This window comes from Nipponia nippon, unplaced genomic scaffold, assembly GCF_047370975.1.
Source record: "Nipponia nippon isolate SJK-2023a ecotype South Korea unplaced genomic scaffold, ASM4737097v1 scaffold_1, whole genome shotgun sequence".
NCBI classification, from domain to species: Eukaryota; Metazoa; Chordata; class Aves; order Pelecaniformes; family Threskiornithidae; genus Nipponia; species Nipponia nippon.
Genome location: NW_028262290.1, coordinates 117,266,793 through 117,809,858, shown reverse-complemented (window position 1 = coordinate 117,809,858; position 543,066 = coordinate 117,266,793). Strand labels below are relative to the sequence as shown.

Here is a 543,066-nt window from a genome sequence, read left to right as displayed (position 1 = left end):
CTTGGCTTGTGCAATGATTAGGCTTTTACTAGCGAGCTGTGGAAGAACCCCATTTTGTAGCAGTCAGACCTCTTTCTCCCCCCTCTTGGTGCAGATTTTTGCATGGATGCTGTGGTGCCCCGCTGCCTACTGACAACACTTCTGCAGCGAGATCTGGCTGGTGTCAGGCCTGAGGTGTCCTTAGAAGGCGGCTGGTGGGATTGGGTCCCCTTGGCAAGGTGGGGCATTGCCGTCTCCCACCCTTGACTAGTTCATAATCTTGATTTGAGGCCTCTGAAGGTTCACTTTGCCTCAGGGTTTCTGGGACTTCAGCCAGAGCTGCTGGTTTTGGAACAATTCATTAGCTATAGAGTGGCAATGTTTATTAGGCTTGTAATCTGAGTGGTGTCTGTGTTGTGAACTTGGCCGCCTACCTGTGCTTAAATCTTTTTGAAAGCTAATCTTTCACTTTTTTTTTTTTTTTTTTTAAATGGGATTGGAATTCCAACTTCATGTACTTTGTTTTGAAAAATTCAGTGATAGTTTTACAGGTGATTTCACAAAATCCATCTATCCATCTGCTAATCAGGGCCGCCCATTATACTTGTTAAAGGTAATTATCAGTTGACCTGCAAGGGAGGACTTCTGCTGCAGACAACTGTCTGCCGTGTAAAATTGCTGAGAAATTAATGATGCAGGTTCCTGTAAACAATATTAATAATAACATACATGCAAGTGATCTAAAATTTTAATAAAACCTTCAAGATTTTTCTCAGTAATTTGAGGAATGAGTGGAAGCTGGGCCTACATAAAAGGCTTGATTAGACAATGTTAGCAGCCTTCTAGAACTATCCACGTAATAAAAATAAAATAATAATGTAAATAAATAAAAATAAATATATAAGATAAATAAAACAATAACTTAAATAACTATAATGCATAAAAAGTTATAAAATATAAATATATAAATAAATAAATAGGAAGTAAGTCTTTATATTTCTACTTGTACTACTAGTGCTGCTTCTTACATGGATAAACATGAGGAAAAAAGCTGTAAATTGTTCCAAATGCAGTCCCAACTGCTTCATTAACATTTCTGGGATACATGAAAGTGCAGTGCTTCAGGAAAATGTGCTAAGAGGGAATCTAATTTTTGTAGTAGAAAATGTAAGGAGTGCATGGAAAATAAAGAACAGCCATCAATTTTCTACTTTTGGCAGGCTCCTCAGAGGAAAGTGACATGTTTACTGTGCAGGCCAAATCTTTGCTGGCTCCCAAGACAATTAAAAGAATCTTGAAGGCGAAAACATTAGCCTGCCTAATTAAGATAGCATCATTAAATCAGTGGATATATTCTGATTTGCTGTAGCTCAGAGTCTGGCCCTGCGTGTTGTCTTGCATGCTGTAACCAGGCTTTAGTTTGCTTTATGGAAGCAGAGAGATGGTGCCACAGGAGCAATGTACAGCCAAGGTGCAGCTGTGCTCTTCCTGCTGTGGCCTCAGGAAACCTTTTGGAAGAAATGACAGGCCATTTTCCCTGGGGAATTGCATTGTCTTTAATTGATTTATTACTTATACAAAAATCAGATTCCTTGATATGAATACTGCTCAATTTTAAACTGAGACATCACCTAGTATGTGTTTATTTTTAAATTATCTTTCTTTTGCACTCATTTCACAAATCTCCTATAACCTACTTGCCAGCCAAAGAATGTACATTTAATATTAAAAAAATGTTTTACAGAAAACAAATGACCATATATTGAAGCTTGACTCAAGTCTCTCTTGAGTAGTTAGTACAGAGGTAGCAGGAGGGGGCCTTCAGGACTTCTGCACTTCCTCATGCACAGTTCCAATTTCAGGATTTTCCTATATAGCAGACATAAAAAAAAAAAGGGCATGGAGGGGAGTAAGATCACCTTTTACAAAAGTATTATTAAATCAACGCAATCTGTACTCCTGTTCTCCATTTCATATTTCACGTTTTGTCATTTATGATTCACAACTACTGAAGCGGAAAAATAATTCTAGCAGCACCTTTCTCATCTGTTGCTCCTCTGTAGAGCTAAAAAATAAATAAGTGACAGTACTTTCACTTTATAATTACCCAAAAGACAGCTAAGAGGCGACATCTCCAGGCACATGGAGTGAGTCCGTGGCAGAAAAGATCCCGCAGCATCTAATTCTGAGGTTGCTCGCCTAGATTGAATCATGTCATTTCACAGCCTGGTTTGTCATGGGTATGAGGCATCATTAGCTGATTGGAGTGTAAATTACAAGGTTTCATTATTTTCATTTTTCCTTTGCCTTACTGTAGCACCTAAAACCACCATCCTGAGTGTTTTTAAACACCTATTATACTAGTGTTTTAAACACCTATTATACTAGGGACTGGATAAGTCATTAATAGAAAGGCAGTTTTTACTTAGAACTTGCAAGTCAGCAGTTTCTTACCCTGTATCAGGTGACATGCTCTTTCATAAAAAATATGGAGTAAAAAAACCTCTGTGAAATTTTTGTCTTATTTGCATATAAGGCCAAAACTCAGCTTCACAGAAGAGCTGTTCTCAAGGCTCTCTACAGCTGCAATGTACTTTATGGGGAAGCAAATTCTCGTAAAACCTACCTTAATTTTCCCTCCACAATAGACAAAAACTGGCCTCCATGACCACAGCATTTTGCAGGCAGTTCTGTCACATAATCAAAAAGCTACATAAGATTAAAAAATAAAACAAAATGCAAAACTTTATTGATTTACCATGAAATTCTGCATCATTGAAGCATATAAACACATCTTGAAAAGCCTAACACATGCATAATAGTATTTCTGTAATCCAAACTATCTGATCTAGGGTCTTATTCCTCTGGTAGTGCTGATGTATCCATCCAGTGGGTTTCTCCTAAATGTTTGCCAGTTTGATCTGTTTATTTAGGTAAAACCTTAGCCCTCTGCAATGTTATATTCTTTATTCTGTTTTTGTAAGGTAGCTTTGGATTGTTTTACCTAAGTGTAAAAAAAAAAAAATTGTCTGCTTTTAACATTCTTCAGTCTCAACTTCAGCATTTAGCAGAAAAACTGTATGAAAACATTACATTTCTCTCCTTAGTGAGCTGTTTCCTCAGAGAGCAAGACAGGTCAGTTACCCAGGGCGATGTTATGGCTGAAGCTATTGCTATAGAGCTAACTAAATTGTTGGCAGCCCTGTTGCTTTCATTCATAAGCCTTGTTTCTGTAATGTTTTTAGCTTATCTCATTTCTGTATTTAGGTGTGTTTGTGAAAATGGAGATTTAATGTGATAAACCTTAGAAACTGTACTGTCATGTGCCCAGTATAAATCAGTTGCTAGGGAGTATCAATCTGTTACTGACCTTCAGTCTAATGGCAGCTGTCAGGCTTCCGATCCATGGAAGGTACTTTGAGGAGGACTTAAACTCTGTTGTTTTTTCTTTATCTGTGCTCAGTTTTGTCTTTTCTTGGACCTCCCCAAAAATGCTATGAAAGTGGAGATGGGAACATGATGGGAATGGTTTTGGATATCATGGGAGCCAATAGTGGTGAAGAAAACCAGTATCTTTTCTCTGTGATTTCTTAAATCTGTGGTGACTAGGCTTTCTGAGCAAGCAAAAGCCTTATGTACTCTTAAAGAGGCACCAGAAGGCCAAACAACACACCTTTGGAAAGTGGGTAGAGTGTGACCTGCTGGTTAGACTGGAAAGTTTTGTTCGCCAACATCTATACATAGAGAGTGGGTGACCTCCTCTCACCCTTTCCTAGCTTTCAGGATGGCATGAAACATTAGGACTAACAACCTCCAAGTCTGAAATGTGTGCAGGGTGAAGAATGTCAGCAATACTTTCTGCACTCAGCCACCAGCTCCTGTTCAGTCTGTAGTACATCTGTTAGAAAGGCAGCTGGACATAGCTTAAGGAAATCCCTAGATCCCTAAGTAAATGAATCCAATAGATAATTACCATCACAGCTCATAATTAGTAAGTCACTTCTGCTCTGACATCAATTTGCAAACAATAGATCTTGTTATATCTTTTTTTTTTCCTGACACTGATCTACATTAAAAAAATCTCTTCTATGAGTAAGTAGCTTAGACCATGGTAGCATCATCTTTTTATGTTCCAATTGAAATTTTAAAACTTTCTGTAGTTTTCTGGACTTCTTAATTGCCAATTACTTAATTTTCTACCACCTGCATATCTACCGTTTAACTTTGAAAATATGAACACTTTTAAATTAAAGTCAAGTGCATAAAAAACACTTAGGCTATACTTCGGCTATCTGACTGCCTTTCAACTGTCTCTAAGCCAGCAACTTGCAAAAAGATTGAGAAAGAAAAATATCTGCTACATCTGCTTCTGTTCCCAGATCTTTCAAGTAAGAGTAAGGTTCCCGGGAAGGTGCTTTACTACAAATTACACAAGATATCCTTCATGCTGTGCTGACTACTTCTAATTCTGCTGCTTGCATCTTGCTTTCTCTTTGCCTGATTCCATACTTGTTTGGTGCCACTGTGAAACAGAAATTTGGTTTATTTGCCTCAGACTTTCACAGATCACGGTGAATTCTGCACGAGCTAGGGAAATGACAAGAAGGATAAATTTATCTGATTCCTCTCACTTTTTTCCCCTCTTAATTTTAGGTATGGTTCAAAGTTTCACTTTACACATGCAAAAGATCCTGCTCCTTATTGATACTGCAGTAAGAGTTAATTCAGTTAATGCACTGAGTTAGCAAACCTTTTTTTTGTTTGGTTTAAGTGTGCAGCACGCGGCACTCCTCAGAGCGGTGTGTGCATACTCTGCAGTGATCACAGAACGAGGCAGCAACGGGAGACTCGGAGATGAAGAACCTTAGGCTGTTTTCCCAAGCTGGTCACAGGCCTGTCACAGACACAGCAAGGCAGGAGGCAGTGGGGCTCGTGGGTGCAGGGAGTCGGTGGTGGCCCTGTCCCAGATGAGGGAGGTGCGGAGTGCGCTGCACGGATGGGTTGTGCAGAATACTTATGGGGACACATTAAAAAAAGCAACAGTACGGAAACAGGCAAAGATGGTGCTCTGACATGGCAGAAAATGGTGGTTGGAACAAGAACTGTGTGGCTATGATTCCCGTGACTGCTTTCACTTATCTTAGCTCTCACTGTTTTCAAGGATGAAGGATATCATTTCTCTCTTTGTGTCAGAGAGATCTCAGCTTAACAATTAAAGGCGATTGATTTTTCCATGCAGCCAGGGCTCTAATGTGTCAGATTAATAGGGAATTGATCATAACTAGAAAATATCAGTTAAAAGATTAGCATTAGCGGCTAATAGATGTAAGCAATTTAGAAATGTATTACACTGTGACAATGAGGTCAGCCAGCATAGTTTCATTCAGGAGCTGTGCTAATTTATACCACCCCAAAGATTTGGCTCAAGATACTTAACTCATTATTATTATTATTATTATTATTATTATTATTATTATTATTATTATTATTATTATGTGTAACTGCTTATACTGCACCCAGCTCTCCAGCATGTCTGATTTATCACTCTGTAAGATCTATAGAAAATTATTTTTTTAAAAATGCTTCTGGAGCTATCTGCTCATACTGAAAGGAGAAGGCTGCTTCTCTTGACCAGAACTTCACAGAAGTGTCCATCGTCTGATCTTACAAATCAAGAGGCACAGTAGCTCATATGAAAATAGTAAAAGTATATGACAATGTATATGAGGGAGAGAGGTAGAAGCCACAAGAGACTGAGTCTTGCCGATAGCCTAATATCCAGGGGGATGCACAGGTGACGTCATGCTGGATGTGGCTCACTTACCGCAAGCTTAAGACAAAATGGCTGGAGGGTCCTCTTTTATCATAGCTTATCAGAAGGCCTCTGGCTATAGCAGTGTGTCAAATATGACTTTCTGGAAAAGGCAATGTTGTATTCTTGTTGAGCGAAGACACGCTGTCTCCAATGATATGTGTTAAAGGAAAGGCAAAACTGAGTGATCCGTTCAATGCACAGCCTCTTGCATCCACGTTGTTTACAGTTCTGTTGTCTTGCAACTGACATTATTGCTGGTAGATGGTGTTAGAGATTTAAATGTCATCCTCCGGACCATGTTAAAGAGGATCCAACAGTCCTTTCTGACTACAGATCTCTATAGCTACAAAAGCATATAGTGATGGTGAATGTTTCCCAAGGCCTTAGAGGAGTCACCTGAAAGCACGCATTGGAGCTGTCTCTGCCTCTTCTCGCTTCCCCCACCCCTAAACACTTTTAGGTACCATACAACAACCAGAAGGGTAAAAAAAATGGTTAGATAATTGAGCTAAAACAGTAGTAGTTAATGGGTGATATACTACTTGATGGCTGGGAGCAAGTGAAGTACTGTACTGGGACATTTCCCCTTTAACATTGTCAACAACACAAAGAAGGCAGGTCAGGTTTGCAGATGACACTAAGGGGGACCAATCGTACTGTTGACAACAGGGCTTCCATCTAGAGGGTCCTAGACGGGCTTGGGGGTTGGGCAGACAAACTTTATGAAATTCAACAAGGAGAAACACAAAATCTGGCACCTGGGTAGGAATAATCTCTTGCAGCAACACAAGAAAGGAACTCACTGGCTGGGGAGCAGCTCTGCTGAAAAGGCCATGGGGTCTTGTTAGGCAGTGAGCTGAGCATCAGCCCACAGCGTGTCCTGGCAGTGAAGGCAGCCAACAGCATCCTGGGCTGTATGAGCAGCAGCACAGCCAGTACGTCAACAGAAGGGATTGTCCTCCGCTACACACAATTTGTAGTCTGCATCTAGAATATTGTGTCCAGTTTTGGGCCCCCCAGTACAATGATAAACTGGAGCGAGTTCAGTAAAGGGCCACCAGGATGGCTGGGGGTGAGAGCATAGGCCCTCTGAGGAGAGGCTGAGGCAACTACATTTGTTCAGCCTGGAGAAGAGATGGCTTTGGGGGAACCTGACAGCAGCTCGCCATTACTGATGAGGAGTTTATCTAGAAGATGGGAGCTAGGCCCTTCACAGTGGCTGCATGGTGGGAGACAAAGGACATAGATTGAAATGAGAGGTTAGGGCTGTATATAAGGCAAAACTTTCAGTATAAGGACAGAGGCTGTGCACTCTCCCTCTCCATCCTTGGTGATTTTCAAGACCCAGATGGATAAAGCACTAAGTAACATGGCCTAACCTCATGGCTGACCGTACTTTGTGGAGGAGGTTGGACTAGACAACCTACAGAGGTCTCTCCTTCTTGTCTCTTCAGCATCTCAAAGGACATTGGATAATCTGACAGCTAGAACATTCCTTCTACCCTTTTTTGCTCCTTTGTTATTTGACCAATGCCGTGTGGTCTACAGATAGACAAATCTACTGACCTTACAAGCTATGTACCAAAACCTTCATGAATCTCACTGCCACAGAGACTTTCCGTATGAATTGGAAAAGACAAGAAGTAGTTCACAGGTAAGGGAAGACAGTGGTCCCCAAGGATTATCCAGGAGCCTCCATGTCAACATGGAGCACAAGTCTGGTCCCAGTCCTTTGCATATGACTCAGGATGGCGGATGATGGATGAAATGACAACATATAAACTAAATAATTATTGAAACTACTGGGAGCTCCATGTGGTGTGGTCGCAGGAAGAAGCCATGTGTAAAAGAGACAAGTGGTTAAATTCCCTGAGTTGGGTACAAGCAGTGAAGAAATAGAGTGCTGGACTTTCAAAGGCTTTGGAGAGAGTAAAGAACCAGACTATGCTTACACTGCATAGTGCAGAGACATCAGAAATGCTTCTGAATGACCAAATAATTGTAACAAAAGCACTGTAGGTGTACTGATGTAGCTTTGCAATTTCCACTACCCAAAGGGTCATCTCTGCACGGCAAGGTATTGTGCAGTGTTCACATCCCAGTTTCTTTGGAGCTGGTTTAGAGGTCTCTCACGTAATGCTTTGTTGTTCTGTAAGAACACGCTCTTAGGGAAAAGACTGTGACTTTGAGAAACACATTCAAAATTTGGTGCCAACATGTCTTTTAAAATCAAGAGGCTCAAGGGGACCAGCCGCCATATAATATGTAGTAACAGGCTTTCGGACATTGTTCAGACTATTGTCAATTTATCCTTATGTTTGGTCTACTCAGACCCTATCTCAGCAGAATGCGTAGAGAATACAGTTTGTTATGTAGATGGCAGTCCTTCGGAAAAAGCGCTGTATTTTCTCTAAGTGACCAATGTAATGGGGCCTCCATCCCAGCTGGCCACAGTAAATAGTAATGGTAGTAGTAGTAATAATAATAATAATAATACCTCCTGGTGCCATTAGGGTATTCACCTTATGTAATTTCCTTCATGTATTTTGTTTTTAGCGTAACTCACTGTGATGTTTATGGATTTAAGGATTAATTGGCAAAGTTTGCAGGTTCCTGCACAACAGTTAGGTGCAGAGGTCTCACTTGAGTTCACTGGGAGCTAGGTTCCTAATTGTCTGTATGGCCTTCAAAGCCTCTGATCCTTCTTGACTGCTCTGTGCAAGTAGTGACTGTACCATGCGAACATTTATTCCAAGACGCACTTTCACGCTCTGTTTGGAACTGAAATGGAAGAAATTAAGGTGCGGGATATATACTTTGAGCAACTAGAATACTCTTAGGGGACTGCCTCCTTGTGTCACAAGGAGTGTACTCATCATGTGGCACAGTCAGCAGGGGCAAGAAAGAAGGATGAAACTCTCTGCTTCTCCCCCAGTAACAAGACAACCCATCTTTCTGTCCCTGGCATAATCGATGCTTGATTGCTCCAACATATGCACTAGTTGCCAGTGGTGCTATAAAAATCATACAGTACCTGGGGGCTGCTGAAGTAGAAATCCTGGGGTTCAGCTTATTCCTGCCAAGATTTTGCCTGCAAGTGGGTAGTGGAAGGAAGATCTTCATCCTTTTTTACTGTTGTAGTAGTTTAGAGGGAACAAAAGGCTGGCCGTTTATTCAGAATGCTGGAAAAAGAGTTATGATGGCTGTCGGGGAGGATAAGCTCTTCTCTGTCTCAATAACTTCCAAATCTAATTGGTGGGAATTTAGTAGCATGGATTATGGCACACAGGAAAAAATATAATCATAACAATTGTGATAGCAGTAAAACTGATCCTAAGATGTATACAGTGGGAGTGGAAGCAGATTTTAAACCATTTCTAAGACTGTTGATTTATATGCTGCAATGCAGTTGTATAAAGAATGCAGAGCAGATAGCCCAGTGGCCCAAAACAAGTGTACGTTTGCTCAACTGCTTCATGAAAAATTGCACTTGAACTGAACCTTCACGTAACCTGTTTGAATGCAAGTAGCAAAGGCAGGACTGTGGCATCTAGTGAACTTGCTAGAAGGAACATAGGGAACGCTGTATTTATTTTCTGCCCAGGCAGAGAATCCATGGTTTCTTTCCTCTGACTGGCTTTCTGTGCTGCCAACTGAAGCCCATTGATTTCAGGGTCTTGGGTTTGATTGATTGTTTTCTGTTGTCTATGTGATCTCATGTTAAAAGAAAGAAAGAGGCAGGGTGATTCTGAGCGTATGGGTGGTCACCACAAACACACAGGCTCAGGGTAGAAAGCTGATAAAAATGTCCTATTCAATTGCCTGGAAATCTCTGCCCTGATAATCAGGAAAAGCTACTATCTGAAAAGTCCTCCTAGTACATTCCTGCTGTTGCTACCTTCCTGGAGGCGAGAGACGGCATGTGGTATCAGCATTTTAGCCATTAAGGCAGATCTGGTGAGGATTTTTGTGATGGGAAAATCCTCCCTGACAGAAGTTCCTTTCTATGACATTTCCAACAGAAAAGGACCATCAGTCAGCCCTTAAGGCGCTTCCTGGTTGCATTACTTCGTTCTGAGGAGACCATCTGCTGGCATACCTGAACTGAATAAGTCTAAGATAGTAAAGATGAAAACCCAAAGAAGAGCAGCTCTAGAAAAGTTCTGAATAAGCCGCTGTGAAAAAAACAACAACCAACCAACGCCAAAATCCATGTACTCTCGGAGTATTTGAAGACTGCGGTGGGCTGGCCCAAGCTGGCAGCCAGACTCCCATCCAGCCGCTCACTCACTCCTCCCCACCCCCAGCAGGACAAGGGGGAGAAAATAGGAGTGAGAAAGCTTGTAGGTGAAGGTAAAGACAGGGAGATCACTTACCCATTACTGTTGTGGGTAAAACAGACTCAACTTGGGGAACTTAATTCATTGATGATTAAAATAAATATTTCATTACTGATTCGAGTAGCAGAAAACAAAAAGACAAGCATTAAAACACATAGGAAAAACGCCTTTCCTCCACCCCTTCCCAGGCTCAACTTCACTCCAGGGTGCTCTCCTTCCCCCTTGTTACCGCTGCAGATTACGCTCAGTCCTTTCAGCCAGGCCACAAGCCATGAAAGGGGGAGTGTTGGTTACAGTCAGTACACAGCAATTTCTCTCTGCTGTTTCTTCTCACACTTTTCCTCTGCTTCCAGCACGGGCTCTCCACAGGACACAGTTCCTTCAGGAATATCCATCTGTACAGGTCGTCCATGGGCTGCATGGCAACACCTGCTCCTCCATGGAGCACCTTCTCCTCCTCTGACCTTGGTGTTCCCTCTGCTGTTTCTCATTCTTTTTTCCCTCCTCCTCTGCCTGTCTGAAATTTTCTGCCCTTTCTTAAGTATGTTTTCACAGAGGTGCCACCAGCTTCACCAGCGGGCTCAGGCTGTCCATTGGGTCTGGCTAGAAATGGCTGTGCCCAGCACGGAGCACCTCCTGGTCTCTTCTCAAAGTCGTCACCCCGACAGCTACCCTGCTCCAGCACCTGGCCACCTACAACCAATACATAGGCAAAACCAAAGAAAAAATCAACAGGCCCTCAAAGTCCAGTGCCTGGATAGATACTTGTCAGGCCTCACTGTGATAGCAGGTTCGCTACTGAAAAGTCACCTTGACATCACTTGAACTTCTCACAGTAGTAAACAGCATGTAGTTCTGTTTGTAGCTTTGGGCCCTGGCTTGTTCTAATTTGTGCATCCTCTTAGCCAAGACAGCAGAATGCTAAAACCAAAAAATCTTTAATGTGGAGCATACTGTTCATCCTTGGTTTATGTTCTCCCTTTGCAGTGTAAACTTCTCATGTGCATCTGTTCCATTGCCCCAAGACAGAATTTGTTCGTGATATAAAAAAATGTACATTCAGCTATGGGTAGTGCATCCTCAAGCTGGCTGTTACCTAGAGAGGCTGCCTTTGGCCTTTCGTTCTTCAGGATTTGGTGGAAGAGTGCATGGGGAGAAGGGAAAGATCAGTTGTGATGCATCAGGCTACTTTGCCAGAGTGTTTGGCAGAATATTTAGCTAAGAAACATTCACCATCTGTTTAGCTTTGGAAGGAAGGTGGAGAAAAATAACCTCCTGAAGGTTTTGCTCTTGTAAATATTTTAAAGTGCCCTTCAAACAGTCTTCACCTAAACATATATTAAATGTCTAGCTGATACCAGCTACCCAATAGTATCAAGAACAGATGGCAAGCACTTTGTGTCTTCTCAGCTCTTGTGGCAGTTCAAATGCTCTACTATGCTTACCATATATACCCTTCTCAAGTGTCATTCTGGAATGGGGTTGATGCCTTTGTTTCGCCAATTTGAACTGCTTTGCCAAATGGTCATCTGTTGGGGCCCACTTGCCTATAAGAGGACACTGTTGCAGTTATGAACAGTCTCTTCTAAGGGATTCAGCATCTCTGAGTTTTGACTCTTGTTCTTTTTCTAAATTTTTCTCCAATTCCAGTTCTGTATGATGGGTTAAAATGCAGAACCTTTCTAATATCTTTCATAGTTATTTCTGTCTGGGTGAGTTAACTGAATATCCCAGATCTAGCTGTTGCTAAAAATATGGCTAAATTCCGATTTCCTTCCTTTTAGATGGTTTCCCCTTGATTACAGATAGAAATGAAATGCAGCTTACACCTTTTGCCGTTGGATTTAAACTGACCCATCTGTCATCTTCCATTTTATTGCTATTACTGTGTGGTGCTCAGCAATCAATCAGCTGTCAGCAAAAGAGCTGCTTCAGTTTCTCTGTTTTTTCCTTAGAGCTATGCAAAGCAACAAGAGCTTCTCAGTGTCAAACCTGGGCAGCTTGAGAATTCATCTCAGCTATATTTACCCGCAGATTAGGTAGTAGTAGTAGCATTGTGCAGAAGGCAATTCATTAGAAGTCTTTTTAATGATAGGAGAAATCACTCGTTATAGGCACTCATTTCTCTTCTATGGATGACAAATGGATTTCTGAAAGTATTATCAGCTACAGGCTCAGCTCTTCAATACCTGAAGTTGGGTGAAATGAATCCCATACTTAGGAAATTTCTCTCTTCTCACCTTTGAGAAGCTGAATCCAAAAGGGCACAAGCTACAATTGCACAGCAGTTTGGGTAACAGAATCTGAAGGGAGAAACAGTGAAAGCAGGAATGATGGAGAGGCAGAATGGGGTAAAGAAATGAAAAGCCATAATGGGAACATGTGAAGAAAGAAACAAACCAAAACTGACGGTGATCTTGTGCTATATTTAGGAAAATAGAAAAAAAGGGAAAAAATTATAAGAACAGAATTTAATAGTTCATTTGTTCTAGAAATTTTTGAGCTGCAGTAATTACTTCCAAACTACAGCACTTGGAGGAAAAAAAAGTAAAACTATAGAGCTTCAGAAACCTGGGTCTTAATTCTTAACTTGCAGAGTGGCTGCTTTACAGGAAGTTGTTCTTTAATATAATTCAACCTAATGAGACTGCACCAAGTGTAACTTGAAGTAGAATTTGGTTTATTATTTCCCTAGTTATTGGCTAAGAAAATTGAATGTGGGCAAAGAATCACATCTATCGTTCTTGTGACTTATATCGCAAATTGCCAATTAAAAGAGTGGCAGAGGACCAAAACACGTTTCCTTTCATTCCCAAACACGTCCATTCCACTTATGTTCAGAGACTCAAATTAAACAATACAAGGCAATTTCTTCTTCTTGGTGGCACTGCATAGGATGTAAATCAATATGGAATTTGGCTTTTACTAATCTTCAACTTCTGTCACAGTCTATAGCTAGTGTGCATACACCCAGCATGGCTTAAAAGTAGCTGGCTTGATACAGACAGCTGTGGAGTTGTGACAGCACGGAGTTCTGCACAGCCTAACCACATGAGTATTTACTCATCTTCTCTGACGCCTTTTGCAGTCTGTGAACTTTGTGCTGCTGCTGTTGCACTTCTAATGATACTCCAAGCGAAAACTAATTCACGTGTGAGATGAAGCCACAGAATGACAAGTCACTGCTGACATCCACTAGGGCAAGGCAGAAAAAGGATTTAAAAGAGCTGTGGAGAAACAAATGGTGTTTTCACTTCAAAGCCTCCCTGGTAAAGTTCAGTAACACTGTTGCTTCCAAGATGAAGTGTACTCTTAATCAGCTAAAATCCAGACTGATTGTGTATTTACCTCTTTAGTATAGTATCTGAGCCCTCACAGTCATGAACATTTTTTCCTCTTATCTCTCTCTGTGAGTTAGCTTAGTACTAGTATTCCTGTACTAAATATGGGAAAATGGAGCAGAAAGAGACTGTTTCCAAGGCCGCGTGAGGAAGAGGAACACATGATTTAATTCAGCTTTCCCCGGAGAGTGTCCCGGGACAGAAACCCACATTCGTGTGGGGTTTGTTAGAAATGTGAAAGGCAGCACGGGGTTTCTCAACAAGAATGTAAGTCAGAAAACATTTGCTTTTATCACCTGGACTCATGTAGAGCTAACTTGAGTATCTTCATCTTGAACAGTATAAAAATAAACCTTAGTGACTCCAATCACCAGGCAGTTTTTCCACATTACAGGAGTAGCCTGAGTTAAGAGTCCTCTCATCCGGACATCATTTCCCCGTTATAGTGAGAAGCCATTTGTCATTTCCTTTATGTGAACTGCTACTGTAGTTTAAAAGAGACAATAGCTGTTTAACAAGGATTCTCTCTCGCTTTCCAGACAGATGGTGGGGCCCAGTTCGCACAGGTCTAAGGACATCCCCTGTTCCAGGGGACCTTTTCTGTGCAATAATGGCATATCTTAGTTTACCATAGAGCTCCCCTCTTGTAAGGCCTCTTGATAAGGTGTCTTCAGCCCTACAGAGACAGGGAAAGTAGTAGATAAGGTGATTGTCATCCTTGTATTCTCTTAGGACTATCCTGTTTGCCAAGTATTCAGTTTACAGGTTGCAACATTAACACTGAAAATATGAAAGTCCATTTTTCGTACATACCAGAAGACATACGGCTTGAAGGCTATCAGGTGCAGCCTTGGTTTACACCAGAAATACTTTGTACTCTACCCCGCATCAAAAATCTTTTCTTTCTCAAATGCCTGCAGAAGATGTCAGCAAAATGGGATCTGTACCTGTCAGTTCGTTCTTTCTACCCAGACTTAAGTGACATCAAAACCTGACCGATATTTTATGTTATCATGTGTCTGCACTGCTAGTCTTTAAAAGCTGTATTTTGGATTTTGGTCCACTACCATAATCCCGTATCTGTTTCATTCACAGGTAAGAATTCATTTTCTAATTTCTAATCAAGCCTCTCCCCCACAAAAATAATATATCTGTATATATCATTATCCAGAGAGAGATGAGCCTCACAGCTGAAGAGGCACAAGAGGATTGCTTATACCCTTGATTCTGTGAAATACATTATGTTCAGTAAAATGGTTTCTCATACATCTGTTGCAGAGAGTAATACAGTGCAGCAGGAATTTGTTTAAAATTATGCTCTCGTGCTCAAACCATTCTGTTTGCTGGAGTGCTGCTGTTATCCTTGCAGAAGAGAGAGGGGCAGGATAGCCTTGCTTTTCAGAAACAGTGTGACTGTGGTAGTTAATAATCCCTTTACTGTATAGATTATTACAAGTTATTTTAGATCAGCAGCTAGGAACAAAAGTAAGGCTGACCAAGTTGAAGAGCATTCAGAGACTGTGCATGCTCTGTTCCTAATGATTCGAAATTTGCTCTGTGAAAGAACGCTCTGCTCAAGAGGTTTGTAACACAAGCTGTCAGGTGTCTTTCTCCTTGTTTTTCAGAGCCAGCCTCATAAATTTTAGACCTTGGCACTGTAAAGTTTGGTGGGGTAAATCAGCACAACATCAACAGATTTATCCTTTTTTAAGCCTGCATGCTCTGTACATTCCAGCGGGCTGCTTTTCTGAACAGATTTTACTGGTTCATGCCATGAAAACGTGAAGACTTGATTTTACATCTGTGTGGTACTGACTTCATTAGGTTTGCTGTAGATCTGTGCTGGGGCAAGGAAAATCACAACAACATCACCAAGCCTCATGAGTGGGATTGTCTGTGCACTCATCATCTTATATTTCCAAGTTCCTGTCCAGAAAACCAGATGACTTGTGAGCTGCTGGCACCTAGATTGTTTCACTCTTCAGCGCTTTGTAATACTCAGGCTCCAAGAGTAAATTAAAAGGAGGAAATTCTTTGCTGCATCCAGACTTGACTGAATGTAGCTGGCAGAGGGACTGCCTGGAAGTCAGTTACTGCTTCCTGATCCTGGCTCTCATACTGTTATTGCCTCTTCTCTTTTTCAAGCTCATGATAGACAAGGCCACATTCGTAACCTGAGTGCTGATTTCTACTTGGCAACTTTCTGAAAGCATCTCTTGATGTCTAGAACTTACTGGGGCAGGAGGCTGTTTTTTGAAAAGCCTTTTCTCAGTACTTAAAAGTCTTGCTTAGTACGTCCAAGAGAGGCAGGTTGTGAAAAGCAGACATTGAGAAAAAGGTCAAGAACAACATTATTTTGGTCTAAATATAACTGAAGTGGAAGACTTCTTGTGTTTCAAAACTAGGCAGGAGAAACCAGTCAACAACCAGCCACCACAGGATTTTCCCATTTTTGTGTTTAACCACACCGCCTCTTCGTCCGTATTACACAGCTCATCTGCTGTGTAGGTGATTTTCTAGTGCTATTAACAACTTAGTAGGAAATTGAGGAGCTCAGTGTCAGCTTAAGCCGTGAAAAAGTATCATGTCTCTTCAAAGAAGAAGCAAAGAACAGTTATGTGATTTCATCAATATTCCTAGCCACTTCAAGGATTTAGTTCTAGTGCCCTTTTTGATTAATTTACCATATAATACACACTCTCTTCCTATTTACACACAGTCATTTTTCCAGAGGATTGGCACACTGGAACCTTCATGAGGGAAGCAGCTCTTGTTTCTTGAGTTATCCTCAGGGAATTTACATGCCAGTAAAATGAGAAGGAACAGGTTGCTATTGTTCATTGACAGAGATATTTTGGGTCTTTCATGGAGAAACAGTTCTGAAAGCAGATAACCTTTTCATCTTTTGTTCCAGTTTCAATAGGTAAGCAAGGAAAAACTAGTTATGAACAGATGTAAAGCTAGAGACTGGCAGATCAAAAAGAGCCTCTAGGAGCCCAGTGGGAAGTTTGGATCATTTATAAGATTGTCAAGGCAGGTGTATGTCTCTGTGTGTGTGAGAAATTGAGTGGAAGAGTTTTGCAGAAGTTTGGCACTCGGGACTGACTTTTATATGAGGACAACAGGATTAAGAGACATTTTTGCTCAGCACTTGAGTCATGGTAGCTTCTTATGACCCTGGGGCATTGTGGAGTATGTCATAGCTCAGTATTCGTAATGGGTTAGTGCTCCAGCTGGAAACAGTTATGAATATGAGGTGTGTCATGGCATTCCTTTGAGTCCAAAGGTAGGTTAAGCTATTGAGTTAAATGCGATGGCATTAGTAGAAGGTGGTTCTGCGGAATAGCCTGCAAAAACAATCTTTAAGGCATGAGGATTGCCGTCATATCAGTTTAAGGAAATCACAACCCAGACCTTTCCACAAAAGCAGACCTAGACGTAGTAGTCTGAGAAAAAAATTCACATGCATCTGCAGACAGCTTCATAGAGACACATTCCATCTCGTGCTTCAAAGCTGTAAGTCTGAAGCAAAGCAGGACAATAACATGTGAATAGTGCTCACATTGCAACTAGCCAGTCTGTGTGTCTGTGAATGAAGGTTGTTTTTTTTCTACAACTGTCTAACTCCCTTAAAACTCTTTTTCAAATAATGAGAAAGGGAGAAACCTTTTTAAAAGCACTGGTGACTGCTTACTTTAATGTGATCCTAAAATATCTGGCTCCCTAATGTTCAGTTTATTTTTTGTGTAATTAATATTTGGCAGCACTTGTTGGGAGTGAGCATTGGAATAGCTGTGTAACATATGCAAGTTTATTTTATTTCATTTCCAATTTTTGACGTATGTGTTCGCATTTAGTTATGTTGGTTATGAGTTAGTATCTGCTTCCTCTGATAACAGGGAGTGGACTGAATCGCTTTAAATTAGCACAGCCTCTCAGAGTTCAGTGCCACTTTATTCTTGCTGAGGGTCTGCCCCTGAATTCTAGTGTTATTCTCCCTAGTGTTAATCCATGCAATCTCATCTAATCCAGATCGCTATTAGAACTCTGAACTGAAGCTGTCCTGTCATGCATGATCTTGCCATGCTGTTTGTAAAACAAGCTTTCTACAGAACTTTCCTGAGAATGAAATGGAGAAGCTCAATCCTCTGCAGGGAAGACAGAAATAAAGAAGGAAGCTGGGGCAGCAGTTTTGGAGTAGGTTTTGTTTTGTTATTTTTTTCCTCCTGAGAAGAACTTTGATTTTTTTACATTAAAAGTAAATGGAAGGATTCTGTGTGTTAATTACCTTTCTCCATTAAATATTCCTTCCAAAACAAAGTTCTTAGTTTTTAGGATGACATAGACTGAGTATCAAACATTCTGTGTAATGTCTGTCTGCTCTAGAATCAGTGCTATGTTTTCTACTATATTCAGTTAATACCTAATATTTGCTTACAAATATTGCATCGCTAGCTTTGTGAGTTGTTTAATAGTTTCTATACATAAGCATGGGCATAGTTTATTTATGGGAGGTGGCTGATTTCTAAATCCGTACATTATCAATGGTGGGGAATTTATTGTTTTCTGCAGGTGAAGCATGTTATTAATCAGGTATACAGTGTAAGGCATTTATCATCAGCTCTAAGTCTGGGGGCATACTTTGGACAGTCTGAATTCTCTCTGAACAAGCTTCACCTCTGTTGACTGCACTGAATTATTTTTCTGTAAATTGCATAATTTATGTAGGGTCATGAAATCTGCTAATGCCATTTTTCAATATATGCTGGTACAGCAATGGCTACTGTCTGTGATTTGTAGCCTCTGGAGGGTTGTGGACAACTTCTAAATTGTGACTATTATTTGTTTAAATTGTGGACTAATCCACACCAACATCAAGACCTTTTTCTGAGACCACATAGCCAATTTAGAGTCCATCATTGTCTACATATCACTGAGGTTTCTTTTTAAATTATTTTAATCTGCTGAGCGATCACCAGCCACTCAGTATCATGAGCTACTCTTCTGCAGTCAGTTTCACTATCCTGGATAATTTTGTCTCAGTACTAAACGATCTTATCTCATTATTTACTCCAGGACTGCTTAATAGTATGCTGAACATCACAGATCAAAGCATGGGTGCCATTGATGACCTCCTTAATTTTGAAAATTGATCATGTATTTTATCCTTTTTCAAAGGTTATGATGATCATTTAATAAGTTCTTAATCTAGGGAGGACTATCTTATCCCATGAAAACATAGTGTCTTTAAGAGCACTCAGCAAGGGAATTTCTCAAAGCACTATAGAAGTGCTTATAAACCGTACCAACCAAACCATCTTTATTTAGACACATGCTGACTCCTTCATAGAACTCTAGTTATTTCTGATATAAAGCTACATTCCATAAAGAATTTTGCTGTTCCCCAGTGTATCGCCCTTGTGTCTACTGAACTGATTCTTTATTAGCATTTCCATCAACTTGCCTAACGTGGAAGTCAGACTTCCTGGATGGACTGGTTTCCCAGACCACACACCAAGCTCTTTTTCAAGATGGTTGTCCATCTGTGAATGACTCCTTCCCTTTCAGTTAGTTAACCTGGTTCATGGTTAACAAAGTGTGGTTAATCTTATCCACAAATCAGTTTATCTTGTCTACTATTGAGCAGCGTACAGGGAAACAAGAGCTTGGCAGGCTGATTAGCATTAGAGGAGGAACTTAAAATTATAATATATTCTGGTTCAGTTCTATAGTCTTGTCATATTTCCCCTTGGAATAAATCAGAAGTGTATGCAGCCACTTTTGCCCAGATGCTGCCCTTTGTTATTAATTTATTTTGCAATCTGGTTTTCATTATTTTGGCAGAGATAACACACTATTCTCAGCTGCCTATTTAGGAATCCTTCATGCAAACTCTAACAAGTCTCTGGTGCGTTTTTCTTTTTCCCTGCCTCCTTATTGATCCCTCAGCTCTTCCACTGTTTCAATGGATCATCGTTTTTTGTGTCTCTATTCCCAGAGATGGAAAAATGCAGGTAATGCCTGAGACTATAAGTATCCCCTTTGCTGCCTTCTCTGCTCTTGTTTGTTTAGACCAAGGAACAGCTTGAAAATTAATACATTTGAGAGTCACTACCAGTCTCGAAGACTCAAACCTGACTACTAAAATGGGCCCAGAGCAAAAATTCAGGCTAGAACTTCAAAGCTGATTTGTCATTGGGCCAAAATACAACTGCAACCTCAACCTAACACATATATGAGGAAGTTAAGGTAGAGATTTTCATGTTTAGAGTTTATACCTGCAGGTTCAAAGAAAGGTGCAGTGTGTAACTCTGCTCTTCCAGATGGCTAGCATCTCACAGTCTTCGTTTTCCTCCCAGATTCCCTTATACCTGAGTAAGTTTAGCTGGGTTATTCTTCTCCCGTTGTGCTCATGGCAACTCTACTAGTTGTGGGTTGGAAGTATGCATCTTCTTTCCGTGATCCTGTGTGCCAGCTGGTCAGTGCAAGGAAGTCAGGGTCCTTGCTGCCTGTTTCAATGCACTACCCATTTGCCCATGGCTAAATGAGTTAGCAAATGGCTAATTAAAACATCTCTGAGCATCTGATTGAAATCATCACCCCGCAAAAAAAGAGCACATGCAAGAGACCATCTGCAATAACCCCATTCATTTCTTTGCAGAAGTTATTCGTTCCAATGAGGACTGCCAGTGCTTTCAGTGGTTTGAGCTTATCTGGTGATTTTGCGCAGAGGCAGGAAGCCGTGCATGTTCCGTCCCACCAGCTGAGCCATGGGAGTGAAAACGCTCAGCTGGGAATGCTGAGTGGGGCTGAGCACCTGCCAAAGGTACTAACGGTATCAGCTGGATCGAGGGGATGTCTAGCTCTGCCCTCAGATACACACTGTTCAAAGCTGAGAGCTTGTCTCTGCTCTCACTTGCACCCGTGTGAACTGGCAGAGCTTTCACTAAAGCCAGTACAAAACTGGGACAGCCAGATGAGAGCCAGGCCCTGACAAAGTGTGCACTGTACGCAGCTGCTGCCAAGGACAGCCAATCCTCTCTAGTCTGTTACAGTCCAACATGAGCAAACTTAATAAGCAGAAAAAATCTGTATAAAATTTTAACAAGAAAAATAACTGTTATTGTAAAGTCTAAAGTTTTTACGTTGCTTTAAAAACAGCATGCATAGGTGTAAAACCCCATTTCTCCCTATGCATTAGTGCTATTTTATGTATTTAACAATACAGCTTTCATGACAGTAGTTAATCTATTTTGTGCAATAAACTGTCCTCCTAATGTGATGCAATCAGAACTAATTACTTTTCCATGGGATACAATCAATATTTGCAAGTCAGTACTGCTAAATCATTCCTCCCACAAATGGTAATGGGGAAGCAGATCACAAAACAGAGAATCCTTCTTCAAGAGAAAATAAAGCTTTGTGAAAAACAGAACATTTTCTTCTGGTCTGTAGTGAATTATAATCTTGAGGTGAAAATAGACTGCAGGCCAGGCCACTTTAGACTTCAGATACTATATTCCTGGAGAACTGATGCATTTCAAGTAACATCCTGCTTCTGGAAGGCAAGACATGGTGAACTATTTAAAACAGGCCAGCACCTTTGAAAATCATGTATCACTTTTGAAAATATATGGCCTTGTTTTTAAACTTTGGAAAAAAACCAACAACAGAGGAATCTGCAGAGTTGTTTCCCATGAGGATTGTTCAAAGACCAAGATACACAGGACATCACTAGTCACTGGATAGCCTTTTGCCAGAAGCACCTAAAGGCTTCTAGACCTCTAAGAAGTGATGATTCTGCCTACCGTGCTCCAGTGAGCTTCCCCTCAAGCCTCTCCTGCACCCCTGCAAGTACATCCATGCGCAGAACATCGGACACAATGAAAATCTCTTTCCTGACGTTTATCTTCTCGGGAAACAACTAGAGGTGCACTGCAGAGAGGAGGCCTTAGGAGCACTGATTTTTAGTAATGATGTCTTCAAAGAAAATGGAAGTATGTAACACAGCTCATGATAGGCATAGTAGAGATATCATTGCCCATTGTTTGAGAGACTGAAACCTGCTTCAGTTTGGGCAGTCACTCTGTACCTTTGTCTCACAGAGAATGAGGCCTTATTCTGTAGCAGCTAAGAGAAACTCTCCCCTAGGTTCAGGGAACAGATGCCATAGTCACTTGACTCTAATACCCTGAGCTCTCTTACCGGTGAAAAACTAAAAGGCATCAATAAATGGTCCTTAGTTCTTTTTAATGTTATAAAGGGCTATAGGAAGATTATAAGGCATTACTACATAGAGCAGAGTATATTGTAAGATGCATCATCTCTCCATTTCCCTTTTGAAAAAGAGTTGCTTTTCTATAGCAACCTTTCAATTCAATCACTAAATTGTTTCAAATAGCATATCTTAATCCTGCAGTGGGTGTAATAAATCAGAAAGTACAGAGAAAACAAAGTCGTGCCAGCCTATTTAAAAAAATGTACCTGTGACAATATTGAAAAAAAGTATTTAATTGAATCCTGAACTTCCCGTATCAATAGGGACAGCTACAATGTAGTACCATTGATCAACCTGTGATCCAGAATGAGGAAGAAATTTACTACCATGGCCTTCTCTTCCCGGCCCATTAATTTCACAAACTGTCATCAGCTGTTTATGGCAGCCTAATGTCAACATGCATCTCGTTCAAGACAGCAAAGCAAATGGTCAAATATCAATGAAGATTAGGGTAAGGACATGCACTGCTTAGTGTTTACAAAAATCTCATCAAGACATCTTTAAAAAAAAGCCAACCCCCACATTTCCAAAGAACACACCAATATAGACGTACACGGCATCATGGCTCTTGATGTCAATGATCCCTTCACAATATAAAACCTCAACTTTAAACACCTCATTAAAAACAAACAGTCTCATTCAGGGGAGTTGAAGAGGATTGAGCCAAACTGCCCAAAGCCATTAAGCAGTAAATGCTGGCATATATTGTCTTTCCTTTTCAGATTATAAGATCTACATACTAAATCATTTTGTTTTGGCATTAGCCTTTAGCTTTCCTGTCTTCAAATCCACCTGTGTAAAAGGGGACTGGATTTTCTGTGGATTTTCTAGCCTTCTATTTGGTCCTGACTAATGGACTACCAGAAAAAAAATGGACTTCTCTGCAGAACAGATCCTTAGGTGTATTGTCATAATGACGAAGAGGCTTGCTATAAATCTAAGCACTGACCTTGCTAGAGTGTGTCTGCGTGTGTTGGTGTGCGAGTGTGCACAAGATCACATTGTTGTACAGAGCTTACTGTAAAATTGAGGCCTAAGGTCCAAGTTGTCTGATATGTCATACATTTGTACTCAATTAATGAGCACATGTAGGCATAAATAAGGATAGAAGTCAGGCTGGTATTATTATATTTTAAATTAAAAATTTTTAAAAGTGAGACAGTAGTTCTTTCAGTAGAGAAAACTGTTGGAGAAATCTAAAGCATACACAGTAGCAAGCTATCCCCAAGGAATAAAGTTTCTTAAAAAATTCTGTAGCAGTTCTTTTTAATCTTCGTAACTCGTGGTCCTCTAAACACTTTGTAGAAGTGATGCGGGTTTCTTTACATTTCCTATGTGTAACTTACTTTAGAAAACCTGGGAGTTTGCTTTTCTTTTCTCTTCATGACTTACCATTTGTCATCTCTGTCTGCTGTATCTGTAATTCTCTATTTTTCTATTGAATCTTTTTTGGAAGTGGGGTAATCAAAACTAAATATTGTATTAAAGTATGGGGAAAACCCAGATTTACACTGTGGTATGTAATGCTGTTTTCTGTTTTCTTCTTGGTTCCTTTCTAATAACTTATCATATTCTACTTGCTTTTTGAACACCAAAGAGAGTTTTAAGAAGATTAGTGTTTTTCACCATTTCTTTAAAAGAGCTAGAGCTCATCCAGTGGAATTATAAAAGCAGCAAATTTAAAACAAATCAGAGGAAGAAGTTTTTAATATATCAAGTAGTTACACTGTGTAACTCAGAGTTCCAAGATGTCAGAGAAGCTATAAATACAAATAGATTCTCATAGAGCACAAAACTATGGTGATTATTGAAGAATACAGGATGCAAATTTGTCTCAGAAAGTTCCTGAACTTCTGATTGCTGGAAACTGGGAGAGTGTTACAGATAAAAGACTTGTACTTATTCCTAACCAGCTGCTACCAGCCACGATCAGAGAAAGAATATAGAACTCACCAGGTTGTGGCCCAGTCTAGTGTACCTGTTCTTATAGACAGCACATTAGACAATTTTCAAGGGTTGGGGGTGTTCTTTGTTGTTGTTTGTCTTGTGGTTTGTTTTTTTTTTCTAATTAGGAATTTGAGATAATTAAAACAAACAGTTCAAGGCAATGGAAATGGGGAGACAATGCCCTTAACCATGCAACATGGTATAAAACTTCTAGGGGCATGTTAAACAATTTAAATAAATACAATAGTAACATGTTAAAATGTACACAGGTAATTGAAAGCCAAGACCTAAAATTTTGCTCCATTTGTTTGGATAGAGTTTGCAACAACTAGAGAATGGAACCTGCATTTGCTTTCAGGTAAAAGACTACAGGATGTTCCCAAGGGAGAAAGCACTGGCACCGTGACCATTCCTTCCGTTCATGAGGGAGGGAGAAGCTGCAGTCTCGACTGAATAATTGATGGCGTTGTCCACAATGTGCCTAAGGTAACTGAGGACAGGGTCAATACAACACTTTCTTTCAGCAGGCCCCACCACCTGTGGGCTCACCATACCTTACCTATAAGTTATAGCAGTTGTCTCTGGTGGGAATCCAAATGGAAACATTGCAGTTGTGTCATAAAATACCCTCAAGGAGAGAAGAGTTCAGACTAGGACAAACTACTTCTTTCTTCAAAGTTTAAGCTAGGATAATTTTTACCTCTTTGATTGGGTCATTATTCAAAGTGCAAAAAGAGGTAAGAAATAATTTTAATGAAGAAAAAAAAAAAAGGAATGCCAAGCATGAATTTGTACAATGAAATTTCCCCCAAAAGGGAAATTCCCCCAAAGTCACAGCACCCTATGCCTTGTTTTGTTCTGCTGAATAAGATCCCTTCTATTTCTGCCATCCAGATTTCCTGGAATTAAGGGTTATCTTTGTGTTAACAGGGGTGTCACTGGAGGTGAAGTTATGTAGAAGAGCAAAGTGTGAATGCTGATAAGCATTTTCCATTTCATTCCCTTTCAGTAGAAAAACACCTGTGAAATCTGGAGGACAAGTCAAAATAACAAGAGGTTTCTGAAAGGAGCACCAGGGGATATTTGCAGCAAACCCTGCCAGTCTGTGCTGTAATCCAATTTATCATGGGCAAGTAGCGTAGATAGTGGAGAAAGAGGTAAAAAATACTACAGACAGTACAATAAATAGAGTTTGTGTGGCAACTCCACAGCCATTATACAGCTCTTTATTTTTAAAGTCTGCATAACTTACAAAAAGATCCTTCTCAAGGCCAAGACTTTCTGTGGTCTGGAGGCTTATTTTGTGTGGAATGCATGAACTAGAACTACACCCATAAGGAAGTTGTGTTTTCTCCCACAAGAGCCCTCGTGTAGTTCTCAGTAGTCACTGAGAGCGGAATTGAGCCATAAGCCACTAAACACGCACTGGAGATTGAGTTGTGTTACGGAAAACGCATCGTCTTCCCCCAGCTGACAAAATGTCCCTGCAGCCTGGAGCAGGGAATAAGGAGAGGCTCCTGGCAGGGGATCAGCTGGGAAACTGCAAGCAGCACAGGAACATTTGATCCCTGCAGTTTTACCCGCAGTGCTGTGGTTTTGTTTGTCAACAGCATGAGCTCCTGCCTAGAAAAACCCAGGAGACTAACGCCTGCACATGGTCGTTCAGGTTTTCGGTGGGCTTGATCCCTTCCTGAGGTGCCCATCTTGCTCACTGACCATGGAGTGCCTATCAAATCACTCAGCTGTTGTCTCAGGTGCCTCAGTCACATGCTCCTCTGTAGATGAGATGAATCTAGCCAAGCTTTCAGGATGCTTACAAATCAGAATGAACAATCAAAATCAGTAGCAAAATAAATGGATTGTAGTAAAAGTACATAGGCCTTGCAGAAATCTCACTGTAGTTTGTTTGGAAATTGCTTCTGTTTCAAAGCATATTCCCAACCCATTCATTTTTATTATATGTTCCCACCTGCTTGATTTGTTCATCTTAAAATAAAATAAAAAAGCAGCAGAAAGAAATAATGTTAGCAACACTATAGATATTTCTGCTGGGTAAGTCTAATAAGAATCATGTTTGCAGTTTTCCCCAAAGCCAAAGCAATCTGTTTGACAGTGGTATTATCAGCAGTTAGGGAGAGTGATACCTCTGCCAAATGCCTATGTTTTTTTTAATATTTAAACAGACTGCGGATTCCAAAGAAATGAAATTGAACTGCATCTGCACCCAGGGTACATACACATGTACTGGGAGCAGCACTCAACCTGCGTGGAGTGTCTGCGCTTTCGTAAGGATTTGGACTTGGCCATGAGTGTTGCTTGCCAGGCACGTTGGTATAAATGAATAAGAGAGGAGTTCTTTGCTCTATTTGCAGGGCCAGCACAGGATTTGCCACCTGAAAGCACTGGGTTTTTTCCTCAAGCTGGTTCTTTTGGTGGAAGTTCGGAAACCTGCAGTGTTTCAGCAGTATCTATTTCCTGTCAAGAGGCTGCTAACAAACTACCCAAAGTAGAAATGGTTAGAATTCCTGAGGTGTTTCTGCTTTTCTGGACAGATAATGAAGCGGGCCTAATCCCACATGCATTGCTGGTGCAAGCACTCCCGTTGATGCAAACAGAGTATGTGCAAGAGCAGGGGTGAGCAGAGTTTGGAACCTGTGGTACACGTATGAGGGAGATGTCAAGTCAGAGAAAGAAGGCAGAAATTTCAGGGGTATGAGAATTTATAAAAGCATGTAGGAATGGCAAGAGCACAGTCATATGTCAAAGATTGTGGCTTAGGGTATCCTGCCTCTTCCCTGTCCCTGGACTTGGCATCATGTATTTAAGGAATTTGCTTTAGTAAAGGTTGTAACAAGGCTGTTGCATGTTTGATTATAATGCATGGAAATTACCACCTTCTTAACACCTACAGAATTTGCTGGAGTCAGACCATCTTTATAAACATTTCTATGCTTTCTTAAAGAATTCTGGAGGGGAGCTGCCACAACCCTGCTGAGTCTCAACATCACCTAAAATTCCAGAGCAAAAGTATCCTTGTATTCTAGAACTTTCCTTGATGGATTATTTTTCTCCCTTTTTCTATTCTTGCTTTTATATTTTTCCAGACTGTCAGGTTCAGATTTGAGGGACCATGTCTTTTCTGGTATCCCACTTCCCTTGAAGAGTTCCTGTTATCACAATTTATTCCAACCAGCAACAAAACCAGGCATCTGCTCCCTCCTGCATGGGTTACATCACCTGAGTGGGAACCTCTAAATCCTTCCTGTGGTATCCATTGTGTAGACCAAGCGATATTCTCTGCTAGGGCCTCTGAAATTCGCTCATGTTGATGCAGAAGCTCTGTCCTGAGAAATTCAGACTTACAGAAAAATGTTAGTGTTTACCCTGCCAGGTAACAGCCTAGTGATTGAAGCTGTAGAGTTATTGGGGTTGTATTGGTCTTTCCTTGCCAACTTTGTTTTCTTTATTCAGTTTGTTTGACAGAAGAGCAAACACACGGACTGTTTCTGGTCACAGTCCAAAAACACGAGACAAGATGCAGAGGGAGTTTTTATTCTTCCAAAATGTCTGCTGAAGGTATGGGCAATCCCTCAGCAAGATTATTTCATCACTAGTTGATTGCTGTTATTAATCTCTATTAAGGTCATTATTTCCAAAGGGATCAAGTGGTGATAAATCTCCACTGACTTCAAAAAGAGCAGAGTGCTAGTTCTCTTGAAAAGCTTGACCTAACCTAGGAGATTAAAAATGGTCAAATTAGCAATTCGATGCTGTCTTTTCTGAAAAGCTAATTTCAATAAGATTAAACTATTGCTCCAGAAGAGACCTCCATTATGACAGGATGTATGTTCACATACAGATATACATGTGTATGCTTTGCATTCCCCAGCTGCACTTGGCTACAAAACAGGAATGGCTCCAGTGAGACAGTGCAGTCCAGGCAGTAGACCTAGGGAGGAATGGGTCTGTGTCCTCATATGGAGAAGGCCACTAAAGATCTAGGATAAGAAAAGCTATGGGAGGAGAAACACAGAGAAAAGAAAACATGTGGTAGAAAGCATCTCAGAGAAACTGCAAAGACAGTGAGGAATAGCTGGTTCATATGAGGTCCCAAAGCTGGAATTCAAGGCAGAAATTGCCCTGGATTTCCCTGTGTTTGTTTTGTTTGTTTGTTTGTTTGTTTTTCCCCTGGAGAAAAAAGGGTTAAAATCTTGTAAGTTTTAGATTAAGAAAGTCCCAAGACTCAGCCTGTAGGTTCTGAGGTGTACCCTAGAAAGGGAGGTTTCCTTCAGTGTATAATCATAGCTGTTAGGTGACCTGCTGTACTATCTGGCCATGCAGGCACCACAGGCATTGGTACTGCTGAATCTTCTTATCAGGGTCTCTTGTACACTGTGTTGAATACATCTGTGGGGGCAGGGGAAAAAGGACCTTCTCTGCATCGTGCCAGACATCAGCTAGAAACTGGTCAGAGACTCACAGAATGGCTGAGGTGGACAGAGACCTCTGGAAATCATCTAGTCCAACACCTCTGCTCAAACCAGTGTCAGCTAGAGCAGGTTGCTCAGAGCCGTAGCCAGTCAGGTTTTGAATATCTCAAAGGATTAAGACTCTACAACTTCTATGGGCAACCTGTGACAGGTTTTGATGACTCTCACAGTAAAAAAGTTTTTTCTTATGTTTAAGTTGCATTTCCTGTCCATTTCAATGAGATGGGAGCCTCACTGGACTGATTTGTTGCTAAAGTTAAACAGGTTCCTGGCCATTGTAAAAGGCCAAGGTAATAATACCTGCCTATCAAGTGACAAATTCTGTCTGAGATGGTGTAGCAAAAGAAAAAGCCATTCTTCCTCAAGGGTGCATGCTCTCATGACAGGCTTGACAAATATAAGTATTTTATAATAAATGAGCTGTCCATACCCATTCAGTGGATTTGTATGTGGCACTTGTGAATTTAATCACTTTCACCTGGTATTTAATGATTTTCACCTTGTGGAAGATCTAATTTCGCTGTGCTGTTGTTGAAATCATGGTGTAAACAAAGCAAATTAGTCACTGTACAATAACTGTTCTGCTCTAAGATGGACATGGATCTCTAAATGGCATGTGAATTCAAAGATTTACAGTCAGATGAATTTTCAGTGGTTTGTAAATAACTAGGGTAGAATTAAGTCAGTTCTCTGAGACTATGGATACTATCTTTGTGAATTAATTATCTTATCCTTACTACTAATTGATCAACATTTGATTTCTCAGTGATCACTTTCACTTGACATCTTCCTAAGTAGTAGTTTTACAGAGAAGGAGGTGAAAGTCTAGCTGTCATTTCTGGTAGCAGATGTAAGGAAAGATTTAAAATAGCATTAGTAACTGACTTTTTTTTTTCCTTATTCATAATTTTTCTTCTGAGCTTCCAGCTTTATTGCTTATGATTTCGGTTTTGGGGTTTTTTTCATTTGCTTCTCTGCCTTGTTAAATCTAATTTCTTAAAATACAGTTCCGTGTTTTCTGTGGTCTGGAGCTGAGTTAATGCAATTGCAATATTTTGACATTTTCTGATTTCATTTCTTTTCAGATTGGACAGAAAAAAATCGGTAATATACTACTAGTAAACACTAGCTCAAGATGGCCCAGCTGATCAAATATGGTTGTTAAACCACTGAGACTGAATTAACTGGATCTGAGCAGCTACTTTCTCTTAACAGGTGGAAAATGTCACAGTTTCAATCAGGGAAAAGAGCATAGAATCGTAGAATCATTTAGGTTGGCAAAGACCCTCAAGATCATCGAGTCCAACTGCAAACCTAACACTGCCAAGTCCACCACTAAACCGTGTCCCTAAGCACCACATCTACACATGTTTTAAATACCTCCAGGGATGGGGACTCTACCGCATCCCTGGGCAGCCTGTTCCAATGCTTGACAACCCTTTCAGTGAAAAAATTTTTCCTAATATTCAATCTAAACCTCCCCTGGTGCGACTTGAGGCTGTTTCCTCTCATCCTCTCACTTGCTACTTGGGAGAAGAGACTGACCCCCACGTTGCTACAGCCTCCTTTCAGGTAGTTGCAGAGAGCAATAAGGTCTCCCCTGAACTTCCTTTTCTCCAGGCTAAACAAACCCAGTTCCCTCAGCCTCTCCTCATAAGACTTGTGCTCTAGACCCTTCACCAGCCTTGTTGCCCTTCTCTGGACATGCTCCAGCACCTCAATGTCTTTCTAGTAGCGAAGGGCCCAAAGCTGAACACAGTATTCGAGGTGCGGCCTCACCAGTGCCGAGTAGAGGGGGACAATCACTTCCCTAGGCCTGCTGGCCACACTGTTTCTCATACAAGCCAGGATGCTACTGGCCCTCTTGGCCACCTGGGCACACTGCTGGCTCATGTTCTGCCGGCTCTTGACCAACACCCCCAGGTCCTTTTCCCCTGGGCAGCTTTCCAGCCACTCCTCCCCAAGCCTGTAGCGTTGCATGGGATTGTTGTGACCCAAGTGCAGGACCCGGCACTGAGCCTTGTTGAACCTCACACAGTTGGCCTTGGCCCATTGATCCAGCCTGTCCAGATCCCTCTGTAGGGCCTTCCTACCCTCCAGCAGATCGACACTCCCACCCAACTTGGTGTTGTCTGCAAACTTGCTGAGGGTGCACTCGATCCCCATGTCCAGATTTAAAGATATTAAACAGAACTGGCCCCAATACTGAGCCCTGGGGAACACCACTTGTGACCGGCTGCCAGCTGGATTTAACTCCATTCACAACTCTTTGGGCCCGGCCATCCAGCCAGTTTTTTACCCAGCAAAGAGTATGCCTGTCCATGCCATGAGCAGCCAGTTTCTCCAGGAGAATGCTGTGGGAAAGGGTGTCAAAGGCTTTACTAAAGTCTAGGTAGACAACATCCATGTATTGCATTCCATGGAGTGATGAATCTGGGAATATCCAGAGTAGAGAAGTTGATATAAATCTTGTCCAGACTTCCTGTGGTCTTAGAAGTGGGACCCGAGATATGACTAGGGACCAAGTTCCAGTGCTGGCGCTTCTTGACACCTTACCAGAAACCTCACCTTTTATCTTAACTGAGAATTATTCCAGCATTCATTTAAAATACTTTAAATACCTCTAAGCTTTGAGACGGTGGAGAAGAACTAAAGAAATGTGGGTGGCATAAGGACATCCTGAAAGCCCAGAAGCACAATGCAAATAAACTTCACAACAGCATAAATAAGTATGTGCTGCTTTGGGTTTCAGTTGTGCCATTATTTTGTCTCAGGCCTGATACGCAATTCTTTTTAATGACTGCATTGTCAATAGCACTATCTCTTGCGATGTTTCTGGCATTTTTCCATACCAGAGGAGTCCAGCTTTGGGATTGCATCCTGTTCCCATTTTAGACCCTGTGGACCTCAGTGGGCATTGAATCAAACCCTTTCCTTCAAAATCCAGAAAGGGGGTGGGGGGAAGAGTCCAGGCCTCTAAGGCATGTAATAGCTAACCCCATCCCATTGATATCAATGGGAACTGAATGCAGACATATCGTGATTTGTATCAATAGACACATCATTGAAGGAAGAAGGATATTTCTGGCTCAGTTTCATTTTCTGTTGTTGAGCAATTCAGGGTGCACATGAATTTACTCAAACTATTTTTCTGGTTCTTACAGTTCAGAGTTTGGAATTGGCCTTGCCGTGAAAAATGATGGAGTTGCATCATCCCATTGAAGCAGGAGTAGCTGTGCTGCCTCTGATCTCCTGGGTACGCAGAGAAGGCAAAGAGCATTCCTTCATTGTCCTGGCCTATGGCTGCAAGGCAGCAAAGGCAGAACTCTTCTTTCTGAAGATTTTCTTAAGGTATTCTTAAGAATGCCTTTCTTAAAGTCTCACACAGAACTGACGCTTTTGCACACTGCTTAAAGGAAGAGAAGACTTCACATGCCTACTTAGTGTGTACACATAAGACCTTACTGCATTTTTTAATTCTTAATATCTTTGAACAACCCAACTGCTACAAGAAAAATCTGATAATTACATTTTACATTTCTACCTTGAGGTCTTTTGCTAGGTAATTAAGCTAAATAACTCTGAGCTAGAGTAAAATCTACTCAGTTCTGTTTGGTAGTAGTAACAAGGGATTGTGTTCAATGAAAAGATCAGCAATCCCGGCTAGAAACAGATTTTGTGAATGGTCTGGCCCTTTTCTTTACATAGCTTATGCTGCCATCCTTAAAACCATTCCAAGTCAGTTCTGGAAATGTGGTAGCTCTTAGTTTTAAATGTAATTGTTTGCTAAGACAAAGTCTATTCCCTTTCTTGTGTCTGTGGTACACCAGCTCCTCAATTCACCTGTGAATCTGAGATTGCTCACATTGCCAATCACTGTTTAAAGGTGAGCGCAGCAAACATTGGGCCTAAATGACCAGACAGGAAACCAGGACAACTCATTTGCAATCCCTGACTGCTGTCAGTCATAGTATGTGGAAAGCCACAAGACTGTGATTGCATTGGGTGAAAGCAGTGTATCCACACAGACACTTTGCTGGTGAGAATAGTGTAAGACAGAATGAAGGGAGAAGAACAACTCAAGATGTTATAAAGCTGCATCCTTTGGTCATTTAGAGAGTATTGTATGCCCTGTGTAATATCTTGCTGCACAGCATTGAGCAATCATTTGCCCCTTGAATGTATTGAGTAACTGTCTGTGCTTTGCAATGCTATTAGGGTAATTGCCTGCCTGTGCGACAGCTTATTGAACATCTACCTAGTGATATTTTATTGAATAATTGCTTGACAGATGTATTGTTTAACTCAATAGTTAGTTATTTTGCTTGATATTTTCTAGGTCTGAATGGGGCAAGCTTTCTCAGGAGTGGGCAGTCTTTTCACCCAGATTTCTTCAGATTTGCTCATTTGTTCTTCCAGGAAGTTCTTTATCCCAAAGAAAACTTCATGGCCCTGCTTCTGACACCACTGCTATGGTATTTTTCTTTGAGGTCTGAATATTTTTCATGATTCTTCCCCTGTTCGTCTAAACAGCTGGGTCTGCTTTTTCAATGAAAGTTCAGTGGTTTACAAAGAAATGGCACTCATCAGGAAGCAGTTCATTATTCTTTTTCTATACTGTGTGAGCACCTGGACTCCTGAATTTCGGTCCAGTGCTTTATGGTGTCAAGCACTGACCATATGTACAACTAATGTATTTTGTCACTGGAGCTAAGGAAAATTCAGAGCTTTTTCCATCATGCTTCAGGTGTGTGGCAGGTAGCATACCATGATGCTTAGCAATCATTGCTGTTGCTGCTGCTGGGGTACGGGCATCATTCATCACTTCCTCTTGATTTAAGGCAGGGAACATTTCAAAAGGCAAAGTGTGTTACAGAAAATACGTTTTTCAACATTACCTTTTGAAAAAGCGCAGTCTTTTCTAAAATATGCTGACTCATCACGCATGCAGCCCAGTATTGCTAATTTCTTCTTACTGTTCTTTTCTTATGCTTAGCCTATCAGACAGTGAAACTGATTCATCAGTATGTCAAGCCTTACTCTGCAAGACCAGAATGCAAAGGAACTACACAAGGCTATTACTCAGAATTGTTAAAAACAGATATGACACAAGCCAACAGTGAACTGGACTGACAATTTAGTATTTGGGATCAGCAGTTCAGATATAGGTTTTGCTTGTTCTCTGAGCACTGAACAAAAGACTTGGAGTAAAGGCAAGAGCTGGATGACTCTTAGTCATGCCGTGAAGTCATTTGTTGGGTGTTTTAAGAGGTCTATTATCCTCACTGCTCTGAGTAAAACCCAACTTGGTCTGTTCATGTGTTATTTGCCTAGACAAATGCCCTCTTCAGTTTCAGTTGTATGTATTCCTCTTTGTTGCTTCCTCTCTTTTCTGCTCCCTTTTAGTTGGTTGTGGTGATTCAGCTCTGTTCAAGTGGTGAGAAATATACAGAGATGCTTATGTATTTCTGGCAAAATAAGGGTTGTGATAAACATCACCGTGATAAAGAGAAAATGGCTAATAATGTATTATGAGTGATGATGAAGATAAGCAGGCCGTCTGCTGTCTGAAAGGTTATGTGCAGAAGTGTCCGATGTTAAACCTGTTGTAAAGTTGGAGCACATGCTGTTCCAAACCTGAATGGGTATATGGAGCAGAAAGAACAGAGTCCCTGCCTTGTTTGGGGTTGTTGGTTGTCCTCCACTCTTCAGGGCGAAGAGTGGATGCTGTCTCTCGTGCAGATGGTGTAAGCAGGGCCAATTTCACCTACATGAGTCTTGTTAAGAGCTATAGGTCCACTGTTGCTATGATAATACTGCAAATATTTTACTTGTCCCAAGGCTCGGTGGCCCTGGGGTATGATGATAAAGGAGAGCTGGGACAAGCACTCAAGGCTGGCTGTACCTCTTCCCTTGCTCATGGGCAGTCATAGGATGTACTGGTTTGTCTGTGTCCTACACTAATGAGAATGGAGGTAACCATTAAAAATAATTAAACAAGCTCCCTTTGTGGCAGAAAGCGGCCAAAATACCTGTAAAAAAAAATATAGATACATACACCTATAGCAGTCAGGTAACCTAATGGTAACTGATATGCTGTGAACCAGATACATTGAGTTATCCCAGGAATAGCATAGCTAAAGGCAGGGGTCAGTTCTTTTGTGAACTGAAATAGTTTATTTTATCTCTAGTGGAATCAAGAAAACTAGCAGGGCTGGCATGGACAGACAAGTCCAAAAGTTGCTGAAGGCCTGAAGGCAGAAAAAGGACATGAAGCACAAGTTACGTACATCTCCTGGGAGACAGTGCCAGGCAATTCTGTCTTTCTTTCTCACCTGGAAAAACCTCTCCAATTAATGTTTTAAAAGTCCCACTGAAACTCTACTGAATATTTTAGTGGATGAGGTGATTCTCTTTTATATTTTCCTGGTAAATATTTTATTTTGCTCACATGGATTCATCAAGTGAGAGAGGTTCCTGTATTTCTTGCGCTTGTCTTAGTGCTTGTATGAGCTGCCTCAGCTTTAGCTGTTTTGTCAGCAGTGTGAAGGAGTAAATTATCCAGAGCTCCTCTTCACAGCACCATTGAAACGAGAGCTGGGAAACTCCACCAGACCACTGAGTCTTGTTCCTCCAAATATCAGCTTTAAAAACATCTCTGTTCATGGGACTTCGGCCACTGCCCATGGAATATTACTGCCAACATAGCCTAGTCCTTTATCCTGACCTTGTCAGGAAGGGAAGGAATCAAGAGTACCAGAAAGTCCCTCTGACAAAATCCCATTGTGTCTTTCCAGGTGAAATCCAACTTGTTTCTCACAGAAAGTTTTAATCAACTTCTATAGATTCTATTTAATCTAAGATATTTAAACTGGATCTCCAGTGATCAGATCTAGACACAAACTGAAGAGACTAATGCTGGTGGTGTCTCCTGGTCATGTTTTCCTCTACATGCCTGCCAGTTCTCACTTTGGGAGAGCTTTGATGCAGTTACTAGTTGCCATGTGGAGGTTGCTCTAATCTTAACCATGCATGTCCATACAGTACTTTGTTTCTGCTTTGTTTTTTTGATAGATTTCCCCCAGTAACAGCTAGCCCTATGAAATCGTGGAAGTATTGCAATGCTCAATGTTTAAGTATTAGGTGGCTGCTTCCTACAGGCATCCACAGATCTGAGTCAGTGCCTTGAGTGCTTCTGTTTCATTTAGGGAAGATTAGGTACAAAAAGGGGTAGTCTGCTTGAGCTGCTAAATGTGCCATCTGACCTACCCACTGGTGAGTGGAGTAGGGCTTAAGGCTCCCCTTTTTGAGCAAAATAATCACCATTCCAGGGTCCTGGTGGAATCAGGAAACCTGAGAGAGATGCCTAAGGACTTCAGGCAGTGTCAGACTTCAGAATGGGATCCTAAACAGGCAGCTGAGGAGCAAATGAGGAGCAAAACCCAGCATAAACCAACATAAACTGTTCAGCCGCTCTGGATACCTGTCTCTGAACCCTCTGCTATAGCTGGGACCCACACTATGTACAGTACTCATGCAGGAGGGGACCCAGCTGAGTTTCTTAGGACTCAAGCCCATATTTCTCATCATCAGGGATCTGCCTTGCCCAGGTGACCCTTGACACATGTTCAGGTCTTTCAGTATAGTCTGTGCCATCCCAGCAAAAAAAACCTCAAAACCCAAGAAAACAAAAGCTAAAACCCTAAAAGATGTACTCAACCAGAAGACAAAGCAACAAGATTCTTTCGACCTAAGACTACCACCCTGTTTTACCTAGCAACTGCTTCATGTTAAAAAACTACTCTTGTTATAAAAGGAGGCAGGGACTCCTTTTACTTCATTTGAGTATAGATTGACGCTTCCTCTTGTGCTGTCTGGCCAGCTCATTATCCTGAAATGTGGGTTTGAATCTCCTCAGGCAGGAGGAAGAATTAAATCTGTCTCTCAGGCTAGGAGAGATTATAGGCTCTTCCGAAAGGGAATGCTTCTTCATGTCCTCCCCACCCCCAGTATCTTAATAGGAAGTGGTGAGGTATGTCTTGTAGGAAGGTCCTGCCTAACTGTGCGTTGGACATGCTCCAAAGCTTTCTGCCCCATCTGCCCCATCAGGGTATTTAGGCAGGGAAATATCCAGTTTCTTCCTCTGAGTGACCCAGGTATGGGAGTGTTCAGACCTGACACAACCAAGGTGTCTCCACACCTGGGCAGGAGCTGATCACGTTGCTGCCCATGATAGGAAATCCCGTTGGAGCTCATGCACTTGAGTAGCTTGACTAGCAACAAGGTGGGAGAGGGGATCTCAGCTGCGCTGTAGGAATTGAGTTAAAGCTAATGTTCAGGCAGGATTTGGGGCTGTATTTTACAAGTGACAGGACAGTAGACAGTTCAGAAGTTTTATTTACCTGTATGTTTTGTGTGTGTGTGTGTGTAAATGTTAAGCTCAAGAAAAAAAATGGAAAATGGATTAATATTTTGACACATTACTCTGCCTAGTACTCCCTCAGCATCATCAGACACAGAGTACACGTTACACAGAGCTGTTAGTGAGGCAACAGCAAAGAGGCCTGATAAATGCCATAATATATACAGTTTGCCCAAGTCTGATGCCCAGTTATCTTTTAATGACGTGAGCCAAGTTTCTCTCTCAGGCTGAGAAATCCCAAATGAAGAAAAAATTGGTTAGGAGTTTATGGATTTTTAAAATTGTTTATTTTTGAAAATATTTTTATTTTCATAACAAGTGCAATTTTGGATGATTTTTTAATACTTTTCTATTAGTCAAAAGTACAGAAAAAAATTAAACCCTGATGTTGATTTTTTTTTTCCCCAGGTCCCTGAAGGAAAATAATGTTATATCAAAAATGTCAAGTTTATTCTGTTGACTATGATATATTGTAGTGTTAAATGTCATCTAGTGGTAGGTGAAAAAACCCCTTCTGCTATTTGCTACTTATCTCTATGACAAGTTTCACTACATTAATTTATTATTTCGATTGCATTTATTCAGCAAATGCAAATATAGTTACATAAAATTTCAAAGTAGTTATGTACAGAATATATGAAAAATGAGCCCAGCTGTATTGTAAAAGAGAGACTTTTCCCCTTTTTACAGCAGGATCAATCAGTAGAAATTATCCCAATTTCTGCTTGATTGGCTGAGCTCCGCACAATGAATGCTACAGTGCAAAAAACCAGCTAATTCCGCCAAGTTCCGATAGGAATAACGCTGGCAGATTCCTTTTCTTCCTTTTGTTTCTTAAACAGGGATTAAAGCAAACAATCGGTGCATCATCTTAGACTCTGTCTTATGCATTAGTTCCTCTGCTTTCCTTAGCACATACCTTCTGATGGTCTCTGATTGATAAATGTGCAGTGTTTCAGATCTGTTTGCTCACAGCTTTCCTAGCAGCATGTTTCAAATCTTCCCTTATTTTTTAAAAACCACATGCCGTGTAATGTCATAAATGGAGTTTGTGAGAAAGAAACAATCCAATCCAACAACATATGCTTTTTATGGTGATGTTGGGTTAAGGGATCGTTTTTATGTCACTTGTAAAGGTTCCTTCCTCCAGGTTCCCACCCTCAAATATCCTGATTGTGAAAGTTATGATGCCAGTGAAGGTTTAGTGAAGGCTCAGAAGCAGAGCATGGCAAGAAATGGCTCAGCAACACATATATTCTTCGTTTAGGAAATAAAAGTATTGGAATCATTAAGTAAAAATTAAAGCTTTAGTGTCAAAAAAGTCAGAAAACACCAAAGATAAAGTCTTCTAATTAGCTTCTGAAGCTAATATAAAGTGCTGAAATATTCCATCCCCTTGACATCTCAGGTCTGTTGTACAAAACTGTACAGAAAAGAGCTGGCAGAGCCATACCGTTGTATACAGAGTTACCATTTAAAAAACTAATTTAAAAATGTGAGTGAATGCAAGTCACTTTATCTGTATGAAAATAGATGGAAATATATTCAATGCATTTATGGCATATGAAAGGTTATATTGAATGTTATATGGTCTTGACCTTTAGACTAAAATTGGCATTTGATTTTCAATGCCTCTGTGAATGTTTTACTTCCTGCTCAAAACCCTTTCTAAACTGTGAAGACTGCACACCCTATTGCAATATTGATCATTTTACACTGATGCTGGTAACTTTTCTTGGCTTTATAAAGTTAACTGTTGTTTTGAAGTGAAATTCTGAATTTTGGATCCAGTGGGATTACACTGGGAATAGACTTGTTCAAAGCTGAGACAATCCATGTGCTCTAATCTACCTGCGGAGCGTGTGACTGCTCTTTCAGAAGATTAGTCATTATGTCCTGGCTTCGCTTGAGTTCGCACCAAGACATAGCCTAAAAAATAAAGGCTGACACTAAGACATAGCCTCACACTAAGACATAGCCTTAGACTATGATAGGCGTGAAGTTTCATTTTATAATGCCTTTTATAAAGTCAGTCACTTGGACTTGGTATTGTTATTCATTTTATGTTACACTGCATTTCCCTATGCCATGAATGTCTGTGCACAATTTCATATTTCACAAGTAATCGTTCATTCATTCATTCATTCATTCTTCAATTTTTTCTTTTTTTTTTTCTGTTTCTGTCCTCTCTTTCTCTTCTGTAGAGTATAATAAACTTATTACCACCTTAATCTTAACACCACCACCTCACTCAACTGCTCTAACGTACTCAAATTCAGAACAAACATTCTCCACTCTTACTTAACATTACACCCAGCAAACTCTACTTCAGATCTGAAGAAAGGTTTGTGCTTCTTAAAGCTTACCTGCTTTTTTTCCCCGGTCATATCAGTAGCAATATCTTTTTATAAAAGATATTGTCTCTGTTATTAATTGTTGCCATTAAAAAGCGACACTTGAGGATCAGGACCTCACAATGAGACAAGGCAGTGAATTTACTCACACACAAAATTAGCATTCTGAATAACCTGATTTTCTCAGGTCTTTTACTTTTCCTGCATTTCTAGACCAACTTGTACATTTGTGTAGGATAGTCTCCTCAAGGCACCCAGACATATGCTTGGGAACACACTACACGGTAGTCCCAGCATGTCTTTCCCAGGATCGATCCCCTTCATCATCTTTATGCCATCTTTTGTGCCTTCTTCATGTTTGTGTTAGAGCAAATCAAAAGAAAGCTCCAACCCTTAAAAACCAATGGCTGAATTGTCTCCCAAGGGAAGGAGTGATGCATCATTCTGCAGCAGTGGTTTCAAGAATTATATGACACGCATTTTTTAAGGCATTTTGAAATACCTTTTTCTATTCGGCTGTGACCAAGGTACACCACTCAATTAAATAACGATCCTCTGTCCACGTTAGAATTAGCAATTTGATGACCAGCACAATGAGGTTAGCAGGCTGCTGCATTAGACAATAGACTGCATCATCTACATTACACTTAGGTTCACTTGCAGCTTGTGAATGGAAGAGGGATGTTTTCAGAGGCTTGTGTGGAGGTGTTAGTTCAGATCAGATGTCAGTCCAGAATGCATCAGAAATTAAAAAAGACAGAGTAGTGTCCAGAGAATTCCATTAATGACTAATGCAGGTCAAGCCCCAAGGGGAAATGACCTGTATTTAACAAATTTAATTTGTGATTACACAATATTGATAGACCTAATCAAATAACTTGATACATATTCTTAGTACTCATCAGATTTATTCTCTCAGGAACACTATCAGTATAGAGATTATATATTAAATCCAGAAAAGCTATTTACAATATGTATTACTTGTCGGGGCAGTCATATTTGCTGATTAATGTAACTATAATATAACATAATAATATAACTATCCCAAGCAGGAAAACGCAATCTGGTTGAAAAAATTACACTGCCTTTTTTTAGAGGCATAGTAACATGCAGACTTGTCATTGTTACCAAGAGAAACTTGGCTGAGAAGTCAGATTTAAACTGCAATGCTTAAGGCTCCCCGTTTGCCACTGTGCAGTTCCAAGACTGCCCCATGGAAGGATGACATAATGCAGTGCTAGCTACAAAACAAGACCTAGATTTTTTTCTCATTTAGGAAATTGTTTCTTACCCCGTCTTTTGCCTAGAATAACTATATGGGACCTGACCGTGAAAGATGTTACAGTAAGCAGTATTGCAGTAACCAAAAATCAGTTGTCAGTGTTAGGGGGTAGGATTTACAAAGCTGAGCTAGGTGTTGAAGTTCCTCCCGCCTCCATTGCACGGGGAAGATGCAGGTGTTAGGATGTTCTTTATAAGGCACGGTACACAAATATGCTGGGGTGGCCACACAAATTAATCAGAAAAAAACAAGGAGAAGGTGTGTCGTATGGTGGGACACCTGCTTTTTACATTACCCCCACCCTAGGTTAGAGAACTTTACCGGGAAGCAAGGAAAATGTGTTTCCATCCTGCTTTGGCCGGAGAGGTTTTGGCTGTGCAGTTTGATAGCCAAGGAAGCGCCCAACCTACCTGACTGTAGGTACTGAGCTGGAACTGGGATGACAGGGCCAAAGCTGAAGGGGTGGCAGTGTCATGGCAGTGTCCCTCAGAGGGATGGGAGGAGATCTGGGGAGTGGTGTCCTTGGGTTATTTTTGGATTGTATCCTGTGGCTGTCTCATACAGAAACAGATCAGGGAACTGGAACAGACCCCAGTGCATCTCCCTTCTGGTAGATATTTCATTGCTCTAGCCATGTTTATTGTTTTGCTCCAGTCTAACATATGAGAACCTGGCGTGGAGTGGCTCCTCACCTTGTATGTCCCATTTATGTTTTACTGTCAATTGAGCCAGCCTCCTTTTGAGACTTTTCTTTCCCCAGACAATCCCTCTTACAGTAAGTGCAGCTGTAATGAACTCCCTAAATATCTTCTGCACTGCACCAGTCTGAAAGGAACCTGTACCTTCCTCATCTCAAGTTTTTGGTTTTCTTCTGAAAAAAAAACACAACCCAACACAACCACAACTCCCTGCCAAATCCCCAGACATTGCTGCTTTTTCTCTGAACCCTTCAGCACCCCACTTCACTTTTGATTGTTCAGTGGAGCATCCTTCTGCACTCAGATGAGGGATTATCAGGCGTTATCTTCCCTCCTCCCTTGTGTTTTGCATCCCTTCTCCTGGCAGGCAGTGCTATATTCTGGACCCCACATTCTCCAGCAATTGACCTGCAAGTTCCTCCTTTTCTGGTGTGAATCTTCTCATGCCTGTTCTGCCTTCTGCTCTCTGTCAGAGTTGTTTCTATATATTTTTTTTAAATTTATCTTTGTTTCTGCTGAGCCTTCTTTCCCCTGCTATCTCTTCTTTACACTATCAAGCTACCATCAGCTGCTCCTTTGGGGTTAACAACCTTTCACATCTTCTGCACAATCTCTGTTATTACTTCTCTTCCTTGAGTCTCTGCTGCTTAGCTGCAACATCTTTTCTTTGTTGCTTTTTTGCTACACAAAACCAAAACAAACTAAAAAAAACCCAAACCAATCAAAAAACCCCAAGCAACCTCCCATGAAAATTCCTACTTGCAGCCCTCTGTTCACTGCCTTCCTTTCACTGAGCTTCAGCATACTGACACCGCTGACATGACCTTTTATTGCAACTGACTGCACACTTGCCTGACTCCCTGCATCTTGTCTCTCTGACATGCCCCTCCCTGCCCACAGATGCTACAGGGTCTGTAACATCAAACATAAATTAGCAGAGGGAAAGTGTTATTGCTTCGATATCTACTGTTCCTTTTTCTGCTTTTCAGTATATGGCAAATAACAGCTCCTGAACAATAGCGTGCTTCTGGTGTTGGTTACCAACCTGGAAAACTACTCATTTTAATTATCTATCTTCTGCTGTTTGAAAAGCAGCAGTGTTACTGTTGGGTGAGACTGCGCTGAGGTTTGGCTGGCTTAGAACCAGGCCCACCTATAGCTCTGAACTGCAGGGGAAAAATTGCTTGATATGAGTGAAAAAAACTCAATCCCTCCCCCCCAAACTAGCACATTTTTTCCTGTTAAAGCTCAGAAGAGCTCTTCTAGTCATGACACTATTTCACAAAATAAGGTGGCCTTCTTAATGAATAACGTGACTGTGTAACTGGGATAAGCAGATGATTGCAACGCAGTAGTAATGTTTAATTCCCCAGAGGGAATGGAGGCTAGTTTATAAGTACCAAGCATGTGCATCCTTCCAAAAAAATAGTGAATTGTGATACCTGTCTCTGACAATAGGAAACATTTTCACAGGCTGAAAGTTCTTAAAAGAAAAAGAGCTAAGAGACAGGATACTATTAAAGACATGTGCCTCATTCACTGCATTCAGTTGTCCTTCATTTAGAGTCACTGCAGAATAGACAACTGGCTAGTGACTCATTTGCAGGGGGAAGTGTGGTTAGTTTATCTAACATTATCTTCAGGAAAGGATGAGTGAATCAATCATATCAATTATTTTTGCTCGCTCATTTGATCTCTTCTCAACCTTCCTCTCCCTCAGGAATCTGACTGTTACAATACTTTAAAATGGTATGGATGTTTTTCTAATGCCAGCAAAGTATAGGCTTTGCCATTGCTGATCCGCGCATTGTAGCAGCGCATCACTTACAGAGAGGAAAACCACAGCACTAATAAAAGGCCAATTGTCTTCACACTTTCTCTCTATTAATTTATTTTTCTCTTCCTCTTTTTCATCCTTCCTTCTTTCTTTTTATGTTGATGTAGGATGTTTATTGATAAAGGAGTACTTCAGAGCCAAAACGAATCCAAAGATGAGTGGATCTTGGTCACCAAAGGTGGGCTTTTCTACAGCCCCTCAGTTTTTAGAGGGGTCATTGTTAGAACTGCCTGTCTGTTTTCCCCATTATATCACCAAAAGCACACAACCTCTTGAAACTGGTCATTATCTGCTACTCTGACTACTGGAGAGAAAGCAGGAAACATGTTTTCTGGATCCTGAAGCCCATTGTCTGGGACAAGAAAGAGCAGAGCCATCCAAGGTGGTATACGGAGCAGAATGGTGAACATCCTCCAGAAGACCTGGGCTTTCCATAATAATCTCATACTGTGGAGAGCGTGGGCTGTGTCTGCACTTGTTTTGCCAGTCCAGATGGCTGTTAATCAAGAAACCCATTATCCTTTTGCTGGCAATGACATTGAGGTAAATTCCTGCTTCCTCACATGCTCTCTTATTTTCACCATTTTGCAATGAATATGCAGTAAAAATATATTCACCTGTATACAGAAAAACTCACCATGAAAAAGGCATTTATGGCATTGCCTGCACAGCATGGGATACAGACGTAGTGTCAGGGATCAGTATTTCTAATTTTCATGTTCCATTGGAGTCTAAATGCTGCCATCACTCTTTCAAAAGTGTCTGCATTAGTCAGGACTATAAAGCCTAAAGAGAATCATGAGTCTTTATGACAAAGTCTGTTTCTGCTGCAACCTGTTAACATCTGCAGTACCGCAGTGTTGCTGCATTGTCAAGGGGTGGATTTATGCAGGCACTCTATTATTTAAGAATGGTGGGCTTATTTTCTAAGCTCTGAAAAGCAGAGCCAGTGTTGCTTATGAACAAATTCACCTTCCTTCACTTTGCTACCTCTCTGAATTCATATCCCTGCTTTTGGGGAAAACACTTGCTGGAGAACCTCCTCCTTTCCAACCATAGCAAAGTAGGTGGCAACATCTGGGTCTTGCTCGGAGGCAGATGGCAGCTAATGCCTGGCTGAAGGGGGCCCAGGGAGCGGAGGCTGCTGGCGACGTGACCAGAACCGTGTTTGTGCTGGCGGCAGTCATGGTGCCGTTTGCTGGTGCCTAGTGTCTCTGGCTGATTCCCAACACAAATTTGACAGCAGTTCATCATATGTGAGCCAGGCCTGTTTGAACAGGGCTTCCCTGCTCTCTCCTACCTTCACCTGCTGTAGATTTGCTTTGAAGAACCTGTGTGATTGCTGTGATTGTGGCAGTAAGTTTTGAAAGGCCTCCTTAAAAGCACGTGGCCTGTAGGACCCATAATTATTGCCCTGAAGACATATTGGAAACGGGGGTATATCAATGGGAAACAGCTCAGGTCAGTCAAAATAGGTGCAACCGTTCCCTTCTTTCTTCACCCTGCATCTGGCAGGGCTGTTTGATTCTGCCCCAAAATGTTGCTGAAGTCCCTCTGTGCTGTATATGCTTATACATTCTCCCTTCATAGCGACTTCTAAATCTACAGAAATACTGGGGAATTCTGGCTGTGTAGTTTGAATTTTTCATCTTGTAATACCGTGATTTTACCAGTTGGCTTATATAGCCGAAATGGAAAACGGCTGCACCCGAACTTTCAAATTTCCCAGTGGTGTTGCCATTGTTTGATTCTTGTTGCAGAATTTGGAAGATTTCCTTCTTTCCAGTCCTGGTGGGCACCGAGACCTACAGCATTTGGAGTATGTTGCCAAGGGTTTCCTCTTACTAAGCAAACCACAAACCATCTGTCAAGGCCTTTTCAATCGCTAATTTAGAGGACAGATGGGTCACGACTAAAATAACTCCAGCTAATTGAACTTGTCAGATAAAACTGTCCAAACCCTAGCAGGCCTTGCTTGAAAATATGCTTTAAACAATTCCTGAAAAAACAGTCTTTGAAATAGCTAGGATGTTTAAAAACAAATAAAAGCTATCCCATGTGAACTCAGAGAATGCAAGACCTCACTCCACAAATCTCAGGGAAAACTATTCTGTTGGTCTTGGACCCCTCACAAACTGTTAAGAAGGAACCCTTTTGAATCTTAATTGATGATGCCTTGCTCATACCCTGGCATCCAAGAAGGAATCGTTCTCTTATACCCAGATGAGACATTTCCTGTAGAATTAAAGCACACCGTGAAGAAAATGGCAATTAGGTACTGAAGCCCACAACAGCAATAGCTGCATGTGAAAGTTAGTCATGCAGTTGCAGTTAGAATTGCTTGCTTATTAAATTTTAAAATATGACCTTAGCATTACTGTTACCATAATCTTGTAAATATTTAACAAAACTTCATCTGCTGTAAATGGCTTAGTTCAGTTGGTTTGTGTGGAACAACAGTGATTTATACATACATAGGTGTGTGTATATCATTATCACTATCTGTGTGTCGCTTCATGGTCAGATGTATCGGCGGTTCGCCTTTGTTGGTCTGCCTGGTTTACAAATAATATAATGGTTACCAAATCAAAAGAATCATGGGAATCAATTACTCATGAGAGTATGTGTACTTCAAGTCCTGCTCTCTTGGAATAGATCGCTTCCTACTTTATCTCCTTTGACCACTAATTGCAGAGGGCAGTTCTGAGTTAAATGACCTGCAGGGCAAGAATTATTTATAAAAGACTACACACATAGGACTTTGATAATTTTTTAATGCTGTATAGACAAGAACACTAAACCCTGGAGGAGACCGTTGCATTTGTAGTCACAGCTTGAAATGCATTTACTTTAACAGGTGACACCATGTATCACAAATATCAAATGTGCAATATTCTTTTTGTACTTGGCTGAAACTAATGAAATCTTTAAAATGCTGTGAGGCATATCCATGTAGAAATATGTTTGCCCTGAAACTGCAAGTCTGTAGAGCTTTCCTACGCGTGTCTCGTGTCGAGTCCTTCTGTCACGAAAAGCGGGTACCGGTGTCTGTGCGTAAGCATAAGCGTATGTGTGTGTGCGTGCGCGCACGTATGCTGGAGGGAAACGTCAGTTCAGACTTTTTCTTCGTTTTCGTATGACTTAGGTAAACTCTCATGATCTCCTGCTGTTTCCTGTTAGTAGACTGTCAGAAGAAAGATATTTATTCAACGCCAAATATAACTTCGTTTTTATGTCTTAAGGATGTGTTTGTCGTTCAATTTAAGGAGGAGTTTTATCATCCACCGGAGTTAGAAGTTTAGCTAGTATAAATTAGCTTAGAGCTGCTGAGATCTGTGGAAATGCAGTGCAACAGATCCTTAGCTCTTTTGTGTGTGGATGCAATGTTGGAAAACTTATATTACATGGTATAAAAAGAGAAAGAGCAAGAGAGGGGGAAAGAGAAGAGTGAGAGAGAGGAGTTTTTTCCTAAGAGGCAAAAATTAGTTTCTCCAGTGTTCAAGATTTTGGGGAATAAGGAAATACTTGCATAATACTGACTACCTGATAAAAAAAAAAAATAATTGAGGGAGCCCATCCTCATTCAGTAACTGGCTGAGAAGAGCAGAGGCACAGCATCTGGAGCTGATAACTGAGAGGGCCTTTCTGGGACGCTTCCCTTCAGATTAGCCAGAGCGGAAACATAGCTCAGGCTCCAGCCGCACCATCAGCTGTGAAGCTTGTTAGGATCCCTCTCACGCTGAAAAACCTCTCACTCAGAAACCAGAGAAAGTCAAGTTTTCTTACCAGGCACAGAGGCAGGCACCATGGGTCTGCTTCACTGAAGCTGAGTATTCCCCTTTTTTCAGGTGAATCTAAACAAATTTAGATGTTTCAGAAGAGTTATACAAAACTCAGAGTTTAATGTTGCTTCCTCTTAAAACTAGGCATTTGTGATGAATCCTGTTTTGAGATTGCAGGTAGAGCTGAGAAACATTTTATGATATTCTATTTGGAAGGGCCAATCTGTAGTAACCAAAACCTACTATACGGAGGCATCAACTGAAATAAATTTCCCATTAAAGTTTCAAAAATGAATTAGATTCAATACCCTTGAATGTTTCATTGCATCATTGCTAAAATGTAAAAATTGCTAGTTTTCCAAATCAAAAAGTTTTCATCTTGAAATGTGGGGTACTTCAAAAAGTGGCTATAACTCGAAACTTGCAAAATTAATATTTTTTCAGTTGCCCTATACTGTCATTTTGTTTGAGTTTTAAGTTCATTAAAAACTTGCAAGAGTTTAAGTTTCATCTGATTTGTGTCAGGAACATTTTTGTTCACCTAGAAGCTTGTGTAGAATGGGCCTACTTCTTCCTCTATTGCTGTAATGATTAGCTCATCTGTTCAAATGAAACTCGGGGCTTGCCTCATCAACTGGAAATTTATGACTTGACAAAAATCTCCTAATACTTCTTATGCATCTATCTTCCCTTCCAGTGGATTAGAGAAAAGGGAGAAGGCTCCATTATAAATACAACCAACTTGTCTCCTAAGCATTAAAGAAAAGCAGCAAAATTCAGAGTTGTTGGGCTGGTTGCACTCCTAGCTTACTCCCTCAGCTCTGTCTATTGGCAGGTCCTCTGAGTAGCAGGTGGCACTGGTAAAATGTGCTCTCCATATGTTTTCCTGTAAACTGGACCCAGCAGAGTGACAGCTACATTTCTGAGCATTTAGGCTCGACCTGTCCCACATCCATTCCCAGTTATATAATTTCATGAGTAATTGCAAGGGGATGGTATTTAGCCTTGAGTTCATTTTAGATGGAGCAGCCTCCCCGTTCCTGTGATGATGTTTCCGTATTCATGTGGCCAGTATTCGTACCCTTGGTTTGAAGCAATTGCCTTGTTACCATGCCCTGATGAGCCTTTCCTCTGGCCATTGTAGCCTTGAAAGCTGGAAATTGCAAGTGCTGCAGGCGGTGAGCAGCAGGGTTTGATTAATCCAAATTCCATTTTCGCATTATTGAAAAAGGATGGGACAAAAGGAATGCTCTGCAGCTGAGTGTCAAATATAGTTAGAAATATTGCAGCTATGGGGATGATGATGATATGGGTCATGCAGTAATTATTTTGAGCCAGGAATATATAGTGAGACCGTATCAGAAATTTGTCAGAGAACATCATTGCTTTAACTCGTGGTTATATAAGAGTTCAGTGAGAAGGCCAGACTGCAAGACAAGTGGCTTTTTGTCCATTGTTATATTAAAAATGTGATTTTCACCAAAACTATGCTGAGCTACAGGCTGTTAACACAATACATAGGACTGACATGAATTTGACGCACAGCTCTGTATCAGAAGATCATGAAGTCTTCATGCAAACAGGAAAACACTCAGCTGCTGGCCACGAAGTACAGCCTTGGAGTGAAAATAAGAATAGTACCCAGAAATAATGATCACCTTCAGAAGTAACAATGGCAGCTTCGTCCCTTTCCTTATTCCCATTTGCTACAGATTCACTGATGTTTGGGGTTTTGGTTTGTGTTTCTTTGCTACATCACTTTAAACCTGGATTTCGTATTCTTCTAGATCCTTCTCTGTTGCCGGTGTCATAGCCTCATGCTTCCTTGCTGTGCTCATGAGAAGTGAGGAGGTTTTGTTAGCGCCATTTCGCAGGTGACTGTGAGGAGGGTGTGCTGCTATTTCAAGAGGGAGCAAGATATTAAATGCATATGTGAAATAGAGAACAAGATTTTATTTCTCTGATGTATAAATTCCATGAATTTCCTCATTTCCATGGGTAGGAAGAAAATGATAGAAATAAACTCCAAATGACAATGTTCATTTCTGTACTGTTCTGTCCAGAAATTGATGGGACTGAAGTCCTGTTACCAAAATGCTTCAGTTCAGTCTTAAAACTCACATATTTGCTATGAAAACACCTGTATATTTGGGAGCTGTAGCATTGGCCCAGAATTTTGTCTAATTGTTGGAACCTCAAAATTGTTTTAAAATATGCTCTTTCATAAAGCCTTTTCCCGTTTACCGTCTGGAGGGTAATTCGCTGAGCATAAACAGACCAAGATGTAATTCTTCTTGCAGACTCGTACCAAGGCATGCAAACAAAAGATTGCAAAGTGTCCTATGCTGGCAGAGCAGCTCTTTGAAGAGATTGCCATTTGATACAGTACTGACAAGCGCTGCTGAAGTCAAGCACAAGCCAGGTTAGTGTAACCTCAGTTGCAAAGGCTGCGTGCCCTGCGTGTGAGTTTTGGCCTGTACCAAGCAGGGACTTGCAGAAAATGGGAGTGCCAGGGGCAGGGCACGATGTGTTTGAGGGGCTGTTCCCGGGGATCTGCCTGGAACAGGTCACCCTCTTTTGGGGTGGGGATGGGGCTGGACTCATGGATCTGATCCCTGCTGTGCCTCAGGGCCATAAGACAGGCCACGTCTCGTTTTGCACGCTAGGTGAGACTCAGCTGGTGCCATCCTACCCCTCAGGGTCAGTGCTGTGATTCTTTCTGTGGTGTTTTTCTTGTGATGAACAAGTAGATTAAACAAGTAAATTGTGCAAGTAAATGCAAAGAGGCTTGGGAACGCTGGGCAGCTTTGGACTTCATCACAGCAGTGGAGAGAGTGGAAGAAGCTGTTTTTCAGGGATGTTTTCTCTGGATTGGCTTGGGTCTCCTTGTGTTTCCTGGTAGTATGCTTGGCAAAGGCACCACATGCTACTAATTGGCTCCTCTTTTCTAAGCTGCCCAGCTTCCAGTAACAGGTTCGCCTCATGCCCATGCATTACTACGCTACCGTCTGCGCTGACTGGGGCACAGAATGGCATCGGTTGACTACAGTTATTTCCAGTTGCAGCTGCCCATCAACTAAGTCAGACATCAGCTTGCGTGCTTGTGAGTAATCACTGCACAGATCAGCAGCCAGCTTGTGTCTCTTTTATGGTATGATTTTTAAGCAGCTTATTTTCATGTTGTCGGTAGCTCCTTTTACCATTAATTGGTTTTACAGGCACATACTTTGCTTACATCTATGCCACAAGAAGGAGAATGAAGAAGCTTTTAATAGGCACTCCTAAGCTTACTGTGTAGTGTATTTTATGGACTTGCAATCCCTTCCTCTTATTCTTCAGCCTGGATTCAGTATTAAAGCAGCCGCTTATGTAGGGCAGGAATCCTGCAGAGTGATCGCCAGCAATCAGAACATTCAAACTCACGTTGCTGTGCATGTGCATGGAAAGATCATGTCACACTTCTGCAGACTAACATAACGTCAGTATTTCTAGTAGTCTGCATGTATGTCTCAGCAACCTTAATGTTCCTCTAATACAGGGTTCATTTGCTGCCTTTTTTCTCCCCAACTGTGAAACTTCCTCAAGTCTTTAAAACAAAAACTAAAGCAACGTCAGCTATGTGGGGACAGCAAGCACACACCTGCATCCATGAGTGCTCAAGAGCGCTCAACCTCCCTGGGGCTGGGCCAGTAGGACATGATGCCTATCCATCCCGGCCGCTAGCTGCTCCGCATCACCATCACTGCCATGGTGCATCCCCTTCCTCGGCGATTTGCTGAGACTGAGCTGCTCCCTTTCCAGCCAAACAGCTCATTTTTATCTGTCAGTGTTTGGTGTCTTACAGCGACCTCCATGAGTCAGGGTGTGATCATATGAATTGTTACTGGCAGGGAGGATGGGATAAGCAGGCAGAGGAGGGTAGGGGGTAATCCCTTACTGGGTACAGTTGTAACTGAGAGAGGAAGTTAAATCAGACCTTGGACAGTAGGTGTCAAGGAATAAACCAGCTTTCTTAATTCATAAACATGGACATATATCAAATAGGAGTCCTGCCCGCCTTCACACGCAGCTTTCCCACAGAGTACGGAAGGAGGGAGGAGGGCAGGAATCAGTGAACAATGAATGCACTCCACAAGCTACACACCTGCTGTATTAAAAGTGAGTATCTCCACTCCCCTGTCTTGTAGAAGCTGATATAAGCCTGGAAGAGTACTGAGAGAGCTCCCATTCAGTGGAATTTTCCACTCAGTTTATATACATATGCATGCTGTGTGCTGCTGGGGTGCTGGCAGAATGGATGCAGGTATTACAGAACAAGGGGCTTCCTCGATGTTTTAAAATACAGTGAAAAAAATAAGGGGACAATGATAAGAAATGGCTTATAAAACCTGGCTACTCAAAATGCTGTAAAATAGCGTTTAGTCTGGGAGTGAATGGCAGGGTTTCACAAAAGACTACTTATCTGAGACCCCACACATCAAGTTGAAATGGTGATTTTTTTGTATTTTTATTTATTTCAAATTTTGCAGTCATTAGAATCGATATAATATTAAAAAAAAAAAACAAACCAACACTTCTGACACTGTCAGCTAAGAGTGGCACTTGAATCTTTCATTTTTCTCTGTGCCAACCATCTGCAGATCTTTAACCAAGGGCAAGAGAAGGCACCTGTAGCTATTTGAATATATTAGGGCATGATGTGCACCGTGGTGGGGACTGATCCCGGGTTCTCCACTAACTTAGCTGAACTGTCTCATTTGAATCTCAGGGCTGCTAAAGAAGAAATGGTCACTGCAGCTACTCCTTACTGTTTTGGTTGTGTTTTATGAATGAGAACTAGTTTTAGGTTCATGCCACCATGGAGGTGTTAAGAGCTGTGAAACCTCCTTGCAGATTAATGCACATGTAAAGCAGACCAGGGAAGACAGACAGTACAATCCCTGTCCTTGCTTTTTGCCTGAAACAATTGCTCCCTGATTAACATGCTGGCTCTGATAATCTCCTTTTAGTTTTTTTTCTCAGGCATTGTATGGCAAATCTGGGCCCACAACCTGGAACATAAATTTCACTGGGCAGATAGGCACATCTTGGAGTATTGCAGCAGCTATATAATTTCTCCAGTCCTAGCACTTACAGAATAAGAAAGTAAGCTCGAATGAATGAAGAAACTATTTTTATGAACTTACAGTGCGTGTACCTCTTTGCACTTCTTTCCAGGTCCACGCAAGGATACCCACACATTTGCTGTATCATTAGGGGCTCACATACAGAGCCTCACCATTCTACAGCTGGATAACTATTTAGTAGGAGCGTTCAGGCTCCTCTAGGACCCTGCTTACATTCTGCTCTGTAAGCCAGTGTCCAGCTTGACTCTGGTCATATCCTTGCTTGCTAATCCGAGAAGCAGTAATAAAAAAGTGATACTTGTGAAATGATGCATCTGCTTTCTTGTATCCAAAATTTGGCACAGGAAGGCAATTTAGAACTTGAGTTTCTTAAGAGAAGCCTCTAAAGCTACCTTGCACACAGGAAAGAAGGCTGACAGAAGGGAGCTCAACCCTCCTATCTCCTATTGATGTCAACTTCATGTCTGAAGAAAGATTTACCTTCCTTCTAAAGGTCAGATTAACTAGGAAAAGTGAAGTTTTAGTTTCTTAAATGAAGTTTCCTAGCAGGGTGCTTCAAAGAGGATATTTTTCTGTTCCAGTCTGTGACTCTGAGCCTCAGCTTCTCCTTCCACTTTGCTATAGATTAAAAAAGTATGTTACGCTTTTTCCTTACTGTTACCCTTATCAGCATTATAATGCTTATTTCGAGTTAGTTTTTTGTGGGTTCCTTGCTAAAAGCTGAAGAGACGACACACTGTAAACAACAATATCTCTGCTGCTGAGAGCCAGTTTTGCATACTGAGCTTTGTATGTGCAAAGATTTTTTAAAAATGTGAGTTTGATCTACAGATTATGAGATATGGAAAAGAAAAGAAGGAAATTTTATTATTTTATTTGTATTCTGTTTCCTCTTTTTCATTTTTTGTGGACAAAGAAAGAGGGTTTGTGTTCTTTTCCTGACCTCAGGGGCCAGAAATATTTTTAATAAGAAAAAACTGAAATGTTCATACAATTCTCAGACACCGAAGTAGGGCTTTAATTAATATCTATATCTACACATATTTTTGTGAGAATTTTAGATAATCTGTATAGCTATCTCACATGATATAGAGATACATATTTTGTTATGCAGTTATCTATCTATCTATATATGTGTATCATAAGACAGGCTGTGAAAATGTTACAAATTGGCAACGCTGTGCTTAGAAATGTTTAAAAAAAAAACCCAACCAAACGATATTGTTCTGGTCTACCAGAATCAGTCTGTTATTAATGCAGGACTCCCTACATTCAATCATTTTGAAGAGGCTCTTAAACCATTTCTTTCAGCAGTTCTTTAATTAATCCCTTTGTATAATGGATGGCAATAGAGCCTTCAGCCCCCCTACGAAGGGCTTGTAATTCTAATGCCACTTTCAAGGTCTACAGCTTGCACAGTTAATATATGTTAGAGAAGTATAATATATAATAGTACAGATATGTAAGTAATACTGCAGGTATTTTAGAAGCACGGATGAGCTGCAGGAAGATTAATGGAATTTGACAACATGACAGAAATGCTGCTGCACAAGTACATCCATCTCTAGGCTTTTTGTTATGTATTACTGTGAGGGAAACAATCAGTGGAGTAAAATACCCTTTGATAAGTGTAATTTGCTAACAATTTGCAAAACATGGTAACGCGCCTTCTTAATTTAAAGGCATTTGACAGAGATATCTTGACATTTTCATTACAGGAGCTGTCAGGAATTATCTGGAAGAGGAGAAGAGTCTTATTGAAAAGTGCCTATTTATCTTTGGTAATTTAATAATCTATAGTAGTAGGGTCAAGTAATTTTTTATGATACAGCCTTTAATCATCTATCAATTACTACTTTTAATTACAGCTGAGTTGCTAAGATGTATAGAAGTCTTCCTGAGGACAAAATGAACAGCTATAGCTCTGCTCTGAATCGCGCACTATTGCCAAAGAGACAGCAATTCCCTTTCTCCACCACCACGACATGAATGAAATGTCTGTTAAAAAAAAAAAGGTGCTGAGTCCATTACACCTAATGCTAAAGATCTGGTTATGTCATAACACATATCTATGACAAACTGAATGAAGATTACAACAGAAGTTTTTGTGGCTTTTTCTAATTTATAGCTACTTGACTTGCCCTTCAACATTTCTAACTGGCTAGCTACACTAACAGCTGTAGATATACTTTCTAGATAATTGTGAACATCTATATGGGCCAGGATTTTTTTTCATACCAATCACTCTGACACTGTTTGAGTCTCTGCCCCAGGGAGAAGGGAACACCTTGCCTGGGAGCCATGAAGGTCCGCTCAGAGCAGGGCGCTCCCCGTGCTGAGCATTACCTCTCTCAACAGCACGGTCCAGGCTGTCACACGTATATTGATCACACACACTGTTTTGGGTAGATAAAGATACACAACGTTAATACCCCCAAAGTAAAAATTTCATAGCCCACTGGCCACCCTGACAAGCTGCAGTTCTCCCTTAATTTCGTACAATAAATTTTGCTGTGTTCCCTGAAGGCCACTGTGTCTCGTTGCTCCTTGGTGGCCCTATTCATCTGTGGATGAGGTAGCTTCAGAGGGCTTGTCTGTTAATAGCACCGCGATAGCTTTACTGATTCTGCAGGCTAGTACTGCAAGAGTCCAGCTGTTCATAAAAAGCAAGTAAATCAAAAGCCAGTGTACTTCACACCAAATGAAAACTACTTTTTTTTATCCCTTTATGTGTAGGACTCTCCAGCCTAAAACAAAGATGCATACAATGACCCTGCAAATAAGATCAGTGTAATTCAGAGACGGAAATTAATCTGTCAAGCCCTGGCTTTGTTTGTCACTTACCATCACTGTAGTTTCTTTTCATCTTCAATTCTTGCGCTGCTTCATTATTTGCTATAAAGAGTTTTATTTAGAGGAAGAAATAGAAAGAGTTTATGCATCCATTATTTAATGACGGGCTTTTATCCTGGGGGGGAAATGGGCAAGAAGGAGTCTGATGGCAGAGTGAAGTGAATTACAGATCAAAAAATTTCCTAAATTTGGCTGAGAGTATATGACCTAATTTGCATAACTCTGGGATTATTATTAGTGACTTCTTTCCTGCTCCATTGTTGGGGTATTTTTGTTTTCAAATTTAATTGCTTGTGTATTAATTTTCACAATTCTGGAGCCAACATCCCTGTGAGATCTAATTTCAGGACTGTATTTCCTCTTTGGAAAATAAGAGACTATTTCACAAAGAGAAAGAAAAATCAAGAACAATGGCTTCTTTGAAATAACATACATTATTTCTTTTCAGAACAGCAGTTCTTTTCTAGGGCTTCTTAGGAGAGGGTATTGTCTTTACAGAAGATTTGCCTGAATACAATTTCAAGACTCTCACCAGGCAGCACAAAAGGCCAGAAGAGGCACCACAGCATTACTCAAACTTGCCTAAGTTGACCTGATACACAAGGGGTACCACTGCGATTAGGCTGGGCAGAGGGGAATTTTACCCTGCTCCACTGCCTCACTGGCTGATGTTTCATGGAAAGAGGGGGATAGCCTGCATGTAGCTCTAGTGTAGTAGCAACTAAATTATACCTGATCAGAGTGCCTTAGTATATTGTATGTACAATCTAATCCTCTGTAGAAGGATACAGGTTTGCCCACAGAATGTATGGATTCAGCAGAGCTTTATTTTCAAACAGAAATAATTTTAGGCGTAAGAGTCAGGTGCCAAAAGTTTTCCAACCCGCTTTCGGCAGTGTACTCCGTGTGCTCTGCATTGCTGTGCTGATGCAAAAGAGCCGTACAGCCGGCATAACGGGCCACCTGCACCAGCATGGCCCCGCAAAAGCTGCACCGCCAGCAAAGCTGCTGCGCAGCATGTGAATGTGAGCCTGGGGGACACAGGATTATTGCCATGGGAAGGATCTGCTTTAATTCTCCTCTGGAGGAACAAGTGCATCCACTGCCAGTGAACAGCAGGGCTTGGGGGAAACCGCAGGGCTGGGGCACTTGTTGCCAAGCCTTTGCCTCCCCACTGTGGGAAGGCAAGTGGGGTGAACCAGCTGGGAGGGCTCAGCTGAAGGCTAAACACCCTCTTTTCACCAGGGGCAAGACAACAGTATTTACATCAGATTTGACACCACTTCCAAGATATGTCTCAACAATGCCCTCCCTATCTTACTCCTTATTTCTCCACATTTTTAATAATAAAATTGTGCCCTCCCCCAAAAAAGTAAAAAAGACAAAAAAAGCTTCCGAAAGAGAGTATTTAAAAAAACCTTATTACTATGAAATGAAGCACAGGGTAGGACAAACAAAGAATTGTACAAAGTGCACATTGCTGCCTAAAGATGCCTTTAATGAAAAGATGGAGAAGCTTATGAATGCTGGAGCGCTGGATCCTTGTGATTGCCTAGGACATGCCAGAAAGCATACAGAGGTGCTTGAAAAGACAGCAAGGCCTTTTGTGTGATGAGGAGCCCCCAATTTGTTGCAAACATGGTAGAGCTGGTAAAACAGATTCTGGAGTCTTCTGGTTTCCAGTTAAGCTGGTAAGAGCAGGGTGCCCCCATGCAAACAAAGTGCTAAACCTGACTGTGTTATGGGCACGACAGGAGTCATTACCTCCCCGCCCCTTTTCCTAAGGCTGCTTTGTCCTTGGTTCCTAATTTCTTTACTGGTGTCAAACAGCCTGGCTCCATCACAGTTAACAAAGTGGTGCCCATTTGTACTGCAGCAGGCAATTTCCTTTAGCCTGAAACCAGTATTTTTTGTAAGGGGACACTTGCCTCCTTCCCCACCACTAATGGTAGCTGTGGAGTGCTGCACACCCTAAGCACAAAGGTGTTTGCACAGCCTGCCGCACCACAGGAAAGCCTGCAAGTACAGAAAGAGCAGAACAGGCCCCAGGACCTGAAGGTGTAAAATACGTTACACCCGAGTCAAAGGAGCAAAAAAAAAAAAATCATGATTCACGGTCCTAATCTTGACTAGTGGGGCCTCTGCGGCTCTGCTGAGAAGAAGCATCAGAGAAAGCTCTTCTCTGTACCATCTGAAATTAAATTCATGATTGAATGTATGTTTCTGATAAGTGAAAACACTACATCTCTGGAAAGAGAATGAAAGCAAATGACCTTTCAGTCATTTGGCCTCTGTGGGACTTAGAGGAGCTCCTGTTCTACCCTGTAAAAATGTCTCTGAGCAATTCTGCGTTAAGGCTACTCCTTAATCCAGATAGGAAGATATTATTTTGTCAAGACACTAGAGAAACTCCCTCCAGAGTCAGATACTTACAACAAGGGCTTTCTGGCAAGCAACAGAGCCACTAACAAAGGCTTTTCTGAGCTTCACTGACACATTAGACTTTGGATGCTGTTGCTTCCATTTCTACCTCTGTTTAGTCCTGCCGGTTGGCCTAAAAGCCCTGAGGGCCTTGGCTCTGCGATGTCGCAGCTGTCCTTGCAGTATCTTAAACCCCAGCAAGATGTAGGAGACTGCAGACCATATGTGTGCGTGGGGATAGGTTGAGAGATGACCTATTTTAAGGCCAATGCATTATTTTCTGACAGTAACTGAGAGGAGATTCACACTTAAAAGTTATTCTTGAAAGGATGATTTTTGCAGAGCTGGGAACACTGACTCACTCCTGCCATCCTCTCAGTCTCCAGTGCGTGATGCAGAGGTGAGGTAGGAGAAGGAAGCGAGTGATGTCTTGCTTTTGCTGTGATAGAAATAAGGGCTGGTTTGTAACTTGGCTCTTTTCCTGAAAATTTCCAGCATGAGATGGGAGACTGCAAATAGCAAATCACAACTAGCTGGCTTCTGGTGCATAGAACAGAAAGGCAAAGTTTTCATTCCTCTTCCAGACAATTGCCTAAAATACATCAAGACTATACAGACCCCACGGAAGAGAAAGACAAGATTAGCTGGCTCTCGCATGGTCTTCTCATACTAAATCTAGCATAGTTAGAGTTACAAACGTCACCACGAGACAAGTTTAGTCAAGACACATATACACAGATACACCTTCTCCAAAGAAGAGGGTTTTTCTCCTCCCTTTACTTTTCCTGTAAATGCCATGTCTCAGCTCTGCTGCTAAACGAGTGCATTTGCTGGTGGAAATGCTCCCAATTTTTTCTTCCTGTCTCACAGTGCAAGCGCTATCCCATCCTTGGGTTGCACCATGTCAAAGTAACGCAGCTGCAATGAATGCAGTTACATTGGGATGCAGCTGTGTTTACAGCAATGAAAATGTGAGGAACTGCATTATTCAGGCAATGGAGGAAGGAAAAGTGATTTAAAAGAGCTATTTGGAATGGTTGATGCTTTTCTCTTGCTTAGGTAAATTATTATTTTTACATCTACATGCCCAAAAGGCAATTTTAATCTGTCTGTGACTACAGGAAGACAATTTGCCGGTGATATTTGGAAATATTGTAGATAATATTGGACACAGAGAAAGAGCATTCTAGTACAAATGGAAAAGGTGTCAAACGTAATGGTAATGACTTCCTCAAAAATACCCTCACTAATGCCTTGCAAATGAAAAGTGGGTCTCTGAAAATTTTTCATCAAAACAGTTTGGTTTAAAGTACAATCCGATTAGTCACAAAGGTTATTATGCAGTGCAAAGTTTTCAAAAAGTGTATTCTGTCAAAATTTATGACCTCTCATTGAAAAACAAAATCCAGCTGGAATATACTTTTGTGTATTTTTCTGAAAACTAAGAAGTTGCATTTGGAAGCATGATCCCTGGTGGCTGTACATTTAAGGCCACAAATTCCATTTTTGTGTTCTGAGTTGGGTTACATCACCAGGCTAAATCTTAAATTTAGACTCCCACAAGAGATAAGCTGGGAATGCAGGGAAGCTTGACAAACCTACCGCAGAAAAAATCAAGCACAATGTTTCAAGGATGCCTTTCTTTTCATTAGGAAGTTAATGAGTTGGAAGCGTGTAAACCATAAGTAAATGAAGAACAGAGCAACACAAGAGATGATACACAAAGACAGATGGGTGTATCTTCCAGTACTTAACATTATAAAATCAAAAAAAAAAAAGGCCACCTCAGTCTTTGCTAGAGAGTCACTAGCCTACTTCAGCTAGACTGAGTTTCAAAAGGCAAGCTTCAAGGAAGCTTTGGGTGCATCTCCAGCTGGGAACCTCAGAGTAAACAAGCACTTCTTTCTCCGATGCTTGGAGCAAAGGCAACACAGAGGGGGGTCTGTTATAGCAATGTTACACCTAAGCACTAAAATATTGCTCAGTGTAGAAAAATACAAGCTAATACATTTCACAGGGAAAAATGCCAGCTATATTCCAATGGGAGGGAAAAGCACTAACAGCAAGTGAAATTAGAAATAAATCAGGTGTAAACTGTGTGGTTGCAGACTTCAGGAGAAGAAAATAATACATATGAGGAATTCAGTTTTTCTGCTGCTGCAAGGCTGTAGGACGACAACCCCTAGGTTTTTAGGACATTTCACTAGTTTCAGCTGTTAAACCCTAGCTTGGCGTGGCTGACAAAGATTACAAAGGACTGATGATGATGAGTAAGGAGAAGTTAGAAGAAATGAGGGCTGAACTCTTATTTGAGAAATTGTAAAAAGCTAACAACAATAACAAATCAGTGGCAGACCTGTGCAGAAAATTATATCCTCAGGATTTCCCCTTCACTAGCAAATACCTCCAAGTAGGCAAAGGTCTCCAACTTCTTTACAGTGGTAGTAAAACATCTCAGCCCTACAGCTGCAGGCGTCCTGGGCAGCTGGTGCAAGGGTTGCTCTGGCTTCAGCAGCTAGGCTGTTCACTGGGCTGTGGAACAGACCTTTGTTGCCTCCTGAAAAAATACCTTTTTTTTTTTTTTTTTTTAATGGTCATACAACACCTTTGCCTTCATATCATACATTCTTGGGCCCAGCTCAACGATGATCTGACTGTGTCTCATTTGGCCAAAGAGTATTTAAAGACAGGTTTCAAAATGCCAACAGAATTTAATAAATTCTAATAGCACAGCAGTGAAAGGATGTTTTTGAAAGGCATTTCAATGGCGTGGCCCAAAAAGAGGTTGAACGAGAGCGAGACCCCCATGGTCAGTGAGGAAATACTGGGAAAAATACGATCCGCATTATACATTTAATATCAGATGTTGATAATGTACTGTATGATACAGTCCTGGGTGGGAAAAGAAATAAGAGCCTTCACTCTCTCGCAGTGCAAAGCTGTATACTGCCACAGTAGAATAAAAGCGAGAAACAGATGCAAAAGAAGTGGAAAAAAACCATTCAGGCAGCTTTCCCGTCGACACTATACAATCTATCCAAAATGTCTGAGCAAGCAGCCTGAATGAAATTAATAATCGGTTTTGATCAGAGGACCTTGCTGTATTATCTATTTATTTATTTATGTATCATCTGTGCACACCCACAGCCAGCAATAGGGTAGTAGTCAATGTCTTTATTCCTAATGTGGCTTATTTTTTCCAGGTTATGAAATGCAGGTTAATATTTGATCTTATATCAATAAATCTCCCCCTACTAAACATATAAAGGTTATTCTGGAAAATACATCCGGGCATGGCCATGAACTTCTTGTGACAGTTTGTAGGAGGAGAAGTTCACTAGGAATCTGAAGAATTTCACTGCACTTACATGAATATGTGAATATACTGGTGCCAGTCCCCGTTACAGTTATGGTCACAGGTGATGTTACGGACCGGTATTTGAAATATGTGACCTACAAATTTAATATGAACTCTTACGGACTCTGTTTCACCATCATAGTTGCTGGATGGCATTGATTTCTTCCGTCTCCCCCTGCTTATCTCAAGCTCATTCATTTTGCTTGTCTTATTGATTTTCATGTTCATTTCATACATTATCTCACCGGAAGCTGGTAATGAATCAATGTGGCCTCCTAAATCCGTGTTCTGTTATAACCCTTTGGAAAGAGCCACTTACAGCTATCTATCTATATCAAAATGCACTGAGTACCTATTGTATACATGTAAACAAGAGAAGACATCTTTGTCTCAACCCTACTCCTGGATGAAGGCCTGTACAGTCTTTCTGTTGAGTGCATGTATTTTTAAATGCCTGCCATGATAATATGGACTTAAAAGGAAAACACTGGAGCAAGCTAGAGAGACCTCAGTGTGTCCTTCATCTTTAGTAGTTCCATTTTTAGTGGCTCACTTCCCAACCTTCTGCCTGTAAGTTGCCTGCCTTCTTCTCAACCCCTTCTTTTCCTATATCCAATAATACTGGAAGGACTTCAGAGCGGGGACTAGCTCTTATTCTCTGCTTACATTGCCCATAATGTGCAGTTGTTATCAGAAAGAGTCTCGTTAGCACAAAAGGGACACCTGAAGTATAGATAACAGCAATCCTAATTATGCAAAAGAACGCCAGGACAGCTATGATGACAAGTTGTCATTGTTTTTGCTTCCTGCTGTTCTTACATCTTTAGGTTACGTTAAAATTTAATGGTTAGTTCATTCCCATGGATGCACTCTTTATTTATCCTAGCTGGCCTGCTGCAGTATGTAAGGCTGTTGATACAGCTTTCCGCTGTACAGAGATGGGCCTAGCTGAGAAAGGAAGACTTGTACTTCAAACTGCTGCTTGAAACTAGTCAGAGTAATAACACAGGAAACTAATTTCTACTTGAAGATGTTTTCAATGGGTACTTGAGGGAAACATAACAACATCACAAACATCCTAAATTAACCAGCACCTCAGTGACAGAAAACAGTACATTAAATTCAGGGATTTCTCCTAAGAGATTTCACGTGAGTTAAAAATCTACTTGGCTGAACAAAAGTAGAAGATGCATATGTTCATTCTGGAGCTCTCCAACATGAGAGCCAACACTGAATTTTTAACATCCGTGTATACAACATACAGTGATGACTGGCAATAGTTGTGTGCCTCATTTATTTCTAGGCTCACACAGCCCTCCTCCTGTTCCACATGGGAACTGGGTTTGAGCAGAGCCTTGCCACAGAGGCCCCCAGGGCCCCGCGGCGCAGGTCAGTGGGGCCTGCAAGTCCCTGCTTTGTGCCAGCCACCTGTGTTCCCCAAGGGACAGTGTGCCAACTGCATCACGCCCGGTGGTTCTGGCTACCCGCTACAGGACTTCTTGGCAGGGATTAAAAGTAGTGGGTTTCTGTGACCGCGTTGCCTGAGCAGCCTCCTGTGACAAGCCAGGCTCAGAGTATTTGGAAAGACTTAAAGGCTTGATTTGCAAAGGTTGAAAGCTCTCTGATTCCCATCTAATTCACTGAGGGCCAGACAGCTAACGACTTTTCTCAACCCTGAACAAATCAGGAATGCATTGGTAAACAAACTTGTAGGGCTTGCTTTGCTAGAAAACATCTTAGTGTTCCACTGCCTCTTTCTGCTTGTGCTCTTTATCAGCAAATGCTGTCCTAAATGTGGACAGACAGACTAAAATTAATGCTGATGTATTGTCGTGGTTTAACCCCAGCCAGCAACTAAGCACCACACGGCCGCTCGCTCGCTCCCCCCACCCCAGTGGGATGGGGGAGAGAATGGGAAGGGTGAAAGTCAGAAAACTCGTGGGTTGAGATGAGAACAGTTTAATAATTGAAGTAAAATGAACTAGAAAGTAGTAATAGTAATAGTAATAATAATAATAATAATAATATACAAAGCAAGTGATCAAAAACGATACAATTGCTCACCACCCACCGATTGATGCCCAGCACATCCTCGAGCAGCGATCGCTGCCCCCCCCCAGCCAACTCCCCCCAGTTTATATAGTGGGCATGACGGCATACGGTTTGGCATAGCCCTTTGGCCAGTCTGGGCCAGCTGTCCTGGCTGTGCCCCCTCCCAGCTTCTTGTGCACCAGGCAGAGCATGGGAAGCTGAAAAGTCCTTGACTGGTGTCAGCACTACTTAGCAACAACTAAAACATCAGTGTGTTATCAACATTATTCTCATACTAAATCCAAAACACAGCGCTCTACCAGCTACTAGGAAGAAAAAATCAACTCTATCCCAGCCAAAACCAGGACAAGTATACAGAAAATGAACTGCCAGAGCTGAGTGAACACACGAAACCTGTATGCAAATGCTTTGGAAACAGAAAGAGCTCTGTAACCCTTCTGCCAGGGGATGTTTTTGGCAGTGAAAAGGGTTCAGGTATGTGAGGTGCCTCTAAACTTCTTAACCCCTACAACAAACCTTAAATTAGCCTGCTCCTCATCAGGCACTTGGGAGACTAGATTACATTGGGCTGAAGCAAAACCTCCCCACTCACAATCACCACCTGGAAGCCCTTGCCCAACTGGACCTCCCAAATGGGCTCTGCCAGGCTCTTGGGCAAGGAATTTAAATTAATTCAAGAATTCATTCATTCAAGCAGAAGCACTAAAACACTTCAAAGCAAAAACAGGCAAATGAATCAAAATCTCCTATACTCGTTTGCCTTTACAAGCTGTTTTGACTTTAAAAAAAAAACAAACCCGAGGCACCACAAGGCTTACCAGCATTGCAATTAAACTGTGAGTTGACAACATTTGGTTTTGTTAGCTCTCCTGTGGCTAAGTGAACAAATGGCTTATATGATATTAAAAGATTTTTTTTTTATCTGCTCAGAAGCTATTCCCCATTTACAAGGCAGAGCATGTGATGCATTTGCCCTCCTCTTGTTTGGGTGTTTCTGTTTTTCAAAGTCTCAGTAAAGGTTCAATCAGTGGGCCCTACAGTAATATCTCTGGACCAGGTATCATCAATAAGCATCTATTTTATACAGTGCTACAGGGAAATTTCAAAGCCCCTCCAGCTCCAAAGCTGCCTGCACCAGAAACCCATGTGAAGTCTGAGGACATTCATGAGCTACACCTTGCATCTGCAGCAAATTACCACCAGTAGTCAGTGACCACTTTAAAATATCCTCACAGTTCTTCCAGACAGTTTTACAAGAGGCCTAATTAAAATGGTCTTGGTTAGAGGAATTAGTCCATGAAGGTCTGTTAGGTAACTGCTGCCTGGTCCTGCCCTTGGGTCACAACAACTCCATGCAACGCTACAGGCTTGGGGAGGAGTGGCTGAAAAGCTGCCCAGAGGAAAAGGACCTGGGGGTGTTGGTCGACAGCCAGCTGAATATGAGCCAGCAGTGTGCTCAGGTGGCCAAGAGGGCCAATGGTATCCTGGCTTGTATGAGAAACAGTGTGGCCAGCAGGACCAGGGAAGTGATAGTGCCCCTGTACTCGGCACTGGTGAGGCCGCACCTCGAGTACTGTGTTCAGTTTTGGGCCCCTCACTACAAGAAGGACATGGAGGTACTAGAGCGTGTCCAGAGAAGGGCAACGAAGCTGGCGAAGGGTCTAGAGCTCAAGTCTTATGAGGGGCAGCTGAGGGAGCTGGGGTTGTTTAGTCTGGAGAAGAGGAGGCTGAAGGGAGACCTTATTGCTCTCCACAACTACCTGAAAGGAGGTTGTAGCGAGGTGGGGGGTCGGTCTCTTCTCCCTAGTAACAAGTGATAGGATGAGAGGAAACGGCCTCAAGCTGCACCAGGGGAAGTTTAGGTTGGATATTAGGAAAAACTTCTTCACCAAAAGGGTAGTCAGGCATTGGAACAGGCTGCCTAGGGAAGTGGTTGAGTCCCCATCCCTGGAGGTATTTAAAAGACGGGTAGATGTGGTGCTTAGGGACATGGTTTAGTGGTGGACTTGGCAGCGCTAGACTTGATGATCTTGAGGGTCTTTTCCAACCTAAACAATTCTATGATTCCACGCTTTGGTGTGGTTACAATTTCCAGTTGTACAAGGTGCTTCATGGTGACCTGTGAGCAGTGGCAGGTCTGTGAGATAACTCCTCCTCCCTAGACACATCGTCCCCTCCCGCCCCCGCTGTGCCCTGGCTTAACCCATTTCTACCTGAATGAGCCCCTGCAAAGCATAGTTTTTACTGCCATCTAATGTCTACCCAGACTGCATAATCTCCTGCTGGTACGGTATATTAGACTAATGCCATTAGACCATTCGATTCTCCTGAACCTACTTATCCACAGCAGGACACCTGGTTCATCACAAGTTGCCTGCCCCATTGCAGGACCTTCCCAGCTAAATCCGGCTCATCTCTTCGCAGCATCATCCTGCAGCCTGTGGGTCCCCCAAATGCCAGTGTCACGTGTGACCACCGCCTAGCACAACTGGGGCAAATGCACCAACTGCATTTGCCAAGACACTGGAGTCTGGGGTTCATTTTTGGTCCTTTCTGGATCCAGCAGCCAATGTTTCTTGCAGCACCAAGGAGCATCCAGGAGAGCTCTAGGCTAGTGCCTGGATAGCTGTTTCGGGGAGTCCAGCTGGCAGCAGCACCTGGCGCAGACCCTGATGCCCTGTCCCAGCCCCTGGGGAAGGTCTTATGCCTGAAAATCCCATGGGAGAAGGTTGGGGGATATCGCCACAGCCGTGTGGCACACACCCCTCGCTGGCCTGGGCTGTCCGGTGGGCTGCGGGTTACACAACCCATGGGGCAACACCGGGGAGAGACCCTGGCCTCCGCTCACCAGGCAGATTTGGAGGGGCAGAAGAAAATTTGATCCGATACAGCCACCAAGGACGGTGGACCACAAAACCCTCAGCTTTAGCAAAGAGGAGAAATGGGCTCAGGTACCCCACATCTTGGCAAATGGCAGGGAAGGCATATGCCTACGTCTCGCATGTGCTGAATTTAAACTGCCTGGAAGGACTGCACAGGCACAGCAGCGTCCATTAACTAGAGTCTCCAAGTGCTTATTTCAGCATTGTTTTCTACCGTAACAGATTTGCACGGCACTTAATCTCATTCTAATTGACCAGAACTGCTGATTGTGTTATAATTAAATTGCAGTCTAATTTTACTTAGCTATAACTGATAGAACACAAAGCTACAGAAATTAAACCACGACGAAAGGCAACTGCACTAACCACTGCAATGAATATTAGGCCAGAATTAGGCTGAAGAAATGTGGCAGCAGACCACCATCACGGCCACCACTATTTAGAGAAATGAATATTTAGGGACCAAGGGAACCTAAAATAGTTTTTTAACGTGTGTTTTTTTCCACATCCATCGCTCTAAAATAGAATTTGGATTTCAGTTAAATGGGCAAAACTGAGATTGTTGGATGACTGTCATTGTGGGCTCAGCTTTTCTCGACATGTTGACTGGATACTTACTGTTGGGGATGAAGCCCATGCTTCTAATGCCCATTTTTCTACTGTCATATTTCTTCCCTCTTGCCAGACCAACTATTTTATTTAGCGTGTTGTAGAAAAGTCAGCTCATCGTGCAGCTAAAAGATCAAAGATGCTCACTGTGCAAGCCCTAGAACTAGGTCATTCAGTTCCCTTTCCAGATTTAATCTTCTCTCTCTTTTGTACTAATGAACCTGCAGTGGAGGTGGCTTTTTACATTTCTTGGGCATTGAAATGAAAGCCGCCATCACTTCAGCCCATGCAAAAGTATGAGAAAAAGCTCTATGTAATGCTGGAGAGCAAATTCCTGGAGGTCCCAGTTGTCATGCCATGCTCTATAGAGCGTATGCTTTACTAAAATAATTATATATACATATTTCCAAAAGCTACTTTTCATGGGGAGCTGAAAAATTGTATCAACCCCTCCCCATACAAAACAGGGACCACAGACTGCACCAGCAGTGTTAACGCTGGGGATTACTCCCTTCATGTCCGTCATTTCTGCCTTCTCCCCCACTGGCCAGTAAATCCAAGCCTACGTGGAGATGTAAACTTTAACACACGCCAAGACCTGATATCATTCTCCTTGCGGCACTGCAGTGGTGACAAGGCACCTACAGCTTTTACCTGGAAATAACCCAATAAGGGCTACTTCATCAGCTTCAGCCATTGCCGAGTTTATCTTGTGGTGAACTGCACGCCTCTGGTCTCCTCCAGGATTTTGTTTTTAAGGGCAGGGTAGCTCACAAGCACTTGTTTTCCCTTTGATAAAGCATACCTTTTTCAACAACAAAGCTAAAATCCCAGGTATGCAGTGACTTACGTGGCTAGGCCTTCTCAGGAGGGCTAAAAAGTAGAGTGATGCTTTATTGCTCTAGAAAGAAAAAACATCGAGAAGAAACCTGGTTTGGTCATTAGCCTGCCAGACTTGGGTGATGCTCCTCTGAAAGCCAGGCTATGGCAGGAGTGACCTCAGCCCGAGAGCTGAAGACTGAAAGCCGCAGGCCCGTGCCACGTGATATTTTCTCTTTTCACTAACCAACCCACATGAGGTTAATGTGCAGAGCACATCCTACAAACAGATCATTTTTCAGTTCGTTAAACATGATTGCTAAACTACCAGTAGCTCTTCCTCAATTACCTCTGAGAAAAGTGGCTCACAACTAAGTAGGAGCAAAAATAGATATTAAACTGTTTATCCCAATGAAATCTCGTGCTGTGCAGGATAATTTCTGTTATTATTTGGTTTCTTTGGTGGGGGTGGACAGAAGAACTGGGTTTGTCTACACTGAAGTAGTTTGTTAATGCTGAAGAGACGTGTTTATTCAATGCAGCAAGCATTCATTTTATGTTTCCAGAATTTGTACGATGAGCAGAGCTGACCAACCTCTTCCCTCCAACCCCTTCCATCACCTTGCTTGACTCTCTCCCTCCAGCAATATAAAAACGCCAACCCTGCGCCTTTTCACCCGGCTCCGTGGTTCCTTAAGAGAGGTCTCTTGCAGACATGCAGGGCCATCCCTTGGCCTGAAACCTGACTTTCAGACCCTGGTACAGCACTGTGGCACCAGCAGGAGGTCACTTCTGCACTCTGCTTTTGCTGCTGGAGAGGGGCTGGAGGGACAGGATCAAGGTCTGAAGGAGGCAGCAAGGAAGAAGGCAACCAGATGAATACTGTATTTAGCACATCTTTTCCAACCCTGCCTCTAAAGGAAGGAGGGAAAATCTGCAATAAGGCTGCTGTTTCTGGTACTTGGGAACAAGCTGGGGAGGGATGGCTGGTGCTGGTTAAGAAAAGACAAATCTTAGAAATTTGATAAAATGCAAAGCTAGCTTTGAAATCATTTTAGGCCCTGCCAGTCTGGTTTATTAAATGGATCCGGTTTTACTTGTAAAAGGTATTTGCTCAAAAATCTGATCAATTTATGACTTTCAGATCTAGCCTGTGGATACAACCCCAGTAGAACTCCATTTCATGCCTCCAGAACAGCTATCAGTGTCATGAAACCTCAGTTTTTCATCCAAACCAACAACTGACAGGCCTAATTAATTACAAAAGAGCTGATGAAGGAACTAACTTCCAGCTAAGTCTCAATCATCCGTACTTATTTAAAAGCAATGCCCCAGTCTTCAGCAAAACCCTTCTATTATGCAATACAAATCAGTCCAGTTCTTCATCTGGGAGCAAAGTGCTTTAGTGCTACTTTTCCCCCAGCCGTCGAAACTGCTGTATGACTGCCATTTTGGGGAAAGGAATAAGATTTAGATTTGTGTTCCCAACTGTGGATCCAATTTTGAAACCTTTACTTTGTATTCGCATTCCAGAGGGATGACTGTACAATGACGTATAGATGGCATCTTCCTCAATTCAATGGACAGACTCCAAAAGATCAACTGATCCTGGTTTCTATGCTTTCCAGCATTATAGCTTTTCCTAAATGACAGACTCCTTTTCAGGGTACCTGTTCACCAGGTCTGTTGGTGTCATGCCACAGTAAGCTCCTGACCTCAGGAGAGCTGCAGAGCCCAAATTACAACCGGTCTCTTTGGTGGGAATCTCTGTTAACTAAGTTGAAACCAGCCAGATCTTACCCAGCTAATTAGCAGGTAAGAGATCCACGCTTCCAGGGAGTGATCAAGCTCACCTGTTTTAGGAAGCATTAAAGTACCTACCTGTCTTCAGCAATGAGAGAGGGAGCTTACACAAAATGTTTAGATTACTAAATTAGCTGAAATTGAACCCACCCAACACATAACATGGCAGTACTTCCATTAAAATGACCCAAGCTAAGCTATATAAATGTAATTCCAAATGGTGTTCTTACTGATGTCTAGGCTGATGGGCTCAGTCTCTGAGTCTTAGGAGAAGTCTTTGCTTGCAGGAGTGTGCAACGCTCGAGTTATATTTACAGCATCAATCTAGACCGGGAATGAAGTTGGTAAGAATTACACTTTAATCTACCTGACCTACCAACTATTTGGTTTGGGATTCTGTATCTTGTAATCAATAAATTCCAGAATTAAGTGGCATGTCTGCATGTCCTTGCTTGCTAGGGAACCTTTATGCCTCCCAAACAAACAAGCCAGTTCCACTCGTTTGATTTCCTGAAAGGGAAGGCAAGGAGAGGATTAGGAGAGCTTTGGGTCTAATAGAGAAATACATTTAGGCGCCTACAGTCCCACAGCAATCCATATGCACTAAGGCCCCCGAGAGACTCGCTGGAGCCTGTCCTTACGCAGTATTGGCAGTTTCCAGAAGGTGGCCTAGCAGCAGCTGGCCGGCCATTCGGGCTGCATCCCTTTCTGGGTGTGCACAGCCACCAGTGAGGGGGACGGACCGGACTCCTGAATCGGCATTTTGCCTGTGGTCACCTTGCCACCTCTTAATTCACACTTGGAGGCAGCTGGGGGCCATTTAAGGCCAATGCCATCAAACCCGGTAGTTCTGAAATTCTGTTCTTAAACCCACATCCGATGGCCAATTTCAAGCTATTTGGAGAGGATCAGGCACTGTTTTGTGATGTTGTATGGTGTCTAGTACCATGGGCTCCTGCTCTGTGGGGTGACTCCTAGTATTGTAACCAGTACGTTCATCCGCAGTAAAGGTGACTCAGTTTTATTTCAGTGGCACCGTATCATTAGATCTTTCTCTGTCACAAAATCATAGCTTTGGTTTCCTGGCTTTATCAATAGACCACCTTTTTTCTCTCTGAGGTAGCACAACCAGACTCTTCCCCACACGTACGTCGTTGTGGGGAACGGCCAAATCTAAAGCTTTTGCTTCATGTGTTTCATTACATGGAATTAGAAAACCCATCTGGGCTTCATCCGAGCTCTGCACAAACACGAGCAGCCTCAGCAGCGGATGACTTTGTAGCACTTAGATACATTTACATGCGTGAGTTAGCCTGCTGTGCCTATACGGGAAGTACGTGGACTGGACCGTCAATGATCACATAAGACCATCTGACTCTTAAATCTATTAAACATGACATACTTCAAATAACGTATATGAAGGTTAAATCCTACTATAAAGCCACTCACCTGAAATTACCACTGTTTCTCAAGACCACCCTGAATGCAGCCAGAATCAGCGTCTGAGTTACCGATGTGAGCTCAGGGCCAGTTTTCTGCTGTCGGTTCCTTTCCTCTCCTTTTTCTTTTTCTCTCTTCAAGTTACCATTTTTAGCACCTTGTGCCAGAAGAGGTCAGTGCTCCTGCCCCAGGAACAATCGTGCTGAGGCAGCCGTCGTTATTCTGCGGAACAAAATGTCCATGGCATACAGCATGCAGTAGGCTACGATTGCCACATCCGAGAGTGACGTTACCCAGAATGACCTGAACCGCTATACGAGCTCACCAGCCCCAAAAGGAAGAGGCAATAAGACATCTCAACCAGAAGAGTAAGTCCCCTTTCTTCAGAGCTAACATTTCCATCAGCACCTGAAACTTTCCACATAGTTAACCTTAATGGAATTAATATACTCACAATACCGGGGTGGGGGGGAAATCATTCAGTACCTTCTTACATTGCAGGAAATACTGTCGATTTATTTATTTGAAAGATTCCCCACAGGGTATCAGGAAATCCCTCCACGTGTGAGCTGAAGATGTTAGGCTACATTTTGGATTAGAGCTTGTTCTGCAATATGACTGTGTCGATGGCAGCAGGGAGGCCACCGGACCCAAGCTCTTTACGCCTGCTGGCTGTGGTTTGAGACCTTACCAATGGTGAGATCGGTCAGGGCCTTTGGCAGGAAGGAGCCCTTGCAGCTGTAGGGTAGGACACTATTCTCATGGAGCGTACTCTCAGGTCTGGGGGGGCTGAACCAACCAAATTTCTCTGGCAGGTGCTGGAGAAGGGCCAGTTTCTTTCCTTCCACCACGGAGCCTGGGTTACACTCCTGTATACCAGCCTCAGCAAAGAGAGGAAGCATGGCTGTGCCTCTTCAGGGTCTCGCTTGCAGTGCCTCAGCCCAAAGCAGGTGTCAAGTCAGAAAAGGTGCGTCAGAGAGAGAGGTGCAATGAACTTCACGTTGAGCTGGTACGATGGCCGGCAGCCAAAGCCGTGGCTGCTTGCCCAAGAGAGGAATAGGCAGTGAACAGCCCAGTCCCTTCCTGCATGTGATGGACCCCAAAACACAGGCAGGGTCTCTGTCAGCCCAGGGGGGCTAACCCCACGCTCCCAAACCCCATCTCCCACTGATGTCACTGCAGCTGTATCTGCTTGGTTTTGTTAAACAGTGAGGTTGGTTGAAATGAGCTACAAAATCATGGTGCATCCCACCACCGGCCCTAAGGACATCAAACACCGACACCAGCACCACCTGCTGAGAGAGTCCACAAGCATCTAAAATTCCCCAGCAGAGGGGTCAGCATCCCTGCTTTGACCAGAAAGACATTATTTTAGGAAAACAGGTTTTAAGTTACCAACACATTTCTCTGGAGCCGTATCCTGGCACATCTGTGCTACCTTCCTGCACGGCAGTGATTGCAATCAAATGCCCGGGAACTAGGCTCTCACTTGATGCAAGTCATCTACCCGTTGGGTATAACTGGCTCCAGAGTTTCAGACACTGATCTCGTGGACACAGTGTACTTTCTAATCTTGTAATCTCATAAGTCATTGTACCGTTGCTGATGCTTCACTCTTGAAAAAAAAAAAAAAAAAAAGGAAGGTTAATATATAAAAGGGAGGTTTCAGTTTTACAAAGCTCCTTTTATTCACCTGAATCCTGCTAAGGCCAAGAGAAAGACTGCTACTGACTCATAACGGCATTTGAATTGAGTGCGGAATGAGAAGTTACGCTTTGTACATTTTCAGCTCGGGAAAGAACTAGTTTCCTGAATGATCACATGGTGACAACTTTCATCCTTAGCAAAAGTCCTAGAAATACTTTCCAACACTCACTCACCAAATCAGAGCATTTTTCTGTGACAGTTTTAATACAAGCTAGTTACAGTTTTGATCCTATAGATATTAAAAATGGGTTTCAGCCTCCTTTTATGAACAAAATACCCACTGAAATCCAAAGCGTTGTCAGTGTTCAAGGAACTCATCCCTAATGGGCTGCTCCCAGCTCTTATGGTCTTGGAAGAGGAACGGGCCCCCAGGCATTACCCGTACCCAGATCTACCCAAATACCCTTTTGGGCCCAGCCAGCCTGGGGTGGCACTGGAGAGGACCATCAGCCACCCAAACTTCTGGTCCCTGAAGGGGCTCCTCTGACTTCTGCCATGGTTTTGAGCAGCTTCTTCAACACCGGTTCCCTACAACTCGTTGCTGCAGGCAACTGGGTCCAGCGTGCAGTCGCTCCCGTTGCCCCCATGCAGACGTGCACCGAGCTCCTCTCCTGCCCCTCGCTCCAGCAGACCCGACGCCAGCGCTTCTCTGAGCCTGCAAACTCAGAGAACCAAGTGGACGAGAAGCAACTCCTTAACCCCCCAAAGCAAATAATTTCCTGCGGATGCACCTCCCAGGACTGGCTCGCTGCCAGAGGAGGGGCAGCGCTAGCTGGTGGAACCTGCAGGGATGCACAGAGGCAGGTCTGCCTCTTTCCATGGCACCTTGCCGTGGGCTGACTTTTCCCTGTTACGAAGCCATCGCTGGCATCTCCTGCCTCTCCTGGCGGATTTCTTTCTCTCTGAAGCGGTGCACTGGGGCTCTCTTCCTCCACCTCTCGCACAGGGCTCTGCGGTAAGCGTGCGCTGAGCTGCGAGTCGCTGATGGCGTGCGGCCGCCGTAGGGAAGGCGTACATCTAAGGACAGATTTCAGATCCTCCCCCTCTCAGGAAGGGGAAATTTGGGGTACAGTTCCACACGGGTTATGCCTGCAACCACCTGGGAATTTTACCAAATTTCCCCCTCTGCGTTCCTCCATCTAAACTTTACAGTCATTTTTCCTGGCTTCAGTGTCACTATTTTCAGTATGTGCTGTCTTCCAGTGACATCTAGGGATAGAGACTGGAAATAGCAAGCTGGCCATTTACATAAGCATTGCTTAAAACATATTTCAATCTGATAAAATGGGGATGTTTGATACAGAACATGTAATTGCTTTTGAAAAAAAAGGCCAGGAGTCCCCTATCTCCTCCCAGAAACTTAAAAAAAAAAAAATGCTCACGGGAGAATTTGTATTTTTAAAAATCTTTTGTTGTATTCTCTTGATTGCAAAACTTTAATCACACAAGGGACATGAACCTATAGATCTTAAATAAGGCAGTGGCTGAAGGGACAGTTGCGATTAAGATCGGGAGAAGAGCACATCGCCCGTTTTGCAAGAACGATGCATCATACTCCCCAAGGCCCGTTCCTCAGCTCATGTGCATTAGCATTAATTTCAGAAAGTGATACCAGAGACAGGGCACTGACTGACGTAGCATTTCACTCCAGTACAAAGGCGGCAAGCAGGATGAAGACATTTCGATACTAAAAGCAAAGCACATGAGAAGGGATAAAGTCATCAGGAGGACAGAAACACTTGGAGGTCAAAAGAGCAAGCAAGTTGCCTCGTGTAGCTGGATCTACTATTTACTCATTGCTACTACTACTGCCAATTTACTCATGACATTTATACGTCAGTTCTCCAGTCACGAATCAGAGAGTCACCGTGCTTGGTGTTCCACCTACACAGGACAAGGCTACGGGCCCCGACGTGCAGACCTTACCAGGCTTCCTCCGGAGCACCGCCACAACACCCAAACACGATTAAGACACAAAACGCGCTATGTGCCTGGGTAATACTTCCCATCAGGGATGCAGAAACATGCAGCCTAGCTTTTTTAAACCAGTCTTTGTGTGACTGTACAATCTACATCTGCTCTGGATTTCTCCCTGTAAATTTAGACGTCCTAATTCTTCACAACCCACAAGAACAAAAGAATCCTACGGTAATTCATGCCCGGACCTTTGGAGAACCCCCAAAAATACCACATCTCTTTGATGGCAGGAGGAAACATGGAACATACTCTCAGAAGGAGAAGACATCAAGAGAAGGGCTTATACACGTACCAGGGCTTGTATGTCCAAAACAAAAGCATTTAAATCTGCTCACGTGGAAAAACACTGTGGAGGGCAGGGACAGAGGCAAGCTGGTCGGTTTTCAAGATCTTTTGGTCGGATCAGGCGGAGCTGTGCCAGCTGAAGCCCCAATTTCAGTGAACAGGAAAAACTCTGTCCAAAAATAAAGGTCAAGTAATTTGAAAAGTGTCAGTGGATGCTTCGCCAGTCTTTGCAAAACAGCCTGTAGAGCCTCAAGACAACTACCTAAGGGCTAGTACCATTTTAAGCAGGTTTCCATTGCATTCCCACTGCCTGCAGCCTCATCCAGCAATCTGCAGCTGCTAGCTACAGGCTGCTTTTGCTTTTGTGCATGTGTCCTCAGATGCTCATTTGTTGTCTTCTGAATGTTGGCCTTGATGATTCCTACAACTTTACAGGTTTGCTTGTTTCCCCCCCCCTGTAAATGTCCACAGCAAACCACCAGCAATTTTCCCTGTTCAGAGGGTACTGCCCGGAATTTGCCAGGCTACTACTTTTATCAGACAGACAAAAAGCAATTAAAGGGCTGTAGGGACAGACCCACAGCAGATGTCCATCTCTGTGTGGTCAGATCACGTCCCATGACCAGAGCGTCCCGTTACTTTGAATTTATTGTCAGAGACCCAGCTGCGTTATCAGTCTGAACTGCTACGAGAACCAGCTAAGGCCTGGAAACCACACAGCTGCTCCTGCACAGCGCAAACCACGAGGCAGCCGATGCTGCCGCGTTCAGACTGACTGCGGGTGGAGGCAACCTGAAGGGCTCTGCATTGCTCTGCTCGGAAGCGAGGTGCAGACACCTCCTTCCCTCTTGTCCTCTGCAGAAACCCTGTTTATCTTCCGTAGCGTTACTGAAGGACGACATAGTTTCAGTGTGACTTACGCCAGCACTGGAATTGCCTTCTACTACCAGGAGAAATGAAACAATCTGATGACCCCAAGGGATGTCCCTCCCCTCAGTGCCCTTTAAAAACAGCTCAGCATGCAAGGCAAGTGAGGCAGTGACAGGTGAAGGCTCCAGGCACAGCTACTTTCAAACAAAGCGCTATTCACAATGTTTTTTTAATGAAGTAAAACCACTACTGGACAATCAGGAAGTTTCTCTGCGCCACTGCAAAATCTTACCTAAAGGAAAGGTAGGTAACAAAGGAAAACACTCTTCCTTCAATATTCCCTATAAGGACCTTTTTCGTACTGAACTCTCACTAATTATCTTGAATAACACATGGATTAATTTACAGGTTACTGTTTACTAAAGGGACCTAGACAGTGGTTTTGCTCTGTATCTTCAAGTCCTAATCCAGATCTGGGCTTTGAGTTGCAGGTGTAACTGAAGATAGCGTCAGTATCAGATGCTGACCAGGATTGTACAGGCACTGCCAAGTATCAGTTCGCAGGGCCATCTTTTTCACCAGCGTTACCGAGTACATACGTGTTGATACCACCGATGTCTGTCCTGGCATTTACTGAGGTGTAGCCCATCATTCCTCAGGCGGTACCCCCATCACACCAGTATCTAACCTCTGTTGGAAAGTAGCTAAAGGCTGCTTCCTCAACAACAGAAGCTGCCCTTCAGTAGATTTTTCCAGCAGGACTCTTGGGAATAGACCATTTGCAACCTTTCCACTGCACAACTATTCTCCGATTACACATCAGCGCATTCATGTCATTTGCCAGGTCTACCTTAAAGAGCAACCTTCTAATTCACACGGGGGACAGGCTACCCAAACAACTGCAGCCCCACCTCTTCCACGGGGTTAACCGCCCCATCGTGATACCCAAGGCCTCTTCGTCTGTACTGCAGGGACAGCGCTGTTTCCCTCTCCAGTTGTGAGAGGGACCACGAACGCAGCTGACAGCTGAGTCCTGTCTTTGAGGAGCATGACCATTCTACCTGCAACCACGTCTGCAGAATTCAGCTACTCATAACTTGGAGAACTGAGCCTGGATCACGGGGTTTTTTTGCTGCATAATCATAGCAAAGATGGCTTAAAATGGAAAAAAGCATTTATTATATACACAAGTACTTTTAATGAGGCCCCAAATTAATTTCAGAAATGTGCTGTCACATTTCGCAGATGCAAGACATTCTAAAATAGCTGAGACCAAACTTGAGCACATTACTGGCTTCATCTTAAAACACTGCATTTTGCTTATTCAAGAAATTAGATGATCCTCTTCTACTCAAAATTTTAGACCTCAAGACAGTATCATCATCTTGTTTTAGAGCTATAATATCCCATTACAAGTCACAATATTTTTAAGTTGGTTAGTACAGATCATGGTAGAAATTTAAAAGAGGAAATAACATTTCTTGAAGAAATCAATGCCTATTACAAGAGGATCACGTACATCACTATTAAATTAGACTACTTCTATCTTCCACCAAAAAAAAAAATCCTCCTTAATAATAGCATAAAAGTCCATCTGTTTTAGAAAAGCATACATAAAGTAACATCAGTACATTTTATTTCAAAATACTTTGTTGTCTCAACTCTCCAACAATACTCCAATACAGGTTAAGACTTGTTCATAAAGAGATCAATCACAGGCATGTAGCAAACATTAAAAAGGCAAAAGGCATGCCAAGTACAAATCCTCTTTTGAGATTTTTTTTTTTTTTATGTAAACTGGAAACAGTAGGCATGAAGCATCTGTACAGCAAACATAAAACAACTATGTAATTTTTCCCTTATTCATCTCAGGAGCTTTTGATCTTGCAACTGGAAAGTAACCTTCATGTTGCCATGCACGGGGGACACATGTATGGAGAATCTTAGGAGGAAGGCAGATTCTTAATACTTAAATCCACATGCCCCTCTAAGATCACTTCCATTTCCCTAGTGGCAGTAGCACGCTAATTAGAGGAACACTCAGTGACACTAATCAACACTGAACACACCAAAAGTGACAGTAACCCCTACTGTGTCCCAAAGTAATTTATGAAAAGGCCTCCCACATTCTTTAACTTGCTAAATACCAATCTTGTACATACTTTCACATAGTAAGAGGCACTACCGAGCCACTTTAAACAAAGGTATAACACATGGATCCTGTACCCTAGAGCCTCCCAGAAGGATTAAGGAAAAGATAATTGCTGACTGGAACTGAAGGTACATCTGTCTGTATGCATCTTTAGGGCAACCACGTACTGACTACAAGCAGGATGGCAGAACAGGACAAAATGCAGACCATTGCTTAATTATTATTTTTTAAATATTTAAGACTTAAGCTTCAACAACTCTTCACAATTTTAAGTTTTATAATGGCTTTAGATATATTTAAAATCTTAAATGCCAAGCTCTCAAGGAAGTTTAATTAGGATTTTTAAAGATACAGGAACAGAAATACCAATAGAGGTCTTGCAGTCCAAGTGAATCTAAGTTAATGAAAACAGACTTAAGATATAAACTTGTTTCCTAAGGTGGGTTTTTTTTCGTGGGGTTCCTTCCTCCCTCTCCAAAAAAGTTCACCAGAACAAAATGCTCTTCATTTAGGCTGTGCAAGAATGCAGTGCAGGAAGGTTTAAGCAAAGCCACTGAACCAATGAACAGTATGCACACACAATCTAGGCACTGTTCTTTCCAAAGGTTCTTTCACCTGAGAAAATCATTGCTAATCTGCCCGTAGCTGCACTCTTCACACTCATCTCTCAAACACAAGGTCAGATTTAGCAGACCACAGGTGAAGGTCAAGGGTCTGACAATTCACACAAGAGGAAGCAGGCAGCTTACAGACTTAAATTACTAAATCTCATCTTCTACAAATAAGGACTGCTACGACCATTTGGGAAGTGATGGTTTCATTGTTCATAGCTGCATTAAATAGATGTAGGCTCTGAACAGACAATTCAACGAATTTATTTATGCAACACCTTACTCCAGCGTATCAGCTAAGAGAACCAGCTACAACAGCCTAATGTAACTATGCACAGTAAGGCTGTGAATTTGAAACAGCAGTTCCTACATCCAATTGCAGCTCGTGGTTAAGCCTAGATATCGCTATGCAGCAGTCTTGGTTTGGAGATCTGATGTAAACTGCACAATATTCCAAGAAAAAGAAGCCACCTCTCTTTGCAGCCTGAGCTTGCCCAGTCTCAAGTCCTACTAGTGGGTTTTAAAAGTGTTTTCTATTATTAGCTCCCTTTTACTGCCTCGACAATTATGGGTCACATCCTTCACCATTTTTTAACCTATTTTGCAATAGATGGAAAGACCGAAACCTGCCTTCACTGTGAAAACAGGTTTTCATGGCAGTAATTTAAACAGTCCTTTCCCAAGTCTTTCATGTTTTTCAGCATTCTTGAAACATGGATATAAATTCCAAATAGGCTGAGCTTTGACAAAGAAATTTCAGCGTAAGATGATAAAACATGAAATTCTTGAAGCCCTTCCTCCGGAACACGAAAAAAGCCTGGGCTTCTAACAAGGCTAGTTACAGTCTTATCGAGACACTCTTCTAGTTTAAAACACTTCAAGGACAAAAATTTCTGCTTTCCTTCTGGAAAGATTGTTGCCACAACAAATCTCATCTACTTAGAACTTCAAATGTGTTACTTCTTATTCCCTCTCCTTTTAATTTTGCCCTTCAAAGGTCAAAACACAAGCAGCTCCACTAGAGCATAAAAACCAAGGCACCCATCAACTGCAAGGTTCCTCCTATCAGAAAGGACTTTTAAATGAGGAAGAAGAAAACAAAGGGTTTTCTTATTTATTCCAAGCAGAATGACTATGGAGAAATGACTCAAGCTTAGGTAGTAAAAGTTAATGGAATGCCATCTGAAATGACGACTGACTCAACAGCACATGAGACTTGCTAATCATTTGTTAATCTCCAATTCAAAAACCCACTAGAAGTACTCATGTAATACCAGTGAAATAGGATAAGATACTGCTTGGTTTTCCTCTTGGGCAGGAGAACAAGCTTCAAATGAGAGCATCAGTTTTTCTGGCATTTGATAAAATGAAAATCACTAAGTGCTATGTACCCCCGAAGGATTAATTCTTTTAGCATCTATGAATCAGGACTAGGTAAACTTGCAGTACAATGATTTTATTCTGCTAATGTGCAACACTTGCATAAGACTTATTCTTTGGATTTTTGTTCTGCGTGCTGGTATTTCATGTTTTGCTGCAGGCTTTCCCTCCTCTTCCTCCTGAACACACTATACCTTAACAGTATACAATCTTCTGGAACATCACTTTCCTGGAACAGTTAAGATCTGTAACACCAGGCAGAATTTGTGGAGACTGAGAGACTGGACACTGGATTCTTACAGGTGGAATTGTCTAGACCAGACAGAGAAAGAAAGTGTCATATGAATGCTCTATAATGCTCCCCTAATTGTTGTTAGTGCCATAAAGGTTCATATCTTAATTCAGAAATCTTAAGGGGGGGGGGGGGCGGGGGGGGGAAGTTCAAGTGAGTTAAAATTGAGCGTTTCTGTTTAGAAAGGCATGTCTGAACAGGAAACTAAAGTATAGGCACAGGTGATACCAAGTAATATAGTTTTGCCTATTCTTGATGCTTACATAGGTAGTCATCAGTTCTTTTCCTTCTCAGTAAGTTTTATTCATAAAAGTCTTAGCAGTAAAGAAATGTCTCTTTCTTCCTTTCCAGAGAATACATGATGTTACAAGAAGTTTTTTTAATTTTTCCCACTATTCTTATGATTTCCCAGCTCAGCATGTTTTGAATTGTTTCAGAGAAAATTCCCATGTCTATCTCACAATGAAGATAAGATCTCTGTGTTTCACCAAATGAAGCCATTTCATTCTGTAAAGAGACATGTCTTAAAAGCAGAATACCAAATGCTTACAGCTAACTAAAACTAGATGCATGGCAGAACAAACCAATTATAACTTCAGATGACAGTTAATGAATTGTCTGCTAGAAAAGTAGACTAAATCAGCTTTCTGTAGTAACACCCAAACCCCATTACAAACCCCTCCATATTAACCATTAGTCACAGCAAAACTTTTCACACTGGGGGAAAAAAAAAAAAAGGTTAGTGTAGAGCGTGTTCCCTTCCTTACTTCCACAGCTAACGCTGCCAATTTAAAGCACTCTGCTTGCTGACATTAAATGCACAGTCATGGCAGAAAGCAACTCAATGTCTTTCCCCTTCACTCAGTGACAGAAGAGATACAAAATCCCATGCACTTCCTTCAAATGTTTTGGGAGTACTATGTAAGACCTGGATGTTTAGCGTGTTCTCAGTAATAGCAGCCTTAAGGAGTTCAGCTTATTTTAGTCCTACTAAACTTAACACTAATATTTCATAGTCACTGCAGTAAATTTTAGAGAAGATCCAGTTACTTACTCAGCAAACAATTTATGTCTTATCATGCTGCTACTAAGATACACTTACACAAAAGACTTTAAAGTTCTAGTCTTACAACTATAGGATAAGATCACATCAAGCTAATCTACTGATTAATTAGCTAATACTTTGTCATGTAGATTTTCCAATTTATTCAATGAGCAGTGAGCTACACCTGCCACAAAACATTTTAGCCATTCTTTAGTAAGGCTGCTGTGCTAGTTTAAAATTTAAGCTAAAGCATTTCAGATATCCCAGAAAATATATGAATAAACTTTTATTTCTAAGCAACAACACACACTATTTTAATACAACCCACACATTTAAGTCAGGTGGAGAGTAATAAACTGAACAATCACTGCTAAAACATTTCCATTGGAAATGTGTTAAAGTTCACAAGTGTCTTCATTACCACCTTACTGAAGTTTTCTTATGTGTTTCTAGTCTACACACCACATGTTTCACGCAGTCATGCAAATCTGAATCAAATTTTAAACGTTCAGGTAACAGGGAAGTCCATTCACTGCAAAGATTCATTTTTCACAGAAGAGTCAGGCTAGGTAAGACCAATACTGCAGGGTTCTTCATGGGAATACACGTATTTTAGAAACCATGAACTTTCAGTTGTTCTTCCTTGACAATGCCAATCTAAAGGAAAAAAGCAACGTATTTCAGTAAAGCTTACATGCTTAGGGTATTACAGTGATATCAAGTTACCACAATCTTATACTTTGATTAAAGAAACTGCAATACGATATATACTCAATAAAGCAGTTTTCTAGTTTCCACAATGTTTCTGGGCCAAGCAGAAGAGTTGACTATGCAAAAAAGAAAATCTTATCAGACATCTGGCTTGTTCTGTAGTCCTAGCACTTACTCTTTAACAGCATAACATCTCTACATTGTGATTTGCATCAGTAACCTAGTGGTGAAAGACTCTTTCCTCCGTAGTGTTTTCAGTCTCAAAATTATGGTTTGCATGAAACACTTGATTTTACAAATGAAGAACTCAAGCTGCACTGCCAGAGAACAAGTGGTATGTTGTAGCAGGGTAAATGCATTCCACAGGGCTTTGGTTCTTACTGGAGTTTTACTCTCATTCTGCAAGCATCATTTTACTTTTTGGCTGAAAATACAAAGGAACTATAGTGGACATCTTTAGCTGGTTAATTAACATCAGTGCCACCTGTCACTCTATTGCTTCCAGAGAGGTTTAGATATTTATCTGCAGTCTCTCACCTCCAAGAGGAATTGGCAAATGTTCTTCCTCTGGTCACCTTGAAGCTGGATAACTTCACCGTATTCAGGATGTTCAATCACAGTACCATTACAAGCAAACTTCTAGAGAGAAACATTCATATTGTAAGGCATCTGATACACATTATGATTTTGCTTAGTAAGTCTTTTCAGCAGAATTTTGTCAACAGAAGCTGCTTACTAAATTCTCATGCCAAGCAAGGTAAAGGCTAGATCTATTTTACACTGGTTTTGAGAGCAAATGGAATACATCTGCTGATGCATACAGACACAAACTAAGCTGCTGATGGTAAGTTCAGGCAAAGACAGGATTAGCTACTGTGCAGAAGGAACTGGCCAACACTCATAACAAGAATGGAAAACAAAGCCATAAGATACATCCTTTCAGCTCCACACTATTTTAAAATAAATATTTTCATCCTGGCAAAACTCAAGATCTCTATTTCAACAGCAACCCAGCTATGACAGAAGCAGGAATGCAAAAACAGTTCTACTTTAAACCGATTTTATTCTTCACATCAACAAAGCCAGGTATCTGTGAAATTTTAATGAAACGTTCAGAATATATTTTATTTGCTTCTTTATAGGAAATAAATGTTTAGCTTTATCACTAGACTCTGATAGGAGTTTTGAAAAAGACAGGGAAAGGGATCAACCTGAACATGAAAGTGATGTGCACTGGCAAGAATGAAATAAAACAAATATTATGTTACTTAGAATTAAAAGCTATCATCCTCCTTTATATAACATCTTTATTATTAAATCAAATCAGCAACTTCACCTTTTTGAAAGCTTTCACAAGTTTCTTCTTGTCATAATCATCTGCAATTCCCTGAACAGTTGTCAGTGTCTTTCTTCCGTTTCGTTGCTGGATCCTTATATGAATGTAATCCTCAGTCCCCGCCGGGAGTAAGTCGTCACCCTTTGTTGCATCAGCAAAGGGGTCTGCAGGAGGAAAAGACTCATGTAATTCCCACAAAGGAAAACACCCAAGCTCAAAAACTAACAGGTAAGTTTCTCACTTCACAAAGAGCTTTATTTAGGGGATAATCTTGCTGTTTTCTCCCTGTTTAAAAAACAGAGTACTTTTTTCTACAGCTGTATTAAATCTCACTAGCCTACTAACTCAGCACAGTGCTCTCAACTATCATGCAGTTTCTTCAATGCCTTCCCAGATATAAACAATTTTCAGCTACAGTATCAATTTACTGCACTATTTCTTGCAAACTGTAGATCTTGAAGCTCTGAACAGGGTTCTGAGAGAACATCAAGTGCACATGAGTTTTAGACAGCCACATGCATTTTAAGTGAAATACAGAAGTCATATCTTTTATCAGATCAACTGACAAGTACAGACAAATAAAAAAGCTCTTGTACACACACTCCTTTACAGGTCCAGAACAGAAGTCTTATACCATGACAACTACCACACTACCAGCATTTTAAGGCATGAATGTAATTCCTGGCTACTAATGTAAACAAAACATGGCAACAGACACTAACAGATGTCAGAGGCTGTCTGTAAAACAGCACCCCTCTGCCAGTCAGTAGTTTTAGGCAAGAATTGTAACAAAATTCATTTAGGGTTTGACTACAGAAAGGTCAGTTCTCAAATTCTTCCAAGCTTAAACTTATCTAGCACACGTGAAACAGGAAGGCGTTTAGGAAGGAGAAGGGTTTCCAGGTTATACTACTTATTCTCCCTTCTCCAGAGAAACATATTTAACACTCACTCTATCAAGAAATTTCATAGCTGTACAAGTTTCCTAATCAGTAGCTCCAAATAAATCTTGAAGCATGAAGTACTTTAAGTTTTTTTTTAAAACGAATCATGAGTAATTTTTTCATACTAATCAGAATCATACTGAAGAGTCCAATCTTCAGAAAGTGTACGTTCAACAGCCATGCATGCTACAATTTCCCAAACTTCCATCCAAAACTCAAATCTAAAAACACTGATCAAGTTTTGCCATCGACTCGAAACAAATGCCCCAAAAGAGTAAAACTTCAGCAGAAATAGGAACATAAGCAGTTCAGCTGCAGACAGACTGACCCTTGTAGAAATACAAATGACAAAAGCATTAAAGGCACTGAAAACATCATGAAGATGCAAGCACCACAAGAAAGTACAGCAGCACTGGGAAGCTGGACTGGTGTAGTTTCTACTAAGGCATTTGTTAAAACATGCTGAATTTCACTGTGCCCCACAGCTTGCGGGGCAAACAGAAAATTGCAGTCAAAGAAAGGTGAAAGAAAAAGGGGACTCGGGCATGAAGATCACTTGGCAGTTTAGGATTCCAGGCTGGAGATAAGCCAGTGCTGTAGGTGTCAACACTGGATTACTTCAAACAAATCCTCTGGGCAGCACCTTCCTAAGCACAGGACCAGCTTCCAGATGGTGACTAACATAACATTCTCATATGGCTTATACATGCGGAAGATTAGAGATAAAACTCAGCCCAAAAGCTCGACAACATTACCATATAAAGTGTTAACTTGCTCACTTCTGTTGCCTACAGATAAGGAAGGTGGAGAACCATGGCCCATCGTGGTAAACTTCCCTGCTAATACAGGAGAAATGCCCTACCGTCTGTATTGCTCAATGTATAGAAACAATACCCTTTGCAGGGCACGCATCAGGTTTTGGGACATTGGTAAGGATAAGATGAGGCAGCAAATCAACAAGCAATTGGAACTGAGAGGATGATTCCCTTCCTTAGCAGAGGATACGAGCCCGAGGCTCCCTCTGCTCACAAAACTTACAGCTTTGGGACTGGAGAGCTGACAGAAAAGCCCGGTTCGGGCTGCTGCCAGCCATTCAGGCAAACAGGGCAGCAGGGGGTGTCGGAGCCACAGTACACGGCAGCATCTCCCACGGGAGCGGAAAGGGAGCAGGGAGGGGGCAGAGCCCCCTGCCCCCGCGCACAGCGCACGCCCCGAGGCCGGCGCGGCGGGAGGGCGAGGCCGAGCGGCCAGAGCTGCCCGCGCGGAGCAACGCGGGCAGCCGCGGGGACGGCAACGCCCGCTCGGCAACGGCTTCGATGTCACGGCGGCGGGCTGGGGGCGCCGACGCACCGGCGGCCCTCGGGAAAGCGGGGGCGGGACGCCGCCGGCGGACGGGGGCGGCAGCGGGGACAGCGGGCCGAGGACGGGACAGCGGGGGCAGCCGCAGCCCCGGGGCCGGTTTCCCGATGGGGGGGGGGTGGTGACTTGCGGGGCTCCCCGCGGCACAAGGGGGTGGCGGGGTGCCGACCGGCGGCGGCTCTTACCGAAAGATTGGAGGTTCTGGATAGATGACATGCGACTCTGCGGCGAGAGGCTGGAGCAGCGGGGAAAAGGCCGCGGCTGGGTCCGCTCGGGTCGCGCCTCCGGCTCCGCAGTGCCGGCGGGGGCGGGGGCGGGGCGGGGAGGGAGCGGGGAGGGAGGGGAAGAAGCGAGGGGAGGGACAATACAGGCAGAGGGGAGGGGGCGAATCTGAGGGGGGAGGAAGGGGGGAAAGAGAGAAAGGAGTAAAAGGAGGAGAAAGCGCGAAGGGAAATAAACAGGGGTGGGACCCCCCGCACACCGCCCCACGCTACCGGTAACGGGCAGGGGCCGCCGCCGTTCCTCACAAAATGGCGGCTCGCCCGGGCCGCGCCAGGCACGTGACGGCCACGGCTGCCCCCGCGCTGCCCGACGGGAAGGAGAGTCCCGTCCCGCCCCGCGGCCGCGGCGCGTGGGGCGTGGCGCCGGCCCGAAGGACTACAGTGCCCAGGGCGCACCGCGCCGCGGCGGCCGGCGGGGCGGGGGCGGGGCGTGGGGCTGCGTGTGCCCCGCGGGGGCAACGGGCGGCTGGAAATCACCGGCTCGGGAGCCCGGTTCCCCGCAAGAGGGCCCCCAGAAGCAGGGCTGGCCGGTCGCTGCAGCCCCTTCTTCTGCAGGCCGCCCCGGGGGGGCCAGTTAGCGCCCCACAAACCGCCCGCGCCTCCCCCGTTGTGCGCAGGCTGGGGAGCTCACCCTTCCTCCCCGGTGGGCGCTGCCAGCGAGGCGCAGCTGCTGCGTCCCCCGGGCCGCGGGTACCGCCACGGCTGGGCGGCCGCCCGGCCCCACGGGGTTCCCCGTTCCACAGCTGCCCGCTGGCTGCTGCTAGCCGTCTGTGGGGGGGGACGGGGGGGGGACGTCAGTGGTGCTGGGGCTGCAGTGGTAAAGGTTTGCCTTAAAAAAGGTGCGCTTGTGTTACAAAGCTTGCCAGTCCTCGGGAGGTGATTAATGGCTTTGCAGATGTACCTAGTTGCATTGGCACAACTGCCAGAACCTCTATTTCTCCCTCCCCCCCCCCCCCCCCTTTTTTTTGGGCCTTTATGCTAAGCTTCAGTCCATTTAAATGAAAGGGATATTTCTCTTCTGCGATCCAAGGCCTGGATCAGCACTGCAGTAGTTTTATGAATGTCAACGTGCATTGGTCTGAGAAAGTTTCTGGTCCTGGCACTCTGCAAAGAAGCTTTTCTTTTTCCCTGGGGTAAAGCAGGGCCATTTGCCATGGTACAAAACCTTTGCTTACCTTTTGCTACCATCGCTGATGAAGCCTTTCACTGCAGTATAGGCTTGTCTAATTCTTTCCTAAGCAGCTGCAGAAGGCACTATTGGGACAGTAATGGGAGGATGGGGAGATGCCAAGTACAGAGCCTGAGGTGCCTGCTTCAGTCACAGAGGCATGCCAGGATTTGGACAATGTCTGTGGATTAAGGACGCAGAGCTAGACACTGGGAGACCTTCTGGGCAGGCTGAGCAAGCTCAGGACACCCATCCTCAGGGACATGTCCCTGGGATGTCCCCAGCACCTCTCTCAGAGAACTTACTTATATTACTACTAATGTGGGGAATTTTTGGCTCATGCATTCTTGCAAGCTCTACACCTCTGTACAAAATTTTGTTGTATATCTTTTGCCTCCTATCATCATCCCATGAAACTTTTTCCCAGCAGCACAGCAGGCCTGTCATCCCTTTTTTTCCCCAGGCACTGTTTTTTTTTTTACCTTGGCTGGGTCAGTAGTGTTGTCTGTGGGGCATTGTGATGAGCCAGATCAGCAAACTGATTTGAGTTAAAAAATAAACTCAAAGGTTAAAACCTTAGATCCACTCCACTTGCATAATAATCCTGCAACAGTTGTGCTGGGACAACTGAAGAGGCCAGAGGCTGGGGACAGGCCTGGCCGTGGATGAGAGGACAGTGGGTTTTCAGACACAAAACCCAAGTCTGAGTTTGCAGGTTTAGGCACGTTCTCTGCTCACTGGTGGTTCCTGTGCTTACTTTGAATCCTCATGCATTTAAAATAGCTTTGTACTTCTCACTGCAGGGCCTATGGGCTCATTGGGCATCTGTGGGATTCATTGTACAGTTTACAAACACGTGAGTTTTGGTGTCTGGGAAACAACAAAGCTCCTCTGTAAGCCAAGATGTGACTTTGTTGTCCTTAAAACGAAACCACAATGAACAGTTCTTACGTGCAAACCTTGACAACTGCAGAGGGAATGGAAACAAATCCTAATTGCACAGCTTGGCATGCGCTGGGCAGCAATTAAAACAAAGGTCGTGGCCAGCACCCTTATTGTTCCCTTGGCAGCCTGCCGCAGTGGCCACGTGTGTTGGTGTGGGGTCTTGGTGGGGCTGTGTCAACGCAAAGAGCTCTCCCTCTGCTGTCCTCCTCAGGGGGAGCTGCAGGTCTCCGTCTCATGTCCGTCACTTAGGTCTGACACAAACATAGCCTGTGCCAGCGCCTTGCACCGCACAACTTTGGTCACTGTGGGCAGAGACAGATGGCATCCTGCTGGAGGTGTGCTTCTGCTTTTGCCCCTTGACAGCTGTCCTGAGGTCCTTTGTCCTGACTGAGTCCTTCCCTTTGCTCTTGAGCAGCCACTCGTGGCAATAGACCCGTGGAAGTCCTGGTTGTCGGGGCTTCTAGCCACACCAGACTGCAGAAAGGTGAGCCAAGCAGGCATGGCACAGCAGCAAACAAAAAAGGCAGAAGCAGTTAAAATAGGTTTAAAAACCTAAGTGGAAGCAAGAGGTATTGTGGCTTAGGCTGTTAAGTTTCAGACTGCGGCTAATCATCCTAAGGCTGAGGCTGGAGTTAATCTCATTCACTAATATCTATTAGACATCAGGATTTAAGCAATGGATTGGGAATGAGACTCTTGCCTTGCCATGACTAATGTATAACCTGGCAGCTATTGTGCAGGAAAAGAACAACATCATCTCTAATTATCTTGATCATGGCTTCAGGCTATTTAAGTGTAATAGTTGCCAGACCTGGTTATGAATAGCGATTAGAGGTCCCTTTGCTTGCCTTTTACTGTGTTTCAGTTCATCTGTCAAGCTGTATGTGAATCATTAGAGGTTATTTATGACTGGATAAGCTGCAGGGAATAAAACCAGGGACTCACTGGCATGCAGATGAAAAATATGACATACTGAAGCCATAAAGTACACTTTTGTAAAAATTGTCACCCTAGTGCAGAACTGCACCTTCACTGGGTACCCTCGATAGTACTTTGGCTGCCCTTTAGGAGCAGCGAGAAACCCAGACCAGTGGGAGAAACTTTGTTCTTCCAGAGAATTATTGTGTTGGAAACATGGTCCTGGAATACCACGAGAAGGCCTTGCATCAGGAAAAAAACAAGTCACCCACATGGTAGGGGGCTAAAGCTCTGCTTTAATTTAGGACTCTGTATGACATCCGTCTTTGCATGTGTACACACACTTCAGCTGCCTTCAATCCCCTCTGTAATAACCGGAACGAACAACATCATTATTTTTCATTTCCTGTAGACATTGTTCTAATATAGAACCATAGAGTGCTTTGGGATGGAAGGGACCTTTAAAGGTCATCTGGTCCATCCCCCCTGCCATTGGCAGGGACATCTACAACTCGGTCAGGTTGCTCAGAGCCCCATCCAGCCTGGCCTTGAATGTTTCCAAGGATGGGACATCTACCACCTCTCTGGGCAACCCGTTCCAGTGTTTCACTACCCTCATTGTAAAAAATTTCTTCCTTATGTCCAGTCTGAATCTACCCTCTTTTAGTTTAAAACCATTACCTCTTGTCCTGTTGCAGCAGGCCTTGCTAAAAAGACTGTCCCCATCTTTCTTAAAAGCCCCCTTTAAGTACTGGAAGGCTGCAATAAGGTCACCCCACAGCCTTCTCTTCTCCAGGCTGAACAACCCCAGCTCTTTCAGCCTTTCCTCATAGCAGAGGTGCTCCATCCCTCTGATCATTTTTGTGGCCCTCCTCTGGACCCTCTCCAACAGGTCTATGTCCTTCACTATATATATAATATATGCTACTACTACTACTACTACTTTCATGTGCAGCACTCTAATATTGCAAGGTTTATTCCTTAGGAGCCTTTACAAAGCCAAAAGGTCTGTTAATTTAATTAAGGAATGCTTCTGTAGGCAGATCCCCCGGGCCTGGTCTTGCGGTCTGCCCTACCAGAACATGGCAGGCTCTTGTGCTGAACTGCCCTCCACAACAGCCTGGAAACCCAGACAATTATTGCTTGAAGCATGCCGTGTTCAAAGAGCAATTTAAGTTGCCTGAGAAAGTGATTGTGCATAAAATGTGCAAACGGTACGTAGCGGCACTAATTCCCATCCTGTATTCCAGCAATGCAACTACTCTTTACACAAATTCTGCCCCACTCCAGTGCCAGAGGCATACCTTTGCTGGCCTAATGTTAGCATCCTGAAAAATACATCCAAGTGCTGGATGCTTGGGAGACAGGCAGAAATATTTCCATCCTTGATTTTTTTTTTTTCTTGAACTGTAATCTTCCCTGCTTTCACTGCATGACTACCTACAATATCCATCTGCGTTTGGAAGCTGTGCATCCTGAACCACTGTGCAGAAGGCTGTCTGGTGGCTTTCTAGCAGGGAGAAAGAACAGCGAAAGTTTCAGAAGAAATCTTCCCTCTATCTGTCTGCAGTGTCAGCAGAATAGTTTCGAAGGTGGCTGTAACCATGCCAAGCCTGACTTGTATTTTTCCATTCTAGCTCTGGTGCAAAGCCTCCACAGTGTGCTGAGGAAGGGCTTGGGGAGACTGGCTGATGGCCTGAGCTGTAGCCTATGCCTGAGCTGCCCAGCTGCTAACAAGTTGTTCCAGTAAGCGTGTGCTAACTGGGAGAACTGGGCAACCCAGGAACCGTGCTGGTGGTAAACACCTGGATATCCAGCCTAACTTGTCAGAATCTGGGTTATACGCACTTTGGTTTAGCTTTACGACATGGTCAAATTTCAAGATACACATGCTTTCGTTTGAAACCTGTGGGCGTTCATTCCTTGCTCAACAATGACTGAAAGCAAGAAGATGATTTCTGTGTTAACCACTAGATGGTCCTGTTTCTCAAAGAAAAAAATAATTCTGAAATAAAGCCAGTCCTGGCTTTGCTCCGAACCCGAATGTTAGTAGAGAACGGCTTCAGTGTAAAGGTACACGTAATTAACAAACAGTCTTGTCTCGTTGCTTGAATTGACATGGTTTTCTGAATAGATTTGAATACAACTTTTCATCAGTCCTCCAAACTCAATTAGTGCAACTGAGCCTCTTATCGGTCAATGATAAAATATTTCCTAGTTAATGTCAGTTAAGAATTTCCAGCTCCAGACAGCACAAATGTCAGTGTTATCACTCCCTCTTATTCAAGGATAGGCAAAACCAGAACGCCAGTGTTTTATTTCATTTCACGCACAGAAGTCGTGCCCTACCCCAGTACAGAAGACCGGACAGATTCACAGCTCAGCATCATGGCCCTTGCAAACTGTTCACATGCTGGTATGTGAAAAAATGAGAGCAGTGGGCTGGAAAAAATATATTTATATTTCTTCATCCAGCTGCATCAAATGCCTTTGCTTTGGTGGTTTTTACCTTCTGTTTGTGGAAGGTTCCTACCAGCAAAAGAAATACAGAAAAAAAAGAAGTTTTGGATTAGTTCATTGAGCAGGCTAGGTGGTAGAATTTGGCATCAAAACTGTAGTTCAGTGTAGTTGGTGCTGTCTTCCCAAAGAATATTCCTCCATGGCAGGCTCCCTACACCTCGTCCTCTTGGGTCACTCCAACCTCCAGGAGATACCTTCCCATTGCCAACATTCATCTTCCTCACCGTTTCCTGCCCAGGATCCTGACCTCTCCTCAGCCTTGGGAATTTGCTTTCCTTCCCACAGCCCTTCACTCCTGTAGCTCTGCTGCCTTTCTAAGAACTTGCATCCTGCAGTGTCTCCCTGGTCAGCCATCCCACCGAGACACTGAGACACTCCGGCTAGCAGCCAGCTCAGCCCCGCTCCCAGTTCCCATAACCTATGCAAGAATTTTACATGCAGGAGCCCTTGGTCGTGTGATGGAGGAGTGACGGAGGCCTGAGACCTTCCCGTGGGCCATCCACGAAGAAGAGAGCATGTGCCCAGCCTCTCACTCAAACACAGAAAAAGGATGGAGGTTTTAACACACAAACCTCTGCCCCTTCACTACAGACCAAGCTGCCCTCTAGATCATCTTCCCAGTTCAGTCTTTCATGACCCCCTTTCCCCTGACAGCTCTTTCCCAGTTCCTCCCAAGTCTGAGTGGCTTTCACATTTCTGTGTTGCATGAGCTGACATTCTTTCCTCAGCCAAAGCTTAAGCCCTGCTATGAATGGGATAAGAAAATAAAATCACAACTGCCTGAAAAGACCGTGAGAAGTCAGGATGATTTCTGTGAAGCTTTTGCGTATTATACGTAGCACTCTGATAGTTCAGGTGTGGTCTGATGGAAAGAAATGGTAACTTACAGTCAATGACAATGAAGTAAAATAGTACTTCGGTAAGAGAAATGCCTGATGAGGCTCATTTAAACAGACTGACACGTAGTTTATTAGTCTTCATTGCTTAGAACATTTTATCGTAGCCTTTCATGAAGGCAGAATGACTGAAAGCAAAAATGAAAAAATAAGTACTTGAAACTGGCAAGTGGCGTGTCCAGAACAGACGCACGGCTGTGATCCTTCTTGTAGCAGGGACAGAGCTGTGAAGTCCTCGGCACATGATTTTGTGGATGCTGAGAATTTACATGGGTTCAAGAAGCCACTGTGAAAGAAAAGTAGTCCGTTAAGGGCTTCCTACCACAAAGATGCATTTGGCTTGGGAAGCCTCTGGACCACAAGTCTCAAGGGCCTGGGAGAATAGTCTAGTGGGGAATATCAAATATGCTGCCCTGGTTTTAGACTCTTCCCCAGATGTTCTCTGCTGGCCACCATCAAAACCAAGATACTGCAGTAGATGGACCTCAGGCCAGAATGGAGGCAGCTGATCATAACAGAGCATTTTAAATGCTGGCTCTCCTAATGATGATTTTTCTTTGTATGGCATATTATTTTGCAGGCATCCAGTAAGCAAACCACGTTAACATGAAGACATTGTACAGTTTTATTTTATATGCCAACTTTCATGTAGGTGTCAATTGGTGAAAATGATCTGTGCTACTGAAAGGCTCATAGTGCAGTGCCAGCAAGACTAGAAAGACTAAATGGGATGAAAATGGCTTTTACTTCTGTTTTAAGATGATAGGATCGCTTAGCAAAACAGGGTCCTACATATCCTGGAGAGAAAAAGCCCTCACTCCAGCAATTGCCCACTAGAGATCAAGAAAGGATACCCACATTTTCTGGTCAAAATCAATGTGAAGAGCAGTAAGGGATAAGATCTACAATGCAAAACCATGAAGGGTTTTACTTCCTAAGAAGATACGCTCTCCACGCATGCACACAAAATTAGCACAGCAGAAGCACGGCCACCTCCTGGGTCTTGGATGCAGATTGATTTTTAGGTAGGCAGCGTTTGCAAGGTTCAAAGGGAACACGCTAAAAGGAGGTTGCTGAAGAAAGCGTGTATATACATTATCGATTGTGTTAGCTGTAGAAAGACCTTTTGTGCTATCACGGACTTGAAGTGCTCTTCATATTTTGCTATTGTAATCCTGAGTAGTCTGAGTAAACTCTTGAAAACTTGGATGAGGAAGACACTTCTTTTACCTGTTACTAGGTGGAAATTGGAGAATGGAAGAGTATTTTTCAGGCTGCTTTACCATTTGTGTTCATACGCATGACCATAGAGCAAACTAGTACACATGAATGAGAAATTTATTTTAAACCCCACAATTAGTGACCATACCCCCACAGTGGTGGTGGTGGGGTCATCTACTCGATGCCTGGATCCTGAGTAAGGGCAGGGTCAGGCAAAATTTCAGTCATGCTTCCTTGTACAGGTACCCCACAAATTGCCCCTAGGAAAACAAAAGAAAGCCTCATTTCTTTTGGGAGGTGGCTGCAGTGAAATAGTGTCATCTGTACTTTGAGGTTTTCCCAGCTGGAAGCATCTTTATAGGAAAACTAAACAGCAGATTTGCTATTGAACTTCCACTTCATCCTAATGGGATTGCAGCATTTCCTATTCAGTCTCAGTTTCTGGACCGGGTCATGCCTCAGAGCCCCCTTTTCTATGCACGGCTTTATAAATTGTTTCTTCAGGTAGTGAGTCTCACCAGGAGCGGAGCACAACCCTGCGTCTGCACAGATCCCTGCAGGAGAGCCTGCGGTCCCCAGGCAGCCCTGTAATGCTTCATGTCTCAGCCTCTCCGCAGGATGGTGCCGAAGGAGTGAAACCCCTGCCAGTTCAGCCGCCGCTCCTCTACAAACCTTCACGGTAAACATGGTCTTAGCTATCAAAGCAGCGAGATCTGTAACAACAAGACTGTGATGACACATTAGTCAAGAGAGAGTGTTAAAAATAGCCACGCAGAAGAGATGCCTATTGTAGAAATACAATATTGCTTGAGATATTAGCCTCATGCAGATGAAATTTTCTCTGCCACAAAACCAGTAAGCACCTGCTTAAGCACTGAATCACCACTGATCTCATCAGCTACTTGGGTGCTGTGTTGCAGTATGGCCTAAAACTTACATGTGGGTGAGTTGACCCCAGCCGTGGGTTAGGGGCTTAACGGGACGGGAGCTGCAGTCAAGTCCCCAAGCAAAAAGCAGAGGCGGGACAACAGCAAGAGGAGCAAGGGCTGGGAAGGGGCACGTGTCCTGGCTGCTCCAGCTTGTTGACCCCAAGAGCTTCCCACTGTCCGTCTCTTCTTTCTCCCCACAGCTCATCCCCAGCCACGAGTGTTTTCCCCCTGCAGACAAGTGCTTCAGACAGAGCACCTCAGCTGGGCAGCACGGAGAGCCAGGCTCTCCTGCGTGGAGAGCGTGGTGGCTGGTGCTGCTCTGGCTTGCCCGTGTCCCCCCCATCCACAGGGATGTGGCAGCGGCCCCCTCCCCTCCACTCCCCTCCTGGGGGGCCGGGGCGACCTCAGCCAGGTGTCCTGCCAGGCCCCCCCGCAATCCCCTGGCGCTGCCCTCAGCTCCTGCTCCCTGCCCTGATCAATGGCTTTCTAATAGAGCCACAGTTCTCTTCCCCTCCCTTTGCAAATTTAAATTTTGCTCACTAGTATGCTGACGTCCTCCTGGCCCACCTCTTGACTCCCCCTCCCACTTCAAGCCCACTTCCCTCTGGTATAAAAGGCACAAGCCCCCAGCAGCTGCCCTGCTTCTGCTTGGAGCAGCGGCTACCTGAGGAGCAGCTTTGGTGCAAACAGGTGAGTGCCTCCCTCTAGCTGCTTCAGCACTTGTCCTGGCTCTTTCTTGCTGGATTTCCTTTTTTCTTTTTGATCTTTTCTACATTAATGCACACAGCTGTGCTCTGTGTTCCGTAACTTTTCTCCAGTTTTTGCAGCGAAGGAGACTGTGCTGAGGCAACGTGGCTGATCCTGGGGGCAGCGCCGTGCCCCTGCGGGGAGAGCACACGCAGGAGCCTGCAGCCCAGCAGTGCGCCTTTCGTGCCGCTCAGCCTTGAAATGAGCCGTGGTCCCAGGCCTGGATTCACCCAGGGTTTGATCTCTTGTGGGGATCGCCAATGCTGCTTTCGAACATGAAAGCTATTCGTGTTTGCATTGGAGGGGGTGTACGCAGCCGCTGATCTTGAGTAAGATGCTGTTTTAGGGTTTAAAGAGTTAATAGCACCTTGTCTTCTGAGGACATCCACGGTAGGTTGAGACCTGATGGATCTGCAGCAGACCTCGAGTTTGGCGTGCTGAGAGCCCCTGCGTGCCCGGAGGGAGAGCCGGGCTGGTCCCCCACTGCTTGTGTGAGGCAGACCCGCAGCAAGCTGTGATACCGCTGCTTCGCTGTAACTTCAGGAGTGGCTTTAACGTGCTGTCGTGTCGATGGAAATTGTCAGACCGCTGTCACAGATGTCGCTCAGCCAAAATTTAAAGGCTCTTTCTGCTTAGGGACCAACCAGAAGTGGCAAGTTGACCAAGTTGGCAGTGGTGTCAACCGCTTGCTGAGCTCCAGGAGAAAAATTATTCCTGAAACTTTTAATTGTGTCCTGTTTTGTTGAAACCAGTAAGGTTTTAAAATTTTTGGTGATCGATTTAATGGTTGGAAACGGAGGGCATATACAGACTGACTGTATGAGGTCTTTTTTTTTTTTTCTTTTCCCTTTGGAAGACAGCTGTAGGGCTGTGGGCTAAGGCAGGTCTGGATCCGAGGAGATCACAGAACATTTCCCAGCCCCATTACTCGTGAAAGAACTGTGAGTGGGTAACCAGGATTTTGTGCTTATCCGGGTGTTAGAAATGCTCAGCATCATGCAGGGCCAAGTTTGTGGCATTACCTGTGCCTCAGTTTCTCCCCATACAAACAGGGGTGGGACAATTAGGAGGAGGAAAAATTAGGGAGGATTAGAGGTGCTGAGCCCCCTGATTATTTAGGGGTGGCACGTTACTTACTGAGGAGCAGTGGGAGCCAGGTGCTTCACAGGAATCTTAGCCAGGTCAAGAGTATGAGCAAAGAGTTCAATAAATAACGGCACTGTGGAAGGTGGCCGGAATGGCTGATGCAGGCACAGGACCAGCTGGTGGAGACAGACACAGCACTGCTTAGGAAAAAGCTGGTGCTAAAAGCTTTTTTTGTCTTTCATCAACAATGAGCACAGGGCAAGCTCTTCCTTTCTGTCACTCAGTTCCCAGAAAAACAAGACACAAACCCAGACAGCAAGTAATCTGGAAAACCTGTCAGCAACCCTGTAAGCACACCGGAAAGATTCCTCAAAACATCTTCTTTTTGTCTAACTGAACTTAAGGCTTTGCTAAGCGTGGAGCAACCAGAGACGTACGCCAGCTGCAACTGGAGGCAGACTTCAACCCGTGTGGTTTTACGTGCTAAGATCATTTAGTCCTGATTGTTGTGAGGTGTTCAAGTTAGAAAAAGTTAATTCACAGTTCCGTTGAAATTACAAGTTAAAATCATTTTCCTCTAAGCTGTCTGCTAAGCGACTGTCAGAGTGGAGAAAAAAAAACAACAAAAAACCCTTCACTGAATGCTAGGGGTTAAGGAGCTTTTGATTTTGCATTTTAATGAAAGACACAACCAGATTCTCCATGTGCTTTCGTTGTGTTGCCTGTGCGGCGTGCTTGGGAGCATCTTGCATCAAAAGATTTTAATTCCTGCTCTGCCCCTGCTGAAGCACGGTGCTTAGGCAGCAACCGGGGGAAAAAAATCCCACCCTTACATGGGGCGAAGCCTGTGTTTAGGTGTAGCCGAGAGGATTTCCTAGAGCTCTGTAGCTGTACAGCTACTGTACGTGATGCTTAAGCAAACAGGGCTCCTGTAGGCAGAGGCTCCAGGCTGTCAAATACATAGGCAGACCTTGCACGTTAGAAGGTACCTAGCGTGACAGCTAGGAGAGCTGCTGCGAGGAAGCTTGTCCAAAATGCCAGAGGAAGGGTAACAGCAGTAACCTGAGCCTGGGATCCTTCACCCCCTGGGTGCGATTTTCCCGACTCAGCACCTGTTCTGCACAGCCCTTCCCTCGGCGGGATTTCTCATCTGCTTGCGTCTGGATGCATTTACAGGATCAGGACATCTAACAGTGGAAACCTTAACTGGAAATAGTACTTTTGCATGCTGGCTGTGAAAGGGTGAGCGGACATGGGAGGAGCGTTCCCTTTCAGTAAGCCTTTCTAATGCATTTAGTTGTAAACAGATTGTGTAAAATGCAAGTGTTAGCCATATTTTACAAGTGAGGAAAGGATGATGGAAGTAGTGACTAAAACAGACTTTGGTGGCCAATGCCCACGGCCATACAGAGGGCCACACCAGAAAGTCAGCAGCAAGCTCAGGGCCAGGACTCGCGTGTCGTGTGAAGCCGTGCCAGGGGCTTTCACTGTTGGTGAGAAAACACCCAAGCTGCAAGCCTTACCTCAGTAGACGGCTCACTGCGTAGCCTTTGCCTTCAAGCAGAAATACCCAGGACATCCCTAGCATCAGCGTTTCACAGAACTTAGTCATGAAATGGCTCTGACGGAAACACGCTGTTGACACCTTCCTTCACCTTGAGAGCTTTAACTCACATGTGTTCCCCATGTTCACTTTTCTCCTCACAGCCTTTCCACCCCTGCTCCATCATGTGGCATCCGATCTCGTGGACACCACGTGCCCAGTGGTCACCCAAGCACTTAAAGCTGGTCACTGTCTATGTGCTGGTGCTCTTGGTATCGCTCAGCTTTGCTTCAGGACAGAGCAGGCCATTTAAACATCAGATAGACAACAGAAGTAAGTATGAGCCTCACCTGATGTGATGCGGTGGACTCCCACAGGGTGACCCCGCGGTCGCTGGTGCATTGAGGGATCAGGGTCGGGCTGTCAGGCAAAGTTCAGCAGCAAATCCATGTGGGTGTTTTTATGGTAAAATGCAGGTGTGGGGCCCTGTAATTCCATTTACACTTGTAAGAGCATATACAGAACTTAATCTCCTTCTCACAGCCCTTAATTAGCCAAGGGAAATAGTGTAATTTTTGATAACTACCAGAGGAGACACTAATGGACAAAAAACTGACAAAGAAAATGTAAGGCAGTACACATTGAATATTTAAGCATCAACTTTTCAGCTGTGTTCTCTAGACCCAGGGTAGTTCAGAACAACTTCTATAGAGTAACAAGAAAGCAAGGGCCAGAAGCTTAAGTTCGCTTTACAGATGTCTTCATTTCTGTCTGGAACCATGATGTGTCTGAAAGGCAAAATACAAGTGGTCGAGGTGTCTCCATTCAGAGACGCTGTGGGCAACTGAGGCTGGCCAGGTGAGGGACAATCCCATATGTCCCAAGTAAAAGCTAACATACAGTCCAAAAGATTTTTGAGAAAATCTTTATCAGGAAATCTCATCTTCCCCCAAGGAGCAAAGGCTGATGGTGGGATGTGGCATGGGAGAGAGGTGGGTGTGGGGAGTGAGGCACCTGGGCTCTCAGTGGCACACCTTTCCCCTTTCAAAGAGAACTGGGGATGTGGGGTTTTTAGGTACCCAGGTGAAAAAAATGAAATTACTTGGGTTTTGGTGGGCAGGAGGGGTGTTAAATACTATGTGGGAAGACTTACAAGATGTATTTGTGGAGAAATTCACAGCCAAAGTAGATTTTTTATTTTCTCTGTTCCAGCATCAAAATGCACAGGGGAAAATCCTGCTGCCTTCCCCGAGAATTTCATATGACTTGGACGATATATAATGCACTTAAATTGCAATTTATTCCTGTTCCTGACATTCATCTGGCCTTGGAATGATTTGGCATTTCCTTGGGGTGGCATCATCTCCAGTGCTTTTGTAGATTTTCCCTGTTGCTATATCTTGTCTTTTAATACGACTATAGCCCTCTCCACACCTGCTCTAAAACTAGACTAGACTATAAAAATAAGTCAAGTGTACTTCAGATGCATTAAAAGAAAAAAAGTCATCCATGAAAACAACTTCCTAAGTGAACCAGAATTAGCTTTTTATGTTTACCTCTCACATAGGAACGCCCTCTGCAATCCAGTGCATTTGTTAGCCTGTAGAGATACCGTACCTGGTGGGTGCAGCAGACATGGAGGCTGGACGGTAGGACCTTCAGGACTTTAGCTAAGAGAGGACAGTTTAAAAGTGGCAGTGCAGGGAGCTACTACGGTCTTTCTGGATGCAGGCTGCATTGTAACCTCTTCCAGGATTCAGGTCAGTTTTAAAGCACGCTGTGCCCTCCTGAATTGCTGAGTACTTTGGCTTATGTTCGAATTGCAGGTTGCGGCCCAGATGGATGAAAATTTATTTTGCATCTGAACCCTCTTCCTTTGGGCTCCACATGTGGCAGGTGACCCTCAAAGGAACTAGAAAGTTGTGTGCTTGGCTGCAGCCTTTCCCCTTGTTTGTTTGTTTTTTTTCCTCGGCTACAAATGAGCCGCCTCACACCCGCGAGATGTTCAGGAAATGCTGCCTTTAAGTACAGTGGCAGATGCTTCACTGGCTGCTTTGAATTCCAGGTCCTGAGATCGATCCTTTTTGGTACGTGGGCCGTGGCGTTCGCCCCATCGGTCGGTTTGGGAAGAGGCAGCTGAGAAGCAGCCGTGGCGGCCTGAAGCCTGTGAGCAAGCGCCTGGATTTCATCTTGAACGCTTTGTGGGAGCAAAAAGTGTCGGACACAGAAGGCAGCGACTGGTGATCCCCGTTCCCCGAGGCAGTGACCCGGCCTCTGCTCTTTGAATTGCGCCCTCCCCTGCACCTCAGACCTCCAGTTCTGCTTTTGGCTAGCAATCCCACGCTGCTCTTCTTCCTGCTCCTTGTGCAAGTTCCTTCAAAAAGAAACATATTCAGGGTGCCAGTAAAAGACAACGCACGGACACTAGCACCGAGTGCAACCATAGCTTCTAAAAATGTTTCTTTGTCTTACATCCCCAGCAATCCCTTGATGCTGTTCACTGTAACATTAGGTTTATCCAAAAACCACGCAGCTTTTGTGCTGGGATTTAAACTCTGCAGTGTTAAGTGTACCATGAAGCCTTCCTGTCACATTTCAAAGTCAATGGCTGTTGAGATGTAAAAATAAAAAGCAATGGTTGGAAGAAAGAAAAAAGGCTCTCACTAATTTTTAACGTACCTGCATTAATGGCATGAAATGCTGATGCTCTGTGTGTAGTTTTTATATAGACTGTTAACATCCACTCGTAGGAACGTAGCCCTGAACTACCCACTGCCTCCTTATGATTCTTCCTGTAGTGCTGGAGAGATACATTAACGAACAAAAAGGGGTTCCTATCAAAGATAAGTATTTTCTCCCTGCTGAAGAAAAAAAAATAAAATTGGCTAATTAAATTTAATAGTGGGTGAATTAATCATTGCAGATAATTCAGCCCTTTTTTTTCTCTTTGTGAATGGTCTGTCAGCAAGGAGTGGATTTTTATTATAATAAGGTAATTACTGCTATTTATAACACAACATGTAACACCCACAGTGATACTTAAAACATGCTAGTTTAGATGAATGCCCTCATGGTGGAGAAAATATGCTGATAAAGAAATATTTTGATCAGCATTCATCGCATGTGACTTTGGAACTACTAGACCAAGATTATCAGCAGGGTTCTTGCTCAGTTTATCATTTTGTAGTGATCCCAGTGACAGTTACAGAAATTCTACCTGAGAAATTCTGTTTGAGATGGTGTTTTGCCCAACAGACTTGACAGTCTGGAGAAGACCAAGCATCCAATGTTCCTAACGGGATCCCTCCCACCCCAGCCCCAGCGGAAAAAATCCGAACCAAGTGCCTTAAGCGCATACTCCTCCCCTGGGCTAACCGCGGCCGCTCTGCGGAGCTGCCAGCCTCCCGGCTTTATCGGGGGACGGGGCATTTGGGGACCGGCAGCACCTGAGCTCTGTGCGCGGCAGCGCGTTCTGCACTCTCCCTGGCCGAAGTGCACATAAATCCAAACAACGGAGAAGAACTTTTGGTTTTTCTTTATGAATCAGGTCCTTGAAAAGGCATTCTTTTCATAAATTGCTTTTACTCTTTTATAATTTCTCTTGACAATAATTCTCGGTGAGTATGCAGATAACAACAACAAGGCAAGCTTAATATTCACTCAGACTTAATCAAATAGATCATATAGTCTTCATTTTACCCATTAAAATATTTTCATTTATAAAAATTAATCTAAATATAAATATTAACACTAAAGATTGAAATCACTTGATGGCAAAATAATTCTTTGTGTGCTATAACATATGCTTTTATGATTTTTTTAAAACAGTAAATTATATCTTTGCACGTATTTGGCACAATAAACATTTGTAAAAATTCAAATGCCTTATAGCAGGTGGGATTTTTTTTTTTTTTTTTTTTTGCAATGCCTACACAGTACACATTTTTCTGTCAAAGACGACTGAATATTGTAACATTGTAACACGATAATAGTTGCTTTTCATGCCTCTTAAGGAAAACAACCTATTCCAAACTTTGTTGGCTTATTTAAATCACACTAACAGAACAAAAGCCAAAGAGTTATTCTATTAAAATTAGTCATTTCTGTATTGATATTACATACACAATATTAGTTATTATTTATTAGACGAATATGTAGACCAACCACCGTTAATGACATTTTGTAACACGCATACCTGCATAAACCAGAACCTGGGAATGTATTGTATACATACACGAAAACAGTCAAGGAAGGGGGAGGAGACCGGATAACAAAAAAATTACTAGGCATCCTACTCTGTTTAACCTCCTTTAACGGACTGCATATATAAATAAAATCTATTTGTTTTATATATATATTTATATATTAAACAGAGTGGGCCAAATTCTGCCCTCACATCTGTGCAAACCAATTCCAGAGAACTAGTATTGTGTGAGAGTAAAAGAAGGCATAATTTCACGCAGAATAAACACATTGGGTCAGATCTCGGGCAGATGGAAATTCCTTGAAGGGATGGAGTGACGCTCATGTATTCTAGGCGGGAAGATGCTTGTATTTATTCCGAGGGTTCTTTACATGCAGCTGGACATCAGTTTACTGACAAGCTCGATGTCAAATGCGGGTGGAAGATTTGCAACTGGCGCTGTTTTTCCAACCATCCCATCCAGCCGTTCCTTACGTTCCCCACCTGCCCCCCTAAATCCAGCCCAGCCAGGAAATTTGCCCAGTTTTGCTCATATTTGCCCAACCATAGCCATTTCATGGCGCGGTGTCCCAGGGGACTGCTTTCCTGCCGCGCGGCAGGTAACACGCGGCACTCTGCTAGTGGGTGTTCGCTGGCAGCGCAGGGACCGGAGCAGCTCTGCCCCTCCCTGGTACCCCCTGGTGTCGGGAGAGCTCGCCGCTCCTTAATGCTGAGGGGGAACTTGCCAGCCCATGCCCTCCTTCATAGCACGCTTCACGTCGACCCAGTCAGCATCTGGGTACCTGCTCTGCACTTTGTGTGGAAGATAAGGGATTCACTGGCTTATCTCCTCCTCTAACTACCTCCTTCGTATTCTTCAGAGCAAAAGGTACCACAAATTGGCAAGGTCCTCCCTGAAAAGGCTGAGAGGCACACGCTGTGAGCAGCATCTTCCCTCCTGGGCATCTGCTCGAGGGCCTTCCAGTTTGGCTCACCTTTCAAAGGTCTCAAGAAACGAAAGAAGAAATCTTACTATTCACAGTCCAATTCAGAGTGGTCCAACGGTAGTGGGGTGCATGTGGCGCCAGTGACAGGCCCCAGCTACTCCACGCTGGGTACAGACTAGTAAAGGAAGAGATGTCTGGGCTATATTTTCCCCCTGCTCAGAAAACTGCAGAAGGACATCTCTTACAGGTTGCAGCCACCCTACTATCACCAGCCAGTCAGCAGAGATCTCATCCACAATGCTTTTACTTTCTTTTTCCAATCTTAAAGATTTGGTTAGAATTTATTCTGAACTACAGCATGGTTGGACACCACCAAGCAGACAATGCTACCAAGAAGAACAAGACATACAAAGGTGTGGGTTTCACAGGAGTGTTCAGATATTTCCAGACGCCAGGATTGTAATTCAACAGACATCTGGTCCACATGTGCTGCCACCAATTCACGGTTCAACATGACATCCATGTTTCCCCTGCTGCCAAGAGCAAAATACCTAGCTCTGGAGCTCGAACATTAACTCTGCCAAACGTACCCTCAGTGAACAGAGAAGTCTTTGCACATCGCATCTCCTCCTACAAACCCTGTCAAAAATTCCACTGACTCACTGGGAGCAGAGCTAGGTACGTTGATTCTCCACTCCCACCACACAGCTGAAAAGCAGCATACACTGCACAGAGTTGTTGTTATTGCTCGACAAGATGGATGCCTACGTGAATAGTAAGAGGCCAGCAAATATGGATCACGGGTCTGCTTTGTCCTTTCTTTTTGTACGAAATATTGGCCTATAATTATGATTGACTGAGTCTACAAAAACATACTGCGGTTTAAAGACGACATACTTTAGTACAATCAATGGGGAGAAAAAGTGCATCTTAAAATGTGGAGCCTTGCTTTTGAAACTCAGCATCCTTTCTAGAGTCTTGTGAGAACTTTAAGGCAGAGTTTCCTTTAGCAGACCACAATGCTGAGGACTTGGACAGCTTTCTCAGTGAGGTATCCAAACGAAGCCCTATAACTGAGGCATTGTGGGTTCTTGAGGGTCCATTTTCAGCTGGACATACACAATGGCTGTTAAGTAAAGGCACTCTAGTGTACAGCCTTAGGCAGTGTGTTATTGGCAGTAGGGAAGTGTAAGTTCAGTACATCACAGCAGATCCTACAGCAGGTTCCTAGAACAGAAAGGGACAGGAAAGAAAAAAACATGAGCAAAACACAAAACAAGCTTGCTGAAGCTTCTAGGGAGCCAGGTCCTTCCCCTTCTCACGTCCCTGCCTGTTTTCCAGATATCTAGTGGCAGACTGCTTCAGGAGAGTCAGCTTTTTTCCTTATCCTTCTACAGCTGCTCTAGAAGAGATGACTGACAGCTGTATGGTGAAGCCTATTTGCTCAAACCCTGCAGAGCCAATGCATGGCCTATCTATCCCTTAAACTCCACTTCAGTAACCTTTGAACATTTCTCAAAAATTAGGGAGATTCAAGGTGACTCTCACTGGCTGAGTTACAGTGTGCAGCTGGTTCTGTGAGGGTCTGGTTCAGATGTCTGAATTGCAGGGGACCGCTAATTTATTTTTTTTTTTTTTAAAGAAGGGTAGCACATTCCTGGAGACCTGACAGCCAGAATACATTCACACAGGCTGACATTCAGGACTGCACAGCTGCTATATTATGGCATATAGTCAGACAGCTTCCAAGGACACTGGTCATGTTTGTTCAGAGCTGCCTCAGCGGTTTCTATTCTTTTTCCTCCAACTATTAAGAAAAGGTTTGTGAAGATGCTGAAATATAGCTGCCTACACAGATATCGCTCTCTCTCTCTATTTACGGCTTTTAACAGCAGTTTTAACAACATTTGTTATGAGTTTACCATTAAGTCCTTGGCAGTGCTTTTCCTCTCTTTAGTTCTTTGTGTTAGAGATCCTTGAAGCATGAAGTTTCTGTTAAACGTTCTGACAGTGGTAACTGGAGAACCATCTATTTTTTCACCTGGGAAAAATACAGAAAGGGAGATTTTTCACATAACACATTGAAGCAGATGTAACAATACTCCTGAAGAGTCACAGCTTCCAGAGAGATAAACCTTCCCCTAAGACGTATGAGGAAAGCTGGATTTAATTTAAATGAAAAACAGCAGGCTGTGATACTCCAAATTTATTAAAGTTTGAGGCCATGTCAATCAGTGGAATTACAGGAGAGTAAACCAAGAACAATGCAAGGTGAAGCAGGCCCTAGAATTGTCAGAGATAATGAACTGCGGGGTTAAAAAAAAAAAGAGAAAACATGAAAGAAAAAAGCACTTTGTTTTATAAAGCCAATTCACAGCCACACCCTAACATACCAGGAACATCACTGAGCCACATCATACGGACTGAAATCAGCAGACATAGGCTTTAAGAAAGCAATGGTGGGTTGTGGAGGGTGGCTACTGGCTTTTCGTAATTAAACACTGCGACTGCTTGGGCCTGACAGCCTAACCCCAGGCATGCCAGAGTAGCAGCGTCCCTGCTGCAGGACAAGTATTCAGCATTTCTCATTTGCTTTTCCCAGCCTTCTGCTTCTGCTCCTATTAATTTGCCACTGTCACAACTTCCACGGAAAGAGACAGTGGTGATGCTTTTTAATGTGACAAATGGGTATTTTATGTAATGCAAGTACAATGGGAAATGAGGAGGGTGGACATATTTAGGCTTTCTCTGTTCATTTTATAACTTAATCTTTCCCCCACTTTGCTGAACTGTACATTATATTGAACCTTAGAAAGAGAGACTGTCTCTAACATATGTAACAATTTAAGTGCACCTTTTACTGGTGGAGCTGGAAGTTTTCTCCTCTGCTGTCTTGATGTGTCTATTGTATGCATCTGTAAACAACACATATGCGTTACTCAACTCCATTACAGAATAAAAGGCAAGATTTCCCCAATGTATTATTGAATACTACATAATGTTCTGGCACCTGGTTTGTTTGCTTTTGATCCCGTTTCCTTGTCAGGCGAACACATGGAGCCACGTTCAAGCCTGCAACAGTGAGAGCGGATATTCTGCTCTCGATATCTGAAATCTTCAAAGAAAATAAAAGAGAGAGACAGACAGATAGGGAGGGGGAAAAAGAAGTTTTAAAATTACTGTGGATGCCACTACTGAAATATATCCCTCCCCCAGTCAAATTCTCTTTAATAAAAAAATATAAACAGATGGCTAACTTCTTCAGCAATTCTGACACCTTCCTGTATTCTTTAGTCCTGATGTTAAAAGGGGCTTAATTTGTTAGTAAAGATGGAGTAAAGGAACAATCCAACCTACCGTGTGATTCCAAGGAAGAGGCATTTTACTCCTTTTGAGGAAAAAAAAGAGAGGAGGAGAGAAAACCCCCCTCTGCCATCTCCCAGTTACCTTTAGCTGCATAATCCCAAGTTCATTCAAGCTGTGTTTTTCAAAGGCTACGTTCAAAGAATGACTTTGTGGAACACATTTGCTAATTCAAAATTAATTTCATGCACACACAAAGTACATCCTCCGTCACAAAATCTAAACATTTGATCTTAAATATTTCTAATTTAAGTGTATATGTATGTTGAACACAAACATGCATAAATACAGGTACATGCTATATAAAAACACTCAATGGAAAACAAATTGCTTGGAAAACCAAAAGTCCGAGAACGCACATATCTGGGGGGAAAATAGGCTGATGTTGAGGCTGGCGGAAGCGAATGTTGCCAAAAGAGAAAGAAGTGTCAGAGAAGTCAGACATATAACCCGACTCCTGATTCACGATGACACCTGAAGCTGTTCACTCTGCAGAAGGCCTTCAGTTGGCCTCCTTGTCATCCTCCTTGCATAGCTTAGGCCTCTCTCCTCCTCATGTCTCACCCCCATTAACTTATTTACTGTAAAATAATGACTGAAGCCAACAAAACGTCACTGCCAGTTTGCCATCTAGTGCAGCAGTGCACTTCTGACATCAGATAGATGCCAGACTCTCAGATCTTTGCTCAGTCCTAAATTGAGCATGCTACTGCTGAGTAAAATAACCAGGTACTTCCCATTAAAGCCTGGCACAGGCAGGTCAGAGTGCCTCGCCTGGGACAGGCTGGTCAGTGAAATCATTGGCAGGGAGCTGCTAGCAGTGTTATCGCCTTGAGGTCTGGCAGCATTACCTCGTTCAGCTTTTAGCACCAGATCACGATGCTCTTCTGAGCCCCAGACTTTCTGGAGCCCACTAGGAGACACTAGGTCGCAGCCCACAAGAGCAATTGCCTTTTGGCTGGGACATGTGCGGCTAAATCCCAAGGCAGGCTAGCAAGTGCTAGGCTCTCTGCTTGGCTCAGCAGCTGGCTGCCCTTGGCCTTTTTCAGTAGAACAGTACCAACACTGGCTTCTTCTAGGCAGTGCTTTACAATCTGCTGATTAGATAAACTGCCTAAAACTGTATTTGCAGTCTGACCACAGCCACGCATGTGACACAGAGCGCACCATGTGAGCTGCCTGGCAGCCAGGAGCGGGTTCAGTATTAGTATTGCAGTAACAGGCTGTTGCACTCCCATGTCTGAAAACAAGCTGGGGGAAGAAACAAATACAGTACATCTGGCTGGGCTGAGTTACGCATCTCAGTTAAGCTTTGCTCAGCTCCTGTGATGCAGTCAGCGTCCTTGGATCATCAGTCCACTGCAGTACAAAAGAATATCAAAAGTAAGTGTGTGCGGACAAAAGGTGGGTGCTAGGCAAGGCAGTGTGAAATCTGCAGGTAGAGAGGAGCTGCTGTTCTCACCTGAAGCTCTGCGTGATGAACCTGGGCGGCTGCTGTGGCCACCTGATCCTCCAGATCGGCCAGCTCAGATTCTGCAGTAACACTGTTGATCTTGCGTGCCGCGTCCTCCAGGTTGGTCAGCTGCCCCTCCAGCCCGTACACTGTGCTGGCTGTCAAGTACACCTGCAGGGTCAAGGCAGGGAGAGGTGTCAGTGATTTCTGTTTTGTGGGCATGGAGGTTTGAGCAGACTGTATCTTCCACAACGCCTTTGAGCTTCCCTCCTTGCTAACCCACTACAGGGAGACTTACCCGGCAGAGGAAAGTCATGGGGGAATAATCTGAAAACACACATCCACAAAGAGAAGGGAGGCGTGAGGTGGCTGAACTCCAAATTTCATAGGTGCTACAATGGTATTCCAAAACAGATTTGTTCCAGATTCACCAGCAAAAAAAAAAAAAACCAACTGAAAAGTTTGCCTTTTTATTTTTGATATTCAATTGCATAACAAAAACCCTGAAGTCTACAAGGGGAAGCCAACAGATCACACCTCATATGAAACTGTGTTCACTGAAACACATCTAATGCCTTCTGGCAATCAAAACTCTGTAAGAATAACTGTTCAGCAGCATATGGTTATTAACTTCTTATAGAGTAACTGTGCTTACATGTACAACACAGTTTTCCATCCTGTTCTGCTCTCACCCAAATATACAGCAGCCAAAACCTTCCCATCTCCCGGCCCTTTGAAGTGAATCTGTGGAGGGTCGATAGACTTATCTGGGCCACATAAGAGAGAATAACAGACTTTATCATTTAGAGATCTTCCCTAAAAACAAACAACTTTTAATATTTTGACTCAGCTATGATACCTCTGATAACTGCAGGTAAAGGTTTCATTTCCCATTCAGCTCCTCGGAGCAATAATTCATGATACACCGTGTTTTATGTTTTTTCTATTTCACAAAGAAATCTAAGGTGCACGGCTGGATGGAGGTCTCTGGTTTATAGAAAAGGGTAATTTTCAAGCATTAGCTTTTGACATCTGTGCTTAAAATTGTGCAGACCCATGCAAAAATACTGCACCTTCTGCCTATTTACTAGATAGCCAAGAGACTGTTTCCATGAGGCTGGTAACAGCACCGTGGAAATGAAATATATATTCTCATTTGCCCCACTGGTAGCCTCACTCACTCTAATAACAGTAAAGACTGTGGTGCTACAAAATTAGCATGAATTAAACATATTCTGCATCTGACTTCATGGTTTGAGGGGCAAGCAAACAGGATCCAAACCAGATCCTTGAGCAAATACCTTTACTTTATACCTGTTTTCCACTCAGGTCATTATATAGCCCACAATTCCTAGATCATGCAGTCCTTTGACATAACAGGTATTCAAATAATTTCTGGCCATGCTGTGACTTTATGGATCAAAAGTGGTGGAGAATGACTAGATTAATATTTAAATAAGTGTTTACTTTTAATTATTTTTTATGTTATTATTGTTTCTTGATTGCTTGCAATAGTTTTTTTCCCTTTGTATCAATTGTTTCAAAGCATAAATGTATATACATTTTTTTTCATGTATGTGACTTTGCTAAGAAACAAATTCACTACATCTTCTATGAACTGCATCTTGTAAGACCACAGTCCAACTGCAGGCATGAAATCTTTGAAAAATGTACCTAGAACAAATATGTGATCTCATTTAACATCTTTGCTGAAGTACTTGGAGACACAGGTAGACCATAAAGTTAACATGCTGATTTAAATAGAAATGCTCCTGCTTTTGTGGGTTTTAATTATTCTTTCCGTTCATTTAAATGATACATCTTTGTGGTGCAACATACCACAGCCACTTCAGATTAAAAGGTGATTTTTTTTATTTCCCTATCATGTCTAAAAGCTCAGAGAAAGATGAAAAAGGAACATTATGAACAGAAACATCTTTAGAAACTTAAAGACGCATTTAAATGCATCTGCACAAGAAGTTGTACTTTTCAAGAGGGGAAAAAAATCTAAAGACAATAGGACTGATAGAAAAACATGGGAAGGGAAGGTCATCAATGTTTTTGTAACTCAATCAGCCCCTACCTTTTTTAAATTTTAATTTTATTGAACATTTTCCAGCTAGATCTAAATAAAAGATTTTTCTAAAGAATATTCTCTTTACCTGAACAATTGTTGTGCTTCAAAACAGCAATGGGGTACTTGCAGGTGTCCACTATATTATGCCTTTATGCATACATTGACATTCAGATTGTGGGGACTTATTTTACTACCATTTAGGTATGCACAGCTTCCACTAAAACCCACCCGACCTTGTGCTGGTGCAGGTGGCCCTACCTTCTCCCCACTGATGCACGCACTGTCCCCATAATGCTACAGAAAGCAAAATTGAACAGAGCATGTATATATACCCAGACCCTCTTCCAAGATTTCCTGCAAAGAGGATGTGCTGCATGCAGAGATGCCCCCAGCTGCACTGGGAAAGTTATGGATTCCTGGATTTCTAAAGGCTCTTTAACTCTGCTATGGAGTGTGGTGGTGAAATCCTGAAACTGTCAAGTTTTGCCATCTACTTCAAATCCTGTGTGGGGCAGGGAAAGATGTAGCGTGGGCACACAGTAAGGCTGAATAACTTCTGAATTATGCAGGGAATTGAGAGAAGCTAAACCAGGGATATGCTGCAAGGAGAGCAACACCACAGCATGAAATGCTCTGCCTCAGTGCCCAGTCTCTGCTCAGTGAGAAATGCTTGGCCCGAATGAATGACATGGGGCCACGGCACCACAGATGCCAAAGCTCCACAAGGACAGGAGAGATTGTTGGAGTGTAACTGGGGAAAAAAACACACCTCAGATAGTTTACAACACAGTTCTCCACAGAAAAAATGCGGGAGGAACTCTCCCCAAATTGCTCTCTGTCCTCCTGAGGAACTTCTTAGTTTTTCTAAAGATGTGGTCCAGCCTGGACTTGGATTTTCATTCTGTACCCACTCTCCTGACAAATGCATTCTGTGGTGTGTGGAGCTAGGATGCTTCAGTATGTCACGGGGGAGAAAATGTCCACCTACCTATTTCTATTATTCTGAAAAATATTAACCAAACTCAACTAGAAGTTGTTGTGGGGGTGCATCTGTTGTGTAAGATTGAAATGGATATCACGGTAGGTGGCATGAGGAAGGCACTTTGCTTGCCACAAGCTCAAGTTATACCCTTCTCCGGGCACTAGAGTAGCAACTGCTATGGGAAGCCTTTACCATTCTGCAGAGGGCCATATCTGAGCTGCCACAGGACCAGCATCTCCTGGACACATCCTCCTGTCCTGCACTCCCAGCTGCACTGGGGAGGACTCCCAAGGCGATTTTGCTTTGAGTTCCCCTCCCAGAGAGGAGCTGGGAGCACAGCCGCCACATGGAGAGCTCCGTAGCAGGGCAGGCTCAGGTGGCTGTGGTGCCCCATGATGGAGGGCAGGAGATACCCACAACCAGGACAGTGTGTGGGAGCGAGGAGGAGCAGGAGCACCTCAGCTGGCACAGCAGGATGCCTGGGAAGGCTGAGCAGAGATGGGAAGGAGAGGTTTGGAGGTCAGGTTATGACTGGGAGCTGGTTGGGGAGGAGCGAAGGTGCTCTGGGGTGGGTTGGAGGGCATCCTGTTGGTGTGTGCAGGGGGAAAGCTCTGAGATGGAAAAGGTTGTGGAGCAGATGATGTTAGGAGGGATAGGATCTAGCTTAGGAACCTCCGAACCAAAGCAGCGCTGGGAGATTTGAGATCAGAAAAGGTGTGGTGAGAGGGACTGTGGAGTTGTGGGACTGGTGGAAGGGCTCTGGAGCAGGACAGGCCCAGTGCCAGGACTGGCTGTTATTGCCATGGATTATCTCCCCCTCAGTCCCTGGCCTGGGGCTGTTGTGGAAGTGCGTTTCTGTGAAGAAAACTGATTTTATCCCCCAACAAGAGATTCTGTCTGAAAATTTTGCAGGGCTAAAGAAAACCAGGATCTATTTTCTTGAATTGATCAGGATGTTATAATGGGACAACCCAGATTCCTATGAGATCTTTAGAGCTGCTAATGAAGGGAAAAAATCACTGAAATGTAATCAGTTAAACGTAGGAAGAAGAGAAAATCGAAAGTTACAAGTGTACCAACTCCATTAAGTGGCTGCATAAAAAGTTCCAAAGAGTAGTGACTTCCCTTTATGATTCAACATTACACTTTTCCTTGCAGATGACAGGTACTCATGAAAAAGGATGGGTGATTCGGACATGGCCAAACAGAAATGTTTGTTTAAATCGGCTTCTCCAGCCCGCTCTTTTTAACAGTGCAGCGGGCAGCTCCGGCTCCCTGGGTGCTCAGCGCAGCGTGCTGGGCAAGTGTGGGTAGAGGAAGAGCTCCTCCACTTTTTCTCTGTGTGACTGGGAACATGCTTTCCCCTACCTGTCCTTACAATAGTGAGGCTGTGCTGGGACTTGGAGACGTGGTTTCAGCAAGGTGTGGCGCAGCCACAGAGGTTCGGAGGGCTTAAGAGTTAGCTTTTGAGGTAGGGATTCTCAAATCAGTTGTAAAACCCAACACATCCAACTCGCCCCCTCCCTCAAATATTTTAAAGCACACATTAAAAAAAACCCCAACAACACAGCTGAGTACCCCTTTGAAACAGGCTTTTTTTGTTCTGTTTGTGTATTTGTTTAATAACCCCAAATCATTTCTGAACATCCACTGATGCTGCCTACGGGCTTTCCCTTTCCAGTTGGCACACACACATACGTACACTCACTCACACACGACACTTTCACATACTGATTCATGTTCTTACATTTTCTTCCAGTGTGGTGAGCTGCTCATCGAGTCTGACAGGGTCTGTCCCCAGTGGGAATGTCCCTCTTCCTCTGTCCTGAACATCAGCTGGGAAATCGCAGGGACCAGTGGATTCTGCTATCAGTTCTTCAGTGGCATTGATGACTTTCAGGACCTCTGTAGATATGTTGCAGAGAGAGACAGCAGAGTACTTCTGTTTTGTTACAAGAGTAGACAGAGAAAACAACAGCATTAAATTAGCACAGAGAGGTAATATGTAAAATCACCTTGCTAAGAGCTGTAGCTTTAGCCATGCTAAAACAATATACCTGGCTAACCGCTGTGAACAGACACAAGAGCTGTGTGATGAAATTGGAATCTACTTCTCTTTTTCTCTGTCCCTTTTTCACATATGCACACTGATACGGCATGCAAAAGAACATACACACGCAATTCTTCCACAACACAATTTCTACTGGAGGGATGGTCCAACTCTTATCACGAAGGAGCATACAAATATCCAGCTTTAAAATCCAAGTGAGCTAGATAAGGCTATTTTTGCAATAGCGCTTTAAACAGGTTTTAAAACACAATCTTCCTCTTTGAGTACTGGCAAACAGCTGTGGAATCATCCGCCCCGATACCCACAGGAGCTATCACATTGCGGGCACAAACACGGGAGAGCAATCTTCAGCAGCCCTATCAGGAGGGCAGTTTACAAAGATGTCTGCTATGGATTCCATGATAGCCCCAAAAGACAAAGGTTGAGCTGTAAGTGTGTAAACACTTGTATCTTGATTTTTAAAAAGTTTAAATTTATCTTTTTTTTAATATTTATGAAATACATTATATCAAATACCAAGGAAAAGCATGCAGTTTTATCTGTTTTTTGGTTTTTCTTTTAAACAACTGTAAGCCTTGTTATCAGTGTTTCTGATTTGTAATTAACTATCCTGATTCTGATGATTCTCACAGAGCTTTAGGCTTCAGGACAACTCTTTCGATGGCAATAAAATTTCACCTGATGTACCTTCAAGCATCAAGCTCAACATCCAAACTATACAGCTTGGAGAATGAGCCAAAGCTTGTTGAAAGCCAATACGAATACTGTCAACTGAATTTATGTGTAATACCTTTAGTGTTGCTTTGCCTAAAAAAAAGTGTGGGAAGTTTAGACCTAAATTTAATTCATTCCTCAAACCTGCAAATACTTATGCATGTGAATTAGGGGCCCACCCATCTGTAAATTTTTCCAGAAGCAAAATATCTGAGGATCAAAACTGAGGAAACAGACAGTCTTTGGATTCTATATAGTAAATTCTATAGTACAGAAAAGTATAACTGATTAAAAATGTTTGTGTGTCATGCAAACATTGTATTAATCAATATGTCAGCTGGCCTCCTAGGCAAGACATAGGAGAAATAATGTTCCTTTGCTTCACACAAACTCTGGTGGGTTTAACTGGAAAACCTCTTTTATTATCTCTTTCCTGTAATTAGCTGTTCATTTTTATAAGACTTTTACTGAAAACCTACTTTTTTAGCAGTGTGTACTCAATTGTCGTGTATCAATACATTAAGGCATCTTTAGCACTGTTATTTCTCCGAATTACAAGAATAATTAGACACATGAGATTAAAGAGAAGGAGAACAAAGCAAATACAGTATGCTACAGCACACAGATCTTTAGCTTGTTAGGACAGCCAACACAGTCCCGAACAAGCAGGCCTAGGACTCTCTTACTGAGAACAAATACTTGAACCCCATAAATAGCCTACTCTTTTTTTCCATTTATTTTCACAAGTGCCAATTAGGTTAAAAACAGATCAATAATTTTATAGGACAGAAGAGGAAATCAATGTTATTTTGTTTTATTATTTGCTTTTACAAGTACCTAATTCTTATTCTATTCTATGAGTAGTGAACAAAAAAGGATAAAGGCCAGACACTACATTTTCTTCATCATTTTCACTGATGTATGTTCTCCATTTCAAGAACTGTAGCCTCACTTCAGTGTTCATTATTTCTTAAATTTTTTATTATCCTTTGTAGCTAATGATGGATTTCCAAAAAAGATTAAATTAGAAAAAGGTGTTCTTATACCAGAATATGAGAATCCATATTGGCATTTATTACAGATCAATTACTGCAAAACAGGGTTTTTGGTTTTTGTTCTCCTGGTAAAGTATTTTTTTGATAGGAAGCTTTAGGAAATCAAGATTTTGAGTAAAATACCCTACCTTCTCAATACATAATAGATAGGGGAAGAAAAGTTCAATGAAAAAGAAATGTGATTTTTAGCTTTTCTAGAATTTTGAGCTAAGTTCTTAGTGGCGTATGCTGTTTGACTTTTAAAACCAAAGATTTGCTTCACGTTAAACATTGCACAAGGCAGCTAGATGGATGTTCATGGAGTGTTTGCATCAATGAACATATCTTGATCCTAGCCTGCAGGTATCTAGCTAGACACCAGAATCACAATATTAAAGCTTTTCTTTAAGCTTGTGAAACATCTGCTTTTATAGAATAACAAGGATACAGCACTAGAATTTAAACACCATAAAGGAATGCATGGCAAAAGTGATTTTCCTTAGAGTATATCTGAAGAGTCGATCTCCCAAAACCTAAGAGCACACACAATATTTCAATGTATTTAAATCTAAACTTTGTAAAGGTATTCTGCTAAAGGATATTTAGAACTCAGCTTTGCCCTGGGCTGCATTTTACAGAGAAGAAGAGATTAACGTCTGCCTGAGGGAGACATAAAATCAACATGTGGGGAGTTCAGGGTTTCTCAATTAATGTTTTTGCATAAATTTCTACCTCTTTTTTGAGCAGCTGTCAAAAGTTGTTCAAACAGCTCATGTTCTAAAATGGCCAGTTTGCAAACCTGGTGGGTTATTCTAGACATAATTAAGATGTGTAAGGCAAAAAAAAAAGAAGAAAAAAAAAAAAGAAAAAGTGTCCTGGAGTTTTAGTGCTTCACAACCCTCTCCCCTCCCTGACCACCCACATCAAACTTAGGAATTATGAGGTTCTATAAAAATCACCGAAAATTCAGACACACGCACACCAAGATCATCCTGGTAGGTGGACATTTCAAATTGGTATAAAGATCTCTTGGCTGTCTAATTTATCTTGCCCTAGCAGGAAAGGTCATTGTTAACACCTATAAGTGATTCAAAGCGACAGCTATCATGCCACGATGAAGTCTCTCCCATCTGTCTTGTCCAGCAAGTCAAAGAACTAATATGGATGTGACAGATGCAGAAAGCAATCTCTGTTACAAATATCTAGAACAGAAAAGGTAAGTGCAACCATTCTTCTCAAAACACTGGGATGCATTCTGATTTTGACTGTGCTTCCCTACTTCCGGATTACCACCACCCCTCCCAAATGAAATTGATGCAGCTGACCCAAATTTGAATGTTTGTACTGGTTATGAGAATCTAATTTTTTACTGAATTTGAGATTAAGAAGTTAATGGAATGAAAAACATGCACTTACCCTTTTTATGATAATTAATGTCCACACTCACAAATACATTAAAGACACGGTCAAAAGGAGATGCTAAATTTCCTGAGTTCTTTGTGGAAGAGTTTTGAAACCAATGAAATACTAAAAAAGTGTGTGTGTGCATGTGAGCACATATACATGTACGTGTGCCTGAGTGTACTGAAAATAACAAACAGCATCTTGTAAAATTTCTTTACTGTCATTTCTCTATGTGGTTGGACAGATGGAAAGGATTCCTGGTTTGCTGGAGATAAGGTTTCAGCGGTCTAAGCTAGCTCTTGCTGGCTGTTAGCCATTTCCCTCTCTTCTGCTGTCTCTTTCCTTTCCCTGCTGATGCTGCAGATATTTCCTTTGTTTTTTTCATTTAAGGATGCTACACTGGAAGGTGCTTTATAGAACAGTATTTGCATCCTTGCACAAGGTAATGGAAGAAAAGCAGGATGATAAAACTGAAGCAACGTAAGTGTCCAAACTGCTGAGAGTAGGTGAGCATTAAGTCCTTGTATGCATCTCAGCAGCCTATGACATCTCCACATCGTCTCCTTTGCATGAACATTATTGTTTTTATTTTTAATGCTTCTAAAGTTGTGAAGTTCTCCATCACTTGAACTAATTTTTTCTCCACGACGTACTCAGCCATTAGCATTTTCTCTTTTTTGCTACTATGATGTTATGCCATCGTTAGGCTCTATTAAACTGGCATGGGAGGCAGTGACTTGCAATTCAATAGAGAGGAGTTGACATCAACAGTTAGATCAAGAAATAGAGCAAAGGAAACTTGCAGCTCTGGCAGTATTGACTGCGTCTGTGATAACTTTTAGTGCAATCATTTTTAGCTCTGGTCTCAAGCCATTCTGTCACGCTCCCAGTTGCATGCCTGTTTCTCAGTCAATATCCTCATTTTTTTGTAGGGAGTTGAGCAGGGCTGAGGCGAAGACAAGTTTTGCTTTGCCACTGGTTGATTCATCTTTTCGGAGTACCCTGACTGAATCCAAACTTGACATAAACAAAACTAAACCCCAAACCTGCCTCCTCATCTCCCTACCCCATGGGAGTGCATTGTACAGCTTTGAGAAGGCCCTGAAAAGCCCACCAAAAGTCCATCTCCTTCACAAGCAAGCAAGATCTGGGACACTGGCCAAGTCACAGTGTGGGAAGAACAGAGCCATCAACACCCAACCAACAACGGCAGTCGTCAACCCCAACCTTCTTTTGAAGGCCTAAAAGTGAGCCCTAACCACTCATTACCACAAAGACTGGGAAAGAAAGCTAAAATTTGCCTTGATATTTCATGGAAGACTAATATACTATGATAAACTATGGTATTAAGGAATTACTCTTCTGTGCAAGTTTAAGACTTCCTTCCTTGACCTTAACATCAATATCTTCATTTATGGGCACTCATTTAGAAAAAGAAAGCTAAATTATCTTACAGAGATAATGTTCTAACATTCTCCAAAGTATGACACAGAGAAATATAGTCTCTCTTTTTGATTGTGCTACGTAATTCTGAATATTAGATTTTTACTAATGAATTCAATCCACTGTCCTAATGTAGTTACAGATGTTATTCCTAGTAATTTGTAATGCCTCATTTCTAGAGACAAGTTGCCTCTAATCATGCAAAAGGAAGTTATTTTCCAAGAGGTGAAATATTATGGTCCGAGTTGGAAATGGAAATGTTTAAATCTTAAAATCTTACAGGATTCTATAAGTGTAAGTGACATTGCAGAAATGGAAAAATATTTTTCCTTTAAAATCATCCTTGACATTTTTACTAAAGAAAACCAAGATGATGAAAAGGTGATTAAAATTCACAGCACAAAATTTAACTCTGAGATTAAGGAAAAAAGAAAAAGTTGAGAGGAGGAGTGTTTTGCTGAATTAAGCAACAACTTTTGACACAAAAAAGGTGATTCTTATTTTATGACTGAGAGAATGCTACAGAATTAATTTGCTTACCACTATATACGACATACTAAAAATAGCATGTATTTTAAAATCCAAGATAAGTATATATTTGCTCAGGGAATAAAATGTAAATCTGTTTTAATATCTGATTCTCATAAGCTGAGACTCAAATAGCGCAGAATATGAAATCTCCTTCCATCTAGACAAATGATAAGCAATAGACACTAGTAGCAATGTGAGAAAGGGCCTACTCACGGTGTACAATCTCTACAATGAATTAAGGGTTTTGTTTATTTTTTAAATTGGGAGCTTAGAAAGGTTTTTGAATACCACTGTGGCCAGAAACTGCTAAAAATCTTATTGCTGAAATGAAGTTTTAAATTTATTCCTTCCAAATTTATTAATATAGGTGAGTACATGAGAATAGGAAGATCATACAACTTATCTTTGTCTTCTGTTCTTCTCCACCGATAAAACCAATTTCTCATCACAAAGCCAAATACGAGAGCCATTCTGCTCCACATGTCTGCTTCATGCTTATCACTCCCATCATAACACATGACTAGCTGTGATTATAAAATAATTTTCTGCAATAATTATTGATTTTGGCCAAGAAGTATGATTTTTCAGGCCTGATATTTCCAGGAAAACATTTTGAGAATTTTGCTTGGGAAACGTGGAAACCCTCAATATCACTTTATAGCATCTCTTACTATGTAAGAGATGTAAGAAGACACAGATAAAACAAAGCATTCTCACCTGCTGCAATACAGTGGATAAAAACTGCAACTTTAAATGAAGATCAAAAGCCTTTTGTTTTTCCTAGATAGTGGGAAAGCAGTTAAATAAAAAGGCAGAAAAGTTATGTTAACAGCTACAGAGGTTAACATTTATATAGGTTCAGACTTACAGAGATCTTTAGGATGAACAGCAAGGATAAAGAAACTAGCAAATATAAAATACCATAAAATGTAGATTTTACTTTTATTGCCAAAATACTTAAAATAAAGCAACGCCTAATTTATTTTTGTTTGTGGAATTGAGAATAAGAGATCTCATTAAGACAGATATTGCAAATGACACATCATTTTTTATAAAATGAAACAGATGGGAAATAGTGATTTCCACCATCACAAAACAAAGTGGCACTAGCAAGAGAATAAGACTTTTGCAGCAGTGTTAAGAAAAGGAAAAGCCAGCTATCTTCAATTTTTGGGTCTACATGATTGCAATTTCGACACTGTGTGTGTTTCTAGTACAAAAGGGTCCATACCTCACTTAGGCTACAGACGCTCACGTCAGAAACACCTGAGCTGAGTTAAGACATCTTCTGCCAAATCACTTCCTACTGTTCACTGCTGTCCCTCTCCTGTACTTCCCTGTCCCAAAATGAACAAGTGAAATCCTTCATACTACCACTCTCCAGTGTCAAGTCAGTAGGCTTACCTTAATCCCCCTAATTTACTTAGGTCTATTTAAACTAAACTGACTGCTTTTGCCTTGAAATAATGACACAACCACAGTTACCCTGTTGGCTATGCTGTCACAGAAGCATCATCCAGCTGAGGAGCAGCGTTTGCTTGAAACTCTTCCAGCTACATCTGGAAGAGCTCATCTGTCACTGCCAAGTCTCTGGGCTGCTTACAAAAGAAGACAAGAAAATAGTAACTTTTTTGTTACAGTCTGTTTTCCCCCTGTTTTGTTCCAATAGCTTACACTAATCTTCCCTGGTTTTTCTATAACTATAACATTTTCTTCCTAAGTAAATAAATCTTTGGTGATCAGACAGCTGAATGGGATTCACATTGCACGCACGCTGGACAGAGCTGGCTTGGGCATGCATGCACATAAGTATCAAATCTGAGACTTTGAGAACCTTATTTACAAAGGTGCCGCATGCCCCATGTGAAGCCAGCTGAAATCTCACCTATTCTGCACTTCTCCATGTAGACTCAACAGGGCTTTGACTCAGTTGCTTTAACACAGGCAGACAAGGCGCTATTTGAAACAGCTTGAAGTATCTGAGGATTTTCAAACAACGCTGTCAGATATGACACAGACCTGGGAGATGTGTGTTTCCTCTGGACTAGCAGCTAAGGCCCTGTGGGATACTCTAGGGCATCTTAGATGGATGATCTATATCCATACTTATGTAACTGTATTGAGTCCAGAAAAGGTCAGAATTGGAGGAACACAAACATCACTGCCCACTTTTGAAAACTTTTTAAAAATAAATGTTTATGGTCTCGAAGCAACTATTTTGCTTGAAACTGAAGACAGATTTTGACAAAATAAACTTAGGATCAACTTCATTTTCTGTACTAAAGACCAATAAATAATAGTAAATACATGGGAGAAATCTCTTGAATGGGATTTTTGTCCAGCAAACTACTTAATCCTCAGTTTAAAACTGAACATATACTTGACTGCTTTGTTGAATCAAGAACTTGAAACTTTGGATCCATTAGCCCCATGTGAAGATTAAAGTCTCATACCTCTTTTAGAAGAAAAAGCCACTGTTTCACTTTCCTTAGCCAAAATCTTTTTTCTCTGCTGTCATTCAAAATCCTGTGCATAGATTTTCTGCAGTTCATAAACCTTAAAGATCACTTTTTACAATGCTGCCCACATTCAGTTTTCAATCCTGAACTTTGGAAGATGGCACAGATAATTACATCATAATAAAAGCCATGATCCACCAAAACACAACAGTTATTCCAAGCACCTTGCATACAAAAATATGAAACAACAGACACACAAATATCTTCTGAGTTGATAACCCAGGAAGATGTCATTGTATTACACTGTTCAGTTTTATTAGCATAGTAGTAGCAATGTAGTAAAGCTACTATATTTACTTTATTACATTTTCTTGATTAAGTGAGCCATGGGGTTCTGGCTCCTTTAGAAACGTTCACTCAGTCATTTCTAAAGTCTTCAGGCATATGAAGCTGGATGGCAGTTTCCTATTAACCCCTGCCTGGACCAACACACCAACCAAAATACCCGTGACTTCCTCAGCAACGTTTTTGGTTCAGGAAGTTGCAAGATAACGATCACAAAAACTACTATATCGTCTTCTGTGAGGATGGTGCATGCAGCAGCACAAATGATTAACAGAAGCCCAGCCAACCAGGAGACACAGGCTCTCTCTCGTTATTATGGCATTGCTGTTATAACATCGCAGCCATCCCTACCATGATGCTTTAACAGGTCTGTGATACACAGGAGGGATTCACTCTCATGTGCACATCCGACACCATTCTCCAGCTCCATCAAGGCCGTGAGCATATTTATCTCTAGCGACCAAGTCCCACGAGACCCCCCTCGCCTGACCTCCCTCACTGAGCCCTGGCCACCCTCTCCATGGCCAGCCCCAGGCATAGCCACCAGCATACACCACACCAGGGAGCTGGCTGTCTCTTCTGCTGCAGTAACATGCACCCACATCCACAGCTACTGGCTATTCCTCTCGCTAAAGAGAGGTGCCAGGCAGATTTTCTAACAAGTGTCAATCCCGTTATACCAGTAGACAAAAAGTGCTAATTTACCTGGTGAAAAATGTAAGATGCATGCTCTTGAAACAAAGAATATAGGCCTCTGGCACAAATACACATGAAGATGATGCTTGTAGTACATGCTTTGCCCAAAATAAAGCTTTATAAAACCTAAGATGAATAAAATGTTTCCAGAGAATGAAGGCATAAATATTTTTTGGAAAGAATATTTATGCTGTTACTCATACTGCCAAGGAACTTGGGAGCTTTCACTTTGGGAACAGGATCCTACTGTGCTACTTAAACTTACTTACGGGTTGTCATTCAGAAAAGAGCTATTGTGTGCCTAGTCACGTAATAATGTCAAGAGAAAACAGCAGGATTTAAACAAAGTTACTAAGCCTTGGTTGTAAGATTCTCTGAGCAGAAGTAAACGCATAAAGGGATTAAAAGAAATTCCTCGAACACACAGCATGTTGCACCAAGCTAATGAAAAGAGGAGAGAAACTCAACGCTACTACTGAAGTCTAACTCACTTGCTCATTTGCATATCTTAAGCAAGGAGGAGTACAAAGTAGAAGGAGACAAAAAAGAAAAACATAAGTAAGGTTTGAACAACTATTTCCGTTTTTATGCTATGTGGGGCAATTTGCAAAAATGGCAAGGACTATTCTGTTTTTTAAACAGTATCTCTGTAGTTTCTGATAAAGTGGTCACAGTGACAGACTGCATTCAAAACGCAGTCTCATTAGGCACTGCTGAAATTGCCTTCTAGAATGTAATTCTGGGGTATACCACGAAATATAGACCTGGCCTATTCATTTTCAAGAAAGCATTAAAAGAGAAGGAAAGAGGATTGAGGAAAGCAAGAGTTAAATACAACCCATTTATCATGCTTGCTACTCTCAGGATCGATATCATTAAGATACTCCCAAGGGGATTTACATTTTGCTTTTTTCTTTAGGCATTTGGTTAGGGTTTGGGGGGGGTGAAGCAAAAAAAAAAAAAAAGAAAGCAAGCAGCAAGGCAGAAAGAACTAAAGAACTGTTCAAATCACTGTGCTAGTACAAGATGCTTCACTAACAACACAGTTGCACAATGTGATTTTTGGTTTGTTCACACCTGAAGTCTAGAGGGGCTGAAGGCTAACTCTAGCCTGAGCATCAAGGACTCCATGGCCTGTCATTGCACTACTGAGATAAGCAGGCTTTTCAGGGGTCTGCATATCCCAGAAAAACCATGAACTACTTCTGTAGCTTAATAAGCACAAAATGTTGTCTATAAAAACAAGCCTGCTGTAGGAGTATGTTTGTTTTAGAGAGCTATGAATCTCCACAAGACCATTTTAGGCAATCACAAACTCAGAAATGTTGAATATGATTGTGCTGAAGGTGTAAGAGGATTTAAGTCTAAGGCATAAAATTAACTTGCCTTAATTAATACCCACCTAAATCCTCAAGTATCCCACATGAACTGAATAATTCACTCAAAGGTCAGCATTTTCAAACTTGTATGTTAAAGGCAGTCATACAACTCAAGAGCTTAGCTTGAGGTGAGAACTGAGAACATGTAAATGCCCAACTTCAGCTAACTCCCCACTCAAGACATGCCAATTCTTGCCATTGCTATAGATCTGAATATACTAAATACCCTTTTTAAAGCATCAGCTCAACATGGGATTATATGAGATTCCCAGCTTCCATTAAAAACAGAAGTCCAGATTTTGAAAGGTGCAGACAATTTCCAGTGATTCAATAAACAATACAAGTTTTTTGAAATCTTATTCTACAGTCAGGTGTACTGTAACTAGAAATTCCCTGTGATTTAAGGTTGCTAATGTGTTCCAGAATAAGTTTGAGAATAGAAGACTAAAGGCTAAAAAAGACAAGCAACATGGCTAAAATATAAGCAAGATGGCCAAAATACAGTACTTAATTTGTGTTCAGGAGCTCAAAGCAGATTGTAGGCACTCAAGCTCTCATTTCAATGGCCCAGGATTAGTGCTTCTGTATATGTAATTTGAAACGTGATGCCCAGGTCAGAAGTGTGGGTCTCTGGCCGAGAATGTTAAGTGCCAGTCTGAAAGATCTGCAATTCCCTACATATGCATTCGCCAAAAATAGGCTTCTCAGAGACAGCATATTGGGACATCTGGCTTTTAAGGCATCTAAAATTACTGGTTCCCTGAAAATACGTTTTCTATGCTTGTCTCCATTGAGACATGCCATCTACTCATCTTAAAGTTATTGCATGCTTTATGAGTTTAGTTAGGTCTTCGTATTTTAGGTTACCATAGCCACAACTGGTATTATACACTGTCATCTTCAGTATTTCATTGTAAGATGTTGGTCAGCCACCTTTCCAAAGGGGAGGCATGCGTCAGAAGATTTTAAATCACCTTTAAGGACAACTGTCAAGAATAAGAATGAAAGCAGCCTGCTTGTTTCTCTACAGCTCGAGCAAGTTCTGCTATCAATTCCACTGAAGTCATGACCATGAATAGTACTGGGATATTTTGGTTTCTTTATTATAGACAGAAAGAATATATACTGCGACCATGAATGACTAAGACTTTTTTTCATCCAAAACCAATAAAGCATTAGGAACTCCAAGCATTCCCTTTTTGCTAAACATGGTATGTCTCCTACTTTTTTAAACTTAAGGAAATTTTATTGAGGAAAAAAATATTAATCTTTGCATTATTTTAAATAACTGACATACAAATGTTAAAGAAATAATAAAATTAGAGGAGGAAAAAACAACTAATATTACTTTGTAGATGTATGCAGATGAATAAGTACACCACAAAACATACATCTGCCATTTTCTGTGCTCAGTTTACCATATAGGAGCATTTCAGAAAGTCCTATTAACAGCCTTTAATTCTGGACTTCAACTGCATCATGTTATACCCTAGGCAGCCTATATATCCTGCTGAATAATTTGATATTGCTGGTTTGTCTTTGTAAACCAAAGACAAGCTAAACTGGATGCTGCTAACAAGCACTGGCAATAAGCCTTTTATTTGATTTCCTTAGGAAGGTTGTGTGTACATCGTGAAGGTATTTGTATACATAATGACAAAGGTACTTACACTGCTGTGTAGTCCATGGCTAAATAACTCAGAATCAGAGAGTCACAGAATAGTTAAATTTAGAAAGGACCTCTGGAGATTGCCTATCAAACCCTTCGGCTCAAAGCAGGGTCAACTAGATCAGGTTGCCCAGGGCTGTGTCCAGTCAAATTTTGATTACCTCCAAGGACACAGACTCTACTATCTCTGGGAAACCTATTCCAGCATTTGACCACCCTCACAGTGAAAAAGCTTTTTATGTTTAGATGGAATTTCTTGCATTCTAGTTTGTGCTCACTGCTTCTTGTCCCATCACTGGGCACGGGTGAAGAGAGTCTCATTCCCACTTCTTTATTTCCCACCCCACACCCCCCCAGCATCAGGTATTTATACACACTGAAGAGATCCTCCCTCTGAGCCTTCTCTTCTGTAGGCTAGATAATTCTAGCTCTCTCAGCCTCTCCTCATATAACAGATGTCCCAGTCTTTTAATCATCTCTGTGGCCCTTCACTGGACGCATGTCAGTATGTCCATGTGTCCGTTGTACTGGGGAGCCCAGAACAGGACACAACACTCCAGAATTGGCCTCACCAGTATTGAATAGAGGGGAATAATCACCTCCCTTGGTCTGTTGGATGCTGGTAGCCTTCTTTTCTGCAAGTGCACACTGCTGGCTTATGTTCAACTTGGTGTCCACCGGGACCCCTATGTCCTTTTCTGCCAAGCTGTTTCCCATCCAGATAGCCTCCAGCCATGGGTGCATGGGATAATTGCTTCCCAGGTGCAGGACTTTGCATTTCCCTTTGTTGAACCTCATGAGGTTCTGTTGGCCCATTTCTCCAGCCTGTCAAGATCCTCTGAATGACCACAGAACCATCTCAAGTATCAACTGCTCCTCCAAATTTAGGGTACGCCCTGTCTCATTGTCTCTATCAACAGTGAAGATGTTAAACAGTACCGGTCCCAGTATCGACCACTGGGGTACATTGCTAGTGACTGGCCTACAGCTAGATTTCATGCCTCTGATCGCAACCCTTTTGGCCCAGCAATTCAGGCAATTTTCAATCCACCTCACTGTCTACTTATCCAGTCCTTACTTGCTCCATTTGTCTGTTAGGATGTTATGTGAGACAGTGTTGAAAGCCTTGTTAAAGTCAAAATAAACAATATTCAGTGTTCTGAACGCCTCAGATTACCATGATCTTTCAAAGATGAACAAGAGTGGCCTCACAATGACATGGGCCAGCTCCCTCAGCTCTTGTGAGTACATCCCCATTGGGTGCCATGCACGTGTGTATGTCCCGTTTGTTGAAATATTTGCTAACCTGATCCTCCTCTACCAAGGGTAAGTCTTCACTGCTCCAGATTTTCCCATAGGTCTCAGGGGCCTGGGATTCTTGAGGGCAAATCTTACCTGTAAACTGAGGTGAAAACAATGCTGTGTAACTTAACCTTTTCCATGTCCTGTATCACCAGGTCGTTGCAGTAGTGAGCCCCGCTTTCCCTCATCTGCCTTTTGCTGCTGATATACCTGTAGAAGCCTTTCTTATTTCCCTTCGTGTCCCTCACCAGATTCAACTCCAGGTGGGCATTGGCTTTCCTGACACCATTCCTGCACACTTAGACAGCGTCCTATTGTCCACCTGTGGCACTCGATCCTGCTTCCACTTCCCGGTGTATTAGTTCTTTATAGCATTTGAACAAAACACCTTCCAAACGATGAAGAACAGATTTCCTTTAGAGAGCTGTCCACACCCCCTGTCAAAGCTGAGCTGCTGTGCAGACAAGGCCCCAAGGGGTGAGTCAAGACACACAGCAAACAAGAATGAGCCTAAGTGGATCTAAGGGATAAGAGTGCTTGACTGGCAAGGGGCAGTGCTGGGCTTCTACAGCACCAAAATTCAAGCACACAACATGATCTGAAAAGAAATTCAGAGGCAGAAAGGGAAGAGGGCAGGTGGAAAGTCCTGTGGAGTGACACTGAAATCAGACATCTCCTTGTAAGGGTGAAATGGCACAAACGGAACATCTCATAATCAGAACTGACGCTGGATTTCAGTTTCACTAGAATATGTTACTATTCACAGAGGCCTATTAGCTGACAGAGTAACAGGGTTGGAAAGCCTTAAAGCAGCACAAAATATTCCAATAGAGAGGCAAAAGAAGAATCTATGACATCAGAATGAACTAGAGGATATTAAAAACAGGGGAGCAAATAAAAGGACTGAAAAAACCCACTTAAACCAGCTGGTTAGCAAGGAGGAAAAAAGGAGAACTGGATATGTTTTTAAATAAAAGCATACAACCCAATTCTGTCAGTATAAACTGACATAATTCCATTAATATTAGTCACAGGTTTATTACACAAGCTAAGTTCACTGCTTTGAATTGATGCTGTAGGCTCACAGGAAGGAACACGCACCTTAACTGAAGTTTTACCTGCACAAGGGTTGCAGGTTCAGACCCAGTGTGCAGGACCTGGGATTTTTTTAAGCAACTATGTTTAATTTTCTAACCAAACAGTTTCTCTTTCTGGATTCTCACTTTTACAATATTAGCCCCAATGCTCCACAATGACCGCTTACCTTCTTTAACTCTTCGTGAATAGTTCTGCCATTTTCCTCTGAGGACAAACTCTCCTTTTGGTTTTCAGGGTCTGTTCTAGGTTCTGACTCTTGTTCTTCACCAGAAGATGTTTCCTTGTCGCTCATTTTGGCAGCGAGCTGAAATAACCTGGATTTAAGCTCCTCTTCCATAAGGTCAGGCTTGATGTTATGATACTGATCCTCACTGCTTATATCCGTTTCTGATAAATCATCGAAATCCTACAAAGAAATTAGAACAGTATAATTACTGCATAGGTATGGAAAGGAAAAGAAACAGCTTCCTAGAAAAGTATAGGTATGATCACTCTGCAGGGAAGCTAGAAAGAAAGCACACTAAGTGTGCTGATAAAAAAAATACCCTGTCTTTACAGAGGAATGCCAGTAAACCCACAACTGTTGGATTATATTTATCATTCCTGCTTACTTTTTTATTATGTAAAAAGGAACTATCAAAATCATTTTGTATCTGTGTGCAACTAATGAAATAAAAGCCTAAATGGCACTTCCCATTCCCAGCACTGAACTGCCATCACTCTCAGGCATGGTACAGATAAAGAAATTGAAGTGTGGGAATGAAATAACTTGTGACCTGGCAGTTGTGTCCAGCTTTCAGTTGAAAGCTGCGCTCGAGTTCCCTCACTGCTGGTCTTGAGCATTATCTGTGTTTTTCTTAAAGACTATTGGAAACGAGTTTTGAAAAATTTCTGTTTTATTACATGATGGTGATTAAGATTTTCAGCTTTCCCCGTGATTATTTACATAGGTGGATCCTCAACAGCGATGATTATTTTCCAAACGCCAACCTCCTTGGAAAAAGTTCCATCTTTAGGAGCACCTTCTTTTCTTACTCTTGGATCCTTAAAGGTGTGAAGTAATCAAAGGCTCAGTTAAGTACAGTGGGTGTTACAGACTCGACCACGACAAGTTCCTTACTTTGCAGGCTGAACAGAAAAAAAGCAAAATCCTTTTCCAAGTCTGTTTAGCAGGGTGCCTGCCCAACATTCAATAATGTAGAAAGGGGGCTTTTTGGTTTTTTTTTTTTTTTGTCAGCCGCTGCAGGAAATCTGAAAATATCTGATGGTTGTGCCAAAAACTAATGTCCGGATACATACCAACTTATTTTCTGGATCTGTGCTGTCTGATTAGGACCCAATTTCCCCTGATTTCCACTGCAGTCCATCGCCCAGAGCAACCCGCTCCACCTATAGCGTTACCTTCCTTCTGCAAATGTTCTTCTCTCCCTGCTGACTGCTAGAAAAGAGCTTAGAATAATTAGACACTTTGTTTAGTGTCTTTTTGCTTTAGTCGAGTGCCTAAAGTAAGATGGAATTAGGTGGTTTTAAAAGTGATGAATTCCTTGAAATGGAGCATAATCATGACAAAACCACCTGGAAGGAAGCTATAAAGAATGCAGCCTGGGACCCAGAAGCAGTAGGCACATTGCAGCGGGGTCTAAGAGGATGATTTGGAGCAATTCTCAGATAGGAAATTATTCCTATTTGCCTTATGCTCTCCTACTGCGACAGACCAGACACTGCTGGAGAGACTAAACGCCGTGTTCTCTCTACCATTCATTTGGAAATACATAAACAGGAGATTGGCTTTGCGCAGCTACGCTCTCTGCAGCCGCAGAAGCAGTATTTATGGACGGATCAATTACCTCCAGTTCTCACGGGAAACCTTAACTCCCTCACAAACCCTACCCGCCAAACTGCTCTTAATGGATTGACACATCATATTTGTAATGTCAGTCCTCATCTCTCCTACAGTAAACGGTACTGTAGAGTCTAGCACTTTTACAGCTTTCTGGACAATTTTTGTCTGCAGTTACCTGTGAATCAATTACACAACTAAACTATTGCTTTCCAGCTCACCTTCAGCATGCAGAAGGCCCTTTTAGAAAATCAGGATTTGAAAGTACGTGACTAGCTACAATAGAAGTGGAACCACGGGCTTATGCTGAAATTTATTCTTTGCCTGAACAATCAGCTTTTTCAGAATAAAAAGCCTTTTCTGCCAAATGAACTTCCAAGCTGTTCTGAATAAGATTGAGAACAAGATTTCTAATCAGTGTGTTTCCCCTTTAGTTTTATAACATGTTATGATATGCTTTTATATACATTTAGATGGCTGTCATTTCACCTTTTTAATTAAAAATCTGTATTTATGCTAGTGGTGCTTCCTCAAATTGTAACAAGAGATTTTTTTTCAGACATATCCTGCATGTCATTCAACAACTCATTACAACCCCAACAATCTGTTAATAAAAAATACTCACATATCGCTAAACTACTATAAAAAAATCTGAAAGTTCTTGCTGAATCAATCAGTTTATCAATTTGTACCCAGGAAAGAAACAATCATAATTTACGGGATTTACAGGATAGAAAGCACAGCTAAACTTGCACTTGTATTAAGGAGAATGCAGTTTAGTGGAGAAACGTCTCATTAAACTTGAGCTATTTACAGTCAGGTATCTAGTCTAAGCTAATTACTACAATCTGTTTTTACTTGAGTTACCTCAATTTATTTAATAGATCCTTCCAAAAACCTACTCTCATCTAGCAAAACTTGTGGTTTAGGATTACAAGACTTGCTAGTGAGCTCTGACAGCTCTGCACTAGGGGCGTGGGCTTCCTCTAGCAGTGCCTGGGCAGGGAGAGTACAGTTTATCTTGGGGTCGAGTCTGCAAGGAAGAGAAGAAAATCCCATTCAAGGCACACATTTGAGCACGTCAAGCTTGTAAACACAAAAGTGTGCTATTCTTGTTTAAATAAGCTGACAAATATGTGTATAAAATCCAGTGGAACAGTGAGGGAGGCTGGCAGTCCAGTGGGGCAGGTTTTCCCATGTTTCCACCTCATTGCTGTACCATGGAGTACTGACAGACTTCATCGTGCAGCAAGACGTGCATGAATCCTCTGGGTGCTTCTTACATAGAACTGCTTAGCTCTAACTGCTTAGCAGCTATATTGGAGTAGCAATACACACATACCCTTCTGGAAAGCACCAGCAGTTAATTTAAAGAATCCATAGTGACAACAGCAGAATCACAATTCCTCTTGATCCTGAAAAAATACCAGTCTTCCTAGGATCACACATGGCAGCACCTTTTAGGTTGATCTCTACTGCCTCTAGCCAAAGCTCAGTGAAATCCTGTAGAGCCCTCCAGCTGACTTCCCGTGTATTTTGGTGAAGGCCTGGCAGGACAATATTGCTAAGTTGCCCAGCTTCAGCAGGATAAAAAATTGAGGATGTAGCTTTATGAAACAAGGTGAGTTAATGTAACACCCTAGTGCTGCTGAAAGAGAGTCATCCTGCACCTTCATGTCCTTTATTCGGTTGTCCTGAGTTGTGTAGGCTTGGCAAAGGGGTCCCAATATGTGCCAGAGCTGACAAGGGAGAGAGATTGGACCATGCTGGAGGAAGGTGGAGGGAAGGCAGGAAGGCAGACAGGAAGGAGGTATTCCTCTTCTGGCAGCAGCAAGCTGCTATGTTACCTTAGCCACACATCACACTGTTACTGAAACGTTCCCAATTCTAGCTTATGCTTCAACACACATAAAATAATTTTCCTAACTCATTAACTGGGAAACTTAAAGAGCTTTTTGCTACATTTGCCAGCACAGGTGAAAGCCATGAGCTGCCTTGGCATCCCTAGGGTTTTATTCCACATTAGCTAAATTTGTGTTATGAATACACATCCTTTCTTGGGGGAGGACTCACCTTGAGGGTACTGATTTTATTACAGCTGGATTCAGGTATGTCTATTATCCGCCTTTGTGCTTTCCAACTTCCTGACAATGAGCAGGTGGAGTATTTACATTTGCAAGAGTTGTTAGTTCCTGCTTACACGCAGAGATAATGATATCCTATAACGCTACACTTTGTGGTGTTTGTTGTTGGCAGGTTGCTTGGCTTGTGTGTTGAGCTTTTCAGATGGTGGCAGTGAACTATTTGCAAGGAGATAATACCTCTTTCATGGATTAACAGATTAAAAAATGCATTAGAAGCCATGACAACAATAAAAAAATAATAAATACAGTGAAAGGTACTATTATTATTATTTAATAGATGCTATCTTAAACTTCATTATTCTTTACTGTTCACACTTTGGCTCTATCTGGTAAGTTTAATGATATATTTGTGTTCATATAAATCATTGTGTAAATTCCCATTTGCATCTATCAGCAGCATATAATACTAACATCTGCAAACAAGAATAAAGGGCCAGCACTTTACTGAAAACGGAGCTTCAGTGATGGCCTGACAGACTAACACAGCCACAAACCCAGTCTCACTAAAAGAAAATCAAGTTTCTAATGCAAGCGTAAGTCCTTTAGCAGACAATGAACTAGGAAATACACCTTTGCCCATACACACTGTCCAAATCCTTGCATGCAAATGGCTGATAACTGAATGTAATCCTAGCAAACAAAAAAAAGCCCCAAAATAAAGCAAGCAAGCAAAGTACTGGCTTGGAAGCTCCAGAACCAAATCCATGTTTACTATAAACTCTTGAGAGAAAGCTCCATTCATACAGGAAACCAAAAATCAGAAACTACAGTTTTTAGAAGACACAAATTGTGAGGTTTGCAGGCAGTTTCTCAGCAAGAGCCTGTGTAATTTCAGGGCAGCTATTTTCAATAAATACATCCCAAGCGCCATGCTGTGGGGACCGGCAGTCCAACAGTGCTCACCTCGTACCTGGCTGCAGGGCAGGAGGGCTGTAATTAGCAGGTGGGGTCTCCTGATCAAAGAAGCAAACTCATAATGAGGGCACTTTCTTCACTTGATGCAATTAAGCCACTCCACTTTCCATCAGAAATATAGGAATTCCAGCTACACTAAGCAACATCTCCTCCTCTCAAAAAGATAATGAAAGCCAATATATCAATATTATTATTAACAATATCAATTATTAGTATTATTAATAATAATGAAAACAGACAGAGATTGGTAGTTCGAGTGGCAATTTCTTGTAAAAAATTATAATTTGAAAAATAAGTATCATTAAAAGCAAGGTTGCACTTCCCAATTCAGGTTCGCCAGGAATATAACTCATCTGTGTTACATAAGCAATTGGGTTATCAGAAATTTATTACAGTAGGACACCAGTTTTATCAAGACAGTTTTTATGTCCCTCTGTTCTTGCTTCATGACTGTGTTTACAGCAGTCCTACAGGTTGTTGTTTTACCTATCATAAAGTGGCAAAAATTCTCCCCAAATACCGTACATCTTGATACCTGTTTTCAGGTTTCCCTTTTTAAGTCACTCCAGACTTCATACAATGAATTCCCTCTCAATCACAAAGTCAGCATTCCAGTGTTGAGTGTAAAATCAGTTTTAGAAAACTGCCACAGCATTATCATAATCTAGGTACTGGATCTTGATTAAAAAATACCTACTTTTTAATAGAAATTCAGTTGTGAGTTATGAAATGACTGCAATTGTTCCAGAATGCTACTGCTTACAATTCTCTAGACTTGGAGCAGGGAGAGAGGAAAGGGCCTGTTTTCATTTCACTGTGAGTCTCTGAAAGCAGCAAACAAGAAAACGACCCGCAGTATTTGAAAATTAAAAAAGAAAACCCAACTTTTAGACTGCTAAACTGAAATCCTGTTCCACAATGCTGATGAAAACATAATGGTTAACAAATTATCATGTTGTTATTACAATGCAGTAAAATAAGGTTATCATTACAATGCAATAAAATCAGGAAAAAGTGTGTTTCTTCAATGCAATTTACATATGGTCAGTTGTTCGGTGTCTAATTTTTAGATGCAACATGGCTTAGAAGAGCAATTTGTATGGTTTCTGTAAATTCTGTATAACCTCAGCATGTGAAAATCTATGACTGATTTAAGAGCCCACGATGAAGCCTCCTTAAGTTTATGCTGTCCGCAGTTCTCCATGCAACTACACTATCATTTTGGACAAACTACACGTAGGGCGCTCTCTGCCTCAGCCGTTTTACCAAGATCAATACATTACTTTGGGGATTATATGAAACCCTGACATCCCAGTTTTCTAAGCAATATAAATGATGTCTGGCTAATTTATTTTCATACCTCAAATCATATTCCTTATGCTCATGATAATTTTAATTGCTTCCTAGAATTGTTCAACCGTGCAACATTCTTGCTATAAATTGCAGTAGCCAGTCCATTCGGGCTCCCAGCAGTGCTTGTGTACCAGAGCTGAAGTAACTGTTCTCCAAATGCGGGCACCAGCTGTCACATCAGCCACCAGGGGGTGTGTGTGTATCCAAACACAAACTAAGTGTATGCAAACCCACCAATACATAAACCTCCTAGGGAGAATTTCATTGCTTTGAAAACAGTAGCGTGATCTGGAGGCAGCGTGCCTCTGCCTGCCCCACTGTGGCTGAGGAAGCAGGAGAGCAGGAACAGTCTCTTTTAGCCTAAAGGGTAAAATGAAGGGGAGAGTGGGTCAGAATCCCAAACCTTGCATTTTGAGCACAACAGAGGGGTATAAGCAGCACTTAAGAGACAGGGCAACTCACAAGAGAGTTGGAAAGAACAATCATCTTCCGCACCAGCTTGCACTTTGAAGCACACACTAAGCTGCTGAAGGATGCCGTCACGTATCTCTGGAAGCACTCTGCCTTTCTGACCTCCACTGGGAGAGCGTGGGGGAGGTTTAGGTTGGATATTAGGAAAAATGTCTTCACTGAAAGGGTAGTCAGGCACTGGAACAGGCTGCCCAGGGAAAGTGGTTGAGTCCCCATCCCTGGAGGTATTTAAAAGACGTGCAGACGTGGCACTTACGGACATGGTTTACTGGTGGACTTGGCAGTGTTAGGTTTGTGGTTGGACTTGATGATCTTAAAGGTCTTTTACAACCTAAACGATTCTATGATTCTAGAACGTCTCCAGCACCTTTGCTGTGAGCTCCGATCTTCTATACTCTGCACAGCAGTCCTAACTAGAAAGCCACCATATGAATACAGACACACATACAATGTGCACAAATACGCAAAGCCAGAAGGGGAAATGCAGAAGTCTGTGTACAAAATATGGTCTTTGTGCAGTCTCTGTAAAGTCCTGTAATTCTGCCTTATCATCTAGGAAGTCATTAATGGCCACTGATGTGTTGTTAGAGCACATTACCATACATAACTCCCCTTCAACAACTGTAGATTATAAATGTGTGAGGACATAAGTATAAATTAATCAGTACAAAACACCCACACCTGTCTCCTAAAAGCAGATGGAATAAGTACAGAATTAACAATAGTTTACCCAGCATTAAAAACCTGCTGAAATCCTAGAATCCTAATCTTGATTTATGATCAGCTGTACTGATGTCTCTCTATGGGAAATATAGGCTAGTAGCATAAGTAAAGAAAAACAATTCCAGGCATCCTAAAATTGCTCAGATGGCTTTAAAGACTGGTCAAGTTGTTTGTAGTCAGAGGCATAAGACAGCACTTAGCTCCTTGCTTCAGGCTTACCATTACTCTACTGCAGCACTGATGCAGCTACCGGATTTGAGAGGGGTAGGACATGGGCAATGGAACTGGGCAAGGGGTCAGTATTCTCCTCATCTAGCTGGGTAACTAGTTAGAAGTGTGCTTGTACTGCTAAAACAGCTCTGGGGGACAATTGGATTCCTTACATAATACCAGTCCCAGGCCTCGACAAACTCCAAACAGACTTCTTTGCTTTCTGGTTATCCCACACTTGTTGTTTAAAAGAAATGTTTGTGGAGTGCTTTGCTGTCTTCAAGTTGTATGATCAGTTATTCCAAGTGTGAGCTGTTACGTTCTGTTTGTTTTGGTTTTCTTTTTTTTTAATCAAATGACAAATTATTTAAATGGAAGTAGTTTGTAAACACGCTAACACACCAAAACTCATAATCAAGTGACCAATTAAAAGCAGACATGACTTGGACCATATTTCAAAAACAGCCCTTTCTGAATTTCTGCTGCTCATTAGCTTTATCCCTTATGAGGACATTTGCAAACAGCACACAGAAGATTCCCAGGCATATGAGTTATTTCTTATTCCAAGAACAAAGGAGTTTAAAAACAAAACAAAACAAAACAAACAACCAACGCAACAGAACAGGTGATTAGTCAACATTTGTTAGCTGTTGGCAAATCCTGACTTTTTTTTTTAAGAGCACTGTATCTTACAGCATTAACAATGTCATTGATCAGATGGAAGTGGCATATTTGAGAAAGAGGCAAAGCCTGCTCATGGTATATATAACACTTTACCTTTGCTTCTTCTCATTATGAGGCATGAGGAGGATAAAGTCCACCTCCCACTCACGATTCATATGTTATTGCCAGTATAGCTTAATTAGCTTTGCCCAGCTCTTTTTGAGATTGCATTCGGTAAGTTTAAACACAATTACCTGACTTAAATTAATCCTGTTGGTTTTTGTGTGATTATTTCCTTCACATAATTCTTCAGTAATCATTTTGTTCTTCCTCCACCTTCTTGATCTCTTTTCTAAATCATAATGGACTTCTTCAGTCTCACTGCTGTCTGAATACTCCAAGCTGGTTGCCTGTGGATTGAAATTTACATCCAGTTCTCCATGGAAATGTTTTTTTTCCATTCTGGGCATATCACTTTGAGTTCTGCTTTGTAACCAGAGAAGTTTGCTAGGTCCTTTAGCTTCCTGGGAAGAGTTTACCGAAGATGTTTCAGAATCAGAGAAGAGTGTCTCAGTATTGGTGTACAACCCAGAGGAAGGGGAGGTCACTGCCTGGTACTGATCACTGCCATAAACCCATTCAGTACCATACTGGGAATTAGTATAATAGAAATCGTCTGGTAATTGCTGAGGTCTCCGACGCAGCTTGTTCAAGGCCACATTCCAGTCGTAGTCATCCTCACTGTCTGAGCCCATCTCGTCATAGGCAGACACAATGCTGGATTCATTCTCCAAAGCTTCAAATACTTGACTTTTTGGTTTGGCGAGCATTCGAGGACGAGGCAAAGTGACATTCTGCAAAGCCACCCAGTTTCCATCAGTGCTTTCAAAAACAGAAGGCGGATCTATAAAAATAAACAAGAACAATTATCACTACATGATCACAGTGTGAAAGGCTCATTTTACTTGCCAGTTTGCAATCAACTGGCCACAAATTGGAGGGCTCAACAAAACTAATGAACAAATGCAAGTGTTGCTGCTACACGAATCCTCTCATGTTGTGAGCCATGCTGCTGTACTTTTAATCAGAAACCATCACTGAAAGTCATGATGATGACTACTTAAAATGTGAGAGTACTTGGACCAAAGTTTTTTTCTAAAAGAATTATTAGGAAAGGCTGAGGGAACATCAGTACACAGACATGTATAAATCCTGTGTTTTGCAAATGTCTTCAAGACTGTGTGCAGTTCTGGTCCCCCATCTTGAAAAGGAAAGATGGAAAAAGGATCAGAGAAGAGCAACAAAGGTTGCACCAGGTTCCGAAATGGCTTCCTTTCAAGGCATGATTAAGTAAGCCAGAGCTCTGCCGTCTGGAAGAGAGAAAACTGAGAGGATACATGCTAAAAGAGATGGGGGAATCCTTCCAACCCAACTACTAGAGGACATCGAGTGAAACTAGTGAAATCAAGGTTCAAAACAAACAAAAGAAAGTGAGACGCAATGGGTACCAGACCTGTGGAGCTTCTTGCCTAAGGGTGTCAGGGATGCTAAAAATTAATCTGGGATAAAACAGAGGTGGCTATGGACATGGAAGAGAAATCCAGAGGTTTAACTAAATACAGAAAAACACTTCTAGCTGAGGTAGTCATTAAGCTGAAAGTTCTGGAGGTTCAGAGCCTACTCAGAGGCAGCATGAAAAATACTTGCTTTCTCCTAATCTTTCCTAGGCTCTTGCTTATGGTTACTATTGCTGCTGTTGTTGTATCCTAGACTAAATGAGCTTTTTGTCTGACCCAAGCACTGCTGCTCTTGTATTCTTACTCTTTTTCAGAGTATGTTTTACAACTCCAACAGAAAAAAAAAATGCCACAAATACGGTCAAGAAGTGCTGTATAACTCACAGAATTGCATTTCTTCTAAATTTAGATTCCATTTCCAATCAAACTTGAAAAGTCCCTTCATGGGAAATGTGAATGTGTGATGACTCTACCTCCCACAGCAGCTGAAAAATATATAACGACATGGATTTACGCAGTAATTTCAGCCTACTGAATGAACTTTTCAGCCTTACAGATTCCTTCCATGGGTTCAAATTTGCCATTTCCAGAAAACTGTAGAAATACTTATTATAAACTATTAGTTTTTGAAAACTGTAAACAGAACATCAACTATTTAAAAATGGAAGAAGTAAAATCTGGATAGTGTTGTAGATGATACTCAAGCATCTTGCGTTATGTGATTACAAATATTTGGAGCTCAAGCAGATGATTTTTTCCCTGGAATTGTTCATAAACAATGTAAGTATGCAGTAAGAAGGTGTGCTCAGTTTAAAAAAAAAAAAAAAAAAAAAAGTCTGTGGTGCGCTACCACCAACAAAACACAAAAAAGAAACAATAATTAAATGGTAATTAAACTTAGGAGCTATGCAAGATTTTGAACAGTTTTCATATTTTTTACTCATTTGAGTCCTTTTGGCTTGTTTTCACTTCCTAAATTTCATGCCAATTCAGAGAACTTGAGAAAATACATTACTGAAGTCATTCTTAGTCCTGCTTAAAAAGAAATCAAAATAGTAATAGTTTTCTTGTAGCAGTGACCAGCTGAGGATATAACTGAAGTCAGGTTTATAGGGAGAACTAATAACTCGATTGCAACAGCTGATTTTTGGAGAAAAAAGAATACAAGCTATCAAGCATAAGGAACTTCTGCTTGTTCACTCTTCCCAACTATGTTCACTAATCTAAGGATAAGATACTCTTGAGAGAAAGAGGACCTTTCCTTAAAAACATTGTTCCTTCAAACAAAGCAAACAGCTCTGCAAGATAGAAATCTCCAACAGGAATTGAATTCAGCTGCCTGCGCCACATTACACAAATGTAATGCAGTGGAGTGTCCCATCATTACACTTTTTTCTCTCCCAAACCATATCCCTTATTTTGTTTGGCAACAACACATAAGAATCTGTCAAACATTGTCAGTTAACTGAAGTAAAGGACAGGATAGTAGCTGATTACATTTTAGAGGGTAAGCAGGGTGGAAAGGAAACCCACTGAGAACTTTATATTCAGAAAGCTGACTCGGTTTTATCCCAGCTTCAAGTAATATCAAATGTTCCCTTCCTCATTTTCCAGACCAATGTCACTTACTTGAAAAGAATGGATTTTGCATGCAATTCTGTGGGTATACACTATAATTTATCCATGTGAAAATGAAAATAGATTTAAGAAGTCTCATTGTGAAACTATTGGTAAAGGTGGAAAAAAGCACTAATTCATGATTTGGGTCTTGAGTCATCATTTAAACCAGTGTAAACTGTAATCAAAATGAATTGTGAACTGCTTTTTGGCTATATGACTAAAAAGCCCACTGATTTTACCACTTCAAATTCTTGGTTGATATTTCTTTTTTTTTCTGTATCCTAATACAGAGCTGTTTACTACTGCATATGTGAGATCATATTTACACATATTAGCACAATCAGGTGTGTACTATAAGCTCAACAGGCACCCCAGTTTAATCACAAATGTGGTCCTTAGATGAAAGAAGCAGAACAAATCCTCTGAGTGCCTGAAAGGAAACTGAGTCAATTTGTCATTCTGCTATGGTTAAGCAATTGTTAAGTACTAAATTGCTCAACAGTTGAATTCAATGGGATTGAAGTGGGTTCTTAAATTTAAGCACCCAATTAACTGCTTTACTGAAAATAGGCCTTTCACTAAAATGCCCAGGAGAACAACGCTTCTGATAGGGGGCTGAAGGAGCAGTTCACAAAGTAATGCATACTTAAGTAAGATTTTAGTACTACTTTACTATCACTTTCTTCTAGGGGGGAGGAGGGGTATTGACACTGCCTGATTTTCAGCCTCCCAGGTTATCAACTGGTATTACAGATAAATGAATTGATGGGCAGCCCCCATTCCTGGTCCCCACTACACCCAAACACATATTTTGGCTGCTTCTGCTTGCCAGCGCCTAGTGAGCCAGCTGTGGGAGTTACAGCACCAGTAAACTCACCCTACAAAAGAGAAGTTTTCTGCTTGTTTAGCTTCATGAACCAATTTGCTCCAGGGGTTAGATGGGCTCTACAGCTGTTACAAGAGAAGCAGCAAGAACAAGCAGGCTCTGTCCTGGGAGGACAACAGCAGCAGATACGCTAGCTTTGCTGTTCCCCATCACCTAGAGCCAGGGGCTGCTGCTGCAGTGAGCAGTTCAGCCCTTCCCCCTGTGCAGCTGTGGGGATGAAAACCAGCTCTTCTGTGCAGCAGTTGCCTGGTGCTATGCTCTTGTAGCCTCATGAACACTACAGCCAGAACAAGAGAGGCAGTGGAAATGGGACCCCCCCACCCCCCAAGAGCAGGAACCATCTTCTTCAATGACAGCCTGTACTTATGTCATCTTGAAGTAAGCAGGGAATTGCATTCTGTCCCAGGGTGCTGATTCAGGAATGGGGCCAACTTAGGAAGCTACTCACCAACCATATTCACATGCATACCTAATGCATAGAAAGATGCAGGACATAGATCTAGGGAAACTGCTGGTCTGTGAAGTTCCTACTCATACAGCTTCCTCAGACTTGTGTGGAAGCAGCAGTTAGTAGGGCTGCACAGAACACTGCATTGGTGAATTCATCAGAGTTGAAAATAAAGGTGCAAGGGGGAATGCTAAATGTGAATTATTTCACTGTTTGGTTCACCATGTAACCTCATGAACAGTTAACTTGTGCAACAGAAGGGAGACTACGGGCAGCTGCAAATTCCTTTAACTGGAGGACAGATAACGAGGTGACAAAGCAGGGCCCTTGGGTTCTTATGTCTTAGAAGCTCTGAAATGCATCCAAATTAGATGCCTAATGTCTCCCAACAGTCCAAAATCAACTCTGCAAAGGCCCAAATTTTAAATCTTTTCTTGGGGGGGGGGGGGGGGGGGGGAGGGGGAAGGTAAGAAAAGCAATGACACAGACCAATGAAATCATGACACTTAGGATCACCAACCAGACATTTTTACATGTGACTCCTGCAAGCACAGAGGTCAGCAGAAATTTCCTGGGGAAGGTCCTTGCTTTAAGTCGTATTTATTCCACATGTGAGTGAGAACTAAAAAAAGAATCATATTCGTACTAGAAATATTTACTTGTTTCATTTAGCCTGTCCACACTTTTCCAGCTGGGTAATGCAGAGAGCTTGCGTTCCTTCTGTTTCCTGAATTGTCCTTTTTGCTGCCTCCAAAGAGCCTCAGTCACAGATGATGCAGGGTCTAGTCCTTTACTGGGCATATCTTCACTAGCCAGGGAGAATGCAGACTGAGATCTCTGTGGGAATAAAAATCAAAGAGCATAATTTAAAAATAGAAATACTTAATTATCAAACCCTTTACCATAATTAGTATGATTATTCAGTTACCCATGGAAGTGTGGAATCTGCTAGCATCCAGAAATGGAATTTGATGTGTTCAAAAGAATTGTTTCACCACTAGACTGCTTATTTATGTGCATTTCTGATGCTATGCAAGGAGACAGGAAATTGTTTATACTACCACGGACCAGATGGAAAGAAATAATTACAGTGAAGTTGTTAAGAATGTGCTTGGTGAGGACTGATATCTTAACTGCTTTGACTCAAGCTAGCCAGAAAGAGATCCCATTGTGGTGCGACATGATGATCTATTGTTGGCTCAACAGGCCATCTGGTGTAACAATTTGCAGAAGTTAAAAATTAAAAAAAAGCAAACAAACAGCCTGTTCCCCAGAAATAGATGTGCAACTCAACCGATTTTAATGCAGAATTCTTTTGTTTGCTAGGACATACATATCACACAATATGCTGGGCAGTTTTATGAGGTCTTGCTAATGAAGTCAATGTAGTCTGCAACTGCACATCTATTTGTTTCCAGGAGGGTCACATTTCAAGTCAAAATGAGGTAAAATACTGTTGTGATTGTTAATAAGCCCTGAGACTGCTACTGAGGGGAAGGCACTTTCCTTTGGATGTACACGAAGAGATCACACATTTTAGTTTTGACTTAGGCACCAGCATCAGTTACAGAAGTCACATTTAAATTTGGCCAGATTTTTAAAAACTGTGAAAGCTGGTAGTGTCCTGCTGATTTCAGGAGAACTCACATTTCAAATCACGTATGTAATTTTAGAAACAAGGTGTCCTGGTTTCAGCTGGGATAGAGTTAGTTTTCTTCTTAGTAGCTGGTAGAGCGCTGTGTTTTGGATTTAGGATGAGAATAATGTTGATAACGCACTGATGTTTTGGTTCTTGCTGAGCAGAGTTTACACTAGTCAAGGACTTTTCAGCTTCTTGTGCTCTGCCAGGTGCACAAGAAGCTGGGAGGGAGCATAGCTAGGACAGCTGACCCAGACCAGCCAAAGGGCTATTCCATACCATATGACGTCATGCTCAGTATATAAGCTGGGGGAAGAAGAAGGAAGGGGGGGACATTGGGCGTGATGGCGTTTGTCTTCCCAAGTAACCGTTACGCGTGATGGAGCCCTGCTTTCCTGAGGATGGCTGAACACCTGCCTGCCGACGGGAAGTAGTGAATGAATTCCTTGCTTTGCTTTGCTTGTGCGCGCGGCTTTTGCTTTACCCATTAAACTGTCTTTATCTCAACCCATGAGTTTTCTCACTTTTACTCTTCTGATTCTCTCCCCATCCCACCGGGGGGGAGTGAGTGAGCGGCTGTGTGGTGCCTAGTTGCTGGCTGGGGTTAAACCACGACACAAGGCTACAGCAGCTTGAGTCAAGTTTTAACATCTGGCCGACACTATTTTGCTGCAACACAATTTTTTTTTTTTAATTAATAACTTTGCTTTTGATGACAGTATGTGCTTAGGCAGCTTGAATGGCAAAAAAGATCACTTTTTCAAAGGACAATCAGCTTTTTTCCCCATAACTTTTTACCACTCAAAACCTCTGTCTTGGCCTTCATAACAGAGTTGGTAAAAGACTACCTGTTTACGCCAGGGTTTCATTAAGAAGTATGATTACAAGTGGCTCAGCTTCTTTACGCAGGCCAAGCTGGCACTCTCAAATCTTTGTACATTTTAACTGATGTTCAAATTACAAATAATTAACTAAAACTGTTAATCTCAAAAGGGCCAGTCTTTGCCTGCATGAGAGCTCTGCTTTGCACTGGTGCTGATGAGGAAAATTATAACTTGATTTTAAGCTATTTTCAAGTCCCTTCAATTCCCAGGACAGCGTAAGTATTGCTGGGAGTCCTGCTGCTTGAAAGCAACGCTTACACGACTTTTCTGACTGCACCTCCTCCCATCTGAAATGCTCCTGTGTGGGACCCGTGCACCATGCCAGAAGATTTAATTAACTGCAAATCTTCCTGTATCCTTGGCTTAGCAGTGTGATTTCATAACAGGTTCAGTAAAAAGAAACACAACCAAACACCAGGGTTTAGCTTGGTTTCTGAACTCTAGTGGAAAAGCCAGAATTATTGCCCTAGAATAAAATATTTTCTGTAACCGCAATGACTGCATAACTTGCTTAGTCCTGTCCATTCAGAGACACAGGTCCTAACGTGATGCACTGGAGTGTTTCCTTTCAAATCCAGTGACATGAACTACTAAAAATAATCTCATAGTACTGTATAATTTTATTATAGGGCATCTTTCAGATGAGTCACTTTCACAAATGAACTATATTCAAGTGTATATTTAGGCTATTTCAAACCTCAGACTAGATCTTCGATTGATCAAGATCATCTCAATCCCCCTTAACCCTGTAAAAGGGTTAATAATTTAACACAATACAGACAGGTACATAAATTGTTTTGCTATAGGAATTTGCTCATTAACTTTGATTTCATCCTGCCAGGATATATGGACAATATAAACAATTCTGCCACAAATTTGCAGCCTGAACTATGACAAGTTTTAACTGTGCTGTGGCTCACTTCACTTTGTTGTTAAAGCAAGAACTACCGAACTTCCCATTCTTACAATAAATTAGGTCCAGTTCATGTCTCCCATATCCTCTGATATCTTTGTGTTAAAGTTGTTACATACTGAAAGCAGCAAGTTGTGGCTGTCACTATTTTCACAGTACCAAGAAAATTCCCTCAGGGCACATTCTTTCTCCATGTATATGGCAAACACAGAGAGATAAGAGATGCTGAGGAACCCAGAAGAAGGAATATCCTACAGTTTAATCACTACTATCTATTTTCCCTTATTACTTAAAGAACTGAATCGTAAGAAGGAGAAGAAAAAAATCAGGAAAAACTTAAGTAGTTTGTTAAATGATAACCTGGGCTCAGATAACGAAAGTAACATGTTTTTTCTTATTATGTAAAATCTGTAGGTTTGACAACTTTTCTGGTGTTTTGTTTAAATGGCAGCTTCTCGCCTGCCTACTCACTGTTTCATAAACATCACAGTAAGGGCTGCATCGCAGTGATGGCAGTGTCTGCACTTAGCTCTCAACTAACCTGAGACTCACCAGCAGCTTAGCCCTGGCAACGCTGAACTTGGCACAGGCTGTGAAACCCGCTGAAGGAGCTCAGCAAATCCTACCCATGCTTCTGCAGCAATGCTGCTACCAGCACTGCCCAAGCAACTTAAAGCTAGCTCAGGTGCATCTACACTGTAGGGCAGATATATCTTTCAGAAGGACTAGAAGATACACAACAGCTTGAAGGATTTAAAAAGGAGACGAGCATGAAGGGCCTGATGGACAAAAAGGAAAAAAAAAAAAAAAGACAGAAAGACTGAAAAACAAGGAAGCACAGAAAAGAAAGTAGACACAGTCCCCTGTGTTATAGCAGCCTAGGATCTCAAATAAGCTTATTCAAACCAAGCTGATTCTTTTAAATTGTGTGCCGAAACTTTTGGGTCAGGTCAGAGGGAAACCGCCCTCCACAGTTTCTGCCAACTCTCTGTGGAGAGCAGGAAATTAGTATTATGCAGGAACTGCTGCTAATTCCCAGGAAAATCCCTCCAAATGCAGCAAGGGAAAAAGCTTTTGGTGCCTCCAAAGCTTGGCTTGAGGCCATCTGCATCCTTTTTCTGCACTTTATGTCAATTTTTGATAAAATCTGTCTTGGACTGCTCTACTAGAAGTACCGCCTCTTCTCACTGAAGATGGTTCAATGTCACAGAAGGCTCAAGGAGAGAAAAGTAATGCCAAGCTAAGATAGCTTGACTGCACCCTTGCATTCAGATCCTGAAAAAGGATGAAATGATGCTACTGGAAGAGGCTGTTGAACTAGCACTCTTCACTACTACTTTTGTAGTCCTCTGTAGTTCTTGTATCTGGAGAGATTTAAATGATCAAGAAATGACAGCATTCGAATAAGCTCCAATTAAGAAGAATAAATAAAAGTAGAAGATTAGGTTTTTTCTTGTTCTGAAAGTTAAGTTTTAGATAGGGATGGAAGGACAGACAGTAGAATTGTGTTTTACTCAGACAAGTATGGGTGGAAAGAAAGTGTAAATATTCATCCCTGATAGCAGTTCAAATCACTGGTAACACTGATAATGATACAAAAAAGGAGTGTCAATAGCCAAGCCTTGTGTCGGAGTAGAACAGGAGCACATCCTGGCATGAGAACAGATCAGTCTACATTGGCATAAATATGGCCATTTTTTTCAGAGCACAAAAGGAAATGTTTGTCCACAAGTTTATCTCCAATCAATTACCGGCCTGACTGATGACTCTATCTGAAAAGGAAATGACTCAAGACCTGCTTTTGTCACTTTTGCAATTAAGAGCAAACTAGAAAGTTAGTTATTTGGTGTGAGGTTACACAGCAGAAGTTCTAATCTTGGTTGGCACATTTGCATCAACTTCAACTCAGCTGGCACCACTAACTCAACAGCCCTACAGCTATAGCATGGGCTTCAGCATGGGCTACAAACCTATGCACGTCTGCCCACGCTGCTGACTTCACTGCCACACTTACCTGTGGCAGGCAGCAGAAGTACACACTACTGTGCTACATTTGTGCCTCCCTTCGTCACAGAGGTAACGGCCCGTCTGTAGATCCGCAGGGGACATTTTTCCCTTGTGGATGTTTGCATAGGAAGCAAAACACTGAACCTAAGGGGACAGGATTGAGAAGCCTACTTGGGGGCTGGTGCTCCATGTAGTTTCCCCGTGCATGGATGCTGGCAAGTCCTGGAGGTAAGGCCAGCTACCCTGATAGGCTCTTGGATCAGTTTGCATTGGAACAAGGTATATTTACCAACCAAATGGAGGAGTCATGGCCCTGAATCTTTACCAATTGCCTACAAACTTGGACAGCAACAAGATCTCAGGGCAGAAGAATGAATCCAGTCTATTTTCCAAAAATATCCAAATAATACACAGCAGCCTAAATATGATTTTCAAGAGGAGGCAGGAATATAGGAGCTCTGGTCCTGATTTATAAAGACATGAGAGGTCAAGAAGATCCTTCAATCCCAGCTAAAGCTACCAGCACTTTTTCTAACCAGAAGGTCTGGTTCCTCAGCAAAAAAACCCTGTCAGCCAGGTGCTATTTTGGGTGTATTTATTTGTGATTAATTACAAGGCTGCCCTGTATGTTTGCAGTCAGACACTAAAGTACTGCAACTGTTAGTTTCTGCAATAAATTAGTACATCAGCAGATGGCATTGCAACCCAACAGGTCATTTGCTATGTTCACTGCACACACTCCTCGGAGGCATGTGCTGCATACTGGATTGCTGTGCAGTACAGCACAGCTTGCAAAATATAGTTACAGTATTGACAGGCATTTCCAAACACTTTAGTTAGATGAGTTCCTCACCAAATCCTGCCTACTGGCATCTGCTGTGAGATGTTTGTTTCAAAAAGAAAACCCAGATACATTATTATTCTCATTTTATTTTTTTTTACCCCTCTTCAGGGGATTTCTGCTGCATAGTTATCATGTCTGGATGGAGAGAACTCAGCCTTCATCTTGTACTGGGTTAGCACTAAAAGGAATAATTTTTTTATGTACATTCCTCTTTCATTGCTGGCCTTCAAAAAAAAAAAAAAGACAATGTGGTTTCTGAAGATTAAAGAAGGAAGGAGTGAATAAAAAGTAATCACATACAATGCCTCCTATTACTTAATAAATATAAATATTCCATCTTCTGTCTATAACAATTTACAAGTTCATGCTTCTGAACACTGAATAAATAAAAACAAGTAACCAAAAACAAGAACAACTTTTTGTAAAACACGCTTGTGAATATTGAGTCTAATGTTGATAATCTATGGATTCTTTACCTTGAATAACTCTCTTAAAAGTATGCATATTGTTTAGAGAGACAATATAAATATTTTGCTCCGCATTCTTCCTCAAAATATGAAAGAGTATGGGTAATTTCTCTTTCTTCTAAAGAGAAGCCAAAGTGGTAATTCAAAATAGATCCCAAAAGCAACTGACTGAACTCTACAAAGGATATTCTGGATCACGCATGTTTTTCTCCACACTTCCCTCCTATTTCACCCTATTTCTTTGGTCTGATTTAACTAGTAATACTGTAATTTATTCTGCACTTATTTAGAGTACATCAAGGACTCTCCCAGCTTCAGGAGGGACTGAGAACCCCGGGTGCCACAAGGATAAGGCAGCTGCAGGGTCACCAGGGCAGGAGCCCTTGCAGGCACTGGGACCTCAACAGTGGGGCTGAGGGCAGGGAGGGCACCTCTGGATCTGGGCAGCAGAGTCCTGTGCTGTGCAAGCTCTGACCTGTGGGGCAGCTGTTAGTTTGGGCTTTGAAGATTACCTTGTTTATTCAGGGAAGCAGCCTAAAATTGACAGCACAAACACAGATGACTTAGATACAACCTTAACCGTCCCCTCTCCTCGCTTGCAAATCCTATGCCTGCTAGTGGTGCAGCAAAAACCCTTGCCTGCTTCTCATCTGTGCTCTATGAATACAATCAACGCACAGACAGCACCAGCAGGTCCCACCCACCTGAGCAAGTACAGCAGCAAACCCTAAGGACCAACAGCTAATGCATCCTTTGGTAAGTGAACTCCCACACCAGGAAGGAGACAGTGTAAGCCTGAGAACAGTGCCACTCTGCCACAGCCTATTTATCCCTGGAAGTGATTTGCACTCTGCTCACATGTATGCAGTCCAGACATTTAGCAGTGGGAGTGAAATACCAAGGGTTTCAAGCATCTGTTCCTTAGTTAATCTTGTATGTGGCAAAGTATCTGTTAACAACCCTATGGATTCTGAAAAAGGGCAAGAACAGCAGATGAATGGGAGATTTTCAAGCTCAATTGAAAGAAAAGTCCCTTCTTCATGCCCTGACTTATACCCTGGTTGGGATATCCCAGCCATCAGGGCAAATCCTTGAATAACAGACTGGGAGAAAGCAAAGATGACTGTTCCCTCTCCTGCAAAAGCCTTAGAGCTTCCAGGGTCTGCCCAAGCTGGCTTGTTGTTCACTAGTGACACAGACAGCTGCATGTTAGGTGGGTTTGCCATCCTTCTACTGACCTCTCAGGCAGCTGATCTCCTTAAAAGCATTGTTCCTTTAAAAGTAGTACAAAGATAACTCTCAGTTAATCAGGAATGGGTTCGTCAGCAGTACGAATTGCACAGCTGTGTAATACTATGTAGAGCCACATTTGGGCGTGCATTTATTTTGGTTCAGTTTGGATTAGCTGACCTTGAGGATCCGGAGACGGGCTGCAAGGGAGAGAGGCAGGAGGTTATTCCCCAACAAACCCACTGCTGCTGAGCATGCAAGTAGCTCTACATATCACCACACAGAAGTATAATCCATAGTGTTTGAGGGACATTCCCCACTGCCCCCCAAATAATAAGCAGGCCTTACAGTGAAAATGCTATTGCTTTGGATGCAAGGGATTTGCAAGAAATTTGTAAGCTAGTAATAAGTGATATTTAAATATTGGTTCCAGGAGATTAGTATAAACATCCTTTTATTGTACTTATGGGGCTAACAATTTAGGAAAGTGCTAGAAGCGTAAGATAGTACAGTTCAATCAATGTAATGAATTTATGTGAACAAGTCTATAGCCATTTGTGGTAAATCAATTATTATGTGCTTTGACAGGAACAGAGGGCAGACGTACCAATGCAACTGTAACCTAAGCAGTGCCTTTACAAGTACCCTTGTTCGTTTAGCTGTTACTATTTCTCACGTGTTACCCCATGGCCCATTCTTCTTCCCTCCTCCTGAACTTGAAATATTCTATTACATCTCTTTAAAAAAACAAACAAACAAAAAAAACAACAAAAAGGGGAGACGCTTCCCAGTTGTGTAACACCTTGCATTTGAAGATACTGAGAGCTCAGTGAGTATCCTGCGATGACAGTATTACTATATTATTTACAGATGGGAAAGCTGAGCAACTGCAAAGGCCAGATCCCTGTTCTGATGTTGGGCAATACGATTCTAAGTTGCTACTAATGTACTCCACTGGGAGAGTGCATGTGTGTAAAGGGGTAGGGGAAGGAGGTGAACTGGCATTTTCATCTCAAGTCTAACTGCAGCCTCACACATAAACTCACTTTTTTCCCAAGACAATACTCTTTACGGAACACGATTACTCTGTTTTCATTAATTTCTAGGTTGCTCAGTGCCCCATGCAATCTTTCATGTCCCATTCTGACCCTCGTCTACAAAGCTGTGCTCAGCAGTGCGCTCGCCCATCAGAGCAAATCACTGCATCTCCTACTCAAACACCCACTTGACAGAGAAGCCTTAAGTGTTCTCTGTTTATTTGCTTCTCGCTGTGACAATATACGCCCTGATTTCATCTAAAAATAAAGATTTGTCAGGCAGCCTATCTCTGAGCATCACAGGTTCTAAGTTAGACCTTAAAGCTTTGTGATACCCAGCAGTGTATTAGGATAGCATCTTTAAAACAAACTAAAGCTGAAAGAGTAACATATGATCTACATTCTTTGGAAAACAACATTATAGAATGGCCATCCTTCTCTGTCCTCTCCCCTGCTCCCTTTTGTGCCTTAAAACCTATCCTGGCTTGCTGGCAGTAAGTGTAACTCAGCTGAATTTAGCTCTGCATAGGCTTAATCATATATCTAGCATCCAAAACTGTCTTCTTGGATGTTTGTCAAGTGCATGAATAGTACTATGAAACCAAGAATCAGTAATCTTCTGCTAGAGATACATCTCAAATAAATTCAAACTATACAAACAACTTTAAAAGGACAATGCTGTCATGTTTAGCCTTGTGCTGATTATTTAGCCACCTGAAACCTTAAAAAGGTGGTACTAATTGCTGAGTCAGAATTGCAAAACCAGCTGTATCCTATCCTTCTGCTGCAGTGGAAGGAAGGAGATCAATCACATTATTATGGACAGGGCCACCTTGACCTGAAATGCGTGAAGTGTCATATGGCCAGGTAACTCCAGATCACTTTTGCAGTGAGACTACAATGTTACACCTGCAAACTTGGCAAACGACAGCAAGATTTGTAATCTGCAAAGTACTCGGAGAAAGTTGGAATTTCTCATAATAAATATGAATTTTAAAAGATCCATTGTTTTCTAAAGCACCATGTGCTATTCCATCTTAAAGTGTACTGTTCTTTCCCAGTCTGTGCAGGGAAGATGGTGCTGCAGTTGGCTGCTTCTGGAAGGAAACAAGGCAGTAAATAACCCATCAGGATCCAACTGATGGGCTTCTGGATCAAAGCAAGCTTGCCTCATTGGAAGTAGGTCCCAGCAACACACTCTGTGCAACCTTCTGATTCCAGCTCACGTATAAAAGCTAAAAGCTCCATCTTCCCTATGACATGACATATTTATTTATTAGATATAAATATGCTTCTGATACAGTCTCGTTGACAGGTAAGAACTGATATCAGCTGGCTTCAACTTCCTACAGTGTTATGCCTCCCTCATCTGAAGAAACTCTCCCACTGGCTTGTGTGACTGCTCAACAGGATTGCTCCTCAAAAAGGTGTTCTTCAAATATTTGTTTGGCACAAACCTACAAAGGTATAGAGCACCTGCAAAACCTCAAAACCTCCAGGGATTTCCAAAGCGGTGTTAGATCTCAGGCTTGTGGAACCTTCTCTTTAAAATAAATTGGGGGGGGGGGAGAAAAAAAATAAACAACTGTCAGTATGCTGTGGACCTTATAATTAGCTTAACCCGTAAATTTCTACTTCCTTGGAGGTGCATCATAATGTGCATTTAATGATACCCTCCTTTTCGCTATATCCCTAGCTGTTTTATATACTATAAATTATGGATGAGCTTCTGTTTGTATATGCAATCTTTTAGCTGTAAAATAAAGACCACTAATACAGCGCTTAGAACACACCGGGATGCCTGCACTCCATCAATGTTTAAATAGGTATAACATGCCAACTGGTCGTTTGCTCTCACTGGCAGTGATGTATGGGAGGGAAATGGACTGAGAGCGCAGAGAAGCATCCGCCCATTGCTCTAAGCTCCTCCTATCCCAACATTGTACAGCCTTTGCTTATTGGTAATGAGAAACAGATGGTGCCATCCATCTCTTTTTCTAAGATGGGGAAGTAAAATATTCAGCCTTTTATCACTATTTTTAGCATGGGCAAAGGATGTCAAAGAAATCTAAAAGGACGAAAAGGAAAAGACAATATCTATAGCTACTACCACACCATAGTACTGCAGTTAAACAATCAATAATATATTTCAGGGAGATACCGTGTGTGTGTGTGTGTTCCTTAATAAGAAGATCAATAGATTTTGCTCCAATCAAGCAGGTCTCATGCAGTTGGTCTCTTGGCACTGTGCTGTCCCCAGCTTACACAGCTCAAGTTCTCTGCATACAGCTTTTATTTCATACTACAGGGGCACGAGCAGGGAGGTAATGCAGGGCTTCCAGAGCCCACTGGAAGTTTCTGGCTGATATGGATGAGCTACACACAAATTACTGCGATTAAAAGAAAAATTGCTTGGCAGGTATAACCACACAGTTATATCTGGGATTATTACAGCTCCCTCCCCACACTGTAAGCAAGTGACTTTGGTAATAAAATGCAATGCAATAATAAACATGGGTTTCTAAAGGCCAGTGTTATAGCATGCAACTGCCCTAAGTAACTAAATGTTACTAGCTTTATCGTGCTAGCGAAACTGCATATATTACCTTCTCCACAGAAGAAAAATAAAAATATTTGCTCTAAGATAAATTTCCAGTTTTAAATTATGAAATTCTAACTGCCTTAAGATTTGTTATCCTTACCTCCCCTTCCTCTGCATGTCTGCCTTTCTGTTAATCATGTTTCTTCTTCCCTTTTATTTAACCTATTCTGCTTCTGCTTGCTTCAAGTACTAATTTGTTTGCCAGGTAACAAAGTCTTAAACAGAGGAAGCTCTACTTAAATAAACCTTATTGGGAAACAGGTTCACTCTAACCCAGTAAGAGTCAACTTGGGTAGCTTTGATAGAAAAAAATGCAAACTTTTTTTTTTTTCTTTCCCTTGGGGTTGTTGTGGCCACATAGTCTGTCTACAAAAATCTTCGTTACACTAGGAACATCTGCCTTAATAAATCTATTGCAAGAGCCCCCTTGTTAGCTGTGGCATGTACTAGTAAGAAAGGGTTTTTATCATTACAGGCAGATCTCTGCTCAAACTGACAGCTCAATGGTAGGATGTGTACACAAATGAAGAGTTTGGGTCTTTTTGGTCATCATAATGTCATCAGTTAGGAAATATGAAAGCTTCACTTACTGCAGTGGAGCCCATGAAGATTTGCTGTTAAAAGCTCGGACACAGGAGTTCCAAAATCCACCTGGGAGGGAGTAAGGAGCTTTGCCTGGAAAGGGCATATGACTATAGGGCCTCTCTGACAGCTTCCATAGAAGCTAGGTTTTGTTTTGGAAAGAAAAAAATATTGTAATTCTTTTGGCAGTAAAGGTAACTTTCTCAAATGACACACAGAGGAAAAACTGATGCAGTTTAGTCCTCCAAATCTGCTGACAGATGCATGCTTACCATTTGCAGCTGAATGAAAGCAAAGTTGAATGGAAAGCAAGCTCAGGAAAAGGAATTTGGGTTGTTCCACTGCTCTTGATGAGAATCAAGCAGGCTGTAACTGCTCTTCATTTGCTCTACACAAATTGGCTTTCAGTATGCTTTCCAGTAGACCCTTTGTTAGAGCTTCTATGACTTTATATGTTAGCCTAGTAGGCTAACAGAACTGCAACTACATTCACTATGGGAACAACTGGAGCTATGCTACCTTTCCAAGGGTGTCTGGTTTTACTAAGAAAATTCTCCTCTATCCAAAACAAAGCAAAAATAGACATGTGCACTTCAAAGGACAAAAGAAAACAATAAAACAACCTTAGCAAAGCAAAAGGCAGACACTGAATTTATGGGAGGGGTGAGAGAATTCAGAACAGATGGCCAAATTCACTCGTGTTCCTTAACGCACTGTGGGAAAAGAATTGGACCAAATGGTGACAAATGTGGTGTAGGACCCTGTGAAGAGGTAGAAAGTCCTTATAAAGCACTGCACACATCTGGATCTCTAGCACTGACTGACGGCTGCAGAAGTTTTGAAGCTTTTCACTGCAGCTTTTCTCACCTTAGCGTAACATTTCTGCTACTCCAGTATTTTCCACAAAGTCTACTATTTCTCAAACCAATGAGCCTCCCTCTGGTGAAAATTTGGGACTCAAACTTGTTATTTCAGAACAGAATTTCAAAATGTGTTGAGTTCAAGCTTTACTCTCCAAATGAAGAACAATGACAGGCTTCTGGTGTAATACCTGAGGATTTGAACAGTGTGTTCCCCTAGGTCCTGTCCTTAAACTCCAGAAAGAAAACTCAGTTGAGCCAGACACAAAATTAACTCTTCCTCTCCTGGCTCTTATGTTCCACAAGCAAGTTGCCTAGGAGCTACAGAGCAAAGCGCTTAAACACGCTCACCATGACTTGTGATCACTTGGTTAACAGCAGCAGCTTAAAGGCATTACTCCTTCAATTTGGAAATAGGTGGGGGACAAGAATGTGAGTCTGTATCTCAGCAGTTCTGGCCCACAGCCTTATATTCTGGAATAAATCTATTTTCACTGGCAGTGTAAGCTAGCAAACTTAGCTGGGAACTAAGGCACAGCACATGTTCAATTCTGGTGGCTCTGCCCAGTGGGGGAGAGGTGGTTCCTGGTGCAGTAGCAGGACACTTGCGAGCAGCAGCTTAAACCACTGTATCAAAATGCACTGGAACTCATCTGTCACTGCCCTCACTCTCCAATTGTGAAACAGCCTATCCGAGCCTATAGCTTATTTTCACTTCTCTTCCCTTGCTGCTCTTCTTAAAATGTTACTAATGCAGCTTGTCAGATTTTCTTCGACTTTATAGCAGGAGCTAAAGGCATCGTGCTGAGAAACAAGTGAAAGGAGAAGGAAATACTCTTAAGTGTAAGACATAAATGGTGCTCTACAGTTGGGTTTGCTTTTTTGATGTTGGTGGTGGCTGTTTTCTTTAAGATGGCTAAGGATAAAAAAAAAATTACAGAAATCTAACATTGTGCAAAAGAAAATATAACTTTCAGCAAAAATCCAAATAAAAGCTAAGTGAGCATAAAAACTGTTTTAAGGAATAAACACTCAGGCATTGAGTCCTGTTAGCATTCAAATCAAGCAGCAAGGCTGCTCATATCACAAACTCAGTCCTTCCCAACACACTCACCAATGTAACACAAGGTCTGTGATGTACTTCCGTGGCCCATGATGTGCTAGGAAAGCATGCAACTAAGGGACAGTTTGTCCAGACACAGGTTTAATGCTTGTTCTCTGCAAGTCTCTACATACCATTCCAGGCAGTAAGTATACTTATCTATGATTTCGATCCTGCAGTTTTGTGCAGCAGAAAACATCAATAGTTGTGCTACGTCACTCACCCATAACGTGTAGGACCCCCTGCGGCTCCCTGGAAAAGTCAGCATACTCTGATCTGAGACAGCGACAGATGCCAGGCCACTGCTCCTGGATGGTGGCCATTCAAAGTCAGCCTCGGCCTGCTCAGTTTTGCTTTTCTGCTTCTTTATAATCTGTAAGGTAGCGGGACAGGGGGTGGGAGGGGAGAAAAAAAGGTGCTTGGAAAATACTGTCTGAGCCGTATGGAGAAAAACTACACGAACCCTGTCTCAAGGCAAACTGCCTAGGAAGAACATTTGAGTTTCCCTTTGCTTTTGCTCCAGTTCGTGCAAGGATGATTCTGACCACTTGCATGCATGTCTTCTCATCTGATGTCATGCTGCTTGCAAGCACATAAGCATTGATACAATAAATCATAATCAATGCCTGTAGAAACATCAGAGGTGAATTAAATAAACATGGAAACCTGTTCCTACAGTAACACTTTAAACATTAGAAGCATCTAAGTGTCAAGTATTTTCTCAGACAAGAATTTTTGCAAAGAAACATAAAATACTAGGTATGAGGGGAATTTCAAAGGTTCCTATGACATCTAGACACATTTCTACTGAAAACGAAGAGGTCTTAGGTGTCTAGGCACTATTTTTGTTTTTGAAAATCTACACTGTCTTAAGAGAGAGAGATCATCCAGACTACCTGTCTCCCTACACTGACAGATTATATCCTGCTATACTTCATTTCCACAACTTTTCTGACTCCAATTTAAAATATCTACAGAATATTATTACATGGCATAAAAGATCTTGTTAGGCAGCTTTTGACGAAAGTGGTAGCAATTCAAGCTTGGCTGAGATAGGCTCTGGACTATCAAAGATCTGATAAGCATAATTAATCTTCTAACATCCCTATTAAAAAAGAAGGCAGATTATTTTCCATTGAGCTGCTGCTCTTCTGGCTTTTTGTGATAGCCTTATAAAAACGTGTTCCTCTTCTGGTGTGTGATCTATACATTGTTAAATGACACATCCCATACACAGATGTGGCAATTAGCTTAGTTGACATGGAGGGACACTAACTTAGCAGAGTGGTTACTTTACTGAACACGGGAGCTCAGCAGCACTCTGTTCATGCTCGTCTTGCCTTGCTCCAGACTGTCTAGACAAACTCAAGCGGTATTTGCTCCCACTAGCCCTCCATTTTTTACTGGAACAGACCACCCAGGGAAGTGGTACAATCACAGTCCCTGGAAGTATTCAAAAAACATGTGGATGTGGTGCTTAGGGACACGGTTCAGAGGTGGACCAGGCAGTTAGGTTAACACGTTGGACTCGATGATCTCAGAGGTCCTGTCCGACCTTAACAATTCTATGATTCTATGATTTCTGTGCTGCATCAGTACCAACTGCGAGCTTTGCAAGGAGAAGAACGAGCTTTCCAGAAAAAGCCACGTAAATCAGATACACAGAGGGTTCTGTGATTTTTTGGATGTCTCTCTCACAGCATCATTAACAGAATTCTATTTTAATGATCAATGTTTTCTTTGTATGTGTTGCAGATGCAGGGTTCAGCAGAGTTGGTATGGTGAAGAGCCACACTTCTTTACGTTGGAAAACTTTTTGCCTTTTGGGAAGTGAAGTACAGATGTAAAATTCCATCAAACAGGGGCCTCCTCTTCCAAGCAAGGATATCACAGACCTGAGGGAGTGGTACCTCTCAGCTCTGAGGGAGTAGGCCATCAGCTTAGGCACTGGATTAAGCTTATTTATAAATCAGTCTCTCTGTCAGATGTAGCTGATTAAGCCTATACTGCGATAGTTGAAATTGCAAGTTGTCATTTACTCTACTTTCTACATTGCTGTCATCCTTTTTGCTGTTGGCAGAGTCAAAGCTCACCAGACTAAAGGATTGTGTTTTGGCTATTAAACAAGCTAGGGAAAAAATGCATGCCATACCTTCTGCACGATAGTTGTGGCCAGCTCTTCTATGAGGTCCTCCTTGTGTTCCTGCAAGTAGCAAGCCTCGTTCTGCTTGTCCTGCATGAAAATGGGTATCTGTAGTTGCTAAAATCACACAAAAACAGCCTTTCCACAGAAATGGTATATATCAGGAAATGGATAATATGCCCTGTTGGCACTGTGGGAAGAAATTACAGGTACTTACATTGCATGTCACCTTCTGAAATGCAACATGCATCTTGGATACAAGTTCATAAAACCCACACCCAGCTTTTTAGGTATGGCATGAGATAGTCACTACTTCTTTATGTTTTCTTTTGTATTTACTTGGTTTTGTACCACTACCCAAATTAAAAGAAAGATAATTGTTCTATTTAAATTAATACTTTTTTTTTTTTTTAAATGTTACCAGGCTGTCACTGTAGGTCTCTGCCTTAGAAATAGCTTCTTCCACTGCTTCCTCTGCAACACGTAATGCCACAGCAAGGGTATCCATCATGCTGTGTCCTAGGTGAAGAATAAGAAACACCACCATGCTCTTTATACATGTATATTTTGCATAATGAGCTCCAAAATTCAGACTCATATTCTGGACATATATTCAAATCTTAGGCTGTTCATGACAAAGTTCATTTCCTCAATCCATAATTATGCACAGTAAAATAAACACCTTAAGACAGAGAAATTTGTCTCAATCTCTATGTTATTTCTTAAACGTAAATATTAAATACAATAAAACACGGTATTTTCATGTCGCTTATTTTAGAATCCAGCAAAATAGTTAGGAGGAAATCCTAGAAGAAAATTTGTAAACTTCCTATAAACACCAACAGAATATAAGAAAGAGAATGAAAAAAATATAAGAGCATAGGAAAGGAAATGGGAGAGAAGTAACAAAAACCGAACATTAAGAAAATCATGCTAGAATAAGCATGTATTAGCTGTGATACTGAAGCAAGATATCCCAGCATGGTACAGAAAGGATTTTTAGCATCTTGCTAAATGTTTCAGCTAAAAGATTGTTGGATCTGTGAACAAGACTTACCAGCACTCTAGGCTATTTGTCCACTAATTTAAAGTGTAAGGACTGTATTTTAATCAAATGAGTTTTTAGCTGCATACCTTCTGTCTGACGGTAGAATGTAGAGTCACTGCCACAAATGCTTCCTTCATTCTCAAAGCTTCCTTCAAAAAAACCTCCTTCTGCTCAAAAAAGACAGTACTGTGCATTAGTATAAGTACCCATTAACAGCAGAGGCATTATTAGATTAGAATATTCACTCAAGATATGGTGGCACCGCACACAAAGAGGGATAACCGGAAAATTCCTCCTACCTTTTGTATAAACCGTGACTACAGCAGCTTTTGTACAAAACATGACTGCTTTTATATGAAAGACCTCTCATTCATTTTGGATGGAGAAAACTATTCATACAGTAAAAGAGAGAGAGAGGAAGAAGCTACTAGGTATAAAACTTACACGGTAGAAGTTAAGTACAGGGAATTTGCCTTTAATATGACATTTGAGGTTGAAATAGATTCTACGTTTTAAAGGGCAATGCTGTATAAATAAGCCAAAACCCAGACACGTATACTAGCATTTATCTTCAAAGGGAACAAAAGGTTTACCTAACAATCACACGGAGAGCAGAAGAAAGTTAGCAATGACATTTGGACTCAAAGGCCTTCCTCAGAAAGGTCTCACAGAGAGTGCATATACCACTGCAACTCGTCACTGCATTGTTCGCACTTCCATTCAAGGACAAATTCAGTGAAACTACGGCTTAAGTAAAGGCAACACATCATAGTAAAGTTCTGAAGGATCCACCCCCAGTTTTTAATTCCATTGTCCCACTTCTGCCCTCACTGACAGATTTTCTTGTCTTCATACATATTTGTTCTCAACTGCTAAGGAATCTTCTCTCGAAAAATGAATGTGATACAGAGAAAGCAAAAAGAATAATAAATCAGAATTTAATGCATAGGTTGCTCCTCCCTAGAAGTTTTTATACCAATATGCATAAGAAACACCTAAAATTTTCACTCGGGACTAGAGAGTCCACTTACCATCCTATATCATTTCAGAAAAAGACAAAGTAAAGACTACAGAAAAATTACACTCTCTGTACAAATTTCAAAAGAATTACCTTAGGTAAGTATCTGGTCCAGTAAATCCAGTGAAATTTCAAACATTCAGCTAGCTGTGTAATTTGTTAAAGTTACCAGTATGACACCAAATGCCACCTCTTCTAACCTGTTTTATATCTCCAATTACTCTCTTATGTGGTGATGAATTGTAACATCATAGTTAAAGGAGAATTGTGTCTTTTCATGTAAGAGGGTGACACCAATACTTAATTGGCATCTTTTAACCATTTACGAACATCAATACAAAAATAAGATGTGGCCATTTTCAGATCCAAATGCAAAACTCTAAGCGAAGACAATCTAAGTTTTGGTCAACTTGGGCACTGAATGTATCCCATGTTAACCAAATTTAGCTTCAAACACCATGGAAATGCGCTCCAAGGCCAAATGTTGAATGCAAAATTATTTTCTCATTCATTGTATGCTCAGAACTGTGATAAATTTTGGAACACAGGCTAGAATACAAACTGCAATTTACAGACTGAAGATAACAGTTCTTCTGTATCACTGGCATAATAAAGATTAAACATTCTTTGAATTCTTAAATAGCTCTCTAGACACTTTACCTCTTTTTCCTCTCCGCTATTTCTTTTAAAAAAAGATAGCCTTAAAAAAATCTTTTTTGAAATAATCCCAGAATTTCCATTGTCTCAGCTTGTGTGTTAAAATAGATAAGCTAATAAGAAATCAACACAGCTTTCCTTACCTGTTACGTCAGGACAAACTCCGCTCTCCAGTCTATGTTTCTTGTATAAGTTCTTCAGGACTTTGGCACTTCCAAAACACTTAAAGCGGCTTTTGACATTATTATAGTACCAGTCCAGAGATTGGGTCCTTAGGAGCCTAAAACAGAAAAATACATATTTGGAATGGTTCTACAACAGATAATGTAAACAGTTTACCATCCTTTTATGTAAAAAAGGATCTTTTAGGCCTCAGAGCATAAACATACTAATTTCTGAATACTTCTTTACTGTTTGTACTTTGCAAGTGCCCGGTATACTGAGGGGAAAAAAAAAAAAAAGGTAACTCATGAGCAAATATCTGCTTCACATTACTCAAGGTTTTATTTGGTTTTGCTACTATCAGAAGAGGTGCTTTCCGCTTTTACGTTATAATGCCAACACAACAGCCTTTTGAAAAATATAAACAAGCCTTGGAGCAGCACAGGAAGGTTTTAAAAACAGCCTTTATTTACACAGATTTACAGATAACGTAAGAACATTAGCCCATGAATGCACCACAAAAAATAACGTTTTCATAAAAATAGATCACCGCTTTTATTTGGGGAAACCAATAGCGTAGACAAAGCCTAATCAGAGGACCTCAAAGCAGAATGAGCAAAGAACGGTAGGCAGCCAATGTTTTCTGGGGGGGAAGGACTCACAACTGCAGTTTGGTTTCTTAGTTTCAAGAGTAAGCATCACTGACGTCAGTAATTCATCCTAACGGATTTGTCCCCAGAGCTCATACACTTTTATAAAGCCATGAGATACTATCAAGCTCTGTATTCTTTTCCACATAGCGGAGGGCTCTTGCTCCACCTGTTACTTCAGTAGCGGGTGGTAGACAACCTGCACCATATTCCAGGCAACACAACTACAGGTTACTGCAGGGTAACCCACAGTGGACCTGTATGTTTCCTACTGAAGGTGTCACTGGAGAGGGGGATCCTAGGGGCCCACCTATAAATTAAAGCTGACTTACCCAAAAGCCTCCAGGAAGGAGAAATAAGTCTGAGCCAGTGAACATGAACTAATTCTGAGCGTTTGCTTCCTCGTTTGAGCTCATTTGTTCCTTTGCACGTTGCCACAGTAGTTTACTCTTAATTAATTTACTGCACTTACATTGCAGGAACCAAGATATTTTCATAGGACATGAAAACATTTCTTATAAAACAGTCTTTAGTATAGGCTGTAAAGGTAATGTCCCCTCTGTAATAATTATAAAAAGTGGGGTCTTGGAACTAGAAGCCCTATGGAGCTTGGTACATAATTAAGCAAAGAGATGATTCTTAACACCAAGATTTTAGAAAACAAAAGGCTAAGGTTAGTGTCTGGTGTCAATATATGACCCCCTAAAGAAATAATATTACTATCAGGAGCGCTGGACTCTCAGCATTTCCAGATTTGAAGACATTCAGATGATTTAATTCCGTTTTTTAAACCTGGGGTCGTGGGTGAAAAAACAAAATAAAATGAAAGCCCCACTGTAATCTTTAGATTTTCCTTCATGGACTCTAGACTTTTCTTTATATAAAGTGCAAAGCAAGTGACAATCCACAATTTTTGTTTGACACACACCATTTCATAAGCAAATAAAATCACACCTATTGAGAGACTAGCAATGTAGTTCTTCCTCAGCACTGAACCTCGGGAGACACTTGATAACAAACAAATACACTGAGCCTGGGGTTTCAACTAAATAGTTGTAGTCTGGCTCTGGATTTTTTGAGTTTCAATGTATTGCTAAAAGGGAATATCCACTTCACATAAAAGCAGAACATCATGATATAGTCCACTTCTCTGTTACCACTGGAAAGTGTTTAGTAGCAAACACCAGCAGTGGGAAATTAAAAATAAAAATCAATGAAGCCTATCTTATTCAAACTGTGAACTCTTAAAGTTGTGTTAGTTGCTCTACTGAAGACAAAAACCAAAGAAAAAGCACATAATGGAATAGAAGCATATTTTTTTCTGTATGCTGTGTCAGCAATTAGATGTAGGAGAGATGTTTACAGATAATGTAAGAGTGTTAGCCCTTTACTATCTGTTTGCAGAGTAGTATCCCAAGCCTAACTATGGTTCCCAAAAGGCTCATTAGTTCCAATATTCACCATTCTACAAATATCACTAACACATGTGACAAGGGCAAAAATCCTTTTTTTCTGGAAAATGTCCTTATGGTGCACAGATGACTGACATCTGATGAAGCACAAGTGGCTGGTGACAGAGCACGAGCAATGGGAAGCATGCCTCGGTCTGTCTGTGAAGTACAGGATTTCTGAATTTCTACAATGCTGCCACCAAGAAATTTGTTATGATGCCTGTCAAAGTCTTGATCCACTGGCCAGGGCCTGACTTCTGGCACAGTGATGAATCTGTGAATGGAAGCAAATTTCTCTCCCAAACCTGCAATTCTTTGGCGTTTTGAGAACCTGCCTTCTTTGTGGGCAGGAACCATTTGGTCTCATGGAAACTGCATGTCCTGGTTTCAGCTGGGATAGAGTTGATTTTTTTCTTCCTAGTAGCTGGCAGAGCGCTGTGTTTTGGATTTAGTATGAGAATAATGTTGATAACACACTGATGTTTTAGTTGTTGCTAAGTAGTGCTTACACCAGTCAAGGACTTTTCACCTTCCCATGCTCTGTCTGGTGCACAAGAAGCTGGGAGGGGGCACAGCCAGGACAGCTGGCCCAGACTGGCCAGAGGGCTATGCCATACCATATGACATCATGCCCAGTATATAAACTGGGGGGAGTTGGCCGGGGGGCAGCGATCAGTGCTCGGGAACAGGCTGGGCATCAGTTGGCGGGTGGTGAGCAATTGTATCGCTTTTGATCACTTGCTTTGTATATTATTATTATTATTATTATTATTATTATTATTATTATTATTATTACTACTACTACTACTACTACTACTACTACTATTCTATTTCATTTTACTTCAATTATTAAACTGTTCTTATCTCAACCCATGAGTTTTCTGACTTTCTCCCTTCCAATTCTCTCCCCCACCCCACTGGGGCGGGGGGAGTGAGTGAGCAGCTGTGTGGTGCTTACTTGCCAGCTGGGGTTAAACCACGACACTGCATCAGAAAGGAACAAACACTATGTCTTCTGCTTGCTGAATTTGATTCACTTTTGTCCACGGAGGTTCTACAGGTGCTGGGAGTTTAAGATTTCAGTCAATAGTACAGAGTAACACTCATTATGATGGATAAAACTAAATCTGCACAACTGGGTTGGAAGCAGCTTAGCCGAAGGTATTGGCCAGGAAGGATGCTCTTCTTGCCACTGTCCACAAAATAGCAGTATCATCGCTTTAGGGCTTTCAAGATCCCTACCAACTACCTTAGCACATTTACCAAGCAACCTCAGCTCCGCTAGCTCAAAATGCTAAACTTGTCATCTTCTTGGAAGCCAAGTAGACCCAGTTCTTAATATTCAGACTGAGTGACAAGGTACCAAAAGCAGAAAGTCACCTATCTCATTATACAAACTGTATGAGTTGAGATAGTCAGTTATGAATGCTGACCCTGCACCTTGGGAAAAACGAGAGATGGGATCCACTGCAAGCCTGCTTCCCCATCTCTTTCCTCATGTTACCATGTTTTTCTGGGTCTGATCAATAAATACTGTTTCTGGACAAACAGAAGCTAACAACACTGATTTTTTTAATGAGCTGAGACATTGCTTTGCAACTAACACAATTTTAGAGACAGGCTTTGTATTTGTAATGATAACATTTTCCATATGTGAACTTTGGAAGAGTCCAAAGGATAGGTTATACATCTCACAGCAACAATGAAAGAAATGCTTGCCTCTTTGTACTAGCTAATCTGGTGTAAACACAAGGATTGGGATTTTTTTTTTTAATTTCCTCATTGCTGCAGGATTAACACTTTGTGAGTAATCTAATCATCTCATGCTTCTCTCCTGTGTTGGAGAGCTACCAACAACTCCAAATCTATGCCTCTGTCCTGCACACATTTTACAGCAGATTACCATGCCTCCTCTAAAGCTTTTCAGCCTCTTAACTTTCAAATAAGTCACAATGTCCCTGCTGATTCCTCCTGAGGAGAAAGGATTTGGAGAAGAGAGTAGTTTTCTCATAGATACTAAAATAAAGGACCCACTCAAAAGAGAAATAAGAACATTTTTGCCTTATTGCAAAATCCTTTAAAGTTGACCCGTATTTTAAAGCTGTATTCTGCAAAAGCAGTCCATAAATCCAGAATAATGAAAGACTATGACAGCGCTAGCATTAAATTGTTGCAATGAAACACTTCCCTTATTACCTCTATGTGGTGGTGCATCCCCCCGTCCCTTCCTGGATTGCTTTACAGCCTCCGTTAACTCCCATCAAAACTTGGCCTTTGTGTAACGAGTTTGGCGGTTAAGCGTCCCTTGACTGTACCAAAACTCTTACATGGCTGAGGTGGGAGCAGCACTGTCTGTGCTAGGGAGGCAGCCCTGACAACCTTGGAACATATTTTTCGCCTGTACCAGTCGCCTCCTGACAGCCTCGGGGCCTATCTTATCTGGGTTGTAACTCAGGAGGATCTGTACCAGCACCACTGGAATTTTTGAAAACTTTAGTAATTTCCAACACGGGCTGTGAAAGTGGGATGAAAATTTACTGATGCCTAAAGTCAATCATCTTGCGACCCTATAAACCAGTGGTACCAAGTGAGACCCTTTGAGCTCTCCTGGACCGCAGCGGGCTGCGCCAGCATCTCCCTCTGAGTGCGACGCCCCTCAGAGCTGCGAACTCTTAAGTTTGCATACGGAGGCCTGGCAAGAGGACCTGAGCTGATCTCCGGCTCCCTTTGCTCCTTGACGCTCGACTTTCACCCATTGAGACAATCATTTAAAGTGAGTATTTCACTGAACTCAAGGGGAATTTTTATAGGTGCCTTTATTTGCGCATATTGCATTTTCACTAAACCCGAGGGAATTTCAAAAGGTACCTTCATCTGCACATATAGTGAGTATTTCACTAAAGTCATGACAAATTACTAGCTACCTTTATTAGACCTATTGCATGAGCGTGTGTGTGAAGCGATTCAAATATTGTAGTAAACCTCATTTAATCGCTTCGTAGATGCTAGATTAATCAATGATTAGTTACTGCTAAATTCTTGCGATTCTCTCTTAACTGTGAACAAACCTTAAACTGCTGTTAGAGATATAGAATCCTTCGACATAAACCACTGACCAAGTCTGAGACTGGGATTGGATCCAGCCGCACCTAGGCTCTTCTCTGAGAAGGAGTTTAGAAAGCAAGGGGGTCCTTTCTGAATCTTGTGACTCGACACGAGGGACCCCTTTACCCCGCTTTTTGTATTTTCTTCTATCTCAGTTTTCCCTTCTCTCTGTCTGTGTATATATTCCATTCATTTAATTAATAGAGTGAACCTTGCCATCGAACTTTGTTTAATCACCCTTTTTATACATTTCTGTTAAAATCACCTTTTACAAATCTTTTTGGTGGTGATTATTTAAGCAACCTAACCACTTATCCGTGACACTTGAATAGAAAGTGTGCAAGTTCTTTCCGTGAAATGAAAGTTCACACTTAAAGGATATTAGTTGCATGCATTTTAAAGAAGCAGGAATGGTTGAAGCCATTTCTCTCTCTTTCTGTGCCATAAAGACTGCTGTATCTTTATTGCTAAATAGCCTTAAACGCTAAGGACATTATTTATGTTATATAATACTGCCATGGAGTTGAGCTGCATTTTGAAGTGCTTTTGGCAGAGGGGAAAAATGTGATTTTAAAATTCTGCCATACTAGAAAGTGTGAAAGCTAGGCAGACAGTTTTGGTTTAATAACGTTAAAACTTGAATAAGTATTATAAAGCCCCAGTCTTTTTTTCGTGCAGCAATGTGTTTGCCTTAATCAAGTAGCATGGTAAGAGTAGAATGGATAAGCCCATTAAAAACCTTACAAGTAGTTTTCAGTACACTTCTCATCTGCAGCACCCAACTACTCAATTTTTAGCCTTCTCCTGAGAAAAAAAAGTACAGCAGCTGTGCTGGGGAGTGGGGACATGAACCATCTCTCTCATTATTAGTGATGATCACAAGAAGATCACGTGAAAGATGCCACCCACGCACAATGACAAGTATTCGCTACTCAATACAGAGGAGGTTGTTTAGTGACTAATTTACCACTTTAATTTTTTTTTCTTCTAAAAAGTTGTGAGCTTTTACTTGGTCTAAAGGCAATATGAATCTTCTGCAATAAATTTTCTCTAAAAGGTAGTGCCAACTTAATGTTTGTGACCTTAATCTCTACTTATAACGCAAGTTGAACTACAAGGAAGCATTTTATAACAACAACATTTTTCTGTGAACTTTGTGAGAAGTTTTCTCCCACAAGAAGAACTTGTCACTTAGAGAAACTAGACTGCAGCTCAGTAAGTCAGGAGGTGCTTCTGGAAATCTGAACTTACATTATTCAGAGTGAATACATAATCACTTGGAGTTTCCTTGCTGTTGACTTGCACTAGAAACTGAAGACTCCTTTTCATCTTTGTACTCCTATCTTACTGCATCTTCCATAGCTTTGTGCCAAGGACCAGGCTAGTAAACTCGTCTAGCCCCTCAGTCTGACTCCAAAATCAGAGCCACAAACTTCACCTTCACATCACCAACTGTTTGTACAAATGATTATGCCAAACAATTCCTATTTCTGAGCTCACCTCCATATTACGTATTGTGAAATCTTAGACATGAGTTTCATGCCACCCTGCTAGAGCCTCTTATGTGCACTCGAGGTGGAGGCGTCCCCTGGAGCCCCAGCTGCCAGCTAAGCCCCTTCAGGCTGATTCCTCTCCCCTCATTCATAACCGTTGCCATCTTTCTACTGGAATGAGTAAGGCTGTAGGCTAAATGACACTACCTATTGCCTCCCTGCAGCCCCACCGATTCCGTCGATGGTCCACAATGTGTTAAGATATTGAAAATCTGACTTTGTGACCCTTAGGTAAATAATGACAGTGTAATAATCACAGAGTAATATCTTTAAATATAATTTTTATACTTCCTTTTAACAGGAAATGGTGCTTCTTTAAATACTCGTTTATTCTTTTTAAATGTCTTAAATTCATTCCCACCCCCCCCCAATTAGTCCAGCATTACCATTGCATTTACTAGTAGCAGACTTATAGGTTGGTTGCAACTTTCATTATAAACTCAATTTTCCAGGGTTTTATAACTTAGTTGTAAGATGTTCCCCATGGTTCTTACTTTGTTAAACAGGAAATAATAAAAAGGACCCAGTAGCAGACCCACTAAACTAAAACTAATGTCCATCATAAAAAAGGTCTTCATTAAACAGCTGCTTAATATTCTTGAATGGGCACCAGCACTACTCAGCCCTGAAACACAGACATTCAGCAGCAATTTCTCAGACAACTGATGATCAGCTAACAACCAATCAAGCTCAGTAGAAACCAAATAAAACAGTTGCTGAAAATAACTTTTTATCTGCGGAAAAAAAGAAGAAAAAAAAAAGGCTTTAAAAATTGTTACCCCGTGCTTTTCGTGCCCTAGTGTAACATCCAACCTCAGGTCACTCGAGATCTGCATTTGGCAATTGGCTAGATTAACTCAGGAAGGGAGCCGCTTTACAATTCTTGGACCTTTTTACTTTCGTGGATGTGACAATTTTTTTAAATTAAGTAATGGAAATTAAAAAAGCCAAACCTACCTCTGAAATACAGGACTATCCACAGATCAGAACTGCTGCTCTGTGGGAGACTCCAAAACTCCACGCAACCACATCAAACTGAAGAAATATTAGAAGCTTAAATTTTCAGTGGAAAAGCAACATCAGGTTTAGTTTTCACTGTTTCAAAGCACTCCCAAGGCTCCTTGAACTGCCCGGAGGCTCAGCCAAGAGTGAAGAGATGTAGGGATTGGGAGCCAGGGGAAGACTGCCTGCTGAGCTATGCCAGATCTGGGACACCGGTGGACAGGACCCCTCCAAAGACAACCTCCTTAGCCACACTGCTGGGCACGAGGCAGGGGCACGCTGCAGTTAAATATTCTTGTCTTTAACCATGAAGTTCCCCCACAGGCAGGTGACCGGTGCTGTAGGACCAACATCCTTGAAGCCCTGCCTCTCCTGGGGAGATGCACGTCCATCACCCTCCGGCTGCATTGGCACCATGTTATGCATCAGTTCTCTGGGAAACTCCAGCTAATCCAGATTATGCCGTCTCAGGCACACCGTCTGTCACAGGCCCCCTGACACGGGCTCTCTCCCCGTACTGGCCTCACACAGAATACGAAGCAATAGGCCCTTGTTTCTATTTCCCAGGCACTGAGTGGCCTCAGCCTGGTGCTCAGATAAACAATTAAGATTTAGCCTGTCACTTCTTATTTACGCAGTTTTAGAGTAAAATTGCTTCAAACTCAGCATCCTGAAATATTCTTTCTCTGCCAATAGCAATATTTGCTTTTTTTCCCTTGGGCCGTTGTTTTAGAGGCTTGTAATGTACTGTTCTTTATAAACTGTTGAATTTCAGTTCCTTTCAGTTGCAGTGAAATCAAACATACTTCCAGGTTCAAGATGCAACTTCACCTTCATTCCCTTCAGGATGAATCATTACTATAGCACACAAACACCATACACATGAATATCCTGCCAACACTCAGTTTGCTAAAAATCAGACTTAAAATAAAATAAATTGAGAAAGTCCAGCCCCCTGAAGCCCTGAACAGGAACTTCTGTACGTCAGCCTTTGGCCAAGCTCATTTCATTCCAAGACAGGACTTAAATTTCCCTGATTTTTTGCATATATCCCCTGCCTGTGAAAGGCAGCTGTTCAGGCCTCAAGAACAACAGCTCGTAAACATTTAGCCCAAAAGGCAACTGTTAACTGTTCGTGACACTTCCTTCCCAAGCTTTCAGTTGAAATCCTATTTATTTTCCTCTAATGGCATTCTGCAGATCACCCATCACTTAAGAAGCGCTGCTCAGAAAATTTCTTCTTCCAGTTATCCACAGCAGAGGGCTGCACCCGGATTACACTGCGACACGTGAAAGCACGGCACGCTGACCCGTGGAGGTGCCTCACAGGAAAGGCTACAGCAATGCATGATGAACGCTACGCTCAGCGGTCAGCAAAATCCAAGTAATAAATAGCAGAGAAGAGACCATCTCAAGTCCAAGCATTTACCCCAAAATGAAGGCTGTCTAACCCAGTGAAAACATCATCTGTCTTTCCCACAAGTGGAACAAAACAACTTTCCGTGTCCCTCCCCGTGAAATCATGACTTCCCTGTGCTAGCAGAAACGAACCTGGCCCAGCAATCACACTGCAGTCTACAGTATGTTAATTATTCAGGGAGCTCAACCTACACTATTGTACTATATAAGCCATTTCCTAAAAATATGCATCCTCCCAACCATTCACTGAGAAATTCACTGCCCCAGTTTTGGCCTTTAAATTCCAACATGGAGCAACATACAAGAAATAATAAACTAAGGTTAGCACAGAGGAAAAAAAGTAATTTTTTTTCCCCCCAAAAGACAGCTGTATGTGCAACCCTCAAATTTGCTTACTCTGTCTCCTTTACGTTTGAAATTAGAAGTCAAGAAGTTAGATGTGGAGGAAGACAGAGTAGTTTTATACAGAAAACCTAGATATACTTTCTGAAAGGAAGAAAGATCAAAACTTGTAACAAGTTCACCTGATCCTGATTATTGAGGGAAGTACTAAAGCATATACTACCCAGGCCCTTTAAACCAAGCCTCAGTGACTTTCCAAAGGGAGACACCAAGGATTGCTCAGTGCAGCATGTGCCAAAGTGCAGGAATCGCTTGCTGCATTTTGCAGCAGGCAACAGTAAGTGATCGGAACCTTCCCTTAAAATATTTTACTGGCTCATAAAAATAAGATCATGAGCCATACTAGTTCAGATAGAAGGTTCACCTAGCCTCTTACTCTGTCTCTGGCCATCAGCAGATGCCAGGGAAGAGATGACAGGAAAGGTGCAAGTGCGGAGTGACCCTGGCTTCGACACACTCTGCACTTGTCAGCTCAGGACTCCGGGTGTGACATTTACAACAGCCCATCCTCAAAGGACACTCTTTGACGGACTCATCTTCCATAAATTTGGCTATACTTAACCTAAATCTAGACATACTTTTGGCCTCCTCAAAGCTCTCTGACAATAGAGTCCACAGCTACATGGCACACAGATGCATTTGTGACCTATGCTCCCAGTGGTAGCTTGATCATCTAATCCACATTAAAATAAACCATGAAATTGCTGATCTTTAAACATATAATTTAATTATTGGAAAGTAATCAGTATGCAAGAAATCAGGAGTAAAACATTTGCCTCTAACAGCCTTTTTGAAAAGAAGAATGGAGAAGGTACAGGTGTCCCTCTCTTAGGAAAATAACAGACTTAACTGATGCTTTATTAAAAAAAAGAAAAAAAAAAAAAGGAAAGATTAGGTGCAATTTGTAACCCCTATACTAGCAAAACAACATTCCTTGGAGATCACATCTAGACTACAGATAAATGTTTGCATACATTTGCTGACACACATTACATGGAATGATTAAACACTGGCCATATGCAGTGACAAATAACTTGGTGGGTATGGATAGAGTTTGCTCAGTGGTAGATTGTGATCTTCCAGAACTCACAAGTTCAGGCAAAGTCAAGCCCATGAAACACAAGAGGTCTAGACCTGAGGTGAACACACCTGTAAACTCGGCTGATGTACCCCTGATGATTCCTGTAAGCCAGTCAGAGCATTTACACCCTCAAACTCTCCCTGAGAAATGCCAGACCTGACATACCACCTTCGGTTCAGATTTGCACCCTTTTGTTATTTATCCCCGCCCATGCTGCCATCTAACGATAGATTTTCACTTCCCCAGCACTATGTGTACACCCCTCCATCACCACATTCTCCTTCCTTTTTGGCAGTCGTCTGCATACTGAACTTACTTTTCCTATGAAGCTATTTGGGTCTTCTCTTCCAATTACATTTCCCCAGAATTAAAGAGGTTCCTTTGACAGAGGCTTACTGCAACAAGACACCTCCCTTTTAAGGTTTCGGCAAAGGATAAGATTGGAACAAGTGGTGGCTGGACATAGGTCAGGTTCAGTGGTTTTTGCACATCATCCCAAGTTAATCTTCTCATGTGAAAATGGTCAGGCTAAAAAAGTCTTCCAGCTTAACTTGGGCACAAAGCCATCATTCTGGTTTGTGAATGAAGGCTGTGACTGTGAGTTTGGCAAGGACCATTTTCAAGTCTGTTCCCCAGAGAGGATAAGCGTCCTGCAGCAGGTGAGGAAAACACTGAGACAATACCGGGTATAACTGGAGTTACGGTTTGATCCTCCAGTAGGAAAACATGCATAGAGTAGAACATGTCAGCATTTAACCGAGCTATTTTGCCCTGTATTTTCCCTGTGAGGCTGTATGGCAGGAACCCCTCGCTCACGAATTAATGCCTATTTAGCATATTAACCCGACACGCTGCCCCCAGGAAGCATGTTGTGGTTTAGGGTAACTCAAGTAAATATATGGATTTTGCAGCAGTTATAAAAGTCAATTTTTAAAAAAGAAGAGGGTTTTCAAACCCAGTGCTCCACTGTAATTTAGCTGACTATGAACACTGGGGTGAAATCACGACCACGGAGAGTTAACGGCAGTTAAAGCAATGACCTAAGAAGGGGCAGGACCTCTCTTCAGGCATCTACCAGCAGTAAAGATGTAAGAGGCCATATCCAATACAGCTCCTGACAGCATCTCAGCAAGAGCTAATAAGCTTTTGCCATAACAACATGTTTACAAGGATGTTTGCCACATCTTACAGCCATTAGTGAATATTTTTTTCTCCATTTTTGCTCTGTAAAGTGAGCATCAGTTGACTGATGCTTATTTATTCAGAGCTGACTTCTGAACCTAAAAGTTCAAAAGGCTGCATTGCAGGGGAGCTTGCAGGGAGCTTGCAGTGCAAATTACTGCTGCTTTCAAGCCACTTTGGCAGATCCTTAGGCCATGACAGAAATGGCATCACATAGGTGTTCCCCTTGCCCCCACACATGATGAGCAATACCTAGATCACTCCCAGCAGATATACAGCTAGCCTGTTCTTAATGACTGCCAATGCTGCAGAGCTCCCCCAGCCATCCACTCTGATGTTTTCCTATCCTAATGTTCAAGGGTTTTCTTAACGTTTAAGCTGAATCTTCCCTGTTTCTATTTAAACAAGACAGTTTAAGATGTTTGCTCTTTTCTTTTTTCTTTAAAGGCTAAAGAATCCTGTTTCATCCCAGATCATGTTTTCTAGCCACCTGATCATTCCCACTGTTTTTTTCCTGGGACAAGGGAAAAAAAGACCCAAGTGGTCTACATCTTTGTTTAAACACAGATCCCAGAACTGGTAATTTGAGGCCTTACCAGTACTCTTTCAAGAAAGCCAAATGTAACTGTCGGGACACGACTCAGCACAGCGCAGACCCTGTGGATGAGATCCCACTGAGAGCACCAGATATGCCATGGTGATATTGAATCTGAGCTACACAATGCCATGAGTCACACATCTGTCAAAGCCTTGATGAGACTCGCAGCATAGAAACTGCCAACTCTTCAAAAAGAAAGATCCTGTCAAACTAAGTCAAGGGTATTTTCACTTCACCTTTTCTTTAGATTACATGGATGCCACTTTCAGAAATGAGACTTAAAGTGTATCTTCTCACTAGCTGGCAGATAGACCAATGGGCTAAAACGTCACTTTTGTGGGAGAAATCCAGGCACTCAGCTGTTATACCTTCTTATCAACCAGCGAATAACTCTCCCAGATAACAAAACCATGAAGCCTGTCATTCGCAAGAAGCCTTATGGTCATATCTATACCAGTTCTACCCCACCTGCACAAATCTGTCTTCATTTTACTCCCACTTTCATTTCTAGGTTGGTGTGTAACTAGCCCCAGATGTTACTGCAGCCACTGTGGATCATTCAGTGGCCAAAAATGGTCTGTAGTCCTCAACTCAGTGGTGTAAATGGAGCCCAAGAACTTGTCACCCTCTTTTCTCAGCCCTCCTAGGTGCTTCATTTAATGCCTGGAAATCACTTCCCCACCACATTGGCAAGTATTTTCCTCTTAAGCCTTTCATTAAAATACTTATCTTTACACAGCTGATTAATACTACCTGTCAACCTAGGTGAAAATTAAATAAGCAGCCATTGGATATTTGAAAGCAAATCAAACCAAGTCCAAATCCAAATGCCTGTGTAAAAGCTGGAACACTCAGATATTACTGAACTGGAAACATTCCACATGTTCATTTCAAAGTGCTTTTTATGAGCACTTTTTTAGGAGCACAATTTTAAATTACAGGATACATTTATGACATTTGTATATGATCTATAGGATTTATTTTATGACATAAAAATCACGACTATACAAATAAAAGTACCACCACTGAAACAAATCTTTCCCCCTCAACCAAAAGTAAATAATTCATTTTATCTGAGTACCTTTCCCCCCAGAAATTTAATTTAATGTAAAATCTTTGGGTTTTTTTCCTATCTTAATTTGCAGTAAAATACATTTTCAGTATCTCGATATTTTTCAAAGGAAAGAAATTCCAAATCCTGGTCCTCTGGTACTAGATAGTTTTTCAAACAAATCATAAGAATTAATCAATATTGCATCATTAGTAAATTTATGACACTTACATGCACACAACATGCTGAAGCAAAATACAAATAAACATGCATCAAAGCAAGTTGTTATAGCTACACTGAACACAGATATACTGTCTTTTACTGTCATATTGGTTTCTACTTGCTACAACACATCAATATAATTTTTATTTCAGATTTCTGAAAGAAGACAGGCAAAAAGAACAAAAATCCACGCTGACAGTACCTCAAAATGAATACATCCCGCTGTTTTTCTGAAGAAACAACAACAGCAAGAGATATTCATAAATTTCAATTGGAGAGGCATTCATTTCCTGCTGTGCTATTACTACGAATTTATCCTTTGCGCCTACCCACTGAAGTGAAGGAAAATTCATACAGAAACCTCATGTAAATAAACTTCAGAATGCAGAGAGCAACATCAAAACACTCTCAGGAACATTTGGCCATTAAACTTTGCGTTCATGTTAATGAAACAAAAGTATTTGCAGTCAAAATACAACTGAACATAAATGGCTATGAATAAATGCACCGTTCACCCACACGAGAAATGCTTTCCATTACCAGAGCAGATACCAAATGAAACAACAGAACATAAAGCCACTTTAATTAGTTATTCAAATTACCTAAGTGAAGGCTTTTCTTTCTGGAAACTTCATTTTTAATCCACAGATTCTTGAAAAACCGCTGAACAACAAAAAAATGTGAGGTCGATGAAGCATAAAAATTTTCACAAAAGAGATACAAACTCCGCTCCATCAGAAAAAAATACCAGAGGATAAACCATGCAAATTAATTCTGTAATCCTGATTAGAAAAATACGCAGGGCTTTTAATATAGAGCTCAAGAACGCCAAAAAGACAACAATCCTCCGCTTTAAGGTCTGTTTCTGTTCTTGTAGCGGGAGAAAGCTGTGAACAAACAGCTGCGAAATGCCAGTAAAGATGAGAAGAATCATCACCACGTACAATCAAAGAGAAAGTTGGGCTCATTTAAAGATTATTTAAACAAACAAAGGGGAAAAAAAAAAAGAAAAAAGAATTCAAAGAAGCCAAACCCCTTAAAACTTTGCTGGAGAGCGAAGAGATGCAGTTTCAGTTCCCATCTTTCATACTGGTTATCTCACTCTGTAAGCCCAACTTCTGCTCAACTAGGCTGCACTGTTTTCTTCTGCCAGCTGTGCACACAGTGACTCCACCACCCCCTTTCTGAGATGACACGTATTTGTAGCTTTGCGACTCCACAAGCCACAGAACAGCTTAAGAAACACGTCGTTCAGCTGGAGGCACTGAAGTGTTATCTAGCAGGAGGATGACGCTTCCAAATCCAAGTCCCATGCAGGTCCCTAGCTGGGAGGTGTCAGGAAAGTATTTCCTTGCCACCCACCCACCTGTTGTGGTAGGAGGAGGAGTGAGACGGAGTGATGCTGCACTCCCCAGACAGCAAACTACCTGGATGCGGTTTGGACATTTATCCAGCAGTTAAAGCAAGGTTTCTTTGAATTACAGTGGAAAATGGGCTAGATGGGGAATAGCTGGCCAGCCCCAGAAGGCTGGCTCAGTCAACCACTGCACCTCAGCAGCTCTTCCCAGCATGGACCAAGGGCAAATAAGGACTGGGCGAGGGTATCTGATGCTGTGCAACGTTACTCTCTACTGCCGTGTGCAAGTGAGCGTGCCGAGCACACAGTGTGTGCCTCCTAATTTCCTTACCATTCTGTTGCTGCTTTTGCAGAAAATGAGCCTTCTGTATGTTGTGCTACTTGTGAGTGGAGCTCTCTTTGATTAAGCCTTTAAAACACACAGGGCATGCTTTTTGTTTCATTCCTTTTTTAATAATTTGTTTTTTCAAACCAACTTTATAGTCACTGCATTTAAAATGCACATTTTTCCCTGGTGGGGTTTTCCCTGTTGCACAAGAAATATTTCTAGTTGAAAGGTTTATTGTACAAGCTGTCCAGCAGTCTGACAAAAGCTAAATTCCAGCTTATGGCTGAAAACCGTAGGAAAAATTCCAAAGCCTTTACAAATTATACAAATGAGACTTTAATCCCAGCTGGCCTCACTAACAGGGGCTCTACATCTGGGCACACATACAAATGTACTTTTCATATGGATTTTCAGCTATTTGAATAATGAAAAATAAAAAAAAACACCCTATTTTTGTAAATACTTGTATCACAATAGTAAAAACCAAACAGTCCTGCAAGCACAGATTAGCCAGACTGTCAGAGAAATACAGCTGTTTCTCAAAACCGGTCCTGTGCAGAGCTCTTGGGTAAAATTGATCTGCTGTCTAGAGGAGGATTCACTTCTCTAACAAACAGAAAGCTTCAAAGCCACTCAATCCTCCTGTCTTCTCCAGAGCAAGCTTATTCTCATCTGCATAAGGGAGTGGGTGTCCTCATAAGGCCACCCAGTTATGATGAGTGCATGATATCAGCAAGTTTGACCAGGAGCAATCAAGAAAGATGGAAGGAACTAGAAGAAACAGTGTATGAACAGGAGGGGTGAAAACAGGGAGAGCTGCAAAGCTACCTGGTCATGCACACAGAGATGATAGTGTGCAACGGGTCTTTGAGTCCCTCAGTGCCGGCTTTTAACTGCTGGCAGTAAGCGGAGTGCAAATATCACAGCCCTTCTCAGCTACATCCACAACGCTCATTCGAGAAGATCCCCTACTTCAGTCACAGAAGGAATGCATGCCGAGGATTTTTGAGTTCCCGTTCAACTGGGATGAAAATATGGTAGCCAAAGGATGGATATTACTTGACTGAGATGTCTTTTCCTGCTTTAATTGCATGAGGCATTACTACCACACCTTTTCATGTTTGGTTAAGGCAAACCCACAGAATAAATTTTTTAAGAATAAGGAAATCAAGTTCTATCTAACATTTCTCTAACCGAGCTGCTTAGGACCTAAGGGAATAAAGGGATTTAATGCAGACCCACTGCATGCGCTCTTGCAGTTTCACCTGACAGTGGCAGAGAAAGTCCCACTGCAATAACAGGAGGCATCTGTACTCAGGCATCCCTCCTCTGTGTGGTGACCACAGGGAGAGACTGGGCCAACAGAAGCTATTTGTCATTTCTGAGACACCGCTTACTCCTACCTCTCACCAAAGGGGAGGGAATGTAGGCGTCTTCTCAAGCAGAACTCCTCCCATAAAGAAGAGAAACCTGACGGCATTTTGGGGAAGCAATCCCAGCTACTAGGATTTCCAGTTGCTGACTGCAAATATGACTCGTGGTGCAGGCTGCCAAACGGCTACTGAGCCTGAGTGGATCGGAGACGGGGTGGGGTGTGTGTCTGCCTATCCTGTGCATCTAAGGTGGAGGCCTTAAAGAACAAATTAAAATGTTCTTTCTCTCTGCACATCCACAGTACTTTTGTCAGAGGGCTGTAGGTAACTCTCATGCTGCCCCTGCCCCTTTTTCTTGCCATTCTTTTTTCTCCATCCTTCGTTTTTCTTAGGAAAGCATGAAGGTGGGATAAATGATTCGCTTGCACTGCTGAAGACAAATTTGGAGAGTACTGGGGCGGCAAGCAGTAGAAGGCAGTGCATTAAGAATGTCCTCAGTGTATGTGCTGCTCCATTAATGTACTGACCTTCTTCTAGGAGGTCAGACTACAAGAAATCACCAGTCCTTGTCCACCAGATCCAGTGATATGAGAAAGCCTATTACATATAATGCTAAAATATTATCACATAGCCCGTGCAATTCTGTATTTGCCCTGTTACAAAGATAGTGCAGGTGCTGAAGTCATTTCCATTACATACATAACCATGGGAAAATAGTTTAATGACCATTTTTTAAAGATGGTGTTATGGATAGTGCAAACATATTTTCAACCAAAGTAAGTTAAAAATTATTTTGGACCCAGAAAAACATTGAAAGAATCATATAATTGAGACACAGAACAGATTAATGTCTCCAAGAAGACAGATTAGTCTATATGGAGTCAGACGGATACATTAAATCTGGTAATTGTGTAATAGAAAGTGGAATGATAAAAACAATTATCTCTTCTTGACATGAAACAAAAAAAATGTATACTGACTACTCAAGGGTGTTTACCCTCAACTTTTATTTTGGTTACGATGAACTTTTATTAAAAAACTACTCTTTCTCATAGTCTTCAGAAGTTCATTTTTGAAAAGGAATAGAGACCCCAGGGGCAGAAACACCAGGGAAGGAGGGAAACGAAACAAAAATCAGAGGAAAAAAAGATCTGACTTGAGTTTCAAGATGGAAAAAAAAACCCAAAACGTTCTTCTTTCCCAGCCCCCAAAAGTAAGAGGTTGTACCAATATAAAGCATTAAGAGTATCTACTTACTTTCAGCATATTAAGGAAAATAATAAAAGGATCTACATTCGTGGACACTTCACTCCTAAGATGAATCATACCCTGAATAATGACAGGTTAGTACTGCTGCTTTAAAATATTTGGGTTTTATACATCTAATCCATCTAGAATATTAGTTAAATAAGACAACCTGAGATGACAATATTAAATACTGTGCAAGCTGCAACAATAGGATTATTTACTGAATATACCTAAAATAAAATCACAGGTAATGAAGAGAAAAGATTTTCTAGAAAAGGGCTAGAAACAGAGTTAAAAACAAGAACTTCTTTAATAAATAGTAACAGAAGTATTTGTCAGATCAGAGCCAACTACCAAAACCTGTGATACAATCTATGATCCAACTCCTCATTTTTTGACAGATTAACTTTTTAAGGGACAAAGTACCATAATTCTACAGTAGATGAAGAAGCTAATAAAACTATTTTACACATATCCTATTTCATGCTTCATTTTTATATGAATTTCTACTATTCTTTACAATTGGTAACTATATACCATATATCACAGTTATTTAAAACTTATTAGCTTATTGGCAATAATGCCATTATCCTAAAGCAATTCACAGAATCATAGAATGGTTTGGGTTGGAAGGGACCTTGAAGATCATCCGGTTCCAACCCCCCTGCCATGGGCAGAGACATCTTCCACTAGACCAGGTTGCTCAAAGCCCTGTCCAACCTGGCCTTGAATTAAGACCTTTGAAAGGAAGCTGACTAAAATCTCAGCAAGTAAATAAAAGAAATGGCCAAATATCCTTTAAATCCATTTTACAGGTGAAAAACTGAGGCACCAAAAGACTTGCTTCCAGTTACTTTGGAAATCTGGCATGTTGAAAAAGGAATTCAGATATCTTGACTCTAAAGCCTGTGTTTTCAACTCAAGCTGACCTCTCTCCCCTCTGAGGCATTAAACATTTGTCTTAAAGCTCTGTTTTCACATCTGCAATTTGTTCAAATTAAATATTTTAGATTAAATACTTGTGTCAAAGAGAAAAGGAAACCAGCACTCTCAAAATCTTTACGCATGAAGAACTGTGAGCGAGATCAAAGGGTTGAATAAGGCACTGTGACGATGCATGCAATCCTCTTCGAAATGCACTAGACAAGCAGCATATCTGAACTTGGAAACAGCCTGTAGCCAAGGATTTTGCAGATTGTTATGTTAAGATATATGGCAAGAATTATAAATGGTTGAATACGTGACAACAGATGCAAATCTTGAAAAGTGATCATCTGCATTAAGTCTATTTAGCACTGCTTCTACTACACCAGCTACACTGCTTTGCTCAGAAATGTATCAGAAAAATAAGACATTCTCATTTTACAGCCCACGAGCCACAAACACATATCACGTATCTCAGCCAACTCCTATTGTACAAATCCCTTTGCGCAAGCCTGCACGCCCCGTGGCCCAAACACTGGCTTTATTCTCAGAGGATTTGGGATGACACAGAAACCTACATGCCCACACCTACGGGCCTCTTCACAGTTTCTCAGGCTGCCTCATTCAGAGAAGACCATAATTGCTCAAGAGCGTGATTATCAACAGGGCAACATCTTTTAGAAATATTTTTGGCCAGTATGTTCAAAAATGCTCTACATTTACAGAGACATCACAGCAGCAGGAGTCAGGTCAGCCTAGCTAAATGCTTTTAGTTATATTCCCTGTGTTTTATAAACAAGACCATCACTCCAAGTTTGGGCTTATTGAAAGCTATTGAAACCTAGGCTAACGGGGAAAGCTCCACAAAGTAGGAGATTGCAGAAGAAAAGGGAATTGCTTCCTATCCTTATATCACTCTCGGATCCAATGTCACCTCTGAATCCACCTGTAGCATGTTATTTTGGGTAAAAGCTTTCATAACAGTCTTTGAACCTATTAGAAAATAATACATGCCCGAACTGCTGCATATCCTTGACAGCCAAATGCATCCTCCACTATAGCAGTAAAAACATACTCAGAAAATTAACATCAGGGCTCCGATCTAACCTTCATATTAACATGCAAATTCAGAACAAATCAGCCACTGTAAGCCATTGGTCAATACATAGGGATATCAGGATAGCAAGGCCACTAAGAAAGAGCAAAAGATGGTACAGACACTGTCATATTGGGCCGTACAGTACAGATAGGGATTGGAATGTCCACCTCCACTCTAAACAGTCTAACTTTTTCAGACACCCATATCTATGCTGCAAGGCACAGGGAGGGAGGATACAGCCACACAGCACGAAGCACGAGCATTTGTTGTACAGAGCCACAGGATTGTAGTAGGTCTGTGTACGCTGCTTCGGAGCTACAGAAGTCTTGCGTTCAAGACTCCTCTGCTTGCCAAGCCAAACTACTGCAGCTATTATTACAACACTTAGCTGGGCTATGTTCAAATTACCCATCACTTGGGGTCCATGCTTACTGGTTACTTAGCACAATGATGAAACTTAATTGGTAGAGAACCGTGTTTTTTCATGGGGAAGCTCATTTCTGTTAACCCAACCTCTGATAGCAAGAGAGCAATATGTTGCTGCCTTTGGAATTGAGTCACGTCAGTAGGAGGACAGGGAGGATGAAGAGACTATTGAAAGCTTTTTTCAACATTAGGTCTTCAAACACATCATAACCCAATTTGTACGGATGCCAGCCACTTCTTTTGGCAGACTACATGATGTCTTGTTGCATCCTACAGCCAATTTGTTGACTCTAATTAGCAATTTGGGAATAGAGTAAAAAGAAAAGAGAAGTAAAAAATTGAGTGTACAGTGCCAGTTACTATAGCGGGACACACACTCTTTCATTATTTTTTTTTTTAATGTAGCTGAACATAGGCTGCATCCAGCTGTTTCTTCAAAATCAGCCACGGGTGTGAGTAGCTCCACGTTATATTTGACTCTGGTTGGGTAAATACTTCGTCTCCTTTCTGTGTAAATATCACTTGTGATTTCCCAGGTGGACTCCGATGTGCAGCCTAGCAGGTGAAACCAGGCGTCAAGGAACACCTGGGTTTTGAACTTTTCTTACTCCTTCTTATACTTTATGTTTCAAATTAATAGCAACAAGCTGGGTGTCTCCAAATTATTTAGTCCCCAAAAGCACTGGGAAAACACTACCATGCATAAGCCAGCTATACAATGTGGCTTAAAACACAGATCAAATCCAAGCTCACCACGTTTCAGGATATTCAGTTTGCTCCTCTGAAAAACTCTCATATTCTAGGATTTTCACCTTTTTTTCTAGTAAAAAATGAAACAAACTGGTGGTGTCAACACACTAAATAAACATAAAAGACACTTGCACAGCCACTATATTCTCTCATGTGAGCCACCACATTTATGTTACTACGGTCTCTGACATGAACCACCAAAGCATTTACACCAAATATCCCTAGGATCTCACAGATTTTGATAGATTAATTTTTTAAGGTAAGCAAATAAATGGCAAAAGAGAAAAGACTGTGATGATTAAGCAAAGAAAAGACAAGAAGCGCGACTGTCTATTTTTTTCCCCTCATACTCAGTCCTCTTTCAGGGATCCTTAGACACAAAGTCACAGCAGAAGATACAATCTTTTCTAGGGTTTGCTATATACTATCCATAAGCCTTTCCTTCACAAACAGATCTTTTGAGCCCTTATGCCCAATTTCTCCTAGTTGGAGAAATTATTTTTTCTCACGGCCAGAAAACTGATCGTTCATCACCTCTCTTCAGCCATACAGCTGGATGCAGGGACTCGCACTGCTTGCAAACGGCCAGTTTTGGCTGAAAGGGAAGAAACAGCCAAAGTCATGTAAGATCCTCAGCTGGCCTTTACTTCAATGAAATGAACTTTCAGCTTGCAGCCTGAGGCTTTCCCCAAGCCCTGCCTGCCTGGGCTCAGGCAGCATTTCACTGCAGGAGTAGCAGCTGGCTCCATGTCTTCTCATAGCTCCATGGATGCTCCTGCCTCTCCTTGAGTCTTCAGGTGCAGGATCTGGGTACCACTTCCCTTTGTGAGCTATGACTATAGAGCCATGGTATTAAGGAAAAGCAGCCTCCCCTCTCCTGTATGCATCACAGGTAGCATGTGCCTTATACGAGATAACACAAAAGGAAGACTTCTTCCAGATGTTTTTGAAGTGCATTTTCCAACCTCTGTCCCCTTTACAGATGATGGGGGGTGCAGTGGCAGTCCCAGAAGTATGAATCAATGCACCTGAGAGAGATGGATAAAGCACTTTGGTATGAACATCCATCCCGAAAAGAGTTTCTGATCGTCTTCACCATGGTCAATACTGACATCTACACCTTCCCCAATGTCCTTCAACCCTTCCTCCTTGCTGTCTTCCCTGTCTAATGCCACACTACTGTCACACACAAAAATATGACTAGAACAACTCTCCCTGCTTCCACGACTGCATTTCCTCTTTTCTCAACTCATGGGTTTTGTTTTTTGTAAAGACAGCTGCCATCACAGCTGTTGTTGCTGGCTGAGTACAGAGCACTTCAGTGGCACAGGTGGCTACAAGACACCCATCCCTGCTGGAGCGATTTTTCATCATTTCTTTCTCAACAAAAGCAGGTATATCTTAAACAGCTGCCTTTAAAAGAAAAGTAGGGTGAGCCAAAAACTTGCAATGGTTTTGGTGAGAATTGCCATTAAAATGTCACAAACAGCCGTGAGAGTGCTCACATGGTACTGATGAGCACATTAAAAACCACAGAGAATGCACAAGTAATAAGTTTAATTATGCTCTATAAAGTAACCATTCAAGTTTGTAGTTTGAAAATATTGTCAATTCCTAGTAAGAGGTGACATTTGATTTTGAAACACTAACTCAGGACAGTTAGGCGTGAATATTTGGCTGCCAAGTCATTTGTATCTCTTTCAGGAAGAAAGACCTCCCAATGGGCATGATATTTATACTGAAACATTCACATTTACATGATCACAATAGGATTAGATACAGAACGCTCACAAATCTTGAGCAATTAAAGAGACCATACAATTACCAAGTGCAGAGTTTCTCTCTTTCCTCATAATTTTTCCCTTTGCCCTCTCCTAATATTCCTGTTAGGGCAATAGCCCGAGCAGCACATAGTAGCACTTTGGCCAGGCACAGGCTAGTGCATCTGCTGGCCACTGCAGCTGCACCTCTTGGGCTAGCTCACAGATTGTTGGCATGCCCAGCACGTGATAGGCAGTGGCTGGCCAGCATACAGCAACTAGGCAGTGATCAGATGGTCTGTCTAAACAGGCAGGCTGCCCATTTTGGCTATCAAGTCTAGACTTGAATCCAATATGCTCAAGAGCTCTTGCTGAACCTGCCAGCCAAACAAGTTACAAACACAGCAAGAGCTGTGGTCTTGTGGTGGGTAGAAGATAGGGTGCACGAGGCACTATTGGAAGTATAAACATAGGGAAGAGTGATAGATGCAACCCAAACTGGCTTGCTTTTGCTTGTTGTGCATCCCTGCTCTAAAAGATGTACTTTTTTACTATTTGTCAGTGTCGCCACAAGCTACTGCGATGTATTAGAGCTATTGCAAAAGATGGGAATATAATAAACATGCCTTCCCCTAGGGAGAGAACACAGCGAGTGTCACTAACAATCACCTAAGTCGGGGGAAATTTTGCATGCCTCCATGTGCCCGTTCTAAAAGCTCTGGTACTACGTGAAAACCTGAGCTTTGTTTGGGAGATAACAAAGAAAATGGGTTCACGATACAAATGAGAAACAAGATCTAAAAGTCTGACTCAAGGGGCGAAAAAACTCACTCTGAAAGACCTGGCAGTGAGAATAACATGCTCTTATTGATGGGCAGGTATTGTAAAAGTGTAATACAGCTTCTGGAGACAAAGTGTCAGAGGGGTTAGATAAGAGGTTTGGTTTCAGCTGTGCTCCACTTCTGCCTCCATCCCCTCACCATCCTTCATTTAATTCTATTGCAGCTCAGCTCAGAAAGGGGTGCCCAAAAATCCCAAATCCTCCCTCATAGCAAAATCCCCTTTTGAAGTCCTATTTCTGTGCATTACACCCACTATGACAAATTCACATCAACACTTCAGCCCACCAACACCCAAGCCTAGCAAACCCTAGTATAATTAAATGCCGCCTCCCACCTTGGCTTCAACAGCTGATTCTTCTGTGTCTGCCTGGCTCTCACTTTGCATTTACTAATACTCTCCTTACCTATCAAATTTCAAAGCAAATTTAAAAATGCAAAGATTACCTGATTCCAAAAAGTTTCCTCCACTTAAGGACCCACTTCAATTTTTCCACTTAAGACTTAAGGTCTTGGACAACAATCAGCAGCTTGCTGTTGACATTTGGTATACTGGCGTGAGAGTTAACCGAGGGTGGTGGCCAAGGAAACCATCCGCTCACGGCCCACATCAGACTGCCTAACACGCCTGCTGGAACAGAATGCCCCCCACTGTCAGCATGTTGGGAGTGATCTTGAGAAATGCAAGGGAAAAAAAAAAAAATCTAGTGCAGGTAGCAGAGAGTAAAATAGATTTTATGTAAGTGTAGTCCAACAGTGTGCCAAATTAAAATGGTTAGGAAAGCTGCAAGGGTAAAAAGCCACCAAAAACTCCTTCCTCATTCTTTTGAGAGAAAGGTGGATGGACTTGACTTGGTACAGCACTGAATCTGCCAACTATAACATGTTTGAAACATTATACCACCTGCAGATTTATGTGGATTAAGGTATTTCAGAAGGTTACGTAGAATTGGCATCTTTGAGAAGCTCCTTACATACACATACCCTATGACTACTTACAGGAAGAGAACTATCGTGGGAAACAATGTGCACATCTATTTAGTTAAATGAGAAGTCAGAGGGGAGCATCACAGAGACAGATAGGTTAATGATTGCCTCAGTTTGTTAAATGTCATTTCCATGCTTTATGTCAAAGTTCAGCCAGAGAGTTCAGAATAGCATTAGGACCATTATTATTTCATGATACTTGACAGGAAGCGGTTTGTGGCAGCAGCTCCTGAAATTAATTTCTAAATTCTCAGCTGACTCATTTGTATAATTTGTCAGGCACTTGTGGTTTCAATAATCATTAATAGATAAACCAAAGGTACAGTGGCTGGACCTGAAGATACAAACTGGGATTCTTGTTTGTATGCAGGCCCAAGGAAGGTTAATGAGGCATAAATATACAGTACGTAAAACTAGAAATGTTCTCTGTTACAGACAGCCCTCTACCTCAGACACCAAAAGACTGCAAATACATGTAATAGATAATATTAAAGGCGTTTATGCTTAACATGTACCTTAGGATTAAAAAACATGACCACAAGATTGCACACACCTACATCTCGCATATTTGAGATAGTCCTAGAATGCTTTTTCAGACCAATTCAGGGTGAGATAGAGGGAAAAATGAAGGATTAACCAAAATTTTGTGAGGAGCGTAATAGACAACTTAATGTTACATAGTCTTGCTCTACTCCACTTACTACATTACCATTCCTACCAGAATTTAAGAGTTTGCTATTTTACAGAAGTTATATATAGGCAAAAATGAAATACTGAATTTGAAGTAGGATGACCCCACTACTGAAGAAAGTTTTCAAAGTATTTGTTCTGAAGATGCTTCTTACAACAGGTATAAATCTCTGCCATGTAAGAGACAAGAGGCATTCGGAAACAGACCTACAAGATTTCTATAGAAAAAAAAAACATGTCTTTAAAGTCTTTTGATTAAAAGGTATTTCGAGTATCAAATTTGTTCATGTCTTGCTATTCACAAAGCTTGGCTAGTTGAAGTAGATGGGTCAGTTTTATTTTTGGATATAGCTGGTTTCTAGAATCCTTGGATTTATATCCAAACTGAGCAGGTACTTTTCTTCATTAGAAAGTACCATAGAATGTCAGGATGAAGAAATGCTCCAATAAAAAAAAGTTACATATAGGTTTATCCTCTTTATTCTACATTAGCATCTTAGCACTTGCACTATTTCAAATTTATCTTGGTGTTATTATGATCAGAACTGGATTCCTGGAACTGCATGATATTCCCCTGCCTCAGTAGCTGTGAGAAGATGCTGCTGTAGGTGTAAAATTCACTTAGACTTCTATTGGAGTCTTTGATGAGTAATAATGCACAAAAAGCTTTTACATAGGAAGGGAAAAGTGACCGCCAAAGCACAAATTCCAAAGGCTGCCAGTAATGCAAGTCCCAGAGAGGGACTTTCTCCAGAAAACATGTTGAAATCTATGTTGGGTGGCAACAACTACTCAGAAAGGCACTTAGACCAGCAATGGAGGTACAGGACTATTATTACTCTTTATAGTAGTATCAGTAACCCAGAAATAAGGGTGATGGCTATCCTTAGCTTTCAGTACAAGATCTAATGAATTCTTTATCATTTAGCACAGCACCTTCTTTTTACTATGAGAAACATCCATTTACAAAGTCTTCACTAACAGTAACACTAATTTTCAACTTAGGAACAAGATAGGCAACATGAACATTGGAGCATTTTAAGATGACTTTTCTGTTTCAAATGAAGGTGCCTTTGTACCAAAGTGATGATGCTTGTTCTCCCTTGGTCTCAGGGGCACCGCTTCTCCTCCCTTTTAGCCTCAGGCTTGCCTATTCTTCTCTTTTGCTCCCTTTTTCTTTTACAACCACTAGACCTGAGTTCCCCTGAGGATCCTGTCCACTGCGGTTACCAGCCAGCCCAATACAGAAAGGGCCACTGTCTGTGTACCTGGGCACCTCAGTGCTAGAAGCAAACTTGCCCAAGGTCTGCAGAAGCAGTGGCATCTCTGACTTCAGGAAAACTCACCCACTAGACACAGCTGATGCACGGCCCCTGGAAGCCTGGGATCACTGACAACCAGGCACCCTCAGTGCTGCCGATGGACCAGCTGGCCCAAAGCAGGGCAAGATGCCAGCAGGTCTGCAAATTCCATGAGGAACTACCAGAAGTGCTCCAGCAGACATTTTCTTTCCCTTAGCAAATACTGTCCAGACCTAGAGTAGTACAGGGAGACAACACAAACCACAGGTACTTCTTTTTAACTTTGCTCATGCTGTCCTTCAAGATGGCATAACTTAACCGTGACTGTGTTTTTTCAGACGTAAAAGCTGGTGGCTCAGCTTGTCCAGGAAGCTTTCAGCTGTAGTACTTAAACATCGGTATTGTTGTTTGTGGAGGATGGTTGCTACAAAACCAAAAAATATGAATACATTCACACACAGAACACAGAGGTATATTTTGCACTACAGGACATCAGGCAGAAGCTGAATCCTTCAGGAGCCAGAGTTCCCATAAAGTGATGAGAGAGGAGAGATTCTGGGTTGCAAATGCTGCGATACTGAGCACTGTGGAGTACAGCACAGGTAAACTCACTGTCTAATTTCTAGGTAAAGTAGCAGATAAATCAATTGCATGCTTTTTTTAGCCTCCAAGACATACATAGTGCTTCAGCGGCATCAACACGACCAGTCCCAAATGGCCAGTGTCATCCAGGACTCACACTGAAATCCTACAGAAATATTTAAAAGACAGAGATGTTGAAAGGTAATAAATATTTGGGTTTATATTCACCAGTGTCCTCAAAAAACGACGCACAAAAAGGTCCAAATTCCGGGGAACTGGACCCCAACTCTTCCGTAACTCTACTGACCAATACTCAGAGTGGAAAAGGGTTTTCTAGGAGATTAGCAACATCACAGGTGCGAAATCTGCCCTGGCAGGGCTAATCTCATCTCAGTTTCTTGACTTGCGCATTGACATGCGCAAGTACATATGTTGTAATGCTGCTGATGCAATAGATTTATAAGTGTATAGTCATGAAACTGAAAGGGGTACGGAGACATCACTCACATCCACACATCTGTGTCAAACAGAACAACACATCGCCAACTGCAGCAGCACCACAGGTCACTATTACACAGGCAGAAGGAAACCCATGTTCCTTCCATCTATTACCCCTTCCTCCATCTCTTACCCAGTCATCTGGCATTTGCCAGAAAAAGTGTCCCAGCAGGTGCTAACAGAGGGAAGAAGCAGAGAAGCTTGTACCCGCCTGTGACCCTCTGTCTCACAAACATCGTGTCGCCTCTGTGGGAGCCCAGCCAAGTCATTCACCGGCTCCGTATTACTGCTGGCGTAACAGGGGAAGGAGGGGGCAGACAAGCAAATCCACTAAAAATGAGTCAGAGTCTTTATCAAATGGCTCAAAATAACAAGTGAATAACAGGGATTATGAAAGTACAGACACTGCTGTGTGAGGCCATTCATATGACTCGTGTTCCCCAGTGACGCAAGAAGCAAATGAACTGAGGACTATTGACAATGTACAATTCCTATCTCGCTGCCTGCAATACAATTTAGAGGATGCTTCCAGAGATAGGCTGAGCCAGAGATAAAAAGTGACATGAGACAGCTGGGAAAGAAAGAGAAACAGACTAAGTTGATTCCCCCCCCGAGAAATGGAAACTAACTGATTGCTAAAGGCTTATCAAATGGGGCTCATTCTTCTAGTGGTACTGCCTATTCCCCTGGAGAAACGGAGAAGTTTTCTGCATGACTAAGGCTGTCTGGAAGCATAGCTCCTCAAAGCCACACATGCATCACCTGACGCTATGGAGCATCTTTCTTCACCAGCCAGCCAGAGGCTGGCATGAATATCAACTGAAACCCAGACCATTACTCTGCACAGACGCTGAGGTAACTACACAAACCTAAATCACTATTATTCCACCCAATAGTGCAGCAGCTAAATTGGATGAAGTCCTGGGGTCTGGCACCAGGATTTAGGGGCTGTTTGACACCCCAGAACATCACCCAGCCTCTATGCCAGGAGAACACTGACAGTGCCCAAGGCTTTTTCAGCACTTTTTGATCTATCTGCAGATCCGGAAGCTTTCTGTGCAAGTGTCCAAAATCTTACCTCCATTTTACAGATGGGATAAAAGATTGTTAAGCACAGAAAGCAGAGTTTCAGTGGTAGTTAAAATCTCTTACACGTGGCACGCACAAATTAAATGGTCACTCACCGGTCACATCAAAGGAATAAAGTCACCACAAACCCTCAGGATTTCAATACATATCAGCTGTCAGTCCACTTGCCTTGCACTTCTCATGTCTGACAAAGCCAAGTTAGTTCAAATTCAAAACCATTTAGAGTCAAGTGATAAACACATTGAGTAAGCAGAGATAGGGAACAAATGATAAATAGTTCAGATTAAAAGATGACCCAGGTGAGCAGAGGGGCAATGTCACCATCTTCCAACATGGAGCAGAACAAGCCCTATGAAGCAGCAGCATCGTGCATCACTGACATACATAAAACCTGTGGCGCCTACTTTGCCTCTGAATGGAAACCTCTTCAGGAATGGATGGTGTTACTTTCACTGACCTTGATTCTCCATCAGAAGTCAGGAAGGAATCATAGAACCATAGAGTGCTTTGGGATGGAAGGGACCTTTAAAGGTCATCTGGTCCATCCCCCCTGCCATTGGCAGGGACATTTACAACTCGGTCAGGTTGCTCAGAGCCCCATCCAGCCTGGCCTTGAATGTTTCCAAGGATGGGACATCTACCACCTCTCTGGGCAACCCGTTCCAGTGTTTCACTACCCTCATTGTAAAAAATTTCTTCCTTATATCCAGTCTGAATCTACCCTCTTTTAGTTTAAAACCATTACCCCTTGTCCTATCGCTATTGGCCCTGCTAAAAAGTCCGTCCCCATCTTTCTTGTAGGCCCCCTTTAAGTACTGAAAGGCCGCAATAAGGTCACCCCGCAGCCTTCTCTTCTCCAGTTTTAAGTGCACACATACTCCTAGCTTACTTTGCACGAACTCCCCCGTGGGACAACCCCAGGAAGAACCATGAATACAAGAATTCCAATGAGCTATATGTTACGCTGTTAAAATACCGGAAAATACTGGTAGATTTAGTATTTTCCAGTATGAGATGGTACTAAATGAATGCCTTAACCTTTCCCCAAAAAGGTAACTTTTTGATAAAGTTCATGAGCACTTTTAGCAATTAGGGATCTCTTGGTCGTTGCTAAAAGCCTATTTAACTAACTCCATTTTGTGTAGCTAAACACCTCCTGTAACTTAGGCATTCTTAATCTCTTCATTGTACTCCAGATAACAGAAAGGAAACCTAAGATTCGATAGACTATTTACCAAAATGTTCTTCTCATCTGGCTTCACACATTTTGATAGAGGGTTTTTTTCATAAAATGTGTGTGATTAATCTGTTATTTCATGAGTCTAAACAGAGGACATACCAGTTTTCTAAGCCACTCTTCCCCAAAAGAGATGCTTCTTTTCCTTACGAAATGATAAAGGCAAAAGCTATAGCAGCAGCTTGAATGATACTGAAAAGGCAACAAGTATGCCAAGCTCATTAGAAACATTATCCTAAGAAAATAAAAAATAACTCTTTCTCTGGCTAATGACAGAACCGCATTTACTTATAAACTGCAAACCTTAGTGTCCATCCCGGATGTGATATTAAAAACAGCAACACTCCTCCCTCCCAAAAAACACCCACAGGCTTACAGACTGATGCAGCAGATGGAGTTTCTAGACCCTGCCCTCTCTTTTAACTAGAGCTAATTAAAACAACACTGCTTCTTTATTCTTACCTTAATTACATAAAAGGTTATGAAACACTGCGATACAGAAGCCATACAAATATCTGAAACAGAATCTGTATTCATTCCCACTTCTCTTCAAATCTTCTTGTGATTTGGTTTTGTAGCCAACGTTACTAGTAGCACAAAAATCTCAGCGTCACCTTTCTCCCCAAAACCACTTGTTTGCTACAGAATTTGGCTGAGCTGTCTTACTGCTCCCGTAACACTTCCAGTCTGGTTGAGTTACCATAATTCTGTGGATTGAGTAAGATCATTAGCTCTGCAATATCTGAAGAATGCTAAATCTTGAAAACTGGGCAGGAAAACAGACAAATACCTCACCAGTTCCCATGCATGTCAATCAACATGTTACAGGTTTGCCATACTGGATCCGTTCAGGTGTTACAAATGGGTCTCCTGAACTCACAAGCGCTACATAGCAGGTCAGGATTTCTTCCGAATTACCTGAACATCTCATAACAGCACTGTGAAACACCACAAGGATCTGTTCAAGCACACTTCAAAACTTCATGCAACTTGAGTGCATTTGAAGCAGCGTTGCTGATACAAAAGCACAGGACAAGCTTTAAGCTCCATTTGCTTCACTTCACACTTCCTTCATTCCTCATGTTTAGTCGCTTCTGTCTCTCTTTAGAAAGATTTATTCTCAGGCATGTTTTAAGGGTGTTAACCTATGCTTCTAGAAGCCAAATGTGCTCGTAAGTTGTTTCCCAGAACAAAAATTGCTTCTGTCAGTTACCAACTCTTCCTTCTCTGAATTACGCTGTGGAGTTCACTGGCCTCTGCACCCAGCAAAATTGAACGCTGTTGCTAAAGCAATTTTTGAAATCACTTGCTCTAGGAAAGTGTTACCAAAAAAAACCCCAACCCACCAAAATACCTAAGCCCCAAGTTTCTCTCTCCTGAGCTATCACCAAGGAAAAGCACTAAAATCACACCACACTGACATAATACCAGAGAAAATCACAGAAAAATACCAACACATGTAATAGACTATTTCCCTTATCAACACTAGGATACTGGTTCTTCTCAACCTCAAGAAAAAAGATTGTAAATTCACAAACCACATCCCAGAGACTTTCAGTGTAATGCATCAGATCATACTCGCTCCTCTTTGTCAGTATCATGAGCTCATACTCTGAGTTGAAATGCCTATAGGCATTAATAATGCAAAAATCTACAGAAAAGTATATACTGACATAGGAAATTTAGAAACAACCTTTAAATAAGCTTGCTTTGGACAAAGTCTACTTTTTATTTTAAATTATTAAGTTTTCTTCATTCCCAGGGTTCCAAAATGGTCACCTTATATTTCAATTCAAACTAGGACAGATTTTTTAGATGATACTTTTTAAAATGTAGAAAATATTTTTCAGGTATTGAAAAAGAATAATTTGTTATTACTGTCAAGTGCTTTGGGGTTTTGCTGTTTGTTCCGTTTTTTCTTACTGAACCTTTCCTCTTCTACTGCCCTATTTTTACCATGTTACTCCTATGCTATCAGAAAAAGTGAGGAAATGAAGATTTAAAATAAAAATCTTCATGAAGAGCAAATGCCTTTCCAAATCTCCTTGCGTTCTGAAGGTTCTCTTTGTCGTCCAATTTTCTGCAGTTAGGTTTTCACTTTAAAAGCGCAACTGTGATTTCTTCTTCAGAAAAAGTATATACTGTTCAGTTGTTTTCACAAATGTGTTTTGGAGGTAGGTGAAGTAACAACATAATTTCCTACTATAGCCTCTCAGGTTTCTTTTAACTTTGCAATTGAAGATCTGCATTTAACCTTTCCAAACTTTTTTCTCTTTTTTTTTTTTTTTTAAACCTTTGAGCAGAAAGTAAGTAAACTATAAGCCATGATCAAATAGTGTCACAACAAATTCTTTGTGTTTTTTCAGGGAAACAAAGGCCCTTCCAGTAGTCACTGACTCTTCCGAGACTTGTAGCATTTGGCTGCCAGACACACTTCCCATTATTTGCTCCAGGCAGGCTTCCTAGGCGACTAATGGACATAAGTTGCTGTAGCCTTCCCTTTGAAATTCAAACCCTACTTGTAAGCCCTGACTATTTCAGACTTATTATTTTTAATCTCTTTTCAGGACCCAGCAGAATCACACACCTTTTTCTAGTCTCTGGATGAAGAGTTTGGTGAGTTTGCATTACCCTGTACAGAAGCTAAAAATACAACTTTAGGAGGACTCGAAGTCAACTGTTTCACACGGTCAATTGTCATTCTAGTGCATTTTGCTTCTATTAAGAGATCAGACCATTTTTCAAATACCCCAATAGCCTGCATGAACACCATTAGGATCACTTTGACTAAGTGACCTTAGTAGGAACTAGATGGGACCCTAAACTAATGATGGACAGCAGCAGCAACTCGTGGATTAACTGTTCAGGAGGCAACTGGAGACTTTCTGTCATCTGCGGGATAACTCAGCGACAGCCAGCACTGAGAAACACAAGTCTCTTGTCTTATTGCACAGTCATAGAATCATAGAATTGTTAAGGTTGGAAAAGACCCTTAAGATCGAGTCCAGCCATTAACCTATCACTGCCAAGTCCACCACTAAACCCTGTCCTCGAGCACCACGTCTACCCATCTTTTAAATACCTCCTGGGATGGAGACTCAACCACTTCCCTGGGCAGCCTGTGCCAGTGCCTGACTAACCTTTCAGCGAAGAAGTTTTCCTAATACCCAACCTAAACTTCCCCTGGCGCAGCTTGAGGCCGTTTCCTCTCGTCCTGTTGCTTGTTACTAGGGAGAAGAGACCGACCCCCACCTCACCTCCTTTCAATGTCACATCTGAGCAGCTCCACTCAAGTTTTGGCCAGAGCAGACCATATTCTTCAGAGTGACTGATCAGAAATTAAATGGGGCAGTGTGATGGGAGCTGAACTTTATGGCTGCAAAGGGAAAGATGGCACACTGAAAGCAGTAATTGTGAATCGCGCATACAGATCACCAAGCTCCAAATTAAATGTGTCCAAATTACAAAAAAAACAAACCAAACCAAAACGCAAACAAAAACAGCTCCCCAAAAAACCATCATATTCAATACTCCATGGAAAAACTCTGGTCAATGGGTAACAGAGTTACAAAAAAGTTAAAGAGAACAAATGGTAACATAAAAGTAGTCCTGCGATATAGCTGGTATGCCTTCATTTAAAACGCATTGTTCTGTTTTCATAGTTCTGGAGAAAGGAATCAGAATAGATAAAGATGCAATGCCAATGTTATGAAAAGATCTAGGTATGTTTATGTGAATGTAAATAAGTTAATAAAATGTGGATATACACATGCACAAATAATACCTTCATACATACAGATGATATAGATCAGAAACATATTTAGAAACTGAAGAGATCTTATCCAGGTGTCTAAAGTAATCCAAGTTGCAACAGGCCTATAGAAAGAGACAGTGAGGAGTGGACCTTGCATGAGGGATAACGAGAATTACTAAAAAGGAGAGTTATATATGGTACAGAGACAGTAGAATAGGGCAAACTTTATCCACTGAAAAAGCTAGAGATAAATCCACTGAGATTATCTGTGAAACAGAACAGTAAAGAAAAGGTGTCAGACTGAAGTTTTTTGATGAAAACCACAATTAGCATGTTGAAGGATTTTTTTGCCACAAAGCATGATTTGCAGCCAGAAGTTCATAAAAAGAGCTGCACAGGTAATCAGAAGAACCACGCTTGCATGAGATACTTGGACTTCAACAAGCCCATAGTCTAGAAACTGTAGTGTTTCACAACCTGAAGACCATTAACTGGCAACAGTGCTGTAGGCTGAGTTTGTTGATGTGGTGGTGCTTGGTCCTTATCTCCTGAAGAGAAGAGGAACCCAGGAAGCCTGGATGGGCCGGGGGCAGCCCCGTGGAGGGGCACAGCCAGGGCTGCGGCAGCGAGCTCCCCAGGGCAGTGCTGAACGCCGGTGCGGAAGGAGCGAGATGCCAAGACGTGGCCTGCTGCCTTCCACACCTCAAGCATAGCAAGGGAATGGGAGATTTTTAGATTAGGCTAAAAAGCACAAAAAAGCTGATGCACTGCAGAGGTTAGTTTGCTCCCAACCGTGTGCACCAGAGCAAGGGCAGGGTAGGATCTGAGCACCTCCAGCTGCAGGATCTAGTCTCCTTTGGGGTGGGGTGGGGAGGAGGTATTTTTAATTTTTTTTTTGTAGTTTTCTGCAGAGTTGGCACATTGACCAAATCCGAGGACTGTAATAATTTCAGCTATCCATGTCCCAAGGGGAAAATTTTAGTTTCGTTAAGTTGTAGACAATTAACAAATGACAGACTTCAAGGTGGTTTGTTCTTTTCTGAGATAATAACAATTTATCGTTAGAGTATTTAATATTTTGTAGGCCAAAGTGGAGGCTGGAGAATTCAATAACTAGACATATGTAGCTGCTTTCATTAAAAGGATAAATCTAACAAAACACAGTTAACATTTTTTTTGTTCTCATTAAAACAATTCATACAAATTTAAAGGCAAAATTTCTGTGTTGATAAACTGGGGGTTGGGGGAAGGGGCAGGAAAACACAGGCTGCATTTAAAGTAGGATGAAGCAGTAATATATAACACTGGATATTATCAACCAGAACCTAGCAGGAATAAGCTAGGGTCAATTCAATGAGCTTGTGTCTGAATTACACGCAGGCAGCATCAGGCATGAAGAGGCAGCATTATCTCTAATTCTGAACAATGATTTCTTCCAGAGAAGCCCAACTTACATTGCAATGGTGGGGAATACTATTACCCACTTTTGTAAAAGGGAAAAACAGGACACGGGGGGCTAAAGTGGATGCAAGCAAGATTTTACAGTCGCAAAATTAACAGACCCTGTTTAGCAGCCTGTTATCAGCTCAATCAAGTTGCCTCCTAATACTTTTCATGTTTTATTTTAACTGTGATTTTAATGGGGCTGGGTTCTTAAATTAAAAAACTAAAACTGAATATCCGTAAATCTTTATAATTAGAAAGAGAGAAAATTTTTCCTTGAACAGAACTGCTACTGCTTCACACACGTTTCATGGTCAGAGGATATTGGAAAAATTCAAGACTGATGATTAGTGCCATATTTTGCCCAGATTTTTTTACTCTGCCTTGGTGATTGAAAGAATTTTACATTTTTGTTCTAAGGCATCCTTGTTTTTTCTTAATACTTGGACACTGAGGACATGCAATTATATGGTACTTGTTTCCTGCTCAGGAGCCTTGTATAGCAACAAAGACTTCTGAGCTATGCTTGTGATAAAAATCATTAATTCTTACAGAGTTCCTTTTTTCAGTGTCCAAAGGAAATTAGCAGCTCATTGTTATTTCCTGCTCACCCCAAAACTGCCTGGAAAAAATGAACAAACAAAATCAAAATCCCTCCCTTTACCAACGGAAAGCTCTTTAGAGGGGTCGGAGTGACTAGAAACATAGTGCCTAAAAATATTCAGCCTAGTTATTCTGCCAAAGGGAAGGAAATGTCAGCAGGGTCATTGAGACTGCAAAATGAAAATCCATTTTCATGTCATTCTATTATGAATTTCTACCTTTTCATCTACCTAGCCACATGTTGCAGCTGGAATACAGCCCTCAACAGGCACTTTATGGTGCAAATGGTAAACACTTGCACTTTTGAACACAGTGGAGTTTTGCCATGGACTGTAACAGTGTAAAATGAAGCCATTAATAGGAATGTCGGATACAATGGCACATTTCTGGCTGTCATCAACCTCATTTTAACAGTATCTAGTAAAAGGACAGAAATATTTTTGACTGTTTACAATTAACCCTTCTTACATTGTGAAACAGTCTACTGCACTACATCAAGGCACTATCAAAATGGGTTTGTGACTAATCAGTAAGTTATATCGCACCTAAGCTCTGTGCAGGAGGGACCTTCGTGTTCTGTATCATTCGTAAACTTAACTGGAACAATGCAACAAAGCTAATTATATTCTTGGCATCGTTCTTCAGTAAGTGCTGGGAAAGTGCTTATTCTCCAGTTCTTCAAGTTTATTATCCAGCTCTTATAAATGAAATTAATTAACAGGTTTTCATCTTGTCGACTATTGGGAAATAGCTATAATGCATGAAACAAAGATTTCCTATCTAGTCAGTTGGATGGGTTGTTCTCCCACATTTTGCACCATCAGAATGACCGCTATTCTGTGTCTTTTCCTCATTCATATATACATACACACGTGTGTTTGTGTGTGTATATAAAAAGAGGTAAAAGTAGGCATGAATTGTATTTCGCTATATGAACACATACAAAATAGTCTGCTCTTTGTACGAATGGACAATGAGCATCTTCTAATATATATAAAAAAATTGTTCTTGTATTTTTTAACTTGTTTGTATATAGTGAAAAGACTGTTTTATCAGTTGGAGATATACGGGAGAACCCCACTGAAAGTAGAATAGAAAATGCAGTTTAAAGTTTACCATTGTATAAACATTTTGTCCTTGACAAGAATCCACCAGTTTACAAAGGCATACACTGGGATATGGCCTTCTACAATTCTACCTATCGAGGCTTTTGGTTGTTCAGTGCTTTCCTGAATGGGAGAGCACAAGAAACCCCCAAAATATTTCTGATATTTCTTTCCAGATAACAGCATTGTGTTCAAACATCACTTTCAATTCATTATCTTTTAAAAAGCACCTCTGTCATTTGCTGTTTTACCAGTATTCAAGATTATTTATATCAGTAACTGTCTTTGACATATAATTCTAGGATGGGGTAACTTTGTGTCAATTTTAAGATTTGCAAGCAGGTATTCTTTCTTTAGATTCAAATGAATTTTTCCTAAATTAATGCCTAAGCCGCAAACTCGCCTTTAGTTTTTTCCCTGACAATGTTATGATGATCACTGGATAACAGAGATTGTTACTGGGAGACTAATCATAATGAGTAACTTTTGAGAGTTTGTAATTGAGTTTGAGAGTTTGTAATTACAGATCTCACCTTGCTCCTATTGAAGGCAGGGCCAGAGCAGGGCCAGAAGTTCAGATTCCCCTCTGCAGGGAAATGTCAGCACTTGGAACTGAAGACCTTGTAGTCTTTCCCTATCCTTACTGGGCTTCTTCAGAAATTATACCCAGAAGCCTGCCAAGATCTTTAACACTCCCCATGAGTGAAGGCTCAGCAAGGAAAGCTGTATATGGGAAACAGAGGCCAGGTTCAACCACCCTTCAGAAGATGATGGGGAACAGCATGGCAATAGAGACCTGACCGACCTGGCTACTGACCACAGGGCCGTTATGCTTTGCATGCAACCGAATGCGAAGGACAGGCTCCTGGAAGTCACTGAATGGCCACACAGACACTGAGAGGGGAAGAAAGGAGTGTGCGGAAAGGAGCGCTCAGCACACAGCAGAGCTGAGCCCCAAAGACACCTGCCCACACCCTGCACCACAGGGAACTTCCAAGGCATTTCCAGGGTAAATCCGTGCTCACGACTTACCAGCAACTGAATCTGGCCCCTTCGTTTTCCATATTACACTGCTTTATCTTTGCCTCCTCCCCGTAGCACTGCGCATCCCCTTTTATTCTCTGTGGCATCTAACGTTCCCCTGACAACTCAGACATTCAGAAGGCATGTCAATGCATGCAATTAAGACATCTGAAATCTGGTGCACATGTTGCCCTGCACCTGCTGCTACATCCTTGTATTTAGTTTCTTGTTTGAGAGAGAGATTTTTCCATGCCCAACCACATATTGTGTGAGCCACGAAAGTCAGAGCAATGCTCTGGTGCGTGTGCCAAGTGTTATTTTACTAAAAAATTGGGGAAGAGGGTGAGGAAGGAGTCCCTGGCTGGGCAGATTGTTCCAAATTCCCATACCTTGCCTGTGGCTCCCACCCAGCTGCCGAAAATTCATATGGACAAACAAGCAGGCCTCACGTCCCTTCGAGCAGCCCTTCCGCTGCTAACCTGGGCATACAAAGATACGGCTGGTTTCTTGATCTCTCCCTCAGCTTTCCTCTCTTGCTGCGCACTCCCTAGCAGCTCGTGCATGTTTTTCCATTACAAGGGCCTTCCCTTCTAATTGCAGAAGCGTTAGCAGGGATGGGAGAAATTTCTCATGAGCCTCCTGGGAAAGGAGGGAGTCAGGTCAGAATTGTTTTCCCAAACTAGGTATCAAGGGAGGAAACTCCACAGATTTTTTTTTTTTTTTTTTTAATTATAAAAAGTGGGATCCCAGGATAGGGTCTCTTTAATACCAAGAGATCTTTGCAGCTACTTTTTCTATCGACAGCCAAAGCCACGCTGTCCGTTACCCCCAGAATTAGAAATAACTACCAGTTATTCAGAGAGACTTATTTCCTATGAACAGTACAGAGAGAGACTGATGGGCACAGACAGTAGATCATGTCCACAGCATAGACAGCAGAGATGGGAACAACTCAACAACAAGCTCAAGGTACAGTCTCTAATGGCATGCTCTGTATCAGTTTTAACTGATTATACTTGTGAGAGAGACATTACATCCTTTAAAGCTGTATTTATAGAGTACCAGGAATATGTTTCACAGTGCCCCAAAACAGTCAGTTACTTGAGTACACCTAACTTCTTTTTTTGCTGTCCATCCTACAACAAAAATAAATATCCAAGATTTTGAAGCTGCTGCAGCTGGCAAGACAGAACACAGAAGAGAGAATTATCCTCCCATTACCTATGCTTAAGTATATGCAGTGTAATAATGTTTCAGCTTCTGCTCACTTCAGAAGTTGTGATTCCCCCTACATTAGTGGGATAACATATCACTGCTCCATCGTCACAATACAGATGCTGTGATGCATCTGGTAAGACTTCACATTGATGCTTGTAAACTCCGTGTTATGACTGCAGCAGTAGAAAACAGTGTTTAATGTTAATGCTGCTTTCCTGGAATACAGTTAAAAGGCTTTAAGAGAGAACATCTCTAGGAGCACTACAGAATCTTTGTCAAAACACTGTCAAGACAAAAAAATATATGCAATGCTGAAGGAAATGTGTCCTATCTCTGTTACAAAGAACACTGTGGATCATCAAAGCAGATTGTTAAATCAATCAGTAGTTTACTTTGCATCAGTGAGCTCTCAGCATATCTATCTGTCCAAGGAAACTACTGCTATGGTTGTGTCCACTTCTTTATGCAGCCACACAGCACTGCATTGCTTGGGATTTCAGCAGTGCCAGTAAACACTGAATAACCATTTGTATTTACTCACAAATTTAAGAAGTAAAACTATTTTATTCATGTAAGCCTCTCCATTGCCCAATTTCTTTTTTTAAGTCTGCATTTTGGGACTAAGCTATTTCAAAACATCTCTTAAAGTCATTAAAAATGTAAGTATAAATCAAAACATCTTTAGGAAAAACAAAGCTCCCCCTAGCTAATCCAGATAAATCCTGTGCAGAGATACATTTGTCACAAGTTCAAAAAACTGAAACTTGAAATTTTTTGTCATGTTTGCTGCATCTCAGCATCCAATATTGAAAGGTACTCCCAATACTATGATTAAATCACACACTAATGTTATGAACTGAAAGAACTGCATTGCAAGGACAGTGATGCATAACATAAGGAATGAAGTCATCTCATTGTAATATCATGCACGACAAAGATATGGGTACCATCATTACAAATGATAAGAAATAAAGCAATAAGCAGATTTACCTGGAGTAGTTACTGTGTTCTATTCCTGATCTGTTTCATACTCCTCTCAGGATAAACACCCCTAAAGTATATTTCCCGCTTTGTACTAATATTTTATTCATGACATGTGTGTTCTTCATTATTAAGTGAAGAACTGTAAGGTTTTCAGATGGAAGGCAGAGGGCGGGGGGAACAGAAATCCCCCCATTCCCAGCTCTCGCAACTGAACTCTTACGATGCAGGTGGACAGAAGGATTCTGCTGAAGGGAAGGCGCAGTGTATGCAGCTCCTCTCAGCAGCACTTCTCTCCCCAGCAAATGCAGCTCGCTCGTGGTGGAACAGCCTGCAGTAGAATAACAAGAGAATTTCTCAAGTGCTAGTGTAAGCGAAGGAGGGGGTGTGAGGGAAAGCAAGGAAAAAAAATGCTCAGGAAGCTGGTTTTCTCTTCAGCTAAGGCGTGCTGTATGTCCCTCTTTCACTGGGGTCTTGTGAGGATAGGCACACCAAAGATTTTAAGGCTCTGACATACTACGTGAGCTCTAACACAGACAGTTGGCTAAAATAACCAAGGTTAGGGAATGCAAAATATTAAGTTTCCAATAGCAACATCAACACCTCCCTGTTGTAGCTCCTGTAACGTGATGTACATTTTGAGACAAACAGCAATATTGTGTGAGAGAACATCTTTGACCTGAAATGTTGCAAAACTACAAAATCAGTCATGCTCTTACTACCCCTCCTCAAAACTCATTACCCACTTTTTAAATTTTGTTTGATTTTGCAGATACCATTTTCCCCTACTGTATTCTTTAATATTTTCTTTCCTCTGATGGTGAACAAACAACTAAGACATTAACCCTTGCACGTGCTTAGACAGCTCTGTTTACAGCCCATTGCTGGACGGTTACTTGAGTGACCATACAGATGAAAAACTATTTTGCGTGTACAAACCACCAGCAAATCTACAGAGCACACGTGCTACAAATAAACAGAAAATCCGTTTTTTTTCAGATCTATGTAAGGCTCATCCAGCCATCATGCAACCGGAGTGTAAAAGGCCTGCTGAGCCTCACGCTTTGGGCACGAGGGCTATTCATCTGGCATCCCCTCCTGCAGCTCCCTGGCAGCTCCGGCGGCTGAGCTGCCGTTCAGCGTGCAGCGCTGGCACTTCCCTCTCGGCCCGCGCGCCACTTCCCTGGGGCTGGATCCCAGGCCTCCTCCGCATGCAATCTCACAGTTAGCCCCAGCACGTGACTGCGAACGGCACCTTTTGCATTGAACAACAGGAGTTGAAATGTTTGCTCTCATACATACACTACTAACAGACGGCAGATTTTTTTTAAAGAATTCTAACTCTTAAATTACTAAAGCCTCTTGTCCTTGCTGACTTTAATTAATCAGCTCTAAGTGATATGAACCCAGTTCTCCCTCACCCATTTTAAAACAATGTTATTTACAATTAGTTTTTTTAAAAAAAGCATTGTTCTGTTAATAGTATTCACAACGATATAGTAATGACTACACTTTGTAATCTAGTAATAAGAGCTCACAGAAGTTTGTCTTGGGGAGAATGTTCATCCCCATGTGGTTTATATATGCTAATTCCTATGCAAATTAAGAACCCACTGACACATCCTATTATAATACTTGCCCATTTTGTACGTGTATTTGGTGAAATCATCACTCTCGTATTATGCTTTGGAAGAAGAACACGCCCCAGCCCGTATTGTTGCTACGACAAGAGATGAGATACGGATCCATCATGGGAGTGTAGCCTCCACTCTGGGTGGTGGGTGTTCACCATCACTAAAATGGCACGGACAGTGGGTGGCAGCAGGTTATCATTTCTTTCCAACGTTATGTAATTAGTACTGCCAATCCCGGCCTTTTAAAAACTCAGAGTTTAAGAAACAGAACAAACTGATTTATTTTTATTTATTGCTTCAATATTCTAGCCTTTCAGATCCATATTTTCTGTTCTAAAGAGCCAAGCATCATGACTATTTTTAAAAGGGAAGCCTGAGCTTTCCATCACTGTGGAAACTGAAGCTTTAAGGGAAATCACGACAAGATCCACAATAAAATCATGACTGCCAGCAATCTCACATAGCATGGGAAGAAGAAACCCCTTAACAACATCACGTTGTCACTGAACGCAAACTGCTGACAACTTGCCAGGAGTGAATGGCAAGTAATGCAAGCTAGACCGCGAGTCCCACATTAGTGTACGACAGAGCCCGGCTGGGACACTTCTGGATGGGAAAGGGGAAGGGGCTCGCACTCGGGAGGGGAGGGAGACACAAATGTCAGCCCAACAGGCACTGTCGTATGTATGGCACTGACAGAGCCTGTTCTGGTAAGAGCTGTGTCAAAAAGGCAAACGCAATTGCTGAAAAACTTTCAGAAGAGCAGCACTCCCTCAAGGCTGAATGCAGAGACCTCTAACAAGTCAGGATTGGGAAAATCAACACTGAACAACACTCATATGAGTCCTGATCTAAGCCCTGCAGATGTGATGGGTCTGACACATCAAAACAAGAAGCGCCTTGTCATTATAGCTCCCTGTGGTACATTATTAACACATGGTCCAGGAACGTCCATCCTTTTGTGAAGCTTAGGCTCCTCAGATCTGTATATCGGAGATAAGTGGTAAAACTGATGTGAATCACTATTGTTACAGGGCTGGAGACCCCAAGGCCTCCAAGCAAACCTAGGGAACTGTACAAACAAGAGGCATTCCTTGCCTAGGGGAGCTAATCATCTAAATGAAAAAGACAGGCAGGGAGTTGGAGGGGAAGCAGAAGCACAGCGAGGTGAAAGCGATTTGCCCAAGGCCACACAGCCAGTCGGCGAGCAAACCAAAAATAGAGGCTGACCCCCTTGATTGTCAGCCCATTGTTCTCTCCACTAGACTGAATCTCCCATGGTGGATGTGACTTTAAATTGGTATATCTGTTTTGCGGCTGTCATTTTTAAAAATAAAGCATGACAGCAATGTCTCTGTACTGAGCTGCTGTAATTGAGGCCACACAAGCACTTTTAGAAACAATACTGTGGAGAACTTTTGCTAAGAGAAGAAAGCAAGGTCCTCGGACACAGGGTCTGGAGGGCACATCTTGATTACCAGCTACTCTTCTGCTATTAAGGACAAGGGTTCCTGCAGCTTTAAGGGCTCTCAGCATCAACACCTTTACCGGAGCAAACCCTGGACAAGAAGTGCAGCTGAAGAATGCAGCTAAGGGCAGATGCCATTAGGAATCGAGAAAGGATGTGGCCCTGCAGAAGGGTTAATAGCACAAGAAGATTTAGGATTGTAAGGGTGTCTGCAGTAGCTCTCAACCTGGCAGGGTAAATTCTCCTGTGCAGAACTTGGCACTGCCAAACATGGACTATTGCTGATGACTGATCAAGATCCTGGCTCCTCTGTACACCACTTCGAGCTGCAGGGCACTTGTCCTTTTAAAGCACAGGTTTTCATACCCCTTAAATGTCACTTTAAAAATGTGGTGAAGTTTTCCAAAAGACCTAGATCTATGTCTATAAAGGCTGCACCAGCATTACTTCAGGCATCACAAATGCAAAACAAGACTTCCACCAGTGTGTACCTGAAGCAGTTTTTCAGAAAACCCTAATGAGCATATGACATAGTGCTTGGAGGCCTCTGCAGGAGGAACAGCCACACATGCTGTCCTCACGGAACAGGAGGAGGAATTCAATTACCTGCGTTCCGACACAAGGACAACTTACTTCGAGTGCATAGATATTTTCTGCCATTCATTTCAGAACAAACCCACACAGAATTCTTTCAGTTATGTTTTTAAACACAGCTCCTTGGTATTATATACATAGCCTTGGTCCCCTGAACTGGAAGAGAGCAAATGTCACTCTGATCTTCAAGAAGGGCAAGAAGGCAGATTCAGGAACTACAGGCTGGTCAGCCTCACCTCAATCCTTGGGAAGCTGATGGAGAAAATCCTTCTGGAAAGCATTTCCAAACACATGAAAGACAAAAAGGTTATTGGGAGTAGTCAGCATGGAGCTATGAAGGGGAAATCATGCTTGACCAACCTCATTGCCTTCTCCAATGAGATGACTGGCTTGGTGGACAAGCAGAGACCATTAGATGTTGTTTACCTTAACTTCAGTAAAGTTTTGATGCTGTCTCCCATAAGACCATCATAGTCAAGCTGACAAAGCATGGGTTAGTCAAGTGGACAGTTATTTAGATTAAAAACTGGCTGAATGGCTGGGTCCAAAGGGATGCGATCAGCGGCACAAAGTCCAGTTGGAGGCAAGGCACTAGTGGTGTACTCCAGGGGTCAATACTGGGGCCATTACTGTTCAACACCTCATTGATGACCTGAACAATGGGATGGAGTGCATCCTCAGTAAATCTGCAGATATACCAGACTGATGTGCTGCCATTCAGAGGGTCTTCAACAGGCTGGAGAACTGTGCAGAGAGGAACCTCATGAAGTTCAACAAGGTGAAATGCAAAGTCACGCACCTGGGGAGAAATAACCCCAATCACCAGTATAATCTGACAGTTGACTGGCTGGAAAGCAACTTTGCCAAGAAGGACCTTGGGGATCCTGGTGGAAAAGAAGCTGACCTGCAACACACTCTTGCAGCAAAAAAAAGGCCAAACAGCATCCTGGGCTGCATTAGGAAGAGCATCACCAGCAGGTTGAGAAAGGTGATCCTTCCTCTCTACTCAGCACTGATGCAGATGCATCTGGACTGTTGTGTCCAGTTCTGGGCTCCCCAGTACAAGAAAGATATGGACTTATTGGAGCAAGTCCAGGACAAGGCCACAAAGATGATTAAGGGACTGGAGCATCTATGGAAGATGAGGAGATGAGGATAGGCTAGGAGAGCTGGGATACTTTGTACTAGACAAAAGAAAACTTGGGGGGTTCTTATCAACATGTATAAACATTTGATGGGAGGGAATGAAAAAGAGGGAACCAGACTCCTCCTAGTAACGCCCAGTGACAGGACAAGACACAATGGACACAAATGAAAACACACAAAATTCTATCTAGTCCCAGGAAAACACTTTTTTTTTCACTTTGAGGGTGGTGAAACAATAGACCAGGTTGCCCAGAGAGATTATGGAGTCTCCATCCTTGGAGATATTAAAAACTTGACTGGATATGTTCCTGGAAAACCTGCTCTAGCTGACTATGCTTGAGCAATGGGGCTGGACAAGATGACCCAACAGGTTGCTTCCAATCTCCATGATTCTGTGATTTGCCATTGCTTCAATACACAAACAGCACAGTTTGCTTGCAACGACCAAACTAAAATCAGTGCAGGTGTATAGAAATATCTCACCATGGTTTCCTGGTGTGCTTTCTTTCCTTCTGCCACCAGCAGACCACATCAAATTAAAGAATTTAATGCTAGTCTTAAGACTTAAGTCTGACAAGTAATGAATTCCTTAATAAGCAGTGCTAATTCACCTTTATATCTCGTGTCCTTTTGACAGCTGCTGTGCATATTCCACCACTTCTTTTTGGCATGTGAGCTACACTCATTCATCTCATTCCCACTAAGTCAAAATGCAGAAATTAACTCAAATTGAAGGCAAGCATGTAACTGTGACTTCATTACAGAAAGCAGAGGATACTACTTTAACAGATGCAATCTTGTCTGGCACAAAAGCCAGTGAAATTTGTGAAACAAGAGTGAAACAATGCAATTTATAAAGATATTGCAATCTACTATTAATACAGGAAAGATACAGACTCACATTCAGAAACTGAAATGCAGAATACCATACTTGAAGTAAAGGAAGGAAAATATCTTAAATACTTCGTTTACCAATGTTAAAAGCATTGTAACTTTCTTAAGCAATAAGCTGACAGATTTCAACACATTATTAAATATATTTAGTATGTGCTCCTCTCGGGAAAAAAAGGGTAAGAAAACTATTTTTCTGAAGTAGTAAAAATTTCACTATTCCTAGACTGGCTTGATCAAGAACTAGTAATTCTAGATGTCTGTAATATGGATTTCTCTCTATCTACTTCTAGGATATCCAAATACAAAACATATTTGAAGGTAGATGGCAGAAGCAGTTTCATAATTCCACATATCCACATTTCCAATACTATCTGGGAATGGAGTCCTTTTCAGTAATACAGGCAGACACAGAATAATGTCAGAAGTCCAACTTACAAAACTATTATGCACACAATTGACTATAATTTCTTAAATGAAAGGAATGCACAGAATTGTATGCATAAGCTGCTCTTTATTTCGAGGAAGACGTGCATCTTTCCATATATTTGGGTAATACCTATTAGTTCATGGGTGCTATTAGAAAATAATAATAGAATAAGTATCACCAGTTGCAACTTCTTTCATGAGAATTGTCTTCTCATTTAAATCAGCAAGAGGACTAAAAAGATTACCTTTATTGGAAAAAATAAATTTCCCGTGTGTGTAGCTACCCGCTCCATACTCAATATTTTTGAATACAAGTTCTGCTGCTATGCTTGACTGTACGTTTTAAAATTAAAGACATTATAAAATTCCTAAACATATACAAAGGACTTGATAAGGTTTTAGAGAAATTAGTTCTACCAACTTAAAAGCAGTACTTATAAAATTACTTAGAAACCCTGTACTTCTGAAATATAGTTCTGAAAGAGCAGTTTCTGGGGTTTGAGAATTAGGATGGGGAGACTGAAGAACGGATGTGGGACTTCCTATTACTGCAGCAACCCAAATAGTTATGAGTTCTTATTTCCTGTTTGGACATTATCTATTTAAGACCAACATCTACAAGCAAATCCCCAAGATTCATACCTGAACTTTGTTTGACATCAGCAGAAAGGAGATTTCCCCCCACCAGAAGGGGTTGGCTGTTTTCTGCCTTCCCCTCCCCCCCCCCCCCCCCCCCAAGAATCTGACTATATTTAAAAATGAAGCATCTGACAAGCTAAAATATTGACTTCTTTATTATGATGACAGTGTTGGTATAGGAACTGGTCTTAAGATTCAACAGTCAGACACTAAAACCTGTGGCTATGGCAACCCCGGCTTCCTGTTGTATTCCTTACAGCACAGCGATATTTCAGAACACACCATTCTCGAACTAGAGTTAAAAAAAGCAAACTCGGGAAATTTATGCAGTGTAATTCCCTGGAGCAAAAAATTAAAAAACCCTAGTAAGGTGGTAAAGTTTAAAAAAATTAGAATTTCAAGAACAGCTTAAGTTCATACCACAGATCAGTAGTAAAGTAAGAAAACTGAAGTTGTGGTTTCCCTTCTGTATGCTCTAAAGTCCACCACATACTTAAGTTGAACATGGATTTTAGTTCAGTATAGTTCAAATCCTGAAAATTTGCCACTTTCAGGTCAATACTGCTGTGTGACCAAAGAAAGCAAGTAAGAGATTTACCACAAAAAAAAAACCCAACTAAATTTTGGTTCTCTTACACTACAAAGCAGACTACTGTGGCTAGTTTATTAGAAGAGTTAGCACAGGAATGGCCATACTTGCTTACATGAAAATATACTTCTTCAGGATCTCCAGATATGCAGCACAGTGTTGGCATAGTAGTTTCCAGTAGAACAAAAACGCAGTTACTCTAGGCACAAACCCAGTCTGACAGCAAGATAGGAGAAATTTGGATTAAGATTTCACAGTACTAATTCCCAAATACCTCAGTATACTCTGTTCTACCTGTAGATGAACTGTTTTGCCCAGTATCATAGAAAATTATTAAAAAGGTGATCACAAATGTATATTCTTCTACTAGAATAAGAGAACATATGCAACAAGCCGTAAATTTTCATGCTTTCCTCTACACAAAGTCCTGTGTAATAACTACCCATAGCCATTCTGTTATATGCTTCCAATAAAATTAAGTGCAACACCCTTGAGGACAGCAGACTGTAAAACCTCTCATAGGAAATAAGAACCACAGATAGGAAACTTGCTCATGCAAACAAAAGGCTCTTAGGTAAGATAACTTGTCCTAAGTAAGATAAAGAACCATCTCACTTGTAAACTTGACACAGAAAGGCAACTTTCTAACTTGCCATTAGAATCAGAGCAACTAAAGGGAAACAGAAATATGGTGGGTAAATGTCCATGGTTTACAGAACATTCAAATGAAGGTTTTCTTTCCCCCAATAATCTGGTCTTTAAAAAAAAAAAAAAAAAAAAAAAAGGTTAATGTAACTGAGGTTTCTTCTCCCAAGAGAAGTATCAGATATAAAGGAATGGTGCAACAACTTAAAATAGATTTTAACAATGTTGTGGTTCCCATCTGTGTTTGTTCTGGTACAATAATGCAAGGTGCTTAAGAAAATCACTTGTTCTTCTAGGTGCAATATTTAAAGAGGCCTTTGAGAAACTGAATTAAAGGTTTTTCTTTATACAACTCTAAAACTGCAGGCCTCCTTTGCAATTAAATTATTAAACCCAGTGGCTCCAAAATAATCAACAAACATGCCTGCAAGTTGAAGTAGTACAGCTCAGACATCATGCCTGATCATTATTTAAAATGCTTATATGTTGTACATATATTGCATCAAAATCACTCCCTCGAGCCTGGAAATAGTATAAATATGCATTAATGCAGGACATGTTTCATTAAGTAATGCTGACATGAAGCTTGCATGTTAGCTCCCGTAATTTATGAAAAGGGTTTTGGAATGTGCACGCAACCATTGTTTTTAAAACTACATTTCACCTATATATATATATAAACTACATATACACACACACGAATAATTATTATTTTAAATTATTACATAATGGTACTATAAACCTGAAAAAAAAAATCCTGTTAATATATTTTCACGTTAGGGTAATATCAATCTTGTGCTCTTTGATTAAACTTCCTTAGAAAAAGACGATTACAACTGATAATCTAGACAGTAAATTTTAAAGAGAAGTTGGCAATACTTTTAATTAAAACTTCAATATAGTCCACTGTTTGCAATGTCACCTTTAAAAACAGAAAAAGCAATCTCTCCCACTACCAAATTTTCCCTTTCACAGTTAACACTTAATTGACCATCAGGAGCAGTAAAAGGATCCTGAGTTCACTGGCTTGCAACGACAAGAGAAGCCACGCTCACATTGCCAAATAATCCATGCTGGAACAACCCCCAGCTCTGTGTTAATTAAAGTTATAACTTGATTTTCAGGCTCTAAAGGAAACTTCCACGGGGGAAGCGGGACACCCTCCAGACCTGAAGGAAACCAGCACTACAATTTGCTATTGCGTATCACACAGTTTTTCTGCAGCAATTCTGTCAGTATTAAGGCCCTACCATGCCTGACAACAAAAAACAAAGTATGAGGAGATACCCCCTGTGCAGAAAAGCCTGCAGTCTGGCAACATGGGCAAAAATCTGAGAGACAAAAATTAAATTTGCTGATCTACCAAAGCCTTGATGGATGTTCCTAACCAGAGCATGTGGATGGCTCCATTGCAGCACTCCAAGCTTTCAAGTAGGCTGCGGCCAAGCGAGCAGTGCCAGGTCTTCGTGCCTCACAGATCAGTGTTGTAGATAGGAGGTTATATTTTATACCTGTATATAAACTCACCTTCAACGGGAAAGAAAAACTTCACACCAGCATTAAAAAAAGTATTTTGACCCATTCCTTTACAGATGAGAAACATGGATGTTTTCATAGAGTGCATCTTGCAACCCTGAATAAATCTCTGATCCCCACCACGTGAGTGGAAATGAGGGGAAAAAGTGCTCATAACTGAAACAATGCTCTTGCCTCCTGCTGTTTCCCAGCACCTGCTGGCGTCTTAATGCTTTTTCAGCAAATGAAACTGCATTGCAAAAACTGTCACAATTACAATAGAAGGTAATATGGCTGCAAGGCAGTATAACACCCGTATATGGGGGCTCCCTTGCTGAAACCAGCTACTTAAGTGTAGGGAAAGATAAACATACCCTGTAATGCAATTAGCTTCTAGGCACAAAAGGGGTACAATGATCAGAATAAGATTTATTAGCATCACCTATGAAAATACACAGTAAGAAATGAAAATACTAATCAGTGGTAGGAAGTGTGTTCCTATTAAAGTAGCTAATTACATGGTTGTCAGGAGGTGGGCAGGTAAGGTCTGAAGTATACTGTAAACTGGCTTATAATTTACTGTTAAGATTACCTGACATCTCCATCTGTTCTTCATCACTTTCAAAGGAGTTCAAGTTTATCAATTGTGTTGCACTGGGGATTTGCCTTATATTAAATATTTTGAAAAAAATGTCAAAATTGTTCCGCAGTTTCTAAGGATGAGGCTAAAGAACAACACACTTTTCACATATTTGAAAACACTTATCTTGTGATCTTTTCTTTGAGATGCTTCACACTTGAATGCAGTGGAGGACAACTTCTGAAACAGACGTGGGAAAGCTTGTGCATCTTTTGTGCAAAAAACACAAAATTTGGCAAAAGGATGTGATTTTGAGAAACCACAGTGAAGTTTAGACGCTTAGCAGAGCAGTGTGACTTTGCTAATGACACACTGTATCAAAAAAATCCTCTCACTATATGCTCACTAAAGCACACACTTTTGCAAAGGCAGGAGCGGAGCCCAAGTCATCTGCTGTTGACAGATCTCTAAGAAACAAACTGACAAAGCATCTCGTTTTCCTCTCACACTGCCTCCCAAAGGGTAACCACCTGCCACTCCTCTTGCCTCAAGTACCAAAGACCTGCAAGGTTTGCTGAAACATGCTGACCTTGCTAAAGATACATGTAGGTCTCAGTCTAGTAGCACATGGGGTAGACTGGTTTTGGTTTGTTTTTTTCTGTGCAGAAGGAATGCAGAAGCCGTGACTCCTGTGCAGGAATGTAAGCTGTGTCTCCAGGGCAATTTTTGGCTTATTGACCACATCACTCACAGCTTCTGAAACAAATGAAGCAAGTGCTTCAGCCTCTACATAGTCCTTTTTTCACTCCTGCGGTGGGACCACAATAAGGCAGATGTGCTGTGGACAACCAAGTAAGAAATCACAGATTGAAAGAAATTTATTATGCACACGTCTGAGTTATCCCTTCACAGTCTTTTGCGATACATACATTTCATGCAGCTTAAATGTGCTTTAAATATGTGTGCAATTGAGATACTTAGAGCATTAGATCGTCTTTAACCGATCCCAGTGATTTTCTTTTGTAGCCCTCAAGTTGCTACAGAATGTCAAAAATATTTTTAAGAAATTGAAAAGCAAAAAAGACAACTAGATCACTACTGATGCAAAGAATAAATCTACTGTATTAGCTGATAAAACATAATGTCGGTAAAAATATCCAAGACCACTACAATTGACCTGAACTGTATGTTTCCTCAATAATAGCCAATGCTTCTATTTCAAGGTAAAGCTAGCGAAAGGGAAAACAGAAAAGTGAAATGTTGCCACGGAAATGTTTGACACCAAAGACAAATGGAAGGTCTCTAGGAAAATGGCTCAAATTTTAAATAGCAGGTATCCAGTGTAAGCACAAAAGCATAAAGCAAACAATCACTCTAGAGAGTACATGTTACATTTTTCTTTGCATACAGTTACTTGCCTGTTCATTTGCTTTTGGTTTTCTCAGTACCTGGACTACTGTTTGCAAGCTGGAATTCCTAGTATTTTTACTGGAAAATGAACTGCTGAAATTGTCTCCAAAAACGTAGGATTTTTTTCCCCTGCTATAATTTCAACACTTGGTTTTAATTTTTAAGCCTTTTTCAATCCAGCATTGCAGTCGAGAGTCTGCAGTAGTAAACTTATGTATAAAAAAAACTTGTAAATTTGTGCCAGCTATCACAAACCCAGTGAACTAAAAGCTCAACTTACATCTCAAACAGATGCAGCTACATTAAGGTACGTAACTGCAAAGCAGAGTTACTCAAACAACTAAAAGCAGTAACAATCATAGCCTGTAATTCTACAAGGTTCACAGTCCCACGTTAGAAGATTTTTTTTTAAAGAACATTTTGCATTCCCACTCATACTATACTGTGACACAGCAAAAGTTGTGGTTCATTTGGGAATGCAACATGAATACACTGATACTGAACACATCAGGGATAGTTTAAAATCACTGTCTTCTCCAGAAAGGGCTTAGCTTTAGCCCCTTTAAGAGATCAGTGAGTAATGCATATTTTAAAAGAAGACCATCCTGCTGAACGTAAGAACACGTGGAAGTCATTTTGAGACAGCAAAGGGATTTTAAGAGTTTGTGACAGTGAAACATTATGTTTTAATTCCCTGCTGAGAAAGAAACTTTCAATTATAGAGAACGGCAGAAAAATCATGACCTAAGAGTAAATTCTCCAAATATACCAAAAGGTTTCAGTGATTTAGTGAAATGGAAAGTCTGAACAGCCTGCCCTGTACTATCATTATGCTGTATTATGGGCAGAAATTATTTTGAAATTAGATTAAATTCAAATTAATCAAGATACTTAGAGAATTTTCAGAATATTTACTTTAACCCCCTAAATATATTTTTTAATCCTAGGAGTAATATGAAGTATCCCTCTTGTGAAGTATCCCTCTTGCGAAGCTCTGCTTCAAATATTAAATTCATTTTAACTTCAATTATGGAAGCACAAACAGCACTGGCATAATAACATCCAGTAACATTTCACAGATGATGTTAGTGAATATTTATTTACATAAACTAAACCAGGACCACATGATCCCATTAGACATACGCATGCTGCCTCTGAAAGGCAGATTTGGTTTCAGGGTGGTTTTTCCTACCTCTACCACCACCACTATGGATTTTTAAATATCCCAAATTAGCGTTTCTTGTGTCCTTCTTGTAATGAGGCCAAACAGGTTGTAAATACACAGAAAAGCCATTTAGACACGGTGCTTTTACACACAACTGAATTCTTGGTATCAAATGAAACACAGAACCTGAAAGGACTTCTTGGAGAGGCTTTGTCTAAACCAGTTAAAAGGCCATAAGTATTTTGTAATCTTTCAATGTAAACTTAAGAGAACAGGAGTAACTGGAGGAAAATAACCAAAAATTGTGATAATATTGTAATAGTAGAAAGCTAGGCAACTCAGCCTCATGAGAGGAGCTGCTTATCTCTTGGAAAAAAATATTTTTCTATTGCAAACCCACACAGACTAACTTAGCAATTTGGTTTTTGTTTGTTTGTTTGCTTTAAAAAAAAAAAAAAAAAGAAAAGAAAAAACCAGCAGGATGGTACAGCTCCCAATCATAGGAAAAAACAAAACTCATTTAAATCTTGATGTCAGTTTTAATTAATTTATTTTAGACCCATGGCAATATCCCATGACACTGCAGGTTTTTTAATTATTAGGCATAAAAGCAGCAGTCTTAATAAATCCCAACAGTAAGGATAACGGCGGAATCATTTTACTTTCTGCAGATTCTCAGAGGCAGTAACTGCTACGTTTATTCTGAGGGCAATGTTCAGATCGAAGATGAATCTGTAGAAGCATCTGGAGACAATTATTCAGCAAGAATTAAAGCAAACAGACCTGTGAGATCTGTGTCTGAAAGGAGGAAGCCTTTCTGCACTGGAAATGGCACTCTGCCAGTGCAGAGGCTCTGAATATTTGCTACGTAGGTTTTGGTACCACAGAACATTTTACTCCATCTAGGAAGACGGTGCAGTAGCAAAAGCTAGTCATTTTAAATGAGGAAAGGAGAGGATTTTCTGCTCGTCTTAGATATATGTCAAATAGGGAAAAAAGCCAAGCAACCAATATGTTGCCGTTCCGATGGGATCAGGAAAAGTCACATCACAGAGAAGCAATAAAGCTATTTAGCACCTGGTTCCCCACCCCAGCTCTCTTTAGATTTGCCAGAATCTTTGCTACCACAGGGAAAAGACATTTTTAGCTAGAGGAAACCTTCACAAAAGCATGGTAGGGCAGTTATGCTTTCCAGCTTGGCTTAACAGAAACTTACCATTGCTGAGGAAATTCTAATGAATACAGAGTCCCAGTTAAGAGCGTTCTCTTAAGAAGCTAATTCTTTCCCACCAGATATTTTTTTTCCCTTCCAAAACATAAATAACGGAATTTGAGAGGTTCCATCTATGCTGCTTAAACAACAATTTCCTCAGCACACAGAGCACACATTCTGCAGAATGATCCAGATCTTACAAATGAAAGCCATCATTCAGTTTGCTACATGCTGATTTTATCTTCCATAGATTACAACGATGGAAGTTGTAACATGCAGGATATATGTTAGCTCACTATATTCCTACAAACCCTGCTAAAAGGAAATTACTTACAGAATCTCAATTCTGATGTATATTAAGCTCTTATTCCTGCCCCTGGTCCCCCAGATGCATCTTCTTTGTAAACTTCATCTGCTGGTCCCCAGAGAAAGGACAGGAGGTGGTGCTGTTTGTATTAGTAGACCCATAGCTGATTCCATGAACAGGATTTGCTATGATTTAAGAAATTCCATCACAATGGACCAGGTTACTTGTGAAAAATCTCATTAGAAGAGAACTTTTAGAGTTTATTATCTCAGCTGTCCAATTTCAACCAAATCAGCTAGCCTCAGACACAAATCTGTTAATTAGGATGTATGATAATCCCAATCTATGTGATAACTAGGAGAAGCAACATTTTTAGATTTTTTTCTCACTATTAAAAAAAAACTATTAAAACCATGAAATCTAGTATCTCAAATCAGCTACTATGGAGGAGGTGTTTCCCTTCACTAAATGCAAAGCTTTATTTTTGGTTTTGTTTTGTTTTTTTCTGATCAAGATTTCCCATCTGCTATGTTATCGACTAAGAGAATTTGCCAGAGAGCTCTCCTCAGATTTCACTTGACAATCATTTGGACACGAAAGGCCGCTTTTCCAACAGGTATCTCTCAGGTTCAATTGCACTGCCTTGACTAGAAAAAACACACCACTGCAGTAACAGCAGTAATTATCAACTTCTAAAAGTCTATGGTTTTTTTTGGATCTGATGGCAGAAACCCCAGATCTGTGTCCCCAGAACCACCCCACTATTCCCCTGTGTTATAGTGCACAGGGAAGCAAATTCTGAGTCATCTTGATGCCTTTCTGACTGTGGACCTACCTGTGGGGTCACCCTATCCTCCAGCAAAACAGAGTAACTTATGCTCTTCTGCCTTGGAAAGCCCTTCTTCAAACTCATATTCAGGCCAAGAACAGGCAGGCTGCAGAGCACACATGGACACACAGTAAGGCTAACAGAGAAGAGCAGACTGGTGATACCCTACTTCTGATAGATGAGATGAGATGAGATTCTGGACTAACCCTTACAGAGGATTCAGAAGGAGAAAAGCTTTAAAATGTCTCAACTAGATAACTGGATGGCATATCTGTGGTTCCTTATTAAGATTATCAGAGCCTGGAGCCTTCCAAAACCCTGATTTCCCATATGGAGCCTGTCACATCCATGTTTTTTATTCAGACACTCCAGGTCTGTACGATCTCAAGTAAAAAAAATAATTACACAAAGCCCACATGAACACACTTTATTGGGATTATGTCTCTCTCATAATGGAGCAAAAAAAGGGAAAGGCAGGGTGACCTTCTCAACACCAGATGGTGAGCAAGTTATGAGTAGGAAGCAGAATCCAGGTCCGCCTCCTACTTCCTCACCTGATGAATTGTGTCACCTACAGAGTAATAAAAAAATTTACTCCCTCCATGTACTACAAAAACCGTAACTATCTACAAGCCCTTACATATATCTGTTATATAAGGCATGGAGAGTCATGAAGGAAACACTCTTTTCCTCTGTAGCAGGATTCGTGTATTAATTTTCTACCTTTAAATATACACTAAAGCTATATTTTGATTTGAAGTTCTTCTCCCCTTCATAAACCATCCAAAGATATTTGAAATGCACAGAATCAGCATCAGCAATCATCCAGGAAAATGGAAGTGTCCAAATAATTTTGGAAGCCATGATGATGCCTTTATAACCTAAATGAAAAGCGTGCAAATATCAGACAGCTCACGAGATTCAGCACAATTCAGAAGCCATTGCCTGGCTTTGTCAATCAGATTGCATACATTCACTTTCTATTTTAAAAAGTAGTTCTGACAACTAACACTTTTCAGCTTAAGTAATGCTGGAACAGCAACTTTCATTGTGGTACAGAAAGGGTTTAAAGATGTACAGTGTATTTATGTGCCTTTTAAAAAACAGAGCAGTATATTTGAACTGAGAGAAGCAGAATCTTTGTGTGACAAGAATTAACAAAGCCCACGTAAAGGCCAAACCGCATACTGGAAGGCACCCAGTTATAAGCAGCGAGAGAGTTTAGAAGTGGTGCTGATCTCTATTTGCCTTCTGGCAGCACGCCTCAGCTGCACCCGAGATTCGGGCAGAATTTACAGGCGGTCCTTCCCTTAGAACCTCTATACTGAAACATAAAGGAATTGCCATCATTGTCTACTATATTTCACCAAAAAGGAACTGGGGCATGCAAAGTTTAACACAGCTGCCCTTAGATGGAGAAGATCTGAAGGAAAGCTGGAAGCTAAGTCCTGACTTTCGGAATTTTGAGGCAGCAATTTCCTCACGTGACTCTAATATCAGTAACTGGTGCATCTGAGCAATTGCAGCTGTGGGACGGACACTGCCAAACTTGGCGCAAGCCTTCAAGAACTGACATATATGCTCATTTAACACAATGCTCAGTGTCCCTTTGAAAGTCAGCAGATTTAAATAAAGCACTCAAAAGAGCCTGCAGGGCTGGAGCCCTGGCTATCTCAGATCAAAGAGGATTTCTGTTCTGAAATCCTTCCTTAAGTTTTTTCACATCCAGATTACTCTAGATGCTATTACTGTAGCTAATCCATGCTGATCACCTGAGAAGTTTATTTGGCATCCATTAATCCTACTATCAAAAAAGTGAGATGTGACTAAAAACAAGTATCACAAAAGTGACACCACTACAGTGAGCTCACTAAAGTGAACGGTTTTGCATTTACCTCTGCATTTTTCTCAGGCTCTTATTTGCAAAGAAAAACCATGGAAAAAATTTGAGTATTCAACTTTTAGGTATCTACAGTCACAGGGGTAATGGCCAGGGGAAGGCTCTGGGGGTCAAACCAGTGCCCACCACCACCTCGTGGGAGGAAGCACCAGACTCTCCTCAGAGGTGCCCAGGGAGTGACCAGAGGCTGTGGATACAAGCTAGGACGTGGGAAATCCTGATTAGATACATGGAAACACATTTTCACCATGAAGGTGGCCAAACACTGGGACAGGGGCCCTGAAAGGATGCAGGATTTGCATCCTTGAAGGCCTTAAAAACGGAACTGGAAAAGCCCCGAGTAACCCGCTCCTCCTAGTCCTGCTTGGAGAAGGGGACCAGGCTGGAGACCTCCAGGGGTCCCTTCCAGCCTGAATTATCCTGTGACCTCGCTGCTGGAGATCATCCCAAGGAGCAGGCATACACGCAAGCTGTATGTCCCATACCTGCTAACAGCTTTGAGGCTGGCTCAGCTTCCAGCAGCGCTGCCTTTGCCAGCCCTGCACAACCTGCTGTGCATCACTGGCTCTCTTCCACCTCGGACCTCCCTCATCACCAGGGAGGTGCCCGCTGCCCTGGGGGAGCCCCAGCTGCTACAGCCCCCGGGAGCAGGTGGCTGGCACAGCACCCTGACATGTGAAGAGGAATAAATCATGTAATTTTTCTGGCTAACTGTCCTATTGTTTTTGTTTTGTTTTGTTTTGTTTTTAAATCTATTCATGCAACAGGCATATTGTAAAGTCATAACCAGCCAGCTATGGAGCTGGAGGTCTGGTTTTGCTAGGATTAATTATATTAAGCACTAGAATATGGTAGTGTATGGCATGTGTGAGGCAGGTATCTATCAATCAATTTGCAAATTACATACTGGAAGTGTTGTTCAAGGTCCTGAATGTTACCCTCCAGTGTTACTAATCCGTTATGCAGATATGTGCTGTTTAATTGCCAGTTGGGAATTACGATGACACGTTACATGACTAATTTTTCAAACTATAATCGTGCTATTCCCCCCACCCTCCTCCTTCTACTTTTCCTGTCAATCTCCTTTCACTCTATTTTGTTGCTGTTTCTCTTGCCAGAACCACCTTCTTTGGTAGCAAATGGAAAACTTTGAAAGTGGATAATATGGTATCTAAATGTACTGCACAGAACGGCCTCGGAGAACTACACTTCGCAGGTCTCAAAACCAACCCTCGCTACCCAAACTCTATGTAATACTGCTTCAAAAGCTGGTGTTTCCCAAGAATATTCAATCTCTAATTATAATTTCCCTGATGAGAAAAATAACCGCTATTGCCACACTATGTTTAGGAGTACCAGACACACTTGTTAAGTATGTTTTCTGTGTGAGTGGTCTAGTTTCTATAGTCGGAGAAACAGTTTCAGGGAGCAAGTCATACAGACACATTCTAAAATATTAACCTCAAATTCCCTTACATCCAATAGCCCTTTGATCCTAGAAGCAAAACACAAGAAGGCATTTTGATACAGGTCACAGAGTCTAAGGCTCAAAGGCACCAGATGCAATGTTTGTTTTTTTAAACATGTAACAGAATTACTTTCCCCCAAAAATGAATGGCTTGGGATTTCCAAAGCATAGGAGATGCAGTTCGCAGTGGGCACTTCTTCGCAGTATAGCACTCTACAGTTGTTTTTCCCCCCAGGAGAATTTCCAAAAGTGTTTTTGATCAGAAATATGCGCTGCCATCACAGCCAGAGGTCTGGCTACTGGTGAGTTTGCAGGATTGGGGAAACAAGTCATAAATTTCTTCCTTGCCTCTAACAGCTATTAATTCACTGATCATCTCACCAGAGACTGAACGTGCTCGTGACAATTGCAACTACCTGAGATGTGGGGAACCTAAGAAGCCTCCTAGGTTATGAAGCCCTGCAAACACATCAGTGAGAGAAAATTTCAACTGTGACGACTGATGCAATTTCTACCATCCTTTACACTGACGTCCTCTATCGCACAAGCATTCATTCAAGTTTCCATACTCCAGGCACTATTCCACGAGCCACTATGTTGACCAGCCAGGAAACAACATGCACACAAAGCAAATCTGTCATCAGCAAATTGAAGACAATGTGAACCATGATGTGTTCATTACCCTATTAACCTCACATACAACCCCAGAGTATGACAGATGATGGAAAATAATATTTCTTAATTAAATGAACAAACTCTTTCATTCACCACTAATTATCTCTTGGGAGCCTCATGAAGGCTCTCTCAAGGTGGGGCCCGGAGGAGTACCCCTCAGTCTTCACACCAACGGACAGAAACAGAGATGAAACCTTGGAGAACCAGTACCGTCATCTGACTCCCATATATTGCCAAGAGACATCACTTGCTGAATTACAACAGCAAGCTTTACAGCATATTAAATTTCAAATCAAAACGATCAGGGCAGGCAGTATTACAGATCCAGCAGCAAAGGCCATTATCTTACAAAGATTGCTTCCCCAGAGTGGAAGTGTTCAGCCAAGGAAGCAAGACCACTTGGTCACAGAACAGCCCCTGAACACCGAGACTAACAAAATCACTTCAGAGGAGCGTTAGCAACTGCCTGTTGGCATCCAACAATCGCGAGACAAAAGTCAAACCATAAAACCATATCATGGTCATTCCTGGAAACATATAGGAGTTTTAAATATTTTGGGGGCCTATGGGAAGAACAAAAGACATATTTAGTATGATTCTGAGGAAAGGTTTCAACTTCAGCTTCCATGTTTCAGGCAACTGAATTGTGATCTCTTACAGGCTCCTTTTCAGAATTTCCATGTTGGACCTCATCATTTTCCAGTCAAAGCAAGTATGTGCTTGTAAAGAATTTCCATTTTTACTACAGCAGCTTTCTGATGAAAACATTTTATCAAAGTAATTCCCAAGCACACCATAAATCCAATACTAATCTCAAAATGAACAGGAAGCTTTCTTTTGCTATGATCAAACAGCACTTTTAAATAGTTCACAACTTCTGCAATCAAGTGTGTTTTGTTTTTAGGCAGCTTTTGTTTAGGCACTATGTCAAAAGTCGATCTTCATTTCTGAAGCCGTTTCTGCAAAAAACCATACAACAACCTGAAATGAATGAAGATGCAAACTCGAAGACAGCTTTAGGTCACAGATGGTTTTCCCCCTACGTTAACATGATTTTATTTGTGAATACAAAATAAATATAAGAGTTGTCTATTAGCTCCCGAGATAAAATGAACAAGATGCTTGCCTGGACAGCTATAGCAAAAGATGCAGGTGTGATGTAGGATAGGAAAGCACATGAAACATACTTCCAGTACAGGTAACTCTGGCAGGCATTACCACTTATATCATGATCTACAAGTGTAGTGTCATATCTTGAAAGCTGAGGGGGTGGAAGATGCAAAAAGTGTGATTAACTCTCTAGCCAGACTCTAGCAGTGCTTATCTGGAGCAAGACTTCACAAAAACCTAGGTGCAGAAAAGATGCGCCACTGCAAAGACGTACAAGAAAGCAATATACTTAATTCAGCACACAAATTTAGAAAACCTTGTCTTTGGCAGAAAGACAGGGCAATTGCTTTTTCCACCTTCCTTTTCCCCCAAGTCACAGAAGCAGGATGAGTTACTGCCTGATGAAATATGTAAATGTATGATCTCATAGATTCTTATTGAAGATACTAAGCAGTAAGTGCTTCACTATCAATTTCATGTGAGAGGTGGGTCTGAAGAACAAGAGCATAGAGGAATGTATTTATTGATGTGGTTAAGCTTTTTAAAAATGACAAATTAAATTCTCACTTTAACTTCTTTGGCAACACAAGAACCTTTTAAGAGGGTACTATTCCTGATTGCAAAGTGCATTACCTAGAGGAAAGACACATTTGTTATTGCCATTCACAGTTAGTGGCTACAAGTCTGGAGGATTTCCAATTTTATCACCAAGAAAAAAACCCCTGTGATAACCACAGCATTTATAATGCTTCTAAGGGTACGCACACATAATTGGGCAGCTGTTCACAGGATAAATCTTTTGGAGGAAAAAAGCACTGAGGAGGACAGAGGGTCTTTGATCCATAGGTATTGGGATAAAAATAATACAATTTGGCAAAAAAAAAAAATCTGAATTACTTGTGGACTGTAGAAATAGTCTTTATATACAGCTTATAATGACAGAGACAGAGGGGCATAAAATACAGGTACAAATAGTCTTCTCGCCTTGTGAGGAGTGGATGGGAGCTAAACCTATGTGGCAATTAGCAGTTACGCTGCACTCCCAAGGTGGGAGAAGACTCTTCCTTTGCCACACAGACCTCCTCTCTTGATGCATGGTTCCTCAAATTCACAATGGACCCCACCAAACATTATGAACCCCACACCTTCAAGGTCAGACTTCCCAAGTGGAAAAAGCAAAGAGCATGCACATGGCATGTTCCTTCGGGACTGGCAGAGTACAGGCCAGAAGCTGACTTTACTCTTGGAGGTGGCAATGTCAGCGTCAGCTGGAGCAAGTGACTGATTTCTGTACTTCATCAAAGCTGGACAGTTGCACAAATACAGCAGGAGAAAACCTAAGACTCAGCAAATGCTGAAACAAACATATATCAAGCCAATTAGCAATCTTTCATTATTGATAATTAACAAATATTCAATGGTATGTCTATGTGAAAGTGCACTCTGCTCTGTTTAAAGGCTACCTTAAGAGTGTTAACCACAGCATGACTTTTTGCTTTATTACATGCATTTTATGATGGAAAAAAGCAATAGGGCACAATAAGACTTAACAAGTGAAATGTGATTTTTCCCTCTTAAAAAAATAATTCACCATAGTTGCCATTTAATAGAGACCAGAAAAAGAAATGCTTATACAATGATACACAAAGATATTCTGACTTGACCCAAAAATTGAACATCTGATCTAGATGAGAAGTTGTGAAAAACTCTGCTCACACAAGTTTTTTCTATTCGAAATAAAAATCTGTAGATTTAGTTTTGAAATGTTACTTTTTTCCAAGGGGGCTTTCATGGGTACTAAATCAATGTTGTTTAAAATAAAAAAAGTTTAACAGCTTTTTCAGATTAACATGTTTTGAAAAGCATTTTCCAAACAACATGCTGCTAAGAGGATTTTAGAAATCCAACCCAGAGGGGAAAAACATGCATCAGAAATCAGCCTCCGTCAGGCAAGTAAACATATAGCGGTCCTGAAGAGGACGAGGCAAGGGTGATGGTCGCTGGAGCTGAGGGATGTCCCAGCACGTTCCAAGGCCAGCAGATCGTCCAATGCTGCCACATGAGCTCGGGAAGGAGACAGCGGGGGCTGAAATGCCTGGGCAGCGAACATCTTCTCCCGAATGTTTCAGTTCAGCCTGATTGAAAAGCTCCTGCTCTGAAGCACAGTGTCTTGCATTTCAGCTAATGTTAACACAGAACAGAGCCGAAATGCAATTCCTGCTCAGAAAACCAAAAGGAGCTAGCTTGTGACCTTCTGCAGGGGATCAGAGAAATACCCTAAGGGTCACCCAAAAGCAGGCAGCAGCACCAGCTGGGGAGAAAAAGAGGACCAAACATGGGATAATCAGAGGGGTTTACTAGATTCCAGAACTGCCTGGACATGTTGAGTTTATTATAATCATCAGTCCTAACAGTTGCCTCAGTTTACTCGTAAGTCTCCTGTAGGAGAGGCGTTGTCAGACAGGCAAACCTCATCCTCTCTGTCAACCAAGAAAACTCCATCACAACACACAGGAACGATCACCCTACTTAAGACTGTATAGGTCCAGGAACAACTTTCTCAACTTGCAAGCATATGAAAATGTCAAATCATTGGCAAAGCAGTATGAAAGGAAAGAATCGCTTTCTTCTCCAGGAAAAAAGACAGCAGATTAAACATCTGATACATTTTAAAAATACAAATAGTAACACTACTGATACCAAGAATCAGTTGGAGTGGACTTGCTTTAGGCAGAATCGCTGTATTAATAAGGGATGCATAAATTTGACATTATACTGAAAAATGAAGCAAAGTACAAGCATTATTGAGTCAACCACTCAGGAGTCAGAACAACAGGCTGGTTTTTCACATGACGTAACTTTTTTCTTCCTCATTCTTGGAGGAAAATCTTGCCTTACAACCCTTTACTACTTCACATATTTGTAAATTTGAGACCTCTAATTAGATATTGCCATCTCCTTTTCTCCCTTGTTTGACTACCATGAACTCTACATCTTCCCTGACTGCCACCAACCCAACGTAGGGGTTGGCATGGCCCACAGTCCTCCAAGTCTGCTCCTGCAAAAGTAGTCAGTGACAGGATGCAGAGCACATGAAGTCTCAGTTACAGAATTGACGAAAGGGAAATTTTTCCTTAAACTTTGCTTGATACTTAAGATTTTGTATTTCAGCGACTGTAAGAGGTGATGTTCTCACTTGCCACTTAAGTGCCCACACTTGAAGACTCCTGTATATTTTTTATTAGCTTTCAATTTGACACCTTCACTGAAAGTCCCTCAGCTTTTGCAAAACTGGAAGACTAAATAAGTGTGATCTATAATTTGTATGCTGCTTATTATGTGGGAAAAACTGTGTTACATCCTTTCATATTCCTCTCCTCCCAGTTCAGCAGTCCCAATATTTTTGCACACTATTTACATAATATTTATTCCTACTAGGGAAAATGTTTGGTAACTTCACTATGACTTGCGAAGGTAGGTGGGGCCACACACAGGCAAACATTTCTTTATTAACACTGAAAATAAAGCTGTGATATTCTGTCCTCATTCATTCCCTGCAAGAATCCAAGCACTTTTCTGTGCTACTGCAACACACGAAGCAAAGGCTTTAACCATGCTGACTGCAGCAAAACTTCTATAATAACAGTACATTAATAATACTTAGCACTTTACAGCCATAGCATTTAACTTTTCAACCACTGACCTCCAAGAGCTCAGCATCATTAAATCCATTCTGCACATGGGGAAACCTGAGACATGGAAACTTCCTCAAGGTCACTTGACAATCAGATGAACAGCTAAAACGAGGATCCAGAGCTCCTAAAACACAGATAGGTCCTCCAGGCACTCAGCCACACGCTCACTTCCAAGGCTACTCAAAGCTAGAAAAGATTGCCTAATTAGCACTTGTATTTAACCATTTTAATAGACCTCTCTTTCCTACTCTCCTCTTCAATTCCATTTTTAGACACTTTTTTTAAAGCTGAGTGCAGCATTGCAGTCTGCTGTGCGTTACGCAAGTACAGCTTTATTCTGTCTAGCAGAATCAAAATTCTTCACAGTGCATACTTCAGAAATAATTAAGACAGATCAGGATAGCAAAAAATCCAGCAGAGATCAACCTTCCAATGCAACCAGTTTGCACATTTCTCTCTGTCTCCTCCTCCAGCTAGGGAACGACTGAATAAACCAAAGACTGTTCCTGGCTCTTGTGCAAAATCCAAGCTATTGCCCTTGCTCTTCATGGGTACTGTAAGCAAAAGGATATGGTGTCTGTGATCCACTGTGATGCTTAAGCATGGTAAGGAGATGGAGATCAAAAGACAGGATACAGAACAGAGAGATAATGGTGGGAGAAGGAGGAGGAAGATAATTGGAATAGAGCAGCGGGCATTTTTGGAAGGAATTGCATCAATTTCTACAAGTACATACAGCTGAGGAAAATAATTTTCACTGCTATTTACTTGAAATTAGCAAATCTCTTAAGTACAATATGAATGGGATCATTCAGAGAACTTCCAAAAAAGCAGAACAAGACCCACATGGGTCCAGTGAAAATGACATGCACATGGCAGAGCTAAAACTTTATCTTTTCTGCTATGCCACACAGCAAGTGAATGTTCCTATCCAATTCTATCTCAGAAGGAAAAACACATTTCCTGGCATTTACGTGACAAAGTCACAGTTTCCAAGTTCTGTAGAAGTTCTCTCTGATGGCAGGTGAGGACCTCAGACAGCAGAAATACACAACTCTGACAAAGGTATACACAAAGCTCCAAGCTGCAGTTGAGGCAGACTATCTGAACGATATTTCAGCTTCCTTTTACCAGATGGTTTAGCCTGCTTGAAAGCAAAACAAGATTGCTAAGCAGCATTATACCTTCATTAGCTTTCCACAACTAAGTCCTGAAACCAACTGTTTTGTTACAGCCAAATGCACCAACAAACAAATACAAGGTTCAGTTATTTGCTAGGAGTACTTCATTTTCTCAAGTACCATCCCAAGGTCTTGCCAACTTTTGGTGTTCCCCCCGTAGAGACTGGAAGGAGTTTTACATTAAAACTTACATCAGCTAAGCAGAAGGGACGTATCCTTTTGCAGGCTAAAATCACATCTACCATCAACTTCACCACGTTTCCACAAAAATACGCTCCGCTCTGCTGACATTAAAGCACATTACAGTGAATGGACCCTCCAAATAAAACCATCTGAAATATAAAGATTTTATTTAGGACTGTTTCTGGAGCTGGCAAAGCTCCAGTCTATTTGAAGGGTGTTCTGTCTGGTCACTGAGCCTAGATTTTTATTTTCTGTTGCAATTTTCATGTTATCACAAGTATTGCTCCATTTTTACATTAGCATTAATCCCAATACATGCTAGTCAGAGACAAATGTAGTGGGCACTGCAGGTACACTAGACCTTAATAAATTTTCCTCAAGTCTCACTGTAATGTACATTTAAAAAAATCTAATGCATATCTAATTAATCTAATTCTAATTAATTTTCAAGTTCCAGTATGACAATTACATTTGCTACTGATGCAATATGTTAGCGCTTAGTTAGAAACCCTACCTTTCAACTGGGCACCACAATAAACTCAAAAGAAAATGTAAAGAACATTCAAAAATAACTCTGGATTGAGATAGTCTATGAAGATAAATGGTATTCTCTTGCTTTCTATTTTTTAAAGCAGCAGTCAAACTGGGAGTATGAAAACCAAAAAAAAAGAGCACCTCACTTAAACATTCAAATAAATCTGTGCTGCAAACAACCAGTGTGACAACCTTTGGGACCCATTTTGAGCTGCTCACAACACTACTTTGACTGCACTAAGTCTGAGTGTATGCAGCATGCTTTAAAGGAGTTCAAACACCAACATTTTCATTGGCTTATTGATGAGTTTACTGCTTTTGGAAGAAGCAGAGACTAACTTTTTGGCCCAATTTTCTACAAATGTTCTATGTTTCAAATGCTGACCTGCGTATTTGCTCTCTGCTAAATGTTAATGTAGATCTCTGCCCTGGAAGAAAACCAACTTCCACAGAACAGGTATCTCCACTAGGGTCATTCCTTGAGAGACTAACTCAACACGACAGATTTTCTTCAGTGTCAAGATCACCTCGGTGCAGGAATCTACCAGGAGACTATTTACAACCTGCAAAAGTTGATGCCACTCTTTTGGAGGAAGATAATGGGAAATAAGATAGTCTAAAGAAAAAGGTACAGCTCCCAGAAGAGTTTTAAATCCTCCATCGAACCCAGGTGATGTTTATGGAAGGCATTGCTTTCCAAAAAATTTTAACCATCCTCAAGTCATTGGTTCTGATTCCCACATCATACAGGAACTTTTCAGAGTTTTCACATGTGCATATAAACAAAATGTATCTTTCTAATTCACCTAATTAGAGTCTCAAGCTCTAATGTATAAGGTGAACCATCTTTACAAAAATTCATGCTGAGAATGCTTTATAGCCTTTTGTACAGCAAGAAACTGCTTCTGACATCAGAGAACTGGTTGACATATTCTAAATACATACTAGAAATAAAACCTAGGATTATTCAAGCACTGCTGTAGAGCAGAGCTGAAGAGCACAAACATCATTACATGAAGTCTGAACTGTGTATGTTTGTACTTTTCCAGTTCGACCAAACTGTTTCTGCACAGCAGAGAATTACAACATTAACTCTTGTAGAATTAAGCGAAGACATATAGGGAGGGGGAGAAAAAAAGGAGAACAACCTGAAAATGCAGTCCTCTCCGAGATATTTCTAGCTCACTATCTATTGTGCAGTAAGATGTGCAGACGAGCAGCGGCTAAACAGAGAACCACCTCCACTACTTGTGCTATCTTATTAAAGGAAAAAATAAAAGACGTAAGAAGAGCAGCTGGGGAGGGGCAGGAGAGAACAGTTCATGCTCCATCTGAGGGATAAGTCACTGAAAAAGCAAGAGGAACGCACGACAGACTGTGGTGTTTCTCCCTGTGTTTTTCCCTGGAAGAAATATTGCCTGATAGTTAAAAACAAAAAAACACACCACCCCACACCACCCCCCAAACCAAAACACCTCAGCAGCCCTGCTTCCCCTACAGGGATTTGTAAGTCACACAGTCCAATCAATAAACCAGATCATAAAATTATTAGCAGCTTTGTTAGTTAATTTATTCACTGAAAAATAACTCAAGCTGTGTCTCGGGTCTCATAAATAAAGAAAATATTTATAACCAAGTTACAGGTGGGTGACTGAGGGCTGCACAGGGTTGTGGGGAAAAGCACTGACTTCAAGGGTCAGAAATAGCATTTTTATAATTCAGCTACAGATTTTTCTTCTGAAATTAAATTCTTCCAAGAGTTTTTTCGTGGAGTCAGCAAAAACTATTTTAAGTGCAGTTCATCAGCATCCACAAACCTGGCTGCCTGTTCTGCTGCCCGTATGGGTGAACTCAGAAGTGGAAGAAAGAGGTATAATATGACACGGTCGAATGACTGAAGTAGAAACAAGCACTGACTCCACAGCGCTCTGTACTGCTGGAAAAGATACTCCTGTCCTTCTTTTGCCTCCTCACTGGGGAAAAGGGTGCGCGTGTAGGTTTTCCAGGGTAAAAGGTAGAGAAGGAGTAGGTGAGAGAATAAGACAATTGAGAATACAGTCTCCTTCAGGTTCAAAGGCTGGCATTTGGAAACATGGCATCATCTACCTGGGACCCCTATGATTTTAAGGCCCCATGTCAAAGGGCACGCACTTCATTCACAGATACTATGTGAAAGCTTAAATTTCAAGTGGGTGTTGATGGGAAACAACTGGGAGCAATGAGCCTTTGGTGAGCACAGGAATATCATACAGCATTGGGAAAGGGACTCAGCTTCTGTCTTCATCCTGTGTTCTCCACTAAAGGGAAAGATGAAGAATAAACATCCATCTTTGTCACATTTGCCCAGCTACTTTAGTCACCAATGGTACAAAATTAAACTGTGAGGAATCAAGTTATTTCATTCACCCTTCTTGTCTGAGTAAAAAGGCCTTGGTCAGTGCTATATCGCCACAGCTAAGGCTGCTTTTGGAACCTGGCCTGTAATGCAGACAAGAAGGACTATCACAGTATCCAAGGAATATCCTTTGCTGCTGTTATGTGTTTGCTTGAATTTGCTTTGTTTTTCTGGTGCTATCTTTAAACGTTGTGGCTCTGTTAGCCTCAAAAGGGTGAGACAGTAAATCCCTGACACCCTCTGCAAATAGAAGCCCAGCAGCATTTTCTTAACAGATGTTAAGAATTATAACAGGTTGCACTGCCATTTTGTCTGGTTATTTGCCAAGTAAGCCCAAGGCACCCACACCAATAAGCTGGCATTTAGAAAAGCACTCCAAAACACAGTCACAGCTGGATGATCTATTCGCCGATATTCTTCCTTCCGCTCCCCACCCGTCAGTGGGATTTGCTGCAAAATGATTAACTGCATTACCACCATCTGCGCTCAGGTTCTATTAGTAATCCAGGCATTTCAGGAGATCCCAGCCCTGCTCAAGCTGAGTCCCATTACTGCTTACTGATTCATCAGTCCAGCTAAGCAAGTCTGGAAAATGCAACAGGTAAGCAAACGCTCTCGGAACAAATTAACCTCTACAAAAAACAGCCATGTCACACCTCAGGAACAAATCAATCCCTACATAAACAGGTACTTCATGTCCTATCCTGCCAGTGTTAACTACTGACAAATACAGGAAAAAGCTCAGGTCAGACCACAACTGCTTTACACAGGTTGCTGAACAATAGGCCCTTACCTTGCTTGCTGGCAGACACTGCAGATCCAAGCCTTCTCCTTCTTCTGGTAAGAACTGCAGCTCTTGCAGATGTTGTACTTGCAGTCTTGGCACTGTCGCTTGCTGTTGATAAGAAACGTGAAAGGGGAACAGCAGCGAATACAGCAGTGCTCATTGAACTTCTGCTGCTTGGAAAGGATGCTGCACTTGTTACCCTCTTCATCCAATTTCTGCTTCATTTCACTGGAACAAAAAGCAAAACAACAAAAATATAAACACAATTTCAATGGGAAATCTCCCTTTGCCTTTCTCTTCTTTCCATATCTTCATGTTATACTCTTCAAATAACTTTTGCAGGTGTGAAATAAATGTCAGAAATGGATATTCTAAATCCAGAATTGGGAAGCAAAAGGTCCTGTATTCCCTGCAGTCACCCATAGCCGATCTGTTAAAACTCTGAGTCATGAGCCAGGGCAAAACTCAGCTCCAGCAAGACAATCCTCAGGAGAGCCAGGCTACTGCTCCAGGTACTCCAGCCATGCAAAGCCATAGTGTCATTTGAGAATTCAGGGCTGTTTTCAGAACACTTTACAAATCAAAAATCAGTCTATGAAAGTCAAAAGGTTTGGTGCACAGTAATAAAAAGTCCTACTGATCAACAGTTTTGTAAACAAAAGTGCTAAGTTTGCTTTGTTCTGACCCATGGGGTCGTATTATTCATAATAGCTCCAATTTGTCAAGGAAGGTTAATGACATACTTCATTTCAGAAAGAATTGGGTGTTTTACTAGTTAGGACCAATACTGAGCCAACTGTTTGTTAAAGTGTTTGCAGACCCCCTAAAGGTTTCTGTATTCCAGCAGAAGAGCTCATTTATTAAAAAAATAAAATAAAATAAAATAAAATAAAATAAAATAAAATAAATTGTGTGTGTGGTACTCACTAATTTGCTATCTCCCATTTTACAGTGCTTTTGATATTTTACAAATTAGGCAATATATTCCAAGATATGAGTAATAAAAAACATCCAGAAGGAACAGTTGTGTAAGTAGACAAGTCTGCAAACTCATCACACAGTTTCTGGCATGTACAACTAGGATATACATTGAGAGGAAAAAAAATTAGGATTCATGAAAAACATGTTAAATAAAAGCTTACAGAACAGTGTGCATGTACATATATTCATTCTTTCCATTTCTCAGAATTAGTGGTGGCTACCTTACTATTTCCAATTGCTGGTAAGAACCACTTTTAAGACTAGAGTAACACAAGAGCCTAAACAAAATTTAAAGGTATCACAGCAGATAGACTAAATTGCAGGAAGTCATGACATACTGACTTACACTTACATTAATGCTTAAATATCCTGCTACAGGAAAAAAGAATACACTTATTGCATGCTTATTCAGGAACTCGACCAAGATCATCTATAAGCATCTTTATGAGCCAAGCCTGGAATGTTAAAAAGACTCACATTACTGGGCTATACATCATCTTATTTGCCATTTCTGCCTCAGATTCATAACTCAAAATAAAAACAGCCTATTTTATGAAAGTCTGACAGGTCAATTCTAAACCTCAAGTCTAAAAGGCAATTAAGGCAGTGATCTACAGCATATAATTTTTGAACTTGCACATACATCATATTTAACCATATTCCAGATACACACCTTTTATAAATTTAAAACTTCAAAACAATGTATGTTTCTGCTGTTTGTCCCCTGTATAAAGATTTAGCTATCTTAGACCAGCTGCTCAAACCCAAGTAAATACTCTTTGGAGTTTCAAGTAAATAATCTTTCTTTATGATTTTTGTCCAGATGGCAAAACTTAATTGTTTTTCCATATTTTTAGAGAATGTTAAAGGTGAAAAAGGTAAGAGATTATCATGCAAAAGAGGAAATGTCTGAATTATGCAAGTCAAACTGTCTGCCTCATGTAAACTGACAGAACTAACCCACAGATTAAATGGGATGGTTAGACTAGTTTGTCTTATCCCCATTCCTCCCTCCTACCATGGTGCCACATGGACAATCTTTCTAGGGGAACAGGAGAAGTGAGCTGTTCCCCACATTGCTCTTCCATCCACAGCACGTATCCTGCTCCGCAGCAATGGAGTGAGACAGAGCTATGCTTCTGCACAGAAGGTCAGGCAGGAACCCCGGGTGCCAGGAGAGAAGCTGGTGAAGGTGAGGGTTACACGATACAAGGAAGATTTCTGGCATGGAGAAGAAGTGTCAGCAGCCCAGATACGATCTTTACAGCAGATGCTGCAATCTTTGTTTCAGGCTGGAGGCCCCAGGCAGCAGACACTGGCCTCCCCGTAAGATGAGAACAGCGAAGGTGTCGAGGTCAGGAGGAGCAGTGAAAGAAAAGATTTTTGTCCTCACACAGCTCTATTATCTCCCAGAATTAGTAACATATTGGTATTTGGTAGTATCAGCCTGCACACTCAACACTGGCATGCTCAATGGCATTTTGAACCCTCATTAGGGCTCTTATCCATGATAGCAAGATAAACCACAGAAGCAAAGCCACCTATTTAAAGCACTACAATAATGCTCACACAATATAAAAATAGGCAGCTTCGTTCACAACAGAGCTAATAAAGCCTGATACCTAGAAAAAGCTGAGCACACACTGAAGCCTTTTCATCAGTACAGGCATTAATTACATCTCTCTCCTCTATCTGGCTGCCAACATTCATTAGAGTGGTAGAACTTTAATATCATTAAGGCATCTGCCTCACTGTTAAATAGGACTAAAATTGGCCAATGGATTCAAAAAGTCAATAGGATAGGGTTGGACAGGCTGGCAGAGAGAGAGCATGACAGAAAAAGCCTCATTTCCACAGGAAACCAGGCAGAACAGAAAAGAAAGCAATGCACATCCCTCAACGGCTGTAACAAATTAAGGCGCTCACACACTACCTGCCAAAGGCTATTCTAGTTTTTATCAGGAGTCAAATGGCAAAAGGGACTGTCAACAGGACTTGTCAACTGAAGCCAAAAGGCTACTCTCCATGCTCTTTCCTTGGAAGTAAAACATGGGTTTCCTATGAAAGTGAAGTGCTGCACAACACCAGTAGGCAACTGAATCTGCCTGGTTTGAGGAAAATGACATAGTCAAAGGGAAAAGTAGGCTCTGGTTTACTCCCATCAATACTGGGAAAACCTCACTTGCACATGACTTCAGCTGGATGATTGCTGTGAGCAGGATCATTAATGTGAACTCCAAACTCAATACAACGAGAAAGTTTGTAGCACTGGAATTCAGGAGGTACAAGTTGAAGTTCGAGGCATCCCGAGTTTGAAAGTCTCAGACTTTACCTTTAGGGTGTTCAAATGGCTTGGTGAAAGACGATTGTAAGAATGGTCTGAGGAAAGGAGCAGAGTCAACAACGCTGATCCTCTCATGCAGTGCAACTTGCTTCCAAAAGGATGACAGTCACCTATGCAGGTGCTGACTTTTTCTAAGGGGCAGGTCGAACCACACAGCCATCGCAAACATTCCCCCTTCCTCCCTGTGCAACACCGTTTCCCTCAACAACACACAGATGAGGGGGATGGGACAGAGAAAAGAGGGAGGACGTGTGTGCACTCGTGCACTTACTTCCCCCAGCATTACATTACGTCCTTCCCTGGGGAAGTATTTATAGGTATACATATAATATGTGCACAAATAAAACAGGCAACAAAAAAAGACTGCACAAAAAATTTCCTTTCTGGGGAAAGGACGGAGGAGTGGGAACCACAAATGACAGCATTTATCCACATCACTTAAGTCACAACTGACGGTGCTCAGCTATTACAGTTATGCGTAACGTAGTAATAAGGATCTGCGGAGAAGAGAACTCCTGCTGTTTGAATGAATCTAAGATTGGATTTCATTTTCTTTTTCGAGTGGTTGCATTTCACTGATTGCCTATAAATACAAAAGAAGCAAAGAATACTCAATAGATACCCGACATGTCTGTCACCAAGACTAATTCTGTCAAAGAACATTTTATTGAAGTATACGTTCTAAAATATACAGATGCATATTTAGATTTTTCCAGAGGCTTGTATTAATTAATCTGCAACAGTTTGCATAATAAATACGTAATTAATTCCAGTCAACATTTCGGGTGATAGACTCCTGGCATGTAATCCCATACAAAGATTACCTTTGTTATTTAAAAATATTCACCAGAGCACAGAGCAAGACAGAAGCACAACCAAGCAGCCACGGCACTCACGAGGCCAGGACACCTTTCTTTAGTCTTGCCTTAGGAAACATTTAGGTACTCCACAAACAGCAGTACATCACTGATGGTTAGTACGCTCTTCTGGGAGGAGGTGGGAGATGAGGTGAGGGTGTGCCCAATAGGTTTTGTTCAAGAGTCCAGTTTTGGGAATACTCTACAATTACCCTACCTGTAAAAGTAGCCTCACACAGAGGCATTTATGGGAAAGCAATGAGACCACTACCACTGGCAACAGCAGAGACGGTCCTTTGGAAAGGATGCAACAGGTATTAGCTACAACGCAGCACGCCAAGCTTCAAGACAGCATCCGTGTAAGCAAGTCTTTCTGCCAGGCTCCCCCAAACCCGTCTCTCTGCTCTTCTCTGAGGGAACATCAACTATTGTGCTGTAGCCAGCTGACGCTTACCTCACACCAGTCTCAATTTCAGACAGGCACCTGCCAGTTTAAAGGCAAAGTCCAGCTGGTGAGGTTCCCATTTGCTCTGTTGCTTTCTTGGGTGATGGACAAATACAATTTTTCCTACTGTTTAACCACCTTTTATCTTCCCCAATAAAGAGTAACAGCTAACTATATTCTAGTTGCCTGCACAGGAAAAGAGGAAAATGGAGGCACAATGTTCCTAGGAGTTACAAAACAAAACATAAAAACCCTATTTCCTTCAAATCACTCCCTCCTGCTGAACAGAGGAGCGGGGCTTTGACCACAAGTTATCAAAGACAGGTAGAAACTTTCTCCTTCAGTACTACAGATGAGGGCTTCTGTTTCCAGTCCTCTGAATTCAAATTACATCTATTTCATAACATAAGCTACCTTTTATCCACCTGGCATTGGAGCCTTTTGTTCTTCAAAGACTAGTGAGCAGGTAGCACATGCTGCAAAGTGCTTTTCCTAGGGGAGCAGGGTTCTGCTCAGCTTTACAACTGGTTGTCTCTCTTCTCTGCATTTGTTTGCATATCTCACCTCTCAGACTGGATTTGGAGTGGTCCATGAAGACCACCAATTTGTCTTAAAACTGGTTTTAATCTTAGTTTGACCACTGTTAAGAGCCTTAAGACACTTAATGCCTTCAGACACTCTTCTGGCCAGGCACCCTCCATACTCACCTGCCCGTACAAGCTACTGTGACATTTCGCTTAGCACGAGATCTGGATTTCTACGTAGTCTGGGGAGCAGGTGAACAAGTTCAGATGTGCCTGTTCCCAGCCTTTCAGAGAAGCCATTTTCACCACCTGCACCTCGTGTTTTTCCACTCTCACAGTCACTCCAAGCCTGGTCTGTTGGGATGGGAGTTTCCTTGGGATACAGAGATCAGCTGAAGAATACAAGTTCCACCAATGCCCTCCAAGCTACAATGTTGGAGGAAAAAGGGCTTTTCCTATTCAGAGGCCAAAGTGTACACAGTATTCCCATCTCTGCTCTCCTTAGACCTGCCAGATGTGCACCAGACCCTGGGGTGGGGATAAAGTTCCTTTAATCTGTGCAGAACCTGACAGTCCAATCAGGTTAGTGCAATGCTGCTAAATTTAGGGAAAACACTCACTGGAAGGTTTACAGCCCCTCTCTGATCCCTGCCCAGGGGTTAACTAGCCAGAGCTGCCAAGGAGAGCTGCTCACCATTTCAACCCTTTCATAATCTATGCCACAAAGTGTGGCACAGTGCAAATAGCGATGAAGCTATACACTGACAGGGTCATATATCTTTTCCCTCTGCTACATACAGTAAGAACCAAATTCTCCCAACAAGCATAGGCCTTCATCATCATTTAGTCTCTAAAGGTTCAGTGCTCATTTCTTTTAACTGCCTCTTCTTTTCAGGCAGTTTATTTTTCGCCATCAGGATAGGCATCTAACACAACTCTCTAGTGCCAGGCAGTGCTATACCATCACCGCACACACCTTTTGCTTCTCTTATGTCTTTGCTAAATTGTCCCTGGTGAAAATCTGCTTGCCTCTCTTTAAAAAAACTAAAGTACAGGATAGTCCTTTGTCCCTTTACAGCAAATGCCAAGTTAATTAATTATCTTTAAATGATGGCTTTTTTCCAAGGCTCCTATCAACACAGTCACAACTGTGCCTTGTGCTATATTTAATACTTAGTACGTCTATTAGTATTCTACACATTGCTGATGCTGTCAAAAAGCCATGCTAGTACACACATAAACACACTGCTTGCAGTTGGGGACCCTTCGAGGAACACGCATCGCTTTAATCTGTGCGGAGAGATATCGATCCAACAGCAGTAGCTGACTTTCAGGGAGGATTAGACAGCAGGGAGTACACCATAAATGGTAAAAAAGAAAAAAAAAAGTAACATCAAAAAACACCCAAAGCAAAACACGAAGTCTTTGAGGGGAGACAGAGGGATGGGACACCTCAGCATTCAAGCACTAAGAGAGGCTCATAAATAGTTATGAGTAAGTCACTTGTATCAAAAATCAGGAAGATAAATATTTCACAGTCCAAGTACTCCAACTGCTGTTGCATTCTTTTATCTAAGATCTTACTAGCATCTCTTAAAGATTTTTTCTCTCCAGCTTTTCATTTCTATAAAATTAAATTTCTTTAAAATTAGTGGGTATTCCTATCAAATCTCACTTTTTAATTTTTCTTTCCATCTCTTTTCAAAAGTAGGAGCACACACTGATGGTGCTGCATATATGCTAACTGATGATCTTGTCCCGTTAAATTCTTTACAATTGTTGTCAAAGTCTTGCCCTTTTGTCGCTTAACTCAAAAGGCCTATGATGACATCCAAATGCGACTACTGTGCATTCAGACTGAACACTATGTCCACAGCACGCACCACGTAGCTACCAACGGTGTGAACCCTGTCAAGGAAACAGTAACAGAAGCGGACATGTGAAAGGCGAGCTGACTGGCGTGCAACTTCAGTGCCATCAGAGGTCTCATAGGATAGCAAAGTATTTAGGAGCTTAGGATAACTTACTTTTATGTTTAGTTAAGGTTAAGTGAGGTACAAAAATAAAAACCTATTTCAGTATTTTTTTAAATAAGCCTTTGCAACAACAATGTGGAGACTAAATGGACTCCATATTGCCCTATTGACATAACCCATCTGCTTCGACTGATGTTGCTTGAAGCGGAATAAATTAACACTAAAAGACAGATGTATACCCTACCTTTAAAAAAATACAGTTATCATTCTACAACCCGTGACAGCACTGTAAAAAATAATCAGTTACCTGCATAAAAAAGTATCATGGATTCTGGGGACAATCTCTTTCTAAAAACAAAGAAACCCAGCACAGTGGAAACACTGCTGTTGGTTTGGTTTTTTTGTTTTTACATGTGCAAACATTTCTGATAATGGGAAAAGAATTGCACTGACATCTTCATATTGCTTATTCAATACCATAAAATAAATGTTGTGAAGACTGACAGGTGGAAGCTTTGTCCTAATCACAGTTGAACCAGTTAAACTGCTGACAGAACCAGAAAAATGACAGCATTCTCAACACTTACCTTTGTCTAAAAAACACATATCAGGCACTGCATTTGCTGCAGAGAGAACAGATTCAGTCGGCACGAAGTTGTGGTTCACTTGCCCCAGACCAGTACCTTGCTTGTCGTACCAGGCTCTATCCTAATCTGGTAACAATTTCATGCTCAGGTGAAACCGTTTCACAAAATGAATGATTTGTGCTGTGTTACTCTATAGACACTGTGCTAGTGGCTCTTAAGGGAAGTTTCCTTTCCTGTTGCTGGCACAAGCACTGTCAATCAGTGTCAATCATCAGTTGGAAATGACTGACACATCAGAGCGTAGATAAATGAAATAAATAATATACTGGTATTATTTTAAATTCCTTCTTCTCACTTTGTAAACATGTAAATTGTCAAGAGACATTGTATTTCACCCCATTTTGTCATATTGGATATCACAGAAGCACAGACTGTGCACCACATTTAACTGATAGGCTCTGAAATCTTCTGCAGGCAAGTACAGCAGCGAGGGAGAAGCAGGTCTTGAATTACAGAGCAGATATTTTGGGGAGCCCTGAGGACATTGGAAATCTCCACATGAAAGCTGAAATGATCTTTTCCAAGAAGCAGCGCTGCAAGTACGGACTCCTTTGTCCCCCCGTCCTAATACTGCCACGTGGAACACGTGAAAATAAATCTGGGGTTTAACATACTTTTTTCCTCTCTCTTCTTTCTTATCTGCCCTCCTATCTCAGTTAGAGACCGCTCTGCAGCCAGGTAGGGTGTTCTGAGGTAAAATACTTCACCATTATTGGGGACAAGCATTTTTGCTGGAGGTGCAAGACCTGCTGGTTAAATCCTGGGTTTAACTGGTCCATTGAGAAGGGCCAAAAGGTGCGCGTCCATGTTGGACATCAATCGCAAGTGATGATAAGCTAAAAAGTTTTCTCCCTTTCTCACCATTACATCCATACTGAACCACTGACCATTACTATCTGAGCCTATGTGTCCAGCCAGTTTTCATCCACTATGAAATATTTCACCTGTGTATGCCATAGCCCCACAATGTGACTACAAAATGGTAAGCTTTGATTAATATTTACATTAGCATTTTGTGACACCTTCCTTTTAATCACAAACATGTAATACTTTATGCTGTACTACCCTATCAAACATGCTAACAACCTAGCAAAACATCATTAGAGTTTTACAGGTTTTCTTATATGCTTTCTCTGATTTTTTTTTCCTTCCCACATGTGATAGTGATTTATAGTTATATAAACATTTGCCACATTCCCTTCTGTCTCATTTCCTCTCAATAAAAATCATTTTGCTCTCCCTGAAGCATATTTCTCACTACCTGTCTGGTATCTTTCTAGAACTAATATGTCAATGTTTCTTGCCTTTTTTTTAGCTAATTATAGTAGAATTTTATTTTGTCTTTCAATGTCCTTTCCAAATAACTTCCAGAAATATCAAGAAGTCTATAGAATTGCACTGAATCAGCAGCATTGATAATTACTTACCACAAGTAGCTTATTTGACCTGATAAACTCCACAGCCTAACAGCTTTCTATTCCTTACCATCTTCTAAGGGTTATCCTACATATTAAGCAGTCAAAGTGTAGTTCTAAAAGTCTAACGCGTTATTTCCATATTAGCCAGTCTCTGTTTACCACTCTGCAGCTCAGAATAGTGCATTTTGTCACATATCTAATCCTGTCTTTTTTTTCCTTGTACCAAGTGAAAAAATGAATAGTTTAACAGAATTAATTTTCAGGTGCATCTAATTTTAAAGGAATGAAAACTGAATTCCTGGCCATATTGACCAACTTCCTCTGAGTATTTCATTGTGTATTCATGATCAGTAGAGGAAAGCAAAGTATTCATCAAATGCTGGTCCACATGTAGCATTTATCTGCACTCCCTCCTCCCATTTGTCACACTCTGTGCCTCTCCCCATGCCTCTCTCATTGGAGAATTTCACGTTTCTCCTATCAGGTCCTGACTTTCAGTACTAGGTCATCTGAAGTTAATGATGTTTTTTATCCCTTTTGGTCATACCTGAAGAATGATAAATACAGACAAGGATTCTTAAGAATAAAGTATTGTTCAATTCAAACAGCCCAAAAAATATTTAGTGAAAATATTTTTTAAACGTACATACTCTTCCATCATACTTATGTGTAATACATTCTTTGTGAGTCTACCTTTCTTAGGAACCCAATTTTATGCCCCTATCAACTTGAAAAAGTTTCCTTTAAGAATAGAAACACTCCTACTACATTAAACAGTTCTCCCAGTGCTCCTTTCACAGTGCCATCTGGCTTGACCTTATAAAACACAATTCATCGCCCAGCTAGTGTACAGCAGGAGAGTAACTCAGACATTGGCTCTGAAAATCTCTGAAGTATTCACTATGAGTCATCCTTCCCTCTTCCTGGCTGGACTTCCAGCAACTCAGACCTACAAAGATTTGCACTAGAATCAGTGTTGTTAATGATTTACTATTATTTATTTCCCTTATCATGAGAAAACTAGGGGAGTCTTCCTTGACCCTTACCACAGAACACGCAGCAGAATAAACAAAAGCGGGCAGCAGAATAAACAGCAGAGCTTGCTAAGGAAGCAGGTTTCACAGTCATAGCATCCGAGGATTGCGTGTCCGCTCTTAGAAAAAACAGCACAAAGACGTTCATGCCACTTTGCATACAGACGCGATGAGTAATGCTTCATAGACGAGGGCCTTCCACCTCATGAGGGTGGCTTTCAAAATCTGCCTGTCCTGATCATTGCCTTCCCAGGAAAGTAGCTGCCACTTCAGAACCTGGGCAGGACGGGAATGCTGGGAGAGTCACGTCCTCCACAAGCACAAGGAACGCAACACAGACAAATCTGCGGTGTGTCCTCCACACCATCGCCCGCCGAGTATTTCCCCACTTCCTGCAGCAACCACAGGAGCCCTAATGCACCACGCAAAGGGGCTTGTTTCAGGTGAGACTCCTATACAGTCCTAGGAAGCACACCAGGCTTATACTGCCTAAGGTGACCAAAAAAAAAAACCCCAAAATACAAAGAAAAGCCTCAAAGCAAGAGGTTCCCACTAATTTGGTTTCAGAGTGAATTCCTCACCAATTTTATCACTTAACTCTGTATTTTCAACAGGTCTGCATGTACATAGCTCCTAAAGTCCACTTCCCTAGTCCCGCTCCTCTTCATGCCGCCTATGCTCCTAACACAGTAAATACTGTTCTTAGTTATTCCACATAGACTCTGCAATTCAAGTAGCTTAAAAATTGCAAGCACTGCAATTCCAAACAATCAACATAATATAGGCCAATAGCAGCTTAATATTTTTAGTAAATTTAAGCCTATAAACAGTGATTTTCTTAAGTCTAGAAATTGTTTGCAATATCCATGTAGGTTTTGTGTGTTTGTTTTAAAGACAAAGACTTATAAGCTTAAAATTACCATATACCTCTGTTGTACACAAGACAGTATTTTGGCAGACACAAGAATCTGTTTTCACAGAATGCTTTTTATAGTTAATACGATATGTTACCCCGGTGTGTTTCATATCAACAATATTAACACCTTCTGGAAGCAGCATCATGTCCCTTATTACAAACCAGACAAATCTCTGCAAAAGGGCAAGAAAATAATCGACAGCACCTCCACCTCCCTGTTCAAACAGACATGCTTAAGGTAGTCCTTTAAAAGGTATTGGCATATGCTATTGCTATAGTAACACCAGTATTTAACAGACACAATCGCCATTTAACACTTTTACAATACTTCCAATATTTCACAGTAATGTTCTTAACTTAATCTAGAAGCTTTTTTATTATAGGAATGTTTCTGCAAATTTAATAACATACTGGTATTTTAACATATAAAGGACTATACAGTAATGGAATGAAAGGAAATCAGAAAGCAACCACAAAAAATATAAAAAGCTAATAATTTGAAATTTATGTAGAAAATAATGGTCTTTATTTTGTAGCTGTGACTATATGTGCAGCTATTTAGCTTTACTCTGCATATGTGTGTGAGCATGCACGCGTACACATATAGATAAACCGCGTTATTCAATATCCCTTGCAAGTGAAGGCTGGGAATCTCACCCACCTAGTACTCTCCATACCCCATCCCCATGGAAACGTAGTACTAAGCACTGTCCTTGAAAAGGCAATTCAGCTACAGAAGAGGCAACACAGCCAGGTTACCAGACTAGTGGGATATTAAGGAACTAGTGATAAATTGAAGTCCTCTTGGGCAGATGCTCCCACAGCTCTATGCATCCCAGTAATTCTTCCTCAGTCCTTGGCAGCGTGCCTCACCCAGGACACAGAAGGCTATGCAGAGTGAACTTTCCCAGAGAGGAGAGAGCACGCAGGGGAACATCAGAAACCTGCATTTTTCATTCCTCTTCTCAGTCCATGTGTGCTCTCTGCTTCTTCCCAATTAGGTATCTATCAATCTGAAGTACAACAAATGTACATCAGTAGGATGTTTTTGATGAACGGTAAAACAACTGAAATATCCCAGAAGCCTTTGAAAAATGGAAATTAATCTAATCCAACAACTAGAGTTCACAAATATTTTCAGAGAGATGATTAGGTGGTAAATATTTGGAAAAGACAGAACATTTCTTCAACATTCTTCACCATTTTTAAATTATGTGGTTTGAATTTTTAAAATGTCAAGTTGTGTTCTGACTTTTTCCTAATAAGAGAGTTGCAAATACTGTTTTTCCGTTCTTCTGTGGATACTGCCATTCAGGTATCTGATGCCTTTCTTCTCTCCCTCGTGCATTTTCTCTCTCCAAAAGCAGCAGATGGAAGATATCTCCCTTGTATGGAGCTTATGGCACAGTCGGACCCCAGACTTGGTTCATGTACTTTGTGCAGACCCTCTGGCTATGTCTGAATGTGCAGATAATTCAGCACAACAAGAGCAGATCAGGATACTGAACTAGACAGTGCTGAAGGCCTACGCCTACTCAGTACGTGGTTCAGCAGGTTTGCTTCAGGGAAGTCAATCCGATTCCCCGGACCAACTGTTACCACCTTGCACACAGTTCGAACCTGTCTCAAGGCGTGATACACTGGTTCAGAGACGTATCTGCTCAGTGGAGGGAGTTTATAACCAAACAGGGCACATTTGGTAAGCACCTGGAGATAACCTTTGGCTTAGTTTCTTCCAGAAGGAATCTAGCTTGTGCACACCAAAACCAACCTGTGATGTAAACCATGGTGTGATAAACGAGGATGTGTAGGTTTGCTCCGGAACTGTACTACTGCTCTGAACTGAAATGCTAACATAAATGCAGTCATAGACAACTAGAGGAGTCTCTCTCAACATGGGTAACTGGAGTAGGTTATTTTTCGTTAACAGGTCTATAACAGCACTGTCTGAGTTTGGAAAACCAGTCTGATACCTGCAACATGCATAGCCATGGCTCACATGCAGCTAAGTTTTATACGTTTCTACATCTACCTAGCTCACAGTTAACAGAGATGCAAGATGCTGATTTATAAAGATATATGGAAAGCAAGAAGTAGTTTCTGATTAGGAATTCTTTCTCTTAAATAAATAAAAAAAAATCAGTTGTGCACAAGACCTGTGCATGGGCTTTTGGCAATTATTCTTTGAAACAGCATTAGAGTATCATACACCTGCTTGCTATGTTTCAAGACGTATCCTGCAGTGCTATATGTAAAATTTGCCTTTATAAAGCACTACCAATAGGATCCTAATTTGCACCCGTTAGATTAGTTATGTTCAAAGGTATTTCAAACTAATTCTCCACAGCATTGCATCAGTTCATGCCAGTGTCACTCCACAAATCCCATCGCCACTGTGGTACAGTAAGACGGATGGGGTAATGGAACAAGGGGCCAAAAGCTACACCTTTTGTAGCTACAGCCTGAAATGCTACCAGAAGATGGTCAGACTGTCAGCTTTTATTCAGTAGTAGAAAATGGGTGCAGAGTAACCTAGGGATTCTCTTGGGAAAAAACACAGTCATTTTGTCAGACTTTTCTCTGCCTTGCAGATTCTGTGCCTCAGTCAAATCCTGCTTCCCTCAGCATGCTTCCAAATAAAAACAAAGTTCTACCAAGCCACTTACCTCTTTGGCGAACGTAGCTTAGATTTACCTTCCGGGCTCAGCTGCTGGACTGACAGTCTGCAGGCAGAGGACTGCCAGCAGATAGTCCTCTCCTAAACCCCTCGCTGTAGAGTTGCACTGATGTACCATCACCTGAATTACAGATCAAATCTGCTTCTGATGTGTGACTGTCAGTGATTTAAAGTTAAATATATTTAAAGGAGAATTGTTGGTTTAAAAGCAACAATTTATTCTCAAAACCAAACATTTATTCTGGGGGCGGGGGGCGGGAAGGGGAATATGAAACACTAACCTTTCAATATAACCAGAATACGAAAGCATTTGCATCTCCATAAATGCCGGACGACAAAACTAATGTAATTAAGTGGTCACAAGGGAATATCTCCATAACTACCTGTTGATTTGTAACAAATAATGAAACGTATTTAATTAAACTTCAAGTGGAAGAAGCTCCTCCAACGGGAACCGTAACAATATAATTCGTATTAATTCAATGACTAAAAAAAAAAATCTAGTGCTGACAAAATAAATATTTCTTTTTAATAAATTAATTGCTTATTTTAGTTTTATACATTTAGTTGCAAGTATGTGAAAAGACTAAAGAGTGACCAACTTGATGCTCAGAGGGTAAGAGAAATTCAAGTGGAGATCTCCTTCAAAACAGTCCTAAAAAAGCGTTTTTATTCTAGGCCGAGGGTGCAAATTTCAGTTACTACAGCAGTATGTGTAAGTCAGACATAAAAAGGAAGTATTTTAGCACTTACAGCAAAACTCAAAAATCCCCTAAAAATCTAGATTGACAGCCCATTATTTTTACTGAGACAAACAACTGCATGAATTCTCGCCTAAAGCAAAAGGCTAATTATATATAATATTTTTGAGAGCTCTAAAACGCAAACTGGCATGCACCAATACTTATAATCAAGGACTCTCTCCTTGAGCAAAAAAAACCCGAAAAGCTTTAGAGGAATTCAGTACACTGGTTATATCTATGTAACTACAAAAGCAGAGAAAACAAAAGCACAGGGTACAATCAATAGTTTATAAATCAAAGCAAAGCTTTACTTCAAAAAACAGAGGCAGGCTTGAGAAGAGCTGTTGATTTATAAAAAGCATTATTTGAAATCAGCAAACAATTAAAGCAAAGCATTTCTCTTTCTGCTATATACAGGGCAAAGCACACACAGGCTGTAAAACACACAGTCAATGATGGAGAAGGCTGTTTCATCTGAAATATTCCCCCCTTGTAGGACATACTGAAGTTACAGAGATCTTGATCGCAGTTCAGTTCATTTTCTGAACAGTGCCACCACAGAGTCTGTGTCCAAGTACTTACACCACTCTACAACACACAGTGAAGCTTCCCAGCTCACTTAAAAAAGCTGAATCTGTCTCTAACTTTGCAGAAATACCAGCTCAGACCTCAAGGCTTGTGTCCTAGCATAGGAAGTTACAAAGACCAGCCATCGTGTTTATCATGTCATCAACTCCAGCACCTAAACTTATGTGAAGAAGTTACACCACCAAAGAAGTTACTCTATCAAGCTCTCTCACCCTTCTGCAGATTTTTTTCAGAGCTCTTCTAATTTCTTTTTGTCTTCCATTTCATCGATGATGGAGAAGGTATCTTCTGCCAACTGAAAATCACCATGAGGGCCATAGAAGGCCTTCAAAAATAAACAGAGATCATTATTCATGTTCCTTGGTGTTATTTGTCTGCTAAGAGGGATCAAGGAAGCCAGATATCTGCTAAAAAAGGCTTTATAGAAAATCATAGGCTATGTGGATTGGTCTCTCAAGATTCAACATCACTAAATGCAGAGAGGCAATGCAATAACTTTATGGCATGTTCATACACATGTATGTATAGCCATTAAAAAAAAAAAAAAGTAGCTCAGGAATAACATACTGGCTTGCCTAACAACAAGACAAGGACAGAAGTCTCAAAATACAACGTATAATGATGCCCAAGAGAGAGGAACATGTATTTGATGCCTAGTCTTCATCAGTAAATCCTGATCCTACTAGTTCTGGAGTAGCATTTGGATGGCAAACTCAGAGATACCCTGCTGAGCTTACTGGAGTTAAAATGAGGGACCAATGCTAGATTTGTAATGAAGGTATGAAGTCAAGAGACAATAAGGAATAAAGAAAGGGTTAACTACGGGCATATTCAGAGCTCTTCTTCCTCTAATACCAGTAAAATCTTCTCTCCAGAAGTTTTCACACCCAGAATCACCAGAAATTCTGACCCTAATCCGTAAGTTGCTGAAAATGAGAAATAAGCCTAACTTGCCCTCGAAACATGAATTTAAGTCTAAACAGCCTGGTACTTCTACTACAATTACACAAACTAAAGGCCAGAGAGACCAAAAGATCTGAGGCTGCAGGGAGCTCTATTTTACATGATGTTGTGTAACAGGGAAGCAGCTGAATGAAGCACACTTTTGTCAAGCCCTTAGTTAGGATACAATTAGATTACAGCCACTACAGCATGCCTTGCATGTAGACATAAACCACAGTGACGTGGGGCAATGTGACCAGACACACAGGAAATTAGGCACTGCCTGTGAAACTAGCCCTGAGAACCCAGGAAAAACAGTCGGCTGACTTGTTCGTGTTAAGCACTGTGATGCTGCACCCCCTTATGATCAGCATCCAAGTCAGACAGGTGAAAAGTAAGCCTGATCCCTGAGTTAGAGAAGATTCTTGAACAGTGCCAACAGTGAGATATTATGCAGAAAAAAAAGGATGCATGGGTGGAGGGAAGTTTTTAAGCTTATAAGAGATGTCATGGAAATAATTACACAGGCCCAAGCTGTGAGTTAAACCACAGTCCTTCACCTAGAGTAGCTTGGCTGAAAAATACAACAAACAGATCAGCAATCTGCATCATGCGTGTGCCACGGATGCTAAGAAAAGGCAACTCTCCAATGTCAGTGGGCTTATGTACCCACTTTGGCTTTGCCTCTGCAGCACGTCACCAGGTTATTGCTATTGTCAAAAGGTACTTTCCAGGCCCTGTCCTGAGAAAACCAGTGTTCTTGGTGACAAACAAATACTCTGCAAGCTGAATACAACTCCAGGAAGGATGCAGTAGATGCAGATGTAGGGTAGCCGAGTGCCTTGGAACAGCCTTGTAAACAAACAGCACGCAAACTCTGCTCTCTCAGATTAAGCAGGGACACTCCAGAAGAAAAGAAAGGGATGACTCATTGATCTCACCATTACCATTCCTGCATGAATCTGAAGGCTCACATGGAACAGATTGCCATCAGTTACACCCAGTAGCTAGAAAATAAATAGACTAAGCTCAAATAACACTCAATAAATAAATAATTATAGTGATACTCTAAAAGCAAGCAGCAGTTTCAGAGATCTGTTGGTTGTACAGTGTCCAGCTAAACCCCAGAACACAAGCAAGCAAATCAACATAAAACCCAGTATCATCATTAAGTTTGGTCATCTGCACTCTCTGTTCAGTGAGGTTTTTCAAAATTACATTCTGAATGTTTTCAATCTAGGTAGGAATAAAAGAAGAAACTCACCAAATAAAATACAAATGCTCAACTCTGATTGGAGTGTTATTTTCTTCATTAATATTAAAATAAGCAATTCTTATTCAAATCTTTGTTATTTACTCCTTACCATATCTACGTATCAAGATGAATACTTACAGGTATACAGATACATGTGAATATCAAATCATACCTTTATGTGCACTGCACTTGAGCTGGATAATTAAGATCAGATTTTTGTCTCCTTAGTTATGGTATATAGAATGACAGGTGCTTTAAAAGGAGCTTGGTTTTTAGTGATGGCTTAGCCCTTCTTGAAAACTTGAAAATCAGGTCCCTTAAATTTCTTTCTCTGTTTCCTCTCTCTTTGCATGCCTCTGTGGTGGGTTTGACCCTGGCTGGACGCCAGGTGCCCACCAAAGCTGCTATATCACTCCCCTCCTCAGCTGAGAGAGGGGAGAGAAAATACAATGACAGGCTCATGGGTTGAGATAAGGACAGGGAGAGATCACTCACCAGTTACCACCACGGGCAAAACAGACTGGACTTGGGGAAATTAGTTTAATTTATTACCAATCAAATCAGAGTAGGATGATGAGAAATAAAAACAATTCTTAAAAACACCTTCTCCCCACCCCTCCCTTCTTCCCAGGCTCAACCTCCTCTCCTCCAGTGGCGCAGGGGGACAGGGAATGGGGGTTGCGGTCAGTTGATCACACGTTGCCACTGCCACTCCTTCCTCCTCAAGGGGAGGACTCCTCACACTCTTCCCCTACTCCAGTGTGGGGTCCCTCCCATAGGAGACAGTCCTCCATGAACTTCTCCAATGTGAGTCCTTCCCACGGGCAGCAGTTCTTCACAGACTGCTCCAGCGTGGGTCCCTTCCACAGGGTGCAGTCCTTCAGGAACAGACTGCTCCAGCATGGGTCCCCCGCGGGGTCAAAAGCCCTGCCAGCAAACCTGCTCCAGCGTGGGCTCCTCTTTCCACGGGGCCACAGGTCCTGCCAGGAGCCTGCTCCAGCATGGGCTTCCCACGGGGTCACAGCCTCCTTCAGGCACATCCACCTGCTCCAGCGTGGGGTCCTCCACAGGCTGCAGGTGGATATCTGCTCCTCCGTTAACCTCCATGGGCTGCAGGGGGACAGCCCGCCTCACCATGGTCTTCACCAGGGGCTGCAGGGGAATCTCTGCTCCAGCACCTGGAGCACCTCCTCCCCTTCCTCCTTGACTGACCTTGGTGTCTGCAGAGTTGTTCCTCTGACATACTCTCACTCCTCCCCTCCAGCTGCAATTGCTGTTGCGCAAAAACCTTTTCCCCTTCTTAAAGGGTTACCACCATCGCTGCTTGGCTCGGCCTTGGCCAGCGGCAGGTCCGTCTTGGAGCCAGCTGGCATTGGCTCTATGGGACATGAGGGAAGCTTCTAGCAGCTTCTCACAGAAGCCACCCCTATAGCCCCCCTGCTACCAAAACTATGCAAACCCAATACAACCTCAAATTTGAAAGATCCAAAAGCATAGATCAAATAGAACTTTTTACCCTATATTGTTAATTGGTAAAGTATCAGCTTTTGTCACACCCCATTAAAATGGGTTATGTTCAACACACCATATTTTACCCAGAATATTTGCACTTTTTTCTGTCTTAAAAGTATACTACAAATATCCAAGTAATAGAAAATGCTGCGCTGAAGTAAACAATTTTCTTTAAACTGCCTCTACTGTGCGTAGCTGAGAAGTTTCTTCAGAATCTTTGCAAAAGTCCTCAATGACTTCAACTTCTTCAAAATCCGTAACAATAAAATATTTATTTACAACAGGGTAGAAATCCCCAGACTTAATATTTAATCAGAAGAATATAAAGGGAAGTTTGTAGAAGATCAAAGAAATATAGATACAGTTAGAAACGCAGTAAGCTACATAAATTGGATAAACATTTTAAAATATGCATTATATGCCTGTTACATTCGTGTGCGTCCAATTATAGTAGCCAAAATCCCAACCAAACCCCTAAGACCATACAATTGTTTTATCTAAGGAATTCTTATGATTTGTTCAGTGAAGGAAAAGTGACTCAGATTTTGACTTCCTGGTTTACCCTACTAAAAAAAAAATTCAATAAAAACAAAACCATGTCATCTAAATTTAATTAGGGCCCCAATCCTCACATCTGAGATTGATGGGGACTTCGTCCTTCACTGAAATAAGAGCATAATTCAAGCCACTTAGCATAACCCAAAATACTTCAGTCTGAAAGCAGGTGACCTATCACGAGTGGTGTCAGCACCTGCTCCAGTACCCATCCTGGTTTAACTCCAGTTGGCAACTAAGCACCATGCAGCCGCTTGCTCGCCACCCCCCCCCCCCGCCCCCGGGTGGGATGGGGGAGAGAATCGGGGGGAAAAAAAAAAAAAAGGTAAAACACATGGTTTGAGACAAAGACACTTTAATAGGGCAGCAGAGGAAGAAGGAAAAAAAAATAAATATTGCAGCTGGCAGAGCATGGGAAGCTGAAAAGTCCTTGACTGGTGTAAGCACTACTTAGCAACAACTAAAACATCAGTGTGTTCTCAACATTATTCTCATACTAAATCCAAAACACAGAGCTATACCAGCTAGCAGGAAGAAAATTAACTCTATCCCAGCTGAAACCAGGACAGTACATTAATATTACACAGTACATTAGATATGGCAAGCACAACAGAATTTGCCACTTGGAAAAAAATGACAGAAGGTAAGAGTAATGGCATTTATTTTAATTAGCTGGTTGTGTATTTCTAAGATGTCTCTGGCATCTCAGTGCCAATTATCCTGGTGTGTACTATTCTATCAAGCCATTGAAAGTGTATCTTTCAGGGTAATTATATAATTCAGAAGCTAAAGCTATGTAAGTTCCCTTCAAGTCAGTGAAAATATTACCCTCCAGCACAGGGGCCTATCTTTCTCCTGCTTGGACATGTGTCCATATTAAAACACACTAATTAAGGTTCAACATTTTACTCAGGATACTCTTCTCAGAGCACCAATATTTTACTTGATTAACTGCTTTGCAGTGTCTTTTACTTTCCTTCATTATGCTGCATGTTTGTGGGTCATCAGCTAACAATATATATGCCATAACACTGCTAAAAGAAAAAACTTCCCACCCCAAAACATCCCTACCATTAATTATAACGGTACAAAAGCAAGTGTCCAAACCAGGTTACATTCTTTGTTTCAGCAACAGGACCAAATCACAGCAAAGCATCGAATCTGCCTTTAGAACAAGATATTTGGCTAAATAACCTTTTACTCCCCTATTACTTCGCGTTACAAATCCTCGTGACAGCATACAGCCTTCGCGAGGAGGGGCAGGTGCAGCGTGTTGAGTTGTCACTCAGAAGAAAGGTCCTTCCACTAGATCTGATGTGAAGAAAATTTCACAGCGATACATTACTGGTCTCAAAAATATTCTTCTGAAAGATCAAGGGGATGCTGTGCTTTCCCAAAGGCCAAGGCATGCAGCCTCCTGCTGTCTCTCCACTCACAAGAGCAAGTGCAACTCGAAGGGAGAAGCTGCTTTAACTGTTATTTCTGATATTTCTCCATATTACGGCTACCTGCTACTATGCCTCTTCCCTCTGTTTCCCCTTCCTGTTTTTCTACCTTCTGCTAATGCAGCAATCCATCCCACGGTGGATGCAAGCGCTGACTACACACACAACTGTTCTCGTGTGGGGCTTCGTGCTGGCGCATCCAGAAAGGAAGTCACGGCAACTGATGCATTTCTGAGAGCATCAATATCGCTTTGGAGACGCATGCCCAGTAACGTTTACTTCATCTTACATTAGGCCAAACTATGCAGCAATGACTCCCGTTTCATTTCACATTTCCAGTTGTTGCTAAGAGAAAAGGAACCATGAAGGTATCATTACCGTATTGCCCTCTGGAAATAAATTTCACCATGGCAAAATGCTCATTCACTCAAATATTGCTCAACACATACCGCCTCTGTTACATTTTTCACCCATATGAATTTCAAACCTGATTTTAATAATTATCCCACATTTCACATCATTAAGAAGTGGCAAAACTCTGGCTTGCCTCTTTTTTTCTTTAGAACAGAAATTAATTTTGGACTCCCCCAAATTGTTAATTTAATTTGTTTTTAGATTTCCAATTATCTTTTCCAGCAAAATTCTTAACCTGAGTTAATTAAAAAACATCTGCCTCCCTTAAGGCTTTCCATCAGTCTTGGGAGTATCAGTGCATTGCTTTTTATTGACTCTAGAGCACTTGGTATTGTTAATTGTCTGCCAGAGACCAAGGAATTCATCATCATATTGCAAAGGTGTCAGATCCCCTAGCATAGCAATTTATTGTATATATAAAAAAAAAATCAATATGCTTCTGTGATAAACTGTACATTTTCCATGCCAGCCCAAACCCATTCTTCTAAAGCAGATGACGCATAGACTACTTACTGTACATTGTGCTCTTGCTGCTGTTATTCAGGTTTTTTTTTTTCTTTTTTTTTTTAATTAACCATTTTCTCCCTTCCTCTGGTTGTCCAAATGGCTCTCAGAATTAGGATTTTCACACGTATTGAGCTTGAGAGACTTTTAAACTTCTTAAAACTGAATTTTTCTATTTTATTTTTAGTGAACTGTTTAAACAACAGCTAACAATTTATCTCAACAGCTTCTTCATTCAGCCTTCACTTAAAAACCCAATCTCAGAATTAAATTTCACCCACCTTATTCTTTTGAAATGCACATAATCAAAACCTGCTATCAGCATTACAATAGTTTGTCAAGGCTGCATCCTGGGCTGTCTGTAACAGACTTTGAAGCTTACACATACCTTCATTCTCCCTCACTCTAATCAGGATACCTGCCCTGCCTATTCTTTGTATTGCTTCCTTTTTTTTTTTTCTTTTTTCTTTTTTTCTTCCATATTTCAGCTGAGTGACTAACGGTTGTGAAGTGATGGAGTTCAGCCTTGGAAAGTAAACTCCAGGATGGACTATGGTCCATGTAACGCTTGGGTTATATGTCTGACCAGATGGGCAGGAGTTATTGGCACAAAGAAGGTTTACTTAACGACTTCCCTTCCTGCTCATGCCTGTAGAAATAGTCTTATTCTTCAAAGAGTGAAAGTCGCTATTGTATTGAGGAGTTGTAATGTGGAATTTTGTTGCTTGTCCATTTGTTCAAAAAACCTGTTAAATCTGAACCTCGGTATTATTTGGACAATGAATTCCCTAGCCTAACCATGCAAAAATAATTGGATTTATTTAGTGTAAATTTGATGATGATACATTTGGTATCAAAAGGAACTGCAAGAGCACTTAATTCTATACCACATGATATCATCTGTACTTTCATTGTGTCCTCTCTTGTCTCTTCCGTAAGGCAAGCTCGTTCATTCTCACGTTTCTCTTAACAAGAAAGCTGCTAATGAAAGCTCTTATAGTTCTATTAGCTCCTTTTCTGATCAGAAACAATGACTATTTTAGGCAAGAAGGCACCTTCAATTTGCACAGAGGAATTACAAGACCATCAGTATTATCTTCCGTCATAATTCTTGCATCCTCCAGTACTAACTTTGCACGGGTACAGTTTTTGCTGAGGCATCTTCCTACCTGACTATTTGCCATGAGTTTTCAAACTCAGTGCAGCACACCTGGCTAGGTTCCTCTATCCAGGTGGCATTGCCCAGCATTTGTCAAAGGGGCAAAAAAAGAAAAAAGAAAAAGAAAAAAAAAGAAAAAAAGATAAAAAAAAGAAAAAAAAAGAGAAAAAAGGAAAAAAAAGAAAAAATGAAAAAAGAAAAAAGGAAAAAAAAGAAAAAAAGGAAAAAAATCCCAATCCAGTCATGGCTTGAAATAAAACCTTTACCTATATCCTTGCAGACACCTTTGACTTCACCTAATCTAAATCCTTCTGTTGCTTCTGAACATCTTGCCATTCATTTCAAAATCATCGTTTAATAAGCTAAAGAAGTCCTTTAATATGAAGCCCCACATGCCTATAGCCAAAGCTGAAAATTCACTGTTTGTTCCTACTCCTTAATTTCAGCTGCAGTTTCTAATCTATAACAATGCTTTATTTCTAACCTCCTGATAACATTATGACATTTTCTTCATTTTTTTTTTAATGGGATTTCTTTCAGAAGCTTTTAGAAATCAAAAGAAATTAATCCTATGGAGTTAAGCAGAGCAAACAGCAAAATGAGTCAAGACTAGAAATTCACTCTGGCACCTGGAGTTTGATATAAACTATAAATGTTATGCCTACTGTTTTTTAAATATTTTAACAAACACTAATGGATTTATTGAAATTGGAACACAATTCTGCATTTCATTAATCATACGATCCTCCAGAGCACTAGTTTTGTTCTTTCTTCATTTGCTAAATGGAGATGACAACATTTACTCAACTCCTTTGTAAGACACCATCACACCTACAAGTGAAAAGTGCTATGAGATATACCTAATGGATGCCTTTTAATTTTTTCTTTGTTACTAGAGATAATGTCATATCAAATTTGAAAACATACTTTAAATGTAAGGTGATTCCAAATCTATTATCATTTCTCGTTTTATTAATTAATGGCTAACATAACAAATAGCTAAAAATATCTTTTTATTACATTACGAAAGCAACAGCATTCAAATACACTTCAAAACAACAAAAATGTACATGAAACACTGCAGCTTGTAGAAAATCAGCTGAATTCCATAACACATCAAAATGTTTTGCTGGAAATGACGGCAAGATTATCTTCTGAACCATGAACAACCTCATCACATGTTCTTTTGTTCAAATTATTCCGACATGTCTAAGAAAATTTTATCTTCCTCAAAAATCAGAGACAAACTTTTCTCATGCACATTTAGGCTTCTATAGGAGAAAATGTTGCCATTGAAATTATTTTTAATGCTTAAACTACTGAAGCTTCGTTTTGTGGCTCTGTGTAGCCCCAAATAAATAGTTTTCTACCTATATAAACTCTTATTTGTGATCCAGTCATGAACCCTTTCAACCTTTAGTAATCAAAAATAGCTATCAACATTTGAATAAAGAAGCAGGATAAAAATGCTTTAATAGTCTTCAGGAATGGCTGAAATTATGTTCCCAAATGTAACACCACCATGAATCACATAAACCAGGCCCCAATTTTTCAGGCACGCACACAGTAAGAAGAATTTTCCATCTTTGCAAAACCTTGCTGAAGTCAGTGAAAGGCTCCAGCTGGATCCAAAAGTCTTTCAGGTGAGGCTGAGCCTGAGACACAAAGGCTCATACTAAAACGCAACACTGCTTCATGTACGCTGATTTCATTAACACATTTTCTATGAGGGATAGCATTCTGCCTACCAAAACATTTACAAGCACCTTAAGGCTGGCAGGTATGTTTGTTGTTTTTCTTAAAATTAAGAAAACAAAACATGATGTCTTCTTAGAATAAAAGGTCTCAGATTATTGGACCAAAATGTGATTTTAATACTCAGTGGAACAAGCTCCCTCTAAAAGTTACTGAGAAGAAAGAGAGGACAATCATCTCAAACTATAGCAATACACACATTAGGCACATAACTTTAGAAGCAGAATGGTTCAAGCATAACTTAGCTTTTCTACTAGTAGTGAAGACCATTCAAAAAAAAAAAATCAGAACTTTAGGTAACACATAAATTTGAATCATCTCAGCCTCAGTCTTGAGGAAAAAAATCAGTAATAGCCTTGCTGGAAACATTACTTCCCAACATTAAGGGACAGAAAAAGCATTTCCAAATGGCCATCAGGCTGCAGTGTATACTACTGGGATTACAACTGAAAAAAAAAAAAAAGCAAAAAAAAAGCACAAGCAAAGCTCTCACTGCTGTGCCAAAGAAAACAAATATCTCACATTTGTATAGCACTTACAACAGATGCTTCTCATGCTATTTCACCAATATTGATTAAACCACTTATCACATAGATACATGGTTTTGGTTGTGTTTTGGTTTGGGTTTTTTGTTTGTTTGTTTTTTTAAGTACAACATAAGGCACAAAAGTTGGACACAACTTCAGACAACTTATAAGCAGTCTGGCAAAGACATGTGGAATAAAATTCTTGACTCAAGCAACAAGGTAAATGCACCTGTGCATGTGGCAGATCATTTCAGACTACACTTCAAAACTACTACACTGTTATTTTTATTAGTACAGCAAAGCAGGTTCACCTCGCAGGTGTTTAGCGCCCATGCTTGCCACAGCTCAAAGCTGCTTAGCAGTGTCAGCAAAGCTGAATTACATCCCAGCAGCAGCAAGCACAGACCCAAGAGGATGTTCTGGAGCACTGAAGGCAGTCAGAGGGGCCTTGGTGGTGTCAGCAAGACAGTGCTGCTCCAGCCTGCATTGAAATACATGTAGGCTATGAAACAAATTAATTTAATAAAACCACTCTAATGTTGTGTGCAATGAGAAAAATCTTGCTAACAGCATAGTAAAAGGGCAAGCTGGAATCCACAGAGCCCAGCTCAGTGGTTAGAAGCAACAGGAAAGCTTGACAGTAGTACGTGACCCTTGCTTTATTGGTAGAAGGGGCAAAAGATTAAGCAGTAAGAGACACCAGTTCTTTTCCAAGTTGCAATTGAGTGGGGTTACTGTTTATCCTGGAGCTAAAGCATAGAGAGGGGAGCAGCAAGAGGGATGAAGGAAAGAGGTATTTCATGAGAGCAGGAGTTTGGAAAGTTAGTTGCTTTGGTAACACAGACTGCGTGCTCTAAAAGCCTTGGTGCAACAGCCAAGTCTGTTTAGCACTGGTAAAGAGGTGTAGTAAAGGTGTAGCAACTGAATTGTATTAATTATCAAGGTAAGACAGGATGGGAAGAGCTTTTCCAAGCAGCAGAAACCAGAACAGGTTCATTAAGTTGATGTTTAATTAGGTGTCAAAATGATGGAGAGTGAGAAAAATCTTTTTCATTGTTAAATGGAGGTTAAAATAATCAACCAGCCCTTGCCTAACCATGAACTGATTCATTAGACATTAGCACCATTAGGCGTGAGTTAGCAGTTACGAATTCAGCACAGAAACAACAGAGTAATACAAAGGCAGGGCTTTTTGGTGCAATTGCTTACTGCACTGTGTTTGCCAAATTGCAATGTAAAAGCCTGAAATTCCTCTATGTGGCAGGATTCACATGACTACACCAAACAGGTCAAATGACTGACAGGTATTTCTGAAAAAGACAGTTCAAACCAAACACAAGGATCAGGACACTTGTAGCTCAGCTAGCTTAATTCACACTGGTGAACGAGTACTCTCGATACAGTGTTTGGAAAATTTCTGACTGATGTCACAGATCCACCTCTTCTTCAGCTCAGGGCATTTCCAAACATTTGATACAAACAGGTGTGACTGTTCTCTTTCCCTGCTGGACAGTTTTCAGGCACTGGAAAAAGAGGGTAGCATCTTCACTCCCAGCCACGCAGAACCCTCTTTACTGCTGGCAGCGGGAAGGCTGCTTGCTGTTCCAAGGCCAGCCTGAAACACTGCAACTCCTTCACACTGTCCCACTACTCCTTTTCAGGTTGCCACCAACAGTTCGAGAAGCGCTGCTCCAAATCTCCCTGTCAAAACCCATTCTGCATCTCTGATCACACTTGTTACGCTTCTGTGTGTCTTTTTAGTTCTATCAGTCTTCTAGGTAAAGACCAGAACTGCCCATGCCATCAAAGATGCTGGCATACTCTAAACTTACTATTTCTTATTCCTTTCACACTAATTCTTAAATGTTCTAGTTGTATTTTGATCATCACCAACTACTGAGTTTGTGTTTGCAAAATGAAGTTATCACTAGTGATGTCAAGATCTCTTCTCAACAGACCCCACTGCTGCCTATGCATATTTTAGGGTATATATTACATTTGGTAGCATTGGTGTGTTTGTATAGATGCATACACACGTGTGTATAAAAAAACCTGAATTTATCAATATTTAATCTCACATGCTGCTTTGCCGCCTTGTCACTAAGGATCCAGAAGTCTCTGTGCAACTTTTCTCAGCAAGCTTGATCATTTCATTATTTATTCTTTTTCCAGAATAGCAAAACCACTGTTTTTAAAGGAAATCCACTAATAACCTCACACTAAGGAAAGTGATCATTTAGTCCTATTTTTCTCCCTGCCCCATATTTTAAAAATCAGTCATTAATCCATGAAATACTTTCCCTCTTATTGCTCAACAGCTTCATTTCCTCAAGAGCCTCCACTGAGTAAACTCACTGAAAACCTTTTAAATCCAAGTGTATTACAGCAACTTGATTGCCTTAATTCACTTGCTTCTTGGCTCCTTCAAGGTCCTCTGCTTGATTTGAAAGGACTGACTTTGCTCTCAAAAATCATGTTGATTCCCCCCCGGTATGCCTGGTATGACTATTTTCTTTATCAGCTTTGTCATTCATTCAGTATAGAAGTCCGGTTTCCTGGTGTGCAGTTTCCCCGTTCCTGCATCCCCTTTTAGAAATCAGCATCGCATATCAAATCTGTCCATTCTCCTGGTACCAAGAACAATTTAGGAGACAGTTTTCATATCATAGTTGAACAATTTCATTTTTGAGTTCCTGTGGAACCTGTGAGTAATTGCCATCTGGTCCTGGAGACTAATTTATCTTCTTTTTACTAATTTTGTCTAAAACTTACTCTTGACACTTCCAATTAAGGCAGGCCCTCACACAGTGAGAGACTGATGTGAAAACTCCCCTAAACTGTTCCCCAAAAAAGCCAATGCAAAACATTTATTTTGCAGTCATTAACTGACTTTATCTTTCCTGGAGTGCTTCTTTTCCATCCTCCTCTTTAGAGAGCACATTCAGTCAAAGACTCTCTGGAAAGCTTCCTCCTTCTGATATCTCTGCACATTTTTTGCTTTTAATTACCCTTCCTCCATCTTTAAGGAGTGCTTCAGGTGTCCTAATTCACTGCCAAGTTCTGTCACCCATGTTATAGAAGACCAAAGTGATAAAAATGGAACTGCTAGGCATTCCACAAGGAAACTTCACTTTCATTTCAAATCCTAGTAATAGGCTACTTCCTCTCATACCCTACACATTTTGTTGACCCAAAAACCAGTTAACACTAACAGCATCCTTACTGCCATCTGGATTGATACAAATGGGATAATTTACACCTCCAAAGCATCATTTCAGCTTTTCTGCAAATTCAGCAAACATGACTGAATTGGTTTGGTTCTATCCGTGTTTTCCAAAGCTTTCTCCATAAAGCAGCTCCATTTGTTTTCCTCATAAAAGTATAAACTACTGAAGCTGTGGCCACATGTTCTGCTCAGATTTTCAAAATCAAAGGGGATATGCCTGCTGGAAATTCTTCATATATGAAAATAATCACATTTCAATAAAATGCCAAAAGCATTTCAGAAATCAGTAATCTACTATCACTGACTTAAAGAAGGGCACCATCACCTACACAGGAGCTTTCGAATGACTGGAATAAAATATGACCCTGTATTCATGGAACATCCTGAAGTCTTCCAGAACTGATGATAAGATGAATAATAGCAATAATGAACAATGCACTGCTATTTTTTCATTACTGAGTAATTCACTTTAGAAGTCATTAGGCAATTTCAGATTGTTTAAAATGAGATGTTGAGCTCCTGCTGCTATTTTTTTTAAGCTTCAGGTTCCTGACTTCAGCCTGTAGTTATGCAATATTGTAAAAGCAGATCCCTCTGGTTTCCAAGAATAGTTTTGCCCGAGTATACAATTAACTAAGCAAGAACCCAGGGGTTCTGCAAATGATGTACTACTGTTTATTGGTTATTATTTCTCCTGTAAACCTGATTATTTCACCAATAAACCTTATTAACTGAGGTCCTGTACAACACCAAGAAAATAAAGACTGCAAGTAATACTTCGCTTGTGCTCTTGATTGTGTACTGTAATGTTCTGCTACATTACCTGCTGCAGAAAATTAAATTATATGCTTACTTTATGAATTTTCTCACCTGCCAACACTGGCAAGAAGGCTGTTATATGAAAGAAGTTCATTTATATCAAAGGTTATCATTAAGCACAGATTGGCAAAAGATACTGCAATTACCATTTTATTGGCTTTCATTAGCAAACGAAAACAGCAAGAATATATATTACTACTAAGTATTCTATGACTTAATTCAGTAATGTTTACTCTGCTTTTTGAGCTTGCAAGCAGGCAACATACATGTTTAATTTAATTGTCAAAGTATTCAATGTAAATTCAGTTACAATATCAGTTTCCATCAAACCAATCCGTTACATTTTGGACAGATTTACTGTAACGCTATAGGAGATTTCACCACCAGAAGGGATTGAGAAAGCTCTCCTAGCAAACCTCCAATGGGCCTACAGTACACACAGCAGCTCAATCAGGGAAGGAGCCAGGGCCTTTTCAAGTGACTGGAGTTCTCAGAGAAAACTCTCAGACCACCCTCCGTAACAGGATTATCTCCTTGGATCTACCTGATGTTCATTCAGACAAAGAACTGAAAAGCAAGGTTAAAATACAAATAGGTCTATCCTTCCTGAGCCTAAGCTCCTCCATCTCATGTCAATCAATCTGAGCCCCTCTATGCCAAGGAACACTTGGCATGCCAGCCTAAAGGTAGTTCCGTTGTTACTTGGATCTCTGTTTGTTCTGTGCAGGAAATACCAACTTCCATTGCTTTTGCAAAATGGTGGTACTGAGAAGAATGTTGGTTTCCGTATCTTCCTCAAAAGGAGTCTGTTTAAAAAATCATTTATAATGGTAGAGCAAACAAAAAAGGTAAATTAACAACCCTACCACTGTGACAAAATCAATATAAATTTCTTCTATGATAACAAAATGAATCATATTAGAAATATAGATGTTTTAATTGCAAATGTTTGTGTAATCTTACAAAAAGAAGGCAGAAAACCAGAAGAGTCACATGCAGCACAGCAGGACAGAACTGCTCCATTTGATTACTATGGAAAATTACATGAATGCCAGAATAAAGACTGGCGAAATAAAGCAGCACCCAAGAAGCTGCAGTATGTTTACAAAGCCAGTTTACTCACATCTTCTTTCTAAACTGATAGATCTTGAAGGAATTAGCATCTTAGGGATGCTAGGACATGCCACTCCATCAGGGCAAACGAAAACTGTTACTCAACCACATTTTTGAATTTTTCATTTTTAAAGGAGCAGGTTTCAAGTGTGTAACCAACAGCTCCACCTACTGTCCCAGAAGCAAGGAAAGCATTTCCCAGATCTTCATTTCCAAGCTGCAGCAAGTACAACATATCTCTTACAACCCCCTTCCATCCTGCCCCTTTGTAATCAAGAGCTATGTCTGAAAAACCTTAATATCAAAGCAAAAAGAAAAGAACCAGTCATGTAATAGCCCACTCTGAAGTTCTTCAGATCTCCTTCAGGCAGCTGAAGGTCCATCCCAGCCTCAAAAAGCACAAGAAACACACTGAGACGCAGACCCTCCCACTCAGCTCCAGACACAGAGCCCTAGAAAGGAAGGAAAAGATGCCTCCCAGCAGGTTCTGATTTCTTGATGTCTTGCAAGAATAGCTGCCTCTCATCGCCAGTGTCTGTCTCCGAGTGAAAAAAAACCCACATCCGACTGAAAAACACTAAAGTACTACATAGGCCAAATCAAAGCTTGACACAATCTGTTGTGGATTTTTTCTGAAGTTTGAACATGCAAGCGTCTTGAGTGCAAGAGGAAGTGTATCCAGAAACAGGAAAGACAGCCAGCTTGAGCTCGGATCTTCTGCATGACACGAGGAGCAACACTGTACCAACCTCTCCCAAATCAAGGGCCAAAATTCGCTTGATCAGTTCCTGCGCTCTCACAGGGGCTCAGCTGTTTTGATGCACTGGTCGGACTTTTACTCACACCAGCTTTTCTGAGCAAAACTCTCCTTATAAATAAATCAATTATAAATGGAGAAGAAGGGAAGACTGTACTCCCTTTCCTTTCAAATATCAGAAGAATATTCAAATACTACAGTGACGTGGTACTTGGGAAAAACACAACTTGCGATCTTTGAGACTGTGCCCCAAACTATGGTTTGTAACTCACAAGATTCTTCAAAGGATGCCCAAGTAGGGAAAAATAAGTTTATCTAACTCAATGTTTTAAAAACAGAAAGTTTCCTATTTTAAGTAACCAGTAACTTAATATATACAAAATTAACCCAGATACTACTTACATGCTCTATAGGACAGACAGATTTCTTATGGTCCAGATTAAACAAGTATAGGCCACCCATAACTCCTACTCTAATCAGCAGGCTGTAAGCACCTTTGAAAAAACAGAGCTACTAACAGGCTCGTGAAAAAAGCAGAGCAAAACTTGTCTGGCTGGCTATTTGGGAAACATCACGAGACTGCTCTGTTGCAGCGTCCTGGCTACATTCGTCACCAGCTATCACCCAAGGGTGGGATGATGCCACTGGATTTGTAAATACTACCAACTGTTCAAAATTAACGTGGCTTAAGATGGCAAAAATATCCTTCATGCAGAAAAAAAAAAAATTCATTTTTGTGGGTTTTTTTTGTTTGTTTCGTTGGTTGGGGTGTTTTAGTTGTTTGGTTTTTTTTAAAATCCCATAAGACTAGGATGATTCAAATAAATTACACTGAAGTTAATTTTGCCGAGAGTAACTTTTGCTCACATGACAGCCAACTGGCATGAAGAGTCATATCAACTGATCATAATACACCTACGAAAGGGAAGAGTTGTGCTGGGAATTTGAGAATAAACCAGCTTAATTTGCTTTCACCAGGTGACACTGAAGTAATGACGTTACAGGAGAGAGGCATGCAGAGTGGAAGTCACAGTAGCAGCATACAGCTTGCTTTCAAACGGTCCTGCTGTCTTCCCCCACAGCCTCAGGTTGGATCATCAGTCACACTACTTTACTCTGATTTTCAGTGCTTCTGTAAATGTCATCTGCCAAATTTGAAGCCATGAAATGCAAGGCTTACAGCCCAGAACGCAAACGTGCAATGAATCTGCCAAGATCCTTATCCTAGCAATCTTTCTCTGTGTCACTCTGACTAGAGTGTGCTTTAGCTCCTAAATTTAGGATCTGTCACTGTATCAAGTAGATGGCACTACAAGCTTTGGCTGAGTAACAGTGGGGTGCACACTCAATAAGAGTATATTCCAACAGAAGCACAGGTCAGAAGGATGCATAAACTAATACAACACAATCTAATTCTTCTAGGAAGAAGCAGCGACACCTTCTTACCCTTTGCAAGGGAAGCTAGCCAGATGGGTAAGTGCAATTACTGGCAGCACACTGCTGCCAAAACTTTCGAAAACAGAAGCTGCAAGTTTAAGACTGTCATTTCATAAATACAGACCTATTAAATAAATAAGAAAACTTTTTCTATGAGAATGCATTTATATTAAATACCTGGTATAACATCTTTGTCCTTAATTATTAGGCTATCATGTGGGAATGTGTCCCTTCCAAGGAAGCTATGACTTTTCCCCTTTCCCAGCAGTGAAATCATGGCTGGCTGAAGCCTGGCTTCACCTCAGGCGTCCACAAAGACTGTCCTACCTTAAGTCATGCCTTGCCAGGACAGCACTCCCCTTGCCTGCTATTATCATAGAATCATTTAGGTTGGAAAAGACCTTTAAGATCATTGAGTCCAATCGTTAACCTAGCACTGCCAAGTCCACCACTAAGCCATGTCCCTAAGCACCACATCTACCCGTCTTTTAAATACTTCCAGGGATGGGGACTCAACCACTTCCCTGGGCAGCCTGTTCCAATGCTTGACAACCCTTTTAGTGAAGAAATTTGTCCTAATATCCAGCAAATTCAGCAATGAAAAACAATTAATTTAACAGCTCAGCTCTAAGGAAGCAGAACAGGATTCAGACATTTTCTATTTGGACTGAGACTTTTACAGAGATCTCCAAGTCATTGCACGTGTGATGAAGTTTCCCTAATGTGTGCCATGAATCTATAAACTATCGCCTCTGCTGCAGCAGAGTAAGCAATCAGACTGTCCTCCTTTAGAAAAGTATGGTCAGAAAACACTCAAGACCCATGAGCACACTGTATCAGCGTCCAGCAAGAAAGTTCACACCATCTGTATGTTACAGCCCTTTGAACCCTGTGATAAATGCAATCCCAGGCAAAGCTTTAGCGTCACTGTAATGAAAGTATCCATTGCAATTAGAACTAGTGTTAGTAATCTTATGCTTTGCATGTCTCTCAGTTTGAATACGTTGAGCCAATCCTCACTTTGTTCTTTCTTATGGATAAACTAGGTAAATCCTGTATTTCTTTAGATGGATAAAATGTGAAATATTATAAAACCCTGACAAACACTAAGTGTTTAAAAGTCAGTGAAACATACAGCCTGACTCACACAACATTCTAAAAAAAAAACCAAATTAACATATTATTTCCTCTATTTTCTGTAATGTCTTCTTCTGCTCAGTACAATAAAGCAACTCAGTAAAGGTACCTTAACACTGAGTCCAGGTTGGTGTTCTATGAGAGATTTTAATATAATTTTATCAGAAAGAACAAACTATCATATTCTGAAATTGATTTAGTGTGTACATCTATTATAGACTTATTCTCATATATTGTAACATGATTAATTGCATAATTCTAACATTCTCAAAAATGTAAAAATATAAGACAAAAAATGTGGGGGAAGAAAGAATACATACACAGCACCAAGAACAACGTGCATAAAATAACTTGGTTTGTTATTGGCATCTTAATTGTGAAAAGAAACAATGAAAGCTCTGTTGTACTGAAAAAAGCAGCAGTTGCTGTTCAGGTGCCAAGCCTTAAGGGCTCCATATGTCTTATCACCTAAAAATCCTGAGTTTATTAAATTCCAGAGGGGAAAAAAAAAGTTCATAGCAGAAATCAAAGTCATGCCTTTGTCTTCTTTTTTTTTTAAATAAAAAAAAAAAAACAAAACAACAAACAAACAAAAACCCCAAGAACAAAAGAAAGCACCCACACATGGGAAGACCACTGTGGCTGCATCTAGACATGCATCCCAAGAAGGGTCAGGGTACAGGCTAACCAAATGTTCAGATTAGGTCCTGACAAGGGTGTTTCTCTAGGTTTCCTCAATACAAGAATCACTCCTGATTCAGAAAAAGCACAACTCCTCTCTCCCCCAATTCCTTACATAGGCAATAGTGATACTTTAGAACGTGTTAAGGAAACTAAATTCACTTAGATGAATACACAGGCACAATGGGGATTTGGGGCATTAGAGAGTATTTTTCTATTTTTTATATAAAATAGCAGATACTTTAAATACCAGAACAATTCTGAACTTTCAGAAAATTCTGTATTGTCATACAGTGGAGATATTCAGCAGGTATGCACTGCTGAAAGCTTGTATGAACAGCCAGTTGACAACAACCATCATTAGTTCATGGCCTGGACTAGATGGACTAACTGCCTGGGAAAGGCCAGTCCGCAGATTACTAACAGTCTCCGTGCCTAATGGTCACTGATATTACAAAGTTATAACACATCATGATACAAACATGATTTACATCTTATCACTGTATTTCAGAATACAGTAAAATACTGCTTGTACTTCACAGGTTAAAGAAAATATCAGGGCATGGTTCAGTTTCTCACAGATGTTCGATGACAAAACATTGCTGTTCATTTGGTACTGGATACCTTAAAACATCATCTGGCTTATTTTCAGTATCAAGACATTTTACTACCTGGAGCCTTGGCTGCAATTACCTGCAACCTTGGTTGCTGCAGACGCATTAAGAATGAAAAGATAATGCAAAACAAAAGAGACTAAATTAAATGTTTCCTTAAGCGTTCCTAGATCTTTGTATTTCATTAAACTAAACTCTAAGCTTTTGTGGCTGACAGACAAAAGGATATTAATGATAAGTATGTAGTTACAGTTAAAATCAGGTACTGGCTTTTCCCAAGTAATATGGCCATACAGTATCTGGGCACCTTGTATTCACCCATATTTTTCTTTTTTTCTTGTTAATTAAAAGATTGATTTTACTCAAAATTCAAAACATGGAATTTCAAACAACTTGTTAATACTAATGCTCTCAGTTATCTTCAGTGTCCTACCTCCTGTCTTTTGTCCTACTAAAGAACAGGTGACTAAAAAGTGCTTTGAGCAACAGAAGCAAAGATCGAGGCAGCTGAGATGTCTGTCTTGGTGCTTCACATGACACACTGGGACAGAGAAATTTCTACTTTTTGAGGACATCCGTGTCAGGTGGCCAGTCACCCTAGGTTATGTATGAAAAGCTATGGTAAATTGGGCAAGGAAGGGTCTACATAAAATCATTTAGTTCATACGTCCCCCCAAGGCAGAATCACTTAAATCTATATAGCTCGTAATGAACTTCCTTGTTCTTAAACACTTTTAGAAACGAAGATCCTGCGGTCTTTGTGGGTAACCATCCTCAGTGTTTAAGGGTGCTTCACAATGTGTATCCTCGCTTCAATTTAAAGCCATTCATTCATATCCTATCACCAGCCGTTTAGCCCCTCTCTTATTCCGTGAATCTTTTTACTTATTCAGTCTATGCAAGTACATGTCAGCTTGAATATGTTAGCCTGCAGGACCTTTGAAGTATACTACCTATAAAGCATTTCAGACTCATTCTTGGGTGCATACTATATTTATTTCATCTAAGTGAGGTTTCTCCGTGTCACAGAGCTGCTGTTCAATAAGCATTCAGGCTAACAGCTATAGGAGCTGTACACCTACTGAAGGACAGCACCCACATCTTTCACAGGACATGGGAAGACCAACACAGGCTCATGTTTTCTAATTCAATACACTTTGACCTTCCTTCTTTTCATGTGATGGTTAGGGATCATTCATCCTTTTCTGAGGAGTTCATGCAACTGCCTTTCACACCTTATTGTCAGCCAAAACAAGCTTTATATTTAAGAAACTGTGTGAAGTAGCGGCTTGTATGATATATCTTATGAGATTTAGTGAATTAAGTCTGATTGGGGAACTGTCTGCTTTCTGTAAGTGTCACAATCAGGTCCATAACACCCAAACCTTAGCACATGCTACCCTCTCTTTCTCCCCCACCCCACCTGAAGTCCACAATGGAAAGGGAAATGCACAATAGTTTGAGTCCACTTGTTGTCCATCCAAAGGCTAGTAGTACATGATAAACATTTTAATGAGATTGGAATTAGCACAGTTTAACCTCTTTGACTCAAGCATACATTATACACACATCCACCAGATTAACAACAAGGCTAATCTTTACAAAGGAAGACAGGCAGGGACACGAGATGGTCTACTAAAAATTAATGTGATACTTTTTACAAAATGAAGAACTACATACAGAGTATTGTGAAATCCAACAGCTCTTTCTGTAACTAGACTTCATTACTTCTGCTATTCTACTACACCAACCATGAAATTAGCCTTTTTCCTGTTTTTATGTACTCTAAGGATATTGCTTTGTACTATGCACCCCACTGACTCACTCATTTGATCATCTTTTGAGCACAGAATGAAAACATTCCCTGAGTAGATGACACAAATAGGATTATTCTGAAGCAATTTCATCCAAGCTGAAACCACAAGACACAGATGTGTAAGAGAAGAGGGCACAGAATGCTCTACTTAAAAGAGAAGGTACATGCGAAAGCTCTCCTCTAAATAGAAAGCAGTTCAGGGTTAACAAAACGGCTAAGACCACCCACAAGGCATTGAAATCTGCTGCAGAAATGAATGCCAGGTGAAAATAGGTAACACTGGAACACTACAATTTAAGTTAGTGATGTGGTATCCATCTTACAGTGATGGAGTCCTCACAGCTACCTTCCCTCTTAAATAGTCACAAATAATAGCTCAAGATATCTCTAAAGCCTTGAGTTCCTACTCATTCAAATTGATCAGATTTTCAGGAAAGACTGTAGTATCTCAAATAATTAAAACCAGCAATGAAGATGCATCCGCGTTATGTTACTACATTCATCCAGCATCTCAAAATATCTTTAGGGGAGGGATCATCTTTTGCTCTGTCCTGACCAGGGATTTATGAGTAAATGAATAAACAAAGGCCTAATTTGCATGTGAGGTGTTTAAAACATAGACAAATCTGAAAGTAGCACAGTTACAGTACCCCCAAAATTGTAATTCAGTATAAAAATAAAGAGCCTTGCAATAAGTTAGGATGTGCATGGCCTGAAGCGACATCTTTCCACTCACACAGTTCTGGCAAAAAATGAATTGAAAATTCCTATTAAAAATAATTAAAATGCAGAATAGCATAGCATCAGAAATAGAGGAGATCTACAACAGCGAGTTGCAATCTATTTACACTTTATTTTAGAAGACATTTCCTCAGCTAGCTGACTGAGTTCAGGTTACTCTTACTTTGCATTGAAATTTTCCAAGAAGGATTCTTATTTTCGTCATGGTCTGACATTGCAACAAAGAGCACAACTTTGGCAGGATTTTTTGTATCACACCAACATGGAATTAGGCTTTAACATTTGGGTGGATGAAGAAAGCCTGACTTTGATTGTTTGAAATTCATGCTTCCCTGTATTCTCTCGTCTCCAGAGCTTGAATAAAACTTGCTTTAATAGTCTTAATGCTGCCTGAATTTTTATCATACAGCAAATTACACAACATAAATCAAAACCAAGTATCTTTTGCTTTTGATAGAGGTAAAACATCCAACAATAAAGTGGCAAAGATGAAATGCTGTTCCTTTGCTTCTTACGTATCTACATCTATAATTACTCATGACAGCTTCAGTTAACTGAATTTCAACAAAGAAGGTCAAATCATAAAGGCCTAATTAATTTTACAAATACTCAGCAGGATAAACTAAGATTTCCCTGGGGAGGTAGAAAACCTGAAAGAACTAATTAAGAACAAGAATAAGACGTGGTAGCTTAAATTTACGAAATTTTTGCATGCATTTTCATTCTGATCCAAACTGGCTAGAACCTACTTCAAATATTTCATTGAGTTCTAGTTACAAAGTAAACCAAGAGTGTTGAAAGACTACAGAGAAATTATTCTTTTCCCCATTTCATTTATCTTCACTTCCGAATCAAGGGAAACTCAATATTTCATCTGTGCTGATATACAGGACAGACTAGGACAGCTAGTGGGTTTTACCAACGTTCAGTTTTCTAGTTTTACGATACAGGGGAGTTTACTTCTGTTACAGCTTCGAGAAACAAATGCTTATATGAAATTTTAAGTGACAAACAGGAAAGGCATATACTAGAAAGCCACACATTCATTTAAATTTTATTCTGAAAAACAATCTGACTGATTTCAAGATACTCTCTTTCTGCTTTCATCCAAAACTGATGAATGAAACAAAGTGGATCTGTAGCACGCATTGGCATGGTATATTCAAAGCACATACCAGTACATATAAAATTCTAGCCACCCTGAACAGAGAGAAAAGCTTGGGGGAAAAACAAATCTTATCAGAAACCTAAAGCAATAAAAAACCTCAATGCAAGTTTCAAAAATATCAAAATTTCTATTTTAGTTCAGAATTGCATGGTTCATGATGTTCAACATTTCAGGCCAGCTACATCTTTTGTTATTGTCTGCCAGTGAATAAAGTGAGATAAAAAACACAAGATCCAGTCAGCAGTCACCTGTTTCACAGTGAGAGTGAATAGGATTACACAATATATATATAGTTCTACTCTGTATGTAAAGGACACGTGATACCCTGTGGACACTAACTGTTCTGCCAACAGAAGCAGACAGAACAGTAATTACAATTAACTGCATTTTTTTCCACTGGATGGATTCCTACACACATCACCCCCCAACAAAAGGAAAATTGATTTTAATACACAGAATAAATACTATGTCTTAGAAGCAGGGTAAAATATTACTACTTAAATAACAGCAGAGATTGGAACTTATTGTGGGGATTTTTGTTGGGTTTTTTTGCATTAGAACAAGCCTATATTATTTTTCATGTCCCAGAAATATATATCTCAGCTCAGGATATATATGTCTAGGCTCCACACCACCATTGAAAATACAGTATATATTAAATAATCACAGTAAGAGTGTCAGTGGAAAAAAAAATCAGCATGCCTCCATTTGATAAGCATGCAGACATTTTTCATCACCTTTAAAACAGTGTAAGCTGTAGCAAATCACTCACAAGTGCACAGATTACTCATAATATCCAGATATACCAGTATACAAAATTACTTTTGAAATTACACGTTGCTTTTGCAACTCTTAAACTTGCAGTCATTTGCTGAATGACCTCACAGCACAATGTGACAAATCTGGTCATGCCATTATGCGACAAACACACAGTTCCATGAACTCTGAATACATGGATGTTGTTGCCATACAGGAATAAACAGAATTTCTCAAATTTGATTACATCAAGCACTTCTGGTGAGCTTCAAACTTCTTTCATTTCAAATTGCTTTGACAAAAAAATGAAGTCTCATTTTATTAACAACTACTTTGTGGATAGTCTCCCCACCACCACCAAGACAAAATAATGCATTTTCAAGCAATGATGTTTTAACATATAAAAATAAGCCTTAGGGATTGCATTAATCTCCCAGACATAGTTTCACAGTGTTCTTTTTATTAAATATCTCACAAGCATCATTTTTTTCTGAAAAAATGTACTTTTATTAAAGGTATCTCCTTTTAATAAAAATATGCTCTCACCCTTGTTCTCTGGCTATTTGGGGCTGACAAACACAAACAGCACTTGTCACTTCCATGCAAAGTAGTAAAGAATCAACAGCATCTGTGCAAGGAATGTAAATCTCTTCTAGAAATAAGCCCTTAGCTATTGCTTATTTGAAGGACCATTAAAATGATTCTATTTATATAATCAAACAGTCAGTGAGTCCAAAAAATATCTTAGGCTATGTTTATGAAGACATAGACATGTGGAAATTTACCTGACTTGATAACAAAACGTAAGGCTGTCCTGACAGTCCCCTTAAATTCATATACTACAATGCTGCTTAGAGAGGTAGAAGTGCATTTAATCATCTCTGATGATGGCGTGCATTTCTCTCCAGTATCAAGTAGGACAGCAATGAGTTTAGAGACACAGAAAGGACAAAAAATTAGAAAAGGGGCCTAACTGGGGCAGTGTTCAAGGCGATACCTACAACAGTGTCAAGCCTGAGATGCCTCAGTGCAAGATATTTAGCCCTGCTCCTGCAGGGTGTCTAGGCTAGCTTTTCTAATGCCTGTTCCTTCCAGATGTGCACAAGAGACCCTCTCTTGCACAGCAGCTATATCATTTTTCAGTGTTGAAGAGGTGACCCAGTCATCTTCAGAAAGTCCTTCCTGAATACATTTGGGCTTCAATCACATCACCTTTCTTAACCTTAGTCTCCATCTATGAAATGGGGACAGGAGCACTTTCCTTCCTCACCTTGCCCATTAAAAGAATAAACAGTAAAGGTTGCTCAGGTTCTCCAATGCTACAGTGACATAGATTGTTTTTCTTGACTAAGGCAGGAGATGCCCCACTCAGCCACATCTCACTGAGATTAAAAACTACATCAGAGGCAAGACAGAACCTAAAATGACTTTAAAAGCAAACACAGACACTGACAGCATCAACCATAAAATAAAACACCTAATTAAACTATTCTGGATCAAATGCAATGTGGCAAAATTCCCTAATATACAAATAGTAAAGACAGTAACATTTTAATGTTCCTGATCTTTTGTTGTGTTTAGTGGTAGTTTATATGCTTTTTGCTCCACGACATTCTAGTAATATGGAAAGGCTGATTCTGCATTGACTTGTTTAGTAACAGAGCTTTGTGCAATCAAAATAAAGTACTGTTGCTGTGTTTTGCTTTATCACTGAACACTTCAGGGTCTTTATCCTTTTGAATGCATTATGTACATGCACATAAGCTGGGAGGAATGCTCAACAGTTCAACATGGAATACCAGTCACTGGTACCTACGTATCACGCAGCTTTGATTTTTCATGGAAATCTTCCATCCCCTGCATCATGAATCACTGAACTTTTCAGCATGCATTATTAACCTGCTTACCTTTGCTAACAAACGTAGCAGAAAAAAGACCACAGAGTTAGCATACTGATTACTACATTAGATACTCAGTACCCTTATACTCCACAAAAACTATGAAGCATTAGCATTGTCATTAGTCCATATAAGTTCTACTGGAAGTGTGTTGAACTTCATGCAAATGTTATCTTAATAAGGCCAATATGATAATTTGAATTTGGGATGTTGCATGTTTTAAAAGTTTTACATTGCGGGGGGGGGGGGGGGGGGCAGTTTCCATTATGTTCAATAATATGTTCTCATATAGTTTAGATTATGATTAGACTTCAGCTTTTTTGTTGTGTTCAGACAACATAGTCTGAAATGAAAACTTAGCTCTATGTTACCATTCTTTTAATGGCTGTGGAAAGAGAGCTGGCTTGGAGGATGTAACACTTGCATACAGTCAACGTAAGCATCAAAGAAGATATGGACTTTTCCATATGACTAGGTCCAAAGTTCTGTGTGTGATTAATCTTAAATTGTTTTCCTAAATTAATGTAACATCTGCTCAGCTTGGGAGATCTCCCTTTGAATATTCCCAAAATATCTACCAACAGTGCTGACTGCCCCAAAAAGGGGAAAACGGAGACAAGGTAATGTACAGGCCCTAGATAATACAAGAATGAATTCAATTGTAAAAAAGGAAGCCAAAAACTCTTCTAGGACTGCAGTTTGATTTCTCCATTTGCCATTAACAAATCTTTTGCTTCCTTCAACAGAAAATATCCAAAATACTTAATTATTCAGAAGTTATTAACACCCTGAACTCAGGAAAAAAAGCTATGGAAATGTAATATTCAACAGAGCTGGCCTATTAGGTACATAATATGCATTTTTTAATGTTGCTTAACTACAATTCCATTCTCTTGGGCAATCAAAAAACCCATGAAAAACACACATCTGAAATATTTACCTGAGAGAACAGAATTAGAATCTTTAATCACAGAAAATGTTGCACATTCTTTACAGCATTTGTTTAGTTATCCCATTGCCCCTCTCCACTACAGTTAACCACCGTAAACCTTTGCCATTTAGGGAGCAACAGTCAAAAGATAAAGTTTTGAAATTGAAGTTTAATAATTTTTTTTACACTTTAATTGTTAATTTTCTGATTGACAAAGCTGTGTCACACTCCACTCAGTCCAGAAAGGCCTGCTCGAAACTCCCTACTATCCCATACAATATTCATACCTGTTATTAAATAATGCACATTCTGTTGGCTTTAAAAACTTGTTCAATATGGGGAGTCTAGTATATAAATTTTTTTTTATTAGACTGCGATGCACCCTCAACTACTGTTTCTGCCTTGTTTTCTCTGCCCTAGGCATACAAGTGCAGGCTGTAGCTCAACCATCAAACCAAAGTTAAACTCCATTCTTTCCTTCAAGTACTTATAAGGAATACTCAGAAGAAAAGAAAAAGGAGAGCAATTATCATAGAGAGAGATGAAAACTCCCCAAACTGGTCCCAGGCAGGGGAGGCAAGGAAGCAGGCACAGACTGCTCCCGACTCTTCCAATCCCCCAAGGCCAAGCAGGTTCTGGGGCAGGTAGAAGAAGAAGAAGAAAACACTGAGACTACTGGCCAAGAGCTTCTACTTATGGCATGCGGAGACACTCTGTGCTCCCCAACAGATCAGCCATTGTTCAGCAACTGTCCTGCAGCCTTGGCCTACTCAAGTGATGGATCACAAGGTTGTAAAAGCAGCTTAAGTAGCCTTTGTGTTTTGGCTGTTTCAGCTGACTAGATCTAAGGAGTGTGTGTGGGGGGGTTGTTAGACATCAGCTGGCTTTCCTCAGCAAGAGCCACGCGCACAGTAACAGTCTCTCCCCTACAAAAAGGGGAGCCTGCAACCTGGATTGGGGGCTAACAGCTTAAATTCTGCCTAAATCCCAATCAAGCGGCTCAGTGAGCAATGAGGCAGCCTAAGCAGGTGGCCCCGCCGGAGTTACTGCTGCAGTGGCCCAAGCAAAAGGCCTGTGCTCGTGGCCATGCGCCTTGGCCAATGCTGCTATGGCTGCCAGGCTTGGCCCCCTTTCTCACGTCGGGGGTGACATCCTGCGGGACTCTGGACCAAGCAGACAGTGCTGGGTTCCCTCCCAAGGTCTGCCAGCAGACTTCTTCACCAAGGCACGTTGGGCATTACTGCTACTCAGATATTCGAGACAGTAACGAGAAGCAGAACCAAATCTGACCAAGAATCCATAACACACTGCCTCCTACTCAGAAAAACAGAAGAGACAGAGTAAACCCTCATTCCCATCTGGACACAAACTTATTAATGCAGTATAGCAAGTGCTACCTACTGGCTAGCCAACAGCAATGAGGTATCTCACCAAATAAGACACTGCATTAAAATTCCGACCACCCAATTCTGTTGCTTGATGAAGAAATCTGGTGGGCTAACATAGTTTGATTCTGCTTTTCCCAAGGATTTTCATTATCTAGCGTGTTTTGCGCAGCTTACAACATGTGTTATCTCTGGCACTGAGGCCTTTTACAACTAGGGATACGCTGTACTAGGCACTATACAAATGTACAGTAAGAAACACTAACTGTGCCAGTAACTGGTCCTGCCTGCTCTGCCTGGTTAGGCAAAGCACTGAGAGACAAAGAGGAGAATTAACTTGCCAATACTCACACAACCACTTGGTCACAGAGCTCACAATGTTCTCCCAGCTCTCCCAAGACGAGAGCTGCCTTGTTTCTGGGTCACACTGTCCCCCTCTCACAGAGATTATCTTCCCCAAGGAAGGCACATTATGAATGAAATACATGCGCAGAACACAAGCCCTGCGAGCACGTTAAAGCCTAGCAGTATTTGGCAAGCAGTCGTGATCCTGTGGCCCCAATAATTTTTTTCCCCTAATGAAAAAAGTTTATTTCAACTTCTGTGTGTGTCGTTATCTCTAAATTTAATGAGGAAGCAGATCCTTTTCTGCTGTTTTCCAAGTCTCTTTGATCTTATGATTATGTATGTGCTGGTTGCTTGCCATTATAAAGAGTCTGAATAACGTATATTGATGCTAGATAGCTTCAGGTACACTATGTACCCAGGAATAAAGAGCATCTACTCCTTCTGTAACAGGAATCTTAGAAGTGGTTCAAAAATCTTGGGAAGGAGGGACACACACAAAGCTGTCTTGTGGTGATTCCATGCTTGCTCCATGTCTGCCCAACCCTGAATCCCATGGGGATGCACAGGGAAGAAACAAGCAAACAAGAATTAAGACAAAAAAGTGAACATTCCTGCCCTGGAGCCCATCTCCTTTTGCATCATTTACAGTTTGGAGGTACTGCCCAAATGTGAGATGTACTCTTCTAATTTTGATATCTCCCCCTATATTATGACAGCTGAAAAATAAGCCAGAAAAGTAGAAAGGATGATGGGTTTGGGGTAGGGTTTTTTTTTTGGTTGTTTTTGTTTGGTTGTTTGGGGTTTTTTTGTTGTTTGTTTTTTTGGTTTTTTTGTGTGTGTTTTTTTTGTGTGGTTTTTGTTTTTGTTTTTTTTTTTTTTTTTTTAAACTTTCCCCATTATTTAATTTGGACTCCATTCCACAAACAGTCCAGGACCCAGCCTAAGTACTTGCTGTAACTGTAGGAAAAGGCAGGAAGCCGCAAGAAATCAGTAAGGTCATGTCATTCTCACAGCGGTCTACAGTTTTCTAAGCCTAAGAGTGAAATACCCCCAGCTTCACAAGGTAGACACACAACATTCAGGATACACTGAAAATTAATCACATTTGTATTTAAAATACTTGGGTGGCTGTGTATCAGCTCTGTCTTGACAAGTCATGGTGCTTAAATCCTCAATACCAGTGACCACAGGCACTTTGTAGATGTCTGCACTTGGGCTGCCACGTTGCCACTGCGACTGGAAAACAAGCCTTATTCGGCTACCCGCTGCAGCGTCCTAATTAGCACAATGTATGCAACAACTCCAATATGGAATAATTCTTTACATAATACATGTACATATGTCTATACATACAAATCCATGCACACAAGCGACACAAAGGCCATCGAATTAGAAGTATGCTGCTTTCAATTTTAAGCAGCTGCTGTGGACTGTGCAGACGGACCAACGGACCTTACCAAACACATACCTCATTCACTTGCTCATCTCCTCCATAGCTCACAGAGAAGGATGCTGAGGAGGGATGGAGGGCCTTGCCATTCGCAGGCCTGAACTACCCTCCCAGCCGTGCAGCTTACCACTGCACTTGAGTGGAAGACATTTTCAACCTTAACGAACGAAACCAGCTCCTGTCTTTACCTCTGCACCCATACCAAAAGTGAAATTTCCCAAGGCCTTTCTCACTTAGGGAATTCTGCCCCTTTTGGCTTTGCCATATTCATTTGCTAGCTCACCTTTTCCCTTGTACCACACACTTCTGAAGAGATGTGGTACAAATGCTCTCTCACTGAATATATCTATGTACCAGGACATATTGCAAAGTAATAAGAAATATTCACTACCTTTTACTCAGTGTACCCACCCTACATTCACTTCAGACTTGCATTTCATTTTTTCTTTTTTTCTCTCTAAATTGAGCTGATGGCACCCCCACCCTCGCTGATGTGGTCCTATGGTCTTTAAGCGAAAGCTACTATAAAACAGAGTGATAAATTCCCCTTTATTAGCACTGCAACTATTGATCTCAGAATTAAGTTAAATCCCTGATAATACTTAACTTCCTAGTAACATCAAAATTAGATTCTTCTCCTCCCTATCCACATTAATATGAATAATTCATACAGCTCAAGTGCTGCTCCATTTACAACAAAACCTGACAGACACCATAATAGCGTTAAACAGTTTTGGGGAAAGATTTTAAACAAACCATGTTGCTACAGTTAGAAAGCATTAAAATAATACTGTTTTCTAAATTATTAATGTAAATGTTGGACATAACTTGGGTCTTTGCCCGTTGTAATTCTATATTACAAAGCAAGGACACAAAAATGCTTAAGGGCACTGTTGGACCTATTTTGGCACAAAAATTTGCAAAAATAATCAAAGGGGTTTTTTTTATTATTACTTAAAGGTTGACAAAATGTTTTCTGATTTTTCTTTTTCTAAATGTCAATAAGATGGGGGGGGGGGGGCACGTGTACAACACATTTCCATGCGGCTTGACCCAGACAATGCTCTATTACCCAGACTTATAAAAATGACTACTCAACTTACAGAAAAAAAAAATTAAAAAGAAGCGAGATCTGCAGCTAAAACAGGCACAAGCTCTAAAAGGAAGCAATTTTGGAATTCTTTCAGCTTTAATAATCTTTACACCAGTATGTTCCTATTTATATTTCATAGCTCAAAAATAAATTCAGAACACAGAACAAATTGAAATATTAAACATTAATTTTCAAAATACCAATTATCCCACTATCATGGGAGTTAGATTAAAATATTTTATGTGATAATATAAAGGGAAGAATGCTACGGGCCAAAAATCCAAAAGAAATTCTACCACTAATTTTTACACTCTAAGCTTGGCTGTGTCTCATTTGCTTTTACATCCATAATGTGCCAGGTCTCTAAAGGATGCTTATTTGTGATGCTTTCATTAGGAAGGGTACAAATTTAGATACACTAGAAATCTAAGATTCAGGATAGGCACAATTCCACAAGTAAGTGGTGCTATTCAGGACCTTGAAAAGAAAGTGGTACGTAAAAATAGATCTGAAACACAGACAGGAAAAACAGGCTACTTCTGTGAGCGATCTGTGCTGTAACTTCTCTGAACACATATACACGTGTTTAAAGTGGTAGAAAAAATACTTATTGGCCTCCTTACTGAAAGGATGTATTATTAATACTTCTGAAGACTAAAGAACAGCATCATTATTGTAGTAACACATCTCAGCTGCGTATTTTGCACTCTGTTCCACACTGCAGAGAACACAATACTTTGTAAACAGATGTCTCAGAATGATTATGCAGAGAAAGGACAACCCACCGGCTTGGGCTACGACTCAGACACCAGAGGTAGTGGCCTGCACTATAGAAACCTCCTGTGTGACATCCGACAAGTCACTTCTTGTCTTCTGGCCTCTGGACCCGACTTGTACCCCTAAGTTTACCTGGCTATCATATAGTCTCAGAGATGCATAAAAGGTTACAGACTGAAGATTCAAGGACCCAGATGCTACTGTAATTAAAGATTAAGTAAATGCTAAAGTGATACATAGAAAGTCTTGCTATTTATCAAAGACTATAAAGCCTTAACAGAAAACAAGAAAAAGTAATGCAGTTACAGGCACAGGTGCTAGAACAGAGAGGAGCTAAGTCCCCGCACAAACAACATGCAGCCAGCTCTTGACACTCAAAAAAAAGCATCCTCGCATTTCCAGACCTGGGTTATATACATTGATTCAAACTGTTTTCCTTAAACCCACAGCAGTCTCCGGCAAAACACCTACCATCTTCAGCAAGAAAACAAAATAGGCTTCTGAGCTTAGCAAAAAGCAAGGCTGCTGAAAATATAAAAAACCCACTCTTATTTCCTGAGGCTATCAGTGTTAAAGTGTCAGTTGTAAGGAGTCATTTACACACAAATGGGGTTGCATGTGTAGGGATCCTGACATAATTAACTATTAATTAAATCATACAGATGAGAAGAATTGTGCTTGCAGGCAAGCTAGCTTTTCCTGAATTATAATTAACTAAAATATTATTCAATAAACACTGCAGAAACAAAATGATCCATGTTTGCTGCTGCTGTGTCATCTTAGTCATGAAGGTGGTACTTCAAAATTACATCACATTAATTAGGAGTACGGTGATATAGGAAGAAATCACCTGTTGCAAAGGTAAGTTTATTGGCTTGCAGTAAAAGTTACAAACTATACTGGATGCATTCAAGACAAAAATCTGAAAAATCAGTAGACAGAACTTTATTTTCTAAATCTGAGTTAAAGGGATTACAAAGAAATCATTCAGGTCTTCAACCTTTTTCATAGTGGAATACATAAAGCTCTCTAATTCACAGCAGGAGACAAATGCAGCTTCAGAAGAAAGCTGCCTCTGTAGGACCTCTCAAGGGATTTGAAATAGTTTGTATCAAATGCAAATTTCATAAATGATGCAAGGATGCACCCCAAGCACACTCATTCTTTAACCTACATAATGAAGGTAGCTGTCAACACAACTCAGTGGCAAAAGGATGGAAGGATTTTGTGCTTTTTGGCTACCAACATCGTGAAGGAAGGCAAAGTGGATGAAGGCTGTCCAGGCTGGTATTACAAGTGATCTACTATTACACAAACTTGACTATCACCCTCAGAAAAAGCATTTTGAAGCCTAGTTGTAGATTGAGGCAAGGTAACTCCTCCTCTATCCAAAAATCCCTAAAGGGTTTTTGAAAGAAAAAAGAAGCACAAATAACCCTGTGGGAAGGATGGACTTCACCCTTTGTGAGCAAATCCGATCTTTAATAACATAAAGAGAATATACGGATATATTGGCTATCGCTTGGGAGGTATTAGAAACAAGTACAAGTTAAAAAAAAAAAGTGGCTAAAATTTGATGAAACAATTTAAGAAACGAAGGCTATAGTACATTTAGGAACAGCATGTTGTTTAAATACCCATAACACAAGAGACCTTGGCACCTGCCTGTTTAGTATCATTGTTCTTACTAATTTTGGTGTTACAGAACTACATAGCCCATATGATCTAGGGTCCCATCTTCTTTAATGTATTCAGAGGTGCTTTGAAGATGAGGAGACACTGAATGCTAACTCTGCTTTGGAGGGTCAGATTTTAGTTAGGTAAACATGGTGATGTGATCGCCAATAAGCGCTGCCTGCAATGGCAGGGACCCCCCATGTCAGTGGAGCACTGCCTTACTTCAGCTAGCCAAACTGCTGTCAGGCTTGGCCCTTCAAAGGCATTTAGGCATTTAACTCAAGGAAATCAATGGAAGTAAGGAATTCAAATACCTCCAAAGGTTTGGGACCAACTGATTTCTCCAAGCTCACTCTGTGAAGCCTATACGGAAAACTCCAATTCAACTCCAGTCACAGGATTTTACATCTTTTCTGTGAGAACATTGGTGCAAACCAGGCTGCATAAAGCCGACATAGGGACTGAGGAGTTTTTGTCAGTGAGGAAGATGGGGGTGGAAATTACTTCAGTTCATAGGGCCTCTCATACTACCTCGCTAAATAACTCAGCATCTCACTCATTTAAGTGAATGGGGTGATGTAGATTAGTCAGTTTTATAAAGAACACACTTTAATAGCAGGCAACTTTGCTTCTAAGAGAAAAAAGAAATTGTGGCAACACTTTCATTATTTTACTACATTCTGTTTAAGTTCAATCAACATACTGTAAAATCCAACCTAATCAGGTACCTTCATGTAACTTACATTAACTGCATCTGCCAGACAAAGCAGTTCTTACAAGATTTTATTACAGCAAGAACAAACTCTGAGCTTTTCAGTGATCTTCAAAAAAGCTTCTTCAAAAAAGGCTCTTAATGAAAATCTTTCAAGCTAGGTATTTAGATGCCCTTTATAAAAACATTAAAAATAAAACCAAGTTAATCTGTGCTGCATAGTCTTGACATAAAGGTAGGTGCAAAACTGACTAACTACAGACAAGACTTGAGACAAAATGGACCACTCAAAATGGAAAGATGTATCAAGTGGCACGGCAAGCTGTTCCAGTCAGTCTTAATTAATGAAGCCAAAGAAAGAATATGCTTATTTGCAGATGACAAAGGCAACCAGAAGAAACTCGAAATGATAGAGAGTATTGGTAAACTGCCTGAAGAGAAACCTCTGTGAAATTCAGTAAGGGACAAATCCAAGGTTGAAGACTTAGAGAGAATCAACTGTACAAACAGGATGGAGACAGTGGTGGAGCAGTAGTGCTTTAAGGATGAATTTGCCCAGGAAAGTATCAAAATCTCAGTATAAGGCAACAGTGCTTTCAATACTGTTGCAAAAACATAAAGCAGTGACAGCATAAGAGCCTGAAAAACACCTGAAATCATCCCTCCAACCTGCTTTACACGGATAAGGTCTTAGCTGGGTTCGTTAGAGCAGAGTTAGGTACTGTTTTTCAGTAATACAGGCACCAACTGAATAGAATCAGCAGCAGCAACCAGAATGATCTGAGATCTAGAAAAAAAGACTATAAGAAAGAAAATCTACTGAATAAAAATTATTAAGCCTAGGGAAAAAAGGCTGATTTCCTAACGTCCCTTCTGTGTCCCTTCATCTTTTTGCAAAATGAAAGGCTCACAGTATGTATGGGATGGTTTCAAAAGGCTAGAAGTGATAGGCAGAGGAGGGAATAAAGAAGAAATAAAGAGACTGGGGGAGAGAGGGAGGAACACAACAAACAAACCAGATCAGGGAAATTAAGGAGGATCCTGACTCAAGGAGAGTGTCACCTGTCAATAACATTTTCCTATTTAAAAACAGGAATGCTTTTGCATGAACTCCTTCCGTAACAGCTGTGGAAGCTGCAGCATAGACACAGATGAGGTCTTCTATCCCCCTACTTTCAAAATGTATAGTGAAATAAGCATAGTTATTCCTTAATAACAGGTCCATTGTTTTAGAATGCATCACACTTCAGAATTAGAACTGCACATCTAAACACATCTCATCACAATTTCTTTTTTCTCAGGTACATCCTGAAAGTTTATCATTTTTCAAGGTTAAGAAAATGGAATTGTGGAATAAACGTAGCTGCTCCCTGTCCCGTCTTTTCATAGGCAAGGAAGGAATCAAGCAGCACTCTCAGATTTAAGGTATCCGAAGGACTTTTTCCCTAACAGCACAGCCATATGCTGACATCTACACCTGGGTAGTTTCCTTTTCTGTCTTTCAAACTTAGCCACTGAAGTAAAGCCTTCATCTCACTTCAAAAATTAGCAGTTGCGCGACCAAGCATTAGGACTGTGCGTAGTGAGGAAAAAGATTGAGCAGATGTGAAAAATAAATTGTCTTACTACTCCAGGCAACATTTCACACTGAGGTAAACTGAGAAATGATTGGTAAATTTTGTCCAATTTGTTGTCTCTGTGAATAGCAATGCCAACCCTTGGGAGCCTTTCACAGAACATGAATACAGTAAAAATGAAATCTGTATTTACCTTTGAAAAGTAACCACTATTTTGAAATGGCAACATAAAAAGTTTATTACTGACATTTCACAATACTTTAAATGCAGAGACATTGCAAACTAATAGGAGCACAGTCTTTCTTACACTGGCCACAAGATTCTTCCCTGTTTTTCCAAATGTCACGCTGTATAACTTCAATGCATTTTTCTTTCATTTCAGAGATTTTGCATTCAATGTTCTGAAGTGATACAAGGTGCAGTTGACCAACTTCAATTTGTATTCTGAACCCTTTAGAATATGTCCAGATTCCAAAATACACGACTTCTAGGATGACTGGACTCATCACAGAAGATTCTTTCACAGTAGTTTGTGAATGGTTATAATAATATTTCCTTCAGTTAACTTGATAATCATGTGTTTGCAGATGGATGAAGAATGAAATTCGTTCAGATGTACTTTTCCCAACTTGTTCACTGTTCTCTTTGTAGTAATAAAAGCTACCCCTACTTTAATCCAGACAAATGAAGCATAATTTACTACTAGAGGATGTTACAGGTGTGAGAAAACAAATAGAAAACATTTCATTACATACTGAAAAGCCAAATAAAAGGTGAATTCAAATTGTCAGACTAGTCTTTAATTTTCATTGGAATAGCTGTATTTGGAAATTTGTATTTTGGTGCATTTTGTCTTTGTAGTCTGCAAAGATCAAATACCCTCACATAAATAACCTAGTTAATGTAATGAAACAATCATATTTAATTAGAAGGATTCAACTGAGACACAGCAGCAGACTTACCTTGGAAGAGGCACATTTTGGAAACTGTCTAGGCTCAGCTCTGATGAATCAAATAATAAAAATACAGCACACTGCAATAATAAGTCTCTGCTATTTAATCTTTCTCTCTTGCACTGTTCTCTAATGAGCAATGCTGAAAGTCTCCCTTGAAAATATCAGAGACTAAAGCATATCCATTTGGAAGCTATTGCTTTTGTGCACAATAAGGAGTTTCTTTGTAGAATAAACTATTTCACTTGAACTTCTTTATTCCAACATGCCTTTTCCTTAATAAATTAACGCCCTACACACATATAATTTCCAGTCGTTGCTTTCAGTGCTTTGGAAGCCTGATGGCACAAGCAAAAGCAACCTCCATGCTCTTCATTTCTGCCTCATTGTGCCCTTAACTCTTTTCTCCAGTTCCAACACAACTGCCAAGCATTTAATCAGCAAAAAAGCATGTACATACCTGCATTCAGTGCCTTCTATATTACAAATTTGTCCCTAGTGCTTTATTTTTTTCATGCTGGAATAGTCAAAATGTTGGATGAGAATCTTTTCTATCTCTCTGCATGGATAAAGCCCAAAGCAAATGAGGACTGCAATCTGCTGGAGCCTCTGGAATCAGCATAATAAAAATACTGATATCTATATTAATTTCAGAGAGTTAGAAAGACACTATTCTTCTCTTTAGGATCTGTGCATTCACATTTGCAATACAACAGTATACTGGCAACTGCTGCTTAAAGAAGAAAAAAAAAAAGAAAAAAAGGAAGAAATGGGGCAGGGCGATTGTCCTCAAAAGCAGCACTTTTACATTTGCTTCTGTGAAAGGAACATCAATTTTACAGTTTATATGAATAATCTAATCACTGAAAAAATTATTCTTTTTTTTAAATAAACTGATATTAAGATTTTAAAGGAGTATAAATAATATTGTGTTGACAGTTATTGTAAGGGGATAATAGTGTTATATAGGCACATAAGTGCCATAATCACCGAATTATAAGCAGCCATGAAACAGACATTTAGCTCAAGTCAAAAATATACCCACAGCATGGATGACAAGGTACATGTAACAGAAGCACCAACCCTCTAGACTTGTATCAGAAAGCACAGAATACAGAACAGGTAGGCCACACAAAAAAATACAGAAGTATTTTGGACCCATGCTTGTCACAGGAAACTTGTCATAGAAAATTCCTATCCAATACTGGGAGTCAGATTACTGGTGGGCAGAGAGCAAAGTGATAAATTCATAATAGTTCAGTGAAGCCAAAGGAAACCATTCACTCCTGACAAGTCTGGCTATCAGCACAATCCTGAACTGGACAAATCATAGCTGTGCCTGTCAGCCCTGAGAGGAAGGGTGATCCTCCAGCTGCTTCCCACGCATTCCGCCAGACATCTAACCAGACATTGGAAGGAAAAAACAAATAAAACAAGGCAAGGCAAACAAGACTTGATCTGGAGGTGACCAGAATAAGGGGATTAATACAATAGACATGAAATGCAGTAAACAAAAATTTTGCAAATTTCAAGCCCTTTTAGGAATACGAGCAAATCAGAACACCCAGCACCTCTGATTCAGCACAGTAGGCCAGGCTGCACTGGAAGGAAAGGAGAAGTACATTTGCTACAAGATAATGAAGGTTTAAGAAATGAAGCCTGGCATAAGTGGCAGTTACAACAGGAATCAATCTTAGTTAATCATATGGAGCACTACTGCTGGAGACTTTGGAAATGAAGGACAAGGAATCTGACTTGGGCAACTCTGAAAAAAGCAAGCTGATGAAGGAAGTGACAAGCCAAGTGAGCAGCTGAAAGCTTGAAGCATGTGAGGCAACAGGCGTAGAGACTGGACAGATAAAATTATAATATACGCTATCATCATGGCATGGCCTACAGTTCTGAAGGCAGACAGAAAAGAAAGATGAGGTGTGGCAATTCAAACAGCTGATATCACATGCCTCTATCTTTTGATACAGCCCAGAGACCAGGACCTACAAGTACCAGTCAAGAATGACACTCAGGTTACAGGTTTAAAAGTGATGGGCTGTATGATGAGTTAATCCTCTGCAATGAAGAAGGTAGCAGAAGAGGCAGGGCAAGCAAAGTTTAAGAGCACTATTCTAGCTACAAATAGGTAGTTAGAGTCCCACAAGGTTTTTGGTTGGCTTTTAGAGAGATGGGCTGGAGGTTGTGCTTGATCCAAAAAGGAGAGAGGTCCAGGGTACAGATGGATCAACTCATTACCAGTAAAAAGACAGCAGTCCTACAGCAAGACATATAGTATCAAAGGTCAAGAAACAGATCTTGTAGGATTTGCAAGAAAAGATGGAACGAGCCCTGGAAAAAGAGAAATCCTCCAAAGCAAGTGCTAAAAGAGCCACTAGGAAAAGAAAATGAAAGCAGTTGCTCTCAACTTTGCGAAGATTTCAACAAGCAATTTCTCTCGTTCTGAAGGCTACTGTGATGGTAAAGAGGTAGTTTAATTAGTCCGGGGGGGGGATATCAGAACGGTAGCCCTGTAGTTCTGCTATTTAAATTCTCTTTTCCACATTTTACTGCATTCTTAATATATAGTAGACTTTTAGAATCAACATATTCACCACTATAACTGAAAGCTATTGGGGCAGGAGAACAGGATAAAAGGACACTTTTTTTGGTAACTAGACAGAGCTGAGGGATAGCTGGAGCTTTTTGCAGTAGTGAGATGTAGGAAGTATTATGAAGCCAAAAAATGAACACAATCAATAGCCCCAAATCTATCAAATGATGAAACACCTAAAAGGTTCCATGATAATTCATTGACTTCTCAACTGAAGACTTGAGAACCCTTGTATAGGTAATGACCATATGACAACAGTGTTACCCTATAATAATACAAAGAAGAAAAGCACATAACCCTAAATGTACTAGAAGCTCCGCAGTTTAACCTTTCTACTTGCTTTTTAAAGAAACAAAACCATCAACCAAACAAAATAAAACCCAAAAAAGTTTGAAATACAAGCAAGAGGCACAAAAAGTGTAACATTAAAAAGCTTTATCTCTTTTTTTTTTTTTTTTTTTTTTTTTTTTTTTTTTTTTTAAGATTTTAGTCATAGCACTAAAAGCCAATTTTAACCCTGAATTTTTCCTGTGGTTCTTAATTGTGCCGATTAATATTTTTATCAGATTAAAAGGTGTGTAAGAGGCATTTGCAAGAATACATTCCGCTCACAAAGTAATAGCTATACAAAAGGGTTGGCAAAAGCAAAAAACTCTTCATTAATACTTAAAAGAAAAAAGCTCATCTCCCATCCAAACAACTGGTCTTTTTTAAGTTATGAATAATAATGAACAGGACATTTTATTTATGAATACTAAGAGGCAGGACAACTTTACAGTTGACATTACTGGAGAAGCTCTGTTCAAGTAAACCACATGAAAAATTAATCCTCCCTAAACATATCTCATTTAATACATCCATTTATACATTTCAGTAAACAAGCATGCACACATCTCTGAGCTTGTGCTCATATCATATCTCAGCTTCAGAAAGACTCAGGGCAAAGAAAATGCTCAGAGGCAATCCGATTGGGTTTGACTGCTGTCTGACCACATATTTGCAAAAATAAACACACTTTGTAGGAGTCACAGAACAATTAAGTGTCCAGATGCTCATTCAATTCTTACCCTCTGGCAAGCCTGATCACTCCCACGCCATGTGCTACACGGGCACATTTCCACAGAGCTCAAGGCTAGGACCAACAACTCACTGCAAGACAGGCCACCGAGCAGAGGGCAACTACTTTGTCATTGCCAATCATATTTGAATTTAAACTTGTGATCTCAAGGTGAAAAGCTTCACATCTTGTCATCAGTGTATTAAAATAATTTAGTTCTTTAAACATAAGTATGGTAATGTAAATGGCAAAGGTCGGTGAAAAAAAATTGTGGAGGAAGGGGTCTGTAAAGTCATTGCCATGAAATTTGATGCACTGTAATGTACCTTTCAGTTATTCTGTTCCTCTGCTGCTGACATTCTTGTGATATCTGCTGCTCTCACCGTAGGGTAATACAGATGATGTATGCATCCTGTCTTTTTCAGCTCAAAAGATTAAAGAGCAAATATGCCTCATTTTACTAATTATCACAAAGTACAATCCTGCCCAATTAAAGTGAGATTTTTATTTTTTTTTAACCACTGTATGGCTTTATTACTGGTAATTTAATTATTTGTCACTAGTTTCAATCTTAGACAAATCTATGTGTTATTCTAAACTTCTATATTTTGCAATTAATTTTAATGAGACAGTGTTCCCAATTATAAAATGTTTTATGTAATTAAATCCCCAGAATAAGCAAACATGACATACGTACACACACATCTGTATGTTACTGTCCTTTATATTACCACAGTACATGCAACAGTATTACAATAGGATGTTACCTTTTAATTTTGTGCTTTTCCATTATACTCATCTACAGTATAACACCATGTAGCTACTTAGCACTGCCGCTTGGCTTCTTCTACTACAGTGGCTCTCAAATTTAAAACACAGCATTTTTCAGATTGGGTTGCAAACTCCTCTTATGCTCTATTATTACTTACTTACCACTCTCTCAGTACTGTGCAATAAACACTATTGCCTTTAGACACTACCACAAGCACAGCTATTACAGAAACATTTATATATCACAGAATCACGGCATAGTTGAAGTTCAAAAGGACCTCTGGAAGTCATCTGGTTGAACCCCCATGCTCAAGCAGGGCCACCTAGAGCCAGTTGCCAAGGACCATGTCCAGATGGCTTTTGATTACCTCCACAGATGAAGACTCCACAACCTCTCTGGGCAACCTGTGCCAGTGCTCAGTCACCCCAGCATTAAAAAAAGTGTTTCCTGATGTTCAGGGGAAACCTCCTGTGTTTCAGTTTGTGCCCATCGCCTCTGGCCCTGTCACTGGGCACCACTGAAAAGAGCCTGGCTCTACCTTCTCTGTGCCCTCCTTTGAGGTGTTTATGTACATCAGTAAGATCCCCTTGAGCCTTCTCTTCTCCAGGATGAACCAACCCAGCTCTCTTACCATTTCCTCATAGGAGAGATGCTCTGGTCCCTTAATCATCTTAGCGGCCCTTTGCTGGACCCCCTCCAGTACGTCCATGTCTCTCTCGTCCTGGGGAGCCTGTAACTGGACCCAGCACTCCAGGTGTGGCCTCACCAGTGCTGTGTAGAGGGGAAGGATCACCTCCCTTGACCTGCTGGCAATGCTTTGCCTAATGCAGCCCAGGATACCGTTAGTTTTCTTTGCAGCAAGGGCACCTTGCTGGCTTGTGTTCAACCTGGTGTCCCTCAGGTTCTTTGCTGCCAAACTGCTTTCCAGCTGGGCAGCCCCCAACATATATTGGTGCTTGGGGTTGCTCCTCCCCAGGTGCAGGACTTTGCACATCCCCTTGGTGAACTATATGCCTACTACAAGAAAGTTTGAATGAATAACATGGAGCCTATTATTTTGGTTTGAAGTCCTACATAGCCATCTTGACCATGCACAGAAATTTTAATACAAGTTACTTCCAACATGAAAATTTAACAGTAGCCTTTCAGCTAAGTAGAACTGAAGAATAAACAGCATGATTTAATACCATGCTTAATTAACTTTCTTTTTTCTCATTAGAACCTCAGAATGCTTTATGGAACAGTCATACGTGATCTATTACTTTGTAATGTAAGATCATACACGTCTCTAGATAGATAAACAGAAAAATGACATTGTTTGTCTGGTGTGTCTAAGGAGTAACTAAGAAAACAATGTCACTGCTTCCAGTTCAAAAACCAACATGATATAGTATAACTATAAATTATGCCTATACATATCAAATTTGTTCTGTATGCAGGAAATACTGAAATTAGCCTCTTTGTTCCTAATTAATTTTAGAATTTAGAAAGTGTCTTTATCTTAGCAAAATCAGGAGAAGACTCAGAGACCAGCAAATTTCTGCCAACAGAAATCAATGGTGAGCCACAGGATATAAAGGATAAATGCGTGCAAATACAAAGAAACTTAACAGCATCGCTGTGTGCTGAAGAGGCACTTCTTAACAGAGGCAGTGTAAACCCAAGACTGGCTGTGTCAAAGAGCATCTGAATTCTCTTATCTATGAGAAACAAGCTGGATCTGCCTGCATTTACTAGGTTATTACAAGATGGTTTTCTCAGACTGCAGTATTTTTAATGTGGCTTGAGCCTGTTAGCGAGTTTCAAGCAAATGTAAGAAAGAGGTAAAGTCTCAAGATTGCATCAAGTCCTGTAATTAGGTGACTAGAACCATTAGACTCCAACTGAGAGGGCATTAGTTCTGTTCAGCCAAAAGGGAAAGCTCAGCTATTTTGCAGCTGGTTTGGTAATGGCTGGCAGGCCCATCAGCAGGAACACCCCAGCACCCAAACAACCCCAGGCCAGCTGCCCTGGCACTGCTCCTTGCCCAGGAGCCACAGGAAGATAGGTGGGGACCTAGAGTTGCTGGGGTGAAGAGGACACAAAGCAGGCTGTCACTGTTGACAGAGCAGTTTCCACACACTCTGGTGTGATTTTAGGGCAGATTGTTTCGATGCTATTTTTAACTGCATATCCAAAATAGTACTGAATGAACTGGAGTAACGGAAGCACAAATCAGGGCAGTCAGCCTCAGAAGACATTCACCTTGGCCTTCCATTACAGTAGGCAGTACAGTGCTTCTGCTCTTCCAGCCACATGTTGGTCCCAGCCACAAAGCACAGAGGGGTTATTGCTGCTCAAGGCAGCATAAAAATTCATTGCATTATAAATCACACTCCCTGTATATGCCCACACTCCCTTTCCTAGCACAACAGTCATAAAGACTTGAGTAACCAGCCAGGCACCGAACAGCTCAGATGAGCTCGTTTTCCCCATGCATGTGTCCACATGCAGAAAAATGCATGTTCCCTTTGAAGAAGTATTCATCCCAAGGAAAAAAGCAAGCTTGCAAATCTCCAAAAAGGACTAGTAAAAGACTAGTTACTGTAGTTACTGTTAGCAACCTTCCACAAACTTTGTAGATTGCAAAGTCACATCTCTCACACACACACACACAGAGGGAGCCCTGGCTCCTGCATAGGAAGTACCATGGTGTTTTTTTGGTTTTGTTTTTAAAGACATTGTCAAATGAACATTGCCTCCCTGCTTAGCCTCATTTGACCCTAAATGCAGTAAAAACTGCAGCCGGGGCAGGGCCGGGGGGGGGAGGGGGGGGGGGTGGGAGTGTTCATTACAGTACACACTGCATAGAAAAAAAAAAATCCAAACCAAATATTTTGAGTCACAAGCAGTCCAAATGCACCGACTCAACTAAGGAAGTAATAAGAAACAAACCAGAAGTTTTGATTTTCATAAGGACCATGGAAAATATCAGCACATTGCAGAAAACAAGTAATTTACATTCATTAAATAGCAAAAATATTAATAAATAAGCTTCTCTAAACCTGGGAGAACTGTTTCCTGTTAACTTTTAAAACAAATGGAACCCGGTCAGAATTTTTCAAGCAAATTCTAATATCCACTCTTCAAAATTGACACTAATGAACTTCCGCAATTACTGTGGAAACAGCTTCCTTTTTTCTTTTTTTGTAAACGACATTTTGCATGCTGCAGTACTAAATCAATTTACAAGAAAATACTCTTATCTAAAAGGGCTTTTCATTTTATGTTCTACTATTCACATCTGTATTTTGTCATCAAAATACTCCTAGATATTTCACAACCTGCAGGACACATGCTTAAAACACATTCCAAGTATACATCCCTCTTTGTGCTGATCCCCTCTTTGTGCTGATCCCCTCTTGCAATTTTCTTTCATTCCCATAATTTAGGCTGCTCTAATTTATGCCATTTGCTAAGAGCCAAAGATCATTTGCTATCCCAGCTATGAGAGCACCACCTAATTCTCCGAATACTGTCACCGTAGGAAGATCGTGCATTAATTGCTGGGCCAACTAAACTGGGCCAGCATGGTAATGGCAGGCCCATTTAGCACAGGCAGCTACATAATGCAACACATTAGAGCTAAACCAGGTGACTCACATGAGTTGTTTTACTGGAAATCTGCATAAATATGTGAGAGTTTCAACAGAAGCCATGATATTTCCTTGGAGAATGCTGCTTACCAGAGGTAAATTCATTACCTACACTTCAGTGATCTTAGGGGAAAATCGCAACCTTATGAAAGAACATCTGTTGGTGACACCTCAAAGGAAAGTCAGAGGATTTTTTTTTTTTTCCTCTCGTTGAATGGTAAGGGAGGGGGCTCATAGCTCAATCCTGAAAGAGGAGATTTCTCATTCCCCACTCAACCCTACCCTCTTTACAGCTTCTGTTTAAAGAAGCATAAGCTAGCTAACCAAGACGGTTTCCTCTGCACAACACTACTGCACATCAGCAACTCAAGGCACTACTGAAATCAGTGTCCTAAGCAGCCTACTGGTGACACAAACTCGACAAGTCTTGGCAAGCAGAGGTTAAGGAGGGAACATGCTGCCCACTTGCCTTTAGCACTGAGCATCAGCTGCAGAAATGGATGCTGTTTCTCATCTTTGTCCTTCCTTTCCATGTGCTCCTCTTTGTGGGGTGCCTAAGAGCTGGACTGTGCTCCAACAGCAGCGGCAGCCACTCCACCCCCTGACCACTAATTTCTCCTCCTTTCCTCTAAAAGCATTAGTTAGTGTGCCTGTAATATTTCAACCAAAAAATTTTAATTATATGATACAGAAATAACTGGATGTCATTATCACAACAAAAAATTAGTTCTGTGATCAACTATATTATTTTGTTGGGTTTCTTCTTTAAAAAAAGTTACATAGATTTCTTTTTTCCCCAACCAGTGACTGGTTACTTTGTGATCAAGTAGACCAAGGCCTCAGTAGTAATACACTTATTTAACAACCAAATCTTGCAGCACTATAAAATAGCGTTAAACACCTTTCCTTTTTGCACCTCATTCATTCTATTTAAATTCAGCACAACATAATACCACCTAATCCCAAAGGTGAAGTCTTTGAAGTCTTGAAGAATGGGCATTGAATGAACTTAAGGGAAAATCATTACAATTCTTGGCCTTGCAGTGCACAAAAACAATGCCTTCTAATATCCAAAACTAGATCACTACAACCAGTACAATAGTAAACCCAACTCAGGAGAATCTAAAATTCATATTCCAGCTCAGGCAAGCAAACACTTGAATACAATTACTTTACTCATATGCAAACATGTTGTAGAGCTGGGCAAGGAAAGGCACTTCCACATTGGAGAAAATTCCCAAATCTGTTCTGGCCCCCATGTGAAATGAAAATCAGAAATTTCAACTTATCCACTGAAGGGGGGAAAGCATACATCTGGAGGACAGGTCTACCATTGCTGGCCCTGAAAAATCCCACTTGACAGTACCCTGATGGTTAGGTTGCTGAGAAGAGACAGAAACATATGCCAGAAAGGTTCTTATCTCTTGAGACAGAGAGAGGAGAGAATGCTGCCCCATACTGTCAGACCTGTACCAACACCCAATGTTCCCTAAGCTACCCAACAATTTTGAAGCTTTATAGAATTCCAGCTAAAGACCATCAGAATTCACCAGCCAGGTCTAGCCAAATTATTTTGATTCTGAAATAAAGTCAAAGGATGATAAAAAGTAAAATATCTTGTCCTAGAACTGACAGTGTCTTTTCAAACTAAAATTTGAGTCAAGCATTAGTGCACTTTGTTTCTTCTTTAGAAAAACGAGACAAAGTTGCTCCATTATTTATATTTAATCATTTAAAGACACCCGTTGTATCTATTTATAATTCCAATGTTTAAAACTAAATATAGCGCACTGATTGCTTCTTGTCTTTTTCAAGTACCACACAGCAACATCTGGGAGTTTATTTGTCAAAAAAAAAAAAATCAATAGAATCTATAAACTGAGAACCCAAGTGGCTCTTAATTGAGGATGGTGATGCTGACTAGTAGTTAACAGGACTGCCAGCCTCAGTTTGTGTCCAGTGGGGTCTGACCCCTCCAGTGGTCTACAAGTACAGTACAGTGCAGGAGAGCAACGGGGAAGCCCCCAGTGAGCACACAAAGATGGGGAGAAAAAGAAAGGATAACCAGGGAGAGCCTGTAATATTGTGTTTGTAGCCAGCTGATGCCAGCTGCTTCTTTCTCCTCTTACTCCCTCAGTTTTAACAATATTTCTACCTCCAGCCTTTTTGGGGAGGGGTATTTCCTCGCAGCTATACTATCAGAAAAGGGATGCCTGTCATCCCACCTTTGTGAGAACAGCAGCAAGTTCCCTATTTCCAGGAAGATTTTTGAAGAAAATGCTGCCTCTGGAGCTCATACTTATATTTGGGATACTACTGCCACAAAAGGGAACAGCTAATGACAAACAACGCAGAAGCACATTTTCTGCTGGACAAGGCTGTCTCTAGCTGCCAATGGGGACAGCATGCCTCTGCTCAGCCCACCAGACCTTTCTCTTCGTGGTCTCTTCCCCAGAGCCCTCCATACAGGTCTAGAGATAGGTCTGTGAAGGTAGGTACTGGGAACTCGCTTCTCTTGGGGCAGGAGAAAGCACACACACCTTTCCAAGGATGCTGCACACAGTTCCGACATGGCTGCCATGCCCTCTCCAAACACACACGCATCCAGTTTCTCCATCAGTACCATTCTCCATCAGTACTAGCTGCTACCTGTTCCTTTCCGTGCCTTTGTAAGAACAACTCCTGCACTCATTAAAAAGCACAGAGCAATTTCTTATTCTCACACTTCACACACTACAAACTCACTGACTTCCCCATGGGTTCATCGCAGCAAAAAGTGAATATAATCCAGTCCATGCTGCTTGACACCTAACACGTACACACACATAACCCTGACATCCTGAATACACTAACTACTGAAAGAAATAAGCATACCAATGGTGGGGGCAGGGGGAGAAAGCCCCTGTTAAAGTTTCACTTTTGCAAACAACTCAAATCCTGGCCCCACTCTAAAAATTTACTGAAAGCCGTAGCAATCACGGAGAACTTAAACAGCCTCACTGTTCACTCAGCCTGCCCTCCAAATAAGAACCAGATACAGTGAAAGGAAAGCAAACAACAAATAAAACGAAACAAGACACTAAAAGTTCCATGTCTCAATTGAAAGTACCAGATGAAATAAGCCCGCCTTTTCTAATTGAGTCATTACTTTAATGGGACTGCTAGAATCCATTTTGGCCTTAGTCAAAGCATCCTTCTATCCAGATGATCATCTCCACAGAGCATCTCAGGCCATCTGCACCCTGAGATCATGAAACAGGAGCTCAGCTGGATGTTGGGCATGTAAAAGCATAACTGATCTCCTGATACCTTAATAGGATATAAGGCTTCTATTGGATTAAAGCAGGTTTGTAACTAAATACTGAGGTGAGGTTGTACATGGTGCATTAGGAAAATGAGGATGCTGGGTACACTGCTTGGCTGTTCTGCACATCCAGCATGACAGTGTCCATCCCACAGAGGCGTTCACCCTTCTTCCTGAGAGGTGATGAAAGACACTACATTCCCTTTAAGGGGTTATGCCCATCCAATTTAATTGGAAAGATGTATTTCAAACCACAGCGTCACCAACCACTTGCTCTTAACACAGTGGCTGTGTACTGCTTCAACACCCCCTGTTCTGGTCCTTTGTTTTTGGCCCTCCTGAAGCAGTGCATGTTATTTGTTATATCCTCCCGAGTCGCATTCCTGAACAACGAGATCCCCATCACTGCCTGCAGCAATAACTGTCACTCAAGCAGCCCCTACCTCCAAGGCACAGCCCATGCAGTGTTCAAGGTGTGAGCAGACCAGCATAGAGAAAGCCAATGCTACAAGAAATGAAGTTACACTAAAATGATGGGTCACGCTTGAGGAAGGACAGGAGGGCAAGGAGAGAATGAGTTAAATCCATAAATTTCTTCTCTCAAACTGTAAGACTGCTTATTTGAGTTACTATTCTATGTATTTTACCAAATAGAACAATACTGTTGTCAACTGCTTATAACTTCATAAGAATTTTGTAAACTAAGAATTACCGCTGGTGTAATTTTCCAACCTGAGAAATATGGATAACTGATGATCTGCGACAGAGTGAAAAGGTCAAGTAATTTCCTAGTTGAGATTTTCTTTATTTCTCAGTGAGGTAAGCAACAATTGGAGGAAGGAAATGCTTAGGCATGACATTTCAGAAGTCAGAAGCTGTTCTTGTAAGGCAGAAGAACAGTACAATTCAAATCAAGGAAAACCACATATAATTGCAGGTCAAAAAGCTGAAAACATTCAGTGGGGGAAGGAACCAAAACATTCACAGTCTAAAAGACCAACAAAATACCAGAAACAACTAGAACAAACCGACGTATGTAAGCAGAAAAAGCAGAAAGATTAACTTAATTGAAATCTGACAGGGCATCAAAACACTAGGATAAAGGGACATCTTCGGTATTGAAATGGTCTGTTTTTTTCTTTTAGGAAGTAAGTATGTCAGATTTTAACTTTAAAAAGGAGAAACAAAAGAAGTTTGAAGTCCTTGTTTTGAACAGCATTCATGTTTAATGAATATACTTTGGCCAGCCAGTGGGCTATCTGTTCAAATTAGCAGTTCATAAGACTACTTTAATTGTTCTTAAAATAACACTGCTGCATTTCTATATTAAAAAGATTTATCAGTGGAGAGTCTTATTATTTCCAGACTATTTGAAAGATTACAGGGCATACATTGAAGCTTTCAGGAACAGCAGAATGAAAATAAACATGAACTAGTTCAGTCTTAGAAGAAAAAAGGTTGAACTGCAAGATGTTCACATCTGTTAAGGAGAATGCAGATCCTCCTGCTGTTTGAAACAGTAACAGTTTTTATGTCTGGTATAAAGGCTAGATGATTCACACCCCCCTTCCCCCCCACTTACTAGTAGGTCTCCTTTAATTCTCTTTCAAAATAGACTCTTCATATTCTTTAACAGGCATGTCAACTAGGCTGTCTTTCAGTTTCCTTCTCTTTAGCTCCCCAGCAACTAATTGCTAACTTCTTTCGTAACTATCAACCAGGATACATAAAACTGAAATGACCACTTAGAAATATACTGAAGTCGTGCTATGCAAAAAGCAAAACAAAATCAAATTGAGACAGTCTAGACTTCAGACTGGAAAAGATGCAAACAAAGCAAAAAGCATCTGAGCTCCTACCAGACTATAGCTAGCCATAAACATGGATCTGATCATTTGGTACACACTGTACAAAGCTGTACAACATTTTACAATTACGCACATTAAGAACATGCAGACTTTACCAATAACTAGGCCACATATTTGGAAATAAGACTAATCAGTTTAAATCTTTGTAAAACTTAAAAGGTAAAATCTACAAAAAATAAGATTATGGTAAAATACATTACTGGCAAAACGGCTGCTGCAAAGATTAAAAAGCAGTGAAACAATTGGGCCTTTGACACAAACACATCAATCTGTAATGCCTACGCTATCATGGAGAGTGAGGAGTCACTATAAGAACCAGGTACAGACGCAAGAAAATCTGCATTCAAAAGATATGCTTTTCCTTTGTTTAAACTACACAGCTAAACACAATTTATATGATTATTTAATCCATGGTAATTTCCACAACTTGGTTACTTGGGCAGCCAATGCAGCAGGGGAGGTGAAGAGGGAAGACATGGTTTTTGGACACACAGGGCTTTCTTCAGACTACTCTGCCTTTAATAACTGTGTCTCTTGGTGTAGTAAAGAATATTCCCTCTCACTACAAACCTTATCTTTTTTTTTTTTTTTTCTGTAGACAACCTCGACTACACTGCCAGTACAATCAGGTTAAGGACTTTGAAGGAAGAGAGTCTTTGGCTTGTTCATTCATTTGCTCCTTTTAAACAACCTGTTCGCTCCCTATTCAACCATGTATTCTAACTCGCATCATTAATGTGAAACGGTGAAAACAAAAGTCTGTAGTCACATTCTTTACTCCACTCAGGATTTTAAAAACCTATTTGATCTACCCCCATGCAGCTGTTTTGGTTTTTTTTTCCTAAGCTGAAAAGTTTTAGTCCTCAGACAGAAAATATTCTATACCTTTGATCAGACATGACAACCTTTGCTGTACATTTACTACTGCTGTAATATATTAAGATAACTATAATGTTAGGGAATTACATGTAGTATTGAGAAGTAGATGTGGTACGGATTTACACATTCAGATGAGTCACGTTTTCTGATTTGTTCTCTATTCCTTTACTAGTATATTGTCAACACCCTTTTAGATTCAGTAGTTCAGTACCACTGAGTACTGAACCAATTCTTAAGACATTATCCATAACTCCTCCTTTAATGGCAACAGCTAATTGACTAATTTAAAGGTTAAGGGTTTTTCCTCTTCACTATGTACATCGCTTGGTACTTACCAAAGTTTAATCTCATCTGCATTTAATTACTGAAACCACAAGGTCCCTCAGAAGTCTTCACAGTTGCTTTTGATTCACAGAAATCTTCTTCCATAATGAAAAAGGGGCAATATATTGCAACCTTCTGTCTAATATTTCAATGGGGGAAAACACTCTTGATTTCTTCAGACGTGAACTCAAATGAAAAAATATTTAACTTAGCTGTACTGCAATCACATTATCCACCAGTAATGTCTCCTTTTCATCCTAATAATTATCAGCTTTGCTAACTCCCTAGCAAACTTGTTTCTTGTTTATTATGTATTTATTATTATTATTACTACCTGCTATGCACTTACAAATTTGGCTTTGAAATTTTTTTGTGTGGTGTTACCTTTAAAATGTAAGAGTTTACGTTCTTTTGTGTTTTCTTCAGTGGATACTTCTTTCAATTTTTGAAGGATGTCTTTTTATTTCTAACAGATCTTTCATTCTGCTTTTTGATGCCTTTTATTGTTTTTCCTTTAACTGGTGGGACACATTTACTTGAGCCTCTGCCTTTCAACATTATTCACCCTGACTCCAAGCACCCTCCCTTTTAGCTGCTCCTTTTTGGTTTTTTTTGTTAAATTAAAATCCTTTTTGCAACTCAAAACACTAGACAAGACAAAAGTAAATCAAGGGAGGTACAGCAATGTGCCACCACCTCATTGCTCTGCAAACACAAAAAGGTCTTCCTATTCAGCAGCCATTGTTACTCAGTCTCAGACAAGAGATGCATAAGATCTAGCCCAAAAAATAAGAAATTTTAAAAGCTCAGGGACACTCAGTTCAGTTAGTGACATAACTATGAAGACCAAACTTGCTTAGTCTAACCACTGAGTGCAAGTTAAACATAATAGTGTGCTTGTGACACAACAATTCCAGGATTACATATGGACTTGTCTTCACAATGCAAAGCATCTCTATGCTTTATTAAGAAAGATTACTGGAAATTTCAAGCACTTTCTTCTTCTCTCCCCTCACCCCCAAAGAATTTTATGTTTTGTTCCTCTACAGTTAAGTTTGCTAAGTCATTCCCTCTGAAGACCAGAATAAACTTCTTAAATTATTACAAAATAGGAGTCATTGAGTGGAAAAACCAAACAAACGAGGAAGCCAAACATCTGTAGGCTTAGTATTGTTTTGCTAAATTAGGTAAAACATATAAGACCATTTTCTACACCCTAATAGTTCACTTATTTATTAAGGTTTGTAACCATATACATATTGCTATTACTTAATTCTCCATTTTGGTGCAAATACCAAAGTTGAAAGCTTCTAGTTTATTCACCTTTATTACTGCTACTTCTTCAGTGATCTCTAGGGCTCAGCCTTGCCACATAAACTCTATCCCGATACTTGTCTGGCATAAATAGTTCTGTTAAATCATAAAAGACTGAGCTCCCAAAAGACAGTTCCTCTGACACTCCGTGGAACACAACTGCTTTTCTGCCAAGAAAAGACAGATGATATAAGTTAAAAAAACAAAAACAAAACAAAAAAAAAAAACAAACAAAAAAACTCAAACCAGTAGCTTCTTGCTAACCAGTGTTTCTATATTGAAATAACCAAATGCTGCAACGAACTCCTCCCCTTGCCCCTGCTCCGGCTTGGACTTATGCACAGACTACAGTCCCTTAGGGGTGTACCTGCTCCAAGTGGAGCCTTATCTATGAGCCACAGTTTCTCCAGGGCTGTACCTGCTGTCGCATAGACTTATCCACAACCACAGTCACTTTGAGGTGCACCTGTTCCAGCATGGCCTTATCCATGGGCCACAATGCCTTCAGAGATATGCCTGCTCCACTGTGGCCTTATCCACAGCCACAGTCCCTTCAGAAGTAAGCCTGCTCCAACATGGCCTTACCCATGGCTGCAGTCTCTCCAGGGGTGTACCTGCTCTGTCATGGGCTTATCCATGGCCACATGCTTTGAGGTGCTCCAGCACGACCTCGTGCACAGCCACTGATGGTTCGAGGTGTACGTGCTGCAGCATAGACTTATCCTTGGGCCACAATCCCTTCAGAGGTATACCTGCTGTGGCACAGATATAACCATGGCCACAGACGCTTTGAGATGTACCTGCTCTGGCACAGGCTTATCCATGTCCACAGACGCTTCGGGGTGTCCTGCTCCCGTGTGGACTCATCCACAGGTCACAGTCCCTTTGACTCGAGTTCACACTGGAGTTCCAGCCTGTCCAGGACAGCAGCACAGAAACAGCAGTGATGCCCTGGCCATCTGCCAGCCCAGGCGCATGGCCATTGCTGTTATCAAAATGTTCCAGGCACAGCAGAGTAAGATAAGCAGTACAGCAAGCAGCAAAAGCAAAAAGCAGCCACTGACAAGCACTAGACTCTAATACACAGTAAGGCAAGCAAGCCCCATGGCAAGCACAGGAGCCTGCCGATTAAGAGCTAAACAACAACAACTATAAATTTGATCTAGCACATTCCAATCAAATCTGTCATTATCCCAAACCCTTCGAGGCCCACGTCAGGCACCAAAAAGGACTGTCATAGTTTAACCCCAGCCAGCAACTAAGCACCACACAGCTGCTCGCTCACTCCCCCCCAGTGGGAAGGGTGAGAGAATCAGAAGGGTAGAAGTGAGAAAACTCTTGGGTTGAGATAAAAACAGTTTCATAGGTAAAGCAAAAGCCACGCGCACAAGCAAAGCAAAACAAGGAATTAATTCCCTACTTCCCATTGGCAGGCAGGTGTTCAGCCATCTCCACGAAAGCAGGGCTCCATCACACTTAATGGTTACTCGGGAAGACAAACGCCATCACTCCGAATGTGCCCCCCCCCCCCCCCCCTTCCTTCTTCTTCCCCCAGCTTTATATGCTAAGCATGACAGCATATGGTGTGGAATATCCCTTTGGGGATATGACAGCTGAGGTCAGCTGTCCCACCTGTGTCCCCTCCCAACTTCTTGTGCACCCCCAGCCTACCTGCTGGTGGGGTGGAGTGAGAAGCAGAAAAGGCCTTGACTCTGTGTGTAAGCACTTCTCAGCAATAACTAAAACATCCCTGTATTACCAACATTGTTTTCGGCACAAATCCAAAACATAGCCCCATACTAGCTACTATGAAGAAAATTAACTCTACCCCAGCCAAAACCAGCACATCAAACCAACAATAAACAACTCTACCCAATCCAAACTAGAGGAATACATTTTCATTTTCTTTCAATAATAGCTTTTGCAGCAGGTCTTTCAGACACTATGCATTAGTATTTCAGGATGACTTGCTGGAAGTCAGCCTTGTGTAAGTGATCATTTACATTTTGAGAAAATTGATCATATGCAGTTGAAGTTCGCTGCTTGAGCTAAAAAGCTGGGCTTCAATAAATGGAAAAAAAAAGCCAGTATAGACTGACTTGCCAATGTTACAGTAATGTATGTCTAAGGTACCTTTACAATATCTTTTAAAATTCTGTTCCCTATAAATAAAAATGTCATAACTAACAACAATTAATTAGGCCTAAACACAACTTATATTAATGTTCTGAATCATGTGAATATTCTTCACAACTGGTTGCTGTGAAGAAGATTGTGCTGTCATATGCAGAGGATTAGGATGTCACGTTGGAAGTGATCAGGAGCAGACGGATTTATAAGAATCACTGATCCTGCTTTTCTGGGAAAGACATGAGCATATTTTTTCATACACATTCCAGAATGCAGTAGCAGGAATCTTTTATAGTAAATATTTTATTATTGATTCTTTTTTAAGAAAAATTGCAAAAAGTACAGAACAAAACACAAATAGAGGGTAACAAGGATATACTACTACTGAAAACCTCAGAAAGCCAAACTTACTGAATCCTACTTCTGCAGTCAGCTCACTGCAAGTTCATATGAGGCTGCTGTGCTGTACCAACAAAGATGTGCCTTGATTTAATCCTCATGTAACAGTACACATTATACCAGAGCAAACCGAACCAGTGCAAGATCTCTTCCACACCTATCCTCAGATGTGCAATTCAAAAGAAACAAGCATTCACCTGAATCAAAAGCACACTCGTACGTCTCTGCCTACAACAGAGCTAGTCCCCAAGAAACTGCACAAACATGAAGGGTTTAGTTTAAAAGGGCCAAGTAGTTTAGGTTGATGACAGTATTGCTTCGTCTTGTCTTCTCAAAGCTATTAGCAAGTTTGTTACTAGAGGCACTTTCAGAAATGGACTGATATTACCTTCTTCTGAAGGGAAGAAAACAAAGCCCTACAGAAGACTGAGACATTGCTATAAGTAAATTATATCATCCATTAGCTATCATGTACAAAAAGTGGACATTAGACCTTGAAACAAATGGGGCGTTCACAATATCTATAAGAAACTGTCCAGTTCTGGGCTCCCAGTACAAGAAAGAGATGGACATAGCGAAGAGAGTCCAGCAAAGGGCCACTAAGACTATCACAAGACTAGAGCATCTCTCCTATGAGGAAAGGCTGAGAGAGCTGGGACTGTTCAGCCTGCAGAAGAGAAGGCTCAAGGAGGATCTTATCAATTTTATATAAATACCTGAAGGGAGAGCACAAAGACGACAGAGCCAGGCTCTTTCCAGTGGTTCCCAGTGACAGGACCAGAGACAATGGGCACAAACTGATACACAGGAGATTCCCTCTGAACATCAGGAAACATCTCTTTACCATGGGAGTGACTAAGCACTGGCACAGGTTGCTGAGGGAGGTTGCAGAGTTTCCCTCCTTGAAGATATTCAAAAGACGTCTGGACATGGTCCTCGGCAGCTGGCTCTAGGTGGCCCTAGTTGAGCAGGAGGATTGGACAAGATGACCTCCAGAGGTCCCTTCCAACCTTTCAACCATGCTATGATTCTGTGAACATCAACTAAGAAAGTGCCATTGAAATGTATCTTTTTCAGAATAAACTGCACTCTAAATTGCACATGCTGTTCAAATTTCAGCAATCTTAAATGCTGAGCTGTAGTTCTCATCAACACAGCACTCTTTAGAACCTAGCTCAATAAGTACAGATTAGGAAAATTCTGAAGAAGTATCGTTATTGAATCAATACTTTAATTAAAATGGATGAACTTATGTTTCAGAATTACTTTTACCAGTAATATGGTAACAAATCTCCACTTTCTTACTATGATTTGATATTAAATATAAATCACAGGTTAATAAGCCTCTAGCAAGGTTAATTAATAAGGTAATATCAATGGAATATGAAATTCTCATGGGACAATTGTTACCCATGGCAAAAATAGAGGAGAACAAGAGACATCCATCAAAAACTAAAGGGCAGGCAAAGACCTCAAAATGAGGTCTCTCAAAATGAGACCCTGAACTGGACAAGCATAGTGCAAAGACAAAGCTTTAATACAGACCTCTAATGCATCAATTTTCATTTTAAACTGTATCTGAATGGAACTATCCATCTAAAGTGTGCAGTTTTTAAATTTACAATGGGGAAAACCCAATGATATTTAAGTCATCAATTATTAACCTTTTATGGAATAAAAATCTGGAAACAAATATATGAAAGCATATTCCCTGATGTCCCTAGGTATTCAACCAAAACTTTTGGAACAGCCCCACAACAGTCCTATTGGATGGCTTCATGTGAAATGAATCACTAATTTGGCTTGACTACCCAAAACATGTTGCTTAGTCTCAAACCCACTAGCTCTATTATCCGTCTCAATTTGTACCGGATACACTGTTCCACGAGTGCTCTCTGATTATATTGCCCAAGGTTTTTGGAAAAAAAACACATTTCTGAAACCACAGATTATATGCAACTCTTACAGTTTTACACCCCTCCTGAACAAGACAGCATTACAGGATGCATCTCTTCACTGAGTTGGTGTCATACACCTAATTTGCTGTACAGGTACTGTGTGCTTTCAACCCTCGGCAAGAGAATTATAGCTAGGGACACTTAGTACTTCTCTGAATCAGTCTCTTAATGAGACAGGACTAGGTAGCATCCCTGGCTTCATTTACTGAGCATAACGCATAGAAAAGATGATGAGAAAATTCTTCCTGACAGTGACATTTATTTTTACTTCCAATTAAAAACAAATGAGAACTTCACTGAAAAAAAGTAGCATCACAGGATGTCATGCTTGCACAGTTAAACAAGTGTCAGGAAATACATGAATTCATGCAGAATGCGTCATAAATTAATTGTACATTAGGAGTTAGCTTTTAATTACATTATCTCATGCTACAGCTTCAAGATGCTCTTGAGATCTCCCACAGATATACAGTCTTGATGACGTTCAGGGTATTTTTGACTCCTGAATCAGATACTTCTAGGATGAAGCTTCCCTTATATTCCATGCTGTTGTCAGAAGCCATTGCTATCAGAAGCCTGATGGAATTCTACTATAGGACAGACCACTATATGTATATAACCACCAAGATACCAGCTTTGCTTACAAGAGAAGTGTTCCCAACACTCTTTAGTTTAAAAAGATAGGTTGAAGCTGAACTAAAGGTACCCAAAAGGACCTGAGAAAGAAGCTTGGACCTCTCAAGCTGGCTAGCCACCTCATGCTGCCTTCATTTAACTTTCTGGATGTTTGCCAACATACAGAAGGACAAAGGACAAAAGCCATTTTTTATTATGGAAGGGCTCTAGTTAAAAAATTAAATAAAAAAACCCAAACCATTTAACCTAACACAAAGAGAAAACCTACAATATCAGAGTTATTGTTCATGACCAGTGCCCCAGGAACATGAAGAACCTGAACCTAATAAATGAGATGTTTTTCCTATGTTATCTGAAGAGAATTATCTTTATTAAAACCAATCTAGCCTTTATGAATAATACATGCCAGCTTCAGACAGACCAAAAGAACAGTTACTCACTGCAAAATTACTTCTAGGAGGGGGAAAAAAAAGGCACATTCTTACTCAACAGATCTGCTTCCTGCTACTTTCAGTCAGAAAGATATCCATTCACTCTCATATATTAAAAAAAGGCCAAAAAAGATAACTTACTCTTGTCTAGCCAGCCTTGCTAAGAAGGAGCAGAAGCCACCACGATGTGCTTCTGCTGCCAGAGCTACTCTTCATACACTGGGAGTGGTGTGGCCATTACTGCCCCAACTAGTCCAACGCACAAGGGAAGAGAGTTTCTGCAAGATACTGTACTCAAAAGGACCTTCACCTGGGTATCCTTACCACATAAGCAAGTGGTAAAGGATGTTGTGAAACGAGACAGAGGTAAGAGGGAACACACAATTAGGCTTGACTTGAGATTAGAAACAGATTTTTCCACAACCAAGAAGGTAAGAGGTTCAATACTGGAAAACAATGGGAAATGAAACCCACTCAGTGCACAGGTGGCTGGCAGCTACACCCAAAGCCTCGGGAACTATATCACAAACTGGGCTTTGTTGCATCTTCACAGGGGGCTTCACAACCTGACAAAAAAAAAAGGTTAGCAATAACCAATAAGCAAAACATTCACTATTCCTGTGGCCTTCAAGTAATGAGGCTGAAGTTTTAAAAAAGGTCAGATAATAGTGCTACTGGATGTGTATGAAGGTTAAATGCCCATCAAATAAATTGCTGCACCTCTGCCTGCTGTGAATTACTGCAGCACTCACTTCAGTTTACTAGAAAGATTACAAATTATTTTGACAGTCTTCGCTATGCTTTAAAGTGTTTCCCAAACATTAAAAATAAAGGTTCAAAATTTAGTGAAAGACTATGAAGGAAACCCAAAACTCATGTCCTCCATCTATTGCTCAGCAACAGCTGCTATTCCAGCTCCAGATTCTAATTATGTTTTATAGCAGTACTCATACCAACGCCAGCAGCTTTGCAGAGGACCTGTCCCAAGCAGATTTTAAAGAAACAACATATATACTTATGGACAACCTGTCACTTGTAATACATCTGTTGTGAAAGCAGGATCTGGATACTTCAGGTTCACAGGCATCAGTTAAGTGCTACATGTCAAGCCCAGAGAACATTGTACTTGAAAGCTGTTAGCTGAGGGTGGAGGCTGTCAAACATAGAAGATAAGGCACCCCGGTAGTGTTAAGATTTTATCAATATTTTGGAGCAAACAATGCTGGAAACCAGTTGGGAGTGAACCTGTGGGTATGTGCCAGCAACTAACTTCAGTTCTTAGTAACAAGATGAAAAACATAATAAACAACAACATCCTAAAGAGAAGCTTGAATATTTTTTTTTTACATGCACATACCACTTCCCCTTTGAAATGAACACCACAATTAATAGATGGTTAAGGACAAGTTCAATGCAATGATTAACTCCAGCTGTGAAAAGCCTGATAAAAATCACATTGAGATCAAAAATATCCATGCGTAAAAATGCTCCCCAAAAGATAGGGTCTTAGAATTTCAGAATTCTTTATAACACATCATAGAGGATATGATTCTAAGACTGGCTTCTTTTAGCATTTTCATCATTTAGAAAACAAGACAGCATGTTGATGAAGGAAAGGTTAAAAGTGAAAAAACCTTATTCAATACACAAATTCTTGGATGAGATGATGTAAGAAGTCATCATGATAGCAAAATAGAATGGAACTAAAGAGAGTAGCGAAATGGACATTATAAACTGAAACAAAGTTGGTCTTACCAGCCCCCACACCCCTTACCAAAACCACACAAAAAAAAACTTCACACCTTTGTATGATTATTACCCTGACTATTTTGTCCCAACTCTTCTAACTGTTAGCACCAATATGAAGTGTGTCAAAGTTAAGACACACAGGATGCTCCAGAGGGATAAATCTGTCTGCAATACTAATCTGACTTGCCTTGTTTTCTCTAGCGCAGCCCAACACAGGAACACTTATTTGTCCTTCTTTTCCCATTATCTGAAAGAAACTGTTCTGGCTTGACAAGTTCTCTCTTTCTGCCAGGAGCCTCCATTCCAACATTTATTTATTTTCTTAACTGAATACCCTTAATTTGGAGGGTGGCAATGCAAACAGAAGATACTTGTTTATATATTATTTCATTAAAATAAAAATAGAGCTGATAGAATTATGTCAATAAGCTTTAATACATAAAAAAAGAAAAACCTCAAGTTTAAATCACTAGACCCATTGTTATAATGTGTAAACAGCACCAGCCAAGGCAGCAACAATAGTCCTCTTATGCTCTGCTGAGAAGGTCGCATACAGGATTAAAGCTGACAAATCTCCATGGGTGCATGGTTCCAGAGAGCTTGTGTCTTCAAGATTAAACCTTTGGCTTTTATTAATACTGCAAAGAGCAAGAACAATCCCCTGTTAAACCAGATATACAAGCTTATTTCAAAAAATGCCAAAGTTCTAACTCAAATTCGTGAAGCTAAAACAAAACCCCAACACACTCTCAGGAAGGCTGAGGCTGGAGCCCAGGTCACCGTACCCAGCTAATCCCTTGCTAAGTAAAGGTCTCTCCCCAGCTACAGTCTTTGTACCCATAGAACCATGTTGGTTTCCTCAGGTCGAGTATGTGCTCAGCTAAGCTTGCAAGTCTATTAGAAAAGGATCAGCTTTATTTCCCAGGGTGCTTAAACTGACTCCCAGCTTCTCCTCTATCTACAGCAATCCTGTCCAGTTTCAAATTCCTGTATGAAGGGTCAGTAACCAGATGGGAGATCTCCAAGCAGCAGCACAGTTCAGAACTAGATAGGGCTGCCAGTTTCAGAGCAGGATCAAAGACCCACAAAAGCAGACTAGTTCCTCTGCCCCACACTCCCCCGAGGCAGAGCAAAGCTAAAACCAGTTCTGGATTGGTGCAAGAAACATGGAAGCTAATAGCACAGCCAACTTCAAAAGAAACGCAACACTATTTACACTGTACTAGAGCTGCCCTTTGGCTATAGTGAGAAAAGTACACCTAGCTCCTGGACAGTTTCAGCCCTCTTCTGCTTCTTGACTCATGCCAAAAGGCCTAGGAAAGAAAAGCTGCAAGCCTACAAGTAAGTGGTGGGGAGACAGACTGACAGTACACACAGATTAATCAGGAACAGGTAAGGATTGGACATACAGCGCAAGCATGACTTTTCAGACGAGCTTTGCAGTGAGATCAGCTGAGAGAGATGAGGACAAAGCAGCACTGCTGCAGTAGCAATCAGAAACATTACATGGAAATAAGAGCATTTACATTAACATTTCAGAAGTGTGAAGGCTGCATTTGTCCTGTGAAATATTGTATTCCAGTAACTACAAAACTCTCCCAGAGTGCCTTTTTTTTAAAAAAAAAAACAGGAAAAGGCACTATCAGAAATCTGGCTTAAAAATCACTTGTGGGGGAAGTGGAAAACAAATGGCACACTCAACTCAGATTAAGCTTATTTTCCCAAAACAAAGCAACCTTTCTGAACTCCCTCTGACCAATGCCTCTGTCACCTATGGTCCCTCGAGTACTATTAAATCCATAACAGGGGATTTTATAGAACTTAAATAACCCTGAAAGATCCTGCATTTATCCCTGCCAGGTATGTGTGACTCATGTTTCAAAAAAAGGCCGCTGTACCATACTTGGCAGCTTAATATATTGGAACAGATTTATCACTGCACTACTTCAGTTGTGATAAACTCACCAAATCAGAAGACTTTCCTGATACTTTCCTGACACACTGTAAAGGTCTGTCCTTCCGGCTGAATGAGTAGCTTATAGCTGTCCTAAAGTTAATTACATAAAAGCAATCAACATAAGTCTGCATATACTGCTTACAATAATAAACATTTTTAAAAACTATCAGCTATGATTTAGTGTTTACATTCAGAAGAGCCAAATTCACTTTTATTAGATCAGAAATAGATTATTTAAAACTGTGACATATTTCAAGTTCTACAAGAACAAGATGAGAAATACAAAATGGTAAACCTACACTGTATTTTTTATTATATTTTTTATTTTCTCCAAGTGTTTCTGAAAGACTCCTAGAAAGCAAAGTCCTACTTGCCTAAAGACAAGTCCAATAATGTATGGCTCCAAATACTCCAAGGGACAGATAAAAGGTTTTTTGGTTGGTTGGGGGTTTGGGGGGTTTTTTGTTTGGTTGGTTGGGTTTTTGGGGTTTTTTTTGGTTGGTTGGTTGGGGGTTTTTTGTTGTTTTTTGTGTTTTGTTTTTTTTTTCTTCAGTTCACAGTTAATGAAACAATATCAGACCAGCTGGCAAGAAGCACAGGAAGATGCAATTGAGTGAATGGAGCTTTCATTTGTCCCTGGAACAGTGTCTTGGCCCAGGAGGTTGGCCCCTCTCTGTCCCTTTTTGTCAAACTGGAAAACTGGCCATGGCAACACTTCAAGCGCATTCAAGCAGATGCCTAACCCCTGCCAGAACAGCGAGGGCATTTTAGCTACTGAGTTTTAAACCATTTCTTTTATATAAGCAGATAAACTTATTCAGACATTAATTTGCTGGTGAGGATAGAGACTTCAGCGATGTAAAGTTCCCTTCAAATGAGCAATAAAGCTTTTACAGTATTATCCCCTAGATAGGCAAGTACCCTAAGTTACCTAAGTTAGGTATAGTGGACTGGAGACAATAAACATTACATTTGCCCAAAGCATGAAACAGAGGAGAATGCAGTAGTATCATCCTTACATACCAGGGAAAGAGAGGGGAGAAAAAGGAAGGAGGAGCATTCTCCTTTGGTCTAAAAAACAGGAAAAAAGGGAGAAAAATTGCATTTTCTCCTCCTCTTACTACTTCACAAACACAAACATAGGATAATTAATTTTTATAGCTTAAATTTAATCAAATACTAAAAATGTATTATATGATCAAATGAGAAATTCCTACAGAATATAAATTCTGAGACACTTTCAACTAAGTCACAACTTGCGACTTTCCCTATAGCAATTTACTGCACGGTATATGGACAAATATTTTATTATGGATTGCAAGTAATAGTAATCACAGTATAAATCAGTGTTCACAACAAAACATGAAAAACAAAAGCTAAATTTTACATATTTGCTTGTGATGAGTCCAGAAATAAAAAAAAACACAAACAAACTTCATCCAAAGTATTTACAGTACAATCTGCAATGTCAGATGGGTCTTGGCTTTTTTGTTTGTTTCTTGTACAAGACAAACATTAGACGGCAAAGTCCTTCAAAGCCTACTTCGCCGTTACCATTTTAATAACAAATTCACCTTTTGCAACAAAAGCTAATGACAGATTATCTATCAATGCCAGTGGAAATCAGATAAAGTAGGGGAAATCTAGGTATTGTCCACTATATGCATGTTTGCAATCAACTAAAATCTTCCTTTCAAGGGACAATTTCATTCTTTAACATTCAAGTGACAATTGTAAATGGATGGGCAAAAGAAAAATAGCCATAATTCCAATTCTCTAACTATTAAAGATCTAGGTCTGTAATGAAAGCTAAAGCCTTTCGTATGAAAGGTTCATTTTAGCTAACAGACATGGAAACGGTATTTGATTTGCATCTAATCCATGGAAACTAAAAACATTAAGACAATTGTAAGTAACAGGGCTTAAATAAAAGGCTCAGTATGCCTAAAATTTTAACTTTTGAAGTGTTAGTACCTGAGCAGTGGGTTTGTGGGATGATGGTTCCAGAAATATTAACTTGAACTGAAACACAACTATCTCTACTTTTTTAAGTTGCAGACTCTCTCCCAGCGAGTAGAGTCATACTGGTTTGATGAAAATCAGTATATAACTTCTTGCTCCTCAGAAGCCCTGAAGACACAACACTGCTAAATTGAAACACAGAGGGTTTTATTACTTCTTGTGCAATATTTTACAAAAAAATCTAATTACTCACAATCATGCAACCCTACTAGTGATGAAAAGGCTGCACAAGCAATACTTCCCATCTCACCAATGCTGCTGGGACTTTAATAGGGCAGTAAGGCATGAAATTGAAAGAACTCAGCTCAACTTTTGCAGCAGCAGTCAAGTTTGCAGAGATAGTATTAAAGCGGTTAGAGAAAATATTTGATAAGAGAACACCAAGAAACAGTAAATATGGGACTTCAAATAAGCATTTTTACATTTAAGCTTTTTGAACTAGGTGTACATTTAAAGGGTCTCTTTCAGCCAAATATGATCATACCTGCTGCACCTTGCTAAATCGCAGTCGGTCAAAGGCCACGAAGCTACTTCCCTCTCTTCCCCAAGTAGAGCAGACAGAGATTTGGGAGTCTATTCTGGCATCACACAGAAGAGCTTCAAGACCCTGTCTCATATCATCTGAGCAGACACACAGACACTCATTTCAGCAAGATAAACGCAGTTTTTCTCCCCCTACCACACGCTTCACAAGCCAAGGAAGAGGCAGGATACTAAGAGTACCACAACACAAGCCTAGTGCCAGCTGAGACCTTCCCAGCGCAAGGAGAAAGTTCCGACAGCCACGGTGCTCTACACCAACAGCCAGGATCACTGCAATGACAATGGCAGCTGGGTTCTGGTCCTCAGGAAACATCAGGCTTTTTGGCTTTTAACGGCGGCTGCGCATCATACAAATTCCCCCTCAGAGGGCCACTGTGCTAGGCTCCCCTTCCAGTCAGTTTTTGGGGTAATTCCACCAGATTTCGCAAAACATCGAGGGCAAATGGACACCCTGCCAAATGATTCCTGCCAGGAAACAACATCAGCTTTTTAACAATCTATCATCAGGGCTAAGTGTGAGCTTTGTTTAAAAAAATAATCTTTTCATTGCCTTTTCTGACATCAATAACAGAGAGAGTAATTATATAACCCAAAGGTTCTATAATAAACACCACTGTGTTGTTTATTATGGCCATAGAAATAGATTTACTGTCTCAAACTCCAAAACTGTGACAAAATGTGCAATCTTCTAAACATTTGCTTATCCATTAAAGCAAACCTTAAATATTTTTCTAGAAAGCACATCACATGTGATCAAACTAAATGAGTCAGTAAATTATCACTGGCAAGCCAGGTAGGAAAATGAACACTTAGCATAACTTAAAGCTTTGCAAACCAGTGAAATACTTGGAAACAAACAAGGAGTTCAGAAAGAGAGAAGACCCTTACAACACGTATTGTATGTATCTGTGGATAGAGCTATTCAGTACTCACACAAACAGCTTCCTCTGAAATTTTCTCAAGACACAAAAGTTCCCTAAAAAATCAAAACCTTCTAAAACATTTATGAAATGTACCACAACATCTTGATTTTGAGAAGAATCTACATGACTCTACATGATGAAAGACGATTGGCAAATCATCACAGTATGATCCTGTGTTTCAGGCTTGTTTGTTTTTAACCCAGCTTTCCAATTTATATTTTTCTCTCTGCTACAGAGAATATTTTAAATGAAAGTAGTGGTGGAAATAAATCTGTAATGTCTATTACACAGCCAAAGTTTTACTGTCAACAGAAAAAGGCTGTGCTCCATTGCTATTGGACAGTCACCTCAGATAAGTCAGTACAACTCATTAGAAACACAGTGTAAATAACATGGACCCTTCATAAATAGCTTTCCAGATGTTATATAGCTTTTGATCTATGCCTAAGGAGCTCTACTGGCCAACCATTAAGACATGTAAAGAAACAAAAGGTATTATTTATTCAGCCCCTTCATCAAATTCCATGTGTTTTTGAGGAAGACCAGACTCTTCACCAGCAATAAAGGACCTGAATTTGTCTGTCCCCTAAGTAAACCACTCAAATTGAAAGAGAGCGGTCTGGGAAGCTCTTTATATCCTCAAACTTTTCTTCTGCATTCTCAAATACAAAAGTCATAATTATAAGTTGGTCTAACATATTCAAACATAAGGTATCTGGTGATGTTTTACTCAGAACATGGCAACATTCAAATATAGCTGCTCCTAACCCATGACATATTTTCTAATCACAAATATCTGTAGAGGATGTTTGTTTTTCCAAGACTGACAGCATATAAAAAGATACAGTGTTTGTGATTTCTGTCACCCAATTTCTGACTGCTTCATGAAAGCTAATATCCATTAGCATCTCTATGGCAAGCTGTTTCGGTCTCAAGTTTTGCTACATTAGGCACCTACAATGTTAGGTGTGAGATAGGGCCAGATTCCCAAAATGCAGACTTAAATACATATGTATCTTGGAGCTGTAGAGCCTCACTGTTTGGTTTTTACTATTCAGAAAGACAGAGACTAAGTCTTGACTTTAAATCCTCCGTGCTAACTGCTGTTACCTAAAATGAAAGCATTTGTTTGTGAGTGAAAAAAAGAAATCCATAATACTGAAGAGGAGTTTTATCCATGCAAAGCCAACTGAGCTAGATTCATAAACCATACTAGAGGCGGCCAAATCATGAGAACATAAGCAGGATAAAGGGAACATCAGCCTTTGATGTCACCGGATAACAGTGACTTCTGCAATATTCTTTCTTCTTCCCCCTCTTTTCCCCATCTCCCTTGTCTCAGATAACCCCAATCACCATTACAAAGTGTTGTAAAATGCTGAAGCAAACTAATCAAAGGAAAATAGCACCACAGTAAGCAAGTTAAATGTGGAGACATCAAAGATATGCCTGAAATGCTCTGCCAAATTTCTGAGATTACTCTTCTGCAGCAAACATCAGTATTAGAAGATTTTTTCACTGAATGAAAAAAGCATCATAGCTGTTTCCAAAACGCCTGCCTGTTCACATACACTACAATTATGTACTGCTGATTTACACATCACTTTAATGGTAATTAATGCTGATGTTAATAATTGATGCTAAAGCAGCAATGCCTGCAATACCAAGATAACATATATATTTACCATTTCTGCTCAAAGTGATGACATCAGACAGTCACATTCTCCTTTCGCAACATTATCCTCTTTCCTAATTTATTCAAAGTAGGTGTTGTTTGGCCAGGACTGTTTGCATAGAAAAATATTTTAATGTAGAGACCTGTTGTTGGGCATTCCCTGCTCAGTAGCCTGCAAGACTGCTTAACTGCTGAATTTCAACAGTTCCAGTTGCCATTCCTAGCAGGATTCACTACTGCATCGGAGGTGCACCTTACTTAACACAGCTATTGTAAGCATGGGACTGGGGGGAATTTTAAAAACAACCTACGTTATCATAAAAAGTGCCAATGCTATCAACTTAACCAGGGAAATGTAGGTCAAAACAGAGTACTCCTGAAAAGTGCACAAAGTGAATTTCTGTTTTCAGGTGATGATGGAATTGCTGTCCTTTCTTTTACGAAACTGTGTCCTAAGTTGATTAAATGGGATGCCGCATCTTTTTACATTACCCAAGGGCAGAAAGGCTTTCCTCTAGAGTGCCTGGAACTGCTTCCTCAATTGATTAAAGACAAATGAAATTTGAGAACTGCTGGCCAGGAGAACACTTTTTGGTCATCATAGACTGTGCTAAGGACTAGAATAGTATTTTGTTGGATTAGAAAGAAAACATTATTCCCCCTTGTGCTACTAATACTTATTTTCTGTCCTCATTTTTACTCAGAATGCAACTAGATAAAAATACTAGCCTGTTACTAAATTAAAAGCTTGGCAAGCATAGAGAATTCAAAGGCTATTCCTCCTTAGAACCACTACGAAACATTAAAAACACCTTCCAGCAGTTACTTACAGACAACTGATGTAATTAAGCCAGGAAAACCTCTGTTACAGGTCACTGACAGAACTGCCATACAAAAGACTCCATGTTTTACACTATTCCAAACACATGAATGTTAATTTAATCTAAGTGTCCAGCCTCTCTGAAACTGGGCCACTTAGAGGTTCTAAGCTAGGTTTTCACATCTCAGGTTTGCATCTTTGGAGAGCTACAAGTCTAGCCTGTACTAACAGCAAACACGAAGGTACATGTTTGACTTTCTATAAACCTCCTATTCCCTAGGCTGTCTTCCTCTAATTTCTCACCTGCTCTGACACTCTGAAAGCACACTTTGCCACTGTGGTTATGCTCATTAGTATTCTATTATCTAATATACTATTATACTAGTATATTATTAGTATACTAATATACTATTGGTATATTATAATATACTAGTATACTATTTTATATATATTAGTATATTATGTAATATACTATTAGCATATTATAATATACTAATATACTATTAGTATTATCTATAACTTCATCTAATAATAATAATAAATCAAAGTTTACAGAGAAAAATAAATGGAAGTCCAGATGGCGGAAGGAAAAAACAATGATCAGGCTACTGTACTTTGCTTGCTGAGACACAGACAATTCACCAGTCCTGGACTGATAGACAAACTGCTTAAGAGCTCCTTTTTGAATTTAAAGCCACTCAGTTTTAAACAGATTCACCACCTATCGTAGAACAAAACTGTCAGTTCACAGATCATACCAGCTAACTAGGTTGTATGTCAGCATTAAAAAAAAACAAAAACTGTTCTCAAGAACCAAAATATGTAAAATACAAAAGGGAAAAATTACAAATTCACAGTAATTTTAATTTACAGTGAAATTAAATTTTTCTTTATCTAGATGACCAATTAGCTATACGTGAAACACAAATTCACATTCCACTCCTACATTAAATGAGGCTACCTGTAATAATATAACAGTGATAAATCGACAGGCAATATTTATGAGGCATATAGAAACTTCACATGGTATCTTATGGCATGGAACAGATTTCTTTACTAGTGACAACATTATTTGGATTACAGTCTCCTATCTAACAAGAGATACTCCATACCTGTCATACAAGTATTTGACTATTTTCGTATTAGTCCACAATCCATTAAAATAAAGTTTTCAAAAGACAGAATCACAGGTGACATCTTGCCATCAACTGAAGCGACATCAATTGAAAAGACAGGTTCATTCTTTTGTGTGACCAAGGTAATGGAAGATGGCCACAGGATTACTTCCAGGATGACTGACAGCCTAGATGCAGTTACAACAAATCCTTTAAAATTAGTCATATTTTCAACATTCCTACTAGAAGCAGACAAGTTTATTTTATTTTCTTAAACAGGAAAATAAAGAAGAAAAAAAAAAAAAAAAAGGCAAAACAGAAGCAAGAAACTCATCACCTCCAGCAGGTTCAAGAACTACATAAAAGCCACAGGACCACAGTGGCAATACTAACAAACGCCCTCCTGTTAATGACAGGTCTTCTATCACAATACAGTGGTCCCCTCCCTCCTAGTGTTATGCTCAGTGCAAAACTGGAAAGACCATCATGCACTGATGACAACTGAGTGGGAGATGCCACCCTCAGACAAATGCTATAGTAGCCAAGAGAAATATTAGACACACTTTTGTTAAGTCTCACCCAAAGTGTTTCCGAACAGCAGAAAAATTTTATTAAATTCCTGCCACCTCCAACAGGCTTCTCGCTTAATTGCTTCTTGATTTAAAGTTCTTTTGATTGAAATGCAAACATTGAGTTCTGTGCTGTTTCCAAACTATTTCATTTCCAATGTGCTTGACAAAAACTAGATAATTTCAGAATATCCTTTCAAGCTGGAAGTGCTACAGAAACAATACACCATTTGCAGACTACATCCTCCAATATTTACTAGCCAAATTATAATCCAAACTGTATCAAGAACCACACCTAATTTGCCATAAAACTGTAATAGGTTTGCAAATTTGTAATATACTGAACTATACTAATGAAGACTTACTATGATTCTTTAAGATAATAATCCTGTTGCAAACCAGCTTTATAGAGAGATTTACGTATTTTCCTTCATGGAGTTTGGATAGCAGTCAACAGTAATAGTAAAATTATTTTACCCATTCTGAATTTTAGTAAGTACCATAGAGCAAAAAGAAAACAAGAAAGTATGTTTGAGTTCAGCTGCTTTCAGGAGAACTTCAAGTCATAACTAGAAGGAGTATCAAAGGATTAAAGCAATAAAGGAAGAGAGGCATAAGCAAATATAAAAAATAAAGGAACAGGCTGTTGCACAGTCTTCTCTGGTGTGCAGTTCAAAGACTTGCTCCAACCTCGGGCACAGAGCCAAATACACACCAACTGCAAATAAAGGCAACAGTAGATTAACAACTTACCCCAAGTTCAATTACAGTGAAAAGTATGACTCCGTAGTAACTGCCTATATGTTAGTTTGTTTCCCTAAGCAAACACAAAGCTTCTTACCATACCCCTCAAGGGTAAATTATAATTAGGTAACATTTATCGTAGGGTAGGATCATATACTTGGGTAGCACCCATTACAGCAATACTTTGTGGTATATTAACTTGCATACCACCTTCAGCTGAGATACAGCTGATAATTTTTGCATGCCTAAAATATTACAAATGCAAAACTTAACATGTTAATTTATACTACTACTCTTTTTTATTATTATTTTCACAAAGGTAACAAAAGCAAATGCATTTTATTTCACATATGCAACCAACAAGTGTTAGAAAGTATCTCCAAAGACATTTCTGAAACACCACTTTGGAAGTGCTGACAAAGCATTTTGACATCTTTGGAATTCTCCCACATATGCATAGCCCTTTTTCCTTTAGCTGAAAATGTTCACTAATTTCATTTAGAAAGAAAAACGCTGAGAATTTTGCCATTTGTGAAACACAGATCAGCTATCTCTAACATACACCTTTTAACTCAGTCAGCTCCCTTCCCTTCTGAAAGTTGTCTGGCAGCCCTTTGAACTCACCATAAACACAGAACATGCTTACAAACACAAAAAATTGAGCTCCCCTCTAGCTACACATTGTGACATTTCTGGAAAGCAAGCAGATCATAGTTTGCAATGGTTCATTTTGGAATGAGGTAGGACGGTGAAGAATTCTGTGCAAGTTTTATTAAACCTTAACTTACAAAGTAGCTACCTTTCCATGAACTTCTCATGACACAAGTTCCTAGACTCAGGACAGACTTCTAAGAACTAGTATCCCAATTAGCACAGCTCATTCTTCTGGCACAGCTTTAAGTAGGAAGCTACACATAACAATTAAGAGTTCTAGAGAACCTGAAGGATGAGGTGTTAGGTGACTACAAACTCACCACAGCAATTTGTTAAGATTCACTTTCACCTCTGCTGATTCAATAGTTTGAGGCAGATCCTACGACACACTCCCTAAGCTTCAGCATAGCGAACAAAATGCTCATTTTGCTCCTTCTAATACAGTGGCCTTACCTTCTCTAAGTCCTCCTTCCACACACTGAACATTTGTCATGTGGATTCTGACACACTTTCAGTTTTTCATACGCTTCAGAAAGGAAATATTAGCAAGTATTCAAAATGCACCTTTTTATAATCAAAAGCACGGACAGTAGGAGACAGCTCCACATTCATTTCAGCGCACAAAGGCAACTCAACTTCACAGCAGCCCTCTTGTACTCTGTCACCCTCCTGTACCACTACTTACAGCTGTTCTTGGTTCTACTCTCAACTGAGGGCACAGGATCTGGCCACAAGAAAGACCAGAGAGACTTCATTGTCCAAGAAGAACACAGAGAATGGAAATTCTTTAAGTAGGCAAAGACTATCCCTTGATTCACCAACAATAATTCCTCTTGAAATAAAAACATCAGCAAATCCGATTTCCAGCCATTATAATTTTCCTTAAATCTTGTATCTCTGAAATATTGTAATACTTTTTAAGAATGGTTACTGCTTTGCAGGTAGAAGCAAAAGTCTTTTTTTCTTTCACAGACATTAGTGTTTCTTAAATGTGTACTTTTAAACTTCCATAATGCATACGTTTCCAAAAAAAAAAAGTATTAATAAGTCAAATTTCAAATCTAAATGACAAGTCATATTTCAGATTGACAAACTTCATAATGATGAGCAGTATCTCTTATTTTCTTGAAAACCAAAAGGTGAATATATTTAAGATAGGAAGCCACATAGCTTCAGACAGATCCATCCAGATTGATGCAGCCAAGGACAGGTCTACAGCATGTTGCTATAGAAACTCACAGTAAAACCATTTCCTTCTGGCACAAAAAAAAACCCCACATTTTAAATACAACACTTCTTCCAAAATGATAAGACTTGGCACATATTGTTTACAACTTAGTGAACATTGTATGGAAATGCATTTGGAACATCCCTATACTGTAAACTCTAACGTGAAGAATAAACCCTGAATACGTTACATTATGCAGCTGTTCATGTTTATTGACATGTTTTACCGTAACTTGGGAAAGTACTACTAATTGTACTACTATAGCAACACCTGAATAGAGAAACCAAAACTTAAGGTAGATTTAGGCTTGCATAGATAACAACTATAAGTTTGTACAAGACCTTGAGCTGTAAAATTACCTAAGCTGAATAAAAACACACTCCTCCAATAAAGCCATAGGTTTCATCCAGCATACCCACAGATCTTTTAATCACTTCTTTAATTGCAGCAATCCCTAACTTACTTCAAGCACTACAGTAACAGCTGATAAACGTCATAAAAACAAGCCCATGAATTTAAGAGTATCCAGGAGGTGGGTGCCCCAGTGCACAGTATCCATTTGGCTCTTCCAGCTTTGGATTTAAACCATACTTCCAAGGTGCAGATAACTTGTCCAGACCTTTCTCCTCTGGAGCAAGACCCTGAAATTCAACTGTCCAGGACCTGACACTTGTGCTCTTTCACAGTCTTCCCAGCAACTTAAGCTAGTTCCTGGAAAGTCACGTCTGCAGGCAGTATTGCTTTCAGTTTTCATCTTCATAAGCATCAGATTCTGAATCACATTTATCATTCCCCTTTCAAAAAACCTTAATCTTTAGTTTAGATAGTGCAATATATACACTGACGCATCCATTTCATGCATCTCTCTCAAACTCCCTGGTTGCTCAAAAAAAAGGCTAAGCACCTCATAAGAAAATTTCTTCTCCTGCTCTCCAGCACCCCGTTTCATTTAATGTCCATGAGGGTGTCCAAACTCTCCATCTTCCTACTAACAAAACAAGTTTTCTTTACAAAAAGGCTGAATGTTTCAGTGATTACCCGCTAGATGATGGGTTCTTCTCTCTTAGGCCAATTATTAACCCAGCAGTGCTTACATGAGACTAGAAAATGATCATTTTTTGTTCATATTTGCATTTTAGTCCAGTACAGAGGTAAAAAGATGTTAGACGTACAGTAGATGAGCCCACCTTTCAATGTGATGTTTGCCCAGATCTAGCTAACCTCTACAGGATCAAAAACTCTGAATTCACAGGCCAATGGGGGACAGAATTCAAGAGGTCCATGTGGTTCATCCTCATGCCCAAGGCAAGATCCAGAAATTGATGGCATTCAGATATAGCCTCGAATACCCTGTCCTTTAAAACCCGTAACACAATTTCCCCAGTAACCTCTTCCCGCAGCAGATTACCTCTATCAACCCATGAACATCTGTACGTTTTTCCCATGAACTAACATGGAGCTTTAATAAAGAGGTTTCTGATAAATTAATAGAGTAATATATTTAACAAGATTAGCATCTTGTTTCTTCAGAAAAAAAGCTGAAGCACTTCCTCTGCAAAAGGCACTTAAGATTTAACATTTTCAGCAACTATTTTCCCTGTGACTAAATTGTACAGACAGGAGTCCATGCTCAAGAGAACATCTCTTCCCCGTACTGCAGGGCTAGTCAGGTGAGAGATTACTCCTACAGGTCACGTGTAACAGCTTAGACTCTTCATACAGAAGATATCAGAGATTAAATATTGATTTTACATTATAGCAATTCATTATCACTAGGCACACTCACTCCTTTTAGTTAAACTACGGCCGTTAATTTGACTGGTCATAACTCACAACGAAGACCAGATTACCACAAAAAAGCCTGCAATAAGTTTTATAACGTCTCTGCAACATCATACTGCTTCCTTTAAATACTTACTGACAGGTCATGCAAGTTTGGCACAGTGTGTGTGGGCTGTACTTCAGCTACATCTCCCACAGCCTGTCCAATATTGAAAATGTTAACTGGAGACATTTCTTTCTACAGAAATTTCTCCAATATTCCCTAAAATGAGGCTTTTTCTTTTTGCACCTCTTCATAAGCGTCATCTCTCATGTTTCTTCATGCTTGGTTCACCAGCATTTCCTCTCAGTTGAAACTGCATTTGTAAATACATTTTAAAAGCGCCAAAACTCACATCTGGAATTGCCTGTATTAAAACACTTGACGCAAAATCCAAGAATGACAGTTTTGCGAATGAGGTCCTGCATTTGCCAAATAACTTGTTGAGAAGTTCCATCCATGTTTTCCCTATAGCATCTATATGGCATTCAAATAACAAGGACAGTCATAGTGGGTTCCCATTAAAGTCACAAGCATGCACAAGCAAGATGCACAGAACTGGTTTTAGAGGCACCTAAGCATAAGCTGCTCTTTGGAAGTACCCTGGCATGTTTTCCTCAATTAGGCAGAAAAAATTTGGACCCAACCCTATAACTTAAACAGCTGAAAGTTCTTTGCATCTAATGCCAGGTTCTTTCCAGTGCCCCGATTTCTCTCTTGTAAAGCCTAAACTAGATCGACCCTCTTGTCAACTGCAATAACTTTCTCTGCCTATAGGTGGAGCAGGGACCAATGCTGAGTCAGCAGAACCTATGCACTAACTTTGCACCAGGACCCGGTGCTGTTAGAGCAGGGAGTTTGGGGCAAATCACAGACAGAAGGCCTCTAAACTAAACATTGCTGCACTGCACATGAAGCGGGATGTTACATCATTGCTGAGATACTTACTTCCTTGTCCAACCCCAAACAGCATTATTTGACAGCAAGCAGCACGCTTGGATCAATGTTTCTTGAAATTAGTGACAAGTAACAGTTTCTAAATGCGTTTTAAAGTGCATCCTTAGTGATTCTGCAGCAAAAACAACCATTAGCTGTCTGGCTTCCACGCAGAACTCATCCAGGTCACTAACTTTTTTTTTGATAAGCAATTTATCCTGACCTGAGAATACAGCTAAGGGATATCCGTTAAAACATTAAACACTGCTGTTGAGAAAGGGCTACACAGTAACACTGTAAAGCATCTGGTACCCAGCTGAAGTTACTGACAACTCTTAATCCTGACAGCCTACATGAGCTAGGAAACAGGTTTCTTTGCATCTTGGAACATTATGTAACAAAATTGGTGATAATCTATAAATAAAGATGTCTTGCTCTTAGTCTTGTTAATGAACACTTGCTTCCATGAAACAGCTGTACTGTGCTGGATATATTTTAATCCTTTTTTATAAGCAAAAGCAGTAGCAAAATAGAATATTAAGTTGCAGCTATGATTCTGATTAATCATTCATTGCACTCAAAAATAAGTTTAGAAAGATGAGTGCTAAACTTGCAACAGCTCAGCAGAGCCTTGCACTGGAGAAGAGTGCAGCTGTGTTAATGTGGGAATCACAAAGAGCACCTTTCTCAGAGAAGGAGTAAACCGCTCTAAGACCTTTTATCACAGGGAGAGAATACGTGTGTCAGGACAGCCCATAAAAAAGTACAAGCCATTCTGCTTAGCACAGTGTAGCCTTACTCTCAAGCCTCATAGGCAGAAGCAGGGATATGAAGTGGTATCTTACAGCCTCATTCTCTGGATCCCTTGAGGAGTTAATGAGCACGCACAGGAACCAGAACAGTGCCTACCTGCTACCAAAAAAAAAAAAAAAAAAAAAAAAAGAGTAATGGACAGGAATGCTCCTTGTGCTCTCCCCACACTGTTCATCAGCGTGAAGGGTAGGCAGGCTGACCTTATGAAATCACTTTGAGCAACAAGGTATTGATCAGAAGTTCATCTACTGGAACTCTGAAGGTTGTGGAAATGAGACCAATCTCCCATTCCTTTCTCACTAGGAAAACGGCTTTAAAATTGCTTTGTTTGGAGGCGAGGAAGGAGGGAAGACAGACAGGTGGTTTTGGTTGGGTTTTATTTGTTTTAAAGTATTTCATACAAGCATGCCAGAGGAAGGAAGAACAAGAACTGATATGCAGAATCAACAGATAGCTACCCAAATGTCAAAGCTGGCATTTTGCCAGTCTGATATGACTCACAGACAATATTTCAATTAACAGAGGTTGGAAGGAGTTTAATATTTTACCCACTACAAGACCCACAACACATACTGTAAATACACTGAAGTCTACTGTAGTCTGACAAGAAAAAGCATCAAACTGGCTTCTGGGTTTTGTCAGGTATGAGAATTTGTTGCTTAAGAAGCCTATTCACGAGTCTACTCCTGCTGCAATGGGCTACAATGCAAAAGGAGCAGAAAGAAGAAAGCAGACAAAAACAACTCTCAATTTAAAACATTTCATCGTCTTCTACACAAGGCTCCATTCTAATTCCTTACCAATTCTTTGGCTAAAAGAAAATTAGAACGAACAGTGGAGAGGGCTTTCCAGTGAGCACACACATCTCATTTTTTCTGCAAATAAAGCACTGCTGGAGATTTGATCATGAATCACTGCAGTTTGTCTTGACCACAACTGAAAATGCAACTGCATAAATAAAGACAGCAAAGCTGCTATTCACTAACCCAGCTATGAAAGACAAAACGTCAGGCAAGACATGGTGATGTTTCTGCCTGTGGGTGACAGTCAACTCGCAACTTGTGCTGCTCCAGTGACCCCACATAACTATATTAAGTGATTAACGTGTTATGATCACATGTCTACGTGGTACCAGAATGTCAGTAATTTTTCCTTGTAAATACATTTTCCCGGGTGACTAAGAGCAGTGATTTAAACAAGAGAACCATGTCCCCTGCAAAAGGAGGAAAAATTTTTCATCCCTGCCCAATGCAAGTTTCTAAGGTTTATCACTAGAATACCACCACACAAATGGCTGATTCAGCATTCGCTATGGTGATGGAAACTTCTGTTAGCCAATGGTTATAGGAAGATGGCTTACGTCTCTTAGGCCATGGCCTGCTAAAGTGAAGTAGCTGCTGACAGGTAAAGCATCTGCTCTGTTGGCAGCTGATCAGCACTGAGCCCTTTCTATGCCTGCCCTCTTTCCTATCCTTCCAACTTTTCTCCCTTTGCAGTCACTCCTAATGTTAAATTCAGTAACAGAACAGTCATCTTTCAACCTGTCCACATGGCTAAAACACAACAGGTTGAGAACATCTACCACAATAAGATGATCCATCAATATTTTTTTTTTTTCTGTAAAATGATAATTTCACTTATTTAAAACACCATGACTTCTCAGCATTCCTGACCTGGAACAAATGGACAAGCATGTTTATAAATGCAGTGGTAACTAAAACCAAAACCAAAGTGGGAACTGATTTTTCCCACGGCACAGGAGAATAAACAGTGGCACATTTAGACAGTCTGGAAAACTGAATACATGGGCAGTAAATGGAAACAAATAGAAGGCAGCAATCTCTTTTACACATCTGTTTATGTGAAGAGGCCTATCTCACAAACACACATTTGGCTTTGTAAGCTCTTGTAAGGTCCCCTCTGCCATTTCTTTTAAAAAATATTTAAAAAAAACCCCAAAAACACGAATTGCAGATATGACAAAGACGTTATACACAGCAAAACATTAAAAGTTTAACCCTCAAAATAGTCCAATCTTCACCATTGCTGACATTCTGTAGATGCATGAAGTCTGAAATTCAAGATTAAGAAAATAAATTTGTCCACAAGAAAACAAAACATTAGTGTGTCCAGTCAACTTGCTCTAAAAGCCAGCTATGATTACGAGTGTCCCACTATTCCAAAGACAGCCTGCCGAGCTTCTGTGGCAGAGGTGACGTACACAAGGCTGTACTACCACAGCCTAGTCCTGAGCACACATGCCAAGCAACTCAAACCGATCACCTTCCAAATTATGCCAGATCTGCCTGGTTTGCCTACTTCAACTGATTCACAGGAAATCAAGCCCATCTATTTACAAGTCTGTGTTATAATTTCAGCCTCAATGACTCTGGATGATTACACTAACACTGGAGTAAATAAAAACATAACACTACTGCCAAAGAACAGCACCAACACATAATCAAAACAGAAAGATTATGGGTGAACAAGCAACAAAGAGCAGTAAATATTATTAATCTGATATCAAGCTGAGACCCATAACAAAAAGAGAAACTGAACCGATATGAAGCAGTAAGGCATAATAAATCAACCACACTAATCACTAACTATTTACATATGGTTATATTATTGTTATCTTACTATTTTTAGCCAACTAATTCTTTCACAAAGTGTACAAGAGCAGCCTGTCTAATAACACTAGCATAAAGTTGGGAGAAAGATATAAATTAGAGAAACACTGCGAAAAATTCTCACTGCAGAGAGATTCAAAACAGCTTTGCAGCAGAAAATGCAGATGATCAGTATGGCTTTTCTCCACACGTTCATTATGTCATTTTGTTTACAGAATATGGAAAAATAAATTAACATATAACAACTGCAATATTGTAAAAGACATTGGTATGTTTGCTCTAAAACATGTGCCATTTTACTTTATTACCTTAAAAACATTTATTAGGAGTGAAGATAAACTTCATTTCTTGTAATGTTACTTAACTCTTCAGCTTCCACTAGCAAAGCAAAATTGAAGCCATCAACCACTTACAGTTTTCTTAGCTTTTATTGTTCTCCTGATATAGTGGAAGTCTGTCATATATTCCATTAAGTAGTTCTTGATCTTTAGAAATAATTGCTGCCAATGGGAATAATCCCAGAGACAGATCTGTGAAACAGCTACTTAAATCTTTATGGGGAAAAACACCCCAAAATAAAACTGTCTATGGTATGAAGAATTATACAGAAACCCTATTTTAAGAAACTATCACATGCAAAAGCTTCAACAGTTCCATCCAAAGGCTAATGTTGCTACCTGGAATTAATTACAGGAAGAAAAAATACCCCTACCTTCAGATATAACTTGGGTTTGAATTTATTAACAGCAGTCTAATATATAAAATATATATGCCATTTTTTTCTCAAAAAAAATTACAAAGCTTGACAATACTTCTAAAGTCAAACAATACTGTAGACTTTGCCAGTTGCTAACTTTATAAAAACAAATGCAATAGAGCCAAGAAAATGCAATAGAGCCAAGAACATCAAAGCAGACCCAAGAACTAACCTGCTTTCTTACAGGCTGAAAAACCTAATCTATAGCAAAGTATAAGTTTCTTATATGATTACATTTTCTATTACATAGTAAGACAAAAAGATGTGTTGCTACATCCTTCCTTTTAACTCTGCATTTTGTAAAAAAAGGAAAAAAAAAAAAAGGAGTAGCCTAATGAAAAGAAAAGTCATAGCTTTTAAGTCAGAAGTAAGCTTTGAACACTGGCAATCTTTAAGATCATTAAAATTACTTAAATTCATATCTTAAATATCTGCCTACATTTCAGAACTTTGTCAGTACGGCTCATTATTTGCAGCACTGTAACATACTTTAATACTTGCAAAAGGCATGAAATACAGTCAAGAGAAAAAAATTAACATACTCATATATAAGCTGAGTTGACTGTGTGTTTCTCCTACCTTTCCAGTGTTTTACCTCCCTTCTCACACCAGTTTTCTACTTGTGATCATTCAATTATCAAGTCTCATGGACAACTTCAGCAGCAAAATAGTAAAGCAAACACCAGCAAAAAGTTTATCTATCCAGGCTTTATCATCAATTTTCTGTGGGCATGCCTTACATCCTTCCCGCTTCTCCTCTCACTAAGATCTAGTTGTATAGAAAAGGTAAAATGCCCCAGCACTTGCTAACTCTGGTATGCTTGCTCCAATACGATACAACAAGTCACATAAAAAGAGCCAGAGAAAGCCCCTGCACTCACCCTCCTTAAACTGCTTCTAGAATCTCTTGGCTTTGTTGTGAAAGACTACTAAAAATAATCAGTACAACCCATGGCAAAACAAACAGAAGAAGAAGAAAAAAAAAAAAACCACAAAATGTGTGCCATCCTCATCCAGTCTTTCCTCCCTGCGGCAACCGTGCGCTACCAACCCAAGCAAGAATTTGCACAGCATGCCACAATTGAATTAAGCCCATGCCGCAAGCCTTCTTTCTTATTCCTAATGTTCCAAGTAATTTCAGAAAATAGTAACAGAAAAATGACAGAGACAGGATTCCTCACAGTTCCAATTGCACATAATATACATGCCTAGTTTTGTGTTTACTTCAGTCATCTTCCTGCTCTGTTGACTTCAGCTTGATGCTAAATGATAAAGAAACAGATGATATCTGTGATACCAGTAGTATGGTAGGAGCACGTGCATTTGCCAACTATAGATAGAGATTTCAGACTATGCTAGAGAATAAATAATGATGCGTTCAAAGAAGGTAATAAAAAAATCAGACATAATAATTCAAGGAAATACTGTTGAAACTACAAGAAAAATATTGCATCTACCAATTCAGCTCTCCATTAGTAGTCCCCTTGTCACATACTGAAGTTCCTGCACTGAGAAAGTTACCCTGCAACAAGTTCCATTTGTTTTCTTCTAGGTTGTTTCTGCTTGCAATCATTTTGTGCACAGACTACTAAAAGCAAAGTTAATTTCTCAATACAATGGATAACATGTCCCATTGATTATTTTGGGAGAAAGAGATGGGTTGAACTTCTTCACCTTCAGATGTTTGCATATAGACAAAGTTTCCAAATAAAAGAAAAGGAACTGACTACAGCAAGCAAAAAATTTTCTTAACATAAACTTCTGTTTATGTTAAAGTCAACCAGTACTTAGTCTCTACCCAGGCACGTACACAGATGATTTAGAGACCATTGTTGTGGTTTAGGCCAGGATAGACTAAACATAAAAATGAATTACTACTCAATAACTGAATTCATGTTGGATATATATTGCCTCTGTGATAGGAATGATTATTAATGCATAGAACACCATAAAAAAAGCTGTGTTCTCTGGTTTCCCCCAAAACCAATTTGTAATAATCAAAAGAGACCAATATTTTTAATCATGTTTTTATTCTTACCTCAGCCTTTCTTCTTCTTTCTTACGAAGGCTGAAATCTCGCTGAACCACCTGGAGCACATGCTCTGCTTCTTCATCAGTCAAGCCAGAAAGATCCAGTTTTCTCCCCATTATGTACTCTCTCCTGAATATGAATAACTATGAGGAATATCTGAAATCAGAAACAGAAAAAAAAACGCAAAATAAATTGAAAGCACTTATATTTTTCCCACGTGTTGAAGTCACAGGCACATCTGCCCAATAAAAAGAAAGTTGCTGCCACCATCATCAGAGAAGAAAATCATAGAATCATTTAGGTTGGAAGAGACCCTCAAGACCATCAAGTCCAATGGTAAACCTAACACTGCCAAGTCCACCACTAAACCATGTCGCTAAGTGCCATGTCTACACATCTTTTAAATACCTCCAGAGGTGGTGACTCAATCACTTCCCTGGGCAGCCTGTTCCAGTGCTTGATAACCCTTTTGGTGAAGAAATTTTTCCTAATATCCAATCTAAACCTTCCCTGGCACAACTTGAATGGTTCATTTCAGAATTATTTTTCAAGTTCCATGCATCAAAAGCAATCACCCCCAATTTAAAAAGAAATGCAAAAAAAAAAAAAAACCAGATAATTTATTTGGCATATTAAATAACATTGAGGGAAGACCTGTGTTGCCTTCAACAAGAAACACACTAAGGTGAAATCAGGTTTAGAGATTTCCTAAGATTTAATGCCATGAGTTTGCAAAACTTTGCAAAACGCAATCCCTGTGACCACGAACAGAGAACATACTCTCCCGTAACACTCAAAATTATTTTGTACTACCAACTAAGAAACCAGGAATTATTTGAAAACACTATAAAAAGAGTAAACATATACATTTCAAATGCATTTCCCAGAGTGACTGGAAAGACTTAGATGTCACTACCACCACAATATCATTATTTTCCCTTTCTGTGAATGACAGTGTAGTAAAAAGTAGTAGTCAATGTCATGTGTGAATCGAAGGTACTATAAGGTATGAACTAGAGCTTGGTCCATTTGTTTAATGAATTATTATCAATTTGTTCTAATTTATTTTCTCATTACTTTTACTAATTTTGTTGAATTCTAGTAAATTCCGATCTCTAATATTAATTTCTGTAACCTGATTTATGTAATTATTTGGGCAATCATAAAGGTGTCCATCTCCACATTAAGTTATGGTTTCAGAAACATCACACAGTTTTTGCAGCTCTGTTATGAGCTCTTAGCAATGTATATAATAATTACGAACACACAAAAGTTCTTACACTATACTGAAGAGGCAACTATTACTGCCTCTTTATCCACAATAAGTGTCAAGTGAATGAGGCTATATAAAACACATAAGCTGGTTCTGTCTCAAAAAAACACCTCTGAGCAACACTGCTATGGCATACAATTAAGTCCTCCAAATAGTACAGAATATGGAAGCATGGGGGAAAGCGGGGGGGGGGGGGGGCAGGGAATAGAATACAGAAGCGGGGGGGGAATCACCTTTATTTTCTAAATATAACAATTCATTTGTTACTTAAATGATGATGGGGGATGTGGTTGGTTGTTTTTTGTTTGGATTTTGTTGCCTTTTTTTTTAGTTCTTCAAAAAAAAAAAAAAACACCCCACTTAGAAGGAGGGTATTGCTTATTTTTTTTGTTTTGGTTACGCTATCAATGAAGTTTAGAATACACTCTTCATTCAAGGAAACAACACTTCAACAAAAACAAGCAGATGGGATAGAAGCTTAGGTGAAATCAGGATGACAAGATCTCTCCAGTGAGACACATGCTTACCATACAGCTAACAAAGGTCGCAATGGAGCAGTATGTTCTGGCTTGACTCTTTGGGTCTACTAAGGAAGCTGAACATGAATATCAACAATGAGTTAATAAAGACTATAAAAATGTACTTCTAAATAAAATTACCCTGATTTTTGTAGAAAAAAGTGCCACAGAAACAAAGGACTATATGTAGTCTTCACTAACTCCACTTACAAGGCCAAGAATGTATGTTAAAATTAAAGGTTGGCTAAAATATAGTGAGGAACAACTGGCAAGATTTTCTTCCATCCCATGCACATGCATAAATCTTCCTGAAACTTTCACCAGAATGTTAAGATTTGCCCCTGTCCCTTCATCCGCAGTTCTTGTACCAAAGCCTCAGTGGGCACTGGCAAGCATAAGAAATGGTGAGGTAGGGCTTCCTGAGGTTCTGCTTACGCACTGCAGCTCAAAGACAGAACAAGCAGTACCCTGGGATATGTTCTTCCCTTCATGCTTTGGGATACCTGTTCAGCTCTTCCCATGCAAAGCACTTCAGTGTAGGGAAGGGCTTCACTACAGGAAAGCCACATCCGCAGGGAAGTAAGCAGGACTTTTCCCATTAACTTTTTTCACACCCATACACTTTATGGGAGAAACACAGGATATAAACTAAAAGGAAATAAAACTATTTTAAGCAATTGCTGGAACCAGTAGAGACACTTCCATGGTAGGTCTATAGTTGTCTGAGACACAAGACGACGAAGGTCAAAGATGCCATTCCTGATGTTCTTGAGCATCAAGTTAATAACTGTAATTAACACTGGCATAATAAGTTCTCCCTTCAGGTCTTCATCAAAATGTTTTTGGAAACTTTCTCAAAATTAATACTGGTTTTTTCACATGTACAAACTGTGGCCCATCAGTAAAGAAAATTATCCCTTTGATTCAGCCACCACTGCTGATTGTGAGCATATATTAGAAGGGGGAAATTTACCCCTAAATCTGGGGGTAAGTAGGCAGCCCCACTACCTCTGATTTTTTGGGGTCAGCGTACTTAAATTCAAGTATACACATACTTTAGAATCACTAGAGACTTTAACTTTTCATGTGGTTTATTTACCTATAAGACTCTCAGTCTGCATTCCAATATTACATTAACCTCCAAGGAACTCGTGTGTTTTTCCCAGGAAATAATTTTTCATCACATTACTAAATCACCTCTGATCTGGGAGTATCACAGCAGTTTATAAATATTTATAAACAATGCTCAAATGTCTTTTTTTCCACTAGATCCCAATTATGCATTTTGGAAATACACAATGGCAAATCCTCTAGAGGAAGCGTAAAGAGTTGTATCTTAAAAAAAAACCCACACAAAAAAGACAACAAAATAGTTTCTCATCCTAAAATAATTTCTGGCCTCAAGTGAAATAACTTACATGAGGCTGTTCAGATGTTTGCCTTCATGAGTAATACTTCTTTGCTAAATTTCAAACTGAATACAAAATTTAAGCTTTCAGAGACATTACAAGGAATAATATCATTCCCTAGAAAACTTTTGCTCAACAAATTAACACACTGTAACACGAAAGCCTAGGCTTACAATACATGATTGGGTATTGTTTGAGGAATACTGATCTTAATACTTCTTACAGTCTGTTTTAAAATCTAATTAAAACTTCCATATTGAAAACATTTCTTGAATTTAACCTTTAAAAAAAACAAACAAAAAAAAAACACCAAAGCAACCACAAAACCCCCACAGAACAACAAGCAAATGAAATGTTTTTCAAGAACTGCAAGCAATGCTTCTGAATCTTAAAACAGACAAGAGCATCAACACTAGAAATGAGGGCAAGTAGTATATTTCCTAGTCACTGACATGATAGATAAGCAGTTTGGACATGCAGCCTCAGCAGAAGATTAGCATTACAGAAGGGTGTGGATAAAGCCCACAAAGTTTTTTTTCTTTTAAAGTACCAACTAACATTTAAAACAGATTCTCTGCTTGACAAAGAGCCACATTATAAAGTTAATTATTCAAATGGTCACACTGAGTATTGTACAACATAAACATCTTAGTTTAATACTGTAGCAAAGAAATCAGCACTAGCGAGGCTGCATCTGGAGTGCCGCGTCCAGTTTGGGCTCCTCAGTACAAGAAAGATATGGACTTACTGGAGCAAGTCCAGCTCAAGGCCACAAAGATGATTAAGGGACTGGAGCATCTTTCACAAGAGGAGATGCTGGGAGCACTAGGACTGCTCAGCCTGGAGAAAAGAAGGCTTAGGGAGGGCTATACAGTGTGTATCTGGAAGGGAGCCCTCCAATACCCTGGCACTGCAAACAAGAATATCCTACAATTCTTTCCATTTCTGAGGAAATTTTTAATCGAGATTTCACCTCTTTGCACAACACAGTATCATTTTTGCTTTAAAATGCTGCTCCTGTGCATTAACGAAATGCGACACTTGAGGAGCCAATATCAGAAACTCCTTCAACCCAGCTATTTGCAATTGAAATATTTCATATAGAATACCTTTCCCTCACATGCTCTCAGCTTTAGAGTCACCAAACTAAACATCAGAGCTTTTCTACTCTGTTCTGCTACTCTACCAATTCTAGTATTTTCCAGGTAGAAAATGAAGAAGGAAAAACCTGCTAGTAATTATATCTTTGATTCTGTTGCCAACTAACTCATCTTTACTTCCTTCAGCAGACTGTCAGGATCTAAATAATACTGCTCAATCTGTCTTGTCATTATAGCTTGGCATTTTACCAACTTTTGCAAAAGTCTTTTAGTACCTTAAGAAATTCTTTGTATAATCTTATGGGCGAACATTTTGCCCTTTTAAATCATACAAGACAGTCATCTTTCTAAGCCAAAAAGGAAGATAAGTGTTTTGTCCACAACACAGCTCCTTCACCACACCTCTTATTTTAAAAAAGAAGTTTTGTTTATTGAACATCCAAAAGAAGCGATCACATTGCCACCACAAGGTCATTACGCTAATTTTTTAAATGCAAATGTCACAATATATATCATATATAAATTATATAACGTCACACACTTTATTTGGTGATAAAAATAAGGTCTGAGTGTTGAAAGTGTAACGGGAATTCCTGTGTTTTGAATTATGTCACACTTGGACAAAACAGACTTCAGCCAAAAGAGAACATTTACAGAACATTACTGTCCAAAGTAATTTCTACTACAGCTAGCACATCATTAAGTGTAAAACAAGGAATAATTAACATTGGACACAAATTTCTTAATCTTTTTTAAACTCCAAGAAAGTCTAGAAACTGCAGTAAACAACACTGTGGATATTCTTCCCTTTTCACTGGAAATAAACTAATGTCCCAAAGTAACAAGAGGGAAAATATACTCACCAGAAATACAAAGCCACCTCTTCAAATGAAAAATTAAGCACAGCCCCACTGGCTTCAACATGAGGACTTGTACCTGGTGTACCACATTTTAAATGAGATGCAAGACAAAGATCTCAAAGAGGATGTTATTCTTTGTACCCACACCGATTTTAACTGAGATTTACTGCACATATTTCCTGATCTATAACCAAAGCAGAAAATGATCTTCCTTTCAGCCTTGTACTGATTTTATGTGAGATTTGTTTAGAAAACTGAACAGCTTGCAAGTTCCTGAGCGAAGTTAGGTTTGTTTCACTGGGGGGTGTGAGGGGTGAAGCAGCAGGTTTTTAAAAGAACCATGAAGTTCATTTGGTTCCTTCTGGGAGAAGTGTTCCTTATTAATGCAAGTTAACAAACATATCAGGCCTACAACTGATACACAAGTATAAATCCCAGTGGGAATTTAAAATGTGGTATAAAACCAAATTCACTGACCAGAATAATCATCTCGCTTGTAAGAGTGAACTCCTAGCAGAAAGGCTTATCCAGAATTTGGCCCTACAGCTGCTAAAGATCATAGGTCATCTGGCATATACTGTTAGCATGTATTTCACTGCCATTAGCTTTCTAGTTACTGTAAACTCTCATTTTACTTCAGTCTCATCTTCCATTGTTTATGCTGAATTTAGGCAAATCATGCTCAGCTCTATTTTCTCTATTTAGTAGCAACTGTCTTCTGGAAGAATGCGTAGTCGAGATGATGGGTCTGACAGTATTCTGACTGTGTGAGACTGACTGTTACTCTTCCCGAAATGAGGAAGACAGCTTGGAGAGAAAGACAAAATTGAAGTGGTAATGCGCTGACACGCAATTGTATCTTAGATGATTGGCCTCTTTTCCATGTGCCTTCAATCTAAAGCATGAAATGCAGCTCATTACTGTAACAGACTGTAAACAACCAATTCTCCCAATGTGAATCATCACAGGGCAGGAAGAAAGCCAGCATGCGCGCTTAGAGTGTGCAACTGGTCCCGAAGATTCAGGATCAACACAATCAGAAATTTGCATGTCTGTAAGCATGAGGCTGCAAGGGCTTCCCTTTGGATGCTCCGCTTGCAAAGTGTGGCTCAGAGCTTACTGCGACGTACCCAGGCTCCCTGCACAGAGAGGACAGCAGCTGCTGAACAGAGTTGTGTCCCTTCTTCCACCCTCCCATCAAAACCCAAACCAGAACACACCTGGCAAATCAGTCTTCACACTGTAAGCTTGAGCCAGCATGAAGAAAATACTAAACAAAAAGCTCATTTGTATTCCTGCCTCTCTCCTCAGCCTTAGCTTGAGAGTGAGGACTGCAAAAATACATTCACCCACCTGTGTTGCACTACACATGCCACATCCTTCTCCCGAGACATCTGTCAGTCTCAGCATTTCACAATCAATGGCCCTGAAATGAGCTACACAGATTGAGGACAGATGAAAGAAACAGCAAATCCTTCTCTGGTCCTTCAAAGAAGCAACAGCAGTTTCTACCTCATTTTAAGAGGCAGACAGAGAAGGGAGCACTCACTTTATCTGTGTAATAGTCCAACACATGCACCCAGAAAAAGGCTCAGGTTCAATGCCATGTTAAGCCTGGGAAGGCGCAAATATTTATCTCCCTCCTTGTGCAAGAGGGTATAAAAGAACACAACTCGGGATATTCCTGTGCGACCCCTATTTTGGATGCCAACATCCTGTTTTCTTGTATGGCCTGAAGAAACTGAATAATACAGAAGGTCCACTACCATATGAGCTATGGAGCAGCATGTGAGAAGTATGTGTTTTAAAGTGCCTTCCCCAGTGCCACAGCAGTCGCTATTTCTAAGAAGAACAGCTATAGAGGAACATCCTGCAGATAAAATTCAAAAAACTAAGCAAGAAAATATAGGTCCACCAAGATAACTCTTGCAAGTTCAAGATGCCAAAGCATCGCTACTGTGTAAAGTGGTGGTAAGGCTCCTCATCTGAGTTATTCATACCTTTAATCTGGGGAAGAAAACACTGAGAGAAAAGGTGAAGCTTTTGTAAAACCTCAAACAGCTCTGGAAGCACTACCCATTTTACATCTGCATATAAATTTAATTTTGCACTTTAATAATACAGGCAAAAGGGTTATGATAAATTAAGAATCTCATCATAACTTGAAAGCTGTATTGTGATCAACCCAGGCAAACTACAAAAGTAAACAGTTAAGTGGATGGCTTGACTGCTACCAAAACATCTGTAATATAAAATCCAACCAATATGCAAACACACCAGAGGCATATTTAAAAATCCTACACAATAAAATGGATTTTTTTTCCCCCACAACATATGTTGCACTAATGGATATCCTGCATCCCTCTTACTAAATATCCCTAATCAGCATATCCTTAAGTTTGATCCAAGAACTAACCTTTGACGGAATCTTTCTGCAGGACTAGGACAGAGACAGAAATTCTATTTTTAGAAGTAAGAAACCGCTTCCAACAGCAGTTGCCACAACGAGGCAGTATTCTCTAGTGCTGCCAGATGTGAAAACAAATTTAATATGGTAAATCACTGCTAATTCAAACCACTGACAGGAAACCCCACTGCAAATTACTGAATTTTACAGATTAGCAAGTAAATGAACAAAATAAAAAACAAAAATAATTTCATAAGACTGTGCCTTCCGCATTCACTCTGACACCTGCAAAGTGCTTCTAACCCTGATTTATGCTAGAACAAGCAAGAATCATAAGACATACAATAGTAAAGAGTGACATCTGTAAAGCCACATGTCCCATTTCACTGAGACTTAGAGATCAGCTGTAGTTGGTTGACACACAACTTACGCCCCATGCATGGAAAAAAAGGGTTTCAGAAGCAGGTTTTCTTTGAATTGTTTAGATAAGCATTTGTTAAGTGACATAAAACAAGAGTAAAACAGAGCCAGAGCTACAGAAATCAAGCCAGAGCTGTAGAAAGCCTCTGAAAACCAAACTAGGAGCTGGGTTAATCTGTCAGGTGGGGGAGTTAATGGATTAGTTTGTTGACACTGGGACCTACACTGTGTTTAGAAGAGGCTCTGCTTTGGACATGAGCTTGGCTACTTTTTTTTTTTTTTTTTTATATTGACACTGCACAACATGGAGATAATCTGAGCCCTGGTCAACAAACAGAAACCTGAAGTTCTGGATCCCAAGTTTATATAAACAAGGAACATTCACATTCAAGCACAAGACATGGGCACTTTCTAGAGTTCAAAGGCCAGCTTCACTGTCAGGTTTTGACTGCTGGTTCACTCATTTGGATCCAAACTGGAGCAGCCTCACAGCTCCTTTCATTTAAACTGCGGAACCAGTTCATCTTCTTACAGGTTTAGAGAATCATCCAGCCAGTACAGACACCTTTTTGAGTCCCACAGAAACTATTATTTGATCAACTTAATCAAGTTAAGCCACCATCTTTTGGAACTAACTAGGACTCCTCTGTACCTTATTAACTTTTTTTTTAAAGCAGTTCCCTTTATCAGGGCTCACTCTTGAAGATTGAAGTAGCATTACCAGTACACTGAAACAGCATGCTCCTTTGATAAGCCTACATGAAGAACCAAGAAAATTCCCATTTCTAATCCTCTACATTAGCTTCTCCCTATTTATAGATTTCTAGTATCCATTATAATAGGCCTCTGGACCTTGATACAACATTGACACCAACTCCCCCCCCCCCCCAGCCGAAAGCACAATCTTAAGTATTCTTCACCTACCACAACTACATAGATGACATATTTCCATGGAGGAGGTGCAGTTCACTTAATCATGTGTGGAAACACAGTCTACAGTATTTCATCCATTGATTCCCCTCTTTTTTGACCTGTGATACTACCTTGGAGCAGGAATCTGAAGCCTCGTCATTAAACAGTAGAAGAGAAGTGGGGGTGGGGTGGGGTGGAATAATCAGGCTGATCTTCCTCTAGAGGTGAACTGTTTTCTTCTCATTTAGGACTCAACCCATGACTTTTGTGCTTGCGGTGATAAACGTATGGACAATTTTTGGCACTGCAATTTAGATCAAGCCCAACTGAGACTGTAAAAACAAACATCACCAGATTATACCTTTTAGAATCCTCCCCAAAGCGCTTTCAATTGTTTTTAAAACCTGGTGTTGCTCCAATTCACACACTATAGTTTAACTTAAATCCAACTCATGGTCTGTGAAACAAATGTCAAAGCACTTACGACAGCTAGATGCAAGTGTTGAGGTAACTTCCAGAAAGGTACACCAAGCACTCCCGGGGATGACCACTGAGAGGCAGAGGGATCAGTTCTCGTAAGGGGGAAAAAAGGAATCAACCTCTTGCAAGATTAACAATAGTTAGAAAAACAGGTACACTCTGCAACTCGAGGTATGTCAGGACAGTGTTAGCTTCATCTCTGTCAAGAGCACTTAAATCATAGGCTGAACATCCACGCCATAGCAATTAATGATAATGGCACAAACCAGCACTTTTCTATTTGGATTGCCCTGTATCACAACATCCTGTTCATACAGCCCAAAAGGGACAGAAGAGAACCACATTAAAATGACCTTCTGTATCAGAAGTAATGCCTAATAAAGCAAAGAAGCTCTTGTATTAGTTTCAGAAGAGATAAAACTCCTCATCACAAAAGCAGAACAGAAAATTTACTCCTTGAGTTGTAAACATGTTTTGCTTTCTTTCCAGAAGGAAAACAACAGATTACGTACTGTCTTCTTCCAAGAACAGAAAGTTGGTTTACAACAGCAGTCACATATTATTCTGCATGGAGGTGAGTGGAGGGTGTTGGGGAAGGGATTGTTTTGTCATTAAAAAACCCTGAAGATTTCAGGCTGTTGCCAGCTTCAAGACTCATTAAAGCCAGGGTGAATACCATGGACTTTAACAGCCTTTGAATGAAGCTGTACACTTCAGATTGCTATCACAAGAAGAGACTGCATCTCATTTTCAACAATAAATTACCTTTAGACAGACTTGATCCAGAAACTATGGCTGCATTAACTCACTTATCCATTTATTCTTCTCCATCAATAAGCAGCATATGTTGCAAGGAAGAGTCCAGGAAGAGAGGATTTTTGGAACTGCTGCACAGCAGAACCTGAGCTTGGGTCTTCAGCAGTAGGACAGGCTAGAGTTCCCTTCCCGCCTGCCAGCCAGCGCCAGCAAAACTCAGGAAGACTACTTAATTGATTACCATGAGTCAACTTGAGACAATGCCATCAAAAGTGTCTCATCTTCAAGATTAATCTCCGCAGTAGTTACCTCCTCCACTTCAATAGGTGATATTTTATTTGGAAGTGTACTTTGCCTTGAAGAATGCAAAATTAATTTCCTATGGTAATGCTTTATATCTTAAAACAACCAGTAGATAGTAATAACTGCAATAATCAGAATACCAAACACCAGTATTAGTTTTTCTTTTATGATCATCAGTCGATCAATAGGTAAATGAAGCATATAGGTAATAGGAAGTAACAAGAGGTCTTCTTTCCTTTACCCAGCTCAGGGACTAATGGGTCAGTAAAAATTTGCAGGATAAAGGTTTTTGTGAGGATAACATTCTTTAAGAAAAAAAAAAAAAGGCTATTCTGTTAAAATTTAATGCATATTGGCCTGGAAATTTAATGTGTTCCCAGAATAGTATCCATAAGATCTAAAAATTAGTCAGTATTGCAATAATGCTGATATTAGCTTTTGACCAGTCAAGCCACTGTGGTCCTTATACTCTGTTCATCTACACTATAGCTGCTAGGTGATTCACTAAACTGCTTTCCACTGTAGTGTGCTTTATTTATTTTTCTTTTCAGGACACAGAATGTTGAACATGATGGTTATTTTCTGAAAAATGCAGTTTTAAAAAATGCAGCATGGCATTTTTCTATAGGATTGTTAAAAAAAAAAAAAAAAGGATAACACATTTCAACTGAAAGTTGAATAGCAAGCAGGTCATGATCACTAGTCTTTAGCATACACACGACAGATCTTACTAGTGTGCCAGCCACATATAAGGGGTCTTCCTCTTTGGTTTCTGTAAATTCACATAAAGTTTGGAGATAGGCATCTTTGCCTAAGCTCACAAATAAGAGATACACAACACAGCTTGAAATCTTATCAAATTACCTGTATTTAGCCCTTCTACAAAATTCCCTGATTATGCTGAAGATAAAGGCCAAATTTCTTTGGTAATTTGAGCAACAGTATGGCGCGCTTCGCTCCACACTGAAATATAGCAGTTTTCTTCTTCTTCTTCCCTTAAGTACAATAAGCTTCTTTTGAAAGTAAGCTCTTATAAATCTCTGAATATAAGAAACTTGGGGATGTGGGTTTTTTTTCTGGCTGTCAGTGGTTCACAGGTAAACCAGAAGCCTTTATTATTTCTAAGAATCTATCTAGTAAATAACCTACCTGGATCTAAAAGCAAGGTGAATAAAGCATTCCACAGGAAGGCTGAATTAGTCCACTCAAATGAATTGGTTTTCTCAAAGAGAAAAATTGTCCCTATGGTTTTCATGGACCTATATTCAACTAGTTCCTTTCAACTTGTCCAACCTTCCAAGGGCAAGTTAAGGTGGTTTACACTGTCAAACAGCAGTCTCCAGTCTGATAACAATAGGGCATATTGGCAGCAATACAAAGGAGTCACATTTTCATACAGATGTACTGTTTATGAACAATAGTGCATTTAGTATATACAGCTTTTCTTCAGCATCACCCATGCATAGTTTAGGGATTTTTTTTTTCTTTGTTTAAGTACAAGTTCTTCAAGTGTTCTGTTTACTGCAACTATTAAAAGAGAAAGGTGAATTCCTACCATGTTCATACACTTGCGTACATCCTATATAATCCAAAAGCCTGGTTTAGCAATCAATTGTAGCGCCCTCAGCTGTATTCATCAGGTTAGGGTGGAAGCAGGAAACCAACTCAGGAAAATAAACAAAAGTTTTAGCTTAGCTTTCTTGATCTTGTATCATTCCTAGACAGCACTGGTTCAGATGAAGACAGTCTGTTAAAAAGCATTAACCCATCTGAAAGGACAATCATGTGTCACTTGAATCAGCAGCAGGTTCAAGATGCAAGTCCTGTCACAGGGGGCAGTGCTCTTTAAGTATCTCTCATCCCCGTGGGGGCTACTGGGGTAGAATTGACTTCTGGGAGTTCTCACTAGCAATTAATGTATCACAGCTGCTGAAAATGATACTCTCCTGTTTGTAATTGCTATATGCATTGTACTAAGTTATCTGACAAGTTCCACAGGAAGGCTACAGAATCACCAAGCACATTTTTAGATCCTTGGGCATAATGTAAATATGCTCTGATACAATCCAGTACCTGAGTAACAATGGGTAAGGCAGCAGCCTGAGCAATTACGTACAAGATACAGCACCTTCTGCTTTTTACACAGCTCTGTTCGCTGTCTCAAGCTGGAAATAAGCAGCAAACATTAGTTTGACACTTAAATGCCCGTCAGTGGTTTCAACGCAGTTCACAGGGAACCGCTATCACCATTAATAAGCAACTATAAAAATCTGTCCAGCTTGATGATAGGTCCCTCAAAGTCAGAAAAATGTCTGGTAACGTGAGAACTAAACTAACTTTCCCTCCTTTCTCTCTCTAGCCTTCCAGAAAATGGTTATCAGAGGAACTAATAAAAACCTTTATTGCCAAAATCCTTGCTGTGCCTATTCTAACAAACTCCAGGCTCCATACCAAGACAGTTACCCACATTTTCAGAAATGCAGGAACTAGTAAAATGGTAGGTATAACGCAAAACCCACCATTTGTCAAAATAGATTGCTAGATGCAGTTAACATCCCTGCAAACACGCCTGAGGAGGGACACACACACACACTCTAAGGCATTTTGCGATCTAATTTGGTTACGTTCGCCTAAAACATAGCACAAACCCCAGCACAACACACGCTCCTACTTAATTAGGTTCCCCAAGAAAAGTCAGCCCGAGCCATATGGTATTTTCCTCAGCAGTTACGATAAACTGACCTTGATACTAGGAAAACGCACGCTGCTTCTGTCTGAAGCATAAATTACAAGTGCAGAGTGGCGGGATGCTCCCGTGGAAAGGGGGCAGAGGCAGCGCCATGCAGAAACACACCCCCCTCCCCGTGTTCGCGGTGAAGTTGATCAAGAGTTAAACACTTCAATAATAATAATAATTAATAATAATAATAATAATAGCACTGCAGTGACGGCGCTTGAATAACCACGCTGTCAGCAGAACGCCACAAAGGTACTCAGACACCTGGCCGGTAATTAAAAGAAGCCTAATATTGTCTCGTCGTGTCTGTCGTCCCCCCCCCGCCCCAAGCACAGGGAACGGCCGCGGAGGAGCGGCCCGCCCGCCCGCCTCGCCCCTCACCGCCGCGCAGGGCGACGGCCCCTCAGCCCCCAACGGCCGCGGCACCCGCTCGCCGCGCGCGCCCCCTCAGCAGCCAGGCGCGCGGGGGACCCGCCGCGGGCAGAGCCCCCCGACGGGGCGCTGCGGCGGGAGGCCCCGCAGCCGCGGCCCTGCCGCAGCCCCCCCCCCCCCCTCACGTCGCCGGTCGGCCCCGCCGCGACGCTGCGGGTGACCCCCCGCCCCGGACCCTGCCCCTGCCCCAGCCCGCGGGGAGCGGCGGCCGCGCCCCCGGCCGTACTCACCCTCGGCCGAAGGCGAGGGCTACACCAAAATGGCAGGCGGGCAGCAACTTCCCCGCGCTCGGGGTACTGGCAGAGCCACCGGCGGCGGCTGCGCCCCGTCGCTCATGCAGGGAGGGGGCTGCGGCCGCCCCCCGGCCGGACCCCTGCGCGGAGCCGCCGGGCACAGGTGCCCTGCCCCGCTCCGCACCGGCCGGCGCACGCCGAGAGCCCGCCGTCGCAGTCGCTGCCTCCTGCCGCCGCCTCCCCTCCCCGCCGGACGCACCACTGGGTGCTGCTGCGGTGCCGGCGGCGGCAGCAGCTCCCGCCGCGCCCCCGCCGCGCACCGGCACCTGCCCGGGCGCCGCCGGCCAATCAGCGAGGAGGGGCCGGGCGAAGGCGGCACGCGGGCTGGCGCCGGGAAGGAGGCGGGGGCGCGCGCTCCCTCGTCCCCCCCCCCCAACCCCGCGCAGCCGGTGCTCGCCCCCACAACGGCGCCTGGTGCTGCGGGCCGGGCCGGGCCGGGCCGGGCCCGGGCAGCCACAACCGGGCTCCCTCGGCGCCGGCCTGGGCCTCGGGGCTGCCCGCTGCTCCCACACGGCCGCCGCGGGGCAATACCGGCGGCCCGTCCGCCAGCAAAGCGCCCGCTGGCCAAGTAAAGCGGAGAAACGAATAGGCGACGCTTGTCTGTGCCTGGCTGGGGGTGCCGGCCGGGGTGGGGGGGGTCTTCCGAAGGGGAAAAAAACAAAACAAAACAAGAGGCCGGTTGGTGCCAACAGACGAGAATGACACCCATATGGATGCAGCACACCGGGGAGGCGTAACGAAGGTGTGGCCTGGTCAGTCACTCAAATCATCCGTGAGTCACCGCTGTAGTTTGACCGTGCTTTTTATATGTCCTGTATCGCTGCAGATTGTACTGTGTCAGGCTAATTACTTTCCCCGTGGTGTTATTTTTTATCCCTGTTTTTTCATGCTTGTTTAACTTGGTTTTAAAATAGCTGCAGCTGTTCACTGCAAGGTACGGTTTTATTTGATCTCAGTTGAAGTGCTCTGTCAAGACAGATGTATTCAATAAATGTTGGCAGGTTTTCACGGAAAGTGTTTTCTAGGAGAATATTTTTGTTTACATTAATTTCATGGCATTACAAATACACTGGTTTATCAAACGTTTACTTCTATGCTAACCTACGCTTGTCTATGTTAGTAAAATGGGTGCCACTCTGTGAGGCAGACACCACATTCATTTCAAAAGTGTACATAAAAACGCAAAACTTCAGGAAGTATGCTGCATCAAATATTATTTTGTATTTCCCAAAACACACCTATAGGTAAATACATGTCTGGGTATTTCCCAAACAGAAGAAACTTGTTACTTCTTTAAATAAAAACAAGAAAAAGAACCAATCATTTTCAACAGCAACATTTTTCAAGAGCAACATGACATGGCAACAAATCTGGAACTGACTAAAAGGAAAGGTCACTCATCACTTGTATTCGAAGAGTAATCAATAACACGCACCAAGCATTTTTAATAACTGAAAAAATATCTGGGTAGAAATCCCTCCCCAGTCTTATACTGCAAGTTGAATCCCTGACAGAAGAACGTGTTTTAAGATCAGTCATCAATATCAATTAGCTATAATGCTTATGATTACACAACCATGAGATCAAACAGGTAAAACTGTGCCCCCGCTCCTCACGCTCAGGCTAATATTGAGTTCAAGAGTGCCCCTGCCTCAACATTGCACAATTAGGTACACGGAGAGTTTATACCTTTCTCTGTAATATTTCATATTCTTCTCCACTGGAGACAAAGCGCTGGACTAGAGGCTCTTTTGTTCCACACCAGTACAGTAATCAGTATGTTTTTACTCTGCAACACTACTCCACGGGGAAGGTATTAACTTATGGCACACTTAAACCAGCCATTAACAACTGAAAGAGTGCGACTAAGAGAGGGGAAAGGGAAGAACAATGCACCTGTGAAGAAATACTGTAATGGCCTTATGGATAGTATGTTGGACTTCTCCATTTGTCTGCATCCCCTCTCTACCTGTTGGATGTTCTGTTTGTCTTCATCAACTAGTTCTGGTGTCTCACTTCAAAAGAAATCAACTTCTCTTTGCATCCATAGCAAGTATTTTCTGATCAATGCCATTCACAGTAAAAAAAAAAAACAAAAAATCCTGACTAAAATCTTTTTTTCACCCCATAGGCAAAATCATAAGGCACAGACGGGAGAAACTAAGATATGCCAGGCTTTCCCTGGAATCGCATATGACACAGCCATTGAATAATTAAAATGAGTATCTAAATAAGGACGAGAATAAAAAGAAGTCTCAGGGAGAGAAACTCTGCAGCCAAAGATGAGACTCAAGTAAACAAAACATGTCCGACCCCCTTCCCACCCAGCACCTGGCAATTGCAGAGGGGAGCAGGGCACCAAGGGGTGCAAGGGATACTGGCAACAGTGGCAGGGTCATCAGGGAAAGGGGAATGCCCTGTATATTTATCTCACTTGCTATAGCTCTGACATTCCCAGGCCTCCTTATGTTCACAAGAGAGTTAGGTTAAACTGCAGGCCATGCAATCTTTCAGTGACAATGACCTCAGTATTGGGAGAACCAAAAAAGAAGTCAGACCCCTGGTAGGCATCTGTAGTAGAGCAACCATTCTGCCACATGGTGCTAAATAAGCTGTAGCATGGAAAAAATCTTGTAAAAAATAGATAGTGGATCTAGTAATAACGAGGTGCAGGACAAGAAAATAGGTATTTTATTGGTGGTGAGTTTCTCTTGTCACAACACAGCCTTTTTCATAGAAAAAGAAAAAAGTCATCCGAATGTAGACTGAAATAAGCAGGCGTGTTTTGCTTGGAAAGCTCAGCACTAAATCCAGTGGTGGCATAAGCTACATGTGGCTACAGGGCTGTGGTGGCTAATAGGTGACTCTTGAGCCTGTCCCCAAGCTGCGCTGGGTGACCAACAGGCCACGCTTGTGCAAGGAGGGCAGGGCAAGCTGAGTGCCAGGACTCGTGGGAGCCTGCCTTAATCCAGCAGTGGGCAACCCAGGTAGGGTGTCCCACCCTGCAGTGAACTTCCCTCTGGCCTCAGCATCCATGGAATGGGGCTTGTGGCCATAAGGAACATTTTTGGAGCACAGTTCCTATGGTCAGGAGTTTTGGCCATCTTTTGTACAGCATACAATTGTTGCAAAATCTGCAAATAAATTAGTTTCGGGGGAAATAAAATTTGCCCTGGTTTGGTGTCCCTCAGAGGATATACAGTGGGTTGCAGAGAGAGGGTGTTAGCCAATGCACGCAGTCACGCTGGATTATATAAAGGGCTTTGTTGACAATCCCAGACCATTCCAGGAGGACTTTGTGAAGTTTGCTTTCTGAGCGTCCCAACCTTCTCGACCAAGGTGGGGTTTTTTAGTAAGAAAATTGGATATGCAAATGTGGACAGTACCTGCTGGAAAGACACAAGTCACTCTGTTAGCCACAGGGACCAGTTAGGAATTTATTCCAGCCTATTGCTATCTCAGGGCAGAAAATAAAGACAGTAATAAGTAATTAAGTCTCTCTTGCTTTCAACAGATCTGTTAAGACCTCAGAGTATTTCCACAAAATGGAGCGAACAATAATTTGATGGTGATAACTTGGAAGTCATTGTAACCTTTTACCTTAGGGTCTCAAAGAACTTCATAAATACGAATTATTTTATAAAGTGTGTATGCCAAACATGGAGTATTATGATAATTCAGTTAAACCAGTTAAGTAATTCATAGCCCATAAGCAAATAGGAAAAAAGTGAAAGAGCTGAGAAGAATGGACAAATTTTTAATAGTATTTAATATGTGCAGCACACAATGTGATATAGCGTTTTGCCATGACTTTTCTTTAGAGATTTCAACAGTCAGGTTCCCTGCCCTGCAAGCCTCACAGTGTAAGGAGGAGCTCTGACAGACGTTAAGTGTGAAAAGAGAAAAAGGAAAGCCGAGAGAAGACAGAATTAGGATTACATACAGATGTTAGTAAAGGAGACAGCTTGAAGTTTTGCTATTTAACTAGCAGCAGAACTTAAGCGAGCTAACACTTCGAAAAGAAACAAACATACTAAAGTCTCACAGCTGGGACAGAAACACCAGCAGACAAACTGTAACTGATGCAGTAAAAGTGATTTGTTGCGACCAGTGGTGGGATGGTGGGAGAGGATGTGTGTCTTTGTGTGTGTGTGTTTTTGGTTGGTTTTTTTTTTTGTGGTCTGTTAAAAGGTAACAACAGGAGTAAGAGCTAGTAAAAGAGATGGCAGAGAAAAAAAAAATGGTGGCAGGAACTACCCATGATTACTGGGAAGAATAATCAGAATGGGAATAAAAGTTTCAGAAGCGAATGTGATGCTGACCGTACCGCTGTTACTGCAGATTTCCTCATTCATACAGGGTGCACAAATGCAAGCTTGAAGATGCTGCATGCAGAGAAATAAAGGCTCTTTTACTGCTCTTCCCTTATGCCTGCCACCGAATGCATATGGGTGAAGACAAGATTCAGTTCCTGCATTTCTGCAAGTAAAAAGAAAAATCTTAAAAAGGTGTGGTGAGTTCTTCAATTTCCCTGAAGAATGAACTCCATTTTGTGACAGTGCCTGAAACACACAAGGCAAGTGTCATTCATCCCCAGGGTTTATTTTTATATCAATCTTTTTCTCCGCTTAGCCCCACCTTTCATGCAATAACTTCCTCTTGCTCATGAATCCAAGGACAAGCAGCCGCAGGGACGATGTGGTCCACTGAAGTTTTTCTTTAGAGCTTCATTTACGTCCTGTGCAAAGTGGCACTGAGGCTGTGGTAGCGTCTTTTATATGCTTCAGCACTGCTCTGTTCTTTACAAATTAAAAAAATGAGAAGAAGCTGCATGGTGCCCAGGGGAGGTATAACAAAAACCATGCAAGGCTCCAGCTGAACAGGAAAATGCTCATGTTAAGTCAGCTTCAACTTCACAGATTCAAGCGCTGAAAAAACAGGAGTGAGTGTTGGTTTAGCTCTTGTTCTCTTGTGCTTAGTGGTATTTTCTTTCGGCCTCATTTGGTTTCTTTGTATTAGAGTCAACAGGTGGCTGTGAAATTTTGGGCTTAAAACAAACCCATCTAAGCCCACTTCGCCTGCGGTTGTTTCTGGAGTTACTCTCTTTTGGCTTTACTGGTTCAATTCTTTAGCACTGTCAGAAATTGTTCATTTGCTTCTAAACATAACTTTTACTTAACGCCTCTGATGCCTAGAGCCAGGCTACCGTCAAGTCGGTTGTTTTTCATAGAGAGACCTATTAAATGCTTTTCTTATTCAAATAAATTGAGCTTTTTCATTATTTGAAATTATTAAAAATTAAATTTTAGAAGCTGTCATCAACCCAACTGCCTTGGGCTAAAGCTGATAACTGAAGGTGATGGTCTTAAAGAGCTTTCCCCCCCTTATTATAACTCTATACAGACAAACTATCCTCAGATACAAAGAGTATATATTATGTAATTCTCTGCTTATATTTTACAAGCAAAATGACAGCCATAACATAACAAATCCTCATGAACAGTCTTAAAAATCCGAGGCAGTACAAAACCAATGAATTCCTTTAAGAAAGATTAGTCAAAATTAAAATACTTTATGTTAACTTCCTATATTTTAGTATACCCTGAATAAAGTAGTTTTCAGATTTTATTTTTTTTTAAAGAAACCCTAATCCTGATAGTAATCTCTGCATGGAAATGGGGTCAACTAAACCAGCTGAGCAGAGTTTTCCAACCCTTTATTTGGGGGATATAGGATTTAACCACTTTTGAGATGCAGAGAAAGGGTGAGCTTGCTCACTTTTTTCCCTTCCCATTAGACCATTGCATGGAAAAAGGTACATTTTCATCCACACAAGTGTTTACATGTTTACGAAATTTTTATGCAGCCGTCTTATGTCTAAGTCCCTATTTCTGTGTTATTCATCTGCTCAGAATCAGTACCACATGGTTGAGGAAAAAATGGATGTTGTGAACAGCAAAAATGCCCCGTGATGGTGGGGCGAGCTCTTTGCAAATGACAGTCTAGTTCGTGAGCATGTCTGAGCCAGGGAAGCAGACCATATTCATTAGATGCATTGACTGGTAAGATTTACCCAGGCATAGCAGTAACAGATATTCTGAGAAACTTATCTCCACAACACATCTAGCAGAGATGGACATTAAAATAAAAATTATCGAGCAAAAATTATTTCCGTGATGACTCTTTCATCAAGTTTTTCATCAAGTAGTTTCTCTGTTCCCAAACACAAAGCTTAGAGACAAATGCATAGCAGCAACTGTTACGGCAATTAAAAGAAGGTTGCCTGCCAGCACCCCTTCCCAGAAAACTGAGTGAAAGTATTATGAAAGTAGATGTGTCAGATGCTGGCACATCTAATCACATTATTGTTTGACATGTTCTTGCACAACCTCTCACATGCCTTGATTATGCTCAGTACCCCTTGTGCTGTGCTCTGTACAAGCCCATAGAAAATACATTGTGCTTGTTTCAAAGAGCTTACCCCATGAATGCTCTAATTCCCCTCCCTGGATTTTCTATAATCAGTTTATTCCTTGGTGTTTTCTCACGCACAAAGTAAAATTCTTCTTATTTAACTTACCCCCAAAAGAGCATGGGATGTACTGGAGCAAGATTATATCTGTCACAAGCTGCCGAAATGACTGCATGGTTTTATGCAAATCAAATTCTCCAGGGACTGTCCCAAATCCACATAAGTTTCTTTTTTGTATATCTGCCTTGGGACCTCTCATCAGCTGCTTTACTTTCCCATCTTGTCTTAAAGGTCTTGTGTCTGACAGGGCCATCACTTATTTCACCTTGGCTCGTCCTCGCTGAGGGCTGCAGGCACTGCACAGATGCGCTCTTCCGCAAGACCAGCATCAGCCCTGCAAGGCCTATTCCTCACCTCCCTCTCCTCTGCCCAAATTAACAATATCTTATTGAAAACTAGATTTCAGGAGTTTCTCATTTTTATAATTCTTATGAGAACTACCTTTCCAGTTTGGAAACTGGAGTATATCAGCCCTCCAGTAGACCCAGGACCGGATGATATATGCCCTCTTTCTCTGCTCAGCTCTGAAACTCTCAGCTCTCAGACTAACAGGGTGTGTCACCCCAGATAAATATTTATATACTGAACTTCATTTCCTTATGCAAGTTCCTGGTGAATGTATAAAAATACAGTAACCACAATGTTAAAACCTAAAATACCCACATCTATTAATTAAGAATTTAAGGGCAGAGACTGGTCTCTAATTACACAGCTCAAACTGTTCATTTTCCTATGGGTGCCAATTATTATTGTTCTCCTCAGTGGCATCTCCGCTGTAGGCCGTGGGGTAATGAAGAAAGCTGAGTAAATAGTGCATATAAGATATCTGTGAATCATTAACAAAGTCATTAAAACAATTATGCATGATTTGTACTGAAATAGGGTCTAGCACAGAGAATGTCAGTCATCTTGTGCACAGGCAGTCTGTGGTACCAGGAACAGAAAGCTCTGCAGCCAAGTCTTAATCCAACGGTGTTTCTGATAAAATGGCCCTTTCTTTCCTGACGTCCACTTTGGAGGCCCTCAGTTGTTTTCTTGTGGCCATTCTTATGAGCGATTATTCTGATGCCTTGGCTCAACAAGACAGCTTCATGACAGGAAAGATGCCCGTGATCCCCGCAGCGGGGCTGAGCAGGGCTGACAGGCTGGTTGCCCTCCAGGGCAGGCATTGGACCCTAACTGTAAAACAAATACAAAGTTGCAGACCGTCATTTATTTACTTTAAATACACTTAGGCAGGAGCATGACCATCAATGGCCTTCCTGAGCGGGTGAGTTTTCCATGTGTCGGTACCAGCGTGCTGCACACGTGCTATCACGTTCCCTGTAACACGTTGCCGTTGTCTGGATCCTCCCTGTATTCAAACTCACTTAGATCGGGCCTCCATCGACATGTGCAGTTGAGCTGTTACAGCTATCACTGCTCAATGGCTTGATTTTTGGAATGGCAGATGGCCCACACTCTTACTGGATACTTCAGCCCTTTTTGTTTCAGTGCTCCTGGTTCTGTAACTTCATGTCCTCATGCCTGAACAGTGAAGCTGGAGTGGCCCTGCGGTGGCATCTGAAATACAGCCCCACTCCTATTCCCATGCCTGGTGCAGAAAAGTGAGGAATCCTCTCTCCCTTAATTAAACTTAGGTGAAGGTCATTAATTTTTCTTTTTCTTTGAAAGCGCTATGGAATGCAATCCTTGAAAAAACAAACTCACTATGATTATGTACTGCTGTGGTAGAAGAAAAGAGACAATAAGGTTTCCACAGCAACTATTAGTGGTGACCCAGTGTACATCATAAGTATTATGTGACTTCATTACTTCTAAACCATTCGATGGTCTATATTAAACAACATTAACGGGAACAGATTCAGTTACAGTTTTAATACCAAATCCCAGTTGATGTACTTGATGTAAATAGCTTTACTGCAAGCTATAATTCTTTCCAAAAAAACCCCAAACAGAACAGCAAATAAATTGTCAGGCCAATGTTGCTGTAAGACTTTAGCTTTTATAGCTGAGGTTCATTCGTTTCACTTGCAGCTCTATTGCCCTTTCTTGCAATTTAATGTTACCTCTACTCGATGCATAAATATATTAAAAAAGATCTCCATATAAAGCACCAAACAATTGGAAAGTGCTCTATCCTTGAAGGCATTATCAAGGCTCTTGACTTAGTGGAAGGAGGTATTTTGCCAATGGAGAAGTGAAAAGGGAATACAACAGGATAAGCTGAGAAGATCCAGGATCCCTGTAGCCCCCAGACACAGCTTTATCTGTGAAATGAGGTTCTCTGAATGCAAGATGGTAAGGATAAGGATGAATTCTTGATAAGGTGAAAGACAGAAATACATAGGATCTTACCAGCTGCATGAATAATAAAAGTGAAATTCCTTCAGCCTGCTGAGAAAGTCTAGTTCAGGAGCAGGACATTTGCGCCAGCTTCTGTGGTCAGTTCTAGTACCCGAACATCCTTTCCTACTTATAGAGAAAATTATAAAGGACCAGGTACACACAATCGTGGAAGCTGGTATCTCAAATCTAGGACAAATCTGGGGCTCAGGGAAGGGCAAAAGAGAAATGACATATTAAATATATTGGTGGGCTGCGTTTGTTAATGGAGGGATCCATTCTCCTAATCCTCCCCAGAGCATTCAGTACTCTAGACCATAAAAAAATATAAAAGCATGCTACTCTCTTAAACTTTTTCTTAATGTTTGGTATGATTTGCATTTTAAAATAAATGCAATCAGACCCAGACACTTTGCAGTGCATTCCACAGACACCACGGGGAGAAAGAGCTCCACATTGGAGATGTCAGTCACATCCTTTTCTGCAAGAAAATGAGAAGAGACTGTGCAAGGCGAACGATATCTGAATCTGTATCAGGGAGACTACATTTGAAACAGTGGCACCAACAAGGTGAGCTCAGACAATCTCATTACTCTCTGGGTGTGATTACTTTGGTAGTTCTCCTAACTGCCCATTCCTTGTCTTGCAGGGTCTGAATGTGCAAATTATTCTACTTCTCCCTGCCTGTACTGTACCAAATGTCTTACAGATGAAACCGATAATTTCAAGGCAGAAAGAATTTCTTCAGGAAATATGGGCCAATCGCTTTCCAAAATTTTTGTGTGACTGTTTATTATTTTGCTTATTATTATGTTTTATTATTTGGAAGATTTTTGAATGGTGTCCTGTGACATTACACCTTACACACTCATCCAGAAGATTAACTTGCTTGAGTTGCATCAAGTGTTTCATATGTGCAAATAGTTTCTTTCTACCTAGCCGAATATTCAAGTGTGGTTTTCAGCTACTGACTACTAAAACTCTGCTTCTCAAATTAAATTGTCCTTTTTTCCCTGTCAGGATAGGAAAATATAACATATACCTACTATTCATTAGCTTGTTAATAAATAGAATAATAAAGGGCATCAGCAAAGAACCCAGCAGCAAATGGAACAATTGTTCTTGCACTCCAACTATGGAGATAAATTTGAATTTTTTCCACAATAAATCTTCATGAAAACCACTCATTTATGTCTTTGGCCTGCTTTCTCCCTCTACTGGTCTAAAATAGAAACTTCCCTACAGGAAATGTCAAGACCTTCCATATTAAAATCTGACCTTTGTGTTCGTAATGCAGCAAAGAAAACACGATTCCCCTGGTGCTCATTCTCTGCAGTACTAATGAACCATGTGCCACTGTAGTTCATGAACAAGGGGACAATAGACATCTTCAATGATCTAGCCATATTTAAGCTATTATTTGTTCTTAAAATCTGAGCTTGAATAGTCATGCGAAAGCATGAGAGTTAATCACAAATCCATGATGAATTCATCATCCTGAACCTCATTCAAGTGATGAGCATGAGTTACTCTTTGAAGTTTGCTCTCTGCTAAGCAAAATGGCACACATGAATGGAAAAAGGTGGGGGGACAATTGCCATTTTAAACACATCGTGATGGCAAGAACATCGCAAAGTCTCTGAGGTTGGGAGTTTCTCACTCATGAGAAGCCAGCCTGGATGAAGGCTGCATTCAAATGATGTTGCTACTGTGTTCCTCCTCAGCCATGTTTCTCTCTCCTTGGGCAGCCACATAGTGAGTTACCTCAAGGAACTGGTCTGGCCAAAATCTGCCTTCCTGTACACCTCTCAAAAAGTTATTTTTTAGCCAGCAGATTGCACTTCAGTCAGCTTAACGTGAGAGTGAATCACAGCCTGATCACAGTTCTGACATCTCCAGGTTCTCCATTTTTCCTTAATATAGCCTTAATTTGACTTACCACATTTACTGTGGTCTCCTTCCAGAAGGAGCTGAATCACTTTGTCCCTGGTTTATCTTTACTTTGTGCCTAAAAGGTGTCCTTTAAGCTACAGTGCCAACACACGAGTGACCGTGCCAACGCTGAAGCCCACCTGTGTGCTCTGCTGGATCAGGCAAATGTGTATTCCCATGGGACGCAGGAGAACGGGCTGGTACGGATCATGCTCAGATCAACATAGCCTGGACATCCATCTTCCTTGTGATCCTTTGATCTAACCTGCAGAGGAAATAGTGATTTTTAGCATGACTCAAGTTTTTACATCACTGCCACTGGCGAAGGTCTGAGTTACTGTCTTCCTCCATCCACAGCAAGAAAACCAGATGATCTCCTTCAGAGCTGAGATCTCCAGAGGCTGGCATAGGTGGCTGCTGCACCCCATCGAGTAGCCACTCCATGGCACTGGGATGCTGAGGTTTGTATTCCTAGAGCAGGAATCCACTGCATTTGCACAAGCAGAGGATCAGGGAGAGCAGAGCCACAGGGGAAGTTTCCAAAGTTTGGGCACATCATAGAGCTGTTTGCACGGAGAGCCCAGATTCTTTTCTGCACTGCAGGTTACTTTGCTTTTACTGGTGCAACCTCAGCAAACTCAGTTATTCAGGGCCTATAAAATTAACGGCTTTTTTTTCCCTTACTATAGCCTCGCAGCCTGCAGCTTTGAGTGTAGAAGAGAAAAAGAAAAAAAAAAAAAAGAGATTACTGAAAGTAAGTGTAAAAAACCCCAGCTTGTAAGCACCATTAGGCTTGATGGCAATGTGAAATGTTTACTGAGGAGCTCAGAGGAAAGGAAGAGAAGAGGAGCAGATACTTGACAGTGTGTGAAAGTATATAACCTTGTTGTCAAAGGAGAAAAGACTGTTAAGATAGAAGAAAGAAGCCAAGCTCAGCGTCAAGGATGGCTGAGCAAGTGTTTAAAGCTAATCGCTATTTGGAAAGGTAGCCAGGAGTTGTGAGGCAGGGAAAAAACAGAGGCGGCCAAACCCATGTGGCCAAGAAAAGGAGAGAAATACTCTGGAAGGAACCCACGAGCAGCAGAATTAGGTAGTCGGAGAGCACGTCTTAATGACAATATTTCATGCACTCTCATTTGTGGGGCTTTCCGGCCTCTAAACAGACACAAATGAGCGAAGGTATGAAGGGTGCCTGTCTCCACGTTACACTCTTGTCATATGCCGTTGATGCTGAGGCACACATGAGGGGGTCAGCCTATGCCACCACATCGGGGTACACGTGCCTGCACACCCTAGAGCACTGCAGCCACCCAGCCTCATCTCCCCTCCCCAACCAGCTCAGGCTGCTCCCACCTCAGGGGCCGGGGGAAGCTGCGCAGGACCATCACAACCTGCAAACCCTGGTATTTCTCTCTTTAGCTGTGGTACTTGATGCATAGCCCCTATGCAGCAGGGTTGGGGTGTGCAGCCTTCCTCCAGGAGTGCAGGAGAGGCAGGCATGGGCTGGGGCTGAACTGAGGAGCAAGGGGATTTGAACGCCCCAGGTCTTGCACTCCTAAACGTAAGTTTCTGTTGCTGCGTTGAAGACAATTAATTGATCTTGAAGGGCAGACACCACACCCTCCTGGCCTCAGCTGCGCCAGAATCTCACCTCCCAGCTATAGGGTGAAATGTACCCAGGCTGTCTGCATTGAGTTAAAAATCAGTATATGCGAGTTTCTTTGAAAAGCATTACAAACCCCTCAGTTCTTTCTCACTGCTTAGTTTGATGAAGGTGGTGACATGTCCTAACAAAGTGCCCACGCTGTACACAGACATTTAGCTTCCTGGTCTCTCTAACGCATTTGATCTCACGTTGTCCATCTCTGCAACCTAGGATGAAATGAGTGGGCAAGAAAGCAAGAGGAGCAGGCTCTGCTTCCTCCCAAATCCCCCCAAATGGAGCAGTTTCTCAGGAGGGGAAATAGTCTCCTGCAAGGAACGGATGTGGCTTTGCCATGAGACAGGGTAAGAGAGACAAGGATTGCAGTGGGTGCCAAATCCTTCTTTATCCATCCAGACAGCCAGGACAAGGCTTTGATTTCTCAGCAAGCGCCTGCTGGGCTAAAGCTGCCGGTTGTGCTCGTGTACTCCCCGCGGTGCTTATTTGTGGGCACTATCTGCACAGAGATTATGAACAAAACCCACCCCCTGCCCCGGGTGCAGGTGCGCACAGCAGGTCTGATCAGGAGCCAGCTGGGAGAGGAGAAGGGAAATGCCACCGGAGCTGGCTGTGCCTGGGGAAGGGACACGCTGTGACCAGGGAGGGACATGCTCAGGGTGTCTGTGGGAGTGAGGAGCCATGAGCTGCCAAGGCGGGGAGCAGGAATTGTGAGCACGGCTCAGACGGGTCCTGAAAAAGAGCTCTGGCACACAATAAAAATGTACCCAGATCTTCCTGCTTGGCTGCCATTTGCTCATTTCTCTTCATCCGATTAGAGATGTTTAATCCTGCCAGTTTAATACCCTCTTTGATTTCCGATGGCTGGAAGGACCTATGTCCTGTCACCAACTTAACTTGTGATCATTGTTTGGTAGCTCGCCCTTGATAAACTCCTGTTTGCACTGCATGCCTCAGCCCTGGACCACCAGCGGCTCTCTCAGTTGTTATTCCCGTTCAGCCGTGGGTTTCAATGGCATCTGCACTGGCATCGAACAGGCATAACAAAGTGGTGGGTCAACTTTGTTATTTCTCACCGTGTGCTCGGGCTGCGGAGCGGGTGCTGGCCCAAAGCCGCTCTCTGCGGGCCAGACCCTCAGCACTTCACAGAGCCAGACTCGACCTCATCTTCTCAGAAGCTTCAGTGTGCTTCTGCCTCTCCTCTCTCAGCTTTCTCTAGCCCATCTTGCCTTTGGAAATTTCCCTAATGCAATGCTGAGCAGAATTGCAAAGTCTTAAAAAAAAAAAAAAAAAAAAAAAAAAAAAGGCAAGCCAGGGGAGGAGGAAATAAAACCGATCCTGTTTCTGAGCATGGCTTAACGCTGCTTGCCATCGGACCCTGACAGTGCTCATGTCGTGTCTGCTGTCTGCTTACTTCTTGAATTCCCTCTGCAAGTTACTCTAGTCAGAGGAAAATAAAAGTGACGAGCAGCGCTGACGTGTACGTGCTTTGAAGAGGGCAGGGGCAAAGTCCTCTCTGAGGTTTTAAAAATAGATGTGCTGCAAAGGGTACAGAAAGGTAGACAAAGAGTTTCCTTCCCCCACATGCAGCTTCTGTAGGCACCTTGAATGCTGGTAGTGTCACCACACAATTTACTGTATGTATTTAACTAGGAGAGCAAGGCGCACTGCTAGGCGACTGTCAAAATGCAGGGATTTCATGGTTTGGGATCATTACCTAATCCCCTCCTCCAACACAGCAAAAACCATTATACAGCTTTTGCCTTAATCATTTACACAGTCTCTTAACAAATTTGTGGTAGAAAAATTAACACATCTTCCGTTACTGCAGATCAATTTGATGTATGACAGATTAAGAACTGGAAACACAGTGGGGGTGTGTTAATGTTTGGCTGGGCATTTTCCCCTTTCAAATCGTCCTTCTAAGCTTCCTGGAAACTACTATAATATACACAAGTGTCTTTTTTTTCGTCTCCCTCCTTAAAATAATAGGAATGGTGCACAATATTGCAAACTCTTTAACCAATCAAGCACACAATTAACAACCAATTTATGTGTTTTGCCTGCAATTTTTCTCAGCAGCTGCTTTAGTGGAGACTATTGCAGTCTTGGCTTGGTGAGAAAGATCAGATTTGCCAAGGCAGTTGCAATTAATTGAAAGTTGTTCCTATTACCTCTAAAGGTTGCTGAAAAGAAATTATGTACTCAGCTCTGCCTACCAAGAAAAAGGCATTCACAATTATAAGGAGATGATATCCAATTCATTTAAATAAGTTTTTTATCACGGGTTAGTAGAAGGCTGTACAAGGCCAATTAAATTTCTTATTGGCATTAAGACAGAGACAACTGTTGTGAAAGGAATTCAATAGCATTATATTTAGATACTTATTTTGCAGTGAAAATACATCAGTGGAAAATGGAAAATACTCCAGTTACCAAGTACTCAACTAATGCATACTAAAAATGAGAAATACACCCAGGAAATTTACTTTAAAAATACACACTAGACTCAGTAATTCTTCACAGTCACCAGTGGACTATCCTGAAAGGGAATTTTTATTTCAGTGCCTTAATCCTAGGCTACAAAATACGAGCTCGTTTACTGAGAAGTTCCAAACAGTGCGTGCATGGTGGAGATCAACAGCAATATTCCTCCTGGGACTTTGGTAGTCCTGCAGCAATTTACCCAGCACTGATGTTGGGTTACCTGCACACCACAGCCAGCCCCAGATCTGGGTTTGTTTTAACGCATCCCTGATGTTTATATGACTTCTGTAAAGTAGCAGACATAAGAGGCCTGATTCCTACCCATGGTTAAGTCCAGGGTATCAGAGGAGTTGACCTGGCTTAAGTAGGAAGAGATGTCTTCTACTTTGGTGCACCACACAGTCCCAGAAGAAACAAAGGAAGTTCTCTCACCTGCCTCATGTTAAAAAGGAATCACATCTTGGGCTGGTGGAGAACAGCAGATGACATCTAGAAGAAGAAATTAATTATTCCTATTATTAGTGTGCAGAAAAATTAATATTTCTGTAGATCTTTGCAGGACATGTACAAAGACACTCAAGATGTGTTTGCACTAGCTGTAATAGAAAGCCTCCCCCCACCCCAAACTACCAAAAATGAAATGACAATTCCAACAAAACATTCAGAGGAATGCAATTATCACCAGGAAAAAAAAAAAAAGAAAATTATTAGTCTCCAAATTCTGTTGGGGGATTCCTTTCAACTCTGGAAACTTCAAGCATCATCTGGGAACAAAGCAAATGAATGTAGTGACCCCAACCCAGTTATCTTCTATTTACAGGACAAAACACTTGACATTATTTTTGCTCAGAGCCATTTACTATCCAGAAGAAATAGCAGCATTGCATACCACAAGCCATACCATAATGAATCTGGAAAAGGAAATAAAAATACTTAATGTCTGGCTGAAGCCAGTGCTATTTATCCATTTTATATAAGCACTAAGAACAGAAACCTTTTCTAGCAACAATTCCTAGCTGAAATGCCTTCAGCATCATGTTTTTTCCTAGCTACATCTGACTCTTGCTTTGCACTATTCCTTAAAAAACTTCTTGTTACTCACAGACATTTTAATAACCAAATATTACTGAACATACTTGCCCTAAAATTGTGGCAATAAATTCACACTTTAATCTATTATGCAGTTTATTTCTGCCGCAGGAACATACGTTCCTTTTATCTCTCTCCCAAGTCACACCTTTATAAACTTCCCTTTCTCTCCTTCACTCCTTTGGAGGAGCTTAACCACCCACGGGTTATATTTTTCCTGCAGAAGCACCAGTCTGCTGCTTGTTCAGTAGTGATTGATTCAATCTAAGCAGAGACCTTTTTCTTATAAGGAGATTTTCAGTCCCTCCAAAACTAAGCCCGCAGCATGGGGTACAGTATTTCTCTTTCACCACACTGCCACCTGCACTGTTCCCCTCCTTTCCTCTTAAGAGAGGATGCCCTTTGTATGGAGGCATCAAGTGAGTGGGTTTGCATGGGTTTTTTCCCCACTAAAGTCACTTTCTAGCCCCTCCATCAGAGAGCCCTCTAGTCCCAAAACAGGACCAGCTTCTCACCTACTCTTTCTGTCCCTGTAGAGCAGCCAGGCATTTTCCAGCACTTAAATTTTTCATCTAAAAGGTCCCGAGGAGTGATCACTGCACAGTCAGGCAAACAGCCTCTCCTCTGGGACCTCCACCTCTGCATTTCTCCTGGAGCAACGTTTGTAATGATGCACTGGCAAAGTTCCTCATACAGTTGTTACTTTGCTGCTAGGGTACATGAGACTAAGCATGTTCTTGGTAATGTGACCTGTCAGTCTTAAATCATCTAGATTAAATGGATGTGTTTGCCCCCTCTGAAACACACCTGCAAATAAAGCTCCAGGAAAAAAAAAAAAAAGAACAAAAAAACCAAACCAAAACCCAACAACAACAACAAAAAAACCCACCAAAAAACCAGCCTTGTGCCAATAGTCGAGGGGGCAAGGAGCATCTTTATCGCCTGGGCTTGCTCCAGGCACACAGAAGCCCAAAGGAAGCCCCTTTCAAAACCACCGTGTTGCTGCTGCCCTGAGCAACTAGCAAGTCAGAGTGAGAATGGAGGAGGATGTTTCATCCGGGCGATCAGGAGGCATTTTCTCAACCTCTTGCTCTCTGCTTTCCATTTTCCTCCAGAAGTGATGAATGGGGAGAGCAGAGGCCCAGGGCTCTGAAGGTGCTCCCTGCTCAGGTGATGTTCCTAAATCCATGCATATTCTCCCTGGCATTGGGAAAACTACTACTACTGCTAAATGGGTCAATGAGTTAAGTTTTACTCTGGTTATCAATGGCCATTTAACTTTGCGTACCCCAAAATTATAGGTTCTTCTATTAGAAGGATGCTGTAATCCAGTAAACCTTTTTCTATGTTTTTAGTGGTCATAAAAAGTGCTTTGCTACCAATCCTGCCTGCCTTATGTGGAACAGAGACACGGCACAGGCAGTGGCAGTGAGAGCTTGCTCATCCTGCCTGGCCACCTGCCCACCTCCATGGGGACACCTCTGGCTTCAACAGGGGTATTTCAGCTCCAGTGTCCATTTAACAGTGGCAGACACCGAACTGAAAGGTGAAGCTGAGGGTTTGCTCTTACCTGTAAAATCTCTCCTGTGTATGTGAGAGACAGATTTCTAGTTTGCGTGATACGAGGTCATTCTTTAGAGCTCCCAGGGGCTTGTGGGCTCTGCAGGACCTGCAGACCTCTGGCTTTGTTTACACCTGCCTTTTGTGGAGATGATGTGCTTGCTGACCATGCAGGGTACCTACAGATGCCTGTGTTAAAAGCTCCTTTATGCCATATCGTTGTAGACAGAGGAAACGTCACAGGAAAAAGCTAGGGGTGGAAGAAAGCAAGGTTGTATTATTTCTGCCTTGAAGCAGACCTCAGAAACCCATCAGACCCTGTCTGGCCCATGTGCAGATGTGGTTTTCCTTGTAATGGCAGTTATCTAACAACCAGATAGGTAACTATTACCTACCTACTTACCATTGTAAGACTGCTTGATCTAACACCTATTATATTGATTTTGTAACTGATAACGATAATTTGTAGTTGTTGTTTATATAATGAACAGTCTATGACTATAGAATAAAATGCAATATTGAGAAGTACAGGCATAGGATGATATCAGAGGTCCCAGGGCTATAAACAGCTCATTAATGGTCCATTACTGGACATCAGAGAAATGCAACCTTGGGAGTTGGGTATAACCAGCTCAGGGGATAACAAAGAGAGCAAAGACCATGTATCCAACATACATGAAAAACACCACAGAAGTAAGGATGTAATGTAGATATGCAGACCAATGAAGAAAGGGAAAGGTGGAGAGTGCATTAGGGAACATATAAAATCACCCCAATACAACGAGCCTAAAGTAAGAAGGAAGAAACCATCATCAAGAACATATTTCTCCAGATGAAGGACCTGGCATGCTGAAATCTCGCCATACATCTCCTCTCTAGATTGAAACTGTCAATGCTGACATCCAGACGGGCAGTGGGAAGATGCACATAACACCAGAGGGAAGAGCAGAAAGCTGGTGTGTATATAATTTTGACAAATCTTTCCGTAACTGGGTGCAGCAAATTGGGAACAATTACCTGATTTTATGGATGGGGAAAACAGATGCATGAAACATTTTAAAATACTTGCTTGAAGTCGCAGGGGAAAGCCAGCTGTATTAGAGTCAGGAAACATTTCTTTTTCTTCTGAATGTCAGTCTGGTTCTTTACGCGCATCTGTTTCCACCCCAGTCAGCCAAAGTTTTGAATTCCCTCTGTTCCTAATAGCTTAAATTTTTCAACCTTTCTTCCTCCAGACTTCTCCCGTCAACCTGAATTCCATGGGAGACCAGCTATAAACTGAGATTTCGATGTGAGATGCTCCTTCTGCACTGGCTTATGTGGAAACCCCAAATACAAAAAGCCCATCTGGAAGTGAATTCAGATTTAGGTCAGACAACTGAAACAAGTATCCCATTATAGTGTGCTCAAGAATGTTTCCATCACCTTGTTTCAAGGGCAACCAGTGTGCAAAGCAATGCCTAGGAGTGAAGTAAATGAACTATGAAGAAGCAGGGACAGCAAACGATGTTCAGTAAAAAAGCCCTCCAACATGAAGTTAGTGCTCCATATTCAAATGATACAGCAGATGCAGATGGCCCTCTACATTTTTAACTGATGTTTACCTGTGATTGCTCTAACCACAGCTTCAGTCTTGGAGGACTTGCAGTTCCTGGCATCCTCTGAACTGTCAGGTGCCCACGTAAGCCACTACGTTGAAGTCGTTAGAAGTAATGGCAGGTGCTTCTGCCAACATGGTCCAAACCAGCATCCACACTTCGGGGTGATCGAACAGCACAGCTGTGCACGGTTGGGTGGGGGGTGTTGGGGGAAGCCTTCCTGTGTACCTTCTCAAGGACTGCACACAGTAACCATTGGGGGCACAAGCTATTTGCTCTTCTTCCCCCGACAGAAAATGGTGGCTCTGAAAGGTCAGAGAAAATCCCAAACCATGTCCTAGTTTACCCATGCAGCAATCTCACGGCTGGAGGAGATGCGGGCAGTGCTCGTCACCTGCCCGGTGGGAGATGCTGCACCCAACAGAGCACCTTCCTTTGGCCCTCTCTGCCCCAGGCTGTTTAGGGACCAGGGGTGTCTGGAGATGGGAAGACATTTGGCCCCATATCTGAAGGTTTTGACTTAGGTTGAGATTTGCTGGATCACAGAGCATCCTCAAGTGCACCACACGTGTGCACGTGAAACACGTCATTGTCCTTGTCTCAGCTCTTGCACGGGGTCTACCCGGAACGGCCACCCTGTTCCTTCTGGAGGAGAAAGTTAGTGACCATGGTCAGAACTGGCCTTTTGCGGATCAAGGCTTATTCTCATTTGCTTTCTGTTGCACCAGCATGGATTTTTTTGCAAGAGAGAGTGTGCCTAACAGCTCTGTTGCACTGGGAATGGAGGGTCACTACAAGTCTTGCAACGCAAAGGCAGCCTGATGTAATAATTTGCCTCTCATGCTCAAAATTCACTGTTCAGTGTGGCCATTCATGTCCTTACTTAATGGGGAACTAGGAAGAAGAGCTCAATGTATGGTTTCTATGGAAACAAATTGTTTATATAGACCCAGTGGACCCAGGTCTGTTCTAAACCCTAGAACCTAGAAGTTTGGCTGTATCAGGGCAGCCACCATGTTTTCTTTGACTTGAGTGGACACAACATCCTCCATCTGTGCCAGAGCCTTAAATCTTAGCCTTAGCAGCATAATTTCTCGTACTTTTTTTCCTAAATGAAAGACATGATTTGTGCTCTCCTGTGCAAAGGAGAAAGAGGAGCTGATCTGGCCTAAAGAAGTCTGTATACTTCTGTAAAGTCACCCTCCATCATCATGTAAAGGGATTTATTTAGATGTTGTGCAACTGCAAACACAGAATACAGTGGAGGTGACTGGTGTCTCTCCCCAGACTGTGCAGATTTACTCTTACTCGTCCATCCTTCCTCTTACCTCCTCTTCAAAGCATTCCCCATTTCTGCAGATGGATCTGTCCATGGAAAACATACCCCCCGCCCCCTTTTTTTCCTTAATTCACATTCACAGCAGTATAGAGAGCTCAATTAAAAATGTCACCCTGCTCTGCCCACCCTGGCTTCTCACACCAGCAAGGTGATTTGAGACACCCTTGGTGAAAGCTAAAAGCTTGTCACGGACAAACTTCTACCCAAGTCTGGCAGTCTCAGTGTGGCTAAACATCCAGTGCTAATCCAGGCCCTGGCAGTCAACAAAGTTATACCACAGATGGATCATAGCGCACGTGCAACATTTCTCATACAATGCCTTCTTCCAGTACATGCTTCTTATAATACCTGGATGTTGTGCTGCCTGTTCTGCTTGGAAGAAAAGTGACTGCATATCAAAATTAAATAGCAGACTAAGTTTAAGAAAGCTAACCAAAGGGCTTGGGTAGAAAATGGGTTGTTTTGCAGTAGCTTTTTCCTAGGTTGTATTTCAAATCGGTTTTTACTTTAAGATAAATAGAAGACATAATTTCCTATTTTGCCAGTATAGGTTTTCAAGAATGACAGATTCACTATTTTAAGTGCCGAGAAATGAAGCTGTTTCACTTAAACCTTGTGATTTTTAGCAAAACTTGTACAACCTAAATATCCATGCTGCTTTGAACTTCAAATGTAATATTTACTTAATAAGAAAGCAGAAGAACCAGTGGCCCTGGCCTGGCCAGAGCTCTGACAAGCCCAGGGTCCTGTCTGACAGTGGCTGCTAGCGGATGCCTGAGAAAGGCTACAAGAAGAGAGCAAACATCTGGTGAGCCAAAAGAGCTCAAGTTTGCTGTTTAAAAGGACCAATAATTAGTTTTAAATATATGTTTTTCTAAAGGGTAATAAAGAAGGGGGACATACAAACATGCTATTGTAACACAACAGAGGGTGCAGATTAATCATCCTGGGAGAACTAATAATGTTACTTGGAAAAATAGCATATCTGCACCTGGTAGAACTAGGAGATGCTTTAAAATTAAGCCTAGACTTAGGTTCAGCTAGAGTTATGACATCTTTATAGATTGCTAGCCAAATAAATATAAGGTTACATATATGTTTCAAGCCAATCTTATCTTAAGTGCCCTTCTTTACCAGGATCATTTTAGGACTAAAGAAAGCACCCCTCTGTTCCTCTAAACAGGTATCCCCCTGTCATGCTACAGAGTCTGATTCAATGGGACCGCTCACAGGCTTGAAATGACAGGTGTCGCAAAGTGACAGAGATGCTCAGCATGGGTTGACTTGGATTTCATGTAATTTTTTCCCTCCTGCTGTCTCTCAGGTCCATAACGCTCTTGTGTTCAATGGCTATGGATGTGCAGCATGTTACAGTTGGTTAGAGAAACTAGTCCCATCTATAGAAAGCTTTCTTTCCATAGCAAAGCTTTCTTTCCAAAAGCACCAGATGGTACCAGCAGTACAAGGCTCCAGTACTTCAGGCTGGTCCTCGTGAGGAGATCACGGTGTCCAAACCTCCCTTCCATCTCCCACAAGTTGTTTCAGTGGGAGTAACAGGAAAGCAGAAGAGAGCCCTCTTTGGTCAGTACAAATATCCCCTATTCCTCATAATGTCCATCTCTACACATTCAGGGTCTCCTGGCATTTAGAATCATAGAATCATTCAGGTTGGAAAAGACCTTTAAGACCATCAAGTCCAACCGTTAACCTAACACTGCCAAGCCCACCACTAAACCATGTCCCTAAGCACCACACCTACCCGTCTTTTAAATACCTCCAGGGATGGGGACTCAACCACTCCCCTGGGCAGCCTGTTCCAGTGCCTGACTACCCTTTCGGTGAAGAAATTTTTCCTAATATCCAATCTAAACCTTCCCTGGTGCAAATTTGTACAGGAGGAACGTATTTTGGTCACTTAACAACATTTGCTGCAGAAAGTTGCACTTTCAGTTTGCAACGGCAGAAAAAAGAATGAAACGCTGCTTTGCTTTTCTAGTTTCTGCAACTTAATGGAAATGTTGTATAACTTCAAATTCTAAAGCTAGCTGTGGAAAACCTGAAATTATATTCCTGTTGAACAAAATGCTCCAAATTACATTTTCTACCTGGAAGCTTTAATGAAGGAATAATGAAATCACTGTTCACAGACAACCACCTTGAAATCTCACATTAATATAAACTTACACATAGTGGCTGAGGATATTAAAACACTCACTAGGAGACAGAAAAAGGAAAGCCTTACAGTTTGGGAAAGAGCAGCACAGTAAAGACTGACCCACTGATGTCATTCCTCTTTTCTAGTTTATTCTAACAATTCCTAGAATTTAAAAAGATGTGAAAAGTCTTTATTCAAAGGTGGGATAAAAAGGCAAAACCTTTTCTGAAGCTGACTTTCCTCAGATTGGTGAATTAGAAGTTTTGAAATGTTCAGTCTTTAAAGATGGATGTTTCCACTTTTTTTTGTATCATGGACTTAACTTATACCTCCCCACAGATTTGGTACAGTTCTTCAGTAATGTCTGCTTATAAAATTCTGAAAAAATCCTTGGACAAAGTCTTTAAAGTAAAAACTGTCCTCAGATAATTGCTATAATACCCTTCAGAAACAGGCAATTATTTTTTAGAGAACTGAATTTCAACCCATAGATTTATATAAAGTATCACCATTTGTTCCAACCCGAATTTCCACACTGCATAACAAACTGTGTTCCCGGGATAGGCTGATAAATATATGTCAGCTTAGACAAAATTTTAATGTGGCAAAAAATAAACACTAGAAATATTCTTAATTTGCTTAATTATCTGTATTGTATTTAGAATGTGTATTTTACCTATGTAAGGACTTTTTAGATTTTTCTGCCCACCTTTAACAAAATAGTACTTTAAGAAAATAATATTCTCGGTTCCTTTTAGGTAGCAGTGAAGTCAGAGTGGATGGCTGACCCTGTAAACTTTGGATTGCTTTTCACAGCATAAGAAGTGGAAAGTTGTGAGGCTTTTCCTGGTCCCAAAAGGGCTGTTTCCTCACCAGATACTTCCCTAATGATCCATGAACATAAATCAACTGGGACTCACAGCAATACTGCTGAAGAGATGACCTTTTTCTTATGACTTGGCAAGGCTGGTTTAAACACCAGATGGATCAAAAATAATAATAATTGGGAAAAAAAGCAGTATCTTCTTCCACTGGTCCCCCACAATCTTTTTTCTGTCTCACACACACCTACGCTTTTCCAGTCACACGCTGAATGCTGCTCTCCGCAGGGCTCTGGAGCACCAAGTGCTTCCCGTGAAACGTACCCAGTAATTTGCTCTGTTGTGTTCCTTCCCTCACTGGCTGTAGTTAAGAGAAGGCGGTTTTATTTAGCTAGGTTACACAGAGCCTCTAACCTCTCCAGTGAGTCTCTAAGTGTTACTCGTACAACACATGGGATGGGCTGCAAACCAATGGTGGAAACCCTTATGATACTGGGAATGCGGACTGGCTCTGCCATGCCCAGGCTCGCTGTCCCTACATCCACTTTCTAGCTCCTCCAGCAAAGTCACGCTCACTTGAGCCTGGAGGGGCAAAGCTACTCTAATTGTGTCTGTCTTAAATAGCAAATCCTCTTCCAATCTGTCTATTTTTATAAATGTCACATTTTCTGTATGGCTGACCTTTTCCTTTCCCGAGTTTTCTGTCTGACTTGGCATGGGGAGAAATCAAGTCCAGGATCTGGAGGACGGCGATGCAGTAGCTCTGGGATGACATATGCTGTGGAAATGCAGCACAGCCACTCTTTTCAGGCTCCTGATTATAGGCCTGTATCGCGAGTACGGCTGGCAGAACAATACAAGCGGATGGCACAATCAAAGGCTGAGAGAAACTTGTGCAAACTGGCATATTAGATTGCTAAGTATCCTTTACAAAAGCTCACAGATGAGCTTATTGCAGGACCAGCCTGCTGACTAACAGAAATTTATCAAAACAGCGATTAAACACTCACAAACAAAACAAGCCACATGAATTTTTTTTCCTTAACGGAAAATGTCTCCAAGCACCTACAGGCTCAAGTGTCACTTGAATATTTCCCACACGGATTTAAACTGATGGAGCTGCTCGAAGCCTGTGGGTCACTGTATAGAGAGCTCATTGCAGCTACATCTCCTGAGAGTCCTCCAGCGTGCCCATGACCAAAAGAGAGCATCCTTGCACAGCACTAGTGTAATGAGAGCACATCCAGTTTCAGAAAGCATCTGCAGTGAACAGAGCGAGACTGCAGACACCCAAAAGTCCCAACCAGACGCAGGCTTTATGGGGCAGTAGATCAGCATGTGGGTACATGGCTGGTGTTCATTTCGAGGACTAACCACGTTGCTACCTGGCTGGCCTGCGTGCTGGCTGCCCCTCCGAGGCTATAAAGGAGGTGTTTTCAGGAAAACAGCAACGTTACTGCCCTTTTGGTCCACTGAAGGCCATTTCCCCTGCAGTTGGAGAGCAGAAGTAGAGCAGACTTTTTTTATTGCTTGAGCCCAGAGATAATAAACATACAGGCTAGCCAATTCAATACTTTTAAGTGCTTTGTGTTTTTTTAATTTAATGCAAATGACTCTTAAGTTCCTCTTCGCCCCCACTACAGCAACAATCAGCTCCCAGCATTGCATGAAATATGCCGTTTCTCAAGCTGTGCTAAAACAGTTAAAAAATCATCACTGCTTAGGTAGTGATTTTGGACAATACCATTCTGCTATTTCCCTTGAGGATCAAGATAAACACATTTTCTAATGATTCCACTAAGAAACTTCAAGTAGTGAAGCTATTCCTTAGCAAGCATGTCTGCTTAGCAAGTACTCCTGTGGCTTTTGTGTAGGAAATTAAGACACAGAGAAACTCCATTTTTAATTGGGTCTGTGCAATAAAATTTGCGATGCTGGGATCTCAGACCATTCTTTCTATGCTTTCAGGCTCCACCACCACGCACTGAAATGTGATCCCTGTTTCCACCTTCCTGTTGTCATTTTCAAAGTTGTCATCTTAATTTTGTTTTCCAAACCAGAGGGTACCAGGAGAATAACAGCTTGTTTAACTTTCATAGTGGCCTACAACATAAGTGACAGATTAGAGAGGAACAAATATATCCAAAGGCATTTTTTCTGAAAAGTCGATCTTGTAAGTTTACCAAATTCTGAGGTCTTTTTTCCGTAAGGTGCTGACGGGAGTTAAATGTTGATTTCCAACGCCCCTGGATGCACGCCCAAAGCCCTGGGCTGTTCGTACACCAGCAGTTCTGCAAATCAAGTATTTTACTTCCTTCGCCTTGATGTCAAGTGCCTGAAAACAAATAGCTTCTTTCTGGGAAGAACAGCGTGTTTTACTGGACACAGAGCCACACATTTCTTTCCGTTTCCATTTCAGTGAAACCCTCTTGCTTGCATCCAAGTTTCAGAGTTGGGTTTGATCCAGGTGGAATTTCCTACTGGTTTTGTTTCGTCTTTTGACAAGGTAACCCCCCACATAGCCACCCCCTCCCTTGCTATTTGGGTACCTTGTCTCTTCTCTCTCTTTTCCTTTCCTTGGAGCTGCTCAGCACTGCAACCAGCCAGAAAAAGGCTGCTCTTAGAGGCTAAAGGAGAGACAAATGCCTTTTTCTTATATTAAAGGGCTGTCCTGTCAAAAAAGGGCTTTTCTAAAATACCCACTTTTCTAAACAGTCACTCCAAACTAAAGGGAGAACCCCTGTGTCCAAGTTTTCTTTGCTTGCGCTGCAGCTAAGAAAGGCGAGGGCAGCCCCTGGCAGCCTTCATAGCCAGAGCAGCCGGCTCCGAGCCAGCACGGCGCAGCCGGGACAGCCCGGATGCCCCAGCAGTCCCGGGGCTCCTGCCCAGCGGGTTGCTGGGGCTGCCCCCACTGCGGGAACGCAGGAGGCTCAGCTCTCCCACAGCCTGCAAAAAAACAGAGGGGTATGTGAGAGACCTCCGAGACCAGCCCTCTTACCCATGACATTATGGGAGTGACAAATCCTTCTTGCTGGAATATTTGCAAACGCTCTCCTTTAGGCTACACTGGACATAAACGCGCACGGGAATAACCTCTTGGTTTTGCATAAGGCTGAAACCAGGCAGACATCAAAATGGCAACAGACGTTTCTATAAAGAGGTTTAAGATCAACCCGTATTTATGTTTTCGAAATCCAAATTACATTTTTCTTGTTTGAAAATAGCCACACACAAATAATTCATAACTTTTCAAAAGAAGACGTGAAAGCTAAAACATAATTACCATTAGGAAGCTGCTATCGGTATGCTGCCATTCCCGTTACACCCCAACCACCAATCTGTCAGTCATCTGAACTCAGCCTGCATCAACCAGCCCTGAAGTGTGGCAGACAGAGATTGAGCCTAATGTTTAGCACAGGCAAGTACGGCATTCAGGCTGTAATGCCTGTTGCTCAAATGTCTCGACAATTTCCTTTCAAATATGTTTTTTTAAAAAACTTTTAAATGTGGTAAATTTCAACCATTCTGGCTGAAATTTTGAAGACAGCCCACTGCAGGGAAGTGGGGAAGGTTTCATCTGAAATTTATCATCCGTTCCCCTGAGTGATGCTAGGGGGAAATATTTTGGTTTGTCTATTACTCTAAAAGTTTTAGTATTTCTTGCTTTAGAATAATGAAATGGTGAGAGAGGAGGTGCTCTCCTCTGTAAATGGTTTGTGCTGTCATTTTCCAATCAAAATGGATAGATAATTGATTTTGCCATGATAAGTATTTTTGGTTGCTTACTCTTTCTGGGTGTCATAACTTATACACATTTATATTAAAAAGGGGCATATCAGAGGAAACAAGGACCTCGCAGAGGCACTCAGAGGTAAGGCAGTAAAAACATGTCCTTGCACATGGTGCATTAGCAGGCCTGATGGGTGTCTTTTGTGATGCTCCCCGATTGTGCAATCACATTTTATAATAAAATACAATGTCATGCAGTTTATTAACAAATCCGAGCAGAAGAGTATATCCTGTAATTACATTTCAGACTCTGTGCATACATCACTTTCCTTTCCTGACAGCCTAGAGCTGTTCTCATTTTTTAATGCAAATGCTTTATGCTGCTGGCCAGTGACACATTCTCTCGTCCTGTTTTTCTAAGAAAAGGAGGTATGAAATGGTCTTATCTGTCTGTAAGTGCCCACATAATTACTTTTAATCCAAAGGACAATTTCAGCTACATCTCAGGGAGGAGGAGATGCCTCAAAGCCTGTGAAACTGTGTGGATGGGTGGAGGGGAGAAGGGCAATGGAGTGCATCCAGCGAAGGATGGAGGGGATTCGTCCTACACAGGGCCAGCACAGCCCACTGCCCCAGCGACACTTGCACAACCCTGCTGAGACACGCAGGGGAAAACACAGGAGTCAAAAGATCCAAATCTGTAGGAAAGCAGACTTGCTTGGATCTGTTACCAACAGAACAGCTTAAATTGCTGTGAGGTGATCATCATGCTGCTGTAAAAGAAATGAATCAAAAGAGCATGCAAAGCTTTCTGAAGCCTTTGATTCTTACAGCTGTTTAAATCTAAGTGAATCACTCCCATTTTCCGTAAGTTATATATTTTGATATGTATGGTCTCATCCCTGGGCTTCAGTGAGAGCTTGCTACTCTTTAGCTAGCAGCCACAGGCTATTTATTTCTTTTTAACTTTCTCTCTGGAGGTAGATGTCATCTCAGGAAAAACATACATGGACCTTAGAGGATTGAAAACTGTCCAGCAGAAATACAGCGTTTGCAAAACTTGCTAGTTGAAGGAGGAAAAAAAACCCCTTAATAAGCTGATTTCCAAGTCCTTGCTTTCTTTCCCCCCCCAGATGCTGGTGAAAAAATCCTTTCTAGGAGAGGTAAGAGCTTAAGAAAATTAAGAAGTGAGAGGCAGCATAAGAGGTAATGAAAATATTTTTCATTTTCTCAAGAACGAATAAAAAGCAAGGCAGAAAGGATGAAGTTAAGAGATCTAGAATGAAAAACCCTGCTTACAGCCACCCACCAAAAACGGGACTTCTCGGTGTTATCCCAGCGTGCACCCTCCTGCCCCTGCTCCAACCCCATTTGGCGGCAGGGCTGGATGCGTACAGAAAAATGTTAAGTCAGGACCCACATTACGCCTGCTGGTAGGAGCCAGGGGGCCACAAGACTGGAGGGTCACTGGCTTGGAGCTGCAAGGATGATGTAGCATAACAAAAATGGAAATGCATTTGCATTTTATCTACTCCGGGATGTTGATTTGCACCTTATCCAGACCTGTGGTATGAATTGCCCATGCTGAGCAAGCGGGAAACATCCTTTGTCACCAGTCTTACAGGGAAAGGTGAGTTACAGGACACAGTGCAACGGGATTTCGGAGGTGCCAGTTAGCTGGTCCCTCCATGCTTTGACACAGCCAACTGATAGATGAAGCTGAGAAAAAAAAAAATCCCTCCCCCCATCATTGTGCCTTTTTAAGCTGTTTTTTCTACTTAAATTAGTTACCAGGCTGTGAGGTTGTGCTTCAGAGATGTGCAGGAGGGGATGGTGGTGCCTGGGAGTGCTGTGGGACTGGCTGCGCCAAACACCCCGTGTGGGGTTGTCGATATTTGCAGAGGGCAAAACAAAAAAATCATAATAAAATTAACTTCTGGCAGTGTGCTCAAGATGTCCTCTCCCTCGCTGTACTGGTATTTTACTGTCACAAAACTTTCCTAAGCAAGAGAAACATTCAAATGATTGAAGAAATAACTCAGAAGTTTGTTTCAGGGTCGGGATATGGGCTATGTTGCAGATTATTCCATATCAGGTGCAGATTCTTAATCTTTGCCATCCCAAATTGCAGCATTACTTTTGAGAGAGGTGATTAGTTTTTAAATTCTTATTTGGATTAAATCGATACAAGGAACTTGCTCAAGCACTGGAATATTATTTTTTAGTATTTCTGGAGAGTACCAAGTGAATTTTCTTTTGCTAGACGTTGACAACAATAAAAAAGTTGAAACTATTGAATTGATAAAATCTTTCTCTGTTTTGTTTTGTTGTTTTGTGTTTTTTTTTTTTTTAATATTGCCCCTTCTGTTTCTACTGTGAATCTGAATCTACTGTGAATCTTTGAAAAGTTAAGATACCGCATCTGCATCTCTTTTGAAAATACGTATTCTTTTTTTTTTTTTTTTTCTCCACACCTGAAGTGGAAATAGCTTTAGGAAAATGTGAAGAAAAGTCAGGAGCAATCACAGAAAATTGGCATGTACTTCATCCCATATATGTAAGAAGATTGGCAAAGTAAATGAGATGCAGTTACACTGCAACTTTGCTAGCTGAGCTGGTGAAGGAACTGTTGTCAGTACAGCTCAGGCAGTACAGCAAGCATTGCCTGCTCAGGTCACAGCATCGTGGGGTCCTGGGAGGTAGGAAGGGACCACCAGAGGTCATCCCGTCCAACCTCCTGCCCAAAGCAGGGTCAATCATGGGATCACACCAGGTGGCTCAGGGCTTTAGCTGGTCAAGTCCTAAAAGCCTCCAAGCATGGAGATGGCATGGCCTCTCTGGATAACCTACTCCAACGTTGGGGTGGCAATTTCTGTTACTGCAGGACTTGTGTCAGTCACCTGCAACTCCTCCTCAGCTGTTCCCCACCTCATCACCCGTGAAGCAGGGAGGGGTCCTGCTTCTGACCCACAATTTCTTCACAGCCCACCTTCAGTCTAGCAGCCAACAACTTCTGGGGCCTGCCCTGGGTATCTGCTAACAGGAGACAGAAGCCAGTAACGTGATCAGCTCCCTACCACTCTCAGCCACTCTTTCCTAGTGAGGGCCAAAAATAGGTCTGCCATCACAGAGAGAGGTGTACCCTGTCCCCCCCAGATAACTCAAATTCCTGGTCTGATGGTACGATGGGTGTTTTCTGTTCTTCCTCATCTGTGTCTCACACACTTTGAGGTGCTTCTCCTAATTTCTCAGTTCATATTTAACAGAGTTGCCAGGCTAGAGTTCATAGTTAAATCCATCCTTCCTACAAATAAAAGTGCACTCCGGCAATCTGATGGCTGGGAAGGTGGGTCTTAACTACATAAAATCTTCTCTGCCCTTATGGTGCCAGGTGAGCTGGAGAAGAGCTGGGGTCTGTCTCCTCTCTTCTCCTCAAGCTGAGCCGTAGTCTTTCCCGTGATACCAATGGAGTAGCAGACCTCCTTCCCTGTAATGACAAGTTCACCGCTATGACATGGCCATACCCTGAAATCCTTGCCTACCAGCAAAGCCTTATGGGCTGATGAGAGGTTTTGATGGCTTTCCCCACCGCTGGTCCGTTGGGTCTTGCATGCTGAGCACAAGATCCAGGATTTCTCCCAGGCCCTACTATGACTCAGTTAACAACATGGATTTATGCCATGCCATGAGGCAAGAGCTCTGCTGCCCTGAAGCCCAGCAGGATGGCAGCTGCCAGTCATCTTGACAGAAGAAGAGCCCTCCCACATGGCCACTTCCCAGACATGTTATCAAAGCCTTCCCATGCGCTTAACTAGTGAGCCAATTTTCACCTCTGCACCCATTATCTCAGAGCGTAAAAGTGACGTCACCCTGTGACACGACATGAAATACTCAGCTGAAGCAGAGCCTCTGTCTCAATTGCCTACATCTACTGAGGTGGTAGCCTAAATTAGAGAAGCTGCAAAATGCTTTTTCAGTATTAAACCACCATGCTGAATCAGAGTGGGAAAGTCAGCCTCTCACAGCTCGGAAGTGGATATGCTTACCTCCCTACATTCCCCTCTGGGGCCAAAACAGGTGTTTCTTGCTAAAGAAATTGCTGGGATTTAACATAATGTAATATATACACACACACATAGAACTGAACAGGGCAAAAAAGCAGTAAAAAAAAAGTGTGATGACTCAAGAAAGAATTGTGATTTTTGAGACAAGTATTTCTAGGGCCCCTGTTCTGATTTGGCTTTTCTCTTCTGCCTCCCTAAAAAGATTTGACCTCCTTCATTAAATCACTTCAGATACCTTGAATTAGATAATCAAAATCTTAAACACCTCCAATCTCTTGTGCACTTTGAAATTCTTGGTCTTCATATAAAGAGCATTTGTTGGGTGATGTTGTTTGGTCCCATTCAGATTTCAGCACCCTCCGGCCAGTTCGTATTGTCTCGGGAGGCACATGCCAAGACGGCACAGCTAGCACAAACCTTCCTATTCTCCCTGCAGGGAAATTTCCTCATTAGGAGAACACGAAGGCATGAGAAACAGGCCAGCCACCCCTGCTGGCTTTCCTTCCCATGAAACACGGGATGTTTCTATCAACAGAGCTCTGGAGGAACTCTTTGAGACACGAGGTTTTACTGCCACCTTCTACAGCCCAGAAGAACACCAGGATATTCCTGACTGGTCCATGAAGGTACACGAGCATGACATCAACACGCACGGAAAAAATGACATGTTTAACTGCCAGTCCCAACTCTTCATAATTCCAGAGCTGATTTAATCATCTGAGCCAATGGTTTCAGGGCCAAATTAAATGACAAAGGTGACAGAAGGACCCATTGCTGCTTCCCTAAATAGCACAAATTGTTCTGACCTGTCACAGCAGATCAGGATGAAGGCTTTAGGCTAGCAAGATAGCCATAAAGATCAAATGGGGATGAGGGCAGGGGAGAACTAATGTGTATTTAATCCCAGACACACTACTGTGACAAGACCTTTAAAATTTGATTCTTAAAGTTACTTGAGGTGGTTTTAGGGATGAAATGAGGGAGTAGCCATCAGACTCACATGGCTGCGTCACCTTGCTGAGGGTCCTACACCAGCCCCCCCGTGCCCAGAGCAGGGGCCAGGCAATGACCACAAGACTGTCAGCTGTCCCCTCTCCGCCCCGTCTTGGCTGGCAGGAGGGTCCCTGGAGGGGGAGGATGGTCCCAGGGCACTGCTGACACAGGAGGGGACAGAAGGATACCATCACGGCAGGCCCACAGTCAATGTATGTTGCTCCTTCCACTTGCAGCCTCACCAGATGCCATCTCAGCAGTGATGGTGAGGAAATGTGGAAACTGAAAGGGAATGTGCAAGCTAAAAAAAATCAAGAAGAAAATGGTGCAGGAAATGCTGTTTCCTTTATTGGTGTAATATTCAGGACACTGATTTAGGCTGTGTGTGTGCTAAGCTCAGGGTTAGGGCTGTTTTCTCTTGCCTCTGTAAGGCTGCCTTGCCCAGGGGACACATGGGCTGGACATCTCAGATCTTCCTGTGCTGCTTGATTGTCCTTTTACAAACCACTTTTCTTCTCTAACTCCAGCCAGTACATCTTAATGTTTGGAGGAGGTTAACAAATAACAATAAAAAGACTAACGTCAGTGTTTGGAAAACTGCTTCTGCTCCCACAAACAGTAACCTCAGCAGATCACTGAACAGGAGCTTTGCAATTATCCTTCAAACAAGACAAATTGAAATAGAAGGCACCAAGCTCAAATCCTCAGTGTGTCATATTTATGTAAATACCCAAATAAAATAATCATCAGCACTGTTCTGAGAGGCAAGGAGGACTGGGATAGCTGGGGGCAGAGTACTGGCAAGACATCTAGAAACCTCACAACCAGAAGCAGCAAACATCGCAGTGCCATGAGGAGGATGGATTTGGGTTCTCCAATTGCTTCATGTTTCATTGAACATAACATTTGTGCTTTAATGTTTTTAAGTAGTGGAGGCAAAGTTCCCCCTGGGCTAAAGGTTAAAGGAACCAACGGCTGGAAAACTCTGTTGCTGAGAGACAGAGCTTCTGAGATGGGTGCTGGGACTGTCCAGTGGGCTGGACAAGGGGCAGGACACAAAATTAAGGCCTTTTGGAGCACTGTCTACTCAGATATGTAACCAAGCAAGCTTCTGGAGCTCTCTTTTGTTCATTTATCCCCACTCTTCTTGCATGCAGCTTCTGAGATGTCATCTTTTCGTTTTTTTTTTTTTTCTTTCCCCACTTCTATGCAGTTTTCTTACTGGGACCCCAACATGTAGCAAACATAGAGGGGAACTGAATGGCCACAATTCAAATGCTTCGGGGCCATCTTTAGCCAGGGAGGGTTATCACAGCCTCCTTTCCACCTTAGCAAAAAATTTGAGGAGAAACTCACCCTTGGTTTTGGTCATTAAAGAAAAGAAACAGGACGCTTTTTCCTGTGCAAGCAAAGTTAATCAATACCAGTTTTCTGGAGTTATGGTTATGTGAGCAGAATATAGCTCTGGAAGTCAGACGTGCTGACCTTGCCCCACGGAGGTCGCCTAAGAAGTCAGTTTAGCCACATCTTGCTGTGCGGGTGTGCTGCTAATCCTGCCGTTTCTGAGCCTTGCTACAGAACTAACTACACTGACCTGTGTGAAAACATGCGGCAATGCAATTCAGTTCTGGAAACTCTGTGGCCAATTTACACATTTTCAAAATTAAGTTACCATCATTTAGCATCTAGTTATTTATGTCCCTGAGGGAAAGTTTTTATTAGTATAGGGTGAAGGTATTCATATTTTAAAGGCAAATGAATAAATGACCCAACTAATAGTTCATAAAATGATCTTCCCAGCTTGCCTTGAATAATACTGCAAAAATAATATAATGAAAAAAGCATTACAGGACCTTGATCAAACATGATCCTTCAGGGCTAAGAAACCTCATTTTCCTGCATACAGATACGGTTCACTCAGTCCCGCAGGATTTCATACCACATGAAGACATCAATATTTTCTGCAGAATTAAGCAGAGCAATTAAATAGCTACTCTGCTGCTGCACTGTGGAAAAATAGAGTCGGAAAGGATCATTTCATAGGGATATCTAGTCCATCCCTAATCAAGGATCAGCTAGACTTACAGTACACCTGCTATGAATGAATGCTTCCCTCTGCAACAGCCCAGGTTGCTGCAGGGGCACTGCCACACCTAAATCAGGGTTAAAATTCCTTTACAAGTGGTTTCTCTCTTTGCAGGAATGTGAAGTGAATTAATGAAGACCAAACCACTTCCCTTGTCAACCATTTGTTAGGGAACGGCAACAACAAAGTGGTTTAGCAAAACAAGAGCAATGAAATTCACTCACAGGAAGCCTGAAGAAGCAGGTTTGCTTATTTTTGAGGTCCTGATATTACGCGAATTGCTTTCCAGCCACAGTCAACTGATGTACCCACAGACTTCAGAGGAATGACAGTGCAGTCTCTTCGAAAGCTTCGAGCTGAGACATACGGTGCCATGGGGAAGACGTAATAAAGCAGAGAAAGAAAATAAGCAGATCCTCCAGAAGACTCCTTACCTGCTGTGACTAATATTGGACTTTCAAAGCACACACATGCGGTATGCAAAAGAGGCAGCGACAGACACGCATAGATGTGTCACTGTACAGATGTGGTACAGAGCAGGTCAACTCTAACAACTTGCTAGTGGTTCTTGACCAGGCCCAGGGAAGAGACCCTTGTGCAGCAGTTTGTCGGTGGTGGGATGCCCTGTGGACAGAGGCAGCAGAAGCAGACTGGGTCTGCTGCGTGTGGTGCAGGTTGAATGCAGATAACCTAAATGTGTGTGAGGCTCAGAGACAGAAATTTGCTATTTATGAGTAGTGACCCTCTCTACAGCATAAAGCCTGGATGGACAGTTTTATAAAGTCTGATCAGTAAGTGACTTTATATTTATATAGACTGAGCTGCTCAAAAATTGAAAAAATTATGATGCTGCAAAGCCAATGCCCGGTACCTCTAAAGACTTTATCTGGTGCTTCTACCACTGCTAGGTGCTGACACGATGAGACTTTTACCCACTTGTGTCTTATGTGCTGAGGTTATTATATCTTCACAGTTCATGGAGTAGTTAAATTACTTTCCCAGGGTCACATAACTCATCTTTGTCAGAACTGAGACGAGAAGCCAGGTGCTCTCATTGCCACCCCAGACTCCAGGCTCTAAGAGCTAGATTTTGTGTTTCCCTCTATTTCACTAGCTTGTGTTAGGAGAAATGTAAGAGCACTTCATCCTGCATTATATGCCGGAAAGGAAGCAGAAATTTGAATAGTTGCCATCTGCTGGAGTTGCTTTGATTTATTGCTTTCCAGCCTGAGCTGAAGATCAAACATGCTCTAGAGAGAAACATTTCCTTAGGTTGTTGCACTGTGTGTATCTCTGCTCAATGCTAAACTAAGTCACAAGGACATGAGCAGAGAACATTCCCTTTCTTCACCAGAATAATTTATACCGTTAATTCAGTAGTTATAACCAACCACCCAAAAGGTATTGTTGCCTCCATCCACTGGCAGCAATGTTTCATTCAACTAGCATCAAATTCAAAATTTAATAAAACAGTTATGCTTTGTAGTTCCCTATCTGGCTTATTGTATTTTCTCAGAAAGGAACTCTCTATCCATTAGAAGCATACCCCTATCTTTCTTCAAAATGTCACACAGACAACAGTAATTTTATGGCATTTCACCCCATCTGTCTACATTTTTAGAAATAAGTTTTACACTTCATTTATTTTCATTTCCTATCCAAGTCCAAAGCCATATAATTCTTCAGATAATTACTGCTACTGTTTCCTTCAGATTATATAATTATTTTCCATGTCTATCTAGCTGTCTCTTCATTTGTAGGTTTAGTGTTGATTAAACACAAAGTACTATGCCACTGCTAATTTTATTTCAAAGAGGGATTTTCACACTAGGGCAAATAAAAAAACCACCATCAATATCTATGCATAATTTACTTTTCCATTAATTTTCTGTACTCCCTCAGCCCCTTTGGTATTACCGGAGATCTTTGGTGTTTGAATTAACTCTGTTCCTTTGCACCCAGATTCGTCTTTGGCTCAGGTCCCATGTACTGGTAATAGCTGAGAGAGGTAACTCATGGACCTAAAGGACCGTTTCTGGCAGAGTCCTACCCAGAAGGGTAGCGTGTGTCCTACAGGGAAAACAATGCCAGTAGTTGGATCAGGAAATAAAAAATTATGCAGTTTATGTGTGTTCTCTGTCAATCTAGCAGGAAAAGAAAAAATCATTATTTCCAAAACAAATAATAAGAGGTAGCAATAACAATAAAACTTACAAGAAGAATCTGTAAAAAGCCCTAAAAAAATCAGGTTAATGCTTTGCCAGCTACTGTCCACAGCCCCACTTTTTTTTTTTTTTTTTTTTAATCGTGTGAGAAAAACAACATGTGGCTGTGTATCACTTGTGTGAGTGGTCAGTGTTTTCACCAGCATGAAACAGAGCTCCCAGCCTAACAGCCTCAAGTTGCATCTGTCAGCTCTCAGGCTTTGGGAGAGAATATCACTACCCTGCCTCTCTCAGCCTGGGTCATTGCCTAAGACCGAGGCAACCCAAAAAAAACATCCTAAATGAAAGTGCCACGTAATCCTAGTACTGCAGATGGGTATAACAGAGAGAGAGAAGAGACTTAACCTCCACCCAGAAGTTCCCTACATGCTTATCTGGCAGCTTTCCATCCTTTAGAAGAAACTTTGGGTGAGTCGGGGCCCCCAGGCACCCCAGCGCTGCCCTCCCTGCATGCAAGCCTGGCTGCCAGTCTCACTGCCTCCTTGGCTGGGTCCCTCCATGCTCTTGCAAGCTGTGACTCCCCTGCCTTCAGAAACAGGGTGAGTAACCCAGCCAGCCCTTGTGTTAGCCTCCAAGATACCAAAGAGGAGCGTGCAGGGGAAGGGCTGGCTTTTCTTGCCTCTGTGCAGCCAGCCAGCCGTGCCTTGAAGGGGAACCCATTTTTCCCTACATTAAACATCTTTACAGCAATGAGACAAACATGCAGAGCATTGATCCAACGTTACTTCCCATCAGCACCACTGACACGCTGAGGAGCGCCATGCCAGATGGCCGTTTCACCAGGAACCGTGCCAATGCAGAGCGCAAAGAGAGTTCCTGTCCTAAAATATGTCAAGAAATAGCACTGAGATGAAAGGATGTCAGTCCAGACAATAACGAATAATCTTGGCACCCCAGCAGATTAACTGTTGGCAGTTTCAGATATGTTAGGCATTTGTAGGCAGGACAGAAGGGAGATCTGCCTGCATAGGGATTTGAAAGATGATGCCATTCATAACTTTTAGGTGGCGCGAAGGCAAAGCAGTGCAGGCAACACCAAAAATGCTTTATGCTTGTCATCCTTTAGTCAGGACAGCTAGGAAAACTCAGGTCTTGGTGCTCAAGACATGGAGCTAATGGAGACCTTTAAAATCAACAGCGAGTTTCCAACTGAAACTCAGCAGACCCGAAGTAAGGACTCTAACAGCACACCATCCAACCCAGAATCTGAAGCCATGTATCTTTGGGTCCAACCAGAGCTTCTGTCTTTTTCTGTTGGCTCCAGTATCTCACTGCATTTCATTGTCTTTGGGACAAAAATTACCACATCATTTATGATAATTCTTACATCTCCTGTACTCTTAGGAGAGCTGATTTATTGCATTAAAAGCATTAGTGAAATTTGAAACATGGTGCTTCTCACCACCAAAGTCATGCCCTACAACAAGAATGAAACAACTCCAGAGGGACCCTCAGGACAAAAACATTCAACCCAATCTTTTAGTAAATACCCTACATGTTCCGTTCTTTCCTCCAAAATAATTTCAAGGCAGCAATGACATTGTACTGCGTTCAATCAAACACAGCAGTGACAAACCTATCTGGGGTAGGAAATAAACTTAAGAATCCAAGGCAAACTCTAGAAGATGTTCTTAGTCCTTTCCTTAAATTTCCATTTTCTCTGGCAGATTTAAACTTACTGTGAATGATTACAACAACTTGGAGGCATTCAGTTGCTTCATCAGCGTTAAACCCCCAGGGAGAAATATGGCAGAACTACAGCAAGGATGAGGTATCGTGTGGGTGACCAGCAGTGAGCTGTCCACGTCCCATGTGTACACGTTAATTTGAAATTCTGAAAGAAATTCTGATCAAAGCATTAATTGTTGGTGTTTTAAACATCATAATTAAGTCATTGCTTTTCATCTTCTATGAAGTGGGAAAGTGTTGTCACTTCAAATCTCTCTTGTTTTGTGCCAGAGATTTCTAGTAGATATTGATCTGGGATGCTAATGTTTGCATTTGTATTCACTCTGCAAACAGCTAAAATGTTCACCTCCTATGAATATTCAGTCTATAAAAATTCAGACAACGTTTTTCACTTGCAGGCCAATAATTTCAATAATTTATTCACCAGAAGACCTGAAATATACATAGTTGAGCAAATATCTATCTATCCATCTAGCTACTTGGACAACTTCTTCAACTGCAAATAAAAGCTGTGAAAAACATCTCTGAGCATCTAATCTAGTGTGAACTTTTATCGGGACTGGTAAAAGTGAAATACAGCAGAAGACAGCAGATAGGAGATACACAAGCTATTAGAGATACCACTTTCCACTGGAAAGGAACCCAGAAATGCTGTGTTTGTGCTTTAAATCTTACAAAAGCATGGAAATTTGTAGCTAGAGATTAAAACAATGGCAAAGTGATGGGAAACCACAGGGGAGAGCTGGGTAACCTTGCAGTGGTACACAACAGGGAACAGCAAGTGCCTCTAGCATGGGGTTCTGGCAAGCTGATGGTACCATACAGGGCTTTGCTTCCAAGGAAGGACCAGCTGTGTTACCAAAACCTCTGTGGGCACTAAAGCAGAGTACCTTTCATTGCAGGAGGGAGCTTCATGCTAGCTTTGCTAATATTGCTGCTACAAGCATATAATCATCAGCTTAACCTTTCCCCAAGTACCACTGTCTATGCTATAAGATTTTGGGGTCAGCCCTAATGCTGCCTGCAGTTAGGAAGTCCTAACCTGCTCCCACGGCTCAACTCTACAGCTGAACTCTCAGTATAACTTTAGTTCATGTTAGCAACCTATGACTATTGGCAAAATGCGTGAATTACACATCCTAAGATATCATCATTCACTCTAATATGACAAGGTGGATTTTTCCCCAGTGTAGCAGGCTGTCCAAAGCTTTCTGGAGGTCACCTGGAGCACTGGGAGCCGGTGTCCCCTGGGTGGATTAAAAGGCAGAAGTACATGCTGGTAAAGGAGCTGACAAAGCAGAAGCCACATGCAATTAATATGCATCAGAAAAGGCATTTCTAGGAGAGATAGGAAACTATTAATGCTACTGCACAAGCAATTGCTGCTGCTGTACAGTCCACATCCGTGGGCACTTTGAAATGTCTAAGAGAATTCAAACGAAGTTGGAATAAAACCTATGAGGATAACAAGTGGAGACATTTTTATTGGGGATCTGAAAGATCTGAGCTAAACTGGCCTAGAAAAATGAAAGCTGGGGAAAAACATCCTAGCTGCTTTTCATATAGAGTTTGCCCAGCAAGAACAATCTGGCACAGTTGCCTGCCATACCAGGGGGCACGATGCTGTGGTCCCAGGGAGTCCCTTCCAGCCCTGCGTTCAAAGCATTGTGGTTCTGAAGTGTCCATCTGAGGCAGTAACTCAGTGACAGAAATAATTAACTCTTAAGAATAAAAAGATGCATGCCAATACTGAACCGTGTTGCAAACAACGCTTTCTTCTCAGAAGCTCCATCTTCTGCATGCAAAAGTCAGAGATTTCAAGGGTAATACAAAAGGTGCTGGGGGGAAAGGACTCCCCCGTTCCCCTCTGACTGCCTGCGTAGAGAGAAGCCCTAAGTACAAAATCACAGAATAATGCATTATTCAGATACCAAATGCAGCTCCGCTAATAAACTTTATAACATCAAAAGGCAATGTTACCAGTAGACTGCAAGCAAGTTGCTGTGATTACAGAGCAATTTTTTTGTTAGGCAACTGACTTAAAAATAAATAAATAAATGCAAAACTGTTTTCTAGGGTGGATGAGTTTGTTCCCTTTTTGCAAACACTGTGGTGAATTCTAGCAGGACAGATGAAGACCAGACCAAACAACAAGAAAAGGCATGCTTCTTAATTACCAGCTACAACATGATCCCTCCATCTCCAAAGTGGCTGTAGCGGAGCGTTAGGACATGTTCCTTGGTTAGCAGAGGCATCCAGAGATACTGACTATTTGGTCCTGATTCTGCCATGTGTGAGTGCAATCTGGCAACGTGCTGGTGGGATGGACCTACTCTGATCACATGCACAAGGCTCTTCATGAGCAGACGATTGGGAAGTGCTACCTGAAGCAGCTGGAACAGAAGACATAACTGGCATACCCCTCTAGATAAGATTTTTAGGGCCAGTGCAGCTGGGATGAATTCATGTTTGCTATTTCTGTGAGGGACTGCAATGACCTGGGGGGACTGGCCCTCCTGAGCTAAACCAAGTGCTCTCTTCCCACGGCTCAGGATCTGCACTCTGATTTATGGGAGTACTCCCATGGGTTAAGTCTTTTTATATGAAGATGCAAAGGAGGTGACAAGAGAAAGAAATCTGTCACAGCTACTGATGAGTACAAGAGAAAAAAAGCGTCCTTGGGGAACTAGGGACAGAGCAACTATTTAGGTTTCCTTCCAATGACTAACTCGTCTTCACAACTCTCAGCTCTGACTTTATAAGATGTCAGTCATAATAACTGCAGTTAGTTCTTCAGCTGCTCTTGGATCCAGTCTTTGAACATCTCCATGCTTATTTGGATTCTGCTATGTTCAACCTGTATAGCATCATATACTGTGTGTAATCACATTTATTAATTTATCTGGAAAAAGATGTCTTCAAAATCAGCAGTAAGTGTCAGATTATTTCCCAATGGACCAGCAGTGACATTGTTCCACGATATTGCAAGTGTCTTTCCCTGTTAGCTAGATCCCCACAATTCACGATGAATAGATTTCTTCAAGACAGGTGAATGTGCCACTGTAGGCCAATTTTATGAATATTTCTAGAACCAAAGTAAACAAATGAATATTTAAAGAGGGGCTTTGATGTATTGCTATTTCCCTAATGCTATTGTAAGCAGAAATGTCTGTATTTCTTATTGTCAATACACTACCCTCTTGGATCCAGCATGGAGAGCAGATACCACAGCTAGACCTGGGATACACTTTGTTAAGTACTTTACATGTAAAATGACGTATTATTTGAAATATCGGATGAGACAGTAGCTGCTCAAAAGAGCTTCCCACATGAATCGGGAAGAGTAAACAGATGGGACCCAGAGAACCTGACATATGTGTAGCCCATTTATTGCCTTAAGATTGTTTTCTGCTGCAGTACTTTGCTTTTGCTGAAAGACCATGATCTTCAGAGTCTGCTGCAATAGCTCCACAAGGAGCAGAATGGCAGGTACCTCCCCAAACCTCTCAAGGGAAACATGGCAAGTACTTGGCAACTGTGAATCAAAGTCTGAGAACAGCATGGAATCCTGAGAAGAGCAGAAGTTTCAGATTCGAGAGGGGAAGCATTTGACCGGTCTGAAAGGGCCAGAGGTGCGCAGTAAATGAGATATCTGTTCACCATGAGATATTGCTCTACTGGCTTTCCAGATTGCTTTAAACATCAGTTGCTTCATCTGTGCCTTTCTGTATTATCATACTATCATAATGGGCACTCTCGTTAGAGAGAGCTTTTTCTGTCTTTTTGTTCAAGGATGAAAATATTTATTCTGCAAGCCTTGTTGCTGGTGCTCTTTCCTTATCCTTTCTATCTTCTGTTATATCCAGGTTAAGAGACTGATGGGATAAGATGGTGGAGTTCCTTGCAGAGTTTGTAATATTTAAACATCAAAGGTTTCAACAACTAAGCTTGAAGAGTAAGATGTTCTTGCTACTTGTTAGGCAAGTGTAGGTGAGTGCTTATCTATCTAGCCTGTTGCAGCCATTTAAGACCATGGGAAATAACTTTTATTTTGCTTTTGGCTGTTTATATCACTGCATCCATGAGATTCTTGCATGTGGTTTTGTCCCTTATTAGTATGGAATTAAAATCAGTCTGTTCAATGCTCACAAAAGTTTCTCTACTGATGACAAGGGAAAATGATGCAGTAGACTCTTCTGTAAGTTGGGCTTGCTAATGTGTTTCAGCTCTTCTCTATGAGGATGCTCTTCATGGTGGGAGGAAAGGGAGAGCAGGTATTCCAAACCTTGGCCTGTCTGCTTAATCTGCCAACAAATCAAGATTTATTGCTGACCTGGTTCAGTAGGGCAGACCAATGGAGTTGCCAGTGACGAGCACGGGCATGAAGGAGCTCTCATCACAAAAGGCAGAAAGCTTTTGTGTGAATCTAGTTCTCCCACTAAACCAGCTCACATGCCAACACCACATCAGGGATGCAAATCCAAAGAGAGCCCTGAAGACATCCCAGCACAGTTCTGCTAACACCACTGACACATTGCTAGTTACAAAAAACAGGCCCAGCTGGAAACTCATCAAGATGCTGGTTCCAACTCCTCAGCCCAACCTAGTGAGGTGAATTCCCATTTTAATATTCATTTTTAATGTTTGACAGACAAGTCAGCAGTAGCCGTTCATCAGAAAATCCAGTGGTTTCCTTCTTGTCTTCTTAAGAGACTTTCCACCCTGCCTTGACCACTGAGAAGTTGTCAACAGGATGTTGTCATTCTTCCAAGTCACCTCACTGAAACACCAGATGAGGAACTTGGGGAACTTTCAAACAGGTTTTCTGTCTGGTCAGTTCAGTTTCACTTAATGACTTCGAACAAGTGAAAATAATAATAATAAAAAAAATCCATCCCATTTAAATATAATTGTCTCCTTCAATTCTAACTGCATTGCTCAGTAAAGGACACAGGGTGCTGAGGGAGGCTGCGTAGCCTCAGTTTTGCTCTCTGGGTGAACGGAGGGAAACACAGGCACTGCTCAATTTGTTTTAAGAACAGTTTTCCCCAAAGTGCAATAGTTTAAAATATACAACTCCTGGCTTTAGGAAGGCTGCACAGTGACTGGTTATTACAGCTTCTGTAGGAAAACCCAGCTGCTAGTTTTCCAGGTCCCCCAAAGTGCATTTGGGTCAGATGGAGGGCACCAGTGTAAGAAACAACCCACATAACAGAACAGAAAGTGGTAGTTTTTCTGTATGCTTCCTCTTTTATATACTTTTATCCTATACATCAGCAGGTCATGGGTTGAATCTTTAGTATGGACTTGTTATGGACATGCCTAGGTCCTGGGGTTTGGCAATCACCAGAGATGCAAACCTCTTGACTAAACATGATGTTTCCAAAAAGCCTTTTCTAGAATATTTTGCTCTGCAGAGAATCTAGTGCCTCCTTGCACCTCTACTCACATTTATTACTTTTAGATACTCCTTGAACAAAGAACAAGCTGAAACCACACATTCAATAATAAGATGCCCAGTTTCAGGACATGGATAAGTCATTAATGGGACAGGGAATAAAGAAAGTTACAGCAGCGATAGTACAACCAAAATGGAAGTGTTTCAACGACTGATTCATCTAGCATAGCAGAGTTTTAAGACACCCGGTTCCTTCTTTTAAGGAACTCATTTGTAAAGAATTAAGCAATGTGAAAGCATTCACTTATGCAGCCTGTCCTATGAAAATACTGCTGGATTGCAGAATTCAGGGAAATACTTCTAATGCAATCAGGAGCTGATGAGTTAGGATTTCATTTGAGCCAAAAAAAAGCTGCCATGATGAAGTTTATGACTCAGGCCAAAACGAAGTTAATCTCTATTTTTAGATCTAGCGCTGGTATGCATTTCTGGATTTAGAGCAAAATTCCAGTTGGAGTTGGGAGTTCAAGATGAGTTGATGAAATCTAACATTAGCTCTGTCCCTTTGGACCCCTGTTGTCTCCCTCCTGCGAACTCGTAGGTGCTTATTGGAGTGAGCTCTAAACCCAGTCAGCACTGTACCATGTACATCTGCCCCTTAGTCAGAGCCCCACACTTAACTCTTCTTTTAATGTGCCATTCCCACGTTAAAACTAGAAAGACAACCACTAATGTACCGAGTCCAATTATACACCACTCTTCTCCCATCCTCCTGATGTGGATTCCAGCCTGAACCCCAACATTATTTTTGGACATGGCCAAAGCAAACTTTAGGGAGAAAGTCTTTACAGGCACCAGCACCAAATCTAGTTCCCCTTTGCCCCTGGTCCACGCCTAATCTCAAATGCTTCTGTTATTAGAACTTAAAACCAGTTTACAAACCTAGATTTAATGGTAACACTGGTTTTAAAGATCCTGTCTTCACTGGAGCTAGGGATTAATGTGGGATCAGGAGGTGTTCCTGGGCTAAACCTCAGGTTGGGAATCAGCAAAGACTATGCCAAAGGTGAGCTGGGTCTGAAGGAAGGCGAGGATTACACCTGTGGCCAGGTAAAGGCTTGGGCTGCGAGCTTCAAGGGTTTTCATGCAGTGCTGCTGGCAGGCGCTTTGGGAGGCAGCAGTATCGGCATTTTCCTGCATCACCTTGGCATGCTGCCCCTGCTATACTCAGTATGATCTGACCAGTGTTTGCTCTGTACATGCTTCACCTGCCCTCCGCCTTTCACTAATGCCCACATTTCTGAACTACAGTAAGCGCACAGGCATGCTTTCCCCTTCATGAGTCTCTAAGCGGGTTAAAAAGGACATCAGCTAAAAATTCATTTAAGGGAACAATAAGAAAGTGTCTGACTCACGGGTAGGCTGACAAACCTTGGGAAGTTTTTCTCTCAAGAACTGAAATTCCTGGTTTAGTTTCTTGTCAACTGAAATTAATGCCAGTTATAATTGCCCCTGAGTCATTGATCCAGCTCTGTGTTGTGGCCACTTGGGTGTATTTGGCCTGTTTGAGCCATTGCGGTTTTCTTTTGTTAAGTATCAAATGGCTTTTATATCGTCTAACAATGCACTGCATATCACTGAAAAAGGCTCTGGAACCCAGCGTCAGTAAGTGCCTGCAATTATGTCTTTTGTTTTTTTTTTTTTAACATCTGAGCTATTTTTGAGCTGAACAGAGGGCTGAATGCTATAATGTCTTCCTTCCTGTGAATACACCACTTATCTGATTACTGAATATTGCAATAAATTATGCCCCTTACATTAATTTTACATAACCTGCTGGAGATGCAGCATAGAAAAATGACTGTGATTACAACAGAAAGATTACAACCAAAATAGTTTACTTACAAGATATTTTCAAGTCTTTTTGCACAAGTTTTTATATAGGAGTGGAACATTTTTATCCTTACCTTAGTTTCATTATTCACTTCTCAGAGATGAAATACACATATATACATACTAGGCACGAGCCTCTGCAGATGGCTGTATCTTGTACCTCATGCTATGTGAGGAATTAAGCAGGGCAGAAAGTGAAATCAACTCAATCTAATCAGGTCTCAGCTAAGATTTAGTCTCAGGTTGGGCAGAACTTGGGGTAGTTCATCTGAACCCCTCTTGCACTTCCCTGCTTTGATCTCAGAGGATACTGAAATACTTTTCCCTCTTGCTGCCTCCTAAGGGTGGGATTAAGATTATATATGTTGGGATCAGCCAATATGCTTTGTTCACATGCATTGCAATCCAAAATCTTTGATGCAACAATGCCTCTAGTACCTGCGTCAACCACTTACCCTTTCCTTGAGGAAATCCATCTAGTAAGATGGCAAGCAGTTCTCTCCCCTGTTCTCTGCTCCTCCTACAGTCTTGCAACCCTCGTCAGGGCTGCTTTGATTTAGAGCAGCATATTTTTAGTCGTACTGTGGTTTTGGAGTTGTGATGAAAAGGAATTACAGACAGACTGTGGGGTCCCTGGTAATTCAGGGAGACAAAGCTGGAAATCCAACTGTTTTGTCTCTGCTGGCTTGTAGTTGTATCTGCTTTCTTTAACATAGAATTCCTGTATACGAGAGACTGCAAATACATACAATATGGAATTTATATGGTAGGTGCAAGCTCCTGAAGATATTGCTGTAATTTTCCATTGAAAATAGCATTTAAAACAGAAAACAAGCTTTCAGAAGTGGATTAAATCCAGATGGTACCAGAAACTTGATCCAGTCTTGATTTTAAGTTTCCACAGTTGAGTGTGCCTGGTTTGCCAAAGTTAGAAAGGACCAGCATTCATCTTAGGCCTGCATGTGAAATAATCCGCCTTTTGGTCCCTAAAAGCCATACGTCCAGATGCATGGGGTGCACCGCTCACAACTGCAGAGCTGTTCCATCCATAAGGGCACACCAGCCTCAGGGGTGGGATGACAGCAAAGAGGCCCTGGGGGACCCTCAGGTCAAAAGCACACCACTGTACAAGGTGGGACCATGTGGGCTTTGCACAAACCAAGTCTGAAAGCAATTCAGCTATGCTTCTGCAACGTTGCACAGACCTACTATGGAGTTAATGTGTCCCATGAGTATGGCTACATGGCTTCTGTGCCAGAGCTGGTACCTCTGCATGGTTTGGTGTTGCACTGTGTGACATGACCATGGAGGGATGAAGCAGCCTGAAGGATCTCTACCCAAGAGCAGATAACTCCAAAGACCCTGCACATGGCAGTCACCCTCCTTACCAGGGACCGACAGTACTATTGCAGGAGAGGCAGAAGAGAGCTGTGAGTTCAAATCTGTTCACTTTAAACATGATTCAGAAGTCATGATTAAAGAAAAATAATCACTTAAATACTTCAAACAGAGAAAAGGTCAACTTCAGTGGATAAATGGCTCCTACAAACATTTAATCCATTATCACTGTGGGAATCCTTTCTTAGACGTTTAGTGGTACTTGTAAACTTGGCCTTGTTCTGTGCTGTGAAAATGCTTTATGTGTCTCTCTTACTAATTACTGAATATCTGAGAGAGCAGAAAAGACCAGCCAAAAAACCCCAGGTGCTTGGAAAGTCAAACACTGAAAAACAATAAAGAAATTAAATGAGTGCTGCCATTTATTATTTTAATTATTATGACCCAATTCAGCTACATCCCAATAAATGGGAATTGCCTTGCCTTATTCTAGCAAGACATAAGCTCACCCATCCCCTGCGAGGACTTACGCCAGACTATGGAGAACAGATAGAGTGCAGGAGTGTGAATTCAATACTTGGTTTAAGGCAACTGGAGAAAAATCATCATAAACCCAATTCTCACAACTGTGTATTTCAGGGGGACTCTGGGCATTTCCTCCCCTTCCATGAAGTCATGGGCCTATAGCAAGATTTCAGAGCTTCAGGGCCATGTTATAGGTTGAGAAGCAGCCAAGAGAACTATGTCAAACAAATTAATGTCCATATAAATTACAAAGTAAAGCCCACAGCGGTATCTTTTTCATAATAGTGTGATGGTCCTGTCTGCCAGAAACCAACGTCATTGGTAATGCTTATCTCTCAGAGCAGTTCTATGTATCAATTTATATTTCAGGCACTATCTTGCAATTAAATTTCTAGGCTTAAAATGCCTGTTTTCCACTCCCTCCCCCCTTCCAATTCTATGTCCTCCAAGATTAACAAAACCTCCTCTGAGCCAGCAAATTAATCACACTACAAAACTAAACCATTCATTAGAGCTGCAGCACACCACAACTACCATTAAAAACTCAATATTGCTATTTTCTGTCTTTAATTTTATGGTGCTGTTTGCAGCAGCCTCTCCTCTAAGTATATGCAACACCACAATAAATATAATGATAAGGCCCAAACCACAGTGGATATTGACGTGCCACAAGCTTGCAGTGTGTTACAACACCAGAGTCCTTTTCTAGGGGCTTTTTGATGTCTACAGTGTGCAAATTCTCACACGCATCGGCTCATGCAGAATTTGCCAACACCCCCCCAAAGCGTCCCGTTAGCCTGTGTTCACTGATGCTTTGCCGCAGAGGATGAGCAGAGATGCAGCTGCACTGTTGGCTTTAGCAGCGACCTTGCCAGTGCCCTCTCTTGCTGTCCAACAGCTCTTTTCTGGCCTTTCCTTCCCCACCCCTTCCCCCCCCCCCCTCCCCCCAAATCATTAGTCTTCTTCCTTCCTGGTCCTTCAACTCTTTGGAGAGAACTGGCTGATCTAGCAAACAGTGAGGAGTTACACAGGATCTCTGTCCTCTACTCCGGGGTTTTGTAAGCCGGCTGGTGGCAGGCTCGGGAGTGGGTGGGCTGCCCTTCCTACCCTCATAGCCTGGGGGAAAGTCCTCTGGACGTTCATAACCTCAGCTCCTCAGGAGATTTCATTTTTTAATTTAAAATATCTACTTTTTTATTTTGTTATTAGGAATACGTGGAATTTTAAACTTGTTCTGCAAAGGTAATGCTGTAGAGCAAGATACAACCTTGCATTCTGTATAGAAGCAAGATGGTGTCCTGTGCTTATATAGAAAATAATGAAAATGTTTCATAATTTTGGACAATCGGGATAAAAATATGGACTGTGTCTTATCTGCCTGCCTCTGTTCAATCAAAAACTGTGCTCCTTCACCCTAGTATGGAAGCTGAAGTACATACCATGGTACCCTGCTCCTAGACATCTTGTTTCATATTTGGCAAAGAAACAAAACAAGAAAGCAAAACTGCAGCCCTTAAACAAATCATGGACATTGGCCTTCTCAAGGACTGGCTAGATCCCTGGGCAGTCTACAGGAAAATGCAGCAACCCTGTCAACAAATCTCCTCAAACCCTGCAGTTTGCCTGAGTCAGCTATTGCATTAAGTGCTGGAAGGAGCCCTCAGGCTTATGCACCACTGACTTGCAACTGAATTATGCATGATTTTAAACATGGAAAATGAACCCTGGCTTCCACGCCTTGCTGCATTAAGAACCCCTTTATATTGCTTAAGCTTAAGCAATAAGGTCTTAACTTGAGGGCAGCAGAGCTTTGAACTTAGCCTGGGCTGGTGTAGGCTGCAGTCCTGCCTTGATGAAGACAATGAAGCCAGAGCTTTGCTGCAGGACTCTCCACCACGTCCTGCTCTCACCCCAAGGTGCAGAAGGCAGATCAAAGGCACAGCAGGAGGCACAGCCCTGGAGAGTCATCTCTGCCCTTAGAAGCTGTGGGAAATCACCAGGACTCAGGCAAACTCACCTGTCCTCCAGGCAAAGCATCAGCCATGTCATTTAAAACACCTTCCTGCCTTCCACCACTCCTTACCTAAATGTGCAAAGGCGTAGACAATGAAACTGCCCATGAAACTTGCTTTTCTATAGCACACAGATCCCCAACTCTTGCTTACAAAATAATTGTGTTAATCTTGTAGCTTTCTTGCTCAAATAGTACAGAATAGGAAATCAGCTCAAGCTTTCAGATCTGAAATACGGTCTCCAGCACTCAACTGCTCTGATTAAATATACATCAACAGTACTCATGCATTACTAGCAACCTCAACTGCTAAACAAAACACTTCCTTACACAGTCTTGGTGTGTATTTTGCATGTTGTCACTGTATGTGACATATTAAGTTGTGTAATGTTATAGCTCTGTCTATGAACCATAGTCATCCACTTGGCTTGCTCATAATACTCCATATTAAAATCTACCCCGAACAACAGGGGCATTTCTTGTTATGTCCTTAGGAATAGCAGCATATCTGATGCGTTTTGCTCTCATGTACACAGCATCCTTTTCAGCTTTACCAAACACTTCAGGTCCTGAACAAGGATTCCAGGACTCATCAGAGAGTTTTTCCTGCACTTACCAGCAAGACTTCCAGGCTTCCTCTGAAAACCAGACGCACTGGCACTCAGCAGCAGCATGCTATGGTAGCTGTTAGCTGCAACCCTGCTCTCCTCCAGATTGCGTCTCTGCCTCCCGCTGCCCACCCACACGCTCATAGCTTGCTGGGGACCCAGCACTGAGGCCGTGCCAAGCAAACTGCTTCTCCCCAGGCACACTGCAGGATCTGCTGGGAAGCTGGAGCAGTGTTTAGCTCCCCACGTGCTGTTGGGCACCAGGACCTCCAGGGTCCTGCTCTGCAGCCTGCGTGAGCGCCTGGAGCTGGAAACCAGAGCAGAGCAGGGAGGATGCCGGGAGGGGAGAAGGGACACAAGCAGGGGACAAAAAGCTAAAATTAAAGCTAAACTGATTCTGCATGAGAGCTTGCAAATGTAAATCAGTCCTCTCTGATGGGAGAAACGTTACAAAGGGAAAACAGTGATCCTTATGCCAGTGCTGGTGTGCGAGGAGATGCCAAGGCGCTCGCTTCAATCCTGTGGCTCTGTCCTGGGATTGAGAACCCAAACAGTGCATTGAGGGTATGGCAGTGGGATGGCTGAAGGCATCTCTACCTGCCCATCCAGCTGCAGCCTTCCCATCCTCTGTATTTCATTCTTTTCTCAGGGAACAGCTCTGTTTCCTTTGGTGATACTCGTGATACTGTGATTATTTTTTTTTTAAGTGTCTATCAAAAAGATCATCAAAGCAACACAGTTTTGTCTTAGACTTTTCCTACTCATTTCTGTGTGTGTTTGTATACTTGTGTGTATCTGCAGTAAAGAAAACAAAAGCAAATTAGTTGACTGTTGCCTTCATTCCCGGTGCACATGCATGTATTTTACATTTTTATGTAATGACCTTCTTCAGATACCGGTACCACACAGAAACAAGATCTGGAGCCAAAATACCCTTCTGTTAGCACTGGCAGACTAGCTATACAAAGGAGCTAACAGCTGCATACTACATTTCTTCAAAATTTATAGGTTGCTATTAAACCAGCCCTGTCATGGTGTGGGTGGCTAAAAGTTTAGGGCTTTCCTTATTTATTTTCATTGCTTCAAACTTTGCAGATTCATTTTCATTCTTCCTTGGGGAGCCACATTTAAACCTCTCTCAAGTTGTGACGCAGCACTGGAATCATTCTTCTTTAGCAAGGCAATAACTTCTTTTCTGACTGTGCTCTTCCTTCCTTCTCCCCAGCACATGCCCCTGCCTCCACAAGGAACTTCAGGGTTGCTTTGATGGTCTTGCTCTAGACATGGGGAAACAAAGGCTCGGGCACCACAGCTTGAAATCTGAAGCTATTTGGTGGCCATGGCACGGATAGCAAACGTTTTGGCTTCTCTAGAGCTCAGCTCCTCACCCCTTGCTCCCTGCTCCCCTCCCACCCCTTGCAGGGCAGAAGAGGGCATGCTAGTCGTACCATGCCTACTGTCCTCTTAGACGCCCAACACCCCCTCTTCCCCTGGGATTTTGAGAAGCCAAGTTACATTGGTGAAACAAGGAGCACATCTCTCCCTCTCCTCCATGTCCCTGACAAGGTGGCATAGGGTCAAGTCATAACCTCATCTCTAAATCTTCTCTAAATGACATTCAGTTCAGATTCTTTTAAAAACCAAATGTGGCCAAGGGGAAATCTCTCTTTTTTGCTCTTAAATAACTGAAGGAGGATCCCAGAAAAATTTTGCTGGTCAAGCATTTTCCAGGCTGGCTTATGGCTTTGGGCACCCAACTCAGAGCAGTGTTAAAGGGGCTGATTTTCAGAATGGGCTTAGTATGCACTTTCTTCTGAAAATCCTACTCTTACAAGTGCCTCTCAAGAGGGAAGGTATAAAAACACCCAACCTGACCAGTGTACTAAGAATCCCAGTCTCAATGCCTATTCTGTCTCCAACCAAGATGCTCAGAGACACAAAAAATTTTTATGAGCCAACAAAAGCCCCCATGACAGAATGTGCTACTGCAGAAAATACTGGGTTCAGAGCCCTGGAGATTAGAAACCATTACTTAGTGACAGCTCAGTTTTCACAGTGGAAGCAGTAAAAAGCTGTTTAACAAAATAGGTATATCATAAATACATTTCCTTCCCATCACCATGAAATCAGTCCATAACTGGATGAGATCTTCAGACACAGCTCCACTGATCAGCTGCAGTCCAGTGCTTTGCTCCTGATCTCCTAGCAGGCATGTAGCTTTCGAACATGAAATATTCCCGATCAGTATGTCTTTCTCCATGAGCAGGATGATTTATTTCTTAGTAGGATCATATGTTTGCTTGCTTGGGCACTGTCTTCCATGCACGTCCCAGTCAGAGGACCAATCAAGTGGAAATTGCTTGAGACAAAATCTTGAACATGAAAGCAGCAACCTATTTCCACCTGATCAGCAACTTCTCGTTTATGGTTGTATACTCTTTGGTGACTTCTGGTCTGTATTTGAACCAACTCATTGACTATGGTGAACAGAACATTTTATCATTGTTATCTGGCATTTGTTCTTTCTGCACCTCAAAGGAACTGCACCTGAGCTTTCAATATGTTTTAAAGTTCAGCTGAGCTAAAAATGGTCAAGATCAACACTGAAACTTTAGAGAAATCACTGAAAGCCTTCCTGGGGATGCAAGTAATACTAAAATCTGTTATCCTTGTTTAAACTCTCTTGATGAACATGACTCAGCCCTTTCCCCGAGGCCAGTTCAGAGTTTTGCATATTGTCAGTGTTGAATGACATACTGCCTATCTGGTCTGCTTTGTTTATGGACGGGCTGTTTGGGTTGAGATTGGAAAGAAGAGATCTGCATGAATAACTGTGCAGAAAAAACATGAGCCTGTGCTCTCTCCAAGCTCTGTGCCAGCCAGAAATACCAGCCAAACCAGTGCCAAACTAGAGACTGTGTGGCTGTATCAGCATGGCACTGAGCTCAAATGCTCTTTTCATGAGGGTTTGACTTCCATAGCCTGTGATTAGGTAACTGGATATTGCGTATTTTGAACTTAGCAAGGTCTTTGGCATTGTCTCTTATAGTCTACTTATAACCAAACTGGTGTGGTATCAACTGGATAACTGGAATTTAAGGTGGGTGGAAATCTGGCTGCTCAAAGCGTTGTGACCAGCACAATAAAATCTAGCTGGCAGCCCACTGATACTTGGGCCAATATTGTTTAGCACCTTTGTTAATACCAGAACAGGGGAATGATGTGAGATGTCAGCAAGTTCACAAAACAACACCAACCTGGGGGAGCAACTGGCACGCTGGTAGGTCAGAGAGCTGGACAGGCAGGAGAGAGGGTGGATGGGGACATCGTGAAGTTCAGCAAAGGCAAATGCAAAGTCCTGTGGCTGGAATGTGATAGCCCTGTGCAGCACCACAGGCTAGGGCTGGCTAGCAAGGAGGGATCAGTCTGAATGTGGCCTCCCAGCCCACGTGGTTCGAATGCCAGAGCTGGAGGTGAGGCCAGGTCCCAGAGCAGCCATCTCAGGGCACTGGCCCTGCAAGCTGCCATCTGTGGCAGAGCTCATGAAGAGGTGAAACTCCATGCAAGAAGCTGGGCTTCTGCCATGCAGGCAAAGCTGATGTAGCAAGGGTTGTTCCATATAAGCCAAGTGGAGTAAATACAGACCTGGCTTCCTGCACTCCCTTGTAAGAAGGACAGAGATATATGGGAGAAGAGGAGTGGAGGTGCTATGGCACTGCTGTCCATGTCCCTTGCACAGCCCTTGGCAGCAGCTTCTCTGGATCAAGAGACAGTTCCCTTCCTTGTCTGGGGCAAGTCCACTGCCACTTGACTCAGCCGAGGAGACCCCCCTGGAGGATTAGTCTCTTCCAGCAGCAGAAAGAGATGCCTGTGCCTGTGATTTCTGTCAAGGCTCAAGTCTTCCACTATTTGTTACCCAACCTGACAGCTCTGTGTTCTGCACCCTTTCACTTCACAAGGAAAGGCACAAGGCTTCTGCCGAAATTTTGAGATGACCAATGCTTGGTGTAGAGCCTCACAGGGTGTGAGCTCAACAGGTAACCTGCTAGCAAAGACTTTTATCTGGGGATGTGCAAGTGGACTAATAAACATATATGTGCTAGCTCATGGCACATCCAGTTATCTCAGGCCAAAAATAGTCTCAGCACTGACAGCACCCTCAAGTCCGCAACTCAACTAATATCTCATTTCTCATCCAAAAGATTTTGAGGTCACTGAAAACGTCCAGTCTTTAGATTTCATGACTACATGATTTGCTTTCCTCTCCTCTTTCAACCTCCGGATAAAACACTTACTGATAGCTTCAGTATGGCTCTTGCTTTGTGACTCCTCTCCAAATGCAGCAAGTTGAGCAGTGGTATATCCCTCTGTTATTTACTGCTATCAATTTAAAACGCTTTTGTGATATTTCAGAAAACTCATCTTTTACAACCTCTTCCTTTCTCTGAATAGCAATTTGTTTGGCTCATTACTTAGGAAAACACTTGCCATGCCAAATACACTACTTCAAAGCAGGGTTAAAATGTAATCAAAATTTCGTTGCCCTGTTATTACTAACACTAACATATATTGAGAGAAAATTACTTTACTCTGTTATTACTAACACTAACATATATTGAGAGCTATACTTGCATAAGCAGTTGGATAAGGCTTAACCACACATGGTTTTGTGCAGAAATCAGATTCTGGTATGGAAAAATACTCTATTTTGCATTCAGAAGAATTGAGTATTTGGCTGTAGATGAAATGCAATTTTGTTTTGTAAGCAGAGGTTAGTAATTATCAGACCTGCCCGTGGCTGTTTCACTGGAGGTAGGAATATTAATATATTCGTATTTACTGGTGCTTTAAGGGAATTACAGGTCATGCTAACATTTAAACGGTTGGGCTTGATGATCTTAAAGGTCTTTTCTGAATGATTCTATTCTATATAAATTAAGTTTCTTTTTGAATTATTTGCTATAAACACAGACAACCTTATACAAAATGCTTAGTTAAATTGCCCAACACCAAAATATAAGGAAACCTCGTCCCTTAAAAAAAAAAAAATTAATTTACAACAGACCTATTTTCATTTTCTGTCATCACGTATCTGCTTTGCCTTCCATCCGCCTCCTCCACTTGTGCCTTCCCTCTCTCTGCCCCCCGTTACCTTTCAGAGCTGCAGCATCTGCAGCACTACCCACAGCTGAGCTTCCCCATAACTGGCTCTAGGGGAGCCAAAAGCAGCTCACCCTTAAATCTCAAGCGTGCGGCAACTGCGTTTGTGCTGGCGTTTCAAAGCAGAAAGCTCACAGAAAGGTTCAGAAGAGATAGAAAGCTAATGAAATGCCATGGTAGGAGGAATAAAAATAACTCCTGAAGGCGCATATGATCCTTGGCACACCAGGCATGCGGAGAAACCCGGTGCCGAGCAATCTTTACCTTGCCACGTCCAGCGCTGCTAAACCGCCCCACGGAGGCGAAGGTCACTGCCTGTTATTTATAATTAACGCCTATGCTGCTGCAAAACCTACAGGCTCTCGTGATGAGCAACAGCCTCCCTGCACTGAGCAGAAAGCCTGTCCCTGCCCCAAGGAGCTCGTTATAGCGTATGTTTAAGACAGGAGATGTCCACAGGGCAGCCTGGGGGACGAGCACAGGGAAGGAGAGGCAGTGCCGCTCCGTGTGGCATATGCCAGCCCCCTCCCCAGACAGCTCAGGCTTATCCAGATTTGTGCAAAGGGCAGAGGGAGATCTGCTGAAAAACTTTTTGAAAATCTGGCTTTACTGTCATTATCAGGGTTTTTCTTTTTTCTTCTCCCCTCTCTTCTCCACTACAAAGAGCAGCATAGGAGAAAGCAGGAAAGAATTTGTTTGAAAATGTGGCAAACAAGCAATAGCGGATGGTGCTCTCGGACGAGAAGAAGCAGGGGGATACAGCTTCCAAGTGTTGAGGGATGGGGAGGGAAATAGGATATAAAAGGTCCTTGGGTCATAGAGACCCCAAATCTGTCCCCACTGGGAGAGCCCCCCCACCCGCAGCCAGCACTTTGCGGACAAAGGAGAGGTCCCTGCTTTGGGAGGAGAGATTTCTTTCTGTGCAGGCGGGGGGGATCCTTTCCCATCTTGGATAGAAAGTGGGAGGCTGCCTGCCTGTTCCTGGGAGCCTGGGCTGCATTTTTTTTTCCTCTGGCCAAGTAAATAAGGAAAATAAGATTCACACATAATCAGTGCAGTTCTTGATGCCCAGTGAAGGCTTTAGGGACTTCACTTGGGCATTATCACGCAGCCTGTTATCACACTAAATCTCAACAACTCCAAAGAAGTCAATATTCAGTTAACATTTATTACATCTGCATCTTTGCTGAGGAAATGCAGATGACGTTTTCTCTGCAGATCTAGCTACCAGAGAAAGATTTCCATGTTCTCTACATGAGAAAATACAGCAATGATATCCAGAGAGGTTTTTATTTTAATAATACTTTTTTTTCTCCCTGTCTTTCATTCTTTCAGCTGATTTTAAACTCTTCCTGTCATGTCAGGACCTCAGTCAAAGCACAGAGCTAGACTGTCCTATAATTCCTTTTGCCAGCTCCAAAGTTAAGAAAGCTTCAGAAGGTCAAAGAGAAAAACATGAAAGAGAAAAGTGAAGGGAAAAAATCCCCCAAACCTACTCGTATTCATTTTATTTCACATTTAATGACAGAAAGGGAAAGAAGGGGGCACACGGGAGCTCCTGTTTCGATGAAAAATCTACAGGTAAAGAAAAGTTGCTCATTTTGAAATACTTCTGAAGGGAAATTGTTGACTGCTGCTACAAAAACATGCCTGTACTTCTTGTGCCTCAGTGGCACTGCATGGCATCGGTGTGACTGGAGCTGCCAGGGACTGCGAGAGTCCTCTGCTCTGTGAAGTGGCAGTGCCACAAAACCGTATATGTGCTTCCAAAGAATAAAGAAAAAAACCCTGAAAGAAGCAGCATATGGGACATATGCCGGGTGTTTGGCACTTTCACAGCCAGAGAAAAAGCAATTTTTGCTTGGGCATTAAATCGGCAGTCTTTTACTGGCAGTGGGGAAGGGATCAGGGTGAGGAGCTGGTGAAATACAAGCTGTTTGGTGTATTTACGCTGACAGTGCCACCCAGGCTCTTCATTCTCCCGTTCCTCTCACTCCTGAGACCTCCATGCTCCCTTTACTCAGCTCCTCTCACCGGCAGATGGTTTGAGGTCTGGGAGCCTCTGCAGCATCGCATTCCCAGTGCTGCAGCCCTTGGGAGGAAACATAGGTGGGGAATAAACGGGGACCTTGCTAAAAAAGAACAACCTGACACCAAAATAGCTGCACCTGATGTAAGGAAACCCCAAATGACGATCATCTCCCAGCTACTGTGAGCTCGAGTGTGAGGGGAAGGTGTCTGGCTGTAAGCGTGTTGTCTTTGCAAAGCTGTGCTAATGTTCACATTCAGAAAGAGGTTCCTGAGGGTAAAGGCAAGGAAACCACATCTTGTCTTCCAGCAGGGAAGGGCTGGAAAATATCTTTAAAACCAGAAGGAAACATGCAGTAGAGAACTGCTGCTGCAGATGAGAACAATTTTAGGTGTCTGCAGATGATCAACAAATCCCCTGTTTTTAAGTAGAGGAGAAAAAAGAAAGGAGGGAGGAAGTCACTCTAGGCGGATCCAATACAGGGAAAATTGGGTCTTTCTCACTGCAGAGCAGACCACAGCTGGCTAAACAAGCACACATGACCCTGGTTGGAGAGCTGGCAGCAGCCCTGAAGATATGGCTTTTGTCATTGGCCAGGAAATTGCCTTTCCGAACATGAATCTGTCTTGGCCGAGAGGATTACTTTTGGCAATCAAAAGACATAACAAATAGACTCAAAACCAAAGAAAAAGCAGTAAATGGAACATAGTGGCGTGGTAAAAGGGTTTTTGCAAAAATGCGGGAGGCTGTATCACTCACAAGCAGCAAAGCCACCACCGAGCTATGCAATATAACTGCAATATTAATAAATTGCACATGCTGTACCAGCATGCAGACCATCCACCTCCTACCTTAGACACGGTATCACTGACTCTCCAGGGCATGCGTTGCTGTGGCTGGTTTCCTTTGCAGCTTAGCTCAGGATGAATTTTTTCCCCCCTGAGAGTCACAGATGGAGCATAAGCAGGAAGGGGCCCCCATGGGTCTCCAGCCCAACCCTGTTCCAGTGTGTGACCACCCTGGGTTAAAAGATTTTTACCCTAGGGAAAAGGTTGTTCCTTACAGCTAATCAAAGTCCCCCGCTTTCCAGCCTGTGTATGCTGAAGAATATTAGGTCAAAATGTCCAAATTCTCTAAAATGCCAGGAGTTCACTCTTTGAGTAGGCTGTACCACATCCATTTTTAATTTTGATTTCTAGTGTGATCACTTGAGAGGACAGAATGGGAATTATAATTTAGATATGCAGAGTAGGAAGGAGTAGAAGAAAAAAAAAAGAAAATACAGGCTACCTAACAACAGAAGATTAAATCGATCTCCAGAGGACAACTGGTTCTCTTGGGAACCCCAATAACAAAATCCACAAATGTAGGACAGGCTAAGAAAGACTGGACGTGGGACCTGAGACAAAGGTCTGGAGGTTGCAACAGAAGCGAAATTAAGAAAATGGTAAGCTCTGATTCAAAGCATATGATCCATGAACATCCTAAGGAACCTGTAAGAATGACACTGAGGAAAGTTATTCAGAAACACTAACTAGCCTGAAGAGTCTGGTCTTCCCCACAGCCCCCTAAAGCCAGACAATAAGCCACTCAGAGGTGTTTAATACATATAAATAAATCACCTCTCTGTATTATTCCATAACTATCTTCACATCACTGGGAAATCATAATGTGTTAGAGAAAAACAAGCTTAAAACTTCTAAAGATATCAGCTCAAAAAATGGACTTTTACCAGAAATATTAAATGAAAACCTGCAATTGAGTGAACGTCCTTTGCCATTTCTCATAATGATCACTTTTCCATAACTGGAGTAAATATTTCATAGTAATAAAACTAAATTTTGTTCTTAAAAATTGGCTTTGCTCAGATTTAGAGAGGAAAATCTATTTCCAAAGTCATAACAAGCATGCTGCTCTTCAATCCACGAGTTCAACTGTGGAATAAAAAAAAAATTTAGAGAAGTGTTTTCACAGTGAGCCCTTGCAGAGTCCCAGCTGCTGCAGTCGCCCTGCCTCTGTTGCAGGAACCTCACCCAAATCTTTTCTCCAGACTCTATAACCCAACAACTACAGCTTGTTTATCAACATGCACAATAGTACAGCAGCTCTCAACTGCTTCAGATCAGGGTAGGGTGAAAAAAAGGCAGTTAAGTGAGAACCAAAGACTTCCAGACGAAATCTTTACCTTTACCAGACTTTGACAAGAGTGCTGTAACTACCGTCTGGGCTTTTTGTTAAAAGATAGAGATTTACTAACTACAGACAGAAGAAGGTCCTCAGATTTTTTTTTTTTTTTCCAGAAGAACATGCTGATACACATTGCTAGAGAGAAAAGGGTGTCACCAACTGGTGATCAACAGCCCTCTGACATGGTCCTCTGGGTTTCCATTCTAACTGGTCACTGAAAGAGCCCAGACTTCAACTTGTGACTGCCAAGGTAGGGATCATCCCCATTTGTGTACCAACATTGCTTTCTTCAGTTGCTCATCCCTAAAATCAGCTCTGAATACTAAACAGGTCTGTCTCATTGGGTATGAACGAGGCCAGAGCCCAAGCTCTGATATTAACTCCCCCATATGAGTTAATAGCATAATCTGCAGCCAGCTTCCCACTCGCGCGCAGTAGTTTGTTACCTGCAAACAAGTAACAAAAGATCAGAAGCAAAATCAGAAGCAGAAGCCTGAGAAAAGACCCAGCCATTCATGCTTGTAGGAAAACTTCTGAAAAATGGCAGCCTTTACCCTAGAAAAAGAGCATCTGACAAATGATACAGGATAACTACTATAAATATGTAATGAGATGTCAGGAAGAAGCTGGGAATCAATGACATCAAATATTCAAAGAGGAAAGAAGATAATAATGGGCTTACGAGAAGAAAATGGGGGGAAAAGGAGGCACTGAGTGCAAATCGCCAACAGGAGATGGTTCAGAAATCGGCCAATCAACAGTGAACCAACACAAAGAGCATAAAAAACCTGTTTGGGATCCCATGCACCCCTCATCCCAAATGTTTCTTTCCAGGCTGACCCTCAATAAAGTTATTTATATATAGGCAAGAAACTCTGAAAGGTGGAATATGGTGGTTGTCCTGTAAAAAGGCAATGCTCCCAATCTCGTTTCTTAGCTAGCTGGGCACATTCAGACATAACTGGTTCACTTATAATAATGCTGTCCTAAAGGTTTTAATTCAGCTTCAGTCAAAGTCCCTGTAAATTGGAATCTGGCTGCAAGTAATTCTTAGAAATTCAGGGGTGCCTGCAGGTAATTATTTCTGTTTCTGATTAAAGGATGGTTTCCACACACATTTTCGTACAGTTTGGGGCTACTTGGTTAAAGTCCACACCAAAAATAGAATTCTGCCATTTCTGCAATCTCTCTGTGTGTAAAAAACAATTTAGCCTTCTGCAGCACCCGAAGGGGCTGAATCCATTGCTGTACAGTCTGTGCATGCAGGGGATCTGCAGTGCTGGAAATGTTTTGCCATTGCTTAGGGACTCTCTCTGTAGGTAGCTCCAACTCTGCAGGTGTGTGATTGGAAAAGCCAGCCTACAGATATTACCACGCTTGCGCTGTATCTACAGTTGTTCATGTTCTTCCAGGCATATTAAACTAGCAGTAAGCTGGCTACCCAAATCCACTTTCTATTTTCTTAATATGAGCACCCATGGGAAGACTGAGATTAGATTACTCACGGCAGCATCACTTGACAATGTTAATAAAGGCAGTCAGTTCTCTATGGGCACCATTCTTTTTATCCTTACAACGTAATATTCAATGTATCTCCACTGCGGGAATGATTTATATAAGGAAACTGGTAAGAAGCAGATACTGTTCTTAAAATCTAATGACATAACCATTGCATTTAGCAGCAGTTCACAATAAAGCTGCAGCTATCAGGGTATTATTCCCTGTTCAAGGACCATGTCAGCCACTTCTCAAAAACATGTATGAGTAAGGAAAGCCAGAATTATGGATGATGCAAGAAAACTACTAGGCAGAGCCTTCCCCGATCTGGAAAGATCTGAGTCTCCCAGAGCCCACTGAAATGGGAGTGTTTGAAACCTCACAGCTACCAAATGACGCAGTTTCAAATCACCCATACCCTCATGCCACCCCTAATTTTTAATTTTTTTCCCTTTAAGCTGTATGTCCCTATACATGTTGTGCTACCACAGCCATTTCAGATCAAGCTGTAATTAGGTATGCTACCCATAAGCCTTTCAGTATGTCACCTTTGGCATAGGCAGATGATGAATGTTGATGAATTTTACCGTAGCCCTACTCATTATTCAGCCAAGGCTGTCTGTACCTCCCAAAAATAAAACGAATAACAGCCGCTTGTCATCTGCTGCAGCACAAACTACTTTTAAGAGACGACAATCCCGTTTTACTAGGAAGAAAATGCAACTTTTCATTTATCATCAGCAAGGGAAATAATAACAACTACTGGCCTGTGACCACAAATGCGTCATTTCACAAACTCAGAGAAAGGCATTTAAATCCGAGGTGGCCAAATACCACAGGCAAGCTAGAAAGACGTGTAAATTGAGGTAAGTAAGAGAGTCTTTTGAAAGAGCACCAGTTTAGCACCAAGGAAAGAGATGAGTAAATACACAATTTTGTACATTACGCTGAATTATGTGAACAGGTTTCATAGCCTCACTGTGTCACACTAATTCCATTTAAAATATTGTCCTATCCTTCCCAATGCTACAAACCCACAGGTTTTAAAAAGCAGGCCTTGAAATACCAGTAAAAATATATCCGAGGAGGAGAAATTACACATAAAACCAAGACTGCCGTGCTTTTTAAGAGGTTTTGATGACAGCGCATGGCACTGTACAAGTCTCTGCTCTGGTGTGCATCTCTGGACCACTACTGACTCTGCTTGTGGGTTTTGATGTCCCCTCCTTTCAAGAGCAGAGCAATCTCAAGGCAGGTGTCCAAGCAGCATTCAATACAACATTTGAGCACAATATTGTGTTTTTTCACAGAGAAAATGTCTCATCTTTGCTCCTTCTTAATTTCAGTCTCTTGAAGTCGATTTTCCCAGCCAGTAGCACAACCTGAATCCAAACACCTGCAGGTGAGGCTCCTGGCCCCTGAAACCAGGCACCTGGTCTCTCTCCTCCAAAAACCCACCTTCCTCCCCAGTTCGATCAGCCAAAACCTAACAGAAAGAGGAGACAGCTATGTTGCCAGACTCTATAAATGACCCAGTATCCTGTGCTGGCACAGCCGATGGTGCTCTCGGCCACAGCCATTCCTTTGATTACCATCAGCTACCATTGCTTAAAACCATTACTCTTGGTCTTTCTACTATGCCGTGTAGCACTGTGTAACCATCCAACAGGGCCAAACAGAAATGTAAAAAAAAAATAATCCTGCTGAACAACAGAAGAGCCCCACACCAGCCTCTCCCAGTAAAAGTGTTTTTTGGCCAAGTAACTTGTTGCCACAATACCAGGTGCTGCAGAACCCCAGCAGATTTTGCACTGCGAACACCGAGCTTGTAGCCCCCATACAAAGCCTTGCACAGCCTCCTCCAGCTCCCCTACCGATACAGAGGGTCCGAGAGGTGTTCAGGCAGGCAGGGACACCTTACATGGCAAGAGGGGGCATGGGGTCCCGTGGGCTGCTCCCCTGGGTTGCAGGTCCCATAGCAGCTCTCCTCCTGGCAGATATAAAAGCAGCAGCCGAATACCTGCTATGGGCTACTCCCCTCTCAGGGTCTGCCCCATGCCCTCAGCTTCAGCTCAGATGGGGTCAACATCCAAATCTGAGAGCCAGAAGCTCCGCAGCTGTACGGCAGCCCCATCCTCTCCAACGTCCCCCACTCATTGCTTTTTCCTCTTAGCATCTTGGCAGGCCTCCTGCATGCTAATAAGACAGCACGGGGCACTTGCCCAGCCGGTCCCTGTCTCGGTATTAATTCAGATTATAGGTACCCCATGCAGCGTCTCTGGCTGTTTGCTGGATGGCCAGCTTGCCAGACACAGGAAATCTGGGGGTTGGGTTAAAAAAGCAGACAACACAGCCCTGGTGTAAGAAAGCACTGCCTCTGAAAGGCAGTCCTGCTTGATTTCATCCCTTCATTACCTCTAGCTCTAAAGAGGAAGCAGGCAGACATTTTAGATTCTAATCTCTGCCATAAAAAAGGAATAATAATAATAATAATAATAATAATAATAATAATAATAATAATAATAGCAAAATAAGTGTTTTCAGGCAGAAGAAAGTGAATAGCAACATTTCTTAAACTGTGTTAGATAAGTGAAACAAGTGGATTTTATGATCTTCAAATGTCACTGTAGTGGACTGAATAGAAGTGATAAAATGGTTTCATGCCTCTTATAGCAAAATTGAAGCTAGAAACATGTATAAATAAAATTATTCCCAGTTTCCTAATAACAGGCAAACGTATTTTATATAAGTAAGTTAAAGAGTGACCATCTAAGTGGATTTCAGAAAGTTCCCTGTCTTCCTTTGAACTATTATCAAATAAATGCAACTTCATCCCTTTGGAGCTCTAATAAAAATCCCATCAAAACTCAATTTACAGAATGCTGAGACATAGTGCAAGCTAGGAGTGTTAAATTAATTTATTTGCCTTAAACAATTACTGAGACTCGATTTGTCAGTCACATTTGCACGTGAAAGTCTGCCATGTTTCAGTAGTAAGATGCTCCTGCTCTCACAGCACTTCAGGCTAACAGTAGTGTTTTCTTTGGCAATCCCCCCACGTGCCCCTGGGTGAGCTGAAGACACCATCACGCATCTCTGCAGCCTGGCTGTGGGGTGCTTACCCTGCAGCGAACCTCCCATGGCTTGCCCACCAGCTTTGGCACTTGCTGCTGGGACAGCTGGGGAGGACATTTCTCCCAGCTCTCCCCAGCTCCCATCCTGGAGAAGGCAGCTCCAGAGCAGGATTGACAGCATGTGTAAAACCAGCTACGGTATGTGGGGTCCCAAGCCAGGGGACAGGCAGGGTCAAGTCTACAACGTGCATTTGACTCCCCTCCCCTCCTCAGCTAACACAATTTTGGGATTTGGAACTTCTCCCCTCTCCTGCTTTCCACCTGGGATGTGAGATACCTGTTTCTCTAGTTACAGCTCTACTGACTAAATAAAAAATGAGATTTGGCCAAAAAAGTGCAATAAAATTCTGCAAATAATGTATTTGCCTCAAAAAAAAAAAAAAAAAAAAGATGACTGAAGAATTAGAAACTATCCACTTGTTTCTGTCAAATTCAGCAACGGATTTTAAATAAGAATTTAGTAGCTAGGGAAACTACAGCCAAAAAAATGGAGGAGAAGGAGTCACCATGAATTTGCTGTGTATCTCTAAGACTAAAGGGGTAAAGCAGATGAGAAGAGCAGGCTCGGTTCCCTGTCACCCATGAAGGAGCAGGACAGAGCAGACCTCCCTGCCTACCAGGGATGTGCCCTAAACACCGTGCTGTACCACGTCCCCAGGTGAGCTGGTCTTTCCTGCTGACTCCGTTTGAAATCGTATACAAGAGGAACAGGGCAAGAGAGGCTGACTATCAATGAAGGACACCCAAGATTCTGTGCTTGAATTTGGTCTCTATTTCCACAGTCCTGCTTTGCCTGATGATGCCAAACTGGAATTGAAAAATGTTGTTTCACCATCAAAGTGATTCATTCAACTTGAAGTGAAAAAAATGTTACTAATATTATTACTTATTTAGTTCTAATAAAGCTGGAGTGAAGACAGACCAACTTAAAACAGATTTGAGCTGAAAGCAAGAGGGCGCATTCAGTGCAAGGAGCACACCTGAAGATGGACACAGTTTTGTAGTCACCACCCTTCTCTGGATCTGAGTTCAACCCTTTGCTGCTTCCTCTGCTTTCTCTGAGATTTTGCACAGTTCACTTATGCTCTGCACAGACTCTCCTGTAGATGGGAACCCTGCTTCTCCCACACCTCTGCCACTCTCATCTCTCTAGATCACAACTTGTGTTTTTAAAGGTGAAAAGACTTCTTGTGGCATCACAAGGATGTTTTTAAGATACACAGCACCAAACATGACCAAACTCTTTGGGTTTATATGGAGGCTTGGAGAAGAAAAAAAGATGTTTTAAATGCGTCTTTTAAAAACAGAAGCCCTTGTCCCCCAGGAACTGGATCAGGTTTGCCAGAGATGCCAGAGGATGCTGCCCGGCGTGCTGTGAGCGCAGCAGCAAGCACCAGCTCACTGGGAGATGCAGTGCCTGTTTCTGGGCTTCCCGCAGTGTTCCTCCAACACTTGCATTTCACCTTTACACACGTCTTTGGGCTACATGATGGGAGCTGCAGGGAAGCTCCTTTCCCTCTGCCACTGGTTCCATCACGTTTTAATACTGGTTGTATGGTTCTTCCTCAGCCAATAACATTCTTTCTTTTTTTTGTAACAAGGTTAAAACAGAAATTAATAGGACTTTGACAAGGTGCAGAAACACTTAGACGATAATATGATTTAACTGGCACTGAATACAAACACCAAAATATGTACATACACGTGCCGAGAAACTGGCATCTCCAAACATGAATGCTGAAGTGACCATGTGTTTCTGATATGACAGCTTTTTGTCTGCCAAGGAAGGCTAGCAGTGAGCTGACGCTTCGCGTGGGAAGTACATCAATAGTAAGCGTATCGCGATACTCCTTGGACATCCTATTTTTGGCAACTTGTTTTTTTAAATACCACTCTTCAGATAACTTCTGGATGAGAATCTAATTATCTTTCTCAATCCATTGGGAGGAAAAAAGGGGGTAATTATTTTTCAGTTTTATTTACAAATAGAATTACAATAAGCAGCATAAAACCAAAATATATTAGCCATGTTAGGAAATGGGATTTAACATAGAATTTAAAAAAATAATCTACCTACCTTAATGCAAAAAACATTAAGTGATTCGAACTCTTAAAACAGGCAGACTTCTTTTTAATTTTGTTTTATTTAAGCCTGTCTTCTAAACATCTGTGCGCTGATGTGAGATGAATATCTGAAGCAGTAATAACTGCAGCTAGATATTACACAAAAATATTCATACCTATCATTACCTAGTGCTTTTCGCTCCAAAAGGATTGCGCAGAATTTACAGTCTGTGGCTGAGATACAGTACATAAAAATGCAATACTCCATCCATCACTGGTGCAGACCTGGTTCAGGTATGAAACATGATAGTAGTTTAACTGCAACAATGCACCAGAGTTAAAGACAAGAAGCTATTAAATCTTATTATTGATATTTGGGTAGGCAGAATGTCATTGAAGGGAAACTTTGCTATTTTCTCCTGTTCTCAAAAGGCAAATAAACTACTGAGAGAAAGTGGCACAAGCGGTCAAGAGCTCAATTAAAATTTTAACCTGAGAATTTAAACTTCTAAAAATCAAGTTGAATCACGTTGAAAGCTGTAACCCATAATAGCTGTGATGCTTAACAGGCCTGCATTGAGCTTGTTTCTCAGCACTTCTGACCATTTCCCATTCCCCTTACAGAGGGTGCTACCTGAGCCTGGGACATGGGGAGGAGGTCAGGGTTGGTCCCAAAATGCTTAGGAAGGCAACAATTTTTTCCCAAGCCAGAAGCATTTGGAAATTGGGGTTGGGAGGCTATCATATAGTACACCTATGTCCTATGAGCTGAAGACACACTCTTCAGCAAAAGTGGGGACAAGGATCCACTAAAGAGAAATAAAAACTAAGCAGCTTTAAATTTATTTTCTGGACACGAAAGCATCCTTCTTCTGTATTTCTCGTTACCTGCATTACACTGCTTTTTATATTGCAATCTTGGAGACCACCAACAACGTACATGTGGCAGAACGCACACTGAGCCTTCAACAAGTAGTAGGAGCCAAAAGCACCTGGTTTCTATCCACTCTAACTTATTTACATGAACTTGCTTCTAAATCAACTTTCATATGACTTAAGCTTGATTAGGAGATGCTGCGGCTGAAGAGCTGAGTTTTGCTGCTCTTTTCAGCCTAGGCGGGATTGTACAGAGTGTCAAGGCCGTGGGTTTGGCTAATCTCAACCTCAGCCCCCCCAACTCAAGTTTGAAATATTTTTCAAATAATATAACATAAAGGTATTTTAAGGCATCTTGGGGATTTTGAGCACAGGTTAAGCTATCTGAACCTACACAGCTTGAATGCACACAGTAACAATTGCAAACACACATGTGGACCAGTACCAGTCCCATACTGGAATCATGTAACGTTTGACCTTCAGGAAACACTTGTTACCTGAATGCTGACCAGAGCCAGCCCTGGTCTTAACTCCAGCACGCTTTTAATTGAAGAAGAGATGTTTGAAGGACACCACCTAAAAATGTAATCTCAGACTGCTTTCACTGTGCGTTAGGCATAGTCCATTTTTCTTTTCTCCCAGGGTGTCTCTTGGGTATAATCTCACAGATGTTCCTGCATCTAGTTTGAGCTGAGCCATAGTAAGTGACAGCATGATCATGGATAATCTGTTAAAGCAAGGCTGTGGCCATGTACCCTGCGCTGGCTGAAGCTGATGTGAGAGAAGAGGATACTAGCTACATCCCAATTTCTTCTGTCTTCCCTTCTCCTTCACTAGCATAAGTACTGGCATAATTACTACCTTTAACTCTTCTGCCAAGCTCATCCACATTAGCCCATTCTATAAAATCACTGTTTGTCACCTGAGCTGCCATAACCCACCTCTGAATGTTTCCAGCCTTTGCCAGGATTGTAGTTCATGGTGATACATGGGCTTCCACTTTCCTGTGAGGGTAAGAGAGCCCATGAGGTTGGTTCCTGCAGCACAGCTGTAACTCCTCAGGTAAGGCCATCTGGTCACTTGGGTGCTTCTGGACGTGTCTGTGAGCTGAGTGCGAACAGACCAGTTGAATCAAAACTCATACTGGTTTAGTTCAGCCAACAACATGTGGCAAGCAGCAGGTCTGGTGTCTGAGGCTTGGTCTATATGGAACACAACTGGTTTAATTCAAGCGCCAATTGATGTGATTTTCAATTGACAAGCTGCCCCTGTGTGTACATATACCTTCTTAAATCTATTTGAATCTAGAGTGTGATTTTAACTGGCAGTTTAGCACTGTCTGTTTTGAGGAGATGTGGAAGCAATTGCAGATTTTAAACTAACTGCAGAGATAGCAGCCATAGATACCCCAAATCTCTCCAAGGGTTGGGGACAGATTCCTAAGAGGTAGAGGTTGCAGGCATGATTGATGTGCCAGTCAATTGCCTTCGTGACAAAAAGAGGAAAAATATCAGTTCTCATTGAAGTTGGCTTCCTTTATCATGACAGGCACTTGCAGATTTAGGATCATGAATGTATCTACAATACAGAAGATCTGCCTCTAGCAATTATCTTCCACTGTGCTGCAGTGCCACACGCAATTAGGACTGCTCCTTCAACACATCAGACAGCTGTACTTCTTGCCCAGAATTATTTTTCATTGGACAGCACTGGGAAGGAAATTGGAAAAGACAAATGGAGAAAGCAGCTAAAGCAAACAGGGGCATTCACAGTGTCTGAGAAAGTGGAGAACCTGAAGAAAAAGTGTATAACGTGAAGGAGGAGAAAGATCCCTAATCCAGACCTTGGAAAACTCAGACTGGCTTTTCCCAAATGCCATTGAAAGCAGGTGTGGGACACATAACTGCACCATAGGCAGGCGTTCAGAGATGCTCCCATGGGACGCCCAGCATCTCCCCCACTGGGAGAGGGAGACAGGGATGGAGAGGGGCAGAGGCAGCCAGTTGTGGTGGGGATAACCCCCTGCACGCAGCCGTGGGCTTACATTCAGCCTGATGTACAACATCAAGCTCCCTGGGTTTCTGCTACCTCTGCATTCCTCTTCAGACAAACCACTTCCCTGCTCTCCTTGCTGGGCTGTTTGTGCTTTCGTGAATCCACATCAGCAATATTTGGTGCTTGTGTGGTGTTTTTCAGAGGCAGAGCTAGGAAAATAATCCGGTGCCCTGCCTGTCTCAGCTGTGTCCCTGCAGGAGCTACAAAGCCAAATGGGGGCTGTGGGAAGGAAAGTTCCTGGAGATCAGAGAAATGGGATTGAATATGCTAACGTGGAAAAACTGGTGTCACAACTGCACGTACACTGGACAGCTGTCAGTATTTCACAGGCTTCTGTTAGTATCAACAAACTTTTGATCAGGTTTATAAACCTGCTTTTTCCAAATGAAAGAATACAGATTAAAAGCAAAACCTCTCTGAATCTGGATTGCATGGGCTATTTTGCAGCCAGATCCTGTGGCTGCTCTAGCCGCTGTTCCCCTTCTCCACTTTGATACAGCCAGAGGGTCGTGAATCTTTCCCATCTCCCTCACATAACTGGGAATAGGATCCTGACTGTGTGTGTGAAGATCTTTGATTTAAAAGACCAATTCAAATGATCTTTGACCTGGCCAGGGTTTGTCATTTTCAGATAAGAAGTAAGAGAAACGTTCAGCTGCCTAGGAGATGCCTCTCTTCCTCCCTTCAAACATTTTAAATACCATCAGTGCAATGCAAGACGTGTGCAAAGTAAAAATAAAGACCTCGTCTGTGATTTTAACTGTTAAATAACCATCTCTTTCCTTTGCATGAAGAAGATGTGTGAATTTACACATTAAAATACCATGTATTTGAGAAATAGGCCAAGAGAGCAAGCCATCAGGCATCTAAAAAATATTGTGACACATCTGACACTCTTTCCAGATTTTTATGAATTTCTTCCCACAACTCAAACAAACAGATTAAAGGTCACCGAAAAGGGAAAATGTGTATTTGTGCCTGGTTTGCTTCCTTATGCTTTACATTGGCCTGAGAATGTGAGATATTTTACTTTTGCATTTTGGGGAGGAGGACAAAAAGGACGCTGCGGGGGGGGGGGGGAGCCTTTGCCTTAGAAACTGAAGGCAAATCATTCAGTCTTCCCTGGAGACCTTGACTAATCAGGGAACCAGCAGAAGCCATGAGTATGAAACCTGGCTCACTGAGAGAAGACCTGATTTTTATTCAGACTATTATTTATTTTTGTTAGTATCTATTTAACTTCAGCACTTTTTTTTTTTTTAAGAGTCAGCAGCCTCCCTTCCCCATGGAGACCTCAGTGCCATCCCCAGAAGAATCAATAGTGCTGCCAGCATAAAGGACTTTTTTTTAAAGTGAGAGGCTGGACTTTGTGTAACTACAGCAGAAAAGACCTTTCCTCCTTATTTCAAGGAGATAAAAGTAAAGGCACAAACATTTTTAGGCACCTTAAGGACCTTTTCCTGAGGAAGCCACCTTCTTCACAGAGGAGCTGTTGGTGATCATTCGTGTTGGTGATCACTGTCAGCTGGACATCAAGTCTGGCAACGAGGGTGCATCCTTGATGAAGCCTACAACTCCCAAAGTTTTCTCTAGAAACTCCTAGCCACAACAGTATTTGTCAAAGAGATAATCGAAAAATCTTTCATATACCATTGTATCTTTCCATAGGTTTAATAACTACATTGACACAGACTTCAATGATTGAACTCAGGCCCTGACATCAAGCACCACCAAGCTGGATTTCGAGCCCTATCTTGTGTTAAGCCAGCCTGTACAACAGGATCGTATTATGAACCACTTTCTCCACACCCTTCCACCGCCGCAGAAACTTTCTTACCAGTTTAGCTTCCAGTTTAGGGTTTTCACATACATTTTCACCAGCTGCATGCTGTAAAAGGGATTTCCAGATCCAAGACTCTTAAGGAGTAAACCCCATAAACTCCAGGCTTAAGTCCTGGCCCTGTAAAGGTTTTGGCTGAGTTCTCATGGATGACGATAGAAGCAAGGTTTCATGCATGGTCAGTACACCCAATTATTTATATTAGCGTAGGTTACATCATCATCTTTGTGAACTTACCTATTTTTACTCAAAACACAGACGCTGAAATGCTCTTTCAATTACTTGCTCAAAAATATCAGCTGCCAGTTTACAAACTTCTCTTGTAAAATATAACTATTTTAAAATGCACTTTACTGTAGCAGAATAAAAAAATGGCCCTTGCAAATGGCTAAATTAACTAGTATATCATTGCTTGAGGCATTTCCTATCTTTGCTTGAGGCATTTCCTATCTTTACTTGTCAGAGGGCAGCTAAGGATGTGGGAACCAGTATATTTTTAATTAATGTTTCCTGGGTTCCACATACAAGTTTGTTGATCTGTTTAGGCTTTTAAAATCTATCAGCAAGGATACAGAGCTCCTGGTGACAAAGTCATTCAGGAAAACAAATAGCTGCACTCTCTCCTGAATTTAAGAAAAAACTAGATTTCCATGATCTGCTACATGCTGCCTTCTATAAGAAAAAATAAAACAAACCAAAACAAAACTATATTCTTTCAATCTTGTAGCCTCTCTCCCATCCAAATGTAAGTGAATTGGTTATCTGGACCAAGAGGTTTGGGAAAAGGATGCTTACTTCAGGCCAAAGGAAAGCCTTTAAGTTAATGCTATGTTAAAATTCCTTAAATGTAAAAAACAAAGGCATCTTTAGAAGCTACCGACCACATTGGGGGCAAAACAATCTCACAGGACTGAACCTGATCTACATCCTATCCAACTCACGTTTTTGTTGTGCTCTGCCTCCCTCTGATGCTTCAGGATTCTGTCATTTTTATACTCTGGGTATGTTTTATAGTATATTATGCCAATGAGACATTTTAAACACGAGCGTGACTTTGAGAAGTGGCGCCTTGGGCTAATCATTCCTCCGTTTAAACCAGCAAAATAGAGGAGACTAGCACAGTGATGGGTTACTGTCAAAACATGAAAAGAGCGACATGGTTAGATGTAATGACAGGGCCCAAATCCTTGTCCCTTACAGACAGATTTTAAGCATGACCAAAGCACAGACAATTTAAACACTTGTATTTGAGCATGGTTCCGGGCAGCCTGCCCATTACCAGAGGAAACAAAAGGGATAAAGAGCAAGTGTAAGCTCCCAAACTGGGGCGGGCAGCCTCCAGAAACCCTGGTAAGAGCTCCTCACCCCAGACCCTCACTTGAACGTGTGGGTGAGCAGGAAAGGTTGGGTTTCCCTCCCTGTACGTTATGGAGGCAGGGCAACTTTTAGCACCATGACAAAAGTGGTGTTGTCCACCATTTGAGATATTGCGTGAAGCCCTGATGCTAACCCCAGCTCTGTTACTAACTAACCCCCTCAGTGCTCTTTGGGAAGGCAGTGTTTCTCCACTTACACCCTTGTCCACTCGGGCTGCAGACTTGTTGGGGAAAGGGCTGTCTTCTCCTCTGCGATGAGTGCTGTCTGACCTTAGCGCGCCCCAGGCTTATGCTGACCTTGGCCTCCTTGCCGTAATGGCATCTAAGAAACCCTCCTCCAGGCTGACTTTCTGAATGCAGATCTTGGTTAAGCACACTGCAACACAGTGTTTACAGTGAAGGGGGCTTTGATACACCATGACATGTTTATTCTTAGATTTATTATTTTTATGCTGGTATCATCTACTGAGTGCTAAAGATGGCCCATGCAGAAGAGTGGACTGGTCTACATGAGACCTCCATGAGCATCTTTCTTGGACACAGCCACTGTTCCTGCTGCAGCTCCAGGTACTTATTTTTCTGGTTTTGGGAAGCCTTCGCTAACATCTCATTTCTTTGGCAAGACCAAGAACACAGACATGCCTCAAAAAATGGTGATTATCTCAGGAATTTCTCTGCTGAGCAAATGAGTCACTGAGTTTTTAGCCCTCGATGCTGAACTAAAATCTAATAAGAAAAGCTTAGAGGCGGAAAAAGTTCATTTCACTGCAGAGAAGGACTTCTGGTTGCAAAGAAAATGAATGAAATAGTCTGTTTAGCTTGAACTATCTGTAGAGATGTCATTCATCAATAGATAATGCAATTTATTCCTCTGACATTTGCCAGTGACTCTCAAGAGCTTTGATAACAAGATCTGTACTGCCAGGCTCTAATTTTGTTCAAAGTTTGCCTGCATAGTAGAAGTGTTTAGAACAAGAAGAGTTTGGCTCATATTTCTTATTTGAGAAACCTTTGTTAAATATTACCAGTAAAATGGTGAAGTCAGTGATGTTGGATCTAGAAGGGCGGAATGGTCACTAAAAGAATTTGCTTCTCATTTCTTTCATTTTTCTCCTCCCAAAGAGTTGTATCAATACATTTCTATGAGGATTTTATCTTCCGTATGTACCCTGAAAAAAACTTTCTTACCACCATATATACTCCGTTGATGATGAGCTTATATCTGTGAACAATAGAAAACATAGCTTACTAACATGCATATACAGAGTATGAGGGACAGAGCTGACAAGTTTGCTTGTGTACATGCCCTCTTTAGAGCAACCAACAAAAGTGACCGTGTGGGAGCCAGCCTGACCTCCCATCCATGGTAGGGACAGCAAAGAGAAATATAAAGGAGAAAATGAAATGAGAGCTCTCATTTTGGAGAGAAATATAATTTCCTGTGCAATAAAGGAGTGAAGAAAAAGAAGGTTTTGGTATTGCTTGCTAGATTTCATCAAATCTACAAGAAAGTCAAGCTGTCAACCAATCAATCCACATTTACGTCTCAGCTTCAACATCGAAGATCTAAACAGCACAACTGAATTTTACTAAGAGTCAATCCAAAGTACCACAAATCACAGATTTTTCAGACTGAGCACAGCCTTTATTTGTTTGACTCAGACAGAAATTAGGATAGGGATGCAGAGCTGGTGAAGCCACACAGTAAGCTGAGAAGTAAAAATCCCAAAGTGCTTGCCAATGTTATATCCCCTTGGATGTATACTTGGATCTGGCATGGCATGCCAAGATCTACTCTGTTACCCAAGTCCACGGTTGGAGGTTGATCTGGTCCCTTTGATGTGTGAATTACTAGGGCAATTAAAATAACGAGTAGAGGAAAAGCACATACGACTATGATACCTGTGTAATCTACCTAGTGCCGCTTTCTTTTCTATGAATTATAAATGTCTATAAAACACACACACACTTGATTTGTAAGGCTGGGCCTTAAGAGCTTTTTCATTCCCTTTCCATTGTTATACGAGAGCATGCCATTGTCTAGCAGATGAAAAGCATGGCTAACAGAAGTGTTTGATGGGACCAGCGGAGGATTGCTTTGGGAGACAGCCAAGTCAGTGACCTGATAAAATGTCATTTCATTTGTTGTGGCTACGAAACATGCAGCGTTGGCCCAGCATAAAGATTTTCGAACTCACTCTGAAAGATTCAGCAAAGCCTGCAAAAAGCAGTTGCTGAAAAATGGTCAGCAGTGGAGGGAAGGAAGAGGGAACAGTCACAGCCTCCATTCTGCTGGTGAGCTGCTGAAACAGCCATGCAGCAAAATACTTCTGCTTCAGGCCAAATAGAAATGTTTCCAAGCTGCCACAGGGCCTATAGCACAGCTTGGCTGATGGTTCAGCAGAGATAATCACAAGAGTAAGAGAATGGAAATGAGCCCTCAGTGAAGTCCGTGTTTAAAGAAATATTTTGGAGCTATTTGAATTGGAAGGTGCTGGATTGCGATACAAGAAAAGCCCTTGTCTGACATCTCATCTCATCCCCATCAGAGAGTGAAACTCCAGAAAAACATGTTTCCACACAGTGTGTCATCAACATGAAGCTCTCCAGCTGTATTCATTGCACTGTATGGTGTCACTTGATAAGCACGGAAAGGACATTTTAAATATCTCGAGAGCAAACTGGATTTTATTGAGGAAAGAAAAGGAATAGAGGATTTGGAATCTTGCTGTTTAAAGGAGATTCCTTCTGGCAACATTTGTTAGATAAAAGTACAATCCTGTACTTTGGAAATGTCTTCATTTTACATTAAAGAACATTTTGATCCATTGCATCAGAGACGGTGGATGGCGAGACTATTATACTTCAGGGAGTCAAACCCAGGCCCATTGAATCCTGTTTTATAATGTATCACTCAGAGGGCTGCAGTTCCTGTGGCTTTTTACAACCAGTACTTTTATTAATTATTTGCATTGCAGTGATGAGACACCAAGAGAAGAAACTGGGGCACACTGACCAAGCCACTGTATATTCTAAATTTAAAAGAGGAAATAAATCCTGCCCCAAAGACCTTGAGCTCTTCAAACCTATGCAGAGGGACTGATGGAAAATTGTGTTAAATAGAAGAAAATATGGTTCCTTCAGCAGTATTGTCATGCAACTCAAATCAATTGGTCCATGCAAAACCAGCAAGGAAGCAGCTCAGTAGCTGGCAGGGCTTTTACCCCATGCCCCAGGGCCAGTGCTCCAGCATGGAGCCCTGCTCAGCTCCCCTCTCTCTGTGCTGCAACTTTGCATTGCCTCAGAGGATACAGAAACCTGTGGTAAATCTGCTCCTGTAGGAAAGGATGCTAGTTGTGCCCCCACACTGTATTTTTGGCCAAGAGTGGAGTGTCATCCATTCAGCCCATCACAGGCATCCAGCAGTGCAGTGAATTTCTTCCGAGTCCTTTAATCTATTTCAAAGGATAAAACCACTCTTACAAGGAGCCAGTTCAGCTGTGATAATGATTCCTGCATGGCACAGTTTAGTATTTAATAGACATATCACCATCTGTTCTAGCTTTAAACAATAAAATCAGAGACAACAGAACCAGCAGCTGCAATCATTTAAAAAAAAAAAAAACAGAGATAGAGGAAGGAGGCGAGTGAATACATGCAGTACATGCATAGAAAATGATTGCAGGGGAAACTTTATTGAGGTACTCTGGAAGAGAGAGCTTATTGCTATGTTCTGTATTCTGCACAGCATGTATCCATCATATTTTTTCTTATGTTTTAGGTGTAAACCAGTGTGGGAGAGGAGGGAATAGAGCTCTGCACTGAAACAGTGAATCCCCATCGATGCCGATTTCCTCACAGCACACAGGGATTCACAGCAATACCTTTTTCTGGTACTGGAGAGGTGATACGGTTAAATGCAGTGGGGAAGACAACACTTTTCTCTATAGGCTGCAAACGGGTCTGAGTTGGAGCTGGGGTTTATTTCCTGGTAAATCAAAGGCCTGCATTTTCCACAAGGCATGCCTTTGCCAGCAATGCAGCACCGAGGGGCAGTGATGTTTCTGGAATCAAGAGTAATACATTGAACAGGCGTGAGTGACGGTCACAGTACAGTCGTAGGCAGACTATGTTCCTTCTCTGCATCTTTTTCTAGACAGCTTCTCTGCCAGTGAGCTAAAGCAATAATTTGACTGTTTTCACCAACCCTCATGCAGAGTGTCTCTAGTCAAACAGTTATAGCGTGGACTAGAAATTTAGTTGTGTTTGAAAAGGTAAAATTATGTTTCACAATATTTTTCTAAGGAAAATTTTGAAGCTGAATAAAAATCAACCAAATAGATGATAAATCTTTTTGAGTGTGTATAAGAATATGACTGTAAAAAAGTCTGTAAGGATATGCAACAGAAGAACTAAGATTTTGGATCTGATTTTAAGCTTATGTCATCTTTATACCTTACTCCAATGACATCTGTCAAAATCAAGAATAACATAGCTACTGTCAGGAGACTTAAACCGATGTTAAAAAACACAGCTGGAATCAGGCTCTGTGTCTTAATGTCTCACACATTCAGTACTCCTATTTAAAAACCAAAAAATCCCTCTGTGAACTGAAAGCTTCGGAGAAATACCATGAGGGTAATACTAGCAGAAGGGATATCAAGACCCACTCATGTCTTTAAGAGCAGCTGTGAACAGATTTTGGTGAAATAGCTGGTAAACAAAAATAATCAGCCATCTGAACTAAAAGCCAAAACAACTCCCCCTTGTACTTACTGCACCAAGAAATACACTGCAAATAAATAGTTACTATGCAGCCCTCAATACAGTACAGAGTCCTTGAAATAAAGTCTTATTCTTCATACAAATCAGTGTAACAATACCGAAGGCCCTGCAGCCAAGCCTATTTGTGCTACTTTAAGAACAGCTGAGTGTCAACCTTGATTTTATTAATAACTCAACCTACAACACTAGTGAAATTTCAGTTGAAGTTTCTCTCGACTTGGCTCTCGCAAACATTTGCCTTTAGGATTTTCTCTTTCCTAAGTCCTTCTGTACTTTCTCCTGGCAGTCTTCCCTGTCTCCTTGCTTGTAACCAGGTTTAGTGAAGAGTGGTTTGGGTCACCCCTACAAGAGATGATCATAAATCATATCCCACGACCACATCACATATAGATTTGAAGATCAGAAAAGCTGCGTGACTATTTGCCTTGTGCTGTCACTCAAATCAATCTAGTGCAAAGACAGATGCCCAAATCGGATTCTGACATGACAGTCCAGGCATGTATTTTACTTGCATGTTAAACACCTTCTCAGAATAGGTTGCATTTTTTTCACTATGTCTCTTATCTTGAAGCTTTTTCAAAACTCTCTGTTCACTGTACTTTGGAAACCTGGAAGGGAAGCCTCCAGCTGGAGTCAGCTTCAATAAGACATACTGGGAGACTCTGTAACTAATAGGGTCATAGGGAAAGAGCTGAGCAACAAAATGAATTAGAAGATGAGAAAGTTCATGTTAAAAATCATGCAAGTTGACCTAATGTACTGGAAAGCTACTTTTAAGGATGATAGACTTCGGAAGAATTAGTACAAAGTTAGAGCAGCAGCATCCAAGGTGACAAAATCTGTGCTGGACAGATGTATTTCACTGTTTTAACATAGCTTTTGTAGATGCAACAACCTTTCCGTGTGAATAGCTTGTCTAAAATGGGCGCCAAGTTGAAACTTGGATAGCACAGTACTGGTTTTGTTTGGACATCTGCTGCTACTGCTCTTATTTACATGTTGCTGGTGAACGTTTGACTTGTTTGCAGTAAACACGATTGTTATTGAAGGTTTGCAGCATATGTGTCATGTCTATGGAACTAAGCGGTGAAGAACATGGAGCTTGGTGCATGTACTTTGAAGCAAGCAATGAAATCAGCTATTTCAATTCTGGATATTGCCAGAAACTTTGGTCTTAGTGAAATAAGATGTAGCCTTTTCAGGCCTGAGGCATGAAAGAAGAATCAGTATATATAAACCAGTTTCATTTGTTTGCTTCCTTTATGCAGTGTTAACAGGACAGACGGAAGGCTTACACTGATTAGCCGAGATAAAGCAATTGGTATGCTACTGAAGGGACTTGTTATGCTGTCATATGGAAAAGAAAATATGCTGCTGAAGCACGTTTTCTTGCCACGTGTTGTGAAAACATTAATAAAGTCTAGTCATTAATACTGACTAGATTGAGACAGTGTGTATCTTAGTGTGGTATTTAAATAATAAAATAAAATTTTAAAATCTCTCCTTTGAGCTGCGCCCTGGCTTGGGACAGCGCTGACAGATGCGTGAGGACCATGAGCGGTAGAGGTGAGATGTCCCACCATGTGAATGGGAATGCCTGCGGAGCCCCAGCCACTGAAGAGCTACCATCCCATGCCACGGAGAACTAGCAGACTACAACCAGCATCCCAGTTCAACAATGGGTACCAGCAGGTACCAGTATCAGCTCTTCTGTACCACAGCTGACTCCTGCCAACCTGCCACGCACAGAGGCCACATACCAGGGCACAGGGAAGTGGTGGGGAAGCATTGCTGCTGCTGGGAAGGAGTGGTGCCTCCCTCGGGGCTGTCCCCCCTCACCCAGGCTCCCGTGCCCCTCACGCACAACCAGCAGACAACCTGCTGCCTAGCTACGCTTGTCTTAGCTAAACCGTGAGTAAACAAATTAAGAGTTATTCCATTAACCTGAGGATATTCACGAAGATTAGCAAGGCTAATAACCCTGGGTTCCCTCCCTGCCACAGTCAGTGAAGGAAGAGGAGCTTCTTTCTGGACCATGTCACGTCAAAATGGCATCAGTTCTTCTGCTAACCTTCATACACAATTTCAAGAGATTTTCAAGGAACACCCCTCCCAGCAGGAGAAAAACATCTTTTCACAACCTTAAAAAGAAAAAAGGCAAACAACTAGTACACTTGGTTCAAAATCTTAACTACACTTTGTAATGTGTCAATAAACAATAAATGCAATATATGTAATGCACAATGAGTGGACACAAGTTATATCAATACTGAAAGGGAAATTAAATGCAATGACCTCAGAAGTCCCACTAAACTCTCTGTGGAGACCTGGGGTTGCCTACAGAAGAGAGCCTGCGCATGCACCAATGCAGAAATATGAAAGTTTCATGCAGGAGTGGGGCTGTTCTTTTATTATCTGTGCTACTAAAATAAAGCTATCCTACCGCATATAAAGCAAAGATATCTGTTTGGGCATTTGCGATCAGTCTCATTCAGTTGTCCATGCTTCTGGGATATCTCTGGCTCAATCTGTTGCTTCTGTGTTGTTCTTATTGTATTTTCCTATGACCTTAGTTTGGCTTTCTAATGTCAAGGTAAGGCCACTGTGGTCTGTAGGTCCATCGCTAAGACTCTGATAAATACTTCTCTCGAAAAAGTGTAACTGCATTTGAACTCTGCTGCTGCATAAAAGGGCTAGAGGCTGGTCTGCAATACATTGACTTGCCCTGTGAAGAATCCTCCTTTACTATCATGACTCTGTCAAAGCCCAGAGAGGCTGAGTTAATCTTTTGTAAATAATCCCACATTACCTAAGTGTGTGAGGAGCACCTGAAGTCATCCTGTGCCTGAAGAGATGCTGCCAAGTCAATAAGCATCTAACAGGAGACTGTGTGAGGAACAGCCCTGCATTAACCTACCGACCAGTGGAGACCATGATGCTGTTCATGAAAATTTAGAGGAGACTTACAATGTTGTTTGAAAGATACATTGAGGGCAGGATTTGTCTCGGTTATTTACACTTTCATTCGATGGATGTCTACATCTATGCAAGAATCTGAGGGTGCACCTTACAGTCAGCAGAGAAAGCAAGAGACTTCAGTGCCCCAACCCCTGGCACGTCAGATGTCTGCATGTTGGAGAGCTTGAATCCTCTGAAGTACCTATCTCTCTCCATTGACTAGAAATGGAGACAAAGATGACTAGTTCAGACATAAACGTCAACACTGTAGGTAGCTAAATTCAGAGGAGACACTCTATCCATAATGTCTACAATTGCCCTACAATACCTGTCACATGCTGAATTGTGTCACCTGCTTATGATTCATTTAGTCATTGGAAGGGTGGGTTAACTATTCCTAGTACATAGAGATTCTTTTTGACCAGTAAATATGCAAAACTTCAGTGTCATATCAAAAACGTATGCATCATCAACCAGAAAGATTTGTCATTAAGAATGTAGTTACTTTTTCTAAGCTATTTCTCAGTAAAGGTTACATAGCTAAACAAAATCCACAGATACAGAAGCCTTCAAGAAGCATCATTAGATTCTGCCAAGTAAAGTGGTGTCAGTAGCTGAAATTTCAGAGCATAAATTTGACAAGTGGGAGAAAAACTGAGAAGCCAGAGCTCACAGATTCAATAAAGCATTGTGTCTGTGGGCAACAACAAGAAGTGGAGAACTCTGTACTGAAAAGTAAGAGGACCTGGAAAGCAGGGAGGAAGGTAATTTGAAACTAATGACTTCATGATGAATAGCCTGATCAAAAACTGCAAAGCGGATAAAGACTGACTCTCTGAGACTAGCTTGGAGATATGTCAAGGAGTGATGCTGAATAACCTCCAGAAAGCTTGGTTGCTCTCATAAGGCATGATATCAGGAGAAAAAAAACCAAACCAAAATTAAATCTGTAAACATGGAAGAAATCTTCAGGAACCTGGGAAAAAAAAGTCGGCAATCTGTGAGGAGAAGCAAGAAGTGCAAAGTAAGGGTGACAGGACTTTACAGCTAAGCACAACCAAGAGCTGGTAACAGGTTTCCTTGATGGTTAATGTATGTCTGCATATGTATTAAGGTGAGACTGAAATGCTTCCTCTCTTGGTAAGTGACTTTACAAGACAGACAATGCAAACACCCAACATCTTAAGAGAATAAGCAGCTGACTCTTAGTGACTCCTTCTGGAAGGAGAAAAAAAAGTAATAAAATGCAATACCAGAGAAGAGCTCGCCATATGCCTTTCAGAGGACAGAAAAGCCTGGGGAAGACATGGGAAAGCATCTCTTTGCATGAGCAATGCCTGCCGAGGGAGTGTGGTCAGGGGAATGTTGCCCAGGGGCACAGCCATAGGAGGGGAGCTACTGGGGAATGGTGCACTTCAAAACAGTTTTTACTTCTTTAATAGTCAATTAAATGCAGCCATATAAAATGTAGGTGCTGCAGCAAGTCAAGGGCAAATACTTCTGGCAACAGCTCTGCCAGAAAAGAGGAGTGCATGGTCTCAAGTCAAATATGCCCAGGTACTTCTCCCATTCCTGGGGAAGGGGACGGGGGACACACCGAAGAGATGGAGGAGCTGAAGCCACCTGCTGCAACCCTACGCAAGCATTCGCAGTGATTTCACAGCAGAGGGGCCCGTGTCCGCTCGACCATGGTGCTGGATCCCTATCACCACTGCCTCACAGCACTCCAGACAAGATCTGCTTTCCAGGAGGCAGAATAACATCCACTTAAATTGTCAGTGTTTTACTGAACTTGTAACACACCAGGTAGGAGCGCAAGAGGAGATGACATTTTAATCAAGAGATTTGCCCGTTGCTGGGACATGGCCAAGCAGGGAGCACACGCACCTTCCTGGGGAAGCAGCAGGGGCAGGAAGGACACATGTGCAGGCAACACGCTCTCCTTTTCCAGAGCAAGGCAGCAAAATCATCGTGGATGCTACAGAGAGGCACATCTGGCAAATATCAGATGCAGACTTGAAATACTCTGAAACTAGGATTTAGGGTTATTTGATCTTCCTTTCCAGCAGAAACATTTTTTGTATGAGTATAAAAATACTCCTAAGAGAAATTGCAACCCAGAGGCATCAATTTAGATCTGAATCGTTCAGTCCAATTTTCACATCAGGTTGAAACAAGCCATGATTGTAAGCGTCCATTGTAAAATTCTCATCTTTCCTTTTTTTCCTAAACAAGTTCTGTGCAGCAAATCTCATCCTATGAAGAAAGGCAAAGGGAACTCAGAACAGAAGTAATTAATGATTTTGCATGCCTCCAGTTTTCAGATACCAAAGTCTGAAATACCTTGAAAGGTAACTGAATGATTTTGAAAAACAGTTTTTACTACATCCTTTCTAGGAATCAGATTTCTTCGCACATTTTGAAATTAAGAATTGAAAAATCATTCAAAGTTCTTTAAAGTAAAACTCCTATTTTAATGCCATCTCTACGAAGAATGGTCAAAAGATCTCAATTAGCAGCTCTCTGAAACTGCAGCTTCAGTCAAAGCAAACCCCGGAGCAAAAGTAAATTTTTGGTTCACGCTCCTGAATATTCAGTTACGTTAATGGCAGAAAAACTCTGTTTTGTGGACAAATGGACTAGATTTAGAGCTGTGACCCTGGTTACATGCAGGCTCCAGCAGATACGTGGATGAATTTTCCATGACTGAACTGATGACAAATTCTACCCACATAGGCAGAAGTGAGGGTTCCCTGAGCCAAACCCACAGATTTTAGGGACCAACAGGTGCCAAAATAATGGAGTTTCTGGCTGAAGACTGCATGCAGCTTTGAGCAACCGCTGTCACTACACTGAAAACAAAGATTAGACCTGGAGTGGTGGAAAAGCAGACTGAAAGCAATTACAAGAGTTTTCCGAATGGAGTTCCAAAAAGCATCCAGGCAGGGATGTAATGCAAGCTGCCTCTGTGCAAAATTTTATTCCAAGGGAACACGATGCTTTAGCTTTATAGCACCCTGCAGTCATACACGCTTTCAAGCTAAGGGGCATTGGCTTTTATTTCAGGAGGCCCCGGGGGACGTGGGGGGATGTGTGGAAAAAAGCTTTTAAGCCTTGCATTTCACATTATCCACTCTCCTTTATGCATTGCATTTCCCCTTGACACAGCCTCTCTGATGGTGAGGAACCAGCTCTCACTCTTGCTGCTAACTGCATGCCCATTCCTCTGCCCAGCACCGTGACTCCGCCATCCAGGAGGGGCCAGTGAAGTCTCTGGGCTATCCATCCCTCCCTCCTGACGGCCCACAGTTCTGAAATCAAGAGGTGCCTGTTTCCTGAAAGGCAGCTAGAGCTGGTCTGAGATAAGGGCACTTTCCTTGGACTGAAGCGGATCCATCTCTGTGTGCGTCATAAGGTACTTCGAATGCAAATAGCACCAAAGTTGCTGATTGTCAACAGTAACCCAAAAATGGTGCCACCCGAACTGAAGTGAGGAGAAATGGGGCAGGAACCAGTCTCTAGACATGGCCAACATGCTCCATCCAAATCCCAAGTGATCCGGGCTCCATAGCCCCCGAGGACCAGCATCACACTGGTGGTTTACCCGCAGGTTTAGGATGTTAGGGTTAGTATAATTTGACTTCTAGCAGTACACACACGGGCATGCCCCCACACACAGGACGCCAAAGAGTGGTGTTTCTGGAGCTGAACACAGGGCCAGGCATTTGATGGGTATTAATGTCACTGAAAGCAGCACAGAGGATTTTTTGGGAGTTCTTAGCAATCACCCGCCCCAATAAAAATCCTGCGAGTAAGACTTTTTGTCCTTCATCATGGCAGCACTTTGGAAAATGCAGCCAGCATATCTAAATTTCCAAGTCAGGTGTGAAAATCACAGCCTCTTTCTTCCAAAGGCCTCCAAATCTACTCTAGGTATATGCAAGATAAGAGATTCAGTTGCAGTACAGAATTAAATAAATACATGAAATTAAATGTTCCAAGCCAAAATTATAATGAATCAAAATATAATCACATCAGCAAATTGCCCTAATCTCACAAATTCAACAAGTCATGCTAGACTTCAGTTAATGTTATTGCCTCTCCAAAATTAGCATAATGATATTTCACAACTCCAGCAGCCTCAAGTTAGTTTAACTACTAGTGTTACTTAGCTCCAGGAGCCTTGCCAAGAAGCCGTGACATTTTGTTTGCTCATCACTATTGACATGATTGATGTCATCACTGAATTGGCCTTATTTTCTGTCCTCAACGTGAGATGCTTGGCTCTGGACTATACCCTCTGAAAAGGAAAACAATCAGCTACATGCAGTGCTTTACGATAATTTCAGCTGACATAATTGCCAGGTCATTATAGTGACCTCCTCCTGCTGAGGAACTAGAGTGCCTGCAAAGATCCAGCCTAGCTGTTGTGCTGGCCATAATGGTGAAGACTGTTCTGAGCACGCTTCATCTCAGAGTTGGGTGTCTGGATGCGAGAGCTGACAGACAGCAGAAGACATACTTGCTGAGCCAACAAGAGTTGACACGATTTTAAAGTTGGTTTTGGCACATCATGAAGGGACCATAAAAGAGCTGCTTGTAGAAAATAGTCTGGGATGGAGCAATCCTGAGTTGATTCTCTTTTAAGAATCAAAGAGACAAATGGGAGTCTCTTACAAAGGCATAGATGGAGCAATAAGAACAACTTCTGGAAACACCAGACTGCTGGACTGAAAAGCTCAAAGTCTTTGAAATGCAAAAGACTTGATATTTCCATACGTCCAAGGGAAAAAGAAGTCCTCTTTGGGGTTTCCACCTAAAGCCAGGGAAAAAGCTTGTGGGAAAGGCTTCCCAGAGGGAAGGAGGACTGGGCAGCTGGCCAGCTAAAAGCAAGGATACAGTTTAGAGGCTGAAAAGATTAAGGAAAATCTAGATGCCAGCTAAAATCTAAGTTGAGATGCTTTTACTTGTTTCCATCCAGAACAATCGTGTTACAGAGGCAAAGGCAGCACAGCTGACCCCCATCGTAGGGGGTTGTGCAGCACTAAATGGAAGAAGAGCAAATACAGTTACTTATTTAAGAAAGGGAGGAAAAGAGCTTTGAGGACAACCTTGAGACCGTTAAGTCTGGCCTCACCACTATGCAAGTGTTCAGAACAAAGCTGGGAAGAAAATAGTCATTAAAGACATAAAAGTAAAAGTAATACATTTAGCATATATTAAGCCAATGCCAGTTATGTCAGACTGGACTTTTGTCTTTCTTTGATGAAAAACTTAGTTTTTAGACAAAGGAAAATGTAGTAAATTGCATCTATTGGAACTTTGTTAAACCACTACGGAGGATTATTACATAAACTGAGAATTAATACAAGAAATTCCAAGTGCTTAAAGTGACTGCAACCAGCTGGGCTGAAGAAAGGTTTCATCAGGCCAGAGGAAGATTATAAGCAGAATTCATTACAGATCAATCTTTTAATTCTTTCTATTAATATTCATTAGTGTTTTCATTAATTACATTGTGTCATCAGCACATTTCCTACCAAGATTTTAAAGTGGGAACTCACTGTTATCAAAGATGACAATAAGAAAATTGTCTAAGAAAAACTAGGCAACCTCGAAGACAAAAACAATGGAAATTTAATTAGAAGTAGTGCCAGATTGTGCACTTAAATGCTATAGTGAATCAGATACTGGATCCTAGGAAGAGTGGGGAAGAGGGAGCTGTTTTACAACTGCCAGCTAGGAGCTTAGCTTGTTCTAGCTGTGAGACAGGACTGAGTGGACAGACTGCTGCCCTCTGAAAAGAGAGGAGCAACAAACAATGGGTCAGAAGCACAGAGCTGCCCTTAGTAGAGGAACACAGGAGTATAAACCAGCCAGGAATAAATCTAGCTTGGGAACTAGAGCACTCAGGTTTTGAGGCAGCATCCAAAATAAATGAGAGGCCCAATAATTTGAACTATCACATTTTCAAATTTACAGCCTTCATATGATCTATAACTGTTCTATAAATCAGCAACAGGGAGGGCTGCAACCATGCACAGCTCACTGGAGATGAAGTGTACTGCAGACATCTCCAGCCTCTGATTTCCCCTTTGCCTCTGAGTTCTTGAACTTTTCCTCTAGAATTACTGTATCTTTGCACATATAATCCAAACTGCCTGAAAAATACTAACACTCTGAAGCGGATCTGGATTCATTGATGGTGGAAATTATTCAATGTGGTGGCTCGCAACAGTAGAGGCTCAGACCTGTGGCTGTAGATAGTCCTGTTTTACATGCTAACTCAGACTGTAAGCAGTTGTCCCCACATCTCTAGGTCAGGAGATGAAAGGGAAGACATAGGAATGGCTGTACTGTGTGGGCCCAAAAGATGACTCAGCTCCAAAGGGTATTTTCTCCAACTAGTACCCAAGGCAGAGTGTGAGAACAGGGCAAGTCCATAGAAATGCTTCACTGCATGCTCTCCTGGGGAGCAGGGGCTGAGGCATTCTATAAAGGCGATAAGAGATGAAAGATTATCACTTTATAGAAGGTGATAATATCCTGCCCTCACTGGAGTCACTGTCTCATCTATCAAGTAAGCTGAAAAATGCCATTAAGCACAGTCTATGCGTTAGAGATGAGCAAATATATTTTGGACTCAAGAGTCACAGGACACTACACTGTGACTTCCCACATAATTTATTTCTCCTGTCCCCAAAGCTTTTTCTCACAGGTGTTGTTAGTAGAAATTACTGAAACTCCTACCCTTAAACTGTGCTACTGCATGGTATATAGTCACTAGACTTCTTCTATATTATTTCTGTAAGCAAAAATATGAATAAATGAAAACAACTTGTCCTTCTTGATAGGATACTATCAGCTTTGCCTGAACCCTGGTTTTGCTATATATATGCAAAGGCATGTCAGGATTCAGACAGTCCTAAATATACGGCCAATTCATGTAGTCATGCATTAAGATCCCATGCAGGTGTGAAGTAAGCCCTCAGTAGCACTGAGCTCTTCTGTTTCCCACTGTAAGACTGCAGTGGAACAAACTACTGCAGGCTATTCTGCAAGCACATAATTATGTTTCTATGCTGATAAATGCTGCAATATGCAAATCTGAAGCATATATCCAAGAAAAATGCTATTATTCTACCAGGTATTGATATCGTATGTCGGTGCTATTCTATAATAAAGGGAATTATTTGAACTGCTGACTTCCCAGGCCAACACACCTCCAATTTCCCTGACTGTCCTGCCCAGTTCTCTCGTTATCTTGTCTCCGTTCCCTGCAGAAATTTAGATGGGAATTTCTGTAATGTACAGCAATGTACTGGCAAGCTTGCTAGCAACTCCTCTCAGTAGCAGGGACAGTAATCATCTTGATTTAGAGGCTGTAACAGAGCTTTCCAGTGTGCAGACACTGGGAATGCAGCGCATAAGAGGAAAATCAAAGCTGATGGCCCCCAGAAACGAAGCCTGCTCCAGCAACTGGCCCTTTGCCAACCATCAAGACAAAGGAGAGGGAAGATCTTTAGTAAAATAAAGTATAAGGGAAACTGCAAAAGTGTTTTAGAGCAAGCCAGGCCCATATTCGTCATCTACACAGTAAAAAGGCTCAATAACAGGAATTTCTATGAATTTCAAGTAAGTGCAAAGGTTCAGCAGCGAATGACTGGAGTAACAGAGTTCATCCATCAAAGCCTCAATTACTTCCAGTTATCAGGGAGAGGGTGTGGTTTAAGTACAGACCATTGCTTTCTTCATGTCAGCTTTACGCCTTTTGTGTCAGAGGGTTTGTTTTTCTGGCAAACTTGACAGCTTCTGTAATGGCAAAAAAGATGCTCTCCAAAGAGCGTGGATGGGGGCACAGGTCAGTGAGGCTCCGCTATGGCCTGGGCTGAGGTCAGCACATCAGAAATCCCCTGGGGCTCCCAGGAAGCTGGAAACCAGCGTGTGTCCGTAAATAACTGAAAAAGGAAAGCTATTCTTGCTGGAAAAGTAGAGAGACAAATCAGAAAAGGAATATTCCTCACTCTCTCTTTCAAAATGGGAGGAGGGAGGAATTTTTAAACCTCTCCATCCTGCCTCTTCTCCCTTCAGCACACAGGGAGACATCTCTGCCCGTGGTGCCAAGGGACCCCCATAACCTGGAGGGGTTTCCCTGTGCAAGGATACAGCTTGGTACACAGAGATTCCGGTCAGCTGTGAGAAGGATCTGACAAAGTCTCGGGTTCTGCTATAATCTGTTCAATGTGGTTTTTGGCCTTGTCCTTTCTCCCAGAAAGAGAGAGCCAAGATCTCCTGGCTCCAGGAGGTCCGGGGTCCAGGTAGGTGTGGGGAACTGGAGGAAGGTGAAGATCTGCACTTAAAGAGCTCCAGCTTCTTCCAGACCAGTGGTGTTGTCTTTTTTAAAATAACAACAATTATCATGACTCACGATTTTTATGGCTGATGCATCCTAATTACAAATGCCTGTTTATTTTGTGTGTGCATTACACTGAATTACATCTTACATAGAGTGATAGCATTTTATCCTCCTAAAAAAAAAAAAAAAAAAAGAAAAACAAAGGAATCAATTAGGCTCCCACACATTTGAGACTCCTCAACAAACACTTTCTGGAAACTTAAGTAGTCTTTGAAAAACAGCCTGAATCACTAAGAGCAACAGGAGATGTTTCAGCTGGCAGCACTGTTAAACAAAGGGAAATAATGAATGTGGACTCCTGAACATGAAGCCAGACATTGGAGGGGGCACCAGGGGACCCCTGCTGCTACCAGAAAGAAACTGGGGACAGAATATAACATTTTCATTGAGTGGGATTGGAAGGACAAAACAATGGAAATACTCAAATTCTTTCTGAAATAATCCTATGAATACACCCAGTAAGCTAAAAAAACCAAAACACCAACCCCTCAGAAAATGGCTTCTGCTTCTATTCACTCATCTGGAAAAAGCAGATTCCTGGACTAGTTTTGCCAACCCAGAATAAGAGAGATCATTTAAAGTCATTGCTGACTTTATAAGGCTTTTAAAGATTCTCCTGACACAGATTTATGCCAGCTTAGGTCTTTGCTGGCTCATGCCACGTAGAGGCTTGTCTCACACAGAGTTCGACCAGGCTTCAACAGGTTGTGCAACAGATCGGGACCCAACTTTCTCTGAGTCACGAGTGCATCAACCCCCTAAATTACTTAAAACTCCAACTGATTAGCCTGCTTGAAGTTAAACTTCAATTTACAAGCTTTTTCAGTTCATGAACCTAATGAATTCCCCCCAACATTGTAAAATAAATGGAGAGCAGCATATTTTGATGCTATACTCAATACCACTATTACATGCTCAGTCCAAGGCCATTTTTCTGGCCTTAACACTTTGAAGATAACAAACCTCAAACACACAAAACTGGCTGAGCTTAACAAATTTAAGTTGGAAACAAGCTCCTGATAGATTCACTAGCAGCATCCTACAATTGTAGATGCAAAATAATTGGTCAGACCAAACTGTACTAAATTTGTAGGGTAAAAACTGGGACCAGTATGCACTAAGACACTAAATGATGGCTCATATCAGGTGTTTGCGTGTCTGGGCCATGCCTTGGGAAAAAAAAAAACGATTGGAAAACGTGTGATGATCCTATTTGCTGCCAGTTTTAGTGATCATATCTTAATGCCTATGTCTCCACTGGTGCAATGATCAAATTGTGTCTACTGGCTCTAATGGGACTCCAGGCCTTAACATCTGCCTTCCTCAAACTCCCTGTGGATAAAATAGTATATAAACAAGAAAATCTGCTCTCCCTTGGGGGAAAAAAAAAATGATTTTGACAATGTAGATGGCCTTGTATGAGATTTTGCAATCCAGCAAAACCCAAAAACAACAGTATAAACAAGTTGGCAACAATGGGAAGGGAAAGAAAGCAAGTTCTCTTCCAAGTTTTTTTGTTGTTTACTCTCAGGTTGTTGATATATTTTGTAAACTGCAGAGATTAAAAAGATCCCTGGGGCTCCCAAGTGTGAAAGATCAGCACTACTGAAAGCAGCTGAGGGAGGGAATGTTCACGAAATATATCCTGTCATCATTAAATGATTTTGCTGAATACATAAAATTACTAAACATAAATATTTATATATATATTAATGCAGCTATCTATTAATGTTGCTAACACAAATATACAAAACATATGCAGAAGTTAAATGGATCCCTTTCAGGCTTCCACCCAAAAAATAATCAGAAAGGAAATTAATGATGAGAAAAAGCTAACTCATAACCTGGGATGTAACTGAGCAGTCACATCAGCAGCTTGAGTTTGTAAACAAGCGAACCCAACAGTTCAGACCAGCATGAATCACCTCTGTTCATCTTGGTGGGGCATTAGCTTCATTCCCAGTAATGAGCCTCTAATGTGATAACACTGTGAATTATTTCGCCGCTGACCAAAGTGTGTAACAGGTGGAAGAAAAAAAGAAAAATGTGTGATGTATTTGGAGCAACACCTTATTTTGGCACCACGGTGACTGAGCAATGCCAGCTCCCAGGTGGTCCCCAGGACACGAGGGAGCCGTGCTAGGGAAGAGCTTGGCTCACCAGTTCCCAAAGACATTCCTCCACAAGGAAGGGTTCAAAATTATAGGCAGTTACTGTGAGCACCTGGGTCAAACATTTCGTAACTCAGCAGCCCCTACCGTCCTCACATCGTGGTCAGACAACAGTCTTTACCGATGCCAGCAATCTTGACTGGTGCTGGTAACCCTACTGGTATTTTGGCTGCTGTTCCTAGGAGCACAGGATTTGTTCCCCTAAAATAAAGGTATGGGTTACAGGATTAGGCCTTCAGCATGGCAGGATAAAGTCTCCATCTATTTAAATTAAGCTATGGCATTAATATATCACTTCGCAGTGTGAGATGGGCAGGGAACAGCGCAGAGCATCCACAGGTTTTCTTGCAGAATCCATCATTTCCCCTCTCACAAAACCTACATGATGAAAAGGGACCAAATTCCAAACACATCATGGAGGTTTTCGGCAATTGTTGATTTTGCTATTCAAGTAGAAAGAGTAGTTCCCGTGGCAACCAGCCCATCACTCCCTACTTATGGCATTGCTTCTTCTCATAACACAAACTCTTTATTTAAATATATGTATGTTCACATGGCTGCCCCTCAGAGACCAATTTCCTTTCATTTCACCCTGACATAACCAATAACCCGCCTTGCGCCTGATTGCTTAAAAATACACCGAAGGCTTTCCCCACCTTCCGCGGTGTCTATGGGGAGAGCAATGGTAGCAGTGCAGGGGACGCCTGCCTGCCTGCCCCAAGGGGTGGCCATCGCAGCAGTGCTGGGGCTGATGCTGCCCCGAAGCACTTCCAGATGAACCGTGCAAGGGAGCACCCCGTTGTGCTGCTGGCCGAGTCCCCAGTGGAACCCCACTCCTTTTGCATCAATGCTACGCGAGGGCAAAAGTGCCCCCCAATTTTTATTAATTGTGTCACATTAAACCTGGCATTGGTGGAAAACAAATTAATCTTCAGCATTCACAGTATTTCTTCCTCAATCTGTCTAACATTAATTAGGGCAAATAACCCTCAAACACAACAAAATAAAATAAAATAATTAAATTAAAAGGGATGTCACATCACTACAGAAAATTATGGCAGCTCTGAGTAGAAAAAGTCAACCACTTTTGATATTTTCATCATTTAAATAATATGCCAGCAGGACAGGCTAGCTCCTTAGGAGGTGTAAATCAGCACAGCTCCCTGTTATTTTAATAGCAGTCAAGTTGCACGGGCTGATGAGCAGGCTCCGCATCTCAGGAAGAGAAACAGGGCTCAGAAGAAGGGGAGACAGAGGGTTGTCCTGGGTGGCTGGCAGGGCAGTGCTCAGGGAAACCAGGGGCATGCCACAACCCCTGTCACAGGCTAGCCCCTGGCTACAACAGCAGCTCACTTTGCTTCTGGCTACACACAGGAGGAAAATGCATGTACAGACACACTCATGCTCGCAAGCAGGATCTTTCAGATGAATTTTGGTTTCCTGGTAAAATTTTATAGGATGTAAGCTATTGCCAAGCCCTTTTCTCACATGACTCCAGACCCCTTAACCGCAGCCTCGTGCTGCCTGGCTGGGGCTGCCTGTGCCCATGTAAGCAGGAGACAGGATCCGGATGTATTTCCAGGTTGTGGCACCCAAGGGATTTGCCAGCCAGACGCCTTGGTGGGTTTGGAGATAGGAGAGGAGTGTCATCTGCACAAGCCCGGCCATCCATCCGTGCTACAGGCAGCAGGGTGGCACTGCAAGGGGTGCTGGGAGCCTGGGCGGGGAGACCTCAAACCAGGCACGGAGGAAGGAGGTGAAGATACATTTTGGGAGATGACAGAGGAAATCACGGAGAGAATTGCAGCAAGAGAGATAAGACAAGCCTTGGTTTGGAAGCAGTAAAGGTATTAAAACTGAAAAAGCAGTGGCTAGGCTGAGGGGAAGAATAAATATTAAAAGCAAGAGCAGGAGGAAACAGATCAATTGGAATAGCTGGAAATGAAAAGACATGAGGACATCAGAGACATTACAGCGCGGAGCCTGGAGAGATGCAACAAAGGCTGAGGAGACATTAATGGATTTTAAAAAATAAAAAAACAGAAGTCTCTGAGAGATGCCAGATATGGGAGAGGAAGATGTGAGGAGTCAAATCTGGTTACAGGGCTGGGAGGCAAGGCAGGGACAGCCAGGCATGGGACCAGGGAGTAAGGAGATATAAGGTAAAGCTTGCAGGCACGCAGAGGTAGGGAGCTATGGCAGCAGCAGACCACTTCGCTGGGTCCGAAAGGGTGGCAGTGCACGCAGTAAGGGCTCTCTGTCAGCCTGAGCTCGTGCGGTCCCACACTGCAGGGAGAGGAGGGGTCGGTGCTGGGGAGCCGGCAAAGCTTGGCCTGGAGCTGGGCGGATGGCAAGCCTGTTTGTACATACAGAGAGGTGAGGCAGAAAACAAAATATACAGAAAAATGGGAAGAGAAGCAAATTAAATCTTCACCTTACTTGCTTGACACTCATCTGCCAAGACATCACGGATTAGATGAAAGCTGGGGAGGCTAGTTTTTAACAGTTATCATGTTTTCTGAGTACATTCAAAATTGAACCTAGATGCTGTCAAGTGAGACTTTTCTTCCGCTCATATATTTTTGCTCATTCTTAGCTTTCAGGCTGGAAAACCAATATTTGGGTATGTCTTCCTGCCTCTAGGATTTGCTTGGGTGAATCTGGTTTCTGAAAAATCCTTTCTTTGGTTTATGTTTCTTCTTGTATGGGGTTGTTGTTGACTGCTTTTAAAAACAAGAAAGAAAGAAAAAGAAAAAAAAGAAAGCTTGAGTTGCAAAAAGCCTTAACCTACAGGAGTTTTCCAGCTTTTTTGCTTTCCCATGCTGGTGCCCAGGTCTGTAAATTCCCACTCAATACAAGGGAACATCTATTTCACAGATACAACTGGTACAAGAACATTAGCAAGTATGAAGCAAACCAAAGGGTGACAGAAGGTAGGACTTGTATCAGTCAGCCCACTAATTCAGCAAAGGAAGACAAAACTGGTTTGCCACTGTCAACTTGCATTTCAGTCAGCTCATATAGCTGAACACAGTCCTTCTAGGACATGATAGAATGATTAAAAATAAGACAGGAAAGAAAGTCACTGATGTCTTATATCATGCTCTGCTAATCTAATACTGATGATTACTAGCTGCTTATTTGCCCCCAAGGTATAGGAACTTCAGGTTCTTGCTATTTTGCTTCCTTTCATCTTGCCAATTTTCCACTGATTTTCATGGTATTGAAGGCTCTGTATCACATTTGAGGATCAGCCTATAGGGTGGCATTAAAGAGGGAAGAGAAAATTATTTTCTAGCTCTTTCTTATAGCAGGATGCTTTGATAGGAATAATCTAATTTTTTCAGTATTCATTTCTGGATCTGCACGGAACGGCTAATAATTAGGAATCTGAAAGAAATTCTCTAGGAACTGCTGTGGGCATTGAGGTGCTCCATCGGGAAGGCCACCTTATTATCCCCATCGCAGCACAGTCATCTGTTGGCTACTGTCATGGAAACAGAGTTGCGCAAGATAGATATCCACTTACAAGAGTGTTGTCATCAATTTGATGCAGTCAATGTATGAATAACAGAAACCTTCTCCCTGCAAATATGATTGCTGCACTGTTCACAGCAGAAGAAGCTGTGGCATTAAATTTTTTTTACTTCATTGCTGAAGAAGGCTGGGATGCAATAGAAACGATGCCCTTGGCATCTCGTACAAGGCTACATAAACAATAGTAAGCCTCTTCTTGATGTCCATTGCCTTATTCATGCCTTTATAGTGCAGAATTGAGAAAGACACTTGCCACTGGTGAGGCCGCACCTTGAGTACTGTGTTCAGTTTTGGGCCCCTCACTACAAGAAGGACATCGAGGGGCTGGAGCATGTCCAGAGAAGGGCAACGAGGCTGGTGAAGGGTCTAGAGAACAAGTCTTATGAGGGGCAGCTGAGGGAGCTGGGGTGGTTTAGTTTGGAGAAGAGGAGGCTGAGGGGAGACCTTATTGCTCTCTACAACTACCTGAAAGGAGGTTGTAGCAAGGTGGGGGTTGGTCTCTTCTCCCTAATAACAAGCGATAGGACGAGAGGAAATGGCCTCAAGTTGCGCGAGGGCAGGTTTAGGTTGGATATTAGGAAAAATTTCTTCACCAAAAGGGTAATCAGGCACTGGAACAGGCTGCCCAGGGGAGTGGTTGAGTCCCCATCCCTGAAGGTACTTAAAAGACCTGTAGATGTGGTGCTTGAGGACATGGTTTAGTGGTGGACTTGGCAGTGCTAGGTTAACAGTTGGACTCAATGATCGTAAGGGTCTTTTCCAACCTTAATGATTTTATGATTCTACAACCCTTTTATGTAAAAAATCCATGTTCTGTGATCACATCCATTAGGATAGAAAGGAGAGGGGAAAAAAGTTGACTTTCCTACTATTTAATCTAAGAATAGAAGGTGGGGATGGATGGCTCTTCTCCTGTCGACATTTTATCATTCTATGAATTAGTCTTGATGGTCCAATTATCTTCAAATATGTAAAGCGCAGCCTTTTAAGCAGACTAATTTACAAGCTTGCTTCATGGCCCCCCGCATCAATTTACCACTTAGTCCTAGATTAAAGGGCTGAGTTTGCCTTGCTGAAGTGGCACCAAGGACATGGCAGCAGGGGTGTGTGAAAGCAGCATTTGTCTCTTTCCTATAGTGAGAGCAGGATGCTTCTTCCACATGTTGCAGGGAGAGAAAACTTGACCACCTTTTCCATAGCACAGGCTCAAAAAGAACATTATCTCCCATATAAACTCAGAGAATAAGAAACAGGGACAAGAGAAGATGTGAGGATGGCAGGGGGTTAAAACGTTACAGTTTTGATCTCCTCCAGAGCTGATCTGGGTTTAATCCACTGTTTAACAGCAGAGTTTGGCCCAAAGCATCACTGTCATTTGGGGATGTTACACGATTCATATAGTGGGTAGTTCGGTCACTTAGCGGTACCCACTTAAACCAGGTCATCATTAGCAAAACCACAGTGATTTTGTTAAAAAGCAATGCCAGGGCTACATGTGTAGGTGCCTGCAAGGACCAGGGAGCCACGCAGCTGCACAGTGTGCTCATGCTGTACTTTCCCCAGGCTGTTTCACTGTCTCACAGCTACCCAGCTTGGGCCGCCAACGCCATGGGTAACCCTCCTGTTCCCCCACACTGCGCTTTGTATGGGGGAAGAGACTCACACTCTTTGTCATCACGGAGCACCCGACTCGGAGGGGCCAGCAAAGCTGCAAAGAAGGTGGGAAATAATGCACTAATAAAGAGAGCAAGGGCAGGTCTGGGACAGGTGAGAAACAACACTCCAAGTAGAAATAAGCTGCAAACATTTCTATTACACATCAGTGAAGGAGACTGTGAAACAGGATGTTTACCTCTTCCACCCACATTTCTAAGAATTTTTATTAATTGGCAAAAGTTCAGAAAATAATAATTTGTGATACAGAATATGTACTTTATAGCTTTGGACTGAGGCAGTCCAATCTACAAAGCGTATTCAGAACTTTATCTAGACCTGATTAGTTAAGATTCTCTCTATGGTTACAAAGAGAAACACCCATATATTTACAGGTGAACCCAATCTATCAGATAAAGGTTTTAAAAAAATATTCAGTGACAGCAAGATTAATCTAGCCAAATTCAGGCTAAAAGGAAGGAAAACATTTCTTTCAACATTGATCATTGGAACAAGGCAGCTTGCAATGCGCTGAATTTTAACTCTGCAAAGTCCTTAGCTTTTCAGAAGAGAGATACTTGAGTTCAGTCAAAAAATTAATGCATTAATTAATAATTAGAGAAAAAAACATCTTCTGATGCTTTATCTGGAAGCAGACGTCAGACTACAAGAAGCAACACTCAAAATCCGAGACTGAAGAGTGGTTTCTGACACAAACCACAAATGGAAGAAGGCGAGGGGCATGGACTCACCTCTCTGGGCTCCATGGTCCCTACACTGTGTGCGGGGATATTTGATATTGCATTTCGTACTTAAGAAACAGATTGCCATAAAGGTGCAGCAATATGGCCCAAGACAAATTTACAGATGCTCTCTCTGCTTTTTCCGAGTCTCCCGGGGCAGGCAACTTTGGGTTTAACTGCTGAAAAAGCAGTTAACCGTAATCTGATGCCAGATGTTTAAGAATTGAGTGGGATTCTCAGGAAAGGGTTCCCATGGAGGAGAATCGGCACGCAGCTTCGGGGGTGATGTGCCAGAGTCAGCAGAGTAGCAGCCTCCTCCCGGGACACAGACATTGAAAGCGGTGGGGCAGAAAGGTGGAGGCTTCTGCTAACTGCAGTCAAGAATGCTGATTAAAAAAGAAAAAAACCCACAAACAACAACCCCCCCAAACCCTTTCATAGGTAAAACTATTGTTTCCTTCACACTATAAAACACAGGGAGGCAGCACAAAGTGCTGGTAAGAGGGACAAAAACAATCCTGTGTAACTGGAAGTCGGGAGACCAGCCAAAACCGTGCTTTGTGTTTGCAGAATTTGTTTAAATCCATGAGTCTTCTCGTAATTTAAATCCATGGAGATTTTCCCTCCCCAGGAAGCTAATTAAACTACACAGCATGTTTTGTTAGCTAACAAGAAGCCTATATCCTTTATGGGCCTATGAAAAACCCCATCACAAGCAAGCACTGTACACACAGTGATGATGTGGCCACTACATACTGCGGTGTAACATCAAACACACTGATGCTTCTCAAATGTGTTTCTAGGCTTTCATAGCTTTTTTTTTTTTTTTTAAATTTTCAGTTTCCATCCACTTCCACCTGATGCAGATGTTGTTTATTTCCCACTCAGCTGGCCGGTTGCAGGCATAGCTGATATCACGCCATACACGGGGACATTGCCACTCCGTGAGTATTTATGCAACAACCAAGAGAATAATTCTGGACCTCATCTGCTGGAATACAGGCAGAACCAGTGGAGGTGGGTCCATAGCCACCTGAGTCAGGAAGGAAAAAAAATGCAGAGGGAGCCACTTTCGTGCTGCCCCCTTCCCTCTGGGAAGAGCCCCCAGTCCCGTGCTGGCAGCATCACGCGCGCAGCCCCTTGAGCTGGGCGAGCTCTCCACAGGCCATCACCCTCCGACATCAGGAGCAAACAATTCACTCTATTGTTTTCTTCAATGATCAACACATGATCAATGTTGTGTTTCAAAATCTGCATCACTTGCTTTTGCTGTGCATGACCTTGGACTTTTAATCACAAGCAGTCTGGAGCTTATCCCTGAGCTCAGCATCCAGACAAAGGCCAGGATACAGTTAGTGCTCGGGGGAAATCTGCGTATTGCAGAAGAGCAGCCTGCAATCTTCCTCCTACGCCCCTGCAGATACGGGGCACATCCTGCCTTAGTGCAACTCCATCTCAGCTGCTGGTGGTGATGGCCATACACCTCTTTGTCCAGGCTTCACAGACCAGTTTAGATCAGACTATACCATCTATATGGCTGGGATAAGAAGGATGAGGTGGGATTTTAAGGAAATCTAGTCTTTCCAAGGTGTAGCAATGGTCTAATATGCATGGTACAGGAAAACAGCTGGTGGCTGAAAGAAGTCTTGACGTCGGTTAGTTTTGTTTTTCAGGAAATCTTGCCTCTCATTTTGACCAGTTTCTCTAGCTTAGATCAGCGGGCCTGACCATTAACCACGGTGCTGATTTTCACATACCTTGGCTACTCTAAGTTTATTGTCACTTTCCCTGCAGGTCCCAAACCATCTCCTCCTCTCCCAGCGCATCAAGTATAACCCCATCCTGCTTTTTGTGTCAAAAGCAGCCACCCAGGCTGACCCCATCCTCCTCTCCACCAGCAGCCCTCCCCCTCCTGCGAGCGGGAATGGCTCCCAGGCAAAATCCAGCCGGGTTTTTCAAGCAAGCAGGACACACTAGAAGACGACCTGAATCTCTTTGGGCGAGCACCTTTTTGTTCTGCACCTGGCACAGCACATTTCCAACTGGCTTGGTTTCTCGGTACTATAACCATAGAAAAGTATTGATGATACTAGTACTATTACAAAGTGTAAAAAGTCTGTGCATTAAGGTCCATACCTCACCATGCCATTTTTGCCTTTCTTTTTTTAAAGCACCATGCACAGATATGAACACGGGTACATATAGGTAATATGTTACCTTTCTGTGGCCTAATACAGAAGAACCTACAGACAATAGAAAATAAATTGTGCATCTTTTCATCCTGTAAATTGTTTTCAAGCATTTGAGGAGGGAAAGAAAGAAGCCCAGGATGCAGCAGGAGCCTTTCAATAATTTCCTCTTTTCTCTCTCTAACCTGCAAGTGCCACATGGAAACTTCTCCTGAGAAAGAGACACGCCTGCATTACATGCACTCAACTACCATCAGAGGTTCAGTTTTTCCTCCACTGAGAATAAGAAAGCTCCTCACAGGGCATGCTAGACAGCATGTATTTTGAAATATGGGATACTGTAATTATTCTATTCCATTTTAAGAATACAACATCAGTAGTCAAGCAGCAAATACTCCCTCCACGGTAAACTGGAGGAAGAGCCAGATAGCTTGTTTAAAATTCAACACATCAGCCAGAAAAAATGCAGCTAGAGAGAAAAGGCTGTGCATTCCTGCTAACTGTCTCGAAAGAAGACAGAAGTTAGATGCAGGCCACATTGGAGGTGACAGCGATGACCCGAGTGAATCCTGCCCAGCCAGCTCGCAGAAACCCACATCCTCACTGCTGGGGCCAAGACCCTGCAGCCAGCAGCCTGCACCTCACCCTATTCCCAAGACAGCAAACCCATCTTCAGCTTCCCTTCCTTCTGCGGAACAAAGCGACTTCTCTTCTTCGCATGGTGCTGGGAAGTGAATTTATTGATACTTGTAAGTGTGCAAGTATTGCAGTGGTATTACAGTGCCTAGAGAGAGAACTAATACCCTCAGCTTTCCAGACTATATACAAAACTGATCCTTTTTTGTGTTACCCCCCTATTTAAATTTAGGATGGGAAGCTTGACCATAGTTTTCCCTAATATTAATGAAAGGGCCCAGCTGAACTATGGACTTGAATATATTAGAGTGATTTATTAATGACATCTCTTAAAAACACTGATGTTACTCTGCACTCAAACCAGCATTAACTCCAGTCCAGCTCTGGCCAGCATTTCTAAAGTACAGTTGTCTGGGGAAACACACAACTAACAAAGCGAGGCAGCACGGATATCTGTGGATACGGTTACGACCAGGTTTCCAGCACTGAACAGGAATGATAATGGTCTTCTGCTGTTCAGTCCAGCAAGCTCTTTGAACCTTTAGGCATCATTTAGGTCCTCATACTTACATACAAACCACAACATTATTTTCGCATGCATGAGATAGAGGTATACACACACATATACATATACATATACATAAAGCAAGGAATTTTCAAGAAGTCAGAAGAATAACTTTTCTGTTATGCATTTCTGCGAGTCTTGAGAAGAATTTCCAAAGCATTTCACATCACAGGAAGTTGGTTGTACACGTACCAGAACTCGTGATAAGCAGCTTAGGAAGAAATAGATGCAGATAAAAGGACAATATGTCCCACCACTATGAAAATCAAAATTAAAACCGCCAAGATCTTTCTAGCCAGCTCACAAGATATCCTTACCTCTGCTCTATTGTACATGTTCCTGTTAACATTCACACTTTACACTCTGAATTACCAAGTGCTTCATGCTGACTGTGAAGACAACTGCAGCGCTCCTGGTGATGGTGTAATTTCCCATGGCTGCTTTGTACTGACTGCTTTCACTCTAGCGTAATACTTTTTTTGAGAGCAAACTAACAAAACACAGTACTTCATAATACGCTTATTTCCTCCAAATGATATTGAAAAGCCCATAGGTGCCCCAGTGTACTCTTGCTTGCACTCCAGTACAATGATATGATCCATGGGCTTTTGTGGCACGCATTTCTTTTTGGCGTGGGGACTGACAACTTTTAATTTTTTATCAGCGGATTTGCTTGTGATGCAAAAATGACATTGACTGCCAGGGGGTGGTTTCTTCTACTCATTTTTTCTCATGACAGGATATAATGGCCTTTTTTTACTTCAGTCTTACATACATTAAAACTTTGTCTTCTGTTACTTGATACAAAAAAATACACGCATACCAGTTACCTTTTTATTAAATGTGACTGATTACATGATTTGAAAGTCAGGTGCCCAATCTCCTCAATCTCCTTTTCATCCTGCCCTGTATCTTTCACAAAGCTGACATTTAGAAATAGACTCTTTTCAAAATATCCTTTTACAGATCATCCAGGAGAGTTTTCTGATTTCACACAGGATCTCCGTTGTGCTTTCAACTTCTGCTACTGGTTTTTACTCTTGCAAATTTTGTTCACAAAATCATTCTGCTAAATTCTGCTCATCATTCTGCTAAAGCCATGCATGAATAAAAATACCAAAAATAAGGATTTTTTTAACACTGTTTGAAAGAGATGTCTTTACTTGCGTTCCTCAAAATTGCAAGAAGTAGTAATAAAAATGGATCCAGCTGAGTCAGGCTAGTAAGAAATTCAAGGGAGTGAAGAAGAGCAGCCTGAACTCCATCCTGGCAGCTGCTGCTGGTGATAAAGCCAGTGATGAAGTTTGCTATGTAAAGAAGAGGATGGACTTTACCTGTAGGGACCTGGGAGGGCCCCTCTGACAGACAGACAGAGATGCTTTTAAAAGGTGTAAATCTGTCCAAGCAACTTTGGAGGGGCCTGAAGTTTTGGACGTAAGCATCCTCCTTTTAGCTGGTAAATATCACAGTTTATCTTCCATTTATCTTGTGTGAAATCTTACTCTCCTGTTAATGATATCCTGATTTTCCTTTAGAAATGTCTTGGCTGTTTGATTTTTATAGATTGATAACTACATAAATCTACTGCTGTCATCATTCCCTCTCCTCTGCATTTATAGCCTTGCATCCATTAGGTCTGCATATATATATTCAAATGGGCACTTCAGTCTCTGAATTTCTTGACAGAGCAATCTAATTTATATAATTTATATTTTTTTTATAGCAGCGACATTTCATTCCCAGTAAATTACCAATTTGTTGTTATCAGTGAGTGCAGTAATACAGCTCAACACTGTTCACTGAGAAGCAGCAAGAATCTTCCTTTTACTTGACAGTGTAATAAAACCCATGTGATGTCAAGAAGTCATAAAAATTCTTGAGACAGCACCGATTTGCAGCATCTGGGGGAGGCAGGGGTCAAAAGTGGAAGCCCACTGGAACGGTGCAATGCCATCAGTGTCGAATATTAAAGGCTTTGTGGTAAATATTTCTCAAATCCATACATCATAGTCTATATCATGTTAATTATAACAGAATAATTTGGCTCAAATAAGCATACAGAATTAGTTTTTGTTGTGTGATAAGTGGATATCTTTGTGTAATGTTTATTACATTCCTTACAACTGTAAGGAGATTTAATACTAAAACCCAGCAGCATGTTTCCCTTCAGTACTGCCTAAAATTGTAGAGGGGTGAAAGACTTAACACTGAACTGAAAATTATTTAAGGTGAACATAACCAGTTTGAATTGAACTGAAACAGAAATTTTTGGTTTTATTTTGTCCAAAGAAAAAAAGAGGCAGAAATTTCTCATGGAAAATTTTGTGTTAAAAAATTGAATGAAATGCCTGTGGTTTTGGGGTTTCTTTGTGGGTGCTTTTTTTTTTTTTTTTTTTTAACTATACCCTTCTCCCTGCATGTTTTCTTTCTATCTAAAGCTATTTGCCAAATTCAACATGTTGATAAATAATTTCACGCTCACTGCAAATTCAGAAGTGGCTTTTAGCAAAGCCGCTTTCCCCTCAGGTAAATGCCACTCTTCTGTCATCTGTGAACAAGCAGAGAGGTGCTGCTGAATGGGGCTGGAGGGACCCAGCTTCAGGTGCGTCCTGTTCCTGGTGGACCACCAAGATCTCTGGGTTTGTGTGGATGGTTTTGCAGTTGAACACCCAACCATGCCCAAAGATGTGCAAATCTTGCACACAAACATAGGCAGTGCACACGAGCCTCTAGCCACGTCCTTAGGGATGGGTGCCTCACAGCTGAGAAGTGAAGGATTTCTGCATCCCACTGAGCCCCAAGAGATGATGCACACACATACGTGGTGAGCAGTGAGCTCAGGTAAAGTTAACCTGGCTGACTCTATTCTTAAGAGCATTCAAAACATTCACAAAATCCACTGCCATGAAGCGGTGGCCAAGAAAGATACCACCTCTTGGGTGCTTGCTATGGTATCCAAGAGGGGGAACGGGCAATGAAAGCAACAGTTTTGGACTCTCCTCAGGCAGTTTACAGACATCGCATGGTAACAGCTTTCAGAAAGGCAGCAATGGCTTCTTGCTGAAAGTAAGCAAGGAGCAGCTTTCTGAGCCATCTCTCAGCCATACTTTCTGAACAACAGCCTGGTCCACTCCGTTTGTATCATGAGCCATTCCCTTCTCAAGGGCTCTTTCCATACATCAAGAGCCCATGCCCTTCTCAAATGCTGAGACTGCCAGCAGATGCCAATCAATACAGTCCAGTCAGCCCTAGAATTATATTTGATATTATATTTGATAAAGGTTTTGCTATACCTTTTTAGAAGAAGGTGTCACATGGAAAAGACGAGGGGTAATGGGTAGAAGTTACTCCTGGGGAGATTCTGATTAGGCACAAGATGAAAATTTTTCACAATGAGATCAGTCATTGGAATAATCTCCCCAGGGAAGTGGTGGATTCCCCAACATTGGACACTTTTAAGATTTGGCTGGACAGGGTGCTGGGCCATCTTTTCTAGACCATGCTTTTGCCAAGAAAGGTTGGATCAGGTGATTCTTGAGGTCCCTTCCAACCTGGTATTCTATAATTCTAAGCATGAGCACAAAGCAGCATTTTGCACAGGCTTGACGAAATGGCAGACCAAATCTATAGGCAGCATAGATCAGCATGGCTCCATTGATTTCAGAGGTGCTTTCCTGAGACTAACTACTAGTATACAAGTAAGCATGTATTTATAAAAAAGAACAAAATAAAAACAACACACATCACTTTTCTGTCTGCTGAAACATTAGGTGTAGATATTCTTTAAGCAAATCCACTTAAAGGACACTTAGAATTCAATGTAGAAATGAAGGCAACAGAGGAATAAGTGATTAATACAACATAGCTAAGCCATTATTCTCTATGCTCAAATCACAGCAGGTTCTTGATTTTGCCAGCATGCAGGTCCCCTCCTCATCCCCAAGCCCAGCCTTTGAGACACAGACTTTAAGAACAGATAGGAAATTCTTCCAACAACAACAAAAAAATCTCATCTCCTTACAGAGGCACTAGAAATTGCAATAAAACTGATGCTATACATGTTTCTTAGCTCTCGCTGACTGCAGAAGTGGGTGAAGCACCCCAGGCACCTGGGATCATGTCAGTCTGCATTGGACAACTTCCCCTATCCTGGGCATGCGGGTCTGTGTCTAATTCAATTCACATTCACCTAGCAGAAGCAGAGCAGCCACAATACAAGACTGAGGGACCACAACTCTCAGACAAGGGATTTTAGGTCATTTGCCTTGGATAGAAGTAGCAGAAGTGTCTATAAGCTCCAGATCTACGTGATTTGGAGCAGGTCCCTCAGCCTGGATTTCCCAAACCCCAGACAAGTGTCCCAGACACTAAAATAGTGACTTCCTTAGAGAAAAATCTTCAGAACAAAAATTCCAAAAGTGCTTGTTTACATTGCAATGCATTTAAAAACAAGTTCACAATGTCAACTTTTTTAAAAAAAGAGGAGGATTCTCCTTTACCCGCCCTCCATGCTCTGGTGGTATCAGGACTGCAAGCACAGGCTTTACATCAGTGAGCCCACTGCCTGCTGCCTCCTCATCCGTGCCCCTGCCTACCTCCACAGCTGCTCATGGAGGAGCTTTGGACCCTCTCTGTGGTTTTGGCTGCTGGCTGGGGCTGGAAGGTGCACACTCAGACTGCAGGGGCACAAGGGCTTGCAAATTCCCTGGGCAGGCCCCATGCCAGGGACAGGCACAGGTCTATGCTTAAACTGCCAGGCACATCCTCAGGGATCCCCTTTCAAGACTTGGTCAAGAAGGCAGCAGCTTGCCCTCCTAGAGCACCATTTGAGCTGCAGCAATCTTCAGATACCTCATCTGCCCAAAGACAATGAGGGATCCATCAGCTGTTACTTGCCTCCCCCTACACTCGATCCACCCAGGATACAGCCAAGAACTACAGCATGCCTGAGGCACTTGCATTTTTACCTGACTCTACCAAAATATCTGCTTTAGGTCAGCATTGTTGTCACTGAAGATGCTGGACCCCAAAAAGGCACTGGGAGCAGAGGTAGGAACAGACAGTGCCACTCCTGGACCTGGTATGAGACAATGTCTCCATTTGATTCTCCAGATTCCTCTCTGGCCACGGTCAGAGACTTCTAACATTGCTGTTTCCAAAAGAAGTTTTTACTCTACCCCAATTTTCATTCTCACCCTGGCCTATTCAGCAGGGAAATATCTTAATAACGGTATTATGAATTTCTGGGTTAAGAGATTGCAATTTAATAAAACCAGGAATTTGGACCTGCTTATAAATCTCTAGCATGAGGAACAAGTTCTCATCCAAGCCATGGCATCAAAAGGAATAGATAATATAACTGGTGAAATGCTGTGTAAAGGCAATGCGTTGCTGATAGTCTCAAGCATGCCACGGTGTGCAAATCTTTACAGAAAGACAGGCTCATGAAACCAAAGGTGAGAGGTAAAAACTGAAAATAAACATGGGTAAAGCACAAATCTGGGAATGAGAAGACCAAAGTTGAAGACCTTCATTGAGCTCATGGTTTAACACCCTTCAGACTCAGTTTCCCTGTAGCAAAACAAGAATAAAGCCAGATTTCTCCCGGGGCACAATTTGCTTATATTTCCCTATAGAAATACAAAACAGATGACGAGCAGTATGCTGGCAACTTAAAATACCACACACTGGAAACTATTTTAGCATAACTTAACAAGATAAAAGCTTGAGTCTTAGGCGAACCCCAGAGGGACATTGAGTTTAGCAGGTCAAAAAGAAGGCTTTTCAAATCCCTTTCGTATGCATAAAGGCATGAGGTTCAGAGAAAGCTCTTTAAAATTCCATAAAGCCAAAGAAAACAGTCTAGTCCTCAGGGGAGACAGGGATAGGGTTCAGGTTGGAAACAGCAGGTGCAATCAGCATTTCTGTCTGTCACATAGAGAGAACATCAACATCCTTTTTGCAAAGAAAAGGAGGGATTCAGAACTCCAGCCAAAACTATAGCCTTAGACTATATAGTCTAGATTAAATAGTCTAAACAGTCCCTCCTTCATGCCCTACAGAACAGTTCCCATTAGCTCACAAGAGCTTGGTATTTTTCAGTAATCATAAGACTGTTCAGGCTGAAGGGACACCTCAGGATGTGCCTAGTCCAATCCCCTGCTCAAAATGGGGTCCGAGCCAAGTTCAGACTAGGTTGCTTAGGACTTTGTCCATTTCGTCTTAATAAATATAAACAAATTGCTCTTTCTCTCTCTTCAATGGATAAAGCAAGTTAATATTGGTTTTGACGAGAGTCCTGCAGTCACAGCAAGCAACTACAAACCAGAAGGCACCTTATTAAGCCAAAAGTGTGACTGTGTAGCGATACTGTAAATGAGCACTTGCTAACAGATTGCCCCAGGAACAGGCCAATGCAGTTAGAGGAAAAAGCAACAACAGAAACCAAAATCCATTCTGCATTCCACACAGAAGGTTAATATTTTAATCAAGAGTATTTTGTCTTCCTTAAATAACCTATCTTTCTATTTTCTGGATTTGGATCTTTGTGGCGATGTACTTCACCTGATCTCAAACTCACTCAACAGTGATTTAATAAATAAAGTTCCTGTAATAAAAGTCTCCAATCAAAGAAGCAGCCAAAGAACTGGGCCAGTGCCTATGTACTTGAAAAATTTAAAACATCAGGCTAAATTTCACTCTTGTTACACTATCACATGAGTCAAGTTTAACAGCGGGGGCTCAGCAATAACATTAAGACTAATCTGCCCAGTGAACATTACAAAGTTTCTTAGGTATTTGCCAGAAACAGAAGCTTTGCCAGCCTAACCCCAGCCTGCTTCAGCTGCTGGAAGATCATGACTTGTCCCAGGTGGTTACTCAGTCCAAGATGATAGAAAAGGTTGCTTGGCTACACCTGCATTCAATTTTTGTTTCAAAGTTTCACAAAAAATCCAGTTTCATTGCAATACTGAAAACCTCATCCATACCAGCTCAGTTATAGTTTTAACACTGGATTTACCCAACTCAAAAACTGAATCTTCCAGAAGATGAAGTCAACATAAATATTTGTAAGCGTGAGAGAACATGAACGTCCTACTGTCCTGGTCATACAGTAGAAGAGACATGCAGATATGTTTCACATTATACACTTAATGCTGGACATGAAGTTTCAGAGCACCCAACCCTACCAGAACTTACTGAATTTGTGATACTTTGAACAAAAGAAGATATATATACATATATGTATACACACGCATATATGGTCACATATATATAGGTGTATATAGGTACACACACAAATTAATAACAGTAAGAAATCGCCCTCTTCCTACATCTGTAAACAAAGGCAGCTTTCTCACAAATCATCTAAAGGGAAAAGCACCAGAAGATACTCAGTGACTTTAAATAAAGCCCCCATAAAAGCAATAACTTTTCATAAGCCAGTTATATCAGCAACACACCCTGGGCTGATAAAGGATAGGCCTTTATCTATCACTACATTTTTCTCCATCAGTATTTAATAATACACAGTCATTTTTAATAATAAGCATGGAAATAACTAACACTTCAAAAGCACATAACTAAAAGGATTTTCTTCCTTTGCCACTTATTAGGTATTTAATTTGTTCATGAGACAAAAAAGACAAAAGTTTCCACTGAACTTGGGAAATATTTTGCTATGAATGACAATCTAACAAGATTTTCTCAAGACATGCTGGCCTGTTGCCTTAAGATTTGATAATAAAATGCATTGGTAGTACATTTAAGGAAAGAAACATCATGAAAACAAATTAAAACAATTTAGAAAGGTGACCCGGAAGTTTTTCCTCAGACCAAGGACTCTAGGTACCTCTAAAACAAATCTTTCCAGCATCAGTAGAATTAAACCAGAAACCAACAGGGTATCATTTCATGCCTTGGGTGCCATAAGAGACCCAGACTCACCAAGTTTCTAAAACTATGCCTAACATAAAGCATTTACATGGCATGGCTGGAGTCAGTTGGATTACATAGCTGCTTGAAAATAAATCCCTACACACTTGCATAACTTTAACTCCATATCTAAATACTTTTCTATTATTATGTTGAATTACTGACCTCAGATTGCAGTCTCAGTCCTTCTGTGCAGACGGCCTGACTTGCAGAGCTCAGCTGTGATGAATACCTCATCATCTCACCCTGTTAGGAAATAACAAGTTTATTTCCTTCCAGCCCCTCTCCCAGTAGTCCGGGGCTTTTCCTAAAGATATTTGTGATAAGTGATCGTAAAATTCCTCAGGCTAATAGTCCTAAGAGATTTTTCCAGTCTATTTTTGTTACCAAGCAGGAGTCCCAACCCCACCTCTATTCTGTTAAACACAGGGGACACAAATGAAAAAAAGAAAAAAGGAAGAAAACATACCCTTCAATAGCAAGATGTTTAGTAATAGTCCTTAAAAAAAAGAGACAGAATATAGAACGTTTTCTATTAAGGACTTAGACAATATAAAACTAATATTACAAAAGGCCTGGCATATCAGTATGCATGTAATTTAGGATATGATGAATGTTTAAGCCCATAAAACCCTCTCTTCTTCTGTTCTGCTTTTTGAGTCTGTAGCTCCAATTCTGCCTAAGAGAGCAGAAGATAAAGATTTCAGGTTTTAATGCACACCATATTTTCTCTTGATTTAACACAACAGAAGGGGGAGAGCCAGACTCCACCACAGCCACCGTGGGGCATGTCACTGGCTTGCTGGACCCCATCTGGGGAGGTGGAAAAGAAAAAATGGGAAAGGCAGCAGCAACCAGAGAGGAGACAAAACAAGAGGCAAAAATTCCTCATGGACTCTCTTCGCTGTGCACCCTAAGGAAATTATCCCCGAGTACTGCGCCTGTCCCATCACTGGTTATTTCTGCTGTTGCCAGCCCCAGGGGCACCCTAGTGAAGCTGGAGTACTGGCTACAGCCAGAGCTGGCACTCTGCCTTTCATTGCCATTCAGATGAGGCTGAAGTGTGAAATCCTTTGGGCGTTGGCTGATTAGCATGCTAGGAAATGTTTAGCATCCATCTCCCCTGGGCATCTATCTCCCATCCAGCAACCACCATCTTAGCACCCAGAGGGGCAGAGGAGGGTTTTAGGGCAGAGGAGCTGCACCGTGACATTTTCTAGAGGCTGAAAACCTGAAAAGTTTGAATCCAGAGGCAACCACAGAAACCATAAATCTGCTCTGATTAGTCCTCTCCCATGACACTTTTGGAAAACATTTCCATTGCCATCCTCAACCAGAATTTTACCCAGTTTTCCCAAAAGCACTCCCACCTCCTATGGAAAGTCACCTGGCTTGAAGAGAAGCTACTGACACAGGTGTCCCCCTGCAGAGTGCCGTATGGTGGTGCATCTGAGAATGAGAGCCTTGAAAAGATTCAGGCAGAAGGCAAAATCGTACTTGGCTCTTATAAAAGAAACTAGTGTCTGACTCAGGCAGCTGTGTGGAGAGGAGAGCATCACCAGATGGAAGGGATGCACCTCCCCTTCATTCTCGCTTCTGCTGGTTTGGCCCTTTGCTTCCCAACAGGACATCATTTTAATTGAATGATATTTCATATAAGAAAAAAAAAAACAACAAACAAAAAAACCCACCTTGGTTTGGCGTTTTGATGTTCTGTTTTTTTTTTTTTTTTTAATGTTTCAATAGGAAAATCTTTGGGTTTAAAAGGCAGATTGTGTTTAACCTATGTGTCCTTTTTTCCATTCAGTTTTTCAGTTTGGCAGCCACCTTAAAGAGCCCGTTATCACTCAGCCCTGCTTATAGCTTCAGCCCCACAAGACCCGTGAAGCCCAGAGGTGAGCATGGTGAGCATCTTCTCTTAATAAAACAGGTGTGGCACCACCGGAGTCACCAAGGTGTGAAATGCAGTGGTGCTTTACAAACACAGAGACTGCCCTCTAGAAACACCCATGGGGGTTATGGCAAGCATAAAAAGGACTTTTGTTAAATGTAGTATTTTAATTCAGTACCACATCTGGTCTGCCACACTGAATTTCTTTCTGAATCAGATGCTAATGAAACCTCTGCTGACTCAGTAATGAGAGATAAGGCAGACACAGTGTGAAGGAAAAAAAAATAAATACCAGTTTCACCCAGTGCAAGCCCCCATTCCTTTATCAAGTCTGCCGCCTCTGCCAGAAGAGATGGGAAACCTGCTGAAATGGAGCAATTTGCTGTGCAAAGTGGCTGCCACAAGAGGGAGGTGCCACTGCACCGCAGCCAGGCTCGCTCACCTCAGCTGCATGGAACATCACCGACCCCTTCCATCCCCCTGCACGAAAGCCTGGTAGCCATCCACTATTCCCCTCCTGTTTCTCGAGCCCGTCTTGCACATGAGGGATGCCACCCCCCTGAAACACTCCCCCTTCCTCTACCACCTCACCGCATCTTTTCCTTGCCTGGGGGGAAGCTGTCTGGGGCCAAGGGGTAAAAGACATATTCTTTTTAAAAGCTGACCCAGGAAGCCTAAGAAAAAAATAATGCAAAGCATTTCGTTAATATGGCTTTACATTTCTAACCATGGCACAGGAGCACGTTTTGTTTTTTCCCAATGTAAATCAACTGTGTATAGGGCCTTGAGATAATTTTAAAGAGAGATCCTAGTTCTGACTTCCAGTCACCCTCTCGCCTCTTGTCTACTGACACAGACAGGGACCTTCACAGGGACCTTCTGACTCTGCAAGTGCTTTATGGGGAGATCCCTCGAAGTCCTGTGCATCACTAATCTAGTGGAAGCTTTAGAGTTATTTGGCACAAACCCACAGCAAGTGTAACTTGTCAGAGCCTTCTGGAAGTCACTAAAGTTTCAAGAGCTTGCAGCAGTGGAGGGTATGGCTCATGCAGATGCAGGCAGAGCTCCTCTAGGAGCTTTGCGCATTTTAGGAAGAGGTTAAAAGCATGCAAGATCCTTCTGCCATGATTGGACTGTCCGGCAGCTTTCCCTCTGTCTTTCTATATTTAAGAAAAATCTTGTTTTTCAGGCAGAGATTCTAGACAAAAGTGAAAGCAATGTTTCCCGCAGAAATCCTCTCAGAACAAAAGAGGGGGAAATCCAGCAGCAGCATCCCCTCTGTGTCTGGAGGGGCTGGACATGAGGCAGCAAAAAAGGTTCAACTCCAGTGAAGGACGTTCTTCTCCTGATCTTCTCATACTGTGCCCTTCATTGATGGCCTTTCGGGCACCTCCTACAAAGCTGAGGGGACCATGCTGGAATTTCTCCTCCAGACCAGGGCCAAGCAGGTATGTAAGGTAGGAATGGAGCCCACCAAAAATGTTCCTCCCCAAGAAAATGTTCCTCTCCTACTCCAGAATTTGTGCAAAAAAACTTCCTTCCTCTTGGTTTTCCACGTACATTCTCCCCTATTTTCTCTTCTTGTCCTTGGAAAGTTCACAACCTTCATTTTTGGACTTCATTAACTCTTCAGACAGGGAGTGATGGGTTGAAAAAAACGTTGTGCAGTGTCTGTTTCCTCCAAAGAGTGTGGGAGATGGGTGCAGGTTTCTGTCTCTGGTTAGAAATCAAAATAGTTTTCCCAACAGCACTTGGTTACTCACGCAGTGCCAGGACCACAGGGCCATGGTGCACACCACTTTTCAGATGAGTAAGAGCCTCCTGCCCTCAAAGCCTGCCAAGGCCAGCGATGGGGAGGGATGATACAGGAGCAACTACACCATCTGACCAGCACCACTGCCAAACACTTACATGCCATGTTTGGAGAGCACTGAGAGGCTCGCGTGGATCCAGGACAGCTCTAAGCATGCACTTAGCCTGAGATGTGGAGTCAGTGAAGACGGCAGTGAGCTGGCAGACACGGGCTTGTGTTTTTCCCTAGGCTGGGGCCTTAATAACGGCAGTGTTTCCCATAAGGCTGCTGCTAAAGGAGTGCTCTATTCTCACACAGCTGGGCAATATAAGCATCATTTAAAAAAAACAATTAAAAATAATAATTTATTACCAGCTTCTACATGATAAGAAGTAATGGAAGACTGAGGGGCTGTATCCCATGATTGATCTGACATTCAAAGATATCTCTCCAAGCTGGCACAGCTCCAGGACCTGCTAGTGCACATCCTCCCCTTTTTTAGGTTTAATTCTTCCTGACAGGCCACCTGATTTAGCAGCCCTCTGGCATTAATTGTTCTTCAGCAAAAACACAGGCTTAACAGCATGTACAGAGCTTGTTGCACTCCTTCCCGGGAAACTCCCAGCTGTGCCTTGAGGCATGAGGTGAGGGAAAGCCAAAGAGAGAACACTATGAAATAACAACAAGAAATAAATTTAAAAAGTAGTGGCTCTGCCTCCAAGGACCTCGTGCTCCCCACCATGGGTTGGGATTATTCAGATAAAGGTTATTTCTATGGGCAAAGCACGAGCTGGCAAGGGACTGAGTTGAACATCCCAAACATGAGATTAGTCTCGCACAATTTCTTCCAGTGGGACTTCATCGTCCTTACAAGTAATTAATGCCCATACTGCACAAACAGCATAGGACATGTATTTGGCACCATTTTGCTGCCTCCAGCCATAGTCCAGACCCACTGTTCTGTATGGAAGCCAGAGGATTATTTTCAGAGACTGCAAAAAGCCGAGAAATTTCTTTGCCAGATTATGTTAAATTAATGAGACTGTCTACCCACGTGTTTGCAGTGAACACTGCTGACGAGTCCTTACTTTCTGAGTGTTTCCATGCTGCTCTGTCAGAGGTCTCTCCAGACCCTTGTACCAAAGTACAGAGAAACACTACAGCATTGCAGAAATTATATGAGGGCAAGGATGACCTCTGCATACATATATGCTCAGGTTAACATGTAGCCCATGCTGGACTGCCATGGCTTAGTCAGAAAGTTTTTTTGCAAAGTAAACCCCAGATTTTGGTCAAAAGCCAGACTGGATCACAGCTGAGCTGAATCCAGTTTTATGAAGCATGCCTGAGAGACCATGGAAAACATGATTATGTCCTTTGTTTAAAAAATGTAGTTTTCTAACAGTCAGACAGAACCGAGTCAGTGTTGGGAAGTGTTCTCTAACTTTTAAATATCTGTCTCAGATATATCACTAGAGTTGGCTCCGGCAAATTGGAAGTTTTAGGCCCTCATCAATATATCCACACACAGACCAGATATTATTCTCGTTATTGAAAAACCTTCTCAAGTAAAGATTACTTATAGATGAGATGAATATTGAATAAATGTAATCTGTGGATTAATTAGCTAAAGACCTATGTTAATCAGAAAGCAAGAAAGGGAGAAACATTAGCTCATTAAGCATTTAGCAGCATGTTGTGTGTGCTTCCAGGATTCAGTTACCCTCTCTCCATAACACAACTACTTTTTATTTAACACTTGGAGGTGCACGAGAAGTCCAATGTCCTCATATGTTAAAACTCAAAACTGCCAAATTATATAGCGTTAGTCACCAACGTGAGGAGAAACAAGCTAAATAGTATACGACAAAAAATTAGTGCTACAACTCCACAAATTGCTTGCACTTTGCATACGAAGTCTGACATTTACATAAGTAATAGCTGGGTTCGTGGTCGTGCATTACTTATTCATACCTTGTGTGGAATAGCTCAAAGGTAAACGACTAATCCATTAATTCCCCTCAATCCATAATCCTAAGAAATCATAAACCCTGCAAGACACTTTATCCTCTTAGGAATATCAAGCTCATAAGCTGAGGACGACAGCATGGTCGGTGCTGAAGAATGGCAGCATTTCCCCATTGTATGGCTGTGCAAGCTCAGGTCAGCCCTACACAGAGCTATTTTGGGATCTGTCATCTGTTTGATGCACACGCGCAGACACGGGAAGTCCTCGTGTGCGACCTCTCTCACAGCACACGAGATGTCGCATTGCTCTCCCAGGCCTGCCATCCTTGGAGGCTGTTGCAAAGTTTTTGTATATGTTTCTTTTAACTAAGTACCTTCTATCTTCAAAGACAGACAGGTGTCAAAAGGACATGAAATGGAGTATATTTTTCTTATTTCAAATATAGCATTTTATAGAATATCCCACCTTAAGTTTTTTCCAGGAATATTTCAATGTTGCATATAAACAGCTATACATTTTTTTCTTTAAACTTTCTCTTTTTGACCAACAGTTTTCTGTGTCCAGCCCACCTGAAGTGCACTACAAATGCAGTATCACACAGGCAAAAACAGCCCAGAGGTACAGCGAGATCTTCACCAGCCTGATTCTGGGGAGGAACTACAGATCTCTAAGCACTTACCAAAAATCACAATAGGCAAACAAGGCTGGCCAGTCTGTCGTTTGGCCTAACCATGCTGCACTTTGTCTTGGTCTCAACTTGCATGACACCACTTTGTTGCACTGAACCCTGCTCCTGGAGGCTCCCCAGGCTCAGGGGAGCCTGTCTTCAGCATTTCACTCTCTGGTGCTGCCTGGCCCACCTCAAAAGTGACAAGTGACGGTGTCTCTGCCTGTCCCCCCAAGGATATGTGACGCAAAGGACAAAGACCCCGAGGCTTCTCATCATCCTTGTGTGGCTGCACATCAGCCGCAGGTCAGCCCTTGCTTCTGGAAGAGGAAGACCACATCAGCTGGGGTGGGTTAATTTGTTTATACTGATCTTCAGGCTCTAAGGCAAAGGGAGCAGCAGATCATACACAAAGCAGTTTGTTGTACCATAGGCCAAGTCTGAAAGGTAATGTTGGGGTTTGTCCTTAAGGGTAAATGCTTGGGCAGCCACTTTAATAACCCTCTTCATTAGGAAATAATTGCCAGCCATTATGGACCTCCCTCCTCTCTGTGTGATGGAGTCCAATGAAGCTGGCAGTGTGAAAGATAACGATCCCCACCCATGCAATGGTAAAATGCTGCCATCCACCCTGTAAGAGTGCAGTTTTGCCAGGGTCAATCCTACTACGTTTGACAGTGTAGGTACGGGGGGGAAGCAACATCCAAACAGAGCTTACTGCAAATATCTTCAGCCACTAAACAGCCATACCGATGCGTTGCCTTACGAGCACTGTACAGTACAGCCGCTGTTCCTGCTCTGTCCCATACACTGCGACCACTCAGCTATCACCCCCTCCTATGGTGCGGGGTGATCTCCACCCCATGTGGCAAGGGATGCCACGTGGGGGCTACGGATTTCCTCCGAGTTTGTTGTGCCCTGGGCCGCTGTGACTGCATGAACAACCATCACAACCTTGCCACCACCTCCGTGAACTGGAGTGAAGGTTATAAAATCAACAGATGGGAGTTTTGGCTCAGAGCAGGAGGCAGAGATATTACCTGGCCGCACATTTTGGTACATTGGCATCCCATGAGCTGCCATTCTGGGAGGCAGAGTATTTCTCAGGAAGGAGGTACACAGGTCTCAAAGACGCAGCAAACTGCAGCAAAATGAATCTACAGTCCCTATCATTTTTCAAAATCACGTACTGAGTACCTGTGGGTATGCCAAGTGGCACAAGCAGGTCTGGAGCCTGTGGCTGCCCCAGCTGCAGTGCAGGTGATGGGTGAATTACTGACCATGTGGCGGGGTAGAAACCAGGACGTTCAACTTGCTCCTTCCTGAAGCATTTTGCATACCTCTGGCAATGAGATGCTCACATGAGCATACCCTGAGCGTGCAAACAGCATCTGAGAATGCCTTGGTGGAGAAGAAGGGTGTCCTGAGGCAGAAGCAGTGCCAGCACCGAGCACAGTATCGTGGGGGTGTGATGGGCATCCACACCTCTTTTGCCTCTTACCACCTGATTATCCAGAAACCTGGCTTTCATTTAACAAGGAAAATCCCTAGATCCTCTGTTTGGGAAAGAGGTACTTAGGGCTGAGGCTTGAGGCAACCAAAGTAGCCTGCAGAAAATCCATTTCAGTAGCCCCCAGCAACTGCGAATTTCTCCGTTTTGCCTGGAGCAGTAGTAATGCAATGACCTAGTGATCACATTTGGAACAACTTTTCAACCCACCACAGCAACACATAGGCTTATAGGTGAAACTTCTTCACTGGGAAAACCTTCAAAGACCACTACTGCTGTCTTCAGACCCACCGGTGTGGGGAACACACAGTGGAAATGCCCTGTGTAATGAACTTGTAGGGTTAGAGTTGTTAGTAATGTATGGGCATATACCATACATTAAGTATTTAGCTCAGGCAAGCTGAGCTAAAGTCAAAGGCAGATCAAACAGTCCATGGGATTGGACTTAAAATACTTGAAAGGTGCTTTGGACCAAAATTCAGCGATCAAAAAGAAAGAGACTCTCCTGTTCAGGCTGGCACCTCCCCAGGTGCTGCACTCCACCCAGAGCAGGAGCTGCTGGTGGCAGCAGCCTCAAGCTGATCTCCACAACATTCCTCTCTTTTAAGAGGGCAGAGGGAAATTAATCCTCTCCCTGCCAACACTTGGAAAAAAGTCTTTGTGTACTGTCACCATGCCAGGTCCCCCAAGAGACACCCACGTGAGCCAGGGGTCTACAGCAGACTTCATGGATGGCGCAAGGGTAAGCTTTCCTCTTCGAAAGTCATTCCTGCACAATCTGCATGCCTGCAGGAGAAACCCTGCGCTAGGGGTGCACCGGCTCTCCAGGAAAGCTACAGCTGGGGCAGGTGCTGCAGGTTTTACACCAGAGATTGCTCAGACAAACCTGTCCTTGGCCCATCGAAAGACTGCAAGCTGCAGTGTGTAATACAATACTTTGCAGTACTAAAGGACCTTCTGAATGAGGGTCTCGCATTAATTAATTAAGCCTCAGAGCACCTAGAAGGAAAATCTATCCTATTTTACCAGCAAGTGCAATGAGTATGCAAAGGTCACACAGAATAGAGGAGCAAAGGAAAGAGAGATCCTGGTGTCCTGACTCCTGACTCCTTGCTGCATCTATTAGTTCACGAGTCCCCTACAAAGGACACACATGGAGGACAAAAGGTGACCCACAGCCATGTCCCAAGGGGCACCACACTGAGAAGTTTAATAAGGTGCAGGAGAACGACTAACAGGGTTACACAGATTGAGGCAGGTCAGTAAAGAATATGGCATTAAGAAAATTGATCCTTTCAAAGCCTCCAGCCACATCTTATGTCAGAACCAGACGTGACTTCTGTCTGTGTTTCATACGATACCACCAAGTATCCACCGAAGGGCTTTCCTTCATGTTTAAATAATGAAATGCAATGTAATGCCGACAGGTGCTTTTTCACAGGAGGAAGGGAGACGAAGGGAAAGTGTTTGGGTGGGCTGAGGCAGAGTCCAGGTTTTCCCTGCCTCTCCCACCCGTCCCTGCCCTCCCCTGCCCACATGGCTCGCACGCAGGAGCTCACCAGCGGCTGGATGTGCCCGTCTGTCTGCAGTGCCAAGGAGACAAGCACATGGGCACTGGAAGAGAGAGCAACCCGTATATGATTGGGGTGCGCGTGTGCAGCATAACAGCTACGGTGTCTGTGCAAAAGACGGGAGGCTGTCATGGGGAAGAAAAAGAAATGTGCTTTACAGGTCATCATGGAAGATGGTTGGTATTGCTACGAGATCACTTCAGTTTGGATGCTGCCAAATACTTGAGAAAATGTCTCACGATTTTCCAAGCACATCATTTTCCATCTCTCAAAGATCATGCAATTTCAGTTTGCTCATGCAGGGAACTTTTGTCAATTTGCCAAACTAAAGTAAATATTAAGAGCGTCACTGTAGGAAAAGAATATAATGTATAATCAATAAGGGACGTTCTGCCAAGCTCAGCTGGCGCTTAAGGACTAGCTGTGTAAAGCATCGCGTGTGTAAATCCCAGCAACAAACGCAATTACTCTTTGTTCTTTGTCTTGCAGCTGGAATAGAGATTGATGGACAAGTCGAAAGTGACACAGAGAGCGAAGGTAACGTAGAGATTAAAAAATGCAGTCTTGTGTGAAATACAGCAGGTGATACCTTTTCTTTTTCTCTCTGGCTTGTGACTTGCTCTACAACAGGAACCATTTCATGAGCTACTTGTAAGCAACCAGATTTTTCCCTTGAGGTTTGACTTATAATAGTTATAAGTAAACCACCATTCTTAAGCAGTCTGTCCCCTTTCATCCACGCTCCTGGAGTAGGAGGCTGTCGGAGCCCACATCCCTTGGCAGTCATCCCTAGTAAACCAGGCATCACAGTAAAGCACCACCCTATGCAAGTCTGGGACTGCTTTGCACCACACCAAGATCCTGCTTGCCCCCCCTGTAATGCTTGCTTAGACTGTAACACACTGGTATCTTGATTAATCACGACCACGAGAAGATAAAAATGAAAATGAATTGGAGGCAGGCTGATGGCTGTTAGGAAAATCGGGAAGAGCCAGTGACAGGATTAAAAACAGCTTTAACCCTGTCTGTATAGTAAATAAAGAGAAATAGCTAAGGGGTAGGATTATAACACTAAATAAAGAGAGATAGCTAAGAGGTAAGATCATAACAGCATTGGATAGGTGATAAGAATGTAGATGCTACTGCAAAAATGGTTTACAAATGTGTCTGTATGATCTATAAAATATGAGACAGTAATTAGCAAATGACTGGGATTTACTTTTTTAATCATATCCATCTTTGCCACACAGGCAAACAAGGTAATAAGATAAAAGTAACAGATGAATGCTCCACATTTAACCTAATATTTGATAGGTTGCAAATGAAAACTATCATAGTTGTCTACCCAAAATGAACATTGTCCCAAAGAGGATGGGTGGTCCTTTGACCTAAATCACTAACTGAAATTCAGCTGAGATGCACCATTACATTGTAACTGAAACCTGCGTAATGGCTCTTGAGAAATAAGTTGGAAGCTCCTTCTCATTCTCGGTGACAAGTGTGACACCACCACCTACTAATTTTTTACCACTAGCAAGGAAAAACTATTTGCTTGTTATTAATTTCTAACTTTTCACCAAAACAAAAAAGCAGATACTCAAATTCTTTTTGCTTCTATTTTCTTCGCCTTTTAGGCTGCTCATTTTTCACTCTGGATCCCACTCCAGCACAACTTCCTTCTTCCACTACAACTTTTCCAACCCTGAGGAAAATGCCAAAATTACAAATTTCTTTTTTTTTTTTTGTTTGAAAACTCTGTTTTCACCAGTAAGAAATTTTGGAAAATTAGAAGCCAAAAGAATCTGGAAAACTTACTATTGATTTTAATGTACTTAGTGGCAAAAGGGATGGAGGGGCTTGAGGTTTTTTGAATTATTTTTTCCCCTTTCCATAATACTCTGCAGTTAAATCATGCTCCATTTCAGTCCTTCAAACTGGAAGCACTTCTGACTTCTGGACAAATTAGTTTCTTAGCTTGCAATGCCAATAAGAATGAAAAGTGCATCAGGGACTATCTATTTTTTTTTCTTCTCTGGATATAGACCTTACTATAGAAAAGAAAACTCAGAGAAACAAGACCTGGTGCTGCCTAAGCTGTACCTTTTCTTTATATAAATAGAAGACCTCCATCCTCCGCCTTGAAAAGTAAACAGCTTTCAAGGACATTGCACCAACAAGCACACTACATACTGTTTAACTGGCTGCAATTTCTGTTTCTGTTGCTCTGGTGTGTTTACAGGGCAGAAAGATATCTGTCTGTGCTCTCTGATGGATGGGCTTTTGCATTTGTAACTAACTTCCAATTTTCTTATGGTCACATATCTGTCACTGACGTGCTAAAATGAGTCGTACTGTCTTAAAGGAGAGTTGCATAACCAAAGAGTTGGACGTGGCTCTTGGATGGGGCGTAACGCAAAGTCCATCGAGGTCAATGGGTATCTGCTCATTGACTTTGCTAGGGTTTGCATCAGGCATCCTGGCTGCCTGTGCTTTTCTGATGAATCCTTATTTTGCCAGCACGGAAAGCTAAGTGTTTCCCAAAGCACTTGTTTTTTATCCCTTGCAGAAGATGAAGTAAAGGACAAGAAACCTAAGAAACAGCCCCTCAGGGAAACCAGCAGAGCAAGCAGACTTGAAAGGAAAAAGCGTGAGAAAGACAAAGAAGATGAAAGCAAAGAGGAAGACAGTTGTAGCCAACAAAACAGAGATTCTAGGAGAAACAACTACCAAAGAAAAAACAATGATGGAAAAAAGGCAGGAGAGGAAGGAAGCTGGCAGAGAGAGAGAGGCAAAAAGGCTCCTACCAAAGATCAAAAGGAGTCAGAAAACAAGGGAAGGAAAACAAACAAGAAAGGAAAGGAAGGGGAGAACAAACAGAAGACAGACAGGAAAAACAGGTAATTAAACAATCCCTGAGTACAGTGCCTTGTGTCAGGCTGGCATCAGTATCACCGTGCCAGTGGCATATGGGTCAGAACTGCAAAACCAATAGACTACGAATAAGTTACTGCTCTCCCAAAAAAGATACAACAGTGGAAAACTACTGTGAAATGCCACACAACCAAACTGTTCCCAAGGTCTTCTGTCATTATCATTTCTCAGACGGGATCAGATCCACACATGTAGTGGAGTCCTAGTGCCTACTGCTGGGGGTAGAAAAGCACTTCTAAACAAGACAGCTTCACCGACACAGACCTGGCCACATTTTTTTGGTTGGTCTATGGAAACATTCAGGTTAAAATGGATCTTTCATGTTTTCAAGTTTCCTTCTCTTCCAAATCTTGCTTGTCCCAACCCTCTGCTTCTCCCCATATCTTCCATTTTGTTCTGAAGGTGTGAAAAACATTTCCCCAGAGCCAGCTGAAGCCCTAGACAATGCTTCTGTAGAGGAAGCATGGTCCAAAGCACAATGTCAGGCGAGTTATGGTGGGGTGCAATCACCTCTTCATTATCCTGGCAGGAAGCAGCCTTGCCCTGAGCGCAAAAGGGCCGCGCTGGCATTGCACCGAGCCGGGGGACAGTGAGGCACTGTGCCCACATCAAAGTGGGATGCCCGGGGGCCAGCAGCACTGTGCCCACCCCAAGCAAGACCTCCCCTCTAACTCCTGCGAGTTTTTCTATTTTGTGCCCTTTATTTTGTGTCTCTCCCAGTACTACTTCTGCTTCTTCCAACTCATCCGACGAGGAGTCGCTGTCAGAGGAAGAGCTCGCAATGCTGATGGAGCAGGTGGAGCAAAAGAAAAAACTGATTTCCACCATGAGGAACAAGCCCTGGAGGATGGTGGAGAAGCTCTCGGTGCTCAGGTACCCGTCACACCGGGAACCCACACCGCTGGGGTCTTTGCTGACTGTCAGATGAACTTTGCCTTTCCTAGAAATTGCATGTTTGCTGGTTCTGCTGTAACACACCAGTCTCAGAAAAAGCAACTGGCAGAGCCTGGCCAGCCTGTCTGGGTTTAAATGATCAGAGTTAAAATGTGGAATTTGATTTTCAGCCTCTGTAACCAAAGAACAGACAAGGTGCAAATCTGTTCAACTGATACCCATGGCCAGGTCATTCTACCCTTGTATTTAAAACCAAATGACTCACTACCGTCAGGCTACTTGTTAAAGCAAGCTGTGTGCCTTGGTTTGCTTATTCATGCCCATTGTCAGACAGAAATCAGAGCAGCAAAGTGCCATGTTACTTCACGCTCCTGAGACAGGGCTGCATGGAAAAAACACTGTATTATTTGCAGGTGGTTATGGAGCAAAGATAATATTGCCACCCAGCCCACGCTGAATGTGGGAACAACTCAGGCAGCTGCAGAGACCCCTTAGTGCAGGGCAATGGGGATAGTGGGGCAGGGCAGACCAGGAAAATCAAAACCCACAGGTCAACAGGGAACATCTCATAAAAAACATTCCCACGTCGAGGCAATGATTCAAATCCCAACTCTATTGGTTAAAAATCCTCTGAAACCCCTTTCTATCTATCAGGAGACCTTTCGAAATAGCATTGCAAGGCATGCACAGCCCCATGGGGAGTGGTGATGCCCCCGTTCCATGTTTGCCAAGAGGCTGCTCAAAGCTGCAGTGACCAGGCTGTGAAGGCTGGCAGTCACTGTGTGTCTCTGCTTCTTTCTTTCACACCCTGAAGGCCAAGACCTGCTCTATCTTCCATTAAAATCAGGAGCCTTGAACACTGCCAATTATTTCTAAAAATCTGGGTAAAGATCTATACAGGGAAACTGTATTAAAGCAGCTTTTCTATCTCACAGGCATGCTACAAGCCTGAGCTCATTACAAATAAAATCTTATGACCTTAAAAGTCCAAAGTTCTGCAAGAAAAGAAAAAAAAGAAAAGCAGTATTATTTCTGACACATTTTTGCTTTGGTGTGGCATCCTGGCTAAAATTCTGCCTCGGATCATTTTGATAATGTACCTCCATCCTTTCATCTTATCCTTGAACCATGGCAATCATTACTACCCGCTAATGCACCTAAACAAAATTGTTGCATTACTTGTGCGGGGGTCTCCAGAAAGGCTCTCAAAGTGCTGTACATTCATTAGTTATTTTGGCTGCACAAACTCAACCCTGAGACAAGAAAGGATTAGCCCCATTGCACAGATGAGGAATGTGAAACACAGAGCATGGAACAGTACGTTCAAGACTTAGAAATCTCACTTTAGGTTTGCAAATAAAGTTGCAGGTGATTTTCCCAAGGTTACAGGCTGAACTAGCCAACTATTTCTATCAAGTAGAAGTCCATCTTTCCCACAGACTTAGAATTGCAAAGGACCTCCCAGCTCCGGAAATTTAATCTCTTCTCATGATGTATTAGCAACACCAATATACGATATAATTTTATTCACCAACTAAGCATACTCTAACAGCATCTACCTAAGTTCTTTTCTCTGTATTTCCCTTTAGAAACCCTATTCTAAAACTAAATTCAATTTGCAGCTTGATTTTACTCCTGACTAGCATACGCTCATTTCTCTGGTGCTGAGATTATGCTGTCAGGTCAATTGCACATCTGATATTTATGCAGGGAGGTGTTCGTGGAGGGAAATTCTGCATCCTCTTGGAGTTTGTTTCACTAGAAAATGTTATTTTCTTCCCGACTGAAGCACCAGGAGAGAGAAGTTATAGCAGGCATGCCGGGGTGGGAGAGCTCTGGAGTGAGAGGAACAGGCAGGCTTTTGGTCTACACTTAGGGAGAAGTGTGGAACAAGATTTGGGACACACCTCTGCACGAACCCGAGTGCTTTGGGGACCTGTTAGCCAGCCCTAGGTGGGCGTGCGAGCTTTACATGGCACAGCAACACCACCAGCAGATAGCAGCCAGGACCCAGACCAAACCCCCACCTTCGCACGAGCACGGCTGCTTTCCCACCAGTGCAGGCAGAGGTGAAAAGCTAAAGACCCCTTTGCTGTTTCAATAACCTGCTTGTTTATTCTCCAATTAGGGAGGCACAAGCTTTTGTAGAGAAGTTTGAAGGAGCTCTGGGAAAAGGGAAAGGCAAAAAGTTGTACGCATATAAGATGATGATGGCAAAGGTAAGTGCTGCAATGATGTCAGGGAAAAGCTTGGATACCTTGTTATGTATTCAGCACATTTCTGGTAGAGTTTATTAACCTGTATTTGGCAAAAGGACACCAGGAAATCACAATAAAACTTCCTGCCTGCATTCAAAAAAATACTAGCCAGCTTCTAAATCTATGACTATTACAGAAAGAATAGGGAGAAATTTCCCTCCACCTGAATCTCATTGTGATCTTCCCTGAAGCAAGGGAGGGTTTGCAGGAGCAGGGAAAACCACAGCTTGCTGGTTGCAATCTCCAAAACCTGGATCTGTGAGACAAGGCACCCCTAAAGGGGAGAGAGGCCGTGCCAAAGTCTTGCACTGCCCCATGGACTCCTGTAAAACTTCATCTTTCCCAGTAATGAGAACAGGGAGAATTATGACTGTGTTTTAAGATTGAAATTGGTAGCCAAGTTGCATGTTGTCATGGAGATTATATTGAGAAGTGGAAAAACGGAGCCAGGCCTGAGACGATGAAATCAATGGGAGTTTAGCCACTGGTCTGATGAGGAAGGATTCATGCTCAGAGTTTTATCAAATTAAATTTTGTTTTAAATAGAGTTGGTTCTGCATCAAGTCTTTCAATCCAGAGCGAGGTCTGAATTTTCTACCCCTATATAATATGGTAATCTCATAGCACAACTGCAGCTTTCCAAAAGCCTGGGAAGGTTAAAACTCAGATAATGAATGTGAACACTTGGGGGCGGGGGGCTTTTGGTTTGAAGGTAGCTTCTGAAACAGTCCAGAAGATCAGACCCAGACCAGAGTTTTTACTTTGGACTTTACACCCACTCCTAGCAATACTACCAAACCCTGACATTAGAAAACCCTGCAGATGAAGCAGCCTCCCTCTTTGCATCTCTCTGCTCACTGCGGTGTTGTCTTGTTTCAGAAATGGGTGAAATTTAAGAGAGACTTTGACAATTTTAAAACCCAGTGCATACCCTGGGAGATGAAGATAAAAGAAGTGGAGAGTAAGTGGAAGTTGCTGTGCGGTGGCAGCGAGACATTTTGTAAGACAGCTTTGCCTTCATCCAAACAATGCTCCAGCTCGCTGGTCCCCAGTCTCTGCTCACTCTGGGCACCAGTGCCAAACAAGGAGCACGCACCCTGGGCAGCTCCGGGCTTTGCTGTCTCTATCAGCAGTGGGGACTGTCGGGAGGGTCTTGGGCAACATGCTGGGGAGACCTGAGGATAAAGGAGTCCGGGTCTTGCTGAGGACAGTTTAACCCTCCTAAACTGCTAACCATGAAGTGTCTTCTGGTTTAAGGTCACTTTGGCTCCTCAGTCGCCTCCTACTTCATATTTCTGCGGTGGATGTACGGAGTAAATCTTGTTCTTTTTGGATTAATATTTGGACTGGTTATAATTCCAGAGGTAAGTGCTTAATTCTCCTTTCAGTAATATCATGCCCATTGCTTAACATGAACATGAGATTGATAGCACAAGCAAGTGTCTTACAACAGGCAGCGGTTTAGAAAAATGAAATGTATAAGGATGATTATTTACAAAGAACAACTTACAAGGCTGTTAATGACACAGGAGCAAAAGTTAGACTGAAATCAGGAGACCTAAATGCTATCAAAAATCCTGCCCATCCAACAGCTAAAACAGGAGCTCAAAAACCTAATTTAAGGCTAGTTTTACATTTTGACTAAAGTGAAAAACATGACCTATGAATCCTAGGTACAACTCAGGTCCATAAGAGCCATAAGAAATGGACTGTGCTCTGAAAGTGATTAAGAAACCCCTCCTTTTGGGCCCTCCGAGGGGCACGGCCCCGAGGCAGCAGCCATGACACAGCCCTGCAGGAAAAGCCGTGGAGGGAAGGAAAAAACAATTTCCCAGCACTTTGCCAACTAACATTTGTTTGGGAAATATCCGTTTTCTGTAATTCTAATTCAGATGATTCACAAGGAAGAGTTTTATTTTTAGTTTTTCTATTTCTCGCTGTTCTTGGAGAAGGAAAAGGATCTCATAGCCAACATTATATGATCATTTATCAAAGAATTTTTTAATGTCGCTATTACAGCTCTGGCTAAATTACTTCGTGCAGTCTTTAAAGGCTGTGCAATCCACAGACAGTGGCATCTGTTCTGTTCAATGCAGATCTTTATGGAGCAAAAATGCAGCACAGAGTGTCTCTCCTGAGGACTGTGCTTTTGTTCTTCTCAATGCGGTCGCTCACACTATCGGAAGTAAAAGCTCTGTTTCCTCCCAGGATGAAGAGACATAACCATTAGCACTGAACAACACAAATGAATTTTGTCAGGAACTATGCATATGGTAGAAGACTAAACAGCTTCTGTCTTTAAAGTATGCATACTGTTACTCATTGCCTACTGAGCTGTTACGAATGGAGAGTAGCTGGGCAATAAACATTTAATCATAAATGATTTTAAAATTAATTAGCTCTAAAAAATAAGTGATAGATTATATGCTAGGACCTTTCTAGGCTATGAATGCTAATGAGATATTTTGGTATAGGCACCAGTCAGAGTCTGCTTGTAAATATATTATTAACTGCCCATAGCCCTTGACGTTCTTTGTCTGGACTTCAATAGCTGCTGGACTTGCTGCAAGACCTGCTTTGCTGGTGCCATCAGGAGAAGCTGTGCCATGAAAACTGTTCTTTGCATCATTTTATCATATGCTTTTTGCCCAAACCTAACTGCCCTTCATTTCACCTTGAGATAATTTTTCAATTCAAGACTATATAATACAAAATATACTGCAAGCTCGACCCAGTCCTCTTGACTTCTCTCAGAGGAGGAGTCCTGCATAAATAGGTAAAGCTAATCCCTTTACTGCATTAGACCCGTGAAGTTCAAGCAAAGAACTTCTTGCTAAACTAAGGGCATTTAAACCGCAGCTGTTCATTGAGTTCCTTGGCAAAATACTTCCTGTGCAATGGATGTTATCAGGGAAAGGCCAGTCCTCTGGTTATTTGGGTGAAATTAATTCTAAATACTTTAAACTGCTGCTCCGGTATTAAGAAATAAAATATATATTAAAATCAACAAAAAGGAAAACCAACCAAAAGCAAACCAATAGGGACGCGTTAAGAAAAAAACTGCAAAAAACTGTACAGCGTGTTATACTATACATGCATCACTGCTACTGATGTTCACCAGGTCCTGATGGGAATGCCATACGGGAGCATGCCAAGGAAAACCGTACCCCGGGCTGAACAAGCAACAGCTATGGATTTTTCAGTTCTTTGGGATTTTGAGGTAAGCACAGGAGCGTTAATCATAAGAGATCAGTTGAATACCTCCTAAAACCCTTCAGAAGTTAGTGGCGCTACAGGGATGAATTTGTTCCAAGATAAACCAGCAATGCACCTATTTCTTCCAGAAGACACCTGCTGCCACAAAATCTTTGTGGATCTCCAGAGATTTCTGGCCAAAACAGCATGTGCACATGCAGGCACCTGCATATGGATTTGAACTACTTCCATATGCATATGTGCTGGCTGGCATATGTCACACACGTGTATGTGCGTATACACACAAACACACACAGACGTATATTCCTTGGGTTTGCAGGAATAAAGCAGATGCACTTTTATTCCAAAAGGGACATATCACATCCCAACACGGCTGACTAACACCACCCAAAATATGTCTGTCTGAGGTCAATGAGGTGCAACGGGACGAAGTAAAATCTACTAAGGCCAGTAGAATTATACAGTTCCACACTGAAGGAAGCTAAAGCAGATTTAGGAACCATGTGTCCTTTTACGTACACAGTATTTTTATTCATGAAGCACAAGAAGCCAAAGTTAGGTTTTTCTATGAGCATTAGTAGAAGCAGGTGACTATGTAAACTGCTCAGTGATGAGCTTCGTGCAACTCACTTAAACCATGTTCACAGAGTTGCCTCGTGGACTCAGGCAAAAAAAAAAGATCCTTTTTCAGAGGAAAAAACACCCAATAAATATATTTCTGCTCTATTTTAAATCTACACAGAACATCTATAGAAATCTATGTCATCTCAAATTCATAATGTAGAATTTTATTCTGAAAAAAACCAAAAAAAATTATATGCAGAAGAGCCATTTTACTTCCAACTAGAAAGGCAGCCAGCATGCAGGTGAAATGCAAGAGCTGCTCCAAACCAGGCAGCCAGAAGGTGAGTTCAAGCTGCAGACCCCCTTCGCAGGCAAGGAGCACCTTGCCATAGCACTGAACTTGCTCATAGCCTTGGGAAGGGGATCGCTCCCCACGTCCCTGCCATCCCTGTTCCCCTGAAATATTTAGATGAGCCTGAAGCTGGAACCAAAGTTTAGGACTTGACCCAAAGGGAAAGCCAGAGTTTCCAGACACCTGCAAGTGCTTGGCTGCAACCCTGACTCACAACCTCCCCCCCCCAGTTACTCTTTGCCTTTGAAGATTTAGGCCAAAGGGATTAAGTGTTTTTAGAGGACAGCCCAAAAAAGAAAAAGATGTGTGCAAGGGGTGAAGAGATTCTGCTGTGGCCGATACCTTGGGATCTGACTTTCAAAGCTGCTACTTCTGGAAATATTTTTTAAATGCTTGTTGGTGCTGGCCTACACATTACAGGCATGGGACCCAGTCCTTCTGTAATAAGCCCCATCACTATTTCCTTAGCTAAAAAAAACCCCAACAACTACTTTAATGTAAGCCAGGTTATTTAAATGAATTTATTAATAAGGCTTCAAATATTGGTGTGTCTAGGAACCTGACAGGGCCAGACCTCCATTCAACACCCATTTTCTGCTGAGGATCCTTTTAGCTCTTGCTCTCCCCCAGCACTTTCATCCACTTGCCAGAATCCAAAATTCAAAGGTGAATTAGCAACATTTTGAATAACATTACACTAAATGAAAAGCTCATTTGAGCAGACCACTAAAAAGACAAGAAGCAGCATTTAAACTCATTCATCTAGGGAAAAAAAAACAAAAACAAAAACAAAAAAAACAACAAAAATAAAACTCCAAAACAAACAAAAAAAACGCCTGCAGGAGTGTTGCCGTACTGCAGCTGCTGCTTTTATCTGGGAGACCATAAACCGTACACATATCTGTAAGGAAATTTACTCTTGGATGATGCTGTACCATTGCATGAAAGGCTGGCTACCATGACCTGCCAGTCTCCTGGCTGTGGCTTAGCGCATACGTCTATATTCCCCTGCTGTCACCGAGGGCTTGATCCTCTGAACCCCTCTGCCGTACACATCCCCATCCCGTACCCACTCCCTTGCTGCTTGACACCAGGGAGCGATCACGCAAGCTTGAGAAGCAATCTCCAGCTATGGGGCACCGATGTACACCTATACCCTCTGCAGCCAGAAGATGTCAAATGAAACCCTTCACAGAGGCTTGCCCTTTGAAAATGAACAGATACTTATTTCAGCATGCTCCACAGGAGAGGTGCAACAGGGAAATGTATTTCAGAGCAGGCATAAAATGAAGAGTCAATACTGTGATCCTGAAAAATGCATTTCAGGAGAGAGGAGCCAGGGAAATGGATGCTTTGGCAGCAAGGAGGTCACATCATGGATTTCTAGAGAAGCAGAAAGGAATAAATCTCACTTGGACACCAGACACCATGTCTCACAAATGGAGTTTAAAGAACATGCTGGATGATGTGAGCAGAGAAACTAATTTTTCAGTCTCCCCCATTTGATGAATCAAAAAGACAAAGGTTTGGGATTACAATCTGAGAAAAAACCTTCACTAGCGCGTTCCAGGAACATTATATTTTATGAGGCTTTCCTCATTACACCTCTCCAGCACATGTTATACGTAACATGCCAGGAGCCCCAAGCAGCCATGGTGTGGTGTGCCAGCCACAGGCTTGCTGCATTTCCCGAGTGGCTCAGCAGCGCTGGCAGAAACACGTGCAGAGTTGTCCTGTACCTGTGGCACTGCGCTTTGTGCAGGGCAAACACGCAGTTAATGTGGCACCCAGCGATACCAAAGCTTTGTATTAGGTTAGGAATGAAAAAACCTAGCGCTTTGGGGGAGCTTAGTCTAATTGATTAAATGAAGGTGGTCAAAGACTGGAAGAGAGGCCCAGAAAGGTTGTGGGATCTCCACCCTTAGAGATTTTCAAAACTCAGCTGGACGTGGCCCCGAGCCAGAGCACTTAATTTTGAAATTGGCTCTGCTTTGAGCAGGGGGCTTGACTAGATGACCCCCAGAGGTCCCTTCCCATGTAAATTATTCAATGTCTCTAAACAAGATCCATTACAGAGCCTCTGATAGGAGCTTCAAGTTATGTCTCAATTTTGGTCTTTCCAAAGGCTTGATCAGAGGGGAGCTTACTCAAATATCATGGCCAGACTGATTAACTACACTTAACTTATGAGCTGAAAGACAACAGGCAAAAAAAAGAGAAGTACAATATGCAACGATACACATCAACTTGGACGAGATATGACAGAAAAATAGGGAGAGATTGCTAATGCAGATTAGGAGATCTGCACCCTCCTTGAATGCCCAACAGCTTGTACAACAAAAAATAGATCTACTTGAGACAACATGGTTGATATTGTGTCTGAGCTCTGCTTTCCACAGGAAAGTAATGCTTTGATTTTAGTCTTTAGTTATATTTGCTCTGCAGGTGGTAGCTAGTAAAAGGAACTAAGTCTGCAGGGTACCAAGCATCAGCTGCCTCCTGGCTGAAAGGAAAAGTTTCATATCGTGGTGGCAAACCCCTTTGCTACAGCATTTCTACAAGATCTGAGTGTTTGATACTGGCTTAGAGAAGCAGGTGGGCTACAGCCACAAAGAGCAATAAGGAGGTTTTTCTGGAAGGGATGAAACAGTGATGGATAAAAACTACAGTTTAGTTTTGAGCCAGTATCCTCTGACGTGCTCTCCCTCTTCTCCCCTCTCTTAGGAGGATAAGCTCTTAGGAGGATGGTTTTCAAAGGTGACAGGGCAGCAAACAGCCTAGAATGAGACACTAAAAATTCTTCCAAGTTCGTTTGCTTTGTTTTAAATCTTCAGTTTTCACCAGAAACCTCTTTCCTGCAGAAGAAAAGCTGCACAGCTTACACAAAGGTTTGCTTTTGCTTTTTCTCCAGGGCTACATCAAATACTCGGCGCTCTTTTACGGCTACTACAACAACCAGCGGACAATTGGCTGGTTAAAATACAGGCTACCAATGGCATATTTCATGGTGGGGATCAGCATATTCGGCTACAGCCTGATGGTTGTTATAAGATCGTAAGTATGGCTGGCATTGCCTTCTCTGCAAGATCCACCCAGATGTGTATCGCAGCTGGGTTGCCCTCCATGGGCATAGCTCGTGGCTCAGTCCAGCCTTGGCCAGATGGCTGGGGGAACGTGGGGCAAAGGGGTTTGCGTGCCTGTTGTGTTCATGCACTCGGCCTCAGCATCCACCCCTGGCTCTGGCAGGCTGGGTGGACCTGGGCAGTCCCCTGCCTCAGCCATGTGCTCACACGCATTATTTTGAACCCTCCCACCTCCTCCTCCAGCCATTTTCCACCTCCTCCTCTCTGGATCACTTTAACCCTTCCTCCAACATTACTACAGGGCCATCAAACAGGTGGATTTTGTACATGAAGAAGGATTTTACATACAGTGAATTTCAAAGCCTCCTTTTCCTATCCTTTCATTGCAAAAAAAAAAACATTCCTGAAAGCCCATGTGAGTCACACAGATGGTGCGAGGGGTACAGAAAAGAGGCAAATGCTACCAGACTGCTTTTGATGCATCCCCAAAATGATCAGTGGAGTTTTAAAGCGTGGCCCCGATGTCTGTGCCCCTGGTGCACTGTCCCCGAGTACCCAGGGCACCGAGGATGCAGCTGAGGCACGTCTTGCTGCTGAGATGATCTCTGCAAAGCCAAAAATAAAAAAAAAAAACCCTGTCTCTGCCTGGAGGGCACACCATGCAAAGGTTTTCCTTTCTTTGCAAGAAAGAATAAGCCCATGGATTTGTATTGCTGCTGAAACAGGCCCTATTGCTGTGCAGTAGAAAGGGCCTCTTGAGCCTTTGGCTGGAGTGGGACATGGAGATTTGCTGTACATTTGCCATGAAATTGCAGCATCTATTGTCTCGCCTTCCTTGAGGGACCGGTGCTAGGAACTCTAGTGGGAGTTACAGAAGGATTTCAGGGATCAAATAATAGAGAGGAAACAGCAGAATCCATATCTGCTCCTATGCTGATTAACAAGAATAATCCTTTTTCTCTCCCTGCACGATTTGCTGCAAGCTCTTTGGTTCCAGCATTGTGCAACTACTGAAGTCTCACCAAAACTTTGTGTTGCAGCAGGTGTATTGGACAGCACCAGTTGTTTTTGACTAAATTTAACTAACAAAAGGTAACCATAATCATATACTGTACCCTAGGACCCATAAGCACTTAAATAGACTTTCTTCAGGCCCTAGCTAGTGAAAGTAATCCTTAACCTGCTTTAATCACCTACGCTAGGTTTTTTTCTACATTACTGTTTTTAATACAAGACCTGCATAGCCCTGAAGACCCCGTTTGACAGTTCAGTCCTCCTTAAACCTAAAGGCCAACGGCATGTGTTAGACAGTTGCACCCAAACCTCAAGAACAGTCACCCCGCTCCTTCCTGACCCAGCAGCAATCCCAAGCCACCGGCGCTGCTTTGCAAAGCTGAAGGACACCTGGTGGCTCTGTGAAACACTGACTTTGTCACTGCACGTGTCCTTACACAGGATGGCACGCAATGCCAATGAAAGTACAGCAGACGGGGACGATGACAACTTCATTTTCAGCTGGAAAATGTTCACCAGCTGGGACTACCTCATTGGCAACCCAGAGACAGCGGACAACAAGTTTGCATCCATCACCACCAGCTTCAAGGTAACCCTAATCAGCATTTCTATGTCTGCTTCTGGGGATGCTTCCAGCACCTACCATGGCAGAGGTTTAAGGGGAAATCTGGGTACCTGTGCAGCATTTCTCTGTACAAACAGGGTATGGTGCTGAACCATGGCAGCTCCAGCTCCCATGCTCTGGGTCACCCCAACCCCCTTTTCAGGATTTGAAAAAATTTTGTTTTACTTCAGAGCGCAATTCCCCCACCTCATTTCCCTGGGACACGGCAGGCTGTTTGCCACTTGATGTCTTTCAGTCAAACCAGGATGCCTGTATGAAGCTTAGTTTGAACTTATCACAAACTACCAAGTTCAATATAGCCAGAAGAGCATGGGATTGCATTGCACAGGGTGGAAAACCATCTGATGTTCCCTCAGGCTCGGTGCTGCGAGATACTCGCTCCAATTCTGTGAGCACCCCTGCTTTTTCAGGAGTCTATTGTGGACGAGCAAGAAAGCAACAAGGATGAGAACATCCACCTGAGGAGGTTCCTGCGGGTTTTGGCCAACGTCCTCATCATATGCTGCTTGTGTGGGAGTGGCTACCTCATTTATTTCGTGGTGAAACGCTCCCAGACGTTTTCCAAAATGCAAAACGTTGGGTGGTATGAAAGAAATGAGGTAAGGGAACTTTGCTTCCAGCTTTCTGCTGTGATAATTTGCCTTAGACATCAGCATAATCGTTGCCACAGCTTGAGGACAGCATCCAAGGCAGAGGGATTCTCTACCAGGGCCCAGAAGTCCCCTTCGGGACCTTTGTACTTGTTTTAGCTGGGAAGAACATTGATCTCACTGAGAGTTTCCAGGGCAAAAAGAGGATAATCCTCTTACAATAAATCACAATAAAAGTCAAAGGGTCTTCAGCACTTACAACACTGACCATTTTCTAAAGAATCTACCTCAAGTTGCATATTAATGCTTACAAACTCTGTTGTATTATAAAGCTCTCTGGGTGTTAGAAACGTCCATGATCAGACATAAAGCTGGACTCAGATCTTTATCATCCATCTTGAATTATGGGAATAAGATTTTAGAACCTGAACTTTATTTGTAAAAATTTTTCTGTCTGATTTTGGAATGAGAATTGCAAATCTTGAAGCTCTTCACAAAAAAAAAAAGTTTCAACCTATGGAAAGGTTTAATTTCAATGTACACTGCATTATCATGTATTTATATATCAAAGCCAAATTAAATTCAAAGCCATGCATTTTCATAATTCCCTCCAAAAACATTAGCAAGGCAGCACTTTCTCACAAAATGCTTTGATTTATTTCAGTGAACTTTTCCCAAAGAAAAAAAATCCTATTAAAAAAAAAAGAGTTTAATGCCTGAGACTTTCCTGGTGATAACTTGAGATCTGAATATATGCAGTTCTCAGTACTGTTCCCTCTCCTGGAAAGAAAAGCACAAAAAAAGAGACCTGTGAGTCAGAGCCTTCCAGCAGCTGTACAAACACAGTCCGCTGCAGGCCAACGGGCACAGTACAGCTGTAAAAAAAGACAGAGCCTGCAAGTCATGCCTGAGCTAACGCTGACTTGCCAATGACCTCATTGACCACAGTACAACTTAGCATCTCGCACCATACAGAGGAACAAAAATACCACTAGAACATATTTTCTTGAGCTGCAAAACTGAGTCCTTGATGTACTTCCATTCAAATCCATAATTGCCTATTGCAAAAGCAAAGGTGCTGAACCTGGAAAATAAACATTAGCATCGACTAATTATCTTTATGCACACAAGCCAAGTCTTGCGCTTCCTCCAAAACTAAAATAAGAACCTCGGAGCTGATGCAAGCAGTACTACGAGGGAGTTGAGGAACCTAAATATTCATGAGTCTGGACTGATAGGGAACAAATTCTTCAGAGCCCATCCCTTTGAGACAACAGCAAAAGTGCTCCTGCAAGAGCAAGCCGTGCAACCCAGCCCTGAAGTTTGACACTGTGCTGCCTGCACACTAAGCAAAGCCAGAAGCTGAGCTCGCTTTGGCTCCCTCCCCTTTATAAATCCTTCAGAAATCTCCAACCAGTTGCTGACAGCCCTCGCTCTGCTCAAAGATAGTTGCTCTTGTTACTGTCAGTGGTAATCTCTTTTTCCTCACGTGGCAGGTTGAAATTGTGATGTCCTTGCTGGGCATGTTTTGCCCTCCGCTGTTTGAAACCATTGCTGCACTAGAAAATTACCATCCCCGCATTGGGCTGAAGTGGCAGCTAGGGCGGATCTTCGCGCTCTTCCTTGGGAACCTCTACACGTTTTTGTTGGCCTTGATGGATGATGTCAATGAAAAAGTAAGACCTGAGCCAAAAAGCCACATTCACTAGCATTTTCCAGAGCTGCGGGTGAGCACAGCCTGTCCCTGCAGCCAACAGGGATGATCACCCCCTTTGCACCAGGCGCTTCCACTGTCCCCAGTCCTCTGGAGCATCGGCTGCAGCACCTCAGGGAGACTCACTGACCAGAGGGGTTTCCAGAGAGGCTTCTCTTTACAGCCCTGAAAAGAGAGTGGTTATTGTCTCCTATAATCATGGCATGTTAGAGTGATTTTTTTCTCATCTGACACCGTTTGCAATTTCTATTAACACAGACCTCGAGGATATAGTTTATAATCCTCTTCCCCTACCCTCCCCTCTTTAACGTTATCCTGGTAGCGTGTTGCAGGCAGATAACTGCAGGAAAGGATAAATGTCTAACTGATCCGCAGAAAAAAATGACTCTGTTTTAAGCTGAGAAGAATTGGAGGAATTGCAGTGGTTTGCTCTGCCCTGAAAAATTACGAAGCAAGTGAGGAAGGAGGACTGGGTGGAGGCTCCCTCTGCACACTGTAGTCTTGAAAGAGGTCTGGCTCCTCCACGTGCAGGGAGCAGGCTGCTAGCTCCCCAAAACTCACGGTGCTCCAATCTGCTTTTGGTCTCGAAGGGCTGCTGCTCCCCTGCTCCCAGCAAAAGGGAGGGAGTTTCTGTGCTATTGCCAGCACTGCAACTTTGTTGTAAGCAGGTGATTATATGACAGGTAGTAACAGGCAGGGATGACGGGAGGAACCCAACACCTTGAGTTTCTCCAAACACGTCTTCTGGGACTCCTATTTCCTGACATTTTTGGCTGAGGGGGCTCTCTTTATTGCAGCTGGCTGAAGAAGATGTGGTGAAGAACATCACGCACTGGACGCTGCTTGGCCACCACAACTCGTCCGTGGGGAATGGCAGCACTGCCACGCCACCTCCCCTTGATCCTGCAGATGTGCCCAGGGGGCCCTGCTGGGAGACAACCGTCGGCATTGTAAGAAATTAGTTACGTAGTAAGTCCCGAGGGTGGTTTGGGGTGGGTTTTTTTTTGTTGTTCATGCTTTTAGCATTTCCAAGCTTGAAGTTTTCCTCTCAAATGACGTCTCCTTTCCCGATTCTCACATAGCAGCACCAAGGCAGTGTAAGTCCTTGGCCACAGTTCTCAAGCCATGGTGGTGAAATCCCCAGCTGGAAGCGCCCAGGGCACATGCAGCTCTGCGGCACTTGCCGCGAAGAGCACAGAAGGCTGGGTAGTCTGCAGCCATGCCTGCATCGTGGTTTTGTTCAGATCATGACTGCATCTTTGAAGCAAACCTGTGTTCTCCCTTATTGCTGCACTTCAGTTCACGTTGCAGAGTGGCTTTGGAGCGCAAGTAAAACCCAACCAGAGGACATGCCTTAAGGGAACTCCTGACATGTCCCAACATCTAACGCATCGTGAGGCCATGGGATGAGAGCAGAATTAGGCAAAAATAACCTCCCTGGAATGCATCCTGGGTGGCCTTCAACTCCTCAGAGTTTCACCCCACAAACCCACCCTACAACCTTCACCTTGCACCAAAAAGTTCTGCAGCCAGACTATGCACAACTTAAGTAATTGCTTTTACTTTTTATTGGCTGATATAGATACCTAGGTCTTACCAAGCTACAAGGCTATGAATTACTATGTACACCCAATGGGTCTTCACTAGCCAGTCATTGTCAGTCAAGTGGAGAAAGACCAGCCACCATCACTCCTCAGAAGGGGCTGATCCCCAGTGCAGCTGAGCTGTCATCCTCCACATCTTTGGTTTTTCCCCTCAGACTTGTAAACCTTTTCTTGTAAGTGTTTTTCCTTTTGAATCCTTGGGACATCAGCTATCTCCATCCTACAAGTCTTCTGCCTGCAATCTTACCCTTCTTTTCTTGCACATCTCCCCTCTCCACACTTCCTTGCAGCTCTTCTTTACAACTGAGCAATTTCCTCAGGATTCCACATAAAGGTTGTGGAGCTGAGCCATAGCAGAGCTATGCACAGTTAAAATTACCCTCAGTGCAAGTATGTTTTACACCAGCGTTATTGCAGCATTAGCATTCTGCTTCCGTTTTACGTGCTGCCACAACATATATTGTAGTCAATAATGCTAGCAGCAACTATCAGGGCTACTGGCTGTAACAGAGCTTGTGGTTCCCAAGCACAGAGGTAAAGCCTAGGCACTGCCAAGTGCCATGCCAATGCTCATGGCATGCTTTTCTGAAGGTTACTGTCATATAAAGACAAATGGCTTAATTAAAAAATACAGTAATGAATGCGCTACTGAAATTACAGGAGCTAAATGTTTTTTCCTTGTTTTAAATTGCAGGAGTTCGTAAGGCTCACCGTGTCTGATATCCTGGTGACCTACATAACCATCCTGGTGGGAGATTTCATCCGAGCTTGCTTCGTCAGATTTGTGAATTACTGTTGGTGCTGGGACCTAGAGGCTGGATTTGTAAGTCAGTGTCTTATAGCTGAGAAGATAGAAGTAATTTAGGGCCATTTGGTCAAATGCTACAAACAGATTGGTTTTGAATGCTTCCAGTGGTCCTCCAGTCTTGTCTGATAATTTAATTGATGTAGGTGGTCTCTGCATCACTCCTCTGGATCAATCAGTTCCATCCCAGAAAGAACCCTACAAAAATGCAGTTCTCTCCTCAACCTCAGGACTTTAAAACGTGAAGTTGAGTTAAAAAAAAATTAATCTGATGTTCATTCAGTTGCTATAACCCCAAACCTTTGGGCCCTTCTATACCTCTTCCTAAAGCCCCAGACCTTCCTGTTCATTGCCCACACCACAGGCAGCAGCATGCTTTACTCGCAGCACCATCTCCTGATCGATGCTAGAAGCTGGTGTTAATTCTGCTGTAGCTGAGCAAGGAGCGTTTCCTTCCCCTCTCATGTATGCATAACACAACAGCACTGGACTCTTTGGTATTCATAAAGGCTACATTACCAAAGCAGCCAGTACTGGAGCTGCACAAATACAGAAAAAACTAACGAAAGAAAAAAGTCCATTTTTTCACATAAGAAGTGACAAAACCAGATGGATTCAGATAGAGATGGAAAAACCTTGTAAGATTACAATTATAGCAGTGCACCAGCTGCCTAGCTGTCATCCTGGGAGGGTTTCCAGGAGGAGTCTGGAGAGGAGCAAAGAGGAGGACTTTGCTGTTGTCTACAGGGGCCTGGTCAAGCAAGGGCAATTGGGGTACAAGAGGCATTTTTCTGCCTGTGGAGCTCTTTGTATTTCTTCTAGGGGAGGCAGAGGACATTCCCCAGGGTGGCTGAGGGACTTCAGAGCTCGGAGGACCCCCCTGGCAGCCAAGCAGCATGAAATTGCTCCCATTGCACATGCTCACAGATCACGGTCTTGTTGAAGGTTCTGGTTTCTGCCTTCTGGCCGTGTCCGCCTCTCACTTTGTTAGCTGCCTTTGATTTTTTTTTTTTTAGATGCTTTCCTCAAAACAACCTTTAGAAATACCACACGGGGTTTTCTTCATTCTTAAGATCTCAATTGTACAAATAGCTGGAAGTCTCTTCTGTCCTGCAAGCACTCCTTGATGTATTAAAAAAAACAAAACAAACCACCAAAACATTTCCTGGACATCCATCCTCCACCTCTCAGTGAAATTTAAGAGCTGCTTTAGGACTCATTCTGCACTTCCCTCTCTCCTTTCCCCTGGTATTCAGCATCAGCTCAGGCAGGCTGCGAGGCGATTTTGCACTGAGAAACAAACCCCATTCAGCATCTGTCAGGGGATGACCAGACTAACATGCTCCAGCAGGTCAGCTTTTGCAAACTAGCAGTCCAACCCAGGGAGCTCAAAAGGAATAAAGTGAGGCCCTTATTTATTAGGACTAAGTAGTAGCATTAATTTGCAGTCCATAACATGAGCAACACTAGAGGACTGGCATTCTGTGATCTGGCAAAGGCAAAACCCTCCTTTCATTCCAAGTGGCTCCCATGGTAGTTACAGAAAGAAGAAAGCACCGTGGGCTTCCCTCCTCTTTTTCTCCTACATCTTTGGGAGATTCGTGTATTCTTCCTGGTGCTATATGTTTTACTCCACTGATGCTCAAGTAGGGGCTGGTTTGTTTTTGTTTTTTTTCCCCGGCCCAGGAATGAAAAAGCAGTGAAACATGGTTTGGTACCAACCATCTAACCCAACCTAGCCATGGGCACCAGCACAATTGTATATGTGTTTTTCTATTGTATGTAGTCAATAAGTCTCTTGTTTATCCCAGTCCTCTCACACAGAAGTACTCAAGGCAGAGGGCAGCAGGCGCTGAAAGTTGTCTTTTTTTTCATGGGAAAAAGAAGCCAATATTAACTTCTAGCTAAAGATTTGAAGTAGAAATAGACTGGAATCAAAAGAACAAAGAAAACAATGTTTGCACCCATCCCTTCCCAAAGCTGTGACCAGTCAGCTAAGCAATACTCTGACTAGGCTCCTTTTGAATTTTCATCATAAAAGACAAACATCTTAAGCCTTAACTTTATGAACTGCTGACAGTATTAAGTACATGCAAATTGTGCAAAAAACAGACATACTGCACAGGACATTTCAAACATATAAGGGCATCACCCGTTATTTCTTAGAACTGTATTTTCTGCATTTCAGTGAAAAGAAATATTTTTTTTTAAGAAAATGTAAAAGAAAAACTTTACTCAGTTTAATCTGCCAAAAGTCATTGAGTTTTGTGTGCCCAAAACCAGATATATGTAGAAGAAACAGTAGCTTCATCATATACAAATCTAAAACAACAAATACTGTCAATAAATTAGACTACCCTGTTCTGGACTTACCACCATTAGCACCCACATCAGACACGTTGCTCTGTGTAAAGCAGTATTTTAACTACTGCCTAACACAGAGCAAAATGCCACCAGATACCCATCAGGTCCTATATTCCCTCATATTTCTCTCCCTTTGCCCTCTGTTTCTGGTCTTCAGCAGCCCACTGCTGCAAGACCTGGGGACATGGATACATCTGGCATAGCATTTGCCCTCCAGCTCATCATTATCACCATTTAAACATTCACTATTTTACCAGGGTGGAACTGTAAGTCCGTAGCCAGATACACCAGCTGGGGTGTAAAACCTAGTCCCACGCCATGGCTCCTTTGCCCACAGCTGGCTTTATATTAGCAGGGAGAAACAAACACAGGGCAACTCTAAGGACCTCCATATATCTTTCCAATTTTCAGCAAGCCAGGAGAGAAGAAGCAGCAGCCCACAGCGTGGTAGCTCCAATTTTGCTTTCTCTGCACTACTGCTGGTCATTCAAGCAGTACACATGCAGCAGGAGCCCTCCCAGAAATCCCTTTATGCCAGCGTTAAATAAACATCCTTATAGCCAGCAGCAAACAATAGCAGGAACCTCTAGCAACAACACACTCTCCTTTCTTTCCCCATGCAGCCATCCTATGCCGAGTTTGACATTAGCGGCAATGTTTTGGGTTTGATCTTCAACCAGGGAATGATTTGGTAAGATATATCCTTTTTTTGTTTGGTGCTTTTTGTTTGGTTTTTGTTTTGTTTTTCATTATTTACAAAACCTGCCAGTGGAGTTAGAAATCTTCCAGTCCAGCTAGAATAATCTTTGGGTTTTGGTTTCTCTGATTGTTTGTCTTTCTATGCTTGACTATAAAAGTGGAAATTTAAAAATGCTGGCTTACTCATCCAAGAGTAACAGTGGCATAACTGCAGCAGAGAACAGTCTTGCAAACCCTGCCCCACTCTCACTTTAATAAGGTAATTTTTTTTCCAGTGGTAAAAATGTATTAAGATGGTCCACGCGCTGGGGGAGATCAGGAAGGGTTTTGGGGGCACCACGAGCTTACATGTCAATGCAAGGGTGGGCATGGAGCTAGCTGAGCAGGTCGGGCAGGAGAGGCATGTCCCAAAACTGCCCCAAAGGAGAGCAACCAGGAGCTGTTCTGCCCTGCTGTGATGGCACAAGAAGCAATAGGCAACAGCACAAAGCATCCTCACCTCCTCTGGAAGCAAGGTGTCTTTTGCCATGGACTGATGATTTCTGCCTGTTCCCCTACTACAACATCTCTGCAGACTCAGGGAGGTCTCTCCCTGCTGGTTACACTCGCCTGATATTTTCCAAGCTATCCCCAAGTGATTTTTATCACAAACTGAAAATCTTTCTTTACAAGTACTGAGGGGTCTGAGATCTCGCTGGTCCTCAATGCATGGTTACTGTACCCTAACGTGGATGCAGGCAGCTTCTCCTCTGGAAGCACAGGGGTAGCACAAACCAGCCTGCTCGGACTTTATTTGTGGGTAAGCTTGCCACCACATGAATACTTTTTTTCCTTCTTCTGAAAAGAAAAAACCTCCCAGTCTGACCAGAAAATAGCACCTGTCCTTCTCCTTTTCTTTTCAGGATGGGATCCTTTTACGCACCAGGGCTCGTGGGTATAAACGTGCTGCGCTTATTAACCTCCATGTATTTTCAGTGCTGGGCTGTCATGAGTAGCAATGTCCCTCATGAACGAGTCTTCAAAGCATCCAAGTCTAATAATTTTTACATGGGACTTTTGCTGTTGATCCTGTTCCTCAGCCTCCTGCCTGTGGCTTACACCATCATGTCCCTGCCTCCCTCCTTTGACTGTGGACCGTTCAGGTACTAGCGAAACACCCAAAATGCCAGTTTTCTGCTCTGATACATGGGATTATTTTCATGAAGTTAGAAGGCCTGGACTCCAGCAGAGATGGTGAAATGCCTCGATTCTCTGTCTGGTTAAATCCTTAGCAATGTGAGGCAACGGGCCGTGCCCAGCTGTGAGCAACACACGCCAATGAAAGCACCAGAGGACAGCAGGGGTGGGACAGCAGGGTGTAGCACCCAGCAAATAAGCAATGGGAGCACCCCTAAGGCTCTCAGGAACATTGTGGGAGCAAAACAGGGGTCCAAAGCCTCCTTCTAAGACCTTCCATAGAGCCAAGAATTCCCACAGCACGAGATGTATTTTACATGTTGAATTTTGTTGGAAAATAGCAGGAAATGGATAGGTCTGAGCCTGAAGAGTTGCAGCTTCTTTTAATGCCTTTTTTTTTTATTAGGACAGAATCAGCACTGCACAGAGCATTCAGTGGACCAGATTAACATGTCAATAAAGTCTAATTTGATTGAGTAACGCTATTTCCTGGGCCCGCTGAGTCTGACTCAGCAAGGAGCCAGCTTGGAACAAATTGTTCCTGTAGATGCACTGTTGTAGGTTATCCACTTGCTAATGGAGAATGACAATAGAAAGCTAAGAGACTCGGGGGAGAAGGCAAGAGACCAAATTTCCCTCAGTTCTATAACAAGGACAGGTGTCAATGAGCAATGTCAGAAGATCTGACAAGAAGCTTGTTGCACACATGCTACCATTTAGAGATGACTAATCTGCAATGTGAAAGAGCTATTTCAATTCCCAATCAGCCCTTCAAAAGCCACTCAGCCTGATTCAGACCCTTGGCACTCCCTCTCAACTCGACTGAAAGCTCGGCTCTCCTGGGCTTAAGGCAGTTGGTGAAGTTGGGATACCATTTAGCCAAGTTTGTCTTTATTGACTCTCATCATCAGGACAGAGTCCAACACCTTCCTGAGCAGAATCCTGCAAGGTCCCAGGAGGCAACAAGCCTAAAGACGTGGAATAGCACTCGTTGGGTTGAATTCACAGACCCAGAGATGCTGGGGAGAGAAGAAGGTCAATTACGTAATCCAGCCTTTTACAGATTTGTTCTCCTTTCGTACAGAATACTCTCATCTACTTTATCAATCCTGTTTGAAATTACTCTTTCACTGAGTTTCCTATTAAGCAATAATCACAGCTTGCTATTTTTGTCATTACTTAGCAGCTCTTCAAGTTGGCTCATTATTTCAGAAAGCTGGAATTTGCATATGGAAAGTCATCTCTACCATGAAAAGGTCATATTTAACAAGATATGTATGGTTACTGCAGTCTGTAGGTTTTTATACATTTCACAGGGGTAAATAGTCAGAACTCATAAAGGAGCCGCATGTGGAAATAAACGTATTAACTCCAGAAGCAAGCTGGCCTAGCAAAGACTATTCTTATAATCAATGGGGGTGGGGGAGAATGGATGGACCAATAGGTAATTTAAAATGGAGTCATCTCCAAATCCTTGGTGGCCGACAGCAAGCTCACTGAAAGACAGAGGAAACATGCTACTTAGCATCATTAGATTAGAAGTTATTTTGTCCCTCCAGAAAATACCGACACTCCTTAACTGGCTGTTTGTCTTTCCAGTGGAAAGAAAAGGATGTATGAAGTCATTCAAGAGACGATCGAGCTCGATTTCCCACTTTTTGTTGCCAAGACCTTCAGCTATGTGGCAAATCCAGGACTGATCATACCTGCAATTCTGCTCATGGTGTAAGTTTTCTTTGCAATATTACATGCCTGGCTGGGGGGGAGGAGGTTGGAAAAAAAAAAATGCTGGGATGTTAGTGAGGTCTAAATTCAGCTTCTGCTGAGACAACAGCCTGGATTAGGGCAGACACATGCTCCCTACTCCCCTCACCTTCACCCAACACAATTTCCCAAAATTTAATTTCCTGACCCAATTAAACACAACTTTGTAGATGAAACACATTGCTGACAGAGGCCTCGTGGATATCAAAGCTGTCACAGCTTCCAAACAAAAAATTTTCAGTAGCCAGCAGGAAATAAATGGACAGTCTGAGCCTGGTGCCTTTTGGAGAAGCAATTTCTGTCACAGCTGGTGGTATTTACAGAACTGCCAAGCCAGGGCATTCAAAAATTACACATTCCAAAAAAAATGAGGTGGTGTGTTGTGGTTTTTCGGATTTTTTGTTTGGTTTTTTTTTTTTTTTTTTTTTTCTCTCCTTTTTCCAAGTAATATATCTGGAATTTGTTACAGTGCTGTCTGATCATTTCAGCTTTGAAACCACACTTAATCCCTAGCACCTTTAGCAGCACTAGGACCAGGGCAGTTCTCTTTTTTTTTTTTAAAAAAAAAAAAAAAAGATATTTTTGGCATTGTTCTCAAGGTTTCCATAGCTGTCAAAATGAGCGAGAGCACCATGGCCAGATTTTATAGGCAGCTCTAAACACTCCAGACTAAACAGCGGGAGACAGGGAGAGGGCTGGGGAGTATATTACATATGCTTGCCTGCTCAGACTCTTCCTTGGGCATCCACACACATCGAAGATGAGCCTCTGGGCTGATCCAGTACAGCCACTCTTGGGCACTGTGATCCTTCATTCTGAACAGGTTACACTGCAGGTAATGCCATTAAACTTAATCAAATACAAGTTCCCATGTTAGGAAGTTTCTTATAGAAACAGCCTGAGAAAAATCCCAATTAAACTGAAGATGACCTGTCATCCCCTCCACCTGCCTCAAACTACTTACTCATTTTAACCTAAATAAAGATGATCAGATACTGTAACTCATGCAGACAGATCCTACACTTAGAAGAATCAGATCAGATACACACAGGAGACAAGAAGTCTCATGCTACATCCCTAGTACAGCTAAGCATATTATTATTAGCTCTATTCCTGTGGGCTTCACAGTGGCACTAGCAGACACTACCACAAACACAAGATGAAGATCGCAGAACTAATCCACCCCAAATGGATGACCTTTACAGAAGGGCTGCAGGTCAGGTTTCTGAGGCTTTGATGTAACCCCAAAGAAAAGGTGGTGGGAGAGTGGTAGACCTTTGAAAATAATGTTTTGTTCAGTGACAGTCTCCTGCCCTTTCCTCCACTGACAGCAGGGACAGGGAACAGCACAAATTGAGTTTATCTGCTGAAGAGGCACCTTTTATCACCCCTTCCCAGTTTGGGCTATTCCCACACCACAGCCTTCCCATCGGTCTGTCTCTCCTCGAGGCACCATTTTGTCTCTGCCCCGATCCCCTCTGCAAACTGAGAGATACCCTATGTCCACATTACCTAAAACTTCCTCGTTTCCCACCCAGATACACTGCCTGTGTGCCCTTTGAGGATATTAGATATTTTTGATTTCCATTTGTTTAGCTACCAAGGGAGTCACAACCCTAAAAAAGTGGGTGCCCCCATGATGCCTGGACAAGTCAGACCTATAGCCCCTTGGCAGTAGCTCTTGCATGCCCCGAGAGCGTCAGGCGTCTTGCTGAAGCACTGCTCGCTATGTGCGCGCAAACTTTTCCTGGGATAGTCCCAGGCAAAATTATAGCTACCCCACAAGGACGTTTCCTAAGGCTTGGGTCCTTTTCTCATCTCAGAAACTTTACAATTATGGGACTTAAACTTAGCACACCATCTTTGTACACCTACAAAAATGACCTAAATATACAGGGAGACAGAATCTAATTAGCCCAATTAAAATTTTGCCAGAAGAGCAAGATAACACTCCTTTTGCTTACAGTCCTGTAACCAATGGCTACCAGTGGCCAGAAACTTAGGTTTATGTCTCTCACCATTTTCTCCAGAAAAGATAACTATAAATCATACACAAGTCTCCAGTTTCCTGCCTTCTCCCTGGAAGTCTTCAGCTTCTGCTGCTACTTCTGCCGTGGTGCAGACAGGTAGACAGGGTCAAGCTGGAGCTAGTCCTTACGCTGATTCCCATCCAGCTTGCCAAGAGATTAAAACCAGGGAAATGCAACTGCTGGAGCTTCATTTGGTCCTGATGAGCAGAGAGCCAGCAGCTCTCAAAGTAGCATGCAAGGCAACCTACAACACAGCCTAAATAACAAATAACCTCTACAAAGAGCCACAGGTGGATCGTAAATGGACAGTCTGTTGATTTTGATGGCAGACACTCAAAAAGTGTGTTTTCCATTTCAGTGGACTGCATTAAGTAATTTTCTCAAGTCATGATAATCCCCTCTCTTTTTCCAGGTGCAATCCAAAATGCATCTTCTATTTATTTCTGTTTGTGGCTTTTAGTCCCAGACAACAATGGGGTCCAGCAGGTGACATGGGTGCCAAACTTACTGTCATGTTTCTAGCTGCCTGAGGACAAGCGAAAAAGGAAACAGAGCAAGAAGCAGAGATAGTTTGCATGTAGGCATATAACCTAATCCTGTTTGTGTCAGGAGCAGGATTTCAAGCCATGGCTTGCAGAGCTTCCTGGCAGAAGCTAGAAGCACCTTACTGCATCAAGGGGAAGGAAAAAAAGATTCAAAATTACTGTGCAGTCTAGAGGAGGACAGTGACCCACATTGTCTGCCTGTCAGGGAGCAGTAAATCAGAGAGGAGGGGTGCCAGGGCCATGCAGAATCCATGTTAAGCAACTCAAGCATGAGGGTGCATCCCCAGGCTCATTTTAGAGGCAGGTAGATAAACCACCCCATTAAAAGTGGATAAGTGCCATTTACTTGAGTTCCTAGCAAAGTTTACAGCTCTTCATGCTGCTGCTCACAGTCAGACCAGGACATGGCTTTGCTCTGCCTTTTCTGGGAACTGGCACTAGCAGTGTGAATCAGGAATTCAACAGCAAATCCAGCACACCTTTAGGACCTGCCCAGGACACTGGCATGCACCTTGGAGGATCACCCAGGCTGCTTCAGCACTGCTGCATCTTGGCCCAAACAAGCCAGTCCAAATCTGCCTGACTACCTGCGGGTTTGGACTGCAGCAAATGCATCACCCCAAATCCCCTTTCTGTGGCACTGTCCCTTTCCCCTCTCAATCCCAAGACCCCTTAAGGACAGCTTAATCTTGGACAAACCCAACCTCCCTTGAACAATAAACCTGCAATAAACCAAGGACAGAGAAAACAGGCTTAGCCTGCAGAGAGCAGACTCATATCTCACAGAGTTTGGGAGAGGGACCCAGTGAGTTCACTCCCTTCCCATCAATGCCCCGTTAAACACAGGAGTCAGCAGGGGAGGAAGCTGTGGTGGTTGGAGATGATGCTGGCTGCTAATGCAGGGGGTGAGAAAGGACTGAAAAAGGAATGGGAATAGATTTGCTCAGTTACTCAATGAACTCGAGAAGGCAGCTCAGAAACGGAGCGCGTGGCATCCCAGATGGCTTTGAATAGGCAGATCCAGTTATCTTTATGAGGCAGGGGTACCCCAGGCACTTACATCCTGGCTGGTTACAACAAAAATGGCAGAGCAGCACCAAAGCCCTGGATTACAAAGAAATGTATTTCCTAGGCAATGAGTTTGACAACGTAGAAGAAATAAAACTATTGCATCCTTCGAGAAGACCAAAAATAACAATTTTCAAACTCACCAAGTCTGAATTTTGGGTTAATACCAGGCAAAAGGAAGCAAATGTGTTTCCTCCAGACAGACCCCTGCAAAAAGCCTCAAGAAAGGCCATCCAAAGTACCCCCTCCTGATCTCCCACCTGGAAACCAATATGCTGGTACATGGCGCCTTGCTGGGCTTAGAGTTAGGCACTCTGCTGGCACAGTCCTCAAGCCTGGTTTCAGGATGCTGAACCTGGGCTGGAGCCACACAAGCAACTGTCAGGACTCCTGGTTTGGTGGGGTTTTTTTTACAGTCTCTTTTTTTTCTTTTACAAGAGAATTTTCTACTTTATTTAAAAAAAAAAAAAAAATCTATAGTGATGAACTGAATGGTTGGTGCCTTCCCTGGGTATGGCTCGGAGTTACCGAGCAGATGATGTTTATAATTTAGAAGAATAAAAGCACTCTACAAAAGCAGGAGGAGACATTTTTGACAATCAAAATATTACTGGCTGGCAAGTGGCAGCAGTAGCGAGACAGCCCCAGACACTTGGGCATGTTTTAAAACACGCGCGTCGCCGTGAGCCAAAGGCTGGCTGCCAGCACACCCTCTCCCATCCCGCTCGCCTTTCAGTTCCCTCCAGCTTGGCTTGTTTTTCCCCTGGCTTTGGCATGTCCTTTTTGCAGAAAAAGGGATCAAAACAAAAACCAGTGGCTGTGCTTCAACCTGGCTCCTGCTCGCCCTTGGTTCCCATCTCTGCTCGCTCCCAACAGCCCCTTGTCAGGCTGCAGGAGGCAGCCAGTCTTAGTCGAGGGGGGAAGGCAGACTGTGCCTTGAAGACTGTTGCCTGCCACTATTTTCCTTGGTTCCTCATTTTTTTTTCTTAGTTCTCTGTGCGACATAGTGTCTGTTTTGATTTTCCTTTGAGCCATGGCAGAAAGCCATGTGTTTTACCAGTTGAGTTGGCTTTCACCCAGGTAATGAGTTGAAGGGACTCACCACCAAGGAAAGACCCAAGGGCCAAGGCTAGCACAAAGGAAGCAGAGGGGGCCCGTGGCCAGCCAAGGCAGAGGCAGGAGGGCAGGATGGTCATTTTTTCTTCTATTTGAGCAGAAGTGAGCTACTGGACTGGCTCAGCCCATCTTACCTGACCATGCCACGAGGCAGCCTGAATTTTTCCTAAGCCTTGAGCCTCTAAAGGCAGTTTGGAGACAGCTAGTGGGAAAACTAGGTGTTAGAAGGTAGGCAAAAATTAAATGCTTCCTCCCTGTGAAACTTTCTCTTTCTGCTGATCCTATCACTACAGCAACACATTTGTTTTTGTAGCCTCGCCATCTATTACCTGAATGCTGTGGCTGAAGCATATCAGCGCGCCAATGCAGAGCTGAAGAAGAAAATGCAAATGGTAAGTATTGATCTGGCAAAACCATCTTTGAAATACCATGCACTTCAAGTTTGATGTGCAACATATGCTTTTAAATTGCTCTTCACTTCTGAACATATTAGTGATACAAGGGGAAGACGCATTTTATGCTTGTTCAGTCCCCTCTGATGGCATTTAATGGCTGACTACAAAGAGTGGTCACATCCCATAATAGGCTGCTATTTCATACAGCAAAACTACAGTGAGTTTTCCCATAAATTGTGCTTTCCACCTACAAAAATAAGTTACCTCAAAGTTCAAGTAATGTTTTGGAGCCTGAGATTTCCCAGGGACAGTGATAAGGCTATCAAAACCACAGCCAGGTTTTGTACAAGCTGAAGAGCAAAGAGCCATAAATAACAACATGGCAATCACATTTTTTTACCAGTAATTTTCAAAGCACTTTACAAAGGAGGTTGGTGTCTGTCTCTGCCATGCAGATGGGAAAAGCAAGATACAGACAGATGCAATGACTCAAATTAGCCGGGTAGGATTTGGACCTTATGGTGTCCAGAACTGGGAGAGGTTGCAACACGCAGAGGACCATTACTCAGGGACCCCTAAATTAATATTAATTAGGTCTGGCAGCAGAATACCTGCAAAAGCGCAGCTCTGCTGAGATAACGAGTCTCAATGAGAAACAGCAAAGGTGTCCTGATACCAGGGCCTGTGCTGGTCTGGCAGCACCAGTTTCCCCCCGAGCTTTCCTGGTGAGTCTCTAACCCTGTGCTGTTTTGTATTACATAGATGTGTCCAAAGTATCAATCCTTGCATCAGGAGTGGATACGATGCCATCAAAGGGCTGGTATCGGCCATTTTACTGGTACAGGGCAGGATCCAAGCCAAGGAAGCAACGCCACATCAAGCAGCCATTGCATAAAGCAGGGATCAGTGCAACATTAAAAGTGGGCATGCGAGCACTGAGAAATGAGACTCCATAAATGACATCCGAATGCTCAGATTCAGAACTGATCACTCATGTACGTGGCTTAAAATAAGGGTCTTGGTGCGTAGGGCATCCTCAAGTATTGCAAGAATTGAACATATGCTACAGCACACTGGGACTTAGAGGCACATAGTCTATTTCATGCTGCACGAACTGGTTGTGATCAGGGTTTAAGGGAGCACAAACCCCCTTGGAGGGGTCACAAAGCAGGGCCCAGTGCTACCCAAAGGAACAGAAATATCTCCAGACAAGCACCTGTCTTTGCACAGACTTTACGTATCTTTGTCCCACAGGCACCTGTAGGTTTTTTGAGGCACTGAAGCCTGGCAAAAGGAGGGGCAGAGGAAAGGGAGGGCATCAGCACAGCCCCACTGCTTAGAGAGCGACGGATGGGAGCTGCCTAGTCATGGTAGGGCTGTGGTCAGCAGCTGAAACCCACCAGAGATTCCTGCATGATGACCTGCTGACCTCAGAGAGATCTGCCATGGCTGCCCCCAAAGTCTGCCAGGTTTGCTGAATGGATGGAGGCTGCTCTGTGGGTTGGGACCTCTCAGCTGTAGCAAGGCCACAAGCCGCCTTGCATTCTGTGGCTCCAGCACACAACTCCCTCCATTAGCAGATCACCCTTTTGGGAGGAGGGATGGAGCTGGAGTGGAGTCCATCCAAGCTTTCTCACTACGTAAGAGAGGACAGCCTCTCCCTTCCCTGTCCAGCATGCTTGCGCTGAGCAGAAACAGCCCCCAGGTACTTTCCTCCCTCTGCCGCCCAGAAGGAAATCTTTCGAAGACCTAAACTTACGCAAGTAAATCAAAGACAGCCCTATAGCCCATCCCCATTCTGCTATGCCATCCTCCTCTTCCTCTGGCATCTGTCACTGACACCCTCCCTCCCAAGAGGTCCACATTTAAAACAAACCAAACCCCAGGGAGGGCAGATTGGCAGTTGCAGAAACACACAGACAGCCTAGTATACCTAAACCACATTATCAGCAAGTGCTTTGCCCTAACAAGAGCAGAGCCATCACTTCCCAGGCTTTTGGCCCTGCCTGGGATGTACTTTCTTTCCCTAAAACCCTTAATCACCAGACCAAGATTCAGCACCTTGAACTTGGCAAAGAGATTACATTCATACCAACAAACGCTCAGCCAGGCCAACCATGACACCAGGCCACCATTTCACAGATTACATCTGCAGTTTCAAACTAAATCCGATGTTTTTTGTTGATGCAGCAACGCGAAGAGGAAAAAAACAAGAGAAACAACAAAGCCAGCACTAACCCCATGCTGCAAGATCTGGAGGATTTATTCACACCAAGTACGAGGAGTGAAAGTCACCCCAAACAAGCAGAAGGTAAAAACTAAACAACCTCCCCTCAACCCTCGTGAAAAGGCTCCTTTTGCCACCAAATGATGACTAGGAAAGATTGAGAAACTGGAGCGATACAGATTTGCAAGGGATTGGATGAGTATAACTAGCACAGATTTTGTCCACATGCCAATGGACACCCAAGAAGGGCAAGTTTTTAGACTGGATTATGTCTCGCACAGGCTTATCACAGTGTGGGAATTGTAATCCAAAGTTATGATTCATATCCCAGCTATTCACCATGCCAGTCATGAAACCAGCAATTTATTCTGGGAACAATGCTGAAACTCCAGTGTTGTTTCTGGGCTGATGAGTTGAGCCAGGCACAGACTTCTCCGAATTGAGGTTTTCATTGGAAAATCCATTATGAATGAGACAGAAGCTTTTTACAGGACTGCATTGGTCTTAGGGCAAATAAACGCATGCTGTGACCTCTGCTGAGGGGGGTTCGTGGCTGGGCAGAAAGATGCAGGAGGAGGCATTGGCACCAGGGTCCCGGCACTCTCAAGGAAGACAGATCCTCCAGGCTCAGTCCGAACCAGCCATTTCCTGACCACCAGAGTCTCCTGCTCTCATTTGTGAGCAACAGTGCAACACATCTGAAAGATTTTGATTTTTGTCTTGATACAGATGAGAAAAGCAGACTAGTGCCACCATAACCCTCTCCCAATTAGATGGGCTGTTTCTTGGACAGGCCAAGATAAGCTGCAAAGTTCAGACCGACCCGATACAGATTCCCCCCAGAGCAGACCCAGGGTGGTCATTTAAATGGAAATAGTGCTGGCAGCATTGGGGGTGTATTGAAAATAAAGACTAAAATCAGCAATTACCCAGGACCACCACATGGCTAGAGGTGTACCAGCATGGCTGGTAGGACTATCATGTCTTATAAACACATCACTAAGAATCTGCAAAGAGGGCTCGGGCAGCAGACACACATACTGGCTGTTGGCCAGGGGCTAACAGTCTTATTCATGGTTTCTTCACTCAGATGCTCAAACACAAATCCCCAGACACTTGGGTTATTGCACGCAGAAGAAACAGCAGCCACTGGGGAGAGGAAGAAAGGCAGTGTTTGCTCTCAAGAAAATAACATTCATAATCTTTGCTCTAGACAAGAAAACAGAGCCTAATAGAACCAGCCCTGTCAGGAAACAGAGAAAAGCAGCAGCCCCAGATGGCAGCCCCATGACTGGTGGGAGAAGAGCAGCATTCACCCCGCCGCCGCATGCGTTCGTGACACAGCCACCGACACTGGGAGTCTGGGCACCTTACCCTGGCCAGCCCAGACCAAGGGGGCTCCCACCAGCACCAATCGCTGGAAGGGGGAGAGGGCAGCCACGCTACTTGCATGCTGCTCAATAAGCTCAGCAACTTTTCTCCTGTTTGACATTAAAATAGAGGTGCTGCATGAACTATCGTAGTTTTAGTAGGAAATTATTACTGTATGTTGGTCATCCACTCATGATGATCTGTATCTGTCCAACACTATCTAAAACAGCTTTGTTTAGAAGCTTAGTGGTACTTTGGAGTTGTAACCTGCAATGGCTGCACTGGTTTTGATCATGAAGGTAACAGGAGGCGGTCATGATGAAAATCAGCCATGGCATTGCTAAACTACTACATAGAAGACACAGCCCTGAGGCCACTAACAGCAGCATGGTGAGCTCGCTGTGGTGTGAGTGCTTGTCAGTCCCTCCAAAGGCTTCTTCGGTTAATAAAAGTAGCATGAGTTTACCTGTCATTTCAACAAAGGGTTTTTGGTGGTTTTTTTTTTTGCTGTCCCTCTACCTGAGGAATGAAGTATTCTTTTAAAAAAGTGAGTGTCCCTGTCCAGCTGCATGGCAGCCACTGCTAGGAGTGGAGAACTCCTACTAGACCAGTGCAGGAGGCGGTTTTGTCAGCTGCATTTCATCCTTCATGATAGCTTTCCTCCAGTCTTACCTCCTCCAAACTCTCATCATCTTGTTTCAACCCCACTGTGTATCTCACCACTGCTTTCTCTGGGTTCCCACTCTGCTCCTCTTTTCACAGTCTGTTGACAGTAGCTTGCACCATTATTTCAATCCCTAGATACGACTCCTAACGTAATGACACCAGCCAGCACAACTGAGAGACTAAAAGTGCTTTGGCCTACTTTCAGATTATAACCAGTTAGAAATTTCTGGTGCAATTTAAGGATCATATCTTCCAGATCTACAGGACTTCCCAGGACTCCGTGGCAGGACTTCTCCGGGCTGACCTGCTCTTTTACACCTAGTTTCTTCCTGTTGTTGACACAAACACATCCCAGCCAGCTTAGATCTGGCGTTCACATATGTGTTGTTCTTCATAGAAACATTTGTTAAAAATAAACTCATGTTCTTCAGTAAAAACAAATCCATAAATATAGCTAGTAACAATTCCACTACAGCTGGGATATTTGAGATTAAAGGTTCTCACCTTGAATTTTTCCACTAAATGCCACAAATCTTGTCATACAGTATGTTCAGGACAGGAAACTCGGTAACTTTTTTCTCCTCTGTGGCTTGACAGGGCACAGAGCGTTTGACCTTCAGTCTGGGAATGTCCACCTTTGAGGAGCTGGGCAAAGGGGTCCACTTAAGTCAGTTGTGAGGCAGATTGGGAAAAGGATTCCATTTTTCAGGTCCAAACCAACAAAAGTATTTAGGCATCCGATTCCTCATAGGAATTAAGAGCTTAAACACTGTGCTGTGCTTATTTGTAGATAGAGACCTAGCTCATTTTTTGATGTCTGTGCTTTATAAAAGAGACCAGAGCCCTAGAGAAGTATTTCCAGGAGATACAAGCGAGAGTCAAGTAAAAGGAGAATTCGTAATTTCTTCAAAAATTAAATAATTGCATTTTGCTTTCAAATACAGAAAAGTCAATGGGTTATTTGTAAAAATAGGTGTCCCCAGTGTGCGGCTCAAAGTCAGTTTGGCTGTTCCCAGGCACGCTGTGATGGTCAGAGACGCTCATTCTCCTGGGGAGCTTCCACATGGGAAGCTGCTCATCAGATTTATTTCCTGGTCTTGGAAGGAGAGACCCAGCTCACAGATAAGGTCTTGTCTTGCCTCTTGGCTGCAAGAGTTGCTGGTGCAACACAGCTGCGGTTGCCTCTCCTGCCACCTCTGTCCGCAGAGATACCCAGTTATTCAAATGGAGAAAAGTCAGCCAAAAGGTGGCTTTATTCAGGAGACAGAAGTTGTTGCCCCCCATCCTTCTTCACAGGCGTCCATAGAAAATATTGGTCAGAAAGTACTGCAGGAAGGTGCTGCCAGCCTGCTAATCCAGAAGGACGTTGCAGAAATGACACGGTGCACTGATTTCAGCCCAACCAGTCTGCCCCGCAGACTCTGGTATCTTAGGGAATGGTTGCATAATGAGGAATAGGATTTCCCTCCTCTTAGCTCCTCATCTCACATTAAAACACGATTTGGAAAGGGGAGACGTGGCTTCAGATCTCACTCACCTCTGCTAGAAAACAGAAAGGGTCTGGAAATGTGTGCATGCATACACATTATGGAAGAAAATTAGAGAATATTTATTTGCACAAGGAATATAAGGGCAATAAGAAACAACATGAAGAAGCCATAGAGAACTCCAGACAGGTTTTGAAAACCTGAGAGGCAGAGGCAGACTTAGATTCAGATTCTGGGATTTGAATGCTCTCTGAATGAGGCCCCCAAGACCTGCAATAATACTAAGCATTACAAACCACTTTGTCATCTCTGGAGCACACAACTGCCCATTAGCTAATTAATCTTTCAAGGTTTGCTCATCTCTAATTATAATACATTAGGTTCACCCATTGATCAATGTCTTTTGCAAGCTCAGGGGCTTCAGGATATGAGGGCAACGGTATCAGCTAGACAACAATTTCTGCAGACCAGTGGCATCTCTCTTCCCTGACTCCAATTCACAGTGGAGTCCTCTGTTAGAGCACAACAGTTGTGAAGGGTGTAAAAATACCAGCCTTCGGTCCTCGTGGTGACCTTATATTGAAATGATTATTTGGCTCTCTGAGTGCTGAGCCTATTTACCAGTTACTCACATGCAACTGGAGGTTAAACTCCACAAACTCATTGGAGTATTCAGTAGTGTTTGGTTTCATCCCTATTTTTCTATTGTTAGGAACAGCAATAAGTATTTGTCTGAGAATTCAGCATTGATTGCCCCCTCCCCCCCCACCTCCCCTGACATTTGTTGAAAGACTATATCCATCCCAAGCTTCCTCTGGGGCTTAGGCTAACTTCAAGAGGAAAGGAAAAAAGCTCAGTGGTGCATAGTGGGAGCCTCCTAGTGACATCTCACACAGCACACAGTTTGCATTTATACATGACTAGAAAAGCCCTCTGCATTGCAAATTTTTCCACATCTTCTATTGCCACTAGCTCGAACGCTGCATCCAAAAGGTTTTGGTAAAAACCAAGGAAATAGCTAAGCTTAAATCTCTTCTTATTCTTCTCACTGAAGGCTTGTTTTTAAACAGGTAACTCTCATGGGCATCAGTTTTTAGTTTGTGTGGCCAGACAGAGCATGGAAAGACTGAGCACCTGCTCAGCGTTACTGATGAACAGGAATCTCAACAAAACAGAAAATAAAATTCAAAAGGGCAATTTTGCAAAACACATGTGGCTAAACACGAGCTGTGAAAGGGATGCCAACGTGCACATTTCTCTTAGGGTCAAAAATGCCATTCAGCCATTTCTTTCATACTGTGCTTGGCCGTGGTATGAGACAAACTGCTTTCTGTACTCACAATGAACAGAAAATAGTGGACTCCACTAAACAGGTTTGCTCATAAAGCCAGAAAAGTGGTCCAAATCTCTCATACACACGCAAAGAATACACTGATTTTGCATTCAGTACCATAATATTAGGGCCCTGGCTTCTCCAAAGCAGAAAAATCAGCTTTTCACTCCAGAAGGAGAATAAGTTCCGTCCAAAAGAGAACTTTGAAACATCTGAGCTTGCATTTGCAGGTAGCTTATATGAAGCTTTCCAAGGAGAGAAAGGGGAAACAAGCATTGTATGCCACCACCATCGACAGCATTTTTTTCTGATGGCCTCACTAACTCCAAAATCATCTTGTTGAGTCCTCTTTCATCCTCTGCTCCTACAGCTGACCCTGCACTAAGATAAAGCCATCTATCACACTTCTTGAACCTTCACAGGCATAGGATTGTCACCTTGCCTGAAACTCTGAGCGACAGAGGTCTCGTGTGTAATCCACCTCCTTTCTTCTTTGGGATCTTCACTGTCTTTCATTGCACAGCACTGCTCATGGCAGGGGGGGAAGGGTTTCTTCATACCAGCTAACAAAACAGAGTTTCAGGGAGGGATTTTTAGTTTCTTTCAAGGTGCTGAGGAGGGGTGTCATCTGCACATCTAAGCTAAAGAAACCTCTCAACTACAAAGAGGCTCCACACACCACAAGAGCCATCATAGGGGACAGGGTCCACAAGCTGCACTGGCTCCAGCACCTGCTGAAACCTACCCTGAGAAACCTCCACCAATGAATCCAGGCGAGGAAGACAACCAATGGCCATTTCCCCATGTCCAGAGAAAATGCCTGGTGATGAAGACCAGTATTTTTTGCAGCTTATCCCACCCGACGAGGCACGCTGCTCAGCATGCCTATCCAGGCAGGGGCTCTGCCAGTACCAGGAGCACCACAGGGGCTTCCACACTGGTGAAGATGCACTAAGACTCGATCTAATGTCCTGCAGGCCCCTGACTTGACCCCAGCAGGCCATGGATGCAGCAGGTCGCCCACCTCTGCACCCCAGCATGCTCGGACCCCTCTCTGTGATTGTATATCAGGTGCTTTTGCTGCCACCGAAACAGGTCAGACGGGGACCTTTGAAGCCTGACCCCACTGCATCTCTAAACCACGTCTGTTCAAAGCAGCGGTGTCCTGACAAAAAAAATTAAGTGCTCACCGAAAGGCTTTAAAGACTGATCCCCCCATTTTGATTCATGCTGCATGCAATGTTATCAGCTCTCCAGCCTGACAGCCGTGGGGATTTTTTTCTCTCCATCATGCTTTTCTTGCTGCTTGCCTAAGCCCTGAGGCAGCAGCTTGTCCTTTGGCAGGTGGCAGCCCGGTTTCATCTGCAGCCAAGGCTTTATCACTCACAAATGCTCAGACACAGTTTTTCCCTTGGGAAAAAGGCAACTCTGGAAACTGAAGATTTCTAGGTCCCGGCCCATTTCTCACACAACATAGTCATTATTGCTGAATCAGAATTCAGCATCGTGTTTTAAATGGACTATACCAACGCAACGCTATGCTGCAGCAAGCTAAGGCAGGGAGGCTTGGCTTTGCTGCAATCATTCATTTCCAATTACAGGACCCAACTCCCTGGGTCCCCTTCAATTCAGCCATCTCTAGACAAGCAAAACCAGTAATGAAAATTGTCTCAAAAATCTCAAATTGGTACCATGTAGTGCTACCCAGGAATACCCACCTCCTCCATGCACTCAGCAAACGGAGGCCACTAAGCTCCCACATGTTGGGAGACAGTCCGCGTACGCGCGTATCCACAGAGGCACTGAGAAAAAGACAAGAGGATTTTAAAATGTTTCAGGATTGATATTATATTCTGCACCACTCCTTCACAATTCATGGCAAAACCGGAAAGCATTGAGGCAAGAGGATGCATTTGCAGCTGGTGCAACAAGCATCCTCCCATGGCAGCACGCAGGTGGAGGGAGGAGAGCCCACAGCCACCCAGGGATGGACAGATGCCAGTGGGCAAAAGCTTTGTGCGTATCAGCATCAAACCCCCGTACAAAGGCCAGATGGGCAAAAGCCACCCAAAAGTGGCAGAGCAGCCAAGAGGAGGAGAGGGGCAACCACAGAGGGTCTCCCCCACCTCTGGCAACCAGACCCGGGCAGGAGAGCGCCAGCTGGACACGAGAGCCCCCAGGGCTGAGCCCAGCTGGGCTCCCCATAGGCTCATGCCCAAGGGAACCAGAGGGGGATTTAGCATCATTTAAGCCAGCTCACAGAGCTGGGAAATCAGGAGGGTTTGGCCCCAAGCGTAGCAAGCGGACAAGTTAGAAATTCAGCAGCCCTGCACCCCTCCTGGGGCCAGCACAGGGGTAAGGACACACTGCACCCACTGCTGCTGCATACAGGCAACGAAAAAGTTTTGCAAGGAGACAGCTGCAAGGTATTAAAGCAGGAACAGAGGCGAGGAGAGCTTCTCTGGTGTGAACCGAGCAAAGCTGCCAATGCCATCTCTCTCCAGGCAATGTAGGAGGGAGAAAAAAATAACTTCAGCTCAGTTGAAGATAAAATAAAAACAACCATAGCGGCATAGCACTGTTACCTGGACTGCTCAAGGGTGGGCAAACCATTACAGTGATCAAGAGTGCAGATCAGGTTAGTAGTAGGTGGAACATTATTAAAAATGAGTTAGTAACCCCATTTTACTGGGGAACAGCAGCTGCAGAAACATCCCAAACAGCTGCGTTCTCCCCCTTTCTCCCTTCGCCCTCCCTCAAAGCAAAGCTGTTTAGGGGAACCAAGGCTGCTTCTGCAAAAGGCTGCAGATCCCAACCTTCCTCTAATTAAGAAAGATTTCACACGTATGGGACTTATTTTTTTTGCATAGCAGCAGCAGTAAGTAATTCAGTGCCTAAGTAGACGTTTAAGATCTTCAAAATACAAAGGTTATTACCAGATTTATTTAAATCAGGCACAGGGAGGGCTCAGGGCCAGGTAGAGAGGAAAAAAAACCACCCACCATAATAAAAACATGCCTTCTTCACTAGCCGGAACACTTTGTTGCGGTAGCTTGGGCACAGCAGTACAAACACCGCCTGAACACAAAGCTGAGCTTCACTGCCATCACAGCAGCACCACTGAAGCTTGCAGGTCCCCCAGCTCCATCCACAGCTACTGCTGCGGCAGGGAAACAGCCCCAAGGCCAGGGCTGCAGGGGTTTTGCACAGGGCCCCAGCAAACTGAGCTTCTGCTCCCCAGGAAGCCCAGCACTTTTTGGAGCAGAAGGCTGCAGAAGCATTTTGACACTGCATACGCAATATAACTAATGAGCCACCAGCAAGCTTTCCCTTACAAGTGGCTGCAGCTCAGCCTGGTAAAGTCTCCACAGCTCTTGCTCAACTTTCCACACGTCTGCCATCATCCCTGCGTGGGACAGGGTTGTGCCACAGCAGCAGAGAAACCTCCACCTTTGCACTGCCCTGAGCATTGACCCACGGACAGAGTCAGTCCCCTCATACAGAAGCAGTGGAAATCTGCTGTAGCCCATCTCCAGGGAAAGCCCAACGTCAAGGCACATGCCTTCTCAGCCACTTACGTGTGTGTCCCCCTGCCCAGTGCCAGTAACATGGAGGGTAAGTAGCTTTAAAGACCTTTTGCTGGCTCTGGAGAGCTACTATAGTTGTTCTGGAACAGGACAAGACACCACCTGGGTACTACCACTACCACAGTGCCACCAAGGCCAAAGATAAGTAGCGGATTTGAACTGGTTATCCACCAAACAGCCAAAACCATCGTTTCATCTGGGATGAACCAGACACACGTTACTCACAGCAACCCTCCAACCCAAAGTCCAGGAGAAAAAAAATGAGCATCCATCTAAAAATACAGGTGGTTTGCAAACAGCTGGAATTGGGTTTTTTTGAGTTTGACTTTGCCCCAGAGGGCACACAAAGCTTGCATCTCTTCGTTGCCATTCCAATAAGAAACACAGCAAGACCTCATAGGCACAACCTGATCCTCCTCCTTCCAACCTACCCCACAGCTACCATCCCCTCCAGCGCACCCGGCCCAGGGATGGGCAGCCCCAGCTCCCTCCCACCCACCGCCAAGTCACATACCTCCCAGCCAAGAGTGCACCCCAACCCGGTGCTGCTTCAACCCCTCTTAGTCACGGTTTGTTTACTAATTGCATTTGAGATTGTTATCCTCTGTAGGTGAAGGGAAGCCGGTGCCAATGCATTCCCGGCACGTCCCAGCCTTGTGTTCAGAGGGAAGAATAAGGGACGCAAGGCAGAGCCTCTGAAAGAAACATCTGTTCAAAACTATTTGCAAGGCTATTGCTCCACCTGGCCACGGGTGAGAAGGGAGCCTCAGGGTGGTTTTGGGGACAGTGCTGGTCCTTGGTCAGTCAAGGCACAGGCCTGAAGCTCAGAGCCCCTATTGCCAGGGAGCCCCTAAACAGGTCCACGACACCAACACGGTGGGACAGCTCGCCTCACACCACAGCAACCACTTATCCCAAACTTACCCTGTGAGAAACGCACCATGCCAGAGAGATGGGACGCAGGGGCTCCACAGCACCAAGACGCATCCTAGGCGGCCTCCGTTAAACCTCACCTAACCCAGGAAGATGTACCAAGTGCACACTTGCCGCAGGGGTCCCTACGGTACTGGCAACACATTGCCTGAGCAGCTACCATGACTGCTAAGCTCACCCCAGCCTCGGCACGGAAAGAGATAGCAGCTCTGTGCCTGGTCCCTACACTATTCGCCTCTGTCTTACATTGCCCCAGAGGAGGCACTCGTTGTCCTCCATATTTTGTGTTGCAACTATCTTATTAGCAGAAAAGCCCCAGGAGTCGCTAATCACAAAGCCACAGTCCCAGAAGACAGCAGAGTTTTACAGCAGCCCTCAAGTCCCAAGACACACACGGGGTCACACGTGCACACCAAGCCTTTCCCAGGCTGCAGCCGGCTGAGAGATGCTCTGCTCCAACACAGGTGCCTACCAAACAGATGCTAGAAGGGAAGGTCAATCCACTATTCTTGTAATGGTAGAACAGACTCCCAAGATTTAAAATAAAAATTAAATAAGTGCAAAGGCTCGACACTTACCTGAACAGAGCAACCTCCATCTCCCGGATCATGGGGCAGCAAAACCAGCACAGACCAACGTGCCACTGCAAAAGGATGGCTCCACAGAGCGCTCGTCCCACCTGGGCACCACGCAGCGCTGATAACTTGCAGCATTTTATATCTCAAATCTCAGATTTGACATTTTAATGAAGTTCCTGCTTCTATATTCAAGGTATGGTTTGAGAAATCCCAGTTCCCATTTTGAAACAAAACCACAAACACGTAGCTTTCACAAAAGGAAAATAAAATTTAAAACAAGGTGCAGGAGCAGCCAAGAAGTCAAGGAGCAATCCAAGCCATGCTTAGGCAAAGAAAATTAAGACTTAAAATTAATCTCCAAACTTTTCAAAGGGTTGAACCCTTGAAATCAGAAAAACTAGTTGCTGGGCTTCCCAGTCCTCCTGAAGGTGCTGATGGAGAAATGCTGGCTGCTTGCAGCATTCAGACAAAATGGGCTTGCCTCACAAAGCCAGGAAGAAAAGCCAACAGCATGCTTGCTCCTACCCCACACCAGCCCTTATGAGCAAAGGGGAGGAGATGCTCCAGTCACTGGCACCTGGGACTCGTAAAACCTTACCCAGCTGGGAGCAGGTATGTGGCTTAAAGAAGCCTCCAGAAAAGATGCTGTGGAGTTTTGGTTTTTTTTTTAATCTTGCCTCTCAAATTAGAGCCTCTAACAGCAAACTAACAAGTGAAGGAAAATGGTACACACCCTAATTCCCTCTCTACATGTGCTGCTTAATTTCTCCCTATTTAAGCAAAGCCAACAGGTGCAGTGAATTGTATACCTGTGAGCTTTGGGAGTACTAGGGAGAAGACAAGTCACTCTAGAAATGCTGGAAGCAATAAGCCAAGCAGGATGGATGAGCTAGAAAGTTTCCAAGGCGTCTTCAACTAGGAGCACTGTATTTCTCTGCACTGGAAGCCAGAAGCATCCCACACTTGCTCCCTTAGAGAAATTTAAAAGCAAGATCAAGGTTTGCAGCTAAGCACGGAGACAAGTTTAACACTCAGACATGTATAGAAAAAACAGTAGGTTTTGGGTTTTTTTTTTTTTACAAAAAGTGTATTATGAGCCCTGTGAGAGGGCACCATCCTGCTACAGGGAAGGCAAAAAGTGAGAGGCAGGGCAAGCGCCAGCTGGACCAGCTCTGCTCCGACTGCAAGAGACGGAGGCTGGCGCTGAAGACACTTCTCCACTAGTCCCCATAGCCAGGGCATTTGCAATGGTATTGAGTCTCTCCTACAGCACTGAATAGCAGCTGGGATATTTAGGAGGGGCAGGCGATCCCTTTCACCGCAGGGAGTCACCCCGAAAGGCCCAGGTGTGCTTACAAAGCAGCTTTTGGCCATCCTTCCTTCGCCTGCTGCCCGCCATGCCCAGCTCGCCAGCAGCAGCCGAAAGGCGGACAAACCAGGAGTAACAGCCCCATCTACCGGGGTCTTGGAAATGATCCGCACCCTCGCATTTTGCAACTGTGCAGCCCACCACCATCACCCACCTGAAACCTGCCAGGTGGGAGGGATGCTCGGGCGTTTGCCTGCCCCCAGAAAGCCACTTTTGTTAACATACCTGCATCTGAGAGTGGCTAAACGCTGGTACAGTCATCACCTTGCCTGCATTGGTCCTGAGCTAGTTCAGACCCAAAAGGCAAATGCTCAGTCTCCTTCACTCTCAGCATCCCCTCGGCTCTCCAGAGGCGATGTGGCAAACAGCCTCTGGGACCAGAACTAGCTGCTTGGGCAAGGCTAACGAGTTCAGCATTACAGGTGATAATTACAGGTGCAAGCTTCACAGAAACTTTCTAGGTTTTATGGCAGCACCACAGGGTTTCCAACCGTGGCACAGGAATGAGCAGTGCCTGTGCGTACGGTTGCGGCAAAAGCTTGCCCCAGTCTTGGACGCGACTGTCCTCGTGGCAGACCAGCTCCGAGCTGTGCAACATGCCACGCTTCTTCCTATACTGAGCTCCCTGCTTTGCACAGCCCTAACCCTAACCCACACGCATGGGCGTATAGTCCCTTCGAACACCTGAAGGGGTAGTTGTTTCAGTCCTCAGCATCCCGCTCTGGCTCGTACAACGCACCTCATTCCCTCCTCTTCCGAGCTGCCTGCTGTTAAAACCCAAGCCCCCACGCTAAGGGTGGCGGGCACACGGTGCCGCTGAAAGGTGGTCCGTGCCGCGGTACCCCTCATTCTGCCCAGGAGCCACTGGCAAGACTCCGCACCGAAATGAAGAGAGAAATTACTCAACCCAAGGAACCCTCTTGGGTGCGGTGCAATAGCATTTAAAATGAACACAGCGATTTTGTACGAAAGCAGCTTTCCCTGGCCTTGAAAGCAAGGTTAGGGAGCCACCATTTCAGAGGATGCATCCAATGTCCTTTAGAGGATTTATTTTATTCATGCTTGAACAGTACTAGTAAAAACAGTAATCCTGTAGCCAGTGAAACAAATGCTGACAGAAATATTGAGGACTCTCTCACATGAGAAGAGACACGCTACTTAAATGCAGGCTTTATGAATGCTTTACAAACTGAGGTTTTAAGTAGCAGCCCAGAAAATATATGTTCTTTCAACTACAGAGATAACTAAAACAAAAAAAATACCTTCATTATGCACTTTTATTCATCAGTGACTGCTGCATATATACAGGAATAGGTATAAATAAAAATGACACACTTTCAAATTTGGACAGTAGAAAAATGGCAGTGAGTATTCTTAAAAATACAAGTATTAAAAAGAGCAGGTAAAACCAGCTTCAGAAATCAGCATCACAGGAAGCAAGAAATTCAGAACATCAGTGTTGTGGTTGAGACTTTACATAGCAAGACCATGCCCAAGGTGTTTATCACAGCCTGCCTCTTTGCAGGGCTGATAATCAAGGATGTTCTTCATTCCCACTCCTACATACAGCTGTAACGCACTGTTCTACCTTTACCTGTCATGCAGACTCGCTGCAGATGAGGTTTTCACAAACTCGGAGGCTTTGTGGTTTCACAAACTCTAGGCTGCAAGGGCTGGGAGCTGGTAGTGCCAAGCATTGGCTAGCAGAAAGAAATTCTGCTTAAAATGTTGGCCAATGTCTCTTTGGAAGCTGCGGGGCAGTGGGGAGATGCCCCAGCAACTCCTTGGTACTACAGCGAAAATGAGGCAAATCCAAAATGTTTTTCTTCCTCTGCTAGGACGCACGTATTCAAGACGACAGGGTTCATCTGTCCTGAGAAGGTCCAATACGCACAGCTTTGGAGAGTGCTGAGTTCGTGACAATTGTGGATTTACCATGTGCTTTACTCCGTGTAAAGTCTATCTGCACCAGGATGCTATTAACCCAATAAAGAAAAAAGAAAATTTAAAATTACAAGATCCAAACCAACTGCATGCTGGCTCTCCTGGGTGGGGAGGAAGCCTCCTAAGAGGAGCAGTCAGGTGAATTCAGCTGCCACACATGCTGCTCACTTTCCTTTGCATACTTACTTATATGCTGCACACTGATTTTATTAAACAGGCTTCTAATATGAGTATACCATACTCCTAAAAGACAGCATCGACCATCCTACAGCCATTTGCACTGCTTCACTTCAAAGCAAAACAGCCTACAGATGGAAAGAGTGGAACACACTTGCAGCCTGGATTTAAGTAAACGGAGCTGAGTCTCTTCAACTGTGCATAAAGCCCTTTGCTTCCTGTAAAAGAAAAGCCTTGATGTCATCCTACAACAATACTTAGACACTAAAAATACCATGTGATTATTTGGGCAAAGAAACTACTGGAGAGGAAAAGGAACATCTGTGAATGGGGGCACATAAATTAGGGAGGGAATTAGAAAGCACATGTGTGTATGAGATTCATGGATCAGATAGTAGCATATTGGCAAGGAGTCTTCAACAGCTCATTTCTCCAGGGGGGTTCTGTGATGCTCAGCAATGTCAGCTAGCTCCTGTTGAGACCAAATGGGGAAGGGAAAGGCTATCCTATCCTAAGAAGCACATCTAGCCCAGTGCAACCAACCCAAACCAACTACAAAGAGAAGGTCGTGGAGAAAGGGAACACCGCCAGACCCTCAAGGGAAAGAAATTGTTTTCACTACGTGGAGACCTCGGCCTCAGCCATCTTGGGTCAAATCAGATCAATCCAGAAGGAACATGGTTACAAGTTCTCTGCTGTCCTTTTTCAACATCAACACTGCATTTGCCAGACAAAATTGCAATAATAAACAAGCCATTGTCTCTAGGATTTGCTCCTAGCTCCTCTTCCTATCCCTCTGCGCTGCCTCAATAGATCATATCCACCAGGTATTTGCCACAGGGGAAGCGCTGGCAGATGTAAGATCTCCTGCCACTTCTCTGCTGCTGCCTCCTTGGTCGTAAAAAAACCACTTATCATAAAAGTCAAAGTGATACTTTAGGAAATCCTTAGATGAAAACAATCACATTCCAGTAACATGCCAGAAATATTTCAGTAACAGGTACTCAGATGCAGCTATCACTGATGTAAAACAGCCCCATCACCTACACAGGAGCTGTCTGATGACTGCCACGTTCTCAGTATCTGGAACACATTCACATGAAGGTTACAAAACAGGTAAAGAAAAGGGACCATGGTGAAACAGCAATAGCAGTGATTCAAAATACAGAGGGGTAAGCCCGTGCTCTTGAGTTTGGAAACTTTTAACGTGGAAGGGTAAAAAGAACGGCAAAAAGAATGGCCAGGGCATTATTTCAGGCAATCTCAGAGCTGGGAAGCGAATCAGCAGCTGCTGTACAGGCTGTCCTCGGTCCAGCTACGGCACCCACCCGGAGTCCCAACAGGCTGTCACCCCGCCCCGAGAGGCGGTGACAGACCCCAGGCAGCAGGAAGGAGCCTCCCGCTGCTGGAGAGGACTCGAGGATGTGCCAGAAACGCACATCCGAAAAACATAGCGCACGCACAGAATGGGAAGGGCCCTTTCAGGGCCAAATAGTAAAGTGCTCACATGTCTCCGCTAAAAGCAGTTAATTATTAACAACATCTGTAGTTGCTTTGCATCTAATAGGCAAAGACAGCAAGAAAAAAGACGGGCTTCCTTTGGACAGATCTTGTGCAATAATACACATAGCTCACTTCAGGTGTTTTACTGCTAATATGCATCTTGCAGTAAAAGCAAATGAGTGCATGTGCTAAGGGAAAACATTATTTACAGGTTGATTGGCATGGCTGAAGCTAGAAAAAGGGGAATATTGAGACCACAGCAATACGGGAAAAGGGATCCCCTTGGAACACATCTCCACCCCCAAGGAACAAAACCCCCGTTACTCTCGGTGAAGGATCTGCCTCCCATTATTGCTACTAATCACAGGAATACAATCCTCAAAATAGTTAATGCAGGTGAATTCATGTGTTTTGTTTTCCTGAGGATTACCTAATTATTTTTGAGGAAGGAATCAGTAACACGGACGCTAGAACCCGTGTTTCACCACTGGTGTTTCTCCCACTCCAGTGGTCCTGGCCACAGGACCCTGCCTACCGGTGACGCCCCGGGCGGGGGCGATGAAGCGCCCCGTTTGGGCCAGCCCAGCTTCACCCCTCCCCAGTGCACGGGGAGTGGCAGGAAAACCAGCCCTGGCCCGCACATCACCCGCTGACACCTTCCCTCCCCTCCGGACAGCTGGCCCCCCGCTGGCCAACAGGGAGCCCGGGAAGGCAGGAAAACTGCCGCGGGCAGGGCCGGAGCCCAGCACCCCCAGCTCCAGGGAAGCGGGCGAAGCAGCAGCTCACAGACCCTCCCACCCCGGGCCAAGGACGGTGCCCCATCCCACCCGCGTACTTCACCTGCCAACAAGTCTAAGAAAGCAGCACCAAGCGTGGCGTGTACTAAACCCGTCTTTATTTCTCTCACAGTATAGCGGGACTGAAGTTAAGACCACTCCGTGGCAGTGCCAACCCACTCGGTAGCCTGGGCTGTGGGAGCTGCCGACCAGTCCTCGGTGGCAGGCTGGGCGCTCCAGTCCTCTGCAATTACAAAGACAACAACGCTTAGCGCGCCCCGGCTCTTCCCACCCGCTGCAACACGTACCCTGCTTCCCACAGGCACCCCCCAAACCGACCTGTGGGGAACTGCTGGATGGGCACGGACGGGACCTGCACTCCCTCAGACCAATCTGTGACCTCGGGCTGAGGAGGAGCGGTGAATTCAGGAGCTGGGGCCGTCCATTCTGTCTGGAACTCCTCCTTCGTTACGGCCTTCTCAGCAGCAGCCTGCTCCTCCTTTTCGATCTGCAATGGAAGAGAGTAGCCTAAGCCTCCCAGAAACACCTTACCACCCTCGCCATCGCATACCGGACAACGTGCGCCAACCAACAACAGACAAGACTAATTAACCACTGCCTTAAGCGTGAAGTGCAATTATTCTATTGGCAAAACCAGTCCTCAACAGCAGGCACACAGGAGCACAGGGCAGAAGCACAGGCAGGACGCCTCACGCAGCCACGCTTCCTTCCGCAGGTCCCCTACCTCCTCGGGATCCCTGTAGAAGTACAAGTCAGGCATGACTTCCCACGGGTGCTCACGGGAGATGGTGCCACGCATCCGCAGGACCTCCCGAGCCAGCATCCACCACATCAGACCCACTGAATGGGCTCCCTGCAACAGAAGTACGTACGTTAAGATGTCCTGTAAAGCTAAACCTTGGAAAACACCTTTTTTCTTTAAAATACTTATTTGCACTCAATCCAAGGTTCTCTCTTGGCAAGGGAAAGGCACCACTTGCTAACACCCAGACTTATGCACTTGGACTCAGGAAAGGGCAACTTTTCAAGTTCCCAGTGACATATTCAGGTCTCTACAGAAATTGCAGCACACTTCAATCGCCAGCATCTGAATTTGCTGTATACAGCATAGCCTGAAGCAATTCTCCTGCTACGGAGTTCCATACTGCTCACCACCCCACGTGAATCTTGGCCAAAAGACAGGGATTATGCTCATCACAGATGCTAGAATGAAGACGGAGAAGACTTGACCAAATAAGCAGCTCTTAACACACGTGCTCAGATGTGGCTTACGTTAGTTTTGGTGAATGACAACATCTAAATAGAGATCAAAGATAGCTTCCCATCTCCCTAGAAACCTTTCAAGTGGTTTCTGGCAAGGTAACATTGGAGAGCCATTTCTTCATCAGTTCACTTTCATTCGTATGTTATATATGAATTTTGTTATATAATATATATATATATATTATGAATATGTAAGATATTATCTTTCATTCATATTCATAAAATGTGGCAAGAATGACTACCAAACTCCACTCCTTGGGCCACGAAGACCCTCATGGTGTCAGCGAAAAGTCCTGCCAGGTTACTGTAGCACACGTCCTACACTTGAGAGTTCCTTGGCCAGAAACTGGCCTCAGCTCCAAGCTCCAACTGTGTGCAGCTCACCTCCTCCTGCCCACCCGCCCGCTGGCTTGCGAAAGGCCTTAATTAGCTCGTCACCCCGGGAGACGTGAGCCACAAGCCGACCCTCCCCTGCAGAAAGCATCCATCTTGGAACCTAGGGCACACTCTGGAGGAAGCAGCTTTGATTGCCGCAACAAAGCCGTTACCTTATTGTTGCAGGGAATAGCAATATCCACATAGCGCAGTGGGGAGTCGGTGTTGCACAGCGCAATGGTGGGGATGTTGACGTAAGACGCCTCTGTCAGCGGCTGATGATCAGCCCGGGGGTCCGTAACAACCAGGAGCCGTGGCTCACGGAAAGCTGCTTGGATCTGATTTGTGAAGGTACCGGGGGTGAAACGTCCAGCAATAGGAGTAGCCCCAGTAGCAGCAGCAAACTTCAGAACGGCACGCTGCAAAATGGACCGCAGCAAAGGTGAAGCAGGAAAACTGCATTTCAACCGAGTCACCCAGGTATGCTGTCAGTGAACACGCACGAAATTTAACTGAACTATTTGTTTCAACTCCTGTGCAATCAGGGCTCACCAACAGCTCTGCATTCAATGAGACAAAATAAAAATGCTTTTAAAAATAGCGACACCAACACCAGGAGTTAAAAAGATCATATCCACCAGCAAAGCAAGAAGTCAGGATACAGGAAGAAACCTTTTTATTCCTGAACTTTGTTGCAAGCTCTACTCCAAAGTCTCAGAGTCCAATCACGAAAGGGGAGACAAAACAAACAACTTATAAAAAAAGCAAAGCCAATTTTCTTCCATTATTTCTACATCCTTTCATTATCCAGAAGCATAACTTGAGGAACTACAGGAAAAGCTCAGTAGTAAATATACACAACCCATAGCTGCATCCATTATGACTGAAGTTGGCAGCTCTTACTCACCTGCAACAGCTTTCAACTTCTCAGGCATGTGGCAGGGCCTACTATCAAACTCCATTCACAGAGGGAGCTCCTCTCCTGGCGTTAGCGAAAACCCTGCTGTCCGGTTTGCTGTAGCACACCTCCGACACTTGAGAGCTCATCGGCCAGAAACTGACCTCAGCATCAAGCTTTAACAGTGTGCAGGGCAACTCCACAGGAACCCAAGCTTTTCCTTTGTAAATCCACCCCACGTCATTCAAAATCTTCCCGTATGTTTGCGGCACCACCTGCATTACTCCAAAGAAACTAAGCTCACAGACGAACTTCAGTGGCTAACTAGATTTAATTTAAAGGTTGTGTCCCCTTCTATGACATACTTTTTTTGCCAAAAATATAGAGATGAAATTAAAAATATACTAGTTACTATACCTTGCTCAATAACTGAGCAAATGATTTCTTTGAAAACTTTTCTATCAGGCACTTATTGTCCCCAAAAAGCAGTGCCAATGACTCACAGAATTATTGGGGAGGCAGGGGCCACAGGGGACAGGCCACTAATATGCCAGAAATCCAACAGGAAGTACCCAAAGCAGGATGTGAAAAAAAAAACCAAGTTATCAAACATCCTGAAATGAAATGGGGGTGGGTTTCAACTCATCTCTTCTAAGCTGCAAGTGCAACACAAGAAACATGCTTCCAAAAGTGTTCTTAGAGCCCAAATTTGTGTTACTCCCTTTTATCATTAAGCTGCCACTGGCAGGCAACAATGCATGGCAAGACAGTCCTGCTCCCAAGACTGCAGGCCTCATGACCAACAGATGTCCATACCTGTCCAGTATTTCTAGAAGAAATGACGCTCACATCAGCTGGGTTCTCAATGGCAACAATGGCACGGGCTGCCAGGAGGAGTTTTTCCCAGGTCCTCTTCAGATTGATGATGTAAATACCTATTGGTGACAAAAGGCTTTAGAGCAACCAGCAAATGCAAGATCCTAAAGCAGAATAGCACTCTTCTGCCATTAAACTTGTCACATGGCCGTAGTTACTCCAGAATTCTAGTTAGTGGAAAGCTATTCCAAGGAAAATCCTCCCATATGGTTTTCACGTAGCACACTTCCAGCACCTATCAACATGAACCAGGGCCTGGTAGAGCTTCAATCTTTTAATAGGGTGCAGATCAGATTGAAGAACAATGCAAACGAACAGCAGCAATCACTATTGAGACACTAAAACCATTTTGTTACTATAGTCAAGAACTAGCAGAAGTGCCCAGAACCAGCTGCGATTGATTTACCAAGTTCTCAAATCCACATTTTGTCCTACTTCTCTGAGTCTAGAGAACAAGTCTTATGAGGAGCGGCTGAGGGAACTGGGGTTGTTTAAGTCTGGAGACAAGGAGGCTGAGGGGATACCTTACCGCTCTCTACAATTACCCGAAAGCAGGCTGTAGCGAGGTGGGGGTGAGTCTCTTCTCCCTAGTAACAAGCAGCAGGACTAGAGGAAACGGCCTCAAGTTGCGCCAGGGCAGGTTTAGCTTGGATATAAGGAAAAATTTCTTCACCGAAAGGGTAGTCAGGCAGTAAACAGGCTGCCCAGGGAAGTGGTTGAGGTCCCCATCCCTGGAGGTATTTAAAGGAGGTGTAGATGTGGGGCTTAGGGACATGATTTAGTGGTGGACTTCGCAGTCCTAGGTTAACGGCTGGACTTGATCGTCTTAAAGGTCTTTTCTAACCTAAACGATTTTATGATTCTATTCTATGAGTAACATGATTCAATCACTAGAGATGTCTGCACCTTTCAGGCCATGGAGAAACTGCCAGAGAGCTCCAGCATTAAGACTTTCTTGCTTTCCTCAGCTGTGCCCGCAAAATCCCTGCTGCCCACCCAGGGCTGCCCATCCTACGTGTTTACCATCGCTTTTCCTTTTGTAGATATACTGCTCCATCTGGAAGTCAAGGTTGGTGCCTCCCAGGTGGGTCCCGGCAGCGAGGAATTTGAGGACATCCTCCTCCTTCATCTGCAGGACATCGAGACCTCCGGACATTGTGGGGTTTCCCTTTGGAAGCGACGACAGGGAACCTACGGGCACAAGCACCCGGCTCAGCCATGCGGAGACTCCCACCCCCCGCCGCCCCACGAGGGCCCGGGCCAAGGCGCCCGCCAGCAGCCCCGGCCGCCATCTTGGCCGCGCCGGCCGCCTCCTCCCCGCCGCCGCATCCGGCAGGCCTCGGCCTTCCCCGCGGCTCGGCCAGGTCCGGCCGCCGGCACGGCGCAGGGGCACGCAGAGGCCCGCCGCCAGCGCCGCGGGGCGGGCGGACGCCCCACCGCTGCCCCCGAGCCCCCCCCCGAGCCGGCGGCCCGGACTCACGCTGACAACGCCGTGTGGAGGCCTGGGCGGGCGCGGAACGGAAAGGGAAGCCGCCTCCGCCTGACGTCTATATATAGCCTCCCCGGCCAATGGGGAGCCGCGGGGAGGGCGGGGCTCCGCCGGATTGTGAGGTGGGCGGAGCCTAGCGACTGGGGGCGGGGCCGGCCGCCGGGGGGCGTGGTCTCGGCAGCACCGCCCGCCCTGGGCCGGGCCAGGGCCGCCTTCGGGCGGGATCCGCTCGGGTCCCACGCGGGATTTGAACCCGGGCGTTCCCGCTCCGCCCGAGGCTTTTCCCGCCGTCCCTGCTCTGGGAGCGGTTCTGAAAGACATTTGTAAGACGGGAGCGTCCTCTTCGGTGGCCTGAGCAACCTTCGGGCTTCTTTGGAGCCCTTGAAGTGCAAGCAAAGATGTATCGTAACGCTTTAGAGTTCTGTTTTCCTGTCGAAAGTGAAACACGCGCTCTCGTTTTCAGGGGTCGATGGTTGTTTGATGAAGTATGTGCGTAGCTTCTCGCTCGCTGAACAGCGGGAGGAGGCCTCTGAGAGGCCGTAGCATCCCTTCTGCTTTCCTGCTCCTCCTCGGCTCGCCGGCCGTGCCCGGCACGGTGCCGCCCTGCCTCGGAGAGCTTGCGCAGCCAAGGCTGTCCCTGGCTTCCAGGGAAATTACCAATTACAGTAGAAGTAGGTTAAATGGGCGCTGAACTTACACGTTTTGTCTTGCAGGGGACATTAATGTGATAATTTCCCCTTTGGGGGATTTTTTTGGTTGTTTGCTTGCTTTTAAGAAGCAGCAGAAAGCGATCAGACTTCACGCGCTCCATCGTCTTTCTCCTCTTCTCCGTCGTGTTCAGAGAGCAGACACGGGCCTGAGAGCAGAGTTTCTTAGAAAAAAGTAGTGATATTTACTATGTTATGCTTGCTATCATCCAGATCTGGATACATTTCTGGACGGTGCAGACATGAGTGCCAGTGCCTTCTGCAAGTAATAATTCACATTCACGTCTTTCTAATAACAGCGCTCCTTCAGTTCTCTCTCATCTGTTTTAACCTAATATAACCATAGCGGTGTGGCTGGGCATTGAACCTCCTGGTAGCCCCTTTTGCACACTGAGTTGCTCTGGAGACTATTTAAGTAGCAGGTTACAACATCATCTCACCTATGTTCTTTGCTCCCTGTAAGACGCGACCTTGTCCTGTGGTGGTGAGCAGCAGTTTGTGTATTTACGCTCAGCCACTTTCCGTCGTTCCCACAAAACTTCAACCTGCAAGTCAGGAGCTGGCTCCCACACTGTTCTTTTCTGTATGCTTGTTAGATGATCTTAATTAGCGAGATTACCGGATCAGTTTTTGAATATTCTTTAAGAGAATAATTCACGCATTTGCCACATGGTGGTGACAAAAGCAGGTAAAATGAAACTCGGCAAATGGTTAAGCGAGCTCTCAGCAAGAACATGAACGATTACCCGGGTACCTGCCCGATTACCGGCTTTTGTTGCACTTCGATAAGCGCGCTGTGGCCAGTGAGAGCTGGCCCGTTGGGGCTACGTACGACACGCGTCTCCGAACGGCAGCACGATGTGAATATCGGCTTGGGGGGGGACGAGGGGAGGTCATGGTGCTACTGTACCGCGTGCAATGGATTTAGTCTGGAGAGCTCTTCTGCATAATCAAAACCCAACTGTATTAAAAGTGTATTTGAACATAACGATTGGAAGTTCAGTCACGAATATTGCAGTAAATATGATGTTATCAAAAGAGTGCCACTGGTAAGCATTCCAGACTCCTCTGGAATCTCTAATACTTATTTCTTGTTGTTACACTTTGGGCCCTTTCTGGTGGACCATGAGCTCCACAGCCTCCATGAGAGGGCTTGGAAGAGTCATGCTGAAGCTTGACAGTAAAATATTTCTAATTATTTCTTAAGCAACCCGTAAGTTTGTTTTATTTTTTAACTGTGTGCTGAGACACTTTAAAACAAATCTCTGCCACTAATGAACATGTCCCTCAGGTAGAAGTGTATCTGTCTCATCGTGTATTTTAGACCATGTCTCTCCTGTCACTATTCACGCTGAACTTGGTTACAAAATTATATGCAGAGTGTGGCAGACATTGTTTTTTAAAAGTTGAGTTAGCTTCAAAATACTCCTTAACTGAGAGAAACTTCTTACAGCTTAGATACCACATCTGATTACAAAGATATTGAAGCTGACATTAAATGTAATGAGCTTGAATGTGAAGGATAGAGATGTTCCTACTTCTGCTGCGCAAACTATTGTCAGTCACTGCCAGCAATCAGTGAAATGCTTGGAAGAGGCCCTGGAGTGATGCACCCTGCCATTCTCATCACAGGCTACCCTACAGTTGTGGGGAACAGCGCACATGGTGGGCAACGTTATTGAGTAACTCAGGTGGAAGAGGCCATAGCCAGGGCTGTTCCTGTTTGAGCTGCTCTGGTTTGGTGTGCCGACAGGTTTGGGAGGGCGTGGAGAGGGGGTCGCATGGCGCTTGCCCCATCCCTTCCCACACAGACAGCTGGGACAGCATACCTGGGCATGGCTTCTGCAGCATGCCTGCTCTATGGGCTGGACTGTGCTTGCAGAAGCCAGCTCAGCCAGGCTCAGGTCCTAGAAAACAAAAGCAAGGCATTTGGTGGCTACATCCCTATGCAAATCTGGCATTTCTGCTACCTTTACCTGGTGGGCATGCGTGATTTCATTGACATGATTCCTCAGTGTGAGTGGCTGTGCACCCCAGAAGGCCCCTATTATTATCCAGATTTATCTGATTGGATCTTCCTCGCCTTATTCAATTGCTAGGGAATTGTTTTGCTTGAGCCTTGATTCCTCTACCCATTCCCAGTGAAGCACGAGCAGGTTCATACCGTATGTGCCAATGCCTGACCTGCCAGAGCAGCAGAGCTCCCCACACTCCCGCCGAGCTCCGGTGGCTCACCGTTAGGACCTCGGCTCCTGCCAGGCCCCCTGTGTCAGCGGGGTCTCTGGTGCACAGCCTGGCGCATAACAAAACCTCTCCCTGCCTCACCGGAGAGCTGCTCCCAAAGCCTTGGGCAACCCCGCAACGGAGTGGCGAGGGTCAGCACTTGGGCGCAGATGTTTTCAGATCACACGCTATTCAGTGTCACAAGAGAAAAGCTGCATTTGGCAGACGATCATCTGCAGTCCTGGAGGGAACGTGGAAATTTCTGATGCTTTAATTTAAAAATTAAATAAAAAAAAAAAAAAAGGCGCGGGGAGGGCAGTGAAGGGAGCAGACAAATCACATCAAGTATGAAACCTGCGGGCAGAAAACAACTCTGTGAAAGGCAGATACAAAAGCATTTCCCAAATCTATGGGCCTGACACACATGCAATTAAGCCACATATTTATTGATAACACACGGAAACACCAAATAACAATTCTAACATCAGAGTGCTTACCGGTAGCTTTCTCCTTGAATTTAGTCCCCCCCACAAACTGGAGTAGGGGGCTGTAACAGAACGCCCCCGTGGTGGGGGACAGAGGTTGTCTGCTGCCAGAAGCGGTCCTGTGAGGAACAGATCGAACGGTGCCTTGGGAAGAGGCTGAGGAAGAAAGATGTTGGGGCTGTATCTATCCCGCCAAAAGTGTCAGTGGGTGTCGTCCAAGAGACGGTGTGCAACCGCTGGAGCTGGACCCTCCAGAAGATAAAGAGGAACCCATGGAGATCGACCCACCTCCAGTGAAGCTGCACAATACCATGCTGCTTTGTAAATACCTTCTTGGCTTGTGTTTGAAACATTTGTTATTTTTCCTTTCATGTTTTGGGGAAACATACTGCTGCAAATCTATTCCCTTCTTATTTCTAGTTCTACAAAGCTAGAATTGCCTAATATCTGTCACAAAAGTTGTGGAGGTCTCATTTTAACCTTTCATTGTTTTTTTGTCATTTTTACTAAAATTCCTTGATGCATTATGATAAAATCTCCCAAAGCATTTTATAGTGGTAAAATTGGAAATTAAGAAACAGTGCAATGTGGAAAATCAGCTTGATACTTTGAAACCAGAAGCAATACTAGAAGGGATAAGCATATTCAAGAGCTCCACATTGGTTTTGTAAAAGTACACATATCTATGTGTGTGCGTGAGATAAGGAATATCTTCTGCTTCGTACTGGTGTCAGCGATCATGCATGGCACATAATACACTAAAAATAAAAAAGCAAGCCAAGCATTTGCCTGGTTTTTAGGTGAAAGGGAGATTCATAGGTCAATGTTTTATTGCGACGACAGTGCCTTTAAACTGTTCCTTATCTATCTTTCCCACCTTCCACCACCCAAGAAGGTTGGGGAGCCCGTCTGCTATCTCTTCTCACAGCTGGGGCAGCTGTCAGCGGCGTGAGCAGAAACACCCTCTGTACCGGAGGTGGTGCTCCGAGGCAACAGAAGAGCTCTGGGGGGCCCTGCGTTTCAGAGCAGGCACTATCGCCCCCCTGATTTGGGTATCAGGTACCTGCACAAGCAGTTCGGGTCCAGCCAGCACAAAGCTGCACACCAGGGCTGTCTGGGAAGTCTGTTACGCACAGGTAATTCTTTGTGAAAATTGCTCCATATAAGAACGCATCATCTAGGCAACATCTAAAAAGAGAAGAGGTTTGGGATATTCACACCAGGAAGAGGTACATCTCAGTATCAACAATATTGATGTTTTGCTTAGCACAACCTGCCTCCTACTGAATCCCAGGGCCGTGCTGTGACAGCGAGAGGAGATCCCAGCAACCCAGCATCGCCTTGCACTACGCCTCGCAGTGGAGAATTATGCCCCAGGTGCAATCCCCGGTCCCGTACCGAGATCAGACTGCCCGAGTAGCACAGACCTGGCTGGCAGGAGATTAAAAAGCCCCTCCCCAGCGTGCTCAAAACCCCACAGTCCTAAAGGCAGGTATTTCACCAGCAGGTAGGGAGATTCCATTTCCATCAGTCTTTACACACAGCAGGTGGGCAGAGGAAGCTGTGAAAAAGACAAAGATTCCCCATTGCTATGTGTTTTTTCCATTTAAGTAAAGCTGATTTAGGTGGTACTAGCACAGCCTGTGTATATTATACCCCATAGAAAAAGAGCATATGCATTGCCTTGCATGGGCTCTGAACTCATCCAGCAGTCCTGTCGTCTTGGGAAACTCCTTTTGCTTTCTTGAGCCTCTATTCCATCCCATCCCTTGTGGGTTAGATTGGTTTGGGGGTTGTTTTTTTTAAAGAAACACTGAAGAGATGACATGGTTCATTTTGGCAAACAGTTTTTAATAGAAACATATAATACACCTTCTTACATAAATATTTTATATAGACATATAAACACAATACTCAAACCCATGCAATGTTCCAAAGCTCCAGTTCTGTTTAAACAGTGCAAGAAAAAAAAAAATCATCAGCACAGGAAGAATGGAAATGTGAAGTTTCTAAAACATAAACAATCAGACTATTTCTCTTGTGTCCTTACAATTCACTTCAATACTGGCTGCCTCAACATGTTAACCCATTGTGTTCTTACACCACAGCTGCAGGAGCAAGCAGAGCCAATGCACGTTCACTAATAGTGTATTGCCAGCAAGGTAGGTCATTCCAAGAGGGATCCGACTGACATCCTGCCATATAGAGAAGGGATCACATCACCTTCTCTGGAATCCCAGCTAAGATGGCGTTGGAAATGATTATCTGATAGGACTGTTAGTGTTGAATTGCCAGCATGATGCAGGTAGGTGATAAAGCACCTGTGTCCGGATCTTTTATTTAATTTACTTTGCATTTAGGTTGTACAATGACCATTTGTTGTTAATTAGAAGCATACAACCTCAAGGGCAATATATCTGAACTTCAACTCTGCACACTTACTTTTCTTGACTTGCTATAGCTATCAAGAAGTAACTTCAATCTATCAGTTTAGAAACAATGTTTTTGAAGAGAGGAAAAGGGTGAAGGATGGTAAGGATCAGAGCTGAGAAATAGTCTTGCGCCTGCCTGTGTGACACAGCTTTCAGAAGACAGTGAAACAGAACTTTGGGCTTTCCCTTCCCCCACATATGAGAGACCTGACAAAAGAAATAATAAAGAAAAACAAACAACAAACTTGCACCACAAAACTCACACCACAAAACTCACTCTCCCCAGCTCACACTTAGAGATGTTTTTGGATTTGCAGCACCGAGGGCTGATGAAACACAGTGCAGTTTAGATTCTCCATTTCTTAAAGTCAAAGGAGCCCAGGCTAATTCAAAAGTCAAAAGCGTATACTTTTTCACTGTACTGCAACAACAAAAACCCTCCTCATTCTCCACAAAGTGAGGGGAACGGAAGAACTTTCCCAAAGGAAAAGCTAACACTGCTTTAGGCCTGAATCCAGACTTAAAAAAAAAAAAAAAAAAAAATTGGTAGACTTTAAGACACCGGCACATCAGAATAAATTCTCTAGTTCTTCCTTTGTTATGTGACCAGGCAGGAGTATAGGGCATAAAAGCCACTGAAGCGTTCCTGCATTTCAAGTTTCTGATAAGGACATTAATTCAAGATTTATCACCTAGCAGTCTTTGCTTGCTTGCCCCATTTTTAAGAGCCTAAGTATTTTCTGTCTGCACAAGTTGCACACTACTTTGCCATTGCTAAATCAGGAACTAAAGTATTCGTGAAGCACCTTGCAGGCGACACCATGTACAGCCCTTGACTGACACAGCCCAGGATGAACAACAGATCCACCTTACACACCGGATTAAGAAAGCCCCAAATAAATTCAGGCTTCCAGTATAATATGTTGCTTTGATCCCACACATAGGGAAGTAAAAGACATAGGAGGTAACTCAGGTAATTGCCACCTTACTCCACTCGGTCAGCAATCCTAGACTTGGTTCTCCAGCTCTCCGTGCCAGTAGTGCTCAGGATAGCAAACAGCAGGATGTGCGGTTACCACTGTTTCATGCACCCTTACAACCTCACAGCAAAAGAAAGGAACAGTTCTTCATATTTAGGATTTGGCAAATGACGTGCCTACGCGCCTGACAGTGAGAAGCAGCAGAGGGAATCTGACAGCTTGTCAGTCACGTGGAATGATTTGATGCAGTGCTCTATTATTAATATATAGACATGTGCACATGGGACCCTCCACCACCATTCTTGGAGACTCCTGCACTGCGTAGCGCCAGTCTCCCCTCGCAGATGGGCTGAGGCTAAAAGCAGGCAGCGCCTTCCAAGCCTCCAACCTGTCCCCTTACACTTTACTCAGACTTAACTTTCGTGTCAGTCGTCCAACCTTCTTGGAGTTGGAATCTGGTAAAGACCACCTTTTACACCCCACGTCCCCTCTACTCTTGTGCTCAGGAGGTTGCCAGGGCAGGCAGTGATTGTGCAAATTACACTCTAAATTTTACGAACAACAGGTAGGTAGTACCAGTTTTTCGTACAGCTACAGTGTCATGTCTTCATATTTAGAGACATCTGCTCTGTTTCTAAAATGAATTGTAATATCCCTAGATATTTAAGAAAATAAAAGCCAAAGCTATGTTTCCTGCAAGGCACGCTACAGAACAGGATGCACACTTCTACGCCCAGCTTTGTGGCAATGCTGACGGAGCTGCAAGAGTCCCAACCCAGCCAGCCAGCATAGAGGCACAAGTGAAGAGGGGAGATGGCTGTACCCAAGTTTGGACAGCACACACTATGAGGTCTTTGTAACAAAGTAGGAATGAGGAAGAAGGCACAGTGAATGAAAAAAGTGTATTTATCTCTAAGTCTAAACTCAGGAATACTGAAATATGGACTACCTGCTAAGAGAAAACGATCGGCTGGGAAACTGCGAAGGGTCTGTGTGGAGCCAGAGAATTAAAGTTCCCTACCAAACACTCACAGGTCTCAAACTTTGGAGAAAGTTTACAGAAAAGAGCAAACCCAAAGCTACTCCACATGCAATCAGCAGCAGCTTTTAAGGGACATCTGAAGTGTCAGTATCTATATCTGCTTCCATTATACATTTATGCATTATGAGCTATAACCCTAAAAGCTACATCTAAGGACAAGCTTGCGCTGAGGGTGTTGATCTAGGATTAACAAATGAATAATAGGAAGCAAATAAATCTCTAGTACAACTGGATTAAAAAAATACTTGAATGTTCCTGATATAGTCAGACCAGCAGGAAAAATGCTTTTCAGAGAACAAGTAGAACTTTGGTAGCAATAACTCTAAAGTGCCTTAGGCTTCTTAATTCCTGTGCAAACACTGCTGTAGAGTCAGAAGCACATTTCAAGAGTGTTAAGATGCTCATTTACTTAATAACACATGACACAGCAAGGAGGTTCCAGTTACCTTCTCTGCTATCATCACTTTTGTACTGTGCATGACAGAGACCGTGTTCCTAGCTTTCCTTCAGCACTTCATTTTTCTTCTACCCACTCCTGCGATATAAACATTGAGACACATCCAGTCTCCCACTGTGGTCTGCAACGCTCCCCTGTGAGAACAAAGCCCACGTGGAATGAGGATCTACATCAAGACAGTGGGTCATTGTAGCCTTACGGGCCAGACCAGCAAGGAACAGGCTGGCAGGTTCTGCAGTCAGTTTTCTCCTTAAACACTTTTGCTCAGCGATGTCTCATTGCATAAAGGTGGTGAGCACAGAGCTATTTTTAAAAGGAGCTTTTCTCTCAGCATAGTTACCAGGTTGTGGAAACCTTGCCATTTCCCGTGGCAGTCTGCAAGTGCTGTCCTTCTGGAATGCACTGATCAAATGACACAAAGCTCCGATCCTTCTTTCCTCTACTTGCCCAAAGGGCTAATCCGCTGTCTCAGAAGGGCTTTCTTCCTCCTGGCTGAGCAAGGCTTATTCCTCTGTGGAACTGGGAACTTCTAGTGCCAGTTGATCACAGCAAGCAGGAGAAGGAGTGAAGCTGGTCATTTCTTGTGCAAGTCAGTCAAGATTTCAAGCCCATTTTTTCCATCATCTGTTCATACACCGTCCATGCCATTGCTGCCATCAGAGTCCGCCTGAGGGCACGGGGCACACCACCTCGGAAAAAGCCGACCAACCCGAAGTCCTGCAACAGGAGATAAACAAACAGCAATCCATCATAATCTGCCTCTAGTGTTTTAATGTCTCATCATTTCTTACAGGGAACAGCACAGGATATATTTCAGCCCAGACCCAAATCAGTTTCTGAAAGACCCAGGCTTAAATAGCATTTAACGTTTAGGAAGAACCTGTAGCACTGTGCAATTGCAGGGCTACCCAAGAAAGCAAGAAGAGCAGTGAGTGGAGAAGGGAATGCCAGGATGGGGACAATGGATGGAGAAAACCACACTCAAGCCCAACAAAGAGAAGGTGAGAGTGTAGCAGTTTCAAGACACTTGAAGAAAATGACTTGTCCTTGTTTTAGAGCTTCATATTTACAAAGGTCACTTAGCTATTCTGTAAAAACTGAGACTGGTAAGTACTGAAGTAGAAAAACATCCTGATATGACAAAAATGTACCATGCACAAAAAAAATCCATGCACAAATAAATAGGAATTTATTTAGGAATAAATTCTGTTTAGGAATAGAGTTCAATATGGAAACAAAGCAAACCTGCCAAGATCTGCCCTTCTGAGGGCAGGAAGGGAAAGGTGGGCTTTGAGTGCATCTCCATCCCATTCCTGGGATACAGATCTGGGCATTTATTTCTCTTTTAGTGTCCAAAGGGCAAGGAATTGTTTTGTAGCTGGCTTATATCCGAAACTGGCATTTCACACTACATACTAAAGAAACCCTTTGCCCCAGTGTGGTAACCACAGATGTGCCTACACAGATAAACCACAGGTGGCAGCAGCTGTAAGTACAGCTCCTCCAAGCCGACATACTAAGCTAAGCTGAAATGAAGTTAAGATGAAATAAGCTAAGCGCTTTCCATCACTACCAGCGTAAGAATCAATACGTAACAGACAGAACTGAAGTGAAATCATTCAGCAGCCTGAAACATGAAACAGGCCTGTGTTGGGAGACGCTTGCTGGAATATGCCCAGCTTTGTGCTCCAGTACTCTGAGCTTGCTCTCCAATTCCCCATCATCTGTAATTTTGTGAAAACAGATGCAGGACTGAGGAATGGCAAGAATAATCATGGAGCAAGTTCACTGCCTTGCAATCCATTCAAGAGGAGCAAGAAACACCTGAGTAGAGAAAATAGCCTAATTACAAGGAAAAACAAGGAACGGACTGAAGCCTCTGACTGCTTTTGGACCATCAACCAGAGTACTTTCCAGTTATTACTGAACAAGTCCGCACATAAACCAGTGAAAAGAGATTCAGCCTCAGTGTCCCACAGCATGACCCACCTCAGCTTCTGAGAATGCTGACACTGATTGGGCTGACTGCAAGAGCACATCAAGCAGTCACATTTGTTCACCTCCTTTGAAAGACAACAACTTTCTTATCATACCTATGCTTCAGGCAAGGAGATCAGAAGTGAGGCTGTGATGGCACATATTAGAAGGGATTCACCTCACCTTGTAGATGAAGGCAATGGCCTGGCTTGTCCTGTGGTACTTTTGGGGGGACAGCTGCATGTGTGTTTTGATGACATCAGCAGGCTGTGTTGCCAGTGAGGCCAAGATTCCTGCAAAGATCCCACAGCCAAAATTGATCAAGGGCATGAGCACTGGATCCAGCCGGTCTGCAACAGAGCAAAGGGAGTGTACTCAGACACAAACAGGCCAGGAATACCCATGCTGCGCGACAAAGTGCAAAGCTACTGAATGAATCAACATCAGGGTCTAAGAGAAGTTAAAATCCATGCAGGCTAGAGAAACCTTTCAAGGGGAAAAGAGGCTACAAGTCAAAAGTCACCACTATTATAAAGCCTCACTTGCTGGGGAACTGAATTTGACAGGAACCCAAAGAAGGAAACCCCGGGTTAGTGGAAACTAATCAGTATGCAAGACAACCATCAGCAGAAAGGACAGCTGAACACATCCTCTCTTTCAACTGTTCACTAACCTACCTTATGCATCAGTCTTCATAAAGACAATCAATCAATTTAGGCCCAATTTCCATTTCTACACTGACCTGACCTATAGGTCTACAGTTCTCCACGGGAAAATGTGAACGTCCCACCTAAAACCCAACAAGAGACTAATTTAGCTACTGAGGAAGAGGGCAATAAGCAGAACATGCAGGCAGTCAACTCCAGGGCAAGACAAGAGAAAAGAAACATCTCCCATTACAGCCTCCAATGTTCAGCCTTACCCTGAGGTGTGAAGTTTTTGGTCTGCGTGTAGAACATCAGGTAGATCCCAGAGAAGGGCGCATCCCGCAGCAGCGTTGCGGTGAGCCCACTGAACATGCCACGAGCCCCTTCCGTCTGATAGATATTCTTCAGAGCTCCATATACGCTCCCATAGCCAAATCTTCCACTCTGCAAGGGTAGACAACGGTCAGTCATCCATGTGCCAGGCACAGGCCAAGGAGCCCTACACACACCCCCAAGGCACCCTGCCCAAACAAGTGTTAGTATGCGCTCCATGTGATGCCTGAGACAGCAACACAGAGGACAGCCCAAGGCAAAAACTGGGTTCCACTTACCTCAGCCTTTAAAACAATCCTTCAAGAACGTACAATAAGAAAGAACCTAAATTACACATTGTATACAACTGAGACTTAAAAAATCACAGGGTGAATTCTGTTTCATCTTACACTTCTTGCCTAAAGATCAGTGCATGGCTTTTCCTGAACAATGCGTGAACTTGGATGAAGTCAGGACTACATCCCTACCAGTACTCAAGTGGCAGCAACCTTCTCCAGACAGAAGAACTTCTTTTTTATCATGAGGAAGGGGTGCGACATCATTAACAGGGAACTAATTAGAAAGTCACACTCACCTCATATCGGGTCTTCACTACAGTCACTGGCAACATGCAAATCCCAGATACTGCACGTGCGGTGGCACCCAGAAAGACAGACTCCAGGGCTGTGGGTGAACGGTCTACTAGAAACTTTTGCTTCATCATGTACAAAGTGCTGAAGTAAATCCCAACCCCAGGAATACATCTTGCAAAGGACTTCAGAAGAAACAGAAGCAGATGAAGAAAGAAAAGGCACACATAAGACAAAATGTACTACAGAACATTTCAGAGACTGTTAAACTTGACAGGAAGCTTTGCACCAAAACAAAACAAAAAAACGAAGAAAACCACACTTCAGTGACTTTTCCTCAGCTAACATGCTGAGGAAAGAAGACAAGGTAAAAATAATTTACAGCATTGAGAGCAAATTGATTCAAATTACGCCAGGATTTAATGCCCTCCTCAACTGTGATTTTCTAGGAACAAGATATTCCAAAACAAAATGAGGTTGGTGCAGTTGCCACCCCACACTTGCAATGGTATTCAAGTATTCAGCTACTCAGGACTGCAAATCCACAGTGACTGCTATGACCTAATCTGTGGAATTCACAACATTAACTCCTTAAAATAGGATTTAACCATCTAAATCACATGGTTTTGTTCAGAATTGTACAAGAGCTGGCTATTTAAATCCAGCCCACAGTTAGTAATAAATGGTAGGGTTATTTATGTATTTATTTTTAGAAGTCAGGGTTAAAACAGCCACTTACTGGAGAGACACCTTTCCAGAGCCCCAGAAGACTCTCAGTACGAACAACCCTAAAGAGCAGTGTTACCATCCCAGCACGACCGGACCTGAAAGGAAGACAAGACAGGAACTGCAGAGACGACCTGCTTATGCTCTTTGTCAGATGTACTCTGCAGCCACCCCCTTTCACTCATATCTCTGTGCATTACCCCAGCACCTTGGAGGTGCTCCTTCTAGATTCAGCCTGCTTTCCTTGGTCACTCGTTCCAGGGCTTCTCTGTCACCTTCTGCTTTCCCACCACTTGTAACACACATTAGAGGCCTCTCTCATCGGCGTCTTTAGTTGCTCACTCCCTTTGTTAGCAGCAGATGTAGTCATAATTGACTACACCAGGCAAATGGGAGCAGCTGCACACATGGACAGGTTATGTGGCAACAACACATGATTTTTCTGACAGAGGACACCCTGTGAAACTGCACGGTGGCCACTCCAGCAAACAAGCCAGTCTCTCAGATGTGTACAGGCAAATGCTCTGGTTACATGCTATTAAAGTAGTGTTCACAAGAGCAGCCATTTTCTCTCTTCTACAGCAAAATATCAATCCTTCTCCATGCTATAAAAACATACGCCCTATTTCAGAAAGACTCTCAGTATCTGAATTACAACGCTGAACTCCAAGCCCCAGCCAGCCACCCAGGCAGAAGCCTAGGTGGAGCACCCCCGCATCCCCGATGCATACACATCTCCGCTCTCTCACCCATTCACAGCAGGCTGCAGAGTCTGCAGGCGGGTTTTCAGCAGATCAAGGGGTTGGAAGAGGAGTGTGGAGCAAGTCCCACTGATGGAGCCACACACAAAGGCCTTTAGGACTGGATGCATCTGAAAGAGAAGAGGAGGACTTTAAACTGCCATTTAATGAAGAATGGCACAAGAGAAAATACAGCAGCTGATATGTCGCTCGTTATAGGAAAGGCAGACTAGCTAAGGACTGCTGCTCAGGGCACAGAAAACTTTTTCAGACCTTTTCAAAGCCTGATGAAGTTTTATTTGTGGGTTTTGGTCCCTCTGCCTTTCCTGGGAGACTGTTCCAGAATTTCCTTGCAATTCAATGGTTGGAAAGAGTTTTCTGAACATCAAATGTATTAGCAACCATTTGCCATGTTAAAGGAAATGGTTGCCCCGTTCGCACTACCCCACCAACTACCTGTGCCTTAGCCCCAATCTCACCCACCTCTGCTCCGCACCCTGCTGGCAGCGCCTCTAACCCTGCCTCCCAATTGCACACCAAGGTCCCCCACTGCCATGGGCACTAGCGGAGCTCTCCCTTAAAACTGCCCGCCACTCAAACCTGGCTCGCACGCACCCAAGGCGCAGCCCAGCCTGCTCAGCTAAGGCCTGGTTTGCCTATCCACACCGGCTGCCACCTCTCAGCACTTCTTGGATGATAAGGCAGGAGGCACAAACCACATAGCGAGGTGGAAATTTTATTAAAATTCACAGTGGCATTTTGTTAATGAAGAACGAGTTTCTACACCCCCTGGAGCAGAATCACGTCAGAGAAGATATTTTGCAGCACGGCGGTTTCTGGGGGGCACACTCAGAAGCCAATAATGTGTCTTTCGCAATAAAGCTGCACGTGGCTGCCCTCCACCTCCGACTTTTTCCCTCTGAAAACCCGCTACGACCCTCCGGCCGCTCTGCACGGCCGGGGCAGCGGCCGCCCCCACTCCCCCCCCCGACCCGGGCCCGCCGGCGGGGCAGCCCCGCAGTTTGCTGCCGCCTTACGGGGCAGGGCCCGCGCGTCCCGCCCGTCCCTCAGGCTACCCCGGGGCCCGACTCCCAAGAGCCGGGCGGCCGCGGGACACGATTGAGGCGGGGAAGGGGCGCAGCGAGCCCTCCGCCGCCTCCCACCCGGGCGCTGCCGCCGGGCTCTCCTCAGCAGAGCGAGCGAGGAGGGCCCGGGGACAACGGTCAGTTACCGTCATCCCAACGGACGATAACCGGTCAGGCCGGACGCGCGTCACTACCTCGGCCTCTCGCCCCGGCATCCCCGCGCCGCTCCGCAGCCAGTGAGCGCGGCGGGCAAGAGTGACGCGTGCGGCGCTCCGCCCCCGCTGGCCAATCCGAGCAGCCAACCCGGGGAGGGGGCGGGGCGAGCGCGGCCCTGCCGGGAGCGTGCACCTCCCCTTAACCCTTGCGCCGCCGGGCCGCGGCCTGGCCAGCGCCGGCCCCGGGCCTGGGAGCGAGCAGCAGCCGGCCGCAGCCAGCCGCAGCCAGCCGCAGCCAGCCGCCTCGGCCCCGGGGTCGCACTGTTGTCACATCTCGTGGCTGTTCGATAGCCGGCAACTGAGTCCCAGTGGGCTCTGTCAGACACGGGCGGCGGGAAGGGGGCGGTTGATAACGGGTGGTTTTCGTGCCTTCCCTCAGCCGCCCCGCAGCCACCCCCCAGCCGCCTTGTTGTGGAGACTGTGGCGGTCAAAACCCCGAGCTTCTCCCTGGCGCTTTCTTACCACGAGTGTTTCCACTTGGTCTTCCACATCCTGGGCCCGGAGCAGAGGAGGGCTGGGTTTCCAGAGCATTGAAGGAGCGAGGCGCCGAAACGAGGCGCTTCTATTTCAGACCCGCGTCAGCCCTCGGGCCGCGCGTCTTCGCTGCGCCCGCAGAGCCAGCCATTTCTTATCAGCGAAGCAGGAGGAGGCTGGGAGGAGTGCGCGGCGGCTTCGACGAGCTGCTTTTCTGAGAATCCTGCCTGCCAGCTTGCCGTGCCCCGGCCAAGTCGGGGCCGGCACGTACAGGCACGTCACGCTCCAGCTAAGCTGGGCTGTTCCTAGAAAGAAAATCCTGGGTGCAGTGAGAGCTACGTGCACAAACTACTTACTCGTGTTTGCTCGCTTTGCCACATGGCAGCCCCTTAAGAAAGAGGGAATATACTTCTCTGAGAAAATGTAACACACAGGCTAGCAAAAGCTCTTCTTTAGGGACTCCCTCCTCCCTTTTGCGAGCTCCTGTCTCGTTATGCAGCTCCCTCCTCTGGGGAGCGGCCGCGTCTTACATTTCATTAACTGACTCTGCCTGCTAACTCATGGAAAACACGATCCGCTCACCTCCATCCCTCCTGGTGCTTCTTTCCCTAGCTCAGATCTTGCTCCACCATGGACCTCCATGGGGGACAGCCTGCCCCACCACAGTCTTTGCCAGGGGCTGCAAGGGAGTCTCTGCTCTGGCACCTGGAGCACCTCCTCCCCCTCCTTCTGCACTGACATTGGTGTCTGCGGAGTTGTTCCTCTCATGTATTCTCACTCCTCTCTCACAGCTGCTACACAGTGTTTTGTACCCTTTCTTAAATATGTTATCACAGAGGCGCTACCAACCTTGCTGATGGGCTCAGCTTTGGCCAGCGGCGGGTCCATCTTGGAGTCAGCTGGAACTGGTTACTTCCAACATGGGGGCAGCTTCTGGCATCTCTTCACAGAAGCCAACCCTGCAGCCCCCCTGCTACCAAAACCTTGCCATGTAAACCAAATGCATCATCACCGATTATAGAAGGAAGCTGGCTTGGAGATCTATGTCATTTTGAAAAAGCTCCTTTGGCTGGTTTCCTGTGGCGTGTTTCTGCTGTGCTGGGTGGGACTGTGTAGGTACCCGAGCATGTGTGGGGATGTTTTGCGCTCGGAACTAATTCTGACTTTAGCCGTGGCAGGTTGCGTCTTGTTTGACTTTTGCTTTGAAGACACGGTAAAAACACATTTAAATGATTGTTTGGAGGAGTGAGCTTAACGACTCTAATAAGGCTGACAAACCTAAAAGTGATGCATTTGCAATGTTTCTGTATGGAGCTGAGCTTTTGTATGGAGCTGAGGGTGGTGCGGCTGGAGCCTCTCCCTCCATGTCTTTGGGTCGAGCTACAATGGACACTTGTGTTGCTTCCTGAAGCAAAGCAGGGACTGCAGCAATAGTGGCCAAACAGTGCACATCCCAAGAAAGAGCTCTTCCAGCCTGAAACCCTGGCAGCAACAGCAGTCTCCAGGTTCGTGGCTTGCTGTGGACCTGGAAGAGTTTTGCTCCATTAAGATAAGACTCAGGATGCTTCACCTCATCAGGAGGTGAAGCAGCACGGCTGATCACACACGTCTCTGCAGGGATGATTTCCGTGCTGGGAAAACCCAGCAGAGGGAGCCTCATCCCTTCGTGTCACTGTCCTGGAGAGATGCAAGGAGACAACTCAGCTCTGGCCTTTCCAGCCACCAGAGGGAGACACATTTATTCTTCATTAAAAAGGAGGGGAGTCAAAAATTACCTGCTGATCTGGGTCGGGACTGGTCCCTGCTCAGGGGTGGCTGCAGCAGGGGTGCCCAGACACTATTGGCTTTAGGTGTAGGACAGCTCCGTCTGAACCCATGGTCCCTTCTGCCCCTGTGCCTCACACTACAGTCTCACCGTGGTCGCAAATTTCCCCAGTTGCCGGGAGACAGGAGCCGAAAGGTGAAGTGTCGCTGACTCTGCTGAGGGACGTAAGCCTCCCTGCAGAGCCAAACACTGCTTTGAGGCACTGCCAGTGCAGGAGAGACCTGCCTCCCCAAGATCATTTTCAGTGACAGCACTGGTCAACAAACCCACCTCCATGTCAGAGCCAATGGGTCTGGGGCCATGGAGCGGACACCTCTCCACAGTGGGTCCTTCTGGCGGTCTGACAGTCATTATGCAGGGCTGACACCGATGCTGTCGATGTGGCCGTGAGCAGGGAGGCGGACCACATGCCCTGCATGCGTTGTGCCGTGAGGACATCTTCCAGAGGAGTATCCCACAGGGCTTTACCGGGATCCACAGGTCACTATGGCCACCCGGCACCAAGGATCAGCCTCACCCCAGATACAAACAGGGAGACCCTGGCACACTGCACACACGCACTCGCACGTGACAAAGGCATGGATGCGGCTCATGGTGCAGAGTGGTATGGGCACACCAGGGCGCATGAGCAAGGCAATGTCCTGACATGTGTCAGGCAGATTAGCAAGTGACATTGACATCACTGCAGGAAAGGGGCTGCTGGTGAGCCCTGAGAGGCAGAGCTGAAGCTGGCGAGTGTGTTCGCACCTAGCACCACCCCTCTCTTTGCATCGCTGCAGCCAAGCACCCCTTGGGTGCTGAAGATGCCAAATTTGTGGTTATGAGTTAAGAAAGGCAATTTTCAGCTCTTGACCCAAGCCAGAAGGATCCCCAGGGGGATGTGTGCTGCCATGCTGCAGACCAGGACCCTGCTGTAACTGGGAGGGTTTGGCTCTGCAGTGCATGTAAGAAGTTTTCTGCAGAGGCTCTGTCCAGAAGAAACAGGTTATGTTTATCTCATGCCGCTACTCACATTTTCCCTCTACCGTAACACCGTAAGTGCGCCTGCGAGGCTGAGGAGCGGGCAGGCGAGAGCGGGGCATCCTGTCCAGGGCCAGGGCAGCTGCCAGCGGGAATGGCACCAGCGCCCGGGCACTGTCCTGCCCGCAGGGTGCCTACCCAGGGACAGCTGCAGCCCTCTCTGCTCCTCCTGGACACCTGCCTCCTCCTCCTCCTGTTCCTCCACCTTCTTCTCTCCCACTGACGCTGCTCTTTGAAAGGGGAGGGACACTGGCCACCTTCCTGCCAGGGCTGGTGGCAAATTTGTCTTGCTCTTGGGCTCCCCTCAGACAGGGCTTCCCGCTGCCATGCAGGGCACAGCCAGTGTCTCCTGACAGGGGTGTTTGGCCTTGTCTCTCCCCTGCGCATGAGGTGCCAGTGGCCTGTGCCAATGCTGTGCAGTTGCCTATTGACATCTCGTCTCCTCTGGCCAGTGCTTCCCCCATAGGAAAAGCCTGGGGTGGAGCCTGGTGAGCTGCAAGCAGAGGCGCCCTTTGGTGTCTCCGGCTGGGGACAAAGCCTGACCCCAGGAAGGTTTGTGAAGCCACCCGTGCCACAGGTCCAGGGAGCAGGGGCGGCTCCGAGGGCGCTTTGTGCTGCTGTGTCTGCGCCAGCCAGCGCGGGCACCAGAGGATGTGCTGCCACAAGCTCTGCGCAAATGCTGCAGGCAGCCTGCTCCTCTCTCGCTCAGGCTTGCTGAAACACCTCCCCTGAGCACGATGTCTGTGGTGTCCCAGGTGTCAGCCTCAGTCCCAGCTACCGCACGGGGTGGCTTGTGAGCCTCTCTCCTGGCTGCGTTGGGTGATGCCTGGGCATTTCGCAGCTCCCCAGCACTTTCAGTGCTGCTGGGGCTGCTTGTTCCTTGTGTTCGGGCCGGCTGTCATCTCTATTTAGGAGATGAGCGGTACAGAGCTGCCTAAGGGGCCAAATTCCTGTTTGGTTGCCACCTCTTTTTCCACATTGCGTAATTTCTGGGTATCATCTCTGCCACCAACACTAACAGAGATGTGAGTGCTATTTTAAACCTGCAAATGGATAATGGAGATCCCACTGCAACACTGCCAGTAACTCCTATGACAAAGGAGTTTTTTTTCTGGTTTCAGTTTCTGGTTTCAGCTATTGCCAGAGTTAATACTCAGCAGAGCTTGGCTGTCAATCAGACTATCATATGCATATGGATTGACTCACATGTAAAACTTTGACCCAGTATCACACTGCCCACCACAGCCAAAGAACGCTGGCCACTGCCATATGTGTGTTGCAGGTTTTCTGGGTTTACGGAGATTTATCCCTCTGCCTTTGCAGTGATGATGGTGAATGAAGTTGGGCGTTCAGAGGGTTTGAGAGAGATGATAGACCATCCCACATGGGGATCTCCAGCAGCACATCTATGGACTGACACCCAGTGACATACTGTTTGTTTGCTCAAAAACAAAAAAAAGGTGTTGTGACTTGCCTGAATTACAGTAAAGCACCAGGCTATAGTGAAGAGTAGCAGTATTTAAGGAGATAACACGCACTTCAAATGCTGCCCATTGCTCAGTAGCGCTGCTCTTTCCCATATATCTCATCTTGTGGGGAGATCAGAGACAGCTGTGGGATGAAAGCCGTGTTGGGTCAGAACGAGGCCTCAGCAAGTACTTGGCAGAGGCAGCAGAAATCCAGTGCTGTTCAGGGCTTTACTTCAGTGATAGCCTGCAAGAGTGTCCTGCAGGGCGCATGTTTTGGGAAGGAAGGTTGATATGGACTTGGCAGTGTTGGGTTTACGGTTGGACTCGATGACCTTAAAGGTCTTTTCCAACCTAAATGATTCTATTGACCTTAAAGGTCTTTTCCAACCTAAATGATTCTATAAGTGCCCTTAGGTATTTCTGTCTGCGTGTGCGTGGGTGCAGGGGGAAGGTGCCTTCCAAGGAAAAATGTCAAAGCAAACATGGTGCCCTTTGCCATCTCTGGCTATTGGCAGCATTTGGCCATCCCCCACAAACATCTTCACAGAAAATCCTTGGAGCAGAGGAGAGGCAGCACTGCTTCCTCTCTCCCAGCTACAGGCTGCAGAGCAGCGGCTGCAGGTGAGGGATGGGGGAACTTTGCAGACACATGGGGCAAATTGCACATCTCTTCCACTGACGTTCATATCAATGCTCCAAGTCAAAAGACAGAGATCATTTAGAAGATAAACCTGACACATTTCCGTTTCTCTAAGTGTCAACTACAGAGGTGAACTCATTGGTTTGGGGTTTCATACATCTTTAATGTAACGTGTCACACAGAGGAAAAGGTACTTTATGACTACTGCTACAGTGAGGACTTTGTCTGAGACTTGTCATTGCAACATAAGCTAAGGTAAATACTGCCAGCATATATCTGTGAAGGTATGCCTGCCTCTTAAAAACCTGTGATATAAAGGGATTTTTTTTGCACTCTTTCAGACACAGTGTTGGATTATGGAGGGGAACTTGACGGACCTGCTGGGCAGCGAGGGCTCTGAGGACGTGTTGGTGAGTCGTTCCCTGCTGGGCTACTGCCCTGCAAGCCGAGGCCAGTAGGACATCTGAGGGGTCCAGTTTTGCTTAAGGGGACACATAGTACTGGTAGGGACAGCAAGGGTTTGGAAGAAATCAGTGTGATTTTTATTGTCTGAAAAAAACAGTAAGTGAAAATATCTTTGGCTGATGAGACCGGGGGATGTGCTGCCACTCAACTTCTTTAGCTGTTTGCTGTCACAGGTGCTGCCCAGGGATGCAGTGGTTGCTGCTGGGGGGCTGCAAGGGGCTGGGGAGCAGGGAGGGGGAACGTCGCTGCCACTGGTGCATCCTGCCTGGTGCAGGAGAGCAGAGCTGCTGGTGTTGAAAGGAAATCCAGACATCCCCGTTAGCAGAGTAAAGTCTTGGTGGGCATGAGCTGCTACCAGCACTGGTTTGTGCTGGCACAGACCAAGAGGGCAAAGTTCCTGCTGGGGAGGGGGGAAGAAGGGGCAGAAATCCCCATCTGCTCTTTGGGAAGTTGCCCCTCGGGCCAGAGCTGCCAGCACTGATCTCACGCAGGGTGAAGAGAGCATGCAATGTGCAGCACTCACCAGTGACCTGTACATGCTGGTGCCTTTACAGCTGAAAACCTGCTTGAATCGTGCGGGAATCCTCTGCAAAAGTAACTTGTCCCCCAAAGGGATATTTCTGGCACTCAGCTAACTGGAAATGCAGCTTTTCAGAGATGAGGGTTTACATGTTAGTTCCTCCCTGAGCACTACTCCCTTTCCTCTTTCTGAAGGAAACAAGGAATAGGACCCCGAAACCTTTGTCAGGGACTCTCAATCCCATAGCCATGCCCATTTGGTTGCTGGTTTAGGAATGCTCCCTGGCTCTCGCCCCAGTGCCTCACCACATCCACCTGGGCTGCAGGCATGGGGTTGGGCACCCCACATGGAGCCGGTGGGGGGATACTGGTAAACTGGTTTACCACCACAGCTGCATTTTCCTTGATCTCCTCTTCCCCTCTGGTGCAAGAACCTCATCCCGGATCTTGTAGGGGAGGACTGATCACTCATGTTCATTCCTCATTTGCATCCTCCAACACAGCTGAGGCACAGCTGTTTTGTCCTCATGCGGCTCGGTGTGAGCTGACTTGTGCCTAGTGTTTTACTAAGTGGGTAATTTGGGATTTAGGCCTCATGAACTTCATTGTCCTTGAACAGGTGGATTACATGTCGCCAACACCTAACTCCTCTGCAGCCTATGAATATGCCTTCTTCTACCCAGAACTGGACATCAGCTGTGATTTTGAAAATATTCCAGCATTTGCATCTACCTTTTTACCCGTGCTGTACTCCCTACTGTTTGTGACTGGCCTTGTGGGAAATGCTTTGGTCGTTTGTGTCCTAACAGTCTTCAAGAAAGTCAGGGCCATGACTGACGTGTATCTGCTGAACCTCGCCATCTCTGACCTCCTCTTTGTTTTCTCCCTCCCCTTCTTGGTTCAGTACTCCATTGTGAGCCAGTGGACTTTTGGAAATGCGATGTGTAAAATCATCAGCTCAGCTTACTTCATTGGTTTCTACAGCAGCATCTTCTTCATAACCATCATGAGCGTCGACAGGTACTTGGCCATTGTCCGGTCTGTCTACGCTCTGCAGGTTCGGACAACTGCCCATGGGGTTATCACCAGCCTGGTCCTTTGGGCAGTTGCCATTTTAGCTTCAGCGCCAGACTTAATTTTCTTCCAGGAAACAAATGACAATAACCAGACTAAGTGCACCCCTCACTATCCTAACAGCAGCAATGGCTGGAAGACTTTCAGTAATTTTGAAGTCAATGTCCTGGGGTGGCTGATCCCTGTTGGTGTCCTCATTTTCTGCTACCATGGTGTCCTGAAAAACCTGCAGAAGTGCCATACTCAGAACAAGTACAAAGCAATGAAGCTGGTTTTTATTGTCGTCATTGTGTTCTTCCTCTTCTGGACCCCTGTCAACATTGTGCTTTTTCTGGACTCTCTGAGGAACATGCACATCATCGATGACTGCCAGACAAGCCGAAGGCTAGACCTAGCCATGGAGCTGGCTGAAGTGCTCTCCTTCGTCCACTGCTGCCTCAACCCGGTCATCTACGCCTTCGTGGGTGAGAAGTTCAAGAAGCATCTTCATGAAGCTTTCAGGAAATATGCACGTTTTCTGTTGATCTGCAAAGACTACAGTGCTTTCAATGGGCGCAGCCTGGACAAGCACTTCTCCCTGCACGGATCGGCCTCACAGTCATCTTTTGTTGGCACTGTCTTGTAGAGTTACAAGCCAAAAACTTTCATCCTCCACAGGTGACCTGAAGTTGAGAAATCCTCCCAGCAGGGCATCCACAGGGATGCACTCTTTGGGCAACCTTTTAGGACAGGAAAAGTAGAAGCAGCTGCTTGAGCTTGCTTTTATCGTGGTTGCCTTTGGGGTTCTTACTTTTTAGTGACTTTTTTAGCATCTTCCTCCCTTTCCCTTGGCACGTCCTACCCTGCCTGCTTTGTGAAAAGGAGGCCGAAATGACCAGCAGACTCCCGCACTGCCCGAGCAGCATGGCGAGGTGCCTTAGAAACCTTTCTTCCCCCACCTCAGATTCAGTACTGAAAGGAACTGTTTATGTTTCTGAACTCAGGACACTTGGCCGCTCCTTCCCTTATCTCAGCAGAGTGGATTGGCTTCATGGGCAGGGACGGGGCTCACAGCAGGAGTGGAAACGCACTCTTTAGAGGGAAATGATGCCCAAGTTTAAGGCATCATGCCAGGGCCTGGCTCCCAGTTGACAGATCTGAATGAGGCTTCCAGCCCAGAAAGAGCTGGAGTGAATAATTAGATAAGCAGCAAATAAATAAATAAATGCTATGCTTGTGTTTTGTTGAAATCAACATGGAGGAATATCTAGGTATGATCCTGACTCCCCATCTGCTACCAGGACCTGCAGCTGCTGGGCTGGAAGGGTCTGGAAGTTGTAGCCTAGAAGTGACACTGTGGGTGTCAAGAAAAAACCCTTATGGGAATGAACAAGTGTCCTAGGGACGAGTGGAGAAATAGTTACCAGGATAAAAAAGCTGAAGATGATTGGAAAAAATACTGAGTGTGAGCTGACGGAGCAGTAAGAATCATATGTCAAAGCTTCCTGTGGACCTGCCGGCTGGTAAGCCATGGGCCAGGGCAGTGGCTGCTCTCGGCAGAGCCCTGACTGCTGGCAAGGGGCTGGTTGTTCTGCAGATGCCCAAAACAGGATGGAGAGAAACACAAACAGGGGTAATACACCAAGCATCCTGGAACGCAGGTGGTATCTAAAGCAGACGGCACTGGCTGGTTTGAGTGTCCAGAGGCTCCAGAGGGGCCTAAAACCCAGACAACACTCACACTTTCCCCTGAGGGAACTTTTTGAACACTTTAAGCAACTGATGTGCCAGTATGGTCACCGCTCTTGAGCATACGACTGGGGTTGACCTCCCAGTTACTGTTCCAGCTTGGTAACCATGAATGACTGATTTATACGTTAATGGTTACCCATGCATATAGATATAGATGTACATACATATATGTACCTATATATACATAAATATACATACACATGTGTATATACACACAGAAATATATACACATACATATACGTGCATATATATATATGCATCTTTTTAAAGTATACAAATATTGATAGATAGATTCAATGGTGTTCTGAAGCTTTTCATTCCGATCTATTTCTCCCTACAAGATATCACCATATTTGAAGTTCTGAAGTTTCATACAGTTTCATACAGTTTAAAGATACTGTATGCAGTGTAATTGCACGACCGTAGGAACCTATTGCATCATTAATTCTTTCAGCTTGTGCATTTTCTTCTGTCCTGGGCAGTTCTACAAAACTGACAATCCTTCTGGCTGACTCTCCTCTCCCTCCTCTCTCACCCTCCCTCTTCCTCCTCCCCTGGAAAAAAAGAAAAAGCAGAGAGTAGATTATCTTTTATTCTAGAAATTTAATTTCCTGTTAGAGTCTGCCCTTGTAGTGTTTCCACACATAATGAATACCCTTGGGCTGACTTCCTAGAGCAGAGCAGAACAAAACACAAAATACAATTCTTTTAAACGACCTCTCTTTGGATAGGATTTACTATTTTAATGTGTACTCATATTTTCAATCTGCAAGGTACAATCTTTTGCAAGAACCGGCCGGTAACAGAAGGTGTGCAAGAAATACATGCTGCCTCACGTGGGCCATGACACACATTCTCCAAATTGTAAAGCAAAGACTGTGACCAGAGGAAAAGGTTCAGCTACTGCCTAGGTCCCAGCAGCAGGATCGCAGCCCACCGCAGCAGTACAGCTCCTGCCTTTCGGGGGCCTTACCACCCTCGGGCCACCAGGCTTTTTTTGTATATGCAAACACTCAGCTGCTCTAGGAGGGGATGCACAAAAATTCAGGAAAAAGCCAAAGGGTGGTGGGCAGAGGACAGCACCAGTTATCTCCCTTGCAGATTCACAGCATGAGCCCCCTAGATGAGACCTCGCTCAGCTGAAGCACAAGAGATGGGAATGATCTCCGCAGCCCTGCAGCCGCAGCGCTGCAGCCCCATCCTGCAGCCCTTGTGTGAGTGCTTTGGGACAGGTGCTGGAGCCCATTTGCCCAAGCTGGCAAGAGGATGGCCTTTCCCTGGTGCTGCTGAGCATCTCTGCTAGGGGATATCTACCTCTTTTCCAAGGTTTCATTGATTGCTATTGTGTAGCTGTTGGAGTGAGGCTGTGACCCAGGGCTTCCCTGCAAGGGCTGTAACTGGTGGTATGAGGGTAGCATAAACATGCAGAGCCCTCTTTGCAAGGTATTTCATTTCCCTAGTTCTCACTAGAGTCTAAAGGGCATCTTCCCCCTGCTGCTGCCTCAGCACCGCTTGCAAACCCTTCCAGCGGGGAGGCGGGAGGTGCTTTCTGCGGCTCAAAGGATTTCCTGCCAGAGGCAGGAGCCTTCCTCCATCGCAGCAGCAACGCTAGAAGCCCTGAGCTGGACCTGACCTCAACTTCTCCTCACAGCCCAACTGCTTTGAGCTGCTACTGCTGCCTTCCTGTACAAAGGGAGAAGGTGAGACCCACATCCGGAGGCTGGTTGCACTGCTGGCAGGATCTGCCCCACGTCGCTGCGGGTGGCCAGGAGTGTCCCTGCAGGTCTCAGAGCTCCTCTCCTTTCTGAAAGGACAAGCCTGGGAGCAGTCTGCTGCCCTGCCAGTGTCTGTGAAGGCATTGAGAGCACCGGAGAACAGGAAGCATCTTCCTGTGTCTGTGTTAGCTGCTGGCCAGCTCGAGGGTAACGCCAAATTTTAGGGTCATCCCAAGAGCTGGGAGCACAGGAAGCACCCAGCTGCCGAGGCTAGACCATGCTGCACAGACCCCGTGCCAGTTCACCTGCTTGCATAAAAAGTACCCACCACAGTTGTTATATTGGTCCTGCTCATATCTGCTACTTAGCTTTATATCCTCAGCTTGCTTTTTCTTTTTGCTGAGATGATGCAGGTTAAAGAGGATTCAGGATGATGTTGGCACATTAAATAGTCAGATATTCTCTTGTTCTAGCTTCAGTGTGTTATCTTAAAACAGAGACCAGAGTAATTGTTACCTACATTCAAGCTTAAACTTAAAATACGTACTAGTTTTCTTTTGATTTATTGGTGTTATTTGCACCAGAGGGTCCCTTCTACAGAAGGTCTCTGTTAGAAAGATGGAGTCTTTGTCTGATGCCACCCATGATGCTCTGCATGTTTGGATGGAAAAGCCTTGTTGTGGAAGGAGTGAGAGTGCACTTCACTCACAAGAGAGAAGCAAAAAAAAAAAAAAGTTTATTGCTATAAACCAGCGAGTTAACAAAGTTCAATTGTAAATGTGAGAGTGGGTTCACAAGATTCGATGGCAAGGTGCGCTTGATTATTTACTGCATAGAAGAAAGGGTCAGACAAAAACTGTCAGGGAGACCTCCCGTTGATTCATGAGGTGCAGAAAGGACCCCCTTGCTTTCTAAACTCCTTCTCAGAGAGGAGTCTAGGTGCAGCTGGATCCAGTCCTAATCCCAGACTTAGTCACCCGTTTATGTCTAAAAGATTATATATGCACAATCAATCCTTTATATCACTTAGCTAAGTTTTCAAAGTTTAGCATGCTATTAGTCACTTACCAAGGATCTGTTGTGGCAAGGAATCTCTCAACCTGGAGGAGTAACCTTGAGAGGTGTCCCTGCTCAAAGGGAGATCCTCAAAGGGCTCTTGGGCTGCTCACTATTTATGGGGGTAAGGTGATTGACTCATAGTCGTATTCACATACCGACTGCATATGTTAGTTTCTCCAAATTTGGCTTGAGTTGGACATTGACCAGCACTGTGGTTAGGTGGACGCATTGCCATAAATTAGCCCTTGGCTATTGTGTTGTTATCTGTCTCCCCCGAATCCACTTTGAGCTGGATGCATCCATCACGACTGCCACTGGTGGTTATCGCTTGGGCAGGGTTACAGAAAAAGGTCAAGTGCGAGTGTGGGTGTGTGTGGGGAGCGCACCACCACACTCCACCCTGTGGCTATAGTCAACTCATCTTCACAGAGTGGTAGTACGATCACCTCTTGCCTCTGTGCCATACATAGTATGTTGATATTTGTGCGCTTACAGATCCATGGTAAGTAGAGGGTGAAGCACTGCTAATTGTTATGTGTTAATTTGTATGTTTTGGGTGGTTGAAGTTGGGTTATTTGTTTTACCATGTACCAAACCTTTATATACAATATAATTATAAGCAATAGACATATTAGAGTTAGCAAAATCAGAACTGGGTGAAGCATAAGATTAAACACTCCTGTTGCTGTTGGTGACCATCCAAGAAGAGTTTCCCACCAATGGTGTTCGGCATCTGTCTTTACTCTTTCCAAGACATGGTGTAGCTCTTCTGTATCACGATGAACAGTGATTAGAGTTTTGCATCCATTGTTTCAGATGCGTTCTAGCAGTTGACACAGATCATCGTGTTGTAGTAGATTCTTCACCAAGGTAAGATTCATTCCAATGGGGGCAGGCAATAAATTTTGACTCAATGTATAATTAGATTGTAACAGTTGATAAGATGTAACAAGAGCTGAATAATTAAAGTTGCATCCCACAACTTTACTAAAGTTATAAACACAAATATTTGAGTGATTGCTTGTATCTACAGTAATGTTATCTACGAATATAAAATCACAAAGGGTTCTCATACAAACACATCCTTTCCCAATATATACAAGTACAGTTTCAGGGGTTTCATTGTGATATATTTCAAAATGACAAACATTTTGTTCAGCGTCAAGACAAATGTCTTGGGCTTTGATGGTGTTATTTCCACAAATAAATCCTTGTTGTTCCCATACAACACACGCATTAACATCAACAGTTTGCCGTTTGTTTCTGTTTTGTTGGGCCCACACTCTGTGTTCCAATGGATGGAGTATAGTTCCATTGTGATTTAATCCCAACGCAATGATTGGGTATATGGTATATACCGAAGCATTGTGTATGGTTAAGACAAAAGCTGTGGCCTTATTGTTGATGGGGCCATAAGTGAAATTGACTAAATACAACCAGGACTGGAATTCTTTCTCAAATTTATTTGCATTATCCCAAATTACCTTTTGAATTTCAGTGGGTAAGGTGCCCTCTTCACCTTCTCTTATAATTGCTGCTACCATAGATTGCATCCACAGTTGAGCTTGGATACAACTAAGAGCTAGAGAAACATTCTTTTGAGCTGTACCAAGTGCATCCACAATCAATTGGTGGTCCCTTTTATTATTATTTTCCCACTGGGGTAATATAACAGATAAGAGCCGTTGGTTAGTTCCCAATGCTAATAGAGAAGACCGCAATGGGTGTTCTAATTTGTTTAAATCACTTGTTGTCATGCTCAGTTTATTTACGAGTACTTCAGCATCTATACTATTTAAGACTCCCAATCCTGTCCCTGTGATACCAGTCACATCTCTCCTTGCTCATCTTGGAGAGGTGAGGGTTCGCCCATGTAACCATGCTAAGCATCCTGTATAGGACGTACCTAGGAATAGTGAACAGGCTGGTTTGATTGTAGAGATATTAATTTGCATCAATAGTTCTACTCATTTAAGAGACCACGATGGATTAAATAACACTCGTTGTTGGCCTGTATTTTTGATCACATATGGTCCAATTTCAGAAATTTGTGGGGATAGGGTTTTCTTATCCTTTACAATCCTTTATATTGCCATTTACCGTTTACCCTTTTTGCTGAAGCATCCGTAAACCAAATGCTTTCTGTTGGTGTACCCTCAGTGAGGGGCAGTGCATCCAGAATGGGTGAAGGTTTAAAAGGTTGTTGTAACGCTAAAGGGTCTGTGTTTATGGGCATCAGCAGTTTGGAAACCTTAGTGTGTCCTTCAGTTAATTGCATATTTTCTGCAACTCCTGTTAGGTAAGCATACCATTTTTTGATAGCGGGTTTTTGTGCAACTCCTTCTGGGGAAGCAGTCCCTTTTAGGATTGCTTCTAGTAAATTAAATGGTCCTCTGGTTTGCACAGGCTGTCCCTGATGGATTTTCTCAACTTGTTTAACTGCTCAGACTAAAGAAGAAAGTCCCTTTTCCAGTTCAGTGTATCGTTGTTCTGTTCCTTTAAATGCGGTTGAGCTAAACAATAAAGGTCTTTTTGGCCCATTAGGGCCAGTTTGGAACAGGTTACAGTAAGTAGCTTGTTTGGAGAAACCCCATTCAGCTATAATAGGGTGGCAGGGGTATAGTGGTCCCAGTGACTGATATGTTTTGAATTCATCAGTTAGATTTTTAACTGCCCCTTTATGTTCTAACTTCCACTCCCAGGGTTTGCCTTTCCATAAGAGTGAGTATAATGAGTGGGAAATTATAGAAAATCCAGGTACATGCTTCCTCCAATATTCTAAAGTTCCCATTAGTTGTTTTAATTCCTTCCTTGATTGGGGTATTTGCAGCCCGTCGCTTTTTCTCCAGGTATCTGAAGGAATCACTGCACTGCCTGCTATCCACCAAGTGCCTAAAAATTTTACTTCTTTACTTGGTCCCCAACATTTTCTGGGTGGAATCTCAATTTCTGCTTTCTTTAGTGCTTGCCATACTGCTGCTGCCGCTTCTCCCACCTTCTCAGGGGAAATTCCTCCAGTCAGTTGGTATTGGTACAGTTTCACTTCTCGGGGGAGTGAGACCGCCTGTACAAGTTCAGCAAGTGCAGCATGAACAGTTGTGGGTGAATGTTTATACCCCTGTGGGAGTCTGTTAAAGGTGTATTGTATTCCCTCTCAAGTGAAAGCAAACTTCTCTTTATCCTCCTCCTTTAAGGGAACCATAAAGAACACATCTTTTACATCTAGTGCTGCCATCCATGGGTGTGCAGCTGCTTGCAAAGTAGCTGTTCAGCTTGCAATGTTTGGTACAGCAGCGGGTTAGCGGGGCTCTGTCAGCATTCAGGCGCCGACAACCGACTGTTAAACGCCGCCCCCTCATCTGGTTTCCGAACTGGCCAGACAAGTGATTTATGTGGGGAGCGGGTTCTGGAGGTAGCTTGTCATTTTTCCAAATCAGCTATGACTTCAGAAATTCCATTTCGTGCAGCAGCAGAAATCAGATATTGCGGCACGTTAGGGATTTTTGACTCAGGGAGGGCAGGGGCTGCGCGAAGTGCCCGTACTGGAGCCTCCCAGTTTCCGTGGGGTCGGGATCGATGTTGGAGCCAAAGGACCACATGCTGCCATTTGGCAGTCGCCAGGCTCGTCCGTTTAAAACATCAAAACCTAAAATATTTTCATTATGATCTTTAACTGCAAAGCGAGTAGTCGACATGCGCTTCTCACCAGGGAGCCATAAATTGACCTTTGTGGTTTGGCACTCAACACTCCTCGGTTCACACCCATAATCTTAACTCTTTGCCATCCGGATTGTATGCCCAGCTTCTTGGCATCATATTGTGTTAATAGTGAAATTTGTGCTCCCGTATCTATTAAAAACCTTTACCAATTGCCCTTGAGGACCAACTGGAATTAAAATGTATGGGCCATCATCACTTACCCACTGACAAGCCTCCACTTTCCGGACAGGCAGGTGCAATTGCCCTCCGGACATTACTCATTTTTTGACTTCATGCCCTGCAATTTCTCCCTAAAGGAAAGGAAGAGTTTGTTTCCCTTTCTGAGGACTGGCACCGGAGGAGGAGTTGAAATACGCTCCTTCCTTTCACCGTTATCCCGTTCCTGGAGTGCTTCGATCAGTAGGCTGACAATCACGGCTCTGGGAATGCCTAGGGCTACCGCATTCCTCCAGAATTCATTCCTCCATTCTCGAGATTCTGTTTGCAGGTTTTTAAATTTGTTTCCCTTCGATCTAGTTTCTTGTTTCACGGGTCTGTCTTTGTGATCTCCTCCCCCCGGGCTTCAGGTTTGGTTTTCAGCTGGTGCATGGTCCCAGCCCATCTCACAGCTGTACATTGTTAACATTAACTACAATGTTAACTGATGCTGTGCATTAATTCTGCCCATGTAGGGAGTTGCTTACGGGCATTTTGATCGTAATCACCTCGGCCCTCATTGTGTTCTGTGTCTTTCTTGATCTCATCTCCCTTTATAACTAAATGGGGTTCAAGAATTGCGAGGCCTCCTCTAATCAGTGGTTTTAACATTGTGAAATCTACTGTAGCAGATAGCGGGACATCCTGGGGCCCTCCTTTGTGCATGGCGTGTATGCAAGCGGCTTTTGTGACCGCTGTAGAGAGCTCACTTAGAGATGTAATGGGGATTATGGAGGGTTCACCTCCCTCCGTGGTGTCTATTTCTCCAGCCCAATAAGCTACTCGGCTGGTGATAGAACGGAGTGTATTTGTCGGGTCAGGTCCTAAATTGAAGAAAACTCACAGACCCCAGTAGCCGCTTGCCTCATCCTCACTCAACATTAGTTGCTTGCCTCCACTTAGGCATACTCGCCACAAGTATTCCGTTTCAGCTGGTTTCCTGCTATATCTCTCTTGCAAAATTGTCAATTGCAATAGCTCCCAGGGGATGGTTCGCATAGTATGTCGCAGATGACCAGCCCGAGGTCCCACAGTTCTTTCTGTTTTAACAACGGGTCTGGCTTCACATTCAGGAGGATTTGTGGGGATCAAAGGATTGTCTTCTGGCTCGCTATCATTGGGATCACCCCAGATGTCCCCATCCCAGTCGTCAGGGGATACTATTAGTTCCCTGATCTGTGTGATGCCACAGGGGCGGGGAGCCTGCATAAGCATTGTCTTGACCTTTTCTCCCAACTTTTGTCTTTTTTCCTTTTCCCCCTGTAACTGCTTCTGCAGCTGTTCAATTTTTAAAGACAGTGACAATTCAGTTGTCTTTTTACCTTCTATTTCTTTTTCTAGGTCCTGTACCTTTCTATTTCTCTTCTCTCTTTCTTGATATGCAGCTTCTAAACAGGCATCTAGCATCTTACAGATAACTCCTTTCCCTTTTCCATCCTTTGTGTGGCCCCTAGTTACTTTTAGGTGCGCTTCAACAGCTTCCCAATTCTGCCAATTGTCACGAGCCCATTCTTCTGAGAATTTGGGACTCAGATTCACTTCATGCCTCCAGAAATAATCAGTGATACTACTTGCCGTCCTGCCGACTATGCCAATTTGTTGTGGAAGGAGTGAGAGTGCACTTCACTCACAAGAGAGAAGCAAAAAAAAAAAAAAGTTTATTGCTATAAACCAGCAAGTTAACAAAGTTCAATTGTAAATGTGAGAGTGGGTTCACAAGATTCGATGGCAAGGTGCGCTTGATTATTTACTGCATAGAGGACAGGGTCAGACAAAAACTGTCAGGGAGACCTCCCGTTGATTCATGAGGTGCAGAAAGGACCCCCTTGCTTTCTAAACTCCTTCTCAGAGAGGAGTCTAGGTGCAGCTGGATCCAGTCCTAATCCCAGACTTGGTCACCCGTTTATGTCTAAGGATTATATATGCACAATCAATCCTTTGTATCACTTAGCTAAGTTTTCAAAGTTTAGCATGCTATTAGTCACTTACCAAGGATCTGTTGCGGCAAGGAATCTCTCAACCTGGAGGAGTAACCTTGAGAGGTGTCCCTGCTCAAGGGAGATCCTGGTGTGCAGCCCGCTGCCATGCAGGAGAGCTCAACGGGCTCTGGGCTGCTCACTATTTATGGGGGTAAGGTGATTGACTCATAGTCGTATTCACATACCGACTGCATATGTTAGTTTCTCCAAATTTGGCTTGAGTTGGACATTGACCAGCACTGTGGTTAGGTGGACGCATTGCCATAAATTAGCCCTTGGCTATTGTGTTGTTATCTGTCTCCCCCGAATCCACTTTGAGCTGGATGCATCCATCACGACTGCCACTGGTGGTTATCGCTTGGGCAGGGTTACGGGAAAAGGTCAAGTGCGAGTGTGGGCAGGGGGCAGCACACCGCCACAGGCCTTGACAGGCTGGAGTGTTGCAGTGGCATCCGTGGGGCTTGTCACTTGCTGCACGGTGCAAACCTGTGCAGCACTTGTAGAGAGCACAAGGGTGTGTTTAAGGACCCACGCTGTGGAACTACACCAGTAAAAAGTGGGATATGTGAGGACGTGCTAGCTTACAGTGTTGCTAGATCCCTTGGGAAACAGTGTGAAGTGGGACCTGGTGGATTCTTCCACACCTCTCAGCTCTGAGCTGCAGGACTGCCACTTTAGCACAGGGAATGACAGTCTCAGCATCTTGTTCCAAAACGGCAGCCCGGCGTATGAAACTAGTCCATAGCTGGCTTTTCTGGCATTATGCTGAAGCCGAGGCAACATGCAGACAACACTAATTATATCCTTGGCAGAATCTCTGGCCTTCAAGTCACTCGTTCAGGCCACTGCATGCAGTCTGGGGACGAGGATGGGAGCTTCTGACTTGATCCTTTCTGGAGGAGTCCTCCCAGCCAGCAGCACTACTCTGCCTCTTTCTGCTGTGGTAGCACGCAGCTACACTCGAAGGTCAGAGCCAGTCAAAAGTTTTATGGGGGAAAAAAAGAAAGGTTAATGAAGGGTATTCGTGTCTCGCACCTCTCTTGGCTGAAAGATGCTCCTGTGCAGGGATGGGCCTGCATTAGCATGCACAAAACTCCCCAAAACCCTGGTAATTGTATCTTGTCCAGAATAATCCTGTTTGTTTTATTTTCAGCCTCTTGAAAACACTGATTTAGTGTACCACTTATGAAGCACCATGGAAATTACTAACTGTGACAGAAGAGGATCCAGAAAGGATCACGACAGAAAAAAAATAAACATGACTTTAGGTATTCTGTACAGATGTAAAAAAAGTTTGGGAAATTGAAAGAGAATTATAGTCAGTTAGTCAATTTTAATTGTAACGTGCGGGCTGGCATGCATTTTTCGTTAATATTTGTACCTCAAAAGCAGCAAGTAATTCTGGGCAAAGCAAAGCTGCTGCTGTGCTATGCCAGTTTTGACGCACGGCTTCTGAGCAGTGAGCTTCTGCGTGTCTGTGCACTTCTGCATAAATCTGTATTTCTGCTGGCTCAGCTGAAATGCCAAAATGTAGACAGCCAGGTCACAGAAATCCCCGCCTCAGAATAGCAGTATGATGACTTGGGTTCCCACAGCCTCTGCTGATGAGTGCGTCCACTGGGGCCTCGTGCCAACCCAATGACGCTCTCATCTCGCAGCTGGCCGGGACTATCCGTGCGGGTCCGGTGTGCTTTCCAGCAGCCAGTACAGCCAGTGGCGTCAGCAGCTGGGTCAGACTTACCATATAGGATGAGATATATGCAAGAGAAGAGTACTACCAAGCAAACAGCAATACCTGCTGTGTTACCCCAGTAAAT

The 543,066-nt window shown here is 42.4% G+C and overlaps 7 protein-coding genes, 2 non-coding genes and 1 pseudogene across 21 annotated transcripts; 3 read left to right on the top strand and 7 right to left on the bottom strand.

Moving 5' to 3' along the window:
- Nucleotides 1–75,923: 75,923 nt before the first annotated feature.
- Nucleotides 75,924–85,158, bottom strand: EIF1B (eukaryotic translation initiation factor 1B). 3 transcript variants are annotated; one of them, XR_015707270.1, is made up of 5 exons: nucleotides 84,783–85,148; nucleotides 82,295–82,458; nucleotides 81,496–81,597; nucleotides 80,710–80,904; nucleotides 75,924–79,222 (listed from the first exon to the last, which is right to left on the bottom strand). XR_015707270.1 is itself a non-coding variant. In XM_087768943.1 (4 exons), the coding sequence occupies exons 1-4, from the start codon at nucleotides 84,811–84,813 to the stop codon at nucleotides 80,860–80,862; spliced, it is 339 nt and encodes a 112-aa protein (XP_087625069.1). In that variant the 5' UTR covers nucleotides 84,814–85,158; the 3' UTR covers nucleotides 75,924–80,859. The 3 variants fall into 3 exon arrangements, 2 of the variants coding, with proteins under 2 accessions (XP_087625069.1, XP_087625055.1); XM_087768943.1 differs by having other exon boundaries at nucleotides 75,924–80,904; nucleotides 81,496–81,594; nucleotides 84,783–85,158; XM_087768929.1 differs by having other exon boundaries at nucleotides 75,924–80,904.
- An 8,028-nt stretch (nucleotides 85,159–93,186) lies between these two features.
- Nucleotides 93,187–99,411, top strand: LOC104012109 (prolactin-releasing peptide). Its single transcript, XM_009464459.2, has 3 exons — nucleotides 93,187–93,225; nucleotides 97,016–97,184; nucleotides 98,917–99,411. The coding sequence occupies exons 2-3, from the start codon at nucleotides 97,037–97,039 to the stop codon at nucleotides 99,093–99,095; spliced, it is 327 nt and encodes a 108-aa protein (XP_009462734.2). The 5' UTR covers nucleotides 93,187–93,225; nucleotides 97,016–97,036; the 3' UTR covers nucleotides 99,096–99,411.
- Nucleotides 99,412–100,457: 1,046 nt separating this feature from the next.
- Nucleotides 100,458–338,018, bottom strand: MYRIP (myosin VIIA and Rab interacting protein). Of its 5 annotated transcripts, none has more exons than XM_087768883.1 (18): nucleotides 337,720–338,018; nucleotides 323,889–324,038; nucleotides 227,307–227,528; nucleotides 157,968–158,104; nucleotides 156,236–156,316; nucleotides 155,523–155,620; nucleotides 155,111–155,191; nucleotides 153,182–153,331; nucleotides 139,451–139,628; nucleotides 134,575–135,224; nucleotides 126,168–126,407; nucleotides 124,908–125,003; nucleotides 111,604–111,798; nucleotides 106,807–106,968; nucleotides 104,992–105,096; nucleotides 104,836–104,896; nucleotides 103,904–104,022; nucleotides 100,458–103,208 (listed from the first exon to the last, which is right to left on the bottom strand). In XM_087768883.1, the coding sequence occupies exons 2-18, from the start codon at nucleotides 323,996–323,998 to the stop codon at nucleotides 103,176–103,178; spliced, it is 2,718 nt and encodes a 905-aa protein (XP_087625009.1). In that variant the 5' UTR covers nucleotides 323,999–324,038; nucleotides 337,720–338,018; the 3' UTR covers nucleotides 100,458–103,175. The 5 variants fall into 5 exon arrangements, with proteins under 5 accessions (XP_087625009.1, XP_087625042.1, XP_087625024.1 ...); XM_087768916.1 differs by lacking the exon at nucleotides 124,908–125,003 and adding an exon at nucleotides 117,771–117,833; XM_087768898.1 differs by lacking the exon at nucleotides 104,992–105,096.
- A 117,178-nt stretch (nucleotides 338,019–455,196) lies between these two features.
- Nucleotides 455,197–489,564, top strand: TMC2 (transmembrane channel like 2). The gene is made up of 20 exons (XM_087750009.1): nucleotides 455,197–455,242; nucleotides 455,556–455,603; nucleotides 457,633–457,963; nucleotides 458,718–458,870; nucleotides 461,020–461,110; nucleotides 462,029–462,110; nucleotides 462,407–462,513; nucleotides 464,271–464,369; nucleotides 468,193–468,335; nucleotides 469,820–469,967; nucleotides 470,414–470,602; nucleotides 472,090–472,269; nucleotides 473,105–473,257; nucleotides 474,606–474,734; nucleotides 477,704–477,771; nucleotides 478,682–478,921; nucleotides 480,555–480,680; nucleotides 485,792–485,870; nucleotides 488,064–488,184; nucleotides 489,314–489,564. Exons 1-20 carry the CDS (start codon nucleotides 455,197–455,199, stop codon nucleotides 489,562–489,564), a joined length of 2,784 nt encoding a protein of 927 aa, XP_087606135.1.
- A 14,362-nt stretch (nucleotides 489,565–503,926) lies between these two features.
- RPSA (ribosomal protein SA) lies at nucleotides 503,927–508,874 on the bottom strand. Its single transcript, XM_087768871.1, has 7 exons — nucleotides 508,738–508,874; nucleotides 508,281–508,448; nucleotides 507,198–507,316; nucleotides 505,657–505,902; nucleotides 504,570–504,698; nucleotides 504,164–504,332; nucleotides 503,927–504,068 (listed from the first exon to the last, which is right to left on the bottom strand). The coding sequence occupies exons 2-7, from the start codon at nucleotides 508,411–508,413 to the stop codon at nucleotides 503,974–503,976; spliced, it is 891 nt and encodes a 296-aa protein (XP_087624997.1). The 5' UTR covers nucleotides 508,414–508,448; nucleotides 508,738–508,874; the 3' UTR covers nucleotides 503,927–503,973.
- LOC148057577 (small nucleolar RNA SNORA62/SNORA6 family) lies at nucleotides 505,330–505,488 on the bottom strand. The gene has a single exon (XR_015700163.1). It is a non-coding gene; the product is annotated as a small nucleolar RNA SNORA62/SNORA6 family (small nucleolar RNA).
- LOC148057576 (small nucleolar RNA SNORA62/SNORA6 family) lies at nucleotides 506,415–506,574 on the bottom strand. Its single transcript, XR_015700165.1, has one exon. It is a non-coding gene; the product is annotated as a small nucleolar RNA SNORA62/SNORA6 family (small nucleolar RNA).
- A 4,337-nt stretch (nucleotides 508,875–513,211) lies between the features above and the next one.
- Nucleotides 513,212–524,132, bottom strand: SLC25A38 (solute carrier family 25 member 38). 7 transcript variants are annotated; one of them, XR_015707247.1, is made up of 8 exons: nucleotides 523,827–524,110; nucleotides 522,074–522,195; nucleotides 521,338–521,422; nucleotides 520,604–520,783; nucleotides 519,972–520,140; nucleotides 519,233–519,399; nucleotides 517,062–517,789; nucleotides 513,212–513,349 (listed from the first exon to the last, which is right to left on the bottom strand). XR_015707247.1 is itself a non-coding variant. In XM_009464456.2 (7 exons), the coding sequence occupies exons 1-7, from the start codon at nucleotides 523,893–523,895 to the stop codon at nucleotides 517,667–517,669; spliced, it is 915 nt and encodes a 304-aa protein (XP_009462731.1). In that variant the 5' UTR covers nucleotides 523,896–524,132; the 3' UTR covers nucleotides 513,992–517,666. The 7 variants fall into 7 exon arrangements, 5 of the variants coding, with proteins under 5 accessions (XP_009462731.1, XP_087624978.1, XP_087624968.1 ...); XR_015707246.1 differs by lacking the exon at nucleotides 513,212–513,349 and adding an exon at nucleotides 513,612–513,722; XM_009464456.2 differs by lacking the exon at nucleotides 513,212–513,349 and having other exon boundaries at nucleotides 513,992–517,789; nucleotides 523,827–524,132.
- Nucleotides 524,133–528,996: 4,864 nt separating this feature from the next.
- On the top strand, nucleotides 528,997–531,911 carry LOC104012105 (C-C chemokine receptor type 8). Its single transcript, XM_009464455.2, has 3 exons — nucleotides 528,997–529,047; nucleotides 529,134–529,202; nucleotides 530,396–531,911. The coding sequence occupies exons 2-3, from the start codon at nucleotides 529,149–529,151 to the stop codon at nucleotides 531,473–531,475; spliced, it is 1,134 nt and encodes a 377-aa protein (XP_009462730.1). The 5' UTR covers nucleotides 528,997–529,047; nucleotides 529,134–529,148; the 3' UTR covers nucleotides 531,476–531,911.
- Nucleotides 531,912–535,879: 3,968 nt separating this feature from the next.
- LOC148057575 (uncharacterized) lies at nucleotides 535,880–538,954 on the bottom strand (annotated as a pseudogene).
- Nucleotides 538,955–543,066: the final 4,112 nt, after the last annotated feature.

Bases quoted from the DNA above. Each gene is read 5' to 3' on its own strand.
- EIF1B (XM_087768929.1), bottom strand. From the start codon at position 84,813: ATGTCATCTATCCAGAACCTCCAATCTTTCG. The intron at 82,459-84,782 runs GTAAGAGCCGCC...TTCCTCCTGCAG, and splicing joins CCAGAACCTCCAATCTTTCG to ACCCCTTTGCTGATGCAACA. The intron at 80,905-81,495 runs GTGAGAGACTGC...TTTTTCCTTTAG, and splicing joins TTTGCCAATTCCTCTTGGAG to ATTGGCATTGTCAAGGAAGA.
- LOC104012109 (XM_009464459.2), top strand. From the start codon at position 97,037: ATGTGGCATCCGATCTCGTGGACACCACGTGCCCAGTGGTCACCCAAG. The intron at 97,185-98,916 runs GTAAGTATGAGC...TTTGAATTCCAG, and splicing joins ACATCAGATAGACAACAGAA to GTCCTGAGATCGATCCTTTT.
- MYRIP (XM_087768883.1), bottom strand. From the start codon at position 323,998: ATGGGGAGAAAACTGGATCTTTCTGGCTTGACTGATGAAGAAGCAGAG. The intron at 156,317-157,967 runs GTAAGGAAAGCT...TTTTTTGAGCAG, and splicing joins AGTTTGTCCTGACGTAACAG to AAGGAGGTTTTTTTGAAGGA. The intron at 155,621-156,235 runs GTATGCAGCTAA...TTCTTCACCTAG, and splicing joins ATTCTACCGTCAGACAGAAG to GACACAGCATGATGGATACC.
- TMC2 (XM_087750009.1), top strand. From the start codon at position 455,197: ATGGGGAAGAAAAAGAAATGTGCTTTACAGGTCATCATGGAAGATG. The intron at 462,111-462,406 runs GTAAGTGGAAGT...TTCTGGTTTAAG, and splicing joins GAAGATAAAAGAAGTGGAGA to GTCACTTTGGCTCCTCAGTC. The intron at 474,735-477,703 runs GTAAGTCAGTGT...TTCCCCATGCAG, and splicing joins GGGACCTAGAGGCTGGATTT to CCATCCTATGCCGAGTTTGA.
- RPSA (XM_087768871.1), bottom strand. From the start codon at position 508,413: ATGTCCGGAGGTCTCGATGTCCTGCAGATGAAGGAGGAGGATGTCCTC. The intron at 505,903-507,197 runs GTATGGACATCT...TCCATTTTGCAG, and splicing joins CTTCTAGAAATACTGGACAG to CGTGCCGTTCTGAAGTTTGC. The intron at 504,069-504,163 runs GTCGGTTTGGGG...TTGTAATTGCAG, and splicing joins CATCCAGCAGTTCCCCACAG to AGGACTGGAGCGCCCAGCCT.
- SLC25A38 (XM_009464456.2), bottom strand. From the start codon at position 523,895: ATGCTCTGGAAACCCAGCCCTCCTCTGCTCCGGGCCCAGGATGTGGAA. The intron at 520,141-520,603 runs GTGAGTGTGACT...CTACCCTTGCAG, and splicing joins TAGTGAAGACCCGATATGAG to AGTGGAAGATTTGGCTATGG. The intron at 517,790-519,232 runs GTGAGGTGAATC...CTCCTGTTGCAG, and splicing joins CCATTGCCTTCATCTACAAG to GACTTCGGGTTGGTCGGCTT.
- LOC104012105 (XM_009464455.2), top strand. From the start codon at position 529,149: ATGGAGGGGAACTTGACGGACCTGCTGGGCAGCGAGGGCTCTGAGGAC. The intron at 529,203-530,395 runs GTGAGTCGTTCC...GTCCTTGAACAG, and splicing joins AGGGCTCTGAGGACGTGTTG to GTGGATTACATGTCGCCAAC.